The sequence below is a fragment of the Lutjanus erythropterus genome, chromosome 14 (assembly GCF_056507025.1).
Source record: "Lutjanus erythropterus isolate fLutEry1 chromosome 14, fLutEry1.hap2, whole genome shotgun sequence".
Lineage (NCBI taxonomy): Eukaryota > Metazoa > Chordata > Actinopteri > Lutjaniformes > Lutjanidae > Lutjanus > Lutjanus erythropterus.
The window spans coordinates 11,055,069-11,631,784 of record NC_139330.1 but is presented as its reverse complement, the minus strand read 5'-3'; the positions used below and the strand labels follow the sequence as shown (position 1 = coordinate 11,631,784).

At 40.7% G+C, this 576,716-nt stretch overlaps 13 protein-coding genes across 27 annotated transcripts; 3 read left to right on the top strand and 10 right to left on the bottom strand.

Annotated features, from left to right (window-relative positions):
• Positions 1 to 35,408: 35,408 nt before the first annotated feature.
• On the bottom strand, positions 35,409 to 85,483 carry fgfr2 (fibroblast growth factor receptor 2). Of its 6 annotated transcripts, none has more exons than XM_084735402.1 (18): positions 84,831 to 85,483; positions 82,471 to 82,726; positions 72,459 to 72,716; positions 72,057 to 72,131; positions 66,309 to 66,478; positions 63,461 to 63,584; positions 57,110 to 57,300; positions 56,258 to 56,396; positions 53,475 to 53,668; positions 52,434 to 52,573; positions 49,449 to 49,570; positions 48,505 to 48,615; positions 47,092 to 47,282; positions 45,675 to 45,797; positions 43,439 to 43,509; positions 39,924 to 40,061; positions 39,193 to 39,298; positions 35,409 to 37,161 (listed from the first exon to the last, which is right to left on the bottom strand). In XM_084735402.1, the coding sequence occupies exons 2-18, from the start codon at positions 82,649 to 82,651 to the stop codon at positions 36,997 to 36,999; spliced, it is 2,499 nt and encodes an 832-aa protein (XP_084591528.1). In that variant the 5' UTR covers positions 82,652 to 82,726; positions 84,831 to 85,483; the 3' UTR covers positions 35,409 to 36,996. The 6 variants fall into 6 exon arrangements, with proteins under 6 accessions (XP_084591528.1, XP_084591527.1, XP_084591526.1 ...); XM_084735401.1 differs by having other exon boundaries at positions 53,469 to 53,668; positions 84,831 to 85,482; XM_084735400.1 differs by lacking the exon at positions 56,258 to 56,396 and adding an exon at positions 55,429 to 55,573 and having other exon boundaries at positions 84,831 to 85,478.
• A 44,545-nt stretch (positions 85,484 to 130,028) lies between these two features.
• On the bottom strand, positions 130,029 to 200,923 carry ate1 (arginyltransferase 1). Of its 3 annotated transcripts, XM_084735601.1 has the most exons (13): positions 200,751 to 200,856; positions 195,013 to 195,076; positions 194,797 to 194,859; positions 194,489 to 194,592; positions 193,978 to 194,208; positions 187,454 to 187,668; positions 183,776 to 183,904; positions 181,772 to 181,900; positions 173,489 to 173,521; positions 164,840 to 165,021; positions 159,659 to 159,758; positions 141,408 to 141,528; positions 130,029 to 130,790 (listed from the first exon to the last, which is right to left on the bottom strand). In XM_084735601.1, exons 1-13 carry the CDS (start codon positions 200,848 to 200,850, stop codon positions 130,612 to 130,614), a joined length of 1,650 nt encoding a protein of 549 aa, XP_084591727.1. In that variant the 5' UTR covers positions 200,851 to 200,856; the 3' UTR covers positions 130,029 to 130,611. The 3 variants fall into 3 exon arrangements, with proteins under 3 accessions (XP_084591727.1, XP_084591724.1, XP_084591726.1); XM_084735598.1 differs by lacking the exon at positions 181,772 to 181,900 and having other exon boundaries at positions 200,751 to 200,923; XM_084735600.1 differs by lacking the exon at positions 183,776 to 183,904 and having other exon boundaries at positions 200,751 to 200,923.
• Positions 200,924 to 202,005: 1,082 nt separating this feature from the next.
• LOC146315233 (delta-1-pyrroline-5-carboxylate synthase-like) lies at positions 202,006 to 211,353 on the bottom strand. Its single transcript, XM_084736148.1, is given in 17 exon segments — positions 202,006 to 202,779; positions 202,916 to 203,198; positions 203,944 to 204,065; positions 204,185 to 204,380; positions 204,465 to 204,602; positions 205,429 to 205,649; positions 205,862 to 205,961; positions 206,348 to 206,479; positions 206,481 to 206,654; positions 206,759 to 206,883; positions 207,630 to 207,720; positions 208,109 to 208,267; positions 208,359 to 208,463; positions 209,280 to 209,429; positions 209,580 to 209,728; positions 209,809 to 209,926; positions 211,211 to 211,353. Coding segments are annotated over 16 exon segments (2,424 nt in total). The 5' UTR covers positions 209,906 to 209,926; positions 211,211 to 211,353; the 3' UTR covers positions 202,006 to 202,597.
• Positions 211,354 to 212,131: 778 nt separating this feature from the next.
• Positions 212,132 to 215,863, top strand: LOC146315232 (E3 ubiquitin/ISG15 ligase TRIM25). Its single transcript, XM_084736043.1, has 6 exons — positions 212,132 to 213,107; positions 213,352 to 213,447; positions 213,545 to 213,778; positions 214,603 to 214,625; positions 214,891 to 215,024; positions 215,110 to 215,863. Exons 1-6 carry the CDS (start codon positions 212,535 to 212,537, stop codon positions 215,709 to 215,711), a joined length of 1,662 nt encoding a protein of 553 aa, XP_084592169.1. The 5' UTR covers positions 212,132 to 212,534; the 3' UTR covers positions 215,712 to 215,863.
• A 1,746-nt stretch (positions 215,864 to 217,609) lies between these two features.
• LOC146315231 (factor VII-activating protease) lies at positions 217,610 to 222,808 on the bottom strand. Its single transcript, XM_084736310.1, has 13 exons — positions 222,681 to 222,808; positions 222,279 to 222,399; positions 221,937 to 222,032; positions 221,663 to 221,773; positions 221,448 to 221,564; positions 221,216 to 221,326; positions 220,154 to 220,325; positions 219,968 to 220,065; positions 219,462 to 219,855; positions 219,216 to 219,358; positions 218,458 to 218,592; positions 218,069 to 218,214; positions 217,610 to 217,960 (listed from the first exon to the last, which is right to left on the bottom strand). Exons 1-13 carry the CDS (start codon positions 222,738 to 222,740, stop codon positions 217,790 to 217,792), a joined length of 1,875 nt encoding a protein of 624 aa, XP_084592436.1. The 5' UTR covers positions 222,741 to 222,808; the 3' UTR covers positions 217,610 to 217,789.
• A 1,419-nt stretch (positions 222,809 to 224,227) lies between these two features.
• On the bottom strand, positions 224,228 to 227,310 carry LOC146315230 (putative E3 ubiquitin-protein ligase TRIML1). Its single transcript, XM_084736224.1, has 4 exons — positions 227,077 to 227,310; positions 226,880 to 226,926; positions 225,494 to 225,636; positions 224,228 to 225,392 (listed from the first exon to the last, which is right to left on the bottom strand). Exons 1-4 carry the CDS (start codon positions 227,209 to 227,211, stop codon positions 224,794 to 224,796), a joined length of 924 nt encoding a protein of 307 aa, XP_084592350.1. The 5' UTR covers positions 227,212 to 227,310; the 3' UTR covers positions 224,228 to 224,793.
• Positions 227,311 to 231,958: 4,648 nt separating this feature from the next.
• On the bottom strand, positions 231,959 to 279,175 carry ablim1a (actin binding LIM protein 1a). Its single transcript, XM_084735451.1, has 25 exons — positions 278,652 to 279,175; positions 259,323 to 259,460; positions 254,598 to 254,781; positions 252,760 to 252,869; positions 250,098 to 250,224; positions 249,878 to 249,971; positions 247,570 to 247,657; positions 245,577 to 245,641; positions 243,728 to 243,805; positions 242,597 to 242,755; positions 242,301 to 242,345; positions 241,966 to 242,001; positions 241,266 to 241,395; positions 240,588 to 240,707; positions 239,599 to 239,703; positions 239,165 to 239,212; positions 237,148 to 237,288; positions 236,302 to 236,387; positions 235,824 to 235,947; positions 235,514 to 235,575; positions 235,220 to 235,280; positions 234,962 to 234,969; positions 234,371 to 234,445; positions 233,240 to 233,320; positions 231,959 to 233,012 (listed from the first exon to the last, which is right to left on the bottom strand). The coding sequence occupies exons 1-25, from the start codon at positions 278,884 to 278,886 to the stop codon at positions 232,899 to 232,901; spliced, it is 2,514 nt and encodes an 837-aa protein (XP_084591577.1). The 5' UTR covers positions 278,887 to 279,175; the 3' UTR covers positions 231,959 to 232,898.
• Positions 279,176 to 289,846: 10,671 nt separating this feature from the next.
• Positions 289,847 to 306,240, top strand: fhip2a (FHF complex subunit HOOK interacting protein 2). Its single transcript, XM_084735416.1, has 18 exons — positions 289,847 to 289,877; positions 290,010 to 290,164; positions 291,504 to 291,582; positions 294,333 to 294,502; positions 295,422 to 295,526; positions 295,643 to 295,765; positions 295,917 to 296,141; positions 296,482 to 296,678; positions 297,236 to 297,350; positions 297,506 to 297,582; positions 297,691 to 297,883; positions 299,404 to 299,567; positions 300,376 to 300,522; positions 301,062 to 301,152; positions 301,241 to 301,384; positions 302,641 to 302,781; positions 303,319 to 303,422; positions 304,984 to 306,240. Exons 2-18 carry the CDS (start codon positions 290,120 to 290,122, stop codon positions 305,093 to 305,095), a joined length of 2,232 nt encoding a protein of 743 aa, XP_084591542.1. The 5' UTR covers positions 289,847 to 289,877; positions 290,010 to 290,119; the 3' UTR covers positions 305,096 to 306,240.
• Positions 306,241 to 310,798: 4,558 nt separating this feature from the next.
• srfb (serum response factor b) lies at positions 310,799 to 343,303 on the bottom strand. Of its 4 annotated transcripts, none has more exons than XM_084735692.1 (8): positions 342,219 to 343,303; positions 335,974 to 336,240; positions 320,766 to 321,006; positions 316,574 to 316,738; positions 316,142 to 316,252; positions 314,197 to 314,394; positions 313,202 to 313,303; positions 310,799 to 311,617 (listed from the first exon to the last, which is right to left on the bottom strand). In XM_084735692.1, exons 1-8 carry the CDS (start codon positions 342,864 to 342,866, stop codon positions 311,580 to 311,582), a joined length of 1,770 nt encoding a protein of 589 aa, XP_084591818.1. In that variant the 5' UTR covers positions 342,867 to 343,303; the 3' UTR covers positions 310,799 to 311,579. The 4 variants fall into 4 exon arrangements, with proteins under 4 accessions (XP_084591818.1, XP_084591817.1, XP_084591816.1 ...); XM_084735691.1 differs by having other exon boundaries at positions 313,227 to 313,303; positions 316,574 to 316,735; positions 342,219 to 343,301; XM_084735690.1 differs by having other exon boundaries at positions 313,227 to 313,303; positions 342,219 to 343,300.
• Positions 343,304 to 346,930: 3,627 nt separating this feature from the next.
• Positions 346,931 to 442,244, bottom strand: ptk7b (protein tyrosine kinase 7b). The gene is made up of 20 exons (XM_084735686.1): positions 442,031 to 442,244; positions 377,652 to 377,948; positions 368,104 to 368,206; positions 367,652 to 367,836; positions 364,736 to 364,883; positions 362,385 to 362,515; positions 360,519 to 360,785; positions 359,776 to 359,912; positions 359,250 to 359,385; positions 358,517 to 358,636; positions 357,027 to 357,176; positions 356,538 to 356,685; positions 354,896 to 355,023; positions 353,293 to 353,493; positions 352,136 to 352,297; positions 351,798 to 352,030; positions 351,618 to 351,698; positions 350,418 to 350,569; positions 350,098 to 350,276; positions 346,931 to 348,754 (listed from the first exon to the last, which is right to left on the bottom strand). Exons 1-20 carry the CDS (start codon positions 442,149 to 442,151, stop codon positions 348,594 to 348,596), a joined length of 3,240 nt encoding a protein of 1,079 aa, XP_084591812.1. The 5' UTR covers positions 442,152 to 442,244; the 3' UTR covers positions 346,931 to 348,593.
• Positions 442,245 to 445,565: 3,321 nt separating this feature from the next.
• Positions 445,566 to 482,010, bottom strand: klc1b (kinesin light chain 1b). Of its 5 annotated transcripts, none has more exons than XM_084736695.1 (16): positions 481,933 to 482,010; positions 471,071 to 471,341; positions 469,883 to 470,113; positions 467,386 to 467,467; positions 466,329 to 466,557; positions 466,116 to 466,203; positions 464,709 to 464,810; positions 463,287 to 463,460; positions 461,317 to 461,416; positions 459,027 to 459,079; positions 458,649 to 458,716; positions 458,251 to 458,359; positions 457,682 to 457,834; positions 447,705 to 447,829; positions 447,488 to 447,545; positions 445,566 to 447,095 (listed from the first exon to the last, which is right to left on the bottom strand). In XM_084736695.1, exons 2-16 carry the CDS (start codon positions 471,317 to 471,319, stop codon positions 447,021 to 447,023), a joined length of 1,896 nt encoding a protein of 631 aa, XP_084592821.1. In that variant the 5' UTR covers positions 471,320 to 471,341; positions 481,933 to 482,010; the 3' UTR covers positions 445,566 to 447,020. The 5 variants fall into 5 exon arrangements, with proteins under 5 accessions (XP_084592821.1, XP_084592823.1, XP_084592822.1 ...); XM_084736697.1 differs by having other exon boundaries at positions 467,386 to 467,464; XM_084736696.1 differs by lacking the exon at positions 481,933 to 482,010 and adding an exon at positions 477,650 to 477,903.
• A 2,549-nt stretch (positions 482,011 to 484,559) lies between these two features.
• On the top strand, positions 484,560 to 487,478 carry mrpl2 (mitochondrial ribosomal protein L2). Its single transcript, XM_084736702.1, has 7 exons — positions 484,560 to 484,653; positions 484,744 to 484,912; positions 485,356 to 485,497; positions 485,586 to 485,701; positions 486,544 to 486,654; positions 486,990 to 487,063; positions 487,150 to 487,478. Exons 1-7 carry the CDS (start codon positions 484,579 to 484,581, stop codon positions 487,357 to 487,359), a joined length of 897 nt encoding a protein of 298 aa, XP_084592828.1. The 5' UTR covers positions 484,560 to 484,578; the 3' UTR covers positions 487,360 to 487,478.
• Positions 487,479 to 491,301: 3,823 nt separating this feature from the next.
• LOC146315223 (phosphofurin acidic cluster sorting protein 2) lies at positions 491,302 to 548,560 on the bottom strand. The gene is made up of 25 exons (XM_084736701.1): positions 548,222 to 548,560; positions 525,493 to 525,580; positions 517,704 to 517,793; positions 516,381 to 516,506; positions 513,029 to 513,191; positions 511,650 to 511,741; positions 510,428 to 510,508; positions 510,013 to 510,072; positions 508,471 to 508,622; positions 507,113 to 507,206; positions 506,051 to 506,134; positions 505,182 to 505,309; positions 504,397 to 504,529; positions 504,193 to 504,297; positions 503,267 to 503,373; positions 502,094 to 502,248; positions 501,117 to 501,227; positions 498,367 to 498,469; positions 497,090 to 497,122; positions 494,675 to 494,717; positions 494,540 to 494,582; positions 494,167 to 494,305; positions 493,663 to 493,886; positions 492,163 to 492,276; positions 491,302 to 491,973 (listed from the first exon to the last, which is right to left on the bottom strand). The coding sequence occupies exons 1-25, from the start codon at positions 548,425 to 548,427 to the stop codon at positions 491,858 to 491,860; spliced, it is 2,790 nt and encodes a 929-aa protein (XP_084592827.1). The 5' UTR covers positions 548,428 to 548,560; the 3' UTR covers positions 491,302 to 491,857.
• Between the last annotated feature and the right edge of the window lie 28,156 nt (positions 548,561 to 576,716).

The window sequence follows — 576,716 nt, the reverse complement described above, 5'->3', positions numbered from 1 at the left end:
AAATGACAGAATGATTGAAACGTCTTTGGGACATTTTCAGGGATCCAGTGATTCAAGTCTTATAATCAATGTCGGAGAGAGTTGTAAAGTTGCGAGACCAATGGCCACTCGCTCCCTCTGTTTCACTGTCACTGTCTCTCTCTCATTGCTGCGATTCCAAGTCTGCATCACTGTTCTCACCTTAAAAAAGACGCCTCTCACTGCAAAAAACGCACGCTGTTTGATAAAGGCCTTAGTGATAAATATATCTTCAATTGCTCAAAAAAAAAAAACAGATTATGTGAACTGTGAACATTTTATTTCCTCATTTGGAAAAAAAAAAGGCGGGATGGGAAATCATGATCAGCCGACAGCCGGTAAAGTTTAAACACAAATTAATGATGATGATGATTAACTGTGAAACTGAACATTTATCTGTCAGTGACTGGGAGATTTTCACATTTAATAAGTGAAAAGTTCAGGTCAATGCGAGCACAGCAACCTGAAAATACATGGAGTGCTTTGATAAACTGTCTGCAGCAGATTAAATTGGCTAAAATCTCTACCCAGCTACTGGTGCTGGAGTTCAGCTGAATCAGACTTCCACTGGTGGGTCCAGTATATTGTCATGTTTGTGTATTCATATACTGTTACTGTTATGTCTGCAGACTGGGCCTGCTGGAGTTTCTCTCTTCTTCTGTTATTGCAGCGAGGGGCTGCAGCTGGGTGAGTACAAGGGAGGTGTCTGCAAGTGTGTGTTTGGCTTGTGTTGTGCATTTTGTGTCTTTTGAGGTGTTTGACGAGACCTCGTTAATTACAGGACATTGAAAATCAAAGTGTCTTTCTTTGTTTTTCGCTTGTTCTCTGTCCTCTCTACCTCTGCCTGCAACTCCTCGTCACAGTCTCTCACAATCTCAAGGTGCTAGATTGGTGCGAAATGTGTTTCTTTGAGTGGGAACTTGTTTGTCCGTGTGGATGCGTGTGCATTTATTCAGTATCTCAGTATGTGTGTCTTTATCATGGTGTTTTGTGTAGCCTTTTTTCCCCTGCGACTCCCTGGCCTCGAATAACTGTCATCACCCGGCCATGAAGCAGGCGCTTGTTGCCCCCATGTGACCCAAACAGACCCACAGAGGTGATTAAAGCAGGTCATCATCTGTGCGGTTCAGTACAGTGTCACACACACTGGAGTCACACCCTGAATTTCCTCAAGATTGTTTCCCTCTACATTTCGAGAAACATGCAGAATTTTTTTTTCAGTTTTGCCAGATTATTAACACTGTAAATCTGGAAACTTGCATGTACAGTAGGTTGCAGCAGTAATTATTTGAAAAACCTCCTGCTACTAATTTGTGGTTTCTTCCTCCTCATCACTCATTTATCTCCTCTCATAACAACAATAAGAAGTGTGCGAAGAGAGATGAAAAAAAGAAAACGTTCTTTGAAGTGGTACAGTCATAGCTTTGCAGGTAGTCATGACATGGTGTATTATTTGATGTAGTATCGCAGTGCAGTCTGTGATGTGTCTGATATATTGTCAGGTCGGTCTGACACACCACTAAAGTGGCGTACGGTAGTTATGACAGGCCCTGGAGCACTCTAGTTACTAGTTCTGAAACACACGCACACACACATCTTTCGGAGTGTATTTTTCCAATAATGTGTTACCGTGGTTATTATATTGGAATAGAGACAGGCATCAGAACCATCAGTGGCGCTCTGAGGTTCAAAGTCATCACATGATCAAATACAGACTTGACACCGGTGACATCAACATACTAAATGTTGATCATCATTGCATAGTTGTATAAAACAAAAGCATCAAATTAAATACAGAATTGTTAATTCAATTTAATATTTTTTAGAGTTTATCTTAGTTTTTTATTGTTTATGCTATACTGCTACTGAAAATTTTACTAAAAAAAGAAAACCAAGATGGAGATGGGTTTGCCTTTCCAAGAACGTATTTATCCAATGGCACCATTTTAATTTAATGGGAATTCTTCTTTAAACACAGCTGTATTTCCCAGGTATCAATACGAATCACTCGCAAAGGCTTATTTATCCAACTCACAGGCCCTGGTGCAAAAACACTGCCTGCACAGTCTATACTTAGGCTCCTGCTCCTGGGGGTGAAGGGGATGTGTCCACCCCAACATTAAATTATTTCTTAATAAGTTATGTAACCAGAAAAAACATATTTAAGAGAAGCAGACTCAACTTTTGAAGTAATTCACACATAAACACAACACTTTTTTTTAAGGTTTTGTTTATGTCTCCCACATTAATTCTGCTATGTGATCAGAACAGCATGCATCACTTTTGTCTAGTGAAAACCAGCTGTAGCACTGGGTCAGTCAATATGTGTAGCATACGTCTGTGGCAAACACTTCATTATAGGTTAGTTAATGATGTCAATGAGTAAATAATGTGTGCTGATTGTGCCTTTAGACCAAAGTGAATCAGAAAAGATCCTTGGTTATGTGTAATTTAAGTTTTTACTGTGAAAAAATATGTTGCTACCATAGAAGACCTTATTTTGGAGTGGAGTTTGGTTTAAAAGTCTGCTCATTTGAAAGGCTGCCTGGAGCTGGAGGGTGCTCTAATGTGAATAATTCAAATAAATTGAGCTGAGCCTCCTGGTCTGCTCAGATAAGCAGATAAGTCCAGGGCTTTTTAATTGAAATTACATTCGTGTCCTTGATGCTAAGCTAAGCTAACTGGCTGCTGGCTGTATACTTAGCATACGGACAAGAAAAAAGTAGTGTATTACCCAAAAGTTAAAGTACTTTGTATTTTGATAACTGAAATGAGAATATTAGCTAAAAATACTGAGAGTAAGTAGGACAATGTGTCTTCATGATTTGTCTGAAGAGTCCCTTTAACATAATAAACAAAACAATTCAGTTACACTTCAACACAATGACAATTTTTCCAACAGGTCTTCCCCTGGAGCACTTTTAATCAGTGGGAAAGAGAAAATATTGCTCTCCTCTCTGTGAGTGTTTGCTGGTGAGGCTGCATGTGTAGTCTTGCAGAATGACTTCATGCCATCAATGGGTGTTCTCATTATGCCTGGGCGCTGGCGAGGCTGGCGGGCTTTTTAGATTGTCTCTGCTCTAGGACGCTTTGGCAGGTCCCGAACAGCAGAGAGAGACAAGGCTCCGCTCTCAGGAAGACGCACTCGCTGCAGGGCAGAATTAAAGACAATAAATAAACCACTTGGAGGAGCTTCACTCAGCTTGTTCTTTTTTTAGCAGTGTCCCAGCCTGGCAGGGTTATTATCCCAGCCTGCAGTGGATGTGTGCAGCAACTATTCAGTGTTAATCTTTTCTATTTGTCCTCCAACAAGTTGGAACACTTCAGTCTGCTGTGTGTGTGTGTGTGTGTGTGTGTGTGTGTGTGTGTGTGTGTGTGTGCCTTTTGGGTGCTAAAGAGGTTTGTTCCAAGGAATTGAGTAACAGAGTTTTTTTTTTTTTCCTTAAATGCAGCAGCGAGCAGGTGTGGGGTTGAATACCTCACACTGACTCCTTGTCTAATCCTCCTCTCTACCCAGGGGCTGAAGAAGCAATTTCATCATAACAAATAAATCCTCCAGTTTCGAACACCTTCTACTTTGAGCTGAAGGTATAAAAATGTCTTGACTCATCAAAACTAGGCCATAGGTTCCCACTTTTATGCGTTTTCCACAATTCAAAATAAAGAATATGCAGCTTCTTGCAACATTTTTGTTGTTTGGCTGCTGCTGGTGATGGGGAGGAGAGCCATCATGTGTGAGCTTGTTGAGAAATCTGTGAGGTAATGTGAGCGGAAAAAGCAATAAACTGACATTAATGTAAGTGTTCTTGTAACTTTGACAAATGTATTTGTTATGAAAAGACTTTTAAAGCAAGCTGTAGCAGGGTGAAAGTGCGTTCAACAGTTTCTCAGTGACAGCTTATCTCAGTGTTAACATTTTGACAGATCTCAGACAAAAACACAAAACATGCAACAACTTTGCTCTCAAACAGTCATTTGAGCGTGATGGCTTTTCACACAACGTAGACCATGAACTACAAACTATTCTATGGTACTGCTGACATTTTCCAGCCATTAGTTTCAGATTATTTTGATTATTATCACCATGACAATACATTTGCAGAGGGTTAGTGGGGATGTATGAGGTATTTATCCATGTCAGTGTGTTTACCTACAGTAGATGCCGGTCGGCACGCTCCCAGTTTGGAGCTGAAGCAGGACTATCAATGTAGAAAACTAAGTGAAGAAATGTGCTGCTGTGGACAAAGTCAGTAGCAAAATATATTTTAGCCATCCAAAATAAAGCCCAGCCTAAAAACAGTGATCATCAGTTTTAGTGTATGCTTTATTTAGAATATTTTCACCGCAGTACTTCACCGTAGAATTTCAGACTCACCAAAATCACACAAAAACACAAACTAACTAACTAATTAAGGCATCTGTAGACGAGGAAATCATGTGTTCTGTCAAGTAAAAATGTTGTTTTTGCCAGAGGATTCTGGTTGAGTCGGACAGAGCAATATTTGGTTTATATACTAAAAATGAAACTCACGAGAGAATCACTTGTAGCACCTTTAAGTAACATTTTGGATGTGTGACTTTGAGTTGTAACAGTATTTATACAATGTGGTATTGCAACCCAGTAAACATTTATTTGCCTTAATTCGTGCTGTCAAAGTCAGAGAATATAATTTTTGTTTAGTGTTGTGGTTACATTTGCAAAAACTCAACGTGTGGTGCATTCAATGACACCCTGACAGTAGACACTAGACAGTTGGTTGCCACAAATTAGCATCTGCAGAGCCTTTGAGGTATCACTCACACTTTTTAATGCACATTTCTGCTTATTTTAATTCATCTGGTTTTAGTTTCTTGCTCATAAATGCAATGCTCATTGCTCATTGATCTTTTTGAAACCAGTTTCAACCAGTTGATTTGCGTATTGTGCTGACATCAATGATCTGCTTCTGTAATGTCCAATCTCTGACTCACAGTAATCACTCTAGTTGAAATTCACCTGCCACTTGTGCTTATAAGGCCGACAGGAGAAGTAACTCTTGCTGGATTATAAGTGTTTCAGGTGAGAGGACGATCTGATCTTCCATCTCCCCCCCTCCTCTCGCAGCCAAGCAGTCAATAAAGCAGCCCAACCTTTCCTGACTGCACCCCCGGGTGAGAGTGATCTACTGTGCAGGCTAGTAAAAATGTTTTTCTGTCCCTCTCACTCTCTACTTTTCTCCCTCTCCATCCCTCTCCACCTCCTCTTGTCTGTTATTATCATCAGCCAGCTTCCTTTGACTCACACAGAGGGATACGCCTTTCATCAAGAGCATGCATTAGTTGTTATAGTGCATTGTATCCTGATGTCTTGTGTCAGAGGTGTGTGATCTGGACATGGCCTGGTTGAAAGCACCTTTTGGCTACTGTTCTGCAGACAGTCTGGCCGTGTTGCATGTTCATGACCAATTCTGTAACTTTCTGTCACATGAGACAACAGTTGACTCTGTACTCTTCAAACAGCGATGCCAACCGGTTCAGTCCAGGACACTGCAGCAGAGCTGAGACTAACCATTTAGCAACACATCCATCACCGTGCTGCAAAGCCGCAGACTTAAACATATCGTCCTTTTGGCTGTCTTCTCTAAGCTCTGTTTTCCTCTCGTTTGCCTTGTTGGCTTCGTAAGCTTCTCGCTACTATCACCTGCTTTTGACCTCACATGACAGCGTTCCGACAGGAAACAGGATCAGCTATTTTCCACATATCTGCAGTTGTCACAGGATTTGGTGATTTATAAGTATATTGTAAATTTTAACTGGCATAGCGCTGGAAAAGGAGATTTCTGACCTCAGTCACCCTCACAGAGGAGAGAGAAGGCTTTAAAGGTCCAGTGTGTATGATTTACAGTGATTTATTGTCAGAATATGGCTGAAATGGAATATAATATTGATATATTTGCTTTCATCAGTTTATAATCACCTGATCTGATTTTTTTACCTTTGAATGAGACATGATATCTGTACCAGGACAGACTCGTCAAATACAGACATTTTATCACAGCAGTTTATACAGACACACAAGATACCCTTTAGTGGCTGTATGTGCCGTACATCATTTTCAACAAAGTATAAACATGGAGAGAATCCACGTCTGGAGGAGGTGAGGTGGACGGATGAGCCAAACAAACAGAGGACTTTTACCCAGGAGACCAAGCTTTGTGTCCCATGTGGGACCAAATAATTCTTAAAAGTTTTAAGGCACATAACGTTACATTCATCACGCACTCTGCTGTCATACATGACCACTGTGCATTTACCTTCATTAAACCGTCTGAATAGAACACCAGGCTGCCACATTATAACCATACAGACCTGTACACACATCAAACATCAAACTGATCAGTTTTACGTCACTTTTATACTTGTTTATGAAAGACCTCTTCAACTTCTTTGTTAGTAAAAATGGCTCATGTTTTATCTTTGAAACACACTGCATTATAAACACTATGTGACTATTTACGAGGTCAGATACGTATCATTATTGCTCTAAACAGTGTTGGTCTGATGTAATCATCACCACATGTATGCACAGTCAGATCTGCCTGCTCGCCATTTCTACCTGACCCTATTCCAATGGTGCCCATGTGCCGGCTGCAGGTAATCAGCGAGGAGTCAAAAGTCACATCAGTTTCTTAATTTTTTGTTTCTATTATTATTGTCATGATTATTGTCCATCATTCTGTGGGTGTGGATTTGTGGTAATGTATGTTCATATTGTGACACTTTGCAGTCATTCGTCTTATTAACTGAGGGAGTGTTTGATAATCACCATTCCCACTCATTGTGTATTTGACTGCACCCAGCCCTTTTGCACATTGCGCTGTTGCACATAAATGAAACCAAATAGAAGATGGGCATGCAGACAGTCTGTTGGGGCTGAATATATTCCCAAACATGGACAGCTGCAGACACCATGGATGTGTGACCTACCACCTTTCACTTTGCATTTATTGTTCACACTTCAAGGGTGCAATTCATACTTTTGGACCCTTTTTTGGAACCAGGCCTGCTTTTGTCTTGTGACTTGCCTCATTGACATGACTGACATACTTAACATACTTTTTTAAACTCAAACCATCTTGATCTTTTCCTCAACCTACACAAGCAGTGTTGTTGCCTAAACCTACTCAAACTGTGACCGTTTCACAATGATAATTACGTGTTAAAGAGGCCTTTTAGCAGCATTTATCATCAGCGTGAGATGCCGAGGGGTGTGACAAACCAATCAGTATCAATGAGCTGAGACGAGAACATGTTGGAACCGTAGTGTCTCATACTCAGAACAGAGAAACCAAACACTGGCTCTAGATATTGCCTTTTGCATTTTGCACGAGTTTCGGGGAGAGTGAGAAAAGGTTTTTGCAATCTGCTACCCCACTGCTAGACTCCACTAAGTCCTACACACTGGTCCTTTAAATTGATGGACTCCAAAACGAAACAACACTAAGCACAATAACATTAAGTAGTGTGAAAACATGCAGGCCTGTGTGTTAATCCACCCAGCCCTGCTGAGAGTTGCTAAACCACTTGCAGAAGTATGAGTGATGAACCGCACTCATAAACTACACTGTTATCAATTAGTGCAGCTGGTTTGGAGCATCTCGACAACACAGACGGACATAAATCACACAAGCCCTGTCTGTGTGATAGAATGCGTGTGTTTTGTGGGATCAGTAAAAGTATCGTTTGCCAGCATCAGCCTTCATGTGGATAGGCTCTCTTCTCGGTATACCAGAACTCCTGGGGCAAAACTGCTGTTTGTCAAATGAGAGACTTCCACTGTGGGTTAACTGGAAACATCAGGGCCCTGGTCAGAGCTACGAGAGGCACAGAGACGCTGCCTTCTGGGAGACAAAACAAAAACATGTCCTGGGAGTGAAAGGGCATTCACTGAGGCTGCACGGGAGGAATACATGCAGGTTTAACAGGAACGTCTGAGGGCGGCGAAATCGTGAAATGAATAAAGCTTTCCTCCAATCAGGCCCTTGTTGGTTTAACATAACTCAATCCAGCCGTCACCCCTTTATCAAGATTAAAGATCAAGTTTCCATGTTCACAGGCAGCTTGACCTCTTCGTCTTCATCTACCCGAGAACTTCTATCTCTTCTCACTCCTCCCATATGGCCAACAGCCTGGTTTCTGTGATTTTAGTCTCACACAAGGGCACAAAACTTCAAGTTCACTTGAAAACACAACCTGGGACACTGAAACGTGTTATTGTGCTTTTGTGTGTCACTGAGCGCAGAGATGTTTGCCTTAGGCCTGAAAGGATATAATACAAAGGAATGCAAAGTGAGGCCACACCATGACACACACCACTGTCTTCTGGCCAGCCCAGGGCGGTGTGTACACAAACACCCTGCCAACACCTTGCAATGAAACTGGTGACGGAGCTCTTGGTCGATCCAAACACAACAGGAACTGGGCACGATTTTTTTTTTCAAAAATCATGAATTCATCCTTATTATGCACAAGACAAGGGCTAATTTAACAGTAAATGTGTGGCAGTGGCAACAGCGCAGGTGTTAGCATTTTAGTAACGGACACTTTAAATACAGTGTTTGTGTGACGTGTGTGTGATTTCACAGCATGATGTAATGGGCGCGGAGCGGTCAAAGTCGAAATGAAAACACAAAAAGTGGAGTAAGTGAATAACTACAAAAATATACATACATCACTTTGCTACAGACACAAATACTACGACAGGAATACAAATGCAAAAACTGCAAACGTTCAGACACTTAAAAATAAAGATGCATATCAAAATCTCATATGTTTAAGGAGTAATCTTTCCAAAATCTCTGTCTTTAATATCAAATAGATCCGCCACAACATAGCTAAATTGCTTTTATGTTGTTCTATGGGCCCTTTTGTCACCAGCATCATGATGACAGCTGCAGGCACAAGAGAGGAAAACTGGAGGCCAACACAAACCATCTCAGAGTAGTAGGCCACATAACCAAAGGAAACTGTAAAAATCAACTCACAAAATGACAAGAAAGGAAACCTATCAATTTTCCCTATTAAACAGGAAAAATACAACTCATCTCCCTCTGAATTCAACTTTCTCTCTTGCTAAAACAAGTTTAAATTGCCCTGTAAACTTGTTAAAGCACTCTTCATATAAATTTGACAGACAGAAGCAAAATAAAACTCACCAAAACCGTCTTGGTCAGACTTTCCACTGTTCCATCACCAGCTCTGGTTAGATCGAAATAAACCCTTAATGCACTGTATTAAATCTGAAAATACTTTTACTCTATAGGCTGTTTTAGCTGTTTCCAGCTCAGTGAGTGTGTACTGTGCAGCTGAGTGTGTCGCTGAGCAGTGCCTGTCACTCATGCAGACCATTAAATTAGCAAAATAAAATGACAAAAATCACAGCAAAAACACAACCGCTGATGGACACTTGATGGACACTTGCAGTCTTGGAGAATGAGTGACTGTACATATTAAGAAGAGCTCACATTTTCGCAAACCACTGTTAAGAACAAGTCAACAAAACTTACCAACTTGTGTGATCTAACATGCTTAGGGAACTGTCTCACCTCCACACAAAAATGTTATTATTTTGCCTCCTCATAGCAACCCTGCAATAACATATTTAGGGATTTATTGACAACGCAGTGATTCTTTGGAACATACTAATCATAAAACATTAAGGACTGTGCTGCAGGAGTATTTTGAGAAGTTCCCGTGGACATCTTGACACATTTGTAGAAATTCTGTGCAGACGTTTGTGATCATTAGAGGTTAATTCATATCGACTTTGGTGACCCCCTGACATTTCCTCTTTTCCCACCATGAAGTTTGTGTTTTTCAGTGATGCTTCAACATTGATGGATTGCCGTGAAATTTGGTTCAGAAATCCATGTCTCCCTCAGGATTGACTGTTGTTAGCATTTTAATGTTAGCCTGTTAAAATGCTAAGTCATACGCGTGCACAGTAGATTGTTGTCTATAGAAGATGCAAGGAGAGGTCTACATGATCACAACAAATGGAGGGTATACAACAGTCTGCACAGAGCCTACATGTACATCATGTACATCATCAGCAGACCCTCGCACATTTGTGGACACAGAAGGAGTAATACTAGCTTAAAGATCAAAGCATCACTCTGTCTACAGTGTCAGAGCTGCTAACATGGTATTTTTCACTGTAATCCACTGTAACTTCTGTGAATCCAAGCTAACTACAAACTCTTGTCCTCCACAAAGACATGACAAACTTTTTTTGTTACTGGATCAGACAACACAGAGGTAGACAGGAAACAAGGAAATAAAGAGGGGTATGACACGCTACACAGGTCTCTGGCTTGCAGTTATGTGTTATGCACTTTAACCACGCTGTTATCAGGACTCCTCGGGAGCAACAAAACATTTAGAGCCACCTTTCAAGCCAACAGGTGGTGCGTATTTGACAGTCAAAAGAGTGGAGCACTCCTTTATGATTGGCGCTCTGTGACATCAGTTTTCATTTTGCTCTGTGGACCGAAAATGTTGAATTAATCTGATCTTAATTAACTGTGTCAGCCCAGTCACATTGATGTGTTTAATCCACGCCTTTCTCATATGACTTTACACCACAGGACTTTATAGTTTAACAGTATCCAGCTCTGCAGATGTTTTGTACAACTACTCTTGTCTTCTCTCTCTGCAGCTACATATCAATATGCCACAGAGACAGCCAGCTCTGAACAGGTGTTCCTGCTCATGCTTGTGAGATCATGCTTTGAGAGGGAGACATTACAGCATTGAGGAGAGATGATGGTGTCTTTCTTCCACGCTCCTCCTCCCCATCCTTCATCCCTCACTTTCTCCATCTGGAGTTCTGTCTGTAACCCATCTTCTATCCATCACTACATCATCCATCAACAATAATGCCGAACAGTGTCCGTCTTTTCCCTTGTAATGCAAACCAAGCGATACTACTTCTCTACACATACAAAGAAACACACACGTTGACTTGATCACTGCCACCAAATCCATCAACCAAGTTATTTTCATGTTAATCACAGAGCCTTTATTGCCTCCGCTGCCCTCCTCACCCCTGGCCAACCTGCCCATTCACCTCACTGCCCGCTCTGAAAAGCTCTGATTGTCCCTTAATTTTCGGGTGACTCTAGGACCACATTGTTTACCCTCAACTCCTGAGATGGGATCCATCCAGCCACCCAGTCAGGTGCTTATCTGATGCAATGGACCATTGGTCACCTTTCACCCTTTCGATGAATCAACTCTCTGTTAGTTGAGTGGACAATCATCCACTTGGTAACCTAAAACTAACCTAATATATTGCTTCTTCAGCTTCACTGGACCTCCTTTTGTTGGTGTGCTCCTGTTTCAGACAGCATCCGTGTATAATGCAAGGTGTATCCGCTTCAACAGCAAATAAAATTGGATGTTGCATTCCATTTGAACTTTATTGATGCATATCCTGAGTTCAGAAGTGTAGCAGTATATACAGTACGGCAGCACTTTGGGTGATCATCCCACCAAAGCTATGAGGACACAATTATGTCAGCTGGAAATAAACAGAGAAGATGAAACAATGACAAGTTCTTCTAGATAAACTTTATTTCATAAACCATTCTGTTTTAAAAAAAAATATATTCTGATGCAACTAACCTCATCCTGTGAAGCCATCATAAACCTGATGAATGACTCTTTATCCCGGCTGTAAATATTTATCCTCTGCACAAATCCAAATTCCATTAGAGGGGTAAACATAAATATATTTCTTTCTTAAGCAGGCATATATTAAATTAAACAATGTAATGCTGACAAAGAGTTCAACTAAGTGCCACCATATGGTCAATGGTGGCTCACGGAGCTGCATTGTTATTTGTGTGCACAGCCTGTTCCTGACATCAGCTTGGCTTTTGTCAGCCCTTCATCTCCAGACACGCTGCATGTGGTGCTCCCACCAACGCGGCCCGGCTAAACCCCAAACACACAAACGGTTTGTAATTCGTCACGATTGTGTCAGAAATGAACTGATGTGTTTGGGGTTGTGGAAAACATCCACTGAAGGGGGGGGGGGGGGCGTATGATGAAGGAACTGGTTTGTTGTGGGTGTCAGTGATACAACAAATGGCACACACACGCTTATTTGACGTCCACATCCCTTTGTAACTAAGTTTATGTTAGCACTAACAACCACAGGCCCGAGGGGTGCAGAGGAGCAGAGGATGGTGGACTTTTTTCTTTGCATTTGGCAAGCAAATGATTTCTGTCTTCTATTGATGCAAAACATTTTCATATAAATAAATGTGAATTTTGCAACGCTATGACCAATTTATATAACACAGCTGTGGTTCAAGTCGTACTCGTTTCAAGTTTGGTTCTTAGAACATCATGTGGTCAGTAGGAAGGGATTTATTCTTTTCTGCAGCAATAACAAGAAAAAAAAAGAAAAGCCAAGGAAGAAAATGTCACACTACTAGCCACGCTTTTTGACAGTTAAACAGCTTCCTTTATATTTATATTCCCAAGGTTTTTGCCGCTCATTCGCCCATTCGCCCATTCGCCCATTCACACACACACTATGCAGGGTGCTGGCCTGACCATTAGAGCCGAGTACTGAAACACAGTGCTATATGGCAATATGGTTTTGGTGCTGCACACCTGAGCTGCTGATTGAAACAGTTGCACTCAGGTGGGGGCATTAGAGCAGCAGCGCCAAACTGTCAGCTGACATTACAGCAGTACTCTCTCTGCATGGCTTTGGCAGCAGGTAGCCTTCTGTTAGCTAGTAGCTATCTTGATTGTGATTTATAAAGCCAAGCTAAATGGTTTTAAGTGTGGCTGTATTTCAATGGAAAGGATTTCAACACTGGGCAGGATGTGCAACATTAAAAACAATTGTGTGTAAAGAGGGGAGGCACTTCTGGAAGCAGAGGCCTGTATGTGCTCGATGCTTGTGTGACCACATGCCAAGCACATCGGCCGGCAACTGTGGCTGTCCTCGACTCTAAACACTAGATGTGACGTGTCATACTTGCTTGACATTTATATCTGTGATGTGGAGACCACTGATGATGATGACAGCAGCCTTTCCTCAGGTTAGCAAATATGATTAGATTTCTGAAAAAAAAAAAAAAAAAAATCAGCATGAATGGGAATAAATTACAAAATATAATAATCTGTGTGTTGTTGTTTCTTTCCCCCAATGATAAGATTGCTTCTTACTTAATTCATGTATTAAATATTTTGTCAATAGATTGGCAGTGGCAGGGTCTCTACATGTAGTCCAGTGCTAAATATTGCTGAAAATATGACGTAGCATCTTAGCGACTTTGAGCACCAACTCCTGCATCAAGTGAGAATGACCCCAGACTGATTCTCAGTGGCTGCCCGAGCCCCCTGTGTGAGTGTTGAGCCCTGTAGAAGAGGCAGGGGGATGTGGCCCACACCACATGCTCCCATTTGTGTGTTAGGGAGCTCATTAGCCACCACTCGGTCCATTACTGGTTCCGGACCTTGTGGCACCAAACTGTCTGCGCTCACTGCTTCTAAGAGGGTGGTGGGGGCGTGAATGCTAGATGTTGGTCCCCAGTGCTCCCCTGAGTCTGAGCAGATAGCATCACGCCAAGAGCAGCAGCAGTTAGACCCTGAAACCTAACCACCAGCAACCCACCACCCCACCCCCCCGACTTAATTAGGCCATAATTTTACTGTATGCCACAGTGTGGAGATATGGGCCATGTGGCGAGAGGGAGCTGGGGTGAACAGGGATTTAACAGTGGTTCCAAAAGTCCCATTAAAGGATTTCAGCAGCTTTCCTGGGCTCACATTGTCATTCATTCACCCACAAATGTTGTGTTTCAGTGCAGCTCAGCATTCCTCAGTATGATCAGCGGTTTTAGATCAATAACTGTTTGAAAGTAGCACCCCAAGAACCGAGGCTCTTAAATTGAAAATATGGTTTTGCCATCAGCTTAGAGAAAGTGCTTAATGGCTTCCTCCCCAGCAATACACTGAGGTGAGTCTTACCGCTTCAAGAATGTGAAAATGGGTAAATAGATTACCATCATGTCCTTCATACTGTTTTTACTGGAGTCCGTCCAGTTGGCTCATTACTGAAAGAAACAATGTGTCCAGTGTGCAGGAATTACCTCGTCAAGGTTTGGATAGCAGGGTGATAAATGTTTGCGCACACGTATACTTTTCACACTTTCACGCATCAGGCAATATTAAAACAATCCTACAAATAGAGATGTCACTAGAACTGATACTGCGGTACCAAGTCGATTCTGAAACCATGACAGTTCTCTTTTTTCTAGGTTCTGGAGGTATCAGGGTTGTAATTCTTCTGGACCCGATACATGCAGCGTGTTCTAGTGTGCTGTTACTTTTTTTTCAATCACGTTTGTCATTGTTATTGACATTTATCAATGATGTGTGCACCTTTGTGTGCTGTTTTGACTGAGTTTGAGCTCCAAATAGATTTACACATCCCCAGGTGCACATTTTTTTAATTTAAAAATAAAACATTTTTATCAAAACTGTTGTTATTCCGAGACTTTTGGCAGGTTTATTATGAGCATTCAGAACAGAGTGTGGTTGCTTTTGAATTTTTCTCAAGTATACAAAAAAACCTGCTCCCACAATGTTATTGTAAAAAATGTTCAAAAATGTTTTTGGTGCCGTGACAACAGATATTTAAGGCAGCAGCACCAAAAAAAAGCTCACAAAATCCTGGAGGGACTGAAGAGTCATGTCTAGAAGTATGGAAGTTCTTCGCGTTTAATAATACATTTGCAAAAACCAGTACTTAAATGTTGTCACTGAAGGTAGAAGGACGAGAGGAGGAAACATTTCTAACCTAACGTAAGTGGAGTAAAGTTTCAATTCATGTTAATGTTACATAAATAGCATATCCACAGTGTTACTCTTGTTATCCTTATCCTATCCTGAAATACATGACATTTGCTGCATGTTGCTAAATGCTAAAAGCTACCGTGTTTAGGCTAATGTAATGTAACCATAGCTTGCAGTAGCAGGCTACCGTCCTGTCTCCTTTGTCACCGTTCAGTATCTTTTTTATTAGTTTTTTTGTTGTTGTTGTTGTTGTTTGTTTGTTTTTTACTGTGGTGTCATATTAGGTATTAGGTATAGGCTGCATTAAAGAAGAACTTCAATTATCAAATAATCTGCCAATTATTTTCTTAACTAATCAGTTTTGGTCTATAAAATACAAGAAAATTGTGTAAAATGTCAATCAGTGTTTCCCAAACCCCCAGATGATGTCTTTTTTTTTTTTTTCCAACAACCCAAAGATATTCACTTTGCTATCACTGAGAACCAAAGACACCAGAAAAAAAATCACATTTAAAAAGGTGTAATCAGAGAATTTTGACTTTTTCTGTCTTTAAAAACTACTCAAACCAATTAATCAATTATCATAACAGCTGGGGATTCATTTCATAATCCATTCATATTCAATTAATCACTGCAGCTCTAGTGGCATCCCTACTTACAACTGAAAATGCACAGCCACACAAAACCGATCTTTCGCCATATCTTGTCAGTATTACTTAGCAATTCCTTTCTCCAGCTGTTTGTCAATCTGGCAAAACGCAGATGACAAGTAAAAGAGCCAAACCCTCACGCCATAAAGAGGAATGTGTTTCTGAAAAGTGGAAAAAAAAGACTATTTTGCTCTATAATTCTTTCAGACATAGCTCAAACCCGCACTCAAGCACACCAGTCCCAATTTTGGTCAGAATGGTGTATTTTAATGCAGCCAGATAATTAACAAAGCAGTAAATTATACCATAGTAAATGGGTTAGGCTGTTGCTGGACAACCTCTAGAGTTAATGGCTTTTATACTTTGCGCATTCTTTCATGGAAGGAATGTAATAGGGTGCGAGTACAGCGCCAAGAATTACAGAGACTCAATCTCCCAGTACTTCTTTCTGTACGGTTACCTCTCTCCCCCTCATCACACATCTGAGTCAATCGGTCTTTGTCCTCGACTTTGTGGTTCACGATTTAAACTCGTACAGGCATGCGCACGTGCGCGTGTGTGCGTGTGTACAGTTACTATTTGCGCTGTTTAAACACAACATGCTGGTCTCTTTTATTGCTTACACATATTTCACAACTTTTCCTGCCCTGGAGCTAGAGGAAGACCAAACATCCTCCGTCGTAAATTTTCTCCCAGAGCACAACCCAGAGAGTATGCCACACAGGAAACCATACTCACACAAGCACAAGCACACACACACAGAGACACACAGAGTGGGATGGAAAAAGAGTGGAGAGAGAGAGCATCATATATCACAAGAACAAATGAAGATTTTCATTTCAACAAAGAATATTTACCATTTAACACCTATGACAAATGAAAGGATTCCAATTCTGAAATGGCTGTTTTTTAAAAATTTATGTAAACTGAATTGATCTCCTTTGCTTATTTTTATCCAAAACAGATGAAGTATTACAGCCCGTCATTCCTCATATGAATAAACATCATATCAATCACAGTGGATGGTGTGGTGGTGTTTGTGACTGTCCCTCTTCACTTCACCGGGCTAATGGGAAATCAAATCTGGGGAATGTCTTTACCTCATTGCTCATCCTGAGGACGCCTGGCCAATTAAATGGATTCAATTTATCAGTGGTGATTCATCCTCAACACAAACTCATATTTACCTCAACTGTGATTGATGAGGATCATTATGATGATTAAATTTGGTCCAAATGTGTTCGTATGTCAGCCGTCTTTGTCTTCACAAAGGGTCTCTGTCTCTCCCTCTATGGCTCTGCACTATAAATTAATTTATGTGTGGATGAAGACGAAAAATGTAAGTTATTAGTTTTTATTGTAGGACTATACAGTGTACATTTGTGCAGTATTAGTATCTAGTGTCGTGTGCGTTTGCCATGAAGGAAATGGACCCCTTTGCTGCATTTTCTGTGGTTTCGCATGTTTTCGTGGTTTTGGTTTTGGACCCGAGGCACTGACCGACGACTGGACGCTCTTGGGAATTTGTGGTCAGTGCTTTTGTTACACATACAAGTTTTCGGAGCGTTCTCACACCAAGGCATTGGTGAGGAGCCAGGACAGCGTGTGTTTGTGTTGTCCAGTGTTTATTTGGTTTTCTGAGTGTGTATGTAGATACCCATGATTAAAATGCAAGGAAAAAGCTGATTTCCATCCAAAGCTGAGAAACACACTATTTGCTTTTGTGACGACATTCATGTCGGGAAAGGCAGCTTAAGTAGTGGAGTCATTGCTTGCTGTTCATTATGTTCATTTTGGCTTGTTTATTTGTCCTGGGAAAAGACATAAAACTGCTCAGACTGACGCCTGGGACAAGAGACACAGAGAGAGGGGCGTAGACAAAAGAAAATCTCGGGGGGTGCAACTGAGATGGTCAAAAACATACACATACACAGAACATAATAAATAAATAAACTATATTTACAACATATTTTCCATTATTACTGCTGCATTACAACCTCGTTACTCTAAAACTATGAAGAGCAGCCTTGTTTTGTGCTCGCCTGCAATTCTGAGATTATCCAGTCTCTTTATGAAAGACTGGGTAATGTTCTTCTAAACTGAGAAGCATGGTATCCTTCAACTGAGGTTTAAACATAAAAACTAGAAAACTGGATGCAAATGCTTTCATCTCACAACTACAATGTACAGATTACAGCAGGATGTTGGTGCCATGCCAGGATCACCATATAATGTTTAGAGGTGATTGTTATAACAAGATATTTTTCATGCAACAAGATATTTTCTTATAACTTATAATTTTCTAATAACTTATAATGTCATTAAAACAATATAGGTTATGACGATATAACATAAAACATTTTGTTATAACAAGATAAGTAGTAGATTGTTATTTAAAAACCGTTTCTTGTTATAACAATATATTATGACTGTATCACATGAAAAACATGTTAGAACAAGTTTTCTTGCTATAACATGAATCTTTTCAAATTATAACATGATAAACAATATATTGTTAAAACAAGGAAGGTTTCTTGTTTAAAAAAATATGTTATGATTCTATAACGTGAAACATTTTATGTCATAAAATATGTTTTCTTGTTATATCATGAAACTTTTCAAGCTATAAGAAGATCAACAGCATAAAAAATAGTTTGTAAGTGATAAGTTTGTATGTTGTCATAATGTGAAAATATCTTGTGATAAAGTGAAAAACATTTCACTTTGAATGTTATAATATCACACTAATTTGTTTTTCTTTTTCTGGTGTTGTAGCAATACACTTTCATAACAGATGCAGTTCTTTACTAATGTAGTTTTACACATACAATCATACACATGCTGAATTATTTGAGTAACGTATGCGATGTGATATGAAATCTGATTTTCAGATTGTTTTTATTGTTGCATTCCTTTTATAAGGTCGTCTCCCCACGGCCATATATAAACCAAAGAAGTGCTGTTGCCAGAAAGTATAAATCCCCCAGCTGAGCACTAATTGCATGATTTAAAGCGTAGCTGCTGAACACCTCAGAGAGGCCCCACATCAGGTTTGTGTGGACATTATGCAGGCAAACCTGCATGGGGACCGGAAGATAGAAAGTGCAGGGGAGGGAGGAGGAGGAGGAGGAGGAGGAGGTGAAGGCGGGGTTATAAAGAGGTTACAGTCACTGATATGAGAGCAGTGCTAATGGGTAACACCAACCTGATTAGATTAACATACAACCGAAACCCCTCCTTTCCTTTTTCTCCTTTCTGTCATGTGGATTTCCCATTTAGTCCCTCATGCCGGTTTTAACAGTTATATTATATTGCGCGTCATATAAATGACTGCAGTAGCACATGATGTTCTGTGTTGTGTGACCTGCAGAGCAAGTGGAAACCAAGTCAGAGCCGCAGGTGAATTCACTCTCTTCTATATGGTGTAAAACTAATAAGACTGTTGCTTTTCTTCTGGTCTGACCTGGCAGGTTTCTTTGGGAGTTCACTGGTCAGATTTATTAGGATGTTGATGACATTAAAAGGTCAGCAGAGTCACTGTGTTTGATTTATATCCACCATTATCTGGAGGGACAGAGTCACTTTGAACAATTAATGACTAATAAGACGTAACAAGCTGTACCTTTTTTTTTTTTAAATAAATTAGACAAAAACGAGAAATAATATGTTCTTTATTAGACAGTAGTTTTACAGTAATTAGACATCATACACCCAACAGAACACCAATACAATGTAACAAGGTGTACATGGTATCATATTAAACAAAAACCGGACAGTGTTAGACTTAATTATAATCTTATTAGACTTTATATGGTAATTATTGGCATATTGAAACAAAACTGAACTGTAAACTAAAATGAAATCATGCATCTGCTACTTGAGACTGGTTCATATATTCTTTTTAAATGAGGAAGTTAGTTTGCAATTAAGTGTCTCCCTATATAAGATCCATATTATCCATGCATTTCAATGTGTCAGCAGCAAAGTTTAGCAGTATAGTTTTCTAGTAGCAGTAAATGTACAGTTTGCCCATGAAAACACTGCAGAAAAAGTCAAAGAAGTCCCTGTGTCTTGTTTACCAGCTGCTGGGTGAAGTGAAGGGACAATCTGTGTGATTTAACCGGGGCTGAGTGAGCTGCTCTCTGGCTGTGATGCACACTGTACTCTGCCTGGTTACAAAATGTGGATAAAATTTCAAGTGCTTTCATTTAGGCTCCTGTTGTTGAAAAAATAAACTAGAAACCTAACAAAAAAGCTTCAGGTCACGTTTACACCAGTTAAAAGCAGCTGGGACGAAAGATGCACAGAGCTGGAACAGACAGCTGCACTGATAAAAATGAAAGCGTTGTTGTTGCATGAGACACGTGAGACTTGTGGTCAAGATAATTATTATCCAATTATTGGTCTAACAATGGGAAATAATACTCTTCAGTTTACAGTACAATTACCCTCCAATAAAGTCTAATAAGGGTCTAATAAATGGTCTAATACCGCCTAATAAAAAATTTATGTCTAGTTTTCGTCTAATTCGATACAAACATGCCTGGTTAAATCTTAGTATCAGCTAAATACAAATATTAGTGTGTATAATGTGTCTTTTTGTCCCTCATGTTCCAGTAGTTCTACTTTGCATTTTTGGTAAACTGCTTTGACTTTGCCATACTGTAAGCCTATACTCTTAGAGAGAGGAAAAAGAGAAGAAAAAAGTCAGGAATAGGAGAGGAAGTCAGATTAAAGAGTTTCCCAGTTTGCAGGCTTAAGCTTTCTGGAGATGCTCTCTTGTCACTCGCACTAAGTGCTGGTCCTGGAGGAGTTCTAAAGCTCCCACAATCCACCTCACCACACTCATAGCCATGAGGCCTGGAAAGACCATAAAGCCTTTTTACAAGGTGACATGACATAAAAACGCAGGGAGAACAGAGAAAGAAGGGGGTAATATCCAGGAAAAAAGACGAAAACCTTTCTCATTTGCTCTCTTACTTTCTCTATTGTTTGCACTAGTGCTTTCTCATTGTGTGTGTGTGTGTGTATGTGTCTGAGAATGAATGTGTGTTCAGATGTGTTTTTTTTTTTTTTTTTTTTTTTTATGTGTGTGTGTCTGAAGCTGCACGGCTGGCTTGAATGGGTGGGCTGGTGAGCCGTTCCTTGTCTGCCATCACCCATGTCCACTTACACACACTCTGGGCCTCAGTGGGAATGAAGAGGGGATTATGGCTCTGACTGATCCTGGAGGGGCACGCACTTAACACTACTGTAAACAACAGGGCCATTTGAGTGGTTCACACCAAGCTGAACTTTAGAGGTGAAAGCTGGGGGACACAATCTGACTGCATATCGAGGCTCGTGGTGGTCTTGGGGAGATTACTGATAAAGAGAAAAGGGGTGCTGAGGTGACTAGATTTCTGAAATGAAAGCTGAGGGCATTCCTAGTTCTGCCATCAATATATAATGAAAATATCCAGTGTTATTATCAATAAAATAAAAGAGGGGGAGAAAACCAATTTTGACCATGGTGACTTTTGTACTTTCATAAACTACGGTGCAGAATATCTGATGAAATTGGGTAGGGCTACCAAGTAACATTTCATGCTTTTAAGGATGCAGTTTATTACAGCTTGGACTTCAGGGGTAAAACTGCAGAACAGACCTTCTGAAATGGTGGTGAAATCCCTAAACTGTGCTGCAAAACCATGGAGCATACAGTAAGTCAGAGTTGAGCCAAAAAGATGGTCCATGAACTGACTGCTCTGACTACAAGGCGAGGATCACGTAGCTGCCAGTAAGCAGAGGTGGGCGTAACGTCAACTCATGTGCAAGTCACCAGCAAGTCATAACCTTCAAGGCTTAAGTAAGTACCAAGTTGTTATTGTAGTGAGAATCAAGCAAGTCAAGTCCCTGGTATAAATGAACAAGTCGAGTCATTGCTCGGGTCGAGTAAGTCACACAAAATTCTGATGATCTACCCTAGCTCCAGTTAATTTTTATTGTCAACACTGATGGAAGCTGTTCCAGCCTGCTTACACTAAATAAATCTTACTGATATTTGATATTTTGTGGTGATCAATAACAACGATAGAGAATGGGCTCTGAAATTATAATATAGCTCTAAAAGTGAAAACAGATGCCAAGTCTTAAACTTAACTTGAACTTAACATTAGCTTTTTTGCTAACCTTTGACCCGTGAATATGTTTGACAGAGACACACCTAACTTTCTTTTGTAGTGTTGGTTTTATAGTGACAGATGAAGCTGGATGTTGTGGTGGTTGTGTCACTGATTTGTGGGCTGCAGATGTTTGTTGCATACCACTGTTTTCATCAAACTGTCATCAGCAACATAATCCTTGAATCCATTATTTTATTATTTTTGGACTATAGCCCCCTACCATGCCTCTCCTGCTCCAGCCTCTGCTGGTTTCCAGTGAAGGTACAGGCCAACTTAATTGTGATCATGCAATCATACAGAGTTCATTATTATATGGTCAAATTAATTCCTCTGGATTTCGCAGATCCTATTATCAGCAGCAGCCACAACCACCCAGTCATGTTTCAAATACAAAACCTAACTTCTCAATATCCAGAAAAAGGCAAATGTTTAATGTAAAAATGTTCTATCGAGTCATTTTAAGCAAATCTGTGACTTAAATCTGACTCAAGTCCCTCACATCTGCCAGTAAGCCAGTAGTTTAGCTTGCCAGCAGTGTTATGTGACCTTCAGGTTGCAGGTTATGGCGGTCGTTCGGCTAACTTGAGGGTTAGTCTAAAACTTCTCTGATGTTTTTTGCCCCAGCAGATTTCTTTTCAGTGATGTTGCTGTGTTTCCACTTCTCAGTAATCAATTTGGCATTGTATTGAATAGTGCCCATATATAGTAATGATAGCCATAACAACAGAAGCAGCGCTCAAGTTTAAAATTATTGTCCTTTGAATAAGGGTTTGTGTGATCAGCCAAAGAATAAGAAGATACATATTTTGGACCTCATGATGGCTCCAGCTGTGAATGCTAGGAGGCTTGTGACTCAACTCCAAAGCCTCAGAGAGGAGATGATGATTTTTTGATATATTGATAAATCATCAGCTACATTGTTCTGGCCTATCGATGTGACTTGTTTCTTGTTTGCATCATGTTCTCTAAAGTGGTCTCTGCAGGGCCTGGGCTTTTGCAGTCTTGTTTGTTTTCTGTCCTTTTTAGTTAGGGAGGCCTTAAGGATTTGACATAATGGCCTCACTTGGAGGAATGGGGTATAACAAGGCCTGTTCCAGGAGAAGGAGAGCTAGAGATGGGGCTTAGTGATGGTTTTGCGTGACAGAGGTTCATATAAAAAGATTTTGGTCCATAATTTGCTTGGCTTGGGCCCGCTCCAGAAAGGCTGAGGAATTTTATTCTGTTGCAGGAGTGGGGGGATGGGGAAGTTACAGAAACCTGCCCCACTGAAACACCCGACACAATATGGTTCACATTTTTCTCCCTCGTACTAAATGTACCATGAATTATCTCGCTTTCCAGTTGAAAGGGAAAACTTTGATTTCATCTCATGTGTAGCAGTGTGGCTGAAATGCGGCATTAAGCTCTGCAGTCTATGCACTCCACAGACCAAATCTGAGCCCGGCCCCTCACTCTGCCACTCTGCATGTCTCACTCCTCCTTCAGACCTACTTCTCCTGCACTATATAGGTCTGGATCCAAAAGGTAAACAAAGCCCATGAAAGAATGAGTGAGTCAGGAGTCGGCCTGTCTCTGCCGCTTTGCTTAATTGTGTTTGCAGCACCACGTAGTGTGCTGATCATTCCCACTTGCCTCTGCTGATGACAGCCAGGGCACACACTTCCATAAACATAATAAATCACTTTTGATGATAGTGACTCATCTCACACCATTTATTCTTTTTTTCTCTCATCAATTGTCAAGGCATTCTGCACGAGCAGCCAAATGCAACCTGAGCAGGTTTCTGAGTGCAATTCAAACATCGTTATCATCATCATAATCATGCAATACACTCATCAACAAGCCAGATCACATCCACGGATTTGTTTTGCGGAGACGTCTCTGAAGTAGTTTTGTCCCGTACTCTGCAGCTCAGTGTGAGGCCACTCCGCTACTCTCCCATGGGAATGATCTTCAGAGTTAAGGCTCCGCAGCCAAGGAATTTCAGCGAAGCACCAATGGTTTATTTTTGCAGCCCTATGTGGTGTGTCTCAGCTTAGCTTAACCAGCTCAGCACAGCCTGGCCCTGTGCAGCCCACGGAGCGGTTCAGGAAGGGCCCGTCACTCCAGATGGTAGTTCAGTCCCTGCCAGCGAGAGGGGTCTGAAGGCCTGGCTGCTGGCCTAGAACCACAACCTCTGACAGGCTAAAGCCTCGGGTCCTTCTAAACCAGCACAAAGCACCTTTTCAGGGGCCCTCTCTCCTTTTGCTCCCCCCTTTTGCTGCTCAGCCAGGGGCCAGCCACCTCATGGAGCCTGGAAGGGAGGGTATTCACAGCAGAAATGGGCTGAGGTTCAACTGATGGATTCATATATTCCCAGATGGAGACGACCAGACAGGCTTTAATCAGTTTATGCAGGGTTTGGAGGGTTACTTTAAAATGCATTACGATACAGTTACTAATTACATTACTTGTATTGGATTATCTTAATGGCAACGATGGTGAAATTGTTTAGCCTAATATAATGTCTGTTGGTTTATTAATTGTTTGTCCACTTCCTTCTGTTGTTTGCAAAAGTATGTTTAGATGAATGATGGTAATTATGTGCATTTAAATGTACTTTGTTAAGTATGCAAGCCAGACTTAACAGTCAAACTTAAAGAAAACTGATTCTGAAAAGTTAAAACTTATTCTGGGACTTCTGGGACGTGTTTTTACCCAGACACCACCCTGGTCACCATCACTTCCAAAAAAAAAAAATTCTCAGAAGTTGTAGTTTTGACAGATTAGCTAGCTCACTGAATTTCTGTGTAACTGAGGTAGGCAGTTGGTCTCTTTAGCTACTGTTGTTACCTAAATGTTTCTTTAAATAATTTTACTTTAAACTAATGACAGTATTTTCACAGCTGAAAGCAGAACTTTCACTGCACTATGATGTTATTCTGCTTTTCTGATTTAAAGACAAAATAATGTTGAAATTTCCACTGAGTGAGGCACTTTCTCACAGGAGGCAATGATGAGGACTTGGCAACTAAAAGATTAGCTAAGGTTTCACTCTTTTTTTGGTTTCAAATGTATTTTAAAATTGTAATCCTGCCAATGAACCCAATGTTTGGGTTATGTAGGTTATCTGTAATCTGATTACATCTTTTTTTCTGTAATTATAATGGAATACAGTTACTTTTTCAATGTCCTAATTATATCATTGTGACCATGTATATGCTTCATAATATCAGTATCTTGACTGGTTTAGTGTGCAGAGGAGGTAGAAGTACAGCAGTAATGCATTATTGATCAGCGTCATATTGATCCATGACACAGAGTGAGACTTACTGCAGCAGCTTTAACTCAGTCAAGAGCCCAAACTCTTCCCTGGAAAATGTGAGAAATGGACAAGTGTGTCAGGCCTCGAGGAGATGGATGCTAACCTGAGAGTGAACCCAAAACTCCCAGTGTGAGTTTGAGCCTGCAGCACACCTTGAACTGTGTGCCCTTCTCTGTGCATGTACAAACCACAACACTCTGCCTACACCCATCATTGTCCCTGAATGAAAAACGTAACAATCCATAATGTTGCAACACTTCGCTATTGGCGGGTGGCGGCAAACCTGAAAAGAGAAAGAGAGGCACGGAGGCAAGACGCTGTAGAACTAAAGGGCTTTGAGGTAAGTGATTAAGTCAGGAGCTATAATTATCCCGTCTTGCCTGGGCAGGACAGAGCGGCCTCTTGTTGTTTCTGAGCAGACAGGCAGGTATAGAGGCACGTCACTCACTGCACACTTTTATTTAATGACCTCCTTACTGTAGAGAATGAGAACGAGGGAGAAATTTCCCTTATACCTGCCTCCAAACTTTCAGCAGCACACAATCACCCCAGCCATTAAAGTCAGAGAGGGGTGAGGAGGGGGAGATGTGAGAGGAAAAAAAAAAAAGAGCGCAGGGAGGGGGAGAAAAGTAAGGAGATGCAAACACAGGCCGAGAGAGAACCAACAAACGTTGAAAGCATATTTGAAATTGACAAATTGAGTAGGGGAGGGGGGGTGAAGGGAAATGAGCTGTGTTGGCATTCAGAGAAACAGTGGACTTCTTGTTAGCTGGAAAGAGTGATGCAGGTGAAAAGGGGGAGGAGGGTCTCGTGGTGATTTATTTCCCATGTGATTTATATCCCCCGTCTGTCACCATGGCATTGTCATGGTGATCATTCGTCATTTAGCTTGTGAAAACAGTCCACCTGACAAAGGTGGGCGCCAACATTTGCAGCTGAGTATGCAGAAACTTCACTCCTGAACTCTGGTGGGAAATTTTATTCCGTACATATAACGTTGGACCCAGAAATGTTGGGAGAACATCACCCTATGGTATGTAGCCAGGAAAGTGTTCATCTTATTCAGAATGACTTGACGTTAAATATTAAAATTTTAATGTCTCCTAAGGAAGCAATTTTGGCTCTGAATCACGCATTTGACGTTTCTCTCTTCTGCTCTCACTTTTGGAGACCAAAACAATCCTAGCCTCCCTTTTCAATCAATCCTAACCTCCCTTCTTCCACTTCCTGCTCTTCCTCCCCCTCCTCTTCTTACCTCTCCCAGCACCGGTGTATGAGTGTGTGTGAGTGTGTGTGGACTCCTGGGAGCCATAGCTCTGACGAACTGCCCTCCTGCACAGTTTCAATTAAACATCATTTATGGGCACTCTTCATTTTTTTTTTTACAAGCTTTTTTTTTTTTTTTTTTTATTGGCCTGGGCCTGTGTTTACTCATGACAGTAACAGTGCTGGAGTGGTTAACTGTCCTGCGTGTACAGTGCCATATATCTCCATCCAGTCTGCCTCCTGACACGGAGGCCAGAGGAGGCAACAGACTCTTTACTGTCAACGACGCACTAACAGCCACCCATCTGTCCTCCTGTCAGTAATATACTGCACTTACAGTTCAGCTGAGCCTGAGTAAGGGAACAACTCTTTGAACTTGAACTCTATTTTTTTCCAGACACATTTAACATGAAAGATTTCTGCACAATTAATCAAAATATTATCGAAATCGCAATATGACCAAGTGCAATTTCCAAATTGCAATTTTTATGATAATAAAATATGACGAGGGAAAAATAAATGTATGCTAAAAATAGTATTATAGTGTTGCAGAGATGTTCTGGCCTAAAAAAAAATCTTGTTCTCCAGGTGTAAGAAAATATATTTGATTGGTGCAGACCCCAATAAATGTCACATCATCATGATTTTAATAGTTTTCTTTCAGTGAAAATTTAAATGGTGATACAATGATCCCACTAATCTAAATCGTAATGTCTGTCAAAATAAGTGCAGCATTTTTTTTTAAAACATATTGTACAGCCCTTATCCAAAGTACAATAACTTCAAGGAATGTCATAATGTAAATAAACTGCAGAGACTCTCTGCTTTGTCAGGTGCAAACACAGCTGTCAGCAAAGGAAGCACAAGAGAAAAACACCATAAAACACAATAAATTAACAGAGAACTCTTATCATTCCACAGTTGTGAATAGACTATGAATATAAATGGCGTCATGGAATAAACCACTATTTTTAAGGCATAAAGAAATGAGCTCATTTTAAAACCACAAACGTTTATTGAATTAAAGGGGCACTTTACCAATTTTACATGTCAGAATCAATTTACTACAGTGGCATGGACTCGCTCTCAGCTCGTGAAAACCGTAGACCGTATATTAAGTCATGAACAAAGCTTCCGGGTCTGAAAAGTGAAACTAATGCAAAAGTGCCTTAAACCTACATTCTTTCCAGTGGCCAGCAGGGGGCGACTCCACTGGTTTCAAACAGAAGTTGCATTATGTGTGGCCTTATGGCAAAATGACCCTACTTATCACTTGATTTATTACTTCAGTAAATTGTTTTCTAATGAGTTTATGGTCTCAGCAGCTAGTTTCAAGTATATCAGTACAACATGATAGGTAAATTATGGTCTGACGATAAAGTAGCATGAGTCTCTCCAGTGCACACGACACAGTGCTGATCAAATATGGATCAAGATTCTGTTACTGCTTTGCCTATTTTTTGTTTAAAATATTTTCAGAAACATATTTTAGTGACTCTTTAGCAGTAATATGAGAAACTTTGTGGTCGGACCTGCTGCTAAACTAACAAACTGAAACCAAGCACTGTCCGAGTGGCGGTACATCACCCACCAGCTCCACACACCCATGTCAGTACTGTGCATGCTCTGGTTGCAAAAACCAAGATGGCGATATCCATAACGCCAAAGTCGAAGCTTCAAAACAGTAGTACAGAAATGAACAGATGACATCAGGGTAGGCTCATACTGGTGAAAACAACTTTAGCGTCTTCTGTTGTTCTGAAGTATTCTAAAGTCTGAGACATTTTCCTAAAAGCTGTCAAGTGGGTATCTTGGTCTTGTGAAGACTGCATTTTTTTAGGAAGACTGTGTTACAAACAGAGGAAGTTATGTTGAAATACTTGCATCTGTGACTGCTTGTTATTGTCAAATTACAATGTTTTGCTCATCTTGAGCTCCTGCAGTGTTCCTTTAGCCTGCTTGAGCTTCCTTGAGTCTGTGAAGGAGAGGGCAGGGGGAACTATTCATTTCAACCACAGAACATACTGTATATTAAGTAGGATTTCAACCTATTAAATATACCGTTTATGGTTTGAACTCACTATTTGGACTGTGATACTCAGTTGTGGACACGCAATTGCTGTTTCTTTCACCCATATTAGAGATCAGGATATCTCCCCCACTGCTGCATTAATTCTGACCATTCTATGACTTTATGAAAGTGCAATACTGAATTGCATTGGTGTCCTCTTTTGCTCAGTTTCTTATAAAACACAACTTTGCCTGAGTCACATGCTCGCTCATAAGCCCAAATAAATCTCCGCTACATGAGGCCTGATTTGTTTGTGCAGAGAATAAAAAATCTTGCCATTGGAAAACCCATGTTTGACACCTTGGCAGGACATCATTAGCATGCGTCAGGGTTTATGGCTTTTGATGTCACCAATGACATCATCACTGCAAGACAAGACTTGGGGGAATAGGGCTGACCGGTGGGGTGAGTGTTGTGATTGGCATCACTGGGCAGGGAACATTATGACTAAGCTCGCCTGTTGAACACACCCAGAGCTGTAAAACATGCCACGTTAGCCCAATGTAGCAAACCTCACCAGTTTAGAGTGCAACATAATTTTGCCATGTGAAATTCTCTGTGTCTATCAACACTAGCTATATTTCCTTGTGTGCGATATTTAACCTACTTAAATCTGACTAAACACTGTTAAATGAGGCATATTATTCCCCTGTCTCCTGCTTAGTCGACAAACAAAAGCAGTCTAAACTTTGCTCAAAGATGTTACTTCTTGAGTTTTGGCAATCTCCACTGCTATCCTTCCTCTAAACTGTTTGGTTTCAGCTCTTCTTTTTCCACTGATTGCACTCCAAGAGCTGTTACCTCAGACTTTAAGACACAGCAGAGTCAGCATATAAACTAACTGGAAGTGGATTCTGTGAATTACAATCGCTCAGACAGAATTGCGCCATTAGTAGATGTTTAGAAGATCCCACAGGGCAACAAACCACACACATCCTCGCTCGCGCTCGCACACAAACACACACTCGACTTGTTTATCCTTCCATGCAGAACCAGACACGGTGCCTTGCAAGCCCTTAATCAAACACAAGTAGACCCCTCCCTCTCATGAGCACTGACCTAGCGATGAACCATTCATTATCTGCTTCTCAATGAAAATGGTAGTTTGAGGAGCGAAGCCTCCTTGACAGATTCATGCTCTGATCCCATTGGTTAAGAGTTTAGAGAAATATCTGCTTCAAACGCGGGAGATAAAATGATAAGATTGCAGCTTTTTTTCGATTGCTAACATGCATCAGTCAACACTGATGTCACAATGTCCAAACTCCTTGCACAGTCAGCAAAACATAAGTCTACATGGACCAAACTGTGAATCATTTTTTATTGCTTTCACACAAAATACATTCAGTGACCACATTTTATAATATCCATAAACAATTTTTTTATGTGCACTCGCAAAAGACTGAATATTTGCAGCACATTTTTCAAATGCTAACACACTGTTAAACACATGCAGAACAGAATGTTGGTAAATTTCATGCATTTCTGCAGCAATCATGTTGAAATAAATCTCACGGTGACAGAATACAGTGAAATGAAATGATAATCATTACCAAAGGATCAAGGAAGGCTGGTTGGTGGGTAAGAAATAGAGGCAGAGAGGGGGAGGAAGTGTGGAAGACAAAGCTGAGAAACACCAAGAAATCTTGTTATTATAGTATTGTAATTACTGCATTATAGCAGCCCTGGAATTTTAAGGATTTGGGGTTTTTTTTTTTCAACTTTTTATTTTTCACAAGTTAACTACTACATGCAAAGATATTTCTTTTTTAAAAAAAAGTATACCGAAGCAAATTGCTGCATTTCATTCTTTCTTTTTTCAACATATTTTTACTTCCAATGAGTGTACTATAATCCAGCACCAATATGTAACCTTACAATCATAACTGAGCACACTGAGTTTCCTTATGTCCCTCATGACTTCCCCCGACCCCCATACACACAAGTAAACAATCAGATAAGCAAGCAAAAGAGCAAATAAAGGAAAAAGGAAAAATAATCAAGAAGTATACTTAGAACTGCTAAAAAGGACAGCAAAACAAAAAAGATGAGACAAAAGCTGCAACAAAATTAATGGTAACAGTAACTTAATAGTGCATAATTCATGGTGTGTATATATAAAGGTTCAAGTCCATCAAAGTCCACATTCAAAAAAATCCAGAAAATGTCCAAATCCATCACTGATCACCTCTTGAAAAGTAAGAAAATAGTGGGGATCAGTCTCTCTGATAGTAGGAATCATGATAACTGGTCCAGGAACAGCTGAAATCTAGTAGGGGACTAATTTTTCTAAAATAAAAGTATACATTTCTTTGCAAAGTGTGTTACGGAAATTAACATTCTGAATATTTTAGATATAAATGGAAATCTGGCCTCCCATTTAAAAATACAAACAAGGATTTAAATTAAATTCTGTTTTCAGGACTGCTTCCTTCTAGTTATATATGGTTTAGGATGGGATACAATAAGCCTGTATTGTCTACCTTAGGAGAACTTTGTCTTGGACATACAAGAGAACACAGGCGATACGACCACATACGTACAAACAAAGTATAATTAACATACAGTATCACCCTGAGACCCTCAGATCCATACAGCCAAAAAAAAGCATTTTAGTGGTTTGAGTGAGTTTTGGAGGTGACAGTAACTCTTTAGCCAAGATGCGTGTTGGTAATGCAGAGACGGTATGAGAAGTTTTGAGAGAGTGGCTTCACTATTGACTGATGCTTGTTAGCTACTGAAAAAAGGAACATGGGGTACCCAGACAGATGCTGTCAACCCAGAAATGAGATTTTGGTTCCCAGTCCCATTTATTAAGCAAAGCTGGAGTTTGGTGAGCGGTGAGTGTTATGTGCAGGATTAAGCCATGGGTATAGCGGTCACTTGGCAGCTTTGTTAAACTTTAAGTCACCCTCTAACTACGCCCACCAGCCTCCCACCCTCTGACCCCTCCTCCTCCTCCTCCTCCTCCTTCTCAGCCGGGGTTGGTGGGGTCTTATCTCCAGTGAATGTGGGCTCCTCTGGCTTCACACAAAGCCTCGTGTTGACATTCCAGAGGACCGAGCCTTGTACAAACACACCAGGCCCCACCAGATGGCTAGGCGAGGGAGGACAGGGCTAGGACGAAGGACGCAGAGGAGGACGAGGAAGGCCAGGAAGAAACAGCGGGATCAGAGTGAAAATCACTTTTACCACTGAAATGTCAGGCTACCCTCACAGTTCATCAGTCTGTCACACTGCCAGATGGCTTCAGGTTCTGTCCTGAAATCTGTGAAATGTGTCTTGAGTAAAAACCTGACATCTGCCTCTAACATTCAGTTCAGTACATACACTACTGGACAAAAAGCGTTCTTTTGTGTCCTCAGGCTACTGCCCCATCTCCCCAAAATCATTCAAAGCTAATATTTGAGGGTCACTGGGTTAATCTTGTGGGAATTAGGAAACCATGGAGTAAAAAGCCCTCCAAATGAAAAACTCATTTAGGGCTTTGACTGAGCGTGGTGGGTCATGTTTATCAGCAGAGGGCAAGAAAGTATTCCTGCTCCATGAGTCCTTGGGGCATTTGTGTTGACACCAGACTCCAGACTCCAGACACCAGAATGAATTCACATTTCTGTGCTGCAAACTAACAATATTAGTTTTTATTTTGGCAAATAAATGTTAAGCTGGGCAAAAAAAAAAAAACTTTATTACAACATTGTCATTTTATTCTCAATTAAGCCCCAATTTTATCCGCAGGTTTAAACTGTAGAATAAAACTACAACAAATAAATGATTTTGGACACAGAGCTGTTCAATGCCAAGTGGCTAAAGGTGCCACTCCAAGCAAATAGGGTTCAGTATTTTGCCAGAATAACCACTAACTACTAGTAACTGTAGCTGCTGTTAGCCAGTAGACTCAGCAGCCTCTGGGTGAACACGGTTTCTCCAGGACCGAACACAGTCTCTGAGCCTGCAATTTTATATTTTCAATACAATCAATACATTTGTCATATCAGTATTTAGTGTTTTTTTTTAAAAAAATACATTTGATGGGCAAAGATTTGTAATTTGGAACAATATACTTTTTGATGTATTTGTGCCCATCTTGGTGTGAGAACATGTGTAATCATACACTTTAGACTTTAATTTTGGATGAGGATGGATGAGGAAACTGTGCAACATATGTAGATGTTTTAATTGATTGTGCAATACAGTTTAATCATCTCCATAGGCTGATACCAAATATATTGCTGGGCTTGAAGCGTAACATCAAGTTTGTCAACCGCTGTAATTAACTAACAAACCGGCAACCGTCCACTAATCAAAAGATTGACCGTTTGATTCCTGGCTCCCTTGAGTCTGCATGTCGATTTGAAGTATCCCTGGGCAAGAAACTGAACCCCAAACTGGTCGTGAAGCCATAGTCTTTAGGCACCTTGCATGCTGTTATTAGTGTATGAATGTGTGTGTGTGTGAATGAGTGAATGTGTTGTATTGTTAAGTTTTTTAGAAAAGCGCCATATAAGTGCAAGTCCATTCCAGTTACCATTTACAAAACTTACACCTTACAAACCTTTGTATTCATATCAATTGATTGGCTAGTTACCTGCTAGCTAACTCTGATGGCTGTTTGAATCAGACCGGGTCCTTTAAAAAAAAAAAACTACATAGGGGCTGGCACATGTTTCTTTTTAAAGGAACCCATCAATTAGATATTGTTAATGACATGCAATGGTCAGAATTGGTTATTTCAACCAAAATTGTAATGAAATAATATTGCCTGCTGCAGCTTTAGTTTATGTTTATGATGTAAATGCATATAAATCACAGCATTTTATCATTGATGTGATAATATGCTGTGTTTTGGTGTAGCAAAAGCATAAAAAATGAAGGCTTTACTGAGAGCTGCCTGCTGTTATTTGCCTTCAGGTGATCACTGACTAATGACTGAGGTCATAGGTAACCCATCTATTTATTTACCCGTGACATCATTATCAATATGTAAACAGAAGTGATAATGTGTCTCTTGAAAGAGCTAGCTTTGAGGCTCCATTACGTCACATTACTGACATCAGATAGTTTATTTGTCTCACATAAATATGATGGCAGCTCAGAGGGCATCTTGTCAAGATGGAACAAACTAATCCTCTATTTGGTCTCCCTGGAGTTTACCCCTCCCTGCTCCCTCCCTGCTCGCTCCCTGCCTGCCTGTCTGTGTGTGCCATCAGCCTACAGCACAATAGACCGCCGTTCTGATAAAAGTGTGCAATACCCACTGTGGATATCCGGCTGCCATTCTCTCCTCTCCCCCTTTTAATGAGGGTGTATGGAGCTGTGGTTTATCCTGACACTCTTTCTTTCCAGTCCTCCTCCAATCCTCCGGGGCTGTAGCTGTCCGTCCCCCCCTCTTATTCTATGGAAAAAGAGGAATGTTTTCTGACTGACTTTTCCCTCCAGTCCCTTTTCAGGTTCCGGAGACATGAGGGGACACGTCTAATAGAGGAAGATTATGGAACCAGTGTGTGTGTATGTGTGTGTGTTTATTCAGAACAAGTTCAAACCTGATAATAGAGGGGATACAGATTTATGTTAAAGACCACTTTTTTTTTTACTCAACAGGGTGAGGTAAGAAGTATACAGTTCTACTAGCCACTAAATCCTACGCAATGGTCCTTTAACACAATGCCTATTATTACACGAACCTGCAACAATGTCATGCTTTTGCTGTGACCTTTAGGGAGGCTCTATCGTTTCAGCACTATGCTGTAAGAACATTCTTGCCACGTGGTTGATAAGCAGCTCCAATTACTGAATAACACGGCTGCCACATCAGTCACATTTGCTAATAGATCAACTTTGATTAACTTACATCAAATCAGATAAATCAACCAGTCACTCTGTTGAATTAAATCTGTTCTGATAAGAGAAAAAAGGGAGATCAATCAGCTAATCAGAGCACCTATTAGTCTGCCAGGACGCTAACAAAGACTGTTTGTCCGATCAAATTCAGACAGATTGAGACACAGAGACACACTATCATGACGATGATGAGTTCCCTGTTCATTAACAAAATTGCTTTGACCTCCGGCATAAATTCAGTATCTCACTTGATCACATTTACTTTGTGTTTGTGCCGAGTTCAGCAGTTTTGTGGAAAGCCTTGGTTTATCAGGACAACTGAAGGAAAATGTTACACCACTCCTATGAGAATACTCTGAAATGAAGAAAAACTCCTCTCCTCACTTATTGACGCCACGCAGTTTGGTCCAGTTTCTCTGAATTAACTGTGTAGAAAACACATCTCCTTGCAAAGTAAATAAATAATCAAAGCATACAAGCAAAATACTTTCTCCTATAAAGCAGAAGTGGCAGTAAGTCACAAATTTCCTGGCATGGCTCCTCTTCAGGGGAGTCAAATTTGGCGTATTAACAGGTGCTTCTTATGACGCTGCATACCGCTGCTCTCTTCTTTATACTACCATCCACAACATAATCCTTTAATCATTTTTGGACTAGCTTTCATGATAGCTGCCTCGTGCACCGGCCACTGCTGGCCTGCCAAGAAAAATGCCTTTTTTTCTTAAAGGTCAAGTCCTTTTAAGTCGTCTGTCCCAAGACTAGGTCAAGTCTCAAGCCATGAATACCAAGTCAAGGTCAAGTTGAATCTTTTATCAGCGTCAGTCGAGCAAGTCTCTAGTCCTTAAATATGAAACTTCAGTCTGACTGAAGTGAAGTCATGTGTGTCATGACCCCCCACCTGTGCTAAAAAGCAGAGTACTTGGTAAGGACAGTTAAATCTTCTCTGCCCATCTCAGATACTAAAAAAAAGATATTTAACTTGGAGGAATAGGCAGTTTAATGATTACATTCTTCCTTAGGCAGTAAACTCAAGTTACACAGATTAAAAAAATGCATCACAGAATTATTTCCTGGTTGTATATGTGTAAATGTAAATAACTGTACATATTGTTTTATTTTATTTTGCATGTAGCATGAAGAAACTGCAACTCTAATTTCGCTGCACAACCCTGTGTTGTATAATGATTCCTTGATTCCTAAAACACCCGACAAAATCAGAGAGAGGACAAGAACACGTTTTTCCATCATTTATTTCGCAAATGTGGCATGAACACTTGCAAAAGAACATCTTAAAGTTGGTCCAGTAGAAAAAGACAAAAAAACACTTGAATGATTTAATACTTTGTTTTTCAGCTTTCAATTCTGTCAAGTAAATTTGGAGTCTATATTTTAGTCTAAATGAGGGAGCGGAATTGCTAGTAGGTATTTCCAAAATCTTTTTCTGTCAATCGTATATAAATATCCAGAAATAAATCTCGTTTCCTAAAGCAAAGCTAAGAAAGAGTAAAATGACTGGATAGAAATGGCATCAACATCTACATAAGAAAGGGATTAGCTGACTATAAAATGTACAGTTTTTAAAATTTAACTTAATATTCACATTCATATATAAAACTTACAAAACCTGGATCTTTCAAACCCACTAAAAATAGCTTCTTTTTCTGTTACTGCTGAAAGATCATTTTAAATTACCATAGATTTAATGGATTATTTATGTATTATCAGCATCATTAATGTCATCATTTCTGCCATATTGTTTTTCTTCTTTTTTTTTCCAGACTTTTTTGATTCATCAAAAAAACATAAGTCAATAAATTAACATGCTACCTCAGTCCCTGAAAAGCCAATACTCGTCTGTGTTACTGAGTGAGAGTAAGACAGGTGTGTGTGTGTACATTAAAGTGTGTATCCATGTCTGCATGTGTGAGTTTGTGTGTGTGTGTGAAGAGAAATATAGGACACATAACCTGTTAGCGTACCTGCCTCAAACTCAAAGTAGGGTAGGGAGGGTTGGGGTTATTTCGGAGTCCATACAAAAAATAATTCATTGTAAATATATAATATATATTTATACATATTTGAATATATTTACAAATATACCCAGCACTATACATTATACTGTGTATTTTTTTTTCTCCAGAATAAATTGGGAAGGTTTATCAAGAGAACTGTAAAAGAAATGCATCAATATTACAAAATAAACAGGAGAGCAGTCTCTATATGTGCTCTCCTTCTATTCCTCTGTTTTGTTAGTTGAAGCTCTGCTGTCTCTCAGTCCTTTTTCCTATTCGTCATCCTCTTCTAGTCCCTTGTTTTGTTTTTTTAAAGTTCACATCGGTCCATACATTCCTCCAGGAGCAAATAACAGTCTTGGAATGCCAGCCACTGGAATTGGATCACCAAACAAGTAACGTCGTCAATTGTAAAAAAAAAAAAAAAAAACCCTCTCTGGGTACAAACATGAGAACCAAAATGAAAAGTCGAAGTTTATATGAAGGGAGAGGAGGAGGAGGGTCCCTAGGGGAGCGTCAGTTCATTCAGTCAGTAAAAAAAACAGCTTCTGTAGGGTCCCAGTCCTCTCCGTTAAGACCTCATATGAGCGTATGTAGTGTGTGCGCATGGCAGTGTGAGTGTGTGACAGCAGCGCTGCCACCAGCCCAGTCCCGTCTGGGTCCATTAGTCCACCGGGAGCCAGAGGGGCGATGGGGGGGCAGGAGGTTGGGAGGATTTCGGAGAGGGCATCTGTGCTACGTGTGTTTCCGGGGACGTCGGGGGATAAGACGGGGGGCAGGTCGAGCTGGGGTAGAGGGGATGGGTGGGAACTCATGTTTTGACGTTTCCATTGATGTGCTGGTACTTGGGGAGGCAGGGCTCGTCCGGTAAGGGGTCGTGGGAAAACACGGAGTCGTCACCGGAGGAGCAGGAGCTGCGGGTGTCAGGGAAGCTGGGGGAATACTGCTCTGTTGGGGCGCACAGGTCCAGATACTCCTGCAGACACAGACAAAGGAAAAAGAGGGTTGGGTGAGATGATTTACACTCAGACACGACCTCATGTGTTACAAAAGGAAAAGAAGGAGCGAGAGGCGAAAGATCCAGAGCAAACAGGAGAACTTAGCGCTGAAACCCGGTCAACAAGAACAGGGACTTTCCAGAAGAGGGTGAGAGAGTATCAGCTTCTTTGTGATATTGATCTAAACCTTACCAAATCACCCTGGAAGGATTTATGAAAAAATAATCTTAAACTGGATACTGTATGAAAATATTTGGAGGAATAATAGATTATAAATTGAATGTTGGACTGCTGGCTGATCCAGCGGAGTTTGAAGATAGCAGGGTTGACCTACTTCTAGTTTTGGTCTGCTACAAAATGTTTAAAGGGACAGTTCACCCCAGAATCAAAAATACATATTTTTCCTCTGGCCTGTAGTGCTATTCATTCTTCTAGGTTGATTTTTATTGTTTTTATTTTGTTCTTCTTGAGTTGCAGAGTTTTGGAGATATCGGCCCAACAGATGTGTGCCTACTCTTAAAAATAATGGACGTAGATGGCACTCAGCTTCTGGTGCACCAAAAATTTACTTTTGAAAATTTGAAAATCAATGCTTTTTCAGAAGTCATGACCTGGTTACTCAAATCAATCCACAGACCTTCTTGTGTGCAGTTTCATAGGAATGAAGTAGGGAAAAAAGTAGTTTTACTAGATCCTACTGCAGAAAGAAAGTAGCTCACTGGTGTCTGGTTTTTCTTTGGCACTTTGACCACCACAAGCCAAGTGTCATTTGGTCCCATTTATATTTGAGAGAAAGCAGACACCTCTAAGGCCGATATCTCCAAAACTCTGCAACTCACACCAAAACCAGATTGACACACCAAATCTAGATGGATAAACAGCACTGCAGGCCAGAGGAAAAATATGTATTTTTGATATTGGGACAAACTGTTCCTTTAAATGCGGTTGGGAAGTTGGGGAGAAAACAATACGTTTAGGGATGTGGCACCGCAGCCTTTGCAACATCCCTTCACATAAATCTCAAGTTCAGTCCAAACAAATCTGACATCTGACACTGAAGCACGCAACATAAACTCTATAAGATGGCTGGAAAAAATAAAGAAGCTGGCAAAGCACAACGCGCACTCCACAATCAAAGTGAAGATGAAGGAAGATCAAAACTCCAAGAAATCCTGTTATTAATTTTTGACTTGGTCCAGTGTCGTGAAGTTGTTTTGGTCTTTTCATGTTGGCCGAGGCACCCTTTTCCCCCCTCCTGCTTGTCTTTCATGGCTGTTATTGGGACTAGTTGTGAGGAGGAAGAGTTCTTGGGGTTTTCTAGAAAATGAGTGCTGGCTTCCATTTTCCCAGCTCAACACGAGAAGGCTCACATTACTAAAGACCTCCACATCTGCCAGCGGTTTGGGGCAGAGGGAAAGGGGGAGGGAAAAAAAGGCAAGAAAAAGGCGCTTTATTACATTTCAAAAGTTCAAACTCAAAGTTGGGCTTTTTTGGCATAAATTCATGAAGTTCCAGTTCCAGAGCAGACGAGTCTTGACAGCTTTCCATCGACGGCCTCTTTTCAGGTCGGCCCGCGGATATCACATAAGACAGGAAGGGGAATGGAAAGAAACGCAGGCTATTATAGGGAGCAAGGCATGGATGTGATGATTGGGCAACTTCACTGGGCCGTAGCGGCCATGTTGGGCCTGGTTCAAATCATCCGTCCATTTTTTCGGTCACTATTTAGGCCTTGTGTCAGCAACGTGGCTGCTAATGCTTCTAAAGCTTTCAGCAACATTCTGCTGAACTCTGCATGCACTGGCAAGAACGTGATTTAGGTTGGATTGAGAAACATGTTACTCTGTGTAGGAATGTATCATATTCTTCTCTTTTATTGTTCTGAAATGCCGGACTCCTATTTGCCAGGAAATTACAGGGTTAGCGTAGCACGAATTCTGACCACCCTGAATCCAGGAGCTTTATGGAACAAGAATGTGTGTAAAGAAGAATGAAAGTGCTGCACTCACCTCGTTGGTGCTGAGGGTGAGGATGCGATCCAGATCCTCTACTAGCTGCTTGAAGGTGGGTCTCTGGGATGAGATGGCATGCCAGCAGTCTTTCATCATCATGTACCTGACAGGAAAGAAAATGAGAAACTGTTTACTCAAAGAGAAGAGTGCATTAAGGGAGACAGAGTAATTCAGGGAAGTGTTGCAGGCTTTATTTAGTCTGTCCAAGCCGTGCCACTCCTCATCTACCTTGTCTGCAAGTTTCAAAGTTTGCCAGCTGAAATGATTTATGCATCTGGACTCAGGTGCCTCCATATCAAAGGGTAAATCAAAACAGCATCTCATTTTGACATTTATTTCAGTCTGCAGTCAATAACCGAGACTCTGGCCTGCCTCTGATCACAAACATGCCTCCCAGTGTTTGGGATTTTTTAAATACTTTAATCTGTGCGTGTCATGCACTGCCATTGTGTCTGTCTCCACTTTGTACTCCATCAGCTCTCTCAGTGTGGCACCGCAGCAGAGCTGTGCCATTGTCCGCTGACTGCAGTGGACTCATTGTGAATGAGGACACTGATAGCAGCCAGTCACAGCTGTGCAGAGGCGCGACAGAGTGGACACTGAGTGCCGGCGTCATGGATCTGATGGAGACTGGGATGGCAGTGTAAGTGCTGATGTGTATTTGGGTGACACTGTGGTTAGGGAGGATGACAGTTTTGGAGAGAAAAAGGAAAAACTGAGACTCTTACAGCTCGTTGGTGCAGTTGCCAGGCTTGTCCATGCGATGTCCCTCTTTGAGCAACTTGAAGAGCTCCTCAACAGGAATGCCAGGGTAGGGTGACCCCCCTAGGGTGAAGATCTCCCACATCAACACCCCAAATGACCACCTGATAAGAGAGAAAAACATACATTACATATATAGTCAATAGACAATGACACATCAGTATTCACCCGTGCAAAGCATTCAAGAACTACCAGTCTTTTTAAAGGGATAGTTCAGATTATTTGAGGTTGGCATGTCCCCAGCTTGGAGAAGCAGAGAGGAGTGCCAGCAAGGAAACTATCTATCTTGTCTATATGCAAGGTAATGCAATGATAATATTCTAAATATATCTTACACTTATTCTTTTAGGGGAACCTTTCTATTGCTGGTGCTCCATTTTGCTTCTCCAAAATGGGGGCATGTCAGCTGGCATCTACTGTAGCTACGCTATTAATAAGTACCTCATACAACCCCACTTCATACTCCGAAACTATCCCTTTAAATAACACTAGGCCCAATGAGTATCACTTTCCTTTAACCTACAGATAATTCGCATTCAATCACTTGGCCAAAGTTTGGAAACAACTTCAACAGTGTGACTGCTGTGGTGTCAATGCCCTCTTTCTGCCGTCCGGTGGCTTGTGGTGCGAACCCTCTCCCAGTGCCACTCTGGCCCTGATCTCAATGATGGCTTTTGTGCCCGGCTGGCCCGGTCACACAGGCTCGCATTGTCCAGTCACACCACACCAAAACAAACAGCGGACCACCCACCACAAAAAGACAAAAGAGGAAGGAGCGGTCCAGAGATGGCTAGCGACTATTAACTTTTAACTACTTCCTCATCCTAGTGTCCGGTTGCTAAGTATGACTGATTGCATGCTGCTGATTTCCATCACTGTCACACTCCATGTTTATATTGTGTCTCAAATAAATGACAACATGCTTGATTCACATGCACACAATGGTTGCATTATAACACACTTCTGAACACTAATGTGTGCATTCAACTAGTCACAGCCCATGTTAGTGGCCCAAACAGGCAAGTAGGCATGGTCAGGCAGGTTGGCCGTCTTATCAGTCCCTCCATCTGTTTACACAACCAGCCTTGGGTTTGTTCCCTCCTTTATCACTACCTTGTATCTCTCCATTTGTTGACACACTCATCTCTCCTTTCTGTGCTACTTTGTAACCGTTGCTCAGTGCTTGTCAACCTGTTGCTCCGTGGTTGGTGTCCACCTGCAACCAACCTTGACTCACCAAATAAACATGCAAACCAACACGCTCCGGGTCACTTTGAGTGACCTGCCGTTGGGCCATACTAGAGTCAGGAATTAAAGATGCCACAAAGAGTTTTTTCTGGTCATGGCAGAGGAAACACTCTTATACTTATTATTTGTGTACTCGTTTGGATATGTTTGTTAAATGATGAAAATTAATTTAAAAATGACTGAAAAAAAAATCAGGGAAAAGAACAGAGCATTGTGCTGCTCCACCAGCTGTTAAAAGCACCGAAATCGAAAAATATTAACTAGAAGGTCAGCAAAAAATAGCGGGAACTCATGTGAATAATGCATCGTGATCAGCATATATTTGAAAATGACTCCCACTCAAGAGTGGAGGCTGGGGGATGTGGGCTGCCCAACTCTGATTAGAGGGTGTTAACAGTATTTTCTATATAGAAAATTTCATAACATAGAGCGGTCCCAAACGGTCGACTCTATGTCCGCATCAGCCTTGCAAGGCTCAGAATGATTTAACACAGCGTTGAGCCATTTTCAACCTATGAAATGCCAGTTTTTATAAATATCAACAAAAGTATTGGTGTGTTTCATCGCAGTACAGTGATATAATTTAGTTTACAGCTCAAAAACATGTTCTAGTGTGCAGAACCTCTTTGACAAGTCAACCAATCAGTGTGAAAGTGACTCTGTATTAGCAAAGTTCATATCCTGGAGTCTCATTACATTCATAATTCAGGCAGTTACAATCTCTGCTGCTGAAGTATATCGACTGAAAGCAACATGAATATGAATGTTGGAAAAGCAGTCAATACATGTACATGCATCAGTGAATCTGATCAAAATATTAGGAATCAAGGCTCTTAAAGGTGGTTGGAGCTAGAGCCAAAAGAATACATTTGTTTTGCTTTAGTTAAGCAGGGAACAGACCCACCACATTGCCTTCACCTCTCCTGGTATAGCCTCAGCCCTCACCAAAGCCAGCCAGAGCCGACTCCCCCGGGCCCATTTGTCAAAACAGCGAGCGGCGAGTTTCATTGGAATTCATGTATTCATTTAATCTGATGTCATGTATGGATCGCCTACGCTTCAGATGATGTCTGAGTATGAGCCCACCACCCTCCACCTTCATCCTCCTTCTGCCTTCATACGCTGCGTGAAAAAGCCAATTACTAAAAGTGAGTGATGAAACATAATTAGCAGTGAGCTGATAGAAAGGGCTGCAGTAGCCACTTCATGCCTGCAGCCCCCCGTTCAGCCCCCTGGTTATTGACTGGTGCTGCGTTATGAAACATGACGGGCATCATGTGTAAGAACACATATTATTTATGTGTATAGACACACACACACACAGAAGGACAGTAGAGAAATTCTCTATCAAAGTGCTTCAGTGGATGAGCGCAATGTTTAGTGTGCTACTGGTGTATGACTCACACAAAATCTCCTTTCCCAGGGGTCAGCATGCAAAGCATTTATCTAATTGCCACATACACTTTCTGCCGCCAGTGTCTGGAGCAGAAACTTCAAACAACGCTGTCAGAACGCATAAGACTCAAACACCAAAAAGAGAGGGACGCTCTTCCTTTGTTCTGTTTTTAGAATGAGTTCTCTGGAACTTAAAAAAAGAAAGAGACAGAGACGGGTCAGCAATTCACATGCCAGATGAATGAAAATCGGAACGGTGGGGCGAGAGGAGGGGAGGGGATTATATTGATCATGCTCTAAAACGATGAGCCACATGTTCAAAGTGTTGCTGAGTGAGGAGAGTGAACAAGAGGGGGGGCTAAAGGAGGATGAGGGCCGCAGCATTGTTGCATTTAGACGTGTGCAGAGGCCCAAAAGGAGGGGAGACTTCCGAGCCGAGCCGGAGGGGTGAGTCAGTTGGGGGAGGAGGTGCTGGTGGGCTCCGGGCTCCTTCCAGGGCCCTTTGAAGCCGGTCAGATTAGTAACACGGCATTGGCTACAAGTCTAGCGTGAAATCCTCACTTTTGCCACAGAACGGCCAGTGCTGGACCCCTATGGGCAGCCGCCCCCCCACCTAACACTCACCAGCACTGCACCAAAACACCTCACCCACTCCTCTGCTCCTGAAAAACAAGCCTCTGAATCTGACAGCTGGGCTCCAAATGAAATCTTAAAAACAGTAGCGATAGTGTGTTTTACAGCTCGAGAAGGTTTCTCTGCACCACTGGTGTGCGTAAATGGATTTCCTATCATATATTCGTGGTTTGCGGGACACAGAAACAGCTTGTTATATACTTACACATCACTCTGGTGTGTGTAGACCCGGTCAAACAGCGCCTCTGGAGCCATCCATTTCACCGGGAGACGGCCCTGAGGACACACAGCACAGGTGAGAGGTCAAACAAAATCTACACACACAACCCGACCCTGGATTTCTTAATTTGTGGCCTGTGAAGCATGTTTGAATTCATTCACTGCTGGGAGATCTCATTACTCCTGGAAAAGGCCGATACGTGAAAGCTGCCTGGGGAATAGGGCACTAGAGCGAGTGTCTGGGAGGAGGATTTCCCAGAGGAACATTTACATTGTTACAGCAATAGAGCTGATAAACAGGGTCACAGATAAAGGAGAGTTTATCTCTATGTGCCATTAAAACACTGGCTCGGAAGCTAAGCACAGCTGACAAGGCGACCTTCAATATCTGTGAGGTAGAGGAATGGTAAAAATAATCTCATCAGACACTCCAAACTACTAATGGAGGAGTAACACCTAAGTAAGGTCCTTCAATTTGGTGACCAACTCAGCAGAAGTCAGGCTGAAAATAAGCTGCAGCAATTCAGTTACACACATGCTATGTTACATGTAATGTAAGCAGTTGCAGTTCATCTCCTTCTGCATGAATATTAGATATAACTGAGGTCTCTCTTTGAGAAAATGGTGCCACTAGTGATCTGATCTCTGGATAATAAATAGAAATTTTGACATAAATGTCGAGGTAATTTGGAGATCATTTAATAGACATTTCAAATATGCTACCTGCTAATTACCACCAATTTACCATAACATTTGGGGAAAATATTGGGTGTCCCCCCAATTTTTGTTTGCCGATTTTTTTAAAGTTTTTTTTTTCCCCCAAAAAGATTAAAGTATCATCTAGCCTTTTTGCGAACAAAAAACTCAAAACACCCAGGACTAGCTACTAAACCACTGTGTTTGTAATAGTGTGAAAGCAGCAGCAGCTAATCTTGCTTAAAAAGTTTAAGTAAAACCTCCAGGTACAACAAAACTTTAAGTGTGGCATAGACAGCTTCTTCAGATGATTAATTAGCTCACTGGATAAGTTGTTATTGGTAACTGGGCTTTTTCGTTGTTGTTGGCTTAGCATTTTTACTACCATTAGCAAACATACAGCCACTGGCTGTGCCTGAAATTCACCTGAAACAGTAGGAGAGATTCATTTACTATGCCAGAAACCTCAGTGTGTTACCAATATTCCTGAGTTGGATACTATTAACAGGGAAACTGTGACAGTGATGACAACAACAACAACATAGCTGGCAGGATATCACGTGTCTTCCATCCAGACACAGACGGTGGTGTTAAATGCCCTGGGGACAGACTGACAGGCTGGAGGGTGTAAGGACGGGTTTGGGAGGGGAGAGGAGTGTAGGCAGGGATTTTATTTATGTTGTAATTAAACAGCAAATGTTTTAAATAAAAAAAACAATGTTGAAATTGAGAGGTTTTGACTTATTTTTTTTACAACTGAAATTATATTTTTGTCATTATATTAGAGGACAGTACAGTACTGAAAAAAGGTACCATTCAGGTACTGGGTATGAGTTCAAAAACCCTATACTCTCTATTGTGCACCTACCACACATTTTCACAGGTTAATTTGATGATTATTTAACAAGAGTTATGTTCTGTTCCTATTAGGCTGAAGAAAAAACAGGAATCAAGCACTACAATGACGGCTCTGTCTAAATTGGTTTAATGTAAGTGATCATCATTGTCACTGCTGTCATTGTCCTAATCATCATTACCATCAACACGATCGCATATTGTTGTTGTTGTTGTCAGCTAGTTCTCAGCACGGTGGTGCATGCGATGAAAAGCCATCCATGCATACTAAATGAGGATGTGCAGTCAGCGCTGCTCTGCGGTGGGAAAGAAAGACACCACTGGGCCATTATGGAGATGTCAATTATGTTTAAGCCGCTCCCCTCTCCCTCTCACTCTGTCTCTCTTTCTGGCTAATTGTATAAGTGTCTATGGAACTAAAGGAAAAAGAGACCGAGGGATAAACAAGGCAGAGTCTCTAGAAGGACCACATTCACAGGCTGCCTGGGAACCTGCGGCTTCTGCCAAGACACCAGCCGAGGGAAAGAGTGCAATAGAAAGATGAGGAAAGGGAGGGAATTAGTGAAAAAGAGGGAGACGGGTGGACTAATCTCACACTGTGGCCCTCAAAAACATTCCACTCCCTCAAAGCGCGCATCCTTCAATGTGCGGCGTGCAGGTTGAGGACTCACATTGGTCGTCTTTTTATAGTAGTCGATGTTATGGACGTCCCTGGCCAGGCCAAAGTCAGCGATCTTCATGACGTTGCTCTCCGTGACCAGGACGTTCCTGGCTGCCAGGTCTCTGTGTATACACTGGGATGGAGAGAGTGAGAAAAGAGATGGGAGGGAAAAGAGGGGAGGTCAGAAAGAGGAAAAAGTGACGGGACGGGACGAGAAGAATAAGACAGTTACCTCACTGCATAAATAAATCATCTCTGTAACAGGTGTGCACTTAATTTGGAATGGTGTTAAAATGTTTGTGGTGCGTGTAATCATCCAGAAATCTCCTGCACAGAGGTAGCATTTACACTCTCAGAAATAACAGTTCCTCCCGAATTGCTGAGGTTCTACTCAGAACCATTTGATTGTGAAGAACCCTTTTTGTGGAAAGGTTTCATCAAGGGTTGTTGAGATCCTTGAAGAGCTCTTTTGTTGTCTTTGTACCATAACATTAAAGGGTTCTAGATGAAACGCTTGGAATATGAAAAGGTTCTCAGTAGAAATCCTTGGGTGGGTTTTGGAATAAACCCTTGGCATATCTAAGGGGGTTCTCAGTGGAACACCCAAGGTGAGTTCTAGATAAAACCCTTAGAATATAAAAGGTAGAACTTCCTTGGTGGGTTCTCGTTAGCATCTTTAGCGTGTGAAAAGGTTCTGGATAGAGCCTTCTGACAGGGTTCTGGGTGGAACCATTACACTATAGAAGGGCTCTCTGTAGAACCTCTCCTAGGGGGTTCTGGGTGAAACCTTCCACAGATGGTTTTAGGTATAACCCTTCATACTGGGGTTCCAAGTGGAACGTTTATGAAAGTGTTCACCTATGGGGATAAACTGAAGAACGCTTTATGGTTCTAGTTAGCACCTTTGTTTTTAAGAGTGTAACATGACGCCACAACGACTGCAGCAACATGAACATGTCTGGATAAGTAAAGATTCCTCACATACTTTGACACATATATGGTTGGAGATGTTTCTGTGCATCACTGCGCATGTGCAAGCATGTAAATGTGTGTGGCTGTGTGTGTGTGTGTGTGTGTGTGTGCGTGTGTGAGACAGTATGCTCTGTCACATTCCAACAGTGAGAGCGAGCGTGAGGCTGCTTTTGGCCAACATGGCCGTACCCCCATTGTGAAAACCTCACAATTCTTCCACACAGAGGGGCTTTTGTCGTGGAGTGGGAGACAATGCAGGGATTGGGCAGGGGGTCAGAGAAGTGTTTTTAGGAGACAATATTCCCACAGTGACGCACAAGCAAGCTTCCTACGTAAAGCCCTCCACATCAAATGTTCTGTGTACTGGCACAGAGGTCTGTCTAGGCAACCAGCAGGGGGGAATGATGTGAGAACAGGACATTTTGTGTGTTTGTGCGTGTGTGTCCTCCTCTTACCTTCTGTGATGCGAGGTACTCCATGCCCCGTGCCACCTGATAAGTGCAAGAGACCAGATCTTTGAAAGTAAGCTGTTCGTCTGAGACGCGGGCGATGTCATAGGAGTACTCCATGCCGGGCGGCCGGCGGGCCCGGAGGTACTCCCTGAGGTTGCCTTTGGAGGCGTACTCAACTATCACATAGAGGGGGCCTGCAGCGGAGAAAAGACCCACATTACTCATTAAACATGGCATAAATGATTCCCTTTGAGAGAAAGTGACACTGAGCAAAAATCAGAGTGAATTTTTGATGGAATACAGCACATAAAGAAGAGGCTCTCGTTTGAATGTTGAGGCAAAATTTCAGGCTCACTTCAAGTAAAATTCTCTTCAAAAACACGAGGAAGTCAGTATGAAATACATCATCCACATGGCCAGACTGTCCACTGCTGCATCTCAGCATTTATGCAAATTTTAGAAACTCAAATGCACAAAAACGTGCAAAACACTCTCTTTTAAAACAAGTAAAATGACTTTATTGTCATGGCATAGTCACGTTGGACAAAGGTTTTAATGTCCAACATGACCGTTTTGTGAAAATAAAGACATTTTAATTACTTTAAAAGACAGGACTTTTTTGTGACTTTTGAGTACAAATATATCCCTATCCAAAGAGTACCTCAAACAAACTCAATTTGAGTCCAGCAAGTGCTGCTCTCCCAAAACAGTCAAACATTTCTTTACCATTTCACAAAGGGGCTGAAAAGGTGTATGAAAAGGGGCATCACTGAAAGTGGAGCGCACATTACTTTTTTCATTCTTCACGCATCTCCATGAATACCTTTGAGAGATAACGTTCTTAGAGTGCTCATCTCCAACCACCTTTCACGTCCAATTATAATCCCACCTCACCATCTGACATACAAACGGCTTCAAGCTACATCCAAAAAGGTAGATCACCTCGTCCTACACTGTCTGATGTGGTCTGATGACACTTTTTGTGAATTTGTTTGAAGTGTGCAGCAACCTTTGGTGCAGCAATTACAAGACAGATCAAGCTGCAACTTAAAAACTGAATACAACACTGAAAGGTTATCTAAAAACGAAACATCTGTGAATTCCGATCCTGTTCTTAGGTATAGTTCAGCTCGACTGACGTGAGGTTGTATGAGGTACTTATCAATAGTCATTGTATTAGCATCAGTTGACGCTCCTAACGTCCCCAGTTAGGAGACGCAGAAAGGACAATTAGCACAGAAACTACACAGTGTTCTTCTATGGATTGGGTCAACATCAAGCTAGGAGCGTGTCAACCGGCATCTGCTGTAGGTGATGCTCTGACTATGGATAATTACCTCACACAACCCCATTTAAAATAATCAAAACTACCTCTTTAATACAGTACTTTATGATGCTGAGTCTCATCCTACTCACCGTCTTGTGTACAGGCCCCCAAAAGATTAATGATGTTCTTATGTTTGCCAATCATCTTCATCATTTCCATCTCTGACACCAGGTCAGACAGGTCTTTCTCAGTGGCGTCATCTAAAAACAGAAGAAATGGATTGAAGGTGGTCAGAAAAAAAAAAAACTCTGCAAAATACACACACCCTGGCTCTGTCTTCCCTTTAACCCTTGACTCAGGACCCTGTAGCTGCCCGGTGAGACGACACCTTGTTTTGTAGGTGCTTCTGATTAAGTGCGGTTGACAGACAATGTGGGCTAAAATTACAGGAGTGAGGGAAGCTCCTCACGCAGACTACAGAGGCATCCTTTCAGCGCCGGGGGAGGGAGGAGGAGGAATTAAAGACGCTCAATCTGGATTCATTATCTGCCGCACAGGCTCCTTTTTCATGGGACTGATTGAGCCGGCGCAGCAATCCAGACAGTCAGAATGGCATTGCCTGCATTCCTCTGCACCATTACCTTTCCTGGAGTCACTCTAAAGAGCAGATTTCCATTGTCAAGGTTGGTCCACTGGCCTGCTGCTGTACCTGATCTAACCCAAACCAACCCAGTGCCCCTTCCTCCCACTGCTTTCATTAATCATAGCGGTGCTGCTAGTGTGACTTGCCTCTTTGTGTGGGTGCTGACTGAGCTCCAGCCAGCTGCTTCTCTGGGGTCAGGTATGTGACCGCCCCTAACCCTTACCTACCCAACCCACCCTCCCCTACCCGTCACTCAGCAGCCACCAATAACGAATAATAATGACAGCCCCAGGCTCTGCCTTGCACCTTTGCTGAACCCTCACTGGAGCATAAATCAACTATAAAATGTACTCAGGTTGAACACAAGACATAATGAAGCAGTGTACATCACATCCCAGTGGTCTGATTACAACTTCACTGTGATTGTGCAGTGGCAGGAGACCCACTCACCTTTCAGCATCTTGACGGCGACAGTCACAGCCTCCTTGGGTTTGTCCTTATCGATGCCCAGGGCCTCTGCCATTACAACTTGGCCGAAGCAGCCTTCACCCAGGGGCTTGCCCAGGGTCAACCTGCAGCAAACAACACAGAGGGAGGGAACAAGAAAACAGACAGGAAGCTGTTAAGCTGCTGAAACACAAACTGAAACTCATCGACCTGATCTGACCACGGCATCGATTCACTCCCCGTGCAGAAATAAAGAAGGAGTGTGAGAGCGAGACGAGGGAATGAGACCAGGCACAGGGCCAGTTTCTCAACCTCACCCTGTGTTTTTTTTTTTGTTTTTTTTTTACAAGATCGCGCTCTCTGTTTCAATCAGATTGTGTCTGTGTGAGTGCTTTATTGGCGCGGTGACTGCAGCCCGTGCCAGGGCAGTAGGTAGGAAGGCAGACATGGCAACGATAATCACCTGATAAAGCCAGGGAGAGGCACTCATTTCTAAACTGTTTACCCTGCCTTGGCATGTTCCAATATACACTCTTTACAAGTCATTACACAGGGCTTAGCTTAGCCTTGACACATTAGCCTGTGACAGATGGAATGTTGGCTTTGTGTTGCCATACAGGTGGGCCTGACTACAATACCAGATGGAAATTTAAGTACTATTTTATTGTAAGCCGTGTCACAATAGCTGGTGTGTTAAACTTAATGTCCAAACTACATTTAACTGAGTGATACAGTGAAGAACTTACACTCACACACACAAACGCTCTTTAACAGCTATCCATCCAAGCCACAGCATCCATCTGACCCCTGAACTACCCTTTTCAAAATAAAGACGCTAACTAGAACCATACAGGGTTCTTCAGCTTATCCCCAAAGAACCCTTTTTGTTTTCCAGTAGAACCCTTTATAGTGTTGGAACTCTATTAGGCCTTTTCCACTGGATATCAATGCTAAAAACCATCAAGAACCCCAATATCAGTACTAAAAATCATCCAGAACCCAGATATCAATGCAAAAAAGAAGTTAAGAGCCCAGATATCAGCATGAAAAATCCCCCTGAACCTCAATATCAACACTAATCAAGCACAAAGACATCAACACTAAAAATGGTTTAGAACTCAGTTATCAAAGCTAACAATTTTTGCTAAAATGAAACCAGATATTAATGCTAAAATTGGTGAAACTTTTTATATTCAAACGGTTTTTCTCCAAAAACCCCAAAATGCCCCTTTTTATATAAGTGTTTTACCTATTACCCTCTTGTCTTTGGATTTAAAAGTATCATTTGAAATTTGAATATTAGACGCAGGGATCCTTTATCACCCAAAAAAGGTGGATGAAAAGCATTCTTAATGAAACCCTTAGGCTTACAAGAACCCTTGACGAACTCTTTCTTCAAGAAAATGGTTCCTCAAGTTCCTTCTTCAAGAACAAATCTTTCTGGGTAGAGCTTCTGCCCTTCAAGAAGACCCATTTTGGAACTCTTATTTATAAGAGTGTGTACCTTGGTGCTTTATCATCTGATTGACAGGTGTAGGCCCCACCCCCCTGCGGCCGAGTGTCCTGGCTGTGTAAACACTCACACTGCGCGCCGCAAAGCCGAGGGCCTGAGGCCGGCGCCCTGCTGTAGTAACACAATCCCCTATCTGTCCACACACACTCGCCACGCTCAATGGCAACCATTCTGTCCATCCAGCCACACATAATCAATGTTATTTTTCCTCCACGCAAACCGCAAACGTTAGCATTCCTCAACGTTCTGCAATCCCAACATGATCCCTCAGGCGCTGGAATGACAGGCGAGGAAGAAAGACCCAAACACAGACAGACACAGAGATTTATTAATCCTAGACAAAACATCACATTTGGCAGGTTCATCAATTAAAATCAAAACTTTTCACCAGAATGCCATTCTGCATGCACACATGAGGGTCTAGCATTACATCAGAAATGTTTTTTTCCCCTGATGAGTGATGGTAAAATTTATGATTCAAGCCCTTTTTACAACCATTTTAACAAAAGACAGGCCTACATGTTTATGGGTCGGGATTTTCCCTTCTCTTTGAAAACCAGAGGCCTCAAGTGGGTATTAAACTATTGTAACGTATGCTGTATTATTAAATCCACCCTAAAGCTTATCACTGGCCTCTGCAACTGTGACTAACCGAAACCTCAGCGGTGCTAATTCCTCTGGTATGAAACCGAGCAAACACTCCTAGGCCAAACACGCAGATGAAAGCTGCAAGTGCTAACCAGTAATTAGCACAGCTTCATTCCTCACCATCAGAAGCATGTGTGTGTGTGTGGCTGTGTGTGAGTGAGAGTGTGACGTAGCAGCAGTTGTCAGGACGAGGCATGAGGCCAAGTTCAGGTCATTTTATTGCAGCACAACCAGATGAATCAGTAGCCTTTATCTCAGCAACCACAACCATTATTCACCAGTTAGTCATCATCGTCTGCTGTCTATCAGTGTTAATGCCACTTTTCACCTACAACAATGCCTATCTGATCATTCAGCAGCACAGATACCATCAGACAGATGCTCATTGTGTGTTATCTTTTACCGTAATGCACCCCATTAGCGCGAGATAGGTGTATTGGCATTGAGAACAAAAGCTAAGGGTGCAGCGCTGAAAGTTGTCATGCATACCGTCAAACAGGTACTGTATACAGGCCTTGAATCCTGAGTGTGATTATGAATACCCCTTTCATATGAAAGTGCAGCATTTCAAAGGATTTTTTATTCTTTATGCGGGAGCTGAATCTGATTTACATAATTATGTACTTTGCATTTTCCAACAGACTTTGCAATTAGGGCATGGTCATAATTTCTTTTTTCAATGCAAAACATCAATCTTCAAGAGTCACTGAAACCAGCACAATCACTAAATCTTGTTTCCTGAAAAAATATCAGCCATATTGTTGTTTCTAAAGCAAAATAAATAACTTCAAAATAATAACTGGATGAAGCAGACAGCCCTCGCTCACCTGTCTCGGGCAAACTCCCAGCGGGGATCCTCGGGAAGGTCATACTCAGGGATTGGCTCATCATGCGCAGAGCTCCGCCGTGTTGTGATGCGTACCAGCGGCGTACTGGAGTTCATGGAAGAACTCGAGTCTGCCGACACCTACAGGAGGAAAGAGATTGGCTGATCACCGCAGTCTGAGTTCATATGACAGATAAAGCTCCAAGGCATCACTAGAGGAGTCCGAGTGAACGTGTGTGATTGACTCTGGTACTTATATTGAAATTACCAGCAATGATGGTAGGTATGACACAATTATAGGAATATATCCGGAATTTCCAAAGAGAATATATCATCAGAGACATCCTGCTTCAACTATAGATTGTATATTAAATAGGATTTCAACGTATTTAATATACCGTCTATAGCTCCAACTCGCTATTCGCACTGCACCACTCATTTTTGGACACACAACTGTTACACATTGCTCCTTTAATGCTTTAACTTTACAGAAGAGTCTGATTTTCACTAGCAGACATTACATTTCAGTGATCATTAGACAGGATTTAGGTGAAGTAATTTTGATGAATGTGTGTTAATTACTGAGCCTCGCCTTTGTCCCCGGGGCTCATCTCTCCTCTCTCCACCCTAACCTTACCTTGACACAGGAATCAGGCTCTCTGCAGAATGTAATCCAACACTTTTTGTACCTTTTGGTTTCCCTTGAGGGAAAAGCATTGCTCGCACAGAGAGGGAAAAAAAATCTGGCTGCAGTTTCAGGCAGCAGTGCTAACTTGCTCAGAAATGCATGCCTTCTAAATGAGTCTGGAGGTAGATCATTTAAAATACCACAATGATATCTTTTAGTATACAAAATACTCATAATAAGTCATAATAATGTGTCAAACATGCAACTTTTATTATATTTTTCAATATTAGCTTCCTATATTTATTTATGTAAATGATCTAGAGTTTGATATATGTCATTATATTTCTGCAGTGTGTGTTTTTCTCCTCTAGGGGTGTTAGATGCCATTAGAACTCTTTATCTACTTTCTGTTACCTGGCGGCGCAGAGGGATCTGCTTGCTCAGTTTGTGGACCGCTGGTTGGCCCCCAAAGTCGGGTTTCTTTGCAGTGTTCTTCATGCGGCACACCACCACGATGCCCACCATGCAGGCGATGAGGAAGACGCCCGCGCAGTATATCGCTATCTCCACATAGTCTGGGGAAAGGGGCCCTGGGGATTTCTCGAGGGCTGAGGAAAATAAAGGGTGAGCCGTGAGACAGAAGTTACGCAAAAAAAGTTAGAGGAAGACTCTCACACACACATGTACACGTATGGGTGACAGACACATTCTCCATTTGAACAGACGCACATGGGTATCAGACAGGCAAACACAGAGACAGATGCTCTGGAGATGACTCATGCGTAAATGTAATCACCATCGGCAGGCAAACTAAACAGAAATGATTTTGTAGCATCCTCTTCTCTCTTATTCCCAGGGTACCAGCACGCCTACTTTTCTTTTTTTTTTTTCGTCTAACAGGCCTGTACAGGGCTTAACAGTCTGCACAGATTTTGAATCTCGACTCAGCCAGTACACCCAGGCCTGCATATGTCTGCAGTCTGTGCTAATGTTGGAGACACGCGAGCACAAACACAAACACACACCCACGGACGGCGGAACAATACGCGCTTCACTTCAGATCGCAAACAAGGGAGAGCGGTGTCCTTCGTGGTTGTATATGGCCTGAACTTCCTGTCGAGGAAATGGGCTGAGTGTGTGTGTGTGTTTCTGTGTGTGTGTGTGCTATAGAAATGGACTGTTCCATAATGCATAGCCCTCCAGACCACAAACAAGGCTCTTGTGCAGCGCAGCCAACCAAGCGGCCCGTCAGCCAGCTGGAGGTGAAGCTGGCTGCATGTAGGAACCTTTCTCCTGTCTGCCTCGTATCTGCTGGTCCAAAAACCACAACGTACACACAGAAGAAGCCACAGCCTCAAAGGCGCCATCGATGCAGATAGAGCACATCAAGGGCAATAAATATTACATATTACTCCCGAAGGAAATGGCTCGCCTGTGATCATTATGCTGTATTATTTACCGACAAAAACAAAACTGTCCTCTGGTTACAACTTTAAAGGAGGGTTTTTAATGGTTCTCTGTCGAGGGCTGCAGACAGTCAACTACTTGAATCGATCGCATTTAATGACCACCCTACTTTCGACTGCAACTTGAGCAGAAACATTTGACTGTTTAGCCTAGAGTGAACTTAGATACTGACACTTAGTTTTATGTATTTGGTATGCATAATTACAGGCCAGACATACAGCAACAGACAAAAATAGGATAAAACAAGTTGATAGATGAGAACACACAAGTGGACAAACATTCACATGCACGAAGCAGAGAAGTTTGGCCCTGATAATCGAGAAAGTCAGGCCAACTTGAAGCGAGTGTTGAGCCTTACCTTTCGACCCTTATTTCAAGGAGAAATAAGGATCTTAAAAGAAGCCAATTATCAGAGCCAGGAAAGGGATGGAGAGGAGTTTGAGGAAACACATGCGGTAAAAAAAAACAGATTCATCTGACATGCAAACTCCAAAATGTGGCACTGAAAGACTTTCCCCGAGAGAGATGTAACAGAAGGAAAAGAGGAGGCAGGCGACAACCCCTCCCCTCCTCCTGGAGTCTGGAGACACTCGAGCTGCTCTGGGAGCTTCACTTCCGTCTCAGAGTTATAATAAGTCGTCTGCAAACTATCCCTTTATCTGCTCTGAGCTTTCAACAGCTCGCCAATCCAGATAATATTATAGAATATATGCTCCGTGCTCTTATGTTACATTGTCTTGGATGTTGACCGTGCTGATTCATCACGGTAATCTAATATTTGAGCTGTGTGCCTCGGACTCCGGAGGGAGGACTTGCCTTCCATAGAGGTCATTGAAATGACATAATCCAACAGTTTTAGACAAGAAAAGGCATAGAGAGGACAGTACACAAGTGTATATACCTGGAAGCACCGTCAACCAAGCAGTGTGATAGGAGATCCCAATAGAATTACCCGCCAAGCACGTATACTCCCCAGCATCTTCAAATGTTACATTGGGCAAGTAGAGAACTTCTATCTCCTTATCTGTGGTGTTAACACCTGCGGTCTGGGGAGAAGAAGAAGAAGGGGAAGACGGAAGGGAGGATCGAAGGTAAGAATAGAGGGGGAACGGAAGGCCACAGAGAAAAACAGGGGGGAACAGAGAGAGAAAAAGAGAAAAAAATGAGACCCACGACACCAAGAGAGAAATAAGAGGAGCTGGATGGCGTCCATCGTCGAGGTCCCATCTATAGCAAAGGATGTTGGGGGTTTCCATGGGTGAGGAAACACAGATAGAGCCCAGTACCACCAAAACATGAGGAAAGAGAACCAATACACCAAAAATAAAAACCCAGAAGGTTCCCGTCACCAACTGAACCTGCTAATAGTGGACTGGACACATGCACAAATACTAGGAGCATGGAGAGCACTGCACTGCAACAGTAAACACCATCTTGACACAGCTTGCAAGAGAAATAAAGATGTGGGGGGAAAAAAGGTAAGATAAAGGTAAAGTGAGATGCTAGCTGTGACAATTTCAGTGTCTCGTTATGCAGGTCCAACCAGTGCTTCCATGTGCAGCTGAAACACAAGGGTCTGACATTAGGGGGAGAGAAGGTGTGCGAGCCCCAGGACCACCACCTCAGAGACCACCATCAGGACCACCACAGCACAGCAGGTCAGGGACGAAGCCCGGGAAACCACACCAGGGGAGGAGGGAGAGTAGGTGGGATGGGGTCTCAGTGGTTACCTGGGATGACAGTCAGCCAGCCCGACTGGCTGGCCTCGCCTATATAATTGGAGACTTTACAGGTATACTCTCCAGCATCGTCCTCCGTCACGTTGGCGAGGGTGAGCATCTCCACGTCCGAGCTGTTAATGCCTGAACGCTGCAATCCACACACACACACTTGAGACATGAGCATGTGAAATCAGCAGGGGTGTCACGATTCTCCAAATCCACGATTTCATTCGATTTTGCGGTTTGAACCTTTTTGTTTTTTTGCACTGACTGCTACGCCATTGTTAGACTATAAAAATAAACAGATCATTGGTTTTATGCCCAGATAACGGTCCTTTACAGTTTTTTAATTCTTAAAAGAAGTGGGCCTGGAGAGAAAAAAACTGGGGGACTCACCAATTCTGCTGTTTAAAGTTTATCCACAGATGAAAAGTTGGCAAAACTTTTTCAGTTCGTAAGAGTTTTTCAAAACTCAAAAATCTACTGAAGTTGCCTTGAAATTATGTTTTTTTACAGTGTGCTTTTGATTGAATTGATGACATTGGAAGCTCATTTTGATCAATTTTTGATTTAGTATTAAAATTGTGACACCCCTATAAATCATACAGATAATTAGAATCAATCAGACAGACATGCAAACTTAATAACTGCAGCTTCTGCATTTGAATCTGCAGGAGAACAGAGGAGACAGCAGGAATCACCAGCATGGAAAAAACCTATCAGTTCATAAGGGAGGGAATATAATGATTAGCTCCTTATATGACTTAAATTCATCCAAGACACCTGCAACCACAGGAAAAACACCAAGAAAAAAAGGAGATCAGGAGAATAAAATCTGAAAGCGGAAGTGCGGGAATTTACCTTTAACACTCGGACGTAGGGGTGTCCGTCAGGGCCGTAGCGACTGCCGTTCTGAGTGATGTGTTTCAGCCACTGGATGTGAGGTTGGGCGTCACTGTAGACCTTGCAGACGAAGCGAGCGTCCTCCCCAACGTGTACAGTGGTGTTGGCTGGGAGACCAGCCTGGAGAATGGGCCGGTGAGGGGACCGTTCTGTTGAGGAGGGAGACATTAGTTTTAGGAGGGTGGTATTAAAATCATGATGTATTGGGGTCTGTACCAAACAAACATGTTTTCTTACAAGATTTTATCAAAAAGAAAAACGCAGCTTCTGCAATTTGGATAATGCACTTGGCCAAATTGTGATTTCAATAATATTTCAATTAATTGTGCTGCCATATCAGAAGTGTCTCAGAAAAGAAGATGTGATAGTTCAGCTTATTTTGAGTGGGGCTGAGTGTGCTGTGTAGGTTTGAATATTTATATATTTAAAATATTTTCACTGCTTTATCTAAGACAAATATTGCTTTTTCCAAACCTGCCAAACTCCACAGGTGAAATCAGTCATTTTACCTCACAGAACACAGGAGTTGCTGACCTACAGTTTTGATCTGTTAGTCTGTTTCTGTTATTGTGTGACTTTCGTGTCTTAAAAGGATTGTTTGGATTCACACAATAACACAAACAAACTAACAGACAAAGGCAGGGGCAGGCCAGCAACTCTGTGCTCTGCATGGTAAAATTAGCGATTTTGTCTATGGAGTTTGGTTGGTGTGAAGGGGCAATATTTCTTATTTGAAAAGGCTATGTGATGACAAAGTTAAACAGGGAAAATATTCTGAATACAGCATAAACGTAAACTGATATTTTTTTGTGAACCTTTTTAAGTGGCTTTAATATGTTTAATTGTCGACCTTGTCCACCCTGCTTCTCCTAACTGAAGGCATGGATCTACTTTAGGTAATACACCGACTATGTATAAGTACCTCAAACAACCCCACATCAAATAATTCAAACTATGCCTTTAAGAATCATATAGTCAAATCTGAAATTTTAGGATCTGAGATTCTTGTGAGAGTTTATCTTTTCAAAAGCAGAACTTCACGTCCCGTGAGTGTGAAGTGTTTCCCAGCAGCCCTGACAGGTAAAATCATGACTGCGCTGCCTCTTTCTTATCTCAGAAGCATTTAGAGGCTTCACACAAAACAAAGAGACGGAGGCATTTATCACTCAGAGATAAGGAGCTCGGGTGGTGGAGGAGGACTTCCATAAAGTAGGGTGTATATATTGCATGAGAGTAGGGGGGTTTAGCAAAAGTATGTGCCAATCTTGGAAAGTGAAACACCTTCATGGCACCCCCACATCACCAGTTATCTGCATTCTTTTACAAGCAAACATTTGGCCTGCGAATCCAAACAGAGCGAGACCTGTTGAACAATGCCCCCTTTCAAACGGGACCCGGCCTTCACAACCACACTGAGGAGCCCACCAACCCCCACACTGACAGCACCCACCCGCTGCCACCACACACACACACACACGAAATGACATCACTCAGCCTGGGGCGCTGCATTGCCTTTCCAAAACAAAGCCTTAAGGTAGGTGCAGAGTGTGCATGTGTGTGTGTAAGGTCGAGGGTGGCTCGGGGGGGGATGGTCAGAGGGTGAGGCTGTGTGATGAAGGGTGGAGGCTGGGTTTAAGAGGGAGGGCTAAAAAAGGGGAGAATTAGCAGGGTGAGTGAAGGGAAAGAAAGGGGGTGACCAGATGGAGAGTGCAGAAAGTAGGAGGCAGAGACTTCTTCCATATGCCTGTCTGCCCACTGCCTGTCTTCCTGCTCCATCTTTCTGAAATCTGTCAGATCAGATGATTCCCACCCCTCCTTCCTCTCTCCCCATCTCCCTCCTCCTTCCTGCACATTCCGAGGGCTCGCCTTGTTTATTGTCTCTTTCTCTCCCCCCCTATTTTCTCTCCTCCTCCATCTTTCACGGGCCTCCTCACCCTCACAATCTTTCCCAAACAGAGAGAAGTGATCAAATTGAATCTAAATGGCTCTCTTTGTAAAAACTAAAACCAGTCGCACCCTAGCAGTTAGACATATGGGAGCGTACATGTGCTTTTGCATCCCCACTTTCTGACCATATTGCGCTTTTTTTTTTATTTGAGCTAGTAATTTGGAGTTATTTTTATTTGAGATGTATCTGATCCACAAAGACATATGACACCTCTTATTTTGTGTTTTTAAAGTTTCTCCTGAGAGCGCAGAGCTTAAGTTAACTGAAACTGGTAATATGTATATTGTTTAACATTTTGTCACTACTGCAGAAAAAAAAAATCTCATCTTGCCCCCCTATCTTTGACTATAACTAGGTGGCCTTGTCTGACATGATATATAGTATATTTACTAAAACAGGCAAAAGGAAAAAAGCAGTCATGCAGAGAGACATGTTGGCACCAAAAAGAACTTTTGGACCTCCTTCTAACCTTCATTATGGCTGATCCAAATGTTAGCTGGAGCATTTAGAGCTGCACAGCTGACAACTCAGACCAAATGACAGAATGAGTGAGCAGTGCGAGAAAATAGGCCACATCATGATTGCGGAGAAAACCTCAAAACAATAAAAGTTTGTGGAGCAATTCTTGCTTAAATTAGATTATCGTGTGTGTGTGTGTGTGTGTGTGTGTATGTGTGTGTCTGTGTGTGTGGGCATGGACAAGTGCAGAGAAGCTCCTTTATGGCCCGTCGACCTCACACAAGAGAGCTTAAGGAGGGAAAGACATAAAAAAAAAAACATAGACATGTTGTTCTCTCTGTCTGCAGCATGAAATGAGGGAATGGCGAAAGAGAAAGCAAATGGGTGGTTTTAATGAATCCAGTGTTCAAATGCAGCAAAGTACGTTTACTCTGGTACCAGGGCTGCAACTTATGATTATTTTAAGAAAACAGAAAGAAGTCACATCTGAGAAGGTGAAATCAGAGAAATTGGACATTTTTAGTTGAGTATTTTATATGCTACTTTATACTTAACTGTGCCAAATTTTAGAGAGAAATATAGTGCTTTTTACTCCTCTACATTTATCTGACAGCTTAAAGCACAATGCATTACTATATTTTAAACCAGTCTCTCCCAGTCTTTTTGATTTGTGACGCTTTGAACACAAAGTAACACAATGAAAAAAGATTCCCCTTCTTCCAGCTTCTCAGATGGTTTCAATGACTTTAATGCTCAAAGAGGTGAAATTATCTGAAAACTGAAAACAGATCTGTGTGTCAATACTTTGTTTTTTCTTCTTTTGTCTTCCATTAATCATCTCAAGAGCCCACAGATTTATTTTGTGACCCTTTGGACCTACATAACAGTGTACAAAGAAGTTAAAACAACAGCAGTAAAATGCTGCTCATATGCAAATGCATCAGTTTTAACTGTCTAGTAATGGCATATAAAATAATATATCACTCACAGGGGACAGTATTTACACCATAATACTTCAGTATATTTTGCTGATGATACCTGTGCTTTTACTTAAGTTAGATTTTAAATAAAATCAAATGAAAGAGCAGACCTTGCGGTGCCTTTTCATGTTTTGCTGCGACCACTATTAAGTGACCCGTTTCAAAACTGAATCCATTTATCAATTAAGTCATTAGCGGAGAAATTTGATGGCAGCAGTGGTGGGATAGAGGCAGAAAGAAGTGCGAGGAGACGGACAAGGGGCATTCCATGGTGTCCCATGCGAGACCGCTGAACTCTGGGTAACCTGGCGGCTTGGCACACGGGGTTCTCGGGGTAGAGGCACAGGAAGAGCGTGGCATGGCACAGGATGGCATGGGGCTACCAACAAAGTGCCGCATGGCCACTGGGTGCCACAGTTCTGACTGAAAGAGCCGATGTCTGTTTTGACTCCTCATTTGTGTCCGCTTGTCATGTGCGTCTGCTCGTGTATGTCCCACTGCGGCCCTTTTCTCAAGAGGGCAGTTTGAACCAGAAGAGGCTGGTTCCTCTTGGTTTTAATAGCTGATCTTGGAGGTCATTTGGGCAGCAAAAGACTGATAAGAACAGCCTTTTCTGTCTCCGTTTCCCCTCCTTTTCTCTTTCCCCCCTCTCCTCCCTCTGTCCACCCCACTATAATGGAGGAAAATGAAGCAAGAGGTTGCAGGGGGCAGTGGCTGTGGAGCCAGACATGGAAGGGGTTTACTGCTCTGCAATAAAACAGAACAAAAAACAGAAATATGCAGTCTGAAGGAGAGCTTTAGCTAACTCCAGAGGGGAGCAGAGCAGGGGGCCGGAGTTGGGGAGCATGTGTGTGGACCTTCTTGTGTTTGTGTGCGTGCGCCTATACGCTCATTGTGCAAAAACCCTCGGGTATTCAATCTCCATCTGATATAATGAAAATAATACTCCTTATTACTATGGAGACGCTAATCAAAACAGAAGTATGTAATTACAGTAGGTCTGCTCAGGACAATGGAGTCAGTAGGAGAATTATTCTGCATACAGACTACTGACGCATGGAGTGACCAGTGGCCCCTAAATGCTCCTCTGTGAATCAAACTGCTGCAGCTGCATGTCTGCTCAGGTTATCTGCAGGTTATTGACCAGCCTTTAGAAGAAGAACTGTGTCAGATAAACTTTGATGTGCACTGATTGCTTGTATAGTGGTTCGAGTGTAGGTCCACATCAAATTGAGGGCAAAGTTGCTCTCACACAAACACACATGCACACATTGATCCGCTGTCTTTATCCCTCGCCCCTTGTTGTCGCCGCCATCTATCGATTCTGCAAACTGAGCAGAAAAACACTCTTTGCTCTCTGCGCTCCAAAGGTCATAGTGAGGGGTTGACTGAGTTGGGTCTGAACTTGCTGTAATAGTGCTGAGGACAGCACTGCGTGTCCTCAGAGAGGGACACTAAACGATCATCCGCTACCGGTTTAAGTCCCCATCATACCTCTGCCGACCTTACAGGGTCAGCTCACCCAAATCACACAAATAAACATATCTTTCCACTTACCTCGTGCAGTATTGAGCCATGCACATTCTGTTTATTAGCCATGTAGTGGTGCTCAAGTCATGGAAAATTGCATTTGAGAAAACTGGACAACGGTGTGTGTTTTCTTTCCAGAAACAGTGTCTCTGTTACTCAGGATATTCCATAGACTTTACAGTCAGCAAATTTCAGAGGAAATATGTCTTCAGTAAAAAGCAGTTCCAGTGAAAATATTTTTTTGTGATTTAGGTGAACTGACCCTTTAAAGGGATAGTTCAGATCATTTAAAGTGGGGTTGTATGAGGTACTTCTCCATAGTCAGTGTATTGCCTACAGTAGATGACGGTCAGCATGTCCTCAGTTTGTAGAAACAGAGAGAATGAACTACTGATAACAGGGGCAGCAACAAAATGTATTTTAGGCCCTGAAAAAAGTTCCACCCAAAATAAAAAAAAATATCAGTTTAAGTGTGTGTTATAATTTCACCACTTTTCGTTGCACACGCTGAATAATACTCTCTCCAAACCAACCAAACTCCATAGGAAAAAATCAGTGATTTTACCTCGCAGAACACAGGACCTGCTGTTCTACTGCTGCTTCAATCTGTTAGCTTGCTTGTGTTATCATGTGACTGCAATGTTTTAAAAGAATAATTCAGCTTTACACAAGTCACACAATAACTCAAACTAACAGATCAAGGCATCAGACATCACTCCAGCAACCTCCTTATTCTGCAAGATAAAATTAATGATTTTACCTACGGAATTTGGTTGCTTTTGAAGTATATGAAAATGGCCTATATAACAGCAGTAGTAGTTAATTGCTTAGCTTCTGTGCTGGTGCCCCTCTCTGCTTCTCCTTCTTCTGCTGACTATTGATAAATACCTAATACAACCCTACATTAAATAATCCGAGCTATCCCTTTAAATCGCCCTATGAAAAATAATTACTTGAGTAGGTTTTAGCCTGCTTGGAGTTACAATTTGTCATAAGGAGCACACTATAATTGGACATCATAAACATATTATATCATCATGAAAGTAGGATTTACCTAACTGAATAAAACATTACATTATATAACCAAATGGAGACTACATTAAGCCTGTTGACATGTGCACCTTTAGCTTCCACACACTTGGCAGCACTCCTTGACCTGCACCTGCATCTAGAGTGCACCTGGGCGATCAAACAGCATGCATGCATGCATACACACACACACACACACACACACACACACACACACACACACACACACACACACACTATTCTCAGTGTGAGAACTCTTTCCACTGGTCTCCCCCTCCTCCTCCATTCCTTCACTCCGTCTTTGTTGGCCTCACAGGTGTACTCTGAGTCTAAGTGTGTGTTTTTTCTGTGCATAGTACTGACCCACTACGTCCAGGGTGTAGGTGTGGTTGATGGATCCAAACTCGTTCTCCACCAGGCAGGTGTAGTTGCCCTTGTCCGACGGCACCACGCTCTCCATGATCAGGGTCCAGTGCTGGCTACGCACCTGGAAACAAGAGGCAGGAGTTTCTTGTTATGAGCGGACGGAAACGTTGACACGCTCAATGACACACACGCTCACATAAACACGCAAATACAGAGAAATACAGGTGACATTAACAGACATAAAGAGCAAGCGCTAAATGAGAAAGATGACAGACGGGATTTGGTTGGAAGAGTGAAAGTCGACAGCTGATGCAGCGTGCTGGAAAACAATATTGAGGCTGATGACAGGCTGATCCCAGCAGAATGACTCTATAACACGAGAATATTTTCGTTTTTCCTGCAAATTACATCAACTGCTGGGAAAAATGTTCCAATTACGTTCTTAGTTCTCAGTCATTTTGGGAGCTCTGAATTGTAGAGTTGACTTTTTTATGCAATCAGAAGGTCACATCTGGGGATTTAAACACAAAATGTCTCATGGCCACAATTCTTTCCATGTATCATGAAACTAGCTGGCAAATATTAGCAAAACATTAGCCAACTGGCTCGCTAATGACTGGTGTAGATTAACTAATTTTGCAAACATTATCTAATTTAAGATGTGTCAATATGTTGCTTTTACAGGTCTGCCAACAATGCTTTTAACCAGCTTCAAGTTTTGGTTTTCTTTTTGACATAGGTAAGCCAACCATATCTAAATATAGAAAACAGGAAGTGAGAAAGTTGACCCAGATTACAGGTAGCAGTCTTGCTCAGCTGTCATTGGAACACAGAGTGAAAAGGGGTGGGACTTAGGAAGGGGAAGTTTGATAAACTTTTTACAACAGTAAAAATAAACAGATTGTTACACCTACAGTAGTAGAGTCCCACATACTTTCCTGTAATCGTCTAATTCTTCTGTCCATCACTTGCATCTTGGGTAATTAAACCAACCTTTCCAGTCTAGGCACTTTCAAACACACAGTTATTCATAATTATTTGCAGAAATAGTTTCACCGCTACGTGGAATCCACAGGTGTGAGCCAATAATAGTGTTTCCGTCTGCACACAGAAGACAGACTGTAGCTACTGCTTATACAGGCCTACATTTCACACAATGGAGAGATTATGCCACAGGGCTGGGCTCAGGTACGGCTTTTGTCCAACATTTGTGGACAAAAAGAGAGAAATGAGCTGCCCACAGTGTATCTGACAGCCTGGCTGTATCATTTCCGTCACGTCGCGGCTGTTTTTTGTCTCCGCTGTACTGAGCCCGCTGAAAGCCAAAGGGAAGCGACATTAGCAGCTACATCAACATAATCTGCTCCTAAACTTTCCTGGCAGGGAGATGCGCTTCCTCATAAACCGTCAATCATTAACCAGGAGCCTCAGACTCGTTCAGCATCACTGGATCTTTTCATAAATTAATTTCATACCTGTCCATTTAAACTGTTATTCCACTCTATCAGCACTACTCGAGCACATATACAGTAAATGCTGCTTGTTTTTGAAGACAAAGAGAGGAATTTAGGAGCAAATATAACTAAACTGCAAACTAAATAGACTCCGTCACAGTGAAGGAATTCTTCATATTAAGAGTTGTAGATGTTTTCAGGCTTTTTTTTATATAAAGAGAAAATAAAACACAACCACATGAGCTTTACTTTCCCATGACACACAGAATCAGGTATGTTCAGCACATATAAATCAACTCAGACTGTTTATTTCCATGAACGAGACTACAGCAAGAGACAGTTTCACAAGTTAAGCTCTTTTGCTGGAATTACAGTACACTCTTAGAAATAAGTTGGAGTTCCAAAGGGGTAGGGTAGACCCTACATAAACCCACTGAAGAACAATTAGAACCATTATATCACAGAAGCGTTCTCTGTGGAAACTTTTAAAGTGAGTTCTGGGTGAAACCTTTTACAGATAGGTATAGTTATAACCTGTTATGTTGGGTTCTAGGTAGAACTCTACCAGGAACCAAAAAGGGTTCTCTTATAGGTGCAAGCCAAAGAGACCTTGATGGTTCTGGTCAGCATCTTTATGTCTTACAATGTGCTGTGTATAGAAAGTCATACTCATTTAAGGCTACTACTGACATGGATTTAAACTGATGAAAATGAACATTATATTTTTTGGTTCTCCTTACAAGAACCAGGGAATGCACTGGAGCTCATTCATAGTTTTAATTTTAGTGTCAGAAAGCTGCGCAGAACATTAAAGATTAATCGGTTTAAACTGTGACCAGCTCTGCAATAGTGTTTGTGAATCACATTTCAAAACAACAGAATCACATGCTGTCGTGGAATCACATACCAGTCTCCGACCAAAGCCAGTGGGACCTGTTCTCCCTGATTGAGTTACCTCAGCATTCTCAACTCGTTTCAACCCTGACGCTACCTACTTTCTCTATACGTTACTGTCTGGGGGCATTTAACCCTTAAGTCCCGGGCTTAAGTTTCTAATTGTTGGGGGGTAAAGAACCATTTCGAGTTACAGTGAGAGGCTCTGCAAAGTATCCTGGCGAGAGGAGGCGCACGGATGAGCAATTCCAATTTCACACCAGAAACCCTGCCCTCGTTTCCTCTGTCTACTCTGCTCCCGTCTCTCCAGTGAAGGGTGGAAAAGGGGTGAAAGGACAGCTGGGGAATGATTGGAAGAAGGAGGCTTGACGTCTCTTGTAAATACATTTGCAAAATGGTCAGAAGTATTGCAGCACAGAAAGCAGTAAAAAGTAAAGAAAGCAGTGAGTGGGTTGACATTTGTAATAAAAAGTATGATGTATTACTGTTTATCCTACCTTATACCCTCCCATGCGGTCCTCTTGGCGGAAAGGCCTGCTGTTTTTAAGCCAGCGCAGCTTGGGCCGGGGGTTGCCTCCTGCAGCACAGCGGAACTTGACTGTGTTGGCAGCTGGCACCGCATGCAGCTTCTTCTCCATCTTTGCTGACGAGGTCCAATACGGAGCGCCTAAAACCAGAGAACAGTTGGTGTTCAGTCAGGGTGAGATTTCCTAATCATCTCCTCAGCATTAACAGTTTGGCTTCAGGGGCCTTGGACCGACTACGGCAGATATACATGGAAGCGTGACTGCAGAGGAGCCAAACCTGAACCGTTCCTAACACTCCCAGAGACCCCACAAACCCTCCCCCTCCTTTGGCAACACCGAGTGACCCGCCGTCTAACATAACACAACCCAGAGCTGCACACAGTTAAATAAAAACACACACTTTCCCTGTAGGCTCGGCGGGGTGTTGCGGAGGGGGAAAAAACATCAGCTCTGAGGGGAGAATGTGCCTGGGCGTTGCCAAGAGGGTAACTAGACCATCACATTCAATTTCATCTCATTCCACTTAGCAGCTTTTTTTCTGCCTCCACTTCCTCCAATTACCATAGCTCCCCTGTTTATCTGCCTGTCACTTGGCTAGATATGGACAGCAGGGGCCAGGGATGCTTATCACCCCTGGAAAATCATTATGTGCCGCCAGGGGAGAAAATGAATGTCACGTTTAACGAAGGATTTTAGAGTTCTCACCGCTTTTTTCCAGATTTTATCAACCACTTCTCCTACTGGAATCTGTCGCCTTCCCCGTGTTTTGTCCATTCCCTGGTTGCCTCTTTTTTCTCCCAATTTCTGCCTCTCCGTCAGCTGGATTTTCCTCCGAGCCCCCCACCCGCCCTTTCTCTCTGCACCTGGGAGTGTGATTGCCTAAGCAGATGGGGCTCGGAGGGGAAGAGAAACTCAAACAACAACCCAAACGGTCTTCCACACCATCACTTCCTCTCCAAATAGCAGAAGTACAAGCAACAAGAGGGAATGCCCACAGATAAGACCACTCCTGACTTTAGTATGACCCTCTAACATAAGTTAACATCCCTGGAGGATATCTGCTTCCAGCGCCCTCCCTCCACTCTCTTTCCCGCCGCCTGTCCAATCTGCATACTATCAGACACCTCCCATCATTTTCTCTGGCACGCACAACCGGACAAGTCGCACATACTTGGATAGTAAAGTCAGTAAACAGTGCTCTTCCTTCCTGAATGGATGCATACGCTAAGCACTTAAACTATAATTAGTCATCCCCCTTTCTTCTTCTTCCGGCTCACTCTCACTATCTGCGCTTGTCTTCCTGGATCTTCACCTCTCAGTCCCCTTCGTTTCACCCTCCCTGTCATCACTCCGTCCGCTCAGACAGAGACAGATTAGGTGGAGACTGGCCCATTGCGAGGCCGTCTCTCCGAAACGACCCCTGACCCCAAACTGGCAGCCGGGTCGGAGGATGAGGTTGGGACATGAAAGGTGAGCGGTGCTGTTTCCCATGCTCTCCGTCCGGAGGGGCAGCACTTCAAACGAGACGACCCTCAGACCTCTCTCCAGATGAAGCCAAACTCTCGCTGGTCCAACTGCTGCAGACTCCAGGAACCCCCGCCTCCCCCCAAAGCCCCGTGCATCCGGATCCCCACTCACGGCTGTTTATCCTAAGCTGGCCCGGGGTGAGCTGAGGTTATCTAACTCCTGCGCTATGAGGCATGATTTTTTTTTCCCCTCTAAGTTCCTCTGGAGAGATAAATCCATCAGTGACCCAAAGTAGTGTTTCAACGTTGAAATGATTTCCCGTGCAAGCTGAACAAAGCGACTTGTTGCAATAGATTTGGAGAAAACGGTTTCAAGAAACACCCTTGTTTTCAGCTTTGTGGCAATGCTGTTTTAGCTAATTCAAACTGTTTTTGAATAGTTCATTGAGTGTTGCTAAATCCTGATTGGTTTACAGGAATATGTTACATCAACTTTTTCCAATCGAGTACCACCCACTTCAAACGAATGAGTTGAGCTCAGTCAAAATAAAAATACTGAAATCACTGTTGTGAAATGGCCAAAACCGTTCAAACTTTGGCAGAAATTGCATGTGCATGTAGAACGCTGTTACCCATGTAAGACGCTGAAACAGTTAATAGATTTTCAGGGCCTTTTGAGGGATAGTTCGGGTTGTTTAACGTCGATCGTCAGTGTGTTACCCACAGTAGATGGCAGTCAGCACACCCCCAGCTTGGAGAAGCAGAGAGGAGTACCAGCATGTAAGCTAAGCAAAGTACTGCTGTGGACAGGATCAGCAACAAAAGGTATTTAAAAAAGATCCACCTAAAAAAAATAATATCAGTTTAAGTGTACAATATTTTTTGAATACTTTTCCTGCATTATGTTGTCAATATTGCTCTACCCAAACCAATCAAACTCTGTGAGTAAAATCAGTAATTTTACCTCACAGACCGCAGGAGTTGCTGGTCTACTGCTGCCTCGATCTGTTACTATGTTTGTGCTGGTGTGTGGCGTTGATGATTTAAAAGCTGAGTTCAGAGTCACATATTAGTACAAACTAACAAATAGATTGAGGCAGCGGCAGACCAGCAACTTAACTTTATATTGGAAATTAAACTTTAATATAAATATAACACACTATTTTCAAACTATTATTTTGTCCACTTTTTTTCACACTCTTACATTAGTAAGATCTAAAATCTTTTCATTAACAGTGGATAAACTTCTCTTTGGGCTGTGCACGAGTGCTTTATGTCTCTGTCTTAACTTTTTGTCACAACTTTAATTGTGCTGGATCTATTCTTCCATGTGCAGGTTTAACTAAAGAAGAGACACAGTGACAGTGAATAATGATGTAAACAATAATGAGTAAAGTCGTCAACAGGACTGAATGCAGAGCGCAAAGCTCCACGTGGCTCTTTAACTTCATCATGACATCAGTGCTACCCTCCACCACTTCCCCACCCTCACCCTTTCCTTAAACACAGCTTCCCTCACAGATCCCTGAAGAGGCTCTTCCATGTCTCCTCCAATAACACCACCCACCGCTGATGATGGACAAACACTCTGGACTCTCTCCCTCTTCAGCTTACGTTGTTCAATCTTCTACACAAAGTCAAATCAAAATGCTCTGTTTTGCGGTGGCTTCATGCCCAACCCGTTCTGACTGCTCCAGAAAAAAAAAAAAAAAAAAAAGAAGCCACGAATATAAAGCTACACCCCGCACTCTCCGCTCTCATTCCCTCCCACGCCTACATGCACCCTCCTCCCTCTCTCCAGTCCTCGGCCTGAAGCCAAGGCTCCACGCCATGCTCAGAGAAGTGCTGGTCCGAATCCAACAAACCCCCTCCTCCTCCTCTCTCTGCCTCTTTTTCCCCTCTCCTCTTCTTCCCCCTTTTCTTTTAATAATAATCTCGGTTTTGAATTTTCAGAAACACACACGGCGAGAAAATGCGACTGTACTGCCAGAACAGCTTTGCCTTTGTTTTCAAACAGCTTATTACCACCAGAATGGCTGGATCTTTTCCCTCTCCCCCATTTTTTCCTCTTGCTGAGCTCCTCTCTCTCCCCCATATTTAATGGATTTCAGGCAATTACAGTCAGCCCAAAAGTGGAGGAGGAGGACTCACGGTGAGACGCAATGCGTGTGGAGAATTTTAACAAGATGTGGAAGCCCTCATCTTTACTTCAGTGAGCGTGTGTGTGTGTTTGTGTGAACACATGCATGTGTGCATGTGGCTACATAAACACATTATTACACCAGATACTCACCAACGCATAGACAAAGCGGGATAAAAACTTTCTCTTTCTCACACATGCACACACACACACACACACACACACACAGGCCCATCAGGTGGGTAACTGGGTCCAGATGGGCGTCTTTCATAATAGATGAGCCCAGCTGACTGACTGACTGGCTGGCTCCATAAGACTTGACTACCTGAGGGACACTAGCTAAAGGAATGTCAGGAATCTCTGTATTCCCTGTAGACATACACACACTATACGATACACACTCCATGCTCACAGTATAGGCCTAGACAGGAATGCTCAGATATAGAGTAGCAGATATTTGGGTGCAGGGCAGAGCTGACATGAGTTTTGGCATCGCTAACAGCTGTCATCTCCCAATCCTGACAGACTAGAAACCATCCACTTTCTCTGCTTAATCATAATCGCGCCGTCTGAACTGTGCTAATAAGCACTGACAAAGCTAAGTAGATTATTTCACTTAGGGATTAAGTCTTTGTAAGTGTTTGGCTATCACAATCAGCATTCCAGACTTGCGTTCTGACATGCTGTTAGGGACTTTTCATTAATATTGCAGACCAGGACACGGCTTAAAACAAAGGACATTTGCAAGATTTATAGAGTTCACACCAAAATCAAAAATACATATTTTACCTCTGGCCTGTAGTGCTATTTATACATCTAAATAGTTTTGTGAACAGTGCTATTTTCAAATCACAACAGGTGTAATATTTGTTAAAGACAAAATGTGCATCAAAAAAACATTTTAAATTAAATATTGTCATGCTGCAGATGTCTTGGTCTACACAACATATTTTACAGACTTAAGAAAGCATCTGTTCAGTGCAGATCCCTGCAAAAATTACATTTTAATGTGTTTGTCAATGAAAAAGGGAATAATGGTGAAAAAACTATTATTCCCCTTAATACTGCAAATTATATTGCAATTGCAATATCAGTCAGAATAATCAAAATTTGATTTTTTTTTTCTAAATCATTCAGTCCCACTTTGAGCACCACAAGCTGAGTGCCATCTACTTCCATTATATTCAAGAGGAGGCATACATCTCTACAGAACCAAAACTTTGCAACTCACAGCAAAACTGTCTAGATGGATAAAAAACACTACAGGCAACAGAAAAGTATGTGTTTTGATTTTGGGCTGCATTGTCCCTTTAAGCTTTAATATGGGGAAATACGCAACTTGAAAATGCTGAATCTCTGTTGGTCTCTCTGAAATCTATTGAGAAACCGTTTGCATTGTGAATCACAACTAGACCATAAAGTGACCAGAAAGTGAATGCACACAGGCAAAATTATATTTCCCAGTTATTCCTATATTTCCTTTAAAGTCCCAAATGCTACTACAGGAAGTAAATAGGGCTCGGGAATATGGACAAAATGAAATGTCACAATATTATCGAACAAATACCTCAACACTGATATTTATTGAGATTGCGAAAATATTGTAGGGATGACTAATGGTGCTTTCACAAAACATTAACGCAATGAGATTTTAATGAGATACACAATGAGATGAATAATCATCAGTACTGTGGATTTAATGACTAAGCGGGTAAAGGCAAATAATTGAACAGCTAGAACAGTCTGGTAAGTTTAGAAATTACATCACTTCACTATAATACAGCCTTTAAAACCAGGAAAAGTCAACACTAAGGCCATGTCACAATATACAAAAATCTAAGATCTAGTTTCATATCACTATATCAGTATAATACTGATATAGTGTCCAGCCCTTGAAGCAAAATGTGGTTATTTTCAGTAGAATAAGGATCGTTTTAGTCAGGTCAACCCTCATTGTCCCAGCAGTAGCAGACAGGGTCAGATCGGTGCACCCAGTCTTCTGCTGTCCACTTCATGTGCCTTGCTTAAGGCTGTATAATCTATGGGAGTTGGTGAGGAAGGGTAGCGCATCATTAACTCATTCATCCCTTGTTTCACGCCTCCCATACTCACTTATCTGCTCTCCGTCTGCCCCAGTGTCCTCCGATCGTTCTGTATCGTCCTCATCATCCCCCGACGAGATGGCATCTGCACAGAGTAACCACGGTTACTGCCACCCTCTCGCAATCCGGATACACACACATACACTATTGCATGCAGAAATGTTCATGCAGTTACTTTATCGCAAATTTGCACACACAAATTTTAGAGTGAAGGCCAGGCTCGGGCCTTTTTCTGATAACTGTGGTCGTATGCTACTGCAGTTGTACACACTCACACTCAAAGGACCCCAGAGTTGTTCAGAGGGAACTAAATATCTGCTCCATGGCCACTTCCCAGACTCAGCTGAGCTCATTCCAACCCTAAATCACCACAGATCCTGTCCCAGCCTGAGCTGTCTCATCCCTGACTCACCTGTGACATTCACTATGAAGCAGACCGTGTCTTTGCCCACGCTGGTGCAGGTGTACAGGCCTGAATCCTTGGGCGTGGCATCACGGATCTGCAGCACCTCCTGCTCTATCAGCGTGCGGTTGTTGGTGCCCAGAGAGCTGCCGTCTTTGGTCCAGGTGATGGTCCCCGTTGCCGGCAGAGGGCAGCTCAGCTTCAGCACCTCCCCCGGGTGCACTGAGCACACCGTGGGCTTAGAAATTTGGTATTTGTTCGATGCGTCTGCAGAGCGGATGGGAGGGAGGAGGGGGGAGGAGGTTGAAGGGGTGGGAAGGGGGGAGGCAAAAAGGACGGATTGGAGGAGGAAGAGGGTGCACAAGAAGGTGGAAAAAGAGGTGGGAGAGGAAGAAACAAGCAATAGTTTAAGAACCAAAAACACCACAAAACCCCCAATGGATGCACTTAAATCAACTTATGCAGGAGGAGCAATACAGAAAAGAGGAGGCCCACTTTTTATACCGTCACACCAACTTGTCGTTACCACAAACTCCCAGCCAGTCATTTGTACTGGAGCCCTCAGAAAATACCACTATTCTGTTATCAAGTGTGCAGTGTGATTGGCGTTTATAGATTCAGAGCATGCAGTTACGGCCAGAGCAGCATGTGTAGAGGAAAAAAACAAAAAAACAACTGATGCTTTGCGAGCAGGTGAGAATTGCACATCACCACCCAACCACCCTCCCTTTTAGCGTAGATGCCAAGCAGCGAGTGTGTGTGGGTGAGTAGGAGCAGCACAGACAGGTCTCTGCAGCCTAAAAAAAGGTAATAAAACTCCAGCACTTCTGCCCATCAGAGAGAAAAGCAGCCAGAAAGGTCTGGGACGGAAGCAGTTGTCAGGCAGGGGAAGGGAGAAGAGGGATGGGGGAAGGCGCTCTCTTTTTTGGCTTTTCTCTAGTTTTGACTGTACACCTAAGCTTCAAAAAACCTTGACCTGGCTGTAGCCTGACTCCTCTGTTTTCCATCTCTCGATTCCTGGTTGTCTTTCATAACACGACCATGGAGGATCTACAACCCCTGCGCAGGATTTGCTGGCCAAGGCACACAGCAAGAAACTCCGCACGACTCCAAAGTGCATAAAACCTTCACTTCTGGGAGGAAATCCAAGTCCGCCTGTGAGTGCATGTGTGTACACCATGTCCTCTGACTTGTTCAACTGCGCAGAGACAACGAGGTGAATGTCCAATGTATGAGAAGGAGTTCGGAGCGTCTGTAGCTGAGACTTCTACATCATCCATGCAACGACTGAATGTCGAGCAAAAGGGGGAAAACCTGCCTGAAATACAAGCTGGATTCTGCCATATATACCAAAGCCAATTCCAGTCACCCTGAGGCTCTTGCAGACGTTAACACACACACACATTCATGCAGAAATTCACTCAGCTCAAACGTAGATAGATCTTGACACTCTTTGCAAGCATCCACAGTGAGAAAACAGTGGAAAGTTCTTTTTTATTGCAGAACAAATATGTCCAAAACTGTGAGCGTGTGTGTGTTTTTTTTTCTTCAGAGGGAACTGAAGGCAAACAAGACAAGCATTAAAAAGATTTAAGGGGCAACAATGGAAAATCCTACAAAAAAGCCAGTGATGACGGTATATGAAGTATTTGACTGAGGGATGATAGGTGTAATTATAGAGGCAGTGACACTCCCAGCCTTTCCTGTACCTCAGTACACCTTTTCAACAGCATTCCACACCCGTTATGTGCCCTACGAGTGTGTTCAATGTACAGTATACACACACACACTCTCGCCTCGACAGGAAGGGAAAGTCATTCCGCCACAATCCAGCGGTCGAGGCATGTGTGCAAGCCTCTAAACGTTCCCCTTGGGCAAGTAGGCACACACAGGTACAGTTCCTGTATTGTCTCTCTGTTTCCTTCGATCCGGAAATAATTAACCCCTCCTTCACCACCGCCCCCCCCCCCCCAGGACTGACTGTGTGGTCTGATAAGAGGTGGAGCTCCTGCCCTGATTGATGGGAGCTGTCTCCACTACCTTTTACAACCTAGTTTTCCACACCGGAGGCCACTGCCTCTGCTTTGACATTATTATTGGCTTCAGCTTTTCCTTTATTGTTTCATTTAGGACTGTAAGTGATGTAGGGATGTCGTAACTACCGGAACGCAAAGCAGAGCGGGTATCTGCTGGGAAGCGAGCTGGTATGAACAACATCAAGATGGCGGGCCCCTCAATGAGGCTGACGTAGCACAGCAACACCTGGAGCACTCACACACACACAGGCTGGATTTCTGCCAGCATATTGACAAGAAAGGGAGGGTACCGAGGTGCTTCATAGAAAGATGATACACGATACACGTGGATGTGTATGTGAGTGAATGTTGTACACTACAAGGAGAGGTCAGACAGCGAAGGAGAGATGGACGGAAGGAAAATAAGTACAAAGGAAAGGAGAGGAAAAAAAACAAAACAAAATGAAATGGGATGGACGGAAAGGAAACTAAAGGAGAGAAAAGGAATCTCTCCAAATGGTGCGTCTGATTAAAGAAAGCATGCACGTGTTAGTTCTGCCTTCATCATTTCCTTATCTCTGCTGTGTCCATCTGTCCCACTCCATCAACTCCTCCTCCCTCCACCTCCTGTTGCTGCTCCTTCATTTCCCTCTTTCACCTTCCCTCCAGCGTTGCCCTCTCCTTCCCCCTTCCCACCCCCGCTGACCCTGCTGACCTAACCCTGACCCTTCACAAACCTGTTGACACCTCCAGCATGCCTGATTGTTCATGGGAACCTGTGTCATATAAACACACGCAGGCAGAGAAGAAACACACACTGAGAAAATAAAAATACAGAGGTGCACTTCAGTGAATAAATGAAGATGCGGGACAGACACACACCATGCAAACACCTGAAGGGAGTTTACAAGAGTCCAGGGATGCATGCTGGGTTGAAGAGTTGAAACACTTCACTGCAGATTTTTCATCTCTGCAAAGTTTCATCCCCCTCTGCACCACAGGAGGGGGCGGGAGCATCTCTATCTCACACACACACACACCCTCACACTTAAGCTCGATTTCTACCAAACAGCTTTCTCCTCTTTCCTCCCTTCTTCATTCCATCATCCCTATCATTTTGCCTCTCTTCTCCTGAAGCACATCTCCATTTGAAAACCCATCTCTCTCTCTCTTTTTCCCTGACAGCTATTACAAGTGTCTATCAGGCGTGATAGATTCGGGCTGTCCACTCCTCGCTATCTCTTCGTCCTCATTCGCACCGTCTTGGCTGGCAGTAATTAGTCTCGCAGCCTGAGCGTCTGCGGCAAAATGCAGCGAGCAATTCTCGCCCAATGTCCCCCTGACGTCTGCTCACCCGTCTGTCTTTCTGTCTGTTTGTCAGGCTGGTGAGAGCCAAGCGGAGGGCGAAGTGTGATTTTCTTACATAAATGATTTCTGGGTTTACTTCTGCAGAGAAGCACATTGGGCTGCACGTCTGCTCTCCCATCGCCTCCCTGTCGCGCTCTGCACAACAGGATAGGTAGACTAAATGTAATGACTGCCATCTCGGAGGCACACACTCAGCATGCAAGCACACACACACAGGCACACACACACTGCCAAATCACATTATCTCTGCTGCCCTTCTTATCCCTCCTTTTTTCCTCTCCTCTTTCCTCTGTATCCTCCTCACGCAGTCAAATCCCAGGACTTTTCTCCCCTTTTTTGTCTCTGCCTCTTTTCTGATGTCCGTGTCCTTTCACATTCAAATCCCTCCTTAGCTTTTTTTTATTATGACAAAGGAGCAGCTCCATGAACTGGCTCCTGCTGGCGTCCATGGCAACAACCCCTCCGGTTCACCCACCCCTTCACCCCTCATCAAGGCATTCCCCTGAACCCCACCCGACCCCTTTAACCCACTGGCAACTCCTTATCTGCAAAATCTTCTTTGGTGGAAGCATTAGTGACCTCAAAGCAGCGCCTCCCTCGAGAGATTAATCTTGAGAATTCAATATTCAATCAGCTGAATATATAAACTGAGGCTGCAACTAATGTCCATCACAACTTCCCAGAGCCCGGGCTGAAATCCTCAAATGTTTTATTTTGTTTAACCACCAGTCCAAAACACAGAGATATTGAGTTTATGGTGATATAAAACAGAGAGAAGCAGCAAATCCTCACATCAGAGAAGGTGGAACCAAAGAAAGAGAAAGTTTTTTACTTTCTTACCATGCCTTACTTTAAAAAATGACTGAAATCTTCAATCGATTATCAAAAGAGTTCTTTTTTTTATCACTAGACTAATCAATTAATTGGCTGTTTCAGTTTTAATATAGGCTACACATTTATATTAAAAGTTTTTCTAGAAAACTGAGCAGGAGGCTCAATGTCTTGTTCGAAGGATGATGTAAGGCTGATGCAGGAATTGAATCTATGACAGATCTATCATTCAAAGTACTACAGCTACTCTAAAAAATGTATAGAATCAGTGCAACTTTATCCATTTAAAGGAGTTAGTTCGGCTTATTTAACGTGGGGTTGTAGGAGGTGCTTGTCCATAGTCAGGGTCCACAGCCAATTAAACTCCAAAGGTGAAATCAGTCATTTTACCTTACAGAACATGGGACTTTTGGTCTACTACTGCCTCTAACAGTTAGTTTTGTTTGTGTTATTGTGTGAATTTGGTGTTTTGAAAGGACAGTTCAGATTCACAGTAAAATTACTGATTTCACCTATGAAGTTTGGTTTGTTTGGAGAGAGTTATATTTGGCTTATATAGCAGCAGTTTTCCACTGGAAAACACTGTCTGATGGCAACGTAAAGCAATGAAAATATTCCAAATATAGCGTACACTTAAACTGATATGGATTTTTTTTTTAATGTGGCTAAAATACCTTTTGTTGCTGATCCTCTCCACAGCAGTACATTGCATAGCTTCCATGCTGATGCCCCTTAATATGCAACCTATTTGACAACTGTAACAAATCTGCAGCTTCACAAAATTTGACAAGAAATTCCTAATTCAATTTCTTAATCTATACACACTTAAATCTTATCCAGTTGTTTTATTCAGTGATTTTCCTCTCTTTCCCTCTGTCATCCTGCATCCGAACCAAGCTGGCTCAGATTCCTCTCTGTCGTCCACCGGACGAGGCACAAGCTGGCACAGGTAGCAGCTCTTCCCAGCCTCTTATCAGACAGGTGTGAGATTGAACGGTGGAGTGACAAGGTATTTTCTGGCACATCGGCCAAGGCAAATAACAGTCCACACCAACACACACACACGCTGACAACCACCAACACACTCAAACCTTCAACATTAACACCAGCCAACGGCAGGCTAATAAAAGTCATTGTGAGGAGGCCATATATTCCCCCAGTCACACCACCGCCCGACACACTGCATTTGTTTAGAGTTCAGTTCCATTGCCATCGCCACAGTCACACACACACACAGACACACAGTCCATGTCATTAACCAGCCAGCTGACACTTTTACACTTTTACAACTGTACTCCTACTGTGTAGATAGCACAGTATTACAGATAGGTCATAAGCCTGCAGCCCCTTGACATTCCCACCTCCACAAACAGAAACACACACCAACACACAACCACTAATACTGACCAACACTGTCATGAAAAAAGGCAATGCTACTCTGTTCAGTGCATCAATGGATCATTATGCAAATAAAGGCTGTCACAAACCAGAATCCTACAGCTCCCTACAACTGTTTGAGGATTCCATTATACAAGTCACATAACACAAACTACAAAAGCTTTCGAGACTGAAGTTAAGTTTTGCTACATCTTTGGTGGTAAACTTGATTAAGAGCAGAAATGATGCAGGACATAAATACAGAAATGTGCCAAGAGAGCAATTATGTTGCTAATGTGCCCAGAAACTCTTGAAGAAATAAAACCTGTCTTTTGTTCGGTCCTTTTCTCATGACACGCATGAAAGACTCATCCTTGACACATAACGTCGCCTTCATTTATTTAACCACGCGACTGTTTTGAAGTGTTTGCCTCCATGCTGATCAGAGCATTTTTTAAAGAACAGAGTTTGGCAGGGATCACGCGAAAGCACAGCCAAACCATGAGCTGACTTTTGTGTTCTGCTCTCACATTCAGCCTGCGTTCCAATGTGCCTGGTGCCACACTTATTCCACATTATATGCAAAGAGGGGATTGAACAGACTACAGAGCGGAGAATACCAATGTTAAAAACACACATACTCATGCACACACCTTCTGTGTTTGGTACCATTGTTATTCAGCTCAGTCGGAGTATTTTAATCACTGTGCAAACGGAGAGTGCCTGGACAAGGTAAACACTCCCATAGATACTGAAGTGGCTACAGCGACAACAATAGGTCTGTTGTGGGGACTTTAACCAGCGCGCTCGCTCCACTTCTACTGTTACAGGAGCCGCAGGTAAACAAACTAGCGGGGCCACCAGGGGTGGAGGCGTGGGCTCCATAGAGACAACATTGATATGCAATCTAATGAATCTACAGCAATTACTGCTCCCACACACACAGACAGACAGCGGTGTGACTGAGGCTGCAGGGCAGAGAGCGGCGGAGGGGGGTGGAGATCCTAAACATCTCTGCAGGGGGGTGTTATTAGGACAGAGAGGGCGGGGCCAGCCAATCTGTCTCCCTAACATCTATGCCCTACAGGTGACACCACAGACACGTAGATTATCGTGACCAAAATTAGCACGGTTATCAGTATTATTATAGTATTGTTAAACTGTACTGAAAATGTCCAGACAGTACTGATAAACACTCTGAAGACCTTTTAATAATTTGAAATGGCATCATGTCCTTTGCAATGTCTGCGTTTTCACTGATGCAAAACAAACTCACACTGCTGCCCCTGCATCTGGGGGGCGATAGTTTGAGGGGCAGTTTACCCCAAAATTAAAAATACATATTTTTCCTCTTACCTGTAGTGCTTTTGATCCATCTAGATTGTTTTGGTGTGAGTTGCGAAGCTCTGGAGATACTGACCGTAGAGATGTCTGCCTTCTCTTCAATATAATGGGACTACATGGCATTCCTACATTTGGAAAATTCAACACCAGCGTCTCTTTCCAGACATCATGACCTGGTTGCTTAAGATAATCCACAGACCTTGTTGTGAGCTTTCTAGTACAAAGAAAGTAGTTCTCACTACTAGAAAGTAGAAAGAAAGTTGTTCTGGTAGATTTTACTGTAGAAAAACTTAGTTCCAAGAGATTCTACTGTAGAGAGAAAAGTAGCTTATTTGTGAAACTGCTCGTAACAAGGTCTGTGGATTATCTAGAGAAGCCGCATCTTGATTTCTGGAAACAGATGTGGGTGTTTTCTCTCTTTTTTTGGCACCTTTGGCACACCAAAAGCATCTCATGAGTCTCATTATATTTGAGAGAATGTAGACATCCCTATGGCCAATATCCAAAACTCTGCAACTCCCACTAAAGTAATCTAGATGGATGAACAGCACAACAGGTAAGAGGAAAAATTTGTATTTGTGATTCTGGAATTGTCCTTTTAACTTTGGTTGATGTTGGACAGTATCGTGGAATTTAATTTTATCTATTTAGTCATTTCATCCGTAATATATAGACACCGCATTTGGCTTTGGATCATATGTCAATGTCGCTGCCATTTTTGGTCTGCTCAAGACTGGCCTGTAAACAGATACAAGTAAACAGGGGAGCTGCGGTCCGGAAAAAAAGCAATAAAATGTCTTTATTTCTCAACTGATTTCAATAAGTCATTTTATATTCAAGTTTTCATGATCCACTTGGAGTAAATTAGGAAAAGAAAAGTCTTTTATAGTGCCAAAAAACAGCAGCTCCCCTGTTTACATATACTTATTCACATGCCAGTTTTGATCTGACCAAAATAGCGGCGATGTTGATATATCGCAGCAACAGACCAAAGCAGTCAATGCTGCGTCTGCATGTTATACGTCTTTGGGAGACACTAGTGCAGCCCATCAGGAGCAGCAGTGAACAGAAGGAGACCACAACAAAGTGGACACACTGATTCAATCACACACAGCAGCGTACAAATCCGTGTTTGCCTGCCATGTGCAGCAGGGAAACCGATTCAGGATGAGATAAGGAGGCCAGGTTCTCTCTGTGCCCCGTTGATCCCTCATCATGTGACCCCCCAGGTCTCGCCACTTAATCTGCAGTCACATGACTTCACCGCTGCCCAGCGCTCCGTAATCTCTCCATCCAAAGGAGAAGTCAAATATGCACAAATCCTCTTAGACCTTTCCTGGAGGATTGTGTAACTCTGGAAAACTCTCCCTGTCTCCCTCCCTCCCCCTGTCCTCTCTGTGGCCATGTAGCGTAGCGTCCCGGGCCATGTGGGGGCTCTGAACCCACAGGCGTGGAGCCAAAGCGTCTGTGACAGAACAACAAAAACATCGACAAGAGAGGAGAGCTCAGGCAGCCTCTCATCATGGTAGTTAAGAACTATACCTGACCTGCAGGGCAAAGGACAGGACAAGGTACAGAGTGTATGTGTGTGTGTGTGTGTGTGAGTGGGGGGTTTGGCTTAAAAAAGTGATGCTCTGTTGTTGGCCTAACTTACAATTAGCATGCTGATTAAAGCCCGGGAACAAAAGGCTTTGGAATGTGAGTTACCATCCATCACAACAACTCTAATTAGCTAGTCTCTGACCAGACTGGAGACAGAAAATGGAGAAGCCTCAAAAGAAAAGACAAAAAAAAACAAAAAACAAAAGAAAAGCTGTCTGTACTGTAGAAGACTGCCTCTCACAAAAGATTTCTCAAAAGTTTTTGCTTTGCCAATGAAAAATATGGCTTTTAAACAGTTTTAATTCACAAACTTTGCAGAAAACCGAGCGCAGGCGGTCGTAACTCGAAGAAACAAAGCAAAGCCCTCGAGTCCATACCCTAATTTCTCCCTCTTTGTGCTTCTTTCCAGGCAAGCAGGGCATGAGAGAAATGCCAGCATAAACACTGTCCCACCCTCCTTCACAGCTCTGCCTTGTCGTCCCACACGGGGTTACAAACCTGCCTTTAACACTCAAGTATACTTTCGACTACAGCAGGAGAAATCAAACAAAAAAGTGTGAAACACTCGCCTCACGGGGAGGAAAACAAGAGGCTTGCCATGCTGAGGTTAGTTGTTTATTTATTTTAAATCTTACATAAACTCCATTCTTGAGTTCTTGAGTACTTGTTACATTTTAGTTAAGTTTGAATGGATAGAAAAAATGCTTTCTCTGTGAGAAATTTCCCATTCTGACCTGTAAGTGCACAGTGAAACCATGTTATTTTATTCAAATTGATGAAACTGTGTAACTAAATATTCCTTATTTTGCTGAAGGCCCATTGTGGATTTTTATCCAGTGATATTTAGGTTAGATAAGGATAGAAATTCTAAAGAAAGGATGCAAAAGTTAAATGGACAGCTCATCCAAAAATCAAAAACACATCTTTGTTGTCTCTACTACAGTGGTATTTATCTAGCTAGATTGTTTTGGTGTGCAATGCAGAGAAGTGGAGATATCAGCCATAGAGATGTCTGCCTTCTATCAAATAAATAGGACTGAATGGTGCTCAGCTTGTGGTGCTCGAAGTGCCAAAGAAATACATTTTAAAAACTCAACACCAGTGTCTTTTTCCAAAAAACATGACCCAGTTGCTCAAGATAATTCACAGGCATTGTTATGAGCAGTTTCATGTAGGAACTGGAAGATTCTACTGTAGAAAGAAAATTTACTGGGGAGAAGGCAAATATCTCTTCGGCCAATATCTCCAAATTCTGCAACTCACTCAAAAACTATCTAGTTGGATAAATAGCACTACAGACCAGAGGAAAAATATGTTTTTGATTTGGGGTGAACTTTCCCTTTAACTAAAACTCTAAGGGGGGGGGGCAAATTTGACAGACCTACACCTGCTCTCTAAAAACAAACCAAACAAATGGTTCTCCCCCCGCCTGCTCCACCTCCCAGGCTCGTCTTTTCTGTCCCTTCCCATCCCCTGCTGCTTACCTTCAGGTTCCAGAGTAGCCTCCTCCTCCTTGGTGGCGGTGAGGGGCGGCCGGGCCACGCTGACGGTCAGCAGGGACAGCAGGACGGCGGCCAGCAGCCAGGCCCACGAGGCCATCCCGTTAGTGGGGGCCAGCGCTCCCCATACCCCCCTTCTCCACCTCCCCCTGGACACTGATCCCATCTGAGGGGGTCCGCCCGACCATCAACTGCTGCCGGGTCGGCCTGTCACTCAGTGGAATTCACCCAATCACCTGGGCTGAGGAGGAAGGGAAGGTGGTGGCGGAGTGATGACAAAAGTGTGAACAGAAAGATGTCAGGGGGAGAGAAAAAAGAAAATATGTTAGTGTGGAACAATTACTCCCATTTCAAAGTTTCTGCACCATCTTTCCTCTTTATTTTGGACAAGGTGAGACAGCAACATGAAGTGAGAGACAAGCAACAAAGACACTGCTGAGGGTTTCAAAATGCTGTCAAACAAGCCGTGCCACAGACATACCGAAGCTGTGAGGCACCAGCAGTCAACACACAGCAAACCTCCATCTGACTCTGCTTCTCATACATAATTACATGCACTGAATACAGAAACCAATTAAGAGACATTGTAGCTCTGTCTGTCTTAGTATTCACAGTCCAACGAGTTTGATGCCACACAGCTGCAGCACTGCTCAAAGATAAGACTTTTTGGAAGTTTATTAAATAAAAATGTATGGAAAAATGTTTTATCTCCAACATTTTACCAAGCTCCTTCTATTTTATATATGTATATAAATAAAACCAGATTAACTAATGAGTCATAATACGTTTTTAAAATACCTATAGTACAGAATATCGCCGTTGTTGCACCAATTTAGTCTTTCTTGGACGTCGTTTATTCCCGTGCGCAACAGATGCGCCAAACCTGTTGCCCGCGCTGCTGCCTGTTAATTGTATTTGCAAAGGGCTCTTATTGCATTTCCGTGACTGGATTATGAAACCAGTACGGCTTTAATTGAAATGCAATATTGCGATATTGGGATTCACACACACCAATCTGTTTCGCCAGACATCTGCGGTTGAACCGTGCTGATGTGTCTCTGGAGGTTTGCTGAAGTCACGCTTCCCTGCGCTCTTTCTGCTCCAGCTGGACGTATCGATCGGTTTTACCCGCAAAGACACATGTAGTTTGACTTTTAGAGAGGCAACCTGACTGCATGCAACCTGATTTTTCTTCCTTAATTCACCCCTCAGGGGGCTCCACGGTGGATACGCACGGTGGACGCATGTCCATCAATCCATGAATACATCCTGACATCCTAACTTTGTCAGAGAAACGCCTCGGTTTGATTTCTGCAATTAAGGCGAATAATTTTGCACACTTACAGCTCGGAAGTGAATTATTAATGAACCAATCGGTGCACCAATCAATCATCGGGCTTACCGCTGTCTGAAAACTTCAGCAGGACGAATACAGACCAGAATTACCCACAAACCTCCACTCGTTTTGCATAATTTAAGATTGTATCACGTCCAGAGCACTTTTTAAAATGAGATTGTTCTGCAATTTAACATACAATAAAAAAATAAACGATAAAAAATAAAAACATACAAAATCAAACCGAAAAGCTCTTTAAATAGTTGATATTATCAACGTGCTCCTTCTTAAAATAAAAAAAACTTGTTATTTAGCACGTTGCTGACGACATGACATTTGGACACATGCGGGACTTTGCCTCATACATGACCACAGCCTTCATTTAAACCGGCCTTTGAATGAAATTTCTTGGCACTGATTGAATTCCTATTGAAATTCAAATCAGTTTGGCTTTTCTACAATGGGGGCTCATTTGGAGCCGCTCAGTGATTTAGGGCTCCGGCACCAAGCAGTGAAAAAACAACTGCGGTCACGGGATAATTGGCACCATAAATGCAATGTAGAAAATTAAGCAAAGTAATAAATAACCAGGACACTTGTTAATGGGCCCCTAAAGTGATGATGCAAGGTGCTGTTCGGTTCCTCGCCTTCTAAAATAAACAAGGATAAAATTCACTGATTTAACTGAATTAACTGAAATGAAGGATTGGAGATACTTATTTTATTTTATTGGGTGTAAATTTAAGAAAATATCAAATAACAAACTTTATGGAAAACTTTGCACATTTTACAGTAAAAACTCTAAAGGAGCATTCTTGGTTAGAACGCTGTAAAGTCAGCTATAAGTAGTAAAATATTTCTCATTTTGTCCTGCAGCCGTGAGAAAAAAAAACACAGTAGTACGCACCGAAAAGCGCAAAGCATTTCTACAATCACGTTCGTCGTGACAGCCGAAACCTTGACAGATTAGATTATGAGGAAGTTTTAGACGTAAACAGAAAATACTTACCAGGGAGGAATAAAATCGTGGAGATCTCTGTTTTGGCATGCACAGATAAGGGAGGAGAGAGCATGAGCTGAATCCAGAGGGAGGAATGTCTCCAACTCCACAATGCACCAAAAAAATCTGCGAGGCGCTGCCTTTTTCTCAGTTTACTATTCCACAATCAGCCGGCATCAACTCAGATCAGAGGATATATTCCACACCCGACTGGCAGCGTAGTCCGATGCCATGCAAAGAAATCCGAGTTTACACGCGTTATCCTTGAAAAACAGCTCGGAAAACCATCCCGCTGTCCCCCCGAAACTTTCCTCCCCGTCACCAAGTTTCTTCCAGGGCGCAGAACATGCCCAGTGCTCCCGAGCAGCGCACTTGTCAACTAAACACAAAGTTTGCAGCTACCAAGGAGGTGGAACTGGGTCTAAAAGGTACAAGAGGATAGTTGTCCGATGCAAAATGTCATTAAATCCATCAGTGTGCGTCCCCCAGCTGAAAAGAGCGTCTTTCGCGTCTCTTTCTCGTCTTCCGCCGACAGTCCTCGCACTGTTTCTCAGACGCTTTGTCAGGTTTACTAGATTTTTTCTCCTCCTTACGTCTCCACACACTGCCCTCCTCCTTCACTCCAGTGGGTGTCATTCCCCCCCAAGCACCCCCAGTGTAATTCGAGCCGCTTCCTGGCCGCAGTGCCTTTGGGCCCTGCCTTCCTCCGCCCATCAAACTGCAGCGCTGCCTGTCTGAATGCCTGCCTGCCCCGCGCTCAACTTGCTCTAACTGGCTCCAGAATGAGAGGGCCCCTGCTCCGCTCCGGAGCTGAGCTGTCAGACCGCCGTAACAACGCCCCTCAGTGGCCAAGACGTGACATCTGCGGGAGGAGACGCACATCACACACACACACACACACACACACACAGACGCACAGACGCACAAAGCATCCTTACAGAATGTTTCAGTATATTCAGATGCTGCAGTGGTGGAAGAAGTTTTAGTAAAGTAAAATAATGAAAATATTAACAGGCTATTTCAAGAAAAAAGTTTGGCATTTAGTCTCTAAAAGTTCATAAGTTTTATCCGCGAAGTGAACCTAAAGATTTTGTATAGAAAACATATGATGAGCTTTTAAAATGTTACATTAGAGATAAAACTGCCCAAAAGTAGTTAAACGTATCTGTTGCAATACAACAAATTAAAGTATGCAAAAAATATAACAGTATGTAATGCAGAACAAGTACTTTTAATAAAACTTTTTCCTTAATACTTTATCCATGTGACTATTAACTACAGCTTTGAGGGGAAAATTCACAGTAAAGTCATATTTTTCCTCTTACTTGTAGTGCTCTTTATTCGTCTAGATTGCTTTAGTGTGAGTTGCCAAGTTTTGGAGAGCCACAGAGATTTCTGTCAACAAGCTGAGTGCCATTTAGTTCTATTACATTCAAGAGAAGGCTGATATCTCCAAAACTCATGCCACACCAAAACAATCCAAATAGATTTAAAAAAAAAAAAAAAAAAAAAAAAGCACTACAGGCTATATGAAACTCCCTCTGAAATGTTGTGCACTTGAAGTATAAAGTAAAATGGAAATGCTCAAGTTAGATACAAGTACCTCAAAAGTGCTCTGAGGTACAGTACTTGAGTAAATACTTTATCACTTTCCAACACTGAGATGCTGCAGGAGGGTTGAGACATCAACCTTTACAATCAGAGAGAGAGGGTTGTGTCTTACTCAAGGACACTTTGCCATGCCTATTAACTACTCAGCTGCCACCCACTTTTACAAGAAGGTGTATGAAATCCAGCTTTCTTAATGCAACATGCATAAAAAGCAACATTTGGGTCTCATATTCCATATCATATATGTAATAAAATATAATGAAGATTAAGATTTAGATCTGATTCGTTGTCATGATTCAGGGGCACAATGGAAATAAATTCCCAGCAACACAATCTTTATATTTGTACTAAATGTGGAATAATGTCAACTTTTGGATAAAGAGTGACTTCCACTGTGGTGGACTGTAGCTACACTGTGCTTCAAACTACTAAGGAAATTTAATTTTAACTGACTAACATATTGTCACTGTGGCTGGGAAAATGTAAACGGAGGCTTGTTTCATCTGATTTCAAGGAGAATCCAACCCAGTAGCAGGCATTAAGAATAACTATATAAATACTTTTGAAACATAGGTCATTAAATTGAGGTTGTTTCATAAGCAGTTAATAACTCCTTGTTGTAGCTTTGAGTAAAAATCTTAGGTACTAGTACTTTGATTGAGTGTTTCTGCTTTATTTCTGCAGGTTCCAGGCCTTTTCCAGGTTCATTTTACGCACAACATATGAAATCAGTTTATAAAGTATTGCATATTTTTACAGATAAAAAGTGGATCAAATAGTTAAAATTAGCTCTGCCTTGGCCAGTTACACCCTTTAATGGTGCTTACATGCTAATGCATCATTATTAATAATCCCGTTATATCATATAGTATTACAGCACTATATAAAACTGTATGTGGCCCATCTGTCGGCATTACAAATTCTTTTCATTTTTATAGTTTAAGCACAACATGTTGCCAATACCTTCATGCTGTGGATTAAAGTTTTGAATGTAGGACTTTTTCTGCCACACCAAAAGATAAAAAATAAAAAACAGCATCATGTTATAAGATGAAAAGCATGATACAAGATGTTTTTCACATTATAACAGGGTATTTTCAGGTTGTAAGATGACATTTTCATATTATTACAATAAACAAACTTATCAGGTTATAACATGGTTCATACTATGCGAGGGAAAACGTACAGTGAACAGGGTGATTCAATGCAGCGCTCAAATGGAAGTTGTGAACACGATGTTGTGAACGCAGAGCTAACAGAAAACTAGTTCACGATGTCGTGAATATGACATAAGGGGGACAGTCAAACAGACTCATCTCGTAACCATGGTAAACACAACCCTGTCTGAATGCACCACAAGACCCCATGCTCATGCTCACTGTACATTATTCCACTTATTACATGGCTACTTACTTAACAAATTAATTGATAATTTGACACAAACTGTTCATTTAAAAAATATTTTATTGCTCCTTAAGAACAGCATAGCAATGATCTATTCTTCATGGCAATGAAATATGTTATTCATAGCAGTGGTATACAGAAATAACAGTAGTGTGAGACTGATCTGCTGCTGTTTAATGGAGAATGAGATCTTCCACAACTGCTTTCTGAGCACAAAAGTAAATATTCATCTAATATCACATCCCAAACGTTATATTAGAAGCATCTATTATTACAAAGTATAGTCTGTTGTTACAGAACAGAATGATAACATGAAAGCAAGGAAAATAACTGTCACTGTTTCTGTGCATTGCTGTCTGGAAAATAAAGTATTTTTAAGAAATGATCATTAACTGAAGTTCATAACTTTTCCTCAAAAGAACAGATCTGCCCACAGCTACCCAGAGTGAGACTGAAGGCTGGCCCCCTGCAGCTCGTCCCCCACTGCTTCAAGCTGTCTCCTGCATTGGTTCAGGCGCTCAAGTGCTCTGAAAGAGACACAGGGGAGGGTGGAAGACTCTAATCTCCACAGACTTTTTTTTTTTTATTTTCGTCTCACTTCCACTGCTGAAGCCCTCTTTTTTTAAACAAGGGAGGGAAAACTCTTCCATTCATTTTGAAAAGAGGCACTAACAAGTTTTCTTCTTTTTTTTTTTTTTATCCCGAGGTAAAGGTTTGGCCTGTGAATGGAGAGTTCTGCATCTGTTTTTCTCTGCTCTCCCATCTCTGCCTCCACCAGTAAAGCCATCAGATAACAGTGGAGCTGACAGGTTGGCTACAAATAAAGAGGGAGCGAGAGGTGAGGAAGGAGAGTTTGACTCATTTTTCACAAGTGGCACAAAATACCCCCCACTGTTTCTCCCTCTCTGTGTGTCTCTTTCCTCCCACTACGTAGGTCTATTTACAATCGCCCAATTTATTTTCTACTGCTCAGGCATTTCTCATTTGAAAGAAACCTCATCAAGCAGAGTCTCATGGGCCTTTGACTGAGAACTGGATGGACTCAATGCCCCTGCGCTGTGGTATCCGTCAACCTGTCATTGTCCCTCTTCATCTCCAATCTTTTCTTCAGTCCTCTTTCTTCCTTAATCCCTCCTGCGCCAGCACACAGTGTTTGGAATGGGGGAACAGAGTGAGAGGGAAGAAAGTGACAAGCTAATAGCTCGCCATCAGCATCTTAGATGAACATATTGATTCCTTGTCATTGTTGATAGAAATCATCAGGAGGGTAGCTTATTGGAGAGGCTCTCCAATAACCATGTGTTAATGGTGAGAAAAGCTCTTATTGTTGTGACAATTGAAGCTGCATGTGATGTTTGAGGCTGAGCTGCTCACCAGTCATTAAGCACGCCTCCTGCTGCTATGCAAATTTAAAATGCGGTTGAAGTGAGTTAATCAACAACTAGCCGTTACTTCCCTTTGTCCACGGACTGGCTAATTGGTTCACATTTAAGTCCCCCCACCTCCCCCCGCACTCAGAAATGTGTTTTGCTTATTGTTACTTCACTTGGATGTTTGACCTTCACTGTGCAGAGTGATGTATGTACAGAGCTGTTTTCACATTCATCTGCAGAGGAGGGAAAGTTTCCCCGCGCTCACCTTCAAGACGTGTTCGCACAAACAGGATTTTGTGGCATCACAAACAGTGGTGGGAGAAGTATTTACATCCTTTGTTTAAGTAAAATTACTAATGCCTCTTTTTGATGATACTTCATTACAAGCTAAACGGCTTCAAAATATTACTTAAGTAAAAGTATATAAGTATTATCATCAAAATGTAAGTATTAAAAGTACTCAGAATGAGTGTGAAGTCAGCTGTCAATAATCGTATAAAACTGAGCAGTCAAAAATATAATTATTACCTTGTTTTTGAATGTCAATCAAAAGTTGCAGTTTACACTCAGGTCTGTCCAGACTCAGATAAATGTATGTAGGAAGGAATTTTGAAGGAATTAAATATGGAACTTCCCACTATATTAACTTGTAACTTTAAAAGAATTTAATAAAAGATATTAAGTCTATTTCTTTTGGCAAAATGGAAGTAGGAGTAATGTCTTGTGAGAAAGATGGTGTCTTCACTTACAGACTATTTTTTTTTTTTACAGAGAAGTACAGAGGACTGATACAGAGCTGAACATTATGATCAGTGAAGTTGACCTTTGACCTTTTGGATATGAAATATAATTGCCACATTATTTTATTCTATTAGACATTTGTGTATAATTTTGTCATAATTAACATAAAATCTTGGGTTATGACCAAAAAAGTGTTTAGTGAGATCACAGTGACTTTGACCCGAGACCTCTGACCACCAAAACTGAATCACTTTATTTTTGTGTCCAAGTGAACATTTGTGCTAAGTTTGAAGAAATTCCCTCAAGGTGTTCTTGAGTTATGATGTTAACAAGAACAGGATTAACAAGAATTGGATAGACCATAAAAGAATAAAGGCATAAGAGTAATTTAAAACAAGTTTTTTTTTTTCCAAACCTCTGAATCGCAGAGAACATACAACCATGAATGTGCAAAAAAGATTAGGCTGATGGGTCCAGTAGTATTTGAGATTAGCTGCAGGACCAGTGATCATGCACGAATGCACTCACTGCATGAAGCCCTGGCATGGATGATAAACATAAAAATAAAACGGAATCCAAAATGAATAAGATAAGACTATATACAATACTTGGGAATGTGCAGTGTGTATTGACATGTGTAATGTGCAAATGTAAAAGTCATGCAGCCTCTTTATATGCACGTGCAATATGCCGATGAAATATAGACTAATTAGTTCATTTTCTTGAGGAACCACAAAAAAGACAAATTATTATTCAGAGAAGCGTATTTTTATATGTCTTAAAACATGTCGGCAGGGGCTCTTTAACTGGTCCTTGCTTTTAAAGCCTCATAATGTTTTAGTGATAATACTGCCAGTAACCTCTTTAGCCACGCCAGCAGCACGGCTCTATGGGTGGCATTATAGTCTGTTGGAGGGTCTGCCAACCATTTTGGTGCAGACTGAAATGTATCAACAACTACAGGATGAATAGCCGTGACATTTTTGTACAGACGTTTGTGGCGCAGATGATTAATGACTTTGGTGATCCCCTGACTTTTCCTCCCGTGGCATCATTGGGTCAAACGGTTTCATTTGCCCTATACTTCTGTTTGTGACCAAATATCAGCAAAACTAATGTCCCATCAGCCTCGGATGTGTTTTGCGTTTATTGCACGGGCTCATATTAGCATGTTAGCACATTAAAGAAAGTGAACATGGAACATTACATCTGCTTTACACCAGACTGACACCAGCAGTTTTGCCTTAAAGGTCCAGTGTGTAAAATTTATGTGGATTCTTTGGCAGAGAATGGCATAAATGGAACATAATATAAGTATATTTTCATTAGTGTAAAATCACTTGAAAAGAGGAATCATTCTGTTTTTGTTACCTTAGAATGAGGTGTTTATATATGCAGAGGGACCAGGTGCTCTAGATAGAGCAGGGACCTACTGCCTTTTGCACAAGTTTCATGACCAAAGCTTGGAAACGTCTGCAAATCTTTTGCTCCTTATTCATAAACCTGTGCTGCTTGATCGCTTCATTTCCCATAAATTCTTCACAATAAAAGTAATCCATTATTTCATTACCTAAAAGTTTTTATCATGAAGCAGAAAAGTCAGTAAATGTTGGGTTTTAATCAGCGGTAACTTTACACGACTCCTATACAGCTGAACATGAACACAAAACAGTAAAATGATGCAGATACACGAACTGTACATGAATACAGGACAAAAACTAAACTTCAAACCACAGAGCTCATCACACAGACACTTTCATAAACATTGTTCTGTGTGCTTTGCAGACCTGAGTAAAGTCTCAGCTTTCCAGCATCCATCAGAAAAATAACAAAGGGGCAACTCTCATACTGGTAATCACTTCTTTTTAGCAGGCTTAGGAGCATTTAAAAAACACACTTTTTTGGTGTAATAACAGTATACAACAATGTGTTTGCAATTTACAAGCCACTAAATCCTAGACACTGGTCCTTTAAATCAGGTTTTTCCTTATTCTGGTGTTATACAGGTATTTCTAACTTTTCTATTGCAGCTCATTATGGGTCATAACTCAGACGAGTCTATTTTAGGCAACCGCAGTCATCACAACACGTCTTCTCAAATCCTAACAGTGCTATATTAGTGATAACATAAGCAGTGGTTGTGGTGTATGTCTCTTTTGGAGTCAATCAACCATTATCCAGCATTTTTTTTTTACTGCAGTGGCACATAAACAATCCACTCTTAGAGTGAAAATACATCCCTCTGTCTGTCTGAATGCTACAGAAGCCATTCAGCATTGAGCATTAGAGCACAAAACAGGCTTGTTCTCCTCTGGAAGATCACTCTCTCGTCTTCCTTGAGGGCGCTGCTGTTAATCATGAATGGCAGTGATATGTTATTATAACTTCACTATGCCAAATCCTGGAGAGACCCCCCCCTTTTTCTCTCAATATTTCACTGACACTGTATAATTAAAACAACAAACGTGGCTGAGTCACATCCTGTGCAAAATATGAAACAAATGCGTCGAGCTGTGTGTGGTGGGGGATGGGGGAGATTGGCAAGAGAAGTAAGAAGTAGACGCGCGCCTCAGGGTCTAATTTAAACCATATAGTGTAGCTTCTCTGCAGCTATGTGGCGATGTAAGAGGACCCTCACAGAGGAAAGTTTAGGTGTTGGGGCAGGTATCAGTAGCAGCAGTGCATGAAATATGTTTGAAAATGGCAAAGTATTCTGAGAGAAACCTCTTTTTCTCATCATGTGGGCACACTCTGGACATCTCCTCCATCTAGGAGGTCAGCTCTTACTGCTGCTCCCTCCCACTCCCTGCCCGACATGAGCCACCTCACACGGCGGAGTCCCTCTGCTTTCAGCTCGGTAGGCATCACTGCATAAGTCAGCGGGTCTTCCTCCTCACTGTCACTGATACACCGTAATAACCTCGTCCAAACAGCCAGGCCTCCGCTGTCCTCTCCTCCCCCTCAGCAGGTAACAGAGAGCCGGGATAGTGGGAGTGGATGGAGGGGGAGTGGAGGGTCAATCATCCAGATTCCTCACATGTTTCCACCTCAGTACTCCAGAGTGTTTGAAATAGCTGGGATGCCTGCAGATTGAGCTTGCAGTGCCGCTCAGCTGAAAGGGGAGCACTGGGAGAAGGGAGGAAGTTGATGTTTCCAGTTTGAAACTGGGGAATATGGTAGTTTCAACCAGGCTTGGAGGGTAACAGACTACATGTAATGGGACCTACTTAACAACTTAACAAAGTATGTCTAAATTTGCATAATTACAGCTATTAATCTAAACATGCATTTGCATGTAATGAAGGAAAAAACATCTGAACAGAACATTAATAAACCTACAATGAGCATAAAACATTATATTAGGCTTAACATTTACACCATTTGGTTTTGAGGTAATCCAAAGTTAATGCAAACTATTCACTTTACATTAATTTAAGATTGTGATACTTGTATGTGTATTTTGAATGAAATTGTATTGGAATACATTTTTAAAGTAACCCTCCCAACCCTGGTTTCATCTGCCTCAAGCTGCAATGGGAAACAGCAGCACCAGAAGCAGAAACATGGTGCGTGCTGCAGTGTTGCAGTACTACTCCTGATCAAAATGTCTGCTTTCCCTCCCACCTGACTGGCACCATTACTCCTCATAAAAATAACACAGGTCTTTTTCCAGGGAGAAACACAGAGAAATGCTGAGTGGAACTGACAACTTTATACCTCTATATAAAATGAAGAATGAATAGAGCTTTTTCCTGGCATTTATACAGTGACAAGAATTTCTCTCTCACTTCTTCACTCCGTCTTTGTCTGTGTCTCTTTTTCTATTTCTCCCTGCCTTTCTCTCTTTTTTCCACGGGCCAGTGGCCTCACAACACATAAGCATTATGCGCACACACATGCATACAAACACATTACACAGCTCATTTGGTGCAGAGAACAGGTCGCTTCAGTCATCTTGGGTATGACTCATACTTTGCAAGTCAGGACTTCAGCCTGTGCTGACACTGTTGAAGTTTGGTTTGTTTTTCTCCTCAAGCTAGCAAGAGTTAACTACAAAAGCTCAATATTCCTCTTCAGTAAGCCTACACATCCTGACTGTGAGTTACAAGACTTACGTCATTACAAAGCCAGAGAATCATTAGTTCACAGTGACTCAAGACTCAATGTTACTACCTGTCGTAAAAAGCTTGGAGAGAAACGATATGAAGGTAGACCTTTTGTCGATGTATGAAAAACATCGAATTCTATTTTTATCTTTTTAAAAAATGAACAAATATCCATCTGTTTGTTCCTGATGCTGTTTCAAAAACATTTTTCTTAAACTGAGTCACAATTAGTCTTAAAACTATTCTGTGTAACTTACTTGACAGCAAACACTAGTGACAATTATAATAATAAATATTAACACGTATGATTGCACCACAAGTAGAGAAAATAAACCATCAAACTAATAAACTACTTCAGACAAATCCATTATTACAGAAACATCTACCTAAAGTTTGCTAACATTAGCAGCCATGAGCTACTGATCATATCAGACCAAGTAAGGTTGTGGCAACAAAACCATTGCAGTATTTTTTTTTTATTGCTTTATCAAGCAGCATCCTCCAGGGCTGTAAAATGAAGCCAACGCACAAGTGCCAAAACCTGCAAGTCCTCAAGTGGCCATTTGAAGCAGGCTGTTCAAACGAGTCAATTGCAACAGATCCTCGTGTTAAAAACCCTGACTTTACAGCAGAAATAAAAATGGTACAAAAACAGTTTTGGTCTCTATTGTTAATTTCCCCTTTCATGACAGGCACTGCCATGACGGTGACAGCAGGAGCCACCACACTCTGAGCTTATGGCCATCGCATCACAGACTCTGTTTCTTTATATACAGTCTATGCTTATGAGTCATTATTTTCAGTCATGAGAGCAAGAAAGTGTTTATTCTTGTAAGTGTTCTTACGTAATCTCACTTTAAAGCAAAATTTCAATTAAGCTTATATGCTTCCTGGCAGAGAGTTAGACAAGAAGATTAATACGGTTCTTATGTCTGTATGAAGCTACAGCCAGCTGCCAGTTAGCCTAGCTTAGCTTAGCTTAGCACAAAGACTGTAAACAGGGGTAAATAGTTAGTGCACCTTCTTCCAAAGGTAACTAAATCTGTCTTTACTGCATCTCTAAAGCTCATTAAATGTATACTATGTAGCATTGCTGCATTAAAATATCCAAAAACAACTTGATCTATGCTAGAGTTTTTGAGTTGTGTGCTTATATTATCCCAAATGTTTTCTAGAACTTTTAAACAGAGAAATATTTGATTTTGTTCAAAGTAACACTGTGTTTTCTGCCAGCTGTTAGTTGCTATAACTTACAAGAAAACACAGATTCAGATGCAGATAAGTCACGTCAGATAGAATTTCATCGGCGGCGGAGGCTGTTGAAGACAATAACTCCCACGCTACTTCACAACTGCATCGGAGTCTGTCTTTTGTTATTGTTTCGACTGAGAGACAAGCAGTGGCAGAAATTGAATACTGTGCATTTAAATGAAAATCGAGCCATCACCTAAAAATAACAATTCACCATTTTCAAGTTTTATGAATAGAGATATTACCCAAAATGACAAACTATTCCTTCAAAATGTAGGTTAAAAATATGTTTCTAAACAATTGTCTGAATTCCCTTGTTTTCACACTCAGTGTTACATTAGATTATATACTTGAATGTGTATAATTCACAACCTGTTTCTTACTTCCCTGTTTAGAGTTAGACATTAGCGCTGACTGCAGTGATCCCTGTAGTTCCTCTGCCCGGTGCAGCAGGAAGTCAGGTTAAACATTACATGGCAAGTACAAAGCCGAAATGTTCCTAGAACCAGGAGCAGCTCTGAGTGACAGCTCACAGGATGTGTGCTTTGTAGTACCTGTAATCTGCTGCTTTTTACCAGCAGCACTATCCGCTGCTATACAGAGAACTGATGCTATCTTTGAGGACGTCCTCATGGACTCTCTCTTAATGTAGTGGGGTGTCTGAAAGACTTTCACTGCATTCTGAAAGCAGGTGTTTTCTTTGTGAGTCTTATACCATTTGAAGACGAGCACAACCCGTCACCTGGCTCTTTAGAAACTGGTTGCTGTCGCAGGGAGTGATAAAGTAAGGACTAAAGAGGGCGGAGGAAATAAACTGAAAGTATTTAGGGTCTCTCTGGAGTGCCCACCTCAGAAAGAGTCATGCATTCCCAGCATACACATAGTTTTCATTGTGATTATAGATCGCGAGAGGCCCAGGGAATAAATCACAAGGTCAGTGAATGGGCTGTCTGACCTTTAACCTCTGGGCCGAGAAAAGACTCTGCTCTATGTCCTGATGTCATCAGCAAGTCATTACCACCGAGGTTCTCAACACCTCTACCATCCCACCCTGACTCACACTGCTGAGCTGCTATTGGACGAGCCCCCTGGCCACAGCGCCTAAATCACTCTGTAGAGCGGCAGTTATAGACTTGACCTTGACTTGGTGCTGTTTTCCATTCCCCGCTCCCACATTTAACTCTGTTTATTGTTTCTCTGTGTCCCCACATACCTCTCTGTCCAGCAGCAGGAGCACAAGAAATCATAAGTTATGGGAGCAGTAAACAATATTGTTCCAGCATGTTTTATTTGCTCCTGTTAGTTACATTTAACAACTGCAGCCTTAGCTGAGTTCCTAATTATTCTGATAATAGATCCACTGGCAAGACTAGTAACCAGGCGGATTATGTAACGAGATTACATTACAAAAAAGGTAACTGTACTCCCTTACAGATACAGAAAAAAGAGGTAATCAGATTGCAGATACATTTAGTAAAAATGGGTATTATTTGCAGGATTAAAATTCAAAAGTACATTTAAAATAAAGAACAAGATACTCTCTGCATAACATTGGTTGCACAGAGCAACTGGTAACTTCAGCTACACAGACCAACTGCTAATGTCAGCGACACAGAATCCAGTTAGCTAGCTCACCTGTCAATATCACTACTGCCATTACTATTACTGAAAATTAATTGGGGACTGTAGGTGGTGATGCAGGTGACCTGGATGATTTGTGTGCAAAAACATAAAGCCCAATAAGTTTGTGTCACTTTACTTAAAGTTTGAGTGTGAGGTGTGAATAGGATACTTTACAAAGAACATTTAAATGCACATTATTACTGCTATTAATCTAAACGTGCATTCATGCATGGCTAAGGAAGGAATGGAGTGCTGCAGAGATGATGTATTTTTGTAGGCTCACCGGCATCGCTCTAGTTCCCTCCACAAAAAGCCAATGGGATTTTTCCATTGGATTTTGAATTAGTGCAGAAAATAAGCTCTGTGGTAAATAAAAGTTTATGATACTACTTCTGTTCAGCAAGATATCTTCACAAATGAACACTTTCATGGTTTGTGAAGCCCCAATGCAATCGCCCTAAGTAGAAAGTTAACGTTTGCATGACTCAGTGACTCAGAGAGTAACTACTTTAATATTGTGATACTTGGATTAGCTTACTGACTACATTTTTCTAACAGGTTAATTAGTAATTGTATCAAATACATTTTTAAAGTAACCTTCCCAACACTGTTTATCCAGGAGATGTTTAGACATGTGTCACTGGTCCTTCATGGCAAAGAATGTTTGCCCCCGTGAGGTTGACAGAGTTTGCAAAAACGAGACTGAGGCATTGAGGCAAAGCATATGTTTTCTTAAGGGGAGATGAGGTGAGCTGAGGTTAACTATTTTGACCGTGAACGCCAATCTGAGGCCTAATTTGAGCTGAGCGGTCTCCCGAGAAGTCACCTCCTCACCAGGGCCCTGACCTTTGACCTCCTGCAAGCTGCTTCTGCAATACATCCAGAGAGATAGATAGAGGAAGAGAAGGAGAGTGACAGAGATATACGTCTTATTAAGCATCTTTTACATCCTGCATCCTGACAAATAACCCCTGTGCATACATCATAATAGTATCACAGCTCTCAAATAAATAAATAAAAAGTACAAACTAAGATTTCCATTATTTTTTCTCTGTGTGCGTTTCTGCAAACCGGGTTTCCCCCACTGTTTACATGGCTTCTAGTACTTCCCATAACAGAGAGACGAATATGAGCAAGCTGGCTTGACTCAAGGCTTCAGGTTGCAGCATGCCCACCTCCGGAGCACAGACTGACAGATTTACATTGTTGTCTACGACATTGTTCTGCACTTGCAAGTCCTAATCACGCTGTTGAGCAATGGCATCCCCTGAAAAACCCATCTCTCAGCATCTACCGGTTTCTATTTCCCCCGCCCTCTTGCCCACGGCGATGGCAGAATCCCTGAGCTGTGCAAAGCAGGGCAGATTAAAAACTCCTACTAGGCCTATAAAATAACCAAGTACTTATGAAGGCACCTGGATTGGCTCCTCTGCAGAACTGAATGCCCCTCAAGACAAAAGACCTATTGACTAATTCATGTATATAAAAGATTATGCCTATACCAACCTTGGAGATGTGCCAGGAAAAGTCTTCACAATTCTCTCTTCATGTAAACAGACATGTGCGCCTGAACATGTGGTGACTAATGTACACTTCTCTCATTCTTGTTGAAAAACTGCACCGTACAAATAAATTAATCAGCCTGAGCGCCGCACTTCCTTTCAAAGCACTTAGCAGTTTGGGTGCCCTGTTAGTGCATATTCCATCAATCATGATCAAATCACTCTGGAAAAATGGGACAAGGCCAACATGCAGAACTGTTCCAACAGAGCAGCATTTTAGCAAAGAATGAGGGAATTATAAATGTGGTTTGTGTTGAAAAGTACAGAATGGTTTGAGAGCTGCAAAGAAACACATCTGTGAGATGTTTAGCTTAGTTCAGTTTTTAGTTTAATTTAGTTTAATTCAGTTTTTAGTTTAGGTTAGTTAAGTTTTTAGTTCAGTAATTTGTTTATTTGAGTTGAGTTTGGTTTAGTTAAGTTTAGTTTAGCTTTAGGTATGCTTATAATGAGGTTTCCAAGTTGTGACTTTAATCACTTTATTAATGCTTAATAAATAATTTATCAATGCCTGTTATATCTGTAATAGGCTATTTAAACATAACTTTTGAGTTGCCAGGTTGTAAAAAAAAAATACAAAAACAAATTTTAGCTGTGGCACTGGAAAATATTTAGAGACTGCAGTAATAAGTTATGACCTAAAGGTCCAGTGTGTAGGATTTATGGGGATCTGTTGGCAGAATATGGCAGAAATGGAAATATAATATTCATAAATATGCCTTCATTAGTGTATAATCACCTGAAAATAAGAAATGTTGGGTGGATGTGTTACCTTAGATGAGCCCTTTATATCTAGAGAAAGCGCAGGTCCTCTTTAATGGAGTCAGTGTTGCACTGCAATGTTTCTACAGTAGTGCAGAATGGACAAACCAAACCGTGGCCTTAGATACAGCCTATCACATTTTTCATTCTCCTACTTGCTAGACAGAGGAAAGTGAGGCTTGCTATCCGTAAGCTGGCTGCTAGATGCCACTGAATCTTACGTCCTGGTCCTTTCATTCCTTATAGATTGGTAATAAACCAGTAAAAAGCAACTTTTGGGTTAGTAAAAACAAAACTTAACCTAACTTCACTGACTTCACTGATGCTCGGGGTACCAGTGATGTTCTGGGCAGTTTTATTGACCTGCTGCAGAGTATTCCTGCCCTGGGCCATGCACATCCCATCATAGTTTGTTTCCATGTTTCCAGTCAGGATGCTTTCTATTGCTCCTCTGTAAAAGTTAACAAGAGCAGGGCACGGGAATTTTGCCTTCTTAAGTTTCCTTAAGCTATACAGTCGTTTCTGAGCTTACAAGTTCTCTGTGATGTTGATCTCCAGGAACATACACATACATGATTATACATAAAGCATGCATATCCTCCTTATGCATATTACAGTTGAAAATGTAAACTGTCAATATAAACAGCGTGTAACAAAATGGATGTATTCTTGTAACAAGATGATACGCCTTGTCAGCCTAGAAAGCCGCAAATAATCCATCATCCTGAGGAATCAGGGTGTTTGCTGTAATTAAATGTACAACCATTGCAGTGCAGCAGTGTGGGAAAACCTCAGCTTGTAATTACTGTAACAGTGAAAGTCAAGGAGACACACCTTGTAAACTGATCCCTGAGAATCCTTATGTTCACACTGAACGCCACTCCCCTGTCTCTTCCCCCGGCTGGCTGCACAGCTAAGCTAAGCCTGGGTAAAGTTGCAGGAGAGAGCTCCCCCCACTCCAAACAACACCCATCTCACCCCCGGCCCTGGCCTCACTCTCTATACCTCGCCTGTGCTACCCAGCACGAGCTGTCACTCCTTTAGTATGTCACCGTAATTCACAGTGACAACAAACAACTGGCCGTGCTACACACTACCCATGATCCCTCACAGAACACCGAGGGGGTGGGGGAGTTGGAGAGTTGGAAGAAGAGAGGGGGCAGACGGGGACATTTAGGAAGAGAAAGAGGGCATAGGGTAGGAAGACTATTGTCATGTATATGAGCCCACTATCTGTCATATTTGTTCAAAAGCCATTTTAATATTTCCTTCCACATTATGACATCCTGCTGCGTTGCTGCCGCAGAAAAAAAACACAATTAATATTTTCTTGTTATTCCAAACGGCCACAATGAGGCTGACAATCAATATGGTCCTGTCAGAGGGGTTGATAGGTTGAGAAATAGTAGGCTGGTGACCTCTGACCTCGCAGTATAGAAAGAAAGACAGAGGTGGAGTGAAGGGCAGCAGTTTCTGTTTCACACCCCTTCTCAAATGCAGCGCTTAGCTCGAGGTTTTGTACGAGTGTGAGGAGCATTTTCTTTCCCTGAGAGACCTTAAGTACTTAAAACGTAGACAAAAAAAGCCAGGGAGGGAAATAGGAGCAAAGGGAAGAATACCAATAAGTGGAGAAATAGGAATGAAATGGAAATAGGAGGGAGGAGGGAAGGCTGTGAGAAAAGAGGTAGAAAAAGAGAAAAAAAGGAACATGACCCAAGGTTCAGCTGAAGACAAGGCATAAATCAAAGATGGCGTGACAACATGGCACCTTTGGGCTCTCTCTGTTTTGCTTTCCGCCCGTGGAGCCAAATTGTTCTAGCAGAGCAGAGCATAGCCACTTCTGAGGCTTGATGTGCTAATAGTGCTGATCAGTTGTTGTTTACCCAGCATTACTCAGAAGAGCCAAATCAATCACTGAGTAAACATTAACCAGGGTGCAGAGAGCCGCGGGGCGGGAAACTCTTTCAGGGAAAAAGAAGGAATTCACTTGCACACGGCATGACAAACAGGGCAGCTGGAGAAAGTCCTCAACCTTTCGATCAGTTTCAAAGGAAGTTCCCACAAAATATGAGGAACTGGCGAAATAATTAACAAGGTGTGTAACATGTTTTTGGTCATGCACTCTGATCTGTACAGTTTATTAGACATATTCGGGGAATTTGATGGCATGAAGTTCAGGCATCACAAGAAAAGGCCTCCTCACCCCATTTTTAATCGATTAAAAAAACGTCAAAATGCTTCTAATGTATATAATGTGTATTACATTGTATATAATGTAAATGTAAGAAGAAGCCTTCTGGCTCCATTTTTTTGTTTAAAAATGTTTGTTTAAATATCATAAATATGAAATACATATTATTAAGACTCCATTAATTCAACGTTTTAATTGTATCAAATAAGTTACATTATTCAGCCGTGTTTGAAACTGTCACAAAAACTCAAACAAAAAACTTTCTCATAGGTTCCCATAGTCATGTGACACTGGTCAGCTAAATTTGTCAGGACACAAACATTAAACAAAAGTACTGAAAACATCTGAAAGTGATGCTGCCACCCATGTTTTGTATTTATATAATAGACTACAGTTTTTTAAATGAATCAATACCAAATGATTGGTATGAATTGACCCTGAAGAATGGGTCTGCCCATCTTTGCTCAGCAGTAAACGTCCTCATTCTGCTCTTTCAGCATGTGGTGGTGGCATGCATACCATATGTATTTGATTGGATGTCCTCAGTACTGGACCATCACAGCCGCTAGCCAGTCTAGACGGGGAACTTGTTTACTCGACTACAGCAGCACAAACATGCATTCAGTAAGTCAGCTGTCCACAATGATAGTGAACAGAGAGGATGTTTAGCTTTGTGGTTATTGGTATTGTAATGTGGAATATTAAATATGTTATTTCCAGAAATGGAATTAATGAATTGCAGCTCATGTTGCTGTAATTGTTTGCTTGTTTGTGTCAGTTGTCCCCCTAGTATCCCCATGTTCAAAAAAAGTTGCAAAAGTGCCGTCTGTGGTGCCTGTCCAGTGGACAAATCATGATTAAGTGTCCTCTGTGATGCCTGTCCAGTGGACAAATCATGATTAAGTGTCCTCTGGGGTGCCCTTCTGGCGGACAAAATGTAACAAAGTGCCCTCTTGGAAAATGGCCCTTTATGGTGACCTTCCAGTGGACAAAACATGATAAAGTTCCCCCTAAAAACGAGTAAGGGAGGCTGGGTGTGAGTAAATAAGGCAGGAAAGTAGAGTATCAAAGAGTAGAGTGGTCCATGTCTTTATTGTTCCCAGAGGTCTGTGGATCAGTCAGTCCTCTGTGAGAACACACTGACAACAGATGAGTTGATTTAATTTCTTCTGCCTCACGCTAGGAGATGGACACCATGCGAGCAGCCGCCATCTGGGTGTCAGGCTGCTTGGCTGGTGGGTGAACGGTCTGCCTATGGCGCGAGGGTCTGTTGGGGGGTGTCGGGCCATGTGTCCCCTCTGAGGGGGGCACAGGGGTCCTGGTGGGCCTTGTAGCCTGTGACCATGATGCCTGTTCCCCCTGACCCAGAGCACCACCCCTCACCCCAAACAAGGCGCACGCATCCAAACACACATATGCACAATGCCAGGTCAATGGCCACTTGCTCAATCCATTAACACTCTGTTAGCTTTTATATGAGCTTACAATGTTATGAAAAGCACATGTCCAAAGGTTGCAATACAATGGAAAAGCTGGCGACCAGATTCTTAGTCAGGGTCTGGTGAAAGTTAGTAATGCCAGTATTCTCTTTAGCAATCCTCCATCTGCTCATCAACACTCCCTTTCTTAAATTACAGCCTCAGCTAGAGGTTTTCAGCTATTAGTCTACATTAAAACGTAATCTTCCATTCCTGCATACGTAGGTCCCAACTTCAAATACAGAAACCCTTAACTTTGGTGTTTCAAGCTGGATGGAGTGAAGATTTGACCCCAGTCTCTCTTGCAAGTAACATGGCTCTACCAAGACAAGAGAATGCACATTAGAGCAATATGGATGTGTAGAAAAGATGATGCAGCCACAGTTTGATAGGACAGCTTACTGTATTTTAGTGTAAAGATCCACAAGAGTTCAGTTGCAGTAAATGTGTTTTACATTTTCATGAAACAATCATAGACAGACAGTTGAGGTAGTCTTGACCTGGCTTTCAGTGACTTAACCTGTGTCTTTTTGTCTTTTTGCCAGACACTATAGAATAAAAAATGCAGCCTGGCACAAAAATGTGAAGGTTAAGGTGTATCTGAAGCTTCCAAAGAAAGCTCAGAACCCTTTCACTTCTTAAAACTTCAGTAATAATACCAACTCCAGGACTCAGATGAGGTGGTACCTTCACAATAAGACTACCCTTAAAAGTGATTTATAAATGGCTGTAAACACTTTAGAAATCATCAATAAGCTGTTACAACATTAGATAAAAAGGACAACAGTGACCTAGTGCTTGCCAAATAATGAGCCCACATTTTTCTGTACTGTTAAGCCTCAGGATTTATACCTATTTGGACAGCAGCTCTCATATTTGGACGGGCTACATACTTCGCATTTAATTAGTGATGAGAAGTAACTGGATCTTGCAAAATAGTGAGCCAACATCACTGTATGAAGACTGTGTTATAACTTGTTGCGTTTATAAATCATTTATATGGGTAGTCTTATTGTAAAGTGGTACTTATGATGCACCTTACTAAAAGTGAACATGCTAACTACATACACACAGAGCTGTAATTGGGCTTTGAGAGAATGAGAGCGAGTGTGGGCCCATCTGCCCCTGGTATCTGGGCTCTGTGTTTGGGGGGCCATGCATGGGCAGGCTGCTGCTGCTGGTGCGGAGTCTGAATAGGCCGGCGGCTGAGCTAAGAGAGCTGTGTGCACACGGCCTCCATGGCTAATCTGCTAATGTATTCCAGAGGTCAGGAGGGTTTCGCACCAAATCAATGGAGGGATTTACACAGCTTTCCCCTGGAATGTGCTCCATCCGCACTCTGCTTCGGGGAAAACATCCACCTCTGCTTTGCCAGGCCGTCCAATTTTCCGCGGCATTTAACCACAAAAAAGGAAGAGTGAATTTGAAAAAAACAGAGAGGTGCAGTGAAGCACCCTCCTGCCCATCCCTTCTCTTTTACATGTCCACCACAGAAAGTCAGCAGCAACGGACTAAGATGTTTTGGTGCTCCCGTCTCCGTGTTCAACCATATACTACAACCCCTTTGGTATTTAAGAGTTCACTGACACAGAAATGACTGAGCAGTGATGTAAGATAGGGCTGAGCCTTTACATATGGGGGGAAAAGGTGAAAAGACAGCAGGGAGGGAAGAAATAAAGAATGCATATGCTTTTGAACTGTATCCTCTCTAATCCAAATGGACTAGAGAGGCCTCAGCGCCCTAAAGGTAAGAGAAGAAGCAGATCACTGATATGTCGAATTGAACCCCCAGACAAACTGATAAAATCTGTGTACCATCAGCATTTACAGTCTGCCTGCTCTCGTAACATAAAGCAGTGAGGCTCAAATGCTGCATCTGAACGTCTCAAAGGTCAACTGAAATGGGGAAGAAAATGTTAGCAGTGTGTAGTAGCAATGAGTATACTTGAAATGATCTAATTCATACAAGGTTTTATATAGATGCAAAAGTCTTTAGATTTATAGAGATCTATTGGCAGAATATGGAAGAAATGGAATATAATATGTTGTGTTTTTGTTATCTCAGATCGGTGGTTCTCAACCTTTCTTTGGGCCAGCACCCCCTATCCATTATCCAAAACATTTGCTATTTGTCTCCCCTAAATATTGATGTTGGTTTTTATAAAACCTTCCACTGAATGCCAAATAACATATTTGATTTAGCTGGACGGTTGGAATATCATTACTGTTAGTTGCCCAGGGAGCAAATATTTATGAGCATAAAAAAACAGTTAGAAATTTGACATTCAAACCTTAATTAGGTCTCATTATTGATCACAAACGTCAGCCAATCAGAAATGCCAAAAAGACGCATTCTTAATGCTTCTTGTTTGTTCCAATGGAAAACAAGAGCAGCTTACCGAGGAAAAAGTCTGAGGATACTGGGAAAAAGCGGGAGATGCAGTCAAATAAATATGCTACACTGCTTTGAAAGTCAGTGTGAGCTCTGTGCTTTGTTAGTTTCTTCACTGTGAGTTGCAGAAAACTTAGTTTCAGGCATTGTGCACCTGAGGGCACCATGTTTTTTAGTTTTAGTCAGAAATAGTGCATATGAGTAAACATTTCTGTAAATATATCAGAATTAGCCAAAAGGTCAGTTTTTATCTGTAGTTCCTGGCCAGTTGTGAAATTGGTAGTCTTGTCCATGTGATTGCAGCACTTGGATTGCATGTGCAGGATCAGGCTGAATCCCTGTGTAAAGAGATAGATTTTGGGGAAGCAAAAAGAAGCATGCAGCCTGCATGTGCTGCTATGTTTCTACAGAAGCCCTGAGCGGACAAACTAGACACTCTAAATATGGCAAACAGCAACTTGAGTTTTGCAGCCACTGTAAGTTCTCTGACACACTTGCCACTAAATCACATTCCTGTTACAGAATTAAGTATCTAGATGAATGGTGGTTAGATATCATTTTGGCTGCATTCAGTTTCTGTCAGTTCTTTAAAGGAGCAGCTGTTGTCCATCCAAAGTACTGCAACTGCGACTTTGAGCCATAGACTGTATATTAAATACACTGAAATCCTATTGAATATACGATCCCAGACGGGAGAAAGCTCAGACAGGTGGCAGGAATACTGCAGGAGCACAAGATGGGTGCAACATTGTAATATGACAATGTGTCAATGTAAAGCTAAGCCTATTTTCCTGAAAACACAAGGCCACCACTCTGAAAATACACACTCAGGCAAACAATAACAAAAGTTACAGACTAGAATAGAAATTTCAAAAGACACTGTGGACTATTTCAATTTAGCATGTTTCCGTATCATGGTCATTTTCTGAGTAAATATATTACAGATTTCTCCTTTAAGAGCTGTGGCCCTGAAACATATGATCACACGACAATGAAAAAGAGAGAGAAAGAGGGGTGAGAACAGTAGGGAGGGAAAGTGGCTCACTCTTCAGCCGAGCACTCACAGTTTCTGATATGAGATCATGGGAGATATTTCCACCTCCTTATCTGTAGTGTGTCTGCGTGTGTGTTTTTATTCGAATGATTGTCAGTCGGGTCTTGTGTGTGTAGGAATGCGCCGGGGTTATGTGGCGCTCGATCCCTCCTCTCCTCTCCTCTCCGTCTCTGGCTGTTGGACCGGGCCCGGCGCAGGTCATAAATAAGACGGCCTGGATAGAGGACGACGCCCGAACCCAGACACACAGACGCACAGTACAGGGGCCCTGGCCTTAAATCCAGACGGCCCACACTCTTAGAAATAGGGGTTCCAAAAGGGTTCCTCCTGAAGGCCTGAGGCTGTACCCAGAACCATCTGCCTTTGAAGAACCCTTTTTTACAGAAAGGGTTCTTTGTAAAACTATGGTAAGAACCCTTTTCTTTCTTCAAGGACTGCTGAAATTCTTTCATCAAAGATTTGTCAAGCATTCTTTGTCTTTTATAATATAAAAGGGTTCTCTTTAGAATCGCCCAGGTGTGTTCTAGATTAAACCCTTTGAGGTTCTATGTAGGACCTGCACAGTGTGTTCTGGATAAAATCCTTGGAATACAAAAGGGTTCTCCATAGAATCCCCAGAGTGTGCTCTAGATAATACCCTGGGAATATGAAAAGATTCTATGTAGAACCCTCTTGGTGGGTTCTAGATTAAACTCTGGGAATATAAAAAGGTTCTATGTTGGATTTGCTCAGTGTATTCTTGATTAAATCCTTGGAATATAAAAGGGTTCTCCATAGAATCCCCAGAGTGTGCTCTAGATAAAACTCTTGGAATATGAAAAGGTTCTCAGTATGTTTTAGATGAAACTTTTAGAATGTAAAAAAAAGTTCTCTGCAGAACCCCCTTGGTGGATTCTAGATTAACCCCTTGGAATATAAAAAGCTTCTCTCTAGAACCCCCCAGGTGAGTTCTTGTTGGCACTCTTAAAAGATGGAAAGGGTCTGGATATAACATCCTGGGCGGGCTCTGGTTCTGGGTTCTGGGTGGAACCTTTCACAGATGATTCTAGATATAATCCTTTATGGTGGGTTCTAGGAAAAACTCTCAACAGAGTTTTCAAGTGGAACCTTTAGAAACAGTTCTAACTGGACCAAAATGGTTTCTCCTGTAGGGACAAGGCGAGGAACGCTTTACTGTTCCAGTTAGCACCTTTATTTCTAAGAGTGCAGCTTGAACCAAACCACACACACACACACACACACACACACACACACACACACACACACACAGCACCAGGGCGGCTCATTTTCACTGCCCTTAAACTCAGTTATAGAGGTCGCAGGTCAGCTTCATATAAATGTGTTCTGCTCCACACGCTTTGAAAGGGAGATTGATGTTCATCTCTGCTGGGACTTCTCATGTTATTCTTGCACATATCTGTCTCAGGGTGAGATATGTTTTCTATAACTCCCACATGAAAGGCTGATAAAAAGAAGAGTTTTATATAAATAATGGATTTACAGTATATAGATCTGTGGAGGGATGACCCATAAAGGCAGATACAGATTACAATCTTTGCCTGATACTGCAGATGTTTAAATCTGACAAGCACAGACCCCACACTTGACACTCTGCATTACATGTAACACCATCATTTATCTTAAATCATACGGCCAGTGCATACATACTTTTCTGAAACTTTTCAAAATGCTCTTATTCTCGCCCCTCCGCTTGTCAAAACTCACCATCCCTCTCGCTAACTTTTGCCAGCCCTCTCTATCATCGAGCAGATCTGTCTGCGACTGCTCGCTTCACTGCTGCAATGCTACATGATCTGTTTACCAATACTGTACAAGCTGCCAGGCAGAGGCAGAGACACAACAAAAGAATGTTTTAAGGGGATCAGAATCCACTCTCACAGTTAACCTCAGGCTATCTGACTGCAGCACGGAGGGGACTTGATGGTCTCATGAGAAGGAACATTTGAGCATATAGTAGCACATTTATTTGTGTCATTTAATCTAGTGCAATAGTTACAAATGCTGGGAAATATGCTTATTTTAATTTTTGTGGAGAGCTAGATGAGGAGATAGCTACCAATTTCATGTCTCTGTGGTAAATATGAGGCCTGTGCCAGCGGCTGTTTATCTTAGCAAAGCACAAAGACTGGAAACAAGAGGGAAACAGCTAGCCCGTCCAATTCTATACTGATTTCTACAATGAATCACCATGAAACCAATCTAGAAGGACATTGTGTGGCTTCCATATTGGTGCCTCTCTTCTTCTTCAAACTGGATTATTGTAGGTAATTAACTGACAAGTACCACATACAACCTCACATTCTCCATGTGATACATCTTTCAGCAAGGAAAGACATAACTCACTGTTGTTCAGTAAATGAACTTCTACATTTTAGAGGTTAATGTGAGATGAGACATGTGCTTTATCCTCTCTTAATGTCCATCCCAACTCAACAAGTTCACCCACAATTCCCTCTTGCTCATCTTCGTCCCCTCCACATGACTCATCCCCACCCTGCCTCTTGTCCCGGGCCCCATCCTCCTCATTGACATGATCTCTCCATTCATCTGCCAGAGCGTTTCCTGTGCATGGGGTGATGGGGGGTCAGCGGTTTGATAAACCCATAAAAGGCCCCCATGTTAGCCCATGAAGGCCCCGGATGGCCTCTGTCACCCGTTCCCACAGCCCGCCTGTCTGTCAGCCCCTCTGACTGACAGGCCCTGTCACCCCACACCCTGACACTCACGCCCACTCCGACTACATCAACCCGCCCCCCCAAACACCACACACATTAAAAATCATTCGGTCTGGCCTGCCACTCATTAATATGAGCGACAAAAGCTTACTCTCGCCTCTTGTCAGTCCACCAGTGGGGGATGAGGGGAGGACGGAGCATGGGCACGGTGCCCAGTGACTCCACCTCGTCCAGTCATGAACAGGGTCTCTTTCTGTCTTTTCCTCCGGCCCTCCAGACTCTTTGAAAAGGAAGAATGCACCATGCTAAATCTGCCCACAAGGGATGGTGGGCGATGTGAAAAGACTGACACTGATGCCACCCTCCCTCTGGCACAATGACACAGATGCTCCTGGCAGGAGGCTGTAGGAACACAGCCCCATGTCCTGCAACATCACAGGATATTTAGTATTTGGTAGCAATTTGGCTGCTGGGTATGAGGCTTGGATGTGTCTTTATACTTTGCAGTTCTTATTAAGCAACACAAGTTGAATGAAAAAGTCTTTTCATTTTCAGTCATGTCTGCAGGGAGAGATTGAAGATTACATTAGGAAGCGTGCACTGTTGACTAAATTCTTCTCGGGGGAGTTTTTTTGGTTTTGGTGATTTGTTGAGATGTCAGTTCAGTAATTGAGCTCTTTATTTACTTAAATAACTCTGATTTGTCTTTTCCCCTTTTTATCTAGATTTTCAAACAGGAACATCTCTGTCTGAAGGCCACGTCTCAGCTGTTTAAACGTACCATTTCCTCCACCCTTATTAAACTCTGTAGATCTTCCAGGCCACCCTGTGGGTATCTGCAACTTCTCAGCATCAGTAAAAGCTGTTATTCAACAAAGACATGGACTGTTCTCCAAATCTACAACACAGCTGTACAAGAAGGAAGTTTTTATCAAATTGGCGGGAGGGAAAAAACAGAGTTGTGGTAGGCATTGCACCTTTTCATGCAACTTTGGTTCTATGTGACTGAGCACTGAGGTTTTGCATGATTTACATACAACTGAACTGCATTAAAAAATGAAGGACCAATGTGTGAGATTTAGTGGCATCAGCACATTGCAAACACCTTATCTGACTTCGAGTGTTGGGCAAGCTACATGGAAAATGTAGTGAGCTCAACTACAAGTTATTCTACATTAAATGAAGCTTCACTACACTGAAGCTACCCACCAGAGAAATGTAGCAAGCTAAGCTACAATAAAATGACAAAACTACATCAAAGCTATTTTTTTAAAAGTAAAAACAAAGTATCTATGTATCTGTCTGTCTGTGTTTAATAGTATATTTATTAGCCCCCTTCTGTACTAGGACCCATCTAAACAAATATCAAATTATTTATTTAAATTGACCACAACACTTTTTGGTTTTGTAGAGAAGTTTGTAAATAAAAACAAAACCTGCACATGTAATATTTCTGAGTAACATAACCTAAAGTTATACTTTTCAGCTTCTCCTGTCTTCTCATTTTTCTTACCCCTTCCTGCCTAAATTCCCTTCATACAGACGCGCGCACGCGCGCGCACACACGTACACACACACAAACACACACACAGTTTTATTCTTTTGCTGCCAAAGGACATGTTGCTAGCTAGCGCCATGTTAGCTGTTGGTGTTTGCTGACTGAGTTGTGATGATTAGCTTAGCTAGCGATTGTTGTGTTAACTTCGGGAAATACCTGAGTGTGTGTCCTTAAATTTGTGTTGAACGTCTTGGATGTTGACAGGAGCTTTTCTTTTGGGGTTCCACAGTAAACACCGGAACGTGTAACTGTTCTGTGTTAAAGTTTGGCCATGGAGATTCACGAGATGTACACATCTCTGCCCCCTCCTCTGCCACTGTCTCCTGCTGCGCGCTTTCCATCCAGCCTCGCTGCATCAAACAATTCGCCGCCATCTTTTTATATCCGGTCTATGGCGGCCATCAGCAGGAGGGCAGGTACGTGACGTCACATGGAAGAGATGCATTTAAGGTTTAGAAATGCGTGGGGAAATGTAGCTTCTGTGGACGCTAGGAGGGCCTAATAAATTGATGCTACAGGTTTTATTATGGAAAAATCTGGTAGGTTTCAATGGGATCATGATCCTGTTACTAGATCCCATAGACACTCAACACTTGAGAAAATACAGCCTAATATTGCTGTTTCATATAAACTCAGACTACACTAAATACACAGACAAGGTCTGTCCAAAGGCATTTATTGGTTTCTGACTGTGGGAAAGTGGAAAAAACAGTGAAACTCCCCAGAACTACTGTATCTCTGAACTATCTCTGCAACAACATCACACACATTTAGGCTTTTCTATTTGATCTCTTTTTGATAACTAATGTAATCATTTTCCACTTCCATTCACTGAGCCTCCCGTGAAACTGTTTCAGAAGGCCTGCCTCCCACTTTGAAAACCTCTGCCACAGACCAAAGAAAAAGAAAGTCTTTTTTAGGATTAGGGTTTGTGAACTGAGATTAAGACATTCATTATATTGTATAAACGCTGCTTTATTCCAGGTGATTCAAGTAATTCTCATATAAACAGTGTGTTTAACTGTGGATATTAGCTTACCTTGTTATCTACAAGTAATCTACTAACAAGAATAAAAAATAACTTTTAATATTTTCAGTCGCACAATAAAAAGACTTGTTCTCAAAGCTGTGTGTAGCTCTGACTGAAGTGGAAATTTTTCCTGTAAGAGTAAAGACAAGAACCTTGTTACTGTTCCAAGATGCATTTATATTTTCACTGTGCAATGCCAAAATTTTTCTGGAAATTAACATTTTTTTGTTGATGTTATGATTAGGTTATAATTTCCAGGTCAAGGGAAGAGTGAGTCCACTGTTTTATTTAGAATTGTGTGACAGCTGATATTTAAATCCTACCGACTAGAAATGTTTTTCATCTGTACAGGTTTGCAGGTACTTGACCGCAACCCCATATCTCAGCCCAATATTGAGGGCTTGGGGTGAGTATCCTGGCCAGCAGAGGCCTGTCCTGTCTCCAGACACACATCAGTGTGATGGAAAGTCGCCTTAGCAGGCCAGGAACTCAGCTCACCCTGTCTGAAGCCAGCTGCTTTAAGGAATTAAGAGAAAACTTATGGGAGGGAGAGAGGAGGCTCTCTGTCAGAAGATGAGATAATCTGAGGGGGCAGCCTCGGACACACACACACACATATATACACACACACACAGGTTAATGCGGTGGAAAAACCACAGCAAGAAAAATGTATTTTGGAAAAGCTGCATGGGGTGTTATCTTAAAAGGATAATGAATATGTCTTTCCCAGCGAATGGGTGCGAGTTTTAGTGTCTAGTTTGTGATGGTAATTTCCACGGAGACGACAACCTGGTTCCAGTGTGGTGAGCACGGATAATACAGGTCATGCATGACTGTTTCTGTCTTTGTCTCTGTGCATCTCACTCCATCTGTCTAACTATCCAATGACACCTATTACTACTTTTGTGTTGAAAAAGCATTACCTAAAACAAAATGTGGTCGCACTTTATTTTATAGTACACCATTAACACATAAGACATTAGACAAAGTATGGCTTATGCTTTGCATCAAACTTGACAAAAACTAGAAATAATATTTATTAGACAGTATTAAACCCTTTATTTGAGTGTTATTAGACTATATAATATCTGCTATCTGCAGATATATGATTTCACTTTAGTTTACAGTACAGTTTTGATTTAATGTGCCTCAAATTACCTTCTGATAGCCCTTTTCCACCCCCGTTCTGGTTCAAGCACCTAATTTTGAACCATTTTGAGCATTTCTACCTAAATGTAAATTGGGACAGCTGGTTCCCGGCTGGAACCAGAAAATATCAGGTCTTTCTTGGGAACCAAAGAGGCATGTCATATTCTACAGGTCCTTGTGTATTGTGCAACACCCTTTGTTGATGACACCCTTGATCACAGTGGTTCCACTCAAAACTGGTGGAAACATGGGCTGGTTCACTAGATAGCACTGAGGTTTAGAGGATCCTGAATGGAAATGGTTTAAAGACCAGAGCTTGTTTGTTGGAAAAGAGCCGTAAAGTCCAAAGGGTCTAACTGTAGGCAAAAACACACCTTCTAAAGTCTAATAAGGGTCTAAAAAAGAATATATTATTTATATTTTTTGTCTAATTAGGTATAAATTACGACTGCAACTACTGGATTTTGTTTTTGTTTTGTTTTTTGGATGGTGGAGGCACAAAAGGTCCATTTTCCTTCATCCACTTCTCCACTTCAGTCCCTCCAGTCACCCGACCCCACGCCCCTCTCCTCCCTCCTCGCTCCTAGCTGCTGTATCCTGTGTGGTGAAGCTGGCACTGGGGCTTTGAGAGCTTTCCTGCACAGACGTTTTTGATTCAAGCGCTGAAGTTTCTCGGGTTCTCTACATGTGTGGCGTAGACCATCTTCTTCCCCGCTCTGTTTACTGAACAGTAAAACCCGGAGGCCACAGACCGACATAGACTCACTCTGAGGCTCCTCGTTCCCACCAAAGAGGAACCCATTTCATGAAGAATAATACTAATAATGTGACCAGAGCCCAAAACGCTTCCTTTCCCGCAGCACTGCAGATCAGGTTTTTGTTATATTATTCTTCATATTACAGTACTGGCCGCCTGAGTGCCTCGTAAACACTAACCCAAAATTATCTAGTGCTTTTTCAAAGTGGTGCACTTTAGATTCTTTCTCAGTCCAAACTCACACCAGCAGTTGAATTTATTCAAACCCCAAACAGGCTGAAATTGACCCTCTATGCAGCTTGTAAGTGAATTAGAGCTGCCTTGAAAATATCCTGCAGGGAAGAGACAGAAGAGGGACCAAACCAGACGGAGACGATGGCGAAAGGAGACAATCAGAAACAGAAAGAGCACAGAGAAGTATAGGATGTAGATGGTGAGAGAAAGCGAGAGAAAGCGATGAAGAGTGGAGAAAAAGAGGAAGGAAAGGCCTGGTTTTCTTTTCCCCAACTCTGGATTCCTGGGTAATGACTGGGCTGTAATGGTACTGAGCCTCAATTCGCCAAATGAAACAAGAGGCCCAGCCAGCCCGATGATGTTTATTTCTCTCCATTTTTCATCCTTTCCTTTTTTTTCATTTGTGACATAAAAATCATACACACAGAATCTGCATTTCATTTGTACGGCAGCCCACTGTTTTCTTCCCTTTTTCTCATCTGCTACTTTTCTTGCACATTCAGCAGAGTCCTCAGGCCAAAGCAGGGATTTGTGGCTTGCTAACCAGCGGAGGGGATATTTTCTGAGAAATCCCCTCTGCCAATAACTTTCTTCGTTGCGACCTCATATGCTGACCTGAGCAAACGCCTTTTGAATCACTTTTGAAAGAGACTTTGGTCTGTGCCGCCTTTGTTTTGCAGTGATCCAGAGCACTAGAGCCTCATTTATAAAAACGTTCTTAAATTTGTATTTGAACTTAGCCTTAGGATCCTTTCCGGCAGTGTCTTTATGTTTGATTCATAAAAGATAAAAGAGCATAAAAAACACTGCTTACGCAAGTTCTGAGAAGAAAATTTGTAACTTGAGCACCAATGATCTATAAATCTCAAATCGACATAAAATTCACAAATGAGGGTTTGTCAGGAATAGCTCTGGACCAAAAGAGGAAAGCAAACTTTTTGGAAGACGAGATCACAGCGATAGTAGAGGAGACTGACGCCAGACAACATATCAATCAGTGGATTAAAGGAGAAATCTGTTTACTGCAATAAATCATAAAATCATCACGATATGTCATCAGAGATTAAGGAAACATGTTAAGTTGAAATACTCGCTTCTGATGTACAGTAGATGTTTATAACGGGTAAACTGGCAGACAGAAGGCAGGCGGTCGCTGAACTCAACAGACATCGACAGACAACTGACAGTTATAAACAGCTGATCAGCTTACAGTGTAGGACTCATTGTCGTTTGTTATTGTTAAATTACAATGCTGTGCTCATCTTGTGCTCCTGCAGCCTGTTGGAGCTTCCTGGAGTCTCATTTGATATACCAGCGATGGATCCAACTCTTTATTTGGACTGCAGTGCTCATTTTTCGACGTGCAATTGTTAAATGTTGCTAGAGAATTGACAAACAAAGCCAAACAAAGTTCACCACAGGCTCGGGCACATATGCATATATCTTAAAAGTATGGTTTAATATATAATATAACCCCACCGTGGCTTGTGAGTAGGGCTGAGTAAGGTTTAAAAAGTTTTGGGACCAGTACCAGTAAAGAGATACCGATCCCGATAGAGGACACTATTTTTTTCATAGTGCAGCTGTCCACCCTGAAATTTTACTCGTGCTTTATTAGGTGCTTCATCATGATAGTCGCATTCAAAGTTCTCCTCCGAAATAATTCTTCCACATTTTATGCACATATTTTTATCAGACACCACAGGCGTGTAATAAAGCCACGCTTTGGTGCTAAAACCATTTAAATAGTCATATTGTGTTATTTCAGTCGATACCATAAAGGTTTTGAGTACCAATATCCAGCCTTAGTCGTGAGGCCCTCTAGATTTTAAGGGGTGTAAGAAAACATTTTTTTTTTAGAAACTATACAGTAGGCCTATATCTCAGGCTTTCCTTCATAAAACTAGATGACATTTATATTTTTCAGATTATTATTTAAGGTATAGGGCAGAGTAAAGACCTGAACACTTTATATTCACAGAGCCTCCACTCTCAGCTAAACTTTAATCAGGAAAATCAATCTCTGGTGCATTCACAGGAAATAATCTGCTCAAAATTCATCCAAATCCCTTGTTTCAAACGAACTTCCTGCAGTTTAGTAAAGGGTACAGTTCAGCAGTTCATTCTGTTGTTCTTGTGCATTGAATACAATAAGAAATATGCATAAAATGATAGAAAAGGGGTCCCTTAAAGAAAAAGGTTGGGAACCACTGATGCAGAGATGAACATGGACGATGAATCGGGAGAAAAAAGTCAAAGATAAGAGCAGTGAAATATTTCTATTTAATGCAGCTGTATTTTGACTTGGATGAGTGCTGGTATGAAGGAATGGTGAGCGAATCCCCCATCATGCATCAGTAGAGTCAGCAATAAACCTGCAGAGAACACTTTAAGCCTGCACGCTCACGCACATCCAGCAGCCCCAGTGGTGTGGAACAGTTTGTTGTGTTCTATGAGACTGATCAGCTCCGCGAGCCACCGATGGGCCCCGATCCAGAGGCCACAGTGGCTGGATGAGAGCGGGCCAGGCTGCATGCCACGGGGGATTTCTGGGATCACTGAATCTCTCCTTCTATCTCCGCAAGGCTCGGAGGCTCAGAGCTTTCGGAGTGAGCATGATTCCTGGCCACGGTCCTTATTTGGTTCGATTTACGGGCGCCATGTAGCGACCGCAAAGTCAAAACCCAGACATGAGTTCTCTCTCTGCATACGCTGTCCAAGCAAACCACATCAACCAAACTATTTAATACAATTGTGGTTTATATTGATGTATTGGCTGTTACCTGAACTCCCAGCACTTGACATATTAAATCGATTTGCATAGTTTCATGTCATTCTCCAGCAAGTTTCTGAGGCTACTCTAACTATTTACTGCATTTATTTTGTAGGAACTTAAAGCTACTACAAGGAGTTTTAACTGGTTATGAAACAGCCTCAGTTTAAGACAGGTGCCTCTATATGACATAAATAAGCAAAAAATTGAGAAAAATAAATTTCACAGCACCTACTCAACTCAAACTCTTATGTTAAAGTTTTTTGGGGTTTTTTTAGATAATTTACCTACTTAGATAAACTTCGAATTTTTAGTTTTAGAAACCCCCCAAACTTTTTATTTAAAAAAAATGGTGGAGTGAATAGAAATGATGGTTGTTAATATAATATTTTCAATTGCAAACATTTCATTTTCAAGCAGCAGTGTTCTAAAACTCAAATATTTAACTTTATCCAAAGAAATAAAGAAAGTTAAATTATCTCAGCAAAAAAAAAAAATAAACTTTATTTACAGGGTAGTTACTCTTAATGCCTGCCACTGGGTTAGACTCTTAGTGAAATCAGATGAAACAAGCCTGTGTTTACATTTTCCCAAGCAAAGTTAGAGTGAGTCATACCTTAGCCTGTTAAAAAGAAGCAGGTGGACATTTTTCTTTAAACAATTAAAGACTAATTCTTTTGTCTACAGTGGCCTCCAGAATCAGCAAAATATCAACATAAAGTTCCTTGTAGTAATTTTAAAATTATAATATATATTTCTAATATATTCACAATCGGGGTGGCAAAAGTAAACAGTCTGTCCTCAAGTAGAAGTACAGATACTTGTGTAACATGAAAACTCAGGTAAAGGTAGAAATACTGGCTGATTCAGCTTTTTTACTCAAGGGAAAGTGAAAAATTTACTCAAAGTAAAAAAGTAGTTTTATTTTCCACTGTCTGTTCTTGTGCAAAGCTAACTGAAGTTCACATTTTCTCGAGTCTCCCTCTCTATCTGTTTTGTCTTCTTCTATGTCATTTTTCGTCTTGTTTTGTCCATCAAGAAATAGTCTTTTCTACATGTTGTTGTCCCGTTTTGGTTCAAATCAAATTTTTGTTTTAAATACAAGATCTGAAAGGCATTTTAATTTTGTATAAACCTTGCAGTGAGCCTTGGATGGTTTTTGAGGGAGACTTGTATTTTTGATTTTTTTATTGACTATTTCACCAATGCAATGAGCCCTTCACCAGGTGAATAAACCCAACGTATTCTATCTATAATAAAATAAAAATACTACAGATCCACTTAAAAAATACATCAACCAGTAGGCTCTGCTGCCCAGTCTTTGTAGCCACATAAAATTTGAGGCACAGCAAAAAATTCCCAGTCAGGCACAGTTCACCAAAGATGGGCACTGTCCCAAGAAAACAGGGGCATGTGGTCACTCTAATGTAGACATACCTGAAAAAGACATAACAATAAAAAAGTGTTTCTACTTAGTTACTTCACCCTTGCCAGTGTATTGACATCCAACCTGTGTATCAAAACACCGTCATTTATACTAAAAAATATTATAACTGTATATGCAGTCCAAGAAAACTGCCGCTACACCTTTTCCCCAGCTGAAGTCTTTTCCAGACTCTGTTTGAGAAATGCACTGTGCACCCCTTTCCTCATCCATCTACACATGGCAGCTCCACCAGCAGCCGCACCCTCTCCCTCTGTTGTCTGGAGCCAGGCAGTTTGACAGCCTGTGCCCACTTTTTGCCAGAAATAAAAATATTTGTTCAGTTAAGTGTTTCTGCAAATGGCGTGACAGTCTCATGGGCTGTCGGGCAACTGGAGTTCAGGTGGTCTGGTCCTGAATGACCGACTGATTTCTCAGAGAAAGACATCAGTTTCTCCTTGATTCCTGGATACGTGGAGGAGGGCAGCAGAAGTTGGCTGAGGGTTCATCCTCTAAACCAAATAGCGGCCCCCTGGCATGCAGCGCCTCCCCTCTGAACCGACCCTTAGCTCCCCGGCACATTGCCTTTATCAGTCCTGCGTGGACTTCTGACTGCACCAGTTGAGCTGAGACAAGATGCATGAAACATTTCTGACATTTCTCAAATGTGTGGCTAATCAGGAATGGCTGCTCATGTGTGGAGGATTCTCTAACTGGGGGAGAAAAAGGGGGGAGGTAGTCTTGTACAGCTGTATAACACTTTGGGGGTAGAACATACAGTCCTGCAAATGATCTGCCAGGGGATATATATATATTTTTTATAGGTTTATAGGCTATTTCACGTCAATATAATTTTATGAAAATATTAGTGTATGGGTCAACCATGCTGTGAGTACATAAATCCACATACTGTGTTTTATTTATAGTGATACAGTGCAACAAAACCCCCCTTAGCCATGCTGACAATTAAGACCAGGGTTCCTACACCTTCTCTAAAGTCAAAGTCAAGCATTTTTCAAGAATTTTAAAGGTGCATTTTCAAGCTTTGCCAGCACCTTACAGCTGTGGTATATTATGTATTTATACACATATACTCATTATTCCACTTCTTCATCACATTAAATCAGATGTTATTATGTTTTAAACACCGAAAATTCTGTTCTGTGGTAGTTTTCTGCAGAAGGGGTAAAAATTAAAGGAAAACTCTGCAAAGTCTCATGTTTCAAAATGTGTGACCTGTCTGTAAGTAGACTTTGCATCCTGCACTCTTAGAAATTAGGGTTCCAAAAGGGTTCTTCCGGTAGGGCCAAAGTTCTACCCAGAACCATTCGCTACTGGAAAACCATTTCTTTTTAAGTAAAAGTTTGTCAAGTGTTCGTTTTTTCATCTAAAGAACCCTTTATGGAAGAAAAGGTTCTGCAAGGATTGTTGAAATCTCTCTTTATTATGGTTCTTTGTACCATAATACAAAAGGGTTCCTGGTAGAACCCCCTGGGTGGGTCCTAGATAAAAACCCTTGAAATATAAAAGGGCTCTCTTTAGAACACCCTGTGTGGGCTCTAGATAAATCCCTTGGAATATAAAAAGGTTCTTCTTCTAGTTGGGTTCTTGTTAGCACCCATAGAAGGTGAAAAGGCTCTGGGTGGAACCATTACACCATAGAAGGGTTCTCTATAGAACCTCTCACAGATGGTTCTAGGTATAACTCTTTATTCTAGGTTCTAGGTATATACAGTATCTCTTTGAGGGTTTCAAGACAAACCTTTATAAAAAACAAAAATTTACTAGGAACCAAAAGTTTCTCCTGTGGTGACAAGCTAAAGAACCCTTTATGGTTCTTTATCTCTAAGAGATATAAATATCTGACCTCATCTAAAAAGTGAATTATTCAGTCAGATAAAAGTAATGCAATTATAATTTTAAGCACTTTATCCAAAACTTTTCAGCAGTTTTCAAACCTTGAAAACAAATTAAAATTCAAGTGTTTTCAAGGATTTCCAGCACCCGTCTGGCTGAGCCCTTTAAGAACCTACATGTATTTAGCTGAAACCTAATCATAAAAACAAACGTTACAAGTGGAAAAATGGCTTATTATTGAGATATTATAGGCTATTAGGAGAAAAGATTGTAGTATTTATTGGTTAGATTTGAAGGCCAACTGCATTTGGAGCATGAAACGAGGTGTGAGCAATGGAGAAGAGTGAGATGTTGAGGAAGGATTGCATCTTCTGCGCACAAAGGAAACTAAACAACATCGAAAACTTGCATACATGTTGTGTTTACAGGGAAATTTCAAAGAAATTGCCATGGAATTTCCACCCCCAAAAAAGCATGGAACTACCTGAGTGTGAGATGTATGAAAATAAAACTGCACCGTGTACTGTCAACTTTGATTCCCCCGTCAAGAAAAACACCATTAACGACACGGTGAGGAAAAACAGTGTCAAAAGGATTCAGTTTTCCTGCTGCTGGAGCGGTGCAGCCTGCGTAGGCCATAAATATAAGCGTTTTTATAATCTTAATTATACAGACATTTTTCTGTTCTCCTCCACAGGCCAGCTCCCCCTCAGACCCAGCAGGTTGCCGTGACGATGCCAAGCCCTCCCCTCCACAACAACAGCAGCATTCAACAGGCGAAGATTTAGAGCTCTGCAAATATTGGCCCGCCTCAGCTTTTCACGGGCCGAGAACGAGAGGGGGAGAAGTTTGGGAGGGGAGTTTTGGTGTTGGTTGTGACTCTCACCTCTACCTGTTCTAGACTTCTGGAAAATATATTTCCCACATCCAAGCAGGAATTAGACGGGACAGGAGACAGGGAGAGGGAAGTTTCCACAGTGGAGTTAAATGAGATCGAGGCTTAAGAGGCAGCGGGGAGAGAGCAAGCAAAAGAAGATTTAGATTCCCCACAAGAGACAGCGCACATATTGAGAGGTGGGTCGACTCCCACCGCCGCCCGAAAGCTTTACTCTATTCACACTGACACATTAGTATTCTAATGCCAGTGGGAATATGTATGACCGCCTCGGAGAGAAAGAGATGCACAGGCCCGCGCCAGAGGAGCAGGAGGAAAGACAAAGGAAGGAGAGCGACGTTAGTGACAAGAGAGACGTTAATGTGGCGAAGACCTGTAGGGAGAGAAGCACAGACACACAGAGGAGGTTTTAAATGATGACAACATTTATCTCCCTGCAGTCATTTTCTGGGTCTCCATGCCGACAACAGCACTTTAAGACCAGAGGGGCTCCCTTCTCATCCCTGTGCACCCTGGTTCACCTTTACAGTTAGACTGTGAATTGATAATGATGAATTACAGAACAGCTTTTGTTCCGCAGAACGTGTTTCTCAGCCTTAGTTTAATCTCATGTGCTCACATCCTTTACTTTAGGAAAAGCACCAATACTGCAATGCAAAAATACCCTTTTACAAGTGAAGATCCTGCATCTAAATGCACAAAAGTATAACCAGCAAAATATCACTATACTCTGCATGAGGGATAATCTGTTTAACACATACCTATAAGTTGATTATCCCACTTATACTAGGGTCATCTGCCACTATGAAATAAAGACATTCACTGATTTTTTTTTGGTGAAGGTAGTTTTCTTAAATCAGTCTTGTTCCTAGATAGTTTGAGGACAGTTTACTTGCTTGTAACTCCCAATAGGTCCTTGTTTTCCTTCCAAATTCTGTCTTTTTTGAGGATATATAAGGTGGAGCCTCTTGTCAAACTCATTAATTATTCTCTCATCCTACATTTTGACTGCTTTGATGACGGGAAACAGAAACGTCAAAGATGTCACATCAACGCTGTTGCCGAATCTCCATCTCAAATCTCCGAAACTCCTGTGAAACTCCAGCAGTGTTTTGAACCGACCGTCAGTCAGTGTGAGAGTGAGTAAAGCTACTACAGGAAACTTTGTTGATTTTGCAGGCCCCTGTGGACAAAAGTGATCTAACCACAAAATAGGACATCAAAAATAAAATTATCCAGATATAAATCTCCTTCCTGCCTCCCTTAACTGACTAACATACTACTCATTGCAACTCTGCCTGTGAAAAGGCTCATTTCATCTGATTTCAAAGAGAATATAGCCCAGTGGGAGGCGTTAAGAATAAATAACCAGTCAGTTTTGGAAATCGGTATTAAATTGAGAGTTTCCTAACAAGTTAAAAACTGCTTGTAGTACGTCTAACTCAAGTAAAAAAAAAATACTGATCTTTCATTTGTATTGGAATATTATTTGACCAGCTTCAAACATAGATTGTATATTGTGTATATCATCTATAGCTCCAACTCCAACTTACTTCCACTGCTGTACTTATCTATGGATGTGCAGTTCTTGCATAATGGTCCTTTAAGAAGAGTTCATTTATGCTTCTTTTTAAAGTCCCTTTTATTTCCTTGTGAACTGTACATCACTTTGGCAGTGGCATCACACAGGCAATGATTTTAAACTATTTTGCGAATAAATCAACTGAGCTTAAACTGTTTACTCTTGACGACATGCCTGCATCAGCGCTGGCTAAACATATGGGCACAACAACCTGATGCTTGTGAATATTTCCACCATGTCCGACAGCGAGTTGGATCAACTTGAAGCCCCATGTCAAAATGCATTTTCTATGGTCCCTTAATAACTCAGGCTAATCACTTTAGCATTGTCTCTGGGGGCACAATGACTCCCCTCATGGCCTGTATCCTAGCGAGGGGGCTAGGGAGCGGTCTGGTGACGGTGTGTTGAATTTGGGTGACAGGGCCCCAGTGGGAGTGGGTGCCCCCCTGTCCCTTAGATAATCCCCAGGAGAAAGGGCCTGCATTTAGGGTGCGATACGCTTAATCCGGGGGGGCCTTGTTCACAAAGGAGCCCAGCACTTCCTCTGGCCTGGGAGCTTCCGCTGGTCCGGGGGGCCTGGCGTGGGTGCCAGTACAAACATGCGCCAATAATACACGTCCACAATACAATGGAACAAACAACAGATATATAGACACACACACACACACACATACATACATGCAGTGCTGGACAGACGAGAGAGCATGGGAGAATCAAAAAAACAAACTTGTAAATCCACACTGTTCTTATGGGGAGCCAATCCAAACAAGCAGCCCACGCACACACACACAAACACACACACAGACACACACAATGTGGGCAGAGGCAGTGTTTACATTCTGCCCCCGGGTACGATGTGTGTACTGTAGAAAGATTAGCTGAGCGAAGGGCCGAAAATGAGACAGATCAAACAGCTTACTGCCTACAGATAGTTTCATATTTACAAACAGGAAGACAGCGTCATGTAATAGCCACTTCACATGCTACACGGCGTCCTGGTTTACTCATACGTACAGTAGATGTGATCGGGGCATGCTGGTGGATGGCGCTTCAACTCCGTCCCCCTAGCAGCATTTGTGTTCCTACCGTCAGGGAAACTGAATATTTAAAAAAAGATAAAATCTGCTCTTTTCCTAAACACATTCTTCCCTCTCTTTTTTTCACCACAAAAGCAAATGATACTCTCTAAGGCAGCATGTAACATTTAGAAGCATTTACGTAAACAGCTGAGGGATGTTATTCCATTTCTCTCTGACACGATTCTGCACGTAGGTTTGGATTAGACGTTCGGAAAAAGGGTGAAAATGTCAGGCGCCGTGCCTCTTTTTCCTCATTTTCAGACTCGCTGTTCCTTCCCATACTATTTCACGCTGACACATCCTCTTTTCCTCTGCGGGTCCCCTGGTATTTTCATTTAGCCGCAATGCATCTGTGGAGAAGCTACAGTAGGTAGCAGCACGCGGAGACGAGGAAGGTTGTTAGATTTAATTAAGACTGCTGCGAGGAACTATTTTATTTTGATGATTTTGGATGCGCCCTCGGACAAAAACAGTAGTTAGTCCACTTAATAACTACAAAATATAACATCAAAAATAAAATGGTCTAAATAAAAATCTCCTCCGTCTTCTTCTTCACTTTCTAACATACGACTCACTGTAACTTCGCCTGGTGAAATGTAAACACAGGCTCGTGGCATGAAGGATAATTATGTAGAAATCAAAAGCAAATCTTCTTGTGGATGGTCTTGTTAATTAATGTGGGTCATATAGAGGCATCAGTAATATATTTAGACTGTTTCATAACCAGTTAAAAACTCCTATATAACTTCTTTCCATTCATGACAATGGCTTTTAAATAACTCACCTGTTTAAGTTATATTACTACATATGTACACAATATGTAAGTTCTGCTGTTTGGGGTCTCTATCACATTACAACAGTAACAAAAGACATAGTTTGGTGATGTCGTGAAGTTGCATGGGATCATGGGGGTTGTTTTCTTCACTTTTAAACAACCGCCATAGCTGATGAAAATCTGACATTACTCAGGCAGAAATCATGTGCATGGATGAGGTAATATTAAAGTTCTGTTCACGTTACGTTCAGTCACATTCGCCGACTTCCTTCCTCACGCTCTGATGTATCTGACGTGTCGCACCATTACCTTGAATTAATTACGGATATCTCTGGATTTGAACATTGCTGGAAACATTTGGGATAATGTAAGCACACAGCTCAACAAAATATACAACACATGTCTGTTGTTTTTAATAATCGTTATGCAGAAATGTTACATATTATAGATTTATGGCTCAAAGTTACACATAATTAAGGGCGTACCCAGTTTGAGTGACGTCATGGAGGCTCCATCCACTATTTATTATACTGTCTGTGTGTGACACTCACACAAAACTTGAAAGGCCACATGTAGAGTCAGTGTTTGGTTTGTCCATGGTGGATTCCACTCACAGCTCATGCTAAAGAAAACACAACAAATCTTATTTTCAGGTGAGTTTGCAATAATGAAAAATACACTTTTGAATATTATATTCCATTCCTACCAGTAAAGCCCAGCAAATCTTACACACTGCACCTTAAAGTGTACCTTCAACTGCAACTCAAATACAGCATGTCACATGCAAACAATTTTAAGATATTTTAACTTGTTTACAGAGTGCAATTTTCAATGAAAGCAAGCACACTTCACTTTTCTTCAGAGAATGTGGCCTGGCTGGTCTCAGTCTAAATGTTATCTTACTACGGGGTCATACTCTCCTTTCCCAGCTTTTTGGCAGTCTCTTTATTTTCCAGTGTGACAAAACCCCACCCATTTGGCACAAACACGGCCTAAAATAAACCATAGAGAGTATTTAAACCATCTCTGCGAGTCAGGTCTGACATGAAGATAAAGCCTTCTCTCCAGGCCCCTTTCTTCTCTGAATGCTGACCTTTGGCTGAACGGTATTTCAGCAGCGGTGCGTGGTCAGTACAGACCTCATAGTTAATAAGAATTATGAGCAGTGACACAATTATACATCAGCGTAATGTCCAAACCTTGCCATGCTGTGTCTCGCAGCATTATGGCCTCATTATAAAATAGCCGACCGATCCAGGCCACTTGTTTTGACAGAGAGAGGTCCACCACAGCACTGGCACATGTCCTCATGTGTGGCGTCCACCAAGACTAACTACTCGTGACAGTGCCAGGAGTGTGTGTGTGTGTGTGTGTGTGTGTGTGTCTGTGTGAGTGCACATTAAGTCTGAGGGGAAGCATGCCTAATGTGGGAGAGAAACAGTGAATCCAACATGGCCACTAGCCAGCGTCAGTGTTCCCTTCTTAGAGAATTAGCCTGTCAATCCGTCCTAATTCTCGAGGACACAGGCCGCTCTTAAGCCCAGGTTGAGTTTAAACTGGGGAGACTGACTCTCTCAACTTTTTTCTCAGGATTGGGCGCAGGCAGGCTGGCAGAATGCGTGGCAGGTCAGGCCGTGCCGGAGAGCAGAGCTGCTGCACAAATACAAGTAGTATAGTCCAGGGTCAAGCTGACACTTAACAGGCTGTGGTTACACTTTTCGCTCAGTTACTTGCATGATCGTGTGTCTTTAGGTGAGCATCCAGAAGAACAGGAGTCTCTCCCCGCTGTGTTAGAGAGACATGGTTCCTGCAGGTTTCAATTCAAGACTTAAGACCTTTTGAAGATAATTATGAATTAAATTTAACTCTTATTTCATGTACATGTCAAGGAACATAGTTTGAAATAGCTCCCCTATGTCTTCATTGCTTTTATATGATGGAACTGTTTGCTTTTTTGATGTTTGTTCATGGACTTAAAAAGCAAGATTAGTAGGTTAGCGAGGTATGTTGAGTCTAAAGCGAGGGTTTTTAATGTCACAAAGGTGTCTCTCCTTTAACCTGGCTAGAAAACTAAGTTAAGAGCACCACTCTTTAACTAATTATTTTCCTAACAAAGTTCTTTATGAGCGATATAGATTATAAACTGAAGGAAGCAGCAGCACAAACTGTATGCAACAAGCTGTAACAGGAACCTTCATTTGGAGATGCAGAATCATTTTGCCTGTTTGCTTCAGGTCATACAGTATATCATCCACACACTATTAATGATAATGATGAAGCAACAAAGTCCCTTTCACCTTGCTGATATTGCAGCTCAGAACACTAATTAGAAAATTGATCAGTCTACCCTATTTAGCACAGAAAATTATCAATCAGTACATGGGACAGTATCAGACTGACATCATATTTAAATCTGCTGTACAAAGTTTAACTGGTAAAAATAAATGGCAGGTATAAGACAGCATTCTTCTTTTCTTGCCTTATATGCAGCAGTGTTGCTTTTTGCCATGATGTATTTTTTATATTCTCTATCGTTCTTCATTATAACAACTTGTTCATCTTGACTGAAGTGGGCAGCTTGCGATCACTCGATTTCATGCAGAAGAAGAGTCAAATGACCCCCTAAACGTCCCTTTTTATATGAGCACGCACAGTCTGAAGAAGAAAGCCCAAGTTAACAAAGCAAGCTGATAACCATTGTTGTGACACCAGTTATCTCTAACTGGGAGTTCAGGTTTTGTCAAGCCAGCTCATGCAAAGAAAGCCTGACTGTGTTAATCTTTCTTTGTAGTACAGCCCTCAGAAGATTTTCTATATCATAATATAAACTGTCATCACAATAACAAATTACAAATACTGTATTTACTGTGTAGCAGATTTGCACTGTAACCATGGATGTTAAAGCAACAGTCAATTTACTATTAATACAAAAAAAACATCTGAATTTGATCACTATCATAACAAGATTTGAAGTTATAAGAACCGTCTTTTATGTGATTTCTAAGCAGATTTATCAGCGATGGACATCATAGATTTGAGGGAACCAGGAAAGAGTGAGTCACACTGAGGTTATGTATGTCTGTGTTCACGTTCTCACTCTGAAGAGGAAAAAATGAACTAACAATATAACACATCTGAGATATCTAAGATATCTGTGAAGGGGAAAATTCTGCACTTTTCATGTGGATGTTCGGCCGGTGTTGACAGTAAATGTAGTTAATCGTAGCAAGAAATTCCAGTCTATGCTGTAATAACCAAGAAAGCAGAGTCTATGCAGTGCCAACATGTACGCCCACACCCACGTTGCCGTCTATCACCACTCTCTCTCTTATTCACAATTATTTAAAAACCCTTTTTATGACGTCTTTGTTTTTGTGGCCTGAGGCATTATGTTTTCAAATCATCATTCCCAGCATGCAGTATCCAAAGAACACCATGGAGTTTCCTCAAACTTGACACAAATGTTCACTTGTACTCAAAGATGAACTGATTAAATTTTGGTGGTCAAAAGTCAAAGATCAACGTCACTGTGACCTCACCAAGTCAAGATTTCACACGCTAATTATGATAAAAATATTACAGACTTTGCCTGAGGGAATTACCCACAGTTCATAGTGTTATGACACTGGGAAAATTCCAAAAGCATTAAAGTATTTATTTGCAGATGACAGCAGCCTTGAATAACTCATTAATTTAATTATTCTTCATGCAAAGTTATCTATTAAACAGACATTTTCTCAATCACTACCTCAGGTTTTTTTCTACTGTTTCAAAAGCACAAAAGTAACGCACTTTTGAAACATTAGGCAACTTTTCCCCTTGAAACCTCTGACTTAATATTTTATATTGTCATTGTATGTTTTTCATATGTAATGGTGTCACTTTTATGTCACAAAAAGCACCATCCCATTCCTAATTCAGCCCCTTTGGAGCCTCTCACACGCAAACCCTAACAGGTGACATCAGCTAAGTCTAAAAGGGTTTGGGGATTAAGGTTTTAGGGAAGACACTGGGACTGGGCCTAGAAGTCCACGCTGAAATAGCCTGTAGTTCTTCCTTAACACCAAAGATATGAGCATGACATCACTGGTGGCAGAAAGAACAACACATTTCACAGCAGGAGAATTCAACTTTCACAGTCAATCTAACACACACAGGAATTTATTTCTGCAATTGACATCTTCATGAAAAGTGCTGAATTTTCCCTTAAATGGTTGAGCTAGTTACATGGAGGCTGAAAAAACAGATATCTGATGGCATCAACACCTCTGCTGCCACATACGTTTTCTGATCAGAGTGTGCTGAAATCCTCCAGAGCACATTAGAACCATGAAAAGTTACCGGAACTACTAAACGGAGGAGTAGCACTAAGATCCTGAGCTGCAGCCACGACCACTGCGGCTTGTGTAGCGTCAGAAAGTGTGTCCGTGCTTTAAGCCTGCTGACACCAGCTGAGCCGAGCCCAGCCCCGGGCCGAGAGCTGTTGACACTCTGTTCGAGGGCGAGAGGCCATTCGCATTTGTGTACTGCCAGCTCATATATCTAACACCTGTTGCTTGGCCCAATTCAACATGTCCAACTCAAGCACTTATCTCTGGTGTGCATGTGTTTTGGGAGACATAAGCTTACTACTGTATGTGTAAAAATGTACACAGTTTGTGCCAGTGAGAGGACTCTCGATGAATTATTGCTCCGCTGCCAGTAGATCCACGGCTGTGTTGCATAATTAGCAGGCGAAGGAAAGTCACTGAGTCCAAGCAGGGAATATATAACCCCTTTATTCAGTTTAACCAAAAATAACAGAGTCAATTTTAAAAGAAAAGCAAATAAAGCTATAAATATGCAACAGACAAAAACATTGAAAACAGTGAGTTCTTTGCTTCACATAAACCCAGTGATAAAAATCTTTACAATATTGAGGTGTAGAATGAGTCTCCTTTAAGTTTTGGGATATCATGTAAGCCACTGAAGACCACCTTCAAAATCACTGGACATTCAAAGAAGAACACGCTCTTTAAGTGGCGATGCTGACATAAGTCTCAACCTGCGCCACCTCAGAGGAGAGCGCACACCTGTATGTACGTAGATGCTCTTTTACGGCATCATAATTTATAGGGACATTCACCCCAAAATCAAAAATACATGTTTTTCCTCCTACCTGTAGTGCTGTTAATCCATCTAGATTGTTTAATAAAGATTGCAGTTGCAGAAATGTCTGCCTTCTCTTGAATACAATGGAACTAGATGGCACTTGGTTTGTGGTGTTCAAAGCGCCAAAAAAATATATTTGCAAAACTCAACAGCAATGTCTCTTTCCAGAAATTAGGATGTGGTTGCTCAAGATAATCACCAGACCTTGTTGTGAGCAGTTTCACATGGGAACTGTGCTCTTTTTACTGAACTACAACTGCCAACTGGGTCATCGCACTTGCTAGCTCAGTGGTGCTAATGTTACAGCTCAGTCAAGGAGGACGTCATTAATATTTACATCCAATTCTGTCACACCACAAGCCTCTCGTCCATGAGTAGATGCACAGTCAAGTCAGTCTACTTTCGATATCTCAAAAACTGTGCAACTCACACCAACACAATCTACATGGATAAATAGCAATACAGGCAAGAGGGAAAAAAAAAGAGTACAGGTGAAACCGCTTATACTGATCATAGTTACAATAAAGCGCTTGTATGGATCAAAAAGTTTGTAACAGAACCATTCGTATATAAATGCTGTTTAAATAATTTGATTGTAGTAAGTATAGTATCAAGTAATTCAGTTACAATGTTTATTTTGGGTCTTTTTATACATAACAATACTTATATAAAGCTTTGGTTAATACCTCAAAGCTTATGACGAAGCAGATAAACTGAGTTTCCTTAGACTACCTTGTATAGTATAATATAAAAATGTCAGTTAGATGGTAATCTGCATGAGAAATAAAGAAAAACAAGACAAATTTGACCCACACAGACTCTTAAAGGTTTCCACTGTATTTTTGATTTTGGGATGGACTGTCCCTTTAAGAACACTGGATTGAGGATGGCGCAAAAATGAAAGCGATGAACATAAGATATCAAAATAACATTCAAGGGACTGGTCCCTGTCACATCAAACAAAAAAAGATGAAGAACTAAACTGAGAATGGATGCTGCAGAATTCATCGAAGATTAAAAATTCAACTCATAAAATAAATGTGAACATGTGAAACATAACTGATGAATGAGGCCAATGGGTGACGTACATCCATACAGTAGATAGTGATTGGCTACTGCATTGTTCCAGCCTGTGTAGAGCTAAGCATGGTGAGACTACTGGGAGAAGAAGCAGAAAGCACTTTTACAAACAGTGAGGAGACGCACAGAAACAGAAACAGACATACATTGCTGGGAAGTGTGTCTTTACGTATATTAAAAATTTGCAGTGGCGTGACGCTGTGTGTTTAGGCGCGGTAGAGCAAAATCCTTTCAGCGCACTCCTGGCCAACCAAGCTGGCGTACTGCTGCACCTCCGTCTCGTCGCTCGAGCCCTTGCGTTTGCGGGAGTAGGCTGCGTAGGGCATGACGGTCCGTCTGTATAGCACCAGAGCTCTGCCCACGTCCTTCAGCACCCGGACATCTCCTGGACACAACACACGAGAACATAATAAGGACCAGCGTAGACACATCAAGCACAATAAACATTGTCCTTATTTTCCTTCGTTAAAAGGAGTTAACCTCTGGTGACTTGGCAGGGATACACCATTATTCCGAGAAGCCGCTGGAGGAGCAGAAAGCATTTTTTCCCCCCACAGCACTAATTCCCCTATGCCCTAAACCTGGAGTCACAGTGGTGCGTGAGCAGGCTAGTTAGTTGGCCTTGTTTACGGGGCCTTGCTCCCTAGCTGGCTTGCCAAACTCAGCATTTCATCAGGTCCTGTGTCATACACTGCCAGCTCCCATTAGACCAGTGAAAACACTGCTAATCTCAAAAGTGTGCATGTTCAGCAGCTAGGAATGGTCCTCTGGAGAGTCAGATGGAAAAAAAAGGTAAAAAAAGAAAATGATGACCCACGCTCTGACATTAAAACTGTTGCCTCCAGGAGTGAGAGGGTGAGCCAAGCTGCCCACAGCTGGCGCCAAGAGGACATGCAAGGGCTAGCACAGCAGGGAGCATCAACGGAGCCAACCTAACCCAAATATACATAGTTTAATTTAGTTTATTTGCACATTATACTGTATTAAAGAAGACAACAAGAATAGCAGAAAGTTAGAACAATGTGCAGAGGACTGAAGCAAAAAAAACAAAAAAGACTTAGAAAGAAAGCTCCCCTATAAAAATACCAATAGTCATACTTCAAAGTGTCAAGACTAAGCTATAACACAAAATTGCTTAAAAAAGAGAGCATGTGATGGAGGTAGATTGTTCCAAAGAGATGGTCCTCCATATTTCAATGTGCATTCAAGTCTGACAATATGGAAGAGGAAAGTCCTTATAGAGTGTCTTCTAAAATATGAGAGAATGTTAGAGGAAGATTTTTTTTAATTCTGTAAAGTGCAAGGCAAGTCGTTTTTAATATGCTCTGTGCAAGAAGAAACCCTTGTCCAACACAAAAATCTGAACTTCAAAAGATTAAACAAATGTGTTAAAAATACTTAAGTAGTAATGATTGTGAAAAGTGGGACATGTGGCGGCCCATGTGTTAAAATACATAATATAAGGATAGCTTAAGCTGTAATAAAAAGTTAAAATGCAACAATGATTTATGATTTAATGAACTCTAGTCAAAATACTAATTGACTGCATAGTGTTTTTACAGACAAATTCAATATATTTCCATGTGAATTTTTCATGCATTATGTGAGAAAGTTATTTCAGCACTGTCTCTGAATATTTTGGCTTTTGTATTCTTTTATTTTTGTAACAAAATATAATTAAATTAGGTTTATTTATATTGAAAGAGAGATTGTTCATCTGAAACCATTTAGAAATGGATGATAGCTCATCATTTGCTTCTTGAATCAGTGGGCGAAAATGTGAAAAAGATGTGTCATCATCAAGTAAAAGAGGCAGTACATTACTGCAGACTCTTGTTAGATAACTCTTACATAAGATCGGTCCAAGGATGAAAATCTGAGGTGCACCACAAAGTAACTCAGCCTTATTTGATTTTTGCCTATTTATAGATACAGACTGTTCTCTGTTCTTTAAATAATCAAGTAACCATTTTAGAGAAACATCATGAAAACCATATTTTGCCATAAGGATGTTGTGATTAACGATCAAGTCTTAGAATATTCCGAGAGGGAATTCTTTTTATAGTCTTAGGCTGTGGAGATTTATGAACTGCACATCATGTGAATGCAAGTGTGTCTAAATATCCATCGTGAGCTGTAATCATCTTCCCACTCCAGTCATGGATTGAGTAGTCCTTCATTTGCTGTCATTCACTGGAACTTCAATAAGTATCTCGTGTCAGCTTCTCCTCGGTGAATGACATCTCTCCTCCAGTTACTCAAATTGCCCTCTTAAAATGCTTTTATCTCTCTCCTCAGCTCTTAGCAAAATCATTTAGCTTGTCTTTTCCAAGCATTCTGCCATTTCACCGATTGCAAAATGCTTAAAATGTAAAATTAATATCATCCCTTCTGAAGTGCACACTGTACACACAGTATTTCCATCCACAAGCCTGTCCTGTGTGAGCAATCCTGATCTGGACTGAAAGAAAGCAGATGAAAATAAACTTCAGGCCAGGCTGTGGAGTGGACTAGCTTGCCAGGCCCATGGCAACACATCAGTCAAACAGGAGCAAGTTAGATTTGATATTAATAGAGCTCAGGGCCTCCCACTCGTCACTACAGCTCCCCAGTGTGGCTCACAGCTCAGCGCCCAGGTGGTACGAGTGATGTGACTGCATATATTTCTGCTTAATTCCTAAAACATTCACCACAGCGCTGCTAAATCCCACCCGATCATCTAATCAGCTGGGAAAACAAGATAATAGAGAGAAAAACTGCAAAACTGTGACGCAATGCCACAAAGAAAGGGTTTTCCTCTTGTGAAAGATGTTCAAAGGGATCCTAAGTTTACTCAACTCAAAGGCACTCTGACTGGTCCTTCGCTATGATGATATCAAAAACTTCTTCAAGTGTCAATTACTACAGCTGATTCTGTAAGTTACATTTGAGATCTTAAACCATATAAGAAGGGCCTAATCTCCAAGGTATGTACCACAATCCAGCACATCAAGCCCCTTATTTGGACTGATAACAAAGCAGCTTGGGAAGAGGACATTTGGGAAGAATTATCTGAACAGATGTGGGAAGACATTATTGCATCTATCCATTTCATTCTCTGAATAAGACATGGACTAGTTAAAATATACCCAAAAGTAGGGTTGGGCTGACAATGCCATCGTCAATTGTAAGCCCTGACAGTCATCAAACATAGAGCCTTCTACCATTGTGATACTGTAACTTGAAAGTCCCTTAAAACTGATGAGTATGTATCATCATCATCCTCTCACATGTGTGCGGTAAAAAAAAAAAAAACTTGACCCCAACCCTCACCGCTGCCATTTTCAGTGTAGTAAAGTCAGAGGAAAGTCAGGTCACCAGCTAAATGCTATTGCATTTGCAGCTCTCCTGGCCTGGCATCTCATTATTTCCAATTGGAAATCAATAAAGTCCCCTTTACTCTTGCAATGGGTCAGAGAGATAATGGCTTCAAATCTGGTGCCTTGTTTTCCCGTCTACCAAGATTATAGTGCTCGGACAATAATATAGAGAGGCTGCACAGTCTGAACTTATACATAATGCACAGCTTTTTCTATTATTCTAATATTTTTTTAATGTATGTGTGCTTTGTTTTGTTTATTATTCTTCTTGTTTTTTTAATTATTTATTTTTATCTTTCTAAGCATGCACAGTATGTATCTAATCACTATTGTTTTATTATTTTGCATGCTAAACCTACATGTATGTATTGCATTTATGTATGCATGTATATATGAATGTATGGGAAGGGGTGGGGATTGGGAGGGACACTTTTGAATGGAAAAATCAAAATAAATTGCCCTGAAAAGGCAACAAACAACTTATATTGCTGCTGTGATCAGTTAATGTTATAGACTGAAATAGACAATGATAAAAAAAAAAAACACAATAATACAATAAAATAAAATAAAATAAAATAAAAGCTGTATACATGCAGTAGGTGAATGTCACTGTCATGCATGTACTACTGTGGCACCAAACTTGCACAGACTTCACCTGAGAAGCAAGCCAGAGGAGAGAGGAGAGCTGGGTACAAACACAAAACCTGGAGGCTCTTTAGCTCTCACACCCTCCCCCCATCTCCATGAAGACATTTTCATATTTCAACTTTTTTTTTTTTTTCAAACCACACTGTGCATTCATGTTTTATTTATTAGCCTCATTTCCCTACTCAGTAATGCCCTAACCACTGTGTCTTTTCCCCTTCTCCAAAAAACTGCTGAGTCACATAATTGAAGAATGTTTGATACAAACTTTTAAATGAAGTAAATCAGCAGTATGTTAAGTCTCACCATGTGGGGAAATGGGTTTTAAAAGATATAAACATGTTATATAACTTCCACATGACCACATAATTTTGGTCCATGAAGAATTAATGCGTCCTGATGGGATGAAAGTCAAAATATTTAAATGTTCGATGCTTCCTTAATAAGTTAAGCCGCCTTCAGCATTGTCTCTCTGCGCCTCCTCATGTTCTTTATCAGTGTGACAGCCCACTTACACAACAGTTAGGCACAGTTACACTTGTCCCCTCCAAAGTGTGACACTGATTTGAAGCACCACTGTCTCCTCGTAAAGATATTAAGTAGCGAACATTTTACAGACCAAAATGGATGGCGGCATGCAGCTTTAAGATGGTCTATTAACCTCAACAGTAATACTGAGCAGAGGCTCGATCTGTCTCTCTCTCTGACTAAAGGCAATCCAAACATCCGCTCCTAGCATAAACAACTTTCGCTTCTCCTTCACTCACTCCGTTCTCCATCAATCTCCCCCTCCTCATTTCGAGCAGCTCCAGACCTGTTCCCGCCAGGCCTACCGGACGTTCATTGACACTCTTGAGGTCACAGCTCCTTGGGGTCGAGGTTCAAGGGTCGGGGGGAAGAGGAGTGGTGAAGGTCGGCCGGGGAGTGAGAGGGTCAGAGCCGGGGCTAGGGGCTTTGACACCTCGCCACGCTCCCCTTTCTCATCCCATCCATCTCAAACTTTCAAAACACTTGCTTAACACCGGACGCTGGTCAAAGACAGGCCATCAGGTTATGACCACTTCCTGTGACCCAATGTTGCAAATCTGAAATAGGGCTCAAGTTTGAAAAGGAAAAGGCCAAAATGGTGGTGTAGTATGAAGACGGCTCTTTGACCAGAAGACCTGGGTTCAAGGACCTGTGTTGCCACACATCCGTCCAGCTGAAAGCGAAACCCTGAATGTCTGTAGCTGACCGTGGTATTTGACCTCCAGAGTAAAGAAAGGAACAAGAGAATTCCTCTGGATTATAAAGGATATTATCATTACTATTATTAAAATGAGGTAAAGGTTATTCCACAGCAGTAAAAGTGCAGCAGATCTGAGGGGGAAAAAAACTAGGACTACCGCCTCGCGGTTGGATGCCTCCGCCAACCAGTTTATTTCCATGTCTGCATAATATATTTAGTGAAGACTATGAAGAAATTTGTAGAAAGGTATTAAGTGTATTTTTATCACATTATCAACATGTATGAGTCCGGTGATTCATTTTGAGTGAGAAGCTGTTTTCACTTAGAGCCATTTTGGCTGAAAAAGAAAAAAAACAGGAGCAGCAACAATTCAATTTTCTATTTTCCTCTGACATTTTTAAAATTTGGCGTCCATAGATAGGCTAAGGAGACATAAGACAAGCTACCTGCAAAATTTAGTGTAAAAGGCTGTAGATGCAATAAAATTTTAGCTGACAAACTATCAAAACATTTTGTTCATGACCTTGAACTTTGACGTTTGACTACCAAAATCTAACCAGTTCATCCTTGAGTCCAAGTGGACATTTGTACCAAGTTTGAAGAAATTCCATCAAAACATTCTTAAGATATCACATTCACAAGTATGGGACAGATGGACACCCCGAAAAAGAACCCATGCCTCTGGCTACAGCTGTTGTTCATGCGGGGACATAAAAACTACCTCCTGTGTTAGGACACGAAACTGAGAGGACTATTATCTGTCTCCCCTCCACTCTGAAAGGGAACATTAGTGTAAGTCAGGCTAAGGAGCAGAAAGCCTGATGAAGAGCAGAGCAAAGTGGTTCTGACAGTGAGACAAGATATGAAAGTGTATACTGTAAAAGCTAGAAATATAGTGGAGATGGCAGGGGGCTTGGGGGTAATGGGTGGGTGCTGTCAGCTTAGCACCGTCTCCCCCACGTAATGTTTTGGCTTCACTTTGCATGGCTGAAAGCACAGATACTGTAGATTTCAGAGTCAATCAGCTTGATGGGACGCGAATGTGTGTATTCGTATGAGACATGAAAGACAGAAACAGTGAGAATATTCTATGTCAACATTTTGGATATTTTGCTTAATGCAATTTAGTGTAGTGTATGTATCCAATATGTGATTTTGTGCGTATGGGTTGGCGCCTGCTGGACGCACTTAACGTCCAGGCGGTGACTACTTGTGTCACACAGTTTTGGAAGTGTTTATCCTGCTGAGCGGGCAATGGCCCCTACTTCTTTCTCTGTCAAGCAAACACTGATTACGAGTGTGTGAGAGATAGTACATATGTGCTGTGTAGAAATGTGTTTGTCTATGTGTGTGTTCATAGAGTATGAACGTTTGTCAGAGGCCACAAAGAGCCCCTCAGGCCCTCGATGTGTCAGCAACAGGCACGTAAATCAATGTGAGCCTGCACTGGACAGAGTTGTGTAAACTTTAGATTAGCTGTCTTTACACACCTCATTAGGACAGCTCTGCAACCCCGGTCACTCTTACAGTCTGAACGCACAACCATCACCCCAATTTTCATTCACCCCTGGGTGAGGCCTGGAGTTTGAGGCAGGGCCTTACAACAGGCCTGAGTTGGACTTAATGGGGGCTCTGAGGGCAGTTTTGGCGGAAACTGAAAATTTTGTCTTTTTTATTTTTAGATCAAGAACCTTTGTTCCCAGTTCAGGTTAGGGCTGTGAACTGGCCACATGATACCAATCACGATACAGGTGTGACAAGTATTTCTTTTATATACAATCAGAACAGTGAGGATGGATAAAAACACTGCTATCTAGCAGTCAGGGGTTTGAATACAACAAAAATGAACAACTGCCAGAAATATTTGCATATATCACGATATGCAGTGCTTTTAAGAGGCAATGTAGTATTATAAAACATAATATTGTATTGCAAGTAATACACATTCAGCATCAATGACTATCAGCTTAAATGAATGAAAACAAAGTAGATATATTAGGAACATCTTCACTAAACCAAATTTTGTTGACAGATATTCAGTGTACCAGTGTATTAGCTGATTGACAGGAGACCTTTTTAAAACCACTATGAATGCAATTTAAGGCGTATTTCACGATTCTGGCAAAAAAAAGTATAAAGTATTTAGTGAAGTCAGAACATGGTTTTAAACAGCTCACCTGTGTCCTCATTGCACAGGAGTTGCAGGAGTGAATGTTGTAGTGCGGAGTGGGTCCATGTTGGTTTTATTTTGTAGATTTTAATACAAATTTTTCCCAAAAACACATATTAAAGTGAGACATAAATTAATGCAACTTTATAAAAGTAACATTAACTTAACATTCCAATTGAATTTTACAAATTGTCAAAACCATATTTCAGACATTTTAAAGCCTAAAATTCATAATATTGGATTTTAGACATTTTAAAGACCTGCGGAAACCCTGTGGTTACTTCCAAAAAGACACGCAGGAGATTCCCAAACCATTACATGCTGTCAGGACTTCCCCAGGAATTAAAAACAGATTGCAACATGTCTTTATTTAGGCCAAAAACAAGCCGCACATAGAGAAACTGCCAATTAGGGCTGTGCCACAGGCCGCAACAGTGTGCCATGCTGCCAACCTGCTGATGACACAGGGCAGGCTGACCTGGTGACTGACTGACCACTGGGCGTATATCTGGAGAAGACACAAACCCCCACACCACCACTGGTCTGGCATCCCACAGCTTGGCAAAAGACCTGAAAGCTAACCATCGAGACAGCTAGCGCTGAAAAGTAATGACACCGCGTTTGGACAGCTCGGCCTGAAATAACGTCCAGACCCGTCCAGGATCAACAGTCCACGCAGAAACGGAGGCACCGCAGGAGCCACAGATACACAAACATACGCCAGCCACAGTGAAAATGGCTAACTCCAGGACCGCCACTTTGTCCTGAGTAATTTGTGCCTACTCAGGGATTAGTGGTATGATTGACAAGAAAAGGTCAGACCTACCGCTGGCTAAGCTGTTAATGGCAGTGTTGTAAATGACCAGCCTACTAATGGTCTTTTAAATGGCCTCATTTCTCCTGGGTGTGGTGATTTCCCCACCACTTGAGTCAACAACAAAAGCGAGCCAGGAAATCAAAAAAATGTGTAGAATCCCTATTTCCTCGAGACATGAGTTGAGATTTTAATACTTTATAGATGGTGCACACAAACCTTACCTCATCAAACGATCTGATCTGAAAAAAAGGGGACAGGGGAAAAGGGTATGCGTGCCAAAGAACAGTTTGAAGTGCTAGTTTTTGCCTCTCTGCATGGAACCACGTCCAAGTATGACCTCACTACAACAAACTCTTAAGCTGTCTTTGCACATTCATGTGTCCTCCTCCACCTCCCTGTCAATCTCTCATTTTATTACACTTCCCTGTCTCTTCTTGTGCCAGCACACAGCCACCAGCCTCCCTGCCTGTCCTTTTCCATCTCCATAAAATCATTTTTTATCACATACACCCCTCACTCCCTCCATCTATTCTTCTATTACTCCCTCTCTTACCCTCCATCTATCAGTCGCAGTCTACTTGACAATCAAATTCTTGTCCTCTCACATCTCCTTTTACTGCGTATCAGTGGCTCTTTCCTGTTTGGTGCCTGTTTGGTGATGCAGATTAATAGGAAAGAGTAAATGGGAGATGGCTGGCCTCTGTACACTCAACCACTCACAGGTTACAAGCATTTGCAATATCCACAGTGTCCCGGCACAGTTTCTACCTATTGACTGTCCTGCATGGCTGTCATGCAAGGATGTGGGTTTACCTAGTCACACAGTGGGTGTTTCAAAGGGGTGTGCCAAAGTAATTACATGAGACGATGGGAAGCAACCGGGGGACACCAAAGTAAAGAGAGATGTTTGTTTGAATGCTGTGACGAGAGGACCGTTGAGTTTCCCCCTTTCGATGTAAAGTTTTGTTTTGAGTAACTGTCTGCATGTTTAAAATCTATAAAATGACCTGTCAGCGGAGCACCAATGAAAAGGGTTAGGCGTAGGGCCGAGGAGAGTGACCTGCCTGAATGACGAGTGCTGGATTCTGAGCCGGAGCAGAGAGGAAACAGGTGGGCCCACACGCTTTACCTTTAGTCTGGTAGCTAAACACTCAGTTTTTTTGTTTATTTATATATGCATGGGTGACCAAGCCCTGGAACCCCTAGATGAGTGTATGCCAAGTTTTCCCATGGTTGTGTTGCTGTGACAACAGCATGTGTATGTATGTACGCATGTTTAAACACATGGCGCACTCACACAGTTTATTATTGACTTTCTACACCACCACACTACAAGCCCCCCACTCAGGGTATTCCTCAAACACATTTCAAGTTTTGGAATAGTCTGGTTTCAGGTTTGGAATAGTCCCCCAGTAAGCTTGAGATTTTTGGACTGTGTGGCCTTTAAGCAGCTAAAACCTGTACATACAGGCATTTGGGTAGCATCTTGTATTTTATGTTTTAATCTTGAGCTTTTATTGGCTCCCCCTGTATATGTTGTCTAGTGTCTTTGTTTTACTTATTTGTTTCCTTGACTCTGAAACACTTTGAAACTGGTGTCTGTGAAAGGCGCTATATAAATAAACTCGCTTTCCTGCTTGACAATGTTTCCCAGATGTCGAACTCTTAATGTGAAGCTGTCAAATGTATTATTATCACCATCTGGTTGATAGTGACTACATTTAACCTGATGCAAATTACAAAAATTTGCATCACAACTGTATGTACTACAATAATACTGTAATATATTATACCTGTATATATTGATTTATTTTATTTTGTGCTTTTCTACTATGAAATAATTTATCTGTATAAATATTACATGTGTGTTTAGCATAAAGGAACTACAACTCTTATTTCCTGTGTTGTGTAGTGATAATAAATGACCTTGATATCAACCTTGATACCTAATAATCCCTACAAAACAGCATCCATACAATAAACCTTTTCATTTCAAAGCTGAGCGGTGTCATAGTCATTGGACTGGCTGTCTAAATGAAGTCTTTCTTTGCAGCATACAGAACCATATGATGCAAACTATGTCAGTCTGGTTTATGTGGGAGTCATAGGAATCTGACTGCATATTCAACTCAAACCACCTAGAGCACAAAAATGCAGAATCAACACGGGAAAATGAGCAGAGAGATTTAAGAAACAGGGAGGCAGAGAATGTATGAGTCTCTCTGGCTATGCACCTATGCATAAAATCATTCAATACTCTCCTTTCAAAACTCACTTACACTCTATTAAACACTCTCCCTGGACCTCATCTCTCACACCACCAGTCCAAGCTATGGGCGTCTGCCAGTCTACTTTCCGCATGTGGTTTATTATTGCTGATATCACTATTCATCTAATGGCAACATGGCCTTCCATAATGACAGTGCTGGCTCTGCTTTGACCATGCTGAAGAATCATGGCAGGAGAAGCCTGTGTGATCGGAGCTGCCGGCCCTTCGTTTACCCCTGTTCAGTGACTACACGCTTGCCTTGGAGCAAGACCATAGTTTTCAATACACCATCACAGTGAAACTGGATCAGATGTTAACACTGGGTTCAAGGGTTCATCCAGAGGGGTGTGTATAAAAAACTGGAGGATCTAAGACTGAGCTTGCTCCCAGCGTCAGGTCAGTATGTTAGTAATGTCAGAAATGTATGGTACTATATGGGATAGATGCCTCCAGTTTTAGACAATGCCTTAAATGGACAATGATAACAGTAGAGTGGAGTGTTGCATAGTTGTACCTGCATCAGGATCCTGGTTGAAACGAGCGTAGCGGGTGTTTTCCAGCGGGGGTAGGCATCGCTCTATTGGGACCCAGACAAAGGTTTCTGGACACAGGAGGTCTGACGGCCGGTACTGCCCCTGTGGATTGAATCAGACACAGAGAAAGGGTTACACCTCCTGCTAGAACAATTCAGTATCGTTTAACTGATCAACAGAAAATGTCAGAACGGTGCATTAATCTATAAATACACCTATGGACCAGCGCTATCACACACAAGTCAGGAGCATAACCTCTGGATTGGTTGACAGACTCAACCCAAGGCATCTTGGGATTCCCTATGGGTGGCTAATGGCAACAACAACTGTTTTCAAGATGGCAAAAATTGATAAATACCTATAGAAGACATTTGGGATTTATAATTACGGATTATTTTACTGATTATTTTACCACATCTCAAAAAAGACACTGAAGTTCAAGGCTGTATTACAAAACTAAAAACGATCATACCTCAGCAAACATTGTAAAGGTACAACACTAGATTAGCATTAGCCTGATGTTAGCCTTTCCTGCTCAGCTTACTTACTCACTTTTACAGCAGTTGAGAAATGACAGACAGGGCTTTTCTTGGTCTTGAGAAGGTGCAGCGTTTATTAATTGACACACTGTAACCTGAACTGTACATTTACTGCCAAAGTGACAGCTTACTGCTAAATTTTAAGTTTCTGCTCCACTATGAACAACATGCCAGCCTTACACACTTCTGTGCTGCCCTATTCTTTAAAGGAGCTATACTATAGAAGCATAACAGTTTGCTTCAAAAAATAAAACCCTTAGGGTTTTCATTATATAATCACCTAAAAATAAGAATCATTGCATTTTTTTTTTAGTCCGCGCCATCATGTTTCAAAAGCCCAGAACAGACAAATCAAACAAAGACTCTAGATAGGGCATTTCCAATTTTTCGCAAGTTTCCCTTAGCTTCCCTTTAGGTGTTTGGTTTGTAACACAATGTCTACACTACACTATTGACCCGTTAGGCTTAAAGTTTGTACAAGTTGTAAACTGACCTTAGGGTCAGCATCAGGGCTGAGATCTGGATCAATCTCTAGCTCTGTTATAGTTCTTTGTCTGAGCCATGCTTCTCAGAGTCAGCAATGTTATGTGTCTGCAATGTTGAGCAGGAAATGTAAACACACCAGCATATTGTAATGTGTGCTTGTGAAATGGTTAGGTCTGTATTTGACCTAACATTTTGGATGGAAAGTAAACCATGCTGAATAAAAACAGCTGCAGGGCAAAGAAAAAAAATGAGTGAGGGGCTGGACGAACAGAAAGGAGGAGGTGGAGGAGATGCCATTATCAGTGACCTGTGTTCTATCACATGGTTCCAAACAAACAACTGTCAAGATAGTTGTGTAAACAAGCAGGCGCCTGCAACAGGCCCACTACACCATCTCAACACACACAATAATATTTATAGTTTTTAAGACATTAAACTGTAGGACAAAGACTCCACTATTTCACAAAGACAAGTTTTATACAGAGGTCAAAAGGTACTGGTGAGACAAAAAGAAAAAAGCAGATATGGCATTATGAACTCCAAACAAAGGAAATACTCTCTCCGGAGTATGCTGTTGCTATACAAGTGCTCTGACCATGACCCATCTGTCAGTGGGCCTATATGGAAAATATGCTGCATGTTTTTACATGCAGGACGAGATGCCATGAGAACGAACTAGGCTGCTCTGAAAAGTGGAAAAAAATAATAATTTGGGGCGGGTACACTTCCAAGTTCATCTTTCCCCTCATGATGGGCTCCTCATTTGTAACCACCCTTCTGCTCTGCCCCACAATTAGTTAAAGAGACACAGAAGAATGGACAAAATTTGCCACTAAATTCATATGGTCAGATAAAAAGTGTGCAGGTCAAGGCTGATTGGGCGACTGGATGAACATATCAGTTATCTGCAATTGGCTGAGTCCATTGCTGGTCCTTTTTGGGGGTGATTTTTGTTGTTTTATTTTGCTAAGTTAATGGTCTGCAAGAGTGAGAGCACCTGAGAGAAACCTGGATTCAGAAGGTGGATGGTTGTATCTTGATTAATAAAGAAAATAGGTGTAATAATGTTTAATTTCTTGACATTTTAGAGTTTATTTTGTTTATTTATTGGATGCAGCAAATGTACATAGTGTAGTAATGTAGTGAACTTGCCACTTACACACATCTCCCACCTGAAACAGTAAGAGAGGACATGCCTGCGTGAATAAATGCATGTGGAGCCGAGATGAAGACCCTTTTAGACTCTGCAATGATATCATCTTCTATCACTATGTTTCACTGACATCGTCCAATCCTGATATCAGCAATCACCAGTTGATGGGCTGATGGTTGCCGGTTGGAAAATTTTAACATACTGGTCAACCGTACTGACATACAGGGTAAGGAGGGAAAAAGAAGCTCAGAGGGAAGCAAAAGACACTAACATGCTTTAAGTGCTTCTGATAACAGATGGATGGTGGAGGAATGCGACACTTCTGTAGCTGCAACGGACACACACATTGATCGGATGCTCTCCGTGTCCCAACAACCTACAGCCTTCTACAACTGTCAGCACAGTCAGCGTGACATTCTCACACTCTGCCTCACCTCTATAGATTCCTTCAACACTGCAGCGAGACACACCTCTATATGTAGTACACACACACACATACACACACACCTGCTCAGCAGTACAGACGCACAAACATTCCACTAATGGCCTGACATTGCACCTCAACTTGGATATGTGGATGGGAGCTGAAAGAGAGAAACAGAGCAGAGACAGAGGTGTGAATGGAGTAGCCAGCATTTAATGGAGCAATATGTAACCTTAACCCATTCAAAAATTAGTACTGCTATCCAAAGACTCGAAGCTCACGCAGGTTGCCAGAACCTACACAAGTGCAAGAAGAGTACAACATTAGACATTATATGGAAACAAAAGCCCACTGCTCCAAAAACATTGCAGTGACTGCCTGTTTTACTGCCTGACAGACTCCATTAACATATTGCTTAATTTAACCGTTACAAACATCTTCTCCTTCTAAAAGATAACTCATGACTTCAATTTAGCATGCTTCCTTAGTCTCTGATGACATATCATGGTCATTTTACAAACGGTACAGCAAATATATTACATATTTCTCCTTTTAAGAGAAAGAGTGAGAGAAAGAGGAAGGATGAAAACATTCAATGAATAAACTATTATTCCATGAAGAAAAGCGGTCGTGTATATGTGAAAGAAATATGGTGGATTCCTGATTTCTGAAGGCGTTTGTTTTGTGTCTGCATTCCAAAATGATACATCCAGCCCTCTGCTGTAAAGTTTCAACAGAATGAGAGGCCCATCGAACCAAAATGAGAGACCGAGTCTGGTCATGGCACAGACACAATTCCTCAATTCTCCCCCTGAAAAGAGCAAAGGACGAAGAGACGGATGGAAGAGCATGAGCGGACATAGCTATTAGTGGTCTGGACAGAGGAGAGAGAAAAGAAGAAAGAAGAGGGGAAAAAGAAAAGCTCGGTTTGCCGCAACCTATCTGTCAGCTTCTTTTCTTTATTGGACTGAAAGTGAAGACTGAGCTCACCACTGACTTTCTTTATCTTCCCTCTTAATTTTCCCCCGTCCGCAGGTTGGCTTGAAGGCCCTGTAATTCACAGCTACCCCTGCAGCTTCCTTGGCTCCTCTTCAGCCCAGTGTTTTCTGCTTTTTGCGTCAGCTTGCTGAAAGTATCCACCTATTTAGCTAACAGTTACTTATACCAACAGAGAATGCAGTAATGGTTTCCTGAAACTTAGATCCTTGAGAGAGGAGAGTGCAGAGTGTAATAGCCAAACTAATAGCTGGAAGTGAAATGGCCTATTCCCACAAATTTATGGTCCTGAGTAGCTGTTAGCTCAGCAAGTGGTGTAAACAGATCATGGGAAGTGATACCAACTGTATATGACAGCCCAGAATGCAATGTGATGGTGTTTTTTTGTGTGTCTACTCAATTGCCTTGACAGATAACCAGGATGAGGATTTCCAGACGAAGAACATCTTTTTGGTTTGGTCCGCCTCTCTTCTGTCCCTCCTTTTCTAAATGTTCAATGCCTCCTACACAAACCGATCAGTCACCATCTTTCCCTCCTTCCTGCACTCGCATGTTCAGACGGATACCGAGGTGATGGCGATGACTGACATCCTCTGAAAGGCTCATATAGAAAGACAGAAAACAAGACCGGGGGATGAAAAAAACAAGTGGAGAAATAAGGAAACATGTACATACTTCGACAGATAGACTTGGCTGCCATTAGTGGTGTGAGAAATGTGAGGGGAGATAGGAGGGAGACGGGGAGGGACGAGAGAAAATTAGGTGCAGATGAGTAAAGGGATGGTATTTAACGTCACCGAGACATGGACTGAGGCAAGCTGATGGAAGTGATAGGAGCAGTTTGAGTGCCAGGACAGAGGGGCCCAGGACTGAGAGAGGATGTTGGAAGTCGGGGGATGAAGAGGGAGGGTTTGGAATGGGACAGAAATGGGGAAATAGCAAAGTAGACAGAGTGAGAAGGAGACGAGAGGAAAAAAAACAGATCAGAAGAGAAATGAAGAGCTGTGCTCAAAAGACATCTAATGTGCTATAACATGGCTGATTATTTTACTTTATTATTTTTATTTTATTTTATGAAAGGACTACCACTGACTACTGCATAGTTATTGTTTTGTTTCCACATGCTTATGTCATGGCTGGCTACTTTAATTTTATTAAAGAAGGAAAGCAGAAGCACTTTAAGGTAAAATATAAAACAAAACAAAAATTGAGACGAACAATAATGACACAGTGTCGAGAGTGTCCAGAGCAGAGAAAAATGAAGAAATAAGAACCTAGGGTATTGTGAAACTCACATTTGTGCTGTGTGCAGTTTTCAGGGGCTATAATGATTTTGGCCTAAAATGTTTTATTTATTAATTTTAAGTGTAGTAATGATGCTGCTGAAAAAAACAACATTTTCTCAAGTCGCATTTTTTTCTTTGTTTTTTAATTTTGCAAGACATCAGATCGCAGACTTTTTAAATCACTGTATTATCTTACCTTCAATTTTTTTTGTAGCGTTACATCCTGATACAAGTGAAAGAAATCACTAAAGTATCTATTGTTTTTCCTGCTTGTTTGGTTAAATAATGTACAGAGGTCACTGTTTATAAGGGAGCAATCTTCTTCAGTGCAGGTTTCCCAATGATCTGAACTTTAACAAGACAGAGGGGAAAATTACTCATTTGAATAACAAGCTGCCAGTGTAAACAATGACACAACCTCAATCATCAGAGGTAAATAAACACATATCTTCACAGGGCTTGACATGCGGTTACACAATACTTCGTGGATCCATTATCACTCAAGAGTCCCTCAGTGACACGGCATCACTCATTCTTTTCAGGCCACACAGACGTTGCACACATACAGATAGCAGGGGCCCTTCTGTCAGAGTGAACTTTATTGCCAACTCAAACACAAAACTGTCACCTTGTTCCTCTCCTTCATTGTGAACCCTTTCCCCCGTTTCTGTCTTATTTTCTAACACACCTCATGATAGGGAGCGATGCCTCAGGCCCATACCTATGATTTATATGAAAAGCAATTAATCAGACACATAAATCGAGGGCTTTGCTGCAGCCAAGGAATCCTTGTGAAAACCTACATCTCTTTTGCCTTCTGCTTCTTTTTTCGCTCCCTTCCTGACTATGAGTTTGGTATGTGTAGAGTTGGGACAGCTTTCTTCAAATGAGAGACAAAAGTGCCTTTCACAACTCCAAACTAGTGCACAGATAAAAATACCAATTCAAATTCTGACTCAGGTCATCAGCAGTTAAATAATTAATTAAAACTTAAATATTTTCAGGCCGGTCTTTATCAAAGCACATCCTCTGAAGCAAAGGCAGTGATTTATGCTTCTGGCAACAACAAAATGGGATTGTGTGGCGCAAACAGAGGAAGAACTCTGTAGTTAGTGTGAGAGGGAATTGTAGTCGTGGCCAAATGTGCAAATTCATGGATTAATGTAGCCTTGCTTTTGGCGCTTGCATAACATGTTGAGCTGAAATGAAGTGTTGGATTGCTTTATCTGAAAACTAATCAGAAACCATCTGATGAACCGTTTTATGCAAAATAATTCTCCGGTTTCAGGGTCTCAAATGTGAGGATTTGCTGCTTTTTTGTTTTAAATCATTGTAAATTGATTATCTTTGTGTTTGGGACCAGTGGCCAGACAAAAAAAGCCCTTTTAGGACACAGAATTGGGTTTTAGGAAGTTGTGTTGATTATATTCTTCTACCACGTAGAGCAAGCAATTAATCAGTAAATTGAAAAAACAGAAAATGTATAAAGAGCTAAGGCTAGCAGAATTAGTATCACATTAAATCACACAAATTCAAAGACCTACATTAATGTCTTATATAATATTACACTTACACACTGTCCTTTTGTTTACCCAGGCTTTCGATTATCTTTAAAAAATATTTAATTCCCTGAGACAACACAACACAAGCACTCACTACAGTACAATATAACTTTTAAAAAGACAAAAAGGAATTAAAGCATCCCTTCAGTAATTCAAATTAGATTTCCAGTATACATTTAGAAACTGAAGTATACATATGGCAGAAAGTATTTAGAGTTCTATATAGCTCTACTCTTCACTGGAATAAATCTTTTCCCATTTGATAGTGGGGACAGACTGGGGACAGTTTTGTCCATCATCCTAACATAATGTTAAGTGGTGTAAAATTAAAGTGAATGTCAAGTGGCCTTAGCCAATTTTGGATGCTGATCCAGAAACTTGCGACATATGGACCATAGAAAAACAAATGCATCTGGTCTTCCTCCTCCTGCTTTCTATTACTCTCATGACAATGATTTTTATTACTCCTAATATTATGAAATGCAACGCTTTGCTCATATGAGGGAGACATAAGATCTTATCACATCTTGCATTAGAGGGAGGCTTCTGGAGGATGAGATCACTCCCTGTGTCTCAGTCACACGGCAGTGTCACGGCTCAAAGCGATCCTCTTTCGGGGCTTGGTGGAGGAAAGACCAGGAGGTGGACTTGGTGTCCTAGTAAGAGGGTTTCCCTGCCTCCATCTGCATTATTTTACACCACATCTGCTGCTGATTTCCTCCAGTTTATTTTTCACCCCCCGTACCCCTAGCAGAGGTGTCCCTTTATAAGACGGGCTCTATGCAGGATGTCTGATCGCAGTCTCAATGAGTCTATTCTTGATAACGATATCAGTACAGCTCAAATCTTTATGGGAGAGAGCATTAAGTTATACAGTAATCTACTAGTCAACTGAACACCTACTTCAGTATGAGACAGAGTGGCTCCAAGAGTGTGATGTAAGGCTAGTCGCAGCAGAGTAGATGAGGTCACTAATGTTAGACCTCGTTCTGTTTGTCTCTGGCAAAAGATATATTATCCAAAAATAACATGCAATACAAAAGGAGCCTGTTTTATAACATAGGAGGTTGAGCAGGAACACAATAGTGAATGGGATATTATGTTAGGATTACGTATTTGTAAAGCACTCTCAGCAGAACATGGACATTTGACCCAAACAGACAAATACGGTCGCCGTGTCACATTTATGGTCTTTTGGCAGTATGTTATTCAGCTGGTCGTTGGCCAGGACAAGCCTGAATTCGGAGGGTATACAAAGAGGCCTAGTGTGACCGAGAGCCGAGCAGACCTAACCTAGGCCGGCCCGGGCCAGCACTCTGACCCGGGATCATGCTCAGCCAATCTCAAGTCAAAAAAGCAATAAACACAGGCCCTGATCCTGACATCCACACTCTCTCTCAAGCATACAGCTCTCACAATACGCTCCCTCTATCGTCCTGAGACCGTTGAAACGCACACATTCTGCCCAGACAAGGGGGCGCTGCCCAGGGGCCTCTCGCTGCTGATGGACACACGTAAACAGCACCGCTCACACAAACACACATGCAGCTAGACAAATAACACCCAAAATCAAGGAGGCTGGTCAGAGGGACAGCACCACTGAAAGACATGTCCAAACAAGCTGCGTCTCAGAACAGTGGTCCACTCAGACGCACTTTCAACACAGTCTGTGACAACATGTACACTCGTAGAAATACAGACGCTGACTAGAACCATAAAAGGTTCTTTGGATTGTCCCCTTAGAAGAACCCTTTTTGGTTCCTGTTCAAACTTTTTACAAAGGTTCACCTTTGACAGTTCCACCTCAAACCCAATAGAAACAGTGAACAGTCTGTGAAAGATCCATGAGAAAGTTCACCCATGAGAGGTTCTACAGGGAACCCTTCTATAGTGTAATGGTTCCACTCAGTACCCTCTCTGGAGGTTCTATCCAGAACCTTTCCATCCTCTAAGGGTGCCAATAAGAACCCAATCAGAGTCTTCTACTGACAACCTTTTTATAATCCAAGGATTTATTCTTTACCAAGAACCCTTTTTTTCTTATTTATTATTTATTTTATTTTAAAGGTTCTCTGGATGAAAAGGCTTCTTAATGGAACCCTTAGTCTTAAGAATCCTTGACAAAGAAACAAATGGTTCTAGGGAAAAACCTCAACCCTTCAGGAACCCTTACTTTTAACAGTGTACATATGCATTTGTGTGAGAGCCCTGAACACGTCTGGAGTCTATGTTTGGGGAGATTTACGCTAACTGCTGCTGTTTAAACACTCGGGACCCACTGAGGCCTTTTCACCCTACTCAACACATTACCACAGGACGACCTTCAAATAAAGCATCCTGGCCGGTGAGTCTCCCCCTTGGGCCCCTACACAACCGCCACCCTCACCCACCCCACTCTGTCCCAACACTCCCTCGCCTGGCTATGCGTCACGGCTCCACGGATGACAGGTTAATGAGGAGAAAATATTTTTACAGGATCGCATTTCGAAGGAGCCCTGAGAACCAATGGCAGCGCTTTTATGGGCATCAGCTCACAGGCTGGGCACTTTTATCTCTTTATCTCCTCTGGTCTTTATGGGCAGGCGAGCTGTTACGCCTGTCTGACACAGACCACAGCTTACTGACTGCCGCAGCCCCTAATCTTGGTCTTAAAATCCCACCTCAAACCTCTAACTGCAAGACCGAACCTGAGGCCCTCCACCCACACTTTGAATAAATGTCTAACTGCATTTATGAGGCGAGCTCATTCTGTCCAGTAGTGCTTATCAAAGATCTGAATGCATTCCCTCGCCAAAAAGAAACCAGGCGTTTCAGACAAAGTGGCGCAGCTGCAGCAGGTTTGAAAATAAATAGTGGGGAAGTTAATGGCAAGACAAACACCTCAGGCTGGCAGCTAGAGGGCTCTGGATCTGCTCAGCGTGACACCATCTCCAAACTCTCATTTTCGCCCTTGTGACCTTCACACCTTCCCCTCTCACTCCTACCCTCCTGCCACCCGCTACCCCCTCCCAAACTCCATCCTTCCACACACAGTAAGACAGAATCGTCTGACCTGACCTCTTGAACTCTGCTCCCTCGGACCCTCACCCTGTCAGCACTCCTCCTAGGGGGTGCCAGGCAGTGGCTGCCCCCAGACTGTGCTGTAGCCTGTTAATGATTTGTTAAAAACACAACCGTGCAAAGACACATGCGGGGAAAAAAGAGATGATGAGGCATAAAAGAGAAATTATCAAAAACTTTAAACAAATGTTTCTGCTGAGAGGTGCACTGTTGGTGGTCTCCTGTCGAGCTAAATCAAACAAAAATGTTTCTGTCAGAAAGGCTCCAGTTTAAGACAGGGGGAGGGGGAGAGCTGGAAGGCAACAAAAGAGTTATGCTTTAGCTTATAAATTTCACAGAGAGGGTGAAAATGGGCCTGGTTGGGTTTGATCTTATTTTGATGGGCACAGGTTTTGTAACATGAGGTCTGCTGGAAGGTAACGCTACTGGCATGGTAGAAAAATACCTCTAAAAACCAACTGAATATTGTTTCATCCAAGGAAAAGAACAGAGCGAAAACAAAGAAAGGGCTAAAGAAATAAATCTATTACGGTAAACACATGGGAAAGGCCACCAGTTTCAACATGGAATTCTGCCCTCACCACAGTAACATTATACCACCTCTATTTGAGCCGTCATGACTTACTGCATCTTAGCATGCAGATATGACAATTGAAGAAACAGGATCCTCGCCTGCTAGCTCACTGATAACATTAGACGAAATTATCTCTGAATGAAATCAGTTGAAAGTCTGCACAGTCCGATCCATTCTCTCTCTATCAATCTTTCATCCCGACCAGCATGGTGGCTGGTTTCTTAAAACAGTTGCTGAAAGAAGAGAGGAAACAAAAAGAGGGACAGAGAAAAAGAGAAAAAAGGTATGACTGTACTGTGCCTGGACCTGCGTAAACCCACAGGTCCACACAAACACGGCTGTTTACTATAAAGCTTTTCAGTACCTCTCAACAAATATGTCAAGGGTTATTACATTCATGCCAAGACGTAGTTGTGGTCAGTATTGCTTGGCAGTTGCATTATTGTACTCATTTTTGCGGTTTCTTGTTGCTCTGCAAGGATTGTGTTCTGCCTTGAAAAACTGGTGTTGCTGTTGGAGCCTTGAAGTCTTCGTTCTGTAAATTTTAGGGATGTAACAATGTATCTGTGACATTACATACGTGATATTACATGGTTTCTAAAAGAACTGACTGCTGCATTGTTTTGGTTTTGCAATTGTACATACATAATTTTAATTTTACAATTATTGCCAAAGTTAATTCATGCCAAATTTGTGCACATGCTGGAAAAAAGTCATTTTTCTTTGATCTTTAATATTGTGACTATTACTGAGTTGTGGACAAAACAAGACATTAGAGGAAATCAACTTGGGCTTTAGGAAACACTGATCAACATTTTTCCACAGTTTTCTTTATAGACCAAACAACAAAACAATTAATTGAGAAAATGATTGACAGACTAATAGATAATGAAAATAATTGTTAGTTGCAGTCCTAAAACTGTGATGTCCTCATGGATAAATGCCATGAAAAAAAAAAAAAAAAACACAAGAAAGGAACGCATTCATGAACAAATCTAACCTTTTGTTTTGTTTTGGGGTTTTTTTTAGCTATGTACTCGAGCATGGTACACAGGGAAGGGGGGCTCTGTGGGAAACACCCACCTCTAAATGCCTCAGACTCACTCACTGTCACTTTTAATCTGCACAGATGTACAAGAAGTGACACGCAGAATGGGAGGTCACACACATACATGTACCATACTGTCTGCATGGGCCCCTTGAGTCAAAATAACATGCATGCAGAGTCCTGATAGCTTTGGCTCGGAGTCTTTTAGCATGTCATAGCCTGCAACCGCGTACCTGGAGAGGAGACGGACTGTTTGAGGGAAAGATTCATTTCATTAATATACACCGCTGCTTATTGATGGCACCGTGATGATTCAGAAAGATGAGTATTGGTTTTCTCTTTCAAGCTGAACTAAACTTAAAATCAGTGAGGATTTCAGGGGAAATGAAGGGTGTGAGAGACCTTTAGTATTCATCACTACACATCTTAGCGTGCAGGTGTGTTTTTGTGTGTCCGATGTACATGCCAGAGCTTTGTCATGTCTACTTGATGTCATGAGAACTAAGATCGTGCAGCAGGTGACAGAAAAGCCTGCAGGCATACAAACTAAATACGGTTAAAATTAGCACAGCAGCAGCTAACTGAAACCAACATCAAATTCTTTCATCAGTCGTATCCCAACATACTCTCCCACCACACAGTGGCTGACACCTGGATGGATTAATTTCAGGTCCACTGGATTCAAAAGCTTCGGCCGTGTGGAAAACTGCTGGCTGTTGCTAGAGAACTGACCGGCTCTCTGACGGTGTTTGTTGTTTGTGGGCGAGGAGGAGTCGAGCTGAAAGGGAACGGAGGTGCAGCTGCCGCGAAAGGGCTCTTTAAAAGTCAGTGAAGTACCGCCGGGAAACGAATAATCCTTTTCATCTTGCCTCCTTTTCTCATTTGGCACACATTTTGTCACTCCTTTTTTTTCTCTCCATCTGTCCTCTTCCTCCTCCTTTCACTCATTTTGCTCACTCCTTCTTTCTTCCTCTCTGTGGAAAATTTAATGGTTTCCTGGGCTCAGAGTGAGACATTCTTTCACAGTGAACAATAATAACAAGAGTAAGAGCCACTTCATGTAACTCTCTCACTGCCTCACCCACTGGGTACAACCGGGTATTCTGTCTGTGTGTCTGTTCTGTAAGTGTGTATGTGCATGTATGCTGCACTTCAAAAGTGCTTGATCTGTTAAGACCAGGTACTGCAGATTGGTAAAGCCAAGTGGGTGACCGCCTCGTTTGTTATCATCAAAGTCTGCTTATTCAGTACTTAAAAATAACCGACACGGACAAGTGCTCACACATACACACACTCCTGCAAAGAAATGGAAAATCACTACACATGGCACAGATCTTTTACTCCTTTTTCTGTCCAAAATAAAAAGTGGAAATTTATCAAATGAAAGCTAATGAAACTCTAAGGACATTTTGTGAGCTGCTGAAGCTGGATGGAGGAGTTATTGGAGGACAAGGGAATAAAATATGGTGAGAAAAATGTGTAAGTTGAAGTGCAGGGCAAAGGCGCTTCTGACTTTAACAGATAAACATGCTAATGCAGGTTTTAAGGCAAACTCAGATACTATAGGAACACATAAACTGTGGCTGCATATGCATCAATTTCTTTATGGTGCCGGAATTTTACTGAGTATGCAGCAACGTTTTTTTTTGTTAGGGAAGCCCCAAGAAATGTGTGCACTCTTGTGATGCCATGAGAACTGATACTTCGGTACCAAGTCTATGCCAGTACTTTGAAAACAGACAGTGCTTGTTTTGTCTGTTTTACAGTACAAAGATGCAACTCTTCCTGACCTGACAGACACAGCACATACGCCTACAAGTGCTGTAGTCTGCCATTAAAATGCCAAAATAAGAAAAAAATATGGAATAACAACAACAACTACACGTGTAAAGCAGTGACATGTGCAGCTGCAGCCACAGCTTCGCCTTAAATTGTCGAAAAGAAAAACAGTAAACAGAGTCATCTTTGGAAGAAGGTGGCTGTGTGTTCGAGGTGGATCGTCAGGTATTCATAATAAATGTGCAATATGAAAACTGTGCCATCAAACCTTTCAGAGAAAAAGATGAAACACTTCCAACTTACTTAGCAGAGCAGCTCACAGACAGACATCCAGAGGGTGAGTGAGTTTCATTTCATGTTAATGTTACATTAAAAACGCATCCAAACTGTTCTCCTTGGTATCCTGAAATACACTTTAGCATTAGTTTTGTGTGAGACTGCTGCACTGCTGTGTTGCCAGTTATTTTCCACGACTTCTGCAATGGCTAAACTCTAAAAGCTAACATAATGTAAACATAAGTCCTGAGCTAATGTCCTGTCATCCGTCATGAAAATTACAAAATATAACTTGACACTCACCATGTCAGTAAATTTAAACTACAGCTACACTCCAAGTTTGACTCAGATTCAAAGATTAGCAGCAGAAATCACTGCACTTTTGCATTACTTTCTAGACATGGCAACATGACACACTGACAGTGTGTCAGGCAGCATAAATATTCCACTCAGTCTTTTGTCACTGGCATTTCATTTCATATTAGCATATTATATTCAGTCAGTGAACAACTACACTGCGTGCTTATTTGCTCACAGATGCTGATTAGATTTATTCCTTAGGTATCAAAATTTGCTTAGAATGATGAGTAGTTTTCAGTTGGTGCCATGATAATATCGAAGTTCAGTACGCAGCTCTACTCCTGTCACTGGGGATACTCAGAGGGCTGCAGTCCTTGAACACTTTCTGTGTTTGTTCACATTTGACCACAATCCTTCCAAACAAGCTTCAAATATGCTGTATGACATTCCAGGCTAATATCAACAAGCCAGAGAATTTAGCTCTCTAAGCCACAGAGTCTCAGTTGCTCGGTCTCAAGTCACGAGAGCGGCTAATTCAGATGACGTTCAGCTACACATGAGAGGCAATGTGAAAAAAAGAAGGATGGCAGAAGGGCCAAGACCTTTGGTCTCATTTAGCCTCCAACAGCTTCACCTTCTGCTCTCTGCAGCTCAACATCAGAGGGCTGGGGAGGGCCGAAGGACCAGGGACAGGAGCCAGGGGCAGGATGTCACGTCTAACCCTGAACCCACCAGCCAAACCAGCAAGGCTCTGTGGGACGCTCCGTCCCAGCTTTGAGAACAAAGGAGAGGGTCTGACACTGGCCAGGCAGCCCCCTGTTCCTGGCTGGACTCCAAGTCTTCTAGGACCCTTTAAGGCTGCTCTACAGGACCATGTCCAGGCTTTGGCACTGCTGAGAAGCTTTTAAACCCGTCACACATGGATCTGTTCCCCTGAGCATGCAGAGATGTGACCTGGCAGAAAGGACTTTCCTCCCAACTCAGGACTCAAGAATACTTCAAAATGGAAACACTGATAAGAGTCAGTCTTCTCTCAGGCTGTAGCAAAATCCTTAACACACATGCAGGATGTGAGAGGACAGGACAGACAAAAGAGCAGCTCAGGTAGAGGCTTAAGAAAGTGTTACCTAACTACTAGTTTTAAAAACTACCTGTCTATGAATACTATATAGAGCCCCCATAAAAGCCTTTCACAATGCTGCTGGAGTCAGTTACATAAACAATGCAATACTATTGCTCTTCAGGGAATGAGAGTACTGTATTAACAATCGTGTGAAATTCCACAGAGGGGAAACTGGCAGACAGATGGATGTTTTTAGTATTCCTCTCAGCATGTTGAGTTGAGTAATATCTAATAATTAGAGTAGAGTAATATCCAAGCGTCAGGCAGTGTCCACCACGTTAAACCAAAGAACCGAAGCACTTGAGTTGAAAGTCTATCTTGCACACATAGTGTTTTTAGATTGCTCTTTAAAACTTTGTAGTCCGAATTGAAATAACAAAACAATGATTATCAAAACTTTTTTTTTTTCCCTCAGTCTTTAATACAATCAATTAGGGGTATCACAATTTCAATATTAAATTGAAAATCGACTGAAATGAGCTTTCAATTTCAAGAAACAAATCCAAAGGCAGAATCTGCGATTCTCCCAGTATTTGTTTTCCTCTCACCCGGCCTGTGTCTGAAGGAAAAAACAATACTTCAAAGACGATACAGTGAAGCTTACCAGCCATCATATCACGTCATCATCACCATCACATCTTTATAAAGAAGAATTTGAAAACGTAAATGACAGTATGACAGTCAGGGCAAAACCAATGATATGTTGATCTGTGCATGTAAAACTTCATAGTTTAACAATGGCTTAACGACTGATGCAAAATTTGCTTCAAAAGGAGGCAGCTGAGGTGGAGGAGCTGGAAAAATATTGCTGAGGAGAGGGATGTAATTCACAGCCTACTGCCACCACAACCCAACAACAGGTAAGAGGAAGAAAACAGATGCATGAATAGACAACTATCAGAACAGCATTGTGTTTAAACTGAAGGAATAGCTTCAAGACCCAGGCTGATAATACAACAAACTTATTTTATCACCTCAGCCGCTTCCACCCTTTGGAGTAGACAACATGTCACAAGTCACAACCTACATGATTAATAATTATCGCTATCTTCCAGTATGAAACTTCACCACTCGTGATAGACTTTTCAGCTTTATTACCCAGGCCTAAAACAACATTAACTGTTGCATCAATGGGCACTAAACACCCTCGCTGACCACTGAAGTATAATGTATTGATTTGATTGAGGGTCATAAAGGCTACAAGGTGACCACTGGTGACAGCAGAAACAATAACACATTGATGACAACATGTGAAGGGTTTACTAACTAATCATTCATCAGTCATTTTGGTATTGTCTTTATATTATTTAAGTACTTTCATATTTATTCAAATTTCCAAAGGGGTGTGAAAAGCACTATCTTACCATGCACTGAAGGCCAATATGGAGCTGCAGAAATGTATTTATAAATGTGTTCACATTAGTGTTTACATGGTGTTGGGTTCAGAGAGTTCCCTGAAGAAGTGGCGTGGGGGACAGAGGGGGTATGTGGGTAAAATGGAGAGAGGGAGTGGTGTTCAAGGGGTTTGAGTGGTGTCCAGCAGGGTTCAAGTGCTGGTGTTTTGGTCCTTAAAGAGGCAAGCAGCAGGACTGAGATCCAGAAACCCGTAAACCTCCAACACAATAACAGCGGAGTTTAGGGGCTCCCCATCTTAGCGACTTGAACAATTCCACAGTATGTCTGTGCATTAATGAACTACTTGGGCTCATATGCAAATCGGACAATGGAGCGAGACACTGTGCATGTGCTGAGAGTGTGATTGAACGCGAGCATGTTTCTGTGGGAGTGTGAGAGCCCAAAGGTGGGAACTGGGCAACCTTCTCACCCTTGTTCTGTGTTCCTCCCCAAGGGTAAAATAGGAAGAAGTGGGGAGGTTGTGAACAAGACACTGCTGCAATGGCAAACACACAAGAGCAGATATGGGGGGTTGGGGGAGTAAATACCACTGCAGGGGGGGTTTGATGCTGTGGTAACAGCGTTCTCAGACAAACAGCGTGATCAAGATTCAACACACAGACACATAAACAGAGCAAACACACTCACATGCATTCCATACACAGACTCCCAAACTGAGAAAATGGGGAAAGCGCTATGCAAACCACAAAACAAGATGTAAATGGATAAAAAGATGTGGCACTTTGCCATAATCCCCAACAAGACATCAGTCTCCCATGGACAAGAACAAGCTCTGGGAACATCTGAATGAAATGACAGAGAAATAGAGGAATTAGTAGATGAATGAGAGAAAACAAGGATGAATGGTAAATCTTGGCCAAACTAATGGACTTGGAAAGGCTGCTTTCTTTCACCATCCTCCAGAAGCTATAGATCTTAAAGCAGCTTTTGATGTGAATGTGAGCATATTTGTGAGTAGCAGCTCTTGTGTGCATGTGTGCGCATATACATTATATATTTGGGTAAATGTTTTCCAGAGTACGTCAACTGCAGTTGTGTGAAAATATGCATATATCTGTGCATGTGTGTCACACACTTCTGGCTGCTGAGTTACAGTTGGCGTCACTGGTGTGACCTTTCTCTCAACCTTTAATGTCTTCAGCAGCCTCTTGGCTGGACCTCCCCTCTATCCCTTTTTTTCCTCTCACACACTCTAGTATTGACTACCATCAAATGTACTTACATTTCTCTTGTTTAAATCTGCATTTATTCATTTACTGTGTGTGAATCAGCTGTTTAGGTTTCATAACTTTTCTACATGCATTTAAGTATATAATGCATTTGAATGTTGACTCTCACAGGGCACCTTTGCAGTGTCTATAAGGTAAAATATCTATCTTTAACTCATTGCTAAACCAGTAAATCAGTTGTTTCCTCTTATAGCGTACACCTGATGTGTGTCACAAAGATGAATAGACTTACTGAGAGCAAAAGTCCAGATTGTAATACATGAAAAATTGAAGCAGGTGCCAGGATTCATGTGGAAATGAGAGAGAAAACCACATAGGTAGGCCCCACTTGAGGCCTTTGCACCTATAATAACAAAAGTAGAAGAGGAAAAAGAGGGGGGCTGGTCTTCCTCTTCCTTTATAAGCAGGCAGTTGAGACATTCAGTGCCTCTCAGGAAGATAGAAACCTACATTATGCAAAAGTAATCAGAGGAACAAACCACTTTGGTCATTGGCATGAGAGGCGAGGAGGAGTTCAGGGAGAAGGGGGGGCAGGCGGAAAGAGAAAGAGATATACGGTATGTAAATAGTGTGGATGAGGGGTCAACAAACTTATTGAAATTGACACTGATGTGCCCATGAAACTTTGTCCTGTACCATCCCGTCGTCATGCGAGGAAGACAGACAGGACAGACAGTAAAGCACTAGACATCTGTCACGTACAGAAAAATGTTGTGAGATGAGATGGTGAAAACACCAAACAGATATAGCAGAAACATTTGTCTCATGCAAAATAAGCTTGCTTTATATATTATATTATATTATATATTGATTTAAGTATTAAAATGTAACACTCACATAATAATAAAAGTTAAAAAAAAAACACATTTTAGCATGTGGTTGTAGTGACAACATCAAACTCATTTGAGTTACTTATATGGAGATGCTGTTTACGTAAAGATGTAAAACATGTTGTACATGCCAGTATTAGACAGTGCATACCTTATACCGCATCTTGGGACAGGAGTGAATGTAAAAGCCCAGGTAGTAGTAGGACAGCTTGGGGGACTGTTTCTGCAGCTGCCTGGTGAACGCGATCTCCCTGTAGCAGAAACACATAGACACACCTTTTCAGAGAGGCATTGTAAAAAAAAAAAAAAAAAAAAGGACTCAGGCTTTGTGCTTTCACCAACAGAACATAACACATGCAGTTTGGTGTTATTGCTTCTTACACTGATGGCTCACCCCTGCATCACCTTCTCTTTTTCAGCTGATTCTGTTTGGAGATGCTGCACTGCAGTGTGCAGTGTTTTAAATTTCAGATGGTACACAAACATATTTGCTATTTATACAGTGATATGGGTGTCAATTAAATGCATCACACGTTTTACTGTTAATGCTTTTTTTTTCAGTTTAAATTTATATATATTTTCTATGTTTATGACAAATGATGGGAAGTTTTAACTACAAATTTATGCACATGCAGTTAGACTTTGGTTTTCATTAATGAAAATAACAAGCCAGAGTAATTTAGAATATGTAAATTAATATTACAATACCAAAAAGTAGTGCCAAAGTTTACACCAGCTAACTTAAAAATGTGTTTATTTCACAGGTTAGTGTATCAACAGCATATAAATGAGGGCATTAAGAAATGAAATTGGTACTAGCAGCTCTGACTGGAGCAGTATCTTAGCTGAGGAAGTAAACACCCACACTCAAAAAGGCAGCTTTCCTTGGTCTCATTCCATTACACAAAAACAACTGCCTTCTCTCTATCGGCATTGAGCCCTCAAGCAGAAAAGAAGGTGGTGAAAAAAGAGGGCGAGCGTGTAAAATAAAGATTTAGAACTTGGAAGATTTATACAGCTTCTTCAAATACAGTAAATGTCTTGCCTGCTTTATTTTTCCCCTATAGTTTCTTCCTTAATTGCATCCTTTTTCTAAAAGCCTATTTTTCCCTTTCCCTCTGCCGTTTCCTTCACTATTCCATAACTAAATTCCAGCTCCTCTTTCTTCTCCCTTTTTGTTTCTCTCTTCCTTCCACCCTCTGTGTTTCACCCGCTTAAATGAAGGGGGAGAATTCCCTTTCTTACAATACTTAAGAGAGAGAGAAAGAGGCCTTAAAATAAAATAGATGCACTGAAAAATAAGACATGGGACAAAGCAGGCCAAGCTGGGGAGGGGGGAAACAGGGAGAGGGAGAGCAGGAGGAGAATATAAAAGAGGAGGGTCAAGGAAGAGAAAGGGAGGGAGAAGAGAGGCAGCGAGAGCGAGGTGCTAGAAGGTCACCCGCTTGCTGCCAGGTTCCTGGGTTCCCATCCCCTCTCCACAAAAGCACCCGGCAGGCCTGAATTGGGGGAGGGGGGTCAAGAGAGGCGAGGGGGCCCATTCACAAAAAGCCCTGTGCCCCCCCCTTCACTTGAGGCCTTCACACCCCCACCTCCACCCCAATGGCAGCAGCTTGAGTCCACCATTATCCCCTCTTCAGCCATCTGACACTCCAGCACAAGCCAATTATCAAGCCCTCTGCTCCTGCACAGCTTCCCTCATACTGATGTGCATACACACACACACCCAGACACAAAGGGTCCATAATAGTGCATACCATGAGGTGCTGACTGCAGCCTCGCATGCATGGGGAAACTTTTCATTACCAAACATTATAAGAGTGCTGTTGACTGGCCAGATGCAAAATGCAGACTGAGCTACTAGTGATGGGAAGCACACCGAAGCTCATTTAACTGAGAAAACATTAAGCTGGAATCACAGAGTATATATGTATGTGTATATTTAGAAATGGTGGCCTGCTAGTTCAGTTGATAGAGCACTGGTACTGAGGCTGTGAGTCCTCTGCAGTAACCATGGGTTTGACCCCCGCCTGCAGTCCTTTGCTGCATGTCAACCCCCCACTCTCTCTCCTCCTCGTCCGTCACGTCATCAGCTGTCATATTAATTAAAGGCAGAACCCCCCCAAAGTTAAAAATAAAATCTTGGGAAGTCTCCAGAATTGAGAACTGGGCCGTGTTTTAATGGATCTGTATTATATATGTGAATTTCCAATACCTCATTTGTTCCCTGCTGTGCAGCAGCTGTCAAAAATCTCCCAAAAACTGGAACTGCGCAAGGTCGTGAGCAAGTTAAAGACAAATGAAATGAACAGCACACAAAATTAACAAACAGCAGGCTGCAGTTTCCATCAGTGATATCAGAGCAAGTGTACGGAGCCTCTTTGAGTTTCAAAAAAATTTTGCTTCGCATCTGCATTTCGCAGGTGTAACACACCTCTAAAATGTTGCTGCTCATCTGAACTTTAACTGCATCCTTTTCTAAACGGTAACTAAGCAGGATTTTCCCAAAAAATAAGCATAGACTCATTAAAAATAATCCCTCTCAATAATCACCCACAATCAACCAGAAGTGTGTGGCAGAGCCTGAAGCTCTAGAGACACCACCCTCCAGCCATACTTTCTTATCTCCTCATTATCTTGCTGCGCGCAGGACGATTTACAAACCCAAAACATCAGTGTTTGATATTCTGGGAATGAATCCACAATCTTACTGGTGCATTTACAAACCACAACTGACAAATCCCACTTATTCTCCCTTTAAAAATTATACATAACAGTATAGGGGCACTACACAAAATATTATTAAACTTTATTTCTACACCCTTTGCCTGAAATATGTTTCAGAATGACTTGAAACTCAAAGAACTAATCTCTTAAATGCTTTTTAAATCAAAAATGAAAGATGCCTGTGGATGTCAGTGTTTTTTTTAAATTTACCTGGTTTACTCATCTGACAGCTAGAAAGTGAGTTTCAGTGCTTGTTAACTGTATTTTGTCCCTGTTTGTGATTCTGCTGCTGACTTTTTGAGCAGGTCTCCCTTGAAAATGAGATTCTAAATCTTACTGGGACTTGACTGGTTAAATAAAATCAAATTTAAAAATAATAATAATAATGATGGCATGGTGTAATCCAGATTATATTTATTTCCAAAATGATTCCAATTGTAAACAGTTCAGCTTCTCTTAATGTAAATCTACTGTAAGCTATATGTGCATTTGGCCACTTAATTATGCGAGGAAAATATGCATTTATAGCAAAAAAATAGATTGGACTGGATGGTGTATCTGTAAATACTGAATATTTAAGAGTTTGGATCACAGGCCACACAACATAACCAGGACATCCCCATAAGAAAGTGATCCAGGTTGAACGCCAGCTGTGTTTCCTACACACAGCGCCTCAGGCACCTCATTATCTGCCTCTTTGCTTCTCCTCCTCCTCTGTCTGTCCTCAGGGCCCCTGGCAGAAGGAGCTACACTCCTGCAAGAAATTTCTCAACATCCCCCTCTCCTGTTTCTACTGCTGAATGACATGCTTTCACACACTGATGTACAGAAGACTCAAATCACACAGTGACGTACCCATTTTTGTACTTTGGAATGCCCAACATGCATTTGACCATACATGTAAAATAGAGCTGCAAGGATTAATTGATCATTAACTGCAAAATATTCTGACAACCAACTTTCTTTGGGTTGTGTGCAAAACAAGACATTTGACATCTTGGGCTCTGGGAAACATTTATCACCATTTTCTGACATTCTATAGACTAAACAACTGAACAATTAAGCGAGAAAATAACGGACAGATTAAACGACAATGAAAATATTCAGTAGTTGCATCCCTACTATAAAATAATCTCCACACTCGTTTTCCCGAATGATGGCCGGGTAAATATGTCCAAATCAAGGTTCCCACTGTAGTTCTTCTGTAAAATTCCAAAACTTTCCCCAGTCTTTCCATAACCTTTCCATTTAGTTACTTGGAAGAGGCAAAGTTCTGCTACATACTAAAAAGGTAATAACCCCATTATATTTTAGTGTGTGTGAGTGAAGGCATTCAGTACAGTAAGTTTTGGACAGAGTCAGCCAGGCCAAGCAGACTAGGGAGTGTCCAGATCTGATCAAAGGCCTGAGCTCTGGTGTCTGTAAACAAGCGGGAGGATTTTAGTCCCGCTGGCTCCCTTCTCCAAGGCCTCCTCCACACACCGAGCACTCTGTGTTACTCTTGGAGTCAGACTCTTAAAATAATAAGTGATGGGGAGCTGTGTGCTTATGATGACCAGGGAGTTCCCTCTCAATGAGCACAGCCTGTCTGTCCTGACTAAGTGTCCGACTACACATACACACATGAATGGACGCTCACGTACTAGCACCTGTACACACCAACTTTGAAGCCCAGATCACCCACATCTGTGCAGAAATATTTTAAAAAGCCTTTCTCACATTATTGGGTTACATTTAACAGGAAACTCCAGATATGTGCGCCTGTAGTGTATGTGTGTGTTCTCCTATTTCATCTTGGCAGAGAGAACTGTCGTCAGCTGAACCACAAACGGAGCACTGTCTCAACCAATCACGACCGAAGAAGGGGTATTTTTCTCAACCTGCAGTATTATGGCACTTATGGTATACAGTTCTAAGGAAGGGTAAAATTTTGTGGGGGAGACGAGAAGATCAAGAGTCAGGGAGAGAGCAGGTTAAGAGGAGGACAAATGAGTAGGGAGGAAGAATAACAGAGAGAAGAAAGAAAGGAATCACCAATGAGAGGCAGAGCAACTCCTCTCTTGAAAGAAGCTACATGTTGCATTTGACAAATCATTGCCATTTTCATTTTAAAAGGGATAGTTTTGGTAGGATAGGTTTGAGGTGGGGTTGTATGAGGCCGTCTGCACACCTCCGGTTTGGAGAAGCAGCAGGAGTAGGAAGCTAAGCAATGTACTGCTGTGGACAGAGTCAGCAGCAAAACAGATTTTAGCCACTTAAAAAAAGATTAAAAAATCCCTACTAGTTTAAGTGTAGGCTATAGACCTTTTTACAGTTTGTAAACAACACACAAGCAGTACACCCGATTTGGCACCATGAGTATGGCGGACCACAACAGGTGTCAGTGGACGCAACAAAGATGAGCAGTTTTCATCTTGTCCTCAGTCCAATCAACATGTTCAACAGCTTGCAGCCAGAGCCGTCAACTGCTCTGAAACAATCCTGCTGGAATCTTGTACTACTTGAGTTGACCAGTGGAATACGGACTCTGGCAACCATACACGCAACAACCAGACATTTTGGTGAAAAAGCGGTGACGTGGCGGGCGAAACTCCTGGAAACTGACCTGAGAGCAGAGTAGGAGCCCAGAGACAGTGAGGCAAAGTCTGGGTGGTAGTACAAATACACAGAGGACACACAGGTAGGCAGGATATCGATCACCCCCACTGCCACGATGCGCCCGTCCAGCCAGTACTGCTGATGGAAGGAGCCGTAGCCAACCTCAGGCCCATCTGGAGAATATTCGGCCTTGGGAGAGAGGCAAAGAGAGAAAAACAGTAAGAGGAGGTGGTCACTGGTCAAAACAATAGTTAGACTCTTGTGTGCAGTATAGTTTGTATGTAAAATATATAAATCACAGTGGAATGAGAATGTGGTATTTAATAGGACTGGTTTTACTTTCTTGGACAGATCTACTTTTTCTGTTTTATACACACACACACCTGTATGATGGTGTATTATAGGCCAGGATTTTTCCTGCCAGGCCTCATGCATTATGTGAGGGGGTGTACAGTAGCCTCACGTTCGGCCTGCTAATGGCTCCCAAATGTGGAGCGAGAGCAGGAGCTGAGAGCTGTGGGCTGGAGGGGGAGGGGGGGGGGGGGGGGACTGGCCCACAGAAACACTCCAGGAGAGGACTTTTTAATAAAAGACCCTGCATGAGCAAAATCCATTTCACCAGGCGGTGGTGGAGTGTTGCCAAGCTTTCTCCTATACGTCTGTGTCTGCTCCCTCCATGTGGTATGAAAGAATGTGGGTGTAGGTGTGTACCCGCGCGCTCGAGTCAACCCTGTTCATAAAACAGTTAAGTGTTTGACACACATTGCGTTTCTCACAGGGATCCACATGCTGGGTTTTTCAATCAAGTCACTTGACTGCTTTTCTCACAGAGGCTTAAGACGAGAGGCTTGGGGTTGGGGTTAAAAGTCATATTAAGCCAGGGTATTGGTCTGTGTGAGCGTGTGTGTCTCTTTCTTCAGTGCATGAGTAACAGGATCCCTCTCTTTCAGCAACATTCATCTGGACCCAGTTAAATAGCGCAGACGCTGCTAGTTATCACAACACTGAGAGAGCTAGCTTGCTAATCCATCGTGCCACTGAGCCCACACTCTGGCTAAATTAAACTTGACCAAATAAAAACAAGGCACATATACACACACAGGTTTGTGACCCCAGAGGGCCGAACATCACCAGTGGGGTGACTGTCTGCCACATTCCTCACCATGTACGGTTTTCTTAACTCAAGCTGGTAGGAAAAGTAAAAACCCATTCTTGAGGACTGAGAAAAAAAAACTTTAAAAATAAAATGTTTTTGTTTGCTTTGTTTCATTTCTAAACTCACCCTGTGCCAGAAAACACCCTCGCTCCAGACAAGAATTCACAACTTGAAACTATTAAAAAATCTATTACAAACCAAATCTAAAACTAACAATACCTACTGATAACATAAATGTAAAAATATGCTTTTATATCATCTTTGTTTTAAAATCCAACTTTTTATGACAATTTTGGCCCCTTAAAGTTGAGTCCCTGATTTAAGTCAACACTGGTACACGTTCTATTTTTTGACAAATTCATTAAATAATGTCGCGAATATTAACATGTGTCTCACCCATAACATGTCAACTCTGTAGGCCTTCTAAATAAAAGCTAAATAAGAATTATGATTTTAAAATGTTTTAGTTCTGATTAGCATTAAGAAGAATCTATGCAACTTTAAAAAATAAAATGGCTAGTCACTACGACTATGGTGTTTATATTATAATACTATAACTTTCTGTGTGTCTGATGGAGTTGCCAAAATTCAAGTCATCAGGCACAAAAAGGTGTTTAATAAAGAATTAATTCACTAAGAGGTTGTTACAAGTTTTAATGGCCAAGAGTTTCAAAATATATTTTCCCAGCATAATTAAAGAGTAAAAATCAAAAACCCCTCAAAGTGCTTTTTTCTTTTTCTTTTTACCCCAATTCTACATTGGTTATCCCTCTAGCAAAAGGACTTGGACACTCAGGTCTGATTACCTGTCTGACACAATGTACATCAGAGTCCATTTATCTTCTGTGCGTGTGTGGGTAGTTTGGTGGGAAGGGATGATTAAATTGTCTAACTGCTGCTCCACATCAGAGGACATATGATATGAGAAAGAGATGACGGGGGTTTACTACACATTAGCTGCGACTGACTGGCACGCAGGCAAGAAAAGGAGGAAAGAATGAAAAAAAAAAAACAGTGATTTGGACCTGGAGGGCGTTGAAGGGTGACAGGCACCACATCTGGAGCAAGCACTGCACTCTATGAGGCTGTGTGTGTGTGTGTGTGTGTGTGTGTGTGTGTGTGTGTGTGTGTGTGTGTGTGAGGTTGGGGGAACTGTCCGTCTGTGTGAGTAAGCAGCCTGTTATTTCTTGGCACCGGTTCCCCCAGAAACACTGGAGGCTTTGTCAGAGGCCCCTCTGTGTCATTTAAAAGTTGTAAGTAAAAATAAAAGAGCGCGAGGTGATCAGCGTGTGCGAGAGAGGGAGATTTTTCTTACCCCACCTCAGGTACACACGCTTCAGCACAATTATGTGAATGTGAATGCCAGGGCATTGGAAGTAACGGCTGCGCGAGTCTGTACGGATGTTTATAAGTTCATACCACGTCCAAGGCCGATTTTGTCTGACTGACCTGTGCGTCACCTCAGACGACAGCTTAATGGCTGCGTCCTTGCCACTGTGACAACAATCTAAACATTCTCTGGAACACTTCAAACCGCCCCAGAGCTTCCCCTGTAGCCCCAAATCGCTCTCATATGGCCTCAACACGGGACCATGTGAGCAGTGTGGGGAGGCGGTTTACAGCATGTTTGTTTTAACTTGCTTACAGAGACATTTGGGTAGACTTTTACTGTTGTCAGGTTTGTCAGTTGTGACTTTCACACACGTTTCTGTAGTTAAGTTTCATATTCAAGAAAATCCCGTGCCTAAGATGTGAGAGAAGAGAACAGACAGTACATGAAAAGAACAGCTGACTAACTATAGATGCTATTAGCAACAATATAAAGACAGATGCCTTGATGCCACTGGTGGCTCTATAATGTTACATCTGTCATATGGTTTTGTTCTGTCGTTCACACAACTTCATACTCCACCAGGCTTTCAGAAGCAGAGCATTTTGCCAACCTGATTTTGAGTTTCTCAGATTTTATTGATTCAGTATTTTTTCTTTCATTGCTGTACTTCTACTATGGATAGATTGGTTCATTTTTTGTCTGTTTTTATGATTGGTAGTCTGCACAAGGTGTTTTATTTTGAAAATTTACTACATACTGCATGCTGTTCCTATGTCTGACTCGATCAAGGCTCGATCTGCTGTGTGCAGCTTATGTCAAATATGGACTAGGCTGTAGTGGTACTCCGATTTAATTTTCTGAATCAAAAATGGATCGAAATCAAAGACAGGATCATCAATTCTCCAAGAAGTTTTTTGTCTCTGCACCTGCACCTACTTGCAAAAAAACAAAATGTCAGATTGTAGCTTACTGTATCCTGCAGCTGCACTTTTCTATCTTTTCTGTAACAATGGCATAGCCCTCAGTACTAAAACAAATATATCTTCAACTGTACTTGCAGAGGAGCAGAACACAGCAGACCCACTTCTTCTACAGTTCTTCAGTTGCAGCCGTGTCCAGTGGAATTAACTTGTAAGAGCTCAGAGCTCAGGTATAAGATGTACTGCAAATATAAGAAAATATCCTCCAGAATGAGATCATGATTGTGTCTTAAAAAACGTCTGTATGAAGTTTTGATATTAATCACACTTGCCTGTAACAGTTAATTATATCAAGAAAAAGACATGCCACATTTTTCACATGACTTGATAATACTGACAATATGTCTAAACAATAAACAGAAATCCTAACCAATTGATTCCAGTGTTTAGAAATTACTTAAGTGGGTTTATTTGTCTCATGTGTGAAATGAAAATCATCACATCACATTCTGCGCTGCACCGGTGCCTCTCAACATTCAGTTATATGGTTTAAAAGCTACGCATTGATGCAAAGTCCTAATTTGGACATTCAGCGTTATGAAAGTCCATGAAACATCTGATCAAAGCAGTTGTTTGGAACATTGTTTTCCAATAACAGAATGGACAAAGGCTTGGCTTGTGCTTAGAGAGTTTAAAAGTGACAAATATTATTTGAAGAGCAGATTTTGGAAAAAGCTTTGAGTTCATTCCATCTCCTCATAGCAATCAGTGAATTACACAATAAATCTGGGATGAGCATGGTTTCATTTACAAATTTTTGCCTTCCTTCCCACCACAACCCCAATCATGCTGAATTTCATTTCATGTGTTTTCATTTATTATGTTTATTTGTACTTTTGGTTGATTTTCTTGTATTTAAGTCATTATATATTTATTTACTCATTAGGCCTTTCATGTGGTTAATAAACATTATTTTGAAGAAACACTAAGTGTGTTGGACATTTTTATCACTGTTAACTGGAGTGCATAAATAACACAGTCTAACAATTGCTGGGTTGCTATTACTTGATTTTGAGTGGAAATCACCCCAGTGGAGGATGAATGTTTACCAAGTCACCACTTGTTCTTCCTGCCCAACCTCAACTCTGCACAAATATGCATCAATGAGTCGTCAGACCTGTCGTGGCAGAGATGCTGCTATGATTCTGGCACTGACCAACGACAGATGTTGAACTAAGATTTTAAAGTTTCTCTCCTTCCTCCTGCACTCACATGTGTATCGACACAACCACAGACACACACAGAACCACCCCTAAAAGTAGGCTGCAGATATAATATAACCAGAGGGAAATAACAAAGCACAAATACACCTTTACTGCACTCAAGTAGAGTTTTTCAGAGTATTTCTTTTTCTGACAACTTCTTACTTTTACTCCCTACATTATCTGTGCTTTCTACTCCTTAAATTTTTTAAAATAGGATCGTTACTTTAGTTTCAAGCATTTTCTGGAATTATGGATTATTTTTATTTTGCAACTTCTTCTTCTCCACATAAAGACCAATTCCAGCCTATATGGATGGAACAGTAACACATTAAAAAGACGAGTCCTTGGCGCATCCACTAGTCAATATCACGCTCAATAGACAAAACAAGACGAAACAGACAAAGAGAGGGTAGGAAAGCTCACTTCTACCATTAAAAGAAAATAAATCCATGGTAAATCATAATTATGAGATAAGATGTTGAAATGATGAGATACAATGACATAATTATTTAATTAAAAATGATATTATGTGATAAAAAGTCAGAATAATGAGATTAAAAGTGAATTATAAGATTAAAAGTCATAATTCTGACAAAAATTTGAAATTATGATGAGTTAAAATGACATAATTATTAGGTTAAAAAAAAACTAAATTATGAGATTAAAAAGTATAATTATGAGATTAAAAAAAGTTTAAATTCAGTTCAGAGGATTCAGTTAGTTTTGCACAAAAACTGCTGACAGAAATGTCCTTCAGCAACGACTATTACTCTGATACCTTGAGGACACTTTAGAGCCTCTACTTTTTCACTTTTATTTGAGTAAAGAAGTTGAATCAGTATCTCTAAACTTACCAGTCTTTTTTTATATTTGAGTAAAGTATGTTGTATTGTACTTGTACTTCTGCCACCTCTGAATATAGACCATCACACCATAAATGATGAGTATTATAAACATGCAAAAATGCTTGTCTCTTCCATATTACTACCTACCTCATTTACTGAACTGTTCTTGTGTTTTACAGTAGATACACCTAGTAGACTTGCTGTTTTTGGCGTAGAGCTGCGGCATGTACAGTGACATCTGTGTGTTGACTACTATGGAATGTCAACTGGTGCATTCCCTGCTGATCTATATCTCTGTTTCTTAACATAAAAGAAACTCTGATTCTCTTCCTCTCAGGAAGAAATAAAGGGGGAAAAGAAGGAACAAATCACAGAAGGAGAGCCAGAGAGAAAGTCTGAGAGGTGTGGCCATAAAAAACTTAGTGACTAATTGGCTAGCACCCCTGTTAATGAGTGTTTGCCCCTTGGTTAGACACATTAGGAGGCTGTAAAGAAAAATAAATAGAAACAGAATGAGCACATGAACCCCACCCAGCCCATAAAAGCTAGAGTTTCTCCAGCACATGCCACTTGGGCCTCACCGAGATCAAGTGCAGCGACAGGCACCTGCGTGACTGCTGCACATCGTGTTTGCAGGTACTGATGTGCCACTGTTCAGACAGCACAAATGTGTTTACGTGTCTGGTTGTGTGTGTAAATGTATTAAAAAAAACCAGAGGAATCAGTGACAGCTGATGTTAATTACCACTGAGTTTCAGCACGAATCCTCTGCAATTTTGGTTAAATGGAACAGAGCAACAAACAAACAAGTCAACCTGAGTCCTAATTAGGTGCAGTTGGATTTTCTAAGTATGCCGTTTGCATACATTTGTATAAATACATGCTTACATGTGAGCTGATGAACCACACAGTATGCAGGTCCATGTGGTGAGTGTCTGTGTGTGTGTATTTTAATAGCGCTCTGATTGGAGACAGATGGAGGCCAACACGCAGAGGTAGCACAGAAAGCCATGCATAATAACTCTGAAATGGAGAGCGTTTGGACAGAGACAGGAGAAGACAGGGAGGGAGATCAGAGAAGGAAATAAAAACAAGTTGGGTGAGAGGGGGCCGAACAAATGGATGCCTAAACCAGTCTGAGAGGAGGGGACAGTGAAGGCAGGAAGATATGTGAGGCAGTGTGCCATGGTGCATGTGTGTGCACACGTGTGCATGTGTGTGTGTAATTCAGTGTGCCTGGCCGCCAGCCTTGACGAGGTGATAAAAGCTTGTTTCCTATAAACACTAATGATGTTCATTAGTGAAGACCTGAGGGGGCCCACGGGGCAACGCAGAGTGACTGTGTTTGTGTGTCTCTGTGTCAGTCAGTTCGTGTGTGCTCCTGGACCTCAATCCCTTTAAAGTGGCTGTTATAAGTGCCCATCCTGGGTCTAATTGCTGGTGTAATTGTCCTGACCCGACAGGTCCACTGGTGTTTCTGAAGGCTGCAGCTCGCCAGGCCTGCTAAGTGCACAGTGATGCCCAGCTGCACTTAAATCTCATTCATACCATCTCATTCATCAATTATTGCATATATGTGGGTTTTTTAGACACTGCGAAACCCACTAAAAGTAAGCATTTGACTCCTTTTCCATTGCCACTAGATAAATTTGCTTTTCTGTTTTTTTCTGATGTGCACTGGAAAGCTTCATATTGGTACAGACGAACAAAGAGAAAGGCATGTTCTCAGCTTTTGTAGCTTCCAATTTAATCTCTGTGTGTAAAGGGGTCATTTTAGAAGAGCAATATGTAGCAATTGCACATGCAAAAATGGCTACAGCAGTCCAAGTAGCGAGTTGGAGCCATAGATGGTATAATAAATAGGTTCAATACAATATTTAATGTACAGTTTATGGTTGAAGCGAGTTGTTTACCCCCGCCCTGAAGAAGCTCAGGCAGCAGGAACATTGCAGGAGTGCAAGAAAACCGCAACAGTTTAAGGTGACAAGTGAGGACGAGTCCTCCACACACCAAGTCAAATCGAGTCAAGCAAAGCAGGGGGAAAAGAATCTCAGTTACCAACTAGGGTTGTAAATCATATGTTTCTTCACGATATGATATTATACAGATTCCTTGAACAACAATACGATTTTTGCCTGCAACAGTATGATTCAGATTTGATTCGATTCAGGGGCCTCGATCAATATCATATGTCCATTTAACACAGTCGTTACACCCCTGTTACCAACAGAGGTGAAAAGTCTTCATTGCTTCAGGAAAGGGGTGAAAATAAGTGTGTCCACCCAGGTGTCATGTTTACGTCACTGCCGATTAGAGCTGGAGCCAATAAACACCCGTGACTCCTGCAGGGTCATTTGACCTGGTAATGAATGCTGATTATACCCTTTTCTACTGAAGACAAAAGCAAGACGCTAGGGGGCGTTTTTAAAAGGGGCTTATCCTCCTCCAGATGCCATTCATATCCCAGTGGACACTTCATATTATAATCATCTACAAACGCGATCATTAAATGGATTACAAGCATGATGGTATTTATGAATGCACCAGGAGTTGATATCAAATTTTCCATGGTGCTTAAATAATTACTTAGCCATCTGTTAGGTCCCAAATTGATGCCCACAGAGCTGCCTGATCCGCCTGTAATCTGTACCACACAAGACAAAGTGAAGAGCAGCGGCATGTCCCGCTGTGTCAAGGCCAGCGGAAAGGACTGGTCTGAAGACGCAATCTGGACACCACATTTCACTGTGTTCCTCCCTCAACACCCCCTTTCACTTAGACGGCTAAATTAAAACCCCTCCGATATGAAACAAAACCCCCTCTCTGAATCCTTTAACCCCCCCCAATCCAGCTGGAGGGCTTTTGAAGACAGAGAGCAAAGGTGGTTGGGTAGGTATGTGCTGGACGAGGGAAACTAGTGTACGTTTATCCCCTTTTGCAGTGTGTTTGATGAAGAACTTAATGCTGAAACCCTGGACATTTTTCAAATCATTATCATCATCTCCTCGACAGTAATTTCAGCAGGAAGACCTTCTCCTGGTTGGGGCAAGTTATTACAGGTAAGACACATATGGATGAATAGAGACATTTTAAAAGAGGTTTTATTAAACTGTCAACAGGCCAAAGGAAATACATACCTCTAGTGGTGAATCACAGAGAAATCTCCGGAACTGTGGAGGGAGGCAGAGGGGGGGAACGGGGGGGAAACAGAGAGAAAAACAGTTACTTCTCTGGGTCAACAACTCTTCTGAAAAGACATAAATGAAAACCATACATGTCTCCGATGCTGTCTATATAATGTATACCTCCATGTTTTCTCCTCACTCAGGTGTCACATATCAAATGCAGCCCCACATTTATAAAGGGGCATAAAAAGGAAGGCTGTATTTATACAAATGAAAACATTTAGCCTATCAACTGAAGCTCAAAAACCAGGGAGGACACAGTGACAGCTTAAATAATCAGCATTGCCGACGTCAAAATAGCCTATCACTGAACACACTTTAAAATGCACATCAGATATCAATTACTGGGGGGACTTCATGTCTGTGGAAACATTAAATCTTTCTTCCATTCTCCCTACCATTTCCTGTGCTTCTTCTTTTTTAGCGCCAAGGTTGAGAGCAGTGTGTTTACAGACGAGCTGACCTGCTGGACCGGAGGACAAACGCACTGTAGCACGCTTCCATGTTCAGGGCCAAAACCGTTCCATAATGAATACCAGCACGGCCACAGTGGAGCAATGATGGACAGCTTTTGATTTACTCAGACTGTCTCTCCATCATGCACCACGCCACAGTTTCAAGTTCATATTTCACAATGAAAATGCTACAATCCAGCTGCATTGTTCATCTGACGATATGTCCAGCTTTGTTTCTATTGTCTGGTGAGTAAAACACAGGTCTAGAACAGCTTCAAAGTATCATAAACATAGAATAGAGAGGTTCAAGACAGGACTAAAAGAATGAGGAGGGAATATGAATTATGTAAAACAGCTCATAAAATAGGTGGTTACATAATGACACTCCTAAATAATGTGGAGGGTTTTTCTTCTTGTTTTCCCTCACTTAAACCATGACTACAACTAGGGTTGGACTTTTATGAGGTTCTTAGTGGGAATATATTGGATAAAACTGATTCAGAGGGCTTTTATCCTGGAATACTATTCTTTTCAGGCTGGAATAAAGGATTTTGGAACCTTAACAAATCAACATTTAAAGGATCAGTGCGTAAGATTTAGTGGAATCTAGTAGGGCGAGGCAATATAACAATATTTTATTGCTATATAGACAAGATATCATCTTAGATTCTGGATATCATTATGTCATAATATGGCATAAGTGTTGTCTTTTCCTGGTTTTAAAGGGTGCATTACAGTAAAGCAATGTAACTTTACGAACTTACAAGACTGTTCATCCTGTTTTATTATTTACCTTTACCCACTTTGTCATTGTATGCACATTACCGATAATTATTTATCAGAAATCTCATTGTGTTAATGTTTTGTGAAAGCACCAATACACTGCAGTTTACTGAGTGTTTAAACTCAGATTCTATGCATATGGTGGTGTTATTTATAATATGACAGTTTTCCTCTAGGTAAGTAGGTAAAAAATAGGTTAAAAAAATATCAATATTGTCAACTTGCTTGCGGTATCACAAGATATCTCAATATATTGACTTGTAAATCCTGTATCATGATACCCAACATATCACCAGATTCTTGCTAAAATACAGTCATACTAATGAAAACAGACTTTAGAATATTATATTCCAAATCTGAGTCTTTGTATTACTTCCTAAAGGATGTAAGATTAACCACACCCAATTAATTTAATGGTCTCACTAGCTCCTCTGCCACTCGTGATTCAGTTTCTGTAATAAATACTGGCATCTGGAATAGGACTGCCCACTCAAAGAGTCTCTGTTAATAAATGGATGAATCCAAGGTACCTTGTACAAACAGCAGCACTGTACAGCATCACACTGTCTTTCCTTCTAATTGAAACCAAATTACTCTATGAGTTACTAGAAATTCCTACAAGCACACCAACATCCTGTGTGTGTGCGTGAATGTGTCTATGCACAGCAGTACAGCTAACAGTGTTGACTGCTGAAGGCATGGTTCACTGGGTGGGACAGTCCTGGCTTAGGTGCAACTCACACTCCTGCCAGCAGCCCGAACTCGTCCAAAAAGAGTGTGTGTTTCTCCGCTTGTCTGCCGCAGCTGATGCGTGTGTGTCAGTGACACTAATGCAGTCTTGTCCAACACGGGGGATGTTTTGGCGGACTGGGGCTAAAGAATGATGCACTGTCATCTGTCATTTCTATTTTACCTTTGCCTGAAGCAAACAGTTTGCACAACTCACCCACTTGCGTTGGATTCTTCCTAGTCATAAAAATTACTAATTCCACAAATACTAGCTCCAGAGTCAGAAAAATAAGTCCATCTATTAAATATGAGTATTGAGCAAGCTAGTGTACAAAACAACAGAACTAAGAAACAATGCATGCAGTTCTTGCGGAGAGGTGTTGTTGTGAGCTATAAAAATCTCGCAAACTGTGCTCCCTGCAGTGCTGAATATGACAACAAGATGCAACACACTGCTTTATCCTCGACTCAACCTCACACCAGGATGGAAAGGAGTAGAGAGGACGAGGGGATGGACAGAACTGCCCTAAAACAGAACAAATACAAATAAGTTCTCATCCTACAAGCACTCCTATATCATTTCTACTTCATACTCTCCTGTTCAAGCCTATTAGACCAACTGCACCTACAAAAACTTGACATGCAGTCACTGCAATTGCTCCCGAGCCAACATCTATCCCAGCAAGAATAAGTAAAATAATGGCAACTCACTGCATGCAATTATACCTTTAAAATGTAAATTCAAGCATATTAAAATTCTGTACACCTACTAAACAGGACTGTTTTGTACAAATTTTATACTTTCTGTGGAAACTGTAGTAACTACATCTGTTTAGTGAATAATGATCTTTGCTCATGCAAAAAAATGCTCATCAAGTTCCCCACCTGTGTAACCATGCCAGTAAAGGGTAATTTTCCACCCCTAACTTTGCAGTGACTACTGCTCTGCAAGTCAACAAATTACCAACAGCAAAGCCTCCCAACGTGCGATATTGCCGAAGGGCACAAATGAAACTTTTGTTTAACACTCACAAAAAAACCCAAATGGTTTACCAACAGAACAACAGCTGCACTTATTTGCATGACATCATTTATAGAGGCCGGGCTACGACACTGACTGCTGTGTGTGTTGAACTGAGAATCTCCAGTTGCAGTAAAATGTTGCATTATTTAATTAGACAAGCAAGTGTGTGAACTTTTAAAGAAGTGGACCCTATTAATGTATGTAAATGCATACTTGGATGTGTGAGTGAACACTAGTAAAGCTGATGACACCACTGACCATGTACTAAGGACATGCCAACCAGCTGATAGGCATCATTACTGACATCTTTAACATGACACTGTCACAGGTAAGTGTTCCTATCTGCTTTACGACAGCCACCATTGTCTCTGTGCCTAAAAACTCTGCAGTGTCTACTACCGCCCCTTGCCCATTCTGGTGAAGTGCTCTGAATGCTGTTGTTGATTTCAGCAAAGCATTCAACACAATCATCTCCCATTAAGTTGACTGGCAAACTGAACACTCCAGGCCTGCATACCACATTCTACAATTGAATATTAGATCCCAGACAGTTCAGATTGGCAGTCTCACCTCCTCCACTCTAGTGCTCAACACTGGAGCTCCCCCAGGGCTCTGTGCTCAGCCCCCTCATGTTCACGCTGTACACCCATGACTTCAACCTCTGACATGGAGAAAACTTGATTGTGAAATCTGCAGATGACGCCACCATCATCTCAGAACAGTGAGAATGATATCAGGAGGAAATCAACAGTCTTGCAGTGTGGTTAACAGAAATCAACCTACTGCTCCATGTCAGTAAAACCAAGTAGCTGACTCTTTAAGTCTGTAGAAAGGAGGCAAAGACACGCACCCTGTGGAATTGAAGTGAAGCAGGTGCACAGTTTTAGGTTCTGAAAATCAACATCACCTGTCACGGACATCACAAATCTCCACCCTGGTAGAGACGGCTGGCCTGGGATATGCACTGCCCAGGACAAAACAATTCTACAGTGTCATCAGACCTGTCCAGAACATCGTCAGTACCCATCTACCAAGCATCAGTGATATCGCAGAGTCCACAGGACACTAAAAGACAAAACCCATCCCAGCCACAGCCTGTTCACCCTGCTGCCATCAGGCAGTGGAGAGTATCCACTGCTGTACCACCAGACTGAAGAGCAGCTTCTTCCCTCAGGCTGCGAGACTGCTTATTCATCCTCACCCCTCAAACTTATTAACTGGTTTTCTCTATTCTTTTATTTATCTATTCAACCAATTCTAATCAATCGATCAAAGAGGGAACCAGATTGAAATCTCATTGGAAATGATAATTAACTCGTCTTGTATCCCTTTTTGTCGGGACAAGTTGTGATGCTTCTACCACCTTTACCGGGCACTCATCAGGGGGCTGCTGGGCAATTGTACCAGGAGGAATGAAAAGTCGAGCGCAGCAGCTTTCCACCGCTGTCTCACCTCTGCTTGGCAGGGTACGGTTGCTCTCCTGGAGCCTGGCAGGGTTTGACCCCTCTCTAGCCACTGACAAACAACAGACCACACGGCCCTGCCAGGCTGACACAGACACAAACAAACCGACAAACTCATTCACGGACGCACACTCTGCAGGAGAGAGACAGTCTAATGTAGGTACGGTCACTCAAGCATGAGGACAGCGAGGGAACAAACATGTGAATACAATCTCAGCTTCCTCTCTCTGTATCTCTAATACAACAGCACATATGCCTGTAAATGGAGCCGTGTCCAGAGCACCTTCTGGAACGCTCTCATCCACAACACATGGAGTCCATCACTTCCTCTCTAACTCTCCCTTTCCTATAGTAAACACTCATCTGTGTACGATTAGGAGGGCAAGCAGCCGTCACAAACACACACACACACACACACTCAAGCTGCTGTGTCTTCACTCACACACATACAGTACTTATAAACACACACATCTGCTTAAGCCTAATTGCTACTTAGACCTCTCATCATTGTTCGCTTTACTCACTCAAATTGCTGTACTTATTGCAGGGACAAGGTGCCTGTATTCACTCTCTCATATAAAAAACACAATAAAAAACAACCCTAATAATGATTCCTTCTCCAAACTTTTGCTGACTAGATCATTATTTACAGTGTGCAGTAGAGGAGCAAGCTGCAATGCACTGATCAATGGGTTGAAATAAACAAAAAACATTGTTGAGGAAGTGGATCCGCAATGGTAAACATGCCGCTTATGGAAGGTTTTACTCAATCTTTCATTCTTATGTATAACCTTGTTACGAATAGCTTTAAGCTAATCTGAGCCAAACGTTATTTTCCTCATTCATTTTTTCCATTTTTACTGATAAATTTTATTGCCATTTTTCTTTTTTTTTTCCCTTCATTTTTTTATGCGTCTTGGTTAAGGTCATCAAGAAGAGTAAATACAGATTTAACAGGATTTGTTTTCCTGAAAATGAATGCCACATGTGCAGGAACTCAGAGTCACGGCTCAGCACAACAGTTAAGAACAGTAAGTGTGAGTTAGAGTGTGTGTGTGTGTGTGTGTGTGTGTACGTGCATGTGTGTGTATGCACTTGTGTCTAAATAATTGCAAGTGTGTGCTTCAAATCTGTCAGGAAACCATGATTGGATGTGGAAGGAATAACGTCTGGCTCCCTTCCAGTCATGGTATGACAGGAAATGCATACGTCCTTAAACAAACAAAGCCATTCCGCTCTAGGACATTGTACTGTCTAATGGTAGTACAATTTTGGCAGGGTAATTCAACTTGCATGCACACACACACACACACACACACACACACACTCTCTCTCTCCTATCGCCTGGCTCTGAGCCATGCTGACGGTATTCTACATTCTGTCCCTAGGTAATACTTTTAATGGATTAATAAATACCTTCTCAAATGCTAAATGACCCAACTTCCTAGGTAGCAGCAGGCATAGAGTGGCACGGCACCAGAATGTGCCATCACCACATCAACAATGTGTTTCCCATTTCTTTATGAATGCCACAGGACAATGGGGGGCTCAGAGCTTCTGGGAAGCAAACAAGCTGGTTAACCAGGAGCTTGACGGGCAGGAAAATAAAATCAGCAGAGTTCAGGAGAGTTTCACTCCGACTAAGGGGGATATAATAAAGTTAAATGTGTCTGAGTGGGAACAATTAGAGATGACCGTGCAGAAATTAATTATAGTGAGCAAAACAAACGAAGGACAGGACAGAATAGCATCTCCAGTTTCGGTATATATTTCACTAGTTGTTAATTTAATCACTATTTTGATAATCGATTAATCGGTTTGATTGACTGTTCTGGTTTCTTTAGTCCTTTATGACCAGAGTCAGAGCACCGGTCTGTCAAGAAACACCACTTTGGAAATAAAAAATAAGACCACAGCATGTTTACTGAAAAGGTATATTGAAATTGTCACAACGCTGCATTTCATAGTAGTAATGTTACTGCTTTGCACCAACACAGGTAGGTGTTGAGGTGGAGTAACATTAGAAGAAAAAATAAGGAGAAAAGCATTTATTTGTTCATTAATTTAGTCTATAATGGAGACATCATTTTCCCAGGAAAAATCATTCCCGGTGGCAGAGCAATGACAGCGAGGCTTATAGGAATTCATTATTCTATAGCATTACAGTGTTCAATCAACATTTACTTGATTATTATTAAGTCAAAGCAAAAAAAATTGTCTATTTCCTCTTTAATTAAACCCTGTCAGAACTAATATATAGTGTTGTTACAATCTAGGGTCCAGTCATTTCTCCATACCACTCCCTAGAGATGTCAAGGTGAATTACAACAAACAGGCTCAGCCTTTAAGAATAATTAGCCCAACCTCAATTCACTCTTTACACTACACTACATTCAGTCAGAACCCAAACTGGAAAGTCCATCAAACTTTATTTTCTGGCAGCCCAACAGACAGCACAGTTGTTTGCGCAGCTCCACACCTCTTCATTTCTTCTGTTTTTTAGATGTGAGTCCTCTTGTTGCTGAACCCATCTGATCCCAGTGCAGTTATAAACCTGAGCTGAAGTCGTGCACACAAACACACACAAAAACACGCTCCCCTTTAACAGAGCTAGTGTTATGGCACTAGGAAAGAATCTGCCACAGTCTGCCCAATCTGACAGCTTTTATTATTTATTAATTACCTTACTTTTACAAGCTGGAGAATTCAGTAATTTACTGAGGCCTGCTGGCAGGAGGGTGGAGGAGGAGGTTGTTTTTCCAGCCCTGAGGGACAAAAGGCCCTCTCAGGTTAGTAAGAATGTCCAGCAGTTCTGCATCCTGACTAGACTTTATTTTCTCCGCTTTAATTTATACATAAAGCGGAGAAACTGAGGTGTGTGTATATTTTTTATAATATACTTTATTGTATATTATAAATAAAATTTTACACTTTATGAATCTACTTAGTTACTGTTTCAGTTTCCTATTACCATTTATTGTTTAACAATACTTCTCATTCACTGCATAAACCAGTGAACTTTCTCTTTCTTTTATAGAGGTTACGGTTACAGTGCTAAATAGTGTGTACATATGAGTCATGTGATGTCATGTGATGAACCGTGGGATTAAGTTGTTAATCGAGGTGCAAAGACTCGAAGAAAGAAATTAATTTTCAAATTGGGCCACAATTAGTCAGGGTTGAATATTTATGTCTACTTGCCCAAATTCAATTTTTACTTCTTACTTGTGCAAACTGTTTGATTTATTTGCAGTTATCAAAAACAAAGACTAAAGTTACTTGTCATGCTAAATCGAGGGTTGCAATGTCTATAAACTGTCAGAAAATAGTGAAAAATATCCATCCCAGTTTTTCATGGTCCAAGGTGATGTCTTTAAATGTCTAAAACCCAAAGATATTCATATTTAAAATGATAATAAACAAAGAAACACATAAACTGTCCATATTTGAGAGCCTGACAACAGCATTTTCTGCAATTTCTGCATGCAAAATTACTTAAACAATTAATATTTATCAAAATAATTTTTTTTTACCACTTGCCCTGATTATTTCCATGGTCAATTAATCAATTATTTTGACAGTTACTCAATTATTCATTTAATCTGTCCCAAAATATAATGACAAATGTCAAAAGGTCCAAGGTGAAGTCTTTAGAGCGCTTGTTTTGTCTAAGAGACCAAAATAGAAAGAAAATACAATAAAACAACAGAAAAAGTAGAAGCTGGAAGAAGCATGTGCAGAAGTTCCCTACTGTAGGTGCAGAATAATAATCATGCAGTACCTCACTCTCACTACATTCGCTGGGGTCATCACCATGAATGGCCATCTGGTAGCGGGCGTACAGCGCCACCGACTGCTGATAGGACGCTGTGAATTGAGGGTCCTCAAAGTTGACCGGTACTAGCCTCACCTTCAAGCACAGGGTGTGGAGGGGAAGGAGCAATAAGGTGGAGGGAGGTTTTATAAGGGTTCACAATAAATACAAGGATGGTAAGTAGCTGGAAAATGATTTTTAAAAAAAAAGAAGAAGAGGAAGCATGGGTGCTTAGGAGGAATGAACAGTGCAGGATTCAACAACAGAGGTTTTAAACAGTGTTATACAAGAGCTTCAGCATGTTAAGGTTCCCATCAGTCTCCTAGTCCTCGAGGCAAGCTGGTAACACAGCAGGTCTGTTTTGAGTTTGAGACTTGATTTAGTGATTTTATCAGATTGTTGCGCAAAAAGGACACATGAATGCAAGAAAACAATAGGATTCTAGGAGACTGAAAGTGTGTTTTTAAAATAATGAGATGTCGGGCAACTTGAAGATGAGGCTAGTGCACTGCCGAGCTTTTACCACAGATCGCAAGATGAGGAATGATGATTCAAGATTCAACACTCAGTAAGTACGAGCAAGGCCAGGAGCAGCAGGAATCCAAAACTGTGTCTGAACAGATCAGACACATCCAGACTCTTCCAACATTACAGACTCCTCTCAAGAAGGTAAACAAGGTTTAACAGGCTGCACGCACAAAGCAAATTAAAATCTTATTACCACTGCTTGATCCTACATTGAAAAGAGATTCCAGTACAGACATAAGGGATGATTGTGAGATGGGGGGGAGAGACACACAGACGAGGTAAATGTGTGAAGGTCGAGAGGGTTCAGCAGACAAACTGCCCCCCAAAACTGAAACAGCTCAAGACTAACGACCCGGCTGGCGGACTGAAGGCCAACTCAGACACCTGGAGAAACACTGCTCTCAACCATAGCGTATGGAAACATTTTCCCCTCCATTTCCTCTCCCTTTGACTCTCACTCTTATACACATACACTCTCTTTAATACTAACATGTTAATTCACTTTTTTTTCCATTCATACTGACATTAGGGTCTCCCTTGCCCTCATCTTTCTACTTCAAATGAAAGAAAGCTTTAGCTCCAATGATTTATTAATTACCATCTATTTTCAGTCTCATACAGTTGAAGATATTTACAGCACAGTCAGGGTTCAACAATAAGGACTGTCGACATGCCCAGGGTCAGTAAAATGCCACGTTGGGCACAGAAATCTGGCAAGTCACTTGTCCGACCTGGCAAGTGATAAAAAAAAATTAAACTGATAAACTTTTTTGATAATTGATTAATCATTAAAGTAATCTTTAATACAAAACAGCAATAAATGCTGATTTCAGCCTCTCAAATTTAGAGACTACATCCTTTTTTTTGGTTTATCATCACAATAAACTGACTATCTTTGGGTTTCAGACTGACAAAATGAGACATTTAAAGACACCAGCTGCCCACAATTAAATTTGACAACCGACTTTCGTATTTGATAACCGCTAATAAATAAAACAATTTGAAAAGGGGCAAGTAAAAATTGACTTTGGGCAAGTACAATTCTGAATGCACATTAATGCTGAACCCTGACAGTCCTGATTTTTTTGTTAAGTATGATTTAATCCTATGATCTGAGTCAAATCTTTGAAAAAAGCTAAATAAAATTGTAACTGATAGGTATGTAAGTAAAAACTAAATCATGATTACCTGTTACTCAAAAAATTAATCACTAATAATCAAAGACACTGTGCAAAAACTACTACTGTTGCATTTGATTAAAATATGAAACCACACAAGTCCATTATCTGATATAAAACTAAGGACCAAGACAACATGTTCATAAGAGATAAGAGCAAGATAAAACCCCTTTGATCCCTCTGTTGGTACCCAAACTTGTCGACCTTCTCCCTCCCTCCCTGGGTACCCCTAGAGCAGGTTGACCTACGCCCCCCACCCTCTGACCTGGCTCTCGGAGGGTTTGTCAGGAGGGTCCTTGTGAATGGCCATCTGGTAGAGTTTGTACACCTGGTAGGAGGCGTCGAAAGAGGCTTTGAACTGCGGGCTAGGGGGATTGGAGCGCACTAGCCTCACCTTCAAAAAGAATACGGGCAGACAAAGGTTAACATCAAAATGGAAAAAAAGTACTGAGAATAACATAAGTGGTGATTAAAATCCTTAAAAAGGAAGCTATTATCACAAATCAAAGAGAGGAAAAGTGTGAAAAGAGTGTGAACAGAGAGAGAGAGACTGACACAAACACACCCTCTTATGACTGGGTGACACACCTATTAGAATTTAAACCATTTAACAAATGAAAGAAGATTTTCAAATCTTTAGTTTTATTATTCTTCTTTGGTAAATTGTCTTGTTTCCACCAATAGCAACTGTTGCTCGCCATAGGTGTTCACTGGATGGGAAAACAAGAACAGTACACAGAGGGTGTGTTTTGTCCATATCCATCATGACACAAAAATGGCAGTTGTTATTCAAGATAGCAAATAATATAATAAGAATTTGGTGTGATAGAAAACTCAGTACTCATAGATGTCCACAAAAAGAAGAAATAATCATTAGCCAATTTACTTTCCATTTCACTGTTGATATTGTGTGCATGAGCCCATTTCCAGTGCTTCACCGTGTCATCTGAGACTAAAGTTTAATTCTTGATCCTGACAACAGAAATTGTGTGCAGAGACTTTTCACCATGTCTGAATATACAGGAATATTAGATTAAGTCCAACTCATGAAACTTTTGCTCTTTTAATGTCTGTTCTTGTTCTTGACGCTTTTGGATTATTTATCCGTATTGGTGAGCTGTTAAAGCTACTACAAGGAGTTTTTAACAGGTTATGAAACAGACAATTTAATACTGATGTCTCTATATGGCCTACGAAAGTTAACAAGACCGTCCATGAGAGGATGGGCTATTTCTCTATAGTTGTTCTTAACGCCTGCCACTGAGTCAGATTCTCAGATTAAATGAGCCTATTAACATTTTTCCAATCAGAGGTACAGTGAGTAGTACGTTAGCCAGTTAAAGCAAAGGTGGGGGAGTTTCTTATTTACAAAATGTTATTTTTGACGTTATATTTTGTATATATTACCATGGAAACATGCCCATTTTTTCATACAAAGGACTCCAAATTCAACAAGATATGAAAGTTCCTTGTAGCAGCTTTAAGTAATAAAACATACAGTACAAAAATGCTAAACTAGGGTTGATTAAATTTAGAAATAGTGTCACCATTCTGTAGTTTATCTACCCGAAAGCATTGACATGTTGATTTTTCAACAGTAAAATGCCCCACTCAGTACATATCTTGGTCAAAATTATTTTAATAAACAAATCTAAGGGGTCCATATCAAAATTATTTGTGTCTGCTATCTGTTTGTGTTAAAATATTATTGTTGGCTGATATATCGGTACTATATCAGTTTGTTTTTAACTCAAATACCAATATCGGTCAGGTGATAGTGTCTACTGTAATTCTCTACATAATTATGATGAGCAGGACCCACAATGAAGTTCAAATTCAGTTAACCTAGCGAATTAATGAGAAAAAATAATTAATTCATTCATTAGTACGCATGAAAGATGCATACTTTATGAAAAGCATCTGCAGATCTGTAATCAGTCTTAATAAGAAGAATCAGAAGCAGCCTGTGATAGAAAGAGAAAAATAATTCTGAGTGTTGCTAATGTCACACAAGCTAAAAGAAGAATTCAACTTCTACATCCTCCGGCCCCATTTAATTAACCATCTTTTCGTTTGGACGCTTTTGTTGGCCACAGAGGCTGTGCCATATGAATCCCCTGGACAGACAGAATAGAGGAACTGAACCTAGAGTTTGTTTGAGTTGGACCTAAGTGGGTTTCTCTCATATGACCACTTGGCATCTACATCCTTTAGTCAAACAGAGACGTTGGGCCTCTTACATAAAAGGACAATGCTGAAGTTCAGTCTTTTTAATTTTGTTCTAAATCTAGAGATATATTTTGACAGGCTGAAATCCTTCTGATGAACCAACACCGCAGCAGATAGTGGACAGCATGGAAATGAAATTTTAACAATTCTCATAACATTCTCATAACAGCCTTGAAATTTAACACCAACAGTCTGTTACTTGACCGCTTTAAGAATGTTCAAATAAAGCCTCATAATACCAGTGGGGTTTTTTTTTTCACTTTAATCAAAATTAAAGAGCTTTCAGTACACCATTATAAAGTAATATAATAGAGTAAACAACAGTTTGCCAAACCATTGCATGTCAGCAATATGAGATTTAGAAGAAAGGCTATGAAAATATCAGAAAAGTGTGGAGACAGTAGCCAACACTCAAGATGGGAACAGTTGGTGAACAGTTCCACACTTTCCTGAGGTGCCTGAGGGGCTCCGAATCACGTTCTCACACTGACCTCTGGTGGTGGCTCATGGAACCACAGAGGACAGAGACATCTGCACATATGGTACATCTGAACTTGTCCTCCCTGCCACTGTGACATGTCTCTTTACTATGCATTTGAATTGTCTCAAGATATAATTAGCTCCTTCAAGGTCACAGATGCCAGCGAGAAATGTCGCCTGTGCACCTTCACGGTAAGCAAAGGGGAGCCTTTTACAATACAAGCAAAGAGATGCTTAGTCACCAAATATCTGTTTCCATTTGCTTTCAAAAATGTCCTGTGTATCCTGCAGAGTATTCTTATCAGTCAAGCCGCATGATATCTTCAACAGATGTGTGATTATGTTGAAATTGAGCAGCAATTCAAGGCTCTAGAGTAAACATCTATCATCTGGCATTGGTGTGAAAACCTCCTTAAGCCTTCAGCTCTGTCAACAGTGCAGAAGCTCAAGAAACAGCATCAGACAGATGCACTAAACTGCTTATCATCCAAACAGATCTGATGTAGCCTTGCAACATGTAATAAACAGCTAAATAGGTCAAATAGAGGCATTGCTCAATTATTTGACTTGCTAAACATGCAATTATCCTTCATTTGCAAAGGACGACCTTGTGCTCATGCCCACTTACTGAAATTGAACAATAATTACTGGCAAACAAATTAATCCAATTGAAAAAAGCTCATGGGGAGGAAACCGTGTCGGTCTAGTCTCAGGGGGTATATAGACAACAGACAGACACTGCCTGGTTCATCACTGCATCTGGCTCAAATCTTGGTCAAGATCGAGAATGACGTTACTCTACCAACCTCAGCTTGAGGCCTTTGCCAGGGATCTTTCTACATTGTACTGCCCCCTGCCAAAAGTTCATTTCCATGTTGTCTCATACCGGCTGAGCTGGGAGCTGTGGTTTTAATGTCATCAGCAGGGTAACGCGACCCAGTTTGTGTGGTGTTCCTGTCATTTGGTTGAATTCGAATTGGAAAGCAGTGGTTTTTCCACTCTGCTCTGGCCAGCTATCCTCTCCGCACACATAAACACATGGTGAAGTCAGCTAGGGAAGAGGGCTCTATGAAATCAAAGTTTCAAGCTAACTGAATCCAAACGTTATGGAGACAGAAAGCTCAACCAAAAACACTATTTCTTAATGATAACTGGAATCAGCACAATAGGCTAATGTTTACTCCAAGTCACATAAAAAGAGAAAAGAAAGTACCTACTCTAAATTTCTGCTCACCTCAAGGCAATGAGAAGCGTTGTCAGGCAATGACTCACTGATGAAATCTTCCAGGAGTTTGGGTTGGTTGGTCTGGGTGGGAGTGGGAGGGGTAGGAGAGACAACGGAGGAGACCCCATCAGCCTCATGTCTCATTTGCTCCTTCTGAAGACGTCGCTCCTTCCTCAAGTCTTTGGCCTTCCGACATGGCGGCCGACTCACATCAGCACCCACCCCTTCACCCCAGAGAAAAGAGAGAAGAGGCGGAGATTTGTCAAAGCTTAGCATAGATGCTGGTTAAGTGGCAAACACGCAAACATGATTCTTAATCTACAGTGTAGTCATGCAAAAAACATAAGCATTGTACTTTCAAAGGATTTCCAGGTGAGAATATGCAAAAAACAGACAGTTATTCGAACAAAGTTTTAATTTGGATAACAAGTTGCTACTTTTAGAATAAGACTTAAACCCTCAGTACATAATTTCCACCACTAAGAGTCTCTATCATCAAGGCAGTAGTTTGATTACAACATGAAGTAGTGTGGGATGACATGTTGACCTCATTGTTAAAAAACCACCACTGCTGATGAAAACCTATTTGATGTTATGAAATCATGTTCACCAACGAGGTTATGTATGCAAGTTTTGCTCAAGTTAAGTTTAGTCATGTTAGCCGACTTCTTTCCTCACTCTCTGATGTGTTATTATGGATCCCACTACTTTTCTTGGTAAGACACACCCTATTCAGCCTCTGATTGTTTTGTCTTTGTTGGTTGGGTCAAAGACTCATTGGCCTTTGGAGTGTACATCAACATTGCCACCATTTTGGTCAAGACTTGCCTATGAACAAATACATTCAAACAAGAGAGGTGCCTTTTTTTTTCTGGATAAAAAGCACTGTAACGTTTACATTTCTCAGTCGATTTCTATGCATCCTTTTTTTTATTACAGGGATGACAATCTACGTGGAGTAACCCAGCAAAGTGTTCATGATCAGAGCAGAGGGATTCAAGTTAAGCAGTGAAGTTGTCTAGTGGAAGTAAATGTACAGTTTACCACTAATAAGCACTGCAAAAAAGAAGTTCCTGTGTCTTGCTTCCCAGCTGCTATGTGAAGTGCTGTGTGAAGCACACTTTTTTTCCACCTTTAGGTTACAAACTATGGACAAAATAGATTTTCAGTGCCAACCTCGCGTTTACAAATGTATTGCCAAAAAAATAAACATCTACAAGTCTCAATAAATGCTTCTGGTCACGTTTATGACCACCAGATGCAGCTGCAACACAAGACACATGGAGCTGCAGACAGCTGTTGAGATTAAAATAAGAGTGCATCTGTTGCGTGAGATGTGTGAGTGAAAAACACGTCTGACTCGCTTGTGGTCTAAACAAGAGGTAAGAATAGCAGGATAAGGCAATCAGAGGCAGAGTAGGTCATAGAAAAGCAGTGGGAACCATAATAACATGAGATCCAGTGGGACCCATAATAATGTTGGAAACATTTGGGATAATGTGCATAACTCAACAAAATATATAACATAAGGCTATTTTTTTAAAGACATTTTAATAAGAAAATGTTATTTAATATACTTTTATGTATGAAACATTTTACCTCAAGCTGCTGGTATTGATGTGTGTGTAAATTTGGGGCAGATTTTGTAAGTATTACACCATGTTTCCAATGGATTTTTCCCTGCCCCTCTAGGCAAATGGGCTGCCATGTTTACTTTAGTGTACCCCCTACATAAGAAGTTAGTCTCAACAGAGAGGCCTATGGAAGTCATTTTCTTGTCTCCCAACCTTAATGGTCTTTACATTACATCTTTGCTTACAATATGGTCTGTGTTAGTTAAGGCAAAGTGGTGAGCAGCTAGCTGGTGTGCATTTATAAAGGAACAGAAGAAGCAGAAGGTATGATGAATCAGAGGGTGTTAGGTTTTTACTAAAGACACTTTCTCTGTTTTTCTCTCACACATGAACATTCTCTAAAGCAAATGAGTCTCTCCCCGTTTCCCTCTCTCTGTTCCCCTCCTCATCTTTCTTCTACTCCTCCTCCTCCACCACCTCTTCCTGGGCTCTTGCCAAGCCCTTCAGCTCTCCGGGCATCCCATGTCAACAGTTTACACGCCCACATCCTGTTTGGAGCAATAAGGAAACGAGAGCCATTTCCTGCTTGTCCTATTGCCAGCCACCACCATCAGCTCGCTTACTAACTTTCCCCTCCTTCGACGTCACGGGGAAGAGAGGGACGCCTGGCTTTGACAAGGGGAGAGGGAAATACTGGCACGGGCCAAGGTTCACTGGCAGCATTCAGCTTCAGCTGACTCAGGCTACTTTTTTCTACTGTAAGGTAAAGCTTCTGTCCTGTGAACAGTAAAAGGGGACCACAGCTTCTGGCTTAATTCATGATTTATCTTAAAGTTACGACAAGGAGCTTTTAACTGGTTATGAAATGTCTCAGTTTAATACTGATGCCCCAATACGACCTACATAAGCAAACGAGACCATCAGAGAGATGATTGTCTATTTCTATGTAGTTATTTCTAATGCTTGCCACCAGAACAGATTATCCTTGAAGTCAGATCAAACGAGGCTGTATTTTTACATTTTCCCAGCCAAAATTACAGTGAGTCGTATGGTTTTTGTATTGCTAATTTTATTTTTGATGTTATATTTTGTTTATGACAGCAGACTCATTACTGCTTTTGTCCACAGGGGCCTCCAAAATCAAATCAAAATCAAAACCAATACCAATTTTGGATCAGACTGATCCTGTCTCCACTTTGAGTTTTGCTTTGATCAATTTTCTGTATCAATAATTGCTGTGTGACATGCATCTTACAAGATATTAGGTGGAAAATGACCTGGTCTTTGTATCATCTCAGTGTCCCTGTTTGCTGTATTACTCTTAGATGATTAATGACTGGAGACTCTAAAGGAGGAACCATTTCTAAGCAAACCCTCTGATATAAACATACAACCCTGGGACGTATAGCGTGGTCGACTGGTGTTCATCTCTCAGGATAAACACAGCAAGGTCAAGGCAGACTGGTCAAACAGACAACAGGAATCAGAATCTGGAATTTGTTCATCACACTAACTCAACCACAAATGCATGAACCCTTATCCACAATCACTCTGTTCACGTGCCTTTGTTCCTTCTAATTACACTCTCACTACATACACACACCACTTTGTCTCTCTCTCTCTCTGTCTCACACACAGACACAGGTACTCCTGAGGACAGCATACACAGCCACAGTGAAGATAAATTCTGACAGATCAGTTCCTGTGGAAAATAGATTCTCCCGCTCCAGCAGTTAGCACTTCATAAAAGCTGTGACACTCTCCCAGCCTGCCTCCCCAAACACACATACAACTCTCAAAATCAGCCTAAACTGCCTAGAACTGTGACATACTGCTTACTTGCATGTAAACATGTGGAGACACAAAATTAATTCACTGTGGGAGGAGGATGCCGTTATCTGCGAGCAGCCACTAAAATATTAACATGGGGGTATGCTGTGTCATTTCATAGGAAGTATATGGTGGGAAACTTTATTGTGTACGCCTGTTAACTCTGCCTGCAATATACTGCTTCCTGCTTCTTACCAGAGTTATTATAGATTTTTATTACGTTTTTCAAATTTTTGTTTGTAATTCAGTTTAGGTTCACTTAGTCTCCAGAGTAGGTTTGCTCATTTCAGTTTAGTTTGATTGTTTAAAAGTGTTTAGTTTTAAGAAGTTCAGAGTAGCTATGATAATATAACACATCACATTGTGGAGGCAGAGGACTCACAGTCATGTAGGCATCACCTCTTACAAACCAACAAATTTGGGTCATCAGCAATCATGCTACCACTTTAAGTAATACCTTAATCTGCACAGGCATGCACAGCTGATTCATCGCCTAATATTGCACAATAAATCACTTTAGAGTAGGGCTCTGCAACCTGTGGCTTCCGAGCTGGATGCAGCTCCTTTGCCTTTCTCCAGTGACTCCCTGTGTCTTTGACAAAAAATGATATGGAAATTATTTTTCTCAACATTTTAATATCCATATCTCATTGTTGTTGGTGGAAAGTGATCCCTACATTCAACCTTACAATTGTAAGATGTGTCTATACACTAAATAAAACCCAAATATTTCAGCAACTAAAATGTAGCCTACATCTACAGCTCGGCATGTTTTCCTTTAAATTTTGTGAGTGGCTAGCTGCAGATGCAAAATCCAAAACATAAAAATCTCAGATGAAAATTAACAGCTGTGGCTCCAGGAAGATTATTTTTTCTTTTTTGGCTAAAAATGGCTCTTTTCATAGTAAAGGCTGCGGATTCCTGCTTGACAGCAATCAAAACGGTTTCAGTCAACATTTCAGTACAAAACAGGCTTCTGAACTTTATGAATAAAGTTTCACAACTTGTGATGCCCTAAAAATCAGGCCCAAGGACAGCTTTGCAAAACACAACATTCCATATGTACTTCTGTATCTGTTTATGTATGTTTTCTCAAGCTAGAACTGGAACCTGTCCAGAGCTATAAAGCGCTCCAGTCATAAAGCTACAGGAAAGATATGGCCAGGTGTTTTCTGTTGGAGGTGAATAAGGGGGGAGTGGAGAATCACTGGCGCAACATAGTAAATCCTCCTCGCTTCCTCTTCGCTAACCTCCAGACAGTCTGAAGAAGAAGAAGAAGAGTGTGGTGCTGACACAGGTGTAACAGCAGGAGGACACTGGCACTGCTGAAAGTTTTTTCTGTATGTTTATGTCTGGAGCGACCTGTGCCAACACCAAGCTTTCCTGCAATGTACGTCTTCGCCTTTTGATTAATGAGCGTGGAGGCCTGTTCTCATTAGATGTTTGAGAGGGGAAAAAAAGAGGTCGAGACCTGAAACATGAACAGTTGTTAAAAGTGCTGCTTCCTGTGTCTAATAGGAGTTTATTATCTTTTCACTGTGAGTGTTATTTATTCATTACTGTGAGTTGGCTGTGAGGATATCCTGTACTGAGAAGTAAGGAGGAGAACATGACAGATAAGCCAAAACCAGACACACTCCTAAAAACGGAGAAGACACACCAGCTTCATCCACAGTGCTACTAGATGGTGAACAGTGACACCCTCTGGCAAGCAATGGTGTTTTAATAGTCAAGGCATTTTACACACAAACTACAACATAAACTAACTGAGCAGATTTTGTGTCTTCAAAGTGTTCTAAATGAGGAAAAAAAGACTTAAGGAATGACATGAAGGGAAAGTTCTGAGAATTTCATACATATGATCTTACCAAAAAATGCCATTTTTAGAATGTTTATTATTCATATAAAAAGTTCCAAGTGGTAGTTCAAACATGTTTCTTAACCACTCTGGTACCACTTTTTTGCTTCCCTCACTTAAAATAGCATTTTAATTTTCTTTTAAAATATTTGTGACTGCTAAATTGGCACAAATCAGCATAATGATGATGAATGTGAACTCGTAAACCATTAAAAAAAACTGCTGGTTTTCATTACAAAGATATTGCAAGAAAGCAAACTCACTAGCTCATTTTGATCCACTTATGCAACTAAGGATTAAGAGTTTCTTTTTGCACATTCACTGTACTGCATCCAACTCCATGTCTCATGTAAAATTGTTTCTGGATGATTCTGGATTGCAGTGAACTCTTTATGTGGACATCAGACAAGAAGACATGCATACAGGCAGCTAAGGAAACTTGTGGCATCAATCTCAGTATTTTTCTCCCACTTGGATTTATTAAGACTGTTGAAAATTGTCCCTACTACTGCCTCAAAGAATAACAGCAAACAGAATAGTTTAAGTGACTATTCAGTTCTCTGAGTAAAATTACCCTGATTAGCTTTAGATGCTGAAAAAATACACACAGTAATTCATACGCAGAGCTCACAGCTATGATATGCTGAGCCTGAGCGTTTAATGACTCATAATAATAATGATTAGTAATTGCAGTTTCTAGAATAATATTGAGACTGAATGATGACTGAGTCACCACTTTATTATTCAGTCTCACATTATGTTCCTTTTGCAATTCTCTTTGCCCTGACCACTCATTAACTGACTGACATATGCAGCTGCCGTAATGTCACTTTCACACAAAGGCTGCATGAACCAGCGTAGAGTTAGCATGAGCTACCCAAGTTCATGGATTCATGTAGGACTGCAACCAACTTTTATTTTTTAATGCTTGATTAATCTGAAAATTTTTCTCTGGTTTAAATTGATTAATTGGTTTGTCAGTAAAATGTAAAAAAAAAAAAAAATGGTCAAAAATGGTTCCTACAGCCTGAGGAGATTTGTTGAAATTTGCTTAAAACCGAAAGATATTCAGTTTACTTTCACATTTAAGTAACAAAAGCATACACTTTGCACATCTGGAGCTAAAGCTTAAACCAGTTAACATATTGCATTCTTGTTCATTCATTGTTTCTTGTTGATTCATGATTCAAGTTTCTGGTTAAACAGCAAGAATGACACTAATTGCTGATGAGTATTACGATTGAAATTTGAAAAAGAATCACGTTACTTACCTGGTTTAGGAGCGGTGGCTGTTGTTCTCCCATCTGGGACGGACACTGGATCCTTTCTTGACGTTTCCGATCCCGCAGGTGCAGCATCTGCTACCTCCTTCTGAACTTCTGCGATAGCGGGACACTCTGCTACTTCCTTCTGAATGTCTGTGATAGCAGCACACTTCACTTCCGACTGACAGCTTGGTTCCCGTGGACCTGCCTCTTCACACACCGAGTCCATTGGCTCCCCTACAACGCACAAAATCAATATTGCTTGTAGCAGATAAAGTGCACCACAGAGCCACAGTACCAACACCGTTTTGAGTTTGTGCCCATCTCTAACTGTGGTTTCTGCCCATTGCACTCTGATGCATATGTAGTTCAATAGTCCAATTGTTTGACTGCTGATGGCAACCTGACTGCTAACTGCTGTTTTTTCCATTCATGTATTGTACACCGATGCAGATAAATGTTTCAGAAAAGACACATGCAGTAATAAATATTGCACATAAAATACGTATGCTCTCACCATCATTCTGTCCTTTCGGTAATTCCCCTTTGGAAATGAACTTGCTCATCTTCTTCAGGATTTTCTTGTGGGATTTGGAAGGCTGGAATTTCAGTGCATGACATCTTGACAGAGAGGACAACGGTAAAGGTTTGGTTGGAGACCAAACAACATCAATCTGTATAAATTTCTGCTTGTTATACAAATTTTTAGTGAGTGATTTAAAACAACCATTGACCATCATCATGTGCTCATGTTTTTTTCTGGTCTTATCAGGTATCTCAAACCTAAATCAAAGGAAGAAATTCTGATCAATAAAGTATCTTTACCTGATGGTATACTGTGGACAGCAGGTCTTGTTCATTATGGGTTTATACACATATTTCCCACTTCTGAAAAGGAAAAAATAAATAAGCTTCCCTTAAAAACATTATTATTGAAATATCCAAAAATCCATTTAATTTAATGAGAAAATTCCAAAGGTCCTGTTTACTTATGTATGAAGGTATTGCATGGATTGTATAGAGTTGGCGATACCTACTCACCTTCTCCATCCTCGGTCTATGAGGTCTTGGTAGTCCTGTACAGTCATGGTGTGAGACCACATCCCTGTAGAAAACACAGGGAACATCATAAATTTAAAACATTTCATTAATCTGACAAGTTTTAATACATACTTTTCAAGTGGAAAGAAACATGAAATAAATCTTAGCTAAAGCATAAGAGACAATTACAGATATTAGGGGTGTCATGATTCAAAATTTGACTATCATGTCTTTATTTGTAGAGATCAACAGATCCTTGGTTTTATGCCTGATATGACTAGAGTTCTAACGATATCAGATTTCTAAATTTCTAAACTACTAGTATAAAAAAAACACAATACTTGATACCTCTTTTGACACCAACGCACACAAAATAGGATAATTGCAACAGCCTGCACACAGTGACAGCACAGTAAAAGTCACTGAAAACTGCCTGGTTTCGCTGCAAGACAAATTTCAGGCAGGACAATAAAGCCTGAACTAACATGACGTCTTGAAGGAGCACCTACATCATTTTATTGAGCTTTGATACTTCAGATACCGCAAAATGTTAGTATTGTATTGAACAAGCATCAATACCTCAATATTTTTGACAACCTTAGCCCTGACAACTGTCATTCACATTTTCAAATTTTACTTTAAAGATAGAAAAGAAAAATAAAGAAGTGCAGTTTCAGGCTACCAGTAAGCTATCCCATGACATCCTTAAAGTGTATGCACTAAACGTAGGCAAGGGTGGAGAGAAAAAAATAAATTAGGATTACGATTTAGCATTTCGAATATATTTCGATTTAGAATTGAAATCGTGACATCCCTACGTACAAATTTTAGCCTGATATTGGAGTAGTGTCCACAAGTAAGGCGTGGCTCGTCAAGAAGCTTCCCACAGATTCTTCCTCACCAAGAAGGATGTCCACATTTTTGTTTCAGCTTTGATCACAAAGTACATTCCCACAATGCTTTAAGCCTCCAATGGTAACATGCAAATTTATTATTTGTATCCACAGCAGCTTGGATCCTACTTCCCAGAACTGAGGTCTGAGCCATTCAACTCCTGACCTTCTCCTCTGCAACCATATACACAGATTGCATGCACGCCAACGACTATGTCTGTATGACAAGACCGCTATCAGTTTCCATCTAAAGCAACCAAGGGAATTCAGTGTATACCAGTTCACACAACACACACTAAGCTTGCAACTGAGGACAATGTCCTGTGTCCCACGAGAGTGGTGTTTAGCCAGAGTCCACAGAGACCAGGAGACAACACAGAGAGATCCGATAGAGCAACAAAACAGCATTGAAGTAAATGGCTGGAGTTAGTTTTAAGTCTTACAGATACTGCAGCAAGACTGCATGTTTTCTTTGAAAATAACCAGGATTCTGTGAGAGACAGATATTATCATTACTGGACCACCAGTAAAGGGACTTGTAACAATAAGACGGGTCAAAACATCAAAAAAGCAGCTGTATACATACGTTAAAGATCAGATAGAATCACCATAATAAATGTGATAAGAACTGATCGATTGATTTTTCAAAATCATTGTCTGTAGTGCAGCACAGTGCCACACAAGTAACATTAACAGTATTGAGTTCTTCACTGACATCAAAACTAAATTAACACTGTAAAATTACACCAGATCAAAGGGATCACAATACATTATTATAGAAATGCTGACAATATAGACAATACAGTATTAAAATAGATGATTATATTGGTGATTTATAAGTTTAAGGCAAATTTAAAAATGTTAACTGTTATCCTTCAACTGCAGAGGAAGGACCATACAACACAGCACAGACAAATACCTACAGAATCAAAGATCTTGTTGTATTTTTCAGTGATAATAGTGGCATGAACAAGAGTGATATCAGCCCAACACAAATGCAGCAGACATCTGTAATTTAAAATCCTTTAAGACTAATGTTTATATGCCATAAATATGCCATACATTTCTTATCTTATCTTCTTTATGGCCTTACCATATATTTCCAACACCAATTCCAAAAGAGTTGTGTAAAATGTAAATAAAAACAGAATGGAGTGATTTGCAAATCCTCTTTGAGCTATGTTCAATCGAGTACAGTACAAAGACAAGATATTTAATGTTCAAACTGATAAAATTTATTGAGCACCTGAAGTTGTATATCAAGAAAGACATGGAAAAATTTCACTTCCAGAACTTGTAAGCATGTAATATGTATTGTAGCGTTCTATTTTTAAAAGCACTGCAAGGGCTCGAAATAGAGGATAAAGAAGGTAGGATATATTTAAAACCTTGCATATCCATCCCATCGAGAGCAAATAAATCTGAGGACAGTGCAGGGACAAGTAAAAAAACACAAAAGCCAAATGCCTGTTAGCCTGAATGATAACTATTTAATCAGGAAGTCAGGAGTTTAAAAGCATAATGATTCCAGAGTGCAAATGACTCATGACACATGAGCTGCATGTGAGTTCAACAGCTGCCGTCATCATGGAACAAGAAGAGTGCCTTTCCATCGTTCACACCTGATCCATTTGCCTCCACTGAGGCATGACGGACACAATGACACAGATGAGGGCAGATGTTGTACTCTGTTGTGTGGGGGTCGCATTTGCCTTGCATGTAACCGTGGTGTTGATATCACTGCACCAATCACATAGAGAAAAACATTATCTTATTGAGCACCTGCTTGGAAAAGTTTACAACAGAAAAATTGCTTCCTAGAAAATACAAGCAGTGCCGTAAGAATATAACACAACAAATCATATAGGGAGAAGGACTTGAAAATCAGTTAAGTGTTTTCTCTGTTTGGCTGCAGCCTGAAAATTATGCAGTGGACCTTGGAGGTCAGAAATAATGGGTTCATTTCTGTAGTTGTAATTCTAGTGCACTTTCAATTAACCTGCAGCCACTCAATTAGAGCTGCAACTACGGATGTTAATAATTAATCATTATTTGATCAATCCCTTTAAGAATTTAACTAATTAAAAAAAATTAACTGATAATGTATGTTTCGTGCGCTATTTCTCTAGAGCTCACAGTTTTTTCGTGGTTAGGCAGTAATTGCACCCCATTCAATATTGTTTTGAGCCATTTATTAAATGAGAACAGGTGGATATGAGCAGCTGTTTTGAGTGAGGACCTTATTGTTTTATTATTCTGTTTGCTTAACTTGTTTGTGCTTAATGAATTAATGTATCACAAAACATACGTACCGGTAGAATTGCTTAAATAAAACTAGACTAAATGATGAAGCAGTCCTTACTTGCAGCCCTACACACGATGAACTAATAACCTTTTAACACTATTACTGATCACTTACATGAATTACACAGGGAGTCTTTCTTCCTCCCCAGAACCTGCCAAGTCCACATGATGTAATCTATCGCGATTACCACTCTTATCTTACTTTAGACAACAGTTCTCGTCTGCAGGCACTGAGCCCAATCACTCACTGACTGCATTAGGAACTGCCTGAACTCTAATTATAGTCAACCTGTCTCTCCTCTGATAACCTCGACCGAATGACAACATTCTGTCCCACACAGAAAATCTTCTTATACAGCTTTTTTTATAGCTCTGTGTCAAAGTCAGAACTTCTAAGAATGCAGCTACATTAACACTGATTATTTTAAAAGGACAGCTTCTCAACACAACATACAGTACAGCATCTTTTAGTACCATTTAAGCTCTGCTCAATTTTCTACTTTCAGGTTCAAGAGAACACTTATAAACCTTCATGTGACTGTTTAGTCTGTGTCACCCTTCCTGGCACTGCAGGATTCCTGTAGGCTAATGAAACTCTACTCCAGAATTAACCTAATATATCAAGCTCCTCTTACTTTTTATTATGTACACATTTATACAGCAGGCAGCGGGGGGAAAGTCTCCTTCCTGGTTTATAGCTGTCCAAGACACAAGACTCTCACATATAGTCTTAGAGCTTTCACAGATTTTAGGCCACTAGTTTCCCACTGATTGCCAATGGGACTGCAACTAACAACTGTATTAATCTGCTGATCAGTTTCACAACAAATCAAGTAATTGTTCATCCTATAAAAAGTCAAAAAATTGTGAAAAATGCTCATCAGATTTTCCAAGAACCCACAAGTGACATCTTCTTTGTTTGTCTGTTTTTTTGTCAAACCAACAGTCCAAAACCCAAAGACTCATTTACTAGCATATGTGACAGAAGCTTAACCAGCAAATGTTTGACAGTTTTGCATAAAAATGAATTAAAAAAAAAAAAAATAGATGAATAGACTAAAAATAGATTCGTCGACTAATTGCAGCTCTATTTGCCAAATGAAAATATTTCTTTTAATAATTAAAGTTATGTGCCTGTGTAGGTCTGACATTTATTTCAAAAACACCATGACAGAGATGTGTAAATAAACAGTTTTGATGTTTCCACTTTATTTGTGATTAGGCATTTGAAGTGGTGAGCCTAGTAAAAAGTGGTGGCATGATGTGAAAATTAGACATTTTGAGAATTAAGACAAAAACTGGCATAATGAAATACTTGATCCACTAACTTTTTGTGTCCTTGTTTCTTTACATCATCATTTTAAACACACCTTGGAAGTGAGCCAAAGTCAACCCTCACATCTGGATTAGGAGAGAGGACTACCGCAGCTGGACAGAGTAAGTAAGTAAGTAATACTAAAAACACTCCTGCCTTCACTTTAACTACTGAAATAATGGGTCATTGAATGTTGTCCCTCTGTTTTTTTTTTTATCTAGGATGGTGCTGCCACAGCGAAAAAGCCGCACAGTTTGTTTAGATCGCACGCAGTACATATGGTAAACACGCTATCTTCTGTTTCAGCATGTTGTGAAATCTTTGTCTCATGTTTAGTCTCAGGTTTATGCTGCTGCAGCACTCCATTCAGCTTACTGTATATTGTAATCCGCACTTCCTGTCACACCTTGTGCTTCCAAGAATGCAAAGTATGAGAGACTACTGTAGATAATGTACAGTTCAACAGATGACATTAGACGCTTATCATGATTTAAGGACCGTCATGTTAAATACACCCCCTGCCCCCTGTGCTCTTACTGACCATCAGATCAGACCTCTCCACACCAGTATGTACATACACAACAGTACATCCAAAGTTTCCGCAGCTCTTTTATCGGATACATAAAGGCACCTACTTCCAGTGTCACAGCACCGAATGACCAAATGAGACAGAAACAGCTGCACTTTCATTTGAGAGGTCAGCAACAGTCCTGGTCCCCTGTCCTGCTCTGCTTACAGACTGGCCGCTGGCTAGCTTAATGCTAGCAGAGACGTTAACAAGTCCAATGCTAAGATGCTAATGTTGTAGTTTTGAGGTAAACATTACAGCCCAGCCGAATAGTAGCTAATTATCTTAACTCGTTTTATTCTAGGGCAACTATGCGTGTTATTTTCCCACGATGAAAGTGTTGGGATGTAAAGATGCTACAAGGGCTAAAACCTGAGTTCATAACCTGAACAAGTAACTAACGTTAGGTCATGGCTAACTATTGTGTACACTATGTACTACATAGCTACTGGCCTTGCAGTGTAAGTACCTCAAACATAACTTACATAAATTCAATGACCTTAGGTTACACCACAGTGTCAACATTAGCTAACCCTCCATCGAAACCGGTTGACTATTCCAGCAAGTAGACGGAGCTAGCTAGCTCGTTAGCATAAGCCAGTTCCGCGACACCGACTAGCTACGTTTGTTCGCTAACTCTATTCCATTAGACACTTACCATGAGAAAAGTTTCCCTTTTCATTTTTACAGTAGCCACATCGGTAACCATCATCCCCGCCGAAATATTCCACTATAGTGTAAGACCTGTTTCCTGCCATCTTTAAAAGCTACACAGATGACAGCTGAGTTTACCCCAGGTTTGCCCGGTGTCTGGGCAAGTCCTGTTGGGTGTCAAACCACGCCCACAAACCAATGCGTCATCAGTGTTGCGTTGACGGCGAGTGGGAACTTTGATAACATTAAACTTTTGTGCCCTCCACTAAGAGCAAATTATAGTGTGATGGCACATCTGTATCTGTGCAAAATAGCCTCTATAGCATGGATCTTGAGCAGAAAAAAAATGTCTGAAAACACATATAAACATGAATCCAACACATTATTATCAAACATAAATCAATCTATTTGTTAAAAAAGATGAATTTACACAGATAAAAAGGCATCTACCTAAGAAACCACCAAGTAAAGTCTAGTGCAGGGATAGAAAAGGCCAATACCTCATCTTCCTTTGAAATTCTTTATTTTCAAATTAACTGACTTATTAATTTAACCAAACTATTTATTTGGTGCAAAAGATTGACACTTGGCCTATATGAATGACAGAAACAGCTGCAACTGCATTTTAGTTGTAAATGTTCAAATTACATCATATTTAAGCTCTTTTAGTGTGTGCAGGCTAATATGCAACTTTCCAAGTAACAGCCATGAAGCATTATTGGACATTTTCTAATCTTTGAACAATCAAAAAATACCCAGTGTGAATCATTTTATTTTCACTGTTAATTACAAAATGACTGGAGTGCCACCCAGCAACCTATCGGGTGTCAGATTTGACTCGGGCGCAAGTTGAGTACCACAAGTCTAGAGGGTGAGGTGAATGCAGCTAATATTAGCTGTGCTCCTGACTTAGCAATAATGGGTCAACACAAACAGGAGCGGAGCCAAAATATTCAATGCAACATATGTAGTAGAGCGTCCTTGCTCTGTCTCCCTATGAGCTAATTGTCCATAGTCTGAAAAATGTTGAAGACCCCTGCTCTATAACATGTTATTGCTAAGTAAAGGTTTATTCCCATTCGGGAACCACTGTGTTAAGCAATTTAATGTTGTCATTACTGATTATTTAAAATTTTACTTCGATTAAAATGTTGAATAACTCAAATCTGCCTGTACACTACCTGCATATGTAAACCAGGGACATTATGATTTAGATTTTTCAGTGTGCAGCTGTGAAACATAAAACACAAAATCCTGAGTAAAGAACTGTACAGCATATTTATTAAATCATCTGTGAAAAGAGGAAGAATGGCAAAATAAATTTGAACCAGGATTTTGCACAAACAACACTTACAGTAAATTACAAAAAGACCAAGGGAGAGTTTGTATGTAGAAAAATAAGTTACAAATCACTGCTACGCCAGCGATTTCTTTTTTATGCCACCATAAAAATGACCTTACAGAGGAAAGGAGCTTTGTCTGTGTAAACATAATGTTTCACCTGTCACAGTGTCACATATACATAGCCGATTTGGTTTATTTTTTATTTTTTTAAACATAATACATTTCCCTCTCATCAGTTTTGTAACAACTGGTCATTTTCTCAGGACATTATTAACTTAAAAACTGATTCAAAGGTTTATGCACAGGTTCACAAAAAGCAGAAATCTCACTGTCCAGAAAAAGTAGCATCCGTTCTGCATGCATGTTTCCTGCACCAACACAGTGGATTTATACAGGTGACGAAGCAGCAGCTAAAAAGTTGAAGCGCTACTGACAGACATAATCTTTTAAGCAAACTCTGTGGACATCAGTTTCTTGACTCTTGCTGACGGGTCTTTGGTTGAGTACCTAACTAAAACTGCCCTGGGGGACAGGGATGTTTTCATGAAGGTATTTCATACTGCCTTGTTCAGAGAAGTCAGCCACGGTGTGTCCTTCCCCACGAAGGACCCATTTGGTAGTTAGAAGTCCTTCCAAACCCACCGGACCTCTGGCATGTATCCGCGCTGTACTGATACCGACCTCAGCTCCTGCAAAATAAGTAAAATTAACTCTTCAGTCCCATTTTGAGGAAAGTGGAAAGTTAAATTAATTTAAAACAGGATGTATATTTTAATATTTTTCACAGATGGCATTAAGTAAAACCATGCCTGACACTGTACATACCTAGACCAAAGCGGTAGCCATCTGCAAAGCGAGAGCTGGAGTTCCAGAAGACACAGGCGCTGTCCACCTGCTGTAGAAACTGTTCAGCTGTCTCTTCATTTTCGGTAACAATGACATCAGTGTGGGAGCTGCCGTATTTGTGGATGTGGTCCACGGCATCCTGCATGCTGTCCACCACCTCAATGCAGCACTCAAGGTCTCCATACTCAGTCCTCAGAGATTTCACCTCAGACGGGCTGAAAGTTAGATAGGATGCAAACCGGGGGCCTGCATGGATCTTCACCTGAAAGAAAGCAATGCCACAATGATGAATGATTTTTTGTGAGAAAATGAGCAAATGCAATTGTTCTTTCTTGACCTGAACTGCTAAACCACAGTATTGTCAGCATTCTCCAAACTAAATTTAAAACTTTTAAAGACAATTTTAATACCAACTAGAATGAAAATTAACGCCAAATTAACAACCACAACAGTAAAAGCATTACAGATATAATGAAAAATCAGTATGGACTTTGAGCCCTAGAAAACAAGTATTTACCAACTACTTGAATTTAGCAGATAAATTATAAAATTTATCACATTCAAATTGCCTGACATAGTCTTAACACTTATCTTGGATGCCACTTTAAAAACAGTACTTTTAGATTCTTTTTTGTTACTAAAAAAATGCTTTTAAAATACATATTATTATCAAAAAGCATAAATTCAGAACAGGATTAGAACTGAATATTTTTAATATAACTAAATGTTTCTAGGGCAGCAACAGTAATGTTTACAACAGCAAAGTCTTTATATAAACTTAATAATATCTCACTGGAAACAAATCTATCATACACAAGACTGTAAACAAGCATTAATATGTTTCAGGCCTTAATTTTAGATTTTTTAATTTCACTACTTTTTTAATACTGCCGCAGGTACTCTGCAAACTCTCCAGAAAGTTTGGTTCTGTTTTTGGAGCTGAAACTAGAAATTGTAATGCTGTGTGTAACACTGGAATACCCAAAATTATGGTGCATGTTTCTTACATGTTCTGTTCTCAGCATGTCAATGATCTGGTCAAACACAGGGGTTCGCAGCAAATCTCTGTGTATAAGGAGGGTCTCCATGGCATTGCAGGCAGCAGGGTAGTCACATTTGGAGTCTCTGACTAGAACGATGCACAAGTTAGTACATGCATATTCATTTAGCAGTTAATAACCACAACTCTTGGACAACATGTGTAAAATAAAATATCATAACAGCTACACACAGACAGGAACCACATACCAACATTAAGAGCTTTGTCTATGCTGGCATCGCTGTCTATGTAGACGTGACAGACGCCCTCGCTGTGGCCCAGTACAGGAACACCCTTGGCTGCCTTTTGGATGTTCCGAACCAGCTGGGACGAGCCTCTCGGAATGATCAGGTCGATCAGCTTGTCCAGTCTGCACAGATCCTCAACCTCTTCACGTGTGCTCACCTGCACAAGGTTAAGGTTAATTTAAGCACGTCACGATGTAAAAACTCACAATGTGTTTTGATAATGTAATGCTTTCAGTTTTACCAGTTGAATGGCATCGGTCACTCCATGAATAGAAAGTGCTTCCTGAGTGAGTTGATGTAGAATTTTGTTGCTGTTGGAAGCTTCTTTACCCCCCTTCAGTAGCAAAGCATTTCCACTGGCAATAGCCAGAGCCGAGACCTGAAACACAATATTAAATGCATGAAAATGTTTGTTCAACGTTCAGTTAGGGATGTTCCGATCCAATACTCAGTATTAGTGTTCGTCTGATACCGGCCAAAATCACTAAACTAACTAGCCTTAACTAGGCCTATTCAACTAGAGGTCCACAGGCTGGATACCTACTGAATTTTTCTATGGCCTGTAAGAGGCTAACAGCAAATTAGAAAGGCATGTGTGTGATATAATAAATGACGCCAAGGTACTGCATGAACTGTATGAACTGAGTCAATACGATGCTGGTTACGTAAAACACCTGTGTGACGTAATTGTCCGCAACAGGATCACATCTGCTCTGCGCCTGCCATTTGCTCAGTCACATTGCACTCTGAGTACTCAAACTATGCTGAAAAAGCAAAATCAAGGCAGTGTAATTTCTGTCACCGACTCAAACAGGCTGAAGAAAAGGGACGGCGTGGCAGTTCTATGGCAGTAAATCATCCGATTGAGGTATGTAATGTCATCTTAGTAAAAATGCAAACACTACAGATCGTTTTTTAAGATGAGTATCAGATTGGCATTGATATCAGCAGATACTCAAGTTTGCTGTATCTTATGTCTGGTTATGAGCCAGCTCTATTTCAACATGTACAAGCACTGTCTGTTTTTAGAATTTCAATATGAAAAAGTCACCTGAAGACTGCCTTGGATCTATTTCTCTTCTTCTGTATCTGTATCAGATATGAAAAACTGGCATTGAGCCATCCTTACTTTCAATGACATGATGTAAAAAAAAAAAAAAGTATTCCAGATGAGTAACTAATGGGAAGTGTTGGGGTTCACTGACCTGTGGGAGACAATCAGGACGTGACTCAAAGATGACCAGCAGGACACCGATGGGGACAGTGATCTGTTCCAGTTCCAGGTTGTTAGCCACCCTCGTCCTCCTCAGCACCCGACCCACACTGTCCCTGGAGGACACAGCAAGCTGTCGGAGGCCAATGGCGAGGCTGTTCAGCTTAGCAGTTGACAGACTCAGGCGGTTGATCAAAGGCTGAGACAACCGACCTATGAGGAAAAAGAATGAATGAATAACAACATTGACAGTGTAATGCTCTATAGATCCCCTATGCTATATGCTACCTGTCAAAGCTGATAAACAGATGATCCCTCAGTGGAGTGCTACAGATGTGTAATAACCACTGACAGAAGCACGGTGTCTGAGTCAGATGACTGCATGCAGCCGTGGATTAAGGTGTGTCTTCTCTGTGTTTCTGTACCTGTTGATGCTGCTAACTCCACGTCTCTCTTGTTAGCACTGAGAATCTCATCTTTCTTCTCTGTGAGCAGCTCAGCCAGACAGCAGATGATCTCCCCTCTCTGGAAAAACAGACCACTCCCAAGTTGATTGACAAATACCAGAATCATGAATAATTAAAGCTGCTACCAGTGCAATGAAAAATTTAAGGAGTTTGGTGACCCCTTGCATCCTTTTGTGAAAATGATTTTCACTTTCTTCTTTTAGTGTTGATAGGTTTTTAATTTATATTGTTTATTGAGCTAAACAACAGATGTGTTCTGCTGTAATCTTGTAATGTGAATTAATTTAGGGATGATATAATGAGGTAAATGTACTCTATTTCTGGAAGTAAATCATAATAAATCACTCTAAAAACAAATTGTGATAAATGTCAGTGAGGAGAGCTTCCTCATACATTATACCTCATTTTATTTAGCCAGGCCACACTGAAGAAGCAAAAACTCACCTGCTCAGGGTGCAGAGAGGCCAGAGTCCTTCCTGCATGCCGAGCCATTTCTGCCTGTTGCTCCACAGTTGGACCTGGTGGTGTTAAAAAAACATACTTCAAATGAGAAAACACACACACAAGTGGGTAAAAATATTCTCTCTGGATGGTTCTACCAAGTACCTGCAGGTTTAACTTCAGAGAAGAAGGTTCCAACTTTCTTCCCTTCCACAATGTCTGTGATGACGTGGCCTGTGACTTTAGGATGTGTGCCGTTGGCAATGACAACAGACGTCCCTCCCTGCAGCGCCCAAAGAGCTGCTTTCACCTGAGTCCAACAACATGACAGAGTGTAAAGCAACTTTTCTATCACTCAACCAACAACTTAGTCTTGTTTACACTTTGAGATAAAATATGATCTGTCATGCTGACCTTGGCTTCCATGCCCCCGAGGCCGACTCTGGACTTGGTGCCGTACGTGATTGACTGCTGGTCTCCAGGATAAAATATATCAATGAGCTTGGCATCGTCTGTTCCTGGGGGACTGTCATATAAGCCTGTGGAATAGATGTTTTTTTTTCCTTTTTAATCCTTCACAGAGCCAAAGCAGTCACATCGATATTGATTCATCGAGAGGAAAAAACAAGACCAAGAGGCCAGACAGTGTACCAAAAGTTTATATTGACAGAATTCATTGATGCTTGTGAATAAAAGCAGTGCAGTGACTGCATATTATTGCTGACAGTTAATTAAGTAAGGACTAATTTTGGTTCTTGATTATAACTGTTTAAAGCAGGGTCCCAAACTCAAGTTTTCAAGGTTCAAACACTATAAGAAAGCACACTATTTCTGAAAATGTACTTTTTTGTTTCATCAAACAGTATGCAAACAGCAGTTTCTATAAATATTTATTTACAATAGTCAGCCGTGCATTGGACACAAACTCAGCAACTCTTGTGTCACTTTGAACTTCAGTCATTAATACCCCTAATAAAAATGGCTCACTGAGCGTTGTCGGTTTTGTCTGTGCTTTTGTCAAATGCCACAGAGTATACGGGGAAAAATCTGGCTTCGTCAAGAAACTGATCACAAATGTCACTTGATAACTTGCTAGTCTGCTCTGCCGCTGTGTTTCTGGACAGAGAGTATCAGCAAACTGCAACATGCAATCCTTCAGAAATACATACATGTTTAAAATAGAATTTTAATAATTGGAGCCTTCTGGAAACATTCAATAACACATAAAGTAGATCATAAATCAGACCGCTCTGTCCAATCATCAAATTAGTGATTACTTCTGTACCTTCAACATCAGACAGGGCAATAAGGAGGTCTGCTTTCATCTCAACAGCCAGCCGCGCAGCCAGGCTGTCATTATCTTTGATGCTGATTACCTGAAATAGAAACAGAAATTTCATTAAGCCAAAAGGGAAATCACTGTATCTCACGTTATACAGTAGAATAACAGCTTATCAGTTGCTACCATGCAACAAAAGCCTCCCAGGCCCATTCAGCTGCAGAACAAACAACACATGGCTGTCTCTGTCCAAACATAGATAACACAAGCATGTCCGTGCACAATGGCAGAAAAAAATACAACAAGAATATCTGAAGCAGCCTTTAAAATGAAAACCGTGCGTCCAAGAAGTTATATATTAGTGAAGATAGAGATGTAAGTGAAAGGAAACATACATCTTTCATTTATGCAAGGCTGACGCAATCCACCATCACATCTCTGGACAACATTTAGCATACCCAGCATGCCCTTCACATAGTACCCACATTTACCCCCTGCAGGTCACTGTTAGGAACAGGGGGCGGAACGACAGCATCATTGGTGTTGATGATAGGAACTATGTTCATCCGCAGCAGCTCATGGAGTGTGCTGTTCAGGTTGCGACGCTTCTGCTCATCATGAAAATCCAGGTTGGTGACCAGAATCTACGGAAGTGGACAGAAATGAAGAGAATTAAGTGACATTTTGTTCATTTGCTGACAGCATTTTATTCTGTGAATAGAGTTGCATGCCTACCTGGGCAGTGCAGGTGCTGTACTGTGTGAACATAGCTTCATACAACGCCATCAGACCGCTCTGACCGGCAGCTGCACACGCCCTTGCCTCCAAAACCGGAACTGACTGAAAAACAAAGAGATTTCACTAAAGTTAACAAGACTATGAACAAAATTAAACACGTTTACCTAATATTTAAGCACAGGGTTCCTACACCTTTTTCAAAGTCAAATTCAAGCACTTTTCAAGAATTTTCAAGGTACATACTCAAGCTTTTCCGCCTTAAGGCTCTTAAAGCTGCAATAATTACATATATATGCGTATACTCATAACCATATTTCACTTCTTCACAACATTAAATGTTATCGTGCTTTATTACACGGGTTTGTTGAATTCTTATTGATAAATTACGGCATTCTATGGTCTGTTATTTCTGTATAGCACACCATTGCTGTGGACACAGTTCTGATCATAGACTCTGGAGGAGCAATAAAACCATTCTTAAAATCACTAAAATATTTAAATGAATATATTATGTCATATTTCTGATTTTTTTTTAGTAAGCAGCAGTGTAATACGTGGGAAATACTTGCAGCGAACGAGTCATTATTGCAAAACAATTAATAAATAATGTCTTATGTTTTGTGATCACATTCTGCAGAAGGCTGACAAGTTTAAGGAAAACCCAACAGACTGTCATGTTTCAATGTGTGTCATCTGTCTGTAAGCATCCTACACAACCTGCCTGACCCGATTATCTAAAAGTGAACTACTCAGTCAGATAGCGATTTATTATGAAAGTAAGGCAATTACATTTTTAATTAGTCTCAAGCCCTTGAAAGCACTACATTAAAATTCAAGGATTTCAAGCACTGCTATGAACCTGTAAGCATTTCTCAAAGCGTGGATGAAAGATTTCCAGTGTTCAAGATTATCATTCACCATTTCTTTGAGTTGGTTCTGTCCAGAATGCAAGGCTTGTCTGACGCTCTGTGACAGCAGGATCTCATGTCTCAGTCTCTGCTTTCCAAACGCCACGGCCCCACTGGTGACAATCATCATCTCCCTGCCTTGATTCTGCAGCATGGCCACCTGAAAAAAAAGACAGTAAGATTCAAGTTTGCAGTCCTATTTGTGTTTAAGTCTTCCTTGAGCCCACATGATATTATGCTCACACTTACACAGCTTTCATCTACAGAGTGGCTCTCTTGGCCTGCATAAACAGGATTAATGTGGCGTTACCTGCTCTACTATGGAAGCCAGTCGTCCCAGTGCCAGACCGCACTCATCACGTGTCACCACAGCACTCCCCAGCTTCACTACAATACGTTTGGCCTGCTTCAACTCACTGCGGTGAGCAAAAGACTTCCCATGGGGACGTGGGAGCGAGACTGCAGAGAACAACAAAGTCACATTTGATTACATATCCGCACGCACCAAAAATTATTATAGAAGTAGGTTGGCTACTTACATTTAGCCTGGGAAAATGTTCTAATGGAGACTGGACAGACATTTGACTGCCGGATTGTGGAAGGCAGGCGAGAGCACAAGGCCAGCCTGGCAAACATGGCGCTGACACTTGAGGGCAGCTGTGATGAATACAGAAACCAGATACTAATATAAATTTAAGAATGCGTGACTCACTTTTGGTCTTTATAAAAATGGTAAGTAAAGCTGTTTTTGATGGTTACATGTGGGATTGCTTTTCCTTCATTTTTTTTTTATTTAATTTCTGGAGGGTCACCTAAATTGATAAAAAAAAAAAAAGTGGGATAGGAATATATACAATCCAGAGTCCAAAATTGCTGGGAAGCTGTGTAAAATGTAAATGCAATGGCTTGCAAATTCCTTTTGACCTATATCTAATTTAATACAGTATAAAGTTTAACATTTATTTAATGTTAAAACTGATAAAAATTTGGGTTTTTGATTCATTCATTCTGAATTTGATGACTGCAACACATTCCAACTTTTCCTTTTGTTGCTCCTACCCTAACTTTTCAAAAACATGTTGCAAGCATCAAATTCAGAATAAGTGTATAATTATTAAAACACAATAAAGTGTATCAGTTTGAACATAAAATATATTTTCTTTGTATTGTTTTCAATTTAATATAGGTCACAAAGGATTAGCAAATTATTGCATTTTGTTTTTATTCACGTTTTACACAACCTCCCAACTTTTTTGTAATCAGGGTTGTAAATATTTTTCTTCTGCCCCTGCTTTTTCAGTCACTTTTTAATGCAAAAGACTGTTTACAATATTTGTATTATCAGTATTTAATGAACAGCAATACTGTATACTTCTTGTACGTATTGTATTATGTGTGTGATGATGACTGAATATAAATAATAGCACTACCAGGTTACTGTGACAGTGCAATAACCTCATCTGAGATAAGCAGCTTTTGGATATGCTACATGGCTGGCTTTCTACAACAAGGCTTAAAATGTGAAAGGAATATAAATATCAAAATCAGTTAACATTTTTCATTTCAACATTATCTGAGTCTCACTGTAAAGCTCTGCAGTATGTGCCATAAGGTTATCAGCATTGTGTTGATACATGAACTTGACACACTGACCCAGTAAAGAGGTCGTTTGGGTTTTTATTTACGTTAACTTGTAAATATATGGCACAGAACCAATCTGTTTACACAAATAACCTCTAACATCACGTTGCATTACGTTTGCAAGTTAGAGGCTAACAGATGGTAGCTAACGTTTTGTGTCTAGTGTAACTGCTGTCAAAAGATACCTAGGGCTAGCTTACTTTAGCTAGCATTAGCTACTGTGAGCTACTTCACTGCCTAGCTTAGCGCCAACTATCGACAAAATGGACACAGGGCATTTTATATGAAATGACCGCTTACCTGACAAAGTGAAAGTCTACAAACGCAACCACAACTAAACTTGTGAGTGTACTGCAGGAGACACGTAGTCAGCCGGGCTGGCGGTGGATAGCTGCCACATCCACAGCCCACGTTGGGTGGGAAGTGCGGTACCTCAGCTATTCACGAACGACGTGTACGTAGGATATCTGGATACGTTCCTGTAGTAAAACATGAGCGACTCGGTTTACGTACGCAGAAATCGTACTTTTGATGGGTGTACACGCGCAGTCAGGGATGGAGGGTAAATATGAACTTGCTGTTTGTCTTTAAAAGTATTTAGCTTTTATTTAGGTTAAGAAAACAAACTATAGGCAATACTTTTAAATATCTAAATAAAAAATAAAATGCTGATGGCCTATCATTATTGTTTTTTTAATCACATTTATTTTAAACTTGACATTCAGTCAGTTTATAACATGATCATTTTACATTTTTACATCATGATACAGTGTTATTGAATATAATAAAATAACGATAAATATACAACAATAAATTATACAACTTATTTCTTTATTTGTATATTTATTTATCTATCTATTTATTCATTCATTAAGTTTAGATTGTATTTTTCCAATTATTTGAGATGTAATGAAAGACCTTTTTCACAGCAGCTGTATTGCTATAAAATGGTAGCGTGACCAGCTGAAAGGGTCCAGTCATTCATACATTCATATAAAACTCTATTCAGACTTTAAATGTTTAAAACACTTAGGACTTTCTCACATTAACATTAACCTTTTCATATCTTTCATACAGTTGACACAATCATAGTTCAAAAATTCATGCAATTTTCAGGCCATCTCAGATTTTTAATAATAAAATAAGTCTGGTAAGTTCAGAAAATTACATCACCTTACCATAATGCAGTCAGGACAACACATATGCCATGTCACAATATAAAAAATCTAGTCTCATATTACAATATCGATATGATATTGATATATTGCTCCTGAAAAAGCTTGTTAGTTAATTATTTTGTCATTGAGTAAATAATGAGCTTTCACACTCAAATGAATTAACTGCATTTGATTCAGTTTTAAATGATGCTGCATTTAGGACGAATAATTAGTAATATGATTCACTTAATCCAGTTTGCTGGAAATGTGCCATTCTATTGTGTGTGGTCTCCTGAGAGTCAATGGCTTGAAACAGCTACTGGAGGATGTCAACTCATCTTTAGTAACCTGACACTGAGGCTCATGAGTGGCGTGTCCGTGCCAGGAGAGGCCTGTGAAACATTCATGAGCAGGAAGGCCAGGAGCACAGTGCGCTCTGAGCTGCCATAACACCTGCAAGCAGAGCTATGGGGACTGTTGTGGAATCCTTGAAGTGTCCCGTCTGCCAGGACATCTTCACAGATCCTGTGACGCTGCCGTGTGGACATGACTTCTGTCTCACCTGCATCCAGGCTGTGTGGGAAACAGATGGGTCCAATGCGGGCCCTTTCTTCTGTCCAGAGTGTCAGATATTCCTCCCCTCTGACCTCATTCTGGAGATCAACAGCAGCCTTCAGACCAAAGTAAAGGACTTCACGACAGCAGAGCTACAGACAACAACCCCAAACAAATCACCTTCAACTATCCACTGTGACCACTGCATAGAGACCCCATCGGTGGCCATAAGGACCTGCCTGACCTGTGACGCCTCTCTGTGCCAGGCTCACGCCCTGCTGCACCAGCAGAGGTCTGCTCTGAGGGAGCACACAGTGGTGGAGGTGACGGGGGACCCGCTGTCTCTGAAGTGCAGGGAGCACCGCGATGAGCTCAAGCTCTTCTGCATGGAGGAAAGGGTCCCTGTGTGCTGTTTGTGCGTCTTAGTCGGCACGCACAAGAACCACAAAGCGTCTCAACTCCATGAAGCCTGTGCAGACTTCAAGGTGAATATTAGTATTATTTTCTAATTTTTTATTATTTTCTTGTATATATAATGATCAGTGCCTGCAGGGCTGCTGCAGGTCATCAGGGTGCCCAAAGCAGAACTGTTTTTAATACTTTTTGAGTGTCTGTGTGCAGCACTTTGTGTTTTAAAAAGTGCTATAAAGAAAAACTTTACTTAGTTGTTTCTGTATACCTCAGTTAGGGTATTTATTTTCTATAGGTCTTTTGTATTTTTGTCTTTAGAGTCTGTTAGAGACCACCCTGAACCAACTGTTGAAGAGGAGAGGTGAAGCAGAACACGCCATAAAGGACTTGGAGTCACTGTATACACAAACAGTGGTACAGTCACTGTGAAATCACCACTTTTGAATCATCTATGATTTTATTCACAGAATATCCTCTTGTATATAACTAAGTAATGTTTTTGTGTCCATAGAAGTCTGCAGCAGATTTCAGAGAGAGAGTCTCAGACAAGTACAGCAGGATCCGTGTTGTGCTGGACGGTGACGAGCGTCTGATGATGCAGATCATAGATGCAGAGGAGACGTACATGACAGAGTGGCTGGAGGCCCAGAGGGGCATCCTGGAGGCTCAGATCAAAGAGATCGACAGCCTCAGAGCCTCCAGCAAATCACTCCTCCAAGAGACAAATGATCTGCGATTCCTGCAGGTAGGTTAAAGGGACAGTTTGCACCAAAATCAAAAAAAAAAAAAAATATTTGAAGAATGTTGGTGATATTGGCCACAGAGATATCTGCCTTTTCTTAAATGTAATGGTTACTAAATGGCACACGACTTGTGGTGCTCAAAGTGTCAAAAAAAAATACAGAAGAAAAAATAGAAAGTGCTGCCGTGGGTCAAAAAAGTTGTGTTCATAATGTAACAAAAGAAAAATTAGGTGCTCTTGTATCTATTGATAGGACCAGTAGATAAAAATAAAGCAAACAATGACTGTTCAGCTCGTTGCTGATGAAAGTGCAAAGCAATGGATGGCAGTCTGGAAAGATCTGAGGGACAATGATGATAAATTTAAAAATCTGCCACTAGGCCAGTACAGTTCAACTCAACACAGTCTTCATCAGGACATAGATGACAAATAGATGTTTTATTTAAAAATGAATCAAGTGGTCTTGTGCCTTGGTCACCTGATTGAAACATACAGAAGTGTGAACTTGACATGGGGTTTGTTGTTATAGCATAGATTTACACTTTCCTATAATTCCACTATTATCATCTGTGTGATTTTTCAAATGGCAGAACTGACAAGTCAAGTAATCCATTACATGGCACTTTCATTATCAGCAACCCAGACAGTCATTATTTGTTTTATTTTTGTAGGAAAAAAAGTACATTAGAAAAGACAAATAACACTACAAGCCAGAGAAAATTTGTATTTTGTATTTTGGGGTGAACTGTCCCTTTAATGGTGCCTAATATTATGACAGTGTGTTATTGTCGTCTTGCAAAAGTACATGACCTGTTTGTTTCCAACAGCAAATCACAGCACAGAATCTTTGGTGAGTATTGCATCACTCTAATTTTTTCTATCATAACTGTCTTATTATGGTATGATAACACTTTAGGTTTTAATTGTCTTTATATGCAAGTACAACAAACACACTGAAACATACTGTAAAATGTCTACTGCATTATTTGCCTGTCTTCTCCAAATCTTCTCCATTTTTCCTATTTTCCCAATTACACGCCTTTATTCACACTTAGCAAACAAGTAAATGTTTTCCCTGATTCTTGCCTTCTAATGACTTTCCACTTTTATTGTAGCGACCCTTTGGATTTAGCACCAATCAAGCAAGTAGACAGAGATCTGTGTGACCCTGAGAAGCTGAAAACAGTCGAGAGGCTGGTGGACGATCTCACAGTGGCTCTGTCACAACACTTTCCACGAATGTGGTCATGTTAGTAAAGAATTAAATATTTTGCAATAAAAAGTCAATCCCCACTATCTCTGTAATTGTGTACTGAATGTGATTTTATTTGCAGATCTAAGTTCTCCTGCTCTGGACTCCAACGCAGCTCATCCAAAACTGGAAATATCCCAGGACAGGAAACAAGTGCACTGGAGACGCCAGCCTGTCAGTGAAACGCCAGTGAGCCCTCGACCATATGACTCCCAGTACAGTGTACTGGCTCAGGAGAGTTTTACTACTGGCCAGCATTACTGGGAGGTCATCGTCCAGGAGAAACCTTACTGGCTAATAGGTGTGACCACTGGGCCAGTCGATAAAAAAGACGGTTCAAGTCAGACTTCCTCCAGCCTGGGTGTGAACAACACATCCTGGTGCATCTTCCACGGAGATGGACAGTACCTAGCGTGTCATGATACCCAGGAGAAGCAGCTGTCGGTGGGAAAGCGAGTCAGAAAACTGGGCATTCTGGCAAATCTCCAGAAGGGGGAGCTGTCTTTCTACAATGCTGATTCCATGACCCTGCTTCACTCCTTCTGTGTGCGGTGCACTGAGCCTCTCTACCCCATGTTAAACCCCTGCATTGATGTGAAGGGACTGAACAGGCAGCCTCTGACCTTGTTCTGGATTAAGGACCCCTGGGACTGGCATGTAGATACAAATGCGGGTAAAGAGTGAATTTAGAGGACAAGTTTGAAGGGATAGTTTGGATTATTTGATATGGGGTTGTTTGAGGTTCTTATTGACAGTCAGTGTATTAGTTTCAGAAGATGCTGACGGCATGCCCTCAGTTTGCAGAAGCATTGAGGGACACCAGCATGAAAGCTAAGTAATAAGCTGCTGTGGACAGGGTCAGCAGCAAAATGTTACTCTGCCGCTCTGCTTCTCCGACTAGCAGTGCGCCAACAGCCATCTACTGTATCTAATACAGTAACTATTGATAAATAACTCACGTAATCCCACTTCAAATAATCTGAACTACCCCTTTAAATTATGTTGTGAACAAACTGTGGACTGCTCAAACTCAGCCCTTTTCTTCTCAAACATGTTTTCATGTTTATCACAGTTTTGCATGCTGTGGAAATTACATCATCAGTTTCCTTCTTCTTCTTCTGCCCCGGGCAAAACTGTCATCCAGGGATTTACCTACCCTCTGTAGGTAACCAGCAGCAAAGTGAGAGAGAGCAAGGCTTAAAATACTGTATTGTGATGTTCTAATATATTTTTTGTGATTGTACAATGCTGATTGAAGCTGTTAAGGAAGAAATATTTTAACTTTTTCACTCTGGTCTGTAGTCATATAGTTCCTTGTATATTATCTTTGCATTGTCTGCAGTTGTCATGTCTAGTGAATATTTCATCAAGTGGTATCGGGTGCATCTTCAAACAGCACTTTTGTTCTGTTATGAAGTTCATCTATTCTGTTTAGCAGCTCTCATGTTTGACTTGATGTAGTTCACCAAGTAAATGACCCGTGTATAAACTACTGGCTTGGTCTGTCAACTGTCAACTGTCCCCTCAGCTCACCAGACCATGGACGACATGCGTGCCTCCATTCTCTCATGTCAGTGATCCAATAAAGCCTCTGCCCTGCAGCAAACAATGCCCAGTGAGGCCAGATAATATGAACCATGAAAAACACAGGATTCTTAACTCTATTTTTTAGATTATTACTCATGCAGTATATAGTTTTCCTCTGTGTACAAAATGTAAATTTATACTTTCTGAAGAGAGTGCAGTCTAAATATCCAGATCCACCTGTCTGCTGCTTTTCTGGAGCTTTGCAGGAGGTCCCTTGGAGGAATCAAGCATTAATCATCCGTCACCCTGGACATTTTCATAGACTTTAAAGGTAGAATATGCAGGATTTGTCAGTTGCTCTTTGTTGATTGCTGATTCTTATTTCATCAAATATAAACTCTTTGGGTTGGCATAGCATCCCAAACACAACAAAATAATGACAAAATCAGAAAATACAGGCAGAAGGCAGGGTCTCTACAGATTTTTGGAAAATCCTTCATGTATGCCCGTAAAGCTGGAGCACATTTTGTGGGTCATCAGAAGAACCTTGCAAGACATAATCTGTTTCTAAAAAGTCCTGTTTGATTATGAGCAGATATTTTCTGTATTGGTTATTAAAAGGCAGCTAATACATATGTAAAAAAAAAAAAATCTACCTTTTATGCCCATTTATGGGTGTAAGATTGAAGCACACATTAACAGGAAGCATTGATCATTATGGTGTAAATCACTATTTTATGACATTTACTGTTCAGGCGGTGGCTTCACTTATGCAATATGATTAATCTGATTAATCTGACTCATGATTAATCTGATTTTTACTGAACCTTATTTTCCTACATTTATGTCCTAGCGCACATGGGAGAATTTAGCCGACCACTGAGAAGTACTTTGCTTGGTTAATATGAAAATATGACACTTATTTTGTAAATTTATTTTGTCTTTTCCTTTTCCACACAATCACATGTTTTAATATCTGGTTTTGAATTGAAATTGGCTTGAATGAGAATAAAACTTAAAAGGAAAACCAAGGAAATATGAAATTTAAATGTACAGACGAGACAAACAAATCATTTTTATTTTTTAAGTCTGTTTTTTTTGTGTTGTATTAAGGAGCATTGGGATTTGAAATGCTGTTGTAGAACTAAAAACCAAAATACCAAGTACAGTGGCACAAAACCCAAAAGCCAGTAGGACCTGCTCCGATTATAACCAAGTCCTTGGCTACACTGGTTCTAGGCTTCAGGTGCTGCTTGAGTCTTTGACTTGATCCAGTCCAGGTAGTGAATGACCCGTGTGTAAACCCCAGGCTTGTCCTTCCTTCCACACTGGTCTCCCCAACTTACCAGACCATAAATAACACTGGTATCGTTCTCCTTACAGGTCAGTGGTCCTCCAGAGTCGCCCTGAAACAAAAGCAAACTGCTGATCAGGTAGCAAATGCACTATAGCACAGTGAGTTATTCATGTATTTTGAGTAATAGCGTGCACCTAACTGGCACATGTCTACTGACCTGGCAGGAATCCACCCCTCCCTGCAGGTAGCCAGCACAGAACATAGTATTATCCAGGACTGGGCCATAAACATGTGGTTCAGTGCACGTTTCCTGGCTGATCAGCAGAACATTGGCATTCAGAAGGTGGTTGGACCCAAAGTCAGCTGCAGAGATGAGGTGGAGAAATTTGATTTTATAACAACAAATGCCATGTTTCTGAAATAAACCAAGCTGTCTCTATTTTCAGTGGTTGTATGCCGATAAAGATTCAGAGTTTACAGGGTTTGCGTTATAGGACCAGTGTGTAGAATTTGGTGGTATATAGCAGTGAAATTACAAATTAAAACACATGGAGAACTGATATATTAGTTTATATTCTGTGGCTGAATTTGCAAAAGCGTCCTTACATTCCTCGGTGGCACCCCATCCAGAAATTTTACACTCCGTCCCATCAGGCAGTTCGGCATCAGGCAGACAGGCTGCCCTCACAAACTGGGTCTCCTCGGCACATTCTTCGTCAGTACCGTTCAGCCTCAGTAAACCTTTGGAAAGTCACAACAAAATCAATATTTTCATGTCACATCTCATTTTTAGAGTTTACTTCATGAACTATCAATAGGCTTGTGTATATTTCATCAATCATGTCATAAATGGTGTTATTTGACTCGACACTGCAGAGCGATGGAAGCTATGGAACGAACTGCCTGAGGAAATCAGGTCAGCAGAATCAGTGACGAATTTTAAATCTCTTCTTTAAAGCTGCATATTATATTTCTGTACTTTCCTATGACAGTAAACTGAATATCTTTGGGTTTGGGACAAACCAAAATACTCGAGGACATCATCTTGGGCTTTGGCAAACACTGATCAAACTTTTCACCATTTTCTAACATTTTATAGACCAAACAACTCATCGATTAATCAAGAAAATAATTGACAGAATATTAGACAATGAAAATAAGCATTAGTTGCAGCCCTGCTCTTCTTAAAACATGCTTTTACTAAAAAAGCTTTTCCTGATTTTATCTGATTTTCATTTGCAAAAACTCCTTGTAGTACATTTGACTAAAAAGGATCGAGATACAGAGGGAAGATGCTGTCAGTAAGATCTTTGATTGAGAAGTTACTGTAAATTCTAATATAATAACAAAGAGACATGGATCACCTATGTCGTTGTAAACAGCTGAAGGAGTCTCCCTGTAGTTCTCGTGTTTGATAGCCTCTTCAACTCTAAAGGTTTGCTCTGTGGTTTCCTCCTTATCCAGCGACAGACCTCCAACAACCACCTGCATGTCCTTGTTTGGTTCACTGTTCAAACACAAGCAGCACATGTTTCAATAAAGATTTATTTGAAAGTTCTAATCAATGTTAGGTGTTTGATCAGATTTATAGTCACTATTACAGTGCTTACATGCAGTGTCCAGCCGTCAGTACCCAGCAGCTCTCGATGAGAACTCCTCCACAGACGTGTCTGAATGACTGGTTGGTGTTGCTTGGTCTCACTTGTATAGACGCCTGCCAGGGCACAGCCCCGGGAGGGACCTTCAGGCCGCCAAAGATTCGGGTGATTGGCCTTTTTGGCTGAGCCTTCCCACAGGTGGAGAACTGCTGCGGGGGAGCGGTGGCATTGGGGGTGACAGGAACAGTGGGTGCGGGAGTAGGCTGTGGGGCTTCGCTGGGCTTCTCAGTCGCTGAGGGTTCGGTAGGTGCTGGCTCGGGGATCGCTGTAGGTTCAGGTGCTTCAGTCTGGGGCTCGTGAGCCGTGGGAGCAGCGCTGGGAGGGACAATTTCAGTTGGTGGCACATCTGAAAACACAAGATGATAACGAAGGATAAATAACAAAGTGTAAATGTGATTTGTGCTGGCTGTACTCATAATAAAGTTCATCACAAAGTTTTCTAAAGCTTTAAAGCTGACCTGTTGGTTCAGGACACTCTGTCACATCACAGTAGTCCCACAACAACCTACGGCCTCTCCTGAAGAAACACCAGGGCATCCCGTCTCCGTCTGGGTTTCTGGATCGCACAAAGCATGTGAGTGAGCGTCCTCTGGTAGATGCCCTATGCTATTTGAATGCACATATTTTTTTTTTTTTGTCCTGACCTGCAGAAGTTGTGAGGGCCAAGTCCGTCTTCGTCCTCAAAGGCGCTGAAGGGATTAGCTCCTTGCTCCAGGATGAAGTGAGAGTTCCAGTAGAGGCATTCAGCACCATCCTCTGTCTCACTCACATTCCCACGGTATGACTCTCCATCATCCACATAGCAGTCATCCGGGCCTAAGAAATATACCGCACTTAACTCATGATGATGCACGTACTTGACAGGAAAAAGCAAAACTACAGTGTAGACCACTGGTTCCCAAAAATTACCTATCACATTAATCCCAGGTTAGCCCTAATTTTGTTCTTTTTATGCCTATTGCATTTTTTGTATTATTTACCATTTGAAATAAACTCTGCTGATGTGTCTGTAAATATTTTAATAAGTGTAATATCTTTCACATACATTTCTCTTGTGTCCTTCTTTCACGAAAGTAAGAAGGAAGAAAAAAAAAAGTCAGATTATTCTAAGGGACATACAGGAGGGGGTCACCAGTGTATTTTCTATCGTGTTAATGCTTCTTGGCTGAGCAAAAATGGATAACCTCTGGTTTAGATTACTATTTAAGATATAAACTTAAAAAAAAATCAAGTAAGCAAGTTATGTTCACAAAGCCTTCACTCTCTGCTAAACAGCCTCATTCTGCATCAAAAAACCACTAAAGTAATAATAGTGATGACGCATTGGAGAGAAGAAGACGTTGAATATGCCAAAAAAAAAAAGCCCATTAAGATTGCATGATTGTTGTAACTTTTTAAAATACAAAACACTTGTATAAAAGGTTCCTATAAACTCATCTCAGTGGAAATATTCACAAATAATCCACTCAAATTCATCCAAACAGCTTGTTTTACACAAGCTTCCTGCAGTTATTGTTATTCACTATTTGGGTTAACTATAGAGTTTATCAGTTGTACTGTACTATTGTTACATGAAATATAATACAAAATATCTTTAAAATCACTCTAAAGTCATTTAGTCAGGGGACGTCAGCTTACGCAATGATTGAAAAGTGGTCCCTTAAGGTAAAAGGTTTTGAGCCAGTGGTGTGGGCTGTAGTATTTACCAACATGGCAGAATCGTCCTCTGAACCCTGGAGGGCACTCGCAGTCAAAGTCGTCGCCATCCCTGATGCATTTCCCACCATTCTTACACGGATTAGGCTCACACACTGAAACTTTGGAGAAAAACAGTTGACAGTGAAAGCTTTCTTTAAGGCAAACTGTAGAAACGTGGAAAAGGGGTATTTATGTCTTGTTTGGATAAAAAAAAATAAAATAAAATAAAATACTCCTTACAACTTCTGCAGCGTGGAGGCTGGAAAGGCTCCTTGCATTTGCACTCAAAGAACGGCGGAGTTGAAGTCAGAACACATTCACCACGCCCGCATGTACCTTTCTTACAACGTTTTGGACCTAAGATAAGAACACAATAGTTTGAAGTAATTTCTGTTCATTATGTCTGCAGTCCAACAACAGCACAGGTAAAGGGATTTTTTTTTTTTTTTTCAAACCTCTCTCGCATCTTGGTCCCTTGAAATGTCTGGGGCAGTCACATTTGAATTTTTTCTTGTTTTTCTGCTCACACTCTCCATTGTTGAGGCAAGGGTTTGGGTCGCAAACGCCTGGCAAATGACAAAAGTTAAGAGGGAAATGTGAGATTGAAATCAGAGCTTTCCGAGGTAATGTAAGCCCACAGTGTCATGCAGCCATTGGAAAACACGTGACATTACACAGATACACAGGTATAAATAGTTAGCCAGAATACCTGAGTGTTAACTCTCTCACCTCGTAGGTTTTGAAGTTCAAAAAGCCACTCTGAAGTATGGTCATCTTCCTCATCATCCTCACCACCAGGGTCATCTGAGAGCTGAAAGAAGTCGTCTAAAACAATATTTTTACATTATTATATATGAAGCATTATTGCCATAATTTTTTTCTTACCATACAAAACTAAGTGTTAAAGGGACTAACAGTAAGATGGCTGATCTCTGCAAAACTCAACAACCCAGATGGATAAATAGCACTACAGGCTGGAGGAAAATGTGTTTTTATTTTTGGGGTGAACTGTCTCTTTAAACAATGTTCAACACGTAATATGTTATAAAACAAATACAAAGAAGCACTTACCATCAATTATGTCCTTAAACCTGTTTTTCATTTTGCCACGTTTATGATGTCCATGTCCATGATGGTCATGATCCAGATAGTGGTGACGATGACGATGCTTCTTGTTCTTTTTAGGTTTCAGCTGAATGATAATTTGACAGCACCACATAAGAGTCAGAATAATAAAAATATCATGCAGCTGCTCGAATTTTATTGATTTTTCTGACCTCTTCAAAATAATCATGACTTTAAAAATGCTGTGAATTAGTCTTTTTAAACAGAAACATAGACAACAGGGTCTACTGCATTTTTATTCCCAACAAAATGCACTATCAAACATTGCAACATTCTAACTAAGAGCCAATACATTCACTTATTGTTGCACAATTGCTGTATAATACTGTATACACAGTGAATACATACTTCAGCAGGTATGAGCAGCACCGCTAAGAGGAGGCAAAAGAAGAGGAGCTTTAGGTTCATGATGGCAGTAGATCAGAAGACATCCAGGAGAGTAAAGTGAGAGTGTGCTGTCTGGTAGATCACTCACACTCTGTGAGTACACTAACCTTTGATTCACCGTGGGTGTGTGGCACACAGCCCTGGTGCTGAGTCAGTTTTATTGATTATAACTGTGCTCTTGGATAGTTACATTTTTTTTAGGAATAATATGCCGAACACTGTTAATATTATCAAACACTTACATTGAAGAAATTAATGGTGCTAAGTCAACAATGTCTTCGCCACCCTTAAAACATTTTTCATATTAAGATTCATTAAAATGAATTTCGATGAAATAGCGTGCATGAAAGATGAGCATGAAGGCTCAGAGAGCATATTTGCAGAATCAACTGTTTGTTTGAATGTAGACTTTGGAGCCACACACACTGGGTGCATATGAGGATACACTACCGTGTGCTTTTCAGATATCTATATACATTTAATAAAACAGTAAAGTGTAATATATATAGCATGAGTCAATCAAATATACCAATAGCATCACTTGTATAATAGTATTAGTAACCTTTATGACCTCCAAGTAAAACTGAAGCCTTTTTAAACAAGATTTTGTCATAAAGAGATAATAATGTAAACTCAATATGCATAAAGCACTGTTTTCATGGTCCTTTTTCTTAAGTTTAATGAGCTCTAATATTTCTGTAGGCGACATTCATCTTAAAGTTCAATGCACATATACAGACACTATTTAGAAACGTGTAGTTTTCTCCTTTAACTGGATTTCTTGTGAGGAAATATCGTCCTCCCAGATTTTTTGTTTTTTTATCACACTGTGCCTCTACGTCTGAATACATCTCATTATTTCAAAGATGAGCTATTCAAATATGAGTGAGGGTACCACCGCCTTTTATAAAGGATTTATTAGTTGTAACTAACAGCTTCATTAATGGTCAATAATGAAAATGGTAATGCTTTGTAGATACTTATCCTCCTCCACTTGCTTTGTGTTTTTGGAAAACTTGGCGGTGTATGAATATAATATTCATACGTATGCTTTCATTAGTGTATAATCACCTGTAAATAGGAATTGTTGTCCCTTCTGTGGGCGTGGGTCTCCTTCCATGGAGGCCGCCATGTTGCACTACCATGTTCCTACAGTAGCCCGGAACAGACAACCCAAATACTGGCTCTAGATAGAGTCCAGTTTTGCAAGGTTTTCCTGCATGCTTGGAAGGGGAGGGTGTGGCAGGATGTTTACAATCTGTAAGCTCACCGCTAGATGGCACTAAATTCTGCACACTAATCATTTAACATGATGTTAGCATTGTCAGTGTGGGCTTATTAGCAGGCTGATGTTAGGCTGAATTATTAAGGAAGAAATATTTGATATCTTTACTGTAGTAAAATCACAAAATGACCATAATATGTCAGCAGAGATTAAGAAAACATATTAAGTTCTCTGACAGCAACGCTGCAGTCAGTATGTTCTTTGAAATTTCAATTCCAGCTCAGAACAACTGTTGTTCATGTTTATTTCAGCTAAAATTAATGCTGAATGTTATCAGAATAAGTATCTGTCTATAAGTTGTAAAAAATTATTAATAATCGTTTAGAAAGAGTAGATGTTTATAACAGGTAAATTGAGCAATATGTTAATGGGGTCTGGCAGGCAGTAAGGCAAGCCATGTTGGATCTCAAAATTTTCAGAGCAGAGGGCTTTTGTTTTCAGGATAATGGACTTAATTTGACAGACAAGTGACAGATAAACAGCTGATCAACTTACAGTGGGGATTTATCATCGCTTGTCATTGTTTAAGTTGTGCTTGTCTCATCTTGCGCTCATGTAGGTTCATGATCGGTAAGTTTTGAGTCTGCAGGGGAGAAAGCCAGGGGAGATGACTCGGACCAACCACAGATCATATATTATATAGGGAATCCATCTCACTATTTGGACCATAGTGCTCATTTTTGAACGCTAGGGTTTAACACATCATTCCTCTAGTAAAGCCATTAGTTACAACATATAAACCTTCATAAGGGGTGCATTATTATAAAGTATTGCCTCAGCAAGGAATTACTAAAAGCTTTTCTGTGGAGCTACTAATCCAAGATCACTGGTAGGTGATGGAGCGTTACAGATCACAATAGGTTTAGAATTGGTGCCACTGTGGTCGTGACCAGGACACAGGGCCAAGTGGAGGCAGTCTGAGAAGGTTCCTGCACAGAAGGAGAACAGCGGTGTCATGTTGTCCGCCTCGAGGAACGTCACCAATCCCGCAGGGAAATTACAGAACACACCTATCCGACAAAAGCGTTTTGTGAAAGGTAGCTGATGGGGCACCCCTCCGTGCCAAGCAGTGTACTCCCCGTCAAAGAACTCCACGCACCAGGACTCGTCCCCACGGCCCAGCCAGCAGTCCTCAGTGGTGCCCTTGCGGGGAATGGTGGGATAGGTGACACCCAGCTCCCAGTAAGTCTTGCCAGTTACATCAATCTCCCAGTAATGGCGACCGAAGCTGTAGCCTTGTGAGCTGATGACATTGAGGGTTGTGTCGAAGCGTCCAGGGAGGTCAGGAAGTTGCTGCCAGGTGCCTGTGTACGTGGCACTGTCACCTTTGGGGGAGATGATCAGCTTTGGGTGGGCCGTGTCTGGATCCAGACGCGCCTCACTGGAATCTGGAGACACATATTTAACATATTTTTAAAAAAGACAAATCTACATGTTGAAGAGACCAAATCATGGCTATAAACATTCTAGAAAATATGTGTGAACTGACAACTGTTGTTGAGTTTCTTAATTATCGGGGTCTGTGAGCAGATGAGCAGAAGCATGTTGTTGGTGAGGCTGAGGATCTGATCAGCTTTAACTTCGTCCAGGCTCACACTGACCGGGTCTGTCCTGTTCAGCAGATCCACCACTCTGGAAAAAAAATATTATAGTGAGAAACATCCACTGCTGCTCCACTGTTTGATTTTTTTTTTTTTAATTCAAAGAGCAGTGAGTAGGACGTAGTGGTATCAAGAAGTGAGGATGCTGTTTTCAACCAAATGAACACCCCTAACTTCACCCTCCCATTCCAAGCCTGTAGGAGAACCAGTGGTGGACTCAGGCTTTCTGAGGGGCAGGGTTGATTAAAAACAAAAAAAAAAAGGGCACCAGCTACATGCGATGAAAGCATGGTGAAAGTTGTGATGCATTTATGAAAAAACAGTTCTAGTTCCTGGTTTAGATTGAAATTGTTTTATTAGGTGACTTAAAGTACAACTTAAGTACAACTGCAACACCTCCATAACAAAAAGACACAAGGAAGTATTTAATTATAGGCCACTTCATTTTCTAACAAGTAGGACAGCCTGTATGGCACTGAATTGCATTTTCTCCACTGTATGGGTACCCTAGAGGACAGTTTTTCCTCTTTTGTCCACTGGACAGACACCTTAAATGGCACTTTATTGTGTTTTCTCCACTGGAAGGACATCCCAGAGAGCATCCAAGATTTCTGAACAGTCTTGGGCATGTAGGGGAAAGGTGCTGGTGTACTTGGGACTCCCACTTGGGCATTTTTAGTACCCGTACACCAATGAGAGGGTGATTGTGAAATTAAAATCATATTTGGCACACTGAACTTTGCCACTGCCAAGTTTAATCACCATTGTATCAGGCTCTGTGTCGTTCTGGTCCAGTGCCACAGTGAGTCTGGCCAGGTCCTGCTCTATCTCCTGGATTAGAGAACAGTTCCTTTCCATCACTTGGGACTCCCAAGAACACCAGCACGAACACCAACCTGATTTTTCTGGAGGGTTGCAACTTCAAAGGTTGAGAACTACAGCCCTAGAGGACACTTATTTTTTCAAACATGGGGACACCGGGGAAGCCATTACCCAGTGAGCCCGGTGATCATGAAACTCACAAAAAGTATGAAAGGACGTATCTAGAGCCAATGTTTGATTTGTCTGCTCTGGGCTACAGTAGAAACATGGACCTGCACCATCTGTAGATAAAAAAGGGGTCATTGTAATGTAATGAAAGCAGAACAATTCTCATTTTCAGGTGATTACACACCAATGTATTATGAATATTACACTCCATTTCTGCCATATTCTGCATATAAATCCTCCCAAATCTTACACACTGGACATTTAATTATGATTTGATTGCATACCTGTCCACTGTCTCCATGTCGTGCTGGTCAGGAAAGGAAAAGAAAGACTGAAGAAAAGCAGAAGGATCAAGATTAAAAAGGGATCACTGAAAGTAAAATGTATGGCATTTTTAGTTCCCGTACACCAATGAGAGGGTGATTGTGAAATTAAAATCATATTTGGCACACTGAACTTTGCCACTGCCAAGTTTAATCACCATTGTATCAGGCTCTGTGTCGTTCTGGTCCAGTGCCACAGTGAGTCTGGCCAGGTCCTGCTCTATCTCCTGGATTAGAGAACAGTTCCTTTCCATCAGCCCATCCAGGGCAGAGACAGCAGCCCGCTCTTCCATCTCCAGATGGGACAGGGTGATCCTCAGGTCCTCATCCAGGACTGCCTGGATCTCCTGATATTTGCGTATGATGCTCTCCCTTATTACCGCAGACTTTTTCTGAATCAGGCATAAGCAATAATCAGTATATCATTCTGCCTGATCACTGGCACCTTGCTAAGTCCCGCCCCTTCTTGCACTGTGCTCCAATAACTGCTGAGCAAGCATGGTAGCCAAAGGACCCTCAGTCAACTTTCTCCTTTCCTGTTTCCTGTTACAGACGTGCCATGTGCTAGGCTCATGTATGTTGTCTTTGCTAAAGATTGATGTAGATCAGCTAGATAGTTAGGTAGTGTTTCGCTAACTTTTTTTTGGGGGGGGGGGGTGGGATGAATATACATGTATCGGAAGAAAGTGTTATAACTGACAGTTATAGTGTCCTGTCAACAGTTTTACAAATGTACAGATGTCTCTTTTTTTGCTGGAAATATTGCAAATGGCCAATGGGAAAAATTGGCGACAGGGCTGAGCAGCGATGCCCTGTCTAGTTTACATTATGTGTCTATGAGCAAAACACTGGCTAACTGGCTATCCTTATTAATTGGGTCGCTAGTTTTTTGTTTTTTTTGTTTTGTTTTTTTAGGATCATCTTTTTGGCTTTTTAGCATCCAATCGGCAACTGGCTAGCTAGTTAGCTAGTGTTTTTGTAACACTAGCTAACTTATGATGTGACTATAGGCTATGTTACATTTACAGGTCCCCTAATCATCTTACAGGTCGCCTAAATGTCTTTGTAAAGGAAACAGTGAAGGAGAAAGTTGACCCAGGTTCCAAAAGGGGCAAGTCTTAGGGTTGGTCAGTAGTTCTGCAACTGTTTTTGTTGAAGGATAATTAATGAAATGTCTCATCTTCAAATTTAATGTCCCAGTAAAGATGTCCTGTTGTGGCAAAGTGTAAACACTGACTAAAGCAACTTACTGTGATTTCTGATTGCCGTGCTGCCAGTTTTTTCAGTCTGTATTTCACTGCTTCCCTTTGCTTCTTTAGAGACTCTTGGTGCTTTTCTAATGTCTCCTGTAGAAAGGGGGGGTTGCACACACATTCAGCACAGCTCAATTTAACACCACTCAGCCAAAGTCTTTGTGGCGAAGTGCAGCTGCAGAAGCAGAAGCGGTTTATTATGAGATTTGATGTAGGTAGCAACAAAGCGGAGGCTGACTGACACACAGGCCCATAGCTACCTCTGAGGACACCAAAGTCATGCCCTCTGTAATTTATCTGAGACTGATTTTTAAATATATATAGTGACAAACTGCTAAAACTACTGTTGCATGGTGGTTGGTTGGTTACATGGCTTATTGTTTATATGAACTTGAGTAATGAGTGTTTGAACATTTTAGATGAAAGACCTGAAAGATGCTGCAGATGTTCCCCTCAATTTGATTGACAGTGAAGGTGATTTCAGTGCAATGAGAAACTGATTTGATTGGCCATATTTGTGACTTAACTTGTGTTTCATTCTCTTCCAATTTCCCATCCATGTGTTGGCACTGATGTTATTTCATAAGTGACTATTGATATTCCCAAAATACACAAAATAGACTGATTTATACTATAATCTTCAAATTTTCTGGCTGTATTTTGAGGCTACATTTCTAAATGTTGCAATTTCCAATAGCACTGAAGGTTTCCGTGACCTAATCGAGCGGAAAATGACGCCCATTGTCATTACAAGACTGACACACTGCAGTGCTGTGACCCCAGAAGCAGGCATCTGTCTTCCATATTTCAGGTGTCAGTGTTTGTCAGTGTGTCCTTCTCCAGGAGGAAAAAATATGATTGTTATGTCAACAATCAGTCACATTTATCCCACAGTAATTCCCCCTGTGACTGAATGAGGGCACATGGCAGTCCTTACAGGCATTTACTCTATGAGTGATGCATTACCTCATATCAAGACTGACACTATTTGATTTATGCAGTTCACATTTCAGACGCAACAGGAATATTTTTGTCATGACATCTTAGGAACCATGCTGGCATGTTTGTGCAGTTTTTAATACTTATTGCGTCATGCTTTATTCCACCGCCAACATTTTCCAAAGCACACCATCTTTTTCTACACTGTTAAAGTCCGCCTCCACCCAGAAACACACTTTTCTTGTTGTTGCTGCTTAATTGTGCAGAATGATGTCTGTAGTCATGCAGAGTTTGACACTAAAAGCCTGTTTTGACATCTGTCTGCTGAAGGGGGACAGTTTCTTTGCGTTTAGCTTAAATCTTAGTTAAAGATGCTGGATTTTGTGACATCACATCTAGTTCGGAGCCAATCATGGTCCAGTATACAACTTACGCAAGTGTGATGTGAAAACTTGAAACATTCAGAGCAAACACTGAGAATGGACTTTTCAGTGACACATCTTCGGTCTAGTCAGCTTTTCAAATGAACAGTATTTGCATATTCATAGATATATTTGCATGGATTTTTCAGTGAGGGACACTAAGTAGATGCAGTTTCAAGAATTTAATTGGTTTCAAAAACAGAACAGACACACAAAATATTATTCCAAGCAGAGTATGTCTTAAATGAGTCTGGAGGGGATCTTTAACTGTGTTTCTCCTGCCCAGGGAGCCACTGTTCAGTTCATTTCAGCATACAACTGGAGTGTGAAAATGAAAATTGGAGAGACTTTAAACAGGCTTGGGGTAATTTACCCATTCAACTGAAAATTGGTTTCCTTTCTTTTTTGTCAGATTCATTATCGTTGTCTGGTAATTACAGTAAGCAGCAAGTATTGTCTTAAAAAGTCTACAGGGCAGTGCTTTGCAGTTCAGTAATATTCGGGTGAGAGGCTCTGACATCTGAGGTAGCAGCACTGCTTTCATGGACACAGAGTTGCCATGTTGTTGGAAACATAAACCCATAGCATGAACCACAGGACAATATAATAAACAGGATAAAATTAATTTAGCACTTTCTTGCATTGAAGGTTTTGCTGCAGCTGCCAAGTCTCTGATGTCTTGCCGTCTCAGTTGCACTTGAATGCATCAATCTGGAAGAGGTGGCAATAAAATGATTGTCTGCAAATACATTTACAGACAGTTTACAGTGATGCATTATCTCTCTCAGGCAGGTTTCAAATATTTGTAAAGTGGTTTTTAAATCATTGTGATGTGAATGAACCCAAATAGCTGCCTGGGATCGAGGAAAAACCTGGTGGTATGCTTTGGAAAATGGTCACTTAAACAGTATAAAGAGTACATGATGTGTTGCATATGAGATATGGTCTTTCAAGGCACAATCTGCAAGTGAGTTTCAATTTTGTCACTGCCACAAGAATGATGACTAAATCTCTTGGCTGTTTGGTTTTAACATCAGAAGAATATTTGTTCCCTCACAAAACTTTAAAGGCTTTATAGGTGATTTTGAACTTTAAAGGGATAGTTCAGATTATTTGAAGTGGGGTTGTATGAGGTACTTATCCACAATCACTGAATTACCTACAGTAAATGGTGGTACCCCTCTCTGGAGAAGCAGATAGAGGAACCACCATGGAAGATAAGCAATGTCCTGCTGTGGAGAGGGTTGGCAACAAAATTTTAGCCAGCTAACAAAAGAAACAGAAAAAATAATATCCAGTGTAAACTATATTTAGAGTATTTTCCACAGCTTTTCTGACTGGAAACTGCCATTATAGAAGCCTAATATAGCTCTCTCCACATCAACCAAACTCCATAGACAAAATCTGTAATTTCACCTGACAGAACAGTTGCTGGTCTACCGCTGCCTAAAGTGATAAAAAATATTTTAAATATAGTGTACACTTGAACCAATATTGATCTTTTGGTGGACCTTTTTTGGTCTCTGAAATACATTTTGTTGCTGACCCTGTCCATAGCAGCATATTGTTGGCTTCTGTGCCGGTACTCCTCTCTGCATCTCCTAACTGAGGGTGTGCTGAATGAAATCTACTGTAGGTAACTGACTATGGACATGTACCTTATGCAGACCCACATCAAATAATGCAAATTATCCCTTTAATTTAGCAGCGAACAACTAATGCCGTTTTTTGTTTTGCATGTTGGTGCATGTGACCTACGAGCTGCTGAAGGGTTCCAACTTGACTCAGAGATGGTTTTTCTTCTCCTTGATGCAAACATAACTTGATGCATACATAATGTTACATGTTTTCATTAGTGACTGACTAAAGAAGGCAGAGGTTTACATCTTGAGGGGGATGAAAGGGACAGGTCCCCCTCAATGTTGAGGAAAATGTGCATGTGTCCCCCGAGTTAAAAAGGTAAAAGTAGCAGTGAACTTTTATTTCTGAATTCTAAATCTGAATTTTGTGTTTGCCTTTATATGAATCAGTTTCTACTGTAAATTGATGTAGAAAAGGCACCCTCGTTTAATATGTGTCCTCCCCGATGCTGAAACAAAACTTGCGTCCGTGAGAGTAGGAATGATATCTAACTAGCTGTTATCAGTATTATAAATTTGTTCTGCAAATGTTGCAATCGCTAGATGTTGATGAACTGCTGTATTTTAAATATCTGTATCATAGTAACAGGCCCCAGCTAATGTGTTTGTGAAGGTTAATACACTCCACTGTCCGACTGTTGCCATAAAAGTCAACCCAGACCTCAGTCTACCTCTCACCCTGTGTAACATCACTGAAGCGGTATGTTTATTGGTAAAATGCAAAGAAGAAAACAGAGAACAGAAAGGAGGCGGTGGGTACCTTTGGTATAGCCGAGGATCATATGGTTCATGGTGATTTAAAGCTTTATTGGCTTAGATTTCAATACAACAAATGGCAGTGTGGGTTTTCATTTATAAAACAGTACTTTCAAATACAGTTGCTTCTTAACATTAGGTGTTTTATCTATTTGTTGGTTACTGTACGTCGGATACGGCATTAAAATATATTAAGATTTGTACTTCCAATACATGTAAAGGGAAGGTGTCTGGCCATGTTTATGAGAGCCTGAGAAGAGAGACATTTTCTTTTTGTCAGGGTCAGATGAATGTTTGGCGTGTACAGTAGGCAGGGGAGGGCCACTGATGATGTGTAGGTGCTTGGATGATTCATTTCCATGTTGATCCAGTAAAACAGCTGATGGGACAGCTGACTGCTTTCCCAGTAGCTTTTCTTTTATTTATTTATTTTTAATTCAAAGACTCACTGAGCCGATTCTTGCAAACTTTGGACTAAAACTGTTTCAGCCCAAGCGAAGGAAAGCTGACACATGTTCAAGCTACGAGCATGGACATTTCGTAATGGCGCCATGAGGTTCTACTGTACTTACAAAGTTCCACAGGAATCAACAGCAACAAATAGTAGGAAGAAACAAGCAAGAAAGAAAGGAAAGCAGTTCCACTCAAAGCAAAGCAAGAAGTAAAACAAGCGCAGTCAAACCAAATAACATGACCCTATTTATCATTCATTCTCATTCTTTGTCATTTTTGAACATGGAAGAGATTCCCGTTCCTTGTTTCCTGTGCAAGTCTAAACTGGACAAATCATTCAGCTCACAGTCTCAGGAAGCATCAGAGCAAAAAGAGTCCATTTCACCGCTTCCTTGAGTATGCCAGGATAAAAACAAAAAAAACAGAAGAAAAGGAAATAAACCAAAACCTACATCTAGATTACAGTTGTCGTGTGCTATCTGGATGAATGTACAGTATGTGCATGCTGCTCTGAGTGCTAGAAGAGCTTGGCCTTCTTTTTCATGTCGTTGCGTTTCCACAGGGGAAGCCTGTCAAACTCCTGGATCTCCATTCCAAAGATGTCAAAGAACGTTTCAGGTGCTAAGTGGCGCTAGAATTGAGAACAAAGGTGGAGAAAACAAAGGAGGGGAGGGTGGGAAGGGAGGAGGGGGGTGTTCGTGGTTAGCACCAAAAGCCATAAAAAGGGTCACTGCAAAAATGACAAGAAGCAATGGATACTGCACATTCCTTGCTACAGTTGTATTTGTGTAACATGTTATTTACACAAAGTAGAGAAATCCAGTATCAATTGCGGACAGTCAGGTGGAAAACTGATACCTCCAGTCTGGTTCTGTCCACATCCCTGGGCAGTTTAGCTCTCCCTCTACTGGTTATCATGAGCATTTCATAGGGATACACCTTCAGAAGGAGACACTTGTCAGTGAACAGGTCAAACCTACAAGCTAGAGTCAAGCTTCAGAAACTTGCAAACAAACTTTCTTTGTTTTTATCAAACAAAACTATCAGATTTGGGTATTTCTGTAGCTCTGACTGTGACAGAGGGAACACTGGGTGGGAGAACAGGTATGTGACAGGAGGCCGACTGGGAGTGAGAGCTGTTTTGTTAGGTTGTCGGGGGAAATGCAGGGTGCTATGGTGTTCAAACTTAGTCTTTTTTTGGGTGTAGAAACGTGCAGTAGATTAGGTAAGGGCAAAAACATGAAAACAGAGTTATGTAACGGGCTGTATTTTTAGAGCAATTTAATACAAACTAAAAAAAGAACTAACACCAATAATGTAGGCCAAGAAAATCCACGTGGGAATGATTGTCCTGGAAAACTGAGGTGTTTCTACTTTTCTAAATATCTAATCCCATCTGTACACGAAGAAACTGACAAATTGTGCTTGTTAATTTAGCTGAAATGCTCAATAATAAGCAACTAGAAGTTCTTTGAGGCCTCTGACCAACTCATATCCACACAGTAATGTACAATCTCTTATATACTACGCAGTATATAGTGATATGAGTTGTTTGGATGACAGTCTGGGCGTTGGATTCTCCACTGTATGGTGCATACAGTATCCAGCCACTTTAAGTCAAAGCTATGTGCAGATGAGCATGGAGAAGCCAGCATGCTAAGCGCTAGAGTGACTCGGCAGCTCCTGAAGCGGCATGCTAAATCAGGAACCCAGCTAATGTGAGTCTTTCACCTCCGGTAAAAATCTCTTTTAAGTTCCCTATTTCTTCCACCAATGTCCCCACACTAAGAGGGTAAATACAGCACGTTAATTATTTCATTTCATCCTGCTCTACTGGGCTGGTCTCTTTTATCTTAGTTAAATTACCAAGGTCTCTAAATTAGTTGCTAAATAAATGCACTTAAATATGTGAACAGTGTATGAATATTTTAACATATTTCAGTGTAGATTACAGTGTTGTCATCAGTACAAAAAGAAGAAGATACTTGCTTTTGGTTCCAACATATTAGGCATAGATACTCCCCTGTCCATCCTTGCAAGTGCTGCACGGCCATCCTTAATGTGCTAAAGAATAGAACATACACAAATGTAATATAGTGGAAGGGGACTGCAGGGTTAATGGCAATGAATATGTCCACTAATGACAGTGGGCACAGTTTTCACTGGATGGAGCAAGTAGCTTGGATACTGTTGAGTATCTTAATTAGTAGTCAAGATGGGCAGTCGTTTACATGTTGTCTGAATGTCTGCAGTTTTTTTTTCTATGGTGAATATATTTAAATGTGACATTTAGCTTGAGTCATAACATTGGTAAACAACACACAAAACAAGACATGAGGCGATGGTTGTACATTGCATTTACAGTACTCTGGTTCAGCTACTGGGCAGTGCATGTTTGGGCATGTGAAATCACTGCACCGCATGCCCTGTAGTTGACAATAATCCAACAGTGATGCAAGCATGTAGCAGGAGTGGGCGGTGTGCATTCAGGGCAAGGTGTCTCTTGCAACCCATGAGCAAGCAAATATATGATGCAAGGTGAGGAAGCATGCCATGTGAAAAAGCAGATGAGAGACATACCTGAAACTCTGCAGGACAACATGGGACAGAAAATGAGACTCACAGTTAATGGTTTTGCTGTCAAATCCCCTGCCAGGCTACTACCTACAACACTGCTGTACCCTGACGACACATTGTGTGAATCATTATGCAAATATTTCAAAATGCACGTCTGTTTATGTACACGTAGCAAGCCATTTTTGAATACTGATGCTGAATAGCTCTGGTGAAATTGGCAAGAGATTTGCTCGGTGGCCACATTTTGGTCGCAGCTCTCACCTCTGCCTCCTCCACACATGTCACCATAGCTGTTGTACTGGGTGAAATCTGTAGACTGGGGCTGTGGGAACACAGATAACAGGATTATTAACAGTATCAATGTTAACATATGGACATTTTGTTGCTGATTTAGTGTGTAAAACGTGTAGAATTACCATTTGTGGCATTGGTGCAAAGATGTGATACTTCTACTATTTAATTTGTGTTTACCTAAATTTCCCAAGGGATCAATAAAGTATCTGATTATGTATCTGATTGTAATCTTTGTAAATGTTAGTATGAGAGAGCTCTCACCCGATGCAGCCCATTCCTTCCATAACCAGGCAGAGAGTTAGTTTTGGTTGGAGAAGTTGGATCTGAAACATTGTTACACAACATTGTTAAAAATTATATTTGGTTTTAGATGTGAAAAGTTGCTGATCCAAATCAAGAAGATTTACATTAACAAAGAATTTTTCAAACCATAAATTTCAGCAATTTCCTAATCCAGATGTGTTCCAGTTAAACAAATGCAAAGATCTACACATGATGCATGGCACAGACCTTGTGTTAAAGTACATTGCTGACAGCTAAATTCGCATTAGCTGATGAAGCTGCTCTGTACCTGCGTCACAGTTGGTCTGTTTGGGGTCGTAGCGCTGAGCGGAGAGGCTACGCGCGTGACGCTCCCTGATCTGCTCTTTTTCCATCTCCTCTTTCAGAATGAGCTTTCCCAGACCAGACTGAATCTACACACACAAGACACACACATTTATATGCCGTGTGATTTACAGTATATCCACAGATGAACAATCTATGACACAAACTTTAAGGACACAAATCATGATGATTATTATGATTAATGGAGGATACACTGCAAATACAATAACCAACGTGTGTTTATGTTGGTGTTAGTAGTTGTTAAACTGAATATTCTTAGTTATACAAAGATACAATACAACAGGTCTATTCAGTTACTTTTGGAGAAGAGCAAGATTTTTAAAAAGTCAAGTGCAAAGGGGCCAAACATTTATATTTCCTATATCTGACCTGTAAAGTTAGGAATTTAAGTGTGTCTGACCTCTAGCAGACTTCTCACTGACCTTACTGAGATGTTCCTCCTGAAGCTGCTTTCTTTTCAAGGCCTCTTCCTCCTCCTCTTCTCTGGATCGTCTCCTCCCTTCTGACCCTGCGGTTGCCGCACACAAGCCCAAAAATGACATAAAACACAGATATATGGCACCCAAAAAAGACACAAACACGTCATTCTGGAGGAAACCATGCTTGACATATATTTGTGTAATACAAAAAAGATGAAATGATCGTCCTCTGTTCAGTTTTGAAGAAAGACAGAAACATATGGCTGCTTCATTTGGCTGTAGAGCAGTGAGGAACACACACAGTAAATGAAATAGGTGGACAGAAGAACACAAATGTGAGACAGAGTTGACGAGACAGACAAACAGGGGGACTCATTGGAATATTTGGCTACACTGACATGATGGATGTTTACAGTTCATCATTCATGTCAAGATTTTACTGGATGTTAAATACACAGAACAGCACAATGTAAGACAGACAAGACAGAAGTCAGTTTGAAGTCAGTCTCAGTTATCTCTGTCCAAGTCATTTGTGGCACTATTGTGTACAGCTAGTGCACCCATCATGTGCAGTAAGTGAACGTAAAATGGTGAAACTGATGCCACCTCAAGCAGAAAATAACATGGCAGCAACAGAAATCAAAGAACGCTTCTGCTTTGCGCAAGCAAAACTCAAAGGCAAATACTGTGACGCCTGAATAACAGCGTGAGCTCGGAGTGAAGCAGGGATGCAGTTAAGCTGCCGGGGCAGCCTGAAGGGAGAAATAAGAACAGTTAGGCTGTGGTGAGGTGTCTTTTGTACCGCTAGAGGGTGGCAGTGCAAGCATGCCCATCAGGAGCCTACTGTACCTAAAACAGCGAGAGAGTAGGGCCAACGGTCGCCCTCACTCCGCGAGCTGTCATCCGGAGAGGGAGCATGGGCAGCGGGGAAGGTGGCGGATCTGATGATCTCATCAGCAGACTTGCTTTGGCGTGCTATGGCAGCGGTATCTAGGTTGGTAACCATGGGAACTGATCTATCAGCGTCTGGGTCACAGTCTCAACCACAGGTAAACATCTTAGCACCATCTGATCGTCAGGCTTAAGGATCATTTAATCCTGGGTCATCCAGGTTTAAAAAGCAAAAACACTGTTTCCTAACAAGTCACCGAATATTACAGACAGCCTTAAAACTGATCTTCTGAAATGATAATTGCCAGCGGGTAAGAGTCAATGTGGTTTTAAGGATGCTTCAAGGATGATTTTCAGCAGTGAAATCTTGTCACACCACTGACATATTTTTTCATATTCTTTTTAAAGCAAGACTATGTAACTTTGGAAAAAAAGAAAAAAACAGTCTGTCTTATGTGAAGTGTTGAGTTCATAAGCAATAAAACGCACCCTTGTTCAATTAAAGTTGAGAAAGAAATGAAAAAATACATTTATACCCCTTTTAGATCAAATCCCCAGTCATATCTAACAATATACACCAAATTTCTTTGTATTTTTATATCAAAATCATGCAAAATAGGTTCCTTATTTCTCTCTGTAAAACAAAATATGACAGCAATAATATCACCACGTCAACCTGTCACAGAATTTTCAACTTTTAGCGGTGCAGAGCAAAGGTAGATTTATGAATTGGCTTGCCAGCAACAGTGTGGTACGTCATCAGTGTGTCTTCCAAGATGTTCGCCACCGCAAACCTGGTTTTGCTTCACCAAAACACCATGTTTACAGGCCCACTGGCTAGAATTTATTTACTCTGGGAGAAGTGCTATCTGGGACAGAACATTATGTTCAAGGCAACAAACAAACATGGAGCACACCACGGGCTGGGGGCCAGGCCTCACTGATTAGCGATACTCTACAAAAGCACAACTTAACGTAATGATTCTATTCACCGAATTGGGTGAACATGGATCATATTTTATACAGAAAATGCTTTAATGCTCTGATGTCCTTTGGCTGCTCAGTTTCAGCTCTGGGTTTCTGCTAACTGGCATTAGTGGCAAGAGACTGGGCTCAGCAGCCTCAGAGGCGGTGTCATGTTATCACTCGTCTCTACTTGTGGCGCTGTCACATCGAATTGTGGGCACAGATGAACACGGTTTGATCACAAAAGTAGGATAAAAGTAAGAAAGACCTTACAAAAGTAAACTAGTTAGCCGGTAGATATGTTGTGATAATGTTCCTCTTCTCTTAGTCAGTTTGCCTTTTATGCATACGACTCCTGGGAGATGACGTCTCACTATCCTGTAAAAGTTACACAGTCTCACTTTGAAGAAAAGGCTGACTGTAACATCACTGCTGTGACTTGTTAAGTTGGACAAAGTGTTGCGTGAACCAAGCTACAGGACAGACAGAAGAGGATTGGAGACAGACTTCAAACAGTGCTCGTACACTGACACTGGGGGTGACCACATGGTTAGATGAGTACACAGTTTCAGCTGATTAACAAAGGCATTTTCAGTAAAGAGCCATCATTAAAATAATAACCTAGAGCAGTGGTTCCCAACCTTTTTAGTCTGAGGTAGCCCAGATGCACTCATCATTTGCCACCTATCATATTCCAAATATATAACACTGCTGATCATATAAAAGTGGATATTATTACTGTAATGTTTTGATACAACTGAACTGAAAATATTTAGGTGGGCTAGCAATTGTATTAATACCACTTGGACTGTTTATTACTTTTAGCTATCTATTTCAACCACTACTTTTAGCTATTTAGTGATAGGAGCTGAATTACTACAGCTATGTCTGGTTGGGAATCACTGTCCTGGAGTATTACTCAGAATTATCTGAATCTGAATCACTCAGAGAGACATTTTTCACTTGTCTTCTTACTGGAAAACAGGATATACAAAAAGAGGATGGGTACCGTGTTGTTTGTAGATGGGTGGTTTTCTGTAGATGTTGCTCCCCTGATCTGCAAACATTCAAAGACAGACGGAAAACACGTTTACGGAGAATACGGGGCCTCTGTCACACAAATGACAACATCTCAACACCAAGCATTGATGTAGAGTGATTACACTGAGTTTTCTCCCTTTTTTTCTGTGATACATCTGTATAGTTGTGAAAGAAGACGGGAAAAAGCAAAAGCTGATCCCAAATGGAGTAATAATGAGATAGATAGATAGATAGATAGATAGATAGATAGATAGATAGATAGATAGATAGATAGATAGATAGATAGATAGAAAGAAAGAAAGAAAGAAAGAAAGAAAGAAAGAAAGAAAGAAAGAAAGAAAGAAAAAGAAAGAAAGAAAGAAAGTAGGGACGAGCAGTGACAGGGTGCGCTCCAGCTCCTACCTGGGAGGTGGAAATGTTTAGGGGTCTGAGAGAGAGGCGGGGTGACCGGCCGGCTGTCGGGCCTGAGCGGTAGGGGGGAGCTCCGGCCACTTGGCGGGTCAGTGCCTCCAGTGAGAAGAACCGAGAACAGAACATAAGCACGGACACTAAAGGGGAACCACAGTCGTCTGAACGGTGCAACACACAGGGACCAACGGGACCAGTTGAAGTCAAATTTGAGTGAATGGGAGACATTCTGGCTGGTTTTGATAAATGCAGTTAATGGAGCTACATGTGCAAGATGAAGGTACAAAAGCGCATTAAACTAGCAGTTTGAAATAGCGAGATTAAATGCTTGAGAGATGTGTTATGAGTCATGATGTTTAATGTCTGTTAGTTTGTCATATAATATGAATTTACGGTTCAATATGAGTTCGTGGTTAAGAAGTTAATACCTCCCAGCATGCAACAAACTTATATTCCAAAACCTTTCTTTTTATCTCAGCACTAGCAAACTCAAGTTTTAGTCTGGAGACTCATTCTGACAAGGCAGTAAAGTCATCTATCACCCAACGTTCAGGGAACTGTCAGTTTGGATATTGGATTTGGATTACTAATATCTCTCAAGTGCATGCAAAGCTGAAAAACACAAACACAAAGAGGCTGTCAGCTACTCTGGCAGAGGCTGCAGTGTTAGACAAAGGTGAATAAGTGCATGCTGGTTAGTGACGAATCACTGCCTTGGCTGCATAGGCTTGACCAAGTCATTCACCATAATTACACAGGGGTGTTTTTCCTCTGACGTCACACTCAGAGGAAAATGGCTGCAGTGTGACTACGGTGAATGGATTTGACCATTCAGGATGGTAGTAGCAGCGAGAAATGTCCATGGATCCAGAATGACAGATGATGGGGCATTGACGGGGGAGGTGGCATCCCAGGTGACGATGGAGATGACGTGTTGCCTTGGGCGGGGTGGGCAGCAGAGAAGAATGGAGTGGGGCCCTTACCTTGGCTATGGGGGAGGAAGTGGTGTCTGAAAGGGGAGGTGGGGCGGGAGTCACTATTTCTGGAGCCCACACTGTTACTGCACAGGGAGGAGCAGAGCTTCTGCATGCCTGTCAGAGCCTCTGCAGGGAGGGAGGGTGTGAGACAGGGGACAAAACCCCAGGACCAGGCAGCAGAGGTGGACGATTCGGGAAGGAGATAGAAGGTGAGAAGGTGAGGGACAAAAGAAAAGGAAGGTATACAGGAATCCAATGTCGAAAAGAGGAAATAAAAGACACCCAGTGTGAGAGGTAAGGAGTATTCAAGATGAATACTAAGAAACAAGGAAAACTATTACAGTTTAAAATCAAACTTGTTAATGGAATAATAGCAAACTCAAGAGAAAGTGTTGTTAAAGGCGCAAAATTGACTTCAAGGTTGTTATTCTGCAAGAAAATGGATTGTCCATCATGTCAAACCAAAGAGTTACAAGAAAAAAATCAATAACTTAACAACCCAAAGTCAATTTTGGTGAAGTTCCCCTTTAAAGTGGCAAATAGATCAGAAGGAGGGAAGTGAGAACTTTTAGGTGGAGGGTAAGTGAGCTCATTCAGTGTTTAACAACTGCCTCTACCTAACCAGTAAAGATCTTATCGATCCACCACATAAAGACACACAAAACGGTCTTCTGAATCACTCACCTGGCCTGTGGAAATGCTGAGGTGACCGTGACAAGGTGGGAGTGTAACCATGGCGATTATAAACTGGTGAACCTATGGAGCCCTGACTGGTGGACCTTTGGAGGATACGTTCCCTCCTGTCGTACGAGCCCTGACACACACACACACACACACAAAGGTTATTACACAAACGGCTGGGATGAATTAGAATTTATTATATGATATTTACACTGTATTGGCAGGGTTAGGTAGTACTGGATTACATGTAATATGGATCAGATTACAAAAGTAACTTAATTACAGTTGTATGCCACTGCCAACCAGTCAATGTGATGTTTACGTTCCTGTATGGCCAGACTCATATAATATATGTGGTGAAGATTTTAAAGGAATTTAATTAAAGGTAATACGTGTGTTTTTGGCTCTTCACACACTGTTTTAGAGGAGCACAGAGGACTGACAGAGAGATTGACCTTTGACCATTCTTGAGTTACTGTGACCTTGACCTTGAAATCTCATCAGTTCAATCATGAGTGCAAGAGGACATTTGAGCCAAATTTGAAGATTATTGTGGAAATACTGCTGCTTTTGTCCACAGGAGGCTCCAAAATCTGACCTAGGTGACCTAACTAATATATTTTTGCCTTTTTAAAATGAGGCTTTTGGAATTTTTTATTTCTTTTTTATTTACAATACAACACTGAAAAAATGATATGCTCACCTCACCGGGTGGAGTTGGCGACATGTTTCTTGAGGACTAGAAAGAAAAAAACAAGTCTGAATTATAGCTTTGTTTTAAAGACCTTTGAAAATAACACTGATTGTATTAGACTGCTCTGTGGAGCCCAGACAGCCAGACATAAATAGTGTCTCAGTGTTAACTGGCTTTAAATAACACCACTCTGTACACGGACTGAGAATGGACTATCTGCTGATCTCCCACATTTTTCCACCTACAACGCACACAGTCTCTTTTTTTATGTGATGCACACCTCTGTTCTTTTCTTTCCCATTTAGGATCATTTATCATCATCAGCGCACGGTGACGTATCTTACCTTGTCATCGGGCAGGGGGGAACGCTCCCTCCTGGCAGTGTGGAGCTGTGAGGGAGACAGGAGTGCAGCACTGCATGAAAGCTTTTATTACAGCATGAAAAATCTCACAACAAAGACTCCTTTTTGAGCATTAATACTTTTCTTTTTTTTCATGAGGAAAAAAAAATCCTGCTAGAGGAAAATTCAGCAGAACAGAGGATCATTTGAGGAATATTTCTCTTAATGCACAGTACTGTATACATGTGCATGAAGACGGCGTGCATGCAGGAGAAGATGCAAGCGGTCTGTGTGTTTACCTCTCCCACACTCTCTCGTCTCTCGTCTCTCTCATCCAGGGAGGTGGTGTACAAAGGTTCATAGGTAATAAGATCGGGGCGCTCAATGTCATAAATGGCTTTGACTTTTGGAATGGCAGCTAGGTCTCTGTAATCAAGGATCTCATTGTCTACTTTTGCCTAGGGAGACAAATAAAGACAAACATGCATACAAACACACACAAGGGTAAATGGAGATTACTACTGTTAAAAAAAGTTCTATTACTGAACAAGGTGTAACTGTCAAAAAAAGGGAAGTTCTTCCTAAAGAGACAAATGGCCTGTATCAGAACAATCAGTGGTGGAAGAAGCACTCTGATCTATTACGTAAGTAAGAGTACCAACACTATAATGTAGAAATACTCTGCTACAAGTAAAAGTCCTGCACTCAAAATTCTACTGAAGTAAAAGTACAGAAATATTAGCTTCAAAATACTAAATGTACTAAAAGTAAAGGTACTCATTTTGCAGAATGTCACGATTCTCCAAATCCACGATTTGATTTGGCTTTCAGTTTTAAGTTTGATGTAAAAGAGTTCAGGTACTGGACTAGACCTGCTCACCACTGAAAACATGTGGTGAGCACCTGAAGTCGTATATCAAGCAAGAATGGGAAAGAATTTCACTTTCAAAACTTCAACAATTAGTGTCCTCAGTTCCCAAACATTTACTGAGTGCTGTTATAAGAAAAGGTGATGTAACACAGTGGTAAACATTCCTGTCCTAACTTTTTAACATGTGTTGCAGGCATCAAATTCAGATTTATATAGTGTGAGTGTAAGTTAATCAATTTGAACATCAAATATCTTGTCTTTGTACTGTATTCAATTGAGTATAGCTAGAGAGGTTTTTGCAAATCATTGCATTCTGCTTTTATTTATGTGTTATCCAACTTTTTTGTAATTGGGGTTGTAATATTAATCTTAATCTGCTAATTAACTAGTAACTAAAGTTATAAAATACATATAGGAGAGTATAAATTACAATATTTTATAAACTACTGAGTTGCAGAAAATGGAAATAAACAAGTAAAGTACCTAAAAATGTCCTTAGTTACATTCCACCACTGAGAACAATTTATTTAGACATAAAACTCCATGTGACATTTCTTACATAGATCGTGTGACCCGGTGAGCCAGGTATGCTTGAACCAGGTCTGGAACAAATACTCTCGGACGACGACCTCGTAGGCTGTGAGAAGAAAAACACACAAGCAGCTGTTAGTCATGACAACAACGTCTGTCAGGCAGTCATCTCCCATGATCCACAGCCCCCTGCTGTCTGCGTATCACTGTCATTTTCACCCAAAACATTCAAACATTATACACCGTGAGGCTTTTATACTGTATGAGCAATGAGAGGGGGATTGCAAACCCTGTATTTATGTTTCATTAATTGCATGAAGTACTTTGAAACACTAACATGTCATCTCATGATTAGGTCATTCATTTGCAAATTTGCAAAGTGAATGAGTGCTTTAGCGCTGTGATTTTTATGTTCTTGAGAACCTCATGCCTGTTTATGTGAAATGAACAGTTTGGATGGCAGCAGCAGGTCTGAATGTGGCGTAATTAAATGAGCTTTTCACCTAATGGGTAAATGGGGATTTAGAAAAGACAAATTAGTCGTCTGTGATGCTGTGTCTACTCCTGTAAATCTCTGTCTCATGCACCTTTGATATGAGCGTTGGCTAAGGTGTTAAAGGGATAGTACGGATTTTTTGAAGTGGGGTTGTATGAGGTACTTTTCCATAGTCCAAGCAGGAATACCAGTGCAGGAAGCTAAGCAATGTAATGCTTTTTTTCCTTTAAACAGTATACAAGCAAACAGACATAAAAGAAGAGCCAGGGGTAAATTACTAAACATTATATAAAAATATGAAAAGACATATATACTTTTTGTTCATAGAAGAAGACAGGAGCTTTACATATTGCTCAGTTTCCTTCAAGAAAACAACAAAAACTGTTTTTTGGGGTGAAAATTTGAAAATATGATCAAACAAAATAACAGACTGAAGAAGCGGTAAACCAGCAACTCCCAACTCTAACTCCCAACTCCCCTGCAAGGTAAAACTACTGATTTTTGGCTCATCCAGTGCCAACTTCCTATCAGAAAAGGCTGTCTGACAGCAAGGTTAAGTTATGAAAACATTTTAAATATAGCGTACACTGTAACTGATATTATTTCTTTTTTTAAGCAGCTAAAATACCTTTTGATACTGGCGCTGCCCACAGCAGTACATTGCTTAGCTTCACTGCTGAAGCCCCTCTCTGCTTCTTCAAACTGAGGGCATGTGGACCAGCACCTACTGCAGCTAAGACACTGACTCTGGATAAGAACCTCGTATAACCCCACTTCAAATAATCTAAACTATCCCTTTAAAAGACAAGACTGAATGGCTCCATATGACACACAGAGAGAGCACTGCAGGCTGTCTCCAGCAGATGGCAGCATACAGTGCATCGTGTCCTATGTATATGGTGGAACACAGGATGATGCCATCTCATAGCCAATAGCGAATACAGTACCTGCCTTTCTGTTTTTTGGAGGAATAAGAGGGACGGAGGCAATAGCTGTGGAGGAAGGGAGAGGGGGGTTCACAGGACATCACACAGGGGTTGTGCCTCTCCAGCCCGACTCACAGTTCACACATACATCAAGGCCAACATGTCAACGTGTAAATATGCACATGAACAAGTATTTATGCACACACACACGTGCATGCAAGGGCACACACACACACACGAGCAACACTGCCTCAATAGGCAAATGATTTAAACCACTTTAGGTTAAGGTTTAACAGATCAGCATGGGAGCAGTAATAGCACTGGCACAATCGCTTGTTACATATTCCGAATTTCTATCTTTGCCGGTAAATCATTGTCATGAGACGTGAACAGAAAGGTGCTTTCAGTCGAGACAAAGTCACGGACAATGGAGTCAGTGAGGCCCAAATTCCTACCCGCTCCCTGTGTCTCTCCTCCGTTCTGGTGGTGTTCTTGCAGCCAGGATGCCAGACTGTTGATCCTGAGGAGGAAGACAGAGAGAAATATGTTTAGACCAACACATGGAAATATTCACATTATTCAAATATCTAGCTTTCTGTGTATATATGACTTCCTAAAGCGTGTCTGAAATGTTCACATACATTTAGACTAAGAAAGTTTGTTCATATTCTGAATAAAACATGCAGAAGTTAAGTGGAAAAGAATAAAAATGATGTACAGCCACCAGATCTCAAACCAACTGAACACCTATGGGAGATTTTGTAATACATTAGATCAGGGTTTTTTTAAAGTCTGAGACTGTAGGCCTCCCTGTAGACAAAGCTTGGAAAAAGGCGGCCCTCCTTTATTTACTGGTTTAGTTCCGCTCAATTCCTGGACCTCTGTGGGATTATAATTACTTTACTTGATCCCATAGACATTCGCCAATTGAGATAATATCCTAATATTGCTGTTCTACATAATGTCAGATAACACTAAATACATAAGAAAAATGTCCTAAGGCATTTCATTAGTTTCTGACTGTGGAAAATAGGTAAAAACAGTGAAATTACTCAAAACTAATGTTTCTCTGAACAATCTCTCTAACCATATTGCATACATTTATGCTATTATAACTAATAATAACGAATGTAATAGATTTTCACTTCCTCCCCTAAAACTGTTTGAAGCCCACCTGAGGAGGAAAACCTCTCCACCGCCATGTTTATCAAAATATATGTATTTACAGGCTTGATAATGACCAGAGGTGGGACTAAATCACTGTTCTGCAAGTCACAAGTCAAGTCCTAAACTTTTGGTTTTAACTACTAAACAAGTCAAAATGTAACAGTGGATTTCTAACCTCACTGATTCTTTAAGTTATTTAGCTTTGCTTGTTTAGTCAACATTAGTTAAGAATAAGCCCACTAGCTAGGTTGATATTAGCCTTGAGTTCTTGTTCTTTGCGTAACTTCAAATGTTAAGCGAAGTTGGAACTTGTTGCGTCTCAGTCAGTGATTTTCAGCCCACATGTTTTGCATACTGTGGTTTGGTTTTTGGTGATCACCACATAACTTTTGTATCTTATATAAAAAAAACTTCAAAGCCTTGAACCAAGCCAAGCAACTGAAAAAAAAAAAGATGGGAAAACAGTACAAACTGTATATAATTATTCTAAGAGTGAAGGAACTACTCATCCCATTATCCACTTCCTCCTAAATTCAACTCTTGTCATTATCATGCCGACTTGTGGCTTCTATAGGAACATATACCATCATCTTACAGTCTCATAGCTCATGTTCAGTCTACCTTGGATGGTTCCAACATAATAATCTATATCCTTTATTCAGAATATGAATTGGATTTTCACTGCTTGAACCTCACTCTTGAGCTCTACTTTGGTATCAATTTTTCCAAATGGAGCTCAGTTACATAATGTTATTTCTTCATGGTTCTCTGCTGCAAATTGATTAGATGCCGTCAGCTTGGTTCAAGCACAGTGGATCTGAGGAAAAGTGCTGGCTCGCTAGAAATGAATAGCGTTTATGTTAGTTGATTTAGGAAACGATTTGATTTGTGCCACATATTTTTAAATATTTGGGCTTTAGGGCAGGTCACAAAAGTCTCCAGAGCCATTTCTTTGTTTTTCCGTTTTGTAGCTACTGTAGAAACAGGGTGGTGCAACATGGCGGCCTCTATGGAAGAGGACCCAAGCCCTCTGTAGATATAAACAACTCATCCAAGGGTACCAAAACCAATTCTTATTTCCCTGTAATTATACACTAATGAAAACATACATAAATATTTGACATTTCTCTCATACTCTGCCAATGAATCCCTCTCTCAATGAATACTCCTAAGCCACACTCAGTTGCATACTGTAATTCTTCAGTTTCAGTTGAAAACTAACCAAAAGTGGATTAACAAAAGTTTTCACATGACAGAAACAATACTGGTGGGTCTGCTCACCTTGCAGATACATCTCTTCTCCTTCTGTGAACATCTGATTGCACCTGCTGCATCTCGCACAGCTGGGGTGGTAGTGCTTATCTCCTGCCTGGAAAACAGAGAGCGCACAAAACAGCCCTGACATCACAGGAAAATGAAGATCAATGGAGCCTGCAGGAAAGCAAGTGAAGCGGCGCTGTAACTTCCAGGAAATAAACCCAGTGCTTTACCTGCTCTCAGCCACATTTCTTTCCTGTAACAACCAAACCATTGAAAAGGAGATTTTTTTATCTCAACTGCTTTTTACCTGGTTGAAAAAAAAACCCTGTTACTGCAACGGATAGTTTCATCATATCCTGTGTTCTGGTAACTGCTCTCACTCCCTTTAAAAAGAGCTGTTGGTGAAATTGTTGCACTGGGCAGCTATCAGTGAATATGTTGCACAGACTTCCTGTAAATAAGGTGTTTCTCAACAGGTCATGCGGGAGCGTGAAACCATTTTCTGTATTCCAGCTATATTCTCTTTCAGTGAGAAAAAACGATGAGACTGTTTTGCTCATATTGAATGCGACCACCATGACATCTGCCTGTTTGACACAGTCAACCTGCCTTCACGTATCTGAGTGTTCCTCTTTGTGATAACCCACATGCACAATGCAATCCAATAAAATGATCCGACAGCTCGAGCACCTGAATTTCCATTTACACTGATGTGGCACTTTGTATGCAGAGTGCACCATTATAAAGCCTGTGCGACTTTGACCGGGGGTGATAAATACCCAAATGAAATCCTGCTGTATAACAGCCCTCAGTAACATTTCAGCTGGCAAGTGGCCACTCAGAGATATGAAGCCACTGACTAATATTTGCATTTTACATTTTATGGTATCAAAAAGTCTACAGAATGACTACAGCAGACACTTCATAGCACCTCCTACCCAGTACTCTCCTCACGTACACTGTCAAACTGAATATGTCTCTCAGGGATAATAAAGGTACTTACGCTATATGTGCAGTGTGCCATTAAACACTCTCCCTATTTCTCTCCGCTTTTAATAGCTGCATTAATTGCACCTGCTTTAATAAGCCATTCACACTGCACTCCCAGAGGAGCAGACAATATGCAAACTCACCAATGGCTGCATGGTATTTGACCTAGGTCTTAGGTCACTGATTCGACTATCAGACAGGCTGCTATGGCTTTGGCCGCGCTGATCCATTGGCAGCAGCACAGGGGTGAGATGCCGAGGCCTTTTCCTATTGTCATAAAGGCCTGCCTTAGTGCTGGATTACTGTAAGCCTGGCTGGCTGGTGAGCAGTGACATTTTCATACCATCAAATGACACATAACTCAGTGTCTGATTGGATCACCGTCTGCAGAACAGACAGGCTAGCGCTTGTTCAAGAGACCAGCGAACAGAGAGAGTGTCAAGGACAGAGATGCTGGTAATGTTTTACATAAACTCAGCTAAGACAACATTTCATAACAGCTGCATGACATACAGCATTAATGAATAATGATCACTCCCTAAATGTCAAATCACATTGGGTGTTTTATGTAATATTTATATAATTTGTCGCAAAGCAAGCTTGTATGAGTGTGTGTGTTTAGGCAGAGTTGGAAAAGACCTAAAAAAATCTGCTAAGAATTAATCTTTTAGTTGACAATCATGTCAAGAGTCTATTTGGCTCAGTGATGAAGAGATTACACCAGAGATTATCAAACTACATTTCACAATTCCACTGCAATGCAACATCATGTGCCTGCATGAGAAGCAGAATGTAGACGTTACAACCAAAGAAGGACGGTAATGATTAATCATCAATTGAGTAATTTCTGTTAAGAATTTAACTGTTTAAAAATGTACTAAAAATGTATGTTTTGTGTGCCATTACTCTGGAGCTCACAGGTTTTGTCACATAAAGTCTACATATTTTTGTGTAAAAATGTATTAAGTTTACATATTCCTGTGTAAAAACAAAAAAATAAAAGCATAAAATGACCCATTTGACACTGCTTTGTTTATCCTGTTGAACAAAGACAGACAGGAAAGAGCAGCCGTTTAAAGCAAGAGCCTTATCTTTACTCTGTAGGAAATTGCATAAAATTTGCAACCCTACAACCGACATTAAGGACCCAAATTCAAGTGAAAGAATTCTTGCAAACCTACCTTCAGCAGGATTCATATAAAATCCAGGTGCAATATTAATTGTCTGTTTATAGCACGTTATAAATTCCACATCAGACAGCTGGCTGCATGGAGAGGTATCTGCCTGTGCTGGGCAGCCAATCAGAGGGATGTTGAAGAATGTGATGTGTGTGTCTTACCTCTAACACCTTCCCTGTGATGAACTGATGACACGCCTCACACTGAACGCCAAAATGGATCTGGTAGTCCTTCTCACAGTAGGGGGCGCCATCCCTGAGAGGAGAGAAGCATATTTAAACGCTGTGGACTTCACAGTGGAATATCATATTGTGTGAGAACCTTAGACAGGCCCGAATTTGACCAAGCAGCCTGTAATTACAGCAGATACGAGCTGCTTACTTGCTGATGTACTCCCCGGTCAGCACTTTGCTGCAGGCCTTACACTTGAAGCAGCCCAGATGCCACTGTCTGTCCAACGCTAGAAGGGCCTGTCCGTTCTTAATGTCTCGACCACATCCTGCACAATCTGTGAAAAAAGCAAAAGTGGCATTTCTTTAAAGGAATAGTTCACACCAAAATCAAAAATGCATGTTTTTCTTTTGACCTGCAGGGTGATTTTGGTGAGTTGCAGAGTTTTGGAGAGTAAAGTAGAGATGTTTAGCTTCTCTCAAATGTAATGGGACTAAATGGCACTCATTTTGTGGTGCTCAAAATGTCAGAAAATACATTTGAAAAACTTGATAGCAATGTCTCTTTCCAGAAATCATGACCCAACAACTCAAGATAATTCACAGACCTTGTTGCAAGTAGTTTCATGCAGAAAGAAAATAGTTCCTGCATGAAACTGCTCACAACAAGGATTTTTGGCTGAACTGTCTCTTTAAAACACAAAGTGATCTCAAAACAAAACCCACAAGAAAATACACAAAAAGCGAGCATGAAAATACCTGTGGATTAATGCCCCCTCTTGAAGGTTTGTTTCATGTAAAATCAAAGCCTTTAATGGGTTCACACTATCAACCGCAGGGTAAATTATTGCATGCATAGTGAGACATCTTGTCAGTTTTGACCCAAGACACTAGATGGTGATAGAGGGTAACCAACAACGTTCTGACAGCTGCCTCTTTCTATCATCCACATCTCTCTTGCCATGGCTCTAAAAGCTCCATCCATATCCAAGTAGGATCCCGAGGCTCTAAAAGTGTAAGAGGTTGGTTTCTAAAAGAACAATCATCTTGTCATCTCGTCTTTAATGAATAGAGGATGAAAGCAACACAGAGCCCACTGCAACCACGGGGGACGATAACTACGTAAGGCATAACGAGGTTGCGATGATGACGTGAGGAGAATCAGCATGCCTTATTTATAGGTGACCTTGTCTAAAAGCTCTTCAAACGCCAACAGAGACACCAGTGGGGGTGAGAGGGATGGAGAGAGAACGAACAGGAAGAGGAAGAGAGGAAAGAGAAAGAGGGAGGATGAGAGGAGTTGGAGGAGGAGGGGTTTGAGGGCTGCACATTCCCCTGTTCCAGAGCGAAGGAAATGCATGGCCATGCATTATTTAACAAGGCCTGTCTTGGTGTTATTCATAAAGGAACATGGCTGGTCGAACACTGCTGCGTTTACAGAGAAGAGCAGAGAGCGAAGTGGTGGAGGAACTCCCCGAATGATTCTTCTACATCATTCAGTCTTCAAACAAAACTGAGATGCAGTAGAACTCCTTCTGCTTTACTTTACTGTTATGTGGAGCTGTTGAGTGGTACTAGCTACTGTTTACATGCACACTTAACCCTTCAATATTTTCCTCTTTTATCCTCCCTTAAAGGAATAGTTTGACATTTTGAGAAGTATTTTATTTCCTGTCTTGCTGAGAGTTAGGAGAGAAGATTGATACCACCTTCATATCTGTTCGACAGAGGTGGGAAGAATAAATACTCTGTTTCAGTACTTAAGTCGAGTTTTCAGGTATCTGTACCACACTTGAGCATCTATTTTTCTGAGAACCTTTTACTCCCTACATTTCTCTTTCTACATTTTCAACACAGACATGTTACTTTAGTTTTAAGGCATTTGAGGGTAATTACTGAATATTTTATTTTGCATCATTGTTTGCAACATCAAGACTTATTTCAGCCTAAATGAATGAGACAATAACACATAGAAAAGACTATTTTTTGGTGTATCCATCAGTGCATATCACACATGAGGGATTGTTCCTGTTGTTGTAATCATACTTTTGCTGTATAAGATGTTAATTTTCACATTTTTGTGTGCTTGCATTTCTGTATTTTTATACTTCTGTCTTAGCACCTTGGAGCTGTGAGAAACATCTCATTCCCAACTTGAACTTAAACTTCAACTTTAACTTCAAAACTGTATTGAAGTACATACCACCACTGGCTGGAAATGGGGTGAAACAGCTACTCTGACTAAAATCTGCCAACCAGCACCTACTACACCTCATCAGTTAAAGTATTATATTTTATTTGTTTAATCTGCACAAAAAAACAAAACCTCATATTTACCATACAGACATGAAAGTGGTATTGATCTTCTCGGCTAACTCTCAGAAAGAAAAAACTAAAAACTCCTCCATCAGTATTCAAAGTAAAATTTAATTGCTTTTAACAATGTTTGGCTGCACAGCACGAGATTGTAATGCCTGACCCACCAGCAGTTTGCTGTTTGCGAAGAGGTCAACGTTCACTATTTCATACTCATAAAAATGTTAAAGTCTTGCATTAATTTGAACATTTTGAACAGTTTTCAATTAAATTTGTGCTAATAATGTGTGGGCACTGATATAGGCCTGAAAATTAGTCTTCACAGCACAAATATCAATGTTAAAATGATAACAGCTACATTAAATGTCATACATGAATTATACCTGAAAGCTTTAGTTTGTTTTTCTAAAACTTTTTTTAATTCATTGACACTCCACTTTCACTTTGAATCCTACCGCCAACACCCAATTCTGTGCAGAGGCCAAAATAGCATCATGAGAAAGCGAATGTCTTCCTGTGCATTCAACATGTGTGTTAAATAGACAATGGCTACTTACTGCTGGATCCCAGAATGTCCTTTGGTCCTGGAGACATGGGCTCGACACAGTACTGACACAGACAGTCCTTCCCGTTAAAGGTCACCCTGTCCCCGGCAGGGAACGGTCGTCTGCAAACGAGGTGACATCAACAATCGGTCAACAAGACATGAGCTGTAACCCCGTGGGAAGAGTTTATGAGCTGTGGCTTTCAGCTTGTCTGATGGGGCTTCAGATGAAAGGATCTGATGATGTGGACGGGTGTCAACACTGTGAGCCCGAGGAGGCCGTTTAGTCAGATGATGCAGACGTGACACACGGCATGGTACTGTACACTGTCTACTGGACCTCTGCCGTCTTGAACTTTGTTTGTCCAACAGGATTATCATCATATTTATTATATTATGAGTCATGATTCTGAGCAGATTTTCTTTACTTTTTGCATTGGAGGGCTGTTCACAAATGCAAGAAAGTAAGATCTAGGTAACTCCGCAGAGAAGCATTTGTGTAGATTTTGGTCAGAATTGACAGATAAAATGAAAACCAGTCAGAAAATTTGGGTCAAGTCCAGCCAGAGATATGCTTTACGTACAAATTTAATCAGGAAGCCTGAGATACTTTAATGGTCTGCCTCTGTTAAGTTATTATTGACCTATGGCACAGTACAGACCTCTTTAAAATGATAATATGTCCCTGTTTTGAATATCTATATATCATTAATACAGATCTCACCAACTGGAAAAAAATTAGCTCTTCACCAACCACAGATGTATAACACACAGAAACTTCTTTTAATGCTTTGGCCCGATGATGCAACTTCAACATCGCTATCATTTTAGTCTGGTTAAGACTGGCCTGTGAACAAATACAAGTAAAAAAGGGAGCTAGGGTTTTTTCTGGACAAGATGCACTATAACATTTACATTTCTCAACCGAGTTCAATGTCTAACCTTTGCACATGAAAACAACTAATTGAAATCGGTTGCAAATTTTTGTACTTTTGCACACACACCAAAACTGACAATTCATTTCATATTGTGCAATATCAACTTTTACTGCAATTTCATTTCAATTGTGCAATTTCTATACTTCCTACACGCAATGGCATAAATCCAGTTGAGTCTGTTTCTTGACTAGATTGTATACATTGTTCCTATTTTTGTTTTTACATATATGTTTGGGGCCTTTATTCAGATATGACAGCTTAAGATGTGACCGAAATGGGGGAAAGAGAGTGGCGGTGTGACATGCAGCAAAGAACTGAACTTGAACTCATGGCCGCTGCAGAGGTCTCACAGCCTTGGGATATGGGGCGTGTGCTCTAGTAGCTGAGCTACCTGGCCACCAGTTTTCCTTTTTTTTTTTTTTTTTCTTACTTCCTCCTTTTTATATTGGTTATATAGTTTGCTTTATTTATTATTTATCATTTCATACTGATGCCTCTTTCTACTTCTGTATCCACTTTGCCGCTGTAACTGCAAATTTCCCCATTGTGGGGCTAATAAAGAATTATCTTATTTTATCTTTATGCAGAAAAAAGACAGCTTTTTGATTTTAAAGCCAATGCGGCAAACCTCAAAAAAGAGGAAGAAGAAGAAACAAAACCAGTCACCTTGGCTATCTACAAGGGAAGAATTGAGTGTTAGGGAATATTTTTCAATTGAGCATCATCTTCATCTTCTGTTCAGCACAAACAGCGGCTCAGTCATGTGAGTCAGATGTTTGCTACGTCAGATTTTATAGGGAAAAAGTGATTTCTCAAGCGAGCACAAAGACTTTTTTGCAAAATGTTTCCATCAACCTTTGTCTAATGCGATACGTCAAAGTACGTTGTCGGAAACATGGCTTGTGTGTCTTACTTGCAGATGGTGCAGACGAAGCAGGCGGGGTGGTAGGTCTTTCCCAAGGCGGTGACCACTTCCCCCTCCACAAAGTCCCCACAGCCATTGCAGCGGGTGCCGTGCATGCGTTGGTAGTCCAGCGTGCACAGATACTCTCCATTCTTCATGAAGAAGCCCCCCTGGGCGAGGTCACAGCCGCACACTATACAGGACACACACACATCGGCAGTCTGAAAGTCAGGTCATTTAGTGCTCTGCCCATATAACACATAAAGCGTCCAACCATCAAGCCGCCCAACTCCTCCACGCATCAATGGCTTTGTTAAGACTTGCTAGTCTGTGTAATCCTGAGAGGCTCGCTGACTGCATGAAATGGATGCTGACTACAAAATCAGTGAAAAATAGATTTCAACAGCTCTGTGCGGGACAATGTGAAGCGTAACATGAAAGCCTTTCATCAGCGGTGTTCATGGTCACAAGAGAGAAACCCTGAACCTTCTCCTTTTGGAGGAACATTGAGGACTCATGTGGTTTAATCAGCACTTCTACCGCAAGGTCCTTTCATTGTCAGTGGGAAGGTAAACTGTTCAGTGCAACAACAATTCTACAATTGTCTAGCCCAGGAAATGGCCTTGATCTGCTTCAGTAGATAGCTGGCTCTAAATACTTCATAATACACTGTCAATCACCAACAAGCTTCCTTCCATTCAAATATAACCTTGTCATCTGAACAAACATGAAAGACTGGCGAAGGAAGAAATGCTACTTAGGGAACAATTGAGTGTTTGGGATATTTTAACGTTGGTATGATGTTGTTATTGGGCTGTACTATGATCACATGTAACATTGACCGTATCAGAGGAAATATGGCTTTCAAAAATAGAGAGCAGTAGTCCCTCCCATTCCGGTGGACCGCCTTCCTCAAGAAAAATATTAACTGTAGTCAATGGCAAGAGACAAATAAGCTAAAGTTCAGTCAGGAATCTTTTTTCATGCTTAGGCCTATAGTTTATTCCTCACTCATTCTACCTTTCACTCCTCTCACACATGCTCATTCATAATTTCCTCGCCATCGTTGTCTGGGGCTGTCAATTGCACTATCAGCTGTTCTCATCAGTTCCTCACATCCGTCCAACAGCACAGCGACACACCCTCATCGTTAATCTACCATCTTTCTGCAGTCTCTTTAAATATGATTTTCTCTGCCCCTTTCGTTCCTTCATGCTGCTGTTACAGGCGCCCCTCCACCTCGCCATCACTATCCAGATTCAGATTCATCAGCCTCATCAACCTCCCGGTCTCGAGTGATCAGCAGAGTCCTCAGCTACCGCCACCACCAGTGTCTGGACTCCATGGGGGGTTTATCTCTGGCGCCACTCAGAGCAGACACCCGTCGAATACAAATATCCCTATAGAGACTTTCTGTGAAGACTTACTATTACACATCATCTGTTATACACCTTATCTTCATTTTATTCACTTGTCTTTGATTGAAACAACATTTGTCATTTTAAAAGATAATTTTACAGGTCATGGAAGTCACATTTGCTGTAAAACTGTAAAAAAAAAGTCACCATAAAATAGTAAAATGTCATAAAAAGAGTGTGAGGATACAAAACACTGTGGCTTTCTCCCTCCAAAAGCTAATGTTAGCAACTGAAGCTACAAAGCTTGATCATGACAGGATCTCTGTGTCTCCCAGGAACCTAAAACCGTTGACCTGCTCCACCTCAATTCTACTGATGCAGACAGGGGTGTGTGAGTTTGCCTCCTTTTTTGTAAAATCAACAATCAGCTCCTTGGTAGGTTGTTCTCTGTGCAATACTCTGCAAGACTCTTGATTGTATGAATTCGTATCATCGCTTGAAATCAGGAGGGGGCTGAGCACACAGCCCTGTAGAGTGGAGAGGGGGAGAGAGCCAGTCCAAACTGTCTGGGGTCCATTTGTGAGGAAGTCCAATATCCAGTTGCAAAGTATACCCAAGCCATGAGTGCAAAATATCACAATAATTCAAAATTATTCCTATAACATTTTGTGTAACATATCATTTCGTCCTGTCTGAAATCAAGAAACAATATTCTGATGTAGATGTTTGCTAGTTTCCCTGTTGTGGGAATCAACTTCATGGATTGATCTTCTAAGGACCATGAATGGATTTCATGGCGATGCAGCTAAATTAATTTAACAATCTAATATTTGAAATGTCTGGTGTATGTTGTGTAAACTCCGCATATGATTTCATTATGATTCAGACCTAAGGCTTGACTGTATGTACAGTATTTCAGCCACACAATGATCACATGAGCCACGTAGTCCACTATTCCAGGGTGAGCCTGGAAATCTAATAGCCTTTTGGAAATGCCGCAGCTAAGAGGGAAAATATTTTGATGTTTGAGATGACTGCACCTAATCATTCTTATGCAATGAGCCACGCTAAATCCTGGGGATGAATGGGAGCGAGTGAGGGAGAGAATCAGATTTAATAGCATTAGGACTCAGGGGTGATGAGATTAGCTTGTAAGCTAACTGAGTTGAAAGAAGACCAGCAGTGGAGATTTGGTGGCCTTTGACTATGGTGTCCACCTACCTCAGATTTTCAGCAGATGCATGTCATTATATAAAAAGCCTTGTTGGGTCAATTTATGAAATTGAAATGAAAGTGATTTCAGGCAAATTAAAAGGTTTCGCTTTTGTGCATTTCATGGAATCAGATAAACACGTGCAAAAAGCGGCTGTTTCATTTGGGATTTGTCTGCCAAGGGATAGTGTCTGTTAATAATCTTTGAGTGTCAATAAACTCACTCAACCTGGCACAGCAAGGTTTGTTTTTTTATATTATCAGTCCTCCTACAGGTTGGAGCCTGCACACATAAATTTAGAGCAAGGACTAGGACAGTGTGTCTTCTGCCTATCAAAGCTTTTCTCATGTCTTCTTTGACAACCGCTAACCTTTGTGCAGACACACACACATACATTTTTAGTACTCCAGACTCTCTAAAGGCATGTATATCCACTTGTAAAGGACAGAATTAGGTACTAATCTCAGTGTTTGCTTGTGTTATTCTGGGCCTTTGGTGAACTAAGCTAACTCTGTAACAGTGCTCCAGTCACAGATTAACTACAAGGGCTTCGCCGGGGCAGTTTCAGCCTACAAGAATGAGACTGCCTGGTCGGCCGTGGGCGGCTACATCGTAATCATGCCAGAATGCCTGAAATCCATCAGTAATAAGGCTAAACGCAGAAGGATTTGCACTGTCACTTGTCATAGCAGTCTGGATGGTACTTTAATTGAAGTATGCAGGTCTGAGAAGTGAAGATGAGTCATGCCACCATGTATCCCCCCTCGTTAGTGAAGGATGGAAAGGACGGCGCTGCCTGTAGGGATTTGCACTGCTCCTATTCAGCTTTGTGCGACGGGGATACTTTTTGGGGACAGTCATGGAAAAAGAACAATTTGTTCAGTTGCACTTTTGTCTTTTTACCTTAATGACTTCTCTATACCTGTGAACTGTCATTTTTTACAAAAGACCACTGTAGTCAGAACAGGCAGCATTAAACAACGTGCGCTGAATGAAACGAAGCAAATGTCCTACTATTGTGACAGTTTCAAATTAGCTATGAATTTTAAAACTTCACACCTTAGCTGCCAATTCTCACACAACCCCCACATTCTTCTTCTCCTATTCAGAGGAAAATAGCCTACTCATCGAAGCTGTCTGAGGGCTCATTTTTATATCGTAAACAAATAACTTATTTACCAAAGGCTGGTCTATTTGATGATAATATTAGGGTTGTCTCACACAGAGGAAGATTGAGCCAAATCACAAGCAGTAAATAATAGTGAAACCCATTCAGCAGCTGATATTTAAATGGATTCTTTCATGTGGGGTTGTATTAAGTGGGGAGGATTAAGTAGAGAGGGGCACGAGCACAGAAGCTAAGAAATAAACTGCTGTGGACAGGATCAGCAACTAAATGTATTTAGACACTTAAAAAGGTCCACCTAAAAAAAATCAATATCAGCCTAGGTGTACCCTATATTTAGATTTCTTTCACCGCTTTACTTTGCCGTCTAACAGTCTTTTCTGACAGGAAACCAGTGTTATACAAGCCAAATATTACTCTCTCCAAACCAACCAAACTTCAAAGGCAAAATCAGTAATTTTACCTTGCTGAACACGAGAGTTGCTGGTCTACTGCTGCCTCTATCTGTTAACTAGTTTGTCTTATACTGTGACTTTGGTGAATACAAATTCTCCCTTTAAAACACAGAAGTCACTCAATAACACAAACAAACTAAACAGTAGACCAGCAACTCCATTGTCATGCAAGGTAAAATGACTGCTTTTGCCTATGAAGTTTGGTTGGTTTGGAGAGAGTAATATTTGGATTATATAACAGCAGTTTACATCAGAAAAGGCTGCTGGATCACAAAGTAAAGCAGTGAAAATATCCTAATCACAGTGTACATTTAAACTGATGTTAATTTGTTTAGTCGGTCCTTTTTTAAGTGACTAAAATACCTTTTGTTGCCAACCCTGTCCACTGCAGCAGATTGCTCTGGCAGCGTGCCAACCCTCCTTCCACTGTGAGTTATACACTGACAATGGATAAGTACCTCATACAACCCAACTTCAAAAAAATCCAAACTATCCCTTTGATTAAATACAATGCACAATCACCAATTTGCAAGCAGGTGCAAATACATTGATGATAATGTTAATTAATTAGCTGTGAGTTACCTTTACAGGTGAAGCACTTGAGGTGGAAGTGCTTGTTCTGCACCCGCAGCACCTCGCCCTTACATGGCTCCCCACACTTGTAGCACTGGATCAGGGGCTTCTCTGTGGAGTGGTGGTGTGTGTCCTGCGCATGAGCCACTGCAAGAGAGGAGACATTAACATTACAACTGAGCTATAATGTTGATGAGTCATCGCGGTTGCTGGATGTGGTAGTTTGTGCAGTTTTTGTAACGCCGCTTCAAATGTTTTTTTGGGTGTTTTTTTTTTAAGCTGTGTTATCTGAGGACACGTTCTGCACACAAGGATCTGAATCTGCAGCATCGCACAAACACCAGACATAAAGACGGACTGCTGAGAGGCTGTCAGGGTAAAAAAAGAACAACATTGAGAGGGACAGCACAACTTGGGGTTCACGGCCCAGATAGGCTCTCCAGAGAGCACCAACCTAAATATAGTCTGTCTTGATCAGTGGAGGATGGAGAGTCAAAATGCTGAGAGGAACAGGGCTTGGCAAATGGCATGCTAAAAGGGTATTGATAAAATCAGTTTCACTATTAAGTTTTGTCCTCAAAGGAAAATATCACGGGCCATTTGCTGTCAATGCCTGGCTTATATTTCCAGTAATCATTCTGCAGTGCAGACTATATATGGCTCCTTTTTGCCACATTTAACAGTGAAGTTTTAGTGTTGAACACAGTTTGAGATTAGCTTCTGTCCCATTCTAATAAAGACACTGAATAAAACAACAAAAAAGCGACAAAATATGTTTTAGAGTTCCTTGCGGATGTCAAGTGTTTGACAGTAAGCAGAGCATGGCACTCAGCTCAGGTAACAATAAAACAGAGCTGGCTTAATGTTTGCCGTGACTGTCTCATATCTCACACCATGGAGGTTGCAAATGACTGAATGAAAAAAATAGCACTCGTCAAATATCTTCCTGCAAAGGCAGAAAAAAACTGTCCTCATATAAACCATACCGCCTGTGTGCAGATGCAAGGAAAACGAAGAAGAGCAGCTGTGAACAAGTCACAGCAATGCCAGCAGCTTTGTGAGGCTGTACGTAAGCACAGCTGTGATCTGAGCTTAGGACAAACGTCAGCATACTAACATTCTTACCATATCAATGTTAACGTGCTAATGTTTACTATGTTAGCAGTCTCTGCTTAGTGTGGTAGGATACTTACGTGATATTACCATTAAACTCAAAATACAGCAAGTTTGATGAGGACATAATTGGACATTTTCAAATTTTGACCTGATGATTACACTATATGAAAAGTAGCCTAAAGTAGGTTTGGGCTGTATCTATTTTTTATTATTTGTGTGAAACAGCTCGACTCTCTCTTAGGTAATGCAGGCAGAGCTGATCATCATAGCAACTCTGTTCCCACAGCTGGGAAATCACAAACACAGAAGCTTAATTCACTGACAAACTCAAACCTACACTATACATTTACGCATATAAATGTTATTTATTAGACGGTATTTATACCCTAATTAGACACCGTACACCTAACGGTACACTACTAAGATGTAACAAGTTGTACTTGTATCAAATTAGACAAAAACTACAAATAATATGTTACGTATTAGACAGTATTAGAGTCTTAATCTTATAAGACCTTATTAGAGGGTTATTAGGGACACATAACAATAGAACTGTACGGTAAACTAAAGTGTATTGTTTCCCACTGTTTCCCATTGTTTCCCATGATGCAAGAAAGAGAGTGAGTGAACATCTGATCGTTTCATTTTTACCTAATAAAGATGTCCTGACCTGCTTCAGCGAGCAGGCTGAGCGACATGCCACCTGCTTGAAAAAACTCTCGCCCTGCTTCTATTTTAGCAAAGTTTTGTGCACTTGCTTCACCTCCAAGCTTTTTTATCTTTGCAAAATGACCAAGACGTCCTGATGTCCTTCAAGTTTCAGTTTCCCATCATCAATTGAGTCAACGGTGAGGAGAAGACACACATCTTATATGATCCACAACAGCCTTTTTTATGGGAATATCCTCAAATTGGTCAAATTTTTTCTGAAACAGGGAACTTTTGGAGCTTCACCCATTCATATAGACACAAGTCTGACTTAAGAAAACTATATTAGTTTTGAATTAATAACTTAGACACTTGACTTACTCATCTGCAAAGGGGGAAACACAAACTGCGGCATCACTAATATTATATCTGCAATTTTTTTTGGCCTCCACCTGCTTGAATTACTCACTTCCAGGTAGGAAGCAGTGTTGGAGGGTAAATTGGTTCACATTACAGCAGAACTGCACTGTAAACTAAAGTGAAATCACATATCTGCTACTTTCCCATTTAAAAACAGTAAGTGAACCAGATCTACCAATCTAAAAATGGAACAATGGAAAACAATACACCTAAATTTACAGTGCAGTTCTGTTGTATTGCATCCCTAATTAGCCTAAAATCTATTAAATGGACTAATATTGTCTAATAAAGATTATGTTATTTCCTGTCTTTCTGTCTAATTTGATACAAAGTTTGTTACTTCTTATTAGTATAATGTAAAATAAAGTGCAACCAGATCTCTTTCTTAATGTGATGAATTGTGACAACCATCATAAGTCAGAGAGGCTATTATCAACTTGCCTTATCTCTATAAGCCGTATCCTGTCTTATCTTTAGATCTGTGGCCCTCCTCAGTAAAAAGTTTGGGCGTCACAGACACAGACAGACATTAATCCAGCACTACTGTACGGGATGTAAATACTGGTGCAGTGCCGCACTGCACACAGCTTATCAGCTATTCTGAAACCAGCAGATTATTTCACATTCAGGAGCTTTAACTAGCGAGGCAGCCTCTTTCTTTCATCCTCTCATTTCTCTCTCTTTTTCAAACAAAGATACACACACGCACACACAAACATGCACAAAGACCCACACACACACGAAACACATGAAAGGATCTTTGCTCTTTTCTGCTCTGCAATGAATCATTAGTCTGCACGGCTAAAATAAGACACCACCAAAGGCACAGAAATAGCATCATGACCAATCGATGGTCCACCAAAGACAGACATTACTCTAGATTATTGATGACTTGGTCTACCTTGTATCCCACTTATATAGTTGCAGTGGCTGATACTGAGAGACAGTTTAATTGCAGTAAAATCAAATCACCAAGAGAGCCCAATCTTAAGAAGATTATTTTCTTTATGAGACATTTCAACAGCCTTTTGATTCACCCTCCAGGGGCAGTCTAAAATGTCCCAATTCTTATGGACACCATTCACAGACCATCAGTCTGTTCACAATCTGGATCGAAAGGGAGCTGAGTTGAAGAGGTTGTGAAAAACACTGGAAGAAAAAGAAGAAAATAAGAGGGACGATGGAAAGAATGTGGGTACGAGGGGTTGGAGGGTGGAGGATCTCTCTCCCTGGTGTCTCTGATGTGATCACACTCAGCAGGACAGTGAGTCATCTCTGGGTGAACCAGACGACTGTGACAGTGAACTGTGTCTCAGCAGCTCTGTGTGTGTGACATCACACCTCCATAGAAAAACACAGGCCATCTGGGCAACTGCACAAATATATATATATATATATATATTCAATCTAACAAGTCATTTTTAGGTTCATACACACTATTCAACAAAACAGTATAGACTGCTGCAGGAATGAGTGGAAATGAGTTAGCATATTAGCACGTCAGCGGGGTCTTTTTAGGGGACGGGGGTTTGGTTTGATGCCTGAAATAAGGTTTGTAGTTAACACAAGCTTAAGAGATTTTCCACACGCATGAACTTTGAAGCTTTTTCTTCGAGTCTTAAAAAAGGTGGTTGTTAGCTAGGGAGGGACTTGTTGCAGAAGTTGATTGGCGTTTACAGTAACCAACTGCGTTGCACGTTACGCCCACACCGCCCTGCAGCTAAAGTGGTCCATGTAACGCTAGGAGGGAGAGCGGAGCTTACTTTTCCTGGACTGAGAGCTCCCAGTGAAGACGACTAGACCGGGATCAAACACAGCCTCCAAGACCAGCAGAAGTCAGTGTGATAACAGGGAATGGGCTACAGTACTGAGGTGGTTTTTCCTGCTGGGTTTGACTTCCGACACCTTGGGGCTAAACGAGCCACAGTAAGGTATCTAACCACTAACTGCCTTTAGCCCAGTTAACCTCCAGGTGCTGGGAGCCAAATCCCAGCAAGAATACCACCTTGGTCTGACCTTGGTTCTGTATTGTCTGTCGGCCTTGGAGGCTGTATTTGTCCCAGTGACCGGTCATGTTCACTGAGAGGCTGCTGAGACCGGTTCTGTTACCCGCTAACAGTGGCTAACAGTTACGGTTCAGGTACGGATCAGGAAAGCTCTGTAATTAAATAACCAAGCGTTGAAGCTGAGCAGAACATAAGAGGGGTTTCAGTTTCATCCAGTTCACTGAATAAAGTTGTAAAGTTGTGCTTTTATAAAGTGAGGCTCAGCACCCAGAAGCACTCCAGTCCACTGCATTGATATTTCCACCTCTGCTCATTTAAGATTATCCATTTAAAAAGTTATTAAATTACTGTACTAATTACTCAGCAATAAAAGTAACGTGTTACATTACTTATTTTACTGCCATTGCCTAGCTCAGCTCTGTCAATGTTGCCTTTAAACAGCTCTAAATCCTCCACAATCTTTCGCATTTAACACACATAGAAATAGGAAATAAGAAAGTTAATAAGCAGGCAGCCAAGAAATAAACAATTAATCATTGCAGCCCTGACATGAATGAGACAACTTTGGAATTACCCGTAGTTTCATTTCTCTTCTTTCAGCGACTCTGCCTCCCCCGCTTCATGCAGCGCTTATTAGTCCAATTCAATTTTCCATATTCAATTTTTTTTCTATATGGAAATTTGAACTGATAAGCATTACACTGACCCTCCCCCCAGCTCAAGCCTGTGCATTCAACTAGCACGTCCCAGACCAGTCTATCCCCTGAAAGCAGACGCCAACTTCATATCAACCCTCCATTAAACTCCTGGTAAGACAAATGTCAAAGTAACAAAGCCTGGGACAATTAACTGTAATGAAATGACTGGATTTCAAATTGTAATTGTAACTAAGTAAACATATTACTGTAACACTAAGTATTACTTCCCAACACTGGATTTAGACTGTTTCACACAACCTGGCTAATTAAAGTCAAATATTCACCCTTCTTATTGCTCTGGTTTGGTCTCCACCAAGTCCTGCAGGAAATATATATATTTCTAGCTGCTAAATGCTTGACTATGTTCAGCAGGTAGTGACTAACTTTGTCCGTCTGCTGTTGCAGGCTGTTGCAGGTGGGGGTTTAGAGCTATTTTAATAAAAACAGCTGGCCAATATGCATGAAAACAATTCTGGGAAGAGCAGTGCAAGTGAAACTAAACAGTTGCAGGCTGTAAAAGTAAAACATGTTAAAAGATACTAAAAAGCTCTGTAGAGCTGAGGGGAACAGCAGTGAGGGGTAGGTTTCTCATGCTGAACCTTTCATGTTACACATTTTCACCGATGTTTATATAAAATCCTGATTAAAGTATATATTTTCCACTGCTGTGATGCCAACAATCTCTTCTGGGCCTGCTTGTATTGCCGACTTACTATTTTTAACATTTCATGGTGTTGTGCTGTCAGTGGGGACAGCACAGTATGGAAAAGTCAACACTGCTAACGTCATAGCAGCCTGACAAAAATCCAAGACAGATGTTTGAATCCCATGCACAGAGGATCTAAAAAAAATGAGTTTTGGATGGGAATCTATGAGCGCTGCTGTGTGTTTTTCCAGCTTAACCCCGCCTCTGCCACTGTAAAGTGGTGCAAGAGGCTGCACAGAGGGAGAGACTGTAGATGGGTACCCTACATGGTGTTTCATAAAAATTAAAGAAGCCGACATGAAACGGGCTGTTAAATTTGCTGAAAGGAGTCAGATTGAAGATTTGTTTGGATATAAAATCCATTAGTGAGATCTCATTCAGATGTTTAGCAGGCCTCCACACTTATGACTCTATGAAAAGCGTGACTTCAAGCAATTTTACTTCAATAACATGAATTTGAAATAAATCCATTACTGAGTCTTTAGGGGTTCTTGTGATTGCAGCAAAATGGCGCTTGATTTGCTAGAATGTATATTATATAATGCTATAAATTAGTAAGCACGCAGTACATGGAGCAACCTCAGCACAGAGCAACTTACTGTGAAATATACAGTAGGACAATTTTTCCGACTGCTGCTCACATTCCTCATTCTGGGCTGGATGTGTTGGCTGTGCTGACAGGGTGATCTGTCCTGCCTCATCACCAGGGGATAAAGTGACTGATATGAGCCTAAACACACAATGAATGCACACATACACACACGCACACACACAGCCGTGGTGCTGAGGGAACAATAACCAGCAGAGCATCCCAAAGCCAGGCGCAGCAGAGGGAAAGGGGGCTGCTCTCTCCACCCCTACATCCCATCCACCCCCCACCCATTTAAGCAGAGCCTAGCTGCGTTGGCAATAATAAAGGCTGCAGATGATACTCTGGAGGAAAGTGAAGAAGGCCATCTTGAATCCCCCGAGGACAGATTTTTACCGTAACACGTGCGGCAGCCTCGCTGGTAAATAACAATGAAGTGGGGTTATTGACGGAGAGCGCAAGGATCTGCTGAGGAAGCTTCAGACTTTGGTTGCTTTCATTTCCTACCATGAACCCCGAGGAATGCAAAGCCATAGTAGTGGCTTGGAAATGCACAGGGAGAAGGGGAATTCAATTAAACAATAGATGAGAGATGAAAAGAGCCAATAAAATATTCAGTCGCTCGCCGCCTTTGTTACTGTAAGAGTCACAGACAGAAGAGTTTCCAGTACAGACAGATAGCAGCCCCAAAGGAGTGTGTGTGTGTGTGTGTTTGTCTGTACAGTATGTGCGCATGTGCCTTACTGTGTACCAGTGTGTATGTGTTACAAAGAGAGAGAGCAATAACAACTGCCAACTATTAAATTATTATTATTTCAGTTTCTCAAATACATATATATTTTCTGGTTTCTATACTCTTTTATGGCAGTAAACTGAATATTAGGGCTGCTATTTCCATTATCAATTATTCTGCTGATTATTTTCACAATTAATCAGTTAATCATTTCATCTACAAAATGTCAAAACATTTAGAAAAGCATTTATCGCAATGTCCCAGAGCCCAAAGACTCTTCATTTAATTTCATAAAAGACAAAGAAAGGCAGCAAATTCTTACATTTAAGAAGCTGGAACCAGCAAATATAGGTCATATGTTCTTGAAAAATGAGTGAAACAATTATTCAGTTATCAAAATAGTTGGAAAGTAATTTCCTTTTGATTGACTAACGGACTAATCGGCTAATTGTTGCAGCTCTACTGAATATCTTTGGTTTTTAGGACAAAACAAGACAGTTAAGGATGTGATCTTGGGCTTTGTGAAACACTGATGGACATTTTTCAACATTTTCTGACATTTTCTAGACCAAAGAACTAATCAATTAATCAGGAAAATAAGATTAATCAACAATATAAATAATCATTAGCTGCAAAGAGACACAGAGGGACAGACATGGAGAGTGGCAAAAGCAGTCAAGTCCACTCCTGGCATTGTTGTCAATACTTTTGGCCCCTGTTGTATCTGCTTCATATTAGACAATATTGAATGTCACCATACTTTGGACCAAATAACTCGATATTTGATCGATATTGCAACAATTATGCCATATAACAATATCCAAAATACAAGACAATATCTATATATTATCAATATATTGCTCCTGGCCCTACTTCATAGGCAACAAAACATAGACAAACACCTTTTTCACTCCAACATCCATGCAATCCAACCAGTTCAGGATGAAATACTCCATGGGGCTCTGACCCTTAATGAATATCAAACGGCACAAAATATGCCCCCCATGAAATCCCGACGTGTGATCGGACGTGTGTGTGTGCATGTGTGTGTGTGTGTGTGTTTGGGGGAGGGTGGGTGAGCTCTTCATCACCCAGACATAACAAGAAGCCCTTAACCCTCCCACCCATGAATATGTATGGGTGTATTCACCGCCTCCCCGCCCCTCTGCCCCACCACCAGCGTCCCAGACAAAGCACTTCAAACACGGGCACAAATTGCAGGGGGGACCCTATCGGCCTCCTCCAGGCCCCCCAAACCTTGAATAACTAACCCTCAGGGACCTGGGTTTGGAATAATGATCTGGTCTGAATGGTTGAACGCCACAGCGCGGCGCGTTTGTTGTTGCATAGGGCACGTAATAATAATACGACGCTGATAAACAGACAGAGGGACTTCCAGTCCAGCCACTTATCAGAAAGGAGACAATGGTGGCTTCATGAACTGCAGAAGCTTTTGTGTTTGTGGAAGTGGGGCTGCTGAAGGCCTTGGCTTTTTGCCTCCGAATGATTACGAAGCGCACACTCCTCCTGTGTCGCGTTTCCTGTGATCATCAAACCGATTGATGCCAGACAGGGAGGATGTTTGTTGACGGGCACAATGTATGGCTGCAGTCATGTGTTTTTCATGTCGCTCTTGTTGTTTTAGCCTGTATATTTTAGGTCAGTGACTGTCTCTCTCCCGGCCGACCACTTATCTCATCTGTATATTCTGGTCCTGTGTGCCAGCTGTACAAACAGTGTGTGTCTATGAGAGTGTGTGTTGCATTGATGTCTGTGAAAGGGTTTAGCTCCTCTTTCAGGGGATAGACACTGGCAGGCTTCAAAGATGAGGCACCACTGCAGTTGTCTGCAGCACTCTGCGAAAATAACAGGAGGCAGCTACAGAGGCACATGACATTAGACTCTTAGAAATGAAGATCAGAACCAGATCCATAAAGGGTTCTTTGGTTTGTCTCCACGGGAGAATCCTTACTGGATCCCGTTAGAACCTTTTACAAAGGTTCAACTTAGAGCTGGTTTCGAAAGTTTTACCTAGAACCCAACATAAAGGGTTATACCTAGAACCATTTGTGAAAGGTTTCACCCAGAACCGCCCATTAGAGGTTCTACAAAGAACCCTTCTATGAGAATGGTTCCACCCAAAACCCTCAATGGGGGTTATATCCAGAAAATTTCCACCTTCTAAGGGTGCCAACAAAAACCAAGCCACGAGTTCTACTGAGAACCTTTTTATATTCTAAGGGTTCTATCTAGAACACACTCAGGGGGTTCTTCTGAGAACCACTTTGTATTCCAAGGGTTGTATCTAGAAAATGTCAAGGGGTTCAATAAAGAACTCTTTTATAGTCCAAGAGTTTTATCTAGAAAATGTAGGAGGTTCTATCAATAACATTTTTATATTCCAAGGGTTCTGCTGAGAACCTTTTTATATTATGGTACAAAAAACCCTTGATGGAAGAATTCTTTAAGGATTTCTTGCAAAAAAGGTTATTTGGATGAAAAGGAATACCTAACGCTTACAAAGAACTCTTGACAAACCCTTTCATCAAAAAAAGGGTTCTTTTGAAGCAAATGGTTCTGGGTAGCACCTCAGCTCTTCAGATAGAACCCTTTTGGAGCCTTTATTTCTCAGAGTGTAGACTTTCATGTCCAGAGAAATGTGAATGCAGAGTGTTCTAGGATTTGGAGGTGACGTATCTGTGATGACGATCGTCTCTTCTCGCAGAGTCAGCAAGGCTTCTTAAGCAATTTAATGCAGAGAACGCAAGACAGTGCGTCCACTAGTTGGACAAATGTGCACAAGTCTCAGATGCACGTGTAGATCAAGGTAAGAAGAAAAAAAAAGATGAGACTGACGTAGGTACATATGGCCCGAATAAATTACAAACTATTTCAAGGGTATTCTTGGCTTTGAAAATAGGACAACCGCCTGCAAGCAGACAAAACGCTAACACTGCAATCCCTTTATTATGATTCATCATTCTGAGCATACAGTATAATTTGGTCAGCTGTGCGTCCTGATGGTACAGAGCCCACCTGGCCTCTGACAGGTTGCAGGATGAGATCCCGGGAGGATACACGATGAGATCTCAGGTCGCGAAAGCATTCCCACAGCTTCAGCTCAGAGGAATGAAAAACTCGAGGCCTCTAAATGTGGACAATAAGCTCAGACGAGCCTCCTGCCACCAACAAATCCCAAGCGAACAGGAGAGGTAGCGGGTTAAGTCCGCGGAAAAACTTTCAGAGGGATTGTGGGAGATGGAACATGTGGCAGCCAGAGGTTACGGGTGCTCTGCCAGCGCGGGGGACTCGATGGCAAAGGCCTTTTTCTTTGTGGCCAGTCAAATCCACATCAAGAGAGCAGCAGCTCTGGAGCAGGACGCCGCCTCCAGCCACCAGTGTGCTGTCAGATGCATAAACAAACCTACACACTCATATCTGTCAAAAAAAAAAAAAAAAATCTGTAAACATGTTTTTTCTGTGATAGAAATATTTTCAGACATAACATAAAAATATCACTTGCCCACACATAGAACACAAGCTCTGGTTGTCTACACAAACTGGAAGATGAACTCATAAAGCAGTAATATATCAAGCTGGTAAACTTGAGACACTATTAAACACACAATATGTAAGCTCTGGGGCTTTTTCAAATTAAAACTACAACAACAGACGTAGTTTGATGATATGAACGAACGTCAGGATGCTTTGTATTGTGATTCTACAATCAATATTATGATTTATTGCGGTTTTTGTTTGCTTATTTGACACTAGACCATGGGAAAAAGTTGAATCATTCACTTCTAGAGACTGAGCATGATGGCTGATATTTCCAAAAACAATGAATGTCACATGTCAGTCAGCCTTTGAATCTTATTTCAGCAGCATCATTTCTATACTGTATATAAAGGTAGGAAATAAAATACATTTGAAGTAAACTTAAAATTTAAAATAAATAAAAAAATATGTAAGGCCAAAATGAATAAAGCCTCTGAAAAGTGCACAAATGTGAGCCTTTAAATGAACTCCTTCACATATGAAATTGAACTTAAAAAAAATAAAATAGTTTGAGTTTTGACCCTGAGTGTGGAGTGTTGAAGTAGCAGACTGAGATAATGGATCAGCAGCTGTTAGTTTGTTTCCACAGAGCAGAGGAAATATATGTGTGAAAGTATAAGCATGTAATCAAAATGGATCTTTTTCTTAAGATAATATCACAACAATTGCAAAACTACTTCTTTTAGCGCGTCAAGAGGAATTCCCATTATAGCAGGCAGAAATCATGTGAGTCATGTTTGCTGACTTCCTTCCTCACTCTCTGATGTATCCGACAAATCCAGTGTTTTTTCTGAAAGTTATAGCAACTAACTAGCAACAGCTAGCAGAAAACATTACCTTGAATAAACTGTCTGTCTGCATATGATCATTGTTGGAAGTATGTGTAATGTAAGTAAGTATGTGTCTAGCATTTTTAGACATTTTAATGCAGATATGTGGTATGATGAGGTATGATGACTTATTACTGTGATGAATTACTTTCATATTTAATGCACAATGTGTAAATTCTGCCGCTGTAGATGCTGCTGGATGAGGTAATATTTATTTTATTAGTCACATTCGACTTCTTGCCCAATGCTCTGACATATCCATGCTTTCCTGAAAGTTATAGCAACTAGCTAGCAACAGCCAGCGGGAAACACAACATAAGTACACAAGTAATTTTCAGGCATTTTAAAGCAGAAATGGTACATATTGTAGCTTTAAGAGTGAAATGGTATAATGACTTATTACTGTAATGAATTACTTTCATATTCTGTTCCAGTCTGTTTGACTTTAATGTGGAAATGGTGATGTAATAGTTTGCTTTGAGTAACATTTATAGCTTTAGTACACGCAAGATAGATGCTTATGAATTAAATAATTGTGGTCACAGTGGTTAAAAAGTCAAAAGGCAGAAAATTGTTGCCATTACTTCTCTTGAATTTCAATAAGACATTTTTATTATAGAAAATTGTGCCTATGTAGCTGCTTGCTATGACTCATACTGACAAACAATGGTCAACCTCACGACCACATGCCGCTGCAAATTGCCGGGAATGTTAATATCTCTGGAACATGCCCCCTGACTTCGCCTTAATTTGTCCCACCCAACCGGGCGACCTCCGTTATAGGTGGAAACAATCATCTTTTTCTTTTAACAGGACGCTATGAATGAGGCCACAGCTGACAACAATGGAGTGTACCTTTTAGATGGTCACCATGGCAACGGCTGCAGACAGAGCGAGGCAGAGAGAGGGAGATAGACGGAGAGTGCAGGTCCACAGCTCTGCGCAGTGTGGATCCCTACACTGGTGCTCCACTTTTTCTCTCTCTACATGTTACCTTTCACATCAGCTGGTCGACTGTTTTAACCCCAAACTATCGGCACGATGTCGCCCTGAGCGTTTTGCGATTTGGTGTCTAGCTCCCACACAACGAGCCAGATGCTTCACTCCAACATACATTTACATAAAGACTGACGCTGCCAAATTAAGCAGACTCCAGCCTGAGCATCAGCTGCTGGAGAGTGCTGGGAAGGGCGTAGCACGTTCAAGTCTTTAACTAGACACAGAATATGTCGATATGTTGAAGATGCACATTCGTACTGTGTCATTAGTCATGCCTCTTGCAGGCAACACACACCCACATAAAGAAAACCGTGACTATGTCATACATTTACACCAGCTAAAAATAGTCAAATCACAGACAAAAAATCAGTCAAACTAAATGTAATTCAGACAGACACAGCAGTGCAAATCCGACTGGACACGCTGCACATCGACACACACTGCAGACAGTCTACAGCACGACTGGCAAAACAGATCCCCTAAAAACACACTCATCACACACACACACTCTGACCACAACCACTGGAATACCTTTTTCTTTGACCATGACCATTGGAATCCAGGTAAATCTGCACCAGAAAAGGCTCCGGGGATCAATCACCAGTAACACAGCAGCTGCTAGTTCCTTTTTTTAGTAAAGACTGGAGGAGCACAAAAAATAGAGAGCTGAGACACCACAGAGAAAGAGAGGCAGAGAGAGAGAGAGTGTAGGCGCTGCTCAGCTCTCCTCCCGAAAACACCGCTACAGCGTGGGGTTTGCCTCCCGACTGCCTGTTTTCCTCCCATCCCTCTCCTCCTCCTCCTCTGCCCACTCCTCCTCCTCCTCCTCCTCCCTCTTCCCCTCCTGCTCCCTCTCTCAGCCCCTCTGTTGTGTCAGCCGCCTCCTCATTGCAGCAACCAGGTGGCTGCCGCTGCTGCTTCTGTCTGTGTGACCAAAGAACAGTTACTGTTTTGGGTCAGAACCCCAAGACAGAACCCCTTAAATACATCCAGAATGCTTCAGTCATAATGCAGGAACATGCACATCACATACATACAAAGACAAACTGTGACATTAACTGTTAAGACTTAAATACCAAGAATACCGATATTACAATATTATTAAATGCCTCAAAACTGACACTGATACTGTTCTTGACTGGTTTTATGTGGTGTTCCCCAGGGGTCAGTTCTTGGGCTCATATCAGGGTTCAGTGCTTTAATGTTTTTTTCTTGCCTGGTCGAAATATTGGATCAGAAATCTACTTGCACAAAGTAATTTTTACTTGCCCCCGTACAAACTGTTTTATTTATTAACGGTTATCAAATAATAACAAAGACTAAAGTCGTCATGTTCAATCTAGAGCTTCAATGTCTATAAAATGTCAGAAAATAGTGAAAAATGTCCAACGTGATTATCTTTACAAGTCTCATTTTGTCAGTCTAAACCCCAAAGAAATTCAGTTTAATATGATAATAAATGAAGAAAAGCAGAAAATCTACATTTTCTGCCATTTTGCATGAAAAATTACATAAACAATTAATCAATTATCTTCTTTTTTACAAGGGAGTTGCCTGATTTACTAGCAAGACTTATTGTTGAGCTCTGCATATTATTTTCTATTTATTTGCTTCCATTGGGTGAAATTATGTACAGATATAATATTAATTTTCATTGTTATGCAGATGATTCACAAATTTATGTTCCACTGACTGGTAGTTGTGAGGACACTGACACACTCTCTTGGACATTGGCTTGTATCTCAGATATAAACTGCTGGATCTGACAACATTTTATTATGACGGTCGTTTATAATACAATGCCTCAAAACTGTTTTGGTCCTACCTTTCGAACAGATTCTTCTCTGTTGTAATGAGAGAAATCTCTTCATCCTCAGTCATCCACTCTTACGGTGTTCCCCAGGGGTCAATTCTAGAGCCCATGTTATTTTCTATTTGCTTCTGTTGGGTGAAATTATCTGTAGATATAATGTGTTTATTGTGTTTTATTGTTATGATGATATGATAATACACAAATTTATGTTCCACTGACTGGTACTAGAGAGGACACTGACAGTCTCAGGTTATGGCTTGTCTCTCAAATGTAAAATGCTAGATGTCACCAAATTTTTGAGACAGAATCTGTACAAATGAGGTTCCTTTATTCGGCCCCCCAAACTGGACCCGTGGCCTTAAAAAGAATCTTGGGATCCTGTTCTCCAACATTAAGCAGTCTCGTAATTTGGATGCAAACTTATCTTATATTGTTTTGTTTTTATTGTTTTTATCTCCTTGTTAACTGTGTGGCATGGTGTGAATTTATGACCCCCTAAAAATGAAGATGCACTCTATTCCATGAGTAGAAAGTTCAACAAACTGAATTTTGATGGGAATAACCCTTTACCACATCAAAGTGCTGAATAACACACACCTCAACAAAGACTTCTGTGTCAGTACGACAGGGCAGCAGGCAGAGATCAATTACCCTTTTCGGTGCATTAATTAGCCTGCTGTGCTGAAAAATTGGCTCAATTTGACAAAAATTAGTATATTTGAAAAAAAAAAACCCCATGAATTTAAAAGCTTGAAAGTCATCAAAAATAAAGCAGCCAAGTAAAAGACTGACTTCTTTTGGAAGCACTGGTCTTTCGTGACAGGAACTCGAGGTGGTTACAGCACCAGGCACCAAAATGAATAATTAAAATAAAATAAAAGATGTATTAAACACATTATCCACAGCTCCAAAACGGTTGTCTAAATGAAGCGTGCTTTTTGCAAATACTATCTGCTGTGTTAAGAAAGATAGAAAATAGGGGTTATCTAATCAGATCCAATCAAGACGGTCATCCTGATCATAGGCAGTAAAGCCAGGCTCACCTTGAGTGACGGCCTAAGTTGTTAATAGTCACACCATTTTCAGCAGGTCATGTCCTGTATGAGGATGCATGTGAGGGCAAGGCAGGCCATTTGGGGTCAAAGGACAGACTTAAGGTGATCTCTAGAATGAGCTTTGTATTAATATCTTTAGTGGATCCTCTGGGATCCAATTACAGAGAGCACGGGAGAGCACGTTCCTGGCTGAGCATGGCGAACATACCAGCTCTTATATCATCCACCGCTGAAATGACCACATGAAAGGTTGACATTTCCTGTCAGCTCTGCATTGGCTTACCCTGATATTCTTACCCTAATCAATCTACTATCTACTATAAAGTGATAGACGATATTTGCATCACTTGAACCAGAATGCTTAATGCTAAACCCCATCCATACAGTACAAAATTACAAATACTATTTCACTCCAGCATGATTAAATAACTAGTACAGCTCTCCACAATATAATCTGTTCATAAAGTTTATTGTTTGCCTCCTGGCGAGCAGATAAAATCCACCGAGATCCAGAGGAGACATAGCAGGGGACCAATCCAATGTTTACCCACACCTCAATGTGTGAGCTACAGACAATATGATTTCAGAGGGACCTCCAGCAGCCAGCGGGGACCACACAGTCACTGATCCGTCTGCCCCACGCTGGAGCCTCGCTGTACCTCTGTGTGGCTGAGGGGAGGGAGTAGTTTTGCATCAGCACCACCTCTGTAATTGCTGATGCAGGCAGCACATTATGCATTCAGAGTGCATTCATCCCACTGCAGTGTCAACTGTGCCACCTGCTGGATGCCCAACAGCGTGCATCAGTTTGCACAGGGGCGTTTTCTTCTCATCGGGCAATGGAGGCATGCCAGTGAGGCAAACGGTAAAAATAGTTAGTGGACATTTCTCCAGCACTCCACCCTTTTTTTATTATGAAGGGAGAGATGCATGTAACAAGTTTGTGATGACCAAAAGCCTTGAGTGGCTTTTTAATAAGTTTTCAAAATGTTGGCTGGTCAGGAACCATCTCCTTCAGAAAATGAGAGTTTTACAGTGTGGCTACTAACTGCTACACCAAGAAGAATAATAATAACTTGCAATTTTATAGCTCCTTTCAAGGGAACCAGGGATGCTTCACACATATGGAGCTCCTCTTATTGTGTCTTCTCATAATACTGTAATGGACCTATTATCATCTTCCCTCCTTTAATAATCTCTGTTGGAGCTGCTGGACATTCATGCTACATAAGGCTTGCCAAGACCAATTCCTGAGCAGCAAAGCCTATTATCCATGGATGAAAGGTTTCTACTGTATCTGGCTCACCTATGGATGATCCATGTCTGGCTGTCCATTAATAACTTGGCCAGGGAACGATACCCTGCACAGTCCTCATATCAGTGCAGATAAGCACTGTTACTACACAGCATGTGCATTTCATTGATAGCAATAAGTGCTATTTGATTTACAGTTATAGACCTTTTCCTTGAGTAGGGAAGCCAGACTGACTATAATGCAAAAGGTCACATTTACAGTAAACAACAGGTCTGTGTGGGTATACTGCACAGTTATCCCTGGGATTAAAGTTAGGATTGTAGGATGTTAGACATCTACGCACACACGCACACACACACACACACACACACACACACACACACACATGCACACACACACACACACACACACACACACACACACACACACACACACACATGCACACACACACACGTGCATACAGAACAAACAAACTGATGCACTGGATGACCGTTTGCAGATTTTTGCTAATCCAACAGACACTTTCTTCTCAAACTATTTTAAAGCATAGACAGGCTGCCTTTCTGTCTCTGGATGATGACAAGCTCTTCACCTGCTTGTGTCTATTTTAAACCAGATTACAAAACAGTGAGAACCTTCTTCAAAGTGTATCTCACCCATGCCACATTATCATTTCTGTGTTGTAGCCACCCTGAAAACACAGAAATATGTTTTCACAACAACTTTCATTCAACTTTTGTCTCTTTTTGCAAGTATTTTGATCATTTACAAGCATAAAAACCACAGTTTTCAATCAGCAATCCACAGGAATTTTGGGTTGCAGCCTTATTTTCATGTTTCTTTGAGGTACCATCAATCACTTGGTGTCCTCTGGATAACATCACTGAGTGCCACTCACATTCAAAAGCACTCAGATAGTGAAATAATCAGAGGTGGCCAAAGTACACACATTCTTTACTCAAAGAGAAGTGCAGATACTTGGATAAAAAAAAATACTGCTAAAAGTAGCAGTATTGATTCAACTTCTTCAGTCAAGTAGAAGTGAAAAAGTACAGACCTTGAATTGTACTCAAAATATAAAAGTAAAAAGTTGTCCTCTGAAGGACATTTCTACAAGCTGTTTTTGTGCAAAGCTAACAGAACCTCACCTTTTCTCCACAGCAGAGTCTTCTGCCCTTGTCTGTTTTGTCTTGTTACATCTTTCATGTTGTTTTTGTCATCACACCTTTTGCTGTTTTCATCTTTTTATGTCTTTTACGTTGTTTTAGTTTTGTTACGTCTTGTTACGTCTTTTTATCTTGTTGTGTCTTTCATGTCATTTTTGTTTATTACATCCTGTTACGTCAGTTTTTGTCTTTTTATGTCTTTTATAACATTTTCATCTTGTTATGTATTGTTGCATCATTTTTGGCTTGTTACTTTGTTTTCATCTTGTTACATCTTTTACATTTCTTCTTGTAATGTCATTTTCACACTCGCACTCACATTAACACCTACGGGCAATTTAGAGTCACCAATTAACCTAGCATGCATTTCTTTGAACTGTGGGAGGAAGCCGGAGAACCCAGAGAGAACATGCAGACTCTGCACAGAAAGGCCCCGCCCCAGCAGCTCGGGGCTTCGAACTTAGGACCTTCTCGCTGCGAGGCAGCAGTGCTAACCACTGCACCACTGTGCTGCCCCTCGATAATGCAAAATAAAGATAATCAATAATACCCCTTGAACGCATTAAAACTAAAGCAATAAACCTGTTCTGAAAAACAAAAGGTGTAAAAAGTACAGATATTTGTTATTAGTTTTTAAAAGGGGGAGTAAAAATAAACACTTAAGTACTGTACTGATACCTGTAAACTCCACATTAACAAATTTTTTGTACTTAGTTTCCCCCCACCTTTGGAAATAATGCAGCATTGGATACACCATGTAAACAGTGAACACAGTTTTCCAGCTTTGTCAGGTTGACACTTGAATAAGACAGAATAAAAATAATAAAATGATGACTACTGTTTCTTTGTGATTTTATATATTGGGTCTCAGGGAAGTCCCAAAAATAAAGAAGGCTGCCACTGTTTGATTGATTTTTGCTGTCCCGGAAGAAATGAAACGGCTAACATAAGCATTGCCCTCTGTGATCTTTGATCTATAGGGTCGGTTTGCAGAGACAAACCTTTTTCAGTCAAAATCAAACTTCTTCCGCACCAAAATAGGAGTTTCTGTCATCTGCATTTTTTTTTGCAAACAACCAATTGCCAAGCAATGATGATTTTACTACTGAGTCTGGCATGCAGTCAGAGAATACATAAGGTCTGGAAATCTCGATTTGTCCTCATGCCCATGTTGTAATCCTGATGTAAGCCACCATGTCGCTTCCCCATGTCCTCTTGCTTGGCAAAATGCAGCAGGTCTGTCCTTGTATATGGCTTTACATTATATAACTATGGAGAGGACGGTGATTAATTTCCTGACTTTTTCAACATTTTGCACTTTTTGGCGTTGGGGAGTTGTGGTTGTGTAACACGTGCACAGGAGCTCTCACACATACACACAGGTCAGATGTGAAAGCCTCAAGAGTTGTAATCACTCTCTGCCATCCAATTAAAATGAAGTCATCTCTAAGCAACAAATAATCAATTCACTGTCAGACACCTACACGCAAACACAATACAAAGCAGAGCAGCCAAACCTAAAACAACAGCTCCTCCTGGTATTCACAAACAACTGTTGAAGAGGAGAGGGAAAGGGAAAGAGGAGGGAAATGATAAAAAATGGCTGGTTTTAATTACTCGTTGATTAAGCAATCATTAAAGCTGACTGGTGTTAGCCTCAGCCACAGCAAGGATGGATGACTGTAATGAGAGATGAGGGAATAGATGTTTCAGATAGATCTAGACACATGATTTCTCCTGGCCTACCTGTAGCGACATCATTCAGTCTCTCACTCAGGTAATAGTCATTTGGGTTGAGGTAGGGGACCTGCTCCATGTACTGTTTAGGAATGAGGTACAGGACCTCAGCCACATGCCCATCCTCGATGATGGACATGCGCTTGACCGAGCTCTTGCGCTTCACCCGGACGCGGTCGACATTGTGGCTACGGCTGGAGCTGCACAGCTTGCCCAGGCTGTTGAGATTGGGCAGGGTGGGCATGGTGCCCTCTTCCCCCTCTACTGTCCCACAGAGAAGGGTGAAGCACTGCAGGTAGACGTCAGCCAGGGTCGGGTTCAGACCCGCTCTAAAATCCAGCTGGACATCAAGACCGTGGGGTGTTCGTAGAGGCACAAAAAAGAAACAAAGGCAACTTCACAGCAGCTCATCATAAAATCATGACGATATCCAGTGAGGCCTCCAGTGGAAACTCCTCCTGTTAGGGTCCCTCCACCTGTCACCTCAGATCTGCAGCGGATGTAAGAAGTGGAGCGCTGATGTCCACCTTGAGGTGGAGACGCCAAACAACAGGCAACAAGTATGACAAAGCAGTCTGCTGCAGGTGGAGCAGAGTGAGAAACAGTGAAAGAAGCTTACACTATGAGTGTCTTCAGCCCAAACCAGCCTGGTGCCTTAAGCAGCTTAGGGCTGACGTCGAGCCTATGATTATCTTCTGGGTGGGGTTAGGTAGCTCTGCATCAGGTTGGCCCAGTGTATGGTGGGAGTCTCTGTACCTGATATAACCCATGTGCATCCCAATCACTGCTCTGCTTAATCACATCTGTCCAATGAAGAGCTGAGATTTAAAAAACAAACCTGTTTCTGTGCGCTAGATTTTAAGTCAAAGTAAGTTATTAAACAAGAAGTTATTTAAGATGCATTTAGACTCCATTATGATCATAACATGTTTTTTTCTGTGGATATATTTTGCATTAAAGGGATAGTTGGGGTTACTTGACATGAAGTTGTATGAGGTACTTGTCAATAGTCAGTGTATTACCTACAGTAGATGCTGGTTGGCACATCCTCAGTTTGGAGAAGCAGAAAGGAGCACCAGCATGGAAGCAAAGCAATGAACTGCTAAAAGGTTAGTTTGGATTAACCAAACTCACACGAAAAACTGGCAGATTGAGGCAGCAGTAGACCTGCAACTGCCCTGTTCTGCAAGATAAAATTAATGATTTCATCTCTTGAGTTTGTTTAGTTTGGAGAGAGTGGTACTTGGCTTATATAATGGTGATTTCCTGTTGGAAAAGGGTGTCTGATGGCAAAGTAAAGCATTGAAAATATTCTCAATTTAGTGTACACTTAAACTGATAGTGATTTTTGGCTAAAATACCTTTTGAAGCTGACCGTGTCCACAGCAGCTTCCTTGCTGGTGCCCCTCGCTGCTTCTCCTAACTAGGGCCATGCTGAATGGCATCAACTGCTGCTAATACGATGACTATCCATAAGTACCTCATACAACCCCACTTCAAATAATCCACGCTATCCCTTTAAGGTGGGTTAATGTACAGTAAGACCAAACAGATGCATAGCAGCGCAAAGCATCACTGTGATCCAACACATACTTTCAGGGTAGATTGCCTTGGGAGACTGCCAGTCCTTTACAAGGTCAACAACCAGCAAGGTCACTTCTGCAGCCAACAATGCACAAACCCACTGTTAATCATCAGCAGGATCCTTCACAATAATAGATACTGTGACCACAGCAGCGCCGAAGTGGAAACGCCAGCAGTGGTTCTCCTTTATCCAGTGAAATCGCCTGCTATATGGATTTTGAAAGATGTAACTTAGTAAGAAGGCATGTTCTGAGTTTTTAATCTAACACTGGGACGAACTTGTTTCTGCATAGACTTCCAAAATGTTTCCTTGATGAGCCAAATCCACATAACCAACATTCAGCCACAGAGTTTTTTACACGCACTCTTTCTTGAGTCAAAGATGTGATCACCTTCCCTGGAAAGCTAAGTTGAGCATGAGGTAAATTTTGAGTCATCGGCACGTCCTGGTGGGAGGGATGATGCAGAATCTGAGCAAACTCCACAAAAACAAAATAATCCCACAACTGAAAACATTATGGCTCTTTGAAACCATAAGAACAAGACTTTTACATGCACATAAGCACAGATTAATAACTAAAAGCAGAAAAACGATGTCTAATATTCATCACACAGATAAGGCTAATCACAGCTATCTACTCTCTCCCACCAAATGAAATTAATCACTGAGGAGCGCAGGCATGATGAAAAGCACAGCACACAATGACAAAGCACAAAATATCCTTTTGGACTGGAGATGCCGGGCTTGGCCTGCACTTCAAATTTAATGATTTTCTTCGTTGTCTGAGAGGGTGAACAGAAACAGGATGTCTGGAGCTTGGCTGGCTGAGTTAACTACTATTTACATCAACACAGTATTTAACTAATTTGACTTAGTTCATGTTCCGCTCACAGGCACACATTCATTCTTCTGCTTAGAAAGACGAAGTTTAATTCCAAAGAAACAATGAGGTGTGATAGTGAGGTATAAGCAAGAAGACGTGCACTCTTACACCCACACATGCAGACACATGGACCTGAGAGTAACTAAGGACATGCTATTCCGCTGCAGTGAGGCACTGCCCTCCAATTGTCATCTACTCTGTGGTAGCTTTAACACGGCTACCCACACGCAAATCAACACATACATGCTCAGAAAACAGGCACACAGAAAAATCAGCATGATCGCATACAAAATACGTCCCAAGCATTTTCACAGCCTCTGCCGTCTCTGCATCCTGCTCCACAGCAGAAGAAACACACCCCCCTCCTCTTCGTCTGTTTTCCCCCCCGTCTTACCATCCAGTCCGAAGCAGGAGGTGATTTTTTGGGCGTAGTTGCAGAGCCCATCGTAGCCAGGCTCCTGCCTCACTGTATCCCTCTCCCCCATCTCTACACACTCCCACACACACACCGTCCTGTCCGGCAGCGCTTTTACTCCTTCCCCTGCTCATCAATTATTCAGGCTTTTGCCAGGACACATGCATGCGCGCGCACTCCAACCCCCATATTCGCACATACACTATAAACACACACACACACACACACAGGGAGACAGAGAAAAGTGCTGATGCAGAGGGTCGTGCTGCTGAAGCATGAGCAGCCCTCTCCAGTGGTCGGAGAAGGAGGAGGCATCAGATTAGGTTACTGCAGCATGGAGCAGTGCCTCATTTTTCATCCACCATTGATCATCCAGATTACACCGCAGTGTAACAGGTACGGCGTGCAGGATGTGCTAACCCAGCTCCAGGAAAGGGCGGGGCGAAGAGGGAGTTCAGAGCAGGGCAAGACTGGAGATGTGCCAGGTATCCATGGGAGGACTTCTGGTCACACTTCATTTTACAGTGGATGAATAAGACATAACAAGCTGTACTTTGTATTAAATTAGACAAAATCTGGAAATAATATCTTCTTTGTTAGACAGTATTAGACTCTTTATTAGAGGGTATTTAGGGACACATCACAACAGAACTGTACTGTAAACTAAATTGTATTATTTCCCACTTTTAGACCCCTTTTAGACTCAATTAAAGGGTAGCAGTGGGAAATAATACATTTTAGTTTATAGTACAGTTGTGTGTGTGTGTGTAATGTGTCCTTAATAACCCTTTAAGAAAGTTTAATTTGGCCCTAACAGTGGAAAACAATACACTTTGATTTACAGTACAGTTCTGTTGTAATGTGTCCCTAATTACCCTCTAATGAAGACTAATAAAGGGTCTAATAAAGAACCTTTTATTTCTAGTTTTCATCTTATTTGATACAGAGTACGGCTCTTTATGTCTTATCACGCTGCAGTAAAATAAAGTGCGACCAGACTTTCTGTGCTGCCAGTTACTTAAAGCTATCCAGACATCCAGATGCAATGTCACTTTCAGATCTAATTACTGGAAAAGAGCACAACAGCGTATTGAAGACGGGGACGGAACAGGAAATCTAACTCACAAAATAGAGTTTCCCCCACTTTCTTAAGGCTGACATAACTCTTTATGACTTTCATTCATGATATGAGTTATACTAAGAGGTGGTACTGATTTGCAAAAATACATGCAAACAAGTTAGAATTTGATATAATAATTTTTTTCCATAAAATAAAACATTTTTTTCTGCATATTGATTGTGCTCACAGGCCTAAACAGCAAACATCTTGACACTGAAACCTTGTTGCTGAGATTTAGTTGAAAATTTCATTGAGATGTTACCAGGTACCAGAAACTAACGTCTGTGAAATATGAGGAAGGAACCTGTTAAATCTTCATTTTATTATATTTTCTTATTACGAGTGTATTTTTCATACTTACTTTGTTACTATTTCATTTATATAGTCATTATTCTTCCGTATTTGTGAATTAGCAGGCCAAGATGTGACTTTGAGGCTGTAAAGGACAAGTAAAGTAAAATATTTCTTTTAATAATAGAGATGGCTTTCACTGCTAACGCCGTCCTCAGCAGTAACCAACCACCATCTACTGAGGGAAATACTATAGAAACATTATTGATAAGTAACCCATAAACCCTATTTCAAATAACCAGAACTACCCCTTTAATTAGGTTCGATTCAGTATATTTTACCACAATGCCTTCAAAAGGGTCCACAAAATCAGATATAAAATATGACATGCAAACCTATGCAGCCACCCAGAGGTAGCAGAAAACTGAATGAACAACACTGGACCACACACGTGAAAGCTCTGCCGTCCAACGTATTGTTTTAAGATTCTGCTGCGGAGCTGAGTTAAATGGGCCAAGAAGAACAATAAATTTTCCCACATATGATGGCCAACCTTCACAGCAGAGACCCAATGGAAGCTGAACAGCAAACTGTAAAAATAAATGAAGAAATTATGCTAAATGGTATAACCGTGGCAGGTTTGAAGGCGATTTCCCAGACTAAGAGGGAGAATGAAATGTAGATGGAGGAATCTGATAAGAAACGCCCTGCCATCCTTCAAATTCCTCTACTGGAGTGACCTTGAACAACATACTTAACCCTCCGTTATTCTGGTCCCACTGCTCAGTGGCAATCAATGGCACACTCACACACTCAGATAGGAATGAATGTAAAAGCACTATTAAAATAATACACTGTGTGCTCTGACATTATCTGCAGGATAGTGATTCATTCACACAAAAATAATAAAATTTGATTTTTTGAAAAAAGAACCCAAAAGTCAACAGCACAGGAGATACGACACTGAAAGGCCCAGACAGAGCAGTTTGCCCTCAAGGGTGTATTATAAGGCTGGGTGACTAATGGAAGGGCATCACTACCAAGGTAAAAGCTCGTGGCCTTGTGCTGATAACAGCGGTGGGGGGGGTGGGCGACTGCAAGACTGAGAGCACGGTAATGGCTGATGCTTGCTGGACAGCCGAGGGAGGGGCTGGGAATCATAAATGTGCACGGGGAGGGAAAAGTGGAGTAATTTTCTTACTTCCTGTTTCTGTGGGAAGGAACATATTTTAATCAACTAACATGTTTTAGATCTTGCTTATAGATTTGGGCTGTCGTGATTTTCACCACACAATTATCCAAAAGACCAAAAGAATTCACAATAATGATACGATCGCAAAATGTATAGAAAAGTTGAAAAAAAGCCATCTGTCAAATTCATGTTTGTCTTTTTTTTTTTTACTGTACTCTTTTTTTGCCAAAAGAACTGCACTCAAAATATGAGTGTAGGGAGGTTGAGAGAGTCTGTGACCATTACTGTATAAAAATGCACAAAAAGTGCAATTAGACTTAATGGATTTAGATAAAGGAAACCAGATGAACTGATAAACACAAGGATCAAAGATCCACGAGGCCTAACATTTGCCATCAGTACAATGTCAACAGAAACAAAATCACTTGCAGGGAGCAGGAGACAGAGAGTTTGTGTGTGAGACCACAGGCTGACCACTAACCACTCTGATGTACTGTGATCTGATGTCTGATGAACATTTCATTTTTACATACAATATTACATCATATTATCATGTTTATTATTAACATGATATCAGTATTTAATATTTTACATATCATGGTTATCATCAATACCAGGATGTATCATGACTCAAGGACTAAAACTAATTATTATTGTCAATGGTGATTAATCTGCTGATAATTTCCTTGATTAATTAATACGTTTTTGGTCTATTAAATGTCAGAAACATTGTGGAAAAACGTCAGTCAGTGTTTCCCAAAGCTCAAGATGATGTCATCAAATGTCTTGTTTTGCCCACAACCCAAAGATATTCAGTCTACGGTCAGAGAGGAGTAAAGAAACCAGAAAAATCCATATTTATGATGCTGAAATAAGAGAATTTTGACTTTTTTTCCCTAAAAAATTACTCAAACTCATTAATCAAATATGAAAATAGTTGGAGATTAATTTAATAATTAACCAATAATCGCTTAATTGTTGCAGCCCTACACAACATCTTATAGATACAGATCAGAAAGTCATTATTTTCTACAGCTGAATGTGATTTCTTCAAATTGTATGATTGGCCGACCAACAGACCACAATCCAAAGATATTACATGAGTTATTACACATGTTAATGAAAAGCAGCAACTCCTCAAAGCTGGCAAACTGGAATAGGGAAATGTTTTGCATTTAACTGAGTAATTACATGGTTATCTAACTTTCTGTTGATCAAATAATTAATCAGATGAGATTTAAAACATGGCAAAAACCTTTGAAAATACATTCTGACTGCTAAAAACATATTGGCATGTCCATTAGAGCTGGTGATATGGACAAAAACAAAAATCACAATATTTTTAACGAAATACCTGGATAATAATAATTGATATAGTATTAGTATTGCAGGGATGACTGTTGGTTCTTTCACAAAATATTATTATTAAGATAAAGAAAACACTTACGCCGTATCACAAAATAACAATATCCAAAATCTGAGATGATATCTAGTCTCATATCACGATATTGATATAATATATATAATGTCACTTAATGTCATTTTGTTTAATATTGTGAAAAATTGTGCAAATCAAGTTCTTGAGTATTACAGCGAGTGCAATTGAAAAGGCACAGACTCAGCCTGGTCCAGTACAAATACATGTTTGATTTGACATATCATTACTCATGTTTGTGCCTCATGTGCCTGCAATAATGAATTAATAACCTCACATCCTCCTAACCAACACAGAGATAATCGGCACTTGCCTATCATACTACAGTAGGGCGCAGGGTAGTTACTTTTCATGAATAATGATTGGCGGTTTGCAGGGGCTTAAGTGTGCTAATCAGATCCATGTACCTCAGGGGGGCTGTCAAGCGGTGGGCTCTGAGCTCCATCGATCTCCACCGGCAGCCGTGGAGGACACATACAGTGGGCCACATCAGTGATGGAGGGGGGGAGTTCAAAGCCATCTTGCTACACAGGCTCAGCCATACAGAGCCTGAAGGGGAGTGACAGACTGTACAGCTTGAGCTTCTTTAGAAAAGGGTGAGTTTTTACCCACTGCGAGTGCAGATTTAATATAGGCCTAATAACCTTGAGGTCAATAACATGAGGGTAATATTGCTTGTATCCAGCTCTCAATCAGTCAATCAGACCCACTGGTGCCCTCTTGGATGCCCTGATGGCAGATAAAACATAGCAAAGTGCCCTCTTGGATGGTAGATGTAACATGATAAAGTGCCCTGGGTGCCTTTCCAACAGAGAAGATGTGATGAAGTGCCACACAGGCTGCCCTACATGCTAGAAAATAAGTTGGCCTCTATGTGTTTCTAAATGATAAATGGTTAATGGTTTCCTGTGTGATTTTATTACAGAGGTATAGCATCCATAAATCATCCACCTGTGATCCACCCAATTTTTTTCTGATGTTGAGACTCACACCTCTACCCACCCCTGTAGGCTATATTACCTTTTAAATAATGTCAAGCTTTCCAGGTGTTTTCCTTGACAATTTTTTTTATAGTATCACCACATGTGACATTTCGGGCACCAGCCCTAAGGGCTGGTGCCCGAAACGTCACATGTGGTGATACTACTAAAAATTTCTCAAGGAGCGGTTTCTGGTGTGCAGACCTATTGTTTGATTTTTGCACCTGTTCTACTGTCAGCATCCAGTATTCATCCATTTTGGATGTGTGTGCTGTTTTTGAGTCTACAGTTCTTCGACACTTTACCTTAACGACTAGAGAGGCTGCCTTCAGTTTTGTCTGAATGCATGCAGTAATGTCACTGCAGCAGAAACTGTTAACCATTTAAGCAGAAAACTAAAAACTGGAGTTATAAACTTGACAGGGCAGAAGAAACTCCAGAGGAAACTGAAATAAATTATCAATGAGGCTGTGCTTTTGTGCCTTGTGTGTAAATGTGCAAACACTGTGTCTCTTAATGGGGAGATGTATTCTATTTCTCACTTGCATCTCTACCCATCTATCCATGTAGTCTATATTACCTCTTAAATAATGCTGTGAGCGTGAGCTTTCCAGTTGATTTCTTTATTGTGTGCCGTATTAATGTCTAAATGTTTTCTTTGATGATTGATTAGAGAGACTGTTTTCAATTTTGTTTCCATGTGTGCTGTAATATCACTGTAGCAAATATCCTGGGACATTTAAGCAGCAAAACTTAAAATTGCAGTTCCAAACTTCACAAGACAGAGGAAACTTAAACAGAGTTAAATAATTAAAATGAAATAAGAAGTTGCACTGCCGTGCTTTGTGCGTAAACGCGAACTCAGCGTGACTCTGAATGGGGAGATGCATCTTATTTCCCACCTGCACCTTTACCCACCCCTATAGGCTATATTACATTCTAAATTATATTGAGCAGCACAAGCTTTCCAAGTTCTTTCTTTAGTGAGTGTTGTATTGATGTTTGACTGTTTTCTTTGATCATTGATTAGAGGAGCTGTTTTCAGTTTCATTTCCACGTGTGTCAGTGCAGCAATGTTTAAGCAGCAAAAATAAAAACTATATAGCAGCATTTAAACAGCAAAAAAATACATATACCTATGAACTTGACAAGACAGAGGAAAATCTTCAGAGGAAACAGGGTTAAATAATAAATGAAGCAGAGTTGCTGTGCCTTGTGTGTAAATGTACACAGCATCTCTCTTCATCGTGGGGAGATGCACCGCATTTTCCACCCGTGACCCATCCACTATTTATCAGGATGCCCAACCTGCAGATTAACCACAGAGCCCACAGTTGTAACTGCAGCCCGCGCATCACTACTTTTAAGATATAAACATCTCATTCTAAGGTAAAGGATTCTTATTTTCAGGTGATTTTGCACTAATGAAAACATATTAATTAATGTTTTATATTCTGCTAATAAATCCCTGTAAATCTCACACACTGTAACTTTAACACATAATAAAATGATTTTAAACTAAAACCAGGGATTGGAACTATTTCACCATAAAAGCATCACAATTCTCACACACTGGTTGGTGCCCTTTATATTTTTTACACCACTGGTCAGACCATCTGATCACAATCTATAGCCAGAACAGCTGGAGGCTCTTTATCTCTTCTGCCAGAGGACGCAGTCACCTGACACAAATCCAGGACAGCACAAAGGCCCACCTGATGGGAACAAACATGCTCCACCTGCACTATTTGCAGGTGTCAGTTTTGTGCTCAGTGAGAAATAAAAACATCACTTCAAGCTGCAATGAAACTGTTGCACCGTGTGATAGTTTGCATTTTTTTACTGCTTTTCCCCCAAAAAAGCTGGTACTTTTTGTCGCCTCACCAGGTACAATTATCCTAAAATTACACTACTCCATTGTATGACAACCAGTCAATTACTAATGAGCACCATCTGCTACCAGTCATCCATCATCAGCTTTCATTTAGGCAACAATTAGGGTGTGTACAGCCTTTCATTAATGATATGCACCATCCTGATTAAAGATAATGTCAAATGTCAAAAGAAACAGCAATCACAGGAGGTTCATTATCACTGGGATTAAAAAAAAAACAATGTGATCTATTTAAAGGTGAGTCAAAAGTGTTCACATTTACAAAATAAGTTGTAGGCTGTGTGGAGAGGGCTGCAGCAGTGGAAGCTGTAGTTTCAGCTATGCACCGGTGTAACCTACTTACAATAACAGTGTCATTATCACAGCCTGATCCTCCCGAAAGACGACGCAAATGGGCTCTCTTCTCCAATGCATCCATCCCTGAACCAAGACCCCCCTCCTCCCTTAAAATTAAGAGACTTTTCTCATCTAAATGTGTTGTTATGAAGGCTTCTGCGGCAAAAAGATACTCACCTCTAGCAGCAGACATGCCCGGTAGGTAGAGCTTCTCTTTCTTTGGCGAGATGAACGGGAGGAGATGCCCCGGTGCAGGTTTGGAGGAGGGAAAAAAGGGACCGGTTGACAGCCTGATATTTTATCTGTACTTGAAGTTTCTGGCTGTCATTTAATGGGATTAAACGCAGGGAAACATACAGCCTGCGATTTGGTAGACTAGACTAGACTGCGCGATGGAGAGAGCACTTTCCAGCGACAGGGCGTGTCCTGGAACAGACAGCATCCTTCTTATTTTCCAACAAGTTTATGTCCATATTTGAAGATAATATCGCGGAATTACGGAGTTATAAATTAAATCAGTCTTGAGGTTCCTCGCCTGCAAAGATGCTGTCGGGTCACCTCAACGTTAAACCGGCGAGCCTACTTTTAGTCCGGGATGACTGTGCTGTTCTAGTTGGGCTAAATCATAAAGTTGACAGGCACTCTGGACGGATGAGTGTTGTCTTTCTTTTTTTTTTCCACTAATTCTGCTGCTTTGAGGGAAATATTTGGCAGTGTGTTCATCACATGGACTCTTCAACTTTATTTTACGAGACTTTAAGAAAGCCTAAATGAGGGGAAAACACTGCAATTTCAGAGAAACAGCCCACACCAGTGCATTATATATTATGTGGGGGGCGAATCAATTGATTGCATAGCTTTTCCATATAACCTATATTGTTCGCTTATCGGAATCCCATACTTCCTTTTATATTTGAGTTATTGACGTTTGTTTCCAAGCTGGAAATATTGATCACCGCCCCTCATTGAATGTATTGCCTGCTATCTTCATTTGTATGCATCGATCATTCTCAGTAATAATTGAAAGCCGGTGTCTTGTGCTCCTGCGCCCCCTGCTGGATGAAAAGCGTAGCGTTTGGCGAGGGAAGTGCCACCGTGTCCAAAGTGAGCAGCAATACGTTACTTGAGTCTGTAGACGTCTTGTTTACAGTGCTTGTGCCAGGCCTGTGAGGTCCTGTGGCCCAGCAACGTGTGAAAGGTTTTATTGCTCACATTTTTTTTTTCTTTCGTTACAAGGGTCATTATATGAAACCTCCAATCTGGATCGCGGCGGTAACAACAGGAAGAAGAAGATAGAGGAATTCTCTAGGTCTTCTCGGGAGAAACTAGTCCAGTCGAAGAACAAAATGTTCTCCAAATTTACGTCCATTCTCCAGCATGCTGTGGAAGCGGTGAGTTTTTATTGGATCAAAAGCATATTTTTATCCTTAGGCTTGCTTTTGTGTGTCGTCTATTTTGGTTAGAAGGGGCCTTTGCTCGCCTGGACATCACATATCATAACGTCAGCGTTAGCGATACTAGCGAGCTAACTAATTAGCCTAAGCTAACGTTAGCGTTTTGTGTTTGTGCTGTCAATTTGTTTGTTTTTGTCAGCGATATTAAGTTATACATGCGGGTGTATGTATTTGTCTGTTCGTTTATGTTACTAACTAACATACTTCCTTATTGTCATTTTCTTTATTGCAGCAAGGCGTTTTTTTAAAGGGTAGTTTGACAGACTGAGCTAGTTAGCCGCTAATGTTAGCGCCAAGAAGCTAATGCCGTAGCTAGCTGTCTCGTTTCAAACAGCAGAGTCTTATAATGAGGGGTGATTTCGAAATGATAGGACAGCCTTATTTGATGTTGCGCAAACGTTTTACCGTTAATATTAAAGGGACAGGCTGTGGGTTATCGCGCACAGCTTTTTCGAAAAGCTTAATGCTTTACGTTAGCTAGCCAGCTAGCGTTACCTAAGCCAGTAGAAACCTGCCTGGATCCTGCTCTCAAGCAGCCTCAGGTTAAGGGCTCCAAACAATGGAGGTATGGCAGGTGACACAATTCATATGTAGGTGTTACACAAAAAGAAAATATCTAATATTAGCTTGTTATCTACTTATTCTGTTATAGAGATTGATGGTGTGCGTGAGGATAAATGTAAACCTTTTATGTCTCATGAAAGTGGAAGTTTTACCCCATTTAATAAACGTTCTTGAAAACTGCAGGGAGTTATCTTTGATCACAACACGCTGATCAAAGTCATCTTGTGGCACATTTAGAAAAAAGGAGAACCATCTCTGAAGCACTGAGAAAATCTTACTGAACACACAAAGAACAAACCAGTCTTCTCAGTCTCTGTTTGATCTGTGATTGAAACATGTTGCCATGATGATTACTGGTGTTTCTCTGCACCAGCACTACAGACTTAGACTGCACAGTTGATCAAATTACCATTGATGTTGCAATTGGACAAGTGCAATATTCAAACTACAGAAGCTGCAAGTTCTTGGTAAAGGAGAAACATTTGACAAAACAGGAAACATACTGGTTTGGTACAGACTCCAGCAAATGTCACATCATCGTGCCTTTGAATCTTTTTTTTTATTTTCAGTAAAAATTAAAATTGTGCTGCAGAAATTATCATTACAACTAATCGTGAATCACATTGGAATCACAGTATGATTTTTTGTACCATATCTTGCAGCCCCACTATAAACATACAATAAGTTTATGTTTGCAATTTTTTTGTTTCAGCTTGCCCCATCGCTGCCTTTGCAGGAGGACTTCGTTTATCACTGGAAGGCCATAACACATTATTACATTGAGACTTCTGGTAAGAAAAATTTGAACTTGTTTTGGTCATGATATCCCCAGAGGTGGATTTGTTGTTGTTTAGGTTCCTGTCAAAGTTGCTGATGTGTTTTGACACCAGTCTAAAATTTGAATGCAACAGCAGGCTTGTTTACAAGTTGATGATATCTATGTTCATATTCACTGTTAATTAATCCACCTTTTTTTGTTAATATGAAGTATTTTAGAAGATATGTGCACATTACACCATGCCAGATCCAAAAAAGTTGCCTTAAACTTGCTCATTTTAAAGAATGCAAAAGACAGTATTGTTAAGTTTTAACTAGCAAACATTTGACATTTTTTTCTCAACTATAATAACTGAATTAGAATCATTTGCTCATGCAGCACCACAGTATGCAAGAAGAACACAGGCAGTGCAGGGGGATGGTTATGATGAAAATCCAAATGAAAAGGCATACATGTGAAGTATGCAGGGAATGTCATGCTAGTTGAGTTCACAACTCTGACTCTGGACAAAAGCTGGTCTAGACTGGGAGTGCTTCCTTCGTGTTTGCTTGTAGAATCTGCACAAGTACAGCTCATACACTCCATGTCTCAGGTTGCATCTGAAATGTACTTGGTGGTTAAACCCAGTCCTGTAAAATATTGATAACGTCCACGCAAACTATCGATGTCTAGACTCTGCATATTTTGGGCCAGGAAAGTCTTTGTTTTTTATTCTTCACTCTGAGCAACAGCTAAGCAGTTCTCCCAGTTAGTCCAGTTTAACAGTATTTACTCTGGACAGCTGATGGGGATTAGCTTTTTTTTTTTTGAGTATTATGTAGCTGAGACCATTTTCAGGGGCATTTAGTCATTGGTCTAACAGTGTTTCCCAAACTTTTTTCCTGGAGACCCACTTTTTAAAAATGATAGACCATCACAACCAAAGTCACAATAAGCCTTATCAATTAATTCTGGGAAGAGTTCAGTATTAATGTTCAGTGCATAAATTAACATTATTAATAATTTTTACTGCCATTTCTGCATCACTCTATCTTATCTTGATGCTTTATTGACAATATATATATGCTTTAAAACTTTAACAGGCCATTTCATTGTTTCTATTTCCTGTTATGAGAAAAACAATAGAAGACATTTTATCAGAAATGAGACAAAATCAGTACGTTTATGTGGATTTAACGGGCTCTTGTTTTCTCCTCTCATCGGTAAAACAATTAACACATTTCAATGCTTTTTAAAAGCTATAGTGCAATATAAATCTTAAATTTGCAGAATGTCCTCTATAGTATCTTATTTATTTGGGGACCCCAAAAAAATCTCCTGTGATTCACCTGTGGGTCCCGACCCAGTCTTTGGGAATGATTGGTCTAGCAGAATTATAACTTAAATAAACTTAAACTATTATTCGGAGGTCACTTTAATAACATGATTAAAAATATAACATTTTGTTGTTCATTTTGATGCTGAAGTAGTTGTTGTGATTTAAATTGACATACATGTGTGCAGATTGCGTTATTAGATTGATTTAATTGAACCACACCTTATCTGTTGCATAACTGGTGATAAACAAGAATGGGAGGCTATACTTAGACCACTCTCTTATTTCACTCTCTCTCATGGGCTTTAGTTTTGAAATTGCTTTGATTGATTGTTATTTGATTGAAAATAGGCCTTAGTGAAAAATCTTATTGAAATTTGAAATATTTTATTTCACTGTGCCACCTTGGAAAGTGTTTATGCCAGCCGAATTAACAGTCTCTACCAAAGTTTTCCATGGATAAAATTATATTGCATATTTTGCAATCCACAAAATGTTGGTGGATCAGAAAAACCTGGACTGTGTTACATCTTATAAACATCAATAAATTTTTCACAATAGTATTAAAGCAAACACTACACAAGAGCTGTGTAGTTTTAACAGTTGTGCTTTTGTTTGTGGGCAGAAAAGAGAAAACTTGGTAAGGAAAAACCTTGCAGTAGTTAGATGGAGGGTGCTTAAGCATATTTCACTTCAGGTAAACCTGAAACTTCTTACATGTGGTGAAGATGAGCTTATGTTTGCATCTTTTGGACATGCAGAGGTTGTGAGTAGGGCTGTACCTGACTCAGAATTTTGTCTGTTCAATACAATGACTCAACTATTTGTTTCTTCCCTTTATTCAGTTCAGCACCACACTAAACTCATATCAGTTTACAAGAGTCTCATGTTTTAGCGTCCCTCACGTTTTAATTAATCATCTGTGAAGTGCAAACATCCTTTCTAAACAGTCAGAGAAAGTAAAAGTGTGTGTCCTGCTCATAGTAAAGTTATAACATCTCAGTGCACCACAAGGTGTTTCTCCTGCTGGGCCTCTGACAGTGCTGTCAGCCAAAGAGTCAATCACAGTAGACAGCAGTTATGCAGGAGGTCATAGGCAACCACCATCTGGTTCAAAAGTTGTTTAGCTGACTGACAGTCATCACCAGAGCAGCCAACAGACGGTGCTGCCCTCGCTGGTAGGTGCCATGCTGACCTCAGTTTCTGTTACCCTTCTCCACTCCATCATGCATAGTTTGGTAGTTTGTGGTCATTTTGAGACTCTGTTTTAAAGTTTACAGCACTCTATGCTGTTGCTCTTGCGTTGCTATGTGTACAGTGATGCAGCCAAAGTGCAGAGATTTGTCAAAATGCAGGTTGCCTGGGGGTATTCTTGGCTGATCATTTGAATCGCTGATTTTTCAGGGTCAGCCCGAGTTCTGACATGTCCGTCTACTTTCTTCTATTAGATGACAAAGCGCCAGTTACAGACACCAACATCCCATCCCACCTGGAACAGATGCTGGACATCCTGACCCAGGAGGAAGGGGAAAGAGAGTCTGGAGAGACAGGACCCTGCATGGAGTATCTCCTACACCATAAGATCCTGGAGACTCTCTACACCCTGGGCAAGGCAGATGTAAGACAGTCATGAGTTACAAAAACAAAAATTGAAATTACCCTAAATGTTTGGCCACAGACAGTTTTAATTATTCTTTTAGTTATTAAGTTACTGTTCCTTTTTTTTTTATCTCTAACTAGGTGATCAAGAAATGCATCACTGCAAACTGCAGTGCAAATGCAAACCTGTATCTGTGATGGAAATGCTTTGAACATATCTCATAGTCAAACACTTCATTTTATTTTAAATACCATGACACTGAGTAAGCAGGCACGCGTTGTAATTCAGGATGTAACAATACCACAATATAACAATAACATTTTCTCAATACCATATCAAACGGTGATATCTGCCATGATATTACATCATTTTATGAATTGTTTCATATTAGAAAAGGACTGCTACTGACTGCTGCGTACATAATTCAGACATTCATTGCCAAATGTCATGACAGTTGTTTGCTCACCTTAAAGTCTGCTACTTTTATTTTATTAAAGAAGAAAGGCAGAAACACTTGGAAGTTAACTAAATGCTGTATACATCTGATTTATTAGGACATTTTGTTGTCATTTTTCTTGCTTTTTAATATAGTGATACATATAATAATGTGGATTTTTTTATTATATTATCACACTGTCAGTTTTTGGTATCATTGCATCCTTAGCTGTAATGTTTGTGCCGGTGCCACCTCTCATTTTTTAAATGAAATAACTAAAATGATTTGTATGTCATGACACAAGAAGACATAGGTAATAATAAGTTTCTCTGCTGTCCCTGAATTGTCCCAGACACTGAATGTTTGTGTCTCAGATGCTAATTTTGTTGTTCAGTCAGTCTGCACTGGGAGTTGTATTTCTAAACAGGGTGGCGACACGTTGTTTTGATGGCCCAACCAAATAAATTCTAACATGTTATCTTTGTACCATTTTCCCATCAGTGTCCTCCAGGGATGAAGCAGCAGGTGCTTACATTCTACACAAAGCTGCTAGCACACATTCGACAGCCTCTCCTGCCACACATCAATGTCCACAGACCTGTACAGGTGAGAAGTGATGCAGTCTGGATTTCATTGTATTTTTGACAGTCCTTTTCCTCAAAATAGTCTGCTAACCGCTGGCTGTCTCTGTTTTTTCTGTGGTTGTGACATTTGCCTGTCAGAAACTGATCCGTCTGTGCGGGGAGGTGCTGGCTGCTCCTACAGAAAATGAGGAGATTCAGTTCCTTTGTATAGTCTGTGCCAAACTGAAGCAGGACCCATACCTCGTCAACTTCTTCCTTGAGGTGAGTTGCTATGACACCAGGAAGGAAAAAAAAGTTGAGCAGCACATTCATAAATATTCATCTGTATATATTACCAGCAAAAGTAAGCGCCTTACAGGAATTCCAAGCACACTCCTCAGAAAATATCTCCTCTTTGTGATGATATCTGCAGAACAAGTCAAAAAGACCTGAGACAAAGAGTCCTGGAGGGACGGAGGAGGTGAAGGAGAATGTGTTGGCTCCTGACACTGGTCAGTCTCCAGCGGAGGAAGAGGGTGACCGCCCTGAGGAGCCACAGGCTGCAGCCGCTGCCGCCACCTCTAGTCCAACCACTAACAACAATAACAGCAACAATTATAATCTTGTCACCTCCCTGCTCAACCTCACAAAGAGCCCAGTAAGTAATCCCTGTTCTTGGAATTTTGGCTGATTTAAGGCCTTTTCACACTGGGGATGAAACGAAAAAAGCTGAATATTTGTTAATGATTTTTCATGTTCAGACCTTTCAAACCACTTCAGTAACAAATATCTGGATTACACGTATTTCACTGGAAAGTAAATCAAAGCACTGCCACAAAATCATGGAGGCAGCAGCAGTAAATTGTATAATAAATAAAAACTGTAAATAGCTGGAGAAAACAGGTCTGGTGTGAAATGGCCTTTACTGTAAGTTACTTTTTTTTTTTTTCTTGATTTGAGTTGAAAATCTGAGTTGTATCCACTTGTTCCCTACCCAGGATGGCAGAATAGTGGTGAAGGCATGTGAGGGCCTGATGCTGCTGGTCAGTTTACCAGAACCTGCGGCTGCCAAGTGTTTAACTGAGAACACTGAGCTCTGTGAGCTCCTGACTGACCGGCTGGTGTCCTTCTATAAAGCCCTGCCGCAGTCCATGGACCCCTTGGACATTGAGACGGTGGAGTCAGTCAACTGGGGGTAAATTTCTTTTTAGTGTTTTCTGTCTATAATCACACATTCAGTGAAATCAGCAGACATACCATAGTTGTATATTTTTAATTATGTTTAGTTTCAGGTAGTTTGCACAGTGTGTTTGTGTGTCCCAGTTTAGTTTTTAATCTTCAAAAAAATTTAAGAAGTTAAGAAGTTCAGAATAGGTATTACAACACAAACACAACTTGCTTGTTGTTTTGACAGCACTAAAACGTAAGACATTTCCTGTACATTTTTATTTCATTTTAGTTATTTTTGTGAGTATACTATATAATTTCAGTTAGTTTTTGTTTATCTCTCCTAACTCATGTTTTTTCACACCTACTTTTAGCGTTTAGTTTTAGTTAACTGTAATAGTCTTCAAGTGTAATGGCTTGTAAACATCACTCATTCTGTCCTCGTCTGAGATATTGATTTGATTTGACTGAGCAGGAAGCCTTTAAATAGTATCCTCTGTGAAGTGCTTTTTTTCAGTGGATAAATTGTAAGTAGGAGTCGCTCAGTCTTTTTGTCTTTTCTTTCTCTCTCTCTCTCTTTTTCAGTCTGGATGTATATAACCTTAAGGAGGATGCTGCTGTGTTCACAGGGAAGAGGGCTCTCATCTCTTTCCTGTCATGGCTAGATTACTGTGACCAGCTCATCAAGGAGGCTCAGAAGGTCTTTAACCAATGCTGACTCACTGTGTTTTGATGTGTCATATTGTTGTCAGAATCAACAGGATAAAAGAACTTCCTTCCCAAAGAAGTTGTTTTTGTATCTGAAAGCCACGGAAGGCTGAACTACATTTTTGTTTTTTTTCATTTGTCTTCCAGTCAGCAGCTGCAGTGATGGCAAAGGCAGTGAGAGAAAGATTCTTTGTGTCTGTTATGGAGCCACAGCTGATGCAGACGTAAGTCTTTGAATCATCAGTCACTCATTTTTTAATTAAAATTCTTCATCTCGTCTCAGTGTGTCGTGACTGCTCAGTAACACGTGGTGTGTTTGTGGGCGCGCACAGGTCCGAGGTGGGCATACTGACCTCCACAGCCCTGCTGAACAGGATCATCAGGCAGGTGACATCAGAGGCTCTGCTGCAGGAGATGGTTTACTTCCTGTTGGGAGAGGAGAGAGAGCCCGAGACCTCAGCTACTATCGCTCAGAATCCACTCCGACACAGACTCATCGAGCACTGTGACCACCTGTCTGACGAGGTTCTTATCATATCATTGTTATTATTCAGGATGCACTCGGTCTGGTCATGAATCGACCTAAAAAATCATTTATGTCTGTCTGATAGGCATTTTTGTCACACCCTTTCATAGGCTGGGTTCATACCATCCTTGTTTATTGCAGTTGAACAGAACCCAGGAGCGTTTTACCCCGTTGGTGTGGTTTGTTGGGTTGGTGTGAATGCCAGACGCAAACTCGGGTGTGGACCAAACAACTGCTCTCTGGTCCAACTCGAAGCGATATTCTCTGACCACTGTCAAGCGAACGACATACCTTTGCATGTGTCATTTCTTAGTAAAACCTTTGCAACCAAAATGTTGACTGGAAGAGGACAAACCTGAACTCACGACACAGTGAGAAATGCCTGTGTTATTAAAGTATTTAAATGGAAACTTCGTCACTTTTCACATGGCTGTCCGATCAGTGTTGATGATAAATGCAGTCAATTGAAGCAATAAATTCCTCTGTGTGCTATATTGACCAAGAAAACTTTTTGTTTGTTGTTTTTGTTGACCAGACATAGCATTTGGTGACAAAACTTCTCAGCTAGCACAACCCTGGCTACCCAGATGTAGAAGCCAGAAATCCATGTTGAAATAGTCTGTAGTTCTTTCTTACATCCAGTGACATCACTGTAATATCACTAGATGCAAGAACTCCCGTTTTTTTGGTCAAATTAGGAATTTGTAACGTAAGACGACATAATTTCCCTTCAACACTGACTGGACATTCAAATGAAAAGTGGCGAAGATTCCCTTCAATACCTGCTGTCTTATGAGATGCACGTATGCACAGTCCTCTAACGTCTCAACACCAATGTGAACAGAATCTGATGGTGCTCCATCATGTACAATATTCAGGTAGATTTTGTCACGTTTTTACTCACAGACTTTATGGACAATAATCAAATGACATTTCCACCACATGACTTCTGTTTATAATTTCTGGACAGTTTGAGTTTTGCCTTTGTGAATGCAAAGCAGACCAGTTGGAAAATTGAAACGATGTGTTGTCCTCACCAGGGCTGCACGATAACTATCAGGGCCAATATTGGCCTATCCAGCCGATATCAGTATCTGCATTCGTAAGCCAATACTAGCTTTACTAATATTTGATTTGACAAAATATGTCCAAGCATGTATTTATCTGTTACTGACTTTATGGTGTAAACCCGCTCAACATTACCGTACCTTCAAAAATGAAATTCATGTATTCATGATGTCTTCTTTTACTTGTTAATTCAAAATTATAAATCTGCCATCTGTCCTTCAAGGATTCTGAGTTCCAGTGAATCATATGATTAACAAAAAGCTCTTGAATGTTAATTAGTATCTGACAGAACCATTGCACACATTTTCATCACATAAAAGGCAGATGAATCATCTCTTTGATGTCTGAAACAGCCACCGCCTGCTTTTTTTGTCAGTGCACAAACACTTGGCATGTTGCTCTGGGTTTATATAGATGGAGCTGAGCCTCATTCCTCTTCTTGCGTCCTCAGATCAGCATCATGACACTGCGGCTATTTGAGCAGCTGATCCAGAAGCCCAACCAGCACATCCTCCACAGCTTGGTGCTGCGCAGCCTGGAAGAGAGGAACTACCTGGAGAACAAACCGCAGGAAGAGCGGGAGCCCCTGGAGAATGGGCAGCCCCATGATGCTGTGTAAGGACCAACCTTTGACCTCTCCGAGCTTCCTTTAAAAAAAAAAAAAACCTGCCTGCAAAATGACGTGCACAATAAAGTGAATGCATCAACTAGCTGTGTTTTTTCAGATGTGCTACCAATTCAACTAAACTGTTCCTTATTGTGTGTTTCAGTTAGTGGGAATCTTTGTAAGCATGGTTATTGGGAAAGGCATGCATGAAGATTGACACATAATGAGCGATAGCTTGCTTGTGTATTGATGTGATTGTTTTTATGACTCACTAGTTTTCATGCAAATGAATCAAAGACACCAAAATGCAGCACTGGGTTTATATAATATTACATGATCCTATTGTCTGTAGATTGTAAGATGATTTTGCAGAACAGCTGAAGAATGTCTGTGACGCTATATATTTGCAACCATACAGTAAACATACTTTGAGATACACTAAATGCTCCTTTAACATGCAAGTAAAACTAATCTACAAAATCTCTCATCTCTATGAAGACATGCATGCACTTCCCACGTGACACAGTAGAACACAGAGGTGCAGTGCAAGGTCAATGAGTCCTTCAAATATTATCCCATTGAAAATTTCCCCCTTTAACTACACTCGGAAACAATGACAAAGTGGGTTTACTTACCAGAATGGAGAATAGAAATCGAAAACTCATACTATCACAATCAGTGGGCGTCTGTCCCCAGAGCTGTGCATCATGAAGAAAGATGCATAATTCCCCAGGCAAAAACTAGCAGCAGCTCTGATTGTACTTGGGTCATCTTTTCACAAATATAGCTTTTAATGTGTATGTGTTCTTTCCACAGAGACCTTGAGGAGGATCCACTGTTTGGTGATGACGTCTCCCCGGACAGCAGGCTGTCTGGTTCTGATTGGCTCAGCTCCTCTCCGCCGCAGAGTCCTGACCACTCAAAGTCTGATGGGAAGACTGAGGTCCACAAGATCGTCAACAGGTACGCAGTCTGCTCATGATACAGCATGCACTATGAGGAGTTTCTCAGTTTTTGACTTTATTTTATACATAAAGAAGACAAATAAATCAAGGGATAACGTGGACAGTGTAAAGACTTACTTCCAACATGGTCCCTGATGTCATGGAAAACAGGACAGACGTCGGACAGATCCCATGCACACAGAATCCATTTTAAAAAAGGAACAAAAAGTAAGGACATCCTATAAATGAGAACAACAGAGATGAACCTCAACTACCTGTCCTGGTGTCTTCCTTTTCTTCACAAATTATATGTCCTAAGAGCATTTCCAAAATCAGTTAAAGCACTAAAACTATTCACACTTTACGAGAAAAAGACACGATAAGGAAACAAAAGGATAAAAAAGCCTGCCTGTCATATTTTAATTGGTCATCTTACCCCAGAAATGAGCACGGACCTGACCTTTAAAAAGATTGTGACTGCTAGATTTTTAGCGGATGGCTGTTCTATAATAATATCCCTTTTTTCTTTTAAAGTCTCACTGTTCAATTGTGTTGCAGTTTCCTGTGCTTGGTGCCCGATGAGGCCAAGTCATCGTATCATGTTGAAGGCACGGGCTATGACACCTACCTCAGAGACGCGCACAGACAGGTAAAGCTCACTCTAAATCACATTCAAGGCGTGAGATGCTCCAGACAAAGAGGAAATAATGTTTTAAATCATGAATTGTTCTCCTCAGTTCAGGGACTATTGCGGCGTCTGCCAGCGGTGGGACTGGAGGGGAAATCCAAAGCCTTTTGAGAAGTGTAACTTGGACACCCCTTTCTTCGAAGGCCACTTTCTCAAGGTTCTGTTCGACAGGATGGGACGCATCTTAGATCAGGTTAGTTTGACCCACCACGCACTAAACGCTTGTAGTAACACTATCTTCATTAATGCTTGACTGTTGACATATTTGGATTGTTTAAGCTGCTCCGAGCTCACAGTAAACAAAAACCACAAATGCTAATGCTACAAAATGCTCTCAGATGGCAAGTTTGCAAGACGATGAGTCCTGAACTGTTTAATCAAGTTTGACAAGTACAATCAGATTGCACTGAATAAATGAAGATCTCTATGTGTGAATAAGCCTGTTTACACCTGGTATTAAGATGCATCTTGGGTGATCCAATCACAAGTTCTGACGACGTCTTGAGTGACCACTTGTGATCAGATCTCACTTAACCTGCTCTGTATGCAAATTAACATGTAGCTGCATCAGCATGATTTGAGACAAAACGACATTTTTTTTGACTATTTTATTTAAAGATTATTTTTTCAAAGAAAGAAATAACTTACTAATAATAAATAATACCATTTACAATTTGATGTAGACAGTGTTTAACAAAGTTTAGGAAGTTGTTTTCCTAGCTTAACACAAAAGCTAGACACATTGCGTACACACTGGTGAAAGAATGTGGTCACATGTCGTCCAGGCACCTCTGAATGTAGTATGAGTAATAAGAGCTCATATGCATCCTCAAATTGTCTTGGGTGCATTCACATCTGTACTGAGCTGTCCACTTGTGATCAGAATAACCTGGCACGCATGCTAATACCAGTCGTTTGAATGTTCCCATGCATCCAAAATGAATTATTTCATGCTGTAAGAGAACATTATTCACTGCAATTTAATGTAAATGACGTTCATTAATGGAAAGTGCAGAGAAAAAACAGAGAAAATGCAAATGAGCTGCTGATGATGAAGAGGTCTTCTGGTTTTTTTTTTTGGTTTTTTTTGAAATATAAAAAACAAATAATGAGCTCAGGCCATAAACTCATTTGACAAATGATGTTAGATGGGAATTGTGAAGATGACTAATAGCGATTCAGAAGCAAAATGCACTTTTTGGCAGCGCATGTGCTTCTTGTAGCATTTAGGAAATCAAATCTAAAAGGGGGAGTGCTGTGTGGATTTATGAAGTTTTAGTCACTAAAAGCCTCTGACTTCTGTTATTTGTTGTGTTATTTATTCACAGCTGTTCTTCTGCACACACACACACATTTCTGTTTCAAACAGAGAAGTCAGGACTTTGTCAGCTCTAAAGTCATTTTAATTTTCTGTGCAGTTTTATATCTGACGCTCTCTGTGTCCTGCAGCCCTACGACGTCAACCTGCAGGTGACCGCTGTGCTGTCCAAGCTGTCTTTGTTACCACACCCCCACTTACATGAGTACCTGCTGGACCCTTACATCAACCTGGCCCCCGGCTGCAGGTCTCTGTTCTCTGTCATCGTCAGGGTAATACTCCTGTTTACATCATACAGTGGTTATCTGATGCATAATGGCCTACAATTACTGTTATTTTGGCACTTGGAGATTTCCTGCTTGATTGTTGCTACGTTTAGTATCTTGAAATATTTAATATTGTACTTCAAAATGTCAAGTAACAATGTTTGAGACATTTGCTGGCCTTTATCTCATGCCAAGGGTATTGATTGTGCAAGTGTTTCTGGGAATCTAAAACTTGCTATTAAAATGGTGGGCATGCTGCTACTCGACCTGCTTCTTACTGGAAAAGCTGCGCGTCTGCACCTACTTTGTTCTGTGATTCGGTCCAGCTATTTTTCTTTGAAATCGATCCCAGTAGCACAGTGTAAAAGGCGGTTTAGAGGCTGGTGGAAGCTGCTGATTTTCTTGGTGATGGTCTTGTTTGTTTATGATAATTGCTGTAATGTCTCCAATGAGTGGAGTAATGATTTACTGGTGGTGTATCTACGGACGAAAGCAGAGCTGTTTCGTTTTGGTAATTGCTTTGTGTTCTTGTTATTGTGTTAGGTGGTGGGAGATCTCATGTTGAGGATTCAGCGCATCCCAGACTTCACACCCAAACTGCTGCTTGTGAGGAAGAGATTATTAGGTCTGGAGCCAGAGGGCATCACGTACGTATTACCACATGGTTCTGTGCTCCTGTCTTCTTCTCTGTTGAGTTTTGTGGTGCTCGTCTCATTCAGGTTGATTTTGACAGCACATGTTGATTTTGTTTGTCATATTTAAGTCATCTGGATTGTTAGTTTTAGTCTAGTTTTAGTTAACTAAATATAATATTTTAGTTGCCTGAATCTACAGTAGATTTAGTCGACTAAAGTGTAACATAATGCATTATTTAAACATTTATCTGGAATGTTGAAACTCATACTCCCGGAGGAAACATCCATTAACCTGTAATTAACATTATGTGTACTACATTTGTGCTCCTTTCTCTCATAGTTTGTCCTAATATTAAGTGCCCTACATTTCATTAATTGTGCATTCAAGGCTGGGTGGTATGGCCTAAAATTTATATCACAGTATAATTTGGAGGACAAACAGTAATGGTATATATTTCTGTATATTTGTTTTCATTAGTATGTCAATATAAGTGCGTCTGAAGGGGTAAAACACTGGTATGGCAACTGCATGGCTTACTGTACTCTTAACCATATTTCACATACATTACATAAATATTTTATGTGCAAAACTGGATTAATAGAAAAAAAAAACTTTTCTGAAGTATATCAAGTATAACCACCACTTATAACCACTGTCATCTCACATGATTTGCAGATTATCGTTTTCTGTTTCTCGTCTGACTTTTTAAATCCAAACCATGTCCACATACTGGAAGACACATCTGTTTTTTTTTTTTTTGCTTCATTGTGTGCAGTGTGCTCAGTAGCTAAAACCAGTGCTGTCTGTATGTGGTCTAACTGTTAAGCTTAGTTTGGCACATAAAATCTGGCAGTGCTCATTATCCTTATCGTGCTGCAGCAACACACACTGAGCGAAGTCGGGGGGCCGAGGCCATGTTTGAGACAGTGGACCAACTCGAAGAAGAAGAAATAAAGCTAAAGAAATACTTTAATCAGCTCTGTCTGAAATCTCTCAACCAATGTCACTGTGATTTACATAAGCACAGCACGCCAGCATGACTGTGCAGCGCTAAACAGAGCAGTATGGACTCATGCTTTCCAGAGGATTAGTTGGTGCAGGCTGATGACGATGAATCCCAGGACAAATATGGGGCAGTTTTTTTGTGTGTGTGTTTTTTTTGAAGGGGCATTTTGTTTAGTACAGGCAATGTTCTGTTGCTTAAATGCACAGTGGGAGGCGGTGTGCCTATTTTATCTGACAGTATAGAGCCATCATTGTATAAAAGTGACATGTAGCTAGTGCTAGTAGCCCTATGCTGCTGTTAAGCTATTAAACATTTTAAAAAGCGCCAAAACGATACCCTAAAATAACTGTAGTGTCATGTAATGTTGCTGGCGAGTTGAAAATATACTGGAGGAATAAACACTGACACTTACCCCTATACCTATTACCATTGTCAACTTGTTTTTATTCTTTGACGAAAAAGTCAATAAATTTCGTCATAGTTTTTATCATCATATGTTATTTATTTATGTTTATCTTATAACGAAACGAACACCGCTTCACACGTTTGTCTGTTTCTTCCTGTAGCATCGACCACATGACTCTTCTGGAGGGCGTGATTGTGCTGGAGGAGTTCTGCAAAGAGCTGGCAGCCATCGCCTTCGTCAAATACCACGCAGCTTCCTCCTCCTCGCCGTAATCTTCCTGCTGTTCATCCATCTGCCTCGGCCGGGCAGACAGGTCGAGATTAAACTGGGCCTTTGGGGTGTGCTGGTACCGGTGGCACAGGGTCGGCAAAACATTACACTAACCGCTCATCCCTGCGAGACTGTTAAAAGCCCACACAGACGGGTTTCATCACTCCTCCTCTTCTGACCTCTTGGGCTCCACTATAAAAAAGTCTTTGGTCTTGTTTTCGAGCAGGTCAGAGCGCAGACACTGCCCAGCCAGCAGAGGAATAAGAGGAGGGAGGAAAGAGGTCGAGGTGCAGAGAAATGGTCACTGGACTATTTTCAGCCTCTGCATTTTTCTCTCACTCACTCCCCCAACCATCTTCTTCCTCACCAGCCAAAAGATGACAGCCCTGTAATTATTACATCGAGGAGAAAGATGTTTGTGTATTTATTTCGTGTCCCATCCCCACCCATTTGTCATTGCCTTAGTGTGGAATCACACCTTTCAGTTACAGATTGTTTCCTTTTGAAACATTTTTATCTTAACTCCTCACATGTTGTCTGTTTGAAGACAAGAGGCTGTAGAGAAAAATGCCCACTACCTTCAACCCCTATATGTACCTGTAGTTACATACATATTGAACTGTAGTATTTACAATACTGCACTCATTTTATATGCCAAGTCCTCTTATTTATTTGCTTTCAGGTTGCCTTTTTAACTAATATCATGTTAAGATAAGATAAAATAAGTTAAAATAGTCAAATTAAGGATTGACTAAGCAGATACTATTTTATGTTTTCCTCAGTTTGTCTTTAAGTGCTTGTGCTCTCAAAGCTCATCTGTAATCACCCAAAGATATCACCATCCATCACATTTAGTCAAATGAAATGGTGAATATTGCAAATTATGTGAATTTGCACACAGATCTCATTGCATTGCACTCGTTACATTTTTCAAGTTCATTTGTGCTTCGTTCGGCTGGCTTTTAGAAAATGTCAAGTTGGTGTTTGTGCGACGAGATCTCATGTTTTTGATTCTGCGTTAGTTCTGAAATGTTGTTCTCCAGACCCAGTGTTGCATTTCTCACGCACCAGTGTTTATATTGTCCAAGGGATGCTGTGTTATTGTTTTTACAGTAAGAGTCACAGAGAGGAGCAGACCTCTTCATTTTATTGACCAGTGTCTTAAAAACGTCATTCACGACATTCTGTTTCCAGCAACGGTTCCAAACCTTTGTTAGCTTTTGATCCCTAAAACAAAGCTGTGTCTACTTGGTTGTTAACAGTTCAACGCAGAGGTTTTCAAAGTTGGTGGCGGGCCTCTCCAGGGGGCTCCAAAATTTCATTGCTTATCAAAAGATCACATTGATTAGCTTAAATGTATGTGAACTGTATTTCTGAACTGTTTTTTTTTCCACTTAACCGGAGTCAGAAACTTTAAATCAGCTTTGGACTGACCTTCTTTATGAATTCGGTGTTGTCTGAAGTTATGTAAAACAACAGTATTAAGCTATCTTGGCTCATAACATAGCAATGGTCCCATCACATCCAGGAATTGAGCAAAAATAAGCAATTAAACTAAATGATGAGTGTCTTTTTCCAAGCTATGTCTGCCCACAGACTTTGAAAATACCTAATAATCCAATACATGTGTTAACTTCTCAGATTGTTCTCTTTATTTGAAATGATTGAGTCTGAAGAAAAACGTTGTGTAGCAAAAATACACCCTCCTCATGACTCTTTTTAAATTCACCTTGATACCCTTTGGAGAGGTCCAGACCCCCAGTTTGAAAACCACCGGCTAACAGTATCCTCAGACCTCTGAGTTGTTTACGAGCAGTATTACCTTTTCATTCTGATTTGAATGACGAGTCACGGTGCTGTGCATTGTTGGAACTGGCTGTTCGGTTGTTTATTGCCAGGATTTCTCGGGAGGCTGAAGTCTCACCTCACAGATCAGTGATTCTTTACCTAAGATTTGAATTAGTCTAAATCAAGATGCTACTTAATGTAACTTTGGTTTTCATTGCGTGAATGTTTCCATGATCGCGAAGCGTGTTTGGGGATGAGTTTGTTGATGTGTGAGTGTGATGTTTTATTATAGCGGTGGAGAATGGACAGAGTCATTCATTGAAGCCATGAGTCCTTGGTCTTGAGCCTTGTTTTTTCCCCCCTCTTTCATCACTCGAGCACCTAAACTACATTATGCAACTGCTTGCATGGAATCAGATTTGCACATTGTCTTCTTCACTCTTGTTCATAATGTAAATATACACAAGAAAAATCTTTTCTTTTCCAAAAATGTTTGTTTCATAAACCAAAAAAAAATCTAGGATGTACCAGGAGTAACATTTCTATTTTAATGGGAAACTTTTTTTAAATTATCAATCATGCACATTTTTTAATCAACTATCTTTCCAACTTGTTCTGTACATTTGTATATTGTATGTGTGTACAATAGCAATAGAGATATACTACCTGGCGTAAATGCATGCTTATACATTATTTTTCATTGTTGAAAGAAAGAAAAAAAAAGGGCAGTCCAGCCGTCTGTGATGATTTCTTAGCTGTCAGCACTTTGTTGTTTGAAGACACTGACAGGGAGATATGATGCCTTACTTCACACTGTGGATCTCTTGAGGACTCCTGGAATCGATGTGGAAGGGGTTTCTGCTTTCAATACACTTTGTTGTGATCTTCTTCTGCCTATCTATTGTGTTACATAGACTTTGTTTGGTTTGTGAAGATGTACAGGACTCTCAGTATAGTCAACAATCTGATGCCAACCGATTTATTTTCTCGTGTCAGCTTAGACCAATCACTGTTTGATGTTGCTGCGTTTCTTTTCTGTGCATCACTGCTTTTCCTCTGATGTGAAATGGGATGAGTCTCATTATGCTTCATTTATCTCATGGCCAGTTTGATTTTGTGATTGTGCAATGCATAATTGAAACATTAAGGTAAGGTTAGGTAAGGTGCATGCTCACTCCTCCCGCCTCCCAATGCCTCACAGAGGAAATGTAAAGTGATCACTGCAGTCTCTCAGAGGCATTGGCTCATTTATTCCTCATCAGCTGTCTTCGTTTCATTCAGGACAATATGGTTTTGTTTAACATTCTCCGTCCCAATTAAAACAAAAAGAAAACGTTCTCCAGCAGGAGATGTGGTCATTCTTTGAACAGTTCCTTGTGTTTCATCTTGTTTTTTTTATTACAAAAATGTCTGTACAACAAAAGAAAAATACACAAAATAACCATTTCTTTCAATGACAAGGTGAAAACCACAGATTCTGTTTAATAATCCCCTTTTTTTAAAATAACATCTTTGCAAAAACAACATTATATGGGGGGGGGGATTCAATTTCTTTAAAGGGAAACTTCAGCATTTTCATGTGGCTGTCCAGTCAGTGTTGATCGTAAACGTAGTCAATTGAAGCAATAAATTCCCCAGCGTAGGCAGTGCCTACATATACCAGGGTGCACTGCATGAGGGCTTGTGCCTCTCATACCCATGGTGCTGTGTTACCCACACCCTTGCTTACAGCTAGTTTTTCTGGTCAAAATGTAGCTGGCCCAGCAGCATGTGCTGCTGTGAAACCTGCATTAGTTACAGATTTTCCATGACGATAACTGTTTTCCCGGTTAATGTAATATACACAGGACTTCAATTGACTACATGTACCATCAATACTCACTGACGTCTGTATGAGAAGTGCCGAATTTCCCCTTTAACAGGTAATTTGCAAACAAAGGCCCATATGCAAACAGCCCTGCAGGATGACATCATGCACACTGAGCATGAAAATGACCTCTCACTGGTGAATAACTGAACAGCAGTGAGCATGGTTTATCCTCTGTCCTTCCTCTTTGGCTTTGAGCCAGCCACGCTCAGTCATCCAGCTAATTCTGTAGAAATGAGTCAAAAAAATCTCAGTCTCTGGACACAGCAGAGGATCGTAATGACAAGGTCAAGAGTCATGTGAAGTGGTCTGCAAATAAGTAAATCCTACGTTTCCCTCGCCTTGCAGTGATTTAGAAATCAGCCATGGAAAAGAGGCACTATGGTGCAGAAAGAAGGCTCTCAGTCTAATAACTCTCATTCTTAATGATTGCTGAGGTACACACTGAGATTGCAGTCAGCCAGGGTCTTACAGTTCTCGATAAAGGAGTATATGAATATTTTAAAGCACCTGAAGTCACTTGTTCCAAATTAAGAGATCCTTGTTCTTAGAAAAATACTCATTACCGTCGTAATACTGCAGTACCGAAGCTGCACTGAACAACACAGAGTGCTTCCATACAAGGAAACACTGAGGCTTTGATTGCAGTATTGAAGTGGAATTGCCAAGTCTATACAGTGTCTCGTTAAACAGGAGATTTGTGTCCAATGCCCTGACTCAAGTCAGTAGTAGCATCACATCGTTAAAAGTTCTGCAGTCTAGTGGAGGCAAATCAGAGCGACAGGTTTTACAATGGAGCACTGTTTAAACACACCGGACAACAGAGAGTTCGTTTGTTTATCTGATGTCATGAAACCTGTTTGGCACTCTCATAGAAGGATCAGGTCAACTCTTTAATTTACTGAGAAACTTAAATATCACTTAAAGGATATTAACAGTGTGAGACAGTTAAATTTTTAAAGGGACAGTTCACCACAAAATCAAAAAAATCTTTTATCTTACCTGTAGTGCTGTTTATGATGTGTCACAATTTCAATATCAAATATACATCTAAAAAAAGTGAATTGAACAAAAGTATTTCTTAATTAAAATCAGAATCAGTGTTTCTCCCGGTATTTTTTTTTTTTTTTTACTCTCCAAAGACGACACAGCGTTGTTTACCAGCCGTTATATCACACTTTTACCATATTTTTAAGGACAATTTGAAAGTGTTAATGACAGTTGTCAACGTAAAACTAATTATCTAATATCAGCTGTACAAATGTCTGCCTTTTTTCTAATACAATGGAAGTGGATGGCATTTTTTTTTTTTTTGGTGCTTTCAGCACCACAAACAAACATTGAATACACTGAAATCCACAGACCTTGTTGTGAGCAGTTTCATGTAGGAACTATTTTCTTTCTGTGGTAAAATCTACAGGAACTATTTTCTTTCTGTTAGAGAGAAAACAGTTCAAACATGCTCACAAGATCTGTGGATTATCTTGAGTGACTGCGTCATGATTTCTGGAAAAAGACATAGCTGTTGAGTTTTTCCAAATGTATTTTTTTTGGCACGTTTAGCACCACAAATCCGTGCTACTTAGTCCTATTATAGTCAACAGCAGTCTGACATCTGTATTAAAACTATCTAGACTGATAAACAGCACCACAGGCCAGAGGAAAAAATCTGTAGTTTTGATTTTGGGTGAACTGTCCCTTTAAAATGTCAGATTTGAACACATGAAAATCATGATTGTCAGAGTTTTAACAGTTTCTACACTCATGAAAGTGCCAGTTCAGGGCTTCATCAGGAAACCTCACTTGCAAAACTGATGTCACACTGAACAATCAGAACATCAGCTGTTGCACTGAGGTCTTCTTAAGCTAAAGTAAAGAATATGTTAACAACAGTAAATCATAAATATCTTATGTTTTACATTTTGTGACCCAGCTACTTGTTCCTGTCTGAGGGACAGTCCCACAAATGTCACAATCAAAAAAATGTAGAAAAACATCCAGCGTTCTTTCTCCATCTTGTAGTGAAAACTCCCAACAGCATGACAGTATATCAACATATGATGGTATATTAAATTAATTTACATATACATGTAAATAATCCATTTTCTTTATGCAAATCAGTTTCATGTACATACAAAACCACTACGTAAAAAACAACTACATGCCGTTGCACAAACTAAACCAGGCTAAAAATACAAGTATTCAATAAAAAAAAAAAAAAAAAAAACTATGTACATTTCCAAATGTTTCTCTCTTTTTTTTTTTTTTGAGTCAATAAGCGTCTCCCCGCCCATTTACAAAACCTAGATATGCGCGCGCACACACGGACACACACGCTTGTGCACAAGTTGCTCACACTGGAACATTCAGACAAACAAATGTCTCTTTGGCTGGTGTGAAGCTGTGGCACCCTGCAGTGTGTGTGTGTACATGTAATTACACAATTTCAAAAAAACACACGCACACGAAAAAAAATAACACCATCTAACGGCATAGAAAATAGCTTCCGATGATGGATGTAGTGATATATTTCCTATGCATTTGCGAATATATATATATTTATATACCAAAACATACTGTATACTGTATAAGGGTCAGCCACACATATGCCCTTGATTGTGTGTGTGTGTGTGTATATATGTACTTTAAAGTCACATTCAGAAGTGTGATGTGAAACTCTGTAGGAAGGCATCAATAAATAGAGATGTCAGTCAGTCTGTGTCTGTCCGTCTGTGTCCCTGGGTCTGCCGCGTTAAACAGCTCCAGCCGTCTGTCAGTCGCTCTTCGAGTTCTGTGCCGCGTCCAGGTTCACCACCTGGAGCTCCGTCAGGTTACTGCTGCTGCCGCTCGACTGCTGGCCAATCACCATCTGGAACACAACAACAGCCACGTCAGCAGACGACACAGGAGCTATCAGAGAAGTCGCATCACATCACGCAGCACCCAGCACAGATGGAAATCCTGCCACACGACATACTAGCTGCAACAGAAGCGGATGTTTTCTGTATTATTTAGCTTATTTATTCCAGTGGTTCCCAACGTTTTTTCTTAAAGAAACAGTATACAACACTTAAAGCTGATATCCTGTTTATGTTGTCGTTTCCACTCGCCCCGTCCTCCCCAAGCTCAGGCAGGCTGAGGACTGCAGAAGCACAAGATCAGTGCAACGTTTAATTTGACAATAACAAGCCACGATGAGTCCTACACCGCAAGTTGATCAGGTGTTTGTAACTTCCAGTTGTCTGTCAATGTAAAGCTAAGTCCGTTACCCAGAGAACAAAAGCCCACTGCTCTGGAGGAGACTCCAGTAACATTTTTCTCAATTTAACTGTTACAAACATCTACTCCTAAAAGATTATTAATGATTTCTCACGACTCATAAACAGACACTAACTCCTTCAGAAACGTTCAGCAGTGAACAAACAATAACACAAGTTACGGATCGGAATAAAAATTTAAACGTTTTCTTAATCTCTGAGGACATATCGTGAGACGCATTTTTTCTATCCTTGAATAAACTGATGCCTCCTAAGACATATTTTAGATATTTCACATCTTCTTCAATTCATGACAATAACAGAACAGAGCAACTGATGAACCCTACAAATAGTCCATATAGTGAACGCAGTAACTGCACATTTTGATGAATACTACATCAGAGAGTTTTAGAATTTTTTTATACAATTCTCTCTGTGTATTTTTTTTTTTTTAATCAAACATACTTAATAGGATTCTTTTATTAAAATATTTGGTGTTTTCTTCACCCTGACACTTAGCATTGTATTAGCTTTGGGTTTTTTTTTAACCATATCTACTGCAGGACGAGGCTGTTTTGTGAAGACTTCAGGTCCTAAATCTTAAATAATCATTTCAGTGTTAAAACAATTTCATTTAGTTTTCTTCACAAAACTGAACAAAATGCTAAGATAAAGGCCTACTGTATTTATTTATTTATTTTTAGGTTTTCTTTTCAAGAAGGCCTTGTGACCCCCTGTGATTCTATGGTGACCTGATGTGGGGGCCGGCTCGCAGGTTGGGACCCCCTGGTTGGGAACCGGTGATTCACACTATGATATAATATTCTGTAGAGTGCAATTAAGATGAAATTCTGTAAGACTTTTCCAGTTGCATATGATCAAAATACCTGTATATTTGAAGCAAATTTACATAAATGAATTTTCTTCCTACGACTTGACTTTATAAAGTAAATAAAACACATTCAAGTTTTGGACGTCCATGCACTGCTACAGTGGTGTTTTGTTAAGTCTACTGCAGGTGTATTTTGCTGCAAACCACAGGTAAAACAAACTGCCAGCTGATCATTCACATTCATACAAAAAAACAAAGAGGCGACAGGTGACAACCCTGCAGCCTCTGTGTGCCAGTGCTCTGTTAGGATGCATTAGTGCGGTCACGTGGCATGCTGGTTGCATAGGGAATATGAGAGTTTCACTTGTAAAATGCAGATCTTGCCGTACTGGGTGTAGCTGCACCGCTGAGACGGGGATCTGCACCGTGCCTGGAGGTGCTGTGAGGAACACCTGAGGGACAGCACCTGTGGGGGAACAATATGGCTGTCCATCAGCAAAGTCTCTAGCATTGTGTTTATTTGAAATTATTTACAGATTAATCCACAATTAATGGGGATGTAACAATAAAAAAAACCTCAAGGTACAATAATTACGATGTTAAATATCCACGATGTAATATTTATCATAGTCACAACAAATGCATCCATGGGAAATGCATGGATCCTGCCCTGCTCTGGAGAAATTAACCCACGGTGAGAGGGAAATACATTTAGAGAAATATGGGGAAACTTTTATGCAATTCTGGAAAGTGATCAGGTGAAAAGTAACGAGTAAAATTGATAAATAAAACTGCAGCACTGCAACAAAGTACTGTAACTGTTTATTTTGTATATGATGATTTTTTTTTTTTTTTTTAAATATATATAAATGTGTGCACATTTGTCTTTTTCTGTTGAGGATGAGGGGAGTGTGGTGTTTATAAATGTTAATGTATCAATGTAAGTTCCTTCAATGCCAAAACCCAATAAATATAATATTAAAAATGTGTTTCTGCTTTCCTTCTTTAATAAATTAAAACAAGCCATGACCTAAGCATGTACAAAAACCTGTAATGAATTGTCTTTGCCAATAAATATCTGACTTATGTACATATAACTGCAAAACAAAACAATGCAATAGTCAGTAGCAGTCAAGCTACTTTATTTTATAAAATAAAACAAAAATAATATAATTAACCATGTAATATCATGGTAGATATTGTTACAGTCCAGCACAACAGAGACATTTTTAGTGCGATATTCAGTATATTGTTACATCCCTCCTAATTACTGCTAAATACTACCACCAATAATAACAGCAGTAATACAGAATAATGTGTCACACAGTAACCAGTGTGTGATCAGCCCGTGTTGCTCACCTGTGTCTTGGCCCTGTGCGTGGGACACCTGCATGGCTGAGGTGCCCTGGGAGAAGGCGTTGAGCACAGCCAGCCCCCCGTCAGCCAGGGCCGGCGTGGAGGCGTACATCACTGTGTGGGGGCTGGGGTACATCATGTGACCCGCCACGGATGTTGGCACTGACGAGGTGACGATGGTTGCTGGGAGACTCACCGTTGCTGGAAGGAGAACAAGGCAGGGAGGGAGGGAGGGAGGGAGGAAGATGAGGAGGTGGAGGAGGAGGAGGAGGAGGAGGAGGAGGAGGAGGAGGGAGAGACAGCACATGTCATACTGAGGGCAAGAGATGTGTCCACATGTTGGCCAGCAGATGGCGCTTAATATCCATCTGAATTCAGCTGCTAACTCCTACTTATGCAGTGAGTAGTGGCACAATAACACTGTCCTTGAGGACACAACTCATTCCAAACAGGAGCAGAGTGAAAAACAGAACACAATGTCGTTTTAAAGGAGCAATATTTAACAACTGCACGTCCAAAAATGAGTACTGCAGTCCAAATAGGGAGTTTGAGCCCTAGATTGTACATTAAATAGGCTGAACTCCTATTTAATCTACAGTCGAAGCGAGTTGTTTCCCCCACCCTCTCCTCCCCAGACTTGACAAAGCTCAGGCAGGCTGCAGGAAGACTGCAGGGGCGCAAGATGCGCACAACATTGTAATTTGACAATAACAAGTAAGGACAAGTCCTACATTGCAAGTTGATCAGCTGTTTAGAACAGTCAGCTGCCCATTAACGTAAAGCTAAGCCTGTTATCCTGAAAACAAAACCCCACTGCTCTGAAAATTCACGCTCTGAAGTTGGACTGCAGTCACTGCCTGCTTTCAGCCTGCCAGACTCAATTAACACATAGTTAAATTTAACTGTTAAAAAAATCTACTCCTTCTAAAAGATTATTAATGATTTCTAACATTGCATAAACAGACACTTACTCATTTGGCTAATATTCAGCATTAATTTTAACTCTAATTAACATGAAATGGCCAAAAATAACTATAGTTATGGGCTGGAAGGACAACATGCTAGCTGTCACACTGTCAGAGAAGAGAGGATTTCAACTCAGCATATTTCCTTAATTTGTGATGACATATCATGGTCATTCTATAATTTATTAGAGAATATTAATATTAATAATATTACACTGAAATATATTACAGATTTCTCCTGTAAAGGAGTTTGTACACAAGCTACTCTATGTTGAAATTAATCACCAATGTACAGTTTTTTTGTTTGCTTGTTGTTTTAACTTACTTTTTTATTTGGTTATTTTCCCTTTTACAACAAAAATATTTCTACATTCACTGACAAGGGGTTCCAATATTCATTAGGTCTTATATATTCAAATAATTCAATTAGAAAATATATAAAATACATCAAAACAAATTAAAATAACAACACTGAAAATAACCAGTTTAAATTATAGAAACATCAAAATAGAACTAACTGAATATAAAATCACCTTACACAGAAAACACATTTATTATCAATCCAAATGTTCCCCCATGACCTCCATTACAGATGTTTGTCTGTCTATAAAAAGTCCCCTCTGTAATCTTAGCACGTGTGTATTTTTTTCCATTGTATAAAAATATTTTTCAAACTTGATAACCACTCTGCATATGTGGGAGTTTCCTTTTTGAAGCCATCTTATCGAAACTGTTTTCTTTGCCACTGTTAGTGATGTTCGTAATAAATAGATCTTTTTCCAACCATGAGTTCCAACCAGTTACCAACATCAACACTTCCTTCATAATAGGAAAAACTGATTTCAAAAAGTTGTCAACCAAAATGTACATTGATTTTAAAAGGAACTTCCCTAAGAAAACCTGCAAATTTTCATCCAGGGAGGTGTTTTAGACGCTTTAATCATACGTGAAGGAGACAGGACAACGGAGAGGATCTGGCCTACCGGTGGAGTTTGTGGAGGTGTGGGAGATCTCTGGGCTGCTGTCACTGTTGGAGGTGGACTGGGTGTTGGGGTGGACCTGGATAGCCTGGAGCTGCTGGGGAACCCCCGCTCCTGGAGACACACAGAGGGCACACAGCCACTACAGTAAGTCATCGAACACCCCACACAAGGCCTTGATGCAGTAGGAGTAGGGGAGTGCAGCAGTGGGGGTGGCATATGGTAGCACTGGCAGTAGAAGCACCGGCAGTAATATTAGCTGAGGGAGAAGAAGTCGTCGCTTAAGTAGCATTAGTAATCCTAGCATTAGGTGCATGATTAGTCATAGCAGAAGAGGTAGCATTAGCAGTACTAGCAGCAGCAGCAGCTCTAAGATGATATGATTATGATTAGTAGAAGCGGTTCACAGTCGTGGCAGCATGCAGAGCAGGTCACCTGTGAGGGAGACAGCAGCAGGGAAGCGGAAGACAGCCTGCTGTCCCTGCTGTGGCTGCGGGGCGGCGGCCAGGGCCTGACCATGCTGCCCCTGGAGGGCCAGGGAGTGCTGCTGCAGCTGGCTCAGAGGAATGGTGGGGGTGCCAGGGGGGAGAGTAGTGCCTGCTGGAGGGGCACACATACACACACGAGGGGGGGAAATAAGACTAAATGAAAAAAAAAAAGGATAGTACAGTTTGAACAAGTGCCAATAATTTAAAAGCACAATATGCAAGTTCTGCAGCTAGGGGTCTCTCTCACATTAAAACATCAAAGGACTAGTTTGATGACGTGAAGTAGCATGGGATCATGGGAGGGTTTTCTTAATTGTTTAACACCATTGCAAATGAACTGATCTGAAATCATGTTCACAGACAAGAGTATGTGTATTAAAGTTTTATTCACGAGCTGACTTCCTTTCTCACTCCTATATCTGATGTATCCAGTGTTTTCACAGAGGTTATAGCAAGTAGTAGCTAGTAAATCTCTGTTGTTGTTGTAAATCTCTGAGTCTGAATATTGTTGGAATCATTGGAGATTTTACAAGTATACAGCTCAACAAAATATATAACACAGGACATTAGACATTTTAATAAAGAAATGTTGCATATCATAGCTTTAAGTTACACTGGTGTACATTCCTACAACTATAACAACTCACTGTTTGAGAAATCAACAGCGTTCAGTTGCTAAAGCTCTTATAAAAAATGGCACCAGATGTTTAGTCAAGGGTGCAAAAAAAAAAGTTTTAAAAAATATTCTTTCCATTTACTGATGTTTTAATCAAATATGAAATATTTATTATCTATTAGGGATGTTGCAATATATTAAATATCACAGCAAAAATATTTCAATACTGTACCAGACTGACAATATAGAATGTGATATTACATGGTTAATTATTTTATTTTATTTTATAAAAGTACTGCTACTGACTACTGTGTTGTTTTTGATCAGCAATTGTACATAATTTAAACATTAATTGCCAAGAAGGAACACTCCTGGGTCATGGCCGGCTACTTTTATTTCATTAAAGAAAGAAAATAGAAGCTTTATATGAAGAAATACTATGCACATGAGATTCATTATTTAAAGCTACTTGAAAGAACTCTCATACTGTGTTGATTTTGGAGGCCCTTGTGTACATAAGCGGTAGTGTTTCCTCTGCCATAACCATAAAAAATAATGTCAAAAATAAAAGTGTTGACCTGTGAAAAAAAGTGTTTTTCCACAACTGATCATCATTTACATCCATGTTAACATGGACATTCATCCATGTGTTCTTTCTTTGCTTTGTTAGCGTATTACTGACACCAAATGTCAATCAGCTGAGCCGCCTGAAACAGACGGCAAGATGTGAATTGTGCCGCCTGCGTGCGTGTGCACAATACAAACTAAACTGGGACCTGCTGGTGAAAGCATTGCTTTATAACGCTGCTGCTGGTCAAAAACTCCACAGTGTACCTTTAAGTTGGTATCTAATTGTAAATTATAGTCAAGTGTTTGATAAAAGACCAGTGAAAATAATGTGCACTTATTTGTAATACATACCTTGTTGCTAAGTTGAGTGCCACACACTGCATGACAGTATTAACTGGTGATTAAGTGGTTAAGAGATGTAAAAATTAATCAGAAGATTTGTTATGTAATGTGTCATCTTGTGAACACTAAATTCTTTTCGGTTGTTTGCATGATGTTTTAAATTTCTTTTTGTTTTCTCTTTAAAACATGACATCAGTATCTCATTTCAGAACGTGACTGTGGAGTTACACCCTCACATTTGGTCATATGCTCCATAGACAGTTGCTGCAGGAGGGTGGGCAGGCCCTGTCAAGCTGTCAACTGAGGAGGTTTTAGTGTGGGAGGGTGTGTTGTTCCACCTGGCACTGCTGCTATGTGCCAGACAGGTGGTGAAGAGGAGAGAGAGGGAGGGAGGGAGGGAGTGAGCGGGCAGAAGAGCGGGAGGGAGGCAGAGGGTGGAAAGAGAGGGAGGGTGAGACAGAAGGTTGTAGAAGGAAGAGAAAGACAGAGAAAGGGAAAATGGAGATGGGCTGTCTTTCAGACGTCAGTCAAAATAACCTGCAGGACCCATTAGTGGACATCATGTCTGTCCGTTCAGCTGTGGCAGAGTGCAGACAACAAACACACTGCAACAACCAGCTACCGACGCTACTGACAGTGCAGGAAAGACAACTCTGATGAGCCCTGGGCTTGTCTTGTCTACCTGATAACAACACACGTCATAGAAAAAAAATGCACTAGTCAGCATTAAAGTGTCAACAAGCCTGCTCAAACTGTTTACGTCACGGACAGTGGAGCTGAACAGTTCAGTTAATAGTTTAGTCGTCAATTATTAAATCAAGCTATTTTGATAAATCGACATTTCATAGACCAAACACCTAGGGATGTTAATGATTAATCACCAACTACTATTAAACATTTAAAAGATCAAAAATCAATCTATTTTTTATGTATCACTTCTCCTCCTCCTCACAGTTTTTCTAACTATTTGGTTTGGTTTGCCTTGTTAGTCTAGAAATGGTGCACCTCATTTAACACTGTTTTGAGCTATTTGTTGAATAAGGTCGAGAAAGTGTCTTATTGTTTTATTACTCTGTTTTGTTTAAATTGTTTGGGCTTCATGAATTCATGTTTCACATAATTAATGTGCTGCTAGAACTGTTCAAATATAACTTAACCTGAGGGGGAAAAAATGCATTTTGGATCTCATTAATCAGTAATGATTAATTGATTGTTAACTTGTTCAACTACCACCTGAAAAAATAATCAAGAGATGAATCAACAATGAAAATAACTACATAAAATAACTAAATAACTAACCACAACCAATAATTACCTGCTTCTCACAGCCGATGCTGTTAACCGTAAATTTCACATTCACAGTAAAGAAAAAAAAAACTTACTTATAGAGTATTATACATATAGATCATTTGGTCTAAGAATTCAAATTAAATGCTTTAACATAATCTGTCAAATCAGCCAATATTGATCTTATATCTAATATATGCAGATAGATATAGCTGTGATAGGCCAATATCAATTAGTAATTTAACTAGTTAGTTGAAAACACTACCAATCAATTAAATAATTAATAAGATACAAAGTTCTTGTTTTGTTCTTTTTTTCTCACAGTAAGTTTAAGTTTCTTAATTCAGCACATGGCTCTACCAGACAAAACAATGTCAAATGAGGTGCGATTACTGTCATTTCTAGAGTCGCTTCAATTAATACATTTTTAATCAGTTAATTAGTTATCAGTCAAATTCTTAACAGTGATCAATTGAATAATGATTAATCATTAACATCTCTAGTTTCAGAGCACCAAGCTTCTTGTACAGATAAGATAATACCAAATTAAATTATCATGAAATTCAAATATTCTTCACGTCTTTGGGGGAGTCGTGACCTCTTGGCCTCCCCAGGTTCCACTTGGAGACCCACAGATGTAGCTCCAGTGTTTCCCAGCACATCCAAGGAAGTGCAATGAATAATTACTGCGAATTTAGACACACTTTTGGGATTCCCAAATCAGAGCTCACTGCCTAAAAGTCCTCACTGAGTTGGTGCATTCGTAGAGGTCCCTTGTGGTTCAGAGTGTCTGAAGTCGCCTTAATGAAGGGTCATGTCTGGTTCAGGACCACTCTGTCACAAAGCTCCAGCTCCACAAAGTACGCCTCAATTATAATTTCAGCACAAGCCACCGATCCTTCATTGAATATTCATGACTAATTATAGGCCGTGTTCGTCAGCCCTCATTGCCAGGTCTATTGTGTCCCTCTCACCTAATTATTCCTGTCCCCAAGTGACAATCAAAGGCAGGGCCGGTCGCCAATAGACGTGGCTTCCCTGCATACTGGGGGCTTTGTAAAACCCGAGGGCGCTGAGTGTTGCTGACTGGCCATGAAGGGCTGTTGTGTGATGTAAACAGCTCGAAGAGAGGGAGGCACAACCGCGCTGAGATGACGGCTGAGGTCACGACGCGGCACCATTCAAATTCTAATCAGCTAATAAGATAGACAACACTGTGACATTAACAAAACATGAAGTGTCACTTCAGTTCCAAAGGACGAGGTTAAGACGAACAAACTGTAAAGAAAAGAATGGATGTTGAGGTTTTTGCTCTCCAACATACCGGGCATGAAAGTGAAGCCGCCGGGCAGCTGCATGACCCCCGTGGAGGCGCCGGCGGTCTTGAGGACGGTACCGTTGGCGCTGACATTGCTGCCGGCCGAGACGGGCGCCAGGTAGTTGGTGATGGGAAACGAAGGTCCGCTGCTCACCTGCATGGTGGTGGAGGTGGTGGGGACTGTGGACTGGGCGCTGCTGGTAGTGCCTGGTAGGCTGGCTACCGTGAACGTCGGCTTCAGTGTATCCTATGGGAGAAAGCAAACACTGTGAGTAGGAAGACACTGGATTATGTTGAGAAAGAAGAAGACTGCGTTTTGGAGTATTCCAGCAATTTAATACTGCACTTCCATAAACATACAACTCAGTGGTGTCTTTTCCCTGACTAGCTATTGGAACACCTTTCAATCCCCACATCTACAGTTTGTTACTCAAGCTTTCTGTTAAAATGTTAGGTCTGAAAGCAAATTTAGAGTTAAAAGGAGCAATATGTAGCAATTGTGCCTCCAAGAATTGGTTCTGCAGTCCAAATAGCAAGTTGGAGCCATAGATGGTATATTAAATAGGTTAAATCCCCATTTAATATATGATCCAAGATTGAAGTGAGTCGTTTTCCCCCTTACGACCCATAAAACCACAAATAGGTGAACATTTGGCATTTATTTGAACTATTAAACTTCTAATAAACCTGAAAAAGGCATAGAAATAAAAACAAAACTGTTATTCAGTCCCAGAAAATTTCAAATGAGGAGACTGTGGCTGAAGCGTTGTAGTATTTTAACTTAGCATACCTTATGGTCACTTTATACTAAATATACTACAGACTTCTCCTTTAACTTGACAAGTAATTTGAATTTGATGTGTACAATTGGTGGCGTGCCCCCTTATGATACTATTTTGGACTATTTGGAAGTTGATATTATTTCAAACTTAAGCCTGACCAGAAATTATCTTATTACAGATACTGTATGTAGGTATATGTATGAAAACTTTTTTTTAAACATAAGAGGCAGTATTATTATGTACATTTGATCAATTCAGGCTTAATATGTATTTTGCTTTGTTTTGTGTTTTTATAGCACTCCCTAATATTGCCATCAGTCCCAAAAATCCACTTTTGTCTCCAGTGTGTCAGGCCCTTTTTCAAACTAATAGTTTTTGATAGTACTTGCTCTGCTCTGCTATAACCCATTTATTCCAGTGACTGCAAAAGCAACATCAGAAGAGTTTCACATGAGGACACCTAAAACAACACCATTAATGGGGCTTTTCCTTTCTGAGCAGCTGAGAGCAGGGCAGGCAGGAGGAGGAGGCTTTAATACTCGCAGTATTTTCAGGGATCAATGGACGGGTGACAGAAACCAGAGTGGGTTTTAATGGACTCGGGGCAAATGACATAAACAAGGTAGAGAAACAGGCAGGGACCCCTCTAATTGCATCCACATGTAAAATAATAATCAGTGCTGGGAGTGTTTCACTGAGTAATGTGATTCTGAGGTTTAATAAGAGCAATAAATTGCATTTAAGTTGAAGAAAAAAATCTTCCAGTTGTCATGAATGAATGTAGGAATTTTAGTGTAAGATGGCAACTCACAACTAAAAGGAACAAATTCTGCTGAACAAAAAATGCTGCTCCGTAATACAAAACATCCAAGAGAGAAAAGGGCATAAACGTGACTGTGTACTATGACACACACCTGAATACTCACAGCATCATCCATTCATCATCTATACCTGCTAATCCTGCAATTAAAATCCAACCACAGTTCAATCCAACTCTATGCTTTTGTTGCTCTATGATAATTTCATTGCGGTAATATTTTGTCAAGTTACTATGACAACAAACTGCCCATAACTAACATGACATCTCAGAGAAAGGCGTGGAAATCAGGCAGACGAGATGCTCACTTAAAGTTAAGATCAAAGGAGGGGAGATGTAGCATCACGGCGTACGCTAATGTGAGCATCCATTGAACAGCAGAGCAGGATGTGTTGGTGAGTGGGCTGCATGATAAGAGCAAGGTAGGCGTCAGGCCGGGACTATAAAGCACATCTAAACCCACCATGCCTGTTTCTACGCACTTAAACAAACACTTATCACTTGATACTAATGATGTGGAATAGCAGAATGGGAATAAGCCTACACATTAGAAGGCATGGAAGAGTTTAAGCATTTTCCTGTGGGTTCAATGTTCTTAGAGGGTTTGATTAAACACAGACAGAAAGACGATGCTGAGACGTATCTTAGCTGAATATTCTCTACTGGATTATGTTAATGCAGGCAATGAGGAGGGACCCTTAGAGAATGAACGGGAGCTGCAAGTACAACACGGATATATTCAATATCTTATAGGGTAAGGCTGTCAAAAGTATTGATCTTTCAATATTTTCACTATCAAATGTTTAAAACAATGCAATATCAATTTATTATAGTATAAAAACTAGTGAAGTTATAAAACAAAGGATTTAAGTACCCTGTACCGGCACTGTCTGCAGGTTGCTAATTTAAAAAAAATGATCCTGTTTTGGTTATTTTTTCTTTTGCCATGGTATTGAAAGAGGTATCAAGTACAAGGTTTTTATTTACTACTGTAGTATTCTAGTAATAACCTTATCTGGGCTGTCTGGGCTTCAGCATTGAGACTTCTGATGTTTAAATGTTCAGTGTGTAGGTTTTCCTGGCATTTATTGGGAGAATGTAGATGAAATTGAATATAATATTCATAAGTATGTTTTCAAAGTCTATAATCACCCGAAAACAAGAATAATGTTTTTCTGACCTTAGAATAGCCCTTTGCATGCAGAGGACACAGGTTCCATCCCAAAGTGGCCACTATTTTGCACCGTCATGTTTCTAGACAAATATCGTCTTGGATATCATTATACTGCAATATGGCATAAATGTTGTATTTTCCTGGTTTTAAAGGCTGAATGACTATATAGTGATGTAATTTTCTGAACTTACCAGACTGTTCTAGCTGAAGCTATTATTTGCCTTTACCTGCTTAATCATTATATCCACATTACTGCTGATTGTTTATCAAAAATCTAACTGTGTTCATATGTTGTGAATATGGCTCAGGCCTATGTTTTATACTGTTTGGTAGTTTAATCTACAGCAATGCATCATATTCTATAACATCATCATATGTTTGAACTACTTGAGACAGTATGTTTGCTTAAAGATAATGTGTATAACAAGATATATATCATATATATTGGGAAATGAAGTAAAATATTACAAATTTTATAAACCATGGTACCATGGAATTTGGGAAACCATTTTCACAGTGGCATTTACACTTTGTCTGCAATTTTAGGGCAACTTCCTGTTGCCAAACTTGTAAATATTTATTATTACAAGTTGATTAGCTTTTCCACTCTGAATCTAGACCATGTTATTTGGTTAGAAGGCACAGCTAGTGCTAGAGCTAGTCCTCTGAAGGACATACCTTCGCAGACCTTGTCCTTTGGTGGATGCAGCCACAGAAATGGGACAAAGCTATTGTGTCATAGACATAAAGCACTGTACACTGTGCAGCAGTAATAACAGAGGTGAGTGAATAATACAGCTTTAGTATGTGGAAACCAGTTGTACGTCACAAGAGACAAGCTCACGATGAGCAGGAAAGTGAATGAGATGTGTTGCCTTTAATTCTGAAAAGGCACACTCATTATTAATACTAGAGAGGTAATAGTGGAGCAGGCTGGGCCAGCCTCTCTTAGCAAAGCACTATTGGTTTTTATATGTGACTGATTACATGGGTGAGAGGTGGAGGATCCAGCACGGACTGCACTGATAAGGCCTTCCAACCACACACCACCATGCAAACATGTGAATGGAGCTACTGTAAGGATCGGCTCCCACATTACAGTCAGCTCACATCTTAATATTGAAGACAGTCTGCCATTATGTCCCAACACGATGACTAAACCAAAGTTTGTTTTGTAAATTTGGTGAGATAAAAAACTCAGAGGACTAAGAAATAATCAAGGGTGTTGAAGTTAATTCTGAGTCTTTTGGGCCTCATGATATACAGATGGCTAAGCAGGTGGTGTCTTATACAAGCTGCTCTGGAGCCACAAGAGTATACAAAACCAAAACTACACAGAGCTGAGCAATTAGTTAGTTGGTCTGCAGCTCAGATCCTGCCCTGGCTGAGGGGCTCTGACAGTCCAAGGTCCTTTACCTCTTTAGTTAAACAGCAGCTGGAAAGTCAGAGGGGGAGGGCCAAAACTCACAGTTGTTCTGCCCTTTAAACCAACAAGAAAAACGGAATAAATTCACACCAACATTCATCTACTGTCCAACTATCAGACCTGTCATTCACCACAGACTGATTACTGACAGTCAGACCGTGCCGCAGCTGTCAGCGCATCTTCATTCTCCCGGGAGATGTTCCAATTTTGGTTTAGTCGTTTCATTAATGTTCACTAAAACTAAAAAGGGGGGTGTAAGAAAATGCAGATACAACTGAGTATTTTGATTTTATATTTTGTGATACTAAAAAACACTGTATGGTGAACTCGTGCAACTCAGTGTATCAACACTTCAAGTATTCAGAATTCATATTTAATGATAAATCAACATTTTTCACAATGCTTACACTGACCACACAAAAAAATCTTTAGGATGGTAACAGAGGGAGAAAAAAAAATCAAGGCAATATTTATATGCGACACTGGAGATGAAGCAGACCTAGAAAGCTACTGTAACAGCGCTGTGGCAGCAAGTAGCACTTTTTAGCCACAGTAGGACGCAGATTCTATGTCGGTCTGTGTGTGGCAGTCAGAGCAGAGTCAGACCTGTGTGTGAGGTTTGGGACAGGGGACAGGGTAGGGGAGTGATAGAGAGCACAAACAGCTGAGGGTACAGACAGCTGGCGGGAAACCCGAGCACCTCTGAGGGGGGAATTAACCCTTTCCAGGCCAGCTGAGGCAGCAGGAGGGCACGTGTAAAGACAGACGCCATCTGACTCGAAGCAGTTCTCACCATCGGGGCCAAACAAGAACGACTCAATTCCTACAATGAATCAAGACGTTTCACTTTGTATAACTGTACCAAAAAAAAAAAAGTTGTTCCAATATCAGTACTGGAAATGCCTCCACCTCCGATACAGACAAAATGTTGGATTGGGTATCAGCGAGTATGGAGGTGAACGCACTGATCCTGTATCATGTAATTTATTAGCTCAGAAACAGGACCCTGCTACCTCACAGCAGCATCCCGCACACCAATTTTTTTTTTTAAACCACAGCCAACAACGACAGCAGTCCACATTCATGCATGGTTAATAGCACACAGCCGATAAAAGATAATATGTATGTTTTTTGATAGCAAACTTTGATAGTAAACTGTATATCATTATTCTGTGGAAAGAAATTCGAGTACTTCATCTTGTACTTTGGAAAACAGTGATCAGCATTTTTATGACATATTATGGACCAAACAACTAATCAATCAATCAAGGAAGTTATCAACAGATTAGGGCTGCAAGTAATGATTATTTTCACCGTCAATCAATCTGACAATTATTTTTTTTGATTAATCAAACAGTTGTTTGGTCTATAAAATGTCAGAAAATGGTGAAAAATGCACAGAAAATGGTGAAAAATGCACAGTTTCCCAAATCCTCAGATGTGTCCTCAAATGTCTTGTTTTGCATTATCAAATAAATTGGAGATGAATTTAATAAGAGATTCATAATCGATAGATCTTTGCAGTTAAATAACAATAAAAATAATGGTTAGTTTCAGCGCTGATTAAAATAAAAAAAAAAAAGACAACATGGCTCACTAAAGGGACAAGGTCACTGTGTTTCAGCTTTTCGTATTACACTGCTCAATGAAGAAATACATGGTTGCTCGTGGTTTGCTAAGAGTTTGGCATCAGAGAATGTACGCTGATTGATCTTGCAGGTTCTGACCTATGTGGTAATCATAAGAGTCTAGTCAAACTGCCAATATCTCTGACCTACATAGCGAGCTTCCACTGACCTACTGCTTTGTTTGACCATCTCCATGTGCCTCCTGTTCAACTGGCCAGTCTATAAACAGCGCTGGCTTTTAGTTCAGAGTCAAGGCAGTGCATAGTAAACATAGGCCACAGTGGTGTAATGCATTCCTTCAGACCAGAAGTGAGAGCAGAGGATCACGTCTGATGTAGCTAAAGCCTCAGCACAGTCATTTCCTCCTTAAGTCCTGTCCATCTCCTGCTCCTCTACACACTGACACCAGCATCATCAATAAAAATAGACCTCCACAGTGTAAAATTCAAATGTACAGGAAGTCTGATAAGTCTCCTCCTCAGACTCGGGAGGAAGCTCAGGCAGGCTGCAGGAACATCGCGGGATTTCGGTTTTGAGAAGTCCTATGCTGCAAGTTAATGAGCTATTCATAACAGTCAGTTGTCTGTCAATGTACAGCCAAGCCTGTTATCCTGAAAACAAATGCACACTGATCCGAAAATACACACACTGGAGTTTAAGTTCAGTCACTGCCTGCCAGACACCATTAACATATTGCTCAATTTATCCATTTAAACATCTACTCCATTTCTACTCATTCTGCTAACATTCAGCATTAACTTAACTTTAATAATTACAGATAATATACTGATTTCTTGTGTCAAACCTAACCTGATTCCAGCTTCGTAGTTGTGGAGATTTGCTTCTGTTCTTTGTCTCATGTTATACTGAATAGAGCATTTTTGAGTGAGGAAAAAATGTGTCAAGAAAGATTCTTTTAAATATTGCATTACAAGAATCAAGTCAAAAAGTCAAGAATAAAGTCAAACTTTTATTATTAGTGCCAGCCAGACATAAGAAAAATAAATCAGATTGTTTTTCCCTTTTGTGTTTTGTAATAAAATGAAAACGTTTAGATCGAAGCATTCCACAGGGAAGTTGTGAGTTGGATACTTTAAATTGTGACCATAAAGATTTTTATAAGCCTGAAAGGAGATGGTGAAAAGATTTTCTTTCACAAATATAAAAGCTGGTTTAAGTTGTTATCGGTATATACAATACTTTTTCAATACCTCATGTTAAAAAAAACCAATACAATATTAATATTCAGTGGTATCCAAAATCCTAAAGACAGTGTTCGTGGCTTCTTCTGTACCAACACTGTGTGAAAGTTCTTAATCGAAAAAAAAAAAAAAAACAGTGTGTGCCGAGGGCTCTTTTTTGTTTTGCTGTGGTATTGAAAGAAGTATTGAGTATTATTTTTTTATGCTAGTCTTGTTGTGAAGTTTGAAATTCTACTTAATTTATTAAAACTGCATCTCTGATTCCCTTTTTACCACTTGTTTACCACTGCTTACCTTGCTTTGGAAATGAAAACACACAACCGGAGACTGACCTGGGGAAACGCGCCACTTAGTCTAATGAGGTAGGAGAACGTAACAAATGAAGTCACAATTTATAGTCGTACGAACGGAGGGCTGAGTCGTCTGGAATAAGCAATGAATCCTCTGGACTCAGCGTGTTATGGAGGATGCTCTGAGCGGCTGTGCAGTCTAAGTAATCCATTTTACACAAGGAGAGGGACATTATTTTACTCGAGCAACAGAGAGATCTTAAGCATTTTACATTCTGACCCTCCAATATCAACTGCGAATATATGAGAATTCACAAATCAGGATCAGGAATAAACGCAAACCATGAGACACCAGTGAAACATTTTCTTGTAGCTCTTTTAAATATGCTTGTTTCCAAAGTTTTGTGCGTTCTTCAGGGTTCTATATATGGTAAAAGAATAAAGGCCTCCATCGCCCTCATTACATTCACAGACATCATATGAAAGACCCTGTTTTAAGGGATGAGGAAATGACAGAGTAATTAAAAAGAGACGGACACAAATGATCCGCTATTCATGAAGGATTAATCATTCCAAATTGAAGGTGACAACTGGCAGGCTGGTCCAGTGTTGGTTGGAGAGCCCATTGTGCAGTTTACTGGTGCCTGGTCCTCGTCTAATCTCCCATTTGCTGGCTCCCATCTCCCAGTCTGTCACCCTGCCAGCAACATGGAATTTGCAGCTCCATTTGGGACTGCTAAAAAAGGCAAGGCAGCCCAAGTGGAGGAGGTGCAGCCAATGGCGGCTGACCTGTCCAGTTGCTTGCTGTAAAATAAGGGGGTGGAAGTGGAGGTGGGGGTGGAGTGGGGGTGACATAACGTTGCTTTTCTCCCCTCACTAACACAGCCAACATGCTGCTCTCCGTCTGACACCAACACCGCCACCGCCACCTCTCTTCATACAGTGAGTTTAAGCCTTAAGTGATAAGAACACATATCTGAGTAAATTAACTTTCCATTATCTCAGAGATTCTCTCTTGTCACCTACTTCAAGCCACCACTCTGCCCTGACAACAGCTAGACAGGAAGCCAGAAGAAAACTGTAAACAGATAAATATTTTATCTATTTAAGTACAGTTCCCCCTTTAAAATTTGATAATTAAATCCTCAAATCCTTTTCATTTCTCTACGGAGACCAATTCAAATTCATACACATGCACACACGTGCAATGTGTTGAGTAAAGGGACTGTCAAATTGGCCATGGGACATCTAAAGACCTACAGTGGAGGGAAAACAAACATGTCAGGACAGTGGCCTCAGCCTGGATGTTTTCTGTGGCAAAAACAATGTGATCTGTGCTAATGAGAAGAGCAGCAAATAAAGTTCACCAAGATTACAGCAGCAAAAGCACTAACAGCCGCAGCAGCAGCGGGGAAGAGGGGGAGAGCGGGATGGAGTAAAGGCGGGAGGGGAAAACCAGAGGAGTCTAATACTGAGAATTCTATCCTAAGCTAGATCCTCTAAGCAAACATGAGTTGTGGGATTTGCCATCCCGTTCCAAAAATAACCCAAAAAGCATAAAAACATCTGTACTGGAGGCACGTATAATATTAAGAGGCAGCCGCAGAAGCAATATAACATGAGGGTTTAACACATAAATGAGTCACGCACTTAAAAAACTTGATGTCTTATCATCTTAACACTGTACTGACGACACTTTCACTGGAATAAAACACCGATTCTTTTCTGTGTGAGGGTGGAAAGTAGTTGTTTCTAGAGAGAAAGCTGTGAACTTCATTCTCACAGCCAGATGTTTTCAGTACCAGATTGAGGTCTGCTGACATTGACCGAAGAATCAATTCAGCCCAGCTTGATGCATCAGACCAATCAGCAGATGATTAAATGATAACAGTGTGAGTCACAGCCTTTTCAAACACTCACACAAAGCCATCAACTACAGCTGCCTTCCCACCGCAGGACCAGGGTCTAAATCAAGTTCCTGGGACTTGATTTTACCCCCTCCAAAAAGTCCCTGCTCAGAGTGTAGTTCTTTCCAAAAGTAAAGGAACTTGTTAAAATCGTTTGATTTTTGTTCACTATGTTTTGACATATCAGCATAGGGTTTCAGGAGAAAGCATGTGACAGATTGTTGTATAGCTGCATGCAAAAATGACGTGTAAAAACAGCCGTAACCTTTTCATACATCAGCGGACCAATTTCTCTAATCTTCATGGGTCTTTGGATGTGGTGGAAATGCAGACAGGAACAGGCTGAAGGACAATTCCTTGAAAAGCAATTCCTGGGACAAAAAAGTTCCAGGTACTTAGAAGGAAATACAGCTCATGAAAGTAAGAGGGTGGTGGGTGGGTGATGCCAAGCTTGACTCTGAAACTTCACCACCAATTACTCACCTTAAAATAAACCTAGAAACTAATTTGTTCAGGAAAAAAATAATTTGGAATTTTCAGAGCACAGAGTTTTTTCACATTAAAATTCAGAAGGAAACTGTGACTCATTTATTGGACAACCTGTGTGAAATTACTTTTGCCTTGAGCTAATTCATCCGTGCTGTTACAAGCCAGTTCACCAATTGCCTTTATTTTAGGGATTACACCTTTGATTTTATGCTTCCTTATGATGTTGTTGGCCACATGGTGACATGAACTTTTTTTATTCCTCATGCTCTTAAACTGTTTTTCTAAAGGACTTCATTGTCTTAATTTTTTTGTGATTAATTTTATGCGTCTGCTTGTGATGTTGTTTGCCGTTATGTTTGACACATTTCAGGATTCACTCTTAAAAACTATTATTTTATGCTGTTGTATTCAGCCTGGTCAGACTTTATCAAATGAAACTTGATTATCCAAATTAAAGGTCCAGTGTGTCTACTTTACTGGCAGAATATGGCAGAAATGGAATATAATATTCATAAGTATGTTTTCATTAGTGTACAATCACCTGAAAATTGTTGCTTTTTGTTACCTGAGAATGCAACATGTATACAGGCGCTCTGCAATTGTGGCTACCATGTTGCAACAGCATGTTTCTACAGTAGCCCAGAGTGGACAAACCAAACACTGGCTCTTCAACCCGTCCTTCAGATTTTTCATTTCAACCACAGTTTTGGAAGTGGAGTGTAATACAAGGTGTTTGTAACGCAAGCTCACTCAATATCTTCATTAGCAGCAGCAATGATTAATCGATTATTACATTACTCACCAACTATTTTGATACATTGATTCATTAATGAATCTCTGATAGTCCATTAATTGATTTGACTTATTTCTTGATAACAGGGTCAAAATTCTCTGATTCCAGCTTCTTAAATGTTTTTATTTTCTGGTGTCTTTAGTTCTTTATGACAGTAAACAGAGTATTGTTGAGTTGTGGGCAAAACAAGACATTCGAGGATGCCATCTTGGACTTTGGGAAACACTGACCAACATTTTTCAACATTTTCTGACATTGTATTGACCAAACAACTAATTTATTAACTGAGGAAATAATCGACAGATTAGTTGGCAGTGAAAATAATTGTTAGTTAATTCAGTCATGCTGGGCTTCTGACTCAAATTTTAGTGACACAGCAATACCTGGAACAAAACATTGCATTATTTATATATGCTAGCAAGGATTGGTACTTGCTATTGGGAGACACCCTGAGATCAGGAATCAGAATCTGAGAAAATGTTGGATTGGTTTGTTTTCTTTTTAAACAACCATAAATCTACATCAGTCTTTATGCTTTGGCCAATTAGCCATGATGACAGAAAAAAAAAATACACAACTAGATAACAAAATGGATGCAGAGTTAGATCACCAACTGCTGTAAAATATTTCCATTACTTATAATCCAGCAAGAGTAATAAAGGAAACAAACTTTTAGCACCAGAATTTCAACTGTCACATGATTTTATGAGCAATTCTTACAGCACTTAATCATATCTGCCTCACAATATCTCCTGAACCTCTCTCTTTTGCTTCTCCAAAATGTCCTCCACTTCCCCCCACCAGCCATTGCAAACCCTGAACTGTTTAGACTAGCTTGGACTGTATGTATGACATACTGCTCTCTTGATGAATGGTGTCCAGACGCTGCAGAGGTGCATGCAGCGACTGCATGTCAGACCTACTGCACAGAAGCGATCGCTCAATATCGAGGCGTCTGTATCCACCTGCCGTGTCCTAACCATAACAGCGCTGATCCTGACATGGATCACACAGTGACAATTTCTAGTGTTTCCCTCTGTGAGCAGCGTTCACGGGGCCCACGCTGGTCTCCCACACTCATAACTGCAGCAGGGGGTGCAGAGGTCACAGCGTAACTGCAAGCCTCGTAAATCGACATCACATGAAACATAAAGTATCGCTCAAATGTTTCCATTCCACCTGCTCATATCTACATCCATACCTCTCCTCCATATCACTAAATAAGTGGGGGTGGGGGGGGGTTGGGGAGGGGGATCACAGGACTCCAAAGACAGCTGCAGCTTATAAGGAATGTGAGGGGCCTCAGCCAAGAGAGCAGGCAGGGAAACCATACCATATATGGCAACAGAGGCAGAATCTAATTTTTATCAATGAGCAGAGCGGGCATGAGAGTGGCTTAACATGCAAAGGTTGATCTCCCATCCCTGACGGTGTATGGTACGTGTTAGTTAGTGTCTTGTAAAAACAGCACGCAGGCAAACAGGCCTGGAAGTGTCCATCTTCAAAGGGGCGTATTTAAGCCGTGTAAACAGTGGAGGGAATCTCGGCTTCCCAGCACGTGATTGCACGAAGGTGCGGAGAGCAGAGTGTGTCTGCTGATTACTTTATCACTTTGCTCCAAAATCTCAGGTTTAAGAACACTTTCAGTAATGTAGTGGGAAATACAGGGGAGACACATAGTGCGGCTTTTCATGAGGGGTGAGGATAGGTCATACTATTTTAAAGTTTATGAGGATGAGAAATTCATCTTTTATCATTTATCTTTTCAACCTAAATTCAACTTACTTCTGTAATGACAATCTTTAGAAGGTTAACAAGATTGAAAATGAGTATTTTCATCAGAATACAGCAGTAGATGGTATAAAAGGTAGGCCTATAGGAAGTACAACAGTATAAATTTGCCATACTGCATGAATTTTGAATTTCTTCATTCTACCATGGTGACTGAGAGTCCTCACTTTGCTCCAATGAGCAGAAAATGATAATCTGCAAATTATGTTGGATGAAAATGGCTCTTAAAATGCCTCTTTTCTATGTCCTTGTAATACGGGTACAGTAATAGCTGCCATGCAGTTTCCATACCAGTGTTTTAAAATACCTCTCACCCCTTCAGAAGCATTTTTATTGAAATTTTAAGAAAAATGAATATCCCATGATATATGCCATTATCATCAGAGCTTCAAATTATAATATGATATACATTTTAGGCCATACTAAATGCTGATGCATTTAACTCTTTGCCTCAAAATCTTAAAGAACTTGCAATGATATAGCAGAAAAAATACAGGTATAGTGCAGCGTTTCATGAGGGATGAGGATAGCTAACAAAAGTAAATTTAAAATATTACTATGATTTCAGAGTAAAAATTCATCTTTTATTATTTATCTTTTCAACCTGAATTCATCTTATTCTTGTCAGAACAATTTTTAGAACCACTTGGAAACAAGATTTCAGAAATATAAGTCTCAGCATCTCATCCATGAATAGGGCTACGTACCAAAGTTCAATGTGACTTATGCCACCGACTGCACTTAAATTCTATCCAGTACTGAGTAATAACTTGTCTTTTTTTTTTTTTTTTTTTTTTAAAAAAAGCAAAACTGCTTTGAGTGGAAAAATGCCAAGGCACTGTTGAATGAACCACTTAAGTTCATCACATTGTGTTAAATAAACATGTTTATATTATGACACTGCTTTGAGTCTGTAAAAAGGAGCTGAAGAATGAAACTAAAGATTTGTAGCATCACATGTAATGTAATTTTCATTTTGTTAAAATTGGTTTTATTAAATTGAGATTGAAAAAGTATAATTCCACAACAGGTATGGCTACCAGTATGGAGTTTTTTTTGAACAATACCCTGCTCTCAGCTCCATCCCAAAAATCAAAGATAAACACCCAAAGTCCTTCATACAGCAAGCTGCGTGTTTCTCATCTTAACACAACCCAGACCTGCTGTGATTTATCTTTGAGCCTGTTACGAGGCTTTCCTGGATGAGAGGTCAGAAAGGTAAAGTGTAGACAGCTCCCTTTAGTAAGTGGGATAATACTCTACATTTGATCTGCCTCTCCCTGCACTGTAGAGCCCCCTTTGAAGGACTACTCAGACTTTTTAGTTTAATAAAAAAAACAAAAAAAAAAAAAACGACTTGGTGCTCAGAACCAAACCTCAAGCCCAAAACACAGGCCTCACATACAACAGGCAAAAGTTCAAAACTATGTTTACAATAGGACAAAGATTATTTTCCACAACTGCTCGTGGGTTTGATTTATTTGCTCTCCTCGTGTGCTAGTCTAGCCTTTTTTGGAGAGATCTCTATATCCATTAGTGACTCTATGGTGCTTTACTAGTTCCTTTTTTTTTAAATTCGCACTGAAATTCATGTCTTCATTAGAGAGCAGACAGTGAGTCACACAAACTTTAACTCAAGTACCATTCTTGCTGAAAGCAGGGGAAATGGGCTGTGAGGGCTAGTATTGAAATGAGTGCACTCACTTCTGGTTTTGTCTAGAAGGGAACCCTTTATTTGCAAAACATGCTACATTTGTATCCTTCGTTTTTTCATTATGAATGTTATACAAATGAATTATGTTTTTTAATGTGAAACACTGTTTAAGATCTGGGTAGGTTTAGGGACAAAACAACAACAGTTCAAACTGCTAAACTTGTTTTTTGGGTTTTGTTTTTTTTTTTTTGTAAATCTGCACTGTGGTTTTGGAGCAACATATGCTGCCATCCAGACAACATCTTTTTCAGGGACGTCCCTCCTTATTTCAGCCAGACAACGCCAAGACACATCCTTCATGTGATAAAATATTGTGGCTTCGTAGAAAACAGTTCAGGTACCAGACTGACCTGCCTGCAGTCCAGAACTGTCTCCCATTGAAAATGTGTGGTGCATTATGAAGCACAAAATACAACAACAGAGACCCCAGACTGTTGAGCAGCAGGAGTTGTGTATCAAGCGAGAATGGCAAAATATTTCCCTTTTCAAACTTCAACAATTAGTGTTCTCAGTTCCCAAACGCTTGCCGAGTGTTGTTAAAGGAAAAGTGACGCATCACTGTGTCTCTGTCCCAACTTTTTTGGAACATGTCAGAGTAAGTGTACATTTACACAATTACATACTTTACAGTAACCAGTTAATCAGTTTGAACATTAAATATCTTGTCTTTGCACTGTATTCAGTTCAACATAAGTCAAAACGTTTTTGCAGATCATTGCATTCTGTATTATTTGCATTTTACATGGTGTGTATGTGTAACTGGGGTTGAATTTTCTCAAATTATTAGTTGTTTGGTCTAAAAAATGTCTGAAAATGGTGAAAAAAGGCAATCACTGATGTCTTGTTTTGCCAATAACCCAAAGATTATAAGTTTACTGTCATACTGCAGTAAAGAAACCAGAATATATTTACATTTAACAAGCATGAATGAGAGAATTTGGGGTGTTTTTTCCTTAAAAACCTACTCAAACCAATTAATCAATTATCATAATTGTTGGGTATTCAACAATAAATTAATCATTGCTGCTTTAATTATCACTCTTGCAAGACCTTTTGCACGTCTGGGATTCACTTCTAGACCTGACCCTCAATTTCCCAGCTCCAATCTTCCCAAAAGAGATGGAGTGTAATGTTAATTTTTGTCTTGACCATATGACTGACGAGTCTACAGCAGAAGATCTTCCAACTTTTTGATTCTCACCTTTGTGTCGCCCATGCTTTCTGACTCAGACACCTGGTAGGTGAGGTCCGTCTCTTCAAAGCCAGTGGCACTCATGCGCTGGTCCATGGAGGGATCAGAGCGTGGTGGTGAGTCTGGCGAATTGAGGCATGTTTGGATCAGGGCTTTGCCCGTTTCACTTGTGATCATCGGTTGGAGTTTGCGTGTGGCAAAAGTGTAGACGTGGCCCGTTTCACTGGCCACAAGCAGCAGAACCTGGGTTCCCGTCAGGGTGGAGAGTTCATAGGCCTGGGAAAGACACAGAAGAAACTTCAAGTATCTGACAGGGAGGATGGGCCAAGAGAGAGAGAGAGATATGGTTCTCCAAATTGGGGCTTGGATTACCTTCATCTCACAGACAAAGTAATCTCTACTGGAAAGGGAATATAAGAGATTTCAAGAGTGAACCTCTGGAAAAAAAAATCACCTAGCAAAGAAAACACTTAAATCTAAAAATACCCCCGTAGTGAACTCTGACGTATAGCACAAATGAAACTAAAATAACATGAGATAAGGCTCCCAGAATAGAGAAAGTGATATAGTTCAGAGACTGATTGCAGCGGGGGGCTGGCTCATGTGGGCAGGGGGCGCAGTAGTAACCCAGTCTTGACAGAGGACACAAGGAATCCTTCTTAACACAGAGAGGTGAAACGTGAGGCCACCATCACAGCCTGTGGCCTCATCATTCATTATACAGCATGCACACACACACTCACATTCACACCAGTGTAAAGGGAAAGCACAATGAGATTCAACTGCATGCAACACACACACACACACACACACACACACGATCAAACACGCTACAAGGCTGCACTCAGAGTGAACTCCTGAGAAAGTCTTTTTATCTAAATGAGTCATAAGTTATGTGGAGGATGCTTCTGGTACAGTGCCATTACCATCACCTTGGTGAACACAGTACAGCCGCAGCTAGCTGATAAATGTGCCATTGTAAGCTGGAGCGCAGCACTCCATCAGGCAAGGAGGAGGAGACAAATCACATTCAAATTTTTGGATTTTATTGAGCCGTTATAAAACGACGCATTCATGCCAGTCTACTCCATCATGCCCTAACACTGTGTTCATTATGGCTGTATCAGTCCAGTCCTCCATATCTGGACACACACTGAGGCTGATCACATAATTGCCTTTTGTGTGTAATAACATGACGACAGGGCACAGGAAGGCTAATGATGAGCAGCACCGCTAAAGTAGCTCAATGCCTCACTGCACTTGTTTCACCTGAGCAACCTTGATAATGTTTTGGTGGGTGTGTCTGTTGAAGAACAGTGATTAAAAAGGACTGTCTGGCTTGTTCTACAATTCACCTAACCGACTGTTAATGCGGCATTACAGGCGCAGGTAATGAACTACACAGCTCCTGTCATTCTCTGTCACTACTGTCCCTCTTGATTAGCTCTGCAGCAGCTACAGAGGTGTCTCTAACAACAGGGCCTGATGTTGGCCAATATCCAAGGTGGAAAAGGACTAATTTGTCAACTTAAGTGTACTTGGTGGCAGCGCAAGCTAGACCTACACAATGCTTTAATAAGTTTCCCTGCTCTGCTGATTCTTCTCATAAATATTCATGACAGCAGGGTCAACTCCGACTGTAATTGGTTCCTCTGTCACACAAAACATCCCAGTAAAGCCTATATATCAAGTAGAGCGGGGGCAGAAGATTTACTCGTGGATGTAAACATGGAGATGTGTAGTTGTGCAATTCAAAACAACGAGAACAGTGGGTTTTGTGTCCTTATTTTTAAGCTTCCAACTTGTTTTGTCTGTTAATAGTTAGAGCACTACTTCCAAAGGTAGCCTTGTGATTACAGTGGGTTGCTATTTTAAACCCCTAGATTCCTACACCAAGGTACGGCTGGGAATCGCATCAATTAATGCAAACAAATTCCTGTAAATTCTGCACAATCTTGCAGTTAAGTCCAATCACCATAACTTTCCCGTTAATTCCACCAATCATATCAATCCTCCATGCAACCGATTCAATATTCTATTCATTACTATTTTTCTGTATTTCTATTTTTTTTTTTTTTTTTTTGTCACACATACACACAAAATTTGTCATGGTTATTGACATTTATCAATGCTCTGTGTGATTTTTTCTTCATAATTCTGTGCTTCCTGTTTTGACTGAGTCTCCAAAAAGGTTTCGCTTCATTGTGGGATACAGACAGAAAGGAGCGCACAGCCCAGTCTTACAAAATTTACAGGCTACCATGACCTTTGCAGCAATGCATGCGATAATCAATTTCCCCCCCCCAACCCCTTGTCCAAGGCAGTTTCTTCAAATTGTTTGTTTTGTTTGACAAACTATTCTAACCCCAAAGCACAACATTTGAAATGACAGAAATACAAGAGCCAGAGCAAGTGAATCTTTGACCAACAGTTAATTATCAACAATGTAAATTATTTTCCATTTCAACCAACTAATCAGTTAATTGAGAAATTGTTTCAACACTAGCAAGAAAAGGCCAGGTGTACGCAATAACCTTTATAATGGCTGGACTCCATTCAAGCGAGTCAGCTTCAGAGCCTTGGTGTTGTGCATGTTAGCTCACTTGTATGGCATACTGAGGCACTCAAATGGAGCAAAGCCAGAGTTTGTTTTAATAATAACACCTGTACTTTTCATGATATGACAAGTCAAAATGTCTGCCAGCCTACTCCTACTAAGCATAGTGACATAAAGATGACAAATAAAAAACATGTTTATTTCCAGACAAATAATGGAACCAAAAAAAGGGAATCACTAGTATTAATTGAGTAATCCTGTGCCACAAATTGAACAATTTGTATTGCGCAAGTGCTTACATGCACATAATCTAAAGCAAATTATGAGAAGAGAACAAAAAGGCCTGTGCTTCACTCACCACATCCCTCAATATGAAACTAGGCTCAAACCAGTTTGAGACCAGTCTACTATGAATCTTCCCACTCCACCCACTTGTCAATTTCTGTGATGGCTGACATAGTGTAGGCAACATTTTCAAAAATCTCTATCCACACAGTGTGTCAAATAGTGTTCATGTTGCCAAGAGCCTACATAAAGACACCTCAGTTTCCACGACAACAGTCTGGGATACATAAAAAAAAAGAAACACTGCAGATTATCCAGTACAGGCGCTTCGAAGTAACACGAGGACAAATGAAAACTCTTGCACTACAATAAAGCATGGCTTACAAGTGTTTATTTACACTCATAATGAAAAATGGCTGCAGAACAATCACTGTGCTTCTACCTCGGCTTCACATAATCAACTTTAGATGCCTTGATGCCATATAGCATCGCTTTGTCATGGCAGCAATTGTGTGCTTGAGTTGTGGATTTCCAGGGAACTATAGACCACTTTCATAGCAGTCATTCTGACATGAAATATTAGAGTTAACTCAGGTTTTACCAGTAATACCAATTAAGGTTTTATTCCATTCAGTTCAAACAGAATCAGGGTGCTGCTATTGTGCATGTTCACAAACTGGTAAGGCTCTGCTACACTAAATGGAATGGCACCTTAAAGGAGCAATATGTAGCAATTGCACATCCAAAAATGAGTACTGAAGTCCAAACACCAATCTTAAGCCATACACGGTATATTAAATCGTACCATCTATGGTTGAAGCGAGTTGTTTCCTACCAACCCCTCCTCCCCAAACTCAAGGAGGCTCAGTCAGCCTGCAGCGACATTGTAATTTGATAATAACTGTCAATTGTCTGTCAATGTAAAGCTAAGACTGTTATACTGATAACAAAAGCCAACTGCTCTGAAAAAACACACTCTGGAGTTGGGGTTCAGTGACTGTCTGACAGACTCCATTAATACATTGCTCAATTTAATTGTTACAAACATCTACTCCTTCTAGAAGATGATTTCTTTTATCTCGTAAACAGTCACTGACTCAATCAGTGAACGTTTAGAATTAATTTTATCTCTAATCAAACAGGCAAAATCAAACAATTATTCTGGCCCAGAACAGAAATTTCAAAGGAGGACACTGCAACTGCACTGCTGTTGTCAGTGAAGTGAGTATTTCAGCTCACCAGGTTTGTTAATCTCTGATGGTATATCATGGACATTTTATTATGAGTAACAGTAAATATACATTATTACAGATTTGTCCTTTAATTAGTATCACTGGTAGCACATGTTAACTCTACTATTTGACAGCTTTGGTACAAAACTTAGCTGACAGTAATGGAGGAAACTGTAACTGAAGGCATCTTTAACGTCAACTGCTTACATGCCAGACACAACTAACAAAACTGAAACCAAGACCGTCATCTCTGGATGAGGTTGGACACTGCCCATAATGCATGCACAGACAGTCCCTCGCATCACTCTTCTGTTTGAGTGCTCTTTGACTGTCCTCTGATGCGTTTCCCTGGGGTTTAGTCAGCTGTTGGAACCTACAGGCCCGCTGCTGCTCACCACCGCATGGCTGCCGCCTGCAAGCAAAGCCCTGCTCCACAGTGACAGAGGGAACAGCCTGTGCGCTGATGAGGGCCGCTGATGGGAACTCCTTCTAACAGTTCTAGGCCTGTCTGTCTGTGTATGAAGGTGCATGGGCTTGTGTGCATGAATGAGTGTGTCTCTGTATCTGGAAATCTGCGTGTGTCTGACAGTCAGGCCGTGTGTGTGTGTGTGATAGTTGGGATGGGCATGGTCATAAATAGAATTGTCATTTGCTCAAGTCTATTTAAAGGACATTGCCCATCATGAATGCTCTGACTTCCACATATCCAGTGAGTCAGTTTATGTCTTTTACAAGAAATGATTTCTTATTAGATTGACAGTAAGTCAACAGCTTCTAGTATAGAGTAAACTGGGGATGGTTAAAGGTGTTATTTCTTTAATCAGAAACATGCTAGAGTGATAACACTCATAGTGCACATGCTCAGTTAAAGCATCTCCCCACCAGGAAGACAGAAGACACATTCAACATCTGCTGCTTCATTTATTGAAAAAAAAAAACAAAACAAAGAAACTTATTTTGGATTTACAGAAGTATTTTTTTTCCATGAGCTGCATTTCTTTAACACTACCCTGACCTTTTTTATGAACTGATCAAAACTTACTAAGTTTGAATCCTTGTTTTGTTTTGTTGCAACTTGTTGTTGCAACCATCCCCAAGCCAAGCTGCCATATCAAAACAGACCACACAACAGTATTTCTTAATATAAACAAGCATTTGTAAGGTAGGCCTTTGTTACACATAAACAAAACTCAGTAACAGTTACCGTTACTCATAACACTATAATATTATGGCAAAACAATGCATGTTTTCAGATTACTAAGGTTACTGACATTTTATGTGTTTTTAATACGTAGAGCCAGACTGATATCTGCGTGCATGTTTACCATTATGAAAAGTTTTTTTTACAGAACATACAGTGCAGAAAATACTTGAGGTGATTTAGGTTTAGCACTATGGGGAACATTCAGGAAGACATGAGGGGCTCCCTGGCAGGTGTAAATGCTGAGGAGCTACACTTCTTGTTTTACAACCTGACCCTAATTGACTAACAGTATTAAATATTTAGCAACTGACCGATACTGAAGAATACTGATGTTTATTTAGCTATTTACTTTTATCTATCATTTATTTTCTCAGTTCTTTAATATATTTGGTAGGTATGTGCATATGTTTAATTAGTAGAAGTATACAATAATGTTGAAGAAATCTGCTTTGTAAGAAAACAGCCTTTGCAAAGACATGTCGGTGCACCATGCACATCCAGCTCAAAAATTCACTATATCAGTAATCTGTAATCCCCTATCATATCATGTTACATCTGTCCCCCGGATTGGGGTCAGCTGCAACATCTGATATCGCTTCCAAATAAATACTGTGAATATGACAGTCATCAAGATGGTGTGGGAAATTAACAGACAGATGTAACTTTAACAGATAAATATTTAGTCCAAATGGTCTCTGAGAACAGAGAGATGCAAAAAGGTTGCAACTGTCCCTAATCTCCCCTACTGTAGGCCTACTAATGACAATATTTTGGATATTATAATTACCATGCAGCACTTTTTCCATTAGTAATATGATCGTACAGATTAAATTGTAACCTCACTGTTCATTACTTTAATTAATGAATACACAACACCATCATGCATTATACTGCAGTACAGCAGACAAGCAACATCTGACCGTCACTCAAATCAAACTATAGTTGGATGAGAACCAAACTCGGTCTCCTGACTCACCTTTTTCATAATACCCGTCTTCCTCTTGCTGAACGTGGTGTAACGTCTCAACTTGTTGTCAATAAATTCCATCTTTATCTTTACGCGCCCACGTGTCTTCTTCCCCGGCTTTGCCCCTGCGACCCCTCCGGGGACCATGCCGTAACCTCCGGGCGGTACTCCCACCTCCTGCCCCGTCACGGCCGCCTCCATCTCCCTCTCTCGCTTCACCCCTCTCCTGCTGTCCCCGAGTGAACCCACTGGGTCATCATCATCCCCGGAGTCCGAGTCATTATCCGAGCCGCTGCAAAGAGGGGCAGTCTCTCTGTCCGGGTCGAACCTGGCTCCGTGAGCCAGCACCACCCCGGTGTTCAGCCCCACCATGTTGCCCTGGACGGCGGTTTGTAGAGGTGCCACCCCGGTGCCGTTCCCTGGCCTCGCGCCTCTTGGACCACCTGGACCGTTAGCCCCCAGCATCCCGACGGCGTCTCTGTCCCCCTGTCGCCCTGCAGCACCGGCGCTCTCGCTGACCCCCGGTAAAGCTTGCCCTGCTCTGATCAAAACGGGACGGATCCCGCTTCCGACAACCCCCGAACCGTGTCCTGTGGTACCTCTGCCTGAAGCTGAGCCGTTTCCAGATGGTGCCGACCCGACCCGGCTCGGTAACATTCTATTTACTGGACCGAGTCTCTAAACACCAGCCAAACAAGCTGGAGTCCTGCCGCGCGGTCTCGTAAACTGACGGCCGACAAAACGCATACACGCCTGGGCCACAACGATGTAAACAAACCGGGCCGGTTGGTTGGTTTGGAGACTCCAGGAAATAACCGAGACAAACTTTCAAAAGTGATGCTGCCCCCAAGACCCTTCAACCCCGGCTCAGTTTGGTTCACCCTCCTCCTCTATTTCCAAAACTCCGAGCACTTTCTCAAAAAGGAAAACGCGAAGAGCGCCCTCGATGTCGCTCCGCCATGTCACCTAGTCCGTATTGTGAACCGAAAGAAACGCAAATGTCGGCCTGTTAGCACCATTACACTAATTTACACTCTAATAACACCGCAATAAATGTCTATTCACGGTTCTGGGGCGCATGAAAACGCCTCATTTAAAAGCAACGTTTACGACAGCGGAGTGATATTACAACACAGGAACTACTTCCCTCCTTATAAAGAGATACAATGTTTCCTTATATGGCGCTGTCTCTCCTTATTTGGTGAGTCACAGCGTCGCCTATCGATTGGCTGAAGGTTATCTGAGTAGCGCTCTCATTGGTCGATAAGGCAGGCTCATTGGAATAAATACCAAAATGGTTGCGCTACCGACAACGTCACCGCGGACAGGCAGAGGCACCAAAATAACAGAACATCCAACTTTTTATTCCCCACAGGTTGTACTATGTCATACCACAAACCGTATTTTCCCACAGTTTTCGTGCCAAAATATGACTTTATCGATCTGTTTTGGGTGAGGGACTTGGAATGACTGTGACAGAGAATTACTTTTTGAGTTTAAAGAGATTTTGTGCAGTATTATATTACTGGAGGAGAGAGTTTAGATCAGTTGAGGCAGTCAAATGTGCAGTAGGCTCCTTACTGCCCCAAATATTTGTGATAATAACAAATATAGGTTCTTAATTTATTATATTTTTGTGTGCATATACTCACCTCTTACCCTAAAATATACAATAATAAATAAAATAAAAACATAGTGTACTAATTACCTTGAAGATTAGACCTGCATCACACTAACTTCACAGCAGCCATGTTGATATGAAATAGTGGGGTAAACACAAGTGTTACCAATGATACTAATTAAAGATCCATTCAGTTTAGTGTAGCAGAGCCTTTCCAGTGAACCAACTTGCTTAATAGCAGCAAACCATAATTATCATTGGTAACACCTGCGTTTACATTACTATTTCATAAATGGTTGCTATGCAAAAGGTAAATTGTATCCCTGTATAGTGTCACAATCAGGGCCAGCTCTAGGATTTTAGTGGCCCCAAAACACTAGTAGTGCAACTACCAAATTGCACACACATTGGTTGTTAGCTATGTTACCAACCAATGTGTTCATTCACCCCACCCCCACCCCACAATAACTTTATTATAACGTTAACAGAGACTCTAGTTTGCAGTGTAAACCACAGAATTATTGATAAACGTCAGACTTCATAATCGAAGAAAAATTATATCACATCAAACTTCCCATCCATATTTGCATGCCCTCTTTCACATGGGCACTTTCTCTCTTGCTTGCTCTCTGCTGCGAGTTTGCATCACACTTAAACAGCCCAGTTTTCCAGCAGTGAGGAGTGAACAACACGGAGTCACATTGATTGTGTGGCCCCCCGGAATGGTTGTGGCCCTTCACAGCCACATACAGGCCTTTCCACCATCACGAAATTGCCATTTCCACCAGAAATGAAGTGGTTTGGAACCTGAAAAGCTGGTTCCTAGCTGGAGCCAAAAAGTTGTAGGTTTTCCTATAGAGCCAAAGTGGACATGCCATATTTTACAGGTTGTTATGCATTGTGCAACACCCTCTGGTGATGACATTGTTGATTTCAAAGGTGGTGGAATTGTGGGCTGGTTTACCGGATATCATTAAGAATCCAAGGACCTTGAGCAGAAATGGTTCAAGAATCAGAGCTTGTTTGGTGGAAAAGGCCTCACAGATGTGTTTATACAAACAGCCCTATTCACGACAGACCCCCTTTTCACTGCAGGTGTAACTTGTCATTGCAGGAAAAGCACAAGTGTTATTAGTGCCATTAACAATCTATTATTTACACATGTGCTCTTCCTGCTGTGACATATCAAAATGTCTTCTGAGGAAGAGGATTATCACGAGAAATATCTATCAAAAGGCACCTCTGTGTGCTTATCTGACAAATGATGCAGTAAAAACCCCACCCAGCTGGTACTCCAGGCAGGTTTAAACAGAGGCAACAAAATATGGTATTTGAAAATGGTTTCTCACCCAGTGTTTGTTGGCAAGATGCAGGGGGAATTTTATTTGAATATGCGGGCTTTTATAACCAGGACAGCTCCTTGGAAAACAGTTGCCTCGATATCAGCAGTACTGAATGAGTTAAAGTTTCAGTTTGTTTTCAGTTTCAGACACAAGCTGTTTGCCCATGGTTCTGTGTGCAAGTCTGCAGTTGAGCCTCTTTATCCATAACTGCAGTATTTATATACAGCAGACCACCATGCTCAAACATAGAAAAACCTCTCATGCTCAAAGTCTTGAAGAGAGACCCATGATGCTTCAGGATTAACTCAAATATCTACAGTGAACTGCTGAGGTCGCCTGTAGGCACCAAATAAAATGTGACATTTTAAATGACACATTTATCTGATCAGAGCAAAACACTGTCACTAATCCAAGTCAGCTTGGGCTCTTACTCATATGAGAATCCCCTCATGCAACTATAAAAGGCCATGTTAGCCTAGTCAAGTCTAAACATAATTATATGAAAAAAATATTTGGCATGCTAATTTTTTTGGTCAGCTTTAAGAAGACCTACAGAAGATTTACACCCCCCTCTAGTGGTTACTGGGAGAACTTTTTGAATTCACGGTCAGAGGGACTGTGACTGTAGGTTCTTTAACAGGACAATGCAAGTGGCTTTACATATAACAGCCCATTACATGTCTGCTGTATATTCTTATCACTCCTGATCCTGTTCAAAAGCATCCCATCAGCACCAAGACAGATTTTGTACCTACAGGCAGCTGTTATTTACACGCACAATCTGATCATCTACGTGCAGAGACTTGCTGATGTTGGTAACCCACCTCAAAATATTTCATCACCTTTATCACTTTTACTGAGCATGATATTATGTGGTATTGCAGCTGCAAGCAGGAGCTGCCATGACAGCTCTTCTTCAAGTAGCAACATCTAGAATGAAAGAACAAATTGTTATGATCCTTTTCACAGCATTTTGATTTGAATACCCAACAACACAAATGAAATGTGTTTCAGCAGCCAAATGCCCGATTTGGAGTTTTCTTGTTTAGTTAAGAGGTTTTTTTTAAATGCTCCTAAAATATTCAGTGTGCAGGGTTCCTCCACTTTCAAGCACTTTTCAAACATTTTCAAGCTGGAAGCTTGAAGCTGCAATTTTTTGATAAATAAGTAAAATGTGTGACAAAACAGCATTATAATCAGGTGCTGTAGTGCTGCAGAGATGCCCTGGCTAAAGAAATTCCAGATGCAACAAATGTTGCATCGTGATTTTAGTGAAAATGAAAACTGCAAAGCAAAAATGATCATTCCCACTATGTGGATAGAGACTTATATTTTTAAGGACTGGTCCCATGGGCCACTAAGTACATTTTTGGCGGCCTACATGTAAATTTCTGCACAAAAAATATAGAAAATGTCATTTAATGCAACCTAACACTGCCTTCTTCAAGTGTGACATTTGTGTTGTCCACTTCTGCTGTGAATTGTGAGGTGGTGTTTCCTGAAGGCATCGTTTCTAATGAAAATCAGCCTAGACTTTAGGGCTAATAACAATAACAACAATCATGTTCATTATTGATTTATCTGTTAATCTTTTTCTTGATTAATCGATTAGTTTGATCCATAAAATGTCAGAAAAAGTGAGAAAAGTCAATAGAACTCATTTCACAATCACAAATTCTCTCAAAATAATTGCAATATGATTTTTTTTTACTATTTTGTGCAGCCCTAATCTACAGTATTAATGACAACACATTGGGTAAAAACACTGTGAACCTTTATTGACAGCAGCATGTATACTTTTGTATATATCTGTGATTATTGTGAACATTTGCTGAAGCAGATTAAAAAAAGACGTCTAGGTGTGAGTGCCTAGCATTCATAAAAACAAAACATTACACTAAAAACAACGTATAAAAACAAGTTCATAAACAAAGGCCATTGCATTTGATTAGATAATGTAAAAAAAGAGGGAAACAGTTAAGATAATCCTTCATTTACCAGGCACTTAAATGAGTACTGGTGACCAGCAGTCACTCTTTTAGCCTCCTTTGTACTTTGTGTTAGCATATTCAGCTGCTTACCAGGCTGAACGCACATTGAGATGGACCGTGAGAATGAATACATCAGAGAAGTACCTTCCTATTATAAGCATAGTTAAAAAAAAAAAAAAAGACAGGACCTTCATCATAAATAAACAGGCACCTGCATGTCCTACTACACAACATGATAGCGATAAAGAGGGATATTCTTTTAAGTGAAGTTAGTGCATGGCTTCTACATTATGTACACATTGCCTGGTGTGATGGTCCTCCTTGCAACATTGCACAAAACAACCGGACCGGGAAGGAAAGTGTGATTGGACCTCTGAAGAAATTTTTATCGCAGGTTAAACACAGTGATATTCTGCGTCCCCGCAACTGAGACATGATCGTGTGATATAATGGGTATTCTTCTTACCCATAGGTAGTGACCAATAAGCACCTCAAAGTTAATACAAGAACAGAACACACTCTTAAAAGAAACATACAAAGCTCACACTGGCACAATCTCATCTATTCAATATATTCCTTGGCTATAAACTTGATCTTATTTTTCAATGTTCCTGAAGTGTTACCGTAACACGGATTACTTTCTCCTCACATTCCAAAATAGCAAACGTAACAGACCTTCATGCAAACCCCAATTCCACTTCTTTGAACGTACACTGGAGCACGGGAACAGCTCAGTGGCACACACACTTTGGAGGAAGGTGGTGGGTGGTTGGTGGACAGAGTAGCGAGGCGTCTCCTCCAGGATGCAGCTGATCGGTGGTTGATGGGAGTGTTTAAGAAGCTTCACTGCTCCACTGCAGACACAATATTTCCTGCTTTCCCTTCAGTTTTCTTTCTAATTTAACGAGAAATCACTTGCGGAGCAGTGAACCTACATTTCAGGATTATAATCTCGATTGATCTGTGCCAGTGAGAGCACCGTATCCGACGTCCATACAAAGCCGTTGGAGGTTTGAGTGAGTGTGTGTGCGGAGGGGTAGAGGCACTGAGGTTGTGAGGCTCCGTGAAACAAAGCATCGCTGGGACAGAGTGGCCGCAGACAGATAGGCAGGCAGGGTCACAGTGGAACCACAGACTGGGACTCAGAGAGGGAGGGTCGTCCATGCTGCGGTTAAGGCAAAAGTAAACTCCTGGCACTGCTGACAAGAAGCCATTCACACAAACATGAGTGCATTTCCACTGGCATAGCAAAGAAGTCTTGTCCACACACCCACTGTTTGAAATGCATATTTAAAAAAAAGTGTTTGTTTTTTTTTCTCCTCAACCCTCTTCCCTGAAATGTGTGAGACTAATAATCCAGCATTCCTGTCTTTATTTTGGGGGAAGGGGGTTGGTCAAAGTTCTCCTCTGAGGTGGGGTCACGGTCGTCTCAGACTTTGCTGTCAGAGGGCAGCTCTCCCAGGGCGTGCACGATCTCGGTGAAGGAGGGGCGCTCTTTGAGGCTTAGTGCCCAACAGCGGACCATGAGCTTGTAGATTTTGGAGGGACATCCGTCTGGAACGGGCAGCTTCAGCTTCCCTGTCTGCAGAGCTGGAGGAGCAGAGGAGCAGAAACCAGATCAGAAACATGGACACGTGGCTGTTTGAACATTTAATGGATATTCTGTGACTTCCCTACAGCAAAGGTTCTCAATTTTTTCCAAAAACCTTGCACAAGATCGAAAATAGCTTTTTTAAAATTACAATTCTACACTAAAAAAGTTAAGATAACTGCCTTTGCTTGATTTTTGACTTATGAATCAAATTCTTAAGCTTTGAAGTAAACTAAATCTACTCCCACAAAACTGTACTGCAAAAATTGCTCTCAGTGGGCTGGGAACCAGATTTGTCATTACCTGGGTGCTTGAAAATTTAAATGGTTGCACTTAAAAATATTAAATTACTGACAATATCTAAAGAAGAAAAGTAAATTATTTCAACAAAACATTATAAGTTTAGTTTTATTTCATGACATTAGTTATGTGAAAAAACATTAGAAGGGAAATTTATGGGAAAGATATTACACATGTATTAAAAATACCTGCACCATGTCAACACAGAATACCCATAACTTGCATACTCACAGATCAAGAAAATGTGCATCACTGTCAGTGCATACATCAAATGAAATGTGTATTAAATATACAGCATATGTATAATAATATACCATATAAAAAAATGCATCATAGAAAATATAAAATAGGCCTAATAAAAACATAAAAATAACAATAACAGGCCTGTTCTGGGACTTGAATAGTTTCCATCATTAGTGGGTGATGTGTGGGTGACGCGCTCGACTAATGGGAAAAAGATTATATACATTTTACATATATGTATTAAATTTATTAAATGGGAGACTTTGAAATTGTAGCTCCTACTTTTTGGAACCGTCTTCCTTTGGCCCTGCAATCTGTGGAGACTGTTGACACCTTTAAAAAGCATCTCAAGACCCGTCTGTTTAGGTTCTGATTTAATATTTAATGTCTGCTTGGTCTTTTATTTTAATTTTGTGGAGCACTTTCTGATGTCTAATCTTGAAAGGTACTATATAAAAATAATGATTATTAATAATTGTTATTAAGATATAATATTTACATTTTAGACTGTAGAATTAAAAGTTAAAATATTATTCGTTGAACTATTATGCCTTTAGTAAAACATAAATCAGTAAGTGAAAAAATATTTCTTGTGTCATGATAAGAATTAACTTGTGATATTGGTCTATATAAATAAAATTTGACTTGACTGATCACATACAGCCTTTTTAATTAACATTCACCATTAAAACACATATTTATTGATCAATAGGGACATCTTTTCTCTTGAAATATCTTGTTTTGTCTGTGCTGAATCAGAACCTGGACTGAAAACGAGCCTCTAAAGCATCACACTGACCTTCAAGTGTCTCGTCATCGCTGAGTTTGGTATATGGCATTTCCCCGTGACTGAACACTTCCCACATCAACACTCCAAAGGCCCACACGTCAGACTTGGTGGAGAAGTCATCCTCAAACACAGACTCTGATGGGAGCCAGCGCAGTGGGATCCATGCCTGTCTGTAGTGGTAGTACTCGCTGCGTACACAAGAGATGACGGGGAGATGGAAACAACTCAAATAAACCAGATGAACAGAGATTTCCCTGAATATGCCGTTTACTGCCTTTGATTATTAAAGTGGGTGATCACTATTAAATCAAGTCCCTTTTTGAACAGACCTGTTGTAGACGTCCTTGCTAAGGCTGAGCGACGACACTTTCACGCGCCTCTGACTGTTGATCAGGCAGTTTCGGGCGGCGAGGTCTTTGTGAACGAAACGATGATTGGACAGATGCTCCATCCCGCGAGCCACCTGGGCACAGATGGACACCTGAAGGGAAAAGAGAAAAATATAGATCAAAAATAGCTGTCAAGGAAAAGTTCTTTTGATAAAACGTCTACAATGGCAGCAGAAATGATAAAGGTTTTCCTTGGTGGCACGGTCTGGTTGCCTGGCAACCTTGCAGTGATGATAAGACTCTACAAAGTCACTGGTGAAAAAATTAATTGTCCAGCATATAACCCCCAATAAAACAATGACGTCTAATCTCTTAATTAATGAGCCTGGAAAGAACAAGGCTAGTTGTTTCCCTGCGTTTAGTCTTTATGTTGAGCTACACTAAATGTCTCCTGGATGTCCCTTCATATTTAGCCCACAGACAAGAGAGAAGTACTGATCTTCTTATCCAAGTCTCAACAGAGCAAATACATCTGTTTTCCAAAATGTCTAAAGGAGGTAACATGATCTCCGTAAGTAGGGCTGGACAGATTGATCCTAAAATACTGATACTTCTTACACTATATCTCGTTTTTCAAGAACGATTCTAACATCAAAAGGATTGATGGAGTTCCAGCTCCATTTCAAATTGATTTCAAATAATAGAACTGTCTGTGCAAACAGACAGAGTTGATTTGCAGAGTCTTTTCAGAGAGAGAACATCAACAGAGAGAACATTTTTTTAGTGAAAATGAAAATATTGATCCAGAGATTATCATTCCCACTAATCATATCGTATATTGCACTGTGAAAGGTATAGGATTCCTATATTTAGGCAGATTTAACCTAAAAAAATAAAAAGTATTATTATCAGTGATTCTGACACGTTCCTCCTTGGTATTGTACTGAAACCAAATTTTGTGGTATCACCCACCCCTGCTTGTGTCTAAGCTATCAGAACTTCTTACTGTTTTTATTGCTGTACATCATTCTTGACAGACATGTCTGCAAGTTATTTTTTTAGCCACTATGAATTTGAATTCGAGGAACTGCAGTAAAAGAGTTTAATGCTCAGTCAATGTTTTTTCTGAAAAAACAATGGTTGATAATGATTTGCATGGCAGATGTTGGTCTCAATCACAATAAAACAAGCAACACTTACTTTGGTCTTGGTGCTGATCGGCTGAGATTTGACCTTGTCATCTTTGCTTTTGGAAATTCGCAGGAATTGCTTTAGGTCTCCCTGGTATGATAAAAACAAAAAAAGAGAGAATTATATTAGGAAAAAATCTACACAAATATTTCTTTAACTGTGTGTGTGGTTGCATTTCCGTGTGATTACCAGGTCGTAGTACTCTAGGATCATGTAGTGGGGCTCTGCCTCCCTACACAGGCCCAACAGGCGGACGACGTTGGGGTGGCTGAGCTTGCCGAACATTTCAGCCTCACGGCGGAAGTCGAGCTGGAGCTGTTCATCTCTGGTCTGCAGGCACTTCACCAACACCACCGTCTCCTCCTCGCTCTCCTCGATACCCTTGGCTTTGGATAGCAGCACCTCACCAAACTCCCCTTTACCTGAACACACATTCACACACCGCAGAGACAAATGTCAGGGCAAAATAAAAAGCACCAGCTAGGAGGACATTCAGTCTCAGTTGAAACACAGAATTGCATGATTACCTAAAGTAGTGATGGTTTGTAGGTTTGCTCTGGGAAAGTGGAGCTTATCGTTGTTGACGTGGCTGTGGCGTTTCTCAGTTGTTGCCATGGTACCCATGTTGGTGAGTGCCACCTCTTCTTGGATCTCAGCAGTGGTGTGGCCATTTTGTTGCACGGCCCCTCCTGATGAAAACAACACGAAACCCACAAGGTCAACGGTTGCAGACAGAGAACAGATAGCAGGTATTACAGGGCGCTGTAAATGTGACACGTGTATCCAAACGGTGTCAAATTTATTCATCTTCGCCTTGAGAAGAAAAACAAAACCAATACATGTTGCTCTGCTGAGCCAAATTTAAGATAAGTGTCAAAGAAAATACTGAAGAAAGAACAAACTGGCAATAAATGAGGAGTATTCAAAGATTTCATGAGGGCGTCTGCACATTTCACAATCGCTCTGTCTGGATTTCATAACACGAACTGCTGCTTGTGTGTGTGTGTGAGTGTGAAGGAGAGGTGTCGCAGGTCCTTCCCTCCTGTAGCTGTCAGACTTTACAACCAGCACTGCTCCCAGCAGACCACATACACACCAAGACTGAAAACTGACTATAATATAAATGTATACCGACTGTGCAATATCAATATTCACTTAGGTGTCATTTAATTTCAAACTGTGTAATATCAGTATTTCACTAAGGTGTATTATCATTCCAACTGTGCAATATTAATATTTCCTATGTGACTTGTGTAAATTCAGCTGTCTTATTTATAGTGTATATATTCTTTTCTATTTTTTTATATCCCCTCTTCTTTATATCGCTTGTTTACTTATTATTTTATTGATGCTTCATTTCTATTTTGCTATCCCCTCTGTTGCTGTAACACTAACACATTTCCCTGCAATCAGACTAATAAAAGATTATGTCACTCAAATACCCCAAACCGTGGTCAGAATTAATTTTCAAGGTGAAATCGGGACACGGCAAACTCAGCAAATTTCCTCTGAACCTGTGGCATTTTACATGTCAAGTCTAATACCCAGGATGACCACAAGATGGCAGCAAATGTCCAAAGCTTTTTAACGATGCTTCGAGGATCATGAATTTGGGGGAATATCAACGACTCACCCCCTCCCTGACCGCAAACCAGAAACATTCCTCTCCATCAAACCCTCATACCATTGAGACACTCCATCTCGGGCTCCTCTCCGTCCTGGCCTTTCTGCAGTCTTTTGGCGTTGCGTCTCTTCTTGCAGTAGAACATGAGACCCAGGACGACAATGATGTAAGCCACCGCCGCTCCCACTGACAGGCCGATTGTTTGGATCATCTTGTAAGGAGCCTTCTCCTCACCATCATAAGGCGTCTGCACCGGTTTGTCTGTTGGGCACAGGCAGCAATTATATGCTATCTTTAACACATCAAAGACTTTAATAAACACCACATACTGTGTTTCAGCATCACTTTCAGTATTAAAGGTAGGCAAATTTAAACATGTTCAAGAATAGGCTTTTGAAAATGAGAGCGCAAATCCAAATACAAGCTTAAATGGATATTTTGGATAATTTGATATGGGGTTGTATGAGGTCATTTTTTGGGGTACCAGCATGGAAGCTAATCAATAAACTTCTGTGGCAGCAAAACATAGTGTAGCCACTTAAAAAAAAAACATCAATATCAGTTGAAGTATACACTACATTCAGAATATTTTCACAACTGTACCTGCTGTCCGACAGCTTTTTTTTTAAAAAAAAAAAAGTTAGTTATTGTGTGACTTTGTCCTTTTAAAAAAGTCACACAATAACAAAACAAACTAAAAAACTGAGGCAGCAGTAGACCAGCGACTCCTCTGTTCTGTGTGGTAAAACGACTGACTCGGCCCATGGATTCTGGCTGGTTTGGAGAGAGTGTTATTTGGCTGATGTAACGGCAGTTTCCCGTCAAACAGGGCTGTGTGACAGCAGGGTAAAGCAGTGAAAATATTCTAAATATAGAGTACACTTAAACTCACAGCAGTTCATTGCTTAGCTTGTGTGCTGTGGTCCTCTCTGCCTCTCTAAACTGGGGTTGTCTCCTGTAGGTAATACACCAACTAGCATTAAGAACCTCATACAAACCCACATCAAATAATCTGAACTATCCCTTTAGTTAAATGTGGTTTACAGTGTAATAAATTGAAATGTTAAAACCATGAAGCAGCTATTAAAAAGCTGTCACACAACTACTCAGCCTGATAAAAGCTGAATCATTTTTTTTATAGATTAAAAGGTACTTAAAAGTGAATGTTAACACAGTTAAAACTGTAATACTATTTATAAATGTATCATTCAACAAGTTGTTTTTCTGAGTTGCCACTCTGGCTTTGTTGTCACGCTGACCCCGACAAGCTCAAACACATATTTAAAGTCGGTTTTTCTATTCTGAACTAATCGGGAATGCCACCCTGCTACTTTGGAACAAAATGAGGTGATATGGGACACTAGTGCGAGTGTGTGACTGTAATTTTCAGCTTCAGTCAGCACACAAGGAGGCTCAGAGTGCGAGGCGTTATTAGATCTAACGTCTGCCCAATCCCATCACCCCAGTGACAGCCGTGGCGTCAGAGATGTGGCTGTGGTTATTAACTTGTCGAGAAGGATGACAGGCAGAGGGTGAGGGTTTAATGAATGCCTTCATCCTTCGCTTGTGATCGTGCCCCATGTGTACACCTTTGTTCCTGATAAAGGACGCCTGTGTAAATACGTTTCTGCAGCCATGTACAGTTTGTGTGTGTTAAACTCACCCACTACATACAGCTGAGCCACACGGTCTTTGATGCTGCAGCTGTTTCCGGCGACACATGTGTATCTGCCGGTGTCGTCTGTAGTGACGTCTGAAATCACCAACGAGCCGTTGGGCATCTTCTGGAACCTGGAAGAAAGGAGGGACGGGACAGATGAAGGTGGAGGTCCAAAATTCACAAAAAACAAGAGGGAAGAAGCAGGTCACAACCAGGGTTCCACTCTTTTCTAGAGATAATTTTCTAGGATGTTTTCAGTGATTATTAACTGGTATGAAAGACAGGGAAAGACAAGTCTGGTTAGAAGTCTGGTTTAAACTTAAACTTTCTTCTGGGCATAAGCTTTAGATGTTTTACTGCCACGGCTTTTGCTATCTCCTCTTTCTGTCGTTTTTGTTTTCCTTTTCTTGCTTTGTTTTGTTTTGATCGTCTCTGAGAGGTTCAATTTGTTCCAAGTGGACTTCAGCAAAACATCTTAAAAAAAACTAGAACAATAATAACTTTAATTATAAAGCACCTTTTAAAACAAAGTTTACAAGGTGCTTTCAGACAAAGCAGGAGCAGGATACCCAGGTGGCAAAACAGCAACAGAAACGACAACAAAACCAAGAGCTTGTCATAAATTACTCGTTTCAGCTTGATGAATGCCACCTGTTCATGAGCAGGCGGCTGTGTGGGAGATTTGATCATTAGTGTAATCAACACTCCTGAAAGTGCTGCCTGTTTCGCTCTGTTTGACGCAGAGTTTCTGAGTTTCATTCACAAAACATCCTACTCAAGTCAAGTGTAAAAGACGAACCACACATCACAGAGCCGACTGGTGGAGATGGATGAAAGACAACATATTTAGCTGTGTTGGTATTGGTATAAGGGAACTAATTAGATATTTTAAACAGCTGTTGATGATGGCTTGAAGTCAGATACTAAAAAACATCATGAAGGTGATACACGATGACAGACTTTTACAAACATGTAGGTGATGTGACACTCTCACATGTTATAATGGAGGATGTTCACCTGGACAGCGACCTACATAAAGACCCCGAAGCAGCTGTTAGAGTGAAGCTGCCCTCAGATGAAGCTGCGAGGTAGGGCGAGAAACTTGCAGAGACAAAGCGCAGTGCAAGTATACGTCATGTCTGCCTGGCATACATAAACATCTGAGCTAACTTAGACAGAGGATGTAGCCAAATTTGTGCACTATATGCTTCTTAACAAATCTGGTTGCCCCATCTGAGGTCAGGCAGATATCGTCAGATTGCGATCACAAAGCATTTGCACCTTGCATTAAAGTGCATTTTTCCTTACCTGGATAACGTGTCTGAATACAGATTGCTGTGTAATACCAGGTGTAAATGGGGTGTGAAAGGAAGAACTGTACAAGAAAAATAGTGAATGTGACAAGTTCTCTTCAATCACTCTTTCGTGCTTCTTAAGAACAAATCCGTTGGCACGACATGTTCTTGCGTGAGGTCCGGTCCATTCAGGGGTGTAACACTATATTAGCACGAGCTAAAGCCATAATGAATGAGATGAAACTGCAATCAATCCTGTTTGAAACCTGTAATCACAAACTTTAATCCTGATCCATGAGGTTGAGCTGTCTGAAAGACGTATTAAAAAGACACAAACGTGTCTCATTTACCTCCTGTTCTTGCTGATGTCCAGCGTCTTGTCTTTGACCATCCAGTGGATGTGAGGCTCGGGGTCGCCGGTGGCCTGGCAGTGCAGGATGGCAGTGTGACCCTGGTACACCGTCGTGTTCTCTGGCTCCAACTTAAAGCGAATGTATACTGTATGTGCACAAACACACACACCCATTAATACAACACTTAAACCGCAACTGGGCCACAACATTTCCTTTACAGACTGTGGTGACTGTGGTTAGCGTCCTCTCAGTTACAATCTACACCAAATGCAATTCATTACTGGGCTATAAAAGGCCACCAAGCACACAATAAATGCTGCTGTATTTGCCGCTTGATGAGAATGATCAATGACCGTCTCCTTGTAAAACTACCCTCAGATGCACTGAAACCACAAGCACTTTGGATGTGGGACTGATGACTAATAGGGTGACGTGACCCTTTCATTCATAATTGCCCGCTTCCAGGATGATGAGTGAGTGGTTTACCGGCCACAGTGAGGGTCACCAGGGCTCTGATCTCCCCCTGCAGGCTGTTGGAGGCGATGCACGTGTAATTGCCGGCGTCGCTGCGGGTGACTTTGGTGAAGAGGAGCTGGCCGTTCCTCTGCTCCACGCGAGGCGGCAGCTCTCCTCCATCTGCAGAGGGAGACAGAGAGACACACATGGGGGGGGGGGGGGGGGGGGTTAGGAGGGCTGAGTTTGGTGCTGTGTGAGGAAAACAACTGGTTAAATCGACTCCATCATGGCAAACACAGAAGAAGGAGGGAAATGATCCATGATGATGAATCTTCCTCACACTCTCTTTATTGCAGATTCTCTGCGTGTTTCTACATATTCTTGTGCGAAAAGCATTCGTCATCATTAGCATGAAAGGAATGAAGAGTACAGCAGCATTTAAGATAAGGAGATAGTTTCTCAAGAGAGTGTTAAAGTCTTTTCTTATCTGATTTAAAGGGATAGTTTGGATTATTTATTGTAGGGTTGAATGAGAAACTTACCCGTAGTATATTACCTACAGTAGATGCCGGTTGGCACATCTCCAGTTTGGAGAAGCAGAAAGGATTATCAGCATGGAAGCTAAGCAATGTACTGCTGTGGACATGATCAGCAGCAAAAGGCTTTATAAGCCAGATATCAGTCCTTCCAAACCAACCAAACTCTATGGGAGAAATCAGTAATTTTATCGCACAGAACATCTTGAGCTGATGGTCTCCTGCTGCCTCCATCTGTTAGTTTGTACTAGTTATTCTGCGACTTTGGTGAATACAACTTTTTTGGCACAAAAATCATAGAATAACCCGGCAGAGGTAGGCCAGCACCTCCTGTGTTCTACAAGGTAAAATGACTGACTTTACTCATGGAGTTTGGTTGGTTTAGAGAGCAACGTACATCTGAAAGCTAATACAACACAAGCAAGGACCTAGTCAGAGGAGAACAACACGAGTAAATGCCAAATGCCTTGAGGCAGTGAAAAATGCAATGCATACAGGGCATAAGAGGCATTGGATTTTTTTTATTTTTTTGTCTTTTCTGACTCTGCAGACCAAAATTTGGCAACTCATTCCACCACCAGGGAACTACAGAAGAGCCTAGCTAGTGACTTAGGGTCCCATTGTGGTGGTTGTATCCGGCGCCTTTCATTAGCAGTGTGTAGTGAGCAAGAAGGAGCATAGACCTGAATGAGGGAGTTCAGGTAGGCGGGAGCTGTTTTGTAGGCGCAGGTCAGGGTTTTGAATTTGATGAAGGCAGCAACTGAAAGCCAGTGGAGCGACGTGAACAGTGGGGTTAAGCTAAGCAGTGCATTGCTAAGTTTCTGTGCTGGTGCCCCTCTCTACTTCTCCTAACTGGGGGCATGCTGACCACGATCTACTGTCTGTAATGCACTGACTACCAATAAGTAACTCATACAACCCAACATTAAATAATCCAAACTATCCCTTTAAGCTACCATGAGTTTAAGCTGGTGGCATACACACCTGCTTTGGTCCAGCGGATGGTGGGGGTCTCTCTGCCTTTAGCTGAGCACTGGATTGTGATCTCGTTATCCAGCTCGAGGCACTGAGCAGGCTGGGGGGTCGGGGTGAACTTCAGCTTCTCTGAAACACACATTATACAGGTGGTAAACACTGCGGGGGGGGGGGCTGCACGTCAAAGCCTCCTTCTGTGAAACTCACACTGCAGATAAAATGACGCAAATCGTGTTCAGACACATTCAGGGAAATGTGGCTACATGCACGCGTGTACACACAGATCTCGTATAAAACCCGAGGTCTATCAGAGGCTGAGATCACATAAACACAGAGATTGGCCAGACAAAACAGTGACATGTCAGCCCATCTATCACTGTAATCCTATAGCAGCAGAGCTATGCTGATAGGAATTTATCATGCAGATAATATGTGAGAATAACGGCTTGAATAAAGCTGCCATGCATGAGTCATATTTTACACCTCTGTGGGTGTCCTGCAGGACGCCCAGAGACACAACATAGACGCGCTCTTCCTATTTTAGGAAACACACACATTCACACACTCAAGCCCACAACCACATTTGTTTTATACTTTCTCTCAACGCTGTGTTACTCATTTTGGCTTGGATTAGATTTCACTCATCATCTTTTGGTCATTGTGGGGAAAAACTACACGCTCAGTGAGAACAGTATAATCTACTGTACGTATTGATTAACTGAGCAATTGCCCCGCAGCTTACCGAGCACTGTAACTCTAGCTTGCCCAGACAGACGGCCGCCGGCGGTCTTTGTTTCACAGCCGTACATCTGTCCGTCGTACACCTCCACATTGTTAATCCTCAGGGTGCCGTTAGGGAACAGCTTAAAACGAGAGTCCTGGAAAAAAAGAAAAGTGAAATTCTCCGAAGTCACACAAAATAAAGCAGATACTAGGAGACTTTTCATCTACTGGATGTGGGGAAAATGCACGTCAAACAAAGACACTAAAGGGCCATTTACACCAACAACGATAACTATCTAACAACAACTAACATTTATTTGCCCCTGTACAAATTGTTAAAGTTATTAGCAGTTATCAAATAACAACAAAGACCAAAATGTTAAATTTAGGGTCGCAAGTGAGTTGCCACATTTACTTGCCCAACATGGCATTTTACTTTCCCAAGGCAAGTTGGCAGTCGTCATTGTTGAGCCCTGATAGTTAACATTATAATAATAAATAATAAATAATTAACTGTGTGTGTGTTATTGTGATTGATAACTGACCTCTGGTGTGATCAGGATGTTGTTGCGGAGCCAGGTGACCTCGGGTTCAGGGTTTGCCTGAGCATGACAGTGAAGGTAACCTGGTTTGCCCTCCTCTAAGTGGCTGTCCTGAGGCCTCGTCACCCACACCGGGGCAGCTGTGTGCACACACACAGACACACACACACACACACAGAAAACACATTTTAGCATCATATAGTAACAGTAGACATTTCACACTTACTCATACAGTATATACATAACAGCTCTTCGCCTACGTGCTCGTCCTTTGAAGGAATAGACAAAGTGTTAATGAGCTCGGCACACTGGTCCGTCTAAACATAGATGCCATTAATAATCTCAGTGTATCTAGTACAGTAAATGGCCCCAGTGTTCCCACTATGCTCCTGACATTAAACATGACTTAGTGTAGCATGAAAGAGAGCTTCAATGACCTGTACTGTAACTTAGCCTTTACTGGCTACCGTACGTTCTGTTTCAGTCTTATTTTCACTATTTCTGGTGTTGCTTTGGGGAAAAAACTAAATAAACTAATAAACATATGATACTATGCTGTATTCATATATTATGATATAAAAGAGAATTCATCCTAAGTGTCCTACAAAGGATATATTTGCTATCTTTTGGTACTTTCTTTGACAAGGGTATTTTTTTAACTTTATAAAACAGTTTTCACAGGTGTTGCACACTTAATGTGTAAAATTGTTGAAGTGTCCCTTTAAAGCAGTGTGCGTATGACTTACTGGCCACAGTGAAGGTGACCTCCTGTGTCCTGCGTCCTGCCTTGTTCTGAGCCACACAGGTGTAGGCGCCAGAATCACCCTCCTCTGTGGGACTGAAGACCAGGTCCAGGCCGTCCTGGTACACCCGGCCCTCTGCGGGCACCCGCTGACCTCCTCGCTCCCACCACACCTCGGGCTCAGGCCTGCCGCGCGGGGGGCGACAGGACACCCTCTGCAGGGTGTCCGCTGTGAACACCTTCGACATCTTGGGCACCATGTCTTCTATCTCTGTAAGTGGAGAGAGAGCAGGGAGAATCTTCAGCGTGAAGCACCGAACTGAACGCTGAAATTGATTTCCATTTACACAAGGCCCGTGATAATCATCAATCTGCCTTCAAAGCCACTGAAGCATTTCTGATTTTGAATTTCATGAGCAGCCCAGAGTACGCTTAATTCCAACTCACAGTTCAGTTAACGGATTTCCTGTCTTGTTAGGAAAAGTCGTCTGATTTGTAGTGCGGGCCACAGTAATTAGAGAACAAAGCGCACAGTAGGAGAACTGAGTATATAGGTTGTATGGGAATTAACTCGGGCCTGTGTGAGGTGGGTCATATCAAACCTGGCAGCCCCTATACAGAAAGTGGAATGTGATCTGTGCTGCAAAGACTCACAAGACCTCCCACCAAATGGAAGTCATTAATACTTTATTGGCCGACAACAGCTCTGAAAGCTGGTCATTGGCTACGACCTTCTACGATTCTGAATCAATTACTGAGAACAGAAGAAAACACACATTTCTCAGCAGATGAAAGTGAAGCTGGGAGAAGGGGGGGGGGCAGGAACAAGGTGGAGCTACGATGGAGTGACTGTTTAAACTTGTCCCCTAAATACCGAATTCTACTGTGACACAATCCCCTATAATGCCTGCAGGGATTACCATCAGATTAAGTGAATTAAGGTATTTAAAGGGAGCTGCGGTTCACTGGGTTAAAACTGCAGATACAGTCGAACCTTGTTAATCCAAAACCCTTGGGGAAAAGGGGCTGTTGGAGAGGAATAAAGTACTTGGGACCCTGAAACGCATAGAAATTCCAGCCCTAAGCTCATTCAAAATATTTGACTTGCATGCACTTGCATTTCAAAATGCTGGCTGATTAGTAAAATGAGAAGATACTACAGCACGTTCGTGCTTTAAGATCACACAGGCATTTAAATAGTTGTTTGAAAGGTGTTCTCTCTGGAGGAGCAGCATATTAAAAACTTTGATGCGTTTGGACATGCATGTTACATTGTTTTTCCTGCGTGTATGAGCGCCTTATCTTTATGCACAACCACAAATTTATATGGTATAGTTCTGATGTTTTGTTTTCATTTTAAAGTGGTTTAACATACCTGCCCATTTGGCATTTGTCCATTCTGATGAGTCAGATTCTACTGGTGTTGGATAAAAGTCACAAGGGCAGGTCTAATGACGTTAAACATTTCACAACCTCATAATTACAACGCTCGTTAGCCAGTTTGAGTCATCCTCATATGTTATCTAACGTTAAACGCTTGTTCAGTCAGGTGCTGTGGAGTGAAAAAAGCTTGGCAGGCCGCTGTACGGCTGGAGGAAATAATACGGAGGGGAAGCAGGAAAATGCTCCGGCACGGCGTGTGTGTAGTGGATACAGCTGCGCCGGATGTCAATAAGGGAATGTGATTATCATCGGCGAGATCGGGCTCTAAGTGAAAGAGCCAGAAGAAGAAAGCAGGGGGGGAGCAGAATGAGATGGAGGGCAGGATAAATATATAACCCAAATGCCCCATTTCACTCTCAGATTACAGAATCACAGGTGTTTATCTCTCACCGGTTCAGCAAATGCAAATATGTGTGTGTGTGTATACCTGCTATGAGGAGGGAGGCCTCCAGTGTAACAGGGGACCCTCTGAGGCCACGGCCGACACACTTGTAGGTCCCCGTGTTCCTGGGCTTGACCTGTGTGATCAGCAGTGTGCCGTTGGAGAGCAGGAACAGACTGTGGAGAAGAAACCGATCAGTTAGTTTACCCTTCCATCTAGTTTACACTTTCACTTGCCTCTTCAGCCTCTCAAATTTTGCAACATTGTGGAACAAAATGTAACAACACAAAACAGACAAGAGAGGAAGAAGAGAAGACATTTGCATAGAAACAGCTGGTCAATGTCCTTTAGAGGGAAACTTTACTTTAGTGCATTTCAGAGCCTGTAAAGAAGTTGATTCAGTACTTCTGCTTTTACCAGAATTCTTATTTTCACAAGTATCTGTATTTTTACTTGAGTAAAGGATGTGTGTACCCTCGCCACCTCTGATGAAAGAATGATAACAGACCGGCACATGTTGCAGAAATGTTCTCTGCAGCTCACCGAGATGGCGTTTGAGAAAAATTCTTATCACCTGTTTTAGGCTGCTTGGCGCACCAGATAGAGAGCACAGACTGAGTGCCAAAAAACTTGGGCTATTTTATCATGGGCCTACTTTTTTTGGCTTGGCATGTTACCTGACTGAATTGCTCTGATTTGCTAAAACTCGAGCCATCTGCTGCTCCAAATAGGTTAAACTAAGTGCTGAGAATTTGTCCACAGAACACAAAGAAAAGTGACCTACATAGTGAGTTAATTTTAAAAAGTTTAGTGTCTTTCCTGATGGCTGGCTCCTGGCCTCTGGCGGGCTGAGGGGAGTATCAGTGCCAGTGATGGACGGGATGAGAAGTAATTAAAGGCTGACCTTAAGCCAGCTTCGGGGATGACAGATAAGGAGCTGCACATCCCACGCAGTGCAGAAACCAGCTCCACAAACCAGACAACTCAACAGCCCATCACGGCCGTATGACAAAGTCGTTATAAAGCTCTTGGGAGAAGTGAATTTGTAAAGCAGAGAAATAAGGATGCAGTGGAATTCCTGAGAAGAGTTTTCCAAAAGCAGGATTCATCTAGGACGATCTGCTTCTGCACTGGATTTCCTCAGGAGGGCTGATATTTCTGTGTCATCTCTTCTCTTCTTCTCTATTCAATAGCGGGCGGGAAATGAGCTTTGGGAGCTTGCGTGTGTTTCCACCCAAGAGATGGAGACCAAGTCTGTGGAACATTACTTCACTCTGAGGAAACAGACTAAAATAACCACAAAAACAAAACGAACAAAGGCAGATTTTCCTTTTTCTTTTTAAAGAAAAAGGCAACCATCTTTATAGAAACATGGGATCCTGCACAGACAGAATTGGTATGGTTTCACATTTTTGCCTCCAGAGTTGGTGTGACCCATGGGGGAGAATTTTTTCTGTCTGCAAAAATAACCTCGAGCTTACGCTGGTGTGTTTTTTCTTGGTTTCACGCTTATGAAAAACAATCAAACATTCACACAGAATCTAGAGGTGGTGGGGGGTTTGTCTAAACAGTGCAGGTGCGGAACAGATGATATCCCCTGCAGAGCGACTGCATTCCTCTGGCATTATATCAGTCCAAATCAATAAACACAAACACACCAGGCTGCCTTGGAATACAGTCTGCATGTGTGTGATTTTTTATTCACACTTATTACCCGTCCCCTCTGCAATCCTGGTGCTGACTCATCACTGCCAGAGTGACCAAACCCGGATCTGACAAGCTCATTACACAAGTGACTAACTATTGATGTTGGAGTCCTTCACCTCCCTCGCTCAATGAACACAATAATCACTTTAAAATCGAAAAGCAGGCTCTTGCTCCCTCTGTGGAGCAGGCTGCGTACAATGTGGCCATGTTTAAGCATGAGGTGCTATGAACCCTGAGGGCACACTTGGCACTTGGTATAGAAATTGGCTATTATCTAGTGCTTATGTGTTTATAGGGGACATGCTGATAAGCTGATTGTGGCTTGAGGGGGGGTTTTCCCGCTGAGTGCGAGCTGCAAAGTCTTTTATGATAGGCTGGAGAAAAAGGCGGTGTTCAGGTGATGTATAGTAGACTGCAGAGAAACTTTACCATGCTCTGCTCCAGTAATAATATTCCTTAATGTGTAATCCATCTTAAGACTGAGGAGTAACAGCACAGAGAACCGAGAGCCCGACGCAAGAGTTCCACCTCATTGGGTTCGAAGGAATACTCGAGGCTGGAGCTTATATAACCGTAAGTGAAGAGAGGGCAATGAAGTGCTGTGGGTGGGAGAGGGGGTGTAAGAGATATATGATGAGAAAGAAAAGAGAGAGAGATGCAGAGGGGAGGATTTTTAGCTCTCAACATACCGAGACTTGTTCGCCAGCAGCTCATTTTCATGGTACCACTCCAATGTGGGGGCCGGCACCGCGGTGAACTGGCAATGGAGCGCAGCCTCCTCGTTCCTCAACACCACCTGGTCCTCAGGAGTGACCACCGGCCGGGGGAAACTCTTATCTGTAAAGAGACGCAGACAAACATCTGCACGATTACATCTGCAGGCATCAGACCATCAAGTCCCAGCTACGTAGATGCTCAAGCACTGCACCGATCTACTCCAGGCTTTATTAAAAGCTGCCAACAGCAGGCAGAGGCTGGTGAGGAAACGGCCTTCAGGTGGCGGTGTGTGTCAACACCTCGAGGGGCCCCCCAGGGTAGACTTAATGAGGTCAGTGAACAGACCATGCAGCTTATCTAAACCATCATCTCCTCTTTTCTTAAAACCTCCTGGATCATCCCTCTCTTCTTTGTGAGGATCTGAAGTCATGCTATTCCAAGATATCAGGGTTAGAAGTACTCAAGCGGGTCAACTACTCTGAAAACAAGAAAAATGTGTACCTGAATGAGCAATTTGATTCGACTCCAATTCCAATATAGTTTTTATTAACATTTTCCACAACTTTCTCAACTTGTTTGAAATTGAGGTTGTATATAAATCAAAGGGTAAACAATGAACATTTTTTATTAGAACAGTAAAGACGAGGATTTCAATTTGCAGTCAATTTCATATCACCCAAAAATGATTTAACTGCATAATATTTCCTATTTTCCATATTCTTTTGAGCCCCTCTACCCTGCAAGGCATCCACTGTCAGCGTTAGCTAACACTAGCCTGCTCTGACCTTCCAAAAGCAGAGATTTGGTAGCATTCAACCTGGAGGAGGAGTAATTACCACGCAGATTTAAGGACATTGTTATACTCCAAACTCAAAGCTGTAGGGCGTTCAATAAAGAAATGGGAACATGAAAATACCCCTAATCGAGGTTTAAGTGTGTGAGTATTTCTATTCTGAGTGCCAGTAGCAGTATTAGGCTACTGGTTGGGAAAAAAAGGCAAGGTGTGCACACCTGGCCCACCCTGAAAGTCGGTGGGAAAGCCTATTCTTAAAGAGCCGTGACCATGCATTGAAAATCTGTCTAAATCTGTCTGCTTTTAATAAGGTGAGGTTCTATAGAGGAGCAGAGGGCGGCAACATGGTAACTGGAAACTCAACAATTATCCATTCTTCCTTCAGCCAGGTGCTAACCTAGCGTGTCTGCATGTGTGTTGCAGGTGGCTAATTAGAGTGGAACAGGGCATCAGGTTTCTCGCACAGATGTGCTGCTGTATGTACAGTACTGGGGGGGATAATACACAGGAGGGGCGTATACGCACACACACTCACAGACGCACAGAGTAAACAACAAAAGGCATGTTGCAAGCCTGCAGGAATACAAATAATCTCTCTTAACAACAGAGCTGAGAGAGCTACAGCTACGCAGTCAGATCAACAGAACGACGCTGCTGCGGAGGGAGCTGATGTTATTGTTTGCTCTGTGGATGTTTATGATGCCGTTTTCTTTCTGCGTGGGCGGCGGAGGAGGAAGGTGCTAACACACTCTCAGGTAATCACATTAGGAACGCCATCACTGTCTCTTCCTGCTCTCACTCACCACTAATGGTCTATACACCCCCTCCTCCTCCTCTTCAACGCACTTCCTGGCAGATGTGTGGAAATGTGGAAGAATTCACTGACAGCAGAAAATATCTGATTATTAATTACAAGCAACCAAGGTGGAAAGGATTAGCTGATTAATTGATGTTTAAGTCAGTGTAAAACAATAATAAATGTGATCTGACTTTGTCACATCACAGAAAAATGTGTTCTTAAAGGAGAAATCGGTAATATATTTACTGTAATAAATCATAAAATTACCATAATATGTCATCAGAGATTAAGGAAACAAATTGAATTTTGCACTGTTGGCTGGATAAAACAAGGAATCTCTAGACTTTGCCCTGGGCTCTTTGAAATCATGAGGAGCAATTTTCAGTATTTTCTGTTTCATGGTTAGAATCATTAAAAGAAAGAAAACTGACAATCACTCATAGCTCTCCAAGCAATGCTGTAGGGATAATACACCATAACAGCTTAAATCAAACCAAAAATGGTGAAAGAGTGCAAGAAAAACAACAACTGCAGAACCAGATCCTTTATCTCTTTCCCTTTCGCAAAGCCTGTTCAAGGCGGGACTGTCTCGCCGTGAAAGTCACAGACACGCAGTGGTTGTCCTGCCTCTCATCCGCAGATGGAGATACTAACGGAGCCAAACTGAAGTCTCTGTAAAAAGGTGAGCCAGAAGGACGGGACAGGACGCTGCTGAGTTAGACATTCACTGCTGCTTGTGACTGTTTTTTAAATGACGTACTAATTATTCCATGTATTTGTCAGCTGTGTCTATGCAGAGAAGGATAAAGACACAGTGAAATCCCTCCCCACAGATCATTTTTCAAATGTATTTTTTGGTGCTTCGAGCACCACAAGCTGAGTGTCATTTGGTCTCATCATATTTGACAGAAGGCAGACATATCTACAGCCGATATCTCCAAAACTGAGCACCTCACACCAAAACATTCTAGACTGATAAAGAGCACAAAACTATGCAGTTCTGATTTTGGGGTGAACTGCCCTTTTAATTGTTGCAGAAGAAGTTGTCCCATTTATCCAGGAACACATAAAAAGCTTTATTTTATATTCATGAGGTCATCAGCTCTGTGTTTGATTAGAAAAGAGCAAAGGAGAAGATGTTATGTTACGCCTCTTTTTCATTCTGCAACACCAGCATGCAGTATAAAGTCATACACTGGAGTGGCATTATAGCAGCCTTGTTTGGTTCAGTGTAAAAAAGCAAAGGCAGCGTAGAGGTGAGTCTTTGTTGAGGCAGTATTATGTGATTTCACACACCAATAATGTTGAGAGTGAAGTTGCTGTTGCTGCAGACGTGCCCAGCTGCGTTCTTGGCACAGCAGTAGTACAGGCCGTTGTCATCTGGACTGGCGCTCTCGAAGGTGAGCGTTCTCTCCTTGTTGTTGATCTGATGGCTTTTCTCTGTCAGCTTCACCCCATCCTTGAACCACTGACATGTTGGCCTGAGCAGGAGAGGAGGATAAAAGAGGACGGGCGTGAGACAAGATGAGACAAAAATCGGGGATGAGCCACGTGATTGATGAGAGAGACAAAAAAAAGGAAGAGGTACAAAGGTGAGCAGAAGGGGGAAAGAATAAGAATAGGAAAAGAAGAACATAAGGGCATGAGAGAGGCCAACAAGGACAGAAGAACAGTTATTCAGCACAGCCATCAACATGATCCTTAACCCTGTGAGCTCTGAACTTGAGGTGACGGGGAAGAAGTCTCACCTTGGGTGTCCATCGATATGACAGCGCAGCGTGACCGGCGCAGAGCTCTCGATGTCCCCTTCTGAGGCGGGCTCCTTCAAAGTCACACCACCAGTTTCTAACCCTGTAGAGGACAAAAAACAGAGGAGACTGTAAGCAGGAGGAGGGAGATCGAGGAGAAGGACGGGAGAAAAAATTGAGTTAAGTGGTCGTCCTGTTGTCTGTCCTCACGGGACGCACAGCAATGCTAATGAGCGCAGCAGGGATGAGGGCAGAGTCGGGCACATCGCCATGACAGCGCTGTGACTCAGGAAGAGAGGCAGAGCAGCATCACTGGGTCAGCTTACACTGACATACCACAGCACTGTCCTCCTGCACTCCCAGAGTGAGCCGGGCCCTTACAGCGCTTCTTATGGACATTTAATGGACAACTCATTGACCTACTCTGATTTTATGGGCTGCTCTGACAGCACAGTGTCCTTTTTAACAGACAACTTTTGGCCTTGGTACAGTTACAGTTTTCAAAATGCTGGACTGTTTCTTCAAACCTGATCAGTGTGTCTACATTACTGCACCGTGGGAGGCATCCATCAAACAACTAATGTGAAACCTGATCAATGCTGTCATAGTGATAGAAGAGCAGGAGAACAAATGACAAAAACAGATGGCGGGAAATTGATCCACAGTCGTCCCCTAAATGCATCATGTTGCGGTGAGAAATGAAGGGAACAGTAGTGTTTTTACCATTAAGGGTTTGACCCAGTGCACTGGGATGTATACATCGACTACATACAGTCTGTCAAGAAATCATCACAGCAGTAAATCACTCCTACATTTGCCTAAAAGAAGGGTAATATATGATCATTTTTCATTGCATGCTGCTTAGTAGATATATGTCATGACACATTTCATCCTGGTTTCAATAAGGCTGACCATGGTGCCTCCTGCAAGCTAAGCCTCTTTTTTTGCTGTAGCCAGAGATTAATTGTCAGCCATAAAAATGATGTGTTTGATCAGATGGAGACACATCTGCTGACAAAATGACTCCCTGCTGCTGAACTAGATGCACACAGAAGTCTACTGGACGAATAAAGAAATATTTCACAGTCATTTAGAGCAGTGGTCATGTTTCAGACCAAAGACTACGTATATTGCATCAAATATTTGGGGGTTTTGCACTTACCCATAGCTGCCAAGTCAGCAGCACAGCTAATGTAAGGTGCATTAGCCTCACCCTTGGCACTTTCGCCTGTGGTTTCTGAGGTGGAAGGTAGGCCTGTGTCAGGACTAGGACTGCCAAGGGTAACTTGACACACACATCTCCCAGCTGAAACGACGGGGGAGGTCTGAGCTATACTGTCGGACTATTCCTTTTTGTGGTACACAGTGGTATTATGAGACCGAGTGGGCCAGGGCTAACTGGTTAGCATGCTAACCTCAGCAGATCTCTCTGTTGTGTCTGTAAATGTTTTTAACTTATCTTTGCTTATCTTTGTTGTGGTTGTTGTGAGGATTTTCTGAGTGTGTACTGTATGTACTGTAATGTATATAATATTATGTACTATGAAGAAGAGCTGTTGCTCCAGCTGCAGCTAATGGGGATCCTAATAAATAAATAAATACACAGATAAATAATATGTTGGATTTATGTTAATGCATATTTTCCTAAATATTTTAGTTTGGGGGAAAAAGGGGTCGCAGACCAGCTGCTGAAGATCCACGATTTAGAGAAGCAAAAGTTGTCTGCGTTGGTGAGAGACACCTTAGATTTGGCTGTAATACAGGCTTAGCGTTACCTCGCTGGAATTCCCCTTCCCTTGCTGTGCGTGTTGACTACACAAATACTTGATGTTTATACTGAGTGAGATCAGACTAATTGTTATTTATGTGGTGATATATGAACTGTGGGTGGATGACATGCAGTAACTGTGCACCCAGCGTGGTCACTGGGTGCATACATCCATTCGCTGAGAGGGCATGTTTGTTTGGGTTGCCTGGGTTTATGCATGAGTCCATGAAGGGCTTGTGTGTGTGTGTGTGTGTGTGTGTGTGTGTGTGTGTGTGTGTGTGTGTGTGTGTGTGTGTGTGTGTGTGTGTGTGTGTGTGTGTGTGTATTAGTGTAAGACATTCCATCATAGTGAGCTCCATTCATATGGCCTGTGGCTGAATACTGCGGCTGCATCTCTGCTGCTATTTGGATCATCTATGAAATATGCATGGCATGAGCCTCCACCTGAGAGAGTGCTGGAGAGAGACGGGGGGGTGGACACAGTCAGCACCACTGCGAGGTCAGAAGGGGCGCTAGAGGAAGACCTGTCACAATGAATTACACAGGAAACTGGAAGTGCTCTGCACCCCAGGGGATCATGGGAAACCCGTCTCCACAGTAACAGGCCCTCCATCCTTCTTGCTTATATCCCCATCTGCGCTCATTATCTTCCTCCTAACACAGATGCCCCAACAACTGTGAATGTGTGTGTGCACGACGTGGAGCAAAAGGGTGTGTTTGTGTGCCTGTTAGAGACAAGTGTGAAACACAGACGATGATGCTGCTGTGCCCCAAAGCATGAACACATGCGTGTAAATGTTCTCAAATGTCTCTGACAGGTCTGACTGGCAGGGGTGGGAAGTAACTGAGCACAAATACTTCATTAGTGTAGTTTAGTTTTCAGGTATCTTGACTTAAAGTGCATTTCAGAGCCTGTACTTTTACTTGAGTGAAGAAGTTGAATCAGTACTTCTACTCTGATCATTCTTTTTGTACACAAATATTTGTGCTTCTGCCTGAGTAAAGAATGTGTGTACTTTTGCCACCTCTGCTAATTGGTTGTGTGTCTCAGTCAAGGTCAGTAACTCCACTAGTTTAGTGAGGAGGAGGAGGAGTAGGAGGAGGAGGAGGTGATGAAGGCCACCCCAGCAACGGGGACCTAGGGCCAGACACCCAGACAGACCTGTTATTAGTGCACTATGGGGGCTGACAAAACCAGAAGGAGAAAGAGTGAGTCACAAGGAGGAGGAGGAGAATGAAAGAAAAAGTTTGATGGAACAACAAGTATCATGTGCAGCATGACTGACATTTGCAAAATTAAATCAAAGAATCTGTTTTAACTTGCCTGGAGTAACAGGTGGGTGTCAACCTGTCTACCTCAGGAGACACGGCTGCATTTTAAACTCATATTCTGTGCTACTTTCATTAGAGTGTATGTATGATTTTCATCTAGTGGAAATTTGGGGGAAAACCCTACAGATTTAAACCTCTACAGCTGCACCAACAAGGATTAGCCAAATTTTTAAACCTGATAAAATCATGGTTTAACTTTAAGTTATGTTGCACTAAACTAGCATAAAATGAAATAAAGATTCAATTTAAACCCAAGTTTACTTTTTACTTTATTTCTATATTAAACATTCAAATGTAAAAAAAATCACTGCCTTTTTGAAATGGGCTGAGCGAAAATAATCGAGTTCCTTGAAGAAGGCTGAATCTATCCATATTGATTAAACTCGATTTTATTTTGGTTTACATCAAAAAGCTTGGATTTACTGAACTGGGATTAGTTTTGAATTGTGCAACACAGCTCTTGCTCATTTTATACCCTGTTGTTAAACTCTGATTAAAAACTAATCTCAGTTTTAATTGGTTCATCCTAGTCTATGTGTATGGTGCATCTTTCTGGGGACAAACCCTGCGACACCTTTTTATATTTGTACGAAATATTTTACATTCCAGCAGCATGAGTCTGTAATAAGGAAAAACAACGGGGTATTGAGCGTGAGCAGTAAGAGACAAATAAAAGACCTCATAGGAAAAAGTATTCATAGTACAGGACACACTGCTTGACCTCTATGAACAATGAGCACTTACTGACACGCTGCCTTGTGACTGTCTAGAGTTTCTCCCACTCACGACCCATTTGGTTTTCCAGCACTTTAGAGTCAATCCTTGGTATCATTTCGTTTCCAAATTGACCTGGATTTCTTGACAGTCACACATTCTAACCTTTTGCACCACTCATAACTCCATTCACAGTTCGGGTTTCTCCAGCTGTCCGTGCGACAAACAGAAGGCGCTCTTTCATAACCTATTAGTGGCAAATACTTCCCCATAATCCCTCTCAGAATGCATGACTAAGTGTTGGAGCAGGCCTGCCAGCTAACGCCATAATTAGGGGCGTATAATTATTATGTTGGAGGCAGAACAGGAAGCTCTATCAACACAGGGATGATAACAGATGAATTGTGAGAATATTGTCAAGGCAGATGCCTGGACCATTCATCCCTCACTGTGCCAAAAGGCAGCTGTACATGTGTGTTGGTTTGTTTCACTCAATGAGCTGATTTGTTGCCATGGAGAAGTGTTTCTGCAGGGTGGATTGTGTTATCCAGGGCAGTGCTGGGGATATGATTTGACAGACAGCACCATATGGGTATGGAAATACCTAAAACATGTGGCACAGTGGCTTCATATTGTAGACTTTGTTTAAAAAAAAAAAAAAAGTGCCCTCGCACAGTCCTGGGAAAAGCGTGACAGACTCAGCTTGCTGTTTCAGAAGAGGTGTCAGATTTTATCAGCTGTGGCTGACAGAGGTCAGCAGGCCAGACTGCAAACAACGACGACTCGGAGAGATGCTGCTGCTGCTGCTGCTGTGACAAGGCGGAAAGAGGAGGGAGAAAAGACACTGTGACACTGGAGCAAAGTCACTCTGCAGGGGAGAAGCTGATGGATGGAGCCTGGGGTCATAAAGGATGAGGAGCTGCATTTTGTCAGCTCACGAAGTACAAAAAAAAAAAGTTGTGGGAATTATGACAGGATGTGAAAGTGTGGAGCTGTACTGACAGCCAGTGAGGATGCTTTAAAATGCGTCTGCCGAACTGATGTAGTTTAAGGGCACATTCTGTGATTAAACCAAGATGGCATGTGTGCGCACTTCAATTCAACTCTTGTTAATATCACCAAAGATTAAATGTACAGACAATTGGCACTTAAAGTGAATTTTAGACCATGATTATAGCATCCAATAAACAGATATTTAAGACTTTCCAAAACAGAATTTAAGACTGTTTAATATTTATAAGGCCTCTTATCAGTAAATATTTTGACTGTCTTTTGTTTGCATGCCTGTTTTGTTGTTTGATCTTGTTAGATATGATGTATTGATAAGACAGTGGGCATTTTGAGCTGTAACTTCAGCCTATATATATATATATATATATATATAAAATAAATTAATTTATATTTGCAAATCAAAATAAACTCTAAATATAAATTTAAGTTGCCCGGTTCTTCCTGCAAGTTATGTCACTGATTTCCTTAACACTGTCAGTCTGCATTTTGTTATCATTTTGTCCAGCGAAGCGTCGCCTCCAGGACCAACAAACGTGCTGACAATAGTGATGCCTGAGCCCGACGCCTCTGCTGGACGCGGTCTCGCCATGGAGACCCAGTGACCGGGCGGGACAAAAGGATGAAGGGGGGCTAAAACCTCTATTAGTGAAAACAGAGGGGGGATAATTACTCTGAATAACTCTCAACTGGCAGGATTTGCCCACCCACCATTGAGAGCAAGATAAATTAACTCTCTCCCTGCGCAGGGCGGGAGGGGGAGAGGGGGGACAATCTACTCTGGTACAGTCCATGTACAGTACATATGGTAGCTTATAACCCCCCGCAACCCCCCTTTACAACCCACATTTACTACTACGCACGCAAACTAGCATACACATGAGCGAACGCACATGCCAGATTAATGCCAGAGGGGGTCTTTACTTTAAAGCTGTGTGCGGCTTTATCGCCCGTTAAATGTATGTTGGGGAAATATGAGAAGATATGTCATAACATGGTTTGATCCAACTGAGGTGATAGAGGGATGGACAGCTAACCTACACATTATAACAACGAGACAAATGTGTCGATATACAAAGACAGATGCAGACAGATTTTTTACTATATGCTACTTGTTTGATTAAGAAAAGTATGTGCTGTGCTATAAGATCTTATTTCTCCTTTAACAGGGGACAGAAATTCTGCCATGAGGTGGTTTCATATCTTGTGTCACGCCTGAGGAGTCTACTCATGTTGCTGTACTCTTATTAAACTGACACAAAGCTATCGATCTTACAATTTCCCGCAGAATGCTAATGTGTGGAGCATTGATAACAGGACGTCCATTAATATCTGCCTCTCAGCCATGTCTCTGCCGCTGCTCATATCTGCTTTATGTACCGGGTGTCTGCAGCACTGTCATATCTAAAAAGGGAGAAATGTCTTGTTGTCAGCGTGCCTGGCATCACACTAAAAGCCTCTTCATGGACCCAATTTCAAACGTGAAAGGCTACTTTATATGATGCCCCATCAGCACCCTCAGAGTAGCTGGAGAATCCATACATGCAAACATGTATGTTCATTAGCACCCACATATAAGGAGATATCATGTGCATTTGTTTACTTAAACCTGAATTAAATTATTTTCTTGGCCGACACCAATCACCTTACACAGCTGCGGCGGTCTGTGTGAGAGTCAATGAATGTGACATGTAGTTTTAAGGGACTTTAAGTGGTCGACAGACTGGAAATATAAAATGCAGTCCATTTGCCATATGGCAAACTTGTTGGTAAATAGTTGCTTATTTAAATATCAAGTAGCATTTATTATGTTTCCACCAAATACCTGTCTCAGCTGCTCCACTTTGTGCACCAGCTAGCCGCTTACATTGTATAACCATTGTTTGGTGCTGGGCAGGTAAAGTAGACTGGGATTATCAGAGGTGTCATTGGTATCAATACCAATACATGTACTCTTATTGATACCACTCGCCCTAATTTGATCCGAGAAAAAAAGATGTAACACTTATTTTATTTTTATTACTTTTTTGCATAAGTAACAAGTTAAACTGTTTCCTGCTTTATTGCATTTAGCTACATTATCAAATTTAGTAAAGTATGCCTACACTTTTGAACATTTTGTCCTGTCAACTGTTTGTGTGTGTTTTCAGAAAAACCGACAGACTCATTGTTTTTGCAGGAGGTTGTCGATATTTTGGCACCGACCAGTCAGGAACCAGTATCAGTTCTTGATGCCCATTCTTACAGCTGCATCTAAAAAATGATGCCAATGACGGCATCAACAGTGACCCAAAAGAGTAAAAGGCAAAAAGTTAGCTGAAAGACACTATGAAGCCCCGTACTGCTGAGCGAAACTGCAGACTTAATTGTAATTGTCACTACAAGCTACACCTTTCACATCACACAGTAATTTAATCCATTGTTATTGCAGCTTTAACATGCCCTATTTTTACTCTTTTAATTTAAATGTCAACTTGTGTGAGAGCAATACACATCTACACTGTGCAAAAAAAAAATTATAACCACCCTTATACAAACATGTGCCCATATATGCTTCCATGATTAAATGAGTTCAGCAAGAAAAAAGCAGGATCTTTTAAAAATTATTACACCACCTTCGTTCCAATAAAAATATGCCTCTTTTCCAAAGCGTGGGAATATTAATGACCTGGCAGATGATATAGTTTATTCTGGGTCGTGATGGCAGCTCTTAAGAACTGGTGCTTCATGTCTAACTTGTTTTTTTTTTTCCTTTCTAATCTGTGGGAGTATGTCAGTTGAGCTTTATTGACACACTAGATCATGTTTAATTGCAACACATGAAAGCAGTTCCCTTCAGATCAGACATGGAAAACTGATGTGCTTCTTTGGTGTATCTGGCTAAAACTTTAAATCGTTTAGAGATGGGGCTTAACATCACAGACCACAAATATCCACGGGTGGAGACACTTCATAGAGCAAGGGGTTCAATCTGCCCCTCTCCGGCTGTCTCTCAGTTTTGCTACCAGGAGGTCTGGACACTCATCTGCTCTTGTAATCAGCCTTTGAACAATTAACATCACCGCAAAGAAAAAGCTTGCGGCTGAAATGTAGCTAGAGACGACAACATATTCCAGATGGAGGCATTTTTCACTTTGCTTTGTTTTTTTGTCTTCTACGGCCAAGACAAAAAGGCTTTTCAGAAACAACTGGTACCTGAGGGCCTTCTACAAAACATGAACAAGGTTGTTATTTATCCCAAACAAGTCTGTGCTGAATTCCCTCGGCCTCCTCTGAAACTTAAGAGGGTCATTGAGGTTTGGTTATAGGGCTAAACAACAAAATGGGGATACTAGTTTGCCTCCCCTTAATGGGATAAAATGTTTAGGAATTGCCGGAGTAAAAAGCTCGACATAAATAAGAAGCTGGAGTACGGAGGGCAGTGTTCACATTGTGTTCGCATTTTCCCTTTCACAATTCAAACCTTTTCCAGACTCATATTCCCAGACTTCTCTGTCGATTTTTCAAACCCTATTTGACATCTAGCTTTCTTTTCCCATCTTGAATCATTCGCCAACCAGGCTTTATATGTAGGATTGTTATGCCAACCCTTTGAAAACTTACATTTACCCAAGTAGCAAGACACCAACCTGTGATACCTATACTGTATAATTTTCTCTTACCATATTGAATAAATATTATATTACTTTTTCCCCCATAATTTTTAGGTTTTTCTTTACAAATAAAAATCAAAATTTAGTAGAAAGAAGTTAAATAAATTATTACAGCATCTATGCAGCCCTCTTTACTCACTGTGTCCATGGAAAATGACAATCAATGCTGCCATAAAGGTCTGATTTCCTTATGCAAAGAAGATAGTATATTTACTTTTATGATATTTTCATCGCAGCATAACCCACAGCCTCATTAAAGCTGAAACTGTCTTCTGGCTCATTCTTTCCACATAAACTGACCTTAATAATGACTTATTTTTGCCTTCCTGATTCATAACTACTGTAAAGGAGAATTAGGCCTCTTGTGCATTTCAGTCCACGCCGTCTGTAAATAGCTATTAATATTTAAAACCACACCTATTCTTGACTGATCAGAACTTTTGTAATTAAGTATCATTAAAACATGATTTGGGGCTTGTTCCATTAGCTTCCATAATTGGTCGATGACAAAAAATACACAAGTGTCATTTCCTGTACAGGCTTCCCACTCCAGTTTATTTTTTTTAGCAATTCTAAATTTTACATTTTAGAAAACAGAATAGGCGCAGTAGTCTGGAAACCATACTTGTCCAGACCTGGAAATTATTAAATCAAATTTCATACTTTTCCATCCTGTGTAGGAACCCTGTATATAGCTGAAAAGTAAATGATACTGCTCAGTAATTTCCAGACAAAAGCCTTTTGATAGTATACGGGAAAAGAGAGTGTTACACAACAGAGAAAAAAAGATACAAGCAACAAGAAACACATGCTTGGTGGCCACATATCCAGTTTCCTTTGGAGAGAGATGGAGAGGAAGCCACAAAGAACAAGGCAACAAGGTGGAAACATTCCTCCGGCTCATACTACCTGTCATCTTATACTGTGACTTTTGTTTTGCTTTTTTGATCCAGAAACTGGATGCACACCCTCACTGCCATTATGAAACTCTGTCAGCTGGCAACTCTCACTCGGGAGGGTTTTATTTTTTTTCCAGAATGGAGGGTGAGAACGGCTTGAAATGAAACACTCACACTTGATATTGAAGGAGGCGTTGGTGGAGTGGAGCACCTTTCCCGTGACCGTGTTTCGTGCGACGCACTCGAAGTTCCCCGCGTCCAGCTGCCGATCCACGGCGGTGAACTTGAGGTTGCTGCCCTCCTGGAAGCGCCTCTCGGTGTTTTCCAGGGGCTGGCCGTTGTGGAGCCAGCCGTAGGTGATGTCGGCCGGATCGCTGACCTCGCAGCGCAGCATGGCGCTGCGGCCGTGCAAGGCATCCTGGGACTTGGGCTCCTTGGTGAACTGGATGGCAGCAGCGTGGATGGCCAGAACTGGAAGAGGAAAGAGAGAAAGAGGGAAAGTAAATGACAGAGGATTAGAATGGGGCTGCTGTTAACGTTTTATTGCTTTTTCCGTTCATTAAGTGTCTGCCATAGCAACCACTTAGCCGTGCACAGGAATGCGATGTTTAGACAATACTGGCTAGCTGTGAATTATTTTGTCGTAAAATTATCAGACCCAACACGGAGAAAATACTTTTTCCTGTTAGATCACCCACTGGCATCACACCCTCACTAACAGTCACACACACACACACACACACACACACACACACACACACACACACACACACACACACACACACACACACACACACACACACACACACACACACACACACACACACACACAGACAAGCCCCTAAGAGTCATGTGCCATCAGCTCAGGAAGACACATCTCTCAAATAAGACATGATGTGTTGCACATCCTCACGCACACTTAAATGTTTTATATTTCCCCTCATGATGCTGTGTACAAGCTTTGTGTGAGAGACATGTTTTCTGCTCTATTTACCGACATGTCAGTGGAGAAAATGACAAGCGTGTGACTTGGACTACAGCTGGAAAAACACTTCACAGTCACAGTCATGTTGAGACGCTACAGTTTTAAGTAGGGCTTCACAATATGGTAAAAAGGAATCATACTGTGATTATTCAGACAGATTTTGCAATTGCAATCTTATTCACAAGTAGTGGGAATGATGACTTTTGCATCACAATTTTTATTTTCACTGAAGCAAACAGTATGATGATGGGGCATTTGTTGTGGTCTGTACCAAAAAAACATGTTTTCTTACATCTGGAAATCAAGATTTCTAGGCCTGGGCATCTCTGCTGAACAAATGTATCCATTATAACGCTGTTTTGTTACATATATTTTACCTTCATCAAAAAAACACAGCTGTTGTGATTTGAATATTATCACGATTTCGATAATATTTTGATTCATTGTGCAGCCTTAGTAATAAACCAAGAGATTACATTACACAAGAAACAACATCAGGGGAAAATGAAAACAGATTACAGTCAAAGGAACTTGAAAGAGCATGTCGGTGACAACACTGCACTAGTATGTAGCATCACAGATATGAGTAACATCTATCAGATAACCAATTAATCTTCATATTTTATGATTTTTAATACTCCTGCATGAAGAAACACAAATGTTTTCTTTGAAAAATTGCCAGTTTTCACACCTGCGCTCTCACAAACCTCTACCTGATAAATCTTGTGGAAATAACTCTCATATGTCTTTCATGGCAAGCTGCACTCATGATTATTGCTAATTAGAAAAATCTTGCTGAGACAGGATTTTTGTACATTAATTAGCTTGTTTGAACAACTGCCACCATGAAGTACTCATCACTAACCATCTCCAAAGTGTGTCAACACAGACCCACATGTGTCCTGATGAACACAATGTTATCATACCTGATGTCAGGGTTTGTTATTATAAGGAGCAGTTCACCTCTGAAGTCGATTAAGCATACCTACACCTGCATCATGGTGGGCGTGTGTGTGTGCTTGTGTGTGTATGCGGAGGTCTTCATGTCCTCTTGCAGGACTGGAGCCAAGTAAAAAGGGGATCTTTCAATAATGTTAAATCAAGGAGCCTGTTGAAGATGAGCCAAGGTAATTCCTCCATCTTTGACCCTCCTCATCCCACCACTCCTGTCCTCCTCCTCCTCCTCCTCCTCATGCCTGCCCATCTCTTCATCAGGCACAGCTTTGTCTCAGCTGCAGGTGGCTCGAGCCGACAGACAGGCAGGCAGGCAGAAAAAGACGCAGCAGAGCAGAAACAGGCTGATCAAACGTGATAGTTAGAGGGGCTGTGGATGGGCTGAGTCGGTCAAGAACAAATAAGTTTGCCTTAAATGCCCCCCCAATATAGGTTAAAAATTTATCTTGATAAAATGTTTAATTTCAGTCAATCGATAATTTGTAATGACCCATTTTTAAAAGGTGGAATTTAACCACTTTATTTCGAATTTAACACCCTTACCTTGATCTAAGGGGTAACATTTTACAGACAGGAAATCAGAAGTAGAGACACAAGAAAGTATTCAAAAGTTAGCTAAAGGCACAATAAAATAAAAAAGTATAGACTCTGAAATATAATCCCTTTCAATCTTTACTAATGACACACTAGAAGTGTGTGGTGATGGTGACTGTGTCTGCAGAGATCCTGCCCTCTGCCTGCATTTCTCATTATTCTGCAGTGCCCGGGACGTTTTAACAAGCCAAAACCTCGGTATTTGACGTCCTGAGTCCTGGGAATGAGATGCAACAATGAAATAAATCTTTCTGGTGCATCTCCGAACAGCTCGGACAATTTCTGCCGATTTTACCTTAAAGATGTGAAGAATAAAATGCAGAATTACCATCCATTTCACATGCAAGGCAGGTAAGTGGATCAAACTGTGCTTTAGATCACCAGGATGTGTTAGAGATATGAATTATGTATTCGCTTACTGAGCCAAAAATAAAGAGGAATGTCTGGTGTGTTCTTGCACATGAAAGCCTCTAGACAAGGTAAATAGATATCTGTTAACTAAACACCTCCCACACAGATAAAACCATCATCGCTAACCTTGTGTTAAAGCCAAAAATCAATGTTGATTGCCTCCTTGCTCAGCATCCCAGCAGCTGCATTAAAGCACTATCCTGATAAGAAAATAGCTAAAGCATTAGCAGCTACTCCTTTGGTTCGATCATCAACGTTTTCCTACAATGGGACAAATCTGCAGGCATCTCCAGTTGAAGATTAGCACATGAAACATGCTCCTTCAAGGCCCAAAGACAAACACGCTCAGTCTGACAAGGTCACTCTGCATTTACAGGATGCTGGAGAGAGCTGAGAGAAGGGCACGGCTTTCTGAGAGTGAGGATTTTACCAGCAGCATTAACATCAAACCAATCAAGTGTTGGTGCAGTACTTCTATAAAGGCCAGAGAAGAACAGCTGATATATTAAATCTTCACACTGGTCACACAAAATGACACTTTACTCCAGTGTTATTATTTTTTAGTCCATCATACTTTTGTTTTTAATTTCACCAGGCCTGTCAGCCAAGTGGATCGATGGCTTCTTTGGGGAATAGAGTTTTTTTTTTCCGTGGAGACACTGTATTAGAGGTCACAGCAGAGTAGCCTTTCTTTCAACTGTAAATAAAAAGTCGGGGGAGAAATTTACAGGCTCCAGGAGAGACACCTGCTGCCACATGATTGGTTTTTTACTTAACTGTCATCAGGCAAATGTTCTCACTTGAGATGAAACTCTTCACCTCAATTTGTGACACCTGGACTGAAGCGTAAACCATCTCACTTACTTTCCATGCAGACATACATAGATTTTATATCTAACTGTGCCTTATCTTACTCTCATTTTCTCTCATGCTGTGTTTCATCATGGAATACTGGCCTTGTAGACTGAAGCTGCAAGTTATCGAGCACCAAACAATAGCTTGTATCAGCTTGTCAAATGTTAGTACTGTATTGTTTTTAAGCATGTGGTATTGAAAAGTATCGGTACGTCAATATTTTTGACAACCTTAGTGCCATATGACTAAAAATTCATATCCTGATAGAGGTCATTTTATACCTAGATAATAATACATATCACAATAAAGCACATTTCTGTTAATTCAATGAATTAAAAGCTTTAATAACATATTTATTATTTGTTTCAGAAAACAGTCTTGTGAGTACTTTTGCATAGGCATACTGGTGCAAAAAGGTCTATTTTCCTTCCAGCCCAAAAATTCATGAGAATTCTTTCTGTATCCGTATCATCCTCAAAAATCCCTTTTTTGTCGGGCTCTAGTTTCCCTCATGGAAATTCCCTACCTGCATTCGTGCGGGGTGAAAGAACACAAAAACAAAAACACAAAAACAATCATCCAAATGATGAAAAATACTGTTGTTCACAGTGTCATTTGCAACAAAATGGAATAAATGATGGAAAATAATATGAAACAAGGGACGTTTTTCCATTGTCACAGGATATCATCATATTGTGAGTTAAATATATTTGAGTCTTGGACAGTTGGTTGCACCGAACAAGCAACTTAAGATGTCACATTTTGGCTATGAGATGGACATATTTCACCATTTTCTGTCCAAAGGATGAATCTGTTAATGGAAAAAAATATGCAGAGACTTATTGATTATGGGCCCAACAGTCCTGGGCAATAAATCATTCTTCTATCATCTGAAATCAGCTTTAATACGAATGTTTCACGTGATTTACAGCACAAAACACAGTTCCAACTTCCCTTCTGTATAAGCAAGTGGTCTCTTAACAATTCTTCCACGAAGCTGTGAATTTGTTCCATCTGTGTAAAATTGGGATAAAACGCAGCAGATGGGGAGTCATCCTCAACATCCACCTCAAACAATCTATCAAGTAATGTTCACAGACAGGCGAACTGCCTCCACGCCAAGCTTACAGCTGGGGTGTGAGGGAGCACGCCAACCTCATCACACAGAGCCTCCTCTGTGCACGGTGAAGTTACGAGCTTTGGTGGAGGAATGGCGGAGCTGCGGTGTGCAGTTGATGATTTTATTTGAGATGCACGTTGACATACTGTGTGTGTGTGTGTGTGTGTTTAGATAGTGAATGACTTGTTGGAAAAGTCCCAGCAGAGACAGCACACACAGATAAGGTGTCTTCACATACCACAGGATGACAGACAAGCCGGAGAGTAGAGTGAGGCACAGTCTATCACACCTAAGGAAATCTGCCAAGTTTACTGTACTATTCAAACAGGGAAGGCACCGTGACCTACATCTCTCAAACACACTCCAGCCCTGCCTCTCTAACACACACACACACACACACACACACAGAAAGCACACAATCATAAACACAAAGCTGCCACCCCCAATCCCCTCTACCACCACGACGTAGACACGCAGCAACACAAATTCTTGTAAACTTGTGCCTGTCTGATCAAATCAATACAGTTAATTTAGGTCAAGCTTTTCACTGAGTCACACAACGGCTGGAGGAGAAGGAATGTTTGGCTCTGCGCGGAGTGACATTTCAAAGAGATAAGTGGGGAAACTGCTATCCAAACTCCCAACGAGGGCCCTTCAAAGTGAGAGTGGTTGAAAGGGAACATTATAGATAAAGAGGAAAACAAACAGTGAGACTGGGGAACACAGGGTGGGATCGCTCTTGTGACAAAAAGTAGAATCTTTAAAGGACAAATATGCAAAACCCTACTGTTCAAAAATGAGTACTGTGGTCCAGATAGTAAACTGGAGCCATAAAATGTATAGTACATAAGTTGAATCCCTATTTAAAATATAATCTAGGTTTGAAGTGAGTTGGTTCCCGTCAATCCGTCCTCCACAGGCTCGAAGGTCAGGCCGGTTGCCTGCAGGCTGCAGGGACGCTGCAGGGGTGCAAGATCTGTGCAACATTATATTTGGACAATGTAAGCAAGGACGAGCCCTTGACTGTAAGCTGATTGATTATTTATAACTGTCAGTTGTCTGTCAATGAAAAGTGTCAGTGAAAATACACACTCGGAAACTACATCTATTAAATGCACAATGGGCAAACAAAAGCAGTTATTCTGGCCTGCAATGGAAATTTCAAAGATGTCGTGTTTTAAAATGAGAACTTTTAAGCGATCCATTGGTAGATTTTTTAAAATGAATAGTTCAGCCTATGCCAGGTGCCGGGAAACATTGAAAATTGCTCATTAAAATTTTCTAGAGCCCACAGGACATCTTCCATTTCCTTGTTTTGAACAACCAGTGACCCAAATATATTAAATCTAAAATGACCTAAAACACAGAAAAGCTGCATACGCTTACATTTGTGTTTGACAAATGACTTAATAACAATCTTGATAATTAATTCATCATTGCAGTTTCTCGTGACTGACTATTCAATTAATTTTAAATGCAGAAAATTTCATAACAGGAAAGGAATATGACGTCTCAATAAATCAAAGCTGTAGAAAACTCTGCTTGGCACTGTGTTCTCCTGGGAGCCTCCATCTCTTCACAGATTAAGAAAAAAAAAACAGAAAAACAAAAAAGGAATTCTGGCTCTGATACCAATCAATATGCACTTTCTGGGAAAAGCTTACAGATACGCTAATGCACCCGGATGAGCAGAGATTGTCATGAAATATTAATAGTTTCTCATTTTCAAAATAGTTTGGAGTTTCCCTGGATTTCAATCAAGGTATGTGGAAAGAAGTTGGAAGAGAAAGAAAGTAGGTTAAAGATGGAGGGGGAAACTGCTGAGAGGGGTAAAATATCTGCACACAGGGATTCTCCTCTTCAACTCGCTGCACTGCCGACCCCATTAAGCCTGGCTCGGCTGTCAGGGCTGTCAGGTGGAAGTCGCCTTTAAGTCGGCCTGACAGGCAGAACCCACAATAATGGGCTCATCAGCAACCCACGCCTCCATTCTCTCTTTCTCAACTTTGTCTGCTGGCACAGGCAGGCATAGGTGGCCGAGTTGAATTACATTTCAAGAAAAACTACGCTGTGTCACCGTATCAGCATAGTGAGGAATGTAAGACACACAACTGGAGTCAAAGACAGGAGGTATGTGGGTAACTGGGACAGGGAGCCTGTGCGCACTATCTACAGGCATTAACAAAGAAATCAATATTCAGATAAGACATGCTGCTTGATGTTAATAGAGACTTGGTCTGAATCCAGTGATTATTTTCATTATCAATCAATCTGCAGATTATTTTGAAGATTATCATTCGGTCTATAAAAAAACAAATAATTGTGAAAAATGCTCATCACAATGACCCAGAGCCCAAAGCGACGTCTTTAAAGTTCTTGGTTTTGTCCAATCAACAGTCCAAAACCCAAAAGAAAGACCAGCAAATGTTTGATATTTAAAAAAAAAAGAAAAAAAAAAAGACTGAAACGATTAATTGATTATCAAAATAGTTTTTTAGGGAGGTTTTTTCTTCTTTTTTATTGATGCTCTAATGACACACACAGGCTTTTACTGTACAGGTAAAAGTGCACGTTAAAATTGAAAAGAGTGAAAAGTATAGATTTAAGTGTTGCAAGTGGCTGACTGGGCCCAGGCTGGACCTAAGCAGCGGGAATTTTACTTTCACTGGAACATTTACGGTGGCACAGCTCGGTTGGAAACAAAGACATACTGGCTGGAAAGCTCACCAGCGACACCTGTTGGTTAAACATGATGCACTGTAGAGAAGCAAAGTTGGTAATCGGTAATCAATTAACCCATTAGCTCAATACTAACATATAATGAGAATTCACATTGACATGCTAATTGGAATTAGCATTGCTGATACTTTACTTGCTTAATATAAAACGACCTGCTTGTCCTTGTCAAAAGAGACATGCTGCTGTCAGCCCCCATTATAAGATACTTGTCACTGGGCCTAACAACTGTGCTGGGAGAATCCATGTGTATTTTTAAAAATGTTTGAGACAAGAACCTTAACTTCTCCAGATAAACAGCAACTTCAGAGATGTTTTCTTATCAGTGAAGATCCTGTAATCAGGATTGTGTGGCTCCAGCAGGCCATCACACACGACAATGTTATCTCTGAGACTGCTGCGGGGGGTGACGCCAACCAGGGATGACACACAGGACTGAGGGTGCAAGGGGAAGACATGCACAGGCACAGACACAAGCAGCAGCACCCACAAATATGTGGCAACAGACGGGCCTGCCGTGGGAGGTCAGGCAGCCCGTATGTGTTTAGGTTTTACAGGCTCTCAGTGGACCATGTCGAAGCGAGACAGCTGCTGTGAAATGTTTCAGAGTGACAGCAGAGCGAGGAGTCTCGGAGTCGCTGGAGCGAGCATTGCTGACGGGGCGTGAGACAAGTGATCGAAGCATTCAACATGGCTGCTATTAGATGTTTACCTCTACAACAACTTGGCATCAGTGACACAAAATTCCTGCAGATATCCATTAAAACATTTTCACAATGTTTTTTTAATTAACAAAAGTCTGAAGTCTTTCCAAAATCATCTCTGTCTCCTCTAATGAAGACACAAATACCATCCATGATCACTCTGTTTTCATTACTCTCTCCTCTCCCCAGCCACAAAATCTACATAACCCAATTAAGGATAGGAGCGGCGAGACTACAGATAAGATCAGCCCTCTTAGCTCAAACTGCACACACTGACAACAAACAGTACGACTTCAAAAGAGGACCAAAAGGAAATGGCACAGACACGATTAGAGCGCTTCTGATTGGATCAATTATTAACAACTCAAAGAGTTCACATGAGATCTGGGGGAGCGCTTAGTATGATTTGGAAGCAGAATGAAATGTCTTATTTAGTCAACAGCGATCCGGAGGTCAGACAAAAGCCTGCACGATGAGCACAGACTGGAAAAACATGTCATCAATTTTTCAACATGCAGAGGATGGGTAGAGAGGGACACTGATGCAAACTACCCTGTCTTTAAAGGCCTCTATTTTAGCAGCTGCTAATACAGGACACACAGAAAGTCTACCGCTCTCTGGTCACTTCTTTAAAGGAAAAAATTAAGATTCAACTCTACAGAGTCAGGTAATGAGGTCATCTGAACAGTGCTCCATTAGACAAGCCAGCAGCAGGGAGAAAAAAATGCGGACCATATTTTTATTTCCATCAGTTTACCAATCGCTGCAGATTCCTGCTGCTTAACTGGAATACCAAGCTAATAAGATTAACATCTCTATGAGAGCGGATGTCGAACAGAGCAGAGGACAGAAGAAGTGGAGAAACATCCTCACTGTCAAGAGAAGACAGTAAGATGCACGGTGCCATACAACAGACATGCATCAAGGCTTCAAATTACTTTTAACCTACTTGGAGGAAGCCCTGAATATCAAACCTAAATACAGTATGAGAATCAACTGAAATGTGCTCTTAGCATCAAGAATTTAAGAGTGTGAATTAACAAAAAGTTGGCATCAAATGATGGTCAGATTCTTTGTCTCGTTTACTTAGTCTTTGATCAAATTACTCATGATCTAAAAATCAAGAAATCTTTCAAATTTTTAGGGGTGGAAATCGCCAAAAGCCCCACAATATAATGTTCAATATAATATGATATCTGACATTTTCCCCCAGCGCCCCAGACGGCTGGAGGATTTGAACTAAAGATCTTCTTGCTGTGACGCCGCATTGCTAACCACTGCGCCACCGTGCTGCAACACAGCCAAAAAAAACACAAAACAAAAAACACTGTAACCATATGACAGCCAAATACTTTAAATGGTGCAGAACAATTCATCATGTCTTGATGTAATCACAGCGGTGATGGCTTGGATGAGCGTCATGTTGGCATTTGCAGAGAGACGTCGATACCCATCTGTCACAGGGTGTGTGTATTTTTAAAAGCCGAAATAAAACCTCAGATGAAAAGCTGTGATAGCCTTGTCCACAGTTGTCTTTGTGGACCAAGATGTCAGGGAGATAAATTGGAGTGGGAATGAAGGGTAAAGTCATGGGGAAAGCACATGAGGCCCACTGACAAAGCTGTCATTACCTGTCAACAAATTACCAGATGCGTGTGTGTGTGTGTGTGTGTGTGTGTGTGTGTGTGTGTGTGTGTACGCGCCTGAGTTTTCCACTGCCTGATTTGGCTCCCCTGACTGCCTCCTTCAAGACTGGTTGGCAGAAGATCTTCGTTAAAACTGACAGCGTTATGGTCTCATAAACATAGTGGAAAAACCCAAAAGGGCATGAAACAGGTAAGGCTGCATATTTAACTGCATTCTGATACATTAATATGATGACAAATCACCCTTTAGATTCCATCTACAACATAAAATACAGAGAGAGTGTGGCTGCATTAGTGTCTAAAAGAAAACACATCATGGTAAAGATTAAGATTGGTTTTGTGGGATTAAATGTGTAACAAAAGGTATAAAAACTTTGGTCTATAAACAAAGCGCTGTTAACAGGGAAGTAGAAGCTAATCTCAGATACTGATGTCAAAATGAGTTTATTTTTGCTAGAAGTGCATTTTCATGCTTCAGCGGTCTCTTGGTCAGTATTTTTAACAATGCTGTGTGTCAGCAGTAGTTTGAGATCTCTAACGTGAATTACACAGAGAAATCACCAGTGCATGAAGCCGAAATGTCGCCCCAAACAAAGAGGTCGGCTTGCTTTATTCAACTTGACAGCAGAGACGTTTAACAGGACAGAGTCAGACCAGGTACAATGTCTCTGTCAAACCATTGTAACAGGACTGACAGTCTGGTCCCCCACAGACTGATCTCATTATTGACCTCTGTCAGCTTGTGTAGACTTAACTGGTCTAGGCCTGCAACTAATAATTGTGCTTATTATTTCTTAATCAAGTAATTTACCAGATTAATTTATCAATAATTCACTTACAAGTCATACTTTAATATTTAATTTTAAAAGCAGCGGTTTTCTATGAGCAGGGCACGCATTTTAAAAGGTCAATATCACAGTCGATCATGTTCACTCAAGTGCAGGAAGCTAAAATCGTGATCATGATTAATATTCTGTTTAACTGTGCAGTCCTAATGTGCCAGACTATTTCTTGGCAGAGTGCAGTAATTAGTTGCATGACAACCTCTCTGTGACAACAAGACTCCAGGAAGTTAGAATTAGTTGTCCAATTCTTGGCAAGAAAGATGACCAAAATGTTGACCTATTCCTTCATATGATTAAAAACCTTAAAAGTCAATTGAGATTCATTTTGTGTTGATCAATTAATGGAATGATTGATTAATTGTTTCAGCACTAATCCAGTCCATAAAACCTCTTACAAGGTAACTTTCAGGTGGGAACAAATGGACACTGTTCAGCCTCAGCCATTGCAGAGGCACCCACTCAATATCAAGCTGAAATGGATCAAAGCAATACAAAAGAATGACTCCCTGCCGTCTCTTTCCATTACGTCCAAAAAACTGACCCCAGGTAGTGTTTTATTCTCTGCGAGGCACACATCGGCACCGCTCATCTCTGTGTTCGTTCCACTGCCTCTAATTGAAAACCACGTTCAAAGCAGCAGTGGAGGGCTGCCTTTTTACCACTAACACCGCTTTGCACACCCGCTTCTTTAATTCAATCGCTGCTCTTATTGTAGTAGGTAATTGCACTGAGGAGGGATCTCGGTCTGCAAAGCACACTTGCTCGTGTGCAAAGAAGAGGACCGGGCTCATTATGACAAACCTCGCTGAGATCACTATCAGTTTATACCCGTTTCTCTCCATCTTACCACAGACAGCAGGGAGGGAGCAAGCTCTGCACCAACGAGACAAAGACCCCTCTCCCCAGCTTATTATCAGGCAACATTGGCATGGCAACCAGCATGCAACCTCTCCAGGTGGACCAGAGCGCTCCATCCTTTGCCTCCCTCCTTTCTCAACCAGCAGCAACAGTCTTCCATGACGCCTCGGTGGAGTTTACAGCATTTTGTCAACTCTTAAAATTATCCTGAAACATGACACTAATTGCACCATAACTGTGTTTTTTGGATCATAAAAACTCATTTCCCCCAGAAAACTACTCGACATGGCATTTTGACAGAAGTATGTCACCTCTCCTACGCCGTTAAGAAATGCCCTCTCATCCCTCCTAACGAGCCGCCGCTTGCCAGCACACCTCTGCCTTTGAAATGAAGAAGTGCTCCATATGGTCTCCACGACAGGAAAAATAATAAAAAAACACTCATGTAACAGTATGAGCAGGAGGGGGGCAACAGGCGTCAGCCATAAATCTCTTAATAAGCACACCGGGAGGCGGTCGACAGCATCAAAGTGTTGGCGAGGCCCCACCCAAACACTCCTTCGAGTGCGTTTTAATGGGCCACCCATCCTAGACCATTACCGCTTCATTATGAGTAGTACTAAGAGGCCTGCAGTGAACTGGGACAAATTTGGCTCCCAAGGAACACAAGCAGGGATTTCCATTATACAGCCAATCTTTTTTTTTTTTTTGACAGTTTGCACAGTCATCTTTGGTTAAATACCTTTACTGAGTGATCCAACTTGCCAGCATTTTACAGAAAACAAAAACAGAGTATGGATGTTTTTCCATTTGAGATAACACAATGGATGACAATATGATATCACAAAATGTGCCATGATACAATTCAGAAATCTGCAGTCAGTATCAGATGATATATGTCCGTTTAACACATTCAGTTACATTTATGTCAGCCCACAAAAAGCAACGATTTGACATTTTTATGATTGAACTCTTCCAGTCATGCTGTGGGAATTTTTAAATACGATACAGATCAGCAGTTTCACTTTGCATTGATCGTATTGGACTAATTCTGTGCAAATCGTGTACCAAAAGAGCACACATAACTCAGAGTTCAAACAAGAAAATTAATCTGGACTGAATAAATTGAATCAGATCAAAAAAAGTGCATGCTTACAAATAGCTCACAAAAATCTACCTCATGACAGAAATTGTACACCCATGCTAGATCATGTGTTTGCATAAAAGGTTTGACTCTCTTCTTTCATCTCTCTGCTGAGTTTTTTCACTTCAACACCGGGCATTATCCATAGCATCACAATGTCATGCTAGTCCATGTTATCATGTGATGCACAAATGGCAGTTCACGCAGCGTGATTTGCTTGCTTTACGACAGATGGAGCTTACACACGAAGAAGCCTTTCAGAGAAGATATGAGCCACATCTCTCGTCACCCCCCGCTGCTCTGTCCCTCCACACCAGCCTTCAAAACTGTCACGCTGTATCTAAAATAGAGACATCTGAGCATGGCCAGCTCTCACCGATTTTCAACACCCACTCATAAAAGGGTGACTGTTGAAACACAGGCAGCCTAATGCTTCTCTCTGTGAGCGACGCACGCTAAGGACAGAACATGAGCTGAAGGAAGGACAGAAAAGTAATAAAGACTGAGAAATAGAGCCGTGTTAGATGGCTTAAAAATAACATCTCAATATTTTTAGGCTCTGCCGCAATATATGACATATATACCTTGATATTCACTTTTTCCTTCAGTAAATTCTCATGATCTTTTTAGAATAAGTTACATTAGGACTGGGCAATATGGACAAAATCAAATATCACAATGCCTCAAAAATGTACTGTGCTGCAACTAATGATTATTTTAATTCTTTATCAATCAATCTGTCAATCATTGTCTCCATTAATTGACTTATTGGTAACCCAACCAAAAGATATTCAGTTTTCTGTCAGCGAGGACTAAAGAAACCAGGAAATATTCACATTTGATAAAGTAAAACAGAAAATGTGTAATTTTTTTCTTAAAAAATAGTTTTAGATTAATCTCATGGTAGATTAGCTCTAATGCATTTATCAATAATATGTAGTGATGGGCATTGACAGGATTTTATTGATACTTATAGATACTCTTACATACTACATGCCATAATTTGGTGGAAAAATAAAGATATGACCAAAAAAGATGTGAGAAGAATCAGTTACCAGTTATTTTATTATTACTTTTTTGGCAGAAATTGACAAGTTAAATGAGCCCACACTTTTGAACTTTTAGCTGTTTATGTGACATAACATAAATACTGATAGCAGTATCGTTTATCCTGGAGGTTATTAATATTTCAGTACTGAGGGTCAGCTGTACTTGTTTAGTACTGGTTTCCATACCCACTCTCAGTAATGTGGGTATGATGACTAAGTGGGTAAAAGCAGATAACAGAACAGCTATAACAGTCTGGTAAGTTCAGAAAATTACATAATTTTTCTGTAATGCAGCCTTAAAACCAGGAAAAGATAACACTTATGCCACATCACAATATAAAGATATGCAAAACTTGTCTACTCGCATATCACAATATTGATATAATATCGATATATCGCCCAGACCCACTGAGAAAATGTGATACAATTAGTCTGAAATGCCCAAACAATGATAATAAAAAGCCTTTGCGGCACCCACAGATCTGATCCTGGCCATGAAAGGAGACCGTGGGTATTTTTACCCATGGTGCACAGCTTTCTGGAGCCACAGCCGTCCCCTGCAGCTGTGCTCTTATGAGACAGAGTGAATATGGGAGCAATTATTAGATTAAGGTGGATTAGGCTTTGCTCAGGTAAGGCAGGTTTGGTTGTTCCTGTGCCTTTGGTCCTGGAAAACTGGGCACTAATCCAGTAATGACACCACTTTTGGAGGGAAAGCAGAAAATAAAGGCTGCCATTTCTTGCACGTATGTTTAGGTTTTTTTTGTATATACAACAAAGGATCTACACACAGCTGACATGAAAGTCTAATGCAAACTGTTTACCCAAGTAAGTGCTATAACTACCCTGCAAAAGGGCATGGGCAAGAATTAACAGAAGATTTAGTATCAAACTAAATATAAAGGAACAGTAATGTCAAACATCTGGGGTCACACTCAACAATATTTTTCCAGCATTATGAGCCAAAGATGGAAGATTAAGTCACAGTGGAACAGAGCAGCTCAGCAGTTTGCAGCCAGGCTAAACACACACGTCTGATAGATGTTTCAGACTACAGAGTCCGCTTTCAAAGTGGGAGTTGAACTGAAGCTGGCTGCATGGTTAAATCTTCCTCTGCAGGCCCGTAGACGCCGCCTCAACAGAGTAATGTGACAGATATGAGATAAAGCAGAGGGAAGAAGTGGGATGCTATTTCCAAGTGTGTTGCCTTCTGAAATATGATCTGTGAGGACGAACAAGTTCAATGGATTAAACAGAAAGAGAAATACCTCCACTGCACAACCCAAAGCCAAACAAGCAGACTCGGGGCGGAAACCTTGCAGAGAGCAGCAATCACAGGACAATATGTCTCCGGAGTGACAGGAGCTGCTTTTCGCATCAGTGGAGCTAATAAATGATGGTTCCCTCGCTGGCTCTGGCAGCAGATGGGCGCTGAGTCCTTGGCTGCCAGTGTCGGTCTCCTCTCTGCAGGCGACTCTGGCTAAAGCCTGCACCTCAGCTATGTCCAGACATGAGTGCCAACCAGGAATGTGGTGGCACTCAACAATCCCCCTGGCAAACTACCCAGCATGGAGGGAAGTGAGCCGAGATAAGAGGGAAGGAGGGAGGGAAGATTTTCAGAATAAAAAAAGAAGTGGAGGGCTTGAATGCTTATTTCGGTCATTCTCATTTCTCCTATGGAGTGCCTCAAGGATCAGTCCTATGCCCCTTATTATTCACGATTTATATGTTACCCTTAAGTAAAATACTTGATGTTAAAAAGTGGCTCTCTCGAAATTTTCTTCAGCTAAATGCAGATAAATCTGAAGTCATTATGATAAATCCAAACCTCACCAGTGAACATCTATGATCTTACTAGGATCCCCTGTAAAGTAGTACAAAACCCCAGTGCAGAAATCTGCAAGTTAATAAACTTAACTTTGCACTTTGAAGTCAGTTGTCCAATCATGCTTTATTCAACTCCTGCTGCATATCTTTCTTACTCAACACAACCCCTGCTGCAGCTAGACTATTTACAAAATGAAATAGAGTTCATGTAACACCTATATTAACATCTCTGCACTGGTTACGTGTATATTTTAGAATTTATTTTGCCTCTTGTTATATAATTGATTTACTGACCTGTTATGAGCTGGAAAGGTCTGTTAGGGATTCCAAGGAAAAAGCTAAAAACCAGAGGAGATTAAGCTTTTGGAGTCGGGGCCCCACGACTCTAGAACAACCTGCCAGAGGAGATCAGGCAGGCTAGCTCTGTTTCTAGTTCTGTTATATTTTACTTAGCAACACTACTATAATTAATACCTCACTTGTCATTTCCTATTATGTAATATGTTTTTATGTTTTTGTAAAGCACTTTGTAACTTGTTTTTAAAACTGCTATATAAATAAAGTTATTATCATTATTATTACTATGATGACAGCGTACATTATGCCTAGAGTTACTGGGGGTTTTTGGCTTGATAAAGCTGTAAAAGAGAGTCTGCTCCAGTCGTTACTCAGTCCCTATCTCACACTGAGGAGGACAAGAGATTGTGTGAGAGATAAACTAATCCCCTTGAGTATTACAATTTCATTCTAGGTCAATCCAATGCCACGTTTCTGCTGCAACATCCAATTGCTAATATATTTAAGCAGGATGATTAAAAAAAAGAGGTTTAAAATTAGATTCCTCTGCCAGGGCAGTATCAATTTCATGATCTAATGAGACAGATTACAAAGACGACAAGATGGAATACTTAATGATGGATGAACATGCCCATTCTTAAGAGTCAAATTCTCTCAGTCACTCAATGGGGCTCAAGAGTACAATAAGGGCTCCATTAAACTCCCATTCTGTCTTGCTGTCTCTCTCCATCACACGATAACGTTCCATCTGCCATTGGCCTTGGAAAGTGTGTTTTTAAAAGCTTTCTGAATCCCTCTGGTAAAAAGCAATCTGCAATATCCTCATGTAAGCAACTGTGAAACAGTATTTGTTCTTCTTGTTCTAGTGAATGCGTGCTGGGGCCGTGTCCTTGACTGAAGTTGACAGAAGACACAAACAACACCAGACCTTTGACATGAGGCAAGGAAAGAGGGCAGTGTGGGTCTACCTTTCTCATTTCATTTAGAAAAGCTGATTTAAGACATGGGTGGCCTCTTGGCCTACATCTCCCTCCGTTCCTTCATCCCACACGCAAACACACACAGATGTTGATGCTGGCAGGGGGGAATCAAACAAACCTGGCAACCAGGTTGTTTCCAGGACCGGTCGGCTCTGTGGTGTAGGTTTCCTAGCAGAGCTTGGCTGGCTCTGCAGAGTGAGCTCAGTGTAGTCACCACAGTTTAATTAGCCGCAACCTTTCTGGACAGAGGTCTACTGTAACTGCATTCACTGGAGTCTCTCCTGCTGTAAGAAAGGTCCCTGTGACTGTGGACCACATAGGTGAGAGAGTTTTATGAATCCATTGACTCTATAAACACCAGAGCAAAACGTTTCAGTGGGGGATCTCCAAAACTGCACACATGTAGCTTAGTCTTTGCTTCGCTGTCTGCAGTGACCATTGGATGTGACCATTTAACAAGTTTCAAATTTAAGCACTTCTTTATTTCTGCACTGAAGCATTTATTTAAATTATCGGTTCCCATAGTTTTTAGACCATGCAGTCCGCCCCTGCATCCCGACCAGGTTGACACACACACCCAATCCCCCACACATTCAAAACAGAAGCAGCCTATTTATAGCTGTCGCCATGGTGAATGCGCCTCATTCAAATGCTATTACAGGTATTGCAATAATGTGAATTCAATTGCAACAAAGTTGCCACAATCTGATGCATAAATAACAAAGAGAACGACACATGCATATGCTCAGAGACAGATACAGTAGGCTGTACGCAAGTGGGCCAAGTAACATAGTAGAAAAACCCACAATGTCCTTGTACTTATCGCACAGGGATTGTAGCTTTATCCACAACAGATAATGTTTCCACCCAATAATGTCAACAAACAAAAACTAAGGAAGGAAACTGAAATTTTTCTGTCTTTTTTAATTAATGCTTCATAATTTGAAGAGTATCCAGGTGCGATGCACTGCACTAGGGGCAATCTAATACAAAAACAGCAATGACAGCAGCAAACAAATATACCTCAACCTCCCTAATTCAAAACACACAACCAGGTCCAAACACCAGTGAGAAAAAAAAAATCTAGCTAAGAGCAGACATGACACACGAGGAACCAATTGTACACTTAATGAGAATGTGTGTCATCTAAATGAAATCTGACATCAAAAGCATCCCATTATGAGAGTTAAAGAGCTAGCGGGTGTGTCGTTCCAACACCGTTCCTGATGTTTTTCATGCATCTATAACCCAAATGATTATAATTAGGTTGTATTATCTTTTAATTAAGGAAGGCACTCTGTGCCGTCATGTTTGCAAGCCAGCAGGTGGTCCATTTGCACAGGAAGAGCAAGGAAAGGGGGAACAGAGATAACCTATTTCTGTACGTTACTGGATTTTGGGCTACCATAAGACCTGACATCTTTCACAAATATAGTCTAGTTTGAGTGTAGACACAGAGAAGACAGATTGCAGGTCACACCTGGCATCAGGATCTGTTTAAAATGCGTAATGAATGACCATCTGTTGGATTTAATTCATGTTTATGAAGTGATGCACTGAAAACCCACCCTGTCTTTTACCTCAGGTATGGAGTGCAAAACATTCTGCAAGTTGTTTGGCATAGAAACCCCATTTTGGAGTTTTGTCATGCTATACATACAGTTAAATGATACTAACTGATACTATCAGCACTTCAACAATCGCAGAGTAATCTGATCATGATATTCTGAACGTGGTTTTTGCTGTATTGACATTTAAAACTAAACCTGTCTATTTGTAACTGAATCATTCATGATATATTTTAGTGTTAATAGGACCTTGGAAACTGCCCGGCATCCATGACAAGGCTCTTTCAGACAGACAACTGTGGTAACATGCATACCTATCAATTTAAGCATGTAACTTTTCTAGTTTAAAGTCTTGCACACTTTGGAGTGTATGTATTGCTGTGTGAACCTTTAATGCAGTGGGTGTTTCAGAAAACCATTAGGGGACATTTCTATTTGGAGTTTAAATGCATCAATTCTCAGCTTGTATTTACATCTGCCGTATAGTGTGGTATATCAAAAGGACATTGCAGCATAAGTGGCACTTTCAAATCTCATGGGATAACTCTGTATGTGCCGTAGGGGGTCCATGACATTTGCAGTGCCTCCAATTATTTGAATAACAGAGGAATGGGCAGGATGCAGAAGACCCTCGGTGAGGCTCAGCATTTAGCTTTGAAAGTGATGTTTGCATTAGCATAGAGAGAGCTGCATCTACTTTAAACCTCGTCACTGAAGAGAAGAAGAGGGAGGAAAAGGAAATCACCCACAAATGTCTAGTCTCCTTTTTTACTGCCAGACCTGTCAAATGAATATCTGATTTAGAGGCCTCTTGTATATTTTGTGTTCCATGTAGTCGTAAATCACTGACAGACTATCAGGTGAATGCTGGGATACATACTGATGAAGGATAACCAAGTGATGCAAGTACTGAGCAGAGCACAGATGAATCAAATTAAGGGATTACAACTAAGAATAATCTCTCAAACAAACAGATCTCGCACCATTTCCATCAAAATAACAGTCTGCCAGCCTTCAAAAAATGACTCCAACTTTCAAAATCAAAGTCATAATTGGATATGAGTGTCTGCTAAATGACTTGGTTGTAAATTTCAGTTACACAACCTGCCAGCTTTATTAAAGCACTGCTATGCACAGGCTCCATTATTATGGACGATCACACAAGTACTTAATAGCAGCGTTACTTGGCAACACATGCCACTTGACGTGTTTCCACCCACTCAGATTGAGCCGAACACGGTCAAGGTGATTATGTTGTTTCTCTGAACAATTCAACAGCTCAGCACTCACCCCTCACACCTGCATGTTGAGAAAAGTGCTTTTTGTCCGGACTGCAAGCACAAAAGGAAAAGGCAGCACTGGCTGTATCAACTAAAACCAGATTACTGGAGGGAGGTTCCTCATACACACTGTAGATTAGGGGTCTCCGGACAGGAAATGAAATGTTTGGTCTCCTGGCGGTGTGGCTATGTGGAGTGTTTGTCCAGGTAGCGCACCTGTTGATAGGCATCTAGACACTAATAAGGTGCGAGCGAGGATCTGAGATAGCACGGGAAGACAGACTTCCTCTGGGATAAGTGTGACCGATAAAGGCCAACAAAAGGGGGTTTAAGACGGTGGGTACAACTGGACAAATGTACGACCTTCCTGCTCAAACAACTTAAAGGCTCCAAGCTATCAGCAGACTTTCACCTTCGCATGCTACAAAAACCTGTCAACAACCTAAAGAACCGAAACTCTGACAATCACAAGTCGGGACGTTGTGTAAAGCATAAATAAAAACAGAATGCAATGGTTTGCAAATACTTGTCAATGTTACACTCTCCTGAATTTTAATGCCTGTAACACATTCCAAAAAACTTGGGACAGGGGCAACAAAACACTGGGAACGTTGGGGAATGCTCAAATAACAGCTGCAGGAACATTCAACAGGTGAACAGGTTAACTGGTCACAGGTGACAGAATCATGATTGGGTATAAAAGTTCTCAAAAGGCTCAGTAATTCACAAGCATGGACGGGGTGAGGTTTACTACTTTGTGAAAAAACTGTGTGGGCAAATACTCTAACATTTAAGAACAACATGTCTCAATGTGCAAGTGTAAGGAATGTATGCATTTCACCATCTAATATCCATAATATTAAAAGAGTCAGAGGATTCAGAGAAATCTCTGCATGTGAGGGACAAGGCCGAAAACTAGCACTGAATGCCTGTGACCTTCAATCCTTCAGGCAGCACTGCATTAATAAATATGATTCCATAAAATATATCTAATATCTGTATGGGCTCTGGAACACTTTGGAAAACTGTTGTCATCTACAAATGCAAGTTAAGACTCTACCATGCAAAGAGAAAGCCCAACATCAACAATATCCAGAAACACTGCACGCTTCTCAGCTCATCTGAGACGGACTGATGCAAAGTGGAAAAGTGTGCTGTGGTCTACATTTAATGTTGTTTTTGGAAATCATGGATGTCGAGTCCTCCAGGCTAAAGAGGAAAACGACTATACAGATTGTTACCAGTGCTTCGAAACTTCAAAAGACGGCATCTGTGATGGTATGGGGGTGTGTGCCCATGACATAGGTAACATATGCCATCCAGACGCCTCCTTTGGGGATGCCCCTGTTTATTTTAGCAAGACGATGCCAAGACACATTCTGCTACAAAAAAAGTACAGGTACTAGACTGACCTGCCTGCAGGTCAGACCTGTCTCCCACTGAAAATCTGTGGTGCATTATGAAATGCAAAATACGACAACAGGGAACACAGACTGTTGAGCACCTGAAGTTGTATATCAAGCAAGAATGAGAAAGAATTTCATTTTAAAAACTTCTGCAATTAGTGTCCTCAGTTACCAAATGCTTGTGTGAGTGTTGTTAAAAAGAAAGGTGATGTATCACAGGAATAAACATGCCCATGTCCCAACTTTTCTGCCAAGTCTTGCAGGCATCAAACTCAGAGTAAGTCTGTAATGACAAAATAACAGTAAAGTTTATCAGTTTGAAGATTAAATATCTTGTCTTTGTATTGTATTCATTTGAATATAGGTAGAAAAGGATTTAAATACCATTGCATTCTGTTTTTATTTACATTGCATACAGCATCCCAGCTTTTTTGGAATCGGGGTTGTACTTTAACAATATTTGTCTGCTGCACTAGGAAAGGAATCCCTTAAGAATCTTCTTAATCTTCTATGGAAAACATCTTGATTACGATTTATCCTAATTCCATAACATTCTTTCCATTGCGCCTTTCCAGGAACAAAACCCTGACGGAGCGGGTCGAGGTGGAAGAAGGAAGGAGGGATTGCATTTGTCTTTCTACTCATCAACGTCCAAGCAGAGAATACAATTCAGAGCAGAACTGCAGCTGGGATCCATCTCTACATCTGTTCTACAAATGTCCGTGTTGAACGTGTGTACCGACATTGGATGAAATAGACGAATCGAGACAGGGAAAGAGGGATGCCAACCTTAAGATTGATGTAGAGGGAGAAAGAGACAAAATGGAGACTGTGCTTGATGTTTGTAGATATTTCTGTTTATTTGCCTTTGAGTGTACCGAGGATCAAATAGACAGCATGCTCTCATGTGGACAGTCTGTTTCTGCTCAGGGCTCTGGTCTAATGAGGATGCCAGTGTATGGAGTTACAGACTGTGGCTAGACCAGCGGTGATCCTGACCAGCCAAGTCAGGCTCCCCCACCCCCTCTATGCTCCAGGCTCATGCTTTCTTTTCAGCGCAGTCACTGGTCTGAAGAAAAATCACTTGGTTCACTTGGTTTAAGATATTACGATTTGTTCCCTTTTCATAGTCTAGAAGGATGCTGGTAATGACAATCACTGGGAAGCAGTCCAAGCTCCGAGTGACCTGTTCACCCCGCAAAATGGACAAACTTCCATAGTTGTTCTGTTATTTGCTTTTCCCGCTTAGTAATTATATCCACATTTCTGATGATTATTTATAAAATATTTCAATGTGTTAATATTTTGTGAGAGCACAAACAGTCATCCCTACAATACAGTCACAAAACTGCTTGAGGTATCCGATCAGAAATAAAAACAAAAAAAAAACCCGAAAACATACATCTTTAGACAAAACACTTATTTTTAAGCAGAATGTTTTGTTTTTATGAAACCAGCTTGAATTCAATCCAAAACCAATTTCACCAGTGACATGAATATGTAATTGAAAACATGGATTTAGAGAGCTCCCATTTTTACTAAACAATCTGAGTGATATGAAAAAAAAAAGAATGATATCTGTACCAAAATACACAAGCAAACCTGAATTTCAACGGTGAAAAATGTGCTTATACAAATATCTATCATGGCTCATGTTTTACTCTTGATATCTGAATTAACAAAGCAGCTCACGGTTAATGGGCTTCAGTGGTTTTTGGTTTTCAGGCTGATGAATTTACAGAAAGGAAAAGCAGTGCTGGATACAAAATAACAGCTGCGAAATGGCTATTTCTCAAAAGAATAAAAGTGTTTTTCAAACACAATGTTTGTACTCAGTTTAGTCTGTGATCTTTCTGGAGCACAGCAGAATGAAATAAGTCATTCAAGAGACAGATGACGAAGCCAGCTGTGTTTCTTGTGTTTATCACACTCTTATTCATTGCAACTGTTAGCTCTACTTTGTTTCTCACAATACTAATCAGAGTGCTGTCTTACTTTACTTAGGCAAATTATTTAATGGAATGAATAAAGCTCATTAAACTTCATGTATGCATTACAGGCTACATTTAATGGCAGTACTGAAGGATATGTACCAGCCTTAATGTAGATATCTAATAAGGTTATTTTCAGACCTTGCAGTCACTTTGTTAAAGCAAGAATATCACATGATGTGAGGGAAGCCCTGTGGTCTGATGTCTCCGACATTACATTTAATGCACAGCTCACTCTCTGTCCACTCATAATGGATAGATGCTTTCTCCTCTTGAGTACAGGAAGCACTTCTCTTTATAGCACTTCCTGAATTGTAAGGAGAGTGAGTTTGCTGTGGCAAAAGTCACAAGTCCACTCTACGCAATAACTAACAGTAACAACCGAACCATAATAGAGCAGAAGACTGTAGATTTAGATAAAACTCACAAAGTCTAAATACATGAAAGTTGGTGTATAAAGCTGTCATCAGTACAACAACATAAAGATTGTTCAAAACATTTACAAAGAACATTCATATCGATTTATCCTAATTCCATAACATTCTTTCCATTTTCCCACCGTTTAGGGAATGGGAGGGTTAGAAGTTTTTCATTCTTCAGTAAACACACACACACACACACACACAAACGAAAACATTCTGGTTTCTTCTCCCCTGAAATGTAAACAGCATTGGAAAGCATTGAAGCCTGACCGGCACAATGGCCTCCCTCCAAGCGTACTGTCACTCACACTCTGGGGAGAGACACCTCACTGCAGGAGGTGGCGCGACCCCCTGAGACTTAACGAAATGACACCTTAACACAGACACAGACACAGACACACACACACACACACACACACACACACACACACACACACACACACACAGACACACACACACACACACACACACAGACAGACACGCACACACAAAGTGAGAGAATCACAGACGCACAATTATACGCTCTAAGGCCACTAATTGGCTTGCTTGGCTGTGTGTGAATACTAACTGGGTGCAGGGCAGCAGCTGTTGTTACGGGCAGTTCTCTCAAAGGTGAAGAGGAGAGGAAGAGAAGAGGAGGAAGAGTGTGTGTGTGTGTGTGTTTGGAATGAAGAATTTGGTCTCACGCTGTGTCGCCCCCCATGCCAACAGCCAATTACCTGTGTGTGAAGCTGGAGCCTTCTCTGCCTTTCTGTCAGGGCCTGTCTCGTCTTAAAGCGGGATTGGACAATGCTGTTTCCTGTCTTGAGTCCTCCCGCCCTGCCTGAGAGACCACGGATGTGTATGGCTGCTATCCCATAATCGTTGCCATCTTTACCCACCCCACACTGCCCACATCAGTGCCCTTTCAGATATTTTTGTTCCCTCTACCCTTTAGTCACTTAACGTTTCCCTTCTCAGAGAAGACACAGCTCGCAGTATGTAGGGATTTAGTGTTTCCCCACCACATATAGGCTGTGCTGGGCGACCTGCCCAGATATTAATGGACGCCAGAGTTTATTTTGACCTATTTTAACAGTGGCAGAGGCTCTTAAAGACAGTCTGACGTCATGAAAGTGAAGAGGTGGTCTAAAGTTTGTCTGCCAGCTAACGCTCGACTTATCGTTGCCACATAAAGGCTTACACGGACTTACAAATTTATTCGCTACACTTGTTCTCGAAATGCAATCCAATACTATAACCCTGAAATAAGTCCGACCTTTGTAAAGCCGAGGATTCCTGCATCTGATCAGCCCTTTGAGCTGCACTCGCTGCTTTACACTTTAAAGCTCAGACAAAAAAAGAACTGCTATATTCATGTTGGGGAAAAAAGAAACAATAATCCACTTTTGAAATTAGACCAATATTATGCAGGAATCCTCCCCATGAAACCTTTTAGTGGAGGCGTTAATTATTGAGTTAGTTATCAACAACTTCAGTGCAAAGACAGAAGCGTCCATCTTCACAAACAACACCAGGAAATAGAATGCAACAGAAAGTGTGTCTTCAGAAAGCCTCAATTCAAACCAGGGACTCAGTTTAAATCTCATCCAAAGAAGAACTGGTGTATTCATGTTGGGGAAAAAACAAACAACAGTCCATGCCTTTGAAATTAGATTGTTATTTTGCAGGAATTCTCCCCACGAAATCTTTTAGCAGAGGCGTTAACTGTTGAATTAGCCATCAACAACTTCGCTGCAAAGACAGAAGTGTCCGCCTTCAAAAACAACACCAGGAAATGGGATATAATAGAAACTGCGTCTTCAGAAAGCCTCCAATCAAACCAGAGACTCACTCATCCCCACTACATTTAGCTTCATTTGCACATGAAATGATGTTGCCTCTTGTGTCTGTAATTGCTTTGTTTTGCATTGACAAGTGACTTGTTATTGTGCCATCTTACCAGTTGACACTGTTTTGTTAGGTTATATCAACCCATCTGGTTCAGTAATTTGCAGCAGTGCAATCAATTTGTTTCACAGTGTTAATGTTTCTGATTTTGATTGGTACTTTGCTGTCTTGTGTGTTTTCCTGTCTTTTTTATACTTAATCTAGTTAAAAAATAATAATTTCCCTTAACAGAGATCGTCACTTATAGAAACTGAAGTTAGAAGTGAAGCTTCTCCAAGGACATGACCTAAATTCACATTTAGTTTTTAATCTCGAGGCTGGTACAGCTTTTAAAGAGTAAAATTCAAGCACTTTTCATGCACTTTCAAGGTATGTAAAGCAAATATTATGAATCTTGAATCCTTTATAATTACATCTAAATTCTTACTATAAATGCAACTGCTAATAACTTTGAGCTAATTTCAAGCAAAAGGGATCAACAGAGGACATACAATATATAACTATGAATTGTTAGGACGATACTATGGATCCAGTACTTTAACAGTACTCTTATTGGTTCTTTTTCATAATGAACAACTGCTTTAAAAATAGTTTTAAAAAAAAAGAATAAATTCACAACAGGGTTAGAATTAAATATCTTAAATGCAACTAAATGTTTACAGAGCAGCAACGTTTCTATATAAACTCTCACCAGGGACAAATCTAAAATATCAATAAAATAAATCATGTTCCTGAGTGATGTTTAGAAAGAATGAAGAACACAGACATTCACTAACCATCCTGTCCTCCTCCCTCTGCTTCTCATGTGATTTAGTGCCTGCAGGTACCACTGGCAGAGGGAGGAGGGGCGGCTTTGCCTCAGCCAGCAGGTAAGTTCACAACAATTTGCCAAATTTTAAGGTATGTGGAAAACTGAGATGAACAGTTAGATAAAATACAGACAGCTTTCGTTTTAGGTTGGTTCTAACAACACACTGTTAGCCATGCATTGTGCTTGTGTAAAGCAGACTGTCACTTCCTACCAACATGTTCATACTTGCTGAACAGATGTATTGATAAAAGTATTGGCTTTTTACTCACAAAGGTTTTACTGCACCAAAATTAACGAGAGTAGTTGTCTGCAACTTGAGTAATGTTAATGTTTGAGTGACTTCTCCGCTCTGTTGTTTGCTGACTTAACTCCATATGTGTTGTGCTTATCAATAGTCCAATCTGGCATAATTTAGCCCCAGGGCCCGTTTAATATCAGGGTTCTGTACCCATCTCTTAGTCTTGCATAGCCAGATCTATGTCCACAGCGTTCAGCAGTGGAGAGAGGTCTGACTCCACACATTCTCATTCTGCTATAGAGGAAAAACAGGCTTGTTTGTATTTCCCTAAACCACTGAGCATAGAATGCAGCGATGGCTTTAAACATCTAAATCACTGCGAAAGAAAAGCTAACAGCTGCTAACTTATTTACATTCATACCGTTAGCGACCCAGATGCTAATTAGTCATTTTCAGCGTGCAGGTTGCTATTTCAGAGGTTGTTGTTGTGTTCTGGGGACTTTGAAAACACAGACAGGGGATGCTGCGAGGCCTCCTGAAACAAACAGCCAATGGCAGGCTTATACCCCACAGAGTACATCCGGTGAGTCAGACTACCCATCTCTAAGCGTGTGCGTAGGTGAAACACCAGACAGTGTTTAAAATCAGGCATTTTTCAAAGAGTTTATTTAATTTCATGCATACTCCTAACTTCGAAAACACGTGGGTTAAAATTAAGCATTTTCCAAACTCTTAAGAGTCTGTATGAACTCTGTTGTTTGTGTCTTATAATTAAATGATTTGTCCATGTAGTTTATAAATAGTCACAAGAAGAGGAACACAGACATTTTCCTGTCTGGAATGTAATGTGAATTAAGCTTGCAAACAGATGCTTTTCAGTTGTCTGTTCCAACTAAGTCAGCACTTCTTTGAGAGCATTAGGACCCTCTACTTGATCGATCGCTAGCTTCTAAGGTTAAGCAGCCCGGCGATACTGAAGCTACAGGTCTTACTGTAAAGCAATACGCTGAACATTTCCCATGACCTCAAAGTAAATGTGTTTGGTTTGCAGAAACAGTGGGAGTGGAAATTTATTTAAGCTTACCTTTTGACGGAAACAGCCGCAGTAACATCCAAGCAGACATGGGGAGAGAAGGAAAGAAAACAAGACCGTTAGCCACGGGCTCAATACCAACACAGACAAAAAGACAGGAGAGGGTTTCTTTCTGCCAGCATCACATCTGTCTCTTAATTTTATATTTGTTTTTTTTTTAGTATGACCTTGAGGCAATATGGACGATTCTATCTGTGAGAGGTGTTTCTTTAATGTTCTTCTCACACAATGCATCAGTGCAGTAATAGTGAGATGCCTCCTGGCACCTAAACCACTGTGCATGTGAATGGACTGCAGGACGAGATAAATCAATCCAGCTGCAAACATGAATCCATCTATTCAGCCTTCATTTGTTTTCCCAAAACTATATGGCCGTGATGGATTTACAGTCCATCATAGCTGGCGGTATAAACCTCGCCGGCAACAGCAGAAGTAGTCTCGGGGGCCAAAACAAAGGGCTTCTGGGTAATGCTTTCATCCTGGAAAGAGCGGTTCAGGTCAACACATCTTCCTCTCCCGCTTTCTCTCTGCCTCAAAGGAGCGATCTATGAAAAGGTGCACCAACTACATTTTCTAAAAGCCCCCATGAGCTGTGCAACATAAATCTATTTTTTTTTCCCCTTCACTGGCTCCCTGTCCCCATTTATCTTCCCACTGTTTTGGGCTCAGCCTGAGCACCACAGGAGAGGAGAGAGGAGGGAAGGAAAAGCTAAATAACAGATAGTGAATCAAAAAGTAAGAGAGGGGTGGAGAGCCATTCTGCAGCGTCTTAAACACCAGACCTCCATAGCCTCCATGAGAGACCCTTCGCCCTCCTGTTCACCCTCTGAACCTCACTGACGTGCTCAGAACACATTGCTTTATTGCCTGTAAAATAGACACACTGGCCTATTTATAAGAGGATTAAGTAAAGAAAGAAAGACAGCAGGAGGGTGCTCTGTCTCTGCCAGCACTCCCAGCCTGAGGGGGAGGACCCTTAACATGGACAATACAGCACATATATGTGGACTGACGTGATCTGCGGCTCAACACAGAGCACGTCCAAGGTGAATGTTTCCTGGACACCACGCGATCAGGAGGTATATGTGTTTTCTCTGTGACTGAGGCAAATGAAAATGCACAGAGGAACACCACGCTGACGCCGGCTTGTGGTAAAGAGCTGCGTTCAGATGACAAGATGAGTAGATATACTGTGAATAAATTCATGTGTACACTTAATAGATAGAGGCACAAACAAACACTTGTACACAAGGATTTAAAACAACAGAAACTTTGGTGAATTTTCGGGCCGCCCCGGTGGCTGAGGGGTTAAGGCACCGACCATGAACCGCAATGTCCCCAGTTCAGCTCTAGCCAGAGGCTTTTGTTGCTCTTTCCCCAAATGTCCTGTCATCACTTTACTGTCTGCTCTTTAGTAAAGGGCACAAAATTCCCCTCTTAAATTTTTCTGGTGGACTTGGTGGAATGGACAACTGGAGAGGCCAGTTTCTGCAAGATCAATTTGATCGCGAGGCAAACAAATATGTGTGTGCAATAAAAGCTAAGTTGACTTAAATTATAGATGTAAAAAGGACTGGATATCAAACCACAGTATTAAACCAATTTTTGAACACAGATACTGGACAGATCATCCAGAAAACATGTAAGCATGTGAGTGTGGGTGTTTTCTCTCATTACTAGGTCAAAAGCTGTTAAAACCGCTGTGCTTATATCCTGCTCTGCGTAATTTGTCCATTTATTATGTCAATAAAAAGTGTGTGACTGCGATGCCAAAGTAATAAGCCCTGAATCATTACTGCACAATATGCCAACAATAATATACTGAATGACACATAATCAATGTTATTTTCAATACCTTCATGATGACTTATCATTAGAAAAATAAACTAAGTTGGTGTAAGTGTAAATGTAGTGTAATTAATTTATTTTACATGAATATTTAAATAAAAAATAGCAGTTTTTTTCAATATCTTCTATGTTGTGTGACCCAGTGACTCCAAATCAATACTGGATTGTATTACTATACTGGACAAACAGGACACACCTATTTTTATTGGATTTTAGTACTTCGTCATTTATATATTGTTGTATTTATGGAAAAATAAGGATTTTGTTTTAATATCAGGCTCGTGCACTCTTTCCCTTTTTTCTCCAGTTTCTTTGTCCTCCCTGAAGTTGCAAAGCAAAAAGGGAAACAGAGATTTTCTTTTCACTCAGGTGCAGGACACTCCAAAGCTGCTTGCCCAGACTGCATATGCCACACATGCCATGTACATTCTTCAGCCTTTGCCACCTTTGTCTCAAAAATATCCAGGGAATACCAGCTGCAGTGGAATACAAAATCGAGAAAAGTAAGTGGTACCAAAAGTGTGTCAAGTGGAGTTGAGCCAAGCTGTACCATGCAGTGGAAACACAGCATGTCACAAAGCTTCTAGAACAACAATTGTCTCCGTGCCTTACAGATTAGAGATCGACAGCCAACTCCAGTTAACAAACTAGTGTTAACCAACATGACCATAACCCACCTGACCCACCCACACTGCCTCAAGTTCACCTTTGAACATCCTCAAAAGAAGGATGTCCAATAAATCTCTCTTGGCTCTTAAAAGGTGTAAAGGAAACCCTCACTGTTTAGCATCATCTATAACTGTCTCGCCCCCACCCGGGTATCAGTAGCACAAAGAGCAGCTCTGCCTCCTCAACATCAATGGTGGCGGCTGCCTCAAGACTTGGTGATTTAATGATTTTTCTCAGGCTTCAGAGACTGGGTGAGCTTCAGTAACAGAACCCTCCCTTGACTTTTAAATTGCCTGTTGCTACCAAAAAGATCTCGTTCCCGACAGAAAAACAGTGGAACTTTACCGGCAAATGCCAAACAATAACAGATCGAGTTACACTGTAAAAACAGGAGTATCTGCATGTCTAATTTCAGCCCCCTGCCCCACCCATCTCAGGCGTCCAGTAACAGCCTGGTCTATCTTTCCATCTGGCCTCAACCCAGAAGCCAGGCTATAGGGCTAATACAGCCTTAGTCCAGTTCTCAGGTGTCAGTCCTATTGAATTGAAGCTGGGAGGGACGGGGCACTGTAGTGAGTAAACCCCCCCCTTTCAAACCCGCCCAGGACCAGTGGAAGAGCAGGGAGGGGAGGAAAAACACTGGGTTAGAAATGGTTCATTCCTTGTTCAGCAGACTTCAATACACAGGCTGTTTGTTTCCATTCTTCATTTCAGCAGGACGTATTGATCCGCAGCCCCATGCAGCTCAAGGTCTTGTCTAAGGAAGGACCCAGACATGCCCTCGTAATGGGCTGATAGGCTTACACAAGGAGGGGATGTGAGCTGCATTATAAAGAAATGTGGAGAATCCTCCTTTGGTTATTGGAGGACCCTGCAGGTCATCAATTGCCAAGTAAATGCATCATGTAATGAGATTCTGCTGGTACAAAATTAGAACTCATAACTTATATATCGTCTGTAATGGATCTATGTTTTTAGGGAGGTTGTGGTAGCAGAACGAAAGGTGGGTGGGGGCAATGTGAGGGACCCAGAGCATCCCTCATGCATCTCCCACCGTCCAGACAGCATCTTCCAACAGGCGTTTCCACAGCAACCATGGCAGGACAGTGATCCTCCTGGGAGAAGGAGCCTCCCTGGTGGTCAAAGGTCAATTAAGGGTAATTTATTTTCGCTGAGAGAAGCAATGATCCCCCTATCTTCAAGCAACCATCCTCCCTGTATGCTTTTTCTTGAGAGGGAGGAGAGTTAATATTCATCCACGAGTGACAAATGCCTTGGGCTGCTGTATTTTTTTGCTTTAAACTTACTTGTTAAAAAATTTGCTTCAGTGGGTATTTGTCACATTTACATCAGACATGTGCATAACATGATTTTGGTTTTGGTTTTCCATTTTTGTTTCGCAAAAAGCAATATTAAAAACACTGTATTTTAGGACTAGGAAATATAGCTGAAAACATTTTTTTTATTTCAGTATATATGGAAGATTATTGATGGTTTTTAATTGCCTTTTTTTGAAGAGCAAGAGAACACTTTGAATTTAACAGCTTTACTTTGAATTTAGCCACTTTACTTATAAGGGCCCACAGATAAGAATAAAAAAAGCCATATTAGCAAGCTGACCTGTCCTTTTTTATTAGTCTGCACTCATAATAACATGAGAACAAGCACAGAAAAGCAAGAAATCTCCATATTTGTGGGGCTGAAAACCACATTTTCTGCCATTTTGCATGATAAATTACTTGAATGATTAATCGATTATCAAAATAGTTTAATTCTTAGATGGAATTTTACTTGCCCTAGGCAAATGGGTAATCCTTACTGTTGAACACTGACAAGAGATATGATGTTTAAGCACCAGGGCATATCTGTGATGTGCTTTAACAGTGCCAGTTCGCATTTAATTTCTATTACAAATATATATCATTACTGTTTTATTGCTCAGGCCTACTGTAGTATAAATTCTTTGCTAAACCAGAGCAAAAAAGGGCAGTTTTCTTCTGCTGTTTGCCCTCAATCTTCTCATAGGAAACAGTGCTTCTTTACCCTTTTTGTGACAACAGCACAGCAAGGACAATCTAACCTCAATCTGACGTTTGGTGACCTGAATACAGCTGGAGTCGAGACGATGCCCAGAGGCTGTTTCACATAAGAGATATCTAAGGCAATATCAACTGTATGGACGTTAAGTGTTCACCCGCTGAGCCCTGCCCCATTCAGACGCTCCGCTCCAAGGGTTAAAAGGCTATCGTGTCAGTGAGGGCCAACAGTAAGATGGTTCAATGCCACATGAATGTTAAGGATGCTTCTGACAAAGCCGCAGCACTAAATTGACCTGAAACCCCAGGCCAAGCAGCCAATGGCAGACCTGCTCAGTGGGTGACCTGTCCCCATGGCTTATTAAACGGCAGCACTTAACAGCACATCAACAGAAATCACAACAGGCACAAATATTTCTCTACAACCCACAATGCAATCCACCGGCATCAGGAGATACTATACAGCTAATTCAAGCAAATGACATTTACTGAAGAGTTATTTAGATGCTATCGGTGGCTCGGGTCTTTGTGCTAAGGGGATTAGCGCCACCGTGCCCACCGCTGAAAGGCGTCTTTGTGGCTGTAGTCTTTAGCGGGATGGGAGAGCGGCTCAGATGCCTGCGTGGAGGGTGTCAGTTATCAGGGATCCTGCCATGCCTTGCTAATCTCTGGCCCCGCAGAGTTCCTGAACCCCAGCCAGCGTGTCCTACGCCAGCCTCTAGAGTTCCCTCAAACCAGAGGGACAATGATAGGTATTCACAGGGAGAGCCACTGGACTGTCAAGTTCCGCTCCTTGAGTGAGCAGCATAAGGGCAGGGGGAAGGCTAAGGGCTGCAGGATGAGGGATCCAAAGCACTACTACTGCTTCAGCCACCAGGAGCACTCAATAGAGACAAGCTTCAGGCATATTGGCACAGTGCACCCACACAGGCACAAACCGCTGCGAGGTAATAAAGCCAGGATGAATGTGTCATTAAGAAGGTGTCTTTCAGTTATTTCCCTCCAGTGGTCTGTCACATGCCATTGTAAAAAAAATTCTTTACTTTCTTTTCTTTACTGTTAGTGAAAAAAGGGTGGCGAGGCGAGATTACAGTGGACATGATGACTGCAAAACTGCATCAGTGGACAAGCGAATTTACTTTACATCAGGACCGGGAATCTCTGGGTACATCATAATCTGATCTGATTTCTATTCAGGCTGCCAAGATTTTATTACAAAACTTGATGCATTTTAAAAGTGCTCAAAACTGAGGATGTTTTTATTGTCCCAGGGACAATAAAAATAGCAATTGGGACACAGAAAAAAATTACTGCGTTACTTTCTCGCTGGAAAAGTCCTACAGTGAACGTAAATGACTGCTAGCTCATTTAATCCATGATCCTTCACTCACGTATGTGTATTGTTCTGACATGCACCTTGGAATCTGTATAGTTAAACATACGGCTGACCTCTGAATTTTCACTCCTGCAGAAAACATCTGTGTTACTTGTAAGTAAACTTCAGAACATCTGTATCTTCCCAATGCGCTATTGTCTGACAAACAAATTAGCATTCATATACATTCCCATATGCCTATAGATTCGGCATTCATGCGTAGACACCAGCAGAGCGAGGTGTGTAACATCTGGCTCTGTGTGTTAATGGTGACAAAAATTGAACACTGTAAAAATGTCATTCAATGTTTGCTTGAACCTTTGTTGGTATATGGAAGCATCTAAATAATAAATTCACTGTTGAAATGTATGGAATTGTGTTACATCCCTTTGGACTTGTTTTAAGAAACTGTTTAATGAGCAGCAATTTTAGAATGGAAAAAAAAAAACTGCAATTTGGGTCAACGTTTGTAAAGTCTGGGACAAATGAATGTAGAATTCAGGACAGTTGCAGGACACTAGGGAAAAAAAAGTTAATTTGAAGCCGTGGTTTATGTAGCCCGTCCTTCTCATTTTTACAATCCAGCTGCTTTAATCTCAAAAAACAAGAGTTAAATGATTAAATACTGTTTGTTACTTTTATATTGTGCCTTCTTGTACTGTGCATACTCTTGAATAAAAACAGTTTTATCTATTATTAAACCCTATTTCAAAATTCTGATAAGAGCTGTTGCTTTGATGTGGAATTGTTAACACAATGGTTTTAAGAATCATTTACTGTCTCCACCTCAACTTTACAAAGTAATCTGAGTTTCTACAGAACTGTGCTTGAACTATGGCGGTATAAATAAAAGACCTTGTGAGAATTTAAAATTCCACATTAACATCAAACACAGCAGCAGCTTAATCAGTTTCCTGCATACAGTTATCTATCTATCCAAAAGTAATGCAAAATTCCTGCAGGGTACACTGGTTAATGAAAAAGTGGGTCACAGAAATACACTGCCATATGTTCCCAAAAGATCAGCACTGTTTCACTCTCCCAAACACTCATGTGTGTTATCTCTGATGTTTTAATTAAATGTAGATGAGTAGGAGGAAGGGAGAGATAATGCGGCACAGCTGAAATTTTCTTTCCAGACATCCTGAAGTTTAAGGAGTTTGGTTTGGAAGGGGGTATAAAGGGTTGCGCGGGTACGGAGGGAGGACGATGGAAGAGCGGCGAGGGGAGCGGCGGATTATTGCGACCAAATGAAGAGATGATTCATTGAACTGTTGAATTAATTTGTGGCTGTCAGTTTCTCTTTCACAGTGTGGTGTTCAGGGGTGTGGGGTGTCTGCCCCCACCATTCCCTGGATCCCACCTCTTCCTCCACATGCCTTGGCGCAGCACAGCTTGGCTCTCCTCAGCCCTTTATGGCCTCCTTTCCACTCAACTGGGAAGCAGACATGCAGAGGACTATCGTAAATGCTTGGCTGCAGAACTTCACAGACCAGCGTCTCTTCTCCTCCTACTCAGGTCTTCCCATTGTCCCCTTAACCTACTGTCTGGCATGATGTGTCACAACCCCCCAGTATCAGCTCAATCCTGGTTCTTCATAGATCATCTACCTCTTTGAGGGACGTAAATAGCTAGCAGATTGTGATCCAAGGTTTGTTACAGTAAGCCAAGTCCCTGCAGGCGTACATCCAATCTCCCCAATACTTCTCTAGCTTCAAAATGAGCAATAAGAAATCAGGCAGAAGATCAAGCAGCTCGCTGCAACATAAAGCTATAAAGTACGTTCAGAGTCTGCACCAACTGCTTTGAGGGAGTCCTCAAGGGTAAAATACTGCCGAGTAAACACATACAGTTAAGAGCGAGACAGATTCAGCCGTAATTTAACTACAGAAGCGCAGGAATCACAACGCTTATTGCTTCTGACAGCACTGAGGAAATGGAAGTCTCTTTCACTGAGCAAGCGTTGGGGACGCGACACGGTCAAGCAATCAGGGACAGCGCGTCTGTGGCGTCCCAACAACAATCCCCGACACAGCCACACACACCTCCTTTTGGCACAGCAGTGGAATGCGGCCGCTAACAGCTCAGACCCATCTTGGTGCTCACTGAGCAGCAGCTAAGTACAATGTCTCTTTTCAAAGGAGACGCTCAGATGAAAGAAGCCAAGTTAATTGCCTCGGTTACAATAGAAACCTCCCTGTAAGGCCGTCCCATTTCCCCTGGCAATTAGGGCTCACTTCCCCCCCAAGTACACGTGAACAAGCCGTGGGGTCAACACTCATGTGACTGAGCTGTGACATGAAGACCAGATTCCACCTGTCATGTGCTAGTCGTCCATTGAGCATGTAGGACATGATGGATTGGTTCCTGGGTGATGTCACTACAAAGGTCTAACAGGAAGGAATGGAGGCCAATATTTTTAAGAAAGACAGCTTGGCAGCTCTCGCCAAGCTTATGTTGAAATACATACCTATTAGGAAATGTATACCAAAAAGACCAGATGTAAAATAATCAAACAGATGTGTTCCACTTATGCATTACATCCATGGATGTATTACAGAGAACTGTATTGCTGGTTGCTTTTGCTTAATGGTCTGAGTGACAGTCGCTGCTGAGTGACACGCTCTCATTCTGCTGCACAACACACACCCACTGAGCCGGACGAAGAGTGAGATGTTAACAGCCTGTACAGCTAGAATATTTTCACATCTACAGCAGTGGATAAGAGACTTATTGAGACCAAACCAGAGTTGGTGATTGTGGGAACAGTAGAAAGGCTAGCAAAGACGGTTTGAGGGAGTTTAGTTTAGTTTTTCTGTTGAGTTTGAATAAAGTGTGTTTTAAAATGAGTTATCAAGGCGCTTCAGTTCGGTAAAAGGGAGAAACTTGGATTCAGAAGGCTTACTTTTGTTTGCTTTTTGAATGTAGCATTCATAATGCAGCAAACTCACACAAGAGGCAAAGGAAGGGGGGGATGAACTGATGAACTGATGGTGGCCAGTTGGAAAATTTTAACTGCTGGGAGCTAGAAACGATAGCATTGTATAATCACCATAGCCATATGGATTCAAATATAACTCTCAAAAGTTCAAAAGGCGCTGACTTGTTATCAGGCTTGCGTGCTCCAACAAATAGGTCTTCAGAGGAGAGACGACTGCCAATGGAAAAGAACAAAAAGTCCTAAAAAGCACAGATTCTTTCCTAAAACGTCAGATCTAGATTACAACATTTAACAGTTACAGTCAAAAGATTGGTGCCATTGATTTACAAGTAGCCGACATCCCATTTTACAATAAAGCTGTTTAGATGCAGATTCTAAACTAATAATTGCCAGCTGGTGAGAACCACAAATGATACTTTCTGTGTTCACATAGCAGCAAGTAAAATCCTATTCATCTGCCCACTTCTATAAGAGTCTGCAGCCCAAGATTTATGACTACATGGACTCACATGGACTGCACGTTTCTGGATCATTTCAGGGCCTTTAACTGTAAAAGGTGAACTGAGGATGGACAGTAGTTCTGGGCAGAAGAGAAACTCACTGACGACTTCAGAATAACTTGCAATAGGTGAGCAAACTTTCCTAAGAGAATATAATAACTGTCTTACTGCAAAGGAGAGAGGTCTAACACTAAAAAGTAAAAAACACAGGAAAGAAAAAGGGTTTAAAGGAAGGCTTAAAGAGAGAAGTATAACAACAAAGATGTGGAATGTGGCTGTGTTTGGCGTCTGATACCAGCAAATTTATCTGAGATTTCTGACGCACTTTCAGATGACTCAGAGTGGTTGTAAACCAAGGGCATCATGTGCCTTTTCCTCTTTGTCTCACTGTGAACAACGGACCACTATGAACAATAATTATATGGTGAGAATGCTGGTTAACCAACCACAGTGGTGAGGCACCAGCCGTGGAGGTTTTTTTTCAATGATTAAAGCAGAATAATTAGCTCTAATTACTTCCTGGTTTACACACCATCTCCTGCAGGTCATGCACACCGAGAATGAACAATGTTTTGCTTTTCCCAGGATTTAGGCTAAGGGGGGAATGGGGCAGGAGTAAGGGGGTCGAGGAGGAAGACGAGGGAAGGGGGGCTGACTTGAGTTTCTGCCTACCAGACTCCTCAAAACACAAGCATGTCTGTAGGATCTGGAAAGATGAGATCTGGGGCACACGGTTTTACTAAGAGCCTTTAATAAGGTGCAAGCATGGATGTGAAAAACGTGCACGTACGCACACATACATGGGCACACAGAGGGCTTGTTTTGTCAGATTAAACTAAGAAGGAATTGAGTGACAAAACCACCTATTATGGGCTCATTTGTATGTACATCACAGCCTCTCTTTGTATTGGAGTAAGATGTGTTGAGGCGCGCTCCTCTGCTCCTCAATGAGAGAGAGTGACAGCCCTGCTAAACCCAGCCCCCCCCCCCCCCCCCCCTTTAAAGCCCTTGAATGAGCTCTCTACAGTGGTTCCGCTAAAACCCTGCTCACATTAATATGGGTAACAGCTCGCTCGGAGTGGGATGGGCAACACACATGGCATGGACAAAACGCCACGGAGAAGAGGGATTGGCGAGCGCTAATAAAATGGTTCAATTAAACAGCTGCACTCTAGCCACCGCCCTCATGCTTCCAACTACAGACATAAAATCATTTGAATAAATTAAGCTATAATATAATAATCAGATCAAATGTATTCATTACCAGTACTGATCATTAATGACCAGCAAGAGAACATTGAGTGCAACAACAACTCTTGATGCTTAACTGGAATATTCATGCATGAGGACGTTCTGTCCAATATTCACAGAGCAATTGAATTAGTAGAGGTAAATGTATGGCCAGTCATTATTACAAGTACCATCCTATCTTAATGACACACTAGAGTCTGGGCGTGCAGAATGACACTGATGCTGTTAGGTATGTTGACCACTTTTCTGTAGACTAGTACATCAAGAAATGTTGGACAGACTGAGGTTTGCACAGACGTTTATGATGAATCCTCTGAATTTTCATCTAGGACCACCGCCATATTATTGAATGTTTGTGGTTTTGAATGAAACGTCTCAACAACTAGTGGATGGATTGCCATAAAATCTGGCACAGACATGCACATTCCACTCATGATGAATTGTAAAAACTTTGGCACATGGTTGTTTATTAATATAATACTTAGATTAAAAATAAAAACCTGCACACATTGATGGTACAGAAAAAAAATCATCTGTCTGGTTTTGCTTCAGGCATGAAAATAAAGACTAAACTGAACTGAGGTCTTGAATGAGCACTTAAATCTTTTCTCTTTTAGAGCTTTGGTACTTTTAATACTATCAAATGTTAGTATTGTTATAAACATGGTATTAAAAAAGTAGTGAAGTATTTTTTGATAACCTTACTTTTTTTGATAAGCTTTACCTGCAAAGCTTATAACACTTCTGTCAGCCTCAGTTGGTGCAATTTTGGTGCTAATTAGCAAGTATTAGCATGCTAACGTGCCAAAAGAAAGATGGTGACCAAGACAAACTTCATACCAGCTAAACATCATTGTGAGCACATTAGCATACTGATTGTAGCATTTCACTCAAAGCACTGCTGCACATAAACACATAAAGTATAGCCTTGTCTGGTTATTAAGGCTGCAATTAATGTTTACATTCATCATCAATTAATCTGCACATTATTTTCACGATTAATTGATTAACTGTTCAGTGGATCAAGTGTCAAAAAAATTGTTCATCACAATTTTCCAGAGGCCAAAGTGGCACCTTCAAATGACTTCTTTCTGTCCAACTGTGCAAAACCTCAAGACTGTTCATTTCAGAAAAGACAAACAAGCAAATTCTCACACTTATGAGGGTGGAACTAGCTAAGTTTAAACTTTTTTGCTCAAAAAATGAATAAATTAATAAATTATTAATCGATTATCAAAACTGCTGGCAACTAGTTAGAATTAATATAACAAATATTATGAAATGTAACAGAAACAACAACAACAAAAAAAAAACAATCCCAGCTCCCAGGACACAAGAGGCCATTTCCAGATTGCAATTTAGTCTATGCAGAACCTAAACATATTCAATTTACAGTGATATAAAACAAACATAAGTATAAATTTCTCATGTTAAAAAGAAATCAGCTGATTTTTGTCGTTGTTTGATAAAATTTCATAACCACAAATCAATAATCCGAACTGTTTTTGGGGAATAAAATACTCAATTCATTACCTAATGGTTTTAGGACTAATTTAATTAGAAATGTTCCCATTCTTCTCCCTAATAAGTCCATTTACCTGCATGGCTCAACTCCTCTTTTCATACATGAAATTCATAATACCCTGATCGTGCAGTGACAATCCCCTGCTACTTTTGTGATAGTCTCGCATGATCCCATTCTGTTGCTGCCCAGGAGATTCATCAACTAAAAGCCCAGGTGAGTCAAGGTCCACTGGAGAGCTGGAGGACTCCTTCTGACGCCCGTTTGGTCTCACGGGCTGATCAAAGCCTTCTACGACTGAGAGCTCAGGCTGTGTATTCTTCTGACCTCATGGCTGATATTAACAAGCCCAGGAAACCACACTCCCACCGTCAGGAATGCCTGACACACATTGTCTGAATCTCCCACAGTTCTCCCAGCTGTATCAGCCACAGGTTAAGTGTTTCATCCTGTCTGTGTTTAGCTGAAATGCAGGGGGTAAAAATTTAGAGTGCTCTTTAGTATGACAAAAAAAACCCCAGTCATGGTTTTCGGAAAAGGCATTAAAATGAAACTCATTGGATCCGGTGAGTCACACACACCCTGGCTAAGCTGACTCGCATCTCCAACCAATGGCTTGACAACACTTATCCATCATGCATTTAGCGCATGCAGGGCCTGAAACCAAACAAGAGCTATTGTATGCATGCATGTATGTGCATGCAGGGATCACTAAAGGCAGAGGAGTCCAGGACACTCTGACACTGAGCTCCACGGTAATGAGCCTCTACAAGCTCCTCACCAGTCATCCATATCCATCAATGACACACGGGGGGCAGATCAGATGGACTGCATCCATCACTTGACATCACACACGACTCCTCCTGCAGGCTTCCTTCCAAGGAAACAAGATCTGGAGCACTCTATTTCACTCCACTCTGTGTTTATGCAAGTGTTTTTGTCAATTCGGAGGGATGTGTTTTAGAACAGAGTGCAGATGTGGGCACAGCAGGGATTGTAGCAGCGTGCTAGAGGGATGCACTGAGGTGAGATCTGTGACCCGTGAAAAGTAGCGCTGGGTACCCAAGCTCCTGCTGCGGGCAAATCCCCACTTCAATTTACCACCTGGCATAAACAACCACACCTACACACAAACAGAGATAAACCCAAATACATTTCACACCTGAGGACAGCAGGAACAAGCCGCAGGAGGAGATGAGCCAAAAAGAGGGTTGAGCTAAACCAAGATCCCAGGACATACAAGGTCAGCGTTTCCCCAGCAGCATTTAAAGTAGAATACAGAGAGACCCACAGCAGAGGGTTCTTGTTATAAATGTTAGCTTCAACATATCTCCCCTCCTCGTACTAATGGACCACTTGGGCTCCAAACTGTAAGTCTGTGGAGGGGGACTGAAATATGAGGCTCTTGTGCTCCTAGAATTTCCAGTTTCTCATAACACACAGTAACTGGAAAGAAGACAGGGGAATCTTTCCTGTTTTTTAATCTGTCACGTACTTCAATTAGTCAAGCTAACTTCTAAAGGGTACTTTTACCATGCAGAATGCTTTACAGACAACAAAGGAAGCTAAATGACTCATAAATTCAAGTAAAAACAGTCCGTTTCAAGCTTAACAGCTGTTTTAGCTCTGACAGTGACCAGCTAAAATTATGAGCTTAAAATAAGAACATCAATCCTACATGCAGAATTTCCCACATAGTTGGCTGTCGGAAATCACAGACCCTAAGCGCAGACAAAGAAGAAAGCCGCTATTGGTGGTTTTCTTAAAATTAAGTACAAGATCCATCGGGCTGCCCCCTTATTTGTTCTCTTTTTAAAATTTAAATGTCCTTATTCAGCAAATGGCTCCACCAGATGCTCATTTTGACAGATTTTCATTAAATATTAACATCCCTAGTTGTTTTTCTGAAGTTGGAAGTTATTTATTCCCATGTTTGGAACAACAAGAATTGTGTGAGGTACTCTGTTGAATGAAATTAACAAAATATTCACTCGCCTCACTGGTTCACATTCACAATCATTCATGCTTTTGCTGTTAGCATTCAACAAGCAGCTCGCTTCATGCACCAAAAATATATTTAAATAATTATATTAATATCAAAAATGTGCAAGTTGGGGGCAGCCCTCAAGATCAAACAGATGGTTTCATGATATATGCTACTCATAGTAGCAGTTTTTGATTCACTGCCTCATGATATTATCAGCTGTTTTAGCACTGGACACTGGTAGACATCTCTTCATGTTATAAGATACTGATTGGCATATCCTTGACCGTGGCTCTAATTAAATGGTAATCCCCTTTAACAGACAACAACAGCTACTCAAATCTTTTTATCCCTGCATGTTACCCCAAGGCATCCCCCCTGTAACATAAAGCTTTCTCTCTTCCCTCCACCCCTCTCGTTCTGCCCTCTTGAAAGTCGGAGCCCCTGAGAAGCTGGCAGTGGCTGCAGCGAGGCGGCTCACATTTCAAGACAAAGCCCGATCCTCTGTCAGAAAGGAGACACTTTCCAAACCGGGCCTGCTATTTATCACCAAGAACCTGTTTTTCTGCCTGCTCGTCGTCTCACACCTCTGCACTGAAAAGCTGCCCGGCGAAGTTGCCTCTTGACAGGGGAGAAACTAACGGACTAACGTCAGGGATCGAGCTCATCTGAGCTTTACTGCTCCTGTGCACGGTCGCACAATGACTACATGCCACCTAAATTACCTCTGCTCTGTCCGCTATGCCCTGAGAGTGATGCATTTTGTCGACAGGGTGGACAAAAAAAATCTATTACACTATGCAAAGGTATGCAAGGTGACGCAGACTTTGTTTGAGTTTCACACAAACAGAAAGAGAAGGGTCGAGCAGACACAGATAGCCATTGCGTCAACACAGTGTTGGTCTACTAAAGTTTGAATAAACTGTATTTTCTGCAGAGACTTTTGCCTCGCAGCACAAAGAACACAAGAATTTACATCCTGAGAGTTATCAACACTGCAACAGTCCTGCTTTTGTCTGAGTAAACAGACGTCGTGGAGCAGCTGAGGCTGTTTAGAGAAAAGTGACAATTTGTCAGGATTTAAAACCTTGTTAAATACACAACATGGAGGGTGACTGCTGGTTAAGATGGCGTTTCCTGTGTGAAATTGCATGGTGGGGATAATCAGATAATGACCCTGTAAGGAGCAGATTTGCCTTGTTTAAAAGGTCAGAGGTCATGTTATACAGAAGTCCCAGTGTTTCAGGACCTGAGGTTAAAAAACACTTCTTGACCTTTGATCATAATGCTCCAGCTCTGTCTGACGTGTTTGACACCCGAGGTCAGGCTTAAAACTACAGAGAGTGTGGCTTACAACGGAGGGTCAGAATACCCGTTTTCTAACATGCAGTAACAAAGAGCCACTGATCCCGGCAGCTAAACTTCACTCTTTAAGTCTCAGGGCACACCCAGCTTTCCTGCGCTGCTATGAATCCAAGAAAATACCTTTCTGACAAGTCTGCCACTTATAGCTTAAATGAAGAAAAATATCAGAGCTGTGTAACTTAATACTCTGCTGTGTGCAGTAGCAAATATATATTCTTTTACCACAACCCACCTCTTCCCTGTAGCACATAAAGTGCAAACCTCTTGAAAAATCAAACTGCTTCACTCACCCAACAACTTACAAGCTAAAGCAAACATTAAAAGGGGGGGAAATCTACAGGCCAGCTAAAAAAAACGTATAAGTAGTTTTTTGTTTATTTTGCAGAGCAAGCCGTTATATCATTTGGATTAGCATAGTTCTGTTGGAACACGGCCAAGAAAAACATCACACTTGAGCTCCGTCTCCTCAAATACTTTCAGTCAACGTATATTTCAGATTCATGCAGCCACCTGCTCGCTGCTGCGTGTGTTAACCGAGTTTAAAGAAAATTTCCTGTCATTTAGAGAGCTGAGATGTGAACACTCAAAGATGCTGTTGTTGTCACTCAAAGGAGGATAACAATGTTAAACCGCAGAAGAGCGCTGTCTGATAAGACCATGTGCTGCAGGCCTATAATCACATGAAAATTATTAGCGCAGAATTTCCCTCTCAGGATTCACTCATTCATCATTTCTACAGCACATCCGTGAAGAAATATGCACGACACAGAGTCAAAGCAAGAAACAGAGCCTCAAAGAAAAAAAAAACAAAGGTTTCATTTACAAACCGAGAAAAAAAAAATCAATGAAAGCCTCACATTAAATTGCTTGAAGCTTCTTTAGGCACTGGTCTTCATCATACAGTAATATTCCATCATAAAATGCTGAAAATGGGCCATTGTTTATGGCATGCACTGAGCAGTCTGGCAACACGACGTTTAACAAGATCTAAAACAAAAAAAGCATTTTCACCAAATAAGAAGCATATGGTTTCACATTCAATTACAGCTATTTTCTCTCCGGCTCAAATTTAACAAGAACCACTTGTTCACCGCTGCACAGCTAGAGGAATCAGAGTGACCTCAGGAGCTAGCCACCTAAAAGCAACCCTCATTCATAAAAACAGACCTTAAAAAGGGACATCAGACACACCACAGGATCCTGTGCAGCATTTTCCTTGCAGGCATATATAAAGAAAAAGTGATGTTGAAGGGTGACTCACTACAAGGGCAGTCAATCATATCCGCCTCATAAAAACTGTAAAAATGGCAGCGTGTCACCACTAAATTCATCTGTCAACAAACTATAAACAATAGGGTGCTACGGTTGTAGCTGAGCTCCAGTCAGACATGTTAACTCCACCTAATTAGTATGCAAAGGATCGCAATGAGTTTGGTTCGACGCTAGACGTGTAATGACAAGGGAATTTCATACTTTGATGACAGTAACCAAAGTTATCACAGTTATCAGTCATATAATGAAAACCTCTAAACTATCTATAACTATACAATGTGGTTTTCAAGGTAATTAAAATTTGAAACATAATGACATTAAATAAAAGTCAGGAAATTTTTTTTTTATCATTATTTTAACCCCCAGCGTTATCTTTTCCTAAAGCTAACCAAGTAGTTTTGGTGCCTGCCAACTCTGCTGACTCCACTGAGCATGCTGCTTCAGTGCCACAGTTATGATACGTCCTACATACGGCTGTCTGTTTCACCAGGAGAGTGTAAGAAGCATGCCTGCCAGATTTTGTTTACTTGCTCATATTTTGTTGATTTGGTCCAATTTCCTTGTTTGTGTACCACCACCATGGATGTGTAGGCTATGTAGGTTTCCTATTTGTCTGTTTTTATGAGTCTGCATGGGGCCTTTTATTTTGAAAACTAAAATTTTCTTCACTGATCCACTCTAAGCACACTGTCAGTACAATGTTCTCAGCCACAGACATGCCTCACAATAGGTGGAAGCATCAGTTTACAATTACTAGAGTAATTTAATTGAGAAATCTGAAAAACAGAGTAATACCCAGATGTGCGTGTGAATTAATCTAATTTCAAATCTACGTTCTCCATGCACTCTGAAACACACAACCCTCAGGTAATACTCTTAAAAGCCAAAGCAGTATTAGCAGGACTCCGCACGCAATTTCTATATGAATGAAGACTTACGTGGGTCTTAGGCAGGCTTAGTAAAAACTGCAGGAGGTTACATGAACTTTTGTACTGTTTTAAGTTGAGCTGCTAGAATATTTACTGGCATCCTCTTTTTTTAATTATAACACAAGAAAACAAACTCATGACGTCTCGTGTAAAACACAAATTAAGAGTATAATTTACGAGCATGTAACCACAAAGTACTAAAGTTAAGTTTACGATGATGTCAGGATGAATGTCAAAGGGAGTAAATATGAAGTTTCCCATCCCCACAGTTAAAGAATCGGCTGCCAGGAAGCTAGAAGGTAAAAAGCCAAAGTGAAAAAAAAGACAGCAACCACCTCCACCCACCAGGCTGGGTTTGCTGGGATCAGATGCGGCATCAAAGGCTGATGCATCATAGTTTAAAGTGGTATTTAGGGTTACATTAAGCTGGGTAGGACAGGCCCCCGTCAGTCTCACATCACCTGACCCGCAGGGAGAAAATCAGATCAGGATCACAGGATCAAGTTGGTGAGTGCCAGCAGCACCAAAGAGAACATGTCTGGAGGAACTGGAACAGGGTTCAGGAGGACCGAGATACTGGAAGACCCAGTGTGTCTGGGAGATGTCACTTTCTCCCCAAGTAAACACAGTCACTTGCACATGCATATTTTCAGGGAGGTGATCAAGTTCAAGTTCTGCCATAGTTTTAAAGGGACGGTTCACAAAATCAAAAATATATGTTTTTCCTCCGGCCATCCAGATTGTTTTGGTGTGACTTGCAGAGTTGAGAGATAACAGATGTAGAGATGTCTGCCTTTTCCTGAATATAATGGGACTAAATGGCACTTGGCTCAAAAAAAGCTAAAAAAAAATACATTTGAAAAATTTAACAGCAATGCCACACACCTTGTTGTGAGCAATTTCTAAAGGTGTACCTATCCTAGTGTTTACAAACTGCACACACATGGCAAACAAGTGGTGTTAAATCAGAACACAGATCTGTTTTGGGTTTCCGATATCTGATGAACAAACAACAAAGAAACTGGATTGGATCTGTCCCATCTCTTGCCATTTCATGTAGGAACTACTTTCTTTCTGTATTCTACTGGAAGTACCTTCTTTCTACTAGAAAAGTAAATGTAATTGTTCAAAACAAGGTCTGTGGGTTATCTTAAGTAAACGGGTCATGATTTCTGGAAACAGACATTGCTTTTGAATTTTTAAAGTGTATTTTGGGCGCATTTAGCACCAGAAGTCGTGTGCCATCTAGTCCCATCATATTTTAGAGAGGGCAGATCTACAGCCAATATCTCCAAAACACGGCAACTCACAGCAAAGCAACCTAGGTGGATAAATAGCACTAAAGGCCAGAGGAAAAGACGTAGTTCTGTCCTTGAGCAAAGCAAGTACAATCACCTCCCATTCATCAGTTCGCAGCTGGAATGAGTTGCTGCTGCATCATATTGCCTGTGCAGAAAATCTGCAGAATGTCTATTCAAGTACTGATTGTCGAAAATGTAACCTTTAAGCCATCTGCAAGTGTATCTGGAGTGAATGGATCCTGTGTACGCCCCTGACCTTTAATCAGTCATTATACTTTTAAAGCTGACAGGGTTCCGCTTGGGAGCTCACACGTCCATCTGTGGTGGCTTAAAAACCTGTGTCTCTTCCTCACTTCGAATCAGGTTAATGCTTGTTAGAGTCCATCTGCATTGAAACCTGAGCAGGTCTTTTGGGGGCTGACCTCAGCTTCTCTCTGAACCTTTAACCTCCCATCAGCCCTCCGTTCCTCATGGTCTGATGTCCTCCAGCTGCCCAAATTACTCATGCTCCCGCCTGAAATTAAAGTCTTCATTAGGACATTTTTAGAAGCACGGTCTGATTTTTATGGACTAACCCACCAACAGCACACTGCCGTAAAAGTTACTTAGATATCCAGTTGGCAGTCGCTGCTCCGATTTCCAGCTGTGACATGAAAAGGAGGAGGGAGCTCATGTCTGACTTGTAGATTTAAATTCATAACTTTTTTTTAGTTAATTTGGGGTTCATAAAAAGCTTCCTTTCCCGAGTTGAAACTCATCAGAAGTATGAAGCAATAATCCTGTCTTCGAGTTTATGTTTGGGCCCTTAGCTGCTTCCCAATATTTTGGATCTTACGTCAGAAAGGAACATAATTAAGACATGAATCTTACGTTTTACGACGATGCTGCTTTGGGCATTTTCAAGCTGTTCATAGCGAGCCAAATGTCATTTCACTGAGCGTAAAAAACAAAGCCCAAGTGAACTCTTGCTTCCCTCCACAAACATTTATGTAACATAAATTTCCAAACTAAACCAACCATTTAGAAACAAGTCATCGAGTAATAACTTGAGGAAATGCAGAGACTTGAGAGAATCCCAATCGGCAACCTCAATATGACGCACTTCTAAAATAATAACTAACATGAGTGTGAGTTTGTGAATGTGAGTGTTTACGGAGGGAAATGGGGTGCAGGGGCCAACAGCTCTGGGAGGCTCCGGCCCCGTTGTATGGCTTAAATACACTCAGCATATTCTGTGGACGTCTCTCAGCATTTCCCTGCGCTGGGGAACTCGCTCATGTTTAATGCCTTTTGAACAGCCACAGAGTTTTAGAAAGAGTTACAGTGCCAGAGAGGAAAAAAGATCAAACAAAGAGGGAGGGGTGGAGGAAAAGCTGCAGGACATCCAGCTCTTTCTCTTGTAAGAGATGAGAAACATTTGTGCGGATGTCTATGAATAGTAGTGCTTGTTTAATTCATGACCAGCCTCTTTTCTGCGAGGTGTTGTCAAGTTTGGACCCAGCTGGCTGAAAAATCTGAAGACTTGCTTTTATAATAAGCATCTCTGATGAGAAGATAACTGCTGCTTTTAATCAGGATACATTAGTTTTCTCACTTTTTACGATTTCAGGTAATTAAAATCAAAGCGAGGCAGCTTTTCAGCCTACATTACTTAAGTGGAAAGGTGTGGCTGTATCCCCTTAAGGTGTAGTGTATTAATGAGCTTTGGTTGTGACATTTTTACTACAGCGTTCTCTAAAAAAGGAACACAAGACAGGGAAACACTACAGCTAGAATTTGCCACATTTTTCCTGTTTGACTTGAGTGTATGAGGAATGCAGTAAGCAGTATTTGATTGGCAGTCTCAACACACATACAGTTTGAACATGACAGTTTTTTGAAAGCAGACAGAGGGGTTTCTCTACCTTTTTTACATCACAGCGTGAGGTACTCGCTGACAGCGAGTCAGAGTAGTTTTCTCCCTTCAAAGGACGCTACTGTCGATGTGAGTGTGCGCGAGGGAGGAATAGAAAAGGAGAGTGAGGAAGCGAGAGCCAGAGAGGTGCACCCGAGGCTCGTGTGTCATCTGACCTCATTTTAAGATGGACCTGTGAGGTTGTAAGGAAGGCAGGGGTGTAGTTTTCACTGCAACCTTTTCTTTGCTTCCTCCAAAGTGACAGGACGGGAGGGCACACACAAAGGCAGAGTAAGACGTCTGCCTGGAAACCATCCGCACAGAGATGAAAGAGCCCCAGTGAAGTCATGGTGCAAAAACGCAACGGGAAGAAATACACGGCCTCATCTCTGAATAATGGCAGACAGTATTTTACTGAAAGACAGGGCTTTCTGTAGGTTGTCAGCTGCAAACTGTGTCAAAAAACAGGGATGCACAATAAACTTTCAATGGGAAGCCGATTTGAAGTTTTTTTTTAATGTATTTTACTAAAAAAAGTGAATGAGCATGTGAGGGATATTAATAATTAATCGTCATTAAGAATTTAATTATTAAAAATGTATTAAATGACAACGTATGTTTTGTGTCCCATTTCTTTGGTCTGCCTTATTAGTCTAAAAATAGCAGCAATTCCACCACATCATGTTTGGCGGATCCATTTGTTGAATATAGACAGGCGGGCAAGAGCAGCTGTTCATTGAAACTGGTTGTGCTTCATGAATTAATGTTTCACATAAATAATGTGCCAGTGCAAATGCTCAAATATAACAAACTGAGAAAAAAAAACATGCATTTTGTATCTTAATGATTATTTATTAATAGATTGATTGTTAACTTTTTCAAATATCTGTTTAATACACAGTATGGAATTTGTGCCACAAGGGGCCTCTGACATTAAAACAATCATAAAAGACTTTGTTTGATGACGTCTTGAAGTAGTGTGGAATCATGGGAGTTGGTGTCTTCATTGTTAAACACCCACCACCGCAGATGAAAACCTATCTCACCTGGCTAAGGCAGTAATCATGTTCGTGGACGCGGAGATGTATTAAGTTTGGCCACGTTCACTGACTTCCTTCCTCACTCTCTGACTTATCCCATGTTTCCTGTATTTACCAGAGGTTATAGCGATTAGCAGCTAGGAGGGACATTACCTTGAATCAAATACAGATTGACCATTGTGGCTAGAATATGGCACATCTAAGTACATAATCATTAATGTACTGGAGCGTGCTGCCAGTTTCCTCAACTAGCCAAGGTTTACATTTGGGCCACCAAAAACGCACTTTGGCCAACAAATTTAAGGGCATTGTGGTCCACTGGGCCAGTACTTAAAAATATAAGCATCTATCCCTGTACACATTATATATTAACATCTTTTTAGAATGTGAAGTTAACCATCATCTTATCAGTATCAGCCATTAGAATAAGTTAGAAGCAGGGTGTTAATTGGTATTGGTTGAAAAAAATCCTCATCTTGCATCCCTGTTTGAATACTTACATCAGTCAGTAAATGTGCCGTGTATTTCTTTGTGCAATTTCATCCTCTAGTCTGTTACAGACAGCATCACAGGCTTTGCATTTTCTCATGCAGAAATGATCAGGATGAAGCATCAGTCATGCGTACAGAGAAAGAAGAATGAATAAAAAAGGACTAAAGTGTGCGTCCAATTTAAGCTGCAAGTGCAAGGGTCTGTAGTTCCATCACATCCCACCTCAACGCAAACACAAAGCATCAGATCTGCTTTGTTGTCTCGCTTCCTACAGAGTCCATCATTAACGATACATACCAGGACAAATAAAGCACCCGCTATAAAAACACAGACAGATATGTGCCCACAGGTGCACAAGCCACATGTGTATACCACACTAACACATGCACAAACACAAAACAGCCTGTCCTGTGTGGCGTCAGTCTGCGTTTACATATTTTCTAAATTCCAGAGGCAGTGAAAGCACCGTGTGTTCAGTAGCACGGGGGGCCCCCCATCTGCACCACAGGAAGTCAACAGCCAAAACAGCCGCTGGCCTTCTTCTGCCACGGCTGTTGTCCAGACCCTCAGGGAGACCGCAGCCTTTGCCCCCCATCCTGACCACACACACGCAACCGGCCACACGGTTCACAGCGAGGAAAGACGGGACCATGGCTGTCTGTCTGGGTCCTAACCTGGATGAGGACACAAAGCTGTGGTGAAAGCTGCAGGGTGGAACAGGGAGGACGCTCTGTGATCCTCATCCGCTCTGACGTAACGCCAGGAGGAAACAACCACAACAAAACTTCCTCTGCTCCCGAGCGGAGGAGGGGGAGTCGGGGGACCATTGTCAATTGTCAGACACAACACGGGCATTTCTATCTGTCGTCACCTCAACAGATAAGGACAGGAAACACTGTCCTGTGCTCCCCAATCAACAAGACTGCTGTTTGCCGGCTGCACCTGCACAGAGCAGCCTATTGTACTGGTGTGTATTTCTGTGTGTGTTTGTCCTCTGTGGGGATCGACCAGAGTGGGGTTTTGAGGGTAAATACTGATACTGTTGACTGAGGCTGCTAATAGCCGATACTGATAACAGCAATGACTGGAATTAACTTTTCATTTCACTCACAGAAGACTGATAAACTAATGTAATAACAGCCAGGAATCATTTACACTGTGCATGTTAATTGTAGGAATTTGTCACTGTTCGTGTGTTTAGTGCCATTTTAGGGCTTCCAGAGAGCACTGCACACTGATATATTAGGCTTTAGAGCTTTTTCAGTTGATTAACTAGTTAATCGACAGACAACTACATTAATCTGCAACTATTTTAGTTATTTTTAAGCAAAAATACCAATTATTCTCTGGTTTTAGCCTCTCAAATGTCAAAAACACTATCATGATATTGTGATATTGTGATACATGCAGACATCTGTGGCAGTTCGATTTGTGTTGTGTGAACTCCATCAGCTCAATAGCGTTGTTTATTTTTAAATCTATCTCTATTGTTCTGATTGTATAAAAAGGTAAACTTTTATGCATATGGTGGTCTGTTCTTTATATGATGACAGTTTTCCTAAAACTGGATGTAAAAATGAGCAAGATATAACCTTGGTTACAGGATTGCAAGAATCACCAGATCCATGCCATTGCACAGCCCTACATGATAGTCAAACAGATGCGGGACACGGACAGAAACACAGAAAAAGAACAGAAAAAGTAAGGAGCCAAAAAATGCTGTCAACAGGAATACTATCTTTTAATGGCTTTTACCACAACAAGCTGACACTGGCTGGGTATATTATTGGAAAAAAGTTTGAGAACCACTGAGGCAGACTGTACTGCAATTGTGTGTTTGCTACATTTAGTGTTTGCTGGTTGGTGTTTTCCAGCCTGCGCAGATATTCAGTATCTTTATACAGGGCCGTGTTTGTGTAAAATAAAAATGACTAAAAATACAACGATCAAGTTCGCCCCTAAGGACTTTTATTCTTGGCAAAGTGGAAAATCCTTTTAAAACAGCTTTCAGACCGTGCAGCACTCAAATTCTCCGTGCAAACCCAGAATAAGCATTTGTAATGCTTTAAACAGCCAGAGCGGTTTTGATCAAGCACAATGTACAACACAGACAAGTTTTAAATAAACCCAGAGAGGAGCACCATACCTCATATCGGTCCCTCCAGTGAAAGCTACAGCCGGGTGGAAGGATGGAGGGAATAATGCAAGACAAACAGGAAGCACCTTCCTGCAGCAGATGTTACTGGACTAACCTGTGACCTCTTGTTGCACTGGTGAAAACAACCGACCAAACAAACCAACAGACAGATTTTCTCCTGACATGACAGCTGGCTGTAAGACATTAAATAATTTGTGTCAGTATAGACTTGAGAGAGAAGGACGATTTGTTTGGATACAAAAACAACTCCCTCACACGCAGCAGAATTAATTACGACTGTTCATCATTCAGCTCCCTTCCCATCAGGAGAATCGCTTCCCAAACACAGAGCTAGAGATTTACTGGAAACTCCTCATGCAGGAAACGTACGCCGTATGCCTCTGCTGTGCCATCCCTCTGTCAGAACTGATTAAAAAACACACTGAAGTCTACGCTCACTCAGAGGGAGGTTCAGATAGAGGACAGCAGAAAAAAGGAGTATGGGGGGTTTAAAGGGAGTCAGTAGTTGGCATATTTTGTGAAACTGGAACGAACACAGTGAAAAGGAGCAGAGGAAGGTGAAATAGAGTGCGAGTGCGGCAGCAGCAGCAGCAGTAGTAGCAGAGAGGGAACAAGACGAAGCTGGGGAGGCTGCTGAGGTTGTTTAACATAATTAAAACCACAGAAAATAACGATGCTGGCAGTGTAATGAGCTTCCCTCTCTTCTGTAGTAATTACTGTCTACAAATACAGAACAATGCCGGCCATAATGTGCTAATGCTGGGTGGACTGGCTGCAGGAGACGGGATGTATAAACAGCAAACATGGCTGGGCTAACAGTGAGGTCAGCAAAGGTTTCATCTGGTGATTACGCAGCCAATAAATAAATCTATTAAACGACCGGATTCACTGTTGGAGGCTGATTGCAGCGTACACAGCGGAAAGACACAGAAAAGACTTTTCTATATCTGAAAAAGTGGAAAGACCAAAGACAAATCCACTTCTTTTCACTCAGTTAACAAGAACATAGTGTCATACACTGAACAGGACAGACAGCTCAGCAGTACAGCAGAGTGGAGGAGTTTAATGTGTCTGTCGAACAGAGACTGTGAGTGAGCAAATATCAAACGCCTTCGTAGTTCTGTTTTTCATTTGTTATTGTTCTTTTTGCTGTGTATGATGCCCATAATCATAGGCCTAGTAGCATGAGACTAGTATTTTCTGGGGACCTCTTATAAGTTGTAATAATTGCGGAGGCTGTCTTTGATCTTAATCCTGTGCAAAACTGTCATGTCCATGTTTTATAAGTAAAACTTCCGCTGCAAATTTCCGACTTTATTTCACCAAACACAGGTCCTGTGATGGTTTTGTCTTGTGCGAATCGGCGTCTGAGTAATTTAGGGCTTTTTTGCAAATATACACTCATTCTGAGTTTCATGACTGCAACATGTTTCAAAAAAGTTGGGACAGTGGCAAGTTTACCACTATGTTACATCACTTTTTACTGTTAACAACACTCAGTGTTTGTGAACTGAGGACACTCATTGTTAAAGCTCTGAAAGTGAAATTCTTTCCCGTCCTTGCTTGATGTGCAATTTCAAGTGCTCAATGGTCTGAGGTCTCAGTTTATGTATTTTGCGCTTCATAATGCACCACACATTTTCAATGGGAGACAGGTCTGGACTGCAGGCAGGTCAGTCTAGTCCCCAAACTCTCTGAATGTGTTTTGACACTGTCTTGCTGAAATAAGCAGAGACATCTCTGGAAAAGACATTGTCTGGATGGCAGCAAATGTGGCTCAAAAACCTGTATGTACCTACCTTTAATATAGACTTTGCTTATCCCCGTGCACAAATGCCACATGAAACAGAAGTCAGGAAGTAATTTCTAAATTACATCAGAGTCCCTTGTAATACTAGTCCTGTGCAAATATAAGGCTTATGTCGCATTTTTGTGTATATTTTTATTAGAAACAATATTTTGTAACCATATACTCTGTATGTGGACATATGATTTGTTTATACACCATGTTAGCATGTCACAAAATCAAAAAGGCCAGACAAAGGGAGAAGAGCGCAGAGAATAACTGCTGTGATCAAACTGTAATTTGAAAGAACCTTTTGTGCTGAATATAAAGAGAAACGAATAACAGTATGGCGTGCCAGTCGGCTAATCCAAACCACAAGAAATGATATTGAGTTTAGCCAGAGCACTGGTTAGAGGTTGAAAATGTAAACGAAGGCATTGACAAGATTGACAAAGAAGATTTTCCACAAGGCCAAACAAGCAAATATGATAATTCAGACCAACTACAGATGGCACCACAGTGGTGAGAGCAAAGACTCTGACCAGGCGGTTCAGTTAGCAAGGCTGCATACATTGTGGTGTGCAAGGCCAGAGCAAACCAAGTATACTGGCCACTTATGAGTGGAAAGATGGCCGAGAGTGGATCTGAAAAAAGTGAAGCTCTGAATGGGAGTCTAGAACACAAAGCTCTCGAAACTTAAGCAAGGCAACAGCAGAGGAAGGAAGACGATGAAAATGTAACATTGTCCAATTCAAACTCAGTGTGACTGAGGCTAGTTAATGATAGGGCCAACTTTTATAGACTAGTACCTGATAAATGATAATATTAGGGCTGCCACTAATTATTTTTACTATGATTAATCTGCTGAATATTTTCACAATTGATAAATGTTTAGTCTATCAAGTGTCAACATATTGTGGAAAATCACAATTTCCCAAGGTCCATCGTGACATCTTAAATTGCTTCTTTTGTCCAGACAAAACCCTAAAACCCAAAGACTCTTTATTTACTCATAACTGACGAAGACAGGCTCCAAATCCTTAGAATTAAAAAGCTGAAAGAGCAAATATTCGACTTTTTTTTCTTGCAACAATTAATTGATTATCAAAAGAGTAAGCAACTTATTTTCTTTTAATCGACTAATTGTTGCAGCTCTAGATAATATGGTCTGAGTCAAAGGTTTCCAGCTCGCATAAACACACGGGAGCCTTACTGATCAAGATTAACAACATGCAGGAGGTATGAAGTCAATATTTTCTTTGGGCTGCTTGCTAAACACAAAGAAATCTTCCCCCCAAATGACTCTGAAGCACATCCTCTTCATCGTTCAGTGACAATTTCACAGAAAACCATTTCAAGAAATATTGTTCTTTGCGAGGACTGAAAAGATACGATTGTTCCCCCCCTCCAAAGCCTGAGAGAACACCAGTAGTAGTACGGCACTTGGTTCACATCCAAAATGCATGAGTGTGGATTCAAAGGAGCCAGGAAGCTCTGAAACATTCACAGGCTCCTCGTGCCAAGAGCGGATAAAGCCACCAGCTTAAGTCATACATTATGCCGGCTGCATCATACGGAGTGAATCCCAGCTCTGCAGGTTTAGTCAGGTACCAAGACCAGGAGGTTAACACGGTACAGGCTGCCATGGAGACAGATGTGGCTCTCCCAGTGGCCTCTGAGCTCTGCTCTAACCCACAGCGGAAAGACAAAACACGGCATAATGAGAAGCACCGCCAAACACAACGATGATACAGGAAATCGGCAAGGCTATGAAGATGTGCAAACTGCTGCAGTTAAATATATTCTCTCCAAACAACAACTGGGCTCTCTGCAGGGTCAGTTGTAGGCAGCTGACCCCATTCATTAGAAGATCAAACACAGTTGAAGGCAGTTTCCCATTAAACACCAGTGGCCTTTTCAGCCTGTTTAAATCTGCTGGTGTGGCGGGGAGGAGCTGAGGGCTGATTGAGAGCTGCCTGGTGTCACTCTGCCTGTGGCCCGTTGCTATGATGAGTTCATTCAGCCTCGGGACACAAAGAGTTAATGGCCGCTGGGATTATGCAATGGCATGCCAGACGCCTTTCTCCTCTCCTGCCCTCCTTTTCTCCCCTCCTCCCCTTCGAAACCGGCTGAAGCCAAATTAGGCATTCCTGCACGTTTTGATCAGATGCATTTGAATGTGGTGGCAGCACTGCACATGCTTTGGCACAGACGTGGGAACAAAACAGGGATTTTGTTTCACTCTGAAGGCGAGCTTCCCCTCACCAGGGCCTCACACCTGCCCTGTGGGGGGAAAGTTGTCGTAAGGATTTACAACCGTAGGAGTGGGTGATATCTGCAGAGTGTCAAACCAGTAAAAACATCTGTATTCATCGTTTTAAAGGCGAACATGAAACCATAGGTTATCACTAATTGCAAATAAGTGACCCAGCAACAGCAGATTAGACAGGGTTGAGGTTAAAGACAGTAAGAAAATGTCAAAACTCCATCTGATAAGTGAAAAATAACGTCACATTACTGAGGAATAACTAAACAAAGGAACACCAGACTTTATTTATTAGATTACAGCTCAAACTAGAGCAGGTCCACCTGGTTCCTAGTAACTAGGTCCTGGGGACATGACAAAATGAACCATGACACATCAAAACTTTATCTAACAGAAGAGATGTTACAAACAGATTGCCCACTTGCCCCAGGGCAAGTAAAATGCAATGTCAGGCTAGTAAATATAGCAACGCACTTTCGCGACCAGGCAAAGAGGATTATGGATTAATTGTTAAAGTGATGTTGCATGCAAAAATGGAAAAAAAGTGTTGTTTTCAGCATTTCAGATATGGGGATTTCTTGATTTTCTCTGCTTATTATCATATTAAACTGAAAATCTTTGTGGACCGACAAAACAGGACAATTAAAGACATCATCTTGTACTTTGAGAAACTGGGAAGCTCATTTTTCATTTTATGACATTTTATAGAGGTTGCAGCCCTAGATTAAGCACAACAGCTAACTTTATTCTTTGTTATTTGATAACCTCTAATAAATAAAACAATTTGTACAGACACAAGCAAAAACTGACTTTGAGCAAGTAGATTTCTGACCCACTTGCCTGACTGAGCAAGTGGAAAAAACCATTAACGTTGAAACCTGTTAGAGCGTGGTAGCTATTCCCTCAAGATGTCCAGGTTAGGGTTAGTGGGCTGTCAGACCAAAAACAACACTCTGCTGGTGGAGAGCTGTCTGTAAAGGCATACTATGCAGGATTTTCATAAAAATAATGTAAACAATGTATAGATTCACGGAAATAATCCCTTTAATAATCCACTAGAAGAGTGTGGTGGTGTCTGTGTCTGCAAAGACCCTGCGCTCTGTCTGTATTTTCTTAATTTCTCATATTTTGCAGTGCTCGGGACGTTTCTGAGCGTCCGCCTTTGGGGAGTCGCGTGTAGCCTCCAAACAATAACAGTGCACAGGTTGTGAGGTCGGGCCTTTGTGAAAATGTAGAGACCAACACTGACACCGCAGTCTCCGTCTCTTTCCCCTGCTCTCAGTCTGTGAGAGCTGAAGAGAGAGATATACACACACACGCCCACACAAACAGTGACAGGACAATGGTTCGCCTCAGCTGCATTCACAAAATCTGGCGTTGTGCTGAGGCGTGGGTGTGTTTATTTGTGCTTTGGGACAAAACTGTTGTGATACACTTAATAATAATGTTTTATTTCTCTTATTCACAGCTTTGTTCTGGCGTGCACTACTCTCCCTTATTCACTGAGCCAGGGAGGAGGGGCCAACTTTGAACTGAGACAAAGAAGTACTTCCTGTCAGACTAACAGATCCATAAGTTTAGACAAAAAAAACACTGCATATTTGTAATATCACAGGGAAGGATTTTACAACTCTGGAAAGTTATCACAGCAGCACTGACCTAATTATATTGAGTCTAACCGGACTGCATTTCTGTGGCTCTCAGGTCTTTGCGTCAGTAATACCTCAGTGGATCCCAACGGACTCACTATCATCTCTGATAATGTGGTGAGTCATAATCACTGCAGGAGGCAAAATGTGTTTTTTGACACCAGATGAAACACTGGGGAAAATGTACTGCCACACTTTTGACAGTGCTGCAGTGCTGTTGTTTTTGCTTCATTAGGATCTGCTCGAATTGTCAGCATTTTGATTCAGGTCTAATTATCCCCAACTGTCTAACTGCCAACCTTTCCGATTGGGTCTTTTTCTTTTTCTTTTTTAAATCAATTAATGTTTGCCAAGTTTGAGAGGGCTTCCACTTTAACTTTAAACCCACAATCATTTTTAGCTTAAACATGGAAAATTTGTTACTTAAATATAAACTCATCACCAGGGCTGCAAGTAACAATATTTTTTTTATTATTCATCACTCTGATCTTAACACATTAATTTAAAAAAATAAATGTTTAGGTTGGGATCAGTTTTGTTTTCAAATACGCAGATGTGACTTTAAATAATTACTTTGTAAATTACAAAGTTCCTCTAGCGTGATATCCCACTGAAGCATGGTAGCAAGTAATTGGAAACACCACAGAACAAAAAAAAAGCAAGCGTAACACAATAAAGCCAGCAGCAGTGGTGGGTCGGGGTTCAGGCTAACCACTCATCCAGCCAAGACAGGAGACAGAGCTGTGCAGGCAGGCACCAAGTCAATAAACAAGAGCGATCCCTCCAGACAAGACTGGCAACCACGAGGGGCAACCGACCAACTGCGACAGGAAAGAAGGAAAAACAGACAGAGATCTGCAAGGCCAGTCTCCAATCACAACCACAGGATCTGAGAGCAAAGCCAGCAAAACCACAAGCATATGAGCGCACACACATACACACAGCAGCCCGGGTACTTGGGTCATTAGGTGCAGTAATCATCATTTAAAGCGAGGAGCTCGGTCCGCGTAGTCCTTGGTTTATTTGGCTTTATTGACGACGAGTAGCCAAAGGGGACCACAGAGAGCAGTGGCCACTGGGAACTGGGGTCATTTTCCAAGATGCCTGAAGACATCAGGGAGATTCAGTCATCCTGAACAAATCGGCAGGTACACTTCCTACACAAGAATACTTAACATTAATGTCACAGTTTGGAAAATATTAGGAGGCATTACATCTAAGAAGCTATCATGTATATCTTTCCTTCAATAATCTCTCCCTCAGGCTGATGGGAGAGTTGTTTTGGCAAGCATTGATCCAGAACTTCAAAATGATTCCAATCAACACATTTCAGAAGCACCAGCAAGAAACTAAAAATAAAACAAAGCTAAAATGAAGCAATTTTTCCTCTGTTGCTCCACCAACTTCTTTGAGTCATAAGAAAAATAAGCGCAGTGAGAACAATTATCCAATATCCAGAATTTATCCAACTTTGCTTCCCTCTGTTACATTTCTATTGCGCTCCAAAACTACTTTTTTGACATAAAAGAAAAGATAAAGTTCAGGTAAGGGCATAAAGGTAACATGCATCTGCCACATAGCTTTAAAAATTTGAGGACACAGAGAGTAGGTACACACATTTATGACAATTAAGCCAGACATACTCCTCACTCCAGGCTCCTTCACTCCTCCAAAAAACCCTTCACCCGCTTCAAAATCTTTGATGATTTCAGACTTATATCAATTTGGTCATGGTCTGAGGGACAGAGAGCCAAGGAGACAAGGGCACATCGATTTAGAGCTGACGAGGACCCCGAGTCAGAGATATTGGGTAACCATGATTGTGAAAGCAAGAAGATCCTCCCCTGGGAAAAAAGGAGTCCTCTATAATGGAGTGAGTGCAAACTGCACATACCAGCTGGGTGAAAAAGAAGACTTTCAAGTTCAAAAGGCTTCATCCAAACCTGAATAAACATTGTCTGATAAATGAGCAGAAACAAGAGCCGCGGAAGACCTTGAGAAATCCTCCCCCAGTCTCACAACTTGTGCTACCAGTTAAACTCTCAGATGTGCACAAACACACTGGGAACCAGATCATATTATTCAAGTGTATTCATCATGCTTTTCCTGCCCGATGCTTTGTTTTGTCACGCTCAGCCAACTTTGGCTATCCTTGAAACAGCCCTGGAGAATTATAATGATGACCAACATTTGCGCCGCATGCAGTAAAGGTCTGTAGACTTAAAACACAACTTGGGACAATTTTGACCCGGACTCAATTTTCTTGCACTGCTTTTCTACACACCTCTTGTGTTCCAGAGTATCTCTACACACAGAGGAAGACCAATATCACATTAAAAATTATAATATTTCGTATGGCCTGCGTCAGTCGATAAATAATCTGCAAAAGCAAAAGCCCATGTTTGGGGCTTCTGGTGTGCAAAGTATTTTCCCCCATGGAGAGCAAAGTCATGACCCACCCAATTCTGACTAGCTGGCTAACACTCATTGCCTTCATAGGTTTGAGTCATTGGGTTGGGTAGGTGCTGCTCAAAACAAGGTCTATGAATTAGCTTGACTAACTGAGTCATGATTTCTGTAAAAGTTTCCAAATGTACTTTTTGGTGCTTTGAGCACCATAAGCAAGCACCATCTTCTTCCATTATATTAAAGACAAGGCAAACATCTTTACAGGTCATATCTCCAAAACTCTGCAACTCACACCAAAACAAACCAAACGTTTAAACTTCACGTCAAGTAAGAGCAAAAATGTGTATTTTTAAGTCTGGGGAGAAGTGCCCCTTTAACAAAGCAGGATCAAAGATACAGCATGTTAGAGCTGCTGTAGTGGATTGCATTAGATGTTCACAACCAAGCCCTGTAGCACTGTGGTGAAATAACAAACAAGATATCAGAATCAATCGGTGTGATGGGAACACAGTTACAGCTGGATCTGCATCAACAGCTGTGCACAGAAGATACTAATCTCATGCTGTGTTTTGCATTGTAATCCTCTCAAATGTGTTTCATATTCCAACAGTTCAATTTCATTATGACTGTTGTCCACCACAGGGTGGTAAACCTGATAATAAACAGAAAAAATCCAATCCACGCAATATATTCCTGTGTTTATTCAGGCATCAATCTTTCATCCCCTCTGAATCTGAGCATATTCAGAGAATCAGGACCACTGTGCAGCCAAACTGCCTACGGGCACAGTTGGGTTAATAAGAGCCAAGCGTATGGGTTTTAAAATAGAGCAGCGGCAGGTGGGTACGCCGACGAAACATCCTGAAAAAAGCCCACATGGGATCTGCTAAGAGCCTCTCTGCAGACCCCCGAGCTGAAACAGAACAAATGCTGCAGATAAGCTGCATGGACCTTCTAATAAAAGGAACCACCACTTAGTAAAACACAGGTCGATTCCTGAATACAGGAGAGCCTCTGCACCATGATGTCCTGTATTTGTTATCCTTCCGGGTAAAACACCAAACAATTGGTGAGGAACAACAAATCCATTAGACAAACCCAATAATTTAACTGTGGTTTGCTCCTCCTGCAGTTCAGTTACAGTATCTTGATTTACAGCAGGTTATGGCAGCCAGGGAGGAGACACATAAAGTCAATATCTTACTACTGAATTCCATCAAGAAATTTGCGCACACACCTCTAAATCATCAGGAGGTGAATATCATTTTTTGCACATGAATCCAAATTATTAATGCGGCAGGAGACCTGAAATGCAGATCTTCTCCAGCTGCAGCAGAGATCAAAGAGGAGGGTCTGAGAAAAGACGAGTGTGTGAGGATGTTACTTAAACATTTCACATCTATCTCAGCTCCCCGGCAAGAAGCCCAGTCATTTTTTGCAGAAATACTTCAAGAATGAGACTGCCTTGATGAAACTGAGGGGGGAAAGGGAATGAAAAACACACCACATGAAGATGATGAGAAGGCGTATGAAGGGTGAAAGCAATAGGTAGGCAGATAAGGAGGAGAGATGCTGCATTAACATTATGGACATTAACTCTATAAGTGGCTTTCAAGCTGCGTCAGGATGGAGCGTGGAGCTGCTGCCCAGCCACAAATAGAAACCAGATCAAGATACAGAAGAGCAAAGAGAAGAAACAGAGTGATTACTGTAAACTCAAAAAAAAAGAAAAAGAAAAAGATCTGGGTAAATATTTGAGCACAGTGCCCAGATCCTGCAGATCAGACATCCTTCCAGAAACATGGTGTGTGAACAGCTTCATGTGGGAATAAAGCCACCATAAAAAAAAACGACACAGTCGCCGCCATTTCTGGCTTTTGCAGTGCTTTGATACATTTGGAAATCTGTTTTTAAAAATAGGATATTTCTAAAGAGGGCAACAACGCGAGGCTGTCATGACAGTACCTGCCTTGGCTCTATTCATGAGTCTTATAAACACAAACCCATGGCAGCCTCCGTCTCCCCTGCTGCCTGCACACAGAGGACACATTCATCCCAAAGTGGGCACCATGAGGAGGACTGGAGGGGGCCGACACACACTTCAACTTAAAGGAATTTTTCAGCCACTGCTCTCACTATCAGGGCTGTGTTGAGGGCGCAGGCGAACACAATCTGTGTGTCGTCTACGTTTCAGTCTACACGTGGAGATCAGATAAAACCGACTCAGTTTTGACATGATGAGCGGTGAGTTAATGAGCCCGATCCTTGGCAGGATAAGAGCATTCCTTGCGCAAAAAAACTGGGAAGGATCCTTTCATGGCTTTTCTTCTCGGTCTGCAGCCGAGGTTATGAACTTTAAGGCTTCGACAATGTGGGAGGGCGTTGCGTCACGTTCGTTTTTATTTTTCTAGCTCTTCTTTTTTTTTTGGATGACAGTCAGGGAGAAGCGCTGCTCTGCTCTCCACCCCGTGCATATGAATGGAAGCCACCATAAAAGCACGCCGGGCTGGGGCTCAGAGAGGCAGTTCAAACATGCAAACAGAGTTATGAATATGATAATCAGAAATGGCGTATCCAGTGTGTTGTGTGAGGATGGAAGTACACTCCTGGGAATACATAATGACATGGCAAGGCTGCCTTCAGTGATAGCTGCAAACCTACGATCATCCTCCCATTCCCCCGCTCCAGATGAGAAATTTAATTACTGTGTAACTACAGTCATATGCACACAGACATGGCGTTTGTATTGTGTAAAACAGAGCAATTTCTTTTTCAGAGAGTATTTTCTACAGCTGAAACGATCAATAGATATAGTTGCCAATAACAATTTCAGTAAATGACATCTTCCTTAATTATAGGTTTGAGTAGGATTTTGAGAAAAAAAGTCAAAATTCTGACTCCTGCTCATTACATGCAAATATTTCCTGGTTTCTTTTAGGGCTGCTGTAATTATTAATTTCATTATCAATAAAACTGTGACAAAATGCTCAAAGTGATGTCCTCAGTTTGCTTCTTTTGTCTAACCAACAGTCCAAAACCCAAAGACTCTTCATTTGTCATCATAAATGACAGAGCAATGCACCAAATCCTCACACTGCTCAACAAACTACTGAAACGATTAATCGGTTATGAAAATTGTTGGCAACTAATTTTCTTTCATATGAGGCTCCTGTTTCTTCACTCCTCTGTGACAGTAAACTGAAAATCTTTGGGTTGTGGACGAAGCAGGACCTTTGAGTAGGGCTGCAACTAACAATTATTTTCATTGTTTATTATTTTCTCGATTAATTGGTTAGTTAATTGGTACATAAAAAGTCAGAAAATGGTGAAAACTGCTGATCATCGGTTTTCTTAAAGGCCAAGATGAATCCTCAAATGTCTTGTCTGAACAGAGCAGAAAATATTCACATTTAGGAACCCAGAATTTGACATTTTTTCTTTAAAAATGACTCAAACCGATTAATCAATCACTAAAATAGTTTGCAATTAATTTAATAATCAATTAATCATTGCAGCTCTACATTTGAGGGTCCTATCTTGGGCTTTGGGAAAAACTGGGGCGCATTTTTCACTATTTTCTTACATTTTATAGACCAAAACAACTGAATCGATTAATCGAGAAAGCAATCGACAGTGAAAATACATGTCAGTTGCGGCTCTAGTATTTTCCCAATCAATGTTTCCACTTGAGGACATTTGTATTCTTCTCGGTTTTAAGGCAGAAGTCTGGATTCACTTACAAACTTGCAGTTGTTGTTTTTTCTCCCCCCAAACTGGCGTCAATGGGGGAGGGGGACGAGCACCCACCCCTCGTCCTCCATTGACCCTCAACCCTCCTCAACCCCAGCCAACATGTAGTTTACACTCCACAAATTATAACTAAATAAAAAGTGTTGCTCTGATGCAGTGAATGAGGAAAGCAGCTGTAATCATGACTTTCTCTCTCAGCAGCAGTAAGTCTGTTGTGTCTCGTTCAGTTTACCCATTGAACTAAGTTGAACCAGCAAGAGCAAATCCTTTAAAAGCATGGAGGTCAATGTCGGGCTCCGCATGAATGAGTGTTTGTAATGTGAATTCTTACTTTAAAGCTGGTAGATTAATAGAAATAAACAGCAATGTGTCTATGCTGTGCGGGTTAAATGTACAGTAGCTTGTTACCAACCTTGTAGGCAGATAAAACCGACGGCGTACATCGTGTCCACCGGTGTTTTTCTCCTGTTATTCACCGCGGGGGTCCTCCTGCCTTCCCTCCGCCGGGTCTCGCTCCCTCCCGCTAGATCCATGACCGTCCTGGTGCTCGGCGGCGGCTCCCCGGTGCTCCTCTCCGGGCAGGCTGCTGCGTGAGAGCCGCGGGGCGAAAGGCGAGCGTCAAAGAGATCCGTGCGTCACCGTGTGCGTGCAGGTAAAGTAGCCCCGTTACCTGCGCAGGTCCCCGGGGAAACCAAGACGGCCCGCTCACCTGGTTGTTGTGGAAACTAGCAGGAAGAAGGCAGAAACATGTGGGCACGGAGGGACGCTTCGGTGTACAGGCCAGCCAGACGAGCGACTTAACGAGTTCAGACTGAAGAAGAAGAAGGAGAAGAAGAAGAAGAAGCCCCGCCGAAAGTTTGAAGCGGAGTTTAAACTTCCAGGTGGTTTACCGGACGGACGATTGGTGTGAATTTAAGCCGAAGTGGTTCATTACAGCCCAGCGTGTGTAGCCGCCGTCCTCCCGTGTCCAGATCAGCCGACCGCCGGGCCAGTTCACTGTTCAACAAGACGAGTTTGGCTCCGCGGTGTTTCCAAGTTGGCTTCCTCCCACTCGCCTGTGTGATTCTTTAACTCCAGCGTCAAGATGGCCGAAACAATACCGGCGAGTTCCGGTACAGACTTTCAAAATAAATGTTCTAACGTGCGATTTCTTACGTTATTAGAATTTTATACAAACACCATCCTGTCTGAAAAAATATGTAGTTTATGTATTCATTTATTTTTATATTTGTGTAATTTTACTTATTTTTTAAAGTTTAATCCGGATAATCATCCTTTTGTGATGCATAAGACCAATATTAGAAAAAGCAAAGAAAAAATTTAACTCTACCATATTTTTTATTTTATTTTCTATTTTCATGTTTATTCATTCATATGTCCCTATAAATTATTATGTATATATTGGGATGTAACAATCCAAATACTCACATGATGATACTCACAATATCAAAAACAATATTTATATGTCTATACAATAAATTCTTTATATTTCCACGGTGCATTTATCCTGTGCAATAAATAATTATTTCATGCAGCTATGCTGTGAATTGCCTGCTTGTATCCTGTGCAACCAAATTTCAGTAAAAATCCATTTTACAGGAATTTCTTTTTACTTTTTTCTAATTATAATGCCAGACACCATGTTTTCACTACAGCATGTGTGCAGTTATCCTGTGTAATTATCCATACATAAGTGAAAAGTGAAAGTCATATATAGTGAATGTAGTTTTTGCATGGTTTTTAAAATTGTATTTTTATTTGTATTTTTGTTTATCATTCACTCTTTTCTATCTCTACTTGTGATTCTTGAAATGCAGTAACAAGTAAATTTCCCTGGTCTGGGATCAATAAAGTTTATTTTATCTTATCTTGTCTTATCCAGTCTAACTTAAATACTTTTCTTATTTGCCCAGTATGCGGTTTAATATTATTTCGACTATTTCTTTCTTTGCTTGATTTTACACAGTTATAATATGTAATTTCATCACTTTGATAAGTGACTCATGTTTGGTGCTGTTTTGAGCTCTTCTCAGTTTAACAGGACAGACACCAGCCACTTAACAGTTACAAATAGTTCCATGTGTACCAAAAAAAATAGTTATTTTATTTTGAAATTGAAACACCAAACATCCGGCTTTAATCTGTGCATCTCTGGTCACTTAACGTGTATTCCCTCTTTTACTACAGTGGCGCTTCCGGTGCCCGCACCCGACCTGGGATAAGGAGTACAACACTGCGACCCCCTGGATCAACCTGACCACTGTTTCCTTCAGCTGCTCTGATGCAGAACTGACAATATGCAAATTAACAATAATAATTATTATAGCAAAGTGATCAGATTTAAAATACTATTGTCGGAAAATCACTTTATTTTGTTTCTCTGTAGTTCTACATTTATGACACCACCTGTAGCAGCTCTATAATTCTTGTATGTATGGCTTTAATGCATGTATGGATTTCATAATATCCCTGATAGCGAGTAATATATTGTTTTTTTAATTGCACAAAACCCAGTGAGTCCTGTTCATGCAAATACATCATTCTCAGCACAGAGGGACGGCCCCTGCTGGCACCACTGGTCCTGCTGTGTGTGGGACTGGTGCCATGTTGCTGGTCCAGCTGGCACCTGGATGGCTGATAGAAACAGGCAGTAAACCAGGCTTAAATGATTAAAGGGTCAAACCAGTGTTATCTGATGAGAAGAAGGGGCTCCAGTGAATAAAACAGACCTGGAGGACAGAAAAAAAAACCTGCCAGGCACTTTCCTTATTCTCCATGAATTCCTGATTTATTAGTGGTGCTTCAGCAGGAACATGCACACTTCTTTGATTTGAAGTTTCTGGGGGCATGGTGTCAGCTCTCACGCACTAATGAACTCTGCTCTGATTTGCAGTTTGCCTCCAACTTCCAAGAGAGAAGAGGCCTGACAGCCGTCGGGGAGAACCAAACCATCCTCGGATCGGTTAATTCAAAGCTCCCAGAGCTCCTGAAGAGTCCACATTAAAAGCTCTGACACAATGAAAGATTTACCAGAGAGCAGAGAGACTCCAGGCTGAGGAGGAGGGAAACTCTAAGAGACACATCACATCTTGGCTGCACATCATCCTTCACAGGGTTCCCACACTCACTTAGACACCAACGTTTGAGATGTTTCTCAGTGGAATCCTCTGTGTTATAATCTGAGGGTTTAGTGACAGAACAAAACATAACACCGGTTGTGATCTTGTTCAAGCCACTTCATTCATTTAAAACTTTAAAGGGGCAGTTCACCCCCAAATCAAAACTACATTTTTTCCCTCTTACCTGTAGTGCTGTAAATCCATCTAGTTTGTTTTGGTTTGAATTTTTTGGAGATTTGTGCCCTCTCTAAAACAGAATGGAACCAGATGGCGCTCTGCAAAAATACATCTGACCCCGGAAATCAAGACCCAGTTACTCAAGATAATCCTCAAGCCTTCTTGTTATTTGTTTTCACGATTGGAAAAGAAACATTAGGCTACGCACAGAAGTACTAGGGACAAAACAACAGTCGTTATCTTATATTAGAAGCAGCTTGTTTGCTGTGTTGCATGAACATCTTTTTCAGTCAGTTTGACTCTCTTAAATTTCCTTCTGCTCAGACAGCCTGGAATAAAACTTAAAAAAAAAACAAAAAACGTGTCAGTGTTTAACAAAATGATGATTGTCAACTAGAGTCAACTGTCTCTGTTTTCAGGGATTTCCCAGCACAAATATGAACCTGACTGGACCCTGACTGCTGGAAGACCTTTGATGAACACGTGAAGGCAACTGGTGCCTTCAGGTGACAAAACATAACACTGCGGGCCAGAGGAAGGAAGTATGCATTTTTGATTTGGGGGTTAACTGTCCCTTTAAAGCACAAGATAAGATGCAGGAAATCCACAAATCAAACACAATCTCATAAGAACATATAACTAAGACCAGAGTATGAATAGAAAATTGTTGGTTTTATTTGTGAATCATGATTTGCTATCAGACAGTATTTATGACACGTGGGATTGTTTAAGAATCAGATCCACACAGATGCACGTTACTTTTACCAACAATGACAGATTATGAACTTAAACTCAATTCTATTCCCGCTAATTTCCTAACGAACTCCATGATTTGAAAACTTGTGATCAGATTCTATTTTTATACATTTATTACAAAGAATGAGAAGAAAAACATGGACACATACGTAAAACAAGAAGAAAACAAAACGAAATCAAGAAAAATTACGAGACATTCCAGTTCTTTTGAATAGCTTCACTAAAAAAAAATGCAATCAAAGACAGAGGAAACCCATCTGAGAATTGTGCAAAATCTATCATTATCACATAGTAGAAATCTAGACATGTATCACACACCCTAATCACTGTAAACAACATGAGAAGAAGATGTGCTCACAGTTGGCAGCTCAAACCCGCCAGAGGTCATGCATGGCACCAGAGATCATTCAGGCTGAACAGGAGGAAATAACCAGTTCAGCCTCCTTTATATACAATTAAAACATTTTCGTGGTGTTTTTCGCACTCTGACGCCATGAATGACTCAGATGGCTCCTGTGTTTTCTCTGCAGCGGAAGAGAAAGTGGCGCAGGGAAAAAAAAAACACACACACTTGGATCACAAAGTCGTAGAGGTTAAAGCAGCAGCCTTTTTACGTTTCTTTTCCAAAACTCTATATGAACAGAAGTTATCCCTAACAAGTCACATGACTCACAGCATGTTCAGTAGGGTCAACGTTTCACCCTGTTTCCCAAAGCTTTAACCAACACCTCGCATAGCAAGTAAATCTCAACAGGCAAACATCACCGTTACAATTGAAAATAAAAATGATTTTTTTAACAGTGTAATCATGTTTACATTATGTTATTTCAAACCCAGCAGATCTATTTAATATATTTCTAATTTTTTGAATGGCACAAGAAGATGAATCAAAACAACATTAGGAGAAATTTACCAGCACAGGTGACATTATGGCAACAGATGTAGTGAAAGTGCAGAGTCACAGTGATCATTAATGAGGGGGAGAGATAAGATGAGGTATGTTTCGTTGGCCACGTTTAGGAGGCACTGAGGCGACACGATGAGGGAAACATACAGCGATCTGCCTCTGGAAGACCAGAATGCAACAATTTAAAAACAAACTGGAAAAAAAGCAAATCAGTACATGTACGCATGTGTTCAGATTAATGAAAATGTCTTTGGGTCTGGTTCTCGGAGGAAACGGGTCTTTGGATGAGGAGCTGACAGACAGAGGGAGGATGTGAGGGAGGCTGACGCCGTCTGGTAGTGTTGTTGGTGATCGTCGCGGCTCAGAGAACGAGCCGAAGGAAGGAGCATCTTTGGGTCGGTGAGCAGATCAGCTGATAGATCAGCTGCCTGATCACCTGTGGCTCAGTTTCCAGTGTAGAGATCCACAGTGCTGGAGCTCAGGCCCCGGCTCTCCCTGAAGTTACCGCCTCCACGAGTCTGACGGACAAACACAAGAAGAGAGAACACAAGTAAAGAAGAGGGGAAGGATATGAAGGTTAAAGCATTCCTGATAATATAATTAAAAAATGTTAAATAAAAACAGATTGTAATGATTTGCAAATTCTTTTCAACTTGTATTATATTGAATACAGTGCAAAGACAAGATATTTAATGTTCATGTAAATAAATAATGTTGTTTTTTGTCAATGTATACTCCTGCTGGTGCCTGTCTTGTAATGCATTCAAAAGAATGTGAGTTGAAAAGTATTTACAAGACACTGCATTCTGTTTTTGTCAATGTTTTACACAGCGTCCCAACATTTTTGGGATTGGGGTTTGTAAAACACATTTAATACAGTTTCAAGGACTTTGTACAAACTGTTCCTCACCTGGAACGACTCATCACTGGTTTTGTTCAGGTAATTCAAGGAAGCAGCTCGCTTCATGCTGTTGAATGAATGAGAAAATAATGTTCATACAGTATCTAAGATCTGTGCAGAGATACAAAATAATGGTCAATTGGGGAGTTAATTTCCAAACTATGATTCTACTTGTTTCGCAAAGACCCTGCTATCCATTATAACAGAGGATTTCTTCTGTTCTTACTTGGTGCTGCGGGGTTCAGGCGGTCCGTTGCCTTGCAGTTTCTTCACAAGCAGCTCGCTGCTGCGACGTAAAACGTCCCTGAGCTTCCCCAGAGAGCCACTGCGCTGGAGGGCTCCACTGCCATCCTGCAGACACACACAGTCATCAACCCATCCACTCCTCACTGAAGATGTGGGCACAAGAACTCAGAGCAGCAGATCTCTTTCTTCTTTTTAACATTTTGCAGATGCAGGTTTGTGTTTTGCATTAACTGTCAGCCTGTTATGAATAACTGGTTGCAGCAAAACAGCACACATAATATGAACAGTACAAAATTAATTTGGTGTGTAAACTAAATTTGTAAATGTGTGCATCAGTTCATTTTCTGATAACCGAACGTTCAATATAATTTTCATCATCATCCTGAATCCACAAGCAAATGTTCTTTTGTAAACTTACAGCCATCAACTGTCATAACTTCAGTTTTCACAGGTGAACACACATCCATCAAGCAACATTAGTAGTGTGAACGTCTTGTTGTGATCCAGTGGTCGTCTTGTGTTATTTTTCATCATCAGTAACTGGTGCTTAATTGCTAACTGAATTTCCCCCAGGGATCAATAAAGTATTTCTGATTCTGAAAAATAATCAGAAACTACTTTGATACTCGATTAAATATTTGTAATTTTTTAAACAAATATGTCAAGACGTGTTAGTTTCAGCGTCTTAATTGGGAGAATTTGCTGGTTTTCTTTGGCTTTTTTGACAATAAATTAAATATTTTGGGGGTTTTGGCTGTTGGTTGGATAAGACAAGTAATGTGAATACAACACTATGGGCACAATATTGGATTTTTGCAGATATCCCATTCGTCTGTATTTTCCAACAAAGTTTTGCCAATTTTCAATGTAGATATGGATATACAGACATGTTTTTTTCACCTATTGACAGGAAAAACAAATATTTTTTTTCACTGGTGCCTGGTTCTCTTTATTCTTCATATTCTATTCTTGTAATGATCAGGATGACGGCTCTTCAGACTGATGATTAAATCTGCAGTACTAAAGGGATGGAATCTGTCGTCTCCTCATGCAACTGATGCTGAGGGCAGTCACTGCAAGTAGACTCATCAAAAAATGTCCACACTGTGGACATACTTGCGTTGTGTGCACATGATTAAAGTGCCATCGTATTGGCCTGTCATACTGGCAGAAATGTTAATTTTGGTGTGATACCGATTAGCTTTTATCAGCTAATAGCAATGATGTGCTGATATTACTGTTCATCCCTACTGCAGGATGTCATGATAAACACTCTGTTTTGGTTCATTTTAGACCAAACGATTAAACGAAAAATTCAGCACATTTCCTGTGGATGTCCAAGATGCTAGATGAGTATTTTTTGACATCCATCGCTACGTTTTGGCCAACAAACTAATAGCTATTGGCTAGGATGATGGCAACACAGCAACACAGGCGTGGGAGACACAAGCTCACCCGCAATGCATCCTGGCACTGCTGCACGGCTCTGTAAGCAGGAAAATTACATTTCCTTGGTCTATGTGGCACACACTGATGAATTTATTGCTCCAGTTGACTACATTTACCATCAGCACTGATTGGACATCCACATTAAGAGTTCAACATTTGCTGTTTTATCAATTTATTATCTTTTCATTAATGATGAAGCTTTTAGACAATGTGTTACATTAATTTCATCCATCAATCCATTCATTTTTACTGTCTGTCTCATACATAACCAACTGGTAGACACAATATGAGTATCTTCCTCTGGCTTTGGCAGGACCCATAACAAAACACTTAACGTTCTTCGACTTGATGAACAATGTTTGAGGTGTGATCATCATGATGCAATACAGGCTCATCACCAGCAGGGGGAGCTGTGGGTAAATCAGAGGACTTCCATGCATTTGCCAATGACATATATTTCTGTTCTACTGGGTGGATCTGCAGGTTCCACTGAAATATTTAAGAACCACCGTTTCCACTGATGGCACATTAACACACACACGTCTCGATCCGATGCAGAGAAAAGACAAAACTTCACAAATGAAAAACTTTATTTGAGAATACCAACAAGTGTTGATGCAATAATCATCACAATGCAGAATGGTAAATATAATGCAGTCCTACTTACTAAGATAGTGCTTATAGACCTTACCATTTATGTTCTTCCACTTTAGGAAACTGAAGTCACACTATATATGTCAAGAATAGACAGTTCAATAAATAAGCATTCCACTAACACAACAATATTGTCATAATTATGTGATGTACATAGTCAATTCTTTTGTTCAGAGTTGCATTAGAAGTATAGAGGAGTACTCATTGGAAGGAATGAAGAATCAAGGCAAGTAGCATACTGAAAAGCCGTATAGTGAATGCACTTGTCAAATCTATAAATACAGCCTACAATTACACTTCCAAGATGATAAAGTCGTTTTTACATTCAGTAAGTTAAACATCTGAAATAACATGTTGATCTTGAAACACTCGCACTGTAACTTTCGGTGTCTAAAAACATGATTCACCAAAGTGACAATGTTTACTTGCAAACAACTGTGTAAGAAAAAGGCAACACACTCCATTTAAGCTTTTGTGTTCGAAATACAGTATCCATATCCAGAGTGGGCACTGTGACTGTACCACCAAAACATACACAAATACACACTAGAACTACTGTGGAATCCGGGCTTCCGTTGAATGATAACACTTCTACTCCTACACCAACAAATAAAGGCAATTCTGGGCATTTTCGTCCTTTATTTTGAAATCTATTATTATTTAGCAATCTCTCGGGTGGCCAGTTTCTGTTCTAGATGCTCCGGTTGGTCTCTGCTGTCATATCGGCATGAACAGCATCAGCCAATGTTGCTAATTCCCTTTGTAAATGCAAGCTGCTGTGTACATATTGTACCAGCGTAAGAGCCTGTGTGAATACTCTATCAACCCAAGGACACTGAAGACAATAAGAGCTACGTGTAAATAAATTACCATGGCAACAAGAGCTTGCTGTGATCTGACCAATTTTGCTGTCAGCTTTGGCCTATTTGATGTTGGCTCTTCTGGCCTTTCACAACAGGCGACACTATGGCATTGTTGACAAACTACTGCCTTAATATTCAGCCACAAAATTAAATCAACATAAAAAAAAAATGTAAACAAAATTATTAAAAAAATGAACCCAAAAGGAAATAAATCTATAAAAACAAAAATAGCAATGCTCCCTTCTCATTTTCCCGCCAACTAGGCCGCAGAAGTTAAAGAAATGACATCTTTTTGATCAGCATGTGAAACTACACGGTACCTTTAGGCATTTGATCTCATCTGTTATAAACATAAAACACATAATGGCGAAAAATATCGTTCTTTAAATAAACAAGATATACTATAATGGCTAAATACAGGCACCAGGTTGGAAGCTAGCTTTGAGGTCAACGTTCACTTGCTGTAGAGACAGACTGCGAGTGCTCAAGGCAACGAACAAATTCAGAGTGAGACCAATGGATGAGAGCAGCCATACGGCATGTCCCTGTTTTGAGAACGCACACGCCCCCCTTTGGGTGAAAACAAACACTGTATAAGCATGTAGGTCTGTGAAAAACACTTCATCACAGCCAAAGACTGTATATTAAATAGGCTGCAATCATATTTAACATACATCTATGGTTAAAGTGAGTCATTATCCCCCACTCCCTCCTTCTTAGACACAGGGACGCTCAGGCAGGCGCAAGACGAGTGCAATATTGTAATTTAGCAATAACAAGCAACGACGAGTCCTACACTGTAAGTTGATCAGCTGTTTAAACTGTCAGTTATCTGTCAGTCTAAAAGTAAGTCTTTTATCCTGAAAACAAAAGCCCACCGCTCTGAAAATACACATGGTGCAGTTTGAGTTCAGTGGTCTTACTGCCTGCCAGACTTCATTAACATATTGCTCACCTGCTTCTTCTACAAGATTATTCATGATTTCTTACCAATCATAAACAGACACTTATATATATGAATATTCAGCATTAATTTGAACTGTAGTTAATGTGACACTAAAACAGTTTTTCCGCCTCAGAATAGAAATTTCAAAGGACGACACCGCAGCTGCAGCGCTGATGGCAGAGAAGCCAGTATTTCAACTTAACATGTTTCCTTGATCTCTGATGACATGATTTATTACAGTAAGTATATTACAGATCTCTCCTTTAACGATGTTACGGAGTAAATGACACGCGCGCTGATTGTGACTGTAGATCAGTAGAATCAGAAAAGAGTCTCAGTGATGGTGTAATTCAAGCTTTTACTGTGAAAAAATGCGACCCCACTGTGAAATTTCTGCTTCAACAGTATCTAAACAGCAAAATAAAGTGTCTTTATCTGACTGAAAGGGCCCCATTACTTTAATTTTCTTATGCAACAACACTGATCGTTGTTTGGCAAAGACATAGTATGAATGCTAACCAGAGGATTTGGGCTTCTAATAATTGAACAACTTATTTTATGTGTTTGAACTGGGAAAGACATCGGAATTTGTACTGACTGCCAGTCAAATCAGAGTGATTGTTTTCATTAAAAAGGGGTGACCCGCATGGGTTGCTCTCATCCATGCAGTGGAAATGATCATTATGTAATATATTGACTCTATAATCATAGTTTTATCTGACTGTGGTTGGTTTGGAGTGATGTCTGGAGCAAAGGCTGCCTTCAAAGGTGACACTGATCCTCAAATCTTTCAGCTTTTCTATTTTGCCTTCTTCCAATAACCCACTTTCCTGCTCCTCTATCTAGCCAAATAAATCTACTATGCACCTATGAAAAATTACAAATGGATGTTGCAGAGAGGAAAAATGTGCAGGTGACTTCCTCACAGGGAAAAGATTTCACACACGATGACTGTTTTTTTTTTAAATGTTAAAGTGAGAGAAAGAGTTGAAGTTTTCTGTGAGTGACACAGGGTTAGTGAGAGGAAAAGGACAGAGCAGAGATGAGAAGAAGACCAAACGTCCCAGCAGCTGTCAGATGTACAGGGGACAGAGGTGACAACCAAGAGGGGGGGCTTTTCTGAGTCTCTGCCGCAGGGGGGGCACCGGGAATGGTAGAGGAGCTGTTCGGACAGAGAAGGCCAGAGGGAACGACAACACACATCCTTTTGCTATTGTGTTGGGGAAGGAGAGAAGGATGGAGGAATAATCTTGATGGCTTAGGCCTGATAAAAGAGAAAGAGAGAAAACAGACAAAAAACGGCACACATTGTAAGATTAAGAGCTCTGGGCTGGGCTTCCTACACTACACACCTACACAAACCTGATCTACGTCCCTTTTCAACACTTGTGTGATCTATTCTGCACCACATTTACTTTGTTTTAGTTTCTGTAAACCCCAGCTGAGAGATCCTGCACAAACAGAAATGATCTGAAAATCCAGCAGCAAGGGAGCTGCGATTCTCTTTGAAAAATTACAGCTGCGCTACAAAAAGCAGGTCATTGATGCAGCAGAGGTTGGTGGGTGCAGTCACCGTGACTCAGCTGTTTTTCTTTCCTCTCTGGGTACCAGGAAGCCTGAACTTGGCACACTGCACCCAGCCGGTGACTGTGCACTGCAGACGTGGAACATCTGCAAGCATCAGCACTGGATATAGCCATTACACAGATGATAAGAGGAACTGACATAGTGAATAATACAGCATTTTGAATACAGAAACTCTGCATAAACTGTAGCAAGATAAAATTCCCTAAAGCAAAGTTTGTATCTGATGAAAGATGAAATCATCATCTTAATCTTTTGGTACTAGCCTCAGCTTGCCCTTTATTCTATTTCCCTAATAGCTGACTAATTATCTAGGCTATTTATTATGTCACTACATACCGACCCACCCAAAGCGTATTGTGTGGAATGAGAGTTGAAGAGGGAGAGTACAATCCACTGAGTGAGAAAAAGGAAAATTTGATTGACAGGCTGATTGGTTGTCATGGCAAGAGTAATCAACAAGGAAGTAGGTTAGTGATACACAGAGGAGAAAAAGGCAAAGGATGAAATCTAGAAAACATGCAAACTAACACAGCAGGCGGCACATTGAAGCTTCTAGCCAAGAGCACAAAGCACATAGCAGACACACACTTCTCAGTCAAAACATGCAATTTAAAGAGCAGACAAGTGTCATCTCCCCAGCGTTACTTGCATGTGTACCTCCACGTGTTCGTCACAAAATAAGTAAATGAGCTCCTGTAAAGTGGCACTTGAATTAGTCCCATCTGAATGATGTAATAATGAGACAGCTGGTATTTATTCAAATACTAACTACTGTAGTGAAGTGTCAAAATCAGCTGTATGAGTGTAAAAAAACCAGTGCTATAGCCTCCGTGACAGAGTAAGGACATGTTTAGGCAGCAAATACCTACAGTACACACAAGCACACAATACAAGCCTATTTTCTAAAACACAAGACAGCCAAGTTGTAGTCGCATACAGCATGTTTGCAGCTTTTAAAATGAATGGATTGATGGATTTGGTTAAATAATCTTTTAGCCAAAAGCTCAAAAGTTTTAGCTTTCAGAAACAATCTTAAAAAGCATGAGTATGTCATGAGTGCATTTTCTGTGTGTATTTCATTTCTAGAGCGATGACCTGGATAATGAAATGCGAGCACACACCCAGCAGTCCTCCGCATGCCACCACATGTTTCAAAGACAAACAGGTGCACACTCGGGTGAATGTGCATGCCATTGCATTCGTCGGGAGTGAATTTTGCAGCGGGTATGTGTACAGACGCATTCACACAACAGCCAGCAAACAAAACCCCCACCTTTCTACTTAATGTTACTCAGAGAGAGAGCGGCAGACATCAGGTTAACAGACGTTTCTCAACCATGTGACAACACAGTGAACACACATGGGTCCATTAGTGTGCATGTTAAGAGTGAGCCCAGCAGGCTGGCATTGCTACATGCATGTTTGGACGGGGGTTGGTGCGGTGAAGGGCGTGGCTGCACTTAAGTGAGGGGAGAGGCACAGGCTCAGGCGAGGCATCTCTGCTGGCACAATCCTGCCCTCTGGCTTATGTAAGCCTTACCAGAGGGCTTCTTGGAGATGTGACATAGCTTTAGCAGCGCCTATTTAAAGGGATAGTTCAGATTTTTTGAAGTGTGGTTGTATGATGTCCGACAGTAGATATCGTTTCACATCCTCCAGTTTGGAGAAGCAGAGAAGGGCACCAGCAACAAATTATATTTTAGCCACTTAAAAAAACACTTAAAGAACACATTATCTATAGTTTTTGTCTAATTTGACAGAGTATGGATGTTATGTCTTATTAGTGTACTATAAAATAATGTACAGCCATGATCATTTCCCACTACTTTATACTCCTACTCCATTACAGATCAGAGGAAAATATTGGACTTTTTTACTGCACTACATTTATTTACAGGTTGAGATTAACAATGCAAAATTCAAACAAAAACAATGAATAATAATGTACTATTATAGATTAAACTACCCAGCAATATACAGTTTAAAATGAAAAAAAAAAAAGAATTAAATCAATTAATCATTAAATTATTTTTGTCCACCTAAAAAAAAAAATATTGGTTTAAGTGCACACTTTTTTAGAATATTTTCACTACATTACTTTGCCGTCAGACAGCCTTTTCTGATGAGAAATCACAGTTGTATGAGCTAAATACATCTCTCTCTAAAGCAACCAAACCTGACAGACAAAATCAGTAACTTCACATCCCAGAACACAGGTCTACTGCTGCCTTGATTGGTTAGTTAATTTTATGTTACTGTATGACCTAGTGATTTATAAAGGTCAGGTCCGATTCACTGGTGTCACACAGCAACACAAACAAACAAACTGACTGAGGCAGTGGTAGACCAACAACTGTGGAAGGTAAAATAACTGATTTCATTGATGGAGTTTGGGAGAGCAATAATTGGCTTTTATAACAGTGTCTTCCTGTAAGAAAAGGCTGACGGCAAAGTTAAGCGCTTTAAATATCTGAAACATAGCATACACTTAAACTGATATTGATTTTTTTTTTTAGATGGACTTTATAAGTGGTTAAAATATCTTTTGTTGCTGACCCTGCTCATAGCAGTACATAGCAGTTCATAGCTTCCATGCTGGTGCCCCTCGCTGCTTCTCCCAGTTGAGGCATGCCAACTGGTGTTTACTGTAGGTAATACGATGACCACTGAACTATCCCTTTAAGTGCATTCACTGTTACACTGAATATAATGTTTTCAGCTCTGGTCTCTTTAATACCAAGGAGAGGGTGGCGAGTCCAACGGGACACACTGTGCAGAAAATAAAAGCCCTGCGGTGAAATGCCACTAACAACAGTTGACACCCAGCCAGAGTGGATGTTATAATGAGGCAATAAAACCAGCAGGATGAACCATTACATATCAGCCTCCCAGTTTACTGCTCTGAGGGACGAGCATTGAGGATATTGGGAACACTGTCAATTGTGTTTAATGGTGGTAACACGAGACATCCTAATAGAGATTTAGACAGGCTGTACTCTACGAGTCCCTCAGAAGCAGATAAATATTTAATATGTTGCCAGGGTGCCACAGAATGAGCTTGTGCCTTTTTTGTGTTACTGCTCCACTTGTGCAGAAGCAATGCCGGCAAAACAACCACTTATTAAAATGAGACACTTCATTGTCAAGCAATGAACAACAAAAACATGAACATCTATGTCCAAAGCAAACTTTCAAAAACAACAGGTCAGCATGCCAAGACACTCAATCAGCTTTACATTTTGCAAAACGGATTTCCAGGTTGACCTCATGAGATGAACAAAGCACATCTACAGGAAGTCAATGGACTGGTACAGATACGGTTCACTGAGTGCAGTCAAATCAATAACTGGGAATGAGCAGCTATTCCATTGTTTTTTAAGGGTGTGCCTCAAAATCATTTTGTGAAAAAGCAAACTTCCAGATTCACTCATATTCAGTAACATTATAGAAAAAAAGAGGTCACACAGGACTTTGTGCTTTTGCGCACCACAGTGAAGAGCGGGTCTTCCTGAGCTTCCTGTGATGTGGATCGTTTAGTGCGGCTTCCTGACAGGCTTTGATAATTTAGGTACAGGAGCCAGAGGAGTCAGTTCCTGCTTCCCAGTCACTGCTCCCCTTGGCCCACCTTTCACTCAACAAAAATATAAACACAGCAATTTTGCTTTTTTTTGTTTGTTTTTGCTCTCATCTGCTAAAATGAAGACACATTCTATGTACTCCCTCCTCATTTTATGATTTTATTTTACATTTGATACTCCTTTAGTCTCTACCCCTTTTCCTCAAGAGGCTCTTGCCATTTGCCAGGCCACCATTGTAAGTAAGGATTTGTTCTTAATGACTTGCCTGGTTAAATAAAGGTAAAATAAATAAATAAAAAAACTTTGGCCTGCATTTCTTGTATGAAAGGTCCTATACAAATGTTTGTATCATTATTATTAGTGAGCAGGATAAACAGCAGGATTATTGAGCAGGTGTGCCTTGGAGCAGTCACCATAAAAGCAGACTCTAAAATGTGCAGTTTGATCTTTAAAAAAGACATTAATTAGGCATTGAGCTATGGATATTTCACATAGGGCTACAGATACCAAATTTTTCCCCTAGAATGACCCATCCTACTCTGCCTCTGATTGGTTTATCCTGATATTTTTACCGCAACCCTAACCAATTACTCCTCATCCCTAAAAACGTTCCTGATTCATTCAATGAAGGCAACGAGTATGAACCAATTTATGAACAAAACTTTGGCAGAAATAAACCTTTTGTCTGAAGTCTGAAAATGGGACCAAAAAGCAAAGTGTTGTCTATATTTTGGTTGAGTGAACATAACGAGTCACTTTATTTGGCTTTGTATTAACCTGTCAGACGTTCTGTACCAGTCCACACTCCTTGCGACATTACCTTGTTCTTCCAGTGAGGTCACTGGCTGTTTTGACTCAACTTTCGTGGATTTGTACTCACCCCGTTCCACTCCACGCCCATACTCACTTCCTCGCCGGTCTCAGAGCCGCTCTCATACTTAACGCTGGTCAGACTGTCCCTGCTCCTCCGCCTGTCACCCTCTGTATCCTTCAGGATCTCCGACACACGTGTCTGGTGGATGGGGTCAATGCCCTGATGGGAGTAACACAGAAGTGCGACAAACAAACACATCATAATCAGAAGAGGCCCTGAGGTCGACATTAGCTTGTTGATGTGGGTGAAGGTGTAAAGTTACATGGAGGTATTAAAGGTGTTTATGTTCTCTATCTCTTTTAATGTGTTCAAAGCACCATCGTAGAGACAAGAGACATTTTAAATGGCTGTGAGATGGTAGTGATGTTATGGGAGATTGGTGGAGGCTCTATGGGGGCTATCAGTTAGAGACAAACCACTTACTGTGTTGCTCTGGATCCATAGCAATGTAGAGAAAGGGAAAGAAATATCATGAGATTTTGCTGTCCTAACACAGGGAACATATTTAAGAATTTACAAAAACAGAAGCTGATAAGTTATCTGCATGCATTTGCAGATAAGGAAATGCTGCTGACCTGCTTGCGAGACCTCACGGCGCACTCTTCCAGGGTCTCAGCAGCCTCTAGCTTGCCCTGTCGGCGGTACAGGGCCCCCAGGTTCCTCAGGGTAGTGTTCACTGTAGGACTGGACAGAAAGACAGGCACACAGATATGTATCCAAAGGTCATTTTTGAGGAACAATTTCTTTCCAGCAAATTTGTGTTGCATACTACACTGCAAGAAAAACCTAAAACCCCAAAGGATTAAGAAAATTATTTATCAACTGATTTATTCAAACTCTTAAAAAAATAAAGAAGAAAATGTTTTTCATCAATATATTGACTTCATGTCTTTATATAACAATAAAAGTAGAGTGATTCATTTTTTTATTGATGACCAAGTTGTAAAAACATGCTTATCACGCTCGGCCTCACCTGTTGACTTTGCAGGCCTTGTACCAACCTCCGTACTCTCCGTATGGAGTGTTGTCTCTGTGCTTGCCCTGGAAGTAAAAAACAGAGAAGAGGAAGAAAGGAGTGTGAAAGGGGAGTGGTGCTTTCGAACTGGATCGGCAACATTTTTCTTGTGTTTACACATAAGTATTATATACCCACAGGGGCTTATAGTGTGTGTGTGAAGGACAGCGCCCTGAAAAACAATACTATTTAATTTTCCAGGAAGTGAATCTGACCTGTTTTTTCATGTCATGACCTTGCATTAGACACGTTTCACTCATTTAATTGGCAGTGGTTTCAATATTTGCTCTGCTTTTGTTAAGACTGTCATGAGGTTGATTACACAAAGCCCCTCACCTTGCTCATCTCCTCTCTTTCCTCTGCGTGCATCCAGATGGGCTTGTTTTCAGCTGCAGACAGACAGACAGGAGAGGTGTCTCACACAGGACTGGAAAACAGATTAACTGCTCGACCTCAGGATGTTTAACTGAATCCATCATGAACTATTCATTATGCAGTATGGTGACATCAGCCACACAGTGGTACAGTTTGTTTATTTATCTGTCAATCCTGCCTACTTCTTGGTAGGGAGACAGTCGTTTCTTTGGACTGTTTCTATGTGAAGAGGATGGTGAATTCTGAGATCTGGCACAGACACTTCAGCATGAGACATAAAAATGAACTACAGTCTGCTTTGACCAGGAGTATAAATATTAAAAGGAACTGGCAAAATGTTTAAGACACATGCTGATAATGTAAAGATTGATTCAGATAAAATATGTTCCTGAGATTATTTAGTGACACTGTTCAAGTACAGTAACACACAGTAACACGTCTTTGTCTTAAATTTAATTAATCACCTTTAATAATAATACAATTCTTACTCAAATAAAATATGAAAGAAAGTTAAGAAAATTAAGAAAGTATATACATCTTAACAGAGAAAAGATTAGAAATGCACAATTCTTTTTTGCTGTTGCACAATAACCTGAGCATGTGAAACAAGGTGACACTGGCGATGCAATGTGAACAGTGAAAAGACAATATCACATAAATATCAACACACCATTCTCAGATATGATGAATACAGTTAATTACATTCATGAGTAACCATTATTACAGAGACGGTTCAGAATTTTTGAAGTGGGGTTGACTGAGATACTTCTCAATGGTCAGTGCATTGCTTACAGCAAACCACGAGCTTGGAGAAGCAGCTCATGTACCAGTTTAGGAAGCTAAGCAAAGCAGCAGCAAAACGTGTATACAGCTGCCTCGATCTGTTAGTTTGTTTGTGCCATTGTGTGATGTCAGTGTTTTACAAAGGTAGCTTGGATGGATTGAATATCTTCATTGCTTTACCTTGCTTCCAGACAGCCTCATGTTATGTGTGGCAAATATCGTTCTCTCCAAAGCAATCGGACTCCCTTGATGAAAACGGTAAGTTTACTTTGCAAAACACATCTGTTGCCTGACTACTGCTGCCTTGATCGTTTGTTTTACTTTGGTGAATCCAAGCTAACCCAAAATCACACGACAGGTTGAGGCAACAGTAGACCAGCAACTCCCATGTCCTGCAGGGAAAAATTTGTTTTTGCCAAAGGCATCTAGTTGCTTTGGCGAGAGCGATATTAGACTTATATACCAGTGGTTTCCTTTTGGAAAAGGCCATCTGGATGCAAGGTAAAGTGGTGAAAATGTTCTAAATATAGCGTATACTAAAACTGCTATTGATTTTCTGGCTAAAATGTGTTTCTGCTGACCCTGTTCATAGCAGTGCTTTGCTACGCTTTCTTCACCGGTACTCTAGCAGCTTCTCCAAACTTGGAGCTGCTATCTACTGTAGGTAATACACTGACTATGGATAAATACGTCAGACGTGTCCACTTTAAAAATACTTATCTTTCCCTTATCCCCATATTCGTCTGAAATCCACAGAGAGAATCTATAACTTCTTAAAATTAAAAGATATTCAACGCTATTTGCAAGTTTTGGGACACAAACTGTTGGTGCATAATGCTGCTCTGCTGCCTCATCTTAACTTTCAGCAACAGGTTTAAAAAAATCAGAGCACTATTGTCAAGCTAAGTGACACATAAAAAATAAACCTCTGTGAGATGCTTTCTCTGTTGCTCAAAAAAGCTTCAGAGCAGTGCATTGTGCCGAGTCCCTTTCATTCGTTTTTCAAAGCAGTCGATCTAATCCCTGGAGGAAAGCCAACAAACTAAGAGAAGAAAATTGCAAGAGTTCATCTTTCAGATAAGTAAACTCTTTATTTCCTCAAATAGTTTGTTTGGATTCTTTGAGTCCTCTGAATGGTGAAGGTTGGCACCCTGCTTAGAACATCGTCCACTTTTTTACCATCTGTCCATCATTGTCCCTGCTCGCTGGTGTGAGACAAACAGTACACGGAACATAAGACAATGGTGGAGGAACGTTGAAAACAGCAAAAACAAATTAAATCCCTATATTATTCTGTGAAGCAGCTTAGTGTAACCCGCCACCGCTTTTCTTGGGATAACTTTATATTAATTTATGTATTTATTGCGTTTCTAGGTTGGTTGAAAGAAGAACTGCCACCACAGCAACAAAGAAAAAAACCTTAAAATATGTGCTGCAAAATACTGTGCAATATCCACTGAGGCCTTACCATCAACAGATCCGAACTCCTTCTCATGAGCACGAGTCAGAATCTCTTTGTACAGAACCTCAGCCTCCTTGTATTTCCCCTGTTTGAGAAAGCAGGATGCCTGAAGATGAAAGAGAAGTGAAAGTACATTTTAGTGTTGGATCAAATTGGCCTATTGACTCGTAATGTGCCCCCTGAGAGAGCAGGAGCAGTCAGTCTGCATATTTCTTCTGTGCACTGTCACTCGTGAAAAATGACAATGCCACGTTCAGATGAAATACTGTGTTAGTGTCGTCAAAAATATTGATGCTGAATATCTGAAATGATTTCAATACTCTTCTTCTACAGTATCGATACACCAGTACCAGCTGTACTTTCTCTTCTCCCTGACAGTGAGTTGATCATCATTTACATTTTACATTAAATAATTTGGTTATTTTAACAAGAAAAAATAATCTTTCAATAAAAATCTAAAATTTTATGCCCATAATGTTGTGTCCCTGTTTTCTCCCCGTGGTATCGAAAATGTTATTGAATATTAATATTTTTCAAGGTATTATATCAGAGTTCAAATGTCTAGTATCCTGATAACACTATACTTTATGTTCCTGAGCTTATTTAGTAAGTAACACTGACAGATCAGTGTCAGATATTTCAGATTCTGTGCAAATTTTACACGCCTGCACTGCACCTGCACAATGCTTCATGTTATGCACACAGCAACATGGACAATAACATCATAGCCATATTCAACAGCGCTGGTCACAGCAACTCAAACCTGGCAATAACATGGAGTACTTTTGGAGAAAATGTAAGTTGTTTAATAGTCAGTATTTTTAATGTTTATGTATGTTGTCAATTATAGTTTTTAGAGAGAAAATTGGAATTTGCAGGTCAGACTTTAAAAAAAAAGGGAATTGAACAACATTGCAAACAGTGCATCTCAAACTGGAAATTAGTAACAAACAAAATAATACAAATGAGTAAAAACAGTTACAAAAGTTATCCACAGTAAGACATCTTTGATTTAAACTGAATCTTTTCAGTCACATTTTTGCAGATTCTTCCCAAAATAAATCAAGTTTATAGATCTCAATACAGAGAACATAATAAATACACCACTAAATTGTTCTGTTGTACAACAACTAGAGCAAATGAAAGAAGGTGATGCTGGTGATGAACAGTGAAGAGACAATATGATTAGCTGATAAATATCAGCACACAAGTAGTTTTCAGAGTTTATGAGCACACTTCAAACTATTCTAATTGTTCAGTGGTTAAAAAAAAAAAAAAACAGGACGCCCGAGGACGAAAGAGAAGTGAAAGCACATTTTAGTGTTGGATCAAATGGGCCTATTGACTCACAATGTGTCCCCTGAGAGAGCAGGAGCAGTGTGTGTCTGCATATTTCTCCTGTGCACTGTGACTCATGAAAAATGATATAATACCACAGAGCCTCCCTCACTGTCTGCGAACTGCCTCTCTATCATCAGCGAGACAGGACAGAAACAGACAAAGGACTTCTGGCTCAGAACCACATAAGCAATGCTGATTGCAACAAAGTTGTTCTATAACATCTTTGCAGCAGACGCAAGTGTTGTCATCCACTGAAAGAATAACATGACATTGTACTCAGCTGCCTTTCGTAACTTTATTTGTAAAAAGCCTGTGTTAAAAAAAATGTTGTCCCTTTTGTAATATAAGGCACAGTGTAAATCTGAAAAACATCAGCTGAATGTGAGAAAGTTTCAAAGGACGTTTCAAGTAGACGCTTTGCAGGCAGAAAGCAGCTGAACACTCCCACAGAGACCCTGCTGCAGCTGACACAATAAATGAGCGATTCTGCTTCCCACAATAAAACTACACTGCCTATGTTTACCGTGGTACATTCACAGGAAAATCAATAGGGACTGTGATGAATGGATAGTATACTAAAGGGTTTGAAAGGAAGACAGTAAAAGCTGATGTAGTCATGATAATTCGTCTCTCACCAGGTTGTTCTTGGTTTTGGCCACGTTGGGATCATCTGGGCCCAGCCTGCACTCATAGATCTCCAGGGCACGGCAGTAGTAGTACTCCACCTCCTCGTACTTGCCCTGGTTCTGGCAAAGCAGGGCCAGGTTGTTCAGCTGTTTGGCCACATCTGGGTGGTCCTTACCCAGGACCTGATGGACATCAAGTCAGAGTCAAATGTTCAAAATGAATAACGATAATAACTTTTTTTACAATGCACCTTTAAAGAGTTTACAGACAAAGCAAAAGTAGGATTCCTTATAGATAGATTTGGATTTATTAATTTGGATTAATTAGTTGTTTATATATTTCCAAGGTGGTTAAAAAAGACTGTCCATTGTTTGTTCTCCCTCAGCAGGACAATTGCTTGATCCTTTGGACTGTTGGCATTAATTAATGACAAATTGAGTGGATGTGTTATATATATATGAGAAATTGTTTTCAACATCTACGCAAAATGAAGCAATCGTTAAAAAACAAAACAAAATGAACAGTAAAGCCAAACAAAAGCAAGACAAAAATAAGCTAACATTGAGGCAAAATTAAACGCAAAGCTAAATACACAAAAATATTATAAATTTAAATTATTATTTTTTTAATACATCATCACATAACGTTGACTTAAAAAGAATTTTTAAAAAGTCATCACATGATGCCATTTTGTCAATGCCATTTGTGAGCCTTATCTTCTTAGGCAGGTCGTTGCAAAGTCAAGGGGCCCTGACGCAAAAGCACAGACCTCGACTGTGGAACCGCCAGGAGGGCCCCGCCCGAGGATCTAAGGCTGCGAAGTGGCTCGTGTAGGGTGAACACTTAGACAGGCTTTAAAAGTGATTAGTAAAATCTTCAAATCAATTCTAAAACATGTTTTGGAATTAACGTTTCTGTTTGCATCTCAGCCTCAGTGCCTTCGGCTTTCTCCATGCTCCTCTTCCCTTCTGGACATCTTGCTGCTCATGTCTGCCTGCTGCGGGCACTCAGGAGATCTAATAAAAGGCTGGCTGATCAATGGAGGATACAGAATAGAGCTCTCAGAAAGGAGAGACTCACTGAACACTAGTGAGCTCTGCAGCTTTGTCATGTCTCCTATCTATCTTCTGCCTTGCTCCCAAACGCCTGCCATCCATTTTCAGCTGTGCTCTCAATTAAACTCTCTAATTCCCCGCCGACACCAGAATGGTACCCAGCGGAAACGTCACAGACAATTTAAGAAAATCATTTGCTCCTTTCTATTTATAGTCACTGGTGTTTCAGTAGCTCCAACTGACACTTTAGAAACATTACCACCGTTAATTAGTTTATTACAATGAGCTAATTGTTCACTGGTTTAGCCTTGAGATGAGGCCTTGATAGCAGTGCTGTGGATGGCTCAACTGCTGCAATCCAGGGATGTGGCCTACCTTTTCTCTGATCTCCAGAGCTCTCTTGCACAGTGGCTCAGCCTCCTTGTACTTCCCCCTCTTTCCATACAGCACAGCCAAGTTGTTCAGAGTTGCAGCAACCTGAACACACAGACATAGAAGTAAAACTGAGTAAGACCACTTAATTTCTCTGGTTTGCTTAAGAGCTGGTAGCTTAACTTTACAATGTCAGAAATGAAAGGAGAAATATGTAATATATTTGCTGCAATAAATCATAAAATGACCCTGATATATCTTTAAATATTAAGGAAACATGTGAAGTTGAAATGACTGACTTTTCTGAAATTTCTATTCCAGCCCATAACTTGTGTTATTGTTTGCCGGTTCGTGTTAATTAAGAGCTAAAATTAACGCTGAATGTTCGCTGAATGAGTAAGTGAAGGTGTAGATGTTAAAAACAGTAAAATTGAGCAATGTGTTAATGAAGTCTGGCAGGCAGTAAGACAGGCAGTCACTGAACTCTAAAGTGTGTATTGTCAGAGCACTGGGCTTTTGTTTTCAGGATGACAGGCTTAACTTAACATTGACGGAAAACTGACAGTTAAAAACAGCTGATCAGCTCACAGTGTAGGACTCACTGTTGCTTGTTATTGTCAAATTACAATGATGTGCTCGACTTGTGCTCCCTCAGCCCGCCTGAGCTTCGAGTCCGGGCATTGGGAAACAACTTACGTCAACCACAGAATGCATATTAAATAGGATTAAACCTATTTAATATACTGCCTATGGCTCCAACTCACTATTTTGACTACAGTGCTTATTTTTGACTCTTTGCTCTTTTAATTTAGTGCTGACCTATCAGTGATAAAAGTGTATATTGTTCAATCAAGCTCTTTTTCAGAGAGCTCAAAGCCACCTGGATTACACAGGATGGCAGTGACCTGCCTTTGTGATTCATTATTCTTTGTTGAGGATCAGTTTGAGTGACAAGAGTAACAATGTGAGGCAAACTGCAAAGCCCACAGAGTGGCAGGGACCAGTGCTGGGCTTGAACAGTTTTCTTTAGACTTTACAAGGTGTTTTGGTGCCACAGTGTGAATCAGTTCTTACACATCTGCTCACAAAGGCAATGAAATACATTCGATATTTCATTATTTTGCCATCAGGCATTGTATTCTGATCTATTTTGTTCATGCAGATGTACGAGCAGACACTGAGCAGCTGTGATTGATTACTTTCAAGCCTGCAAGCACAAGGTTGAAAGTCCATATTTTAATTTTGGAATGAAATCCATACATACTAACTAGAACAGTAAATACTGTGCATGTATCAGCTCCCTGTTCACAGAGTCAAGCAATTATGAACACCAGATGACTAATCTGATCTATCTAAACATTGATGTGTCCACACGGCCATATGGTTGCCATGACAATGGTGAAGTCTTACAGCGGGATGGTCTTTGCCCAAGGTTTTCTCCCGAATGGACAGAGCATCATTGAGCAGATGGGCGGCCTCTTTGTATTTGTTCTGATCCCTGAGTGAGAAGGAGAGACAGGAGGAGACAGATGATTAGACAGAATGTTTCTCTCTCTCTTTGACAAAATTTGAGTAGAGGAGGAGTAGAACTATCTAAAGCTCCCATATGCAGACATTTCTGACCTATAGACCAAGGCCAGGATGTTGAGCATGGTGGCCACATCTGGATGGTCGTGTCCAGAGGTCTTCTCCAGGTCCTCCAAAGCCTGCTTGCAGAGGGGGACAGCCACCTCGTACCTGCCCTGGGAAGCGTACTGGATCACCAGGTTGTGCAGGGTTCTAAGACGTGCTGGGATCTCGTAGCCTCCCTGCTGGGCTGCAGCCACGGCCGCACTGTTGTGTTGGTGCTGCACTGTGGGGGTCACACACAGGGCAAAGGTCAGCTTGGACGTCAAAGGGAGAAAACTCTAAGCTGATTATATCACTAACAACATTTGCATCCAGACAATACTGTGATTTCAGGGAATAATTAGATTATGGGGATGATTCAATTAGTATTTGACGGTGTGACACAACATTATAACCTCAGTTTCCTGGACTTACAGGGATAGTCAGTTTAAACTACTAGGAGAAGGATGTGACACCAGATAATTAGACCAAAAATTTGAGATTTTCCTTACTTCCTTTAACATATGATTTTTAGCAGAAAATAAATAATAAATAAATATCATTATTTTGACGACAAAAAAATGTTATGTATCATGCTTTAATAGTCTCGACCCTTGCTAACCCACGCCCCTTTCTGCTCTGAGCTCCAATGGCAGTTGAGGAAACTTGCTACTTTGGTAACTTTTCTCCTTTTCCTGTAACAGTGACATTTAGGGTCACATATTAAGTTAGCTAATGTTAGCAAAACGCTAGTTAACTAGGTAGCCAATGATTGATGTGGATGAGTTAGCTAGTTAGCTAGGGTTTGATAATATTAGCTAACTGAAGATGTGAATATATGCCACTTTTGAAAAATGTCTTTTTCTTTTCACCATAACATGCAGCACATAGCTTAACTCTTTCGTTTTAATCATATAACATAAATGTTTTTGGATGAACATGTATTAACAGCTCTTTACTCTCAATTGTGACTACATCATTTTGTAAGCAAACTCCTCTATCACAGAAATGCCATGTTATCAGGTTATACTTCATAATGTAACACTGAATTGCTGAGTACTGTTTTTCTTACTTCCTTGGCCGTGTTCCTCCTCATCATTGGGGAAGAGGTCATCCAGGGAATCCTTCGGTGTCTCTCGGTCCTTCTCCTCCTGCTGGGATGATAAAACAAACCAGTCAGTCAGACAGCAGGAAACAGATGACAATTCAGGAAACATCCATATCAGACATGAGAACACAATGACAAGTAACAGAGCAACACAGAAATGAAGAAGGTCAAGCACATTGTTCTGATCACATCAAAGCAAAACCAATATGTTTGCAAGTTTGATACTGACGATTATATTAGATTGGAGAGATGCTGGACATCAAAGATTTATTTTCCATCTGACAACAATATAAGTAATGTAGTTCTGTAGTTCTGCAGTAGTACTGTAGTTTTTATTATTTTTTATTTAACATTTCAACCAATGGATCTTAAGATAATAATGCCTTGTATAACATATGGTAATTATCAAAGAGAAAAATGATATTACCTTGTCACGTAGTTACATATATTTGCAACTGGTAGTATTAGACCATTGAGATCAATACACTCAACACTATTAAAATTATACTATATAATGAGCTCATTATTTCACCTTGGCAGGATAAATTGGATTTTATGCATTTTATACCAGACTCTTTATCACAGTTCAGTTGAAATTAAATTGCTTTTTTTGTCTGCTTCAGCAGAAGAGAAAAAAAAATCTGAAACCATGTGGGAGAAATGTACACTTTATAGCTTTTTGTTTCATGATTTTGCCCCTTAATATTGCATTAATTTGACAGAATGCTGTTAGGTATCCATCAGGGTAGACGGAGACCTTGTTTTGATACAGTCAGTCAAACCTTGGGCAGTAATGTCAGCAGCCTATCACACGCAAACAATTTCAGTTAGCTAAACAACAGCCACAGACTCTGAACAGCAACCAACATTAGCTTTTCTGCTAAAGCCTCCTTCTTATCTAACTTAAAAACATGAAGACACGTCTTGTTCTGCACCTTAGCTTGTTGAACGAGCCACAAAACAAACATTCATCAGGGAAAAGAGCACTGATAATGTCAGTTTGCTGAATATCTAATTAGCTGCTTGGGTGCAGCACATTACACTTTCAAAGGCACCTGCAAATATCACTTCAGGCCCCTTAGATGTTGGTGTGTTTCTTGCTCTGAACATATCTGCAGCACAAGTTTGTTTACTTTGTCTCTCAGTTCCCTACTGGTACACTGACATCTACACACGCCTTAGCTGGCTGAGACAAAACGGAGCATTTCTGATATTTCCCTGACGATTCTTTTCTTCCTTTTGATGGAACTTTCTTTTTATTGGTGTTTCCAGGTTGAAATAAGAGAAACAAAGAAAACAAAAACAAGGGCAACACATTCTTACAAAACAAGGTTTTTCCATTTCACAGATGATAAGTTACATCCCATAAAGTATGTAGTCCATTTTTCCAGTATTTTATGTATTGTTCAGATTGTAGTCTTGAAGAAAAACTCAGTCTTCCCATACAGTTAATTTAACTGAAAACAGCAATTAATTCATTCTTTTATGGCAGGTTTGCCTGCAGCCACTTCCTTTGTTGACTTTCTTCCTCGCAACCAAAAGAACTTTATAAAGTTATTCATCCTGGGCCATGAGTTTGTCTGTTATTTTGTACCGGTATAATGTAACAAAAGAGCAGTCAACATCTATAAAAAATGACTGGATTAGAGAGCAGCCCCGAAATATAAGCAAATGGTCTGTCACTGATTAACCACACTCTCTGATACTCATACTGACCCTGAACAAACCTGCTGCATAATTTTTCTTCTTCCTTTATAGAGCATTTAATTATTAGCAATACATGTAAAACACACTGATATTATTTTAGAATGAATGGATGACAACATGTGATTTCAGTTAGGCTTTAACACAGCAGCCTTTTAAAAACTGGAAAACAGAGAAGGTGCTTCCACAGCAAGAAAAAGGATGCTTCAGGCTATTAGCGGGATGGGTTCCTGCAGAGTGACGCAGTTAGTGGATCCAGGCTATTACAGCCTCGTTTTGTGACTAAGAATAAGGTCAGAATATGCAGCGACTCATCTCCACCATCAGATCAATGACAGAAGCTCATTCCTGGAAGACCATGCAATTTCTTATTCCTGTCACAAACAACAGCTGTGTTGTTTTCCTGCAACAGATATCATTGACAGTTTACTACCTTTTACAGCGCAGTCAGTCACTTTAAGGCAGATTCGAAGTAAATACATACAGCACAGGATTTGTATTAGTATTTTCTGACTATTTCCGTCTAATTTTGCTTATGGTAACCAGCCAGATGAAGTCAGTGTTTTCTGGTTAACAGTGATTAAAATAAGATGAAGATATCTTTAATAACCCTGTTACAATGAGAACAATCTAACCGCAGCACATCAACCCAGTCTCATAGAAATATATGAGTGTCCAAGTAATAATCAATCTGTAGATGCACTTTTGCAATTGTAAAGGGTTTCAGTCATCATTGTCTTGACTGTAAAGTACTTACAGTGGGCGAGACATCTTCATCGTATTTTTTGAGCTGGTTCATGAACTCCAGGTGCTTTTTCTCCTCCTCCAGCTGGGCCACGCTCTGCTCGCTCTTCTGCAGCTTCTGCTGGGTGTTGGCCAGCTCGTCCCGCAACCACTGGTTCTCCTGGCAAAGCCTCCTCACCTGAGCACGCAGCTTCTGCTTCTCTGACTCCACTGCGTTCAGGTGGTTGGACAGGGCCATCATCACCTGGAAGGAGACAACATCAAAGAGAATGGCTTTTAACAAGGACAAACTAATGCAGCAGCAAGGCAGGAGGGTACAAACTGAGGCTGATTGTGAATGAATCATGATCAGCACACAAGCTCAGTATAGAATGAGGAAGTTGGGAGGAAGTAGAAACACACAAAGAAGACGACAGTGACACACGGCTGTGTGGGTTAAATAAGTAAGGAATAATGTACAGTAAGCAATAATGACCTTCTCACTGTACATTACCCCACATATCACACATTTACTTGCCCCCCTAAAATCAATAATTTGATACAAAATATTAATTTTACATGATTTTATGGATTTAATGGATCCATAAACTTTACATTTATTGGAAAAATAGCTGGATTTAAAAATGATTTTATTGTTTCTCCAGAGTTAATGATCAAAACTGCGCCCAAAGCAACAGTGTGTTCTTCATAACAATGCTCTGCTATAGAGAAAAAAACCAGACTGCTATAATTCTGTAATTGATTAATCAAAATCTAGTATCTAACAAGCCCATGTAATAAGTAAGGGGATAAGGGATAATGTATAGTGGTCATTATGGTAAAATAAACCCTGACAGAGTGATGGAGGAGCCCAGCGTGAAGTAGAGGGGTCTTGAATCATCCTGAAGGGGCTTATTTAGCAACAGTGACTCGCACACTATACACTACTCTGTTTATTATATTGTTACTTACAGAACTCTGTGTGACAGAAAATATTAGTTTAAAATAGTTTTATGGATTTGGATGCATGCATGTGGATGTTGCTGCTGCTAGCACTACTAATGTTAGCCACACTTGGCAAACTAATATGACACTGTTTTCAGAGAATTTCTTACTAGTCTATATTTAGATTTCTGTTAAATTGACAGGGAAATTAACAAACTGTTAATTAAGTTGGAAAATACTGGTTTGCGCCCCTCACACCTCTACCACCCCATCTTACCTGTGCTTCTCCCAGGCCCAGTTCAATCATCTCCACTGACTTGCGGAGGAGGTTGGACTTCTCGTGCACCAGGTTGGCCTCTTCATCCTTCTTTAGGCACTTGATGGTCTCCAGGAGGCTATGGAGGATGGAGTTGTGCTCGTTCTTCAGGGCCTCCAGACCCTGGATCACCAGCTTCGTGTTGGAGATGATCTCCTCCTGAGAGAGCTTTTCGAGCTTCTCTTCCCGTGGATACACCATGGTGGACATCTTCTATGTAGCTCAGGGAAACCTGTGCAGAATTAAAAAAAAGGGGAACCAGCTGTTACAACAGACATGTGGACAAGAATTTAAACAGCAGCTGCCACATTAATGCACATTTTCATAACGGTCTTCCAAACATGCAGCTGTGTTTGTTTAACAGTGACATTCACAAAACAGAACCTGGGAGCTTGACTGCAACTGTCACAACTAATTCTTGTTACTTTTCCTCCATTTAACTGGAAACATTGTTCTTTTCAAATAATCTTTCACACTATAAACCATCTAAGGCACTCTCTGCTAAAGTGACATGACATGCTCTATTTAAAGATATTAATGTCTAACAGTGTAGAGCCATGCCCTTGATGCTGACAGACAACACGTCATTTCTATGCTCGGCTAATAAGATCGTAGCGTGATGCACCAGCTAAGCGACAGCCATAAACGAGGAAATGAACTTGTGTTTTATCACTACAGGGGAGATGAGGGATTCAAATTTCATGAGTGACACAGATCAGCATTTCTTTGTGCTGTTAAACCAGACAAATACAGAATGTTTGCAATTCAATGTGATAACAGAGAATGACTATGCTCCACAACTGACACTGGGTGAATTTCTCAGCTGCAAGTGTTAAACGAGTACCACATACAAATTAAAGACATGCGTAGAAGGCCTGCTTTATGTACAGGTGATGAGCACAGGGACATATTATTCCGGTGGGCAGACTGCTGGGATTTGGCACCTATAATAAGCTCCGGTTGGGAGTAGAGCTGCAGCTTGCGGTGTAACAGAGGGCACACAGATGCTGCAGTGTGGGTGCCTTCTGGTGCCAACACTTTATCCAAACAGAGTACTAGCTGGCTGCATGACTGGCAAAACAGTCAAGGAGAGAATGACATGACAAAAGCCTCTGTAACACAGCTTAACAGCTGGTCAAGTCAAAGAAAAGCTCAGTGTCAATAAGATTGTGTTCTGTAGAAATGTCAGCCCTTTAGTGAGTGCATGGAACATGTGCTATTTCACCCAAACAGCCTGAAGATAATCTATGACTCACTGAGCCACGTCGCTGCTGGTTACATCGTGCAAATGTCAGTGAAAAAAGCGGCCCTGCCCTTCTGACTTGGGTCCAGGCGATGTAGAGCTACTGAATTCTGTATATTTTGCAGCAGTGAGGATGAGAAGTAAAGGATGAGGGGGTTTGCAGTAATAAACACCAACTGAGAGCCATATGCCAAGAAAAAAATATGCTACACCATGAGCGAGCCACTCCCTGCTTTGCTACTTGCATTTCAGCAAGTCTCTGTTGAAGCAAAGCACTGATAAAATAAAAAAAGAAAGACCAACAAAAGGCCTAAACAACTGTAACAAATAGCCATTTGCTCTGTAATGTGACAACAGGAAAGATAATGAATAAAAAAGAGTCACACTTGTCTGATTCCAGCTTCTACAATGTGAATAATTTTTTTTGCTATAAAATTATTATTTTTTAGCTGCAGCCCCAATAATGGCAACTATGTGAAGTCCTGTTATAAATGTAGTTACAACACCTGTGAAAAGATTAACTGCTCGGTTGAGAATCAAACTATTGAGACTAGAGCCCAACCGATATGAGATCTTTAGGACCAATACCACTTTTAGAGAAGAAAAATTAACTTGGTACAAATATGATGGCTGATATAGAAAGCTGAAATAAAAATGCACCAACATGACTATGCAAAGGTACTTAGAAGGCTGTTTTCTTAAACAAATAAATTTATTAAACAATATTTATCATCACAACATGATCATAAACAGCTGTTTGGTCTGCAATGAATGATAATTTTAATCACTGATAAATCTGTTGATCATTTTCTCTATTATTCCATTAGTTGTTTTTTTTTATAAAATGTCAGAAAATGGTTGAAAAAAATACCCATCCCAAATCAGATGCAGCCAAGATGAGTTCACCATACAACTTGTTTTGTCTGACCCAGTCCAAAATTAAAAGATATTTTGTTTACTTTTGTCACAAAATACCATGGAACAAGATGATTTTGGCATTCTTTTTTGAGAATGTCAGCTTGGCCTTTGAACAACAGTGACCATTTTCTGACATTTCAGAGACATAACTAATTGATCAATTGAGAATGACAGTTGACAAAAATAGTTGCTTATTAATTTTCTGATGGTCTACTAATCGTTTCAGCTCACCCTTATTAGTTAGCTTCAATGTCCTAACATCTCTTCCTTCAGAACATTTATATTGCTTGTGCATTTTCAATGGACCTTGGCTCAGCCAACACTTGCACTGGCAGACACACATACAACATATCCATTTGGGTCTGTTGCTAGTATCCAGCAATTACATCCCTCCTGTGATGTTATGCATATCACATCATGTAATCACAGTTGGCTTCTGCCCGGGGAGTGTTATTTATCATGCTAATATATTTCATGATAGACTCTAGACAAGCACGGAGAGGCAGAAAAATGCAGTCGACAAATGGCCAACTGCATGACAGCCTGTAGAGAATCAGCTTTGGTCAGGATGACACTGGAGCCTGTGCACCAATAACTGGAGGCTCTGGGTGAGCAGGAGAGCAGCAGTGATCGATGTAAGGTAACCTAACACTATGGTCTGGGAAGATGCAGAGAAAATACATGTACCTCTGCTCAGCTTGAAATTCTATTTTTTCCTCTCTCCTTTCCTCCAATGAAAAAGCTTTACCATCCTCAGGTTCATGAACCCGCTTACTTAAATCCATTGAAGAATTCAAAAAACGCACAACATTGGAGGGAAAAGATATCAATAGAGACAGAGTGCAATTTAAGCCCCACCCACGCTGGAGGGGGAAACAACTCATTGCTCTCCATTGACTCTGTATTGCCTTAAGATGCCTCGTGTCACTTTCCAGCTGTCAGCAAACAACAGAAAAATATCTAAAAGCTGCTGTGTGGTGTTATAAACTACCAACAGGGTAAAGAACCCATGACTAGATTTTCACAAGGTGCTGAACTGAAAAGCAGCTGGTGAAGACCACAAAAGAAGATAAAGATGTCATGTGAAGCATCAGCAGGACGAACAGGGAAAACTTAGTGGATCCTGACACACTTTACACCTAAATGCTAAATTGATCAGCCAGACTGTAGAGATTGAAGCTAACTAAGCTATGAAAGGCCTGTTTTTTGTCTTTGCCAGATTATGACCTCACCTGATAATTTGAGCAAATAATTGTAAATATCCTAGTATTTCACTCACAGTCATTCAGTGGGATCATTTCTCGCAGACAAGCAAGGTCAGGAGATGGGACAAGCCTCAGTTAGGGCTGGACAATATGGACCAAATTAAATGCCACAATATTTTTGACCAAATACCTTGATATGTATATTTATCAATATTGCCACAATACTGTAGGAATAACTGGAATGCAGCATTTTACACTAAGAAATGACAAAATTTATACTATATAATGATATAACAACATCCAAAATCTAAGGCAATATCTAGTTTCATATCACTGTCCATCATGTAAATATCAATACATTGCCCAGTCCTTGCCTCAGGGTGGCGAAAGCAACAGTGAGAGGTTGAGTAAGCCAAAAAGCAAAGCATATAGGGTCTTATTTAAGCTGTCTAAGTGCTGAAGCAGTGCTGAGTGATTAATATTGAGCATATTAGATATTTTACACAGAGGTGACATTGAGCATCTCTTATCTGCAATTTAGTATTGCACTTCACAATCACAATTTTGTAAAATTTCATTTTACAGGAAAACACAGATGAGCAGTGAAAACCTAATTCACAGAGACAGCCAACCTCCTCAGATAAGGGCAGAGTGACGAGATCCATTAAGCATCTTTCATCACACATGTAATGACCCCATTCCAATGAGAAAAGCATACAATCAATTAATGTTAGCATGTATGCACTCTTTCTACACAACTTCATGTGTTTTCAAATCAAATACATACAAAAAAGTGTGACCTTGTACATGCAGAATCTTTCAAAAAACAAAACAAACAAAAAAACAGGGCATATTAAGACATAAAAACATATCTGGTCAGACTTCATTAGCATGCATCTGTTTTACAGAAGTTGTGCAGTAGTCTTGGTATGCACACATTTAGCACACTGAAAATAAGAGACCAGAGGGCTTACAGTCAATGGTTGCAAACATGTAGAAGTCAGCAGGCAAGAAGTAACACGTTTTTTGGAGAACTTACATGAAAGAAAAGCAGTTCAAAGCACAGATAACTGAAAGCAATTCTGTCCTGACTTACAGACTCTAACAGACTCTGCACTCAACATAAAAGTCTAATCAAATGCCACAAACAAATTGAGTTGAACTCTCATTTGCACTGTTGAAGAGATGCCTGTCTGTTTGTATTTTGAGTTAAGGAGCATTTACAGTCATATGTTGCTATATGAGCATCATGCTACAAAAAGGGGTGAGCCCTAAGAAAAGTCAATGTGGGAATTAAAAAACCCTAACTTCGCTTGAAGACATGTCAGGCAGGTGACAAGTTTGTTTTGCCATCTGAGCCTACAAGACACATCTCTGCTGTCTGGCACCAAAGAAACTCTTGCCTGCTCTGAACACGATATAAAATGATCTCAGAAAGATCAGGCATATTCACAGATGAGACAGCTCATTACCCTGTACAGTTACTCTGCGTCTCAGCAGTTTAACGTCCATGTGGATGAAAGGCCTGACTACACAGTAGGTAACAAAGAGAAGAACTTCTTTCATGTCAGTCAAGGGAGAAACGAGCAGCTTTGATAAAATAGACAAACACCTGTATCAAGGACCTCTGCTTTCTTCAGACAGCTGAAGTTAATATTTTCCAAGTCTTTAAAGAGCTGAGATAAAGTCCAACAGGCCTGTTGTTTTTCTTTAAAAAGGCTGCCCTTGAATTAATCTTTAACATTTACCTTTCTGTGTTTCATACAAATCATGTGCACCTAAACAAATGACAGCATCAAAGGTTAAAATACAACACACTGACTCAGTAAAATGTAGGGGTGGGAGGAGAAAAAAAAAGATTTTCTGAAGTATCGATTCCTGAATCGATATTTGGATTGCTGAACTTTTTTCTTTATATAATTAATAGCGCTTAGTCTGTTAGCTCAGTACCAACACATAATAGGAATTTCCATTACCCCGCCAACAGAAATTAGCATTGTGATCGCAGTAATATTATCTTCACAAACTGAACCATTTTACTTCACATATGCTCATACTAACTAACGTATTTTTTATTCATTATTTTCTTATGGTGCTAGCTTGCTGTGCAGAAACAGCTAAATGTAGCACTTTACTTCAAAAAGTATTTTATTCATGACTTTTATATGCAGAATAGAAATTATGCTGCTAAAATAAAACTCAGAAAGACTGACTGATGAGATGCGCACTGTTTTTGGAAATATGACTCATGATATACCCTCTAAAAATGTATGATTCAGCTTTTTCCCATGGTCTAGTGCTAAAAAAAAGCAAACAAAAATCACAATAAAACATGATATCGACTTGCAATGCTTAAGCACCGCAATACATATTGAATTGGCACTCTAGTATAGTGATAGAAACTGATCAGGAGATAAGTTTATCATACCAGCTCTAGTAAAGGCAGAGATAGATGATGTACTACCCTAATTCATGAAGCCTAGAAAGGCAAGAACATGTCTTCTCATGCTGCTGAATGGAGCACAGTTATGTTGGAACAATACAAAAAGCTCTCATCGTTTACATGTTACAATTACACTATACAGCAACACATGTCCCCTTCATTTGGGCTTTTATTCAAATGCCCTCATGATCAGGATCAAGTATTACTCAAGTTTCAGTAGTAGCAGGTTCAGTAGCTTGTCAGAGGAAATGTTCACCTCTTAACAGGCAGAAAGTAAACACACACACATGCACAAGGGGAAACCGTTTCCCACAAATCCCTCAGTCCAGAGCTACTTGACCTACCATTTTAATACAGACGCAATATAGATAAGACACTAACACTAACAGATGTTCCTGCCTCTCACTGGTACTTTGCAACAGATGGAGTTTTTTACGCAAGCTAGCTTTAAAATCAGGTTGCAATCTAACACCATTAGATTGGCATGTTTATACAATATAAAGGACTATGATAGTGAAAAAGAAATTATTCCTAGCAAGTGGCCATTTCTCATGAGGAAAAACGATGGGAAACAACTGACAAGATTTGAAAAAGGGACAAATTACAGTCTGAAGGAATCTTTATATCCATTACAAAACTGAATAAATGCCTGCTAAAAGCTTATTAAGCCATCTATCATTCATGCTGGCAGTGTTTCCAGCTGCTGCAGCTTGCCGGACCAGAAAACTAACCTTGGTTTCAGTGGCAGATCAGGGCCTCATAGTTTGGCACAGAGAAAAGCTGATGAGATAATGACTCCTCCTCCAGCAATAGCGCTATACGCCAGCGAAGTGCATCATAAAAACGCTGAGCTAATCCAAAGTGATCCTCCTTAAAATTAAAAAGGAAAACCTTCAGTGTGAAACGGAGGCAGACGGAAATGAAACAGGACAGGAATGAGAGTGATGAATGCGGATGGTGGGGAAGAGGAGGACAGGAGCTGCTTGCAGGATGGTGATGACCTTCCCACTGCTCCGTCAGAACAACCAACATCAGCTCAGGGCGCACATCAAGAGACAGCCCCGCCCACAGCGGGAGGAGAGCAGAGGAGTGTGGAGGAGCAGGTCGGATGGGGGAGGGAGCCATCCTGATCTAGACTCTGCTCCTCAATACTCATCAGACACAAAGGAACAGGTCTAATGAGACACAATGGAATAATGACACTATTTACAGGCTCAGTAGGAGTTTTACATGCCACCAAGGCTGAGGACACACAAAATTCTGCAAGGAGAAAACCTACTGTCTCAGGGTACTATAACAGCACATAGGAAAATACAACACTGATTTAGATTTAGCACCAAGTAATTACTATGTGGTGAGTCAATTTCACTTATAATCCAAAATCAAACCATTTACCTTGTGCAGACCACCAAATAGTCATGAAGTGATAGGACCCTACCAAATGATCATACATATCTCCAGAAATGTGCATTCATTCATACAGACAAACAATCTCTTCAGTGATTTTCACAGGCTGAATAATACAACAGTGATTTGAGAACCATCTACTTTAGATAAAATAATTAAAGTAGAATCAGTGGGATGTGTCTGAGCTGTTCTTAAAAACATCAAAAAGATAGCTGATTGTTGAGTCTCATTCCCAGGATGTCAAATGCTGACATTCTGGGTTTGTAAAACCTCATAAGCACAGCAAAATAATGGGAAATAAGGAGATACAGGGTCTCTGCAGATATAGACACCACCACAAACTTCAAGTGGTGATGACTGAAAGAGATTATGTTTATATTATTACACAGGTGTTTTTAGGAAACTGCTGCATACTATGCCTTTAAACTGGATTTTCCTGATAAAAAGTACAAGTCAGTGTCTGTCAATAATCATGATGTGCACGATGTACCTCAAGAGGACTATCAATTCCAATTGGTGTTTCCACAATTCAACTCATTCTATGCAGAGGACCAACACCGTAGCATTGCTTCTTCTTCCATTATACAGGAAATTCAATTTGCGAACCTAAAATATAAAACCCCAGCAAAAATACTTCTATCATGACTGAAGATTCATTTAGAGCTACAACAATTAATTAATGAATTAATTATTAAACTTCTCTTCAAAAATGTTGAATAATTTAAAAAAAAAAAGTCCTTTGATTCCAGCTTCTTAAATGTGAATATGTTCTGATTTCTTAAACTAAATGTCTTTGGGTTGTGGACAAAATAAGACATTTGATAACATCGTCTTGGGCTCTGGGAAACACTGATTGACAATCTTCACCATTTTCAGGCATTTTTTTTTTAGACCAAACGACTAACCAATGAATCCAGAAAATAATCAACAGATTAACTGACAACAAAAATAATTAGTTGCACCCCTAGATTAATTCATTAGCAACTGAAGTAATAAAAATCCTCACACTTTAAATGATCAAAACCATGTTCTCCTCTTAAAAAGAAATCTCTTCAAAAACAACTGAACGGACAAGTCTTAATTTGACACAGTTTTGATGAAGTGGATCAGGAGATGTATTTTATGGACAAGCCAGATGACTCAACCCTGCAGGGGGATCAAAGGTCGTATAATATTGCAGCAATCGTGGCACATCTTGCTGAGAAGCCAATACACATTCCCAAGAGGAGAGAATAGTGTTATGAAAGACAGCTCTGTGTTTAAAGAAACGACGTGCTGCTGGACTCTGTATTGGCTAGTTTATTTCCCTCTGAGCAGTGGAAACCTGGGTCATCTCCTTGTCATGTTTGCCTACCCAGAGCTTCGCTCTTCATTAGTCTCCATCTCCAGAGAGGCCTCAAGCCTCACATTATCACATCTCTCTCTGGCAAACACCATCATCACTGAGTCCCTTGTTTCTCCTAATCTCTCCCTACCATCGCTGCACTACCGCCATGCAAGTCGACTGCACACTGATCTCTAAGAGGAGGATCAACTAAATAACCCTTAATTGTGCACAAATGCATACTTGCTACTGCCAAGTATAACTACTGACTTTACGTAGGATAAAAACTCATTAGAGATTGCCCTTCTCTTCTTTAAAACTGTGTGCATTTGGTTTTAAACAAATGTACAGACATAAGTTTAAATATTTGTTTTACAGACTTCCTGAAAAGCTGAGCTTTACTACAAAGCCACAAAGGACCAGTGTGGAGGATTTAGTGGCACCTAGTGACTATCTTGCAGATTGAAAACACCTAACATCACCCTCCCTTTCCAAGTTATAGGAGAATCTACAGTGGCTGTGAAACCCAAAAACACTGAAGGGTCCTCTGTGGAAGAAGACATGTGTCTGGCATTTTGTGTTTGTTTTAAAAGATTGCCGGGGGCAAGTTAAATGCCATGTTGGTTGGGTAAATCTAGCGACTTTCTGGCAACAAATAAATAAAAGAAACTGGATTTCCCACATTTCTTACTTCATTGTCATATTAAACAGACTATTTTAAGGTTCTAGAGTGACAAAACATAACATTTAAAGACATGACCTTGGACTCTGAAAAACTGGGATAGACATTTTTCATAATTTTCTTACATTTTATAGATGTTGCAGCCTCAGAATAAACATGACTATTAGCCTAAGTCTTTGTTTTAAATAATCCTACTTTGTCCCCATTTGTTTGTTGTTGTTTTGTATATCAGCTGTCAACCCTGTGCTGTTCTTTGTCTTTGCTGTTTTCTATATTGTTTCTTAATAGTCTCTTTTTCTAATTATGTAAAGCACATTGTGATTTTGTATCTGTGAAAGGTGGTAGACAAACTTTACTTAATAATTTGCTGTTATATTCTGCCAATAAATTCCAGTAACTCTTTACACACTGCACTTTCAAATGAGCAAATATAAAACCTAGCACAAGCTACGGAAATAACATGTCATTTAAGAGAGGGTGTGGTGCTTGCTGGTATTATAAATGTAAAATGCTGGCATAGGAATTGGAAAAAGTCAGACAGCAGTGGGAGCTCAAACAAGCCAGTGACCGATCTCTTGTGCCATCTCCGCAGAGATGTATTTCCTGTCCACTTGATGGAGTTTGACACCAACAGACCACTTTGTCTTTCTCTGTTTCCTGCACAAACAGCAATACAACACACCGTCCGCATCACCACCAGACACAAAGGCTACCCAGCTATCAAGGAGGGTGTGGCAGGGCCTGGGACGACCAGGAGGGAAGTGCCACTGACGCTGTCCGTAGTCATCCATCACTCCACTGAGACCAGCTGCCAGCGGGCTGTTTTCATACTAAGAGTTGTCTGAAAAATGTCCACCTAGGTGTTGTTACTGATGCAGAAAAATGTAAGAACTAGAGCATCTCACAAACTAAAGAGACTTAATGTAGAAAATGTGACACCTGTGTTTGTCACACCGTTTTGTACTCACTTCTACACTGATGTGAGGTCAGCAGTGTTAAAAAAAAAAACTGCGCTGGACATTTGATTTAATAGCGTGGTAGCTGCATGTTAATGACTCTGCACAACATCAACGTGCTTGGAACACAAACAAGGATTCTCCACCTGAAAATCTGCAAATTATAATGCTTCAAAAACATTACACAAGAGATCAGGTGGTCTATCATTTGACACACGCTCTGCACATTATCATTCTTATAATCTCATTCTGTTATGACTTTCGCAGCTCACAACGGAGCTATGATTTCTACATCCATCTACCAAGTTTTCCATTACAAATACGATCAGATTTTACCGGTACTTTGCCCTATTAACGTTAGATTCATTGTGATATTATCTGGACGCATAATGATAAGTCTAGCTAACCGCACAGTGAAGCTTGCTTTTTGATCAGTTTAGCGCTCCTCCCGGTCGGCTAACAGCTAGCTTCTGCTAACCAGCTAGCATCACCACTCCCTTAGCCGTTACGAGTTCAGCCGGTTCAAACCGCCGAGCTCATTATTTCTACACAAGGTGTCTTGCTTTGTTACTACTTAAATAAACAGCCAAACACCGGGTTCAGACATATATAATATTAGATAGTGAAAATGCAGCTATCACTTACCGAGAGCTAGGACTGACGGCTAGCTCAGCCCCTTTAAATCCAAAATGTCTCCAGCACAGCAGGATTTTCCCAGAAGCCTTTGCGGCTCAGTCGATGAAAGTGACGTCATGTTTTGTTTTCGCCGATTTTCTTTGGAGACTATCTATATTTATTGACATGGGGGAAAATGGTGGTGGTGGGGAGTACAATGCCAAAGTAAGTCTGAAATAAAAAACAGAAAAATGTACATAAACAGACGAAATGTGATTTTGTTCTGAGAAATGTGCAATATAAAATAAAATAGAAAAATGTTCAATTTAGTTAGCTATTAGTTACTAATTTTATAAACAATAATAAATTATTAATGGATTAATCATTTGTCTCAGTCTCGTTAATTAATTTTTCATGAATTTGACTTTTTATTTGGCTGGGCCCAAAGATGGACAGACAAGGCCATGCGCTAACACTAATATTTATTTGTGGTTTAAAGATTTACAGGGATTTATTGACAGAATATGATAGAAATGTAATGAAATAGTAAGTATGTTTCTTTATTAGTGTACATTGGTACTCAGTTATCAAAACTCTGAGAACTCTGGCACTGATAAAAGCACATTTGTGAATATTATACTCAATTTCTGCCAAATTATGCCAATAAATCACCCGGACCAAGTTTAATTAAATTATAATTACACTTAATTTTTGCTAAATTAAGTCATTCAAAAGGAGTATTTACACAAGCTATTCAGTGCTGACTGCACACACATAACTGCATTCATTCAAAACCAGGGTGGGAGGCAAAACAGTGCAGTGATGACACCTGCTGGCATAAAGCAGATACAGCAGGAGGTACAGAACATGCGCAGAGATAATAACTGTCTCAACTTTGATTTCTTTCTCCACAGGTTGACTTAAATTGTCTGTATGTGTAAAAATTACCAGAGTCACACATAAAACTGTAACAAACTAAAACTCCTTTAGCTTAAAAAACATTACATTCATGAATCGAGCCTGTAAAACAATTAGGAGAACCCAAATAAAAATAATGCTTGCTGTAAAACAAATAAATAAAGTCTAAAATATGTATGTTAAAAAAAAGGGAGTAGACGCTAACACCAGTGCTTAATACGATAATAATAAACATAAGAAATTTAGTACAATAAGTTTGAAAAAGGAATATTCCACGTGATAATATAACCACAATCTGTTTGTAGTCAGTTCAAAAACTTCAGTAATTAATAATAATTTTTTGAATCCAAACTTTTATTGCATTAATTCATCATAACACGATAAAATACTGACATTGATGTTAATAACCCGCACTTCACATTCAATATCAATTTCCACTGTCCTTCAGAAATATGAGATTAACTGCATTACTCCATTGTTCCACAGGTTGGCGCTGCAACAGACAGAAAAAGAGAAATTGACAATTAATTGTGTTAATCTAAAGTTATGTTGACATAATTAGAAGTAATCTGTAGAGGCAGTTTGGGCTCATGATATATGAATGAATAAAGGAAAGAAATTCAGGTCCAGGTTCCAGATGGAGGAGCTGGTTCAGAGTGCAGAGCGGCGTTTGTGTTTACGTCATCAGTGCGCGACGTAGCGTGCGTGACTGTGAAGGACGCCAGCGAGAAGCTTGAGATGAAATAAATCAAATATAAAGGTTGGTTTATTGTCACTGTTACACTGGATTATGCTGTAAATTAGACGTAAGATTAACGAACAATTTGGTTTAGTTTATTAAAACAGAAACCGAAAGGCAGGTCCAGTTATTGAGCCGGATTTACTTCAGTTCTTCGCGAAGCTAGCGGTAGCTCACGTTGACTTGTCATTTTGTAAGGTTACTGTAAAATTACGATAGACACAATTGAGCCAAAATTACAACAGTAGAGTAATAGAGACATAACAGGTAATGTTGCGGACGGCTAAGGTTTTGATTCCCATAGGCCTGATTAAACATTACACATAGTAAGAAGCTGGATTTAAGGAGACATTTGTAGACGGTATTGGATATGGGGCTGGGTAATATGTCAGTATCGTGATATACCATGGTCTTTTCTGGGTTTTAAAGGTAGCAGTACAGTAAAGTGATGCAATTCTCTAAACTTACTAGACTGTTCCAGCTGCTCTATTATTTGCCTTTACCCACTTGGTCATTATGTCCACATTACTGATGATTGTTTATCAAAAATCTGATTTTGTTCACATTCTGTAAAGCAGTTATTGTCAAAAAAATGTTGCAATATTGATATTGAAGAATTTGGTCAAAAATGTAATCATATTTGATTTTGTCAGTATCACTAATCTACAGCAATGCACCATATTCTAAGACCATTCTGTGTTTTGCACTAGACTGATAAGATCACCCTGATATTGGCCTATCACAGCTATATTGGTTTATATTAGTATCAGCATATATATGTTAACAGTATGTTGTTTTGAAGAAAATTTGCATATAGTGACATATATCATATATTGTGGCATAGCCTAAAAATATCAAGATATTATTTATAAGCCATATTGCCCTGCAGTAGTTGGATACAGTCAAGATAATGTTGCACACCAGCAGGGAATGGAAAAGACAGATTTACTGAAGGCACAACACTAACACTGATCAAACTGCCTCTCCTCTGTTCTTCAGTCTGTCAGGAGGACGTTGTCATGATGGCGGTGTCGTGTCTAACTCGAGCTCTGCGCTCCCTGACTCTCTCCCAGCCTGCTCTGCTGTCCTTGCAGGTAAACATCCACTGCCCGACAGTCATGCTGGGGATCTGAATCATCACAACTACCAAGCGATGAGCTTTGTGTCGCTTTTTGTGTTGACAGGCAGTTGCACAGGCTAAGCTGGGAGCTCAGGTGCCCAGTACAGTTGTACAGTGCAGAGGCTTCCTCACCACGGCCCCTCTGGAGCAGAACAAGACGCACTGGAAGCAGAGGGAGAAATACACCATCAGGCCCATAGGAATGAAAAAGACAGGAGGCAGAGATCACTCAGGTAACGAGGAGTGTGGTCAGTGTCGCAGGAAGATGACACGTGTTTGTGTGTTTACAGGCAAGGCTGGAGGAGGTTGAACTTTAAGTTGGGCTTTAATCTCTGTCTGGATTTGCCTTTTGTTCTTTTTTCACTAAAAGATTTCAAAGCTTTAAAATAGTTCTTTGGTCTTAAAGGGATAGTTCACCCCTAAATCAGTGCTTTCTATCCATCTAGATTGATTTTGTCTGCCACAAGCTAAGCGCCATTTAGTTCCAGTATTTTTTAGAGAAGGCGGAAGTCTACAACCAGTATTTCCAAAGCTTTGCTGTTCACCCCTGACTTGTCAGTCAGAAGTGAAGTTCAGCACTTCTCTTTGTGATGTATATTTGCTTTTATAACAGCTGTGATACTTGTTCTCTCCGGAGTCAAGTGTAAAGAGCTGCTCATCTTTCTTTCTGGCACAGGAAGGATACGGACACATGGCATCGGCGGGGGCCATAAACAAAAATACCGGATGATAGATTTTCAGCGACTGCGCTACGAACCAAATAAAGAGGCACAGCCATTTGAAGAAAAGGTTGTTCAAGTGCGATATGACCCGTGCAGGTGAGATCAGCTGTCTCCACACAGGATTTTGATTAATCCTGCAAACGGAGATACAGTTTGTTGCCATAATCTTGTCTTGTCTACACAGGTCTGCTGACATCGCACTGGTAGCTGGAGGCAACAGGAAAAGATGGATTATTGCTACAGAGAACATGCAGGCTGGAGACCTCATTAAAACATCTGGAGTTATTGGACGCATGGCAGGTAGGAAGCTTCACTCCAGATCAAGGAAACAAAGGATTTTGCACAATCTGTATTTAACACAAAATTATAGTGGTTGACATACATGGATTTTCAATGGTTGATGCCAACAGTTAGAGAGCCACGTGGCTGACAGCTCTATTAGTGTTCCTAAATATTTGCTCTCATCAACAACTTCAATACTCTACCCATCAATAATCATCTGTTCGTGGATGATGGTACCAGTCCCTAAAGTCAAAGATGATTTATTTAGTTTTCTTGGTGTTCAAATGTAGAAATCTGTCCCTGCACCAACCAGCAAACTGATCTGCCCAAGCACAATAGCTGGAATCAAGCCCAAGATTGCCTTGTCATCTGCAGATTTAACAGTAACATGATCAGATGTGTTGCTTCTAAATTAATTGGTATAAAGAGTAAATGAGACTGGGGAAATAGTGCTCCCTTGTGGGGCTTCAGTGTTAACAAGGATAGATGCTGTTCATGAGGGAGACCAGGGTACAGAATGTCAGAAGTGATGTCATTCAAGTGCATTATTCTATACATTATAACATAATGTATATTTAACACTAGCCATTAAAAGTTTAAGATGATATTTGCCGTCATTAAGGACGGGAGAAAAGATGATGAATGCAGGGTGTGCGATTTATACAAATTCGAGCAGTATATCATTTGACAGCAGCCACAGTGACAAGGCTGCCTGCTGTAGTGTCTGCAGACATATTTTGTTTATCAGCCCTGTGACCGTAGGCCTCGGCTGACGGGGATTATCTCAGAATGCCAGATAATTCGCCCAGTTAATTGGCCGACCGATTAATTATGCAGTATTCTTTTGTTGTACTTTGCAGTCGCAGCCAATGAGGGTGATGCCTACCCGCTGGGAGCTCTTCCTGTGGGGACACTGGTGAACAACCTGGAGATACAACCGGGGAAGGGATCTGAGTATATTCGTGCTGCAGGTAATCTATTATTCAGAGCACGTGGCAGCAGTGTAGCACCCAACCCTGTTATTTTAGCCATTAAGAGTGACAGATTCACTGTTAATAAGAGGCTGTGGTGGATGAATGGGTGAAGCACAGGGCTTGTTTGTGGGAAACTGGGGCTCTGGTCCTGCCCTTGACTACTACAGTTTGATAGTAGAGTGAAATTACATGTCAGTGGTACCTGTTAGTTACAGTTTCTGCAGATTAACTGATAATGAATTAATTGCTAGTTACATCCCTGCTCCCATGCACTAACATGCATGCACAGCCGGACTGCAACATCTGAATGTTGTGGTTCTTTTGATTTGCAGGTACAAGCGGCGTTTTGCTCCGTAAAGTAAACGGAACGGCAATCGTTCAGCTTCCGTCGAAGCAGCAGGTTCAGGTGAGGTTGTCTGGATTAATGTTCCATCTGCCGTGTTTGAACCATGTTCTCCTCTGAACTCAGTGTTGTCATCTTGACACACACAGGTACTGGAGACCTGCATGGTGACGGTGGGACGTGTGTCCAACATCGACCACAACAAACGGATCATTGGCAAAGCTGGTCGCAATCGCTGGCTTGGCATTCGCCCTTCAAGCGGCTTGTGGCAGAGGAAGGGAGGCTGGGCCGGACGCAAGATTAAACCGCTGCCTCCGATGAAGAGTTACGTCAACCTGCCCTCAATCTCCACAACATGAGCATGGACATGTTTGGGACTGGAGATTGTTGTCTCTTGTTGTAATCACCTTGTGTTATTATTTTGGTCTGTACAGTGAAAGAGAGAAAACATGAATAAAGTCGAGCTGTTTGTACAGAAGATTAAAAATTTTTATTAAACACAACTGCTTGTGAGAGCATGGAAAGAAACAAAACAATATAAAAATCCAAAACATATTTACATCTATAGTAAAACATGCAGAGTAACCCATATTTTTAGTGGTAAATTTAAAAATACTGTCATGTCATTTAAAATAGGGTTTGTGCAAAGACACTGGGTGGCATTTCAAGTAACAGGAGCAATGAGATGGCATGTTTGACCATTAATGAACATTAACACTGATGTTGAGAGTGACTATGCCTGCTCATTGATCCAGTCTTGCAAAACACCCCCATGCTACCTCTAGATTTAGGGCAAAAAAAAAAAAAAGAGGTCCAATACATTGAAATACACTTGTCGTTATGCCCGTTTAGCATTTCAAAGGCTAACTCTCATGACAAATTTCCCTCAAACAAACTCTGCCCTGGTTAACACTTCACAGCCCGAGTTTACAAATGCGTAAGGGCCAGTTGGTCTCCCAACTAAGAGAAGATGGTGAACCCTTCAAAAAGCAGGGGACAAGAAAACGTGACTGTACAGTCACAGGCAGACATGTGTGGTGGTAGCTGCAAAATAAGCAACATCAAGTGGCAAAACATTAAGTAACAGACAGCCATGACAGGTTTTCAGACCTCACAGGGCACTTTAAAAGGACAGTCCACCCCAAAATCTAAAATTTTCCCTCTGGCTTGAAGTGCTGTTTATCCATCTAGATAGTTTTGGTGTGAGCTGCCGAGATTTGCAGATTTCTGCCTCCTCTCCAATGTAATGGAACAAGATGGCACTCAGCTTGTGGTGTGTCTTTCCAGAAATCATGACGCAATTACTCAAGATAATCCATAGACCTTGTTGTGAGCAGTTTCATGTAGGAACCACTTTCTGTCTAGTAGATATCTCCTTTTTCAAGAATTTAAAAATGTAAATGCATAAAACCAAGGATCTGTAGATCTTTACAAATCAAGACTCTAGTGTAACAATGGCACAGTCAGCAGTGCTAAAAGTGTGTTTAAATCAAACCGAATAATCGGATTTGGGGAATCATGACACCCCTGATATTACTAAAAGAAAGCTGTCAAACCATAAAATTAGTCGCAGAAAACCCAACTACATCTAGGGTGAAAAAAACAATGATAGTTCATACAGTCACAACTTCATTTGACATGTTGTTAGTCATGTTACTCTGCTAGTTTTGATATAAGAACTACTTTCTTTCTAGTAGACAGAAAATAGTTCCTTCAAGAACCTGCTCAAAACAAGGTATGGGTTATTTTGAGTAACTGGGTTTACTGGGATTTCCAGAAACATATTACTTTTGAGAGATAGAGAGAAGGCTAGTATCTCCATAACTGCAACTCACAGCAAAATAATCTAGATGGATCAATAGCACTACAGGCCAGGGGAAAAATATGGATTTTTGAATGCGGGTGAACTGTCCCTTTAACCCATCAACATAAACACAACATCCCTATGAAAAGGGGTTATACTGAAATAAAAAAAAAAAGGAAAAAGAACGGCCTTCTGTTGACTATAGGTAGTGGTTTGCATTTCAAATATAACACCTTTATCACTTCACCTCAAAACCAAAGTTTGTCCAATTTAAGCTAAAATGTGTATAAAACCACATGAAAGTGCATTACAAAGTCAGGGAAATGTATGAGAAATCACATACCTAATAATAGTGTTTGCATTGTACAACTTCATAGTTATGAGTTCTGGAAATATATTTGGCATTTATGTCAAGAAATAAAGGTAAGCTATTTGTGCTTTCAATTTTTGTGGGAGGGGGGGATTTGCGATTCACAATAATACATCTCGTATATATTTCTATACAATACTAGAAAAGCCAGCCTATCAAAGCTTGTAAGTCTTCACTTTATAAAAAGCAACAACAAACTCATACAGAAGGCCCTTTGTCCAAAGGTTTCCTATTGCAAAAGTTTCACGTAACACTATTCAGGGAGTACCATCGAACATATAGCACACCTACACAGACACACACAGGCAGTGACTTGGACATCTGGCAAGACTCCATACACTTTTCATCCTATTTTAAAAGCGATTCAATACTTGCACTGCGTTCAACACTACTGTCAAAGCATGTTTCAAGTCAGAACAACTCATCTGTATTTTCCGCATTAAAGACCAACCTATCAGTATGTTCTAGGTTGGGTACTATACTTGAATGTCCAGCCACGGTGAAGCTGTATTAAAGGACACAACGGTAATTGCTTGGTTACACTGTGCACACGTCTTGTAAATGCTTAATTTGGCCAAATTAGAAGCACTAACTGGCAAATCTGTCCTAATTAAAAACTCAGTAATATTAATACTGATCTCCACAGGGACCACAAATGCATTAATTTTAGTTTAACATACGCTGAAGTTTGGCCAAGCCAAGAGCTCTGGTGGTTAAACTGTAAAACAAACTTGACTTTGGCACATCACTGAACATCTGGAGAAATCCACTAGTTGCTAAGTTACGGCGGGTCTGTGGGACGTCCTCTCAGGTAAGCCATTACATCAAGCTGAACACGCGGTGGCCATGGTTACCAAATAAATTCTGTCAAAACCTAAAATGACACCAAGAAGGCCCAATTGACCCTTCTTAAGTAACACCCCTTTTCCCTCTGTGCTCCTATGACAGTTGAGCAAGCAACTTTGTCCTTTCCTGTTTCCTGTATTTATCCTGCATTCCAGACAACTTGAAACTCAAAGTCTGAGTTCCTTCTTGTGAAATCAAGAAATTCATCATCTCTGACTTCATGAAGAAGTCATTGACTGATGTCACGCAACAATGGCAGCGCCCATGGAAGCCTAAAATTATATATAATTATATAATAAAACCTGTTCTGCAAGTAAATGTGTCACATATATTGCCAATGTTGAGTCATAAAATAAAATGTATATTGGTGTCTATTACATCACACATCATTTTTCCTCCTGTTGTTTATGCAAGGAGGGTGCACTTGTGTGTGCACTTGTCAAAGAAACTCATTAATTTGTCACAGTCAACCATATTTTTGTTCACTTTTGGCATTCTGCACCTGGAAGCTCGGAAGCTGAACATTTCAACTAGGAAATTCCAACTTCTAACGTTGTCTTGAATGCAGCAGGAGATATGCTATGTGCTAGGCCCTGTCTATGTTGAAAAAAAAAAAAAAAAAATTTGACGATAGTTAAAAGATGCTGCTGAGTGACCTGTAAAAGACACATTTTAAATTAGCTATGCTGGCAAAAATCTTGCTGACGACAGATAGCTATTTTAAATCAAATGCTGGCTGAGTTTTACTAACATTATCTAAGTTAAGTTGTGCCCCTGTATGTCACTTTTACAGGAAAAGGACAAAGTTGACAGAGGTGCCGAGTTTACTCAGCTGTTACTGGAGCACAGAGCAAAAGGGGGCGGGAATTAGGATGGGTCAATTACAACATGGGTGGAAGATGCAGCCGGGAAACGGTGAAAAACGATTCAGGACCTTGAAACAATAAGACAGTTCATACAGTCACAACTTAATTTGGCATTCAGCTGTTGATAGTTGAAATATGTCGTTTCGTGTGTCATGTTACCCTGCTTCTAGGTGGGTGTTACTGTACATTCTGAATGTACGCTAACACCAATACAAAATCTTCAGCACTTACAAACTGATTTGATGAACTGCTCACATGTTACAAATGTGTCATAGCTACATTCATTATAGCTACCTTCAAAAATACCTTGCTTTTGAGTTGTGTTTTTGATTTGCTTTAGGTACACAGTGTGCTTAAAAGCAACGAGGCAAAAAAGAACTTGTGTTCCTTTCTATAAAAATTTACCTTTTCGAGAAAGTAAAGGGACGAGTAAGAAAACTGAGCACTGAGTTAGAAGAGAAGGATTCCATCTAGATTCACAGCAATATTCCAACTTTCAACAATAAACACAAACACGGTCTCAAACAATCTCACACACGCCACTGCACATCACCATCACACTCCTCCATTATCTATAGAGTAACAATAAATGTAGGATTTCACAGAAATAATAAAATGTTAACAAAAACAAAGTGCAAACACAGCTGCCATTATCGAAATGTGGCAAATTGTCAAAAACCTCAAAATACCTCAGAGGCGGTAGCACAAATCTTACAAAATAGTACTTGTTCTTTTTGTAGTGTGTAAAAAACAACAACAACACCCAACAACATCAACATCAAAAACATCAAATTGACAACATGAACTTTGTGTATTGAACACATTTGTGGTGGTGAGTCAGTAAGATTTCCACAGGAAAACTATTACTGCCGGGGGCCCGTTGGCGTTTCTTCTAATTCTCTGTAGCCTCTCGGTGAGACAAGTGCAGCGAGCGGAGAGTCTGGTGGAGGTTGGGTGGACGGTGGCCGGGGTCACACAGGCTTAGTGTAACCAAAGATTCCCACCGGGAAGTGCTTGACATGTGTTGGCCACTGGGCAGCGAGCTGGAAAAACTTCACATCATTCCACTCCACTCCGTCAATAGTGACTGAGAACGAAAAAATGGATGATGGTTCACACATTAAATACGCTGTAATGGATGCTTTGGAATTTGCAGCTGTTACTGAGCGCATAATTCTTTATTTACATCACAGTTACTATTTCATAATGAGGAATGTCCAACACCAGAGGGCAGTATAGCTTTAACTGTGGGTTTGTATCTGCACGTCAGTCTTACCTCTCAGCATCGTGTGCTGGTGCTTGGCTGTGCAGATCAACCTGCTGATACCATCAATCACTTGGCTCTTAGAGTCCAGCTCTTTCTCCTTGGGCTTCTTGCTGAGAAAAATCACTGCAAATGGAAACAGGAAATGAGTGGAGTCATAAAAAAAATCTATATATATTTTCTTCACGTTTTTTTGTACATAAAAGGAGTTGACAACTGATTTTACACATCAAAGTGTGTTTCCAGGTGTCGGGGAGTGACTGCATATGTGAAAAAAGTGTTTTGAAGCCTTTTACGGTCCCAGATGGAGCGGTACGAAGTCTGATAAATTGCTATACAGGAATAGATGGGATTTTTCAAAGTGGGGTTGTATGAGGTGCTTGTCCATAATCAGCAAATTACAGACAGGAGATGGTGGTCGGCATTTCCCCAGTCTGGAGAAACAGCAGAAGCACCAGTGTAGGAAGCTAAGCAGTGTATTGCTGTGGACAGGGTCAGCAAAATATTATGTTAGCCACCTAAAAAAGAAAACAAAAACAAAAACAAAAAAATCTGCATAGTGTACGCTATATTTAGAATATTTTCACAGCTTTACCTTGCTGTCAGACAGCTTCTCTGACAGGAAACTGTTGTTATATAAGCCAAATATCACTCTCTCTAAAGCAACCAGATTCCTTGGTAAAAACATTATCTTAACCTTGCAGAACACAGGAGTTGGGGGTCCACTGCTGCCACAGCTGGTTAGTTTGTTTGTGACTTAGGTGTTTCAAGGGTTAACTGATTGAGACAGTGGCAGACCAGCAACTTCTGTGTTCAAGGTTTGCCAAAATAGTCCATCAATATTAGAGCAATATTTGGCTTATATAAGAGTGGTTTCCCATCAGAAAAGGCTTGCTGACAGCAAGGAAAACGGTGAAAATATTCTACACACAGCATACACTTAAAATAATATTGATATTTTTAGGTGGGCCTTTTTTTAAGTGGCTAAATGCATCTTGCGGTTGACCCTGTCCACAGCAGCACACTGCCTTGCTTCCTGCAGCAGGGGCCTCATCTATAAAAATGTTCTTGTGTCCCAGTGTTGATCTATAAATTTCAATAGACTTAAAATTAACACACTTATTTGACAATCATTTCCTCTTATTTAATGCAGCACAAATGAGATTTTTTTTTTTGGAGGACGCGATCACAGCAGTGATAGAGGAGATTAAAGACAGATAATTCTTATTATTCATTGGATTAAATAGTGTGCTGAGAAACAAAGACAAACACATAGCTGGCTATTAATTCCCAACCTTTTCCCTATGAAGACAATATGCATGGACAATTTTGGAACCAAACAGATTTGTTACATTGTTGGGACATTGAACTAAGAGCAGAGTATAAAAAGAAAAACACAGTCCAGCTGAAAACTAAGAATATCCATGTTGCACATAAATCTATTAATGTGTTCTGATTATTGTGTTATTTGGAAAATATGACTGACACACCCGCACAGAAATCAAAGCGTACCTTTCTTGTTCTTCTCCTTGGTGACTACCGTCATGGCCATGCTGGGTGGAGGGGTGAGTTCCCCTCCGCAAGGCAGGCGGCTGACTTGCAGTGAGCGGAAATTACTCTTCAGGGTGTTTTTCAGTCCCACGTCTCTTTTCTCTCCCTCCTTCTTCTTCTCTAGGCCTTGCCACGTCCAGTAGTCCACCTGGAGTCCCATCACTTCGCTGCCCGAACATGGAGAACTACAAACAAAGGCAAACCGTCAGAGTCAGAAACACCACAGAGACTTCTGATCACTTAGCTACTACAGAGTTGATACACCTCTTCCAAATTAAAAGTCAAGCACTTTTCAAGCTTTATATCTGCTACATCTGCCACTATATTCAAATGTTGGTGTTTTTAAGGATCTCCAGCCCCCATTAGAACCCTGCTACTAAAACACAGCTCACAGGGAGAAAGAAAAAAAATAGGAAGTGTTTATTATTTTGTTCCTGATAATTATGTGTGTGTGTGTTGTCGTACCCAGCTCCAGAGAGGGCGGTGGACACAGAGGGAGACTGTGGAGGGGTGCCCCCAATCTCCTTCCCATACGGACCAGCCGATGGAGGTGTTGGGGAGGACAGGATGCTTGTGTTGCCTCCCATCGCATCATCTGAGTCCACTGCAAATAGCGGGAAAAGTTGTCTCATACACAATGCTTCAGAATAAACTACACACTGTAAAAAAAGTAAATCAATTCTAAATGTAATGAAGTACATAAAAATCTTCTTTGCTAATCTGAATCTGTATCACGTGAGTGACATGTGTTGTTAGATTTCTGTCTCATAGAATCAACGGTAAAATGTTGACACACTAACTTGATTAAACACTAACACTTAAAAAAGCCCTTCCTTACCTGAAGTTGAGAGACTTTGCTCTACAATCCCAACTTTCACAACCTGCAAGAATAAAAAAGGTTTCAGTGTGAAATTAAAACAGAATGAGTTTACAATTCACTCAGACACCTTTGCAAAGGGAAATAAATTCTTACCCCAATAAATGGCACAAATTTCTGACAGGAGTCCTCATCGGGGCTGCAAACAGAGATGTAAAGATGCTGTTAGTATGAGCAGAGGTGAGTTTTAACACTTCAACACTCCAGAGGGGCACATGAACACTCAATGGTCCTGGAGGGAAGATGGCGGTGGCATGGCTTGCACCATGTCCCATCGCAGTAGAAATGGCACATGACTGGTTTGGGTGGAATGGGGTCATCTTGGGGGTCACGTAACAATGAGATGAATGAGAGGACCGCTCCTTACAACCAAAAGAAGAGTCTTTCTTATCAGCCAGTGCGAGGATAAGAGAGCTATTTTTATACATGGGACTGAAAGTGATAGTTTGGACGCAGCTGTAATAACCAAGTGGCTAATCTACACAACTACTCTGAGCATGTCAGCAATTCATCAGTAAGTACCAATACAAAGATTGGAAAAACAGCATGGCAGCTAGTGTCAATTAAAGTTTAGCAGACATCCAGGGCACAACGACAGATTCAAAAAAGCAAAACTGCACCCACTGATCCGGCAGGGAAGAGCTGAGATGGTGTCTTTCTGTAAATGTCCTCTAACATGCAACAGTGCAACTCCTAAACTAGTGGGTGAGTCTCTCAGTCTTTCATAAGCCTGTAAAATAGAAGGCATCCACAGCAAACAACAGGAGGACGAGCTAGGCTGCTGGCTCCCGCGCCAGTGCAGATACAGGACTGCAGTCCCCAGCAATCTTGCCACCTTGGACGCCAGAGCTGTGTTATATCACTATATTTCACCTATGTTACATTTTTTAAGTTGTAGATTTTGCAAAGCATCAACACCACTGAGCAAAACACACCAGCTGTTTGAAAATCCCTTACTAACGTCTTTACCTTGCATTGAAATGTGTTTTGGGTGATCGGATTACAACCGGATAGTGTTGGACCACATGAAAGTACAGGTCAGCCAAGACGTATTGAGGACATGTCAAACCACCTCCAAATTTGGACAGGGACACATTCTGACCACACTAACCACAAGTGTAAATGCACTCAGATTTAATAACCTCTTAGCAGCTTCATTGCTAAAACACTATTAGTGACAAATTTAGCCACAGCCCAAGGCTCTCCTTCTCGTTTTGCACCATGTGCAGACAGTCAGTGTGGCGTGTGTGTGCCTGGAGGATGCTGCTTGCTGCATCAGAGGGAGTTCAGTTGTAGTGAGTTTCTATGGTTACCGTCTCTCTCACACTGAAAGTTTCTGCAGATTGAAATTTTTTCTTTCTCCTTGGATTATGAAGTTCCCACAACTTGTAAATATCTAAATATAATTGTGATCTTCTTGCTCAGTCTTTCTCTGTGCATCTCAGGTGTTCTCATACAGAGTCACAGGAGTGCCATAAAAATTAATTAATATGCATAAGAATAAGAAACTAAATGCAGAAATACAACACTAAACATTAAACAGTTTGTTTGATCTTGAACATATTTAAATAGATCATGTGATCTTCTCCCTCTATTTTACTTCAAATATGAAATGTCCCTGTAGTGAGTTATTTGGCTATAAATTTCTGTATCTACCTTCTTTATGGCTCATCATAATCTCTCTCTCTCTCTCAACGCAACCAACACAACCACTGAACTTTATGCAAATTAATGTGCAATGATATCATCAGCATGCAATGTGCTGACTTTTAGTGCTAGGGGTAGCGGGTTTCACTGTAAAAGAGTTGGCAAAGCTGAAAAAAATGGAAATTATATGAGGGCAAACCATGAATGAAACATGGCTTTCAAACCTTAGTAAATGTAGGCATAACTGTTATATTTGTGTTATTATTTATATGTTATATTTGCATACATGGAGAACTATGTTTCAGAGTTAGTAGTAATGATGCAGTTTAGAATGAGTGGGAACCGTAAGACTGACAGTACCAAAGCTATTATCATTTATTTTGGCTGAGATATTTCTTGCCTGGCAGTAGTCACAGCAGTCAATAATATTGAGCCAAAGTTCATAATTATGTAGCCATTCCTGAGGGCAAACCAATACGTGTCCTGACATTGCTTCCAACATAAAATATGAAACAAACATTTCAGTGGTTTGTTTGAGGGTAATTCTTGTGGTCTTCTATCCATTTAATATCAATTCTGGAACTGTTATGGCTGGATGCAGGAGCCAGAAAACCGTTACACTTTGTGAATATTTGTGGTTGTTTTAAAGGTTGTTAGGCAAATCTTCACAGCAACAACACAGAGGACAGAGTAAGAGTCAAAGTCACACCGTACCAAAGACACAAGAAGTTAGGACAGAGTGCAAAGTGAGGTTACAGTGAGTATCGAGTGTGAAAAGGGAAATGTTAAGACACAGCAAGGAGCTCAAGCCAAATGGAGGAGAAAATAAAGAGGGCAAAACAAAACAAGAGTTGAATTAGATACCTGATGTAAAAATCAAAATACAAACTCCTTTTCCTTGAATGCAAATCAAAGGGGAAAGGGGGGGAGAAGGAATGCAACAGTGTTAAAACTGTGTTGTATTTAGTACCTTCTGACCAATAGGAAGCCACTCTGACAAAGAGGGGAGGGGTTTGGTCAAACTTCAGCAAGGAAACAAACAAATGCACACAAAAATGCAACGGGCTGTCTGCTGAGTGCATCTGTGTTTGTTCTGTGCCGACCTGAGAATTGAACCTGTGCTCTATCAACTTCATTAATCAGTCATAAACCTCAAATTAAAATGTGAAATTAAAGTGACTTCTTCTGAACTTATTTATGCCAGAATAAATGCATGCGACTACAGTAAACTGAACTGAGGATCATTATTGTCACACATCACAACAACTTGTCCAACATCAATTCCAAAAAATAAAATGGAATTAAATGATTTGCAAATACTTTTCTACTTGTATTCAACCGAATACAGAACAAAGACAAAATATTTAATGTTCAAACTGATAAACTGGAAAAGTTTAAAAATACTCACAAAACACCAGTCTGGAACACTCAAAAGATAAACTGGTTTGTTGTTAACAGTTGATAGTAGGACCATCCACATTGTTAACAGTGCTAACTTCCAAAGACGCCATGGGTAACTGTCACATCTGCTGAAAGGTACATACGGGTTTTGGAGAAACATATGGACAGTGACCTGCCTGCAGTCCAGACCTGTCTCCCATTGAAAATGTGTGGTGCATTATGAAGTGCAAAATACAACAACAGAGGGACCCAGACTGCTGAGCAACTGAAGTTGTATATGAAGAATGGAAAAGAATTTCACTTTCAAAACAAAGTATATATTTACAAAAGAAGTAAAGTTAATTAATTTGAATATTAAATAGCTTGTCTTTGTTCTGTATTGTATTTGAAAACTTTTTTGCAAATCATTGCATTCTGTTCTTATTTATATTTTAACAACGTCCTAATTATTTTGGAATTGGGGTTGTGTGTGTGTGTGTTGAATAGAAGTGCCTGCTTGCATGCATATGCATTTAAACATCCTCATGCAGTCCAGCTGAAGATCAGTCATAGCCATAAATGTTCTGAGACTTATTTTTACTGAGAGAATAGACATACTGAGCGTTACTATCATGCTCCCAAGTTAGAGATCATTCCAACACAGGCGTGCTTGCACAAAAAAAGCACAAAAACATACATGCGTACACAAACATATGCAACACATGAATGTGCTCAAACTTAAAAAATCAAAGTGACTTTACCTCTTCTGTTTGTAGGTGAGCATGGCTTCTGAGATGGGGAACTGGTGGGACACGTTGGCACCGGCCAGATACTGAACGACTCGTCCTGCTACATCTATGTTATCTGCAGGGGACAGAGAGAAGGGCTGTTAACAACACGCCTCTCCTGCTACACGACTGAATAACAAGCTGCAAGACAACTGACGCAAAAGCCAATTTTCATATGTAGCAGATTGCGAGAAGGCTGTGCATTAATCATTTTCATTCTGCCAAATTAAGGAGATGGGGATGCTGAGCGTAAAATGTCATTAAGACGTGGGTGAAGTCAGCCATACGACACACAAGATGAATTGTGTGTCAAGCAGAAGGCCTGTGGGCCATGTGGAACCCAGCATACTTTTCTGGCAACTTGAAATATGGAAACATGTTGTTTTTTTTAAATCTGTTTATTCTTTTTATTGTTTTATTTATTTTAGGTTATATATACATCATTCATTGTTCGAAATTGGAACAAAACTCTATTTTTTCAATGAGTGAGCTGTTGCCTGTTACTACAGCCACACCTCCAACACAGCTGTGGACTATAATGCAGTTATGGGTTGTACTTAAGGACTATGTCATCTAGTGACTGTTATGTCTTGAGAAATGTCCTTGCAGCACTTTTTTAAATAAATCCATGCAGAGGTGAGAAGTGTGTGAGGGAATTGACCTTTTCCTTTCAAAATGATTTTTGGGGGTTTTGGCTCCTATCACTCACCTTCAACACGCTTTTTTTTTTTTTTTTTTTTAACATCGATTGATTTTGACCTTTTCCTCTTTGCAGTTTAAACTCTTTCTCTTTGTGAAAGAAAGCTCTCACAGTCACATCCTATCAAAGTATAGTCTTTAGTGTTGTGATGACAGCCAATGTCAAAGATAAAAGAAATAAGGAAAAACATGAGGACCCAGTTCTTTTGTTTTATCCCCTCTCTCTTTTTCTTTTTTATATCTTTTATTTTATGCTGGGAACCCCTATTGAGATGATTCAACGTGGTGTGTGTAGCTGTAACTCTTGCACCTATAGGGTGTAAATTAAGTTAATTAATAGGTGGGGATGGGTGAGGATTATCAGGCTTGTTTGGGCAGAACAAGTGAGAGCTGATGAAAAGGATGGGAATAGAATAGATGTGTGTGCGTGTGAGCAATCAATTGTAAGACTTGCAAACTGCAAGTGGGTGTAAAAATAAATGCAAAGCTAATAGAAAAAGAGCTTTAGTTCAACACAGTACTCCTAAAATAAACAGATTAATAATGGAAAACGTCTGTTTCGGCCTCTTGGATTAATCCCACATTTTATTACTTTACTGGTTGCAGTGAACAGTGATGAGCTTTAAAGCTTAAACCATAAGAGAAACACAGAGTGAAGAGAAAACATGATAGGCTGTATGATCTCATTGTGATGTATGTTTTCCAACAAGAAATGACTTTCAACATTTACAATTCGGGATAAATATCTGAGTCAGAGTTCCAGCCTGGTGGTCTTCTTTAAAGGAACAGTTCACCCCAAAGTGGCTTCAAAAGCAGGCCTGAATTTGCCTTTTGTTCTGTTTTCACTACCAGATTTATAAGCTCATAAATCTCATAGTTTAAAACAGTCACAGTTTGTCCTGAAATCAAAAATACATATTTTCCCTCATACTTGTAGTCCCATTTATCCATCTAGTTTGTTTTGGTGTGAGTTGCCAGATTTTTAAGAAATTGGCTGTAGAGATGTCTGCCTTCTCTCAAATATAATGGGACTAGATGGTGCTCGGCTTGTGGTGCTCAAAGTGCCAAAAACACGCTTGAAAAACTCAACAGCAATGTCTCTTTTCCAGAAATCATGACCCAGTTACTCAAGATAATCCACAGACCACACACAGCAGTCCACAACTCTACACGCAACCCCATCTGCATCAATAATCAAACTGTCCAGAAGGTGGAAAGCTTCAAATATCTCAGACTCACCTTGTGCGAAAAACTGAACCTTGAACAACACATTACTGACATATACAAACATTGCCAACAAAGACTCTCCACCATTTGCTAACTCAAAACACTCTGTTGCTGCTGGCACAAAAACATTACTCATCCCATTCTCCTCTTGTCCCCCTGCTTCCTCACCATCTATCTACCTACCTACCAAACTACACCCACCAACCATAACACCGTGCATGAAAGGCTACAGCTCAGCAGAGGATGTCATTTATGTTTACATCCCACACTGTAACAAGCCTCGTCCATGAGCAGAAGCATGCTTCCTTCTGTGCAGTAATACAATTGATGGCAGAGAGAAAATAGTTCCTATATGAAAATGCTCAAAACAAGGTCTATGGAGGGTATTTTTTGGTGCTTCCAGCACCACAAACTCCCCATCCATCCATTAGATTCGAGAGAAGGCAGACATCTCTATGGCCGATGTCTCCAAAACTTGGCAACTTACACCAAAACAATCTAAATAAATAAATAGCAGGATAGGCCACAGGAAAAATATGTATTTTTGATTTTAGAGTGATCTGTCCCTTTAAGCAACAACAGACGGTTTGCAGGGAGGAGGAGTAGTGCTGTGATGTAGAACCATTCGCTACACTAAAGCAGGCTGTAGCTGTCTTTTGCAATTGGATGAAATCTCCTCTTCCTCATCCATCAGCCCCTGACCCATCCTCTGACCTCATTTCTTTCCCTTTCAAGCTGGCTGAACATTAGACACACAGACTCGCTTTGTAGCCAGACACCAGAGCGACACATCCTACCTGAGGCAGGCCGTTCTGTCCTGCAGAACAGCTCCCTCCATGCAGTGTCCATAAAGATGCTGTTGAACCTGCTGTCAAACGAGGCCACGTACTTTGCGAGGGGATGAGAACCTGTGCAGGAGTGAAGAGAATAACTTTGGTTGGGTTGCACCAACAAGGATCCATTTTTAAACCTGATTATATCGAGGTTTAACTTGAAATGATGTTGCATCAAACTTTTAAATTATCTTAAAATTAAGAAAGATTAAATATACTCTTCTAACTTGATTTAGTTTTCAGTCTAAGCTCAGATTGAATTTATTTCTGAACCAAAACTAGCTATCCAACTAAACAACATTTTGCTACATTTTTAACAAGTTTTGTCAACTTTCAGCTCGCAATCAACAATGAAATGTTTTGTTAGCTTTTAGCAAGCATCCACTAATGTAATGTTTTGTTAAGCTAACATTTAAACAACAGCATGTTTTGTTACCTTTTGGTTAGCTAATTAACAATAGAATATTTTGTAACTTTTTAGCTGGCTGGTAAACAATTTAACATTTTGTTGAACTTTTATCTAGTTAGTAAGCAAAGTAATGTTTTGTTAACTTTTTAGCTAGCTTGCAAACAACATAACACTTTGTTAAGGAACATAGAGCAGCCAAAAAAATCATGGTTTTCTGTCCTCTTTTATATGCATTAGATCCTGACAGCAATTGAAATTATTTCTAATTAATTTATTTCAATTTGGGTACGCAAGCAACTCCATATTTATTAAACTAAATCTAATTTCAGTTTGCATCAATACATTTACTCAACAGACATTAGTTTTCAATGGTGCAACAGAGCTCTGTAAATCTTGATTTAGTCATTTTAAAGCTAGTTTTGTTAAACTCTGCTTAGAACTAATCTTAATCTTTGTGTATGTAATGTACAAAACATTGCTATACATATATATTGCATATTAGACTGGTTTGTGCTAATTCTGAATGACTTACCTATGGGGATCACCAGGAAGCGAATGTAACTGAGCCAGTCAGGCGTCTTGTTGGCCAGCTGCTCCACAAAGAACCTCAGGATGGTGCTGAGGTAACTCTGGTCACCTGCCACCGCCACCTTCATTGTTGGCGGTGTCTGTGCGTTGCAGTTACAGCTGCAGGTGTTAAGATAAGGAGAGAAGGAATGAGTCATTAGGAGAAAGAGAAACTTCCAAATCCTAAAAGATGCAGGTCAGGGAGGGTGTGTGAGAGAATTTATGGCTGTCTGACAGAAGGATTCATTTCTCAGCAGGGATTTTCCTGGTTTAAAACCGGTCTTACCTTTTTCCTGAGAGCCACATTATGTCATGTTATAATTTGAAATGTCAGGTTCTCTGCAAGTATGTGCAAGTCTTTCTTGAGTTGAACTTAATATTGCAACAGCTTTTAGATCCAAATTCTACAGTGACCAACATAATCTTTAAAATGAAAATGTAAAAAAATGACAGAAACTCAACTCAGTTTAGCGGGGTTGATAATTGCACTTCAAACACGTTTTAAACTCTAAAAATAATTAGAATTTTACATCTTACAGATAATTACATGCTGTAAGATATTTAAGTCAATTTAAGGGCTGTCTAAAGGACTTTGTAGCTAAAAGCTTCAGGGTTTGAGGCATTAAATATTCATGAATTAAGATGTTCAACAGCCAAATGTCCAAATGTCTAATGTTCTTAGTGAACATTTGAGGAAAGACCCTGCAGCCAGCTAAAGCAGCGACAGCACTGAGCAAGCATGTTAACATCAGACATGTATGGCTCTACATGATGCGATTACCGCTGGAGTAAACAGGTTGACTGAGCAGCAGGTGTGTAAAGATTGGAAAAGTTGCACTTCAGCTGGATTAAAGAGAAAACAGGTTTAACAGAAACAGCGCAGCAGACTGACACAGGCTTGTCTCCCACTGATGCGACTTCCCGAGGCCGAGCAGACATCCAAGAAAAGAGAGAAGAAGCTTCAGCTTTTCATGAGAAAACAGGCACATTCTGATACAATGGGTTGACGGACAGAGAGCACTTCAGCAGCGTGAGTGATGGTGTCCTGGAATTCGCTGGCAGTGAGCCACCATAAACATGCACAATACTGCAAGGACTGCTCTGAAAAACCGTATGTGTATGTATGTATGTGACTCACAATCTCTGGATGCGAGTAACGATGGTGTTGAAGGCGGCCTGAACATCAGCAGCAGAGCAGGTGGACACAATGGGCTGGGCCTGTTCATGGAGCAACTCAGCTACATACTGCACAGAAACACACATGAGAAGGACACGATGAGTTAATGGATATACAAGAGGCAGCGTTGGAAAGAAAGCAGGATAAACATGCCACTGGCGTACACGCCAAACAATATTTTCTTTTATTTTCTACCTTTTTTTAGGGTTCCTACACATTTTTCATTTCAGAATTCCTTACTTTTAGAATTTAGCTTTAGCTTTCTTTCCCATTTACAGTCCTTAACCAATCAGGCTTCATATTTGGGATCATCAAGCCAGCTGTTGGAAAACTTGCATTTACCCATTGTGGTTGCTGTGCCCTCTGCAGAAAGTTGTCTGTGCAAAGAGGAAGTAAACAAACCGCTGCTAACTATACTCGAGTTATTTTCTCTTAATATATTGAACAAATATTTAGTATATTTTTTCATCTCTTCTATAAGAAACAAAAATGATTTTAAGAGTTAAATAATTAAATTTTCCCAGCCATCTATGCAGCCTTCCTTATTCAGTGTTCATGGAAACAACAATCAACGCAGCCATAAAGGTTTACATTCCCTTATGCAGAAAAGATAGTAGAAATTCTGAATTTTATGTCTTAGAAAACAGAAAAAGAGCAACAGTCTGGAAACACATATATTTCCATACTCTCTTTTCCATTGTTATCCCAAAAATGTCTAAATTCCATACTTTTCCATACCGTGCAGGGACCCTGTTTTTTGCAACGATGTCAGGAAATGTTTGTAGCATGGCCAGCAAGTAAGCCCTATTCTGCATGACTGAGGTGCTTCTGCTGTGAATAGATGAAGGTAAGTATGACTGGAGTGTTATGAACAGAAAAACACATACCTGTCCCTGCCACTCCATGGTGTTGATGAGGATGATGCTCTCAGGAAGGCGTTCGTCAGAGATGAGGATCTGGTTCAGCTGGTCGTACACGGACTTCCTGGGAACCTTTGAGACAAATGAGAAGCAGAGAGTCTGAGACACGTTTCCACAAAGAGATGTAAAGAACTCGTCCACAGCTTGATATTTCATCTGTGAGTGGCTTACCTGTGCTATGAGCCGTGAGTCTGGGGAACACTCGCTCTCCATGCTGCTGGTCCTGTCGCTCTGGGCCTTGGAGTTCTGTCTGTCTTTCATGGAGGTGCTGCGAGGACGCCTCTGCAGCCTGTTCTCCACTTTACTGAGGAGGGGACGAAACACGAGGTCGTCAAAATACACGACAGACAGAGCAGGGAACCTAATCAACTGCACACTCAGCTTTTAGCAAAAAGCAGTGACAGAGATTATAGCACTGATACCCTCCATTCTACTCCCTCAACCTAGGGGGTTTATATATAGTAACGTCATCCTGCAGAAACCTAGGTCAGGTCTAGGGCTGGGCAATCGATATTATATACTGAGACTGAATATCATCTTAGATTTCTGATATCATTACAATACTGAGCTTTTATCAGTTGGGGTGCTTTTTTCAGAATATAAAAGTAGTTAAAACTTGTGACAAAGATATACAGAGGCAGTTTATTATAGTAAATATCACCCTGCCCTATTTTAGAAGGGCTTAGGAAAAAAGCATTTTAAGGCTAAATCATACGCACTTCGACCAAAATTTGAACATTCTGATTTGAATACATGAAGAATACTACAGGGAATGACATAAAACTGCATAAAAACAGAGATAATGGGCCCACCCTTTAACAAAACATTTTTTAGAACCAGTTGAGGAAACACCCAGTCCAGATTACACACTGAAACAGATAAAAATCTAACACACATGATGATATAATCATGTGTGACTGTGTGCATGTTTCCAGATGTAGTGAGCTGCAGTGTACCTGGGGGACATGTGGTTCTGAGACTCTGTCTTGCAGAGCTTGCCAACAGTGCTGGTCATCCGTTCAGTGTTGACATCCCAGCTGCTCACATCCCCCGGCCCTGGCCCGCTGTCGTCAGGCTCTGGCTCCTGAAGCAAAAGGGGGGAGCAAAGATGAGCCAAGAGTGCTGTAAGAGGACAATACTGATGTTTATCATACAACGCTTGCACCGTCATGTCCCATCCAACTACACCAGATTCTTTCTCAGGCTTCAGGTACACTCTGCATTCTTTCTGTGCCAGCACTTCAAGAACGAGAGTTGAAAGAGGTGAGGGAGACAGAGAGGTGCTGCCCTGGTGAATAATTGAGCTTAGCTGCTGAGGTTGGAGATAATGATGTGATCCCGCCGTGACAGATGAGATAAAAAGTCGTGGTCTCTTAGCAGGTGGCTGGGGAAACACTGTTCCTGCTGTTTAGATATTCTGTTTGAACCGGGTTAGTGGAGCAGTGCGCCGAGCCGCCTGCCTGGCGCTCAGAGGGGGAGCCAGGGGTTAGTTGAACAAGGTTAGACTGACCCGACAGCCAGAGACAACAACAACAAACACTAACACCCCCCTTTCGATTATCAGTCAGCATCTATCCAGCATGGGGCTGCCTTGTCTGCTCTACTGATTCATAATGGATGACTGTGCTGTTTGGTTTGCCTGCCCTTGCATACTCTCTCCCTCTTTGCGTTTTCTTGGAAAACAACTGAGACCCACAGGAGGAAAGGGCACTCAAGTGGAGAGGGCAGGGGGTTGGAGAGGAAAAATCTGAGAAAAAGATGCTCAAGGGGGGTTTAGTTTAGAAAAAAAGAATCCAGTACAACAACTCCTGTTCCAAAAACATACCCCAATGGTTGTGTCTGTGATGCTGTCATCTTGATAGCGGGCCCCTTGCACTTTACATCTGTCCACGGTCAGAAAGTCTCCACTCTGCAGGGTAAACACACATGCGCACACACACATTAGAACATTTTAACCACAGAGGTCACATCTCTGGTGAATATAGATGACAAAATGTCACAGCTCCAAATGGGAGTGCTCTGCTCCATCTGCTCAGGTCAAGACTGACCACTCTGAAGACCAATTTCACACTGGTGGCTCCAGACAGGCGGGTAGAAATATCTCTAAAAGATTCTATGTGTGTCACTACAGCCACCTCCTGCTATATAAACCGCAAAAGAATAACTGACACTTGTGTGCCTGAGTTTACTTGACTAAAAGTGTTTAAGTGCATCTTCTAACATCAAGTTGAATTAATTTCAATATTAGATCAAAGACTTTCCATTTTGCCTGCGAGACGTGTTTATGAAGTTCGACTTGAGACATTTATTGAGCAAAATGGAGGTCTATCGCAGTCTGAAATGCTCCGGGCTGTTTTATTACAGGCTAAAATGGATTCCCAGATATTTATAAACAGCACTCCCTCTCTCGCCATCAGACTCAACACGTCTCTCCCTCTCCTTCTCTGCCCTTGTTGTTTCCAATGGGCCATAAATCTCAGAGAAGGAGTTCAGAAATTGCTCCATCCAATCTTCTCTCTGAGCATGGGAGCATATTTGTGTCTGTGCGTGTGTGTGTTGATGGTGGTGGAGAGGTCATTCGGTGTCATTCCCTATAAATACTGGAGGGCTATAGGGGTGAATAGGGTAAGGACTGCAGGCCCTCATGTGATTCTGCTGGGGTGGGTGTGCTGGGCTTGCATTGCACTCATGCTCAGAATATCTTGCCTGGAGTATCATGGTCTTTGGGAATCCCTGAACCACAATAAGCACAGAGGACTGCCAGACATTTCAACAGTGCCCTGGGGCAATTCCTTTACGTAACACTATTTACAAAGGTAGAACCTTATGGGTAAACAGTAGAGCTGAAAGGCATCCGATGGCTTTATTAACACAGTGATCAACTTACAGGACATGACAGCTCTCTTTGCTGGCTTTTTTGGCTGTGTATGCTTCCAATTTCTGTCTGGGAGCTGGAGTGAGACATTCCTTCGAAAAACGGCCTAAAAACAGGAACAAAGTTATGAATTAGAGAGAATTTACAACTTGGAAAATATGTTTTTCTTCAACCTTTTCTTGGGCATTTTGCAAATTATCTCACAGGCAGAGCAAAGGCTCTTCAGTTAGTCTGTGCTCCCTTAGAGGTACTGCAAGTCCATATGAGAGCCCTACAATTTCTGGGCCCATTATTTTTTATCATTTCATAAATTTCCTTTGACAGAATATTTCAAACGTAACCTTTCATTTCTATGCTGATGACACTGTCATCTACTGCTCTGCACCAACTCATGCTAAGGCCTTTGAGTATCTTTAAAATGCTTTTGATATAACACAAGACGAACTTTGATCCAAATACAGCCAAATCAAAACTTCAAAAACACCAAGATCAGCATTGTCTGAGAAAACTGTAACTAGAAATGTTACCACAATGAGTTGGTATCTACTTTTCAAAACCTGGGCTTCTTTATTGATGATCACTTGCTTTTGAAGGTACATATTCAGTATGATACGAAAAAATGTTCGTAATAGGATTTTACTACCGAAACAAGTTTTTTAGTTTTATTTTTGTGTGAAATGGAAATTGGTGGCATATTTTTACCTGTTATTGACTAAGGTCATGGTCATGTGCTGTACATGAATGCTTTGGCTCACTGTCTTCTCATGCTGAACAGCATGTATCACGGGGCACTGAGATTCTTTACAAACTGTAGTTCTCTTATTCATGATTGTGTGATGTACTCAAGAGTGTATTGGTCTCCATTCAGTATATGTTGCCTCAGTCATTGGCATGTGTTTTTACAAAACCGCTCTGGGTGACATTCCTGCTTATTTATCTTCTTTTTTTAAACTGGAAACATGGAGATCATAATCTTCATTATATGGACATCTTGCAGTTTGTCTGAACTGAATTGGGAGAGAAAGCTTTTAGGTTTTAGGTTTACAGCACCAGATGAATTGAACTGATCTTCAACTTCAAAACTTAGTAACCTTGAACGTGTTTAACATTCTGGTGAAACCTCTTGAGTCTTGGTTGTCTGTGAGCAAATGTTTTATATGATCAAGTTTCAATGTTACGAATCTGTATTTTTCTGTTAATTACTTTCACTATTACTATTGTGTTGCTGCTATTCTTGGCTAGGTCTCCCTTGTAAAAGAGACCCTTGATCTCAATTGGACTAACCTGGTTAAATAAAGGCTTAAAAAAAAGGCAGTTCAATTTGAAGGGTCAGATGCCATTAATTAATATCTAGAAATTTACAGACATACTTGAGTTTAGGCTTGGGCGTGCTCAGGACGCTCTCGTTGTCCTCCATCTCTGGCCCACTGTCACTCTGGTTGTAAACTTCCAGACTGTCGTAGAGTAAGTCCAGATCCTCCTCCACCTCCTGGGTCTGGTCAACTGGATCAGAGTCCAGGACCTGACACACAGGATAGACATATCATCAACACATCAGCATGCTGTAATCAGGGATTTATAATTATGACCAAGGATTAAACAAGTGTAGGGAGTGACTGGTGCTGTGCATTAGCTAATCACTTTCACAGCTGGACTAATGGAGCTCAGAGAATGAACGGGAAGACTGAAGGCTGTAAAATGAGAAAATCTATTCTACAAATACATCAATGCCTCGGTCTTAAGCAGGCCAATTAAAAGGTAAGTGAGTGCTAGAGGAGTGCTAAGGTGCTGAGCCTTGATCTGCCAGCTGCACAGTGGGGATGTATATCATAGGAACTGCACACAGGCAGCCTTGTGGACTAATCAGGTGATTAATGCCACTCCATAAGTGCAGAAGCTGGCAGGGAGCAGATAAACACAGTCTGTCCCCTCTCCTCCTCCTGTCTGTGTATTTATAGAGCTGTAGCCCTGCACACTGCCCAGACACAAGGACGAGATTATAGACAGGGAACGTGATAAAAGATCATTGGGCCACCTGGAGCTTCCAGAACCATCCAGCAAAGCACAGCTCAGACAGCCTGGAGGCTCTCTTAAGCATGGCTCGGGTAAATCACCCACACAAACCACTTGGTCTAGTTTTTTTAAAGTTACATATAGATGTAAGGGAATGAATAGAAAGGTAGCACTAATCCTCATCCAGTCTGAAATCCTGCAGAGTTAAAAATAGAACCTAATCTTTCATACATCTTTGTTGATGTACTCTATGGACTGTTTTGATGTCAGAAAGAAGATGCAATGGATATCACTCTTATAGATTTAACAGTTTAATGGTAATTATTACTATTATAATGGCCTAACATAGATTATGTACTAATGGACATCTAGAGGTTGTTGGTTGCACACATCCTGCTGATGACCCGATTACAGGCTATTATGCAGAATCCACAGAAATTCAAAAGGACTTGAGAGAAGAAAAACACAAACCTAAATAGGACAAACGTATGAGCCTACATTTATCATTAGATTAAGTGGTGGAGAATGAGGTGGTTAATGGATTCCGCACACGAATCACTGCTAATGGAAATGTATGAATCATACATCCATGAGCACAGAGGCAATGCAGCCTAGCACCATAATGATGCTTGTACCTCTGCAGTGGCAGTGATTTCTTTGCAGGCAATATGATGTAGCAATATGCTGTTTAGACAGTCAATACTGAGATTATTCTCACCTGCCCCGAGGGCAATTTAATAACTGATATGTTTCACAGCTAACTTATTAAAGCTTCATAATGAAAGGACTGAGAAATTCCAGGCAGGTTTACTAAAATTCACTGCATTCTGTGCTTTGACACAGATCACGTTCTCCAGGGTGACAATCAAACAAAAGGCAATTATTGTTCTCACACTCACCTCATCTGTTACCTTGAACCTCTTCAGCAAGGCCACAAACTTCTGTTTAAAGTTTGGTTGCTGCAACAGAAAAAAATAACATGCAATTATGAGAAAAAGAACCCGTTGAAAAGGAAATAACTGTCACGATTAAATATGCATGACAGCTGGTCCTGGGCTTATCAGTTCTCCCAGTAACTGTGCACTGGATTACTCATTCACAGCCACTCTATGTAAAGACCATTAGAGTCAGTCCAGTGCACCCACAGCGTTCATTTACATGCTCATCCACATCGTACTAATGGCTTGAACAAATGGAACACGGTGTGTGCTTTCCCTTAAAAGCTTGTACAGCAGCAAACACAGGTCTTGAGTTATTCTCAGTCAATGATTGGCGAGAATAAAACGCTGTGTGGTGGAAAAGGAGGAAACTCACTCTGGTCATGGAGGTGGTTCGAATCATTTTCCGCCGGGGTTTCTTGGGCTTCCTGACCTCATCGTCTTCATCATAAAGATCCTGAAAAACAGAAAGGATGAAATATGTGAAATCTCAGTATCAACGTGCCTCTGCATTTTTATCTACATACATTTAAAATAAATTTTCAAAATAAACTTTCATAGACACATGAAGCCCAAAGTGCTTCATATAGGAAAATTAAAACACCACAGATAGGAAACAAGTGAGGGAAGTAAGGGAAACTCCAAGGATAAAAATAATGTCAAAACGAATGACTGAACTTTTAACTACTAAGGCTATAACATTTCTCCCAATGAAAACTCAAAAGCCAGATTAAAAAGATAGGTCTTTTCTTTCCTTTTAAAATACAGAGAGCTTGCTAGTCTAATGTGCAGTGAATTCTAAAGTTTAGGGGCATAAAAACAGAAGGCAATTCCACCAGTGCGTTTATTGGACACATAAGGAACATTTAAAAGAAAAGCTTAGTGATCTGGCTGGAACATTAAGTGAAAGAAGATCTCTGATGCAGGGAGGAGCAACGTCATTCAGGACTTTATAAACAAGAAAAGAACTAAATAAAATCAGTTCTATAAGATACAGGTAGCCAGTGTAGTGTCTTAGGCAGTGGAGTAAAGCGATCCCTTTTCTGTGTTTTAGTTAAGACTCTTGCCGCAGCACTCTGATCTAGCTGTAGTTTTCTTATTGGCTTTTTGGGTAATCCAGTGAAAAGGGAACTACAGTAGTCTAATTAAAGCGTGAGCGAGTATTTATGCATCTTTCGGAGTAAAAAAGAAAAAAACAACTGGAAAAAAACAAACAAACAAACAAAAAAAAACCCGCCTAGGGTGAGTAAATAATGACTGAATTTTCATTTTTGGGTGAACTACCCCTTTAAGCCAGGAGTTTACTATACTTATTGTTAAACACACATGGTCGCTGCACAAGACTGACAGCATATGGACGCATGCTCTACCATCCGAGCTACAGGGGCGCCCCTGAAACTTGATCTTACAAAACGTTTAAGTCAACATGTATGAAACATGACTAGTCTAAATATGCAATAGCATGTTCAGTATGACAAATACACTCTTCATTTTGTTTAGCTATATGAGCTTTTAATTACTGAATTTCTTATATGCATTTATTTTCAATGGGCATTGCACATTTGTCTGCAGCTATTATATCATTTTCTGGCACTGACCTGGCCATGAACTGCATCATCACTGGCTTCCTGCTCTGACGAGTAGCTGTCATCGTCCTCCTCAGAATAGTTATCCATGTCTGGTGAGCGGTCTGAGGTAGGCAAGCACAGAAACACAAACAGAAAAACATCAATACAGAGGCATACTCGTCTGGCATTATATAACGCAGCAGTTCATCCGTTTTCCACAGATAAATCTTTTTAAGTCAGACTGAGAGAAATGGGGTTTCAATAGTGGCCTAAGAGAGAAGAGCAGAATTCCAAGGTCACTCTTTTATGAAATAAAGATTTCCTAAACTCAATAGGACACTTGTTACTTCAGCAAACGTTGTTCTTATGCTGCTGTTTGGAAGGTAAAAGATGTTAAATAATACAAAACAGAATAATTCTATTAATGTGCAGTATATTGTGTATTTTTCACAAATATCAGAGGACGTCCAAAGACAATTTTCCACCTTGTGTGGATAAAGTTGCTTAATTTCCTGGCCTATTCCGTATAGTTCATCAGTAATGAACTGTTTTGACTACTTGGCAAGAATAATTAACAAAACATATGGTAATGCTGAAACATTTTCTGTGCACATAATTAAATGCTAAATTTGCTTGCTGAAATGTAATGAAAGTCTTATTATATGCAAATTAGATTGTAGCACTCTTTTGTGATCCATGTCTCACATTCTGATTAAGTTTTAATGACATTTTCGTGGCTGAAACATTTTACTATTGTTCTTTTGTTTAATGGTAGACTTTATTGGTGTGAACAGTCACATTCCAAAGGAGGCAGATTTTTACTGCGTGTTTGACAGCTAAGGACAGATCAGGTGATGGAGGATCTTTTTTTTCACACTTCCTTTTCGCTGTGAAACATCCTGCTCTCTGTTCTTAGATGGGATGGATGTTATTAAGGATCACTGCACAGAGCAGAAAGATAAACATCTTTTCTTCCCTCAGAGTGACACTAGTTTAATACTTGGTGCATGAGCTCATCTGTTATGTTTGAGCGGCCTCCTTAATAACATCCAGAACAGCCAGGGATCAGCATAGCAGGATGAAGGCGTGGAGTCAGGGCAGGGACCAATATCTCCCCCTGTCCAGAATTAGCCCGGTGTAAGGTAATAGGCCCTAAATCTGTTCAACTCTCAAATCAACATTACAACCATAGCTGAAGAGAATAACATATCCTTGGCCATAGATTGGCTGGGGATTAATAGAGTTTATTCTGTCCTCGGGCTGGGAAATAGGAGCCATGTGGAAGCGGGAAAGAGAGAGGCCTGGCTGCAGGGTGAAGGCTGAAATTACAGACAGGATTTGGCCGGGTAGCATGAGTACAGGACTGCCTAACAGACCCACGTAGGGGCATGGGAGATGGCTGTGCCCACCTGAGGTTTTGGTCTTGCGGCCAGCCTGGCCGCTACCGTCCTCGTGGTCGATGGGCTGGCTGGACAGAGAGTACACGCTGATCTCCGCCACACGCACTGGCGCCTCCTTCACGTTGCTATGGAGACCCAGAATCTGTCCTCCGTCTGTTGGGTGTTGCATCACCTGGACACGGGAAGATTAACAGTCCGGACGCTGATTTTAAGAATCCAGTCAAATAAAAAATGTAGACATGACACTTTATTTTAAAGATTTTAAAGTAGAGATATCTGTAATACATGTACAGTAATATATCATAAAATAACCATGATATGTCATCAGAGATCAAGGAAACATGCCACACACACACACACACACACACACACACACACAGAATTATTAACAATCATTAACAATAATTGGGGATGCAACTGGTAGAAAAAGTTTACAGTTAAATTTTAGTGAGATTAAGGTTGATGATAGTATTAGCAAACCTGTTTGTTTTGTTATTTTCCCTATATAATCATATTCATTCAACTTTGTTTCACTCTGTATTTCTCCCTTGGTCGAGCTTTCTCGAGCCTGGAGAGGACGGGGCAGGGAGAAACAACTCGCTTCAACTACAGCCTGTTTATTAAATAGGATTTCTTCCTATCTAATATACAGTCTAACTTGCTATTTGGATAGTAGTACTCATTTTTGGATGGCAATTGTACATATTGTTCCTTTAATTTTACCCATCCTACGCAATGTTCTTGATAATATGATCATGTCTTGAATAAATACAACACAGGAGTTGATATAATGGTTTCATCTGCCTCAACATCAAGTCCTCTTTAGCGGAGATGCCTTCATGTCTTGTACAATTCCTTCGTCTATCAATCACTCTGTAGCGTAGCCATGTCGAAGCAGCATGGAACAAATAACATTTCTTCAACAGACAGGCAGGATGGAAGAATTTTATCTCTCTCTTTGCTGAGCCAATACTGATCCAACAGAGATTGAGTTGGCTTCTGTTACACTGTTTTATGCTCACAGAGATTTACAGACTGATTACTAGCTGACAGCTACATTATCTTTAAATAAATCTTCATTAGCACAAAGCTGCTCTCTCATTCTGAATGTCTAAATGAGCTGAACCAATTTGCTCATATCATCCAATCAAACAGTATAACACAGTTTGTATAAACTGTTTTGAATCAGATGAGGAGGGATGAGCCTTCGTTCTAAGCTCTATCTGGGGGGTACTTTCAATATTTCACTTGATGAATCTCTGCACAGGGAGTCGGCTCATTTTGCTCAAACACTGGCAGGGGTGTACTTGGATGCTGCATGCAAAGTCCAATAAGTGACTTCCTCCCACATAGTGCCCAGATAGATTTGGAATGAGGGCACGAGAGAGTTTACTCTACAGCAGATGACAACATAATTATCCAACAGGATCCAATAATGGCCAATCTAGCTTTATTCATAGGAGTCTGTGGGTTGTTTCACTGCAGCAAGCACCAAAACAGCACAGCAGCTGAGTGGCATTTTAAAATGCAATAATGCATTAGTCTTGTTTTCAGATGTCAGTCAATTCCTGTCCTGGGGCTACTGCTGGAGAGCAACTTTGGTTGAGTGTTAATGGGTGCATCAGCTGCTGTAATTAGAACTGGTGAAATGTTACCTGTGTTTCTCCATTCCAAATAAGTGTGACGCTCAATATCTCTGTCTAAATCTCTGTTTAATTACGCCCTCAGCAAAGCATTTTAATTGATCTGTATCTGCTATGTAAGCCCCATTTCCAAACCTTTGTTTACTGCTATCCATAGCAGTACCTAGGGATGGGTTGATGTCCACCGCGATGGCTGACAGTCATTGAGCACTGAGTCCTCAACCATCGTAACATTGTTATTTAAAAGCCGTATACATTTGACATCGCTGTAAGGCAGGAGTTCAAGGTTCTAAACCTTCCCAATTAGGCGAACCCAAGATGGTTGGTTACATTGGTGGCAGTGGTATTTTTTTTGTAGGCTGCTGTTAGTATGTTTCTTTCAATCCTGCCACTGTAATTTGGAATACTGTTTTCTTCGTGTAGCTTCCTCAGAATAGCTAGCCCACTAACTTTGTATAACCACCTTCCCCCACTAAAAAAACAATATCAACAACATCCTTTGTGGTACCTGACATCGTCATACACCAATTTAGTAGACATGGCCTAACCTAGGACTAGGCGATATGGCTTATAAATAATGGCTCCATATTTTTAGGCCATTCCCTGTTATACAATAGTATATCTCAGTATGTGCATCTTCTCTAAAATAACATACCATAAATTCTCAAATAATGCAAACATTTGAAATTCCTCTGGAATATGACGAAGCTATGTAGATTAAACTACCCAATGGTATATAAAATGGTCAAAATTAGCTCTGCCTAAAACATCTACAGCAGTAATACACAACATAAACAGCAATGCAGCAAAAATATTAATTCAAATACATCATATACAGGAACCACATTGCTGCACAGTGACAAGTTAGCAAGGTTTAGAGTGCAGAACTATTACTTGTAGTGGGAGTAAGGGCTGGGCAATATGGACAAAATGAAATGTCACAATATTTTTGACCAGATATCTCCATCGATATTTATCACAAACTACACAAACACAATGGCATAAAGAATCATCAGTAAGGTGGATATAATGACGAAGTCGGTAAAGGCAACAGCTGAGTCAGTCTGGTAAGATGATATCTAGTCTCATATCACAATATCAGTCTAACATCGATACATCATCAAGTCCTAGTAGTAACCCTGTTATACTAAGTGCCTACTGTCCTGTGTTAAAACACTGGAACACATTGGTTCTGCACTTTGTAGCAAATGAATGATCCACAGAGTGACATAATTAACAGCAGCCAGTTCCAACATGTCATCCACACTGATAATGGGCATCAGTAAGCAAAGCAGGTAGAGCCACTGTGGGTATAAGATAATGACTTCTTGATGGCCCAGTGACCAAACATACATACAGCCTGATACACCTGTAAAGTCCCTTAAAGGGCTATAAAGGGCTTTATATGAACTCTTAGTACATTATTTCTGCTTAGCATGGCTGAATGTGTTATTTCCCAAAAATTGCATATGAAGCCAGCTCCAGATGGCCCATAATCTCACACAGCAGTACGTGTGATGAGCATGAATCATCTGAAATGATGTGTAACACAGGAGGCAACCAAGACATGGGACACAGACACTAATAGCTATGTCAATCACTGTCAGAGAGAAGCAGAGTGCAATCACAAGCTGAAAGAAAAATGATATTTTTCTCAAATGAAATTTAACGGCTGACAATGAAACATGAAAAGAAACGATTGATGCACTATACAATACCTCAGCCATATTGATAACTCCCACAGCTAAAGTTTTGTAGCCCAGGATGGTTCGATTCTTGTAGCGTTTCCTCCTCTGCAGCATAATCTGCAGTCTGTTGGCATCCCTTTTCAGAAAATGGGGGTACTGAAAATAACAAAAAACAAAGTCAGATAAACAATGCAGACCACATTTTATATTCATCAGCCTTTAAGACGAAAACCCACACGCAGACTTATTTCAACACATTGTTTTTGTTACCGCAAACAAAAACAGTTTCTTTGGTGGTGACCTGCCATGTGAAACAACAGAAACATAATGTCTGTATTCTGCTTGTATTTCTTACAAAAAACATTTCTTTTCAACCATGAAACTGAAACAATAAAACAAGATTGTGTGTATTCACTATCTTTTTATCTAAATATTCAGCTCCTTCCTTCATCACAAAAGATATGTGTGGACTGATGATGTAAAGATGAACACACACCTGGTTCAAGTTCATGTAAAAATACAGCCATTCTCACTGTACTCACATGAACCAACATGGTGGGTGTTAGATTCTGCATTCACACAGCCAGAAGATCTATTAGAAAAATTTCCTGTGGTCTGTCTGCCAGACTGTGGCTGAACTGTTGGTGACCAACACTCACTCCTGAACTTCATATTTACACAATAATAGCTTGTAAGATCAAGTTTCACAAGCTGGTTGAAGTAGTGCAATATCAATGTCCATTACTGCCCCTACCCTTTTCAGGCTTTACTCAACAGCAGTGATTTTAGCTAGGCCTTTTTTTTTTTTTGCAATTTTTGGTAGAAAGTACAGCATTTCCTTCCACAAACTTCACAACTGTTTTCAAAAACTTGTTCACTTGTTCTGGCTTAGTTCACCAGCCTTCTAGCTGTTCCCATCCACAAATTGTCAGCACTATGCAGTGTTTATTATTAAGATGAATAATAAAAGAAATTAATATAAATCTAAAACAAGTTTCTGCTTAAGTCATTTCAGGAATGCTGGAACAACTAATCAATTAGTTATTAACTATTACATCAATTGCCAACTATTTTGATAATTTCTTTACTTCACTGTCAGTAAACTTAATATTTTGGGTTGTGGGCATCATCTTAAGCTTTGGGGGAAACTCTAGTCAATATTTTCATCATTTTCTGACATTTTATAGACCAAACAACTCATCAATTAATTAAGAAAACATTCAACAATGAAGATAATCGTTGCAGTCTTTTTTAAGGGGTTTTAGTGTGGATAAAGGCTTCAATAAATTCCTGCTGGTCTAGTAACTGCCATATCAGTGTGAGAATTCACAGTATAATGTCAAGAGTGCTTGCCTGTAGTGAGAATGTGAGCTCCAGATCTGTCTCCATCAGTCCACTGGGTGGGAGGACGTACTCATTTGATCTCAGAAGACGCTTGGAGCCCTGGAACGCAAAGTAAAGCAAAGTTTCATTATAAGCACAGTTATAAATTCTATAAACAATCACACATCAGGGACTTCCAGGTTTGTTTTGGCAGTGAGCTTGAAATTGGCACAAACCTATTCTGAAATGAAACTGACAATACTGTTTGTTTTAGGGGTGCAAACATTGAAATTCAATATGCTCCCTTTGGAATAAAAGAAAATCCCCCAAAAACTCTCATTATGTTGTTTCTTATGACTGCATCTATCCAGACAAAAGTGACTGAGTGTGTAAGCCTTATTCTAGTACCAGCCTGTTTCACATTCACACATTTATGCAGTATCACACCTTGAGGGAGCCTAGTACAAACAGTCCTCCACTTCTTCAATGCTTTCTAGAGAACAGTGGCACTAGGACATTTGAAACAGGGGTCAGACACCCTGATTAGGGATATATCAAGAGCTGGTGTTGAGAGTTTTACCCTACACCGTTTTTCCTAACCGACATAAGGATTCAATCCAGCAACAACCTTATCACATGCCTCAGCCTCTAAGCTACTTGCTGGGATTCTTAATACCTTGCTTGTTGCTTAAGGTCTCTATTAGAAATTAACAGTAACTGTTTAAAGCTGCTAATCGAAGATGTATTTAGCTTTATTACCTATTGCTTGCTAGTCTGGTTGAGAGAGAGTCATCACCGAAGCTAATTCTGGGGTCTGGCACGCAGTTGGTGTGGCCAAACAGTACAGGGATTTAAATGCCACGTTCTCGAAGTGTCTTCCAAATGTAAGAACACCGACACAGTGTGTCCTCAGAGGACCTGTCTCAGCTCTGACCATGCTTGTCTTGCAAGCTTCAGATTGAAGTCTATCATATTCCTCATCAAGTTACAGTTTAATTCTTCAAGCAATCTTCCTCTTCGACCTCATAATTTTGAAGCAGGGACTCAAAAGTGTGAACGTGTGAACAGAAACAGCTTGTCAAGTCTCTGTTTCACCATTTTATGTCAAGCTGTGAGTGCTGAAGACAGACATCTGTTGTGTAACATATCTGGCAACTCATCAGCATCTGTTAAAATTTCATAAGTGTCCAAAGCTTAGTTCAGGTGTCTGCTAAACCTGCCAATAAAATTAAGTAAGACTTGGTGAGCAGCATGAAGAGGTAAGGATACCCTCTATCTGGCTTAATACCCCGGGGAGAAACTCTTTTAATAGTCTAATGCAGTAGGTACGACACTGGATCCTAATGTCATCAGAGCCGCTAAATCATGTAACAGATACCAAATGAAATGGTTGGGCGTGAGGTGAGCAATCATCAGTAGGCGTTAGCTTTATTCATGCAGAGGTGCCTCTGTAGGTACAACACATCCATGAGTAATTTAAAATAGGTTATCGTGCATATAGCAAGAAATGAGAATGGATGTCGCACATGGGCACAATAAAGTGGAGCACCACTTTGAAATTTCAGTTTGTTTTACTCCATTAGCTGTTTTTCCAAACATAGCTGATCACACCTGCCAAGTCAACGTCGACAAATGATTGAGGGCAAGTCAAGGAAAATCTACAGAGAGTGACAGTCAGGCCAAAAGAAATGGCATACAGTACATACCCACGCTTCAATCAACCAAGCAGTGTTAACAGCTGAATAGAAGAAAAACAAATAGAAGACTACATGTAGTTTGATATATCTGGAAAAAAAAACACCTGGCACCTCAAAAATGAATTCTATTCTCCAAAGAAAATTTAAGCTCTTGTAATTAGTGTAAAGGTATTCTCCCAACTTCCAATGTTATCGTCAGCAAACAGCCTCAGAATGTTTGAGTGAACTGAAAATGCTTCAGGACGCTAAGCAGCCAATTAGCACTGTTGTCTCAGAGAGAGGATCCTGGGTGTGATCATCAGGCCTGACTTTACATGTTCTTTGCTGCAAACTGGAAACTCCAAATCATGTTCGTGGAGAAGTCATTTCTCTGTCTATAGGTCATCCTTGTGATGCATGCACCTTTCCTTGATCATGAATGGATTTACAGAATCAGGATGGGATGAAACAAAAATAGTAAAATCACATTAGCTAATATTACATAAATATCTCGATGTATAACCCCCACTTACCAGTGCAATATATGTGTAATACAATTTATATATTTATTTAAGAAATTAAGTCATATTTACTATTATATTCAACAGGCGATGATTATTGTTAGGTGAAACCTTTTGAGTCTCAGTCTACAAACTTGTTAAAATTCAAGCATTTAATACTCAGGGAACAGATAACACTGTGTTCTAGCCTATCTCACAAAGTTAAAGAACATTTTAAAAAGATTTAGTGTCAATTGTTTAAATTGTATGAAATAAAGAAGCAAACATGCAAATATAGAATATTTAGCTTTGCTGAAAATTTGCAAAGCTATCAATTGCAATAACCATTTTTCTATCCAGCCTAGTGGCTCATTATTTTCCAGAGAAGGACACGCTCGACAGTAGCCACAGCACTTGTTTTGTATATAAAGAGAAAAACGAGTAAATCTCTGTCTGAGTCTGACCTTGTCACTAACTTGAGCTCCACAAAGAGGCCTTGTATGCACTCTTTTCTCATGCTCAGTGGTGGGTACAATGAATCAAGGCACAAAAGCTGTGCACTCTCAAACTGCCTGACATGCATTAACAATACAGAGCCTTGGCAAGCAAAGCTTGTACTGAATGTCCTTTGCCCCCCTTCTCTTGCCCTCGCTCCCCTGCTACAAGCTTCTCCACTGTCTCTCTGGGGCCATATGGGGGGATGTTACAGCCCCTCTTCTCTACCAAGTTCCACAAGCCTGTGGGAAACAAGTTCAACTTCACACTTCTTCTCAAGGTTATTTCTTTAAACATGTTAAATTCTCTAAATTGGCTCCCCTGTTTGCAGGAAGTGATTTAGGGTCAGGACAAGAGCTCAATGTGCAATTGTATTAGAGAGGTTTTAAAGGCATTTTGAGGCTTTTGCTTTCACCCAACACACACCTAATACAGACACACACGCACATGCACACACACATAATTGGATCATATCTGAGTGTACTGCAAATGGAAGTGCTTTGGACAGCGGCGCTGAAATGAGGATTGCACGCCTTTCCTATCATAATCCAGCTGACATCTATGTCTGGCTACAACCTCAGGCAACAGCACGCAGAGAAGACAGGACACAAAATGCAGAATCATGAAATGCATGTGGAGTAGCATGCCACATTACAAGCTAATGTGCAGGAAAAGAAGCAGAGGTGTGTCTGCGGAGGTCTTAGCTACTTGAAGTGACCCAGTGGTCTCCAGGGTGAGAGACAGACGTTCCTGATCTCCCAGGGAACACAGGGCCTCCCGGAGACTAAACTGCAATCTCATCATCCCTTCTGCTGTGGCTTTGGGAGACTATCCAAATGGTTAGCCATTACAACAGTTGTGTGTGCGTGCAGGCCACTCAACCTGATGAGACCCAGAGAGAGTGAAGAGACGGCCACTGTATGCTGAACAGAGAACCGATGACACGCGGTAATGAGGCTTTGTCATCGACTGTCTGAAAACAAAACCCTCTTATTCCTCTGTCATCTTCTCCAACTGTCTCTTTATCCCCTCAGCGTCTCTGTTCTCCCTATCCAAACCTGCTGGAAATTGCATTTAATGCTCCAGTTCCGGAGCCGCGGTGAACAGAGCTTTGCTCGGCTGTCCTAAGGGCAGCTCAGCAGAAATGGAGAGATTTCACGCTCTGGAGACGACGTAGCTCATGGATAAAGCCACACTTGGTTGGTTACTTTCTCCTTCAGGATGACAGTAAAGGGGGGATGATTTGTTTCTCTTTAAATAGAATTGGCCAGTATTGCATAAAATTTCAATTACATTTCATAATGAGGGGGACAATATTGAGAGTGCGACAGAAAAATGGTCAATTACTGAGGTATGAAAGCAGAGAGCAGTGACGACAGAAACAGTGACACTGAAAAAATGGGTTTGAAGTTTGAAGGCTCTCAGCCAAACTGTAAAACAGCCGTTTAAGTTGTAAAACGTTAATTTCATGCCTTTTCATGCTGAGTATAAATCACTGACATGGACCTTACATAAAAACATTTAGATATTCTATGATTGGACAATATAATGAGCACAGGGAAAACATCAGTATCTTGAAACAAATGAACTTCCTCTTCAGCTCTTTTGTCCATTTGAAGTAATTAGCTACTTTAATAAAGTCATGTTTAATTAAGTACATATAAATATGTAATTTAAACATAATCTAACCACATGAAATCACTACTGTAGTCAGAGGCTGCAAAGATGGCAATGGCTGCTACACTGCTATGCTAGGCACGTTGATTTTTGTAAGTAGTTTGTCTCTACCATCTATCCGATATCCTCCATTAAGATTGGATTTGGCTGCTTCCATATTTATGTGGTATATAGGACTGCAACTGTTATTTTCATTGTTAAGTAATGTTTCGATTATTTTCTCAATTATACGATTAGTTGTTTGGTTCTTAAAATGTAAGGAAATGGTTGGTTTTGTCCACAACCCAGACATGTTCAGATTACCATCACAAAGGAATAAAGAAAGCTGGCATCAGAGAATTTTATTTTTTTTGTCTAAAAAAAAAAAAAAAAAAATTACTCAAAACGATTCATCTATTATTAAAACAGCTGGTGATTAATTCAATGATTGATTATTTCATAATCAATAAATCGCTGACTAAACAATTGACCAATCTTTTTTTTTTTTTTAACCTCTGTTTTTTACTTTTTCTACATTTTTCATGGGGTTTTCCCACAGATATTACACAATCTATGGTACAATAATTTCTATGGCACAGTGAGGAAAGTCTTAACGCAAGTTTGAGTAAATATGTAGTTACTTTGTTTTGACTCTGTAAGGCAATGTTTTTGCCGTTTCAGGTTTTATTACATGCATATCCTCTGCTGGGAATCCTCAGCTCTACTGTTGGTATAAACATTCCCTCTTCCTTATGTTGATAAATCAGACATGCTGGGCACACACACGTCAGACACATCCATACTTAGAGGTAGGTAAGCTGGGGATTTGTGTAGCAGAGAAGGAGCAGTGGGGTGCATGTTATTAAATATCAGCAAAATGCAGCACTTGGGAAATTCTACATATTAGACTCTCTGTGATGTGTGGGTACAAAGGTGCAGGTACAGATTAACAGACAATCTGTTCCCTCCTCTATTCTTGCTTTTAGGTGGGGCCAATTCTCAAATTCTCTTCTGTGAGGATTTTCTGGGCAACTGCAGTGTGACTTTTTCCTCTAAGAATTATTTCCACATGACCACCTCAGGGCAATGTGTTCACATGTGTGTCTCTGTACACTTGAGGTACTCACTGGTCATAGTTCTCTCGCAGAATCAACTGTTTCAGAAGCAGTGGACCATCATCTTTACAACCACCACTAGACTTACTGCTGAGTGTGTGTTTTAAAACTCGGAGGCCTGTCTGCAGACCAAAGGCAGGGTTCCAACGCTCTGCCACTACAGATGAGTCAAGACTATGATCCTCACATAGTCAGGGGTGTCAGCCCATGATCATGATTTAATTTAAAAAAAAAAGAAAAAAGATTAGTAATATGGTGCAATACCAATTGCACAAAATTAGAGTATCAGAAGGAAACAGTAAATCAATTCACAGCTGCTGTCTTCACTTTATTGGTTCCTTATTTTTCTAAAATATTTAGTTTCCTTTTCCTTCTCTGTCTCCCATACATGAAAATACACACAAAAACATGCAAATACAAGGAGGGGGCGGGACATTCACAAGTTAAAACAACTTCTCAGACACTCTGCCAACAATATGCCAGTCAAACCGAACAGTATTCTTAGAGGGGGATATGTTATCCTGCCATTCCAAAAAGCTCACTCTGTGTTCTAGGAATACTTTGAATTCCATACAAAGGGATGGGAGGATCACTGAACGTGATCATGTTGCTCCAGTGGCCGCAAGGAGAAAACACAAGTAACCCAAAAGTCATCTCCACAGTTATCAGAAAAAAAAGCTAAAGTAAAGGTAAAAGCTATAGTCCCTGTAAAATTAACTGGATTGTTCACATACTGAAACATATACTGTCTCCTTCCTTATTGTATTTTAATTTCCTTTATCCAGCCGGTTTTTACCTATTAAATAAACCGACTTTACAATATTAATATATTGCAATACTGGACCTGAAATGTAAGTGTAAACATATAAATTTTAAATGTAATAACTTAAAAAAAAATGAACAAAGAAATATACCATTTATTTAGTTGTTTGCATCAAGGACGATGTGCTCTTGAATTAGGCATTTAAACCATATGCAATGGACCTCATGCTAGAACCACTCACACAAACAGATTTGGTCTCAAGTGGTTTGTATCTACCAACACAATTTATAAGGTTGTCCAGATCTGTCGAAGGCATCATGAGCAGTTATGCTGCTATTATTCACATTTGTTTTTCACTAAATATTGCATATTTCATCACTTCGAAGCAACTTTGAGTTTGAAAATCCTATATTACACTTTAGTTATGTCTACATTATTCAGTTTGGCTGCATTTTGAATTATAATATCAATTCTAAATGTATTCATTCAGCCTAATGATGTGATGATTGATTTAAATGGGCGATCACCTCCTCTCAGACTGTGTCTTTACATGATTTATGCAAGCTGATGTCCAGGGTAGCATCCTTCATGGCATAATTCATCTGTAACCATTAAGACATGTTTTTGTTGTTCTGTAAATGAGACTTCACTTTGACCACATTTGCATGTTGAAGTCCCGTTGCCAATAGCTTTACTGTGGCAATGCGTTTTATTTTCCTTTGAAGCCAGTTTCATATAGAAACACTTCTTTATTTCAGTGACAGTAGCGTGCCTCAGGCAGCATTAACAGCACTCATTTTTCACATTTCTTGGCTTCAGCAGGTCCCTTAATTCCACTGCTGATGCTGTTAAAATTACAGACTTTCCTGTATGGCTCTCTGAAAGCAGGACTTGATTCTTTGAACTTATGAAGTTCTTCTTTTCACTCTTTGATGCCATTTTCGTGAATGCATACTTCCTGACATGTGGAGCACGAAACTCAGCCTTGTATGGTATTACTACTTAATTAAGCCAATATACAAGTCTCATGCATGTGCATTTAAATATGGACATATAGATCATTTACAGTTGTCTGAAGTTACAAGCAGTTGCTGAATCTGATGTTGCATGTTGGTACAAATCCAACTGTATGAAAAAAAGTAAAAGTAAGAGAAATTTAAGATAAGAATATAAAAATTTCCTTGTATGAGGCCCACTGTGACCACCACACACAATGTGCAAGATTCATTTTGAATAACAACCCAGAGACTAAGCAACACACGTTAGAACTGCACACCCGTACTCACAGAAATGCATTAGCAATCAATGTAAGATGTACAATCCGCCTTATGGTGCTAATGCTTCTGCTTAGAGTGGTAATGCTAGTCTGCCATTTAAAGCACCTGAGTGGATGTGACTCACCAGAGCTTCCTGTGGAGCTCAGGAGGTTTTTATCAATCAACAGGATTAGTGGCATGTCTTATCATCGTCTAGGCTTTGTGACTGTGTTGAACAGAGCACAGCCCCGGACAAAGAATTGAGAAACAGTGAGCCAAAGAACATGACACGCTGCGATGAAATGTTTTGCAATTGAGCCTGACACTCCCATCGCACATGGGAGATTAATCTACCCACCTGAATTTTGACAGCTATAGACAGGGAGTTCAGCTCTTTATCCAGTTCTTTGAGGACGACCAGCTTTTTCAGTGTGAGGCTGCAGAGCCTGTGGAGAAGAAAAAGAACAAGACAGGCGGAGAAAGAAAGAAGTAGATTAGTGGCATGACTAACACAGTGTGAGCACACCTTCATGACATGCTGTAGCATCTGGGGATGAAAAGCAGAGCAGAGAAAGCAGCACTCACTACCGCCACTTTCTAATTCTAGTGGTGTCTATTCTTTCTCGTTTAAAGGTAAGATAATAAATATAGGCGACATCCAGGAATCATCAATTACTGCCAAGACAGTGAGTGAACAATCAAGACAGCAACTCAATAATCAAACCCTGTTCTACTCAGCTTCGTGTCTCGCATCATCAAGGAGAAATCTATGACCTGTTCAGAATGGATGATGCTCCAAAGTGCCACTAAATCAGTACTCCTATTGTCAGCTTTATGGATGAATTCTTCATGGAAGGTGACATAGCACAGATGCTTTGAAAAGCCACAGTGCAGGAAAATGCCTTCAGTCAGCCTTATTTAAGCATGCTGCTATACACTGAAATGTTGAGCACAGAGGCTTACGTGACTCACTGCCATCTGTTCATTGTTAAATAAAACAAGTTAGAAACACACACACATATACATGTATGGCGCTAAATGGAAGGAGTTAAATGGGCAGTTCTCATGTTTCTTTCTTAAAGGGACTGCTCAACACCAAATTAAAAATACATATTTTTCCTCTCACCTGCAGAGCTATTCATCCGTCTAGATTGTTTTGGTGTGAGCTGAACAGTTAAGCAGAGTTTTAGTTGGTTTTATATCGGTCGTAGAGATGTCTACAACAGCAACACTCCAAAAAGTCAAAGTCAACAACTCCAAAGCCAAGTTTGCTAAAACTTCCTCCTCCTGACCCACTTTTCCCACCAGTCCTGCTGCATTAAATTGTGATCAGTCTGAGCCAGAGTCAAATGGGAGGAAGAAAGACAAAGCAAACAAATAGCTATCCAGTCACCCACTTTCCTTTGGAGCTGCTTGCCAACACTCGCTGACTTCATTCAGGCACTCCCTGCTAGGCAAGTATGATTCACAAAGACGCATCACGTTCAAGCACAAAGGAAATTGTAGTGTTAGACATGACAGCAATGTGGTGGTCTGTTTCGAAACAAATATTGAGGGGCATAAAGAGGACATAAGCATCTGTGCCCATGAGGACACATACTGTCTTTTAATTGTTTATTGTATTTAAAGCTATTACATGGAGCTTCTATCATTTTAAAACAAACAACTATTATTTACATGATTAATCAAGAGAATACAGATTGACTATGAAAACAGTAATCAGTTGCAGCCCTAGATTAATCATTTAACAATTAATAAGATTAAAAAAATGCACATCATCAAGTTTAGTTTAACATTAATTTATGAAGCAAAAACATCTACATGAAGAGAATAATGAAACAAAAAGGCTCTTGCACAAAATGGCTCCAGCAGACAAAATAATGTAAAATAAGGAGCAGTTACTGCCATTTCTAGACTAACAAGGCAGACCAAACCAAACAGTGAGAAAACCTGTGAGCTTCAATTCTTAATGGCAATTAATTAAGTAATAATTCATTATTAACATCCCTATTTTCAGCTTTGTCTGCTGGGATTTCTGACGTTGTTTTGTTGGCAGAGAGACTGGTATTCTGGTATTTGGATTCTGATGAAATGAGCAGCTCACAATGACACAAACCAGGCAGGACAGAAACTGACAAATGATCAATCAGTCAAGGGTTCCAACCAATCAGCGAACAACTTATCATTCTTTAACTGGTCAGGCATTATCGTCAATCAATGCAAATGTTAATTTTCAAGGTAGCAGCGGTGAGGAGGAAAGAGGAAGAGCACGTTTGACTTTAACATTTTGTATTTACATGCATTTTGTAGTTACATGCATTTTTTATACAGGAAATATTTTATTTTATTGCTATTTTATTTATTTCATGATGAGGCCAGTGTTGCTACAATTTCAAATGTATTCTAAGATCATGAGTTGAGTCTTTAAGTTGATTTGTTCAAGTGTCAACAAACACAGTTAACTGCTTTGAATAACAAATATTCAAAGATGTGTTTTGACATACTGTTCGGAACAGTACAATAAACTGACTGACTGTCTCAATAAACTGTCCCCTCAGAGTCTCCTGTAATGAGTCAGAAAACAGCAGTGTGTGCACCTAGCTAGCCAGGTAGTCTGCAAACAAAAAGGGATTTTCATCTTTAATAAGGTAATCAGGTTTTTTGTTTGAATCCAAGCAATGTACCACTCCCAATGATACAGAGGGAGCATACACAGACGGAGACGTCTGCTCAAAGTCTCCAAACTTTGTTTTTTACTGAACTTGTAACAACTGTTCTGACAAGGATTATTTTAAAAATGATTATTTTTGGTTTGACCATTTTTGCAGAACAAGTGCAGGAACTGCATGTTCAAAATTGTATTATTATGCACACGTTACAATTTCAAAATAAAGGGCCATTCCTTCAAAAACATTTAACAGGTTGCCTGTTAAAATGCCTTATGCAGCTTTGCTTAAAAGAACAACATCCATTTAAATTCCAGTTTCACCACCTTTTTAGCAGAGATGTAGTCATTTCATCATTACAAAAAAGGCCACTGATTAATACAGTATGTTTGTTAGTTTTCATTAACAGCATAGAGAGAAAGGAAGGAAGCTAGCCAAAGGTCATTAAATCCCAAGAGAGGTTTATCCAAGCAGCCAACAGAATGTATCTTTAATGATGATGACAATATAAAATTTTCAACAACAGGAACGGGCCAGGAACTCTATGTTCCTGTGCAGAATCTCCCTTCGGCCCAAATTGGTAAACACATAATTCCCTGATATTTTACTGCAATCATTTGAGCGTAAATTGCCAGTCCACTTGGCTGCATGATTACCTACGTTACCTTGTGTGTTAGAATAACAAATGCAAATCTATTTGAGGCTGAAATAATTAAATGTTAAGCCTCATAGGTAGCCCATGGATCCAGCTTGGATCCAGCTTGCCTTATGGTGAGGATGAGTCACCAAGGCAGCCACAGCTCTCAGTCAGGAGGGAGGGAGGGAGACAGTAAGCAGGGCCGATGGTTTAACAACATCTCTATCCTGTCACAGCTCTCTCTCAGTAGACTGGGATTCACATGTAATTAAAAAGGCTGCAGGCGCTGAAGGGGTCACCTAGGGAACCAGGGATTTTTTATTATTAGACAGAGGTGTTATCTCCACTCCTGCCTGCCACTGTGTTGTGTTGCAAGTGAAACTCATGGCCATCTGTTCTGGCCTGGTGCCAGTCTGTCCCTGTACTCCTACCGAGTGCCAGTTCACTTTGCCACCCAATCAGTGACTACAGTGACCGACCAGGTGTCACACAACAGCACTAATCATTGTGCTGAAATAGCTGCCAGAGGTATACGCTGGGTCAAGGATCAACTAGTTTTAGAAAGGACTGGCAAGATGGATATACTGTGTGTTTGCGATATGTGTGTGATATGGAGTGGGTGGGGTTATGGTTTCCCCCTCCACTCAACAGACACTGGCACACACTCAAGATTAAAATAGGGGCTTGCAGAAGACCCTCAAAAGATGCATTAATCCTCCATTTTTGGCATGTCATACCCACATTCCCAGAGAGAGCCTGGGGTGGGATCACAGCACGCCTGTCTGTGCCAAACACAGGACTGAAACACAACAGTGTTATCAATCCATAGAGAAGACCGGGTGGGTGGATGATCTATACAGCAGTCTCCAGTTCAATATTTCTGTGAACTGGCGGTGGAAAGCAATGATAACTGATACATTTTCTGTCTGTTTCCCAGTTGATAAGAGCCCATGGGGGAAATCCCTCTTTCAGTTTCACTGCTTGCACTGGTTAAGTAAACACATTGCCTGCCAAACTCTTCTGATTGGGTCATCATTGCTGTAGACAGAGTTTATTGATCCTCACATGCACACTACTATCCTGGTTACAGAGTCCTTTGCTGGTTTTGATCACACTCAGAGGTCAGGGCACAACGATGAGGGTTGAGGAACTACTACAAAATGACTCTTTCAAAATGTAAAAAGAAAAAAAACATGAACATCTGAACCGTCTTGAGGGAAGTGTTTGTTGCAGCGCTGTTGCATCAGTCTGCATTGTTTTAGCTACATTAGATATACCCAATAAACTGGGACCTGAGTGCAGAATAAGCACCATATCCCTGTATACAAGATTAGAACATTATCAACAGTACCTCTGTGTCTGTTAAGCTTTTCAGATGTATTTTCGTACAGAAATACAGGATACTAGTGCGCAATGTTATGACTAGGACAACTGAATTATTTTTATTACTGAATAATCGAGCAATTATTTCCTCAATTGACCAATCATTTGGTCTATGAAGTCTCACAAAAAAAGGGGGGGAAAAGTCTTCAACAAATTCCAAGCCAGCATCATCACATATCCTGATATACCAGACCGTTTTATCAAAAATATAGATTTTTCTTTACATATCGATTCAGAATATTTGAAACGGTTTCAATACTAATTTTCCACAATCAGTACACCGGTACCAGCTGTGTTTTTCCACACACACCACTGCAGTGCCCACATATTCCCACCTCCTCTCACTCACAGTGCTGTCTTCCTCTCGTCACTCGTCTCCACTCCAGTTGAATGTAATAGCTGACAAGCTGTGGAATATGGCATGTTGTTATGATGTTAGCTCTTTAAAGATGGCAAGTGCTAAGCCTCTGTGACCAGTTTTGGTTAACATAGAAAGCAGCAGGACTGCTGTTTGGAAATACTACACATTTGGGGGGCAAATGAACAAGGAAAAGCAAAGGATAAAACCAAGGCAATATGTAAGTGACACTACACAGTAGTGCTGACAAAAGGTGTTAACACAACACATTAATAAAGCACCTTAAGATACAACTTACTGACCTCTACAGCGAATTTTGAGAACTTGGTGACAGCTCCCATTTCAACATTACTGAACCATCATTAAACAAGATGGCCCAGTAAACTGTTGTTGCTAAGTGTCTTGAAAAAATCATAATCATAATAAACTTAAGTTAAAATTGTGTCACAGGTTCAGGCCAAAACGAACCTGAGGCAATGCAGAAATAAGAAACATGCCCTATCAAAGGCTAATTACAGGAAACGCGCAAATCTTTTTCTAGATGACGTGTTCCATTACTAACATGAACATATCAAACAAGTGACAGGAGTGTAATATCATGTCAAAATGAACAGTTATTGACTGCTCTGATGAGCGGTGACCAGTAGGTGCCTGAGCACTTTACGGCTAATAGGTTTAGCCTATATGGCATCACTCCCAGCAGCATGAGTAGCGCTGCTCCATCTAAGCCCATTAGTGCACCCAAGTCACTCACTGTACCGTCACTAACTGTTGACCTTTTCAGGCCTCTAAAGTAAAGCAAGGCCATTAGATTACGAGGCCATTCCCCTCTTTTAGATTATACGGACATGCTGCCAGTGACATACTACAAATCAGAAACATGGAGATGGCAAATGCTTTTTTTTTGAGTGAAGTGAGGAAAAGGTTTTGACAAGCAACCTTATTTATAGAGAAGAGACTATAAATCTACATTTGACAGCTCTTTAGATGAACAAAGAAGGACAGCTGCTCAGTCATAGCTACAGTATTTCATATGGCAAGCCATGATAATACAATCCCGTTTTTAATCTATAAACACATCATTCTTAAATGGAAAATAATTAATAGAGCTCCTGCTGGAATCACTGTGTAATGAAAGATGGTCCATCGGTGGCTACGCTCCAATCCTTTCACTTTTATCTGTCTTGAACAAACAAAACAACTAATCGGGCAGTTCAGTCAAACAACCATGGTCAAATATTTGGTTTTAGATAAGAGGCCTGTGATTGTGGACTATATGGCATGGTGCATTATCTCATCTCTGTTGCTTAATCCATTTTCTCTACAGCAATAACACAAGGACTTCTGAGGCCAAACTAACATGTGTTTCAAGGTTCCACTGGTCTAGTCAAGTCCAAGTTTAACACTTCATCACTTAAAAAAAGGAAATCAGAGACAGTTGTACTACATCTTACATTATAGATCAAGCTGTTTCACAGGCAGACTGTACTTGGAACTGACAGGATGCAACACATAAGACTCTGGCAGGATGAGGGGAGGAGGACTCTGTCTTTACATCGATGATGCTTCATGCACAGTCAAAGTTGATGGACAGTATTTCCCATGTGTAGAACTTTTTATGTGAAGATGTCGACCATATTATCATCACTATCTTGTTCTTGTTGCTATTGTTTACATTCAACTTGACACAAATTCAAAAAATTGGATACAGAACTATTTCCTGGGTGTATACATGTATATGTATATAAGTAAATAACTATATATTGTTTTATTTTGTTTTATATTTTATCCTGTTGTATTCTGAATTTAATTATCTGTATCTGTTGTATTTTGTGTGTAGCATGAAGGAACTACAACTCTAATTTCGTCATACAACCCTATGTTGCGCAATGACAATAAATGACCTTGACTACTTTCTAGCTTTCTAGATTGACTGAATCGCCAGTGATAAAGAGACGCTAAAATAATGTATGTCACAAGCGTGCATCCACTCCAAATCATCTACATATCACAAACACACATTTTACAACTGAATCAGGAGACAGTCATGTTGCCATGTCTCAACCTTTCCCTTCTAATATGGACTTAAGAGCTTGGCCCACCTGAATTAAAGCAATGCTTGAACATCAGAAGAAACCAAATGAATTGTGGGAGGTGGATTAAAAGTGGACCGCAGGGTGGAAGTCAGGGAGCAAAGCCCAGGGACACACACATTCTGCACAGTGAATAATCCTTTTTGTTAGCCCCCTTCTGACCTCACCCTCCCCTGAGTCGGGCTGGTTTTCTTTAACACATGCGCATGCACGCGTGCACACACACACACACAGGTTTCTCTGGAGTCCGGTCTCAAAGAGAATTTCAGTCACTCACTGCTTTGAATTTAGCTCTTTGGTAAAATGATATGTCTTGTCTGGAGCCTGCTTATGTGGCAGCAGACATAGTTTATATTACACTGACATCAAAAAGTATTTAAAAAATGTAAACCGCAAATCTGAAATCAACTCCCTAGACACTCACTAAGCATCAGATTTGTGAAGATGTGACTGGAAGCATATGAGGGAGTAATCATTTTAGTTAAATACAAAAACACCGAGACCACTATGTTAATTCCTTGTTTTTGAAAAGGCATGATTGAGCCAGAACAAAAAGAGGCAATTCCCATGCAGATCTTCTTTCCTCTTATTAAAAGGAAATCTTTACAAGCTACAAATATTTAATGCTTTCACAATGACAATTCCTTGAGGAGCTCTTATACCTAAAATTCAGTTGAAAACAATAATTTGGGGGAAGAACTATTTTTTAAAAAGTCTAGCTTTCTATGTTAAAAAAGACTTAAATCATTACATGGATATCACATCATTGCTCAAATGTTTCTTGTCTGAAATGCTGTCAACAAACAACACAAATCCTGTCTACACCAACATCCTTCAAAGCCATTAGCCCAAGATGTGGTGTTGTGTAAGAGTGTGTGTAACTACTATCACTACGCTATTTCTGGACCACTTTAGTGACAGCAGCATCTCAAATAACTTGTGATAGAAACACCCTTAAGTTTAAGAGCCTACAAAGAGACAGCAGCTACAGTACATCCCATGAAAATAGATCCAAGTATGACAAAAAAGTCCTGTGTGGAGATATGTCTGTTCACACAAAGTGAATGTCATGTTTTGCCACTGGTTATGTTCCCAACTGTCTCAGTTGGAAAGATTGAAGAATTAGTAGCAGCTGTTCTGTTCCTATCTTCCTATTCCTGAAAACATCTTAACATTTGTAGGGGGCCACAGAAAAGCTTATCATGCAAATATGGACATGGGTCCTCACAGACGACAAATGAACATGCTCGGCACTGACAGAGAGGCCCATGAGCCCTCTGAATTGAACGATATGCTGCCTAAACAAAAACACACTTTTGTAATTCTTTTTCCCTGGTCAGCGTTCTAGTTGATGTTTTGCCAGTTCCATGCCCTCGGATCACTGCGCAGCAATTGTCAGAGGCACAAAGCAGGGGGAAGTGGAGGATGGATGAGTGATGTAACAGAGGGCTGAATGAAAAAGAGACTGTCTATGTTTGGTATGTGCTGGAGGGGCTTCCAAGCTTGAAAAATAAAAGACTTCAAGTCATGCTTTTAGTGCTTTCAATGTACTATTTCCCATATTCTCTGTTTGAGATGTGAATGCGGTCACATTCTTTTAATAAAGCATGCTTGAACATAATGCTGTCTGAAATTCTTAAGGAAGCATATGTATGGAAGTGGCTTGTATGTGGGAAACTAACAGGAAAAAAACCTCTCTCCATTCAAAGCCCAAACCCCTGACTGGGGAGAGCCATAGCACTTTGTCCTTTCATAACACTATTATTTGTTCATGTCTAGTTGTATAATTTATTCCAAATAAAGGGTACACCAGTCTAAAAGCTACTTCTTCTGAATATTTTATTCTCCTACAAGACCAACTGGGGCAGGTCCATTCACAGTGAAGGCCAGCCTATGGAACTGGTGAGATTTCCTCAGGCAGCAATACACTCATGTTCCTTTTCTTTATTTTTTATGTTTTATTTATAGCTGTTCAATCAACAGAGAACAGGCACAAAACAAAGCAACATTCTTGAATCCACACCCACGCCGCCCACGTAAATGTTCTTTATTAAAATTCACCCTTTTTACATTTTTGGTTTAAAATTGCCAGATTTTAGACAAAGACTGGAAAGCAATGGAGACTGGAAAGCACTATAGCAGAGAAGGAACAGAGGAGCGGTGAGGAGAACAGTGGTTGGTTTAGAGGCAGCAAAATAATTTTTGAATCCAATCAACATCATGAATGATGAAGACTAATCCAGAAGACTGATTGATCGGTTTTAACAAGTTCACACCATAGGATGTGCCATAGGAGCTTAGCCTGCACTCTGGCTTGCATACAAAAGCTATTTTAGCCCCAAATATCTAGTTATGTGTGCCAGATGGCCATATGCTGGTTGGGCTTTAATTCCCTGAATGAAATCTTCTCAAGGCCACAGTGAAAGAGGAGGAAAAGGCTGTGACCAGGCAACACAGAGAACAAGAGGAAACTATTCATTAGGCAAAGCCTGATTTTTGTGTCTGTTTATGTTTGAGACAATTTAATGGCTACAATAGCAAAAGAACTCAAAGGTTGCAAGCAGCGAAATTAGACTGAAATCTAATAGACCTTTGGAAAGGAAAGCAACTTTCATAAAATGGCTTGTGATGTGCTGAAGAGTTTTGTAAAGCCACAGTCACGAGCATGAGGGTGGCCATGTCTTGTGTCTATTTTGACTTTTTGATGTCAACACATTGCTGAATGTCAGATGTTAGCATTAAGACAGAAATTAAAAATATATCCTTTAATCTTCAACAGTTGCAATAATGAACATTTCACATTGGACGTTAATTCTCAGAACGCAAAACAACAGATGGTGTACACTCATTAGTCAAAACACAATACAAAATATTTTGTAATGAGATGGCAGCTTAAGCCTGGCTGGAAGTCACGTGATTATGCAGTGCAGAGCCCTTACAATTATATGAAGGCATAGACTCAAAACTTTTGAACATCGATCACTAAACCCCTGTCGGCATGATAGGTGGCTGCAAAAACAACTGGGTCCTGCATACAGCACAGAACTTTACTCATCCTGAATGAATGTTGATCACTATGGATTCCAATTTTTATGATAGAGAAAGTATCAACGATCTAATGAAACATCTCAAACTTCTCATCGCTATGATGGTCAATTTACAGAATTTTTTACAACTTAAATGTTGTAAATATCAATTGTTAAGTTGAAAAAGTAACCAGAAGATTAGTCAATATTTTTTTTTTTTTTACAAAAACATAAAATTGTTTCTACCTGTTGGTGGAGTGCTGTTAGAAATCACTGGCAATTAAGATATAACCACACAAAGGCTCATTTTTTTAAATCCCTTATTTATAGTTGGTGTCATTCCAAGGGTGGATTTAAGCTTTGTTGGTCCAGCAGGTGCCCATGAGACATGAGCTGCAATGGACTGTTGTGGTGCAACAGGCAGGCAGAACAGGTGTCATCACTCAGGTATGGAACAAACCCTGAGGGACATGTTATGGAAAGAAAAATAGATTGGGAGCAGATAAACCAGTTATTTCCAAGAATGCAAGAGCAGAGGATGTAATAGCTGCACTCATATCTGTCATAATACTCTGTAATATGGTCTTTGTGAACTCTGTGGTCATGTGGCTTCCCAGAGCTGTGGTAGAATCAGACTGTTATCGGGATTACCAGCACTTTTTATGTAATACTACACAGTGCTGCTGGTGCATTAGAGCTCAGTGCCAGATTTTGTTTCCGTTTGGTGATTTAAGCCAGTGCTTTCCCTTAAACGCCCGTTTGAAAAGAGATTTATATCTGTGAAGTGTGAATCAGTGGTTTGACCACTGTGCTCTTGTTATGTGGGTGGTTTGGTAGAATCCTTCAAAGACTTTTCTCTGATAATGGAGGGTATGTTAGCAAGCTGTGTATGTTTCCTATTGAGGAATATAGGACAGAAGAAAAAGCCTTGGTTGAGGTAAGGTAAAAAAGCAAAGCTTGCTGTCAAATGGCACCAGGAAATGCAAGCACTGGGTGAACCTGTCTCCATATTTTATCACCAAGTCAAGCTGTGAAGAAGAGCTTCTTCCAGTTCTATTGACACCAAGCCAAATCAACAAAGTACAAATAAACATGAGACACACATGATAACACAAGCAGGTAACAAGATTTTTGAGTCAGCAGTCACAGAGCACTATAATCACAGTTCAACATGATGATTTTAAACAAATGGTTCCAGATACACAAGCTCCCACTGACCTTCATCCAACTACCTTTTGCTTCTGTCTCAACTTTGCACATCTCTGATGCTGCACAGTATACTGAAACATAGGGACTTTTGATACTTAACTTTAAAAATAAATACTAAGTACAATGCTTAGTACTTGTTATGGGTCAATATTGGCATGTTCATGAAGAAAGTGTAGTTACAGCTAGGGGATATGGATATTGGTGCTTTTACAAAAAAACATGATGAGATTTTTGATAAATAATAATCAGTAAAGTGGATATAATGACTAAGTGGGTAAAGACAATAGAACAGTCTAGTAAGTTTAGAAAATGGCATCCGTCTCAATAATCATTTTGGTATTGAATATTGTGACACAACACGTGGTACTGGTATCGAAGTTAAAATGTTGGTATTGTGACACCACTACTTTGACACCAATTAAATATACAACACCACGTTGCATTCATACCTCACTGATCTGACGATCATTGTCAGGGACTCAGTACATGCCTGTCATCCTTTGTCGTAGTTTTTGCAGTGCTAAACAGCTCTTTTGTTCAGCCCTGAACACAAACTGATGAGGTCAGCAAGTCCATGTTTGTAGTGACCATGCAAGACAAGATCAGACCAGACATGGCATGTTTACAGGCAAAATCAGAGCCACAGTAAGACACCTTGACTGTATCAGCTACAGCACATCATAACAGAGATAACATGACAGACGTTATATCCAAGAATGCATTATGATGAGATTATTCTTTGTTATACAGTACATCCTCCTAATAAGGGTCTATGAGTTCATGTCTGCTGCATCCAATTACTTCAAAATGAGTCCACGTATAGTAACCAGTCCAACAGATACAGGTGAATCCTACAAGGGTCACCAGCCTCTGACAAGGTTATGACTGGGCTTTAAAATCCTATTACAGTGGATGGCCTGGAACGTTCCTTTGCCTGGACTCTACTAGTAGGATCAAAAGCTCAAGAGCAAGGCCTTGTTTAAAACAATCCCTCTGTCTAGCCTACCGACCAGGCAAACTCAAACACCTTGAAAGACGGAGACAAGTGTTAGGGAAACAAGTGTAAAAAATGACACACAAAATGACACACTCTTAATGTGAAGGCAGTTTCCTCACAATTCAAAATCTGCAGAACAGTTGCTTTGCGGCCAGAGATGGATGAATAATGACACATAATAACAATTTTGCTCAGTACTGAGCAGAATAACTGTGATTATCTTTTTAGCCATTATTGTGCAGTTCTACTTACTCGGAAATATTTGGAATTGCAAAACAGCATGAATAAATTAAAATGTGCCGACTATGTCAGAGTCCAGTATTTATAGCTGGCAGAGCTTATGTAAGCCTTTTCAAAAATCAGTGAAGATGTTTCATCTCAGCGCTGATGAATGGGATGGGTTGGCCAAGGATGAAAATGCGTTACTCCTGGGAGCTTTTACACATCGGAATCACATCATGGCTAAAATCTAGTTGAAAAGATCAAAACTGAACTTACTGTTAGAAATCTCAAAGCCAGCAAAGCCTATACCTAATCCCTTTCACCTTGTTAGAAGAAGTTAGTTGCCTTTGCGTTAAATTTACACAGTGCTAACATTTCATCTATAGGATCTATTCAGTTTTTCTATACATATTTCATACTGCCATATGGTGCCTCTGATTAGTATCAGAAAGGATTAAGTGTGCCACTTAACTCTTGCAATCACCACAATCAAATCTGTTTTCTGCTCTTGTCATTGATCAAAGATTAAAAAAAAAAATTGAGGTGACACCCTCAGTCTCATCTGCCTGTAAACAAAGACAAAGAGTAATGGGGTTTCCACAGTTTGCTGCATGAGGGACACAGATTCAGATGAGAAAATATTGCTTAGGGAGGCAATAGAGAGCAAGGTGCTAATAGTGCTAACTGCACTGCAGCTGACAAACAGGCCTTCCACAACTGTACTCTGGCTCAAAACTATTTTCTGCAATGTAGACAACACTTCCAGAAAGAAAAATGAAGGGTCACTATGAACTGGGAATTGTGCAATCAATAAATGTACAATGGTCAGCATCAGCAAAAATGCTCAAACTTCCTGAACGGATACTTAATAAACAAGCGATACATTGCCATGTGCACCCATTGCTGTAATATCCACCAATGCTGCTGAATAAACAACATATGCATGTATTTATACTGTTTTGGCACTACTACTTGAAATGAACTATGGCAGCCTAAATGTGCTTTCTGACTACTTCTCACAGTTCAGTCCCCTGACTTAACACGTCCAAATGACTAATGTGCTGAACATATCCAAGCTCCAGTTCCTCCAGAGTCTCTATATGCAGACCTTGCTCTTCTTTGTATCCACACAGTGGCACATTGAACAATGATGGAAAAATACAACGTGAAAAGAGCTGTAGAGATGGACAGCTATATTGCAGCATGGCAGGCTGAAACAAACTTAAAGTGTAGGGCTGTCACAATTCTCCAAATCTACAATTCAATTTGACTTTCCATTTTAAGGTCACAATTCAGTTTTTTCTATTTCAATTTTTCTTAAAACATTGGTATCGAGTTCTGATTTGTTGGTTTTTGGTTTAGTGCCCTGATATCTGTCATTTAGTCTGGAAATACACTTACTTTATTTATACTCTATATAGACTACCCCTTCTACCCACAGCTTTCTGATGCCAGATAAGGGGGGTCTGTGTCCAAACATTTCTCTAACTTTTTTAACAGATCTGAAATTCGCATCCCCTTCACGTCGTGATAGGTCAGCATATGTGCGGAGATGATAAATGAGCCAGGGTTTGAAATTCTCTCACTAGCTCTCTCTTTATATTCTTGACACAACTATTTCTGTGACTGTGAAAAGTGTCCTCCAGGAGATTGTCTGAAAAGTGCACCATTATCCCCATATGAAATAATAAATTCCATGTCCTCCACCTAGATGATGGTCACCTTTTCACCTCGGCTTCAGCTGTTCGGACCAACCACAAACATGTTCGGTTTGTGTGGTCAGACAGCGCTTCATAAGAACTATTTCTGATGCAGTATACCTGGGCCCTTAAGCTTATGCTGTCTTCAAATGGGGTTGTGCTTAACATGTTCATTAGAAGAATCCATATGACTGTCCCCATCATAAATACGAGTTCACAAGTTTCATCTGATGGCAGCATTAGTCCTACACCAAAAGTGTGTTTCCAATGGACAAATCGATTCAATTCTGTGCAAGAAGCCATCAAACCCCTTGGAGTTTTTGCACAGATGAGTGGCACAATTGTAGAGTTGGCTAATTGAGAAAAGGCACATGGAGAGAAAGAGGACTCCAGACAGTTCAGACTCCTTAATCTGTGATTAGACAAGTGGGCAGGGCATCCCGCTCAATGCTCTTTGAGACTTGACACTCTAGGGAGTCAGACAGTTCTGTCTTTAGCTAGACAGCAATGGCAAAAGTGTTGATTCTTTTCTCAGGATATAATTTCGCCACAACAAGGTCAACTTTTCCATTGGGTTTATGACCACAGCAATAAGATGAAAGAAATGTGCTACGAGTATGGCTGGCAATAATTATGAGCTTCTGTCACTAAAAAACTCAGTGGGATAAACTTAACTACACATAACTTGTGTTTGTCTATAAGAGTAGGCTGTGCTAGAAGTAGCACAGGATCTCTGACTGCCATTATGACAATGTTTTCAAATGCTCTGTCATGTGCTCTCATTCATCCCCACCACCGTGTTTTGTGTCTGAAATAATGGTCTCTGTGTTGCTGCTGGCACATACAGCTCAGGAAATGCCTGAATGGGAGAGGTGGGAAATAAGTAGAGAAAGAACAAGAGAGAAATACGAGTTGAGAGACATTGTCCCCAATGTGCTTATTTTGACAGGATCCTCCCTGTGTCACAGGACAGCTTCCTCGCCTCACTTGTTGGATCAGGAAGTTGGATCTCTTCACTAGCAGAGACCCCAGTATCCACCCACACAAGTATCTGGCCTTTCTCACATTCTGAGGTCCAGGCAGGGGGAAACAAACCTTTCTTCCCTTTGTGAGGAATTCAACATGAGCATTCAGCACATGCCCGCTCACTGTGAAGCTCCAGGCCAGCCAGCAAAACTTTTCAATGGGGTGAGCAATCCACAGCTCCAATCGTGCCCCCCCACCCTCCCCTCCCAGGGAGCAGGTTGTTGGTCAACAACAGAATATAGAAGGGGGCTGAGGACAGAGAAAAGCAGCCTAGCTTCAGCTGCACCAGCAGCTCTCTAGTTGCCAAGAATGTGAAACGTTTCCCAAGGAAATTCCTCCTCCTCCAGGAAGACAGGGAAGGAAACCAAGAAAATTTTGACACATTTCAGACAGTGGGAGTGAGCATGAAAAAGAAGGGAGTGAAGGTGCTGATTGGTCTACTGCTAGCAGAGTGTGCGAACAGCATGGCGGAGCATGCAGCTGAGTAATATTTCCAAAACTTATTAATGTAACAGCGCTGCATGATATAGTATTAAAAAAAATCATTTTGTGATTATTTTGACAAGTACTGCAACTTCAATATGACTCATGATCAGTGAAAATGACCATTTCTGTATTACAATTTTCATTTTCTCTGAAAAAAGGAGATTAAAAACATGATGATGTGACATTTGTTGGGGTCTGTACCAAACAAACATCTGGAAACAACATTTGTAGAGCATCTCTGCAGCACTACAGTGTTTCATTATAATACTGTTAAGTCACACATTTTTCCTTGATAAAAAAAAAAACATGCACCTTCTGTGATTTGGATATTGCACTTGGCCATATTGTGATTTTTGATAATATTTAGATTAATTGTGCAACCAAATAATGTACTGTATTTTAAGAAGGACCTACAAAATTGACTAAAAGGCCCAAAAATGTACTGTTTTAATTCTCTGTAATGGTAACACAGAGAAAACCATCAAGACAATATGACATTAAACTATAAATTCCATAACAATATCATTAATTTCACTTCCTACTTTGAGCTGCAGCAAACTGTCAATGAGTCTGATCTCTTTAAGTGGAATTATCCACAATGGGGCATTTTCATTCCTCCATGGTATGGTATCTTCCCAAGTTCCTGTACCTGAAATCAAATGCTTTTATTGTACTATGGCTCTAGGGCATTACTATAATGTCAATTAACTTTTGGGATAACTCTTCGATTTAAGAGGAGTTTAGTTCAGCACCATTTTAGAATCTTATCAGTTCATCATTTTCAATCAACTAAGGAACAGTGGCTGAATTATTCTTGTACATATGCAATTCAGTGTTCAAAACATTCACCAAGTGTAGATCAATATAATGAAAATGTGACATGGTCCTGGAGACGGAGCAGCTGTTTGATTTTAACATCACAGTAACAGTGCCATTTCTGTGCATCAGACGTCTGTTGGTGTGGCCAAACAAAGATTGCAAACATGACGCAGACTGACACAGAGTGCTGTGTCACAATCCTGAAGGGCACACTGGAGATGGCTGGCAGGCCTTGTTTATGATTGCAAAAGGAAGAAGGGGATTAAGCAGACAGTGTCTGTGTGCAGCATCAGATTACCAGCTCTTCTTTTCCTGTTATGAAATCAGATTAATGCAGCTCCCCTGCTAGGAGAAACAATATCCAAGCCTTGAGATGGAGGGGTTATCACAGAGGTGAAAGGGGAAAATGAGCCCATGTTATCTGACAGACAAGCCTCCTTTATTTGTATCCTGATTTAATAGTTTAATTTAGGTTTAAAAATGAACACACAGACAATTAGACATCAAATCAAAGAGATTAAGGCCAGGGATGATATTAGAGAATGTGTGCTAACAAATCAAACTTCAGGATATAATAAATGGCTCAGAGCATCACAGCAAACGGGATATGCAAAGACTTGGGGCTGACGGATTCATCTCCACTGACCTAGAACAAAGAAGATGCAATAATGTTGTTCCAGTCCAGGCCTGAATTTGTTTTTGTTTATCTTATTTATTTGCTGACATACACAGCACACATCAGTTCGATGCACCATACAGAATTGGGGCAGAAGAAACAAACAACTGACCAGAGCCTCCAAAGTATACTCAATTATTATTGAGATACGGCTCTGCCACTTGCCAAAGAATAAGGTCATCTTGGGACTTGCATGAATCAAACAGCCAGCGAGAAGGATGCTCTGCTCACCCAAGATAAACGTCAGAGGAAAAGAGGAAAGATTGTTTTGTAGCTTGTGGGAAAACCTTTAAGGCATCTTTGCCTCTGAACCTAGACAGTGAAACTTAAAAGACAGATAAATCTCTAGAATGAAAATATTCATGCACTGAAAATGTATTTCCAGATCTTCATTCAGTGACCAAAATGAGACAATATTTATTTTGAAAATCTATAAATTGGTAACAGCTTACTATTATAATACCTTCCCTACCATTTTGAAAAAAAAAATGAAGCCTGATGAGCTTGTATGGCAAATATGACCAACTGATGAGGGTAAAGATAACAACTTTTGACCTGAAGTTATTTGATTTTTACTCTCAGTAACAATTCAACCCTCTTGCGCTATTACACATTGTTTATTGTTAGCAGATAAACATAGCACCGTTTTGACCTCTGCATCGGTGTCATTCCTATAAATACCACTTTGTTCCCTCAACAAATGCCTGCCTCATCAGGAATAAATCTAGACCATTTGGATTCCTGAGCAGGCTGCGTAACTCCTGGTATATATTGCAAAGTCATTAACAGGGATGTTCCTGATGATTAATATCCCTGTCAAATGAAAAGAAATTTTAATTTAGATGGGTTGACTGGTCTGAAAGTATGAAAACACACACACTCAGAAAACAGTCACACAGTGAGGCTAACGTTAGCAGTGCTAGCAGCAGCCGCCTGCTCTGTGCACATGCTGGTGCTGAGTATGGTTACGCATTGCTGCAGTTCAGAGGTTATGTGCCAGTATATTGTGACACAGCACCTTATTTTCGTTTTTACATGAAAATACTGACTAACGGTGCTGGTTTTTCAAGATGTTATCTGTCCTACTTTGGTACAACATGCGGGCCATCAAGGTATTAGCGCTGGGAGAGAAGGGCTACCATTTGATGGGCTGCAAACCCCGAAAGCAGTGGATGGTTGACTACAACCTTAGAGGCAACAGTTAACTGGCATTGTACTTGAATAAAATATCAATAATTAGTTTAACCGGCTATTATTTTTGGTGCCAAATAGCAAGCTACAGTTTTAGCTACGGTTATACTGCTATGTAATCATGTGTACACACTTTAAGTATTTTATTTCCATGTCTGTCATGAGAGGAAACAGTACATTTGAAAACAAAGCCACTGTATCTTAACATATCAAGACTGACGTTTAAGAGGCTTCAGAAATCTAGCTGCCTTTACATTTCACAATATTGCTTTCAAGTCCACAGAGCCACCCAAATCTTCAACACGGCATTAAGCATGGATAAAACTTACTGGCATGTACTTTTCAACTTCCTCTAATGTGCAGACAAGCTTCATAATTTAGCATCAGTACAGACAGGCATTTCAGGAGTCACCTTGTGCATTTTATCTCTCAGCTGTCTTTGGTTACATTACCACAAGGACTAGTTAGCAATTTGTTTAGGATAATGGGAAAAGGTGGAATAAACCCTCTCTGCTGCCAGCATACCCCCCAGACGTTTTGTGTTATTTCAGAAGACGGTTAATACAAAAACCTCAGCTTATAAGTAATAAGCTGCAACACCAATACCACATGGTATTAGAGACACTGGAGGGTGGCAGACTGGCAGGCAGCACTGGAATAAAAACAATGCTTGTCCAACTGTTCCAACAGGCAGGTTGGAGGTGCCACAGCACTTGTCTGGCAGGTAAAAAAAAAAACAGTCAAATACTGTATCATATGTGGCAATTAAATTGTACATGCTAGTCTATGGTTGCATTTAGATAAAAATAGCAATCTGTGGCTGCAACTAGTCTTTTTTTTATTGTTGATTAACCTGTTGATTATTTTCTCAATTAACTGATTAGTTGTTTGGTCTATAAAATGTCAGAAAATGGTGAAAAATAGCAATCAATGTTTCTCAAAGCCTAAGATGACATCCTCAAATCACTTGTTTTGTCCACAACCAAAAGATATTCAGTTTACTGTCATTTAGGGGTAAAGAAACTAGAAAACATTCACATTTAAAAAGCTGAGATCAGAGAATTTTAACTTTTTTCTTAAAAAATAATCATACCATAACCTAATAACAAAATATTTGGGGATTAATTGATTAATCAATTAACAACTGATGAATCCTTGCAGCTTGAAAACATTCGATAATGAAGAGTAAAAGACTTCTTGTCAGAATAACAGATCTTATAATAATAGTCACACAAAAAAGGAAGGCAAAGAAAATGAAGTTAGTATATGCCCTAGTTTTTGAAGAAGTCCTTTAGTGGCCCAGTGCCATAGGTGTAACAACAGCAAAACTTTAAGACTCTAAGGACCCACAATCCCATGACGAGAGGGCCTACAAGAGCTGACAACATATTTTCCATTGTGAATAAAATATTTTCCCCTAAGCATGGCTTTCAGTATGGCTGCAGGGCTTAGGAGGATCAATTTTTTAAAATATGGCGTTTTATAAATGAACAACAGCTGTGTGCTACGTTTTAGAGCACCACAAGAAAAAAACAGCCAATTGCTAACAGCCCCATGCCCTCATGTGAAACCATGCCACTTAGCTGGACACCCACATTTGCTGAAGGCTAGTTGAGGAGCTAACAGCTGCACACAAAATGGCCCAACCCCTGAAAGAATGCCAAGGCACAATCCCCAAAACAGGCCTTGGGTTGGGCTCCATGCAAGCCCTTTCACACCAGTCTGGGATTAGTGATCTAAAGACACGTAAGGAAGAAACAGGCTTGACAAATTACATTGCAAAATACTGGGAGAGAACTGTAACTCTGAGCCACCATGCTAAACAAAAGTTACAGCTGAACTTATTAGCATAAATAAATGTTGTGTCATACATCATTATCCATGAAAACTTCAGATCTAAGAAATTATCCCAATCATCAACAAAGACTTGTGTCAGGGAGCTACTGCAGTCTTTCACTGAACAATAACTGGTAATCCCTTACTCTATGCCTCATCAATAATCCATTATATCATCCTCGTCCTTATCCATCTTTAATACAGCACCTTGTATGTCATCCACTATAGAGCAAGCACATAGTGTGGAGGCAGAGATGTGGGAAATCAATGTGCCATGTACAGCACACTCTATAAATGCACTGACATGTCTCCTGTTTTTTTTCTGCTAGGCAGTAGTCTTAAAACTTAATGGATACAGTTATCAGAGGCATGCTCACCTGAGCCTAACATCCAAAAACTTCACTTGTAGTTGCTTGTGCAGTAGGTCAGTTTTATCTATTTGTGTCTAGGAAAAGAGCTCTACAACCTTAGGCAGTTGATCAGAGACAAACCTCAATGATCTTATAGGTGTGTTGTGAAAGAGTAATTGTCTTTTCAAGAGCTACAATAAAAATAGCCTAATGGAGGCATATTTTCAGAAATAGGACTGCAATAAAGGGGCAATGAGTTGTCGAATTTGTGAGTAATGCTGTCACTTCAAACTCTCCATTCTTCCTCACTGGCTTCATAACAGCTGAATTGCCTCAGACAAAACAGAATTTGAAAGATCACCATCGGTGTAAATTATAAATGTTTTCCACATGCTATGATTCCATTGACACTTGCATACTCATGTAGGCACTAAAGAGGCAGCAGGCAAACATACACACACACGCATGCACAACATTGACTGTGGAGGAAACCCTCCCCTTGCAAGCCCACTTCTCTCCCAATGAGTGGAACAGATCTAGGTCAAAGCTGATTAATGTGCCCACAGCTCCCGAGAGGTTTCTGGTCAGGTGGCAGCAGCAATGTCTGCTCTCTAACGATGAATACTAATGCAGTATATAGTATTACTGAATATTACTGCTATACTCCAGTCATCGTCAAGACAATGTGAGTAAATTTGCACACACAAAAAGTGACAATCAAAACAGTTGACTCTCTCTTTGTACCAGCTGCTGTGTCAACACTATGAGTGGTTGTGTTTGTGCTGCTTTTATGGCTGCGTGAGACCAGAGGGCTGTACTATGAAGGAAGCTCAACATATCTATGCTTTCTTTGCATAAGCTGGCTCGGCAAAATCTAAAACCCCAGTCAGAGATAACAGGTATTAGTGGTTAACAACTTGCTTTGTTAACTCAGGCTTTCTTCTTCAGGCTCTGTGCGCCTCACATAAAAATGGGCGTTTGGTGCACCATTTGACTCTTCTTTCGCACACAAGCCACCCACGTCAGTCAAGATTAACATATAAAAATTAAACGAGAAAAAAAAATATCTTACAGCAAAAAGCTGCAAATAAGATGAGAGGAATGCTAGCACAAAACTACCAATCGACTCAATGTTCTTTTAATGCCTGCAGTTTATTTCTAACGTGACAATTGCACATTAAGGAATTAAACTTTATAAAGCAGATTTTAAATATGAAGCTGCCGGTCTCACGCTGTACCACTGTAAAGGAGACATGGAATCACTTTAGTTTTTGGCCAAATCAAAGTAATAGAAGATTTTCCAGGATAGTAATCCTGTAATATCAGCTGTGCAAAACAGACTTGGCAGCAAATCAGGATCAATCTTAAAAAAACATGTCTGTAGTTTCTACGTCATTCTGGTAGTGTGTTTACAAACGTACAGCTCTTCAACTTGGCATATATAACATCTTCCCTCAGTTTAGAATCATATAACTCATACATAACACCACCAGGAAATTAATCAGTGAAAAAGTGAGACTTGTACAGCAAAATTAATCTGAGACTCCGAACAGTTCAGCATAAGTTACCATGGAGATTTAGCCAGCTTTGTGACATTACAAACCCTGACTTTAGACTCAACATAGTTAGCCAATTGTGAATATAAACACAAAACAGCCCACACCACATGAACGCGAAAATTATGTGGATTTCAAATGGCCACTAGCCAACTGCCCATTTGCTCAGACAGCTCATGACACACAGTGCTGCTAGCTAAAGGATGAAAAGGATGTCTGTTATGAGACGAACGGCATCCATGTCACTGTATTTATAGATAGTCATGTTGCTATTAGGTGGCATGCATTCCGTAAATCAGTTCAAGCACAGGCCTACATGGACAAAGGAAAGTGTAATTTCTGCAAAGCTTTGACAACGTAGCCACAAAGCAGAACAGAATGAGCTTCAGCAACCTTTTTAACCGTTAAACTAGTTAGCTTAACTTTTGTTACCGCTAGCTAGTTATCATAACGGTCGAAATAACTGACTGAATACACCAAAACAATTAAACAATTTGAGAGCATGTCTAAGACAATAGTGTAAATCACACAATTCAGCAATGGTCATTTTAGTTAAATGAATCTCAATTCAGGCAGATTACATTTGGAGTAAATTGCTTTAAGCACGAAACATGAGAGGAACTCGACCACCAGTGCTATTTGCTAGGTAGCATTAGCCACCTTGCTAGTTAGCTTGCTAGTGAGCGACCCAGCACTGTTTTGGAAATGTGTGGCAGCTCGTCTCTCCTGCCTAACGTTACAGTCAACGAGGGCGTTGTTTGTCCGACATTAGCCTAGTGTTTATCAAGCCATAAGGTGATTTGTAAACACTGTGGGTGGTGGCTGTTTTACGCAAACACAACACTGTTAAGGTTACCTCGGAACGCAGCTTGGGGATGATCGGTCTATCTCCCAGGTCGCAAAGAGGTTCATGGGTACAGGCATGCTGCCGGAGCCCAGCACCACAGCCCCGGCTAACGCTCCGGTCGGGAGGCTCGTCGGTGCTGGTCCACCACCGCCACCGCTGCTCGGGTTCAGGAAAGCGGCCCGGACGCCTCCTCTCTCTACAGCCGCCGCCATCATCACCTCCACTGCCTGGGGAGCAGCTCAAGCTAAGTGTCGGACGAACGCGGGAGCCGCTGAACTCTGTGCTGCCTGCTCCTCCTGCTCCTCCAGACTCCCTGCTCCTCTACACCGACTGGAGATGCTGATAGGCGGGGTTGCCAGGTCTATGTGATAAAACCAGCCAAACAGTCAGTCAAAACCAGCCCAACGACGAATAACACCAGCACAAAAACCAGCCCACTACCAGAACTCCAAATATGCACCTACAAAACCATATACACTTTTTAAAAGTCCAATTGCTGTCATCACATGCAAATGTATGTACAAAATAACACCATTAACATCTGTTAAGCATGCCAACAATAAAACAATTTCCACAAAACAATTCTTTCATCTAGGTCCTAAAATTGCCTTGTGTAATTACATGCAGTATATTATCATAAAGAAAATATAGCTGTGAACACAAACTATCCTCTCAGCTTCTCTTCTGTTTCTTCCTCTTCTCTACCTCCCTACCTGCCTAGACAATATGGATATACGATTTTGTTTTGTTTTTTACTTCATATGCATTTACTGTTGTTAATGCAATACCTTACTACAACTTAGACACCTTATTAAGTTACTTTAATCATATACTTGCAATGAATACTTGCGTATGCATGGCTGTATGTGCTGACCTGGTCTGGAGTCACTTTGATAGGATTTGGGTACAAACAGAATTTCATTCAAAATATGAATCTTTATTTACAGATATTATTTCTGTAATTTGCATACAAAACACAAACACTTTACCCCCGTCAACACTTCAAAAGTAGCCCAATTCCGCGGGAAAACTGCGGACCTGGCAACCCTGTTGATAGGCGGGGCGGGGCATGTTGTTGCTGATAGGGGGCAGCACGTCCCTGCTTCTAGGGTGGGACATCTTCACTGTGCCTCAAAACATGCTGCTCCACTCGTTTTACATGTTTTCCTGTAAAGCAGATGGGCAGTATGTTCGTTAAATATATGTAAATGCGCATTTAAACACTTTTAAGAATTTGTAATTTAGCTAGACATAAAAAATAAGATTTGATTTGTAGTAAAAAATACTTTTGAGGGCTTGTATTTGTATATTTGAAATACTCAAAGGTGCACAATTTTTTTGATATGAAGGGCGAAACATCAATCTTGATCGGACTGATGTTATGTAAAATCACACAAAAACTAAACTGTATTAAAACACAATCATTTGCAGAGATGATTGTAAAAAAAAACCCCATCCTTATAGAACTGCAACAATTAATCGAATAACTGATTATTAATCGACAATCTGGGCAATTTGGGCTTTGGGAAACAGTGATCAACATTTTTTCACAATTTTCTGACATTATGGGGACCAAACAACTAATCGATTAATGAATAAAATAGTCAACAGATCACATTAATTATGAAAATAATCATTAGTTGCAGCCCTACATACATATGCTTTGTTTTGGGAGCATGCATTTAAAAGGAAAGACACCTTTCTGACAGAAAGTGCTTGCAAGTCAAGGTGCTTTAAATTAAGCTGAAAAACTGTATTGTTCACCTTTGTAATCAAGAGTGGAAATTTGACCTCAGCTTGAAATATTCAGCTGGACAAAATATAAAGTTTAGCATTCTAATGACAACAATGAATAATAATAATAATAAAAAAAACAATATTACATTGTTCATATTGAGCAACATTTAACTTACACATCATCACAATAAGCCTCCATATTACAGACCTTGTATTATCTGCCTTGTAAAGTCATTTAGCACTTGCAATATCAGTGGAAGATAAGTTAGATAAGACGTTTTAATAGATAGAGAAGCTTAACAGCACTGTACTGTACATTGCAGTAGATTAATGTTTCATAGTCTTTACATGAAGGATTTTACAGCACTTTCAAAATAAGGAGATAAAAAGCATGAGCTTGTAAAATGCAATGGTGGGCCAAAACAAAGGGAGCGCGACTATGCTGAAAGGCAGGCTGGATTTTCTCGGTCATCACTTATGACTAGGATTGTCTTGATACCAATACCAGCATCAGCAATCAGCAAACACCACTGATAAATGCTGGTATCAGTATCAGTGATTTATTAACCCTCAGAACAGAACCATGCTACTTCCCAGCAGTGTCCCATCCACCATCCCCGCCTCTGAGGCATTTGTGCACGTCTCTGCCCTGATATATGCTAAAAGATATGGGGTACACATATGACAGGAGGCGTATTTAGGAGTAGATATAGACAGTGATGTTACAGGAAATAATCAGCCAGGCAATCAGCTTTTGGAGCCTCTTCCATCATTTCTGTGTGTTGGTTCTAGTGATTTTTAATGAAGCAGAATGACCCTTAGATTAAAAAATAGATTTCCTCACACAGGAATGCTAACCCTAACCCTAAGATGTGTAAGAACATCAGGCGGTAAATATACACTTCTTAAAGTGAGAACTGAAGATAGCGCAAAATTTCAAGGGAACTCACTTTAGCAGATTTTTGATTTTTGAGCCCAACTCTAAACTTTACCATCTAATATGTCCTGTTGAGATAATTTACTTTATTTCTTTAGATAAACTTGAATCTTTGACTTTTAAATGCCCCAAAAATATGTATTTAAAAAAATGCTGACTAATCTCACTGTAGTGAATGGTTAATAATTTATTATTTTCAGTTGCAGCCATTTAATTTTCAAACACCCAGTTTTTGAAATACAATTTTTGGAGCTTCTTTTTACAGTGTATTTTCAGAAAATGTAACTACATATGCTAAATGGTTGTTTTGATCTTCATTGCTATAAATACAGCCTTTAAGAGCTGGGCACACCAAGAACTGTAACTATAAAAATATCATAGTAAAAATCGCTCTAACTCAAGTGGATGGCCGAGTCCACACTACAACTATAAAGCTCCAGTCTGGACTCCTCCATCCACTTGAGTTAGAACGATTTTTACAATGATATTTTCATAGTTATAGTTATATTTCTTGGTGCGGACAGTTTAGTCTTGAATTAATGGCTGTAAATGCTCATTGTTAATGGACGTAAGCTGCTGTCGAGAGGTAAGCCTGCATATACTGTAGGGGAAATATACTGTAGATAGTCTTCAATCACGGCTTTGCCACTGTTATGTTTGTTGTATGTATGTATGTTGTTATGATTGGTTAATTGGTGCAATGCTTTTATATAACAAACAATTAAATATGCTGTGGTTGCTAACCATTAAATGGCAGTTCCTAAAGGTAAAAATCAAAGGCATATTTTTGTTCATGTAAAACGGTTTCACAGTAAACCTTCAAATGGGCACGACCTTCTTTGTTATCAAGTCCACATTATTCATGATTTGTCATCTGTCTGAGATCACATAATGGCACCTGGTACTTGATTCAGGAACTGCTCTCACCATGCAGGTGTTGTGAAATGCACTGACTGTAACTGTGACTAAGGAATCACATGAACTTGACTTGACACGCTCAGGAGGGTTGGGTAATGTGTGTGACAGCCTGTTTAAACTCACTGGGGCAAAAAAAATACTTTGTGATTTTGTCAAATGTTACAGGGTTTTGCGCAATCAGCATCTATTAGTAATACATCATTTCTGTAAAACATCCTCTTCCATGAAGTCACCTTTGTTGCGATGTTTACCGTTGCCTCAAAGGCCTTTTCAAGTGTTTGTTTAGACTTTCAATGGAGCAGTAAAGCATTGGCATGCACCACAGCTCACGCAGGCACACAAAGGTGAAATACGCCATTTAAAATATAAAAAGCTCAGCTTTGTTTGCGAGAATCTCAGGGGATATATTGTTGCCACTGCAAAAACATGCTGTGAGTGTAAGAAATCTAATCCTTAATCATTGCTAGGCAACTCTGAGCACCTGACAGCACTTAATCTTCCCGACCGAAACCGTGGCAACATCCCCCTGGGTAGTTAGTAATGATAATCACAAACATGAAAAAAGTTCAAAATTTGTTGTTCCATGGCTCAGTGTTTCTTTTTATAACATTACGTTCAGCAAGATATAGTTCATATTCAGTTTATGTCAAGGTGAAGCAAAGCAATTTCAAAATCATACAAGAATTTAGTGGAATTAAGTAACCTTTTCTCATTAACTCAACGTATTTATATATGTTTTCTTTATTCAAGTTAATTAAACTTACAATTTGTGTTTACTTTCAGCTGACTGCAGAACTTATAAATGAGAGCTCTTTTAACTTGAAGTCTTTTAACTTGAAATGATGAACACAGAGATCAATCCAACATGCGTTGTTTGAGGGTTAAATCTGTCCTGGGAACTGTGGTTTTTAAGGTTTGAAGAAAATGTATATGATGAAAACTTGCTGTGTGTCTCTAATACATTTTTATAAGTCACAGTTGCTTGTTTTCACAACAATGAAAACACTGTGATCCAAGATGAATGTTAGTATTGAATCCAGTCCCTGCCTTCTTACAGTTAAAATGTAATTAAGTCACTGGGAGCAGTTTCACATATTGTCTTTGTGCCAATTCTGGAACAAAGTAGCTCCAACAGTTCATTGTGTGAAATAAATGACTGACTTTTCAAACTCAGAAAAATGCAAAAGGAAATCAGATTTGTTTGTAATGTTTGTTTGAACAGTTGTTGGTCCAGCTTCCTATCTTAAGCTTATTGAACACGTTTTATCAAGTACAATCATGTTTATTTCACCAGAAATGTTCATTTCTTTTGAATCACTGCAAAATTGCCTCAACTTGTCTTTTCAAATTCAGTCAACTTCAAATTTTAAGGTAGCCTGGACACTAATCTTTTTAAGTTAAAACAAATAGTTTTTTTTTTTTCCAGTGTATACACCAAGTCACATATAAAAATGAAAATAGAAGGTGGGTTGATAATGCATCCCAAGCACAGCAAAGAAAATTAGGCAGGCAGAGGGCGGAGTCTCTGCAGACACAGACATCATCACACACTTATTCCCTGAAAATGTTCAGGAGTTGCTTATATTAAGTTCAAATGATTAGGATCATAGAAAGAAATTTAATTTCAAAAGTCTGTATCTATGTGCAACATTATAGCAGATATGTATTTCAGTGTATGGAGTGAAACTATGGATTTCTTTGGACAATAATTTAAACTGCATTTATAGAGAATTTATAGAGGAAAAATGATGGGACATTATGAATGTACTGAGTAACATTTATGTTAAGATGACTGCCAATAGTATTATTTGAGTATGGCTGAACATTTTCAGTGACTGTATTTGAATATATGTTGTTGATTTTTTGTTTTTTAAAAATGCGATCTGTGAAAAGCAAAAAAGGCCAAAGGCTATTTATGTTTTGTTATCATTATTAAGAAAGGACCAGATAATATAAGATTTTTCTTCCTCCTGCTCCTTTTTCAGTCATGAAATATGTATAAATAGTTAGTGTTGGTGTGTACAATCTGTTTTTGTGAAAATGATATTGGAAATTACACAGAAATTAGTGAAATAAACCAAACTAAACTAAACTAAACTTCCAGTGGGTCATAAGTGATGACTGAAAGAGATTATGCTTATGTGAGTATCTGTTTATATGGGTCTATTCAGGAAAACGTTGCATAATCACAGACTTTTCTTGAGTTTTCTTTCCACATGAATCTGCAGTGCATGTTTTGCACCTTCTGATGTTTATAATTTTGTCATAATTTTCAGCCCCCTGAGTAATTTTGACATGTTGCTGTCTCAAAATGACCATAATGGACACAATGATTAAGGAGTAAAATTATGGAGTGTGTCGCCACCTAGTGTTTTAAAAGGACACAGCAATAAAATGTGGGACATTTATCATGCATGGTTGCATGTTGCGATTCACCCAATAGGTGGCAGACTGTCTGCATTTTTGGTTGGATATTAGAAGATCCCTCTCCCTCCCTATTCTATTTTCCTCTCTCTGTCTCATTCTATCCTCCTGTTTGAACCTCCTCCTCCTCCTCCTCTTCCTCCTATAAGTGTGAGTGGGTGGGTGCATATATTGTGACACTGTGACACCATTGATGTTTCCACAACACAATTGTCTGACACTTTATAAGCCCGCCTTTCACCTTTATTGAATTCCGGAGAAGAGAATAAAATACCCAAGCATCAGTTTGTCACATAACACCTGCTCAGTGGCAGGCATCCTCCCACAAAATCAAAGAAATTGCTCGCATCCTAATATCAAGTGAAGAGAGGTGTGGTGCTGAGAGGAGGCTGCTGCTGCTGTGGCTGATGTTTTGGAAAGGTTGCAGGGCATTTCCTGATATTAAATCCAGCTGAGAGCCTGTCTGACAGACAAAGACAGGAGCGTGAGTACTGCAATGCACGTCTCTGACGCCAGCGTATAGGCGACAAACAATGCTAATTACTCACATCATCTGTTAGGTAACAGCATCTTATTCTTCCTCACATATCTGACTGAATGCCACGCATCTTTCACAGTGATGGAAAGCAAATGCGGTTTCCAAGCAGATCTTTATTTTTAGGCGTGAGCTTTTGTTTTAGGCTTGTGACATTGTTTTGTGAGCCACCTCCACACCATCAAAGTCAGACATTTTTAATGAGTAAGCCAAAAACAGCACCTCTGAATCACTGCACAGGGTTTCAAGATTGCAGTTACATAAGTTCTTGTTTAAATTTAGAACGTCAAGGGCATCAGGTCTTTGTAAAGATGAGAACACTGGGAAAATGAGTGTGATGAACAGCGGTGGTGGGTGAAGGGGGGAAGGCAGGAGGTCGCCTCCCCGCTGCCTTCATGTTTGGAAAAAAAAAGCAAAAAAGCAAAAGTGCCTTCTTGGATGCCCCTGTGATAGACAGATAGAAGATGATAAAATGCTCTCTATGGTGTCCCAGTGTGAAAGAAAGCAAAGAAAATGCAATGCAGTGCCCTCTAACTAAACGGTCTTTAAACTTTTTGCACCCAAGGCACACCGAAGGGCCAGCCAAATAAATTTCTAAACATACTAGTTTTCTTTAGAGAGCATAAATTATTTCTTTTATAACATAATTATTTCAGAAAAAACAAAAATTACCAGGGTCCATATTATTAGCCCCCTTAAGAACTGACCTTTTTATTGAACCATAGCACAAACCACTGTTGTTCAATGATGTGCTTTAACTTTGTAATGCTCAAAGCTTGTAAAATCAAGTTAAAACTGAGGGTTATCTTCCAATTTACACACAGTATAAAAACTTCAGTGAGTGTTTGAGCTGTCACTTGAGAAAGCATCATGCCAAAAACAAAAGAAATCAGTTTAGACTTGAGAAAAAAAAAAAAACTGTTGATGCTCACAAAGCAGGAGAAGGATATACAAAGTTACCACAGCGTTTCCAAGTGTCAAGAACTGGAGTGAGAAGTATCATCAAGAGAGCCACACCCTGGCAGAGGTACGAAGTGAAAGATTTCAAAGACTCTGGAGAGAAAACTAGTGAGAGATGTGTCTAAAGACCCCGGAACAACTGCCAAGACACTAGTGAATGACTTAGGCAAGCCAGGAATTGTAGTCTCAAAGAAGACAATCCCTAGAGCCCTGCACAGGAATGGACTGTGAGGTTGCACACCAACAAAGACTTCTGCAGAAGAGACACCATCAAACCAGACTGAGTATGCTAAGGACATCCTGGAGAAAGATTATGCACACAGGAAGCGTGTCCTTTGGTCAGATGAAACCAGAGCTCTTTGGCCATAGAGACGTTGGTTATGTTTGGAGAAAGACGGGAGAGGCATATAACCCAAAAAATGCCGTCCCCACAGTGAAACACAGTGGTGGGAGTATTACGCTGTGGGGATCCTTCAGTGTGTCCGGAACTGGGAATCTCATCATGCTGGAAAGAATCACGAAGAAAGAAGGATATGTGAAGATTTTGAAAGAAAACCTCAAACAGACAGCAGCAAAACTGGGTCTGGGTCGTCGCTTTGTCTTCCGACACGACAGCGACCCAAAAGATATGTCACTCCTGGTGAAGAACTACCTCCAGAAGACCTCAGGGCTTTCAGAAAATGTCCACTTATGAGGTTGTGAACACCACAAGAGGCGGCGTTCATATGAATCTTTGTGAACAGGGTAAACACAACCGCAGTTGAAGGTAGTAAATATCAGGCACAGTTGCAGGTCTGGATAGGTCCGGATGCAGTGTTTGACAATTCTCACACTATGTAGTATTCCAGAAAAAGATTTAGTATGTCCCAATATATAATATGTCAAATGCAGTATGCCAGGGTGTCCTACAGCATTTGGTCACATTTTTGCAACACACTTTTCTGGCTATTCTGACCCACAATCCTTTGTGATTGGTGTATAAGCAAGAGGGTGAAAGTTTCTTGGAGCAAAATAATGAGGAAGTAGTAAGTCCTAGTTGTATACATACTGTATTCAACAATATATAATTTGTAAGAGCAGCTGCAGTACTTATTAAAAATAAAAAGAAACACGATGCAGTTTGGAATGCAGGGCGAGTGTGTACCGAGTATTGATATTCAAATTCATTCATAACTTTTTAAAATCTTTGTATATTGCAAGAATAATGCAGAGTTGTCACAAAATCCTACGGCACACCTGGATTTGCCTCACAGCACACCAGTGGAGGAAACACAACACAGTGCAATATAGGTTGCCCACCATGACAGAGAGAGTTTGGAACTGTTTCACCATAAATGGGACCCCACCACATGCAGTTGGGACCCTTTTTCATTTTTTTTTCACCGCTGGCATTCAGACATCCTGAACACCAGTGACATGACCAGAAAAAGCTTTATAACTCTCTCCAAGAATTGTCATAATGCCACCAGATATTTCTGCTTTCACCACTGATTGGGGGAATAATAGAAAATAGGTTAAGCCTCTGCTGGATTTTTTTTTTAATACAAGCTGGCAATCCAGCACTAATGAATCAAATCTGATAATGTGGCTATTATTCTAGCAGAGAGAGCGCATTAGTATTGTCAATATGTTCACAGTTAAAATGCAGTTGGTCCCTATATGGAGTAAAATCTGGACCATATTGACACATTAATAAGAAGTGTTTAGGGCCACTTGAGAGGCACAGAAGAAATTATGTGCAGCCATATGCTGACCCCCGAGGAGCAGAGCGGCGTTCTGCTGCAGATGAGAATGAATGCTTTGCGTGGGAGATGTATGATACCTGCAGCACAGAGATTGTTTATCTAACTCGGTGCCTCTGGAGCCACAGTCAACATCTGCCTTCCTACCCACTTCATACTTTGACGATAAAGACGTTCACTGGACAAGATTAAAAGAGACAGATGAAGACGCTTTAAATTTTCGACTTGAATCTCATCCATGCATATTTTAAGAGAGTTTTGACTTGAAACCAAAGCATATCAACATGCATATTGTCTCGCGAGGTTGAGGTTTCTGTGAGCTTCCTCTGAAGTGGTGAAATCGTTTTTCATGAAGACCCGCTGATGATCCCTCAAGCTGCGGTAAAAGGAAAGGGTTAACTTTCTGGTCTATCAAAGCCAACCCTTTTAACTCGAGTTTAAAGGGGGTCTCATTCATCAGGGAAACTGTGCACAGCATTACTGTTATGTTTCTCATTTCACACACATATTACAGCCGGCTCTAGTCTCAGCTCAGAGTGATTGGTCTCTGGTGAGCAGTCAGACACAATTTAAAGGTCCTGTCTATTTGTAATCTGCTGGAAAGATTGCCACATGCCCTGATCCAGTAGAGCAGATCAATCCAAGACACATCTCTTTCTCCTTCATAAGCTCTCTGTGCACCTCTCACTACTAATCACACTTCAAAACACTAAGGGCTGCAGATAAGCTGCTGATGTAATTAAGGTTTTGCAAGCCTAGCAAATTAAGGATATTATGTCTCGTGGATTATATCCTTCGGTACGACACAATCGATGCACAATTTCCTGCGTTTTGATTCATCTCAGGTATTATCATTATTTCTTTGCGTGGTTTTTGTGACGTGATACTGATTAAATACTGAAACTATGAATGAGAGCAACATACTGTGAGAGAGGTTAAACTGAAGCTTACTGAATGGTGGCGCTTCTAGATGAGTTTTACTGGGAGCACAGGCTGTGGCCAGTTGTTTTGTCAGAAGGGTACATTTGAGAAAGAGAATACAGTTTTTAGACCAAAATCGAATACTTTTCTCATTGTCAGTAGACCCAGTTTGCCTTTCTGTTTTTTTTTTTTCTCATGAGCACTGAAAGCTGAGACTCAACTCATGTCTGTGCAGGGGAGCCTTTGTGAGTTCAGTACTTTTGTAGCTTCTGACTAAATCTCTGTGATTTGAAATTTAGTTTCTCTCCTGTGTCGCTGCTGTACTTTCTTTTACTGTTTCATGTTCCCTTTCAGCTGATAGGAGTTGTCTTAAGTCACTGCTGATGAAAAGCTGACATTTCTCGATATTGCTGGTTCATAATAAAAGCTTAAAAAACAAAATAACCATGGGGACACTTATTGTGAAAAATTTATAGGAAATAAAATGCTTATAAACGGTTCAGCTGCTTGACTGAAGACGAGGCTTCATCAGTTTAACACACCTTCAGGGAGCAAGATGTAGGAGTTTCACTCACTTCTTAAGAGCGGGGAAGAATATGGAGGCACCCTGTACCAATTTTCAAGTCTGTCAGAGCGAGAATTATACAATTAAATTCCTCCACAGAACCTATATCCCTCCAAAGTTGGAAAAAATAAAACCTGAGCTCCTCAGATCTCCGCTGGCATGGTTGTGGACAAGTGGGAATTTTGTTTCATATGTTACAGCGCTGCCCTGCAGTCTAGTCCTTTTGGGCACAAGTGCTTCATTCAATCTAATAATACATGAGAAGTAATGAATATAAATTTCTTCCATGTCCTCTGGGTTGCTCATTAGGATAGAAGGCTGCACAACTCAAGTCCAACAAAATAAAAAAAAAGAAAAGTTGACAGTTAAATTAATTGTGAGGCATCGTACTGTACACCAACTTCTGTGTTAAAATCTGTCATATAATATGTAATTATATAATTATTATGTAATTTCTTTGTTGTTGCTGTTGTGGCTGATGGTTCTTTGTTGTATGTCGATTGTGAAAGTAAAAGAGTAAATTAAAAAAGAAAAAGAAAAAGAAAGATACCGTAAAGCGGGTGCAAACTCTGTTGTGTTGGGCTGACACACTGAGTGAAAACAAATCAAGCCAAGCAGCACGTGGTTATGAAAAAGCAGCAAAAGAGTCACAGAAGTTACTGACAGAGGCAAAAGTTAGCAAGTTATCTGGGTGTCATGTTTCCATCACTGCTGATGAGAAGTGGAGGTGATAAAAACATGCGACTACTGCAGAGCCATTTGACCTGGGAGTCGGTGCTGATTTGTGAGTGTGAGTGGTTTTTTTGTCCAGTGTAAAATGGGCTGAAGAAAGTTGTTTCAAAACTTTACAATGAAATACAATTAGTATTTGTTTCAGTAACATTTTGTCAGTGTCAGTGCCCCTTTTTGCCTCCCTTTTACCATCACTGATCCTGTCCATGACCACTCAACAATACTGTAAAATCTCATTTGAGTTTATTGTTAATGTTGCCTTTAGTGAAAGGAGGAGGAAAACATCTCTGGAGGGAACCAGGACTTAACCATTCTGTATCTAAAAGCATATGAGCAGCCTGAGCTGTAGATATAAGGCTGGATTAAGCAGTCGAATATCTGCTCTTTGCTCATAAAATGTTTTACTTTGAAAACCATCTGTCTGACTTTATGTGCTTTGAATTCCTTTTTTTTTTTTTAAACCTGAAAAAGGTCACTTCAAGGATGGGATGGGACTCACAAATTCAAATGGAAAAATCTTTTGCTTTTTTGTTGCTCATTTAAACTTCTCTTTCTTGATTTCTTCATGTGACAGAACACAACATGATAGGACAGGGATCTGATTATCCTTTGTAGCCTGGATGCTAGAACTTTTCAGTTTCTCATCTTCTGAATTCTGACGTCTGAATCTCACCAATCTAATTTCACAGTATTATTGGTATGCAGGTCCATCTAAGCTTTAAACCCTAATGTCCTCTCTTTGCTCCCATACAACAATCACTACTTTAACAAAAACATGGATAAAATCGTCTTTATCTATGTAGATGGATACCCAGCGGCACAGGCACTGGTACACTGCGTGGTCCATGGTACATGTGGGTGTCTTCACGAGGCAAATATATAAAATATATGTAAAAGACTCTTTGTTTGACCACACATTTTCTTCCCTCAGAAAAGGACATATGCTGTCTAATTTACAAACCAGATCTTTATTATGTCACAGTGATCAAATCTGCATTTTAATTTCAGCTGCGGGTACGCTGAGACCCAGAGGAAAAAGGATGGATTCAAAACTTCATTCCATTTCACCACCTACCGCTGAAATGATGTGAAAATCCCATTTGGAGGTTATGAAGAGATTCTTCACCACAAGCCCTTTATCATGTTACAAAGACAGCATGGCAAGAATGCATCTGTGAATAGAGGTTTCCAAGAACTTAGTACATTTAATGTGTATTTGCACATGAATGACACTGACTTTCCCATTCAATCTAGCCAACGTGGTTTTTCGCTGCTTGTTTATGGAAACTCTCCTTACGCAGAGCGCATTAGCATTTCGAGTTGAATAAAAATCACCCCTCTATTTTCTTTTTCTCAGACATCTACAGATTTGCGTTAATACAGAAGAAAGACAGCTGGTGAAGAGGATAAAAGATGAGAGACCAGCCGAGGGAAATGAAAATGGGATGGAATGAGTTGATGAAATCCTATTAGAAAATACAGTATGCATATCAGGAGAGACATCATGAGCAAGCCTTGCATCTCATCTTGATCTCACAGTACATGAACTCTGCATGCAGCACATTCATAATTCTCATCCTTTCTCTGGCACCAGTGCAGCTCCACTGATCTCTGAAGAACGTGCAAGCGGATTCCCTTGACGCTCATTGTGTGTTTCCGCTCTGGACAATGCGGTCTAGAAAGACGAAAGAGTCAGAACTATGGGGCCCATTTGCATGAATATCAGAGAACAGAGACAAACAGGCAAGACAAAGGCCTCGCAGGAGTCCTAAAGACCTGCAGCATCTCCTGTGACGGCGGACCAGGTCTCACTGTGCAGCCAGGTAGCCACACAAAAGCCATCTCTGGATAAGAGCCAACATTAGGGCAAATGTTCTGCTGCCATTAAATGTCCCATTTAAGTAGAAGCAGGAAATGCACCTGCCAGCGTCCTCTCTTTCCTCACTCTCCTTAATGCGTTCAGATGGGAACCTTTGTTGAAAGGCATCATTTTGCATTTAGATTTCCCAGAGTAAAAAGAGGCGCAGGGGGAAACTCCCTGCTTGGCGACATGTTTCTCAAAGAGAAAGCTCTTCTTAATGAGTCCTTTTAAGCTTAGCTGATTATTTTCTACTTTGGAGTTGTAGCTGGATTGCTGCTACATGTTTTCTCCACTATTAACCCAGATATCCAAAATGGCAGCCCCGGGGTATGTTTGATTGCTCTTCCCCAATCCTTTGAACTCCACTGCAATCAGACAGCCCAAACTTCTGCTAGTTTTCGCCATGAAATTGAAAAGGTATCTGTCTATCACAGCATTCCCCGAAGTCACCTAACGAGAAACATATCTTTGTCCCGAAATGCCATCTTTGAGCTGTGGTGCCATCGGAGGGTATGCCTGCAACACTGTCTGCAGCACCAACATGCAAATATTGCAGCTGAGTTAAGGCAGAGAGGCAGAGAGTTCAGGCTGTTTCTGCTCTCTGTCACCGCAAACTGTTTATCATCCCAGGCCAAAGTACACTGCAACACAAAACATATATTACAATACAAACAAGAGAAACTTAACGGACAAATCCGTAATATATTTACTGTAAGAAATCATAAAATGACCACAAAATTTCATCATAGATTAGAGAAACATATTAAATTGAAACACTCGCTTCTTCTTTCAACACTGCAGCCACAGTGTCCCCCTTTGAAATATCTATTCTGGGCTGCAATAACTGCTTTATTTTGCTCATTTTATTAAAAAACAATAGGTAAAATTAGTGCTGAATGTTTGCCAAATTAGTAGATGACTGTTTATGAGGAGTAAGAAAACATTAATAATCTTTTAGATGGTTAAACTGAGCAATTTGTTAATGGAGTCTGGCAGGCACTGAGACAGACAGCCACTAAACTTAACTCCACAGTGTGTATTTTTTGTAGCAGTGGGCTTTTGTTCATCATGTCCATCAAAGGACAGGGTACGCAAGAATACAAAACATGAGCTGTCAAGCCTAATACAGGATCCTGACAGTCTTCTGTCCAGTTAAAATATTTGGCAACACTTTATAATAAGGGTACAAATTATATACTTAAGTAATGACTCATGATGATTTAATGCATGAATTAATTCAGGATGCATGAATTCCTGTTGCTCATCACTAATAAATGACCAAGTCATTATGACTTTATTTGATTACATTACACTTATTAGATCTTCACTTCAGAAATGTTAATTCACAATTTCTTCGTTTATTAATATACAATCAAGTTATCTGGATTTCAGTCACATAGAAGTTTATTTAAGTATTTGTATTTGTTGTGAATGTATTTATTTATTCTGTAAATGTTTGCATCTGATGACCAGTTTGATTAAGAAGAAAAGCTTCAAATCCAGCTAATTTGGTCACATATGAGTGAATGCTTGAAGTTACTGTGCATTATAATTCCTTAACTGATGAGCTATTAAGTAATAATCACATAAAGTCATAGTGACTTGATCATTTGTTACCTGTGAACAGCAGGATGTCATGTTGCCTCCTGCATTAATTCATGCTTTAAATCACCAGGACTCATGCATTAGTTAAGCCTTACTTAAGAATATGATTTGTACCTTACTGTGAAGTTTTTTGTTGACTTGTCATTATTTTTAGGAGAACCACTTACTCAGAAAAAATGACAATTTATTTTTCTTACGTTTTTCATTTTTGTTTCCACTGACAGCATCTCAGCTGTAATTATTCAAAATATGGATTACAAATGATTTCAGTGCCATATCTGATACTTCTGAAAAGAGCACTCAAAGCTGACAAAATCTGTTTTTTTTTTTTTTACAGAGGTGAAAAGGCTAAAAAAAGTATAACTTACCAGCTTACTTCAAAAAGCATATCAGTTGTGGGCTGCAGCTAGCCCTATGAGGAGGATCTTCTTTACAGGCAGCACCACAACTTGACATTTCCATCTGAAATGCCTGAAATCATTTGACATTTTTCTGGCTTTGCAGAAATATGCAGTTGAATGCTAGATGGTTTACTAAGCCTTTAATTTTCAAGTGTGCAAAAAGTTTTCAGTTTGGGTGCCAAAGTTCTCATCCAACACTGCAGAGACTTGGGTTCAAGCCCTGGTAGCGATTCCCCTGCCTTGGTCATGTTTCAAAGTGTCTTAATGTGGGAGGCTGGTGAAGGATCACATCCTTGTCACACCAAGGTTGTAGCATGAGCGATATAGACGAGGCAAGGAGCCTGTTTATGCCTGTTTATTCCTGGTATGTGTCCTGGATGATCTAATTGCAAGGGAACAGTTCTAGGTAAGTGAATGCACCCAAGACGCATTGAGGACACAGTGAGATCTGATGGCTCGGAGGTGATCCGGGCCCCATGTGACCACATTCTTTAAGCAGTGTGTGCGCAGTGTATCCTGGGCCTCAGTGAAAGACTGCCGACTTGACTGATGTCCTGTAAGAACATCATTTGGTTCATCTGGTAGTACAGACTACCAAAACTGGGCCATGTTACCAGCCAGGAAAAGCAACGGATGTTGCAACCTTATTATTCCTGGTCTCCCATAAGAATTGTGCCGTTTTGAGAGTTGTTCAGTGAAGAGAAACTTGACAAACTTGGGGAAATTCTTGAACATTTGTACCTTCTTGTACATTCTACAATAAATAAATAAAATAAAATGGCATGATAGAGTTAATAAATGGCTTTTTTAAAAGGGTAGGTTTCTGAGAAGTCATATAAAAAAAAGTTACTGATTCAGCAAGCCTCAGTTCCTCAGGCAGTGAGTTCTATAACTGAGGAGCCTTGACTGCAAAAGCCCGGTTGCCTTGAACTTGTTTCTTTCTCTTGTAAATAACATTGTGTTGCTGTGAAGAGTAGACAGGAGAGATGCTCCATGTTGCACTAGGATTTTATAACTTACCTATGAGCAGGACTGACACTCTCTGACTCTGGTATGAATGCTTTTCTTCATCATCTGTGATCTGAAAAAAAAGCATAGTTCAGGCATACAATCATTGTGCACCAAAGAGCGTCTCTCCTGTGGGGCTGCTGTCAGCGCAGGTAAAACAGGAGGCTTAGGCCAGAGATATACTTGCTTTTAACTACTCGTTTACATATGCATCCATATGCATCACTGCTGTCTCGTGTAACCTGCTTCCATTTGGAGCACTGGTAGTGCACATCCTCAGAAATTAATGCTATGTATATGAGAACTCGAATGCATGGTGTTATGACCCCAAAGTTCAGCTAGGGGATGAGGAGTGTAACAATAATTAAAAGTAACCTGGGGAAAAAGAAAGGAAAGGAAACTGAGGCAAATATACAAACAAGTATTCTTTTATTAATAGATTAAATTAAAGAAAACACTTAAACAAATGATCATTAACTTAAAATGCTAAACCAGAAAATGACACAAGAAACAGCTAGTGTTGCAATGCAAACATTCTGCCTGCCACAAGCAGTCACGCCTGCCACCACAGGACCAGACTGCACACATGCAGATTGATTCCTGCCAAACGGCCCACTGGCCCTGTTCTGCTGCACTCTCCCTGCTTTTGAACCATCCTGATTAGAAATTGACTGCACACCTGAGCACACCTGCTGTCAATCAGCAGCAGTGGAGGCGCAGTACTCAAACACAGAGAGCTCAGCAAGAAACACACACAACTGTGGCACATAGCACATGGTCAAAAAGCAAGTATATCTTCAGGCTGATATAGGAGTTTAGTGCGGTGATGAACTAAAAGCAAAATGAACATGAATTGCTGAATCAGTGAATTGCATCAGACAAAATGGCCCTATAGTATTTATTTGCACACAGAAAAGGGAAGTGAGAGCCGATCACAAGTGGTCACTTCAGGCTAGGTTTGCAAATTTTGTGCATTTTTTTTAACCAAGTGAAAGCGCAAACAATCAATTAATTGATTAATTGATTAATTGAAGATTAAGTTTCCCCATTCAGAAAATGGCTCCTCTAGACCTAACAGCGTCAAATGAGGCAAAATTACTGACATTTCTAGACTATTGTTTAATAATAAATTAGTACATAATTCAATTAATCGATCAATGATTAATAATCAACACTGCTTCTTGAGATGCATTGTAATGTCAGGTGTGAACAGACAGATTTAGAGCTGCCCACTTTTGATTGGATCAGCCGAGAAGCATGTTAATACACTGAGTAAACAGCCTAGTAGATGTTGATGCTGCTTTAATGACCACAACACTCACACTGACAATAACAGAACCAAAACTTCAACATCACACCATAAAAAAACCCAGACAGGAAACCTGCCTGACTGGACCATGAAGTTCTAAACTAATCTTCTTTGATGTGTGAATGGGTGTACTTGCTTCATGCCCTCCAGCTCATCTGTCCATACTTGTTGAACTGTGGTAAAAGGATGGATGGGCACTTCAAGGAAACAGCATAGCTGTGATGAAGTCTGACAGGATGTTGTTGTTTTTCTAATACCACCCACACTGAGCTGTAGATGGGATACATTTATCCGAGCTGCCAGTTATGAAGTGAGGTGCCACTGTTTCCTGATAGCGGAGAAGATGGTGCAACGTGTTGCCAGATAAAGCCGTCATTATGTTGCTCGTCCTTGCTTTAAGTTGCCCTTCAGCACACACCGAGCTGTGACAGGAAGCTTGTAGCACATCCTGAATGTCAGGGGGCCGTGCTTTGACCTCACCTTTGTCCACGACTTGTCACAGATGTCCCTCACTGCTCTGCCTGTGGACATGTCGCGGCGGCACGGGTACCTGACATATCTGATTTTACAGACGGAGCAGAACGGGAACAGGGAAAGGATCACTTTGCAAACACTGCCCCGAGGGCCAAGACAGAAAAACAGCACTGACTTTATCTTGTCGGCGAGTTTTAAATGTCAGGAACTTTTTTCCTGACCCCTGTCAAAACTAAACGCTGTCAAAGTGAGGATGTGCTTTAGTGTGTGACCTGTGTCACCTCGCCATTAGACCCAAAAATATAAGCAGCACATATTTAACAAAGACTTATGTTTTGGGGGCTTATGCCACATAAAACTTTGAAATAAACTGCAAATATTTATTATGGCTGTTAAACTACATACAGTGACAACCAGGCCAGTGCTTTTACTCAACAAGGGAGAATATATACCTTTAAAATGTCTTCACAATGTGTTTCTGTGTCCTCATTGGTGACATTAACACAGTGGATCAGCTAAATATAAGCCTTTAATTAGTAATTATGTGTCTGGATTTATTTTATTTCATAAAAACTACTTTACCATTTCTTGAAGTGTATAGGATCTGTGGGCTCATTAAAATCACCGCAGGCTTCAAATCCTCAGGCCAATTACTGCACTAAGTCAGTTCATCTGTGTGACATGAGAATGTGTGAGGAGTGAGCAGGAGATGACAGGAAGCTGCTGACATGTTATATGTTATCACACATACTCCCACGGCACTTTGCTTCATGTCATTCATCCGCTTTCTCTCCCCTTTTCCTGTCATGTCTTGGGCTGATGATGATAGCAGCATTTCCCTAGGCTGGTACTTCTGATCACATTTCTGCCAAAGAGTTGTTAAAGTTTGATGCTTGTATACCAACTCAAAATTTACCTTGCTGTTTCTGTCATATCATATCAAAATTTAAACGATAACCAGCCTTATAAATGAGTCTAATGTTTTAGCCTATAGCTCACCTTCTAATGTGTGAAAAACAGATATCCAGGTTTTTGGGGCAACCTTTTCTCAAATTGATATTTTTAAATAAATCTGTGTTACATTGGAATGACACAGACTATCTCACTCACGATGAACCAGCAGACCCAAGGCCATCCTGAAAGATAAATCAGGTCTTCAGGCACATACCACCATGTATCACCATATACTTAAGATTACAGTCTTGATCAGATACAGTTTGGTTTGCTGTGTACTGCAAAGGCTTTTAGTGTGTTTTGTGTAACCTGTGTAACATCATGTGCAGAAACCCACCACACTGTGACACAGTTTACTATCACAGAAAACTGAAAGGTAAGGAACCGAGAAGATAAATCAAAGCACTCTTTCTTCTAGAAAATACAACTTAGGTAGCTTCTCAGTGGGATATTTGACCTAGATATGTGAACACAATAGCTGAAGCTGCAGGGCATGTAAAGCCTGGAACCAAGGCATACATTTATTAAATCATGTTCTGGTAATTCTACGTAGCTGAACTGAAGTACCGGTAACCCTTCATCAGGACGGTGTTGCAAGGTTTGTGCATTTCCACATCGAGACACCCACACAATCCATCACATGGCACATTGAAGCTGCAAGGTTGTTGCCTCTGCAGCTGGAGGCTGCATTCTGTTCCCATCAAGTATAACAATCATTATTGTGACTTATTTTCTGCAGACCTGGTTAAGTCTGACAAAATAAAAGCTTGCAATATGGAACTTCCTCAATGCTCACCTTCATGAATGTTACCGTTGTAGGTTGTTCGTTCTCATTGCCAGTGTTTTTCAGTGTTTACCTTCAATGCTGCTTTAAATGTTTCTTCAGCTGCAGTTTTGGCTGATGACAGCAGACAGGCACATGAAGAGTCACGTTCTATGAAAGCAAATGTATTCTGGGGGTATTTTAGTGTATGACAAAATAATGAATGGTCTTTTCAAATTACAATCCCAATTCCAAAAGAGTTGGATGTTGTGTAAAATGTAAATATAAACAGAATGCAATGATTTGCACAAACTTTGACAACTGAAAAAGTCATAAGGATGGCAGCATATGTTGCTCCAAAACCTGTATGTACCTATCAGCATTAATGGGACCTTCACAGATGTGACAGTTACCCATGATGCCATGGACACTAACACACCCCCACACCATAACAGATGCTGGCTTTTGAAGTTTAGCACTGGCAGTTTTGTCTTTGCATGGTAGGGTCCCCATGTGTTCCCATGTTGTATTCTTTTTACAGTTACGTGGGTTTTTAATGCAGTGCCACCTGAGGGGTCAAAGGTCATGGGCATTCAGAGATTTCTCTGGATTCTCTAACTCTGATATTATGGACTGTGGATGGCGAAACCCCATAAATACCACCACTTTGTTCACCATCCATGAATTACTGAGTTTTTCAAGGTTGCCCCTTTAATGACTCATGACTCTATCACCTGTTGCCAGCTAACCTGTTTACACTTTAAATGCTCCAAACAGGTGTTTTTTGAGAATTTATTTCCAGTATTTCTTTCTTGAAATATGCTGCAGGTGTCAAATTCAGAGTAAGTGAACTTGCTCAATTGAGTTCAAGTCAAAAGCTATTTTCAAATCATTGCATTCTGTTTTTATTGAAGTTTTACAAAACTTTTCTGGAATTGGGATAGTATTTTCTTATTTCTTCTTCTTATTTATTTCTTGTTTGATTTCAGAATGAGAGAGAAATGAAAGAGAATAGATTTATTTCAAAACACACTAATGAAACAATTTTTTTCATCCTATCAATCAACTAAAAAAAGTTAAGAAGTAGAAGGGAACAGGCACACTGTTAAGGTGGAATTTCAACTTCAAGATTAGTTGCAAGATGGTTGCAGTAATTGCATATGACATTAGGCCATTATATCTAATGGCTCGCATTATATAGGAAAAATACAAATGTGAATACTGAGAGCCAAGTTGGAACACAGCCTTGGCTCACCGGTAAATTCAGGTCATTTCAAGCCTGTATGGGAAACAGCTGTGCATGCATACACAAAATGAGCCTTGTTAATTTTCTGAAGTTTGGGGTTCGAGAAGATTAAGAGTCTGTTTATATGTGGCTGTGAGGATGATTACTAGGATGGCTCTCACTGCCTGGGCCGAGGGATTAGAAAAGCATAAGAAACTGAAATGTAAAATGGTCTGTTATCGCATGCCAGAGAGGAGCGTGGGGACCAGATGTTATCTTTATGTGGGTAATGGGTTATCACATCTTGGGGCACAGATTACAGATTTATTGTCCTTCTCTTCGTCTCTTAGATATTATTGAAGTTTTCATTATCTTGTCCACACACTGTCACCTCAATGACTCAGCTCCTTCTCCTCAGCCCGATGCATATAGTTACAAAGCAGCTTAGTGGCCGTCACCTCATTTACCCTCTCACACCAATCTTAATAGCTCCTTATCACCATAAACATATCATTGAATTCCAGCTATGACTTTCCGGCTATTAACTTTCATACCGCTGTGCTGAAGCTGATGGGAAGATGGGGAATTTATTTGGCAAAAGTTTGAGGATAGAAATGGTTAATGGTGGTTTGGCTTTAGCTACTTAGAAGACAATGAATGGCTTGACAGATGCACTTCATCAAACGATATAATGGATACTGAGTCAGATGTCAAAATATAACAAAGGATCTGCAGAGACAATCAACTAAGAGGCAGGATTTGGTCTGGTTCATTTAGTCAGTATTTACCCAAATGAGCTTTTAAACACATTGACACATCAGATAAGCAAATACAAGAGAGGTTGAACATTATATTAACAAATGTGCAACTTTTATGTCTATTCATTATATCATTAAATTGTCCACTTAATCAATATGAGCATACAGCCACCAGCTTAATTATTAAGCTAAGTTGTTGTCGACTTACTTTGTCTGTCCTTGCCTTTGCCACCAAGGAAACAGCGGAGCAATAAACTAGGATTAAAATATATTCTCTGGGCCCATGTGAGCTGTCACATTATCATGCACAAATGTAAATGGGATCATGTCAAACGGGCAGCGAGCCAGATATTTCCAGTTACATAATCACCCCACAGCGAAGTCCAAAAGCATGCAGCCTTCCAAAAAAAGAAAAAAGTCTGTCCTACGTGTGGTGGACATTAAGTCTTGGATATCCCTAAGACTGGAGCCAACATGTCTGGGATTTTAACAGGACTAAGAGTCCACAGCCATGCTGAGGCACGGCTGTGCTTTGAGCCAAATGCATGCATTGCATGCGTACAAGTGCTTATGTTAAAATGCTGCTGATTAATATGTTCAGTAAAGAGCCGGCCCTCTCTATAAGCCAACTCGGTGGCTGCTTAGGGCCCTGCCAACCCGTTATCATCTCAACTGGTCACATACCGAGGATTTGTCACTGCCCATCAGCATCTGATACTGCAGCAGAAGGTTTCCTTTAGTGACTGTATCGGACATGGCCAGAGTCTTTTTAACACGTGGTTAAAGTGTGAAACCTCAGCAGTTTGAGCAGGTTAAGGCACACAAACTACTTGGGCACGTTTAGGGTAAGTACATGACATCGCTGAAGTGACTTGCAAGACGAAAGTCGCATTATGAAAGTCATGTGATGCATATAACTTTATGTAAATTACAACTTTCAGTAAGCTTGTTTGACAATCTACTGCACCTGCTCCATGCACAGACATTGCAGGTGTCTTATACAGCCACAGATGGGTTTACAGTGAAGTCACTTGAAAAACCTGGTGCACTGCTTTCAGGCGTTAATGGACGCGTGCACATCTGTATTTTAATGCAGAAATGTTGGATATTATCGCTTTAAATCTGCGCCAAAGCCACTGACTGACAGTGCCACCCTTCGAGCCTTCCTGTAAAATTTGCAGGAAACCAATGACTGGATGGGAAAAAAATCCATCACAGCCAGTGGTTTGTCACTGCATGCTTGACTTGTATTTGGAGCTATTAGCTGTGTCACTTTTGTCAATACAGTGGTTGTGTAATAAAGATGTCAGAGTTGCTGTAGATAGAAACTGCTCTTTTGTTCCAACCAAAAAATGGCAAAACAAAAGAACCCTACTGATAAAAAAACCCAGCAGATTATAGGATTTTAAGTGACTACAGCTTACAGACAGCACTGTGTGATGCTTATTCATTCTACTCTGTATATCTTCTGTTCAAAATATTACAACGTAGGCAGCATGTAATTATGGTTCTTTACTGAGTAAAGAAGCATTGGAAAAAACTTGAATTTATCAAACTTCTTCTGAAAAGAAAAGGCAATGAACAGAGAACTATGTTGTACTGGAGACCCCTGTGGGGGAGTGGATGAGATCTAATACACAGCATGTCCTGTCCATAAGATCTGACAAATGCACCATCACCTATTGATCCTCACACTGCACACACCCATCTACCCATCCCACGGCCCAGCACCCCCTCCAGCTGAGCCTTCCTGTCATCTATTATTGAAGGGAAAGCCTCAACCTTAACACCTGAAGAACAGCCGCCGACTGATTTAACTCCGCTGTGTGAACTTGAGGCCAAATGTCTGACGCATTTGCATTCATTTGATCTGAAACTTTTGTCATTAGAGTTGAAGGGTTTAAAAGTTTTTGGTGACGGCGAGACTCAAATGGGCTGCAAGTTTGCTCTCACCGCGAGAATTACTCAGCAGTGAGAACTTTCAAAAGAGAAGTTAAATAATGTACATTTGTACCAGGTGTTTATGTTTTATACACCTGTTAAGTTTGTGTATATCTGAGTCAGAGTATGAATCATGCTGGGACCCCAGTGGCCTCAAGGCTCCTTTCACCATGTTGCTATTAGTTTTTTTTTTTGTCACAAAGTCTTTTCTCGTTGAGGTTGGATTATTCAGTTGCTGTTGTGCTCACTTGGTGTATATTCCAAATTAAATTTGTTCTTGAAGAGGCATCCCACCAATTTTACACATGAAGACTGGGTTACTTGTTATAGGGAGTCTTATTTAGCCTGTAAAACAGTTGCATAACATACTCTGTGGCTCTAGAGCATGGGTCTTCAACAGGGGGTCTGGGTATTGGAGGAGGTTCCCCATATTATAGTTTGATAATCTTTTGAATAAGTTTTTATAGTTTATATGTGGTAGGGGGTCCTTGCACCGCCTCTGTATCGATTAAGGGGTCCATGGCTTGAAAAAGGTCGAAGACCTCTGCTCTGGAGGAAAATAACTGTGGTGATGTCATCAATGTAGGATCCATTTTCTTTTTAGTCTGAGTTCCATAACAGGGACAAAAAGTCATGATATCTTTGCCTCTGCAGGACAGATTTGGACCATTCTTTGTTTTTTTAATCCGTCTCTTGTGAGTTCCCCGACTTCATGGAAGAGCAATACTAATTTGCTGGAGCAGTGGCTCTCAACCCGGGGGTCAGCAAGATCATTTCTGAGGGTCAACCAGTGATCACCAAATTGATTATTCTGTGACTCAAAAAGGTTGACAACAACTGTGCTAGAGAACCCCTTAAATCAAGATCCCAATGCACAGAAAATGAGTTGAGTTAGTATGTAGAGTTTCCTGGAACTCGAAAGAAAGAGTGGTGTTTAAAGCCACATTTAAAGGGCGACTCCATCTGCCTTCTTTTCCATGTTTTTTTAAATGGAAACTCCCACTCAGCCATTAGCTAAAAGCAGTGACCCAGGTTAGAGCCTCGATGTCCTCTCATCCCCTCCTTCTAGCTCCGGGGGTTTATATGTAGCCAAGGTCAATGCAGAAGTCAGCGCCAGGTAATGTGAGAAAATGTTTCAGAATGGCTTGGGAATTTTTTTTTAAGTTCAAGTTCAAGTTGTTTATTTGTTCCACATACAGAGTAGAAAAACTGAATGTCCTCTCTCAAGGTGCTAACACAGAAATATAAAAAATATAGGAAAGCAAACACAAAAATATAAATAAAAATCTTTGATGCAGCAAAAAGTACGATTACAAATGGGAACAGAACCAGGTACTACGGAGACAGTTGGTAGCTGGCACTTGAATGTGAACACAGCGACCAGTGTAGCAGAATAAATAAATGGATGCGACAGAGCAGAAATAACAGAGCAGAGTAACACAGTGAAGGGAGTCCTTTACACAATCAGCAGTGAAACAGTTTCTGTGAATAAAATGAACAGGTTAACAAAATAAATTATATTATACAGATAAATGATAGAACTATAAGAGTATAGTGTCAGAGCATATGAACTTTGACCAACATTTAAATGTTCTGATTTAGCTGCAGAATGCTATAAAAGCCTAAAAAACACAACAAAAAATAAAAAGTAATGAACCTGCCCTTGAAAGCATGAGTGCATATGATTTAGTATTTTCTAGCGTTGAGTGTGCAGCTTTCAAACATCTTGTCTCTGTGTGAATCCATATTTACAACAATTCACCAAAGAAAAAAACCTGTCATCTTCACTTTCAAAAAATCATCCTCCTGAAACACACAAACTAAAAATGTCACAGCGCAGGTAACATGCCTGGGCAAAACTGACAACTCAATTTTTTTCAATAATTTTCAAAGTAACATCAGATATTTCTCAGACTCCATTTGCATGCATGCAAAAAGCTGGGTAGCAGTGCAAAGTTGCTAAAAGAAATTCAGCTAAGAAAAACATCATGGTAATTGATAAGCAGGCCATGCAGTGCATTGGCTTGCTGAACACACAGTCTGTGTGTGTGTGTGTGTGTGTGTGTGTGTGTGTGTGTGTGTGTGTGTGTCCCTAAAACACACACACCAGGACATGGTAACAGGCTTACCAAAGCAATCTCATTCTTGCCCCTCTTCGCTCGGTCTCATGCTCATCTCTTCCTCTTACAGAGCCAAGCATTTATAACAGAGTGTGTAATTTAAAACGTGCTACCTAGCTCCTTTTTCTCTTGGAGATATTTTTGTTGTCATTGTGGACTCAGATGCAACACAAATTTCAAAAGCAGTTGCAAAAACTCCATATACAGCTGGATCAATACAAGTGGAATATTATCTTCCAGACAGATGTCCAAAATTGGGCTAAATTTGAACAGAATTAGATGGACTAAACACGGCATAAATTTCAGTGTCAATTTTTCAGCTACATTTGGACCAAATCAGATGGACTAAACCCAGCCCAATTTTCAGAGTCTTATTTTGGGCCTCATTTGAGCCAAACTGGGCGGACAAACATGGACATGGATATTTGGGCTAAATTTGATGGAGTGTCTACTTTTTGGTTACACTGAACCAAGAGACTGAACATAGACAGAAACATTTGGATCAAATCGGACAGACTAAACATGGCCCCAAATTTCGTCCTAGTTTTGGGCTAGATTTGGACCTAATCGGACAGACTAACCACTTCCCAATTTTCAGTGTCTACTTTTTTGTCTATAAATGAAGGCCACAACAGACCAAGCAGATTTACCCCAAAACAAAACTCTGAAATGATGTTGGGGGCGTCTTGGGTGTGTCCCCAACACATGCACAGACATGGCATCAGGCTTACCAAAGCAATCTTATCCTTGTCCCTCTTGGCTCAGTCTCATTTTTTCCTCTTCCAGGGCCAGGCATGTATAACAGAGTGTGCAATTTACCACATCCTACCTGGCCCCTTTTTCTCTGAGGGATGTTTTGTTGTCAACATGGAGACTGAGGTGCACAAATTTAAAAAGCAGTGGCAAAAACTCCATATACAGCTGGATCGATACAAATGGACTGTTATCAGATGTGATTTGAGGAGGTTGTTTGGGGAGTTTTCTGCAATTGGATAACTCCCCCTACACAACACGGTAATCGATCTTAAATCGCCAGCTCTTTCTCATTCCATCCCATGATGCCGTATTGGACCGCTGTGTCGACCCCCTGCAGAGAGAGTCTGAGCTCTTACCTTCAGGCTGTAGATATAAACTTGCCGCTCAGAGACAAACAAATCTGCTTTGTTTCCACAGCCTCAGCACGGCTGCATCTGCACATGTGATCCTTACAGTAACACAGATTTGATGCGTTTGGCATTCAGCTGTCTAGATGTGATGTTATCTTGCAGCTGTAGCATGAATGTTTGCTTGTCCCAGTGAGGCGGATGCTTTGGGCTTCCATTTGTTTTCTCACCAGCAAGAATTCAACTTGCTGGAGCTGCATATTAAGGAGCGCAATCGTAGGCTCTGCACATACTCATAGCCTGACTGTCACAAGGACGGATGCTGGCTCAGACAATAAAGACCTGCACTATAATAGGTGTTATGAGTATTACATGTCATAACCCCGTTCGGCTTCGGAAAGGAAAGAGAAGAGGGTTAAGTAAAGGGAAATGCAATCACTCTGTCAACAGATTCATGAGGTACTGCTGTGGAAATGTGGGAAATGTGGACCACTTGGTGCGATAAAATTGTCAATTAAGTCATCAGTTTATTTCACTTCCATTTTTAAAAAATCTAAATAGAAAACATGGATCGACGCCAAGGCAATGAGTCAAGAGCGAAACTTTGTAAGTGAAATTCTTTTCTCGCATAGCACACATTATAGACTCACAGAACCTTCAATTGAATTAACTGCACTTCTGTAATGAAAGGCAATTTTTATTGAGCAATAAAATTATTCTAATATCAAATGCGGTTTATGTTGAAATTAACCTGAAGTCCTTTTTATGAAACCCTCTTTGATCTTAAATGCCTTGGAGCTCATAGGAGAGACCTTTGAGGTGAGAAAGAACTGTTTAATCTATCAAACGCAATGAAGCAGCCCAGCCTTGTGTGTTTGTGCTGTCTGACAGTTTTATGATAGCAGGGCTCTTACTGTACCTTCGAAATGATAATAATAGCTGAATAAAACTGGATGCAAATGACAGTGTTTACAGCTCCGAACTATGAAACCCCGCAAGGAAGATATAAAACACGCACACACTGCAGGGCCACCGAGTACATAATCCTTTCTAATGCGTAAGATTACAATACTGAACAACAACAAGCTCAAACCCTGTACACAACGACCTACCTGAGCTGCTCCTGTATCTAAAGACATCATAAAGTACTTGTTGGAAATTTAAGGAGAGTAAACTTCGATAGTTTCTGTTGATAAACATTATGATATGTTTGAGGGTGGAGCATGGATGGAGGCATAGTATTCCTTAAATATGTTAGTTAGCTAGCAAGACTTGTTGGTTTCATTCATAACAATGGCTGAAGAAACTCTGACAATAACAACATTAATATTACAGCCTGATATCAGACTCAACTGTAAACTTGTTACACATCATTTACATAGTCAGTCTGACACTTGGCTCCACTCTAACTGATTTCCCAGGGGGGAGGGAGGATTTGATTTTCCCTAACGAATTACATCGTTTTGCGTCGACACTGTTCTGTTGCCATGCCAACACAATAACCCAAAGTC

What these genes read in the sequence shown, in the direction of transcription:
- fgfr2 (XM_084735399.1), bottom strand. Translation starts at nt 82,651, where the DNA reads ATGGGATCAGTGTCCAGGGGGAGGTGGAGAAGGGGGGTATGGGGAGCG. An exon ending in CTACACCCTGGACGTAGTGG is followed by an intron (nt 57,301 to 63,460) that starts GTCAGTACTATG and finishes CCTCCTCAACAG; the next exon opens with AACGGTCCCCTCACCGGCCC. An exon ending in CGCCGTCAAGATGCTGAAAG is followed by an intron (nt 48,616 to 49,448) that starts GTGAGTGGGTCT and finishes TTCTGTTTTTAG; the next exon opens with ATGACGCCACTGAGAAAGAC.
- ate1 (XM_084735601.1), bottom strand. Translation starts at nt 200,850, where the DNA reads ATGGCAGGAAACAGGTCTTACACTATAGTGGAATATTTCGGCGGGGAT. An exon ending in TGTCCACAGTATACCATCAG is followed by an intron (nt 194,593 to 194,796) that starts GTAAAGATACTT and finishes CTCTCTGTCAAG; the next exon opens with ATGTCATGCACTGAAATTCC. An exon ending in AGCCACCGCTCCTAAACCAG is followed by an intron (nt 187,669 to 193,977) that starts GTAAGTAACGTG and finishes TCTGGGGTGAAG; the next exon opens with GGGTGGGTGCTGATGTGAGT.
- LOC146315232 (XM_084736043.1), top strand. Translation starts at nt 212,535, where the DNA reads ATGGGGACTGTTGTGGAATCCTTGAAGTGTCCCGTCTGCCAGGACATC. An exon ending in ATCACAGCACAGAATCTTTG is followed by an intron (nt 214,626 to 214,890) that starts GTGAGTATTGCA and finishes CTTTTATTGTAG; the next exon opens with CGACCCTTTGGATTTAGCAC. An exon ending in CTTTCCACGAATGTGGTCAT is followed by an intron (nt 215,025 to 215,109) that starts GTTAGTAAAGAA and finishes TTTTATTTGCAG; the next exon opens with ATCTAAGTTCTCCTGCTCTG.
- LOC146315231 (XM_084736310.1), bottom strand. Translation starts at nt 222,740, where the DNA reads ATGAACCTAAAGCTCCTCTTCTTTTGCCTCCTCTTAGCGGTGCTGCTC. An exon ending in AGCTGTTTACAACGACATAG is followed by an intron (nt 218,593 to 219,215) that starts GTGATCCATGTC and finishes GACTTTCCAAAG; the next exon opens with GTTTACTGAGGCTGAACGGT. An exon ending in GAGGGGTGGATTCCTGCCAG is followed by an intron (nt 217,961 to 218,068) that starts GTCAGTAGACAT and finishes CTTTTGTTTCAG; the next exon opens with GGCGACTCTGGAGGACCACT.
- LOC146315230 (XM_084736224.1), bottom strand. Translation starts at nt 227,211, where the DNA reads ATGGAAGAGCGGGCTGCTGTCTCTGCCCTGGATGGGCTGATGGAAAGG. An exon ending in ACACAGAGCCTGATACAATG is followed by an intron (nt 226,927 to 227,076) that starts GTGATTAAACTT and finishes GCTTTTCTTCAG; the next exon opens with TCTTTCTTTTCCTTTCCTGA. An exon ending in GACATGGAGACAGTGGACAG is followed by an intron (nt 225,637 to 226,879) that starts GTATGCAATCAA and finishes TTTTTTTTCCAG; the next exon opens with AGTGGTGGATCTGCTGAACA.
- ablim1a (XM_084735451.1), bottom strand. Translation starts at nt 278,886, where the DNA reads ATGCCCACCCTGCCCAATCTCAACAGCCTGGGCAAGCTGTGCAGCTCC. An exon ending in AGAAGAGATGTATCTGCAAG is followed by an intron (nt 245,642 to 247,569) that starts GTGAGCAGACCC and finishes CTTCCTCCTCAG; the next exon opens with GATCAACAGTCTGGCATCCT. An exon ending in CTAATATGTTGGAACCAAAA is followed by an intron (nt 233,321 to 234,370) that starts GCAAGTATCTTC and finishes CTCCTTCTGAAG; the next exon opens with GTGTATCCCTATGAAATGCT.
- fhip2a (XM_084735416.1), top strand. Translation starts at nt 290,120, where the DNA reads ATGTTCTCCAAATTTACGTCCATTCTCCAGCATGCTGTGGAAGCG. An exon ending in TTATTACATTGAGACTTCTG is followed by an intron (nt 291,583 to 294,332) that starts GTAAGAAAAATT and finishes TTCTTCTATTAG; the next exon opens with ATGACAAAGCGCCAGTTACA. An exon ending in CTGGAGCCAGAGGGCATCAC is followed by an intron (nt 303,423 to 304,983) that starts GTACGTATTACC and finishes TTCTTCCTGTAG; the next exon opens with CATCGACCACATGACTCTTC.
- srfb (XM_084735690.1), bottom strand. Translation starts at nt 342,866, where the DNA reads ATGTTACCGAGCCGGGTCGGGTCGGCACCATCTGGAAACGGCTCAGCT. An exon ending in AGACGGGTATTATGAAAAAG is followed by an intron (nt 336,241 to 342,218) that starts GTGAGTCAGGAG and finishes TGTCTTTCCCAG; the next exon opens with GCCTATGAACTCTCCACCCT. An exon ending in AAAGCATGGGCGACACAAAG is followed by an intron (nt 321,007 to 335,973) that starts GTGAGAATCAAA and finishes TTTCTCCCATAG; the next exon opens with GATACACTGAAGCCGACGTT.
- ptk7b (XM_084735686.1), bottom strand. Translation starts at nt 442,151, where the DNA reads ATGGATCTAGCGGGAGGGAGCGAGACCCGGCGGAGGGAAGGCAGGAGG. An exon ending in GGCTCAGCTGTATGTAGTGG is followed by an intron (nt 353,494 to 354,895) that starts GTGAGTTTAACA and finishes TGTGCCCAACAG; the next exon opens with ACAAACCGGTGCAGACGCCT. An exon ending in CGATGACGAGACACTTGAAG is followed by an intron (nt 348,755 to 350,097) that starts GTCAGTGTGATG and finishes CTGCTCCTCCAG; the next exon opens with CTCTGCAGACAGGGAAGCTG.
- klc1b (XM_084736695.1), bottom strand. Translation starts at nt 471,319, where the DNA reads ATGTCCACCATGGTGTATCCACGGGAAGAGAAGCTCGAAAAGCTCTCT. An exon ending in GGAGTTCGGATCTGTTGATG is followed by an intron (nt 459,080 to 461,316) that starts GTAAGGCCTCAG and finishes GTCTGTCTGCAG; the next exon opens with CTGAAAACAAGCCCATCTGG. An exon ending in CCAGTGATGAGTCGTTCCAG is followed by an intron (nt 447,096 to 447,487) that starts GTGAGGAACAGT and finishes TTTGTCCGTCAG; the next exon opens with ACTCGTGGAGGCGGTAACTT.
- mrpl2 (XM_084736702.1), top strand. Translation starts at nt 484,579, where the DNA reads ATGATGGCGGTGTCGTGTCTAACTCGAGCTCTGCGCTCCCTGACTCTC. An exon ending in AGGAGGCAGAGATCACTCAG is followed by an intron (nt 484,913 to 485,355) that starts GTAACGAGGAGT and finishes TTTCTGGCACAG; the next exon opens with GAAGGATACGGACACATGGC. An exon ending in GTGCGATATGACCCGTGCAG is followed by an intron (nt 485,498 to 485,585) that starts GTGAGATCAGCT and finishes TTGTCTACACAG; the next exon opens with GTCTGCTGACATCGCACTGG.
- LOC146315223 (XM_084736701.1), bottom strand. Translation starts at nt 548,427, where the DNA reads ATGATGGCGGCGGCTGTAGAGAGAGGAGGCGTCCGGGCCGCTTTCCTG. An exon ending in GACAGAACGGCCTGCCTCAG is followed by an intron (nt 498,470 to 501,116) that starts GTAGGATGTGTC and finishes TGTCCCCTGCAG; the next exon opens with ATAACATAGATGTAGCAGGA. An exon ending in CCAGCACACGATGCTGAGAG is followed by an intron (nt 491,974 to 492,162) that starts GTAAGACTGACG and finishes TTTCGTTCTCAG; the next exon opens with TCACTATTGACGGAGTGGAG.